The 450,856-nt window shown below is 36.2% G+C and overlaps 2 protein-coding genes, 1 long non-coding RNA gene and 1 pseudogene across 6 annotated transcripts; 2 read left to right on the top strand and 2 right to left on the bottom strand.

Annotated features, from left to right (window-relative positions):
• Positions 1-78,126: 78,126 nt before the first annotated feature.
• Positions 78,127-169,259, bottom strand: GNG4 (G protein subunit gamma 4). Its single transcript, XM_007481582.3, has 4 exons — positions 168,796-169,259; positions 115,811-115,962; positions 111,992-112,106; positions 78,127-78,940 (listed from the first exon to the last, which is right to left on the bottom strand). Exons 3-4 carry the CDS (start codon positions 112,088-112,090, stop codon positions 78,812-78,814), a joined length of 228 nt encoding a protein of 75 aa, XP_007481644.1. The 5' UTR covers positions 112,091-112,106; positions 115,811-115,962; positions 168,796-169,259; the 3' UTR covers positions 78,127-78,811.
• A 468-nt stretch (positions 169,260-169,727) lies between these two features.
• On the top strand, positions 169,728-175,658 carry LOC103095324 (uncharacterized). Its single transcript, XR_461825.2, has 2 exons — positions 169,728-169,956; positions 175,405-175,658. It is a non-coding gene; the product is annotated as an uncharacterized LOC103095324 (long non-coding RNA).
• A 6,271-nt stretch (positions 175,659-181,929) lies between these two features.
• Positions 181,930-430,311, bottom strand: LYST (lysosomal trafficking regulator). 4 transcript variants are annotated; one of them, XM_056816097.1, is made up of 53 exons: positions 430,063-430,311; positions 380,333-380,427; positions 376,769-376,967; positions 363,409-363,499; positions 359,644-361,696; positions 355,292-356,315; positions 352,530-352,691; positions 350,969-351,122; positions 350,159-350,379; positions 348,078-348,144; positions 340,199-340,308; positions 338,177-338,603; positions 327,872-328,016; positions 326,918-327,091; positions 321,617-321,777; positions 319,119-319,309; positions 316,320-316,565; positions 314,777-314,950; positions 313,825-313,974; positions 309,874-310,011; positions 307,649-307,847; positions 299,783-299,914; positions 287,516-288,152; positions 286,536-286,713; positions 285,207-285,376; positions 281,456-281,686; positions 277,721-277,887; positions 276,848-277,000; positions 267,959-268,150; positions 265,572-265,750; positions 264,724-264,930; positions 248,102-248,278; positions 247,230-247,306; positions 245,228-245,416; positions 244,244-244,389; positions 244,056-244,152; positions 241,246-241,307; positions 239,782-239,837; positions 236,297-236,449; positions 233,914-234,158; positions 228,736-228,802; positions 227,091-227,247; positions 216,918-217,058; positions 212,588-212,805; positions 210,226-210,456; positions 208,434-208,623; positions 205,447-205,583; positions 203,696-203,794; positions 192,386-192,525; positions 191,931-192,028; positions 183,928-184,084; positions 183,621-183,692; positions 181,930-182,218 (listed from the first exon to the last, which is right to left on the bottom strand). In XM_056816097.1, exons 3-53 carry the CDS (start codon positions 376,958-376,960, stop codon positions 182,080-182,082), a joined length of 11,373 nt encoding a protein of 3,790 aa, XP_056672075.1. In that variant the 5' UTR covers positions 376,961-376,967; positions 380,333-380,427; positions 430,063-430,311; the 3' UTR covers positions 181,930-182,079. The 4 variants fall into 4 exon arrangements, with proteins under 4 accessions (XP_056672075.1, XP_056672077.1, XP_056672076.1 ...); XM_056816099.1 differs by lacking the exon at positions 276,848-277,000; XM_056816098.1 differs by lacking the exons at positions 380,333-380,427; positions 430,063-430,311 and adding an exon at positions 378,960-379,507.
• Positions 301,806-303,323, top strand: LOC103102857 (eIF5-mimic protein 2-like; annotated as a pseudogene).
• Positions 430,312-450,856: the final 20,545 nt, after the last annotated feature.

The following is a 450,856-nucleotide window of genomic DNA, read 5'->3' as shown; positions in this document are numbered from 1 at the left end:
AGTTTCTAGTAATAAAAGTATTATATATTTAGAAGTTTATTAAAGATTAAGAAATAAAGAAAATACAAAATAAGAAAGCACGTGCCTAGGAGGCCACTCAATTTCACTTACTGCATCCTTGTAATCTCCTAGTACAGGAAGATATCTCAGTAGGCTTTACAGCCAGGTTAAATAGAAATTCTGATCTCACCCAGGTGGGGATCTCAGTGAGATTAGAGGGCATCTTGGGAACTAGAGCAAGGACTTCTGGGGATTGAAGTCCAAGGTTCAAATCTTCATTTTTAAACTCCTTCGTTTGATCGTTTGGGAAAAAAAATTTTCCCAAAAAGATAATGAAAACAATCAACTTAAAGATTACAATAATTTGAGGATGAAGAAAAAAGAACAAAACCAATAATTGCTAGATGCACTGACAAAAAGCCAGTTAGGGGGCAGTCCCCTTTGGCATGAAAGTATACATACAAATAAATGTTCAATCAACCAGACCCAAAGTTCATTTTTGATCTTCTTGTGCAGCTTGTGGTCTGGAGGCTTCTTCTTGATGTCTTCTCCAAAAGTTCAGTTTCTGGATTAGGAGAGGTAGCATCTTTCTTTACCTAAAATTCTTCTTAAAAGGAATTTAAACTTTGCAATTTAAAATAATTTTTTTTTTACATTTCCCTGTGAAGAGGGTGATTGAAAAACACAGGATTACTTAGGGATGCATGGCTGAATTATGAGGTATATGAATCAATTGGTAAGAAATATTAAAAAGACATCAAAAAAATCCAAATAAAAAAGAAAATTTCTGGATGAAAATATAGACTATCAAAGTCTTATGTGTAAAAATTCCAAGTAAAGGAAAAATAAATCTATAACAGGTCCTTGAATCAGAGCCCAATTAAAATGATCTAAGCAATGATGCATTTACCCAGTCAGTAGCCAGAACTACAGAAAGTTGCCACACTATGAAAGACAGAAAAGGGACCAGATTATAGGAGCCAAGTACGAGCCAAGTTTGGGATACTTGTCTGTAAGTATTTTCAGAGTGAGTGAGTGTGGATACAAGGAAGGCCTACGACTTAACATATGTCAAACATCGCAACCTTGAGTCCACATTAATATATCCTGTGTGCTCTTTCATGTGGCACTAATCAGGTTTAGCTTTCTGCTTCATTGGCCCTGTGAAATGGCTCTTTTGTGTATTTCTTGTCCTGGAATCAGACAGAATCATTAAGCAACGTTCCATAATTCTTTAAAACAATTAGTGGCATCATTTTTATAGTCTCAAGCTTTTGGGGCATGCATTGACATTATACCAAATGTATCTTAAACTTATATTACTGCAAAATAAAAAAAAATTAAAGAAAATATTAATACTGGTGACATGTGCTTCAAATGTAAAAAGGAGAGAAAAAATAAAAAAGTGAAATAGTATATTGCACATGCAAGAAAAATATAATAAAATAGTTTTTTTAATTCAAAAATATAGCTTATAGTCATTGACACACTATGTCAGCTAAGAAAATATAGGATACAAGGTTTCCTCTCCAAAAATGAGATCCATTTCTTCTTCATATCTGGCCATGATCCACTGTGAATTTCACAAAGGTAACAATTTTTTTATAAAGAACAGTAGTATAAATATGTAGATATCAGTATCCCCAAAATTCTCAATCACCACCAATTAAGTACAGTAGGAAACAAACACTATCATATTTCACATAAGTTGCTATATGGCACTTTTTAAGAGCCTATGAACTGATGGATATTTGTCACAATTTTTACAATCATAGCAAATCTTTCAACCTTGGTAAACCAATTTTTAAACAAAGTAAAACTTATTTTGGGTTTTAAACATCAAGAATTCTAGATATCATTCTGGTGGAAGTAAAATGAACTGAAGAGTATAAATGAGACATGCTCCCTTTTGGGGGGGGAGTCTTCTAGGGGTACAAATGCCATGGGATTAACTGCCCAGCTTCCATTCACATTTTTATAAATGCGGGAGGTTGGAGGTTATAATTGTATTTCACTTCAGCTACTAGAATGGGCCTTACCTCATGTTAGGGGGCAGGCAAAAATGACCAGAGATTGTTAAGAAAATTTTTAAAAATCATGTCTAAAGAACCCTTAAAATCAATTTGAGATATTTAGCTCATAAAATTTTCCAAAGGTTGTAGCAATTTTTTGATGGAGTCCATCTCTCCTCTATATGACAATTTACAAAGTCAAAAATAGAAAAGCTGTTTTTTATATGGGCCCATTCAATAATTTTTGTTCAGCATAGTCATAGGGGAAAAGCAACAGAATTTAACAGTAGTTAAAACCCAGAACATTAAAATGATCCAGTGTAACAGCATAGTATTGAATGCAATAATATATGAACTTAAAACCACAAAGTTAAACCTTAAACAAAACAATTAGCAAATGCAACAGAATACAGAGATTTTTATAAAACACAGAGTCTGAAATGTCTTAAAATATAACCTCCAGTCTCTTTAAAGTTCCTTGGGTTTTTTAAAAAAAAAATTAAATTATCCATTTAGATGCCTATTAGGCAGAAGATTGGTAATGGTTAGGCAATGGGGGTTAAATGACCCACCCAGAGCCACACAGCTGGGAAGTATTTGAGGACAGATTTCAACTAAGGACCTCCCGTCTCTAGGCCTGGCTCTCAATCCACTGAGCCACCCAGCTGCCTCCCCAAAGTTGGCTAAAGAGTTACAGGGAGCTGAATTTTTCCCCTGGCACGCAGGTGAAGTAAATAAAAGGATCAATGCAGTCAAAAGATATCCTTTTAAATCAGTCATGGTTATAAGCTCCTGTTTGGAAAAACCTCTACCTTCTTTCCCTTTCTTTCTCCCCTCCTGTTATTCACTGCCCCACAGTCCAGGTGGAGGCTAATCATAGCCTAAGGAAAAATTCATCACACCGTTTTTTTTTTTACCAGCCAGTGGAAGTGAGTCCTGGGCCTGGGGCGATGAGTCAGAATTGCTGGGCCGGGTGTTCATCTGGGTCTGGATTGCAGGCAGCAGGGCAGCCTGGGGCTGGGAACAGGTGAGCGGCAATCTGGGTCAAACAGCAAACAGATTTGGAGCGGGTGGCTGCAGGCATGAACGCAGGAATGCAGGGATGGGAGCTGGGAGGCGGGAGCCAGGAGCAAGATGAGTCAAGAGGCTTGCTAAAAAGCCTTGCAGTTAAAAAATCTAGGCAGTAGCTGAACTTAGTTACAGTAGAGAAAAGAATCAGAAGATTGAGGGTATTTTGTTTTTCCAACATGGTTAGCCAAATTGTAGCAGTTAAAATTAGTTTCTAGTAATAAAAGCATTATATATTTAGAGGTTTATTAAAGATTAAGAAATAAAGAAAATATAAAATAAGAAAGCACGTGCCTAGGAGGGCTGAAAGGCCCACTCAATTTCACTTACTGCATCCTTGCAATCTCCAAGTACAGGAAGAGATCTCAGTAGGCTTTACAGCCAGGTTAAATAGAAATTCTGATCTCGCCCAGGTGGGGATCTTAGTGAGATTAGAGGGCATCTTGGGAACTAGAGCAAGGACTTCTGGGGATTGAAGTCCAAGGTTCAAATCTCCATTTTTACACCACTTGCTATGCTGGAGATTTTGGGAACTTGCTCTTTGGTGAAATCTCTGAGGTTTCTCTCTTATTAGCTTCTTCTTAGAGTCTTAGTCCAAGGAAAGTGAAGAAATCTGAATAGTCTGGAGCTCTCCTCTTTCTTGTTCCCACCAACTCCACCAGTCCTTCACATGTTCCCAAGGCATTGATCTCAACCAGTGAGGAGAGAGTCCCATGCCAATGGGCTTTGGGACTCCACTCCTAATGTTCTTGTAGCCACTTTCTTAGTTCAAGCAGATCATCATCTTTGGCTTATACTGCTGAGGTGACCTCCTAATGACCTACCTCAAGACTTTCACAGTCCCAATCCATTCTTCACACAGCTGCAAAAGAATTTTCCTTAAGTCTAAGTATGATCTGATCGTGCCATTCTACTAACTCTGGTGGCTCCTCTAAGATCAACTCTGAAATCTTTTAAAGTTTTTCGCAATCTGATCATAACCTATCTTGTTAGCCTCATTATATACTACTCTATCTATATACGCTGTAGTCCAGCTAAATTGACCTAACCTTTATTTCTTACATAAGAAACTATTTCCATTTTGTGACTTTGTACTAGAAATTACATCCCTTTCCCAATCATAAATACTAGTAGTACCTTTCCTCAATACTTTGTATTTATCTGTGTATGCGGATACATATTATCTCCCTTGAGGTAGGATTCAAACACAAGTCTTCCTGAAAGTCTGGCAATCTGTCCACTATTCCTTCCTTGAGAGCAAAAATTGTTTCTTTTTTTTTGTCTGTGCTCCTAGCAGCTAGCAGGTAATTAGTAAATGCCTATTGATTGCTTGCTTAATCTCCCCATCACCATAACTCAGACAACTCTCTTATCTTGAATTCTGAAATGTTTGTAATAAAAAAATTTTTCTGGACTTTCAAGCTCTAGCTCAATCATAGATTTCTTTTCTCCACCCTTAAATAATTCTTTGGCCTCATTTTCCTCCCTTCACTACCTTGACTCATTAATTGGGCAATTAAACTATATATATTCCTCCACTCACCCAAAAGTCATTCCCCAAATCCCTTGATCTTCTTTCCTACTGCTGCTTATGACCCACCAATCTTCAAACCTGGGTCATCCCCATAATTTTCCTTCTCATTTCCTTCTCAGCTGTTAAAACCCATTTTTGAAAAAGTCACATAGTCATGCTGATACCCAAGATCCCCCCTAACTTTGGACTCATACTTATCCGATCCAATTTTAGGCTCTGATTCAGAACATCAATTTTTTCTTTTTGGCTCCTTGCTTCCACCCAAAGTTTCCTTGGGGAATCTCATATATAGCTTGTCTACTTTCCAGAAATATGGAAAATAAAGTCCCTCAAGTTCTGTATAATGTAAAGATAAAAATTAATATCCAATACTCCAAGTATTATTTAATAACATTTATTAAATATTTATCTTGAATTATAAGGAAGTAAGGCTAGCAAAAATCCACGAGCCACTCCTCCCTCCTCCACATGGATTCAGAGAGTGCACGTGGGTGGAAAGCAGAAACTGAAAGTTCCATCCACATAAGGAGACCCACAAACAGGAAAAAGGGATTGTGGGAAATGTCTCTAGGGTTCAAGATTCTAAATCAATACATCCCCGCCTGTGATCCTTTGAGAGATCATTCTCCTCAATGGATCATGAAAACATAATTAACTTAGAACTTGAATTAGAGGTATATACAAATATTACAGTTTTTAAAGGGAAATTACAATAATTTGGGGATAAGAGGAAAGTAAAAGGGAAAAGGAACAAAACCAATAATAGGTGCATTGACAAAAATCCAATTAGGGGGCAGTCCCCTTTGGCATAAGATTGTACATTCAAAACAAAAGCATTTCAACCCTCCCCCCCACCCCAAGGTTTGAATTTGCCAATCTCAAAGTTCACTCTGGATCTTCTGGTACTACATGTGGTCTCTGCAGGCATCTTCAAGACACCTTCTAGATTCTGGGAGGTAGTCTCTTATTCTAAATTTGGCTCAAATTCAAGTCAAAGTTCACAATAATAACATAGTCCCCCCCCCCCCCAGAAGAAAAATAATACATTCCCGCCTGAGGAGGATACAGGGATTCATGTAGGAATTACATAGGGATACATGGTTGAGTCATAAGGCATATGAATCAAGTATCAAAAAACATCAAGAAATCAAAGAAATTAAAATAAAAAAACTTTTGAGTCAGATAAAAAATATAAAAAGAAAACTTGAAGAAAAAGTAAAATAATGTCTGGGAAGAAGGAAAAAAAGGAAAAAAATCACAACTCACAACAGGTTCTTGTAGTGATCCATGTCCCATAAGTGTACAACAACAATTAGTCACTAACCCAATTTAGTAGTCTAGACTACAGTAAATTGTCATATCATGAGAGAAAATAGAAAAAGAGACTAGATATCAAGACAAATGGGAAATAGATTTTCCTGGTTCAACCCTTTTCTTCATTTTTTGGGGATAATGGAGTCAGAGCAATTGATGTTATATGCTTGATATAAAGTGAGGTACAAGGAAGTCCTGAATTTAACACATGTTCAACAGCCACAACCTCAAGTCTCACACATGATCAAGTCATTGTGCTTTTTGTGCAAAATGTCATCAATCCCCATAGTATTGGTTTGGTTTCTTTCACCTTTTTTTGTGCTTGTTTGGCACTTTGCAAGTCAAGTTCTGTGCTCCTTTGTGGTCCATTTGTCCTTGGATTAGACATAGTCATCAAGCAAAAGTCTCATAATAGTTAAATAACTAGTGTCAGGTTGCCATAGTCCAAAGTTTTTTGGGTATTTTTAAAAATATATGTTAAGTAAATGGACATCTTTGGTTATGCTATTGCAAAAGGTAAAAATAGTTAAAAAAAAACATTTTCAATACTAGTGACATGTGTTTCAAAGGCAAAAAGTGAGAAAAGAAGGAAAAAATCAAATATCGTATGACACATGTAGGAAGAAAACAAAATGTTAAAATTGTGTATATTTCACAATTACAGAGGTAAAATATAGGGACTAGTTTTCAAAAAATAAGATTCATTTCCTCTTTGACTTACCATGATCTGCAGTGTGAGTGAAAATAAGGCAGATAAAACAATGTGTAATGCTTAAAATAGTGGAAGCCATAAACTGTGGCAGTTAAAAGAGTGTTTGGCTTAAATTGTGACTGCAGAAAATATGGCTTCAAGACAGTATCTTGTTTTAAATCAAATATAAAGTGGTCACCAGGGAAAAATTCCCAAATATTAAATATACCCAAGTCAGCTGGGTTTTATAGAGATTTTAATTAATACAAATGAGGAATTAATAAAAGGGAGAGAGAGAAAAAAAGGAAATAATGAGAAAAGGGCTAGACAAGCCTAGGCCAGCATGAGCCAGCCTAGGCCGAAAACTCTAAGAGAGAGATCAGTCAGTCTTTATCAACTCACCATAAGACTTGTCCCAAGCAAGATTCTACTGTTCAGAGAGACACCAGTTCAGCTTCAGCTAGCTCAATCAAGTTCAGCCATCAAGCCCTTCAAGGCAGCTTTGGCCAGCTGCCTCCTCCAATTCAGCTTTTCCCAGCTCACCCTCCAGAGACCTCTTTTTGACCTCCTTTTAAAGGGAATTTTCTCCTATGTCACCTCCCCTAAGTTCTCACATCTACCAATCACAGTAGACATTTTCCAAAGGACTGACCATTCTTAATTCACACCTGAGTAGACTAAACTTTTGATTAAATTCACACCTGAGTAGACTAAAATCTCTGAGTAAGTTCTCACCTCTTTGCTCCTTGTAAATTTACAAGTTGCCTGACCTTTATAGGTACTTAGCACCCTTTTGTATTAGATCTAAAAATAGGCACAGCTTAAAAACTTTTGCCTTACTATAAGTATGGGTTTAAGTACTTTTCATTGTTCAGCAAGGAGTTTACAACTTTATCTTCCCCTAAAGTATGCTTAAGTAGGGGTGGAGTAGAGTTCCCACATTCCTGATCAAGTACCTTCATTGTTTAAATGGGGAATGGTCTTAACCAAACCTTATGAAGTAGGGTCTGAGAATTTTAAAGAATCACAAATGTGAGTGCAAATGAGGTAGATAAAGCAATAATACATTCAAGAAAATACAAAAAAAAATTTGTAAAGGCACAAAAATGTTACAAAAGGTCAGTATAGGTCACTAATACAAATTTTATTCTATGAGGTAGTACATGTTTTGCCCTATAAGGCAATTTGTGCAAATATAAGGATCAATCAAATAAAGTACAACAAATCCAGCAATAAGGAAGTCCAATCATAATCAATAGTCAAATACAATCAGTGCAAGCAATTATTCACCATCAACAGAAGGAACTCCTTTTACATGGCTAGAATGAATCCACGAGTCCTTCTCTCCAATTTTTATGGCTGTTGGTGTAGTTAATAGGATCTGGAATAGTCCATCATAAGGAGGTTCAGTTAACCCAGTATATTTGAAATTCTTTATGTATACACTATCACCTGGGTTTAAATCATCAAATGAGAAATCAATGGGGCCTGCTTAAACAGCAGCTCCAGAGTCATGGAGTTCTTTCAATTTTGTTTGAAATTGTCTGATATATGTAGCAATGGTTGTATCCCCTCCTAACAGTGAAGTATAAGCAGGGGCAAATGGTTGTGCATGAATAGGTGAATGTCCAAATAGCATCTCAAATGGTGAGATATGTAAATCACCTTTGGGTCTGCTTCTGAGAAAAAAAAAGGGCCAGAGGTAGAATTTCAGGCCACTTTAAATGAGTCTCTGTGCACAATTTGCCAATCATGGTTTTAAGTTCTTTATTCATTCATTCAACTTGGCCAGAGCTCTGGGGGATGAAATTTAGAAGTTATTCCCAGACATGAATAAATTTGAGATAACACCAAATCAGTAAAATGAATTCCTTTATCTGAATCAATATGTGCTGGCAGGCCAAAATGAGGAATAATTCCTTTCAAAAGAATTTTAGCAACAAAAGACGCTGTGTCGTGAGCAGTTGGAAATGCTTCAGGCTACCTGGTCAGTTGATCAACTATGACCAGACAAATTGTACACTGTCCTGCTTTTGGCATAGAGATAAAATCAATTTGTAGGTGCTCAAATGGTGTGTAAGTAAGAGGACATTCACCAAAGGCTTTTCCTCGAAAGGTGTGTTGATTAAAGACCTGGCAGGTAGGACAAACTATACATACTTTGGATGCAATTGTAATTATTCCAGAAGTTATCCATATTCTTTTAACAGAGTCTACAATGCCTTGTGTGCCAAAATGATAATGTTTATGAATAGAGTGACAAATCTGGTTCTAGAAAGCCCTAGGGAATAAGGGTTTGCCATTTGATGATACCCATACTCCATCTATCTGTTTTACTTTAAATTTCTTCTTCCATTTTTCAACTTCCTTGTCATTATAAGAAAGGGATTGATTAAAATAATCAGTAATTGTTAGTGGCATAATTAATTCAGGGCCTTCTAAGGCTGCTAGTTTTGCTGTGATATCTGCTGGGTTATTTACCCTGGAGACAGGGTCAGTGCCACCTGTATGTGCAGGGCAGTGAACAACAGCTATAACTTCAGGGAATTGGATAGCAGAAAGAAGTTCAGTAATAAGGTTTGCATTGGCAATATATATTTCCAGCTGGTGTTAAGAATCCCCTCTGAAGCCATAACATACCAATGGCGTGACATATACCAAAGACGTAGTGGGAGTCTGTCTAAATTGTGACTCTTTTATCCTTTGCAATGATACAGGCATGTTTCAAAGCTGTGGGTTCTGCACTTTGTGCATTTACATTTGAGGGCAAGGAAGCTGACCACAGAGTATCAAATTCAGTTACTACTGCAGCTCCTGTATGGTACACACCATCCCTCATAAATGAAGAACCATCTGTAAATAATATTAAATTCAAATCATCCAAAGGTGTGTCCAATAAATCATTACAAGGTTTATCTACAGTGGACACTAAAGATGTACAATTGTGTAAAGGTTCTCTGGAGATTGGTAAATTAGAGAGCAAGGTTGCAGGATTAAGAACTCCACAGCATTTTAGTGTGATATGTTCATTATTTAATAGGGTTATCTTATACCTAGTAATCCTTTGGTCAATAAAAGCCTGTGTCCTAGGTCTTAATAACAATGCCTCAACCTTGTGTGGGCACATTATGGTCAGAGGGTATCCCAATGCCAGATTGGCAGATTTGGTTACCAGTAAAGCTGTGGTAGCTACTCCTCTAAGGCATGGTAGCATTTATGCTGCTTAGCATTTTGATCAAAAAAGGAAAAAAATAATGTATATATTTTTTAATTTTTTAAAAATTATTATTATTATTATAAGGGGTGGGGGTAGAAGGTGAGGGTATTTAACTTATTTTATTTATTATTATTTTATTGGATTTTTATTTTTAAAAAAGGGGGGAATTAAAAAAAATTATTTATTTATTGCTGCCAACTAGTGGCAGCAAACAACCACTGTAGCTAAGCAGGAAAAGGGGGGAAAATAAAAGAGAAGGAAAAAAAAGGAAGAAGAGAGAAGGAAAAAAAGGTAGGAAAAAATCAGTGCACAATATTGACCTTTAGTGGCCAAGAGGCAGCATGATACCTGGGAGGGGTTAGGGGCATGGTTCGGGGTGGTTTTTCAGGGCAATGGGGTGTGGCTGGGGACTGCCAGAAACCAAAATGGAGAATATTACTACAAAATCAGGTGGAGACCAAGATATGGAAGTAAGGGAAATTTGGTAAAGCAAGGAAAGGTAAGAGTTAATCTGGGGTGGTTAAAAGAGGGCTAGGACCCTCCCAGTCAACACAAAGAGCCTGGTGGAGCCTAGGAGGCAATCAGCTATCCAGCCAGGAAAGGATCTTCCCTTCCATGCTGGCTGAAGAAAGGGAAACTTATACTCACCAGCTGGAATGGGGATCAGGGCAGCAGAAGTGGCAGAAGCAGCAGCAATGTGGGGGTGAGGCCCACGGTTGAGGTAGCAGCTCGAGCTGGTGCCAGGCCAGGGTGTTCTAGCTGTGCAAGCTAGCAGGAGCTTCTGTGAGCCAGGATGGAACTAGCTGTGGCTAAAAAAAACTCCAATAGCCTCTTTGGGCCATGGGTAGGAGAAGCCAAGCCAGGTGTGACTGGGCTTCAGCAGCACTAGGGTGGGCCTGGGTTGCCATGGCTGAGGTAGCAGTTTGAGGCAGTAGGAGAGGGGTGGGCCTGCCACTTAGCTGAAGTTTTGCCAAGCTGCGGGCAGGAATGATCAATTAGGCTGATTGGGCTGCTCTCCAGGCCATGGGCGAGGAGTGGCTTCTCCACCAAGTCCCCTAAATTAAGGCAGCTGGGCCAGACTAGCAGGCAGGCTGGGGTGTAAAATACTCACAACTGCCAGAGGCTCAGAAGGCTGAAGGAGAGCTATAGAAATTAGCTACAGCTGGGCACCTGGAGCTGGGGTTTAAAAACTCCCAGCAGAAAGGCAGCTTTTGGTTACAAACCAAAAAACTGTAGGGTTGTAACCAGGCTGCCTGCTTTAAAGAAAAGAAAAAAAAACAACAGCTGAGTTTTAGAATCCCTTTAGGTCACCAAAATTGTAAAGATTAAAATTAATATCCAATACTCCAAGTATTATATTTTATATTTATTAAATATTTATCTTAAAGTATAAGGAAGTAAGGCTAGCAAAAACCCAAGAGCCACTCCTCCCTCCTCCACATGGATCCAGAGCACTATCATGGGCAGAAAATGGAAACTCAAAGCTCCATCTACATAAGGAGATATAAAAACAGGAAAAGGAAAAGGGGATTGTGGGAAATGTAGTCTCTAGGGTTCAAGATTCTAAATAAGTACAGCAAGTACTTAAGGTAAAAAGTATACCCTACAACAATGTGAATGGAAAGAACATACCCACTAAACTGAAATTGAATGCTATGTAATTATAATGATCAAATTTCACCCCAAAGAAGAGAGATCCTCTATTCCTGTAGCTTCGTCCTTTGATCAATTCCTTCTGGAGCTCCCACTTGAAGGAATTAACCATGTTCACTCCTTCATTCTCTAGGCTCTGCTCCAGACTGTAGGTTTCTTTCTCTATCATGCCTCCTCACAATTTTTAACTGCTTCATTTTAGGTTTATGTGTTGTCTTCCCCCATTAGAATGCAAGTAGTTCCATAAGGATTGGGACTTTCTTATTTTGTTTCTATTTGTATTCCCAGTGTTTAGCATGGTTTAGCAGCTTAATAAAATGCACGCTGTATTTTTAAAACCCTTACCTTCTGTGTTTTATCAGTTCTAAGGCACAAGCTTGTCAAGGGCTAGGCAATCAGAGTTAAGTGATTTGCCCAGGGTCACACATTTAGGAAGCCTCTGAGGTCATATTTGAACCCAGGTCCTCTTGACTTAAGGCTTGGTGCTCTATTCACTGTGCTACCTAGATGCCCCAATAAATGCATGTTGACTGGGGTACCTGTTGTGTATACCAGTAGAATATAAACTTCTTGAGAAATGGTACCATTTCATTTTTCTTCCAGAACATAATATGGTACCTTGCCCACAGGTGCTTAATAAATTTCTACTGAATTGGAAGGAACAGCAATGTTGTCCCTATTACCAATGTGTGGTATAGAACAAGAGGTTACACAATACAATGCTGAGTATATGGCAAAGAAAATGAATGAGCACATGCTAAATCAAAGGAATGGTAGCATTCTTTAAAGAACATGTTCCCCACTCTTCCTTTCCTGAAATATATTGCTAGATGAACATCTTGTAAATCAATTGAAGAGCAGAATACCTGAATGCCAGGACCCTACCACATTGACCTTTGTCTCCAACAGTACTCTTTTCACAAAAAGTGAGTATAGAGGCAAATAATTCCATGTATATAACCCAGTGGACTTGCTTGTTAGCTCTGGGAGGGGGGAGGGAAGTGAGGAGGGAAAGAGCATGAATCATGTTCCTATGGAAAAATACTTTTAAAAAATTAACTCTTACTATAAAAAAAGAAGTAAATAATTCAATCTCAACTCATCTTTGATTACCATCCTCTTGATGGAAGCCTCTTGCCTGAATAATATTCATCTTCATCTAGTAATCTATATTTTGGTTTTAAAAAAAAATCTAATTTCCTCACTTCAACACACTGTTAAAGAGGAAATCAATTACTTTTGCCCTTTTTTTGTTCCTTGAATTCTGTCCATTTTCTTCCAGTTGCTTTGGAGGCTGGTGTTAATAATTTGTTTGACTGAAGATTGCCTAAGTCGCCATCACTATAGAAATATAAAATCAGTGGAATGCATCAGCTGACTATATTAATTATAAACCAATCCCCAGGTGCAGGAAATAAAGTTTTAATGGAATCTGTGGAAAGAAAACCTCAATACTGTGAAGGGGGGGTGGTCTAGGTTGTGTTGGTGAAGGTGTGGTAGGCATGCCCATGCCCCGGTGGCATAGAAGGGCTCCTCTGTTCCCTTTCTTCCTAGCACCTGAGGACATTTTTTTTTGCATGTTCTGCCCCTGTTTCTAGCTGACTAATGTGAGCACTTCCTCTCTCCCATGTCTGGAGTAATGGTGGTGGTGGTGGGGCCCACAGGCAGCTTGAAGTTGCAATTTGGGCACATAATCTTGAAAAGGTTCATCAATGCTGGTCTAGAATTTAAGGAAAATGGCAAAGAATCTCTTTTTTTGGGGGGTTGTTTTCCTTGCTTACTGTTTCCTAAAATTGAAAATTATTTCAAATAATAACACTTCCTTTATCTCTTTTCTAAACTTAGCAAGCATTTATGTTTTCTAACAGTAGGTGGCAATAACAACTTAGGTGGCTTGTATTAACTTATCTTCTATATAAGACAATTCAATTTGGGAGAAGAATTGATAAAGTCAATTTGGCATAGCTTCCTCTCTTGCTCCCCTACTGGCTGTATGATCTGTCAATCAGGCCCAGGACCTCTAGAGGCCCTGCAGGTCAGGAGTGGGAGTCTGGAATCCTGTGAAGACAGCCAAGAATCATCACACTTATAGAAATCTCACACTAAAGACCATCTCCACTCCCCTTGTCAGGCATCAAAAGAATTCCAAAGCTCTGCCCTAGGACTCATTTCAGAAGGTCCCTTTGAAGTTTTCTCTGGGAAAATCATGGTTCAGATACACTAAGAAACACAAACTGACAGGGCCAAGATCTTGCTGGAACTGCAGAAGAATACAGCAGATATCTTCACTGCTTCTAAGTACTATTGAGTCAAATCGAATAAGGCTCAGTTGACTGTTTTGTTCGTAGACAAAGGACAAATTGAATGAACGCAGGAAGGATACTGGTAGATTTAACCTCCTGTAGTTACATCTTAAAATTCTCGTGGGTGGACACCTGAGAAGGAGATTGGAAACTGAGGGATTATGGATAAAGGAGAGAAAGAGAGAGACATAGGAATAAAGACTCAGAGACAAGGAGTTAAAACATGAGGGATATAGCAAGCTTCGGTGATGCTTCTCAATAGAAAAGAGACCGGCTTGCATGTGTCTCTGAACTTTTATTGGAGAGTTTAGGAATGTGGAGTGGGAGGTAACTAATGAATATGTGACATGGCATAGATTTTAACATTGGTTGAATTGACAATCACATAATCAAAGAGGAGGAGGCTAGTCAAACATGTGACTTGGAAAGGAATGTGGTCTAACAAGGTGTGAGCTAGGACCCTGTGGCAAATAATGTCCTGCTCAGGAATTCTTTTTGTCCTTTGGACTGAAGATTTGACACAATAAGTAACATGGCCATAAGTCTGGTAAATGAATACATAGGATACAATATCAATACACCAATAATACTTCCATGATGCTAATATACCTGGTATGCTACAGTAGAAGCAAGATTAGCCCCCAAGGTGTGCAAACCCTCCCTGTTCCCACAGTCCATTGATGCCTAGAGGAGGGCATCTCCCTCAAAAGCCTGCTGCTCTGGAGAATGCCTTGAGTAATCAGAAGTCACTCACTGGCACTGCTGGAAGCAGAGGAGTGAAATAGAAAGGATAATCTGTGTGACTATTTCTTGTTGATGCAGTGACTGATGTATTCTGACTTGAGCCTAGAGAGAGCTCTGGTATGGGGACATTTGAAGATTTCTTAGTTACAATGGAGGTAGAGGTACTACAGAGATAGAGATGCTGAGAGATGCTGCCACAGGGAAATGCTCTGGTGCTCCTCCCTTCACTCCCTCCCTTCTCCAACCCTCTCCCTCCCAGTTTCTTCTTGAAGCCTTTGGCTTCCTCCCTCCCTGCCTGAGTGGACTATGGTATTTATGAGAAAAACTTCTTCCTTTCTTTTCTCAGGTAAGGGGTTTATTGGGATAACAGGATAAGGAAATTGAAGAAAGACGGATGAGGTTTCTCTAAACTATAAGGAGTATTTGAGGGTTTGGGGAAATCAGTCCAGTCACAAACTGTGACAGAGAGACAGAGAGACAGAGAGATGGAGGACAACAGTTTAAAAGCTTCTTTGCTTCTCCACAAAGCCACCAAGATCTCTCAGCCTAATTTCATACCCCCCCCAAGGGTCCTTCAGCCTGGGAAGCTACAAGGATCAGTTCAGCTTCTTCCCCCTACAGTCAGGCTTGCCTCCTTTCTTGGTCAATCCAACCCCCAGAGAAAGCAAAGGTTTCTCCTTGGTCAGAGAGTTCAAAACCAAGGTCTCCTCCTTGCCAGTTTCATCTGCCTCTCCTGGGAACATTCCATTTGGAACCTTCTTCTTGATTGACAGACAGGTCCTCAGCCTTGTTTCTTGCATATTGGCTTGTCCTGCAAAACCTCTCTCTCTTCATGTCTCTACCATAATCCCCCTTTTATCGACAAAAAAAATGCAACTTGCATTTTTCAATGATACTTACCTTCATAATAATTCTATCTATTTATTAATCCTTTGCTATCCTAAATATACTCTTACCCCCCAAAATAACAAAATCCTAACTCATCTTAGCTATTCTATCTATCTAAATGCTAAGCTAAGAGTGGGTTTTAGGAAAATGGTTTGGGTAAGGGAATTACATGAACATAGATTTTTGTTTACATCACAACAAATCAACGTTCAAATCATCTCAACAATGTCAATAACATATTGGACATGAAAATGTCTTATCCTAATGTCTATATAGTCACTAAGAAAAATTTCCTAACACTAACAAATGCTAACCTACAATTATAATGCAATCTAACTTCTATACTACAGAATTTCTATGTCTACTTTCTTAAGCCTTAAACAAATTCACTAGGCTATCACTATGTTAGTAGGAAGAATGTTAATAAGTTACTCTAAAAAAGTTAGCTTGTTAGTTAATTAGTAAGTACATGTGTACATAGGATATACTTAGTATAGATTTACATATGTACATCATTCTAAATTTCTGTGCAAACTCATGCAGAAAAGAAGTATCTTTATCTGTTTGAATTTTCCACAGAAATCTTCATCAGTGTGTCTTTGTTATACAACTATGCATGTTGTATACTTACCCATTCCATGAGATATCTAACTTTGCTATGTAGGATGTGCATGCATATATGTGATGTTCACATGTACGACGCATCCTTACATATCCTCATGATCAAAAGTTCCAAGATTTCAAAGTTCCAAAGTCCTTCCATGTCCTTTCATGTTGCTTGTAGAAACTCTTTCTTCCTCTCTGGTCCTTCGTCTGGTCTGCATGCCATTTGCCATCATCCAGTCTTGATTGAAGACCTGGTCTTCCAATCACAATCCACTGGTAAAATCAGTCAGGAACCTGGAACACATGAACAAACCATGAACAATTGTGTGCAAGTGAGTTTTTTACGTATGTGTGCAAGTAAGAGTGAAAAGTACATTTACATGGAAGTGAGTTGAAATCTTTGTGCATGTATGTCAGAATTTATCAATTTTATGTGTGTGCAAGTAAGATTACATGTGATTTTCTTCATGCATGGGGGTAGGCTTTTGCATTTGTTCATCTTCATGCCTGCAGGTAAGGTGTACAGGTGTTTTGCATGGATGGGTGTGAGCATTATGCCTAAGAATAAAGTTTTCAAGTTTGCTAAATCTTGTTGTTTCACCTTGCACTAAAAGATTTATTAAATATTTACTTTAGTTCTGTATCTTGGAGATAGAATCTAGAGAATTATGTGTTCATTTATAACAACATTGTTTCTTTCTGTTTCATTATTGTGTCACGCAGAGACTATTTTATATTTTATATTGAGACTTTTTTTCTATGGCTGCTAATGTTTTCCTTTTGGCTGTAACTGGCTGCTTTTATTCAGGGGTGCTATCCTTTAATCATTCAACATGTGCAGGACTCTCTCTTTTCAATAGCCTGATGGCAAGTATTCTCCAGTGCTTTCCTTTGTTTTCTGTAGGCTTACATTCACAAGGCTTTTGTTTTGATTTCTTCCTGGGCTATTCATGTTGCAGTTCATAACTAGGACTTATTTTTTTCAGATATCTGTATATGTATCATCACTGATGACAAGATCACATTGTTTTGTCTAGAGAGGTTACTGTAACTATGAAGTCTTCATGGTATACCCTCTCTCTCTCTTCCTTCCCCTGGTAGAGACTGTTATAGGATGAAGGTTGAGAGATATGGATAACCCTTCCCAGTTCTCATCTAAAACATGCTGTTAAGGTTTTTTACAACAGATTCAACCAATGTGAATCCATGCTTCTCTAGCATTCTCTATGTTTGTATCTGTCCTAGTTATGAAGTTGAAGTTTTATGCTACAAGTTTAGGAGTGTTCTTATTGTGGAATTACTTGTTCTTCTTCTGCTGGAATATTCTATGCTACCCCAAGACTAGTCTTCATTCACATAAGATTCAGCGTAGTATGTTACCCTATGGAACTCCAACCAATCTTGGTGTCACTGTTACAGCATGAATGGTATTTGTCATGTTTTTGAAGTTAGAGACTAGAAGTGAAATTGTGTATCTACATCTTCTCCCCCATTTCTCAATATATTCCTTGATATTATCCTTCCCATTCAGAATCTGTATCTGCATGAGCCATGTATTTCAACTTCTCTATAAAATCATCTTCATTATCAACCCCTAAGCTTGCATAAATTTCTTCTAATGGAATGCAACTTGTTCTGTGCCCAAAGAATAATTCCTCATCATGTCTTGGTAAGAGTTTGTTTGCACTGGTTCTAGGTATTCTATCTTCTCACCTGTGTCCCACACATCCCTTTCTTTGTCTACCTCTTCATAAAGCATATAAAACTGATAAGGCATTTGTTCTAAATTATCTTCATCCATTATTATCACACCTTCTGGTATTCCTTCAGATTCAGTATTGGAGTCTGAAGCACTGAATCCAATCACTATGTTCTTTGGATTCTGCTCAATGCCTTGTAAACCTTCATCATGTTGGTAACTTTGGCTTTGTGTTTTGATCTAAGCCTATGTCACTAACTTCTGTGTTTCTCAAATACGTTTCTGGATGTGTCTTACTACTAAGCTTAAGATTTTCATTTAGAGTTGGTAAACTTAATGGTAAGGGGGTCATGCAGATCCTCTATACTGTTAATAATCATAGATCCTACTCTACCACTAGTCTGAGGTTTATGTTTAACTCCATTCTCACTTGACAGTGTTCAGTATTTTGTTCTGGAAATAAGGTTTGTACTTTTGCATTTCCCCCTGTGTCAGTAATAGGATGTGTGTCTTCATGTTGTCCCACAACACAAACATGTTGTCCTCCACTACAACATGTATCAGTCTCTGGCTGAGTAGCTAAGGTGTTCGTAACTACTGACTCATTGTCCATGTCCTTTCTATTCTCTGCCAGGTGCATATGTAACTCAGTTAATTCTTCTTGATTCAATTCATTCCCTCTGAAGCCTACAATGGAACATGAATCTAAATTACAGCAGTAGCTTTGAATAGTTTTCCCTTTGCCCCATAGAATGTTGGCTTCAAGCCTGTCTTTTGAATCTATGGTGGTTTTTCCAGTAAGAATTCCATTCCATCTTGCTTTTCAAATTTAACTGAAATGTCACCTTCAATACTCTGAATATGATTATTATTGTGTTCAAAAGTAATATCAGCTCCATTTTCAATAAATACTTCCTTATCTATAACATTCATTGCTGGACGGAAGGTATCAGCTTCTGGATTCAAATTAGATGTTATTCTTCAGGGTACCTTTGCCATAAAGATCTTGGGAGAATTAACTAAGTTAGGTGGGACTTCATCTGTGAATGTTTTTAAAGCATTGTCCTCTTTAGCAACAGTAACCTTTAGGGAATTGAAATTATGTGTCTCTGTATTAGTCACTAACGTTTTCTTGAGTTCTTGTGACTTATTCTTTCTTTCCCTTTTGCATAATTCAATCCAATTATCCACTCTACACTGGAAAATGTTCTCTAAGAATGATCTGATTTCCTTTACAGACTTTTCCTGTTTAGTTACTGTACAATTCATTTCAAAGTTTTTCATCTCATTTACTAATTGAGATGTCATTTCCTTAATTTCTCTTTCTGACTCTTTAATCTGTCTCAGCCTTTCTCTTGCTTTAATGCATGTATTATCATTCACAGAGTCACTTTCTTGCACCAATTTTATACTATTTTCCAAGTTTCTTCTATTATTTTCAACTGCAGCCTCTTTCTCACAATTTCTTCTATCTCCAAGTGTCACACTATACAAATTATGGGCCTGGCTTCATAACTCTTTTCTGACCTCATCAGAATACTTTGGCTTTGCTCCAGTTTTTAGAGCCAGTTGCATTTCATTCAAGTCCAGAGCTTGCTGTGAGGATTTAAACTTGCAATGTGAACAACAAGTAGACTTCTTGTACCTAGTCTGCGCATTTTGTTTGTCTTTGTTATTACTCTCATGTTTCTTCTTTAAAAAGCAGTTTCTAATCAAGTGACCTTTCCTGTGACAAAAGAAACATTCCCTAGTCTCTTTTTGCACTGGTTTGTCCATATGTCTAGGTTTCTGGTAAGTAGGTTTTGTGTAAGTACTAACTGTGTTCAGATTTTTAAGTTTTTCAATTTCTTTTTGTTTCAAATCATTTTCAGTCCTCTCCAACTTATCTTTTAGATCTTTAACTTGCTTGCCCTGTTCTGAATTATTTTCAGATAGGTAACCAGCTGTGTCTCTCAACTCAATCAGGGAAACTGAGTCATACTTAGGGAAATAGTTTTTGAAAAATACTTTCAAATTGGGTAAGAAATTGCCTACGGACGTGGCCAGTTATCTCTTCAGTATCAGCTTCTAGACCTAAGATTGACTCTGCCATCTCTGATAGAAGGTCTATATATGTGGCAGGATGTTCCCCTTTATCCTGCAAGATCTTGTCAAACTTGGCCCATGCACTTGGTTTAGAACAGCATTGCTTAATGGCCTGCAGTAAGTTATCCCTGCTCCTTTTCAGGTAGGACATGCTAGTTGGATCGGCAAAGTCCATATCCCCTCTTTGTTCTACAGTTGGTCAGCTAGTCAAATTGCTATCAGATCTAGTTTTCTCCAAGAATTGCCTCTGTTTATGGGGGCTGAACAGTTCTGACAAAAGGAACTTGACATCTTTGAAATCTGGATCAAAGATCCTGAATGCACATTTCAGCTCCTTTTGGAATTTAAAAGGATTTTCCACAAAATTTGGGAAATGGTGCTTTGTGGATTCCAGTTCCTGTGTGGAGAATTGTCTATGGGCTTTTGAGTGTATCACATCAGCATTGCTAGTTAGCTTAGTGACCTCCTTCAATGGACAGATTTTCTCAGGATCACTAGCAGGCTGGTTCTCATTTTCATTGCCACCTTCAGTTTCCTGAGGTACATTCTCTGATTGCCCATTGTCCTTGCCCATAACTAGATCTAGCCCTTTTCCCTTAATCAGTTGTTTAAATACAGCCTTAATCATCTTTTCTAAGTTGTTATCCATGGCCATAATCTTTTCTGTTTTAAGGGGAACAATGAATCTAAATACTTTCTTTACTTGGGTTAGAGTTCACAATACAGCCATAAAGATTACATATACTTGTGTCAGGACTTGCCAGAGTACCAGCTCATATTGAAATGGTAACTGTAAAACAGACATTGTAATGTTACCTACATAATCCAGAGTTTCCACTACCATATGAGTTAGTCTGCTATATAAAATATGATATACCCCAAAGCAGGCAATGGCTGTAATGACCATCACACCAAAAACCACTTGTTTGAACATTTTTGTCTTTGTTCCTTAACTATCCCGCCTGAAGGGTACAATCAGACTTGAGGTGCCAAATGAAAGAGAAAGATGATATGTTGTGAATTATTTCTTGTTGTGATAACTGATGTACTCTGGCTTGAGACCAAAGAGAGCTGCTACTAGTATGGGGACAGCCCTGAGGATTTCCTAGTTACAATGGTGGAGATAGAAGTACTACAGAGATGAGAGAGATGCTGCCACATATAGAGGGAGATGCTGAGAGATGCTGCTACAGAGATGGAGGGATGCTGCCACAGGGGAATGCCCTGGGGTTTGCCTATTGATCACTATTTGATGGCTAATGGATCAATATTTTCCTAATCTCCTCCTACCTTCTTCCTCCCTCACTCCCTCCCTTAACCACCCGCTTCTTGAAGCCTTTTGGCTTCCTCCCTCCCTGCCCTGAGCGGACTATAAAATACTCTAGTTTTCTTTCTCAGGTAATGGGTTTATTGGGAACAAACAGGATGGGGATTGAGGTGAAGGGGATAGGGGTGTCCCTAATCTATAAGGAGAATTTAGGAGGGTTATTGAAATAATCTTGTTACAATTGTGACTCAGGGACAGTTAGAGAGATGGAGGACAACAGTTAAAATCTTCTTTCTTCTTCACAAAGCCACCAAGATCTCTCAGCCTAATTTCATAAGCCCCCCTCAAGGGTCCTTCAGCCTGGGACAGAAGCTACAAGGATCAGTTCAGCTTCTTCCCTCTACAGTCAGACTGGCCTCCTTTCTTGGTCAGTCCAACCCCCAGAGAAAGCAGAGGTTTCTCCTTTGTTCAGAGAGCCCAAAACCAAGGCCTCCCCCTTGCCAGCTTCAACTGCCTCTCCTGGGAATATTCCTTTTGAAACCTTCTTGACTGACAGACAGGTCCTCAGCCTTGTTTCTTGCATCTTGGCTTGTCCTGCAAAACCTCTCTCTTCATGTCTCTACCACAGGAGCTACATCTGTTTGAAAATTTCCACTTCCTGGAGGATGAACCTGCCATCATGGAGGTCTATGGAAGAAATTCTTCAAGTGCCCAGTGGACTTTAGAAAGCACAGTCCTATCCCTTGCATGTGGCAGCTAACTTTGCCGTGGACAGTAGAAGAGGGAAGCAATCCCAGACTCAGTGTAAAAATCCCTGAAAGGTGCATACCTCTTCTGACAAAGCCCCTCTCCACAGTTCTCTTTTGAAGGATTCCTGGCTCATGCATTCCCTAACAGCCAATTTCCTTATTTCAAAGACCAACCTTGATGGTACTATTGGAGCTAAGAGAAGCCTCTCTGACTGCACATGTTTGAAAAGTCTCTCATTTCTCCTTCTAGCCACTGTGGAAAGTGGTCCCTGACATTGAGGAAATTCCACAAGAAAGGAAAATCTGCAGTTGGTGGTTGGATGAGATGGCCACCAAATTTCCTTCTGTCTGGTTTTGTGATAATATAACAATTGAGTAAAATAATCATTTCTAAACAGTAATTTTAGCCATCATTGTTTTGGAAATCAGAATATTTTCATTAGGCATTCTTTTCTGATGCTCTATGTACCTCCTTCAGGAATGCAACTAAATTTGCCATTTCAAAAAAAAGAAAATCTGCTAATCAAGCATTGTTTACTAAGAAAAAAGGGCAATTTTGCCACTGGTGTGTATGGCATAATAAAGGTTTTTAAGTTTGATCTTATTTGGGGAAATTTCATGTGTTTTTATGACTCAAAGAATTTTGATGTTAGAAGGGAGCTCAGAGTCTATCTAGTTCAAAACATATCTGAACAAGAATCCTTTTTCCAATTTTCCTGACCACTGATAGTCTAGCCTTTGCTTGAAAAGTGGAGCAGCTAGGTAGTTCAGTGAATAGAGAGCCAGGCCTGGAGATGGAGGTCCTGTATTCAAATGTGACCTCAAACATTTCCTAGCTATGTGACCTTGAACACAAGTCACTTAATACCAACTGCCTAGCCTTTACTGCTCTTCTGCCTTGGGATGTATACTTAGTATGAATTTTGAGAGAAAAGGTAAGGGTTAAAAAAAGAAAAGAAAAGAAAATATCCTTTCTGGGAGACCCACTACCTCCCAAGACAGTTTATTCTCCTTTTGGACAGCTTCAATTGTTAGAAAACTTTTCCTAATATTAATCTGAAAATTTCTTTTTTCGCTTAGCAAAAATTCCTAGCAGAAATTGTATTATCCTTCTTCCACCTGTCAGCTCTCCAGATACTTGAAACTAGATCTAATATTCTCCCTAAGGAGAAATTTAAGAAAATCTTTGTCACTCTAAACATCTACTGTTCTTTCAACTTTTCTGCATAAGGTGCAGCCTCAAGGTTCTTCATCATTCTAGTGACTGATGAAAAGTGAGTGGTTGTCCTTATAATGGTTTTTGGGGAGACTTCAGAGAAAAAATAGTACAGTTTATGAAATAGTTTTGGTTCCAGGTTATTTTAACACTATAATTTTCTTCTTGAAAGATGAACTCCTGTCTACTTCCTAGAAGAACACTTGATGTCTTAATTTTATCTTTGTGATTTTTAAATGCTAAAATATCCTAGCCTTTACTGAGAGTTGCTATTCAATCCCCTTAGGACAAATTCATGTTAGAGGGATGCTTCCTTGTGCCAATGTATGAAATAAAACAAAAAAACTGAGCTTGATTTTTTATCTATTTGTTTATGCCTTTCTTCTAACATGGAGATGAATGGGTAAGGGGAAGTTAGAAGATTTCTTCTTCCTCCTCCTCCCCCAAGGAACTGATAAGGACAGAAGCAAATGGCAGAGCTTAGCCTAGTGACATGAGAGGACTTATCCTAGTGCTGTATTTTCTAAGCTCCAGACATCGTATTTCTTGCCTGTAAAAGTTTTTAAAATTCAGTTTCTGTAGTTGTCCTAGAAAGGCACTTGTTAATATTATATATATATATATATATATATATATATATATATATATATATATATGTATACATATCTGTATAATGCAGTTATAGGTTTTCTTTTTTAATATGATAGAGAGAGAAAAATAGATTTCTTCAGCTAATTTTTAAAAATAAAGAGGTGAGGGGCACTAGAGATGTGGAATGTTTCAGATGAGTTTACTGTATGGTGTTACTTTGGTGTTACAAAAGACCTCCCAAGCAATGGGAGCAATGTATAATAAATGTTTGAATGTTAAAACAAACTATCAGTAACGCCTTTAGAAATCTTACAACAGAGGGCAATGGAAAGCTATAAATAATATTGCCTCATAAAATGGTAAGAAGCAGTAGACGAAGAATAGAAGAAGTTTATAGAAAGCTTGATAAGATAATCAACTAAGCAAAGATCCATCTTTTTAACAATCACTTCAAGTGATGCCATGCATATATGACATAGGATGCCACAGGCTCTGTAGATTTAAAATTGTGCATCACCCAAAAATCAGTTGAGAGATATTTATTAGGCATAGTAAGCTACAGCCTGTTACCATCAAAGACCTACATGGGAGAAATGGCTTATAAGTTTATATATCTATATAATATTTTAACACAAATATATTATATAATAATATAAATTAAATAGATTAAAATATATTTTAAACCTTTATACCATCTTAGAATCAATACTGTGTATTGGTTCCAAGGCAGAAGAACAGTAGTAAGGACTAGACAATGGGGGTAGGGTGACTTGGCCAGGGTCACATAGTTAAGAAGTGTCTGAGGCCAAATTTGATTGAGCACATTGAGTTATGTGCCTCAATTTCCTTATCTATAAAACCAGGAAGTTGAACTCAGTGATCTAAAAGATCCATCTCAGCTCTAAATCTATGATCCCAAGATTTTAGGTACCATATGAGTCTTTTCTTTTTCAAGTTAAACATTCATATTTCCTTCAATTGATCATCACAGACTTAAGGTCCTTTGCTCTGATGCTCTCTAGCTTCTCAATGACCTTTTTAACTAGCCCCATCTTAGAATGTGTAGCATTATGTAGAGGGTGAGGGGAGGGCATACCTTTTACCACTGAGGCAGAAATAGTATTAATTGCACATATATATGACACTCAATAAGTGTATTAGCCTATGTATACTAGCCTTTGAGATTGAATCTCAAAACCTTAGCTGTTGCTTCTGCTCCATATTTATTTTCTGAAAAAGGTTGTTTGAATGGCAATTCTGAGATGGACATTTCCAGTCCTGGAGGCAATCTTGTGATTTCTAGAGGTCCAAAGACCTCAGATTTCTCAATCAGAGCTGACTTGAAGCAGAAGTTTTCAAATGGAAAAGAAGAATCAGAAGGGAGAGAAGGTAGAATTCAACTACCCTTTTAAAGATTATTAAGTGAGTAGCTCCTCAATAACCAATTCTCTTAATGTAGACATTCTGTGGTTGACTTTTTCTAAATGACTTTTTCTAAATGATAACCTCTTCAAATAATCACTTCCTTTTCAAGAGATTCTTGAGTTTTAATCCTATTTCTAATGCCTAGTTTCTAGGTACTTTCCTCAATTTTTATAGCTCTAAACATACTGAGCTAAAACATCTTATAAATGTTCTGAGTTTGGGAAAATTTTTTGTTAAGCTTTCAGATTTGGACACCTAAATATTACCATAGTTCTGCAGTATTATAAGCATCCAAAGTATGGGAAAGATCCTCATTGAAAGCTATACTTAAAAGTAACTCATTAGAGACCTCACATCAGGAATAAGAAAAAAGAACCAAAAACCATGGTATGATGGAAAGAGTACTACACTTGGAGACAGGTGATTCTGAAAATTACTAGTTATGTGACACTAAGCAACCCTGTGTCTCTAAGACTCAGTTTCCTCATCTGTAAAATGGGAGATAAGCATAGCCTAGGCAATAGAAAATCTTTCCAATCTCTAAAATCTATGACCTGAATGTAGGAAAGTTGCACTCAGAGCAGAAGTGTCATTACATAATTCATAATCTGTTATTGTGATAAATATAAAAGATATTTATCAAGATGTATTGAATGTGGTAAGATGTTATTTATTTTGATACCACAGGCTGCTTTATTGACTTCACTATTCAGTAAAAGGTGCCCTGACTCAAGTTCCCAGAACATCAAAATAGCACAGATGGCAGGTTCTGGAAGACTAAAGACTTACCCCAGGTTCCTAGCTTGTTGGTTTATTAGCTTCTGAATTGTACTCTTCTTTTTCTCAGCAGTGAGAAGAAGCCATAGCATTGGGAAAGAAAAAGATTTGATCTCAACCTAACTAGTTTCTTCTCTTATTCTCCTTTCAGCTTCCTTTTTAGAGAGTCTAGACATCCTTTGATTTTCCTTTGCTGTACCTCCCTTCCCCTGCCTATGCTTAGTCTTCCATGCTTTCTATTCTCCTATACAATTTCTTTCATATGGTTATAAGGGGGGTGGGGGGAGGGTTCCAGATGAATATATGGACTTCTGTCCTTGCTGCCTGCCCATATTTGAAGAGAAATGAGGAGGTACCAAAATCTTTCTGAAAGTGTTCACTATAGTGCTGGAATTATAGTAGAGAGGAGGATCCCCAGTAATGGTGGTCTTTAAAGTTCATGACAGAGGGATATTCATTGTTTTGATGTTCTGATATTCATTGTTAGGTCATTACCTTCCCATCATTCTATGTCACTTGCAGCTGCCATTGTCTCAATATTTTTCTGCTAATACTACTAATACAATAATTTTCTACTACTACTAATAATTTCTACTAATATTTCTACTAATAATCTACTAATATTCTACTAATAATTCTACTAATAATATTCTACTAATAATCTACTAATATTTCTAATAATAATTTCTACTAATATGCTTTCTAAGTTTTCCAATTTTTACTTCTTGTCATCCAATATTGCTATTTTTCTCCCAAATTCCCTTGTTTCTGTATAGTGAAAAAAAAAATCAGTATGAATGAGAGGAAAATATACAACATTGAATTTAGAGGAAAAAATGAAGGTCTTGAGTAGAATTGAATCTGGACACTCTCTTAAAAGTATAATGGATGAATTTGGAATAAGTAAATCAACATTTTATGACATTAAAAAAATAAGAAATTGATTTTGGACTTTGTGTTAAAGCAAGATATGCCATTAATAGGAGCAGAGAAAAGAAAAAGAACAACTGGTGCCAAATATGGTGATGTTGATGATGCAGTATTCATGTGGTACCAACAAAAGCATTCAGCTGGTGTTGCGGTTAGAGGTGTGGAACTTCAGGCTGCTGCTGAGAGATTTGCACAGTGTTTTGGTCGAACGGACTTGAAAGCTAGCACTGGTTAGCTTTTCAGATTTCGAAACAGGCATGCAATTGGGAATCGAAAAGTGTGTGGAGAACAAATTCTGAGTTCAGTTTCATAAAATGTTGAACCTTGTAGACAAAATCTATCCATGATTATAAAAGAAGAGAAATTATGTCTAGCTCAGGTATACAATGAAGATGAGGCAGATCTCTTTTGGAAGTCAATGCCAGAAAATATTCAGGCAAACCAAAAAGATATATGTATGCCAGGGTGGAAAATAAACAAAGAATGGCTATCAGCTCTTTTATGCACAAATGCAGATGGGACCCACAAATTGAAGTCAGTTATTATTGGAAAATCAAAGCAGCCCAGGTCTATTAAGGATAATATAAATGCTTTACCACTAATATATAAATCCAGTAAAGATGTATGGTTCACCAGAGAATCGTTTTCAGAATGGCTCTTTCAAAACTTCATTCCTGAAGTTAGAGATTTTCAGCTTAATGTCATGAGATTGGATGAAAAAGATGTAAAAGCAGTGTAACTCCTAGACAATTAATTCTCTAGCCCATCCTTCAGCTGAGTCTCTAATGAGCAGTGATGAAAGAATCAAATGTATCTTGGTTATCTGAAGATAATGAAACACATCACCCCACCAAAATAGTAGATGTTACTAGAGAAGTTACCCAGGAAGGAGGAGTTGTTGAAGAGGAGGCAGAACAATATTCAGCAAAGTTTAAATTATCTAGTGTTTAAAGAGAATTTGGACTGTCTTCTTGACTTTGTTGATGCCACTCCTGAGTTTCAAAGATTCTATTTCACCCTCAAAGAGATGCAACAAGAACTAATCAAAAAACAATCCCAGAGGGGGCAGCTGGGTAGCTCAGTGGATTGAGAGCCAGGCCTAGAGATGGGAGGTCTTAGGTTCAAATCTGACCTCAGACACTTCCCAGCTGTGTGACCCTGGGCAAGTCACTTGACCCCCATTGCCTAGCCCTTACCACTCTTCTGCCTTGGAGCCAATACACAGTATTGACTCCAAGATGGAAGGTAAGGGTTTAAAACAACAACAACAAAAAAAAAACAACAATCCCAGAGAAAAGCCCATTCTAAAATTAGTAACTTTTTAAAACTAAGGGTTCATAATATTAAAGATTCCTTTAACTTGCCTTCAACCTCTGGGTCTAATAATTAAGTATTTGATGTCAAAAGACTTGTATCTGTTGGATACAGCAGGCTTGGTATGATTTTTTTTTTAAATTTAACTTATCTCATTACTTAGGAGTGCCCATTTATATCTTTAGTTTATAATGTTCATAGTACTTGAAAATAATAAAAATTTGAATTTCTTAAAAAAAAGACTATGTTTGGTTCAGTGAATTTTGGGGTATAGTTCCAAATTGCTATGCAGATTGAATTGACTGCATACATTTTAAAAAAAACCACCAATATAGTCTAAATGTGACTATTTTCTCTCAGCTTCTCCTTTTATCAGTTTCCCATTTTTGTCAAATTTTTGCCACTCTGATGGGTGTGAGGTAGAATCTCAGAATTGTTTCAATTTGAATTTCTCTATTAGTGATTTAGAACATTTTTCTATATGGCTAATAATAGCTTAGATTTTATTCTCTGCAATCACCATTTCACAGAGGCAGTCTTTCCATTATCCAAGTTCTTTTATGAAGATTAACACATTTTTGAATACTCCAAAGATCTAACACCCATTTTGTTTACTTTAGTTTAAATAATAATCACAAGGTGTAAACCAATGCAATCAATATCAACCTTTGCCCACAGCAAACCTGCAAAATAATAAGTAAGACCATCTAGTTTCTGCATAAAATTAGAAGTGCAATGAAATACAATAATTCTATTCAGAAGGACATTTGAGGAGGGGCAAGAAAAAAACCCTCAAATTTTAGAAAATGAAAATTCCAGCAGACTTAAAATTCACATTAGAAAAAAACAAATCACACTGGACAAACATATCACAACTCAGAGTCCGAGTTGAATATACAGATCCTATTTAGTAGTAAGCACAAGATGCTGTTGATCAAGCACAAGTTGGCTCCTTACTCTTAGAGGCACCAAGACATAGTAGATAGACTATTGTGTTTGGAGTTAAGAAGGCATCAGTGGTTTAAGTTTTACCTCAAATATTTATTAGTTGAGTGACACAGAGCCAGTTAATCTAGCTTGGCCTTAGTTGTTCATCTGTAAAATGAACGAATTAGATGAGATAGCCTCTACAGTCTTCTGTAATTCTAAATCTACCAACCAGTTCAGATATTGACTTTTAGCAAAGAGAGGAGAAAAGGGTCAATGGCTTGACTCTCCTCAAGGGTAGCTTCATATTCCTGGTTTGTGAATCTAAGCTGGAAAGTCTTTTGCTCTTCTCAGCTCATCATTTGAGCTGTTTGGGACCCCCAGCCTCTCATTGTTTGATCATTGCTAGAGAAGTTGCATAGTTAGACTCAAGGGCTGCCCAGCCTGGTTTCAACTCAACAGAACCAGATGTCTCTTCCAGGATAGGCTCATCACTTCTAAACCTACCCTACTGTGCTAACTTAAGATTTGATTGACTCCACCTCCCTCAGTCTCCTCTCTCTGGAAGGCTTAAGGATGGAGCACCAAAGTCCTCCCAATGCCTTCTTTTCTAAAAGGTAGGAACTGAACTCTCAGATCACTCCACCTTGCATCTGCTGCCCTCCTTGCTTTCAACTCCACCAAACAAGATGCTTCCTGGTGTCTTGTCCCCCAACCTCACTCCTATCTCTTTCTTGCCTCCTTTTGTGTATTGTCTCCCCCTCTAGATTATAAGATCGTTGAGGGCAGGGACTCTCTTTTTATTCATTCTTCATTCCCTTACATTTCCTACAATTCTCCATTCCCTTAAAAACCCAGAGTGGTTCTCATGTCCTACACTTTCCTGAAGAACACATCTAGTTTCATATTCTGTCACCCTGTGGCAATGCTGGTGTGAGTAGTGAAGGATAACTGCATATTCTGTTACATTTGTTCAATAAATTTTATTCATATTAATAGATATCTGGTCCAGCTCTCCACTTAGTTGTGGGGGGAAACAAGAGTTGGCAGTGAGTTACTTCTACTTCCTAAGTGGAATTAATATATAACAAGAACAACAAAACCCCCTTTTATTTAACAACCTTTGTAGCCAGACGGTAATTTCTTATTTGGTTGGTTTTTTTAAAATAAGTTTTTATTGATGTCTTTCAGATTTTTATATCATATAATTTCCCCTAGTATCCTTTTCCCTCACTCTGAAAGCCAACACATATTAAAATAGTATGTGTATATATAAATATAATATACACACATATATCTGTTAATTGTTTATATATCTTGAATACCAAGCCCTTATCAGAAAAATTTATACAAAAATACAAGTCCTTTTGTCCTCTTTCCTTCTTGTCCTTGGTGTATTTTGTTTCTCTAAAAACTTTTCAGTTTCATATAATCAAGGCTGCCTATTTTATCTTTTGTAATTGCCTCTATCCATTATTTGGTTAAGAATATATCACATAGGCACTGGAGTCAATTCTGTCCCCAACACGTTCTAGCTGTGTGACCCTGGGCAAGTCACTTAACCCAGCTTGCCTTATCCTTATTGCTTTTCTGCTTTTGAAAATACCTGCCAATACTTTGCAGTTTTGATTCCAAAATTGAAGATAAAGGCTAAAAAAGAAAAAAAGAATAGATCACCTACCCATAGTAGTGAGAGATATATGATTTGTTTCTCTTTTACTTTTTTTGACAGTATGATCTCTAGTATTAAGGACATATATCCTTTTAGAATATATTTTGGAATATGGTATAAGGTGTTAGTCTAAGCCTAATTTTTGCCAAATTGCTTTCTATTTTTTTTGCAGTTGTTTTTGATTTAAATAATTAAAATGAACAAATAGGATTTGCTTTTTAAAAAATAATGTGAAAAAAAATAGAGACTTTCCCCCCCCAGAGCAGTAACTTTGCCACTGATCTGAAAGGGATCTAGGGGACAGGTGGATGGCTCAGTGGATTGAGAGCCAGGACAGGAGGTTCTGGGTTCAAATTTGGCCTCATACACTTCCTGGTTGTGTGACCCTGTGAAATTCACTTAACCCCCATTGCCTAGCCCTTACTGCTCTTCTGCCTTGGAACCAATACACAGTATTAACTCTATGATGAAAAGTAAGAGCTTAAAATTTTTTTTAAATAAAAGAGACCTAATCATTAATAGGCTAGACTGCCTGCTGCAATATCTTAAAATTTTTTTACCTCTTCAATTTGTTCTCACTTCACATATTTAGCATCTTGGGTAACATTTGCTTTGTCTTGTATCAAAAGAAAATTAGTACCTGACCCCCATCACTAATTAATTCTTTACATTCCACTTTTCAAGTCCATTGTATTTTAATAATAATTTTGCTACAATGTCATGCCTCAATAATGAGAACATTACCCTGAATCCAAACCTAAAATGAAGTTACAAAACTGAATTTTTTAGTGCAATATCTTGTTTTGGCTGAGCAGTTTATATGAGAACATAAAAATGGTTGTATGTATGTGTGTTTTTAAAGTAAGCCATTTCCTTTCATTTTTGTAAACTTGAAAATATAGGATGTAATTCTTTTATTCCCCAGTTTCCTTAATTCTATATCATGCATACTCTGCTGAATTTTCCTTAGTATTCAACATCTGTTTATTTGTAATACAATATAATGTCTTATGTACACAATAGAAATTTGATTTTATGCACATGTGAAATATTGGTTTTTATTTCATTTTCCCTGGGAGATTTCTGCTTCTTACCCTTGTAAAATTCTGTACTGCTGATAGTTGTTTAGATCGCTTACCGGAGATCAAAGCAAAAGCATAAAATTCCTCTATATACTTTTGTCATCTTTTTAGCTAAAAATCTACATTATCATTTCCATTTGCCTGAGGTTCTCAATTAAAATGGTTCCAGAATTTTAGATCAAAATATGTGCAGAGAACCTTGTGATTAACTGCAAAGATGCTTTGTTGGTTTATTTCAAGTCGTTGAGGAAAAAAAAGTGTTAGGGTTTTTGGTTTTTTTAAACCCTTACCTTCTGTCTTAGTATCAGTTCAAGGACAGAAGGGCAGTAAGGGATAGGCAAGTAGAATTAAGTTGCTTGCCCAAGGTTGTACATCTAGAAGGTGACTGAGGACAGATTTGAACCCAGATCCTCCTGTCTCTAGGTCTGGCTCTCAATCCACTGAGCCAGGATAGGCAAAAAAAATTTTTTTATATGAAAAAAGAAAAGATCAATTTAAAAAATGAAATATGTTTAACATTTATTGCCTTTGTGATTATAGGTATTGGGAGGAGTTCCCACTATGACATCACTTCCAGAATTAAATCCTTACCCAATATCCAGTCTAAGCAGCTTTCCCTGGTTTACAATGAAATAAGAGGTTCTATTTCTTGAAATTCTTGAACCTAACTTAGGGTCTATAAACATTAACTTAATTATTGGTTCTCTTTCTGTGAGATATCTGTTTAGTGACTAGTGAGTGGGAATACTTTTGGAGGAATTGAATCATCTCAAACCCAAGATTCTTGTTTTAAATGAAACCAGAAGGTAAAAGGATAAATGAAAAAATGGCTCATGAATCCTTCTTGAAGAATAAAACAAAGAGGGGCAGCTAGATAGTATAGTGGATAAAGTGCTAGGCCTGGAATCTGGAAGACCTGGGTTTAAAGCTGGCCTCAGATGCTTCCTGGATGTGTGACCCTGGGCAAGTCACTTAATCCCAGCTGCCTACACCTTACCACTTTTCTGTTCTTGAACTAATACTAAGATAGAAAGTAAGGATTTAAAAAAAAAGAATAAAATAAAGGAGTAGGTTTTATTGTATATCTAAAGTCAATCAGATACTGTAAGCAAATTAGGGGAGCATGGAATAGTTTACCTATCAAATCTATGGATGAGGGAAGAAATAGAGAACATTATAAAATATAAAATGGATAATTTTAATTATATTAAATTTAAAAGGTTTTGTACAAAAAAGACAGATGCAACCAAGAAAGGAAAGGAGAAAGCTGGGAAAAAAATTTTTATAGCAAGTCTTTTTGATGCAGATCTAATTTCTCAAATATATAGAGAACTAAGTCAAATTTATAAAAGTAAAAGTCATTCTCCAATTAATAAATGGTCAAAAGATATGAATAGGCTGTTTTCAGATGATGAAACCAAAGGCATTTATAGTCATATAAAAAATGCTCTAAAACACTCTTCATTAGAGAAATGAAAATTAAAACAACTCTGAGGTACCACCTCACACCTATTAGATTGGATAATATAACAGAAAAGGAAAATGATGAATGTTGTAGGGGATATGGGAAAATTGGGACACTAATAATACACTATTGGTGGAGTTGTGATCTAATCCAACCATTCTCAAGAGCCATTTGGAATTATGCTCAAAGGACTCTAAAACAATGAATACCCTTTGATCCCTAAATACCTATATCTCAAAAGAGGTCTATATCTCAAAGAGATTTTTTTAAAAAGGAAAAAAGAAAAGTTATATTTGGTCAAAAATTTTTATTGTAGCTCTTTTTTGTGGTAGCAAAGAATTGGAAATTGAGAGGTTGCCTATCAACTGGGGAAAGGCTAAATGAGTTGTAGTATATGATTGTGCTGTGTGAACCTTAAAAAATTCTCAGACCCTACTTCATAAGGTTGGGTTAAGACCATTCCCCACTGGGACCATTCCCCATTTGGGCAGTGAAGGTACTTAGATCAGGAATGTGAGACCTCTACTCCACCCCTACTTAAGTCTGCCCTAGGGGAAGATAAAGTTGTAAACTCTTTGCTTAACAATGAAAAGTACTTAAACCCGTACTTATAGTAAGACAAAAAGTTCTTTAAGCCATGCCTATTTTAGGACTAATACAAAAGGGTGCTAAGTACCTATAAAGGTCAGGCAACTTGCGAATTTACAAGGAACAAAGAGCTGAGAAACTTACTCAGAGCTTTCCTGGTGTGAATTACTCAAAAATTTATAGCTTCTTAGGTGTGAACTAAGAATGGTCTTTCCTTTGAAAACCATCTACTGTGATTGGTAGGTGTAAGAATTTAGGGGAGGTGACACAGGAGAAAATTCCCTTTAAATAGGAGCTCAGATAGAGCTGAAGATGGATTCGGATTGATATTCAGATTCAGGCATTGAGCTGGTGGAGTCAGCTGAGATGAAGCTGGCCTGGTATCACTAGAATCCTTGCTTGGACAGATCTTGAGGTGAGTGATTAAGGACTGACTGATCTTTCTCTTAGGGCTTAGGCCTGGGTTGGCCAGGGCTGCCCTGGGCCGGCCTATCCTTTTCTCATTATTTCCCTTTTCCCTCTTTCTCTCCTTTTCTTTAATTCCTCATTTGTATTAATTAAAATCTCTATAAAACCCAGTTGACTTGAGTATATTTAATAATTGAGAATTTTCCCTGGCGACCACCTTATATTGATTTAAAAACAAAACATATTTTCTGAGATCACAACTTACTCAAACACTCTTATATATACTACAATTTATATCTTCCACTATTTTAATCACTACAGTATATGAGACCCCAACTATTTTAACTATTACAGTTCATTTTAACTCTTACAGTTTATGGCCTCAACCATTTTAATTCTTACAGCTGGAATACTACTTTGCTATGAGAAATGACAAGCAGGAAGATTTTGGAAAAATCTAAAAAGAAATGAACTGGCAAAAAATGAAGAGAGCGGAACTAGAAGAACATTGTACATAGTTACAGCAATATTTTTTTGACAAATAACTGTGAATGATCTAGTCATTTTTAATAATGCACTGAGCCAAGACAATCCCAAAGACTTATGATGAAAAATGCCATCTGCTCTTTAAGAAAGAACTGATGGAGTCTGAATACAAACTGAAACATACTTTTTGTCATTTTCTACTTTTTTCATATGAGATCTCTTCTACAAAATGACCAATATGGAAAAATGTTTTACATGATTGCATATATAAAATATGTATCAGATTGTTTACCATCTCAGGGAGGGAGTGAGGGAGTGAGGGGAGAGAACTTGGAACTCAAAACTTTAAAAAAATGTTAAAATGTTTTTAGATGTAATTGGGGAAAGACATAATATTATGAAAAATTAAAAAAAATCAGAAATACTTTGTGCTGTGCTTGGTCAGCTAGTGTTATAGACTCTGGGATCAATATTTGAAAATGACCACCATGAGACTATTTGCAGCATTGAGGTAAATATCTGCAATAAGAATAAAAAAGTAGAAAATTCTACTAAGAAAGTAGTAAGATCCTCTGAATTAAACTATAAGCATTGCTAAGGTGGGCATAAGTGAACATGGCAAAAAAAGTTGGAAAACATGTTTTGGGAGTAAGAAAAGAGATAGGCCAAAGGCTTATAGATTGTACAAAAACCTCATGCCTGTGTACCATGAATAATTTCTTCAAAATCTGGAAAACTCTAGGCATGATGACACAGATTGGCATCATGAAAATGAAGCCAAGGAAAACCTGTTAACTTATCTGACATCTATTTCCAGAGCAGGTACTATGCCCATTCATGGTCAGAGCATAACATAGTAGAGAAAAGATAGAAATAAATATCAAATTGTCAGAATAAAAATTTAAAGTTACACTATATTATTGAGGCAATTCTAATATGGCTTGATTGGACAAATTGCTAATATCCTCAAATGAGAAACAGATAAAAGAACAGACATTGACATAGATCTCCAACATTTCCTAAGGAAAGATTTCCCAATGTAAAATGACATTAAGAAAATAAAAAAAGGTCTCTAAACTAAAAGAAAACAACTTCTTATTTCTTTGCTAAGTGGAGCTATTTAACAGCCAAGGCAACACTAATTTAGCATACAAATTCATTTGTAAAAATTTTTAATATATATATTTATTTTTTAAAAATTTAAGTTAATTTATTTAGTGAACTTAGAACATTATTCCTTGGTTACAAGAATCATATTATTTCCCTCCCTCCCCTCCCCCACCTTTCCCGCTGCCCACACGCAATTCCACTGGGTATTACATATGTCCTTGATCAGAACCTATTTCCATATTGTTGGTGTTTGCATTAGGATGTTCATTTAGAGTCTACATCATCAGCCATATTCCCTTGACCCATGTATTCAAGCAATTGTTTTTATTCTGTGTTTCTACTCCCAGTTTTTCCTCTGAATGTGGATAGTGTTTTTTCTAGTAGATCCCTCCAAGTTGTTCAGGATCACTGCATTGCCACTAATGGAGAAGTCCATTTCAATCGATTGTACCACAGTATATAGGTCTCTGTGTACAATGTTCTCCTGGTTCTGCTCCTCTCGCTCTGCATCGCTTCCTGGAGGTTGTTCCAGTCTCCATGGAATTCTCCTCCACTTTATTATTCCTTTGAGCACAATAGTATTCCATCACCAACATATACCACCATTTGTTCAGCCATTCCCCAATTGATGGGCATCCCCTCATTTTCCAATTTTTTGCCACCACAAAGAGCGCAGCTATGAATATTCTTGTACATGTCTTTTTTCCCTATTATCTCTTTGGGGTACAAACCCAGCAATGCTATGGCTGGATCAAAGGGCAGACAGTCTTTTATCACCTTTTGGTCATAGTTCCAAATTGCCTCCAGCATGGTTGGATCAGTTCACAACTCCACCAGCAATGCATTAATGTCCCAACTTTGCCACATCCCCTCCAGCATTCATTACTTTCCTTTGCTGTCATGTTAGCCAATCTCATTTGTAATATCTTAAAGAGAAAGCTGATAGAAGATTATGAATGGTATAACCTCTAAAACAGAATCAAGGAGAAATGAAAAACATGTTTACCGAAAACTTGTTGAGAGATTCAATTAAGGCAGACCATCTTGAAAATTTTTAGGACAAAAGTGCAAGGAGTATAAAAAATGGGGAGGGGGGAGGGGAAGCAAGCTATCTTCCTAAAACAAAGTCTTCTCTTCATCAATGATAGTTAAGTAACCACATTTGCAATATGATGCAACAATTCCTATTATACATGATGAGAAAATGGAAATAATACCCAAGAAAATAAAAATGGAAGGAGCACTTAGATTATGCAAAGTGTATAGTGTAGCTCCATGCTTGAGATGCCATGATTTTGAGGGCACTGAGGTATTGATTCTCTAAAATTATGTCCAAAAATTACCTCAAAAGAGAGGAGAGCAAAATGTCTGGCACATAATGAGCATTTGATAAATGCTTGTTAATTAGTAAGCTATTAAAAATCATTTGATTCAGTCAAGTAAAATGTTTCTTCAAAGGAGAGTCATCCAAAAAGGTTCTCCTGTTTAATTGTTAAAGTCATACATATGGTTGAAATGGTATATTTATATGCTTCCCAATTTTGGTACTCCATCTTGGTAGTATTTAACATATACAAACACATACACATACACATAATGCAGTCCTCAACATTGATATCTGTCACAGCTTCAAAGATTGAGTATCATTGCCCATCAATTTCTGTACTCAGTGAAGACCAAATGTGCCATGGATGAATAATTTTATTTTAAACGAAATATGAAAAGGGCCCACATGGAATTTAAACTAGGAAGGCAATGGAGGGAATCTTAGGACAGATTCACAGTTATTAATAACTGGTAGAATATTTTCAATTGGACTTTACTACTGTCTAATTATAATTTTAAGGGGCAGCGTGATATAGCCAACTTGCAGTTAGGAAGACTCATAATTGAACTTAAGATCTGTATGACCACAAGTAATCTAACCTTTGTGGGCCTTAGACAACTCCCTAAGACTTAGCTTCTAAGTTACAGGCAGGTTTTGATTTGCATTGGTGGATCCTTCACATTTTAGAATAATTTTGAAATCCATCATTTCCATATACCTGTACATTGTAGACTATAATGCTAAACATAACATCAAATGATTGATTCTCCAGAGAGCTCTATCAAGTCTCTCAAAAAAGTATACTCAATATTTGGTGCTTATTCCTTTTTTAAATCAATACCTAGATGTTAACATTTATTAAATTAAACTTAAAAATCATTCAAAATCTCTCCAACTTGAGAAAATTTTTAATTCATTAGACATTTATATTTAGATAGTTTTTCCTATTTCCAATACTAATATAACACTTATATTTGGTCTTAACTGCCCAGAAAGTAAAATTTATCATTTACCTTTCCCCAGTATCCTTTTGGGGTTTTGGGGTGTCTGGACTCTCTGCTAGTGGCTCCAGCCCCCACTCTAAAACCCCCCCAAATTTTCAATCTAGGCAAAAGACCCTTTCATAATTTCTGTTATGTTCAAGATTATATTATGTAATTGTAGATTGCAAATAAATGTCATTCCAGAGCCTTGACTCTAGAATCAGAGGTCTGAAGCTCATGTATGATCATGGATGGGCAAGTCCCTTAACTTCTGCTTTCTCCATCTGTAAAATGAAGGGAATGAACCAAATGACCTCAGAGGTCCTTTTCAGCTCTGGATCTATGCCCTTATAAAGATTCCTTTGTTCTAGACTATTTTAATGACTTTTCTTTTCTAATCTGTTCTTAGATTTTCCATTTCTCATCTCCCATTGTCCTTTTGGAGCTGAGATGAGTTTATTCTAAGTTGAGTGTGAGACCTTATTATTAACTGAGCTTGCCCCTTCTCTTGTGATAGAAACGTTTCCATGACATTTTTTCTTCAGAGTTCATGAGGCTCTGTGGTTCCGGTACTCCCAATTCTGGAGTTTCTGACTCTGTTCCCTTAAGCCCTAAAAGATCTAGCACCTGTGCTGTTGACCCAGTATCTTATTGAAGGCTTTTGCTAGATCCTCCTTTTGTAGTAAAGAGAATGAGGACTTTGTATTAATTCAGGTATTTATTAGTAAAGGTTCCCAGCTGTCTTTTCTGCTATTGAAAGCACTGTCTACTAATGTTGGAAACTGGAGCCAGTGGGCAGGGGACTGAGGTCAGCTAAGGACTCTGCCATAAAATCTTAGCCTGCCTTTGTGCTGTGTAGTACTTTTGCTGTCCTAGTAGCAATTAGGAGATGGTGTATGATTAGCTGTTTTTTCCCCCTTTTCTATTTCTGTCTTTTATTCATTTTTTATGGCTTTATATTTTGGTGCCCACGACCTTTCTTTTTCATTTTTATTGAGTTGCAAGTCAAAATCACATTTTACCCTATTTTTAAAACCTTACCTTCCATCTTAGAATTAATAATAAGTTTTAGTTCTAGGGAGAAGAGTGGTAAGGGCTAGGCAATGAGGGTTAAGTGACTAGCCCAGGATCACACAACTAGGAAGTGTCTGAGGCAACCTTTGAACCCAGGACCTCCCATCTCTAGATTTGGCTCTTAATCCACTGAGCATCTAGCTGCCCCTGACCCTATCTAATATTGATCTCAATGTCTTCCTTTGATGTTACCACTCCATTTTTTCCAATTCGCTGTGTATCTCCTACAGTGTAGAAGTGGGTTCTTCTTTCCCTCGATTTAATAATTTTCTTTCTGGTCCTCTTATGATAATTTAATCTTATATCTTTCTACCTCCAAGTCATATTTCATTATTTCATATTGTGTTTCTAGGCCTTGCCTCTCCATCTCTAATTAGGTCACCTCATTAGTTTTTACATTTAATCTTGTTATGTCTTATTTCCCCTACTGTTTCTGTTTGCCTCATAAGCTAATTTATTTCTTCCTATAATGAGCTAAAAATGCTTTATGTCAGGATATATGAACTAAAATGCCTCATTTATGTAAGTTTCCTCTTTAGTTCCACATGGCTTAAAGTTTATGTAATTTAAAAAATATTTTTTATATAATTTGGTTCTAGGATATCAGAGGTACAACTGCCACATTGTTAAGCCCATTTTTCCAGTTTGGCCCTTTGCTTGATAGTGGTTCCAAATCTTCTTGCAAGTATTTGAATAGTAAGTCTTTCTCTCTCTATTTATTTCCAACTTCATTTAACTCTTTCAGATGTCATTGCCAGGGTTTTACAACTAGACCTATACATACCTAAAGACACAATCTAATTTAGACAAATCATTTGGGCAATTTACTCTCCCATACTAAACCAAAGCAAACATCTAAGTGTCATCATTGTAGTTACCTAAAAGGTAAAGCTTCAATTTTACATTTTCAAAGGAGAAAAACAAGTTCTTGTTCAAAGCACAAACCCAAAGATAATTTTGAAATGGAAGGATGGCTAGTACTCTTACTGTGGCACATGCATCTAGAAAAAAGAAATGTCAAAGTAAAATATAGGAACTACTTAGGACAAGGATCATTGAAGAAAGAAATGATAAGAAACCCTAATTAATAAAAGTAAAGCAACTCAGTGTTCTCCTTTTCATCTACTTTTTATTATTCAGGAATCAGCCAGTTGGGTAGGTGAGGAAGGGGATGAGAAACCTCATGGTCAATAAAAATGTATTAGTAATGAGATTCACCCAGATACTTAACTTTTGCAAAGGTCAAAACAACCTCCCTGGGACTGACCTGCTTTTGATTGTTTTGTTTGGATGTTTTTAACTAAACTGTACTTAAAAACAAACACTAGGGGTCTCCATGAGATTTGCTAAGAATAGTCCCCAGGGAAGTCATAAGTGGATGTTTGGAGTGTAACCCTCTCCTATGGCACCTAAAAACTGAACCCACCACCACAGGAAGAACTCTGATCCTACTCTCCTTTTGGGAGGTACTACATCCTCTTTTCCCCAACATTAACTTCTGAGCTTTAGGCAATAGACAAAAGGATGTTTGATTGGCTAATGATCTCTGCTGAATAAGCCCACTCTGCAGGCAGCAGTGGTGGTGGTGGTAGTGGGCACATTTAATTTCATGGGGATGGGGGTGGGGAGATACAGTTCTGTAGAGATAAATGGGGTAGCAATAATACCAGTCTAGGGTATTCCCCACCATTTATTCCTTCCAGAAGCCTGGCTTTTAAAGCTGATGGAAAGGATCTGCAGTTTCCCTAGGGGGATGGAGTTGGACCCTTGTCATTTCTTGCCGTCTTTTTCATTAAGCCCAGTCATTATAACCCATAGGATCATAAAAGAAATGAATATTTCTGTGCCCATTTTTATAACATGGAGAAAGCCTTGCCTTTATGCCTGAGTACAACTTCCTTACATAAATGCATGACACTGTGATTCATTTTCTTCCTAACAAGTTTCTACTTCTAAACAGAATTGTTGGAATCACAAGAATAAATTCATTGTTTTAAGGCAGTTTGCATCTCAAAGTCACGTATTTCAAAACCATAGTGTCAGACACAAATGTGGGGTTCAAAATGGGATGCCTCACTAACCCATCTGTAATACTGGAAATGTTCCTTTTAGGTCAAGTTGTCAGTAGCCCATTTCTATGTGTCATCAGATAGGAGGGAGCAGAGAAAATAATACAGAAATATAATATTTTATTTGCCCTATGTCCTGTTGAGCTTTATAATTCACACTGGTAAATGAAGGACATTAATGTGGGTCCTGCAAAAAGAAAACAAGTGTACATGCTTTCATCTACGCCCCCCCCCAAAAAAAAAGAAAAGAAAAAGATTAGCCAGTCTCCTGCTGCTCCTGCAAGTTCCCACAGGGTGTCTCTAGCACTTAGCATTGTTTAGCTTGGTAGGGAGTCCTTAGCTACACACAAAAACCCTAGGCTTCCTGTGTGTGTGTGTGTGTGTGTGTGTGTGTGTGTGTGTGTGTGTGTGTGTGTGTATGTGTGTGTGTGTGTGTGTGTGTAAAAAGGGGGAGGGCAGGACAGAGGGAGAGAGATGGGGGAGAAAGGGGAGGAGAGAAAGTGTTTACCTTGCTCTCAAGGTCTGATGCTCATCTTTTCCAAAGAGATGAGAGATTTGAATGGGAAGAGGATCCAGGATCTTTTTTTTTTTAATGCCTTTAAGAACCATGGTTTTCTTTTGAACCTTCTTTCTACACCCAAAGAAAAAAGACAAGCAGAAACTAATTGCAAAAGCCAAGCAATAACAGTATAATCTAACAAGAAGAAAACAAATGCAATCTGATTTCACAGTCCTCCAAGGTTTTATAGCAAACCTAGCTCTTTTTTACCTCTAAGGCATATGTTTTGATAATCCAAAGAAAGGTGGTTTTTAGAAGGAAAAAAAAGAGCCCTGGGATATTATTTTCATTTGATTTAATATGATCCTTTGGGGACATCTCTTTGGCAAGATAATTTTATTTGTTAACTTTAACAAGGTTGCTCTGGTTACCATAGCAACATGTGTGCTGATCCCTCTGTCCAATGAGGCTGTAGTTTAGACCTGAATGGGGATGACGTGGTGGGGAGAGATTTAGGCCATATCTTTATTGGCAAAGGCTTTATATGAATTGTATTGAAGGTTTTGAATATCAAAATGTGTTCCTATTTCATTACTTTGGGACAAATTTTCCTGCAGACTATTATAAAACAAAATATAATTTTTTAAGAGGTAAATTATTTTCCTCCCAGTCTACAAATGTATACCTTAAGATAACTTTGTTGATTTTTACATGAAAAATGCTTCATTGGCTTTCCAAGTCCACATTTATAATTATCATTCTGATGGGAGAGGTAATCTGGTGTCATTGATACAGAATTTCCCTTGGAGACAAGAAAACCTGTATTCAAGTACTGCTGCTGACATACACTAGCTTGAATTCTTAAACTGGACAGGTCACCTGTCCCTTTCACTATTCCTAGCAACTCCCACAGGCTTAGTTCTAAAATAGTCTCAGATATTGCATTAATAGAAGGAAGTTCCTCATCTGGAGATCCAGATAACCAATGAACTCATAGGTCCAGGTTGATTCCATCCCCATAATGGGAGACAGAAAAAGGGTGAATATCCCTTTTTTTTTTTCAGGTTCTTAGTCAATTTGGAAGGAGGAAATAAGGTTCAAAATATGACTTTGTTATGTGCCACCTCCATGACTTTGGACATTGTACCTACTCACAAAATCCCTATTCAATCATTCACCCATAAACCTTGGACCATATGGGAAAAATATTTGAAAGCCATTTGATGAAGCGAAATGTGACCAGAAATCTATTCCAATTGACTGAAGGTGGGAAGGAATCTGTACAAAAGCATGGTCAGTTAGAATGAAGGATTTCCAGAAATTGGAGAAAGTATGGAGGTGTGGGTAAAAACCTCAAAAAAGAAACCATATGGGATGGAGGGTAGAAGAACTATATGAGTGAGTTATTATCTGGCAAATTGAATTGTCTGTGAAAATGGGAGTTGGGATAAGGTTGCCCAAAGTTGATATGTGCTATGATTGTTGGCCTTACATTTATGGAGCACTTTGATGTTTTTGAAACATTTTCTTTAAAATCATCTATATTATTATGCCAACTTAAATCATTTACACTTTTCACATTACAAGTCCAAGACTTTTGAGTGAATGATTGAATAGGGATTTTGTGTGAATCATCTGTGATAATAAGCACCTTGCAAACCTTTAAGCACTATGTAAGTGATAGCTATTTATTGATTGAGACAGGTTTTCATCTAGTTAAGACACCCAGGCTAAAATAAGGATGGGATGATTTTGACCCAATCCTTATAAATATATCAATAAATAAATCTAATTGCATTTAGCGCCATAAGTAGGTTGTTCCTTAGGAATGTCAGTACATTAAGTCAAGGTACAGAAATTTCCATGGAAATGTACTTTTTACTTTATTTTTCAGTCTTAGGTAATGAGACTTGGACAAAGCTAAATCAATTTCCACCAAATTACCTTTTACCTAGAATAAGACTTTAAGGTCATTACTATCCTTCATGATGCAGAATGGATTAATGAGTTCAGTTCGTGAGTTGACATGCCAAGAAAATAACATCCAGATTGTTGGAGGAAAGGTCACATAGGCAGATAAAACTATATTTATAATGCACTTATGTCAGTGAGAGATAAACAGTTCAGAGGAGTGCTTTATATAATATGGAGCCCTTTGTCTTCTGCCTTCTCTCAAAATTATTTTCATTCTTTATTAACCTCCTCTTAGATGACTATGACGAAGGCAAATGGACTAATCTGAAGATTCTGATAAGACATTAATGCCAAGTATTTAACTCTTCTGGAGCCTTCTGAAACTTTAGAATTCTTCTGACTATAGTCAGTAGTGCAGTTAACTCATTAGAGACTCATCAGGATGAATGATAGTATTGAAATATAGAATGTTTCTAGGAATATCACTTGTGCTGTGATTCTTTAATTAGTCAGTGTTTGCCCCGGGTGGATTGTTACATGATTACACTAAAGCAATATGGATAAAAAATTAGTGATTCAATAGTGTTGGAAAATGGAAAATTTTGCAAATCCATAAGAGTAGAAATTTTTGATCTGGTATCTGTGAACTTTTTTTAAAATTTAGATAATGGTGTTTAATATTATTGGTTTTCTTTGCCATTTCATGTGACCACATCACTCTCTTTTCCCCTCTTCAAAAACCTTCTGTAGCTTCCTTTTGCCTCTGCTATCAAATATAAACTGATATTTCTCTCAAGGTCTTTTACAATCTAATTTGAGCATACTAGCTTTTCAGCTTAATTTCCAGTCATATTATCTATCATAAATATATTCTGTGTTTTAGGCAAATTAGTTTACTAGTTGTTTCCTGAGCTTCAGAATTGCCTCCATGCAGTTGTCAACAATCTTTCTAGCTTGGAATGGACTCCTATCTTGATTCCACCCCAATGGAATATTTAGATTCCTTTAAGGGTCAGCTCAGATGTCACTTCCCTTGCAAAGCCTCCATTCATCCATCAGTTATTAGCATTCATCCTTTTAAATTATACCAGAGTACAAAATATATACCTGAGTACAAAAAGCACACTCCTCAAAGACAGGTACTGTATTGATTTTGTCTTTGTATCCCTCATGCCAAGCACAATGCCTTGTACACATTTAGTTACTTAATGATTCTTTGCTGAATTGAATTCCCTTGAATTTAACAAGTGAGCTAACATAGATAAAGTGCTTTGCAAACCTTAAACTGCTACATGAATGCTAACTATTTAGGCAGCTAGATAGTACCATGGATGGAAGACAGAACTTAGATTCAAGAAGACCTGAGTTTAAATCCTGCCTCAGACAATGACTACCTATGTGATTCTGGACAAGTCGCTTGGCTTTTGTCTGCTTCAGTTTCCTCATCTGTAAAATAAATATATGAAATGTTAAAGGACAGCTAGGTGGCACAGTGGATATTGCACTGCGCTTGGAATCAGAATGATTTATCTTCATGAGTTCAACTCAATCTCAGATACTTACTAGCTGTGTGATCCTGGGCAAGTCTCTTAACCTTGTTTGACTTAGTTTCTCATCTGTAAAAAGGGCCTGAAAGAGGAAATGACAAACTATTCCAGTATCTTTGCCAAGAAACCTCCAAAATGGAGTCATGAATAATTGGACCCAATTGAAATGACTCAACAACCACAAAATGGAATTAATAATAGCACCTACCTCCTAAGATTGGGGTGAGGATCAAATGAGAATATATATGTAAAGCTTTTTGCAAACCTTCGATCACAAGAATAAATATTAGCTATTATTAGCTAATACTGTAAAGTTAAAGTATAAGTTTAGAGTAGAAGTTAGCTAAGTGGATATTTCTTTGGAAATTGGGTAGGACAAAAAAAATGGACAATGTATTTACTGGGCTAGATGAGAAGCTTGCTGAGTTATAGAAATAATGTCAGTTGGCATATACAATGTTTTAAGGTTTGTAAAACATTTCACATTTGATGTATCAAGGTAATTAAAGAGACTGTGAGTTTGCCATATTGTTGGGGTGGGTGGGTGGTAGTGGTGGTGAACATTATTGCTTTTTGAGTATAACTCAATGCTGGCTTTTGGAAAGGGAGAGTCAATGTAATCCATGGCAAATTGCAGAAGATGGAGGAAAGATGGACTAAGAAACTCCACCTCAGGCTTTAGGCTTGGTGTGTTAAAGTGAATGTTGGGCATTTATTTATCTATTTATTTATTTAGAAATTTTTTTAATTTGAAAGATTTTATTTAATTAATTTAGAATATTTTTCCATGGTTACATGATTCATGTTCCTTCCTTCCCCTCCTCCCCTTCCCCATAGGCAATGAGCAATTCTACTAGGTTTTACATATGTCATTGATCAAGACCTATTTCCATATTATTAATATTTGCATTAGGGTGATCGCTTAGAGTCTACATCCCCAATCATATCCCCATCGACCCATGTGATCAGGCAGTTGTTTTTCTTCTGTGTTTCTGCTCCCACAGTTCTTTCTCTGGATGTGGATAGCATTCTTTCTTACAAGTCCCTCAGAATTGTCCTGGATCATTGCATTGTTGCCAGTAGAGAAGTCCACTATGTTTGATTGTGCCACAAAGTATCAGTCTCTGTGTACAATGTTCTCCTGGTTCTGCTCCTTTCACTCTGCATCACTTCCTGGAGGTTGTTCCAGTTCACATGGAATTCCTCCATTTCATTCTTCTTTTTAGCACAATAGTATTCCATCAAGTGTTGAGGATTTATAAGCTAAGGAGAGATAGAAGGGAACCAGGCTATTTACCACTGATTGTGGAGAAAGATAAGAAGTATCCGAGAGGACAGTATATAATTAGTTTCATTTACCACCATATAGATGGATAATTATATATATATACACACATATATATATATATGTATATATATATTATAGCATAATATAATAGAATTTAGCAAGATCTGGGAAAGCTATATATAGCCAATGTGCCTCTGTATTATGTATTCTGTATTTGTACCAGATTACAATGTCCTCTGTTCCAAGTGTATAGCACCTCACCATCAGCTCTATCCTTCTGATGGAAGACTGGGTAATGGAAAGGGGGAACAAGCATCACTTTTCTGTAAATGTATGTCCATGAGACAAGCAGCAAGAAGTTTCCGATTGACTACTGCAAAAGGCACAATTACTGGATCCAAGATGTAACTTTACCTAAAGGTCAGGTAAACTTTGTGTCTGAAAGGAACCTATGCTCCTGGGGTGGTAAGTTATTAGAGATGTCAAAGCAAATAAATAAAGTCACTGTGTTTTGTGCCAGTTCTATCAGAAATAAGATTTTTATTAGAAAATATTGAAATAGTTGTTTGAAGGAGACTGGTAACTCTATCAAACTAACATCCCTCCTTTGACACAAAAACCCTGGATTTTATATACTCTTGTCAAAAACTCCCATAGAAAATTCTAGAAATTATCTTGTACTGTAGGATTTTATATTTTTCAAATAAGAAGTTACTCATTAGTTACAATTTACAAGTTACAATTTAGGAACAGAACATTTATCAAATGGAAAGGGAAAACAAACCAAAGTTATAATTTGGTTTGTTAAATCATATTAGTTAGTATCACACAGCTTCAAGGACTCTCACACTGAAATAATATTACAAAACACTGATTCAAGCAATAATAATTTTTATAGAAAAATTAAATTATATCTTATCACATATAAAAATATTATCTTCTATTATATGATTTATGTTAGTATTTGGCATGGAGTCTCTTTTGTCTTGACTGAAAAATTTAGAAGCCTAAATAAATTTTTAGTTAAGGTTTGTGTATTATTTAGTTCTAATTTATTGATCAATTAGAAGCCCTGATATGTTGCTTCCTCAGAAGGGTAAGGGCCAACATTATTTAGGCTACCCTTGCTTTATGTTAGTATCAATTCTAAGGCAGAAATTGGGATTAAGTGATTTGCCCAGGGTCACAGAGCTAGGAAGTATCTTGGGTCAAATTTGAACTCAGGTCCTTCAGATTACAGACATGGAGCTCTATTTGTGTGACCTTGCTGTCTCTTTAGGCTATGGTTATTTACAGAACTGTATGCTTATGCTGGAGGAATTTCCAACATTAGCCTGGGAGTATTAGACTATAAAGATTTTTTGACTGAATCTATGATCATTTGTGTAAGGAGTTCCAGTGAAGAACGTTCTCTACTCTTGATTATGGGTATATTCTTTCTAATACAGGATTAGAGAACTGTCTTTATCACTGAGAGATGAAGCAACTTGGCCAGAGTCATAAAACCTATATGTGTCAGAAGCAAAATTTGAACCCAGATCTCCCTGACTCTGAAGTCAACTCTGTGCATTATACTATACTGCCTTTTTAGATAATAATTTCTCTAGAGCAGGGATTCTTAAATTAGGATTTGTGAGCCTGTTTTAAAAAAATTACCATTTATTTTTATACATAACAATATAACAGGTAACAACAATAACATAATATGTAAGATTTGTTAAAATATGCAATAAATTATAATAAATATGATTATCCAAGAGAAACAATTCTCATATTAGTTATGTCCAAAAATCTGTCTCATTTTTCCCACTCTTTCCCCCTCCCCAAGAAGACAGGTAATATGATATAGGTTGCACATATGTTACTAAATAACAACTAATTCTCTGTTCATGTGTTGTAAAACAAGACACATTGCTTACACTAGAGAAAAATTCTGGAGGAAATGAAATAAAGAATGGTATGTTTCAATCTGCATTTGGGCTCTGTCTGTTCCTTCCGTGATGGTAGGATATCCTTTTTTGTCATGAGTCCTTTGGAGTTCTCCTGGATCCTTGCCTTGTTGATAATAGTTAAGTCATTCACAGTTGACCATCATACATTATTGTTGTGACTGGTTCTGCTAACTTCACTTTGCATCACTTCTTGTAAGTATTTCCAGGTTTTTTATGATCATTTTGTTTGTTTTTTTCAATTGTGTATTCCATCACAACCATATACCACAACATGTTCAGCCATTCCCAATTGATGGACATCCCTAGTTTCCAGTTCTTTGCCACCATGGAAAGAGCTGCTCTAAAAATTTTAGAACACACAGTTCCTTTTCCTTTTTCATTAGGAAATAAACTTAATAGTGGTACTATTTAAAAATCTCTTTAGATAACTATATTTTAATATAATATGTTTAAAAAATAATCCTTTATGACTTTTTTCATGCATTTAAAATATTACTCTGAGAAGGAGATTTATAGGCTTTGCCAGATTGGCACAGGGTTGTAGGATACACATAGAGGCTATGAACCTCTGATCTAGGGGCCTTAGACTGTGATCCTAGAGAGGTCATCATCAAAGATCCATTGACCCTTGGAGGGATAGTTGAGACAGATAAATTCTGGGCCCCTGTATTCCCAAAGAGCAATAGCATTTAGTGCTCATTATTATATTATTCTTTTAAAAAATTTAGTAAAATATTTTATTGTTCCTAATTACATGTAATAATTTTTAGCATTCATTTCCAAAATTTTGAATTCCAGATTCTTTCCCTCCCTTTTCCCCCTTTCCCCTACCCTGAGATGGCAAATAACTTGATAGAGGCTATACATGTGTATCACACTGTTTTTAAAAATACCAAGAAACAAGACTTGGGAGGATGACCAAGAGAGATTTACAACTCATAATACTCCTAAAAATAAACCCCAAACATAAAAAATTTAAAAATAAACAAACTGCCTTAGGAATGTTTATAGTAAAATTAACTCACCAAAAAAACAATGAACAAGCCAAATCAAAAACAAAAGTTCTCACATAAAAACAACAAAAGTGATGCTATGAGAAACAAAGGAAAAATTCCAGAAGAGATATTCAATGAAACAATCAGTACAAATCTGGAGTTCAGTCTAGCTTCTGACACCAACAATTATGTATCTATAGGTAAATCACTTAATGTCTTTGAAATGTGTTTGTTAATCTTTAAAATGAGGATAATAGTATTTATGGTACCCACCCTTTGGGGTTGTAGTGCTAACTATAAGAGATAATATATACAAAGTTCTTGGTAAATTGAAAGCATTATATTAATGAGAGCTATTACTATTACCGGAAGTTGCATCAGAAAACAAAACAAAATGAAAAACTCTAAAGAAATCCTGAGAGATGCACTTAAATGGATAAAGGCACACTTGAGGAATCAAATCATCAACCAAATCACAAGAGAAATTAAAGAACTGAACAGAGCTAAGATATCTCAAGAGAAGATAATGGAAAAGTTTATAAAGACAGACAGTAAGAATGAATTACAGATGTTAGCAAGAGAATTAGTGCAGTGGTGCAAAGGTTGGCAGATAATTTAGTTAAGTTTGGGAGAAAGCTCAAGAAATAAGTAATCCAACTGGAAAAAAGATTTGATGAGAGTTAGAGATGTGAAAGATAAATTAGGGAGAAGAAACTTTAGAAATATGAGGGTCTCAGAAAATGTCAAAAAAGAAAGGAATATGATTGCTGAACTTTCTGACATTAAACAAGCAAATTTCAAAGTCCTATCAAGAAGTTAGAAAATGGAAAGAAATTTATAGAACCCCCCAACAAGAATTGAAAAAATAAGCATTTTGTTTTAATGAAAAGGTTATCACTCTTTGAGGATGTTATGGTTTCATAAGGTTTATAAGAGTAACCCCAAAACTCTTAGTTCATTTTTAAACTTCATCACTTACTTGAAGACCATTAAACATAGTTTAATATAAGATTAAAATTGCTTTAAAATATTGCTTAAAATAAGTTATGAAGCTTAAAACTTCACTAAGACTTTTTGAATAGCCTGTATAAGATAGGTAGATGTGCTGTGGATAAAACACTGGACCTGGATTCAGGAAGATCTGAGTTCATATCTGGCTCAGATACTTAGTAATCATGTGGCCATAACCGAATCACTTAACCTCTATCGGCCTCAGTTTCTTCATCTATAAAATGGGAATATTAATATCCCATACCTGTAAGTGTTGTCGTGAAGATAAAATGAGATAATATTTGTAAAGTGTTTTGCAAGCTTTATGTAAATGTTAGCTATTATTATTCAATTTAAGCTTATTTAGGGTAAGGACTGTTTCACTTTTGTTCTTGTGTCTTCAGTATAGTAAAGTACCTGGTATATAATAGACTATAAATGGTTATTAAATTCAATCTAGAAAATTCAAGAGATTGAACAAAATAACTAATTAAGCTAATATGGGACATCAATAAGGGAATGAATTATAAGAGAGACCCACAAAAATCATCATTTTTATACACAACCAATAAAACCCATGACAAATTGAAAGGAAAATGTTATTTATAAGAATAATTCATATTTATACAACTTTTCAAAGAATTTTCTTCACACAATCCTGTGAGATTGATGGAGCAATTACTATCATCTGTTTTTACAGGGAAGAAAATTGAGGCTCCCAGAGATTAATTTGGTCATGATCACAAAGTTAATGAGTATCTAAGGCAGGATTAGAACACAAATCTCATGACTTCAAGTCTACTACTCTATCCTCTATATCACATTATCTCTCAGGATGGCAAAAATCTAAATATATGTAGGCATGAATGAATCAAGACATATTATAGACCTTTAGGAAGACAAACTTGAAAAGAATTTTAACAGAAATAAAGGAAGAACTCAATAATTGCAGGGATGTGACATGTATATGATTATGGCAAGCTAATATGGCATAAATGCCAATGTTTTTGACATTCATTTATATATTTAATGAAATAAATCCAATTTAACATTTTTTTCTGAAGTTATATAAGATATGTGTATAAATATATATGCACATATACATATATTTAATGATAGGCTTAAAAAGGTGGCTCTTCAAGTCATTTTCAACAAGCATTTGTTTACTTATTTATTTTATCCAAAGATATTTAATTTTTCCAATTACCTATAATAACAATTTTCAACATTCATTTTCTGAAATTATAAGATCCAAATTGTCTCCATCCCTCTTCCCCCTGTCCCCCTTCTTGGAGATGGTATGGCAATTTGATCTGGATTATGCATTCAACAAACATTTATTAAGAATGTACTAAATATACTAGACACTAGGGATATGAAAAAAGCCCCCCCCAAAAAAAAACAAACCCTAACCTCTTGCTCTCAAGGAGTTCACAGTCCAAGAAAGGAAACTACATGAAAACTATGAACAAAAGATATACAAGATAAACTGGAGATGACCATAGAGGGAGGGCACCAGTTTTAAGGAGGACTGGGAAATCCTTCTTTTAGATGGTGAGATTTTTATCTGGGAATTGAGGAAAGGCAGGGAACCCAGGAGGCAGAGATGAGGAAGGAATAAATGTGAAAACGCCTGGAGTTTGGAGATGTAGTTTTAGGTGGAAGGAAGAGCAAGAAGATCAGTGTCACTGGATTGTAGAGTTCCTAGAGAAGGAAATAAATAAGATATTAGGAAGACTGGAAAGGTAGGAGGGAGCAGGTTAGGGGCTTTAAGAACCAGGGGATTTTATATTTGATCCTGAAGATAATGGAGGAGCCACTGGAGTTTTGCTGAATAGGGTTTGGGAGGAAGTGAAATGGTTAGACCTGTGTTTTAGGAAGATCAGGTTAACAGCTGAGATGAATCACTTGGGGCAGAGATACCAACCAGATGCCTAATTGTAGAAGATTATGTGTAAGGTGATGAGGGTCTGTAGCAGGGTGGTAGTGATGTCAAAGGAGAGAAAGAGGATTTCTGTCAGAGATAATATGAAGGTAGAAATGATAAGACTTGGAAACAGATTGGATGTGGTGGTGAGGGTGGAGAGAGGGGGAATAGCAAATGACATCAAGGTTTGTAAGCCTGGATGGTTCTCTCAACAATTTGTAAAATAAGGAAGAAGAGAGTACTTAGGCAGAAAAGGAATGTGTTCAATTTTGAACCTGAGTTTGAGTTCAAGATATCTATATTACAGATTTAAGAATAGATCATTAACCATTACATAGAAGAATTAAGAAGATCTGAGAATATTTTTGGAAGATAGGAAGGATTGAGGAGAGATAATTATTGATATAAATGAGGAAGGAGAAAATGGGATCAAAGGTACAAGTTGAAGTTCACATTAATGAGGAATAGAGATGCCTTTTCTCTTATAACAAGAGGAAACTGGAAGTTTGTTTTGAGAAATAGAGGAGGTGAGCTTAGGTAACTAATGACAAATTAACTCAATCTTATCAATGAAATAGAGACAGATTTATTTGCTAGAAGAAACGGGATTGTTCATGTGGTTCCGGGTTTGAGGATAGAGGGTAAGTATAAGAGGGAGTTGAGAAGAAGAGAAAATCATTATCAAGCAGGAATAGATAACCTGAAGTTACTCTATAAATTTTTAGAGGCTAAAACCATATCCGTTTTGTGACTTTCTCAAGGAGTAGTCAGCAGATTGGGGGCAGAATATAGTAGATGAGGAAGAATTCAATTGCCATAACTCATCTAGGAAAGAAAATTGAGGACTGTTGGCTGAGATGAAGGTTAATTTACTGCTTTGAGAGGCCTTTCTGTGTGATTGCAAGGTGGGATTTTAGGTTTTCCTTGCAAAAGATTTGGAAATATGATGATCTAGAGGTATATTGGCCTCCATGGTCTCATTCTAAATCAATTTTAAGCAACTACTTTCTCATATTGCTATATTTGTCTTTCCCTCATAATGAATCACATTATTGTTGGGTTGAGGTTATATCCCCAAATAGGGAAGGAAATTAGGACCATCAAAGGGTTAACCATTATGTTTGAAACTCCACAGTTCATATAACTCACATTACCAGTGAAGGGCAAAGTTTTTCCATGTGGTGATTGTGTACCTCACTGCTTCTTTGGTCTTAACTCCCCCTCTTCTCCATAGACCTTGTATTTGGTGGTTTCTTTACTGGGGTGTTTATGGTAATTGGAGGTGCTGGGCAAACACACTGAGAAATAAGGTAATAGGAAGACAGAATTCTTTCCCTCTTCCCCCCACCAACCTCTGTTGCCTTTTTCAGTTAGAATCAAGCTGGAATTCAGAATAGGTAAGTTGACTGAAATTTTAACAGATAACTCACTCTCTAAAATACCAGAAACAGGGATTTATTTTAAGGAAGGAGGGGTAAAAGGAATTTGGATAGGAGAGAGGGAGTTTAGGATTTCCCTAATCTATTATAAATCTCAAGATGAATAAGTAAAGTTATATAGTCTTTAAGAGGGATATTATTAACGGCTTTCAAAGATCTTCAGAGCCAAGCTCCAAATCTGTCAGAGAGAAACCAATAACCAGAAAGGCAGAGAAATCTCCTTTAGCTCTTTCTCCCAAAATCCCAGGAAAAAGAGTAAGAAACAGTTTGTGTCTCCTTGTTCAACTGCCTTCTCTAGGCCACATTCTTCTCAGGAATTTTCCTTGATGGACAGTTCTTCAAGTTTCTATTTATTGCATCTTCTTTTCCAGGTTTTCTGTAGCATTAATCTCTTATAAATCCCCCTTTTGCTTTTGCAAAGAATGCACCTAGAATTCTGTATTAACAATACTTAACTCCTAAGAGTATCTTGAAGAATTCCTAACTGTCTAAGCTTTAACCCATACTATGTTAAACTATTCCACTACCCCCCCAATAAAAAAAATCCTACTCTGTCTTAACTATTCTGACTAACTATTCCTATCCTAAGTTTGGGTGTAGGAAAGTGGTTTAAGTCATAGAGATTCAGTACATAAACATGGTTTTTGAACATAATATCAAACAGTGCAACAATTTCAACTATTTTTGACAAGGTAACTGTCTTATATCCTAATGTCTATAATCTTTTCTAAGAAAAAATTTCTATGAATAACAATTGTTACTAAGATAATTATGTAACAACTTATATAAATAATGCTATATGTCTGTCCCTACATCATCTAGATTTTGAACAAATTTCCTAATCTTTCCTTATTTTTGTTAGTAATTAGAATATTAATAAATTACCCTAATCTCGTTAGTCTGTTAGTCCATTAGTATTTACAAATGTACATAGTTTTTATCTATACAGATTTTACATATGTACAGTTATAATACAATTTTGTATGTAATTTCTGTGCAAAGTCATGCAGATAAGAAAATTCTTTGTCTGAATTTTCCACAGAAACTCATAAGTATTTCAGTATGAATTTTTTGTATGGGTATTCCTATGAAATGTCTTGTATACTTACCTAGTCCATGAGATTCCTATCCATGTTGTGTTTATGTGTAGTTGTATACTGTTGTGTGTGTACCTATATGTGAAGTTAACATGTATGTCACATCCTTACATGACCTCATGACCATCAATTCAAGATTTCAGTGTCTTTCCATGTCTTTGGTGTTGATTGTAGAAACATACATGTCTTGGGTTTTTCCTCTGTGCAGCATTCACATGTTGTCTGTCATCTCACCTTGATTGAAGTCCTGTGTTCTTTAATATACAGGAACTTGCATGTGTGTAAGCTTTTCATTTGCATGTATGTAAGATTGATTTTTGTTTCCTTGTGCATAGAAGTAAGTTTGAGTTCTTCATGTGTGATTGTCAGTGTTTATGAATTTATTCTTAATGTGTGGAAGTATGCATTTTATTATAATAATCTTCATGTGTGGGTGTATATAATATGTTGTACTGTATAACTTTTTCAGGGTGTATGTTATGATTTTGAAATATGATATAATCTTGTATTATTTGATGGTTGATATCACAAGGGGTTTTCCTTTGTACACACTGCTTCTTTAAGATGTTTGTATTAAGAGATTCTCGACTTTTGAGGTTTTCTTGGAGATAGAATTTTGCTTTTAGCTTGTGGATTTCTGTGTTCTTGTTAGTATAGATAGAATGTTCTAATAAGCTGTTTATAATTGGTGTTATGCCTTCTATGGCTTCTCTGCTTAATTTATACTGAAGTATCTTAGGAGGAACATTATCCCTGACTTCAATCTTTACCAGTGCCACTGATTTTATTCTACCCACATCATTCTGATGGTTAGCAAACATCCCTTGTGGAATATCATTTGGTATCTCATATATAGATGACATCCTTTACCCCAGTTTTTCTTCAAAGTTCCTTTTTGGTTATATGTTGTAATCTTCTCCCACCCACCATAAACCTTTCCATTGCCCTTATTATGACTGCCATCTTTAGTTCTTTGGAGGCAATGATGTTCCAGTTCTAAAAAAAAATTTGTAATAATTTTTGAAAATGTTTTACATTTTTCTTTTCTTTATAGTCTTCTTTCTGTTTTTATCTTTGAATGCCCTTGGCATGATTTTGCTTAGCTGGATATCTTGCCAAACTGTAATTACATTGGTTTTACCCTCTGCTGCTTCTCTTTGCTTTATGTGGCAATTTTGTTCATAATTGTTTATTATTCTTTGTAAGATTTTATATATGAATTTATCTTCTAATCTCATGTTGCCTTTGACAGTCATGGCTCTTGGTTTGTCAAGTAAGTGCTTTCTGGGCTCTTTTGTCTCCTTGTAGCAATTAATTTACACTGATTTAACTTTTAGATCTCCTTTGTAGTCCTATGTGTTTTATTTTGTGAATTTAAAACATTATCCTGAAAAAGTATTCTTAAACTTCACCAGACTTCCAAAAGGGTCCATGACACACAAAAGAGCTTAAGACCCTCTGATCTACAATGTATCATATGTTAATAGGTTAACATTCTTTCAGAACCTTTTCTTTAGTACTTTATATGCTGGAATGCCTTGTATCTATGATGGAGAAGCAGGTAATTGTCCAGGACTAGAATAGGGTCCAATCCACTGGCTTGATATTAACTTGTCTTTAGTGGAATTCTTTAGGATTCTGACCTTTACTCTATTTGTTCAACATAATGACCTGATCAATGACTTGGATGAAGGAAGTATTCAAAAACATATCTTGGTATTGCTTTATTTGTGTATTTAAACATCTTGGTATATATATCATGAAGTTTATAAAACATATTAATAATTAAAACCTAAATTAGCTAAGTTAAAATCAAGTAAATATTCTGTATTCATTTTGTGACTTTTGACTCCTTAAGCTTTGTTTTTTCCAACTCCATTTTAGATTAAGTTATATTATAACTTTAAATCTCTACTACCAGCTGGATGCAATATGTGTTTTATTAGTGTAATTCCCTCATCTATCCTGGTGAGGCAAGAAGTTTTCCCTCGGGGACAATCCTATGACCTTCACTGTGTATCTATAAGGAGATGTGTCTCCTGATTAGTTGAGAGCTATGATGTTGCATGAATGGAGAAAGGACTTCTTTCAATTTGTTGAAGACATAGTTCAAGAGAGGATCTCAGCAGGGATGGATTGAAAGAGAGAGGTGAGGCACGTACTTTGAATGGTGGATTGGAACCTCAGAGCCACAGAAATTTAGGGGAGCTAGTTTTACTCATATCTTTATAGACTTCTAGCACCCTAGAAAGCAGATTCCTTTTGGTGAGATCCTTCCCTTTCTTCTTGATTGAGTTGATATCTTATCTTGCTCCTAGCTGTAGAACTTATTTCTCTTATGTTTTCATCAAGTATATTATAATTTTATAACTTCTCTGATTTCTGTTTATTGCTTTTTTTTGGCAAATAAATATACTATTTATAATGGCCTTTTGAGTAAGTAGCTTTTGGTGGGAAAGAACTGCATTGGTAAGTGTAAGCTAAGATCTGTCTCCTCCTTTTGGATTAACAAAATGCCTTTGTTCTGAACCCAGTCTTGCCCACAAATGAGAGATATTTGAGGAGTGATAAATAGACATAATTCTAGCCTGATACTCCTTTTAGAGACTAGAGAAGAGATCACTCAACTTTGGTGGTCCTGAAATTTTCTTGCTCCTTCCCCCAGGTAGGCTGCTGGCAGTAAAAGTACAGCTCTGCTACTTTCCAAAAGGGTGGGCCAGATACCAGATGATATTTGTCTTAACATCAGTAAAAATTGAAACAATTAGAAGCAGTATAAAGCAAGGGGCACTGGATTATACAGTTGGGATTGATTTACATTTGAATTCTGGCTCAAGAATTAGATGTATAATCATAAGTAAGTCACAACTCTATGTTTTCTAAACTACAAAATGGGGATAATAGCATTTTCCACTATCTCACATAGTAGTCATCAGAAAAATGCTTTGTAAACTTTAAAGAACTGTATAAAAGCAAATGATCATTATTAATCTTAAAAATGTTAGGTACTTAGATGCCCAATAAGAAATCACTGACCTAAAGGATAGAGCTATTATAATGCAAATAACATGTGTTTTAACAAATATTTTAAAGATTTAAGTTCTCATTTATTTGTTTTTTTTTCTATAAATTGCAGTTAGCTCATATTCCATTTGGTTACATGTTAGGATGACATTTCCTTTGGAGTTTGTGTAGTTTGCTTCTAATTAAGGCATGAAAGTTTCAGATAGCTGAAATTCATTGGAACACTTAGATATCCTAGTGGTTGCCTTATTTTAAAGTCAAATAGTTTTTAAATATTATATGTGTAGAAAATGGAAATTAATTTTATTCAAGTTAATGAAGGTTTTGCTGAATCAATAATCCTTGGTAACTTATGCTATTATCAGATTACTAAAAATATAGTGGTTAGTAATATATTATCAATTTCTGATTCACTCTGTTTTTCAGTGGAAAATGAATCACTTATGTGTTTTTAAAAGCAATGTTTATATTGATCTAGTTTGGGCAGAGGATAGTTTGAAATAAGTCCCTGATTTATTTTCAATGGGTTTCAGCTTCTCATTTTCTATTAGTCATGGTGATGAATAGAACATGTCTATTTTCATTAGCTGGAATCAACATTTAAATCAAAGCCAGTGAAAAATGCTATTAATATCCAAATCATCACTACAAAACAATTATAGATTATGAATAAGAGCTGGTTTCACATTGGGAACTATTCAACCAAAATGTTTAAAGTCTTGAAAACTATCCTCTTGAAAGAGTTCTTAACTTTTGGAAAAGGTTTATGGTTAATTTGTAGGAATTGTACAAAAAAGAAGGTGGCAGGTGACATTTTAAAAAGGCAGAAGAGTTCAAGGTAACAGAGAAGCCTTGCAAGATCACATTGACTATAAGACACACATGCACTATGAATGGACAATAAATAGGGCTCAGAATTGAGAGAGGAGGCTAGATTGCTTTTGGAAAATTAAAAAGTTCTTTTCAACAAGCTTGACTATATGAGTAGATACATTTGTACTCATGCATGCACAGCACTTACATGCATGCAGTGTGTTAATATTCATTTGCACACATGAATGGTAAATTCATATATACATTTGTGAATATATGTGTGAATATAAATCTATGTGTGGATATATGCATATGTTGTTGTCATTGTTCATTCATTTAAATCACATCCAGTTCTTTGTTACTCCAACTGAGTTTTTTTTTTAGCAGAGATACTAAAGTGGTTTGCCATTTCCTTCTCTGGCTCATTTTACAGTTGAGGAAACTGAGCCAAACAAGGTTAGGTGGTTTGACCAGGGTCACATAACTAGTAAATGTCTGAGTCTAGATTTGAACCCAGGTTGTCCTGGCTCCAGACTTGGCTTCTAGTGAGCTGCCCTTATGTAAATATACATACACACATACACATATATATATATATACACACATATATATATATATATATATATATATATATATATATATATGTTCAGTGTAGATGAACTCCTTTCTAGAATCCCCATCCAACTACATGTCAGAGTTTGGACAACAGTTACTATTCATCTACTTGATTTTTCCTGTTGTAGATAGCCAAGCTAAGCTCATTTAAGTTATTATGGATCTCATTTATGAGTCTCTTTATTGCTACTCAATAAAATACAAATTGATTTCTTAAAGCCATTTGGCTCCAGGCTACCTCTCCAGACATGACATACATCACTCTCCTCCGTGAAGCCAGACCATCCTATCTTAGTTCGTCATACACAACATTTCATTTTCTGTCATTATGCCTCTGCAATAGGCTGCAGTCCTGCCTGGAGGGCCACCCCTTCTTACCTCTGCCTCTTAGAATCCCTTATTTCCTTCAACACTCAGCTCCAGGAGGACTAGATACTGGGATTCCCCAGATACCGGTGCCAAATCCCCCTTCCCCATTCTCAATAACTTTCTACTTACTTAGCGTCTAATTTGTGTTTGTTTGTTTGTTTCATGCTGTTTCCTCCACAGAATGATGATACTTGAGGGAAAGACCTGTTTAGTTTTTGTCTTTATGTCCCCAGCATCTACCTAGCCCAGCGCATGGCTCATAGTAGGTACTTGATAAATATGAAAGATAGATAGATAATGGATAGATAGATGATGCATAGATATACATAAATAGATAGATTTTGGATAGACACAGGTAATGGGTTAGGGAGATGACAGATGATAAATATATAGACACAGATGACGAATTAATAGGCAAATAATGGATGGATGATGGATAGAGATAGATTGATAGATAAGTAGATAGAGATAAATGGAAAGATAAATAAAATAGAGATAATAGAAATAGATAGAGACAACAGATAGATATAGATATATAAATATAAATAGATAAATAGAGATCTTGATGTCTTAGGGTCTGATGCAATCAGCACATTATGACCAGTAAATATCACTTTACAGAGTGACCCTGACCCTTTTCTTTTGTATTTATTTTCTCATATAATTCTTTCATTAAAATGATGGCAGTAGCAATTGAGATTTATATTCTACTTCATTTTAGTCTCACAACAGCCCTGTGAGGCAGATCGCCCAATTAATATGACATTTTACAGATGAGAAAACTGAGGCTTTGAGACAGTCAAGGTACAATTATTAGAAATTCCCAACACACAATTAACCCAGGTATCTTGACTCCAATTGTAACTTGTAACAGTGTAGCATTTCCCTTTGGTTTGTTAAAGGACACAAAATGGCAAGAATGGACCTGTTGGTCATTTTCTCCAATGGGTATTATCAAATTGATGTCCATAGCAATGGATCATGTTCATTTGGGACAATGACCTGACCTGATTCTGTTCCAGGGAAATGGCATAGCCTTGAAACTGACTTGAAGTAAAAAGCTCAGGAACATAGCATTCTAAATACACAATTAGGGTTTTACTGCAGGATAGAAAAAATATCAGAGAATTACTACCTGCCCAGCCAGCCTTGCCATGTAATAAGAGGGCTGTTTTTGCCAGGAGACATTTAACTACCCCCTACTCCAAATCGTGGGCACCAGGCACCTTTCATTGCAAAGGTTGGGGGGTTGCTCATATTAACATTGCTTTTATGCTTCTTGGGACATTGTTTCTCTTGCGTACAAACTGTTCTTTTGTTTGTCATCCTCCCCCTTCTTTCATCACCATAAATCTGGTTCCACTATAATTTCCCTAGTGTTCAGGTGTATTTATAGTGTACAGGTTCTTTGTGGTTTTGTAAGTGGTAGGTTAAAGTATTAATATAATACAAATACCATCAGCAATGTGCCACCATATCATTTCTTAGAGTGTTATTTTTTTAGATGGTGGTTGGGGAGGTTTTTTCTTTTTTCAAGTCTTATTTATATATTACTTCTCAGGGATCTTCTAAAGATTCTTATAAACTAGTTAGCATTTTAGAGACTGCCCCTTAAGAAAAGATGAAGCACAAGATTATTAATCATAAAAAAGTAACAATAGTTTCCAGCATGTTTATTTGGTGATAGGATTTGAAGGGAGTTAAAAAAAATCACATATGTGGGTAGGTATATATGACAGAGCTAGGGGCAGAGGACAGCACCCTGAGCTTGTAGTCAAGAAGACCTGGGTTCAGATCCTTTCTCTGACACTAGTTATATGACTCAACAAATAATTTAATCTCTGTGTGCCTCAGGTAATTTATCTATTAAATCCAAGGAGTTCTTACACTGAGAGTCCCTTACTAAGCAGATGTTATTTTATGAGCATTTTTGGAATGGACTGGACATGCCATATGATTTCCAAATCTGTCTTTGCTCTCTAGGCTAGACCCCTCACCCAGTCTATACCCATGACATCAGGTTGGGAGAGGAGATTACAGAGTGGTTGGTTAAGCTGTGACCTACCTCTGATTCTCAAAGCCCTGGGGTATCCCTAGTGGGGAGAGCTATACATCTATTGTTCAGAAACCCTCTTCATTTCTCACCAAGCTATACTTTGACTTCCCCATCCTGCTTTAGGGACTTTTTTCATCCTGGTTTTAGGATCACATCAGTTGCAGAACTCACACCTGTTCAGTATCCTCTGTTCCTGGGGACCCTCTCTTTCTGATTGGAGGGTGGAGATCAGAGAACTCCTCCCAGAGCCTTCATTTAAGTAGGGTACCAAGACCAGCTATTTCTCATGAATCAGACTCCTCTGGATTTCCCTATGATTATTCCCACCTACATATATAGGTACCTTCCCTCCTCTTACCCTCAACTTTGAAATTTCTTTTGTATGTTGTCTTCTCCCATTTTATTGTAAGTAAGCTCTTTGAATTCAAAGGCTGCCTTTTGCATTTCTTTATATCATCCAAATGTTTTTGGCTAATTGAACTGTAGCTTCTTTTTTCTTATTGATGGTTTTTTAAATTTATTTTTTATCTTAATAACAAATTTCCCATGAAGTTTCCCAAAATCTTCTTAAGGGGCTGTCTCTAAAATGCTAACTAGTTTGTAAGAATCTTTAGAAGACCCCTGAGAAGTGATATACAAATAAGATTTGAAAAAAAAAAAGCCTCCCCAACTACCATCTAAAAAATGTCCATATTGTCTCCCTCCTTTCTTCCCTCCCCCCCTCCTAGAGTTGACAAGCAATTCAATATGGGTTATACATGTATTATCACACAAAACATACTTCTATATTATTCATCTTTGTAAGTGAGTCATCTTATGGAACCCAAACCCCAAAACATTTATCTAAATAAACAAGTAACAAATCATATGTTTTCATCTGCATTTCTACTCCTACATGAACTTCTAGAGCTTCCCTTTTAAATGGATCAACCACAGTGATATCATTAACTCTTTTTTTATTACCATTTAAATATATATAACACAATATATAACATTAATGAAATGCATGTGATTTGTTATAAATATGCTATAAATTATAACTATGCTTATCCAAGAGAAACAAATTCTTACAAAATCGATTTTATTCTTTTCCCCCTTCTCTCACAATCCTCTTTCTTTCCCTGAAAGATTGGTAATATAAGTTGTACACATGTTATTATATAATATATACTTCCCTTTTCATCATGTGGTGAAACAAGATGCATATTGCATACATGAGAGAAAAATTCATGGAGGAAATAAAGTGAGGAATGGTGAGGAATCCACATTCAGACTCCATCTGATCCTTCTTTGGTGATGGATATCCTTTTTCATCAGGAGTCTCTGGAATTGTCCTGGATCCTTGCATTGTTGATAATAGTTAAGTCATTCACAGTTGATCATACATTGTTGTTGTTACTCTGTACTATCTTCTGGTTCTGCTCCCTTCACTTTGCATCACTTCATATAAGTCTTTTCAGGGTGTTTTTGTTTGCTTGCTATTTCTTATGGTATGATTGTAATCTATTACAGTCATATACCATAATTTTTTCAGCTCTTCCCCAATTGTTGGACATTCTTTTAGTTTCCAGGTCTTTGCTACCACAAAAGAGTGTCTATAAATATTTTCAAAGATATGGTTTCTTTTCCTTTTTCCTTGATCACCTTAGGAAATAAATCTAATAGTAGTATTACTAGGCCAAACATAGTTTCATAGTTCTTTGAGTATAATTCCAGTTTGCTCTCCAAAATGGCTGGATTAGTTCACAGTTCCACCAACAATGTATGTGTCCACATTCCTTCCAACATTTGTCATTTCCCCCTTTTATCAGTTTAGCCAATGAGATGACATCTTAAAGTTGCTTTAATTTGCATTTCTCTAATCAATAATGAATGAGAGCATTTTTCACATAGTTATATATAGCTTTTATTTCTTCATTCAAAAACTGTTCATATTTTAACCATTTTCTCAATTGGGGAATAGTTCATATTCATAAGTATTTGACAAAGTTTTCTCTATATTTTAGATATGAAACCTCAATCCAAGATGCTATTTATATAATTCACCCCAAATTTATTGCTTTCCTTCTAATCTTCACCAAATTAGCTTTATTGTAAAAGATTTCAATTTAATATATTCAAAATTATCCATTTTATATTTTATCTCAATCTCTCATTTACTGTTCTATCTTTTGTTTATTCATAATTTTTTCTCCTGACAATAGCATTAACTCTCAATCAATCAAGAAACATGTACTAAATTTAATACAAAGAAAGAACAAATATAACATGATATATGTCCATTAACTTGAGTCATATTTTCTCAACAATGTCCATGAAGGAGAGTGGGCACAAACTTACAGAAATACTATGAGTAGGGAAATCCATGTTCCTGTAACAACTCATGATTCTGGTGTCATTTGGACTCCTTAGGGAATGGTCTGCACAAAAAGTCATCTGTTGGGTGTGCTGCTTAAGGATGTTCCACTTGAACCAATCCTTAATTGGACTCTAAGGTAATATTACTCTTATTTTTCCTTTTTAGACAAGGTAATGCCCCTAAGCCTGGGCTCTTCAGAGCTATTCAGCTTCTCTTGGCTGGCCTCTGAAGAATTTCCTCCTTTCAAGCCATAGATGGCAGAAAAGGACAAGCCAAAAGGGCCTCTCATTTCCTTAGTCACCTTTGTCAAATTGCAAATGACAACTCTGGATCCACTCCTAGAAGCAAAGCTTTTCTTTCAATAAACTCTTCATATAATAGTAAATGCAAAAATGTCTTTCTTCAATAAGGTCAGGCAGGAACATTGCAGGCTTGACATTCTTCTCTCGCCTTTCAATATAGTTGCTTTTATGTGAGCCACCTGCACAGCTGGGCTTGGCTATAATCCTTTGAAATAACAAGAGGACAGTCTTAGTATTTTTATTCATTCTTATTCTTCAGTTTCTTCCTTTTCTTTTCTGTCCAGTCTGCTTCTTCATTTACCTGCCTCAAGGCAAGTTCTCTTTGTTCACATTTTTGTCCAATCTACCACAAGGAGGTAATATACACTTGTCTCATAGTCACCAAAAAATTGTATTTTTAGGTTTTTCTAGTAATTAATTCACAAATACTCAAAATAGCAATATATAAGAAAAATTTTGAGAAATAAGGTATTTCAACCATTTCTGCCTTCAGTTAAGTAATTGGAAAGGCTGCTTTTATAGAGTTCTCTCAGAAACTTCTGTTATTCTTTCCTTTTCCATGAAAAAAATTGTTTAAATCTGAAATGGATGATAACACTTTATACATGTATGACTAAAATATGTATATAAACCAGACAGGGAAAGACCTGTGGCCATAGCAGAAATAATGTAGAACTGGGCCATGGGAAGATCTAAATTCCAGCTTTGTTTCTTACTAGTCTTTGTATTCTGGACAATTTGCTTCAAGTCCCTGACCCTAAATTTCCTCAATTGTAAAGTGGGAATGATAATACCTGTACCCACCTACTTCACAGGGTCATTGTGAAGCTCAACCAGATAATGGATGTAAAAATGTTTTGCAGCTACAAAGTGCTATATAATCTGTAAGCTGTGGTTATTAAATCAGGCAGTGGCTAATGGAAGTTGATAGTGCTTCATTTACACACTGTTTCCACTTCCTCAGATATCAGATTGAACCCAAGCTTGGGTGTTTTGGTTTGGCCATTCCTTTTTTTTTTTCTTCATGATTTCTCTGCAATGCTTTCCCCTTCCTACACCACCTTCATCCAGGAGAATAAAGAAAAAGGACCCCCAAATATCTCAGACTCATGATGGATAGGTGGTTTCTTTAATAATTTAAACCTTTTCCCTCCTAAAAACTATCCAAGACTTGAACCTCCCCACTCTCTATTTGAGAGCTAAAGAAGATAGAGGTAGGGAAAGGAATAGAGACTGGACCCATTAGTTCACAGGTATAGGAAATTGTCAGATCAAGAAACTTCTACCAATCCAGTTTGACATTTCTACAATCTGTAGTCTTGGAGAGTTGCCTATTCCATTGAGAGGTTAAATGATTTGCCCAGAGTACTACAGCCAATGTCTGTGGCTCTTGAAGATGGGTCTTCCTGACTTTGAAGTCAGCTTTTTTTATTTTTATCAACTATGCTATGCTGTCAAGGAGGAGGGTGGTGGTGGTACTCAATTCTATCAAATATATTCCCACATCCCACTTTCTTAGGAAATTGTAATAACCCCCAATTCAAGAAGACTCAGAGCAAAGATCCTTGTGACTTCGATAAACTCCACTCACTCTATAATTATAGTTGCCAACAATGCAGACATTTATAGATACTAATCAGAGGCTGAAGGGAGAGCCTGTGCCCAGCATTTTAGAGGGTGCTGACTTAAGATGCTCATAATTAGTCAGAAGTCCTAGATCAACAGTATCTAACTGCAGCAAGCAGTTTGTAATAGTTACCACTAGGGAGGGAAAGGCAGAGAAATCTAGGATTGTCTGGTTAGTCAAGTCTGTGGGGAGCAGTGTCAGCACTTCCCAGTTTGCTCTTTAAAGAGTTAGAGATAAGTTTTATTCATTAAAGAAGAAAACTGTGTGAGCTTCCATTATTAGGGTAAATTTTCAATATTTGTATCTGTAGAAAGTGGGAGGGGCAGAAAATTGGGAAGATATTGGGAAGGAGGTGGTGCTTTCATTCTTTACATTACTTCAAATTTAAAAATAGTGAATGTTACAGATCTTCAGTTAACTATATATATAGTTAAGGGACCTCAGTCCATCTAGTCCATCTGGATGACTTTCTAGTTCACTATGTAGTCCAACCTTCATCTGAATATAAATCTCCCAATAGGTTGATGATGTGAACTTTAGATTTATTCCACCCTGCTTAGTCTAACAAAAACAGGAATGTCTACACCCCTACTTAAGGATTAAGTATTGAGGAGGATGGCCTATGACAGACATGTGCTAGCAAATGACAAATCAGAAACAACTGACAGACCCCTGGGCTGTCCTCAGTCAAGCTCAAGCTTCCATTGGTACATATGAGACGCAGGAAAATGATGTAAAAATGGTCTATATATTTCGCATCACTTCCATTCTCTGGACTCTTTTTGTGGAGAGGTGGCTCTGGTGGCAGCATGCTGAGCATCTTGGCATCTTGGCATGGCGGCAGCTATTGTCCAGGTTTGGAGGCGAGTTTCCTTGATACAATACTGGGAGAAGCTTAGTAGTCTAGTTCAGGTGAGGCTTCTTCACTGAGCTCTCTTGGAGTTTAGGCTGATTCTTTTCTCCTTTATCTTCCAAACACTATCCTCTTAGGAAAGCCTCTAATCTTCTGAAAAAACCTCGTGGTGGAGGCCTTTGAGCTCCCCCTGGCACAGGCCAGGTGGGAGAAATCCTATACCCTTTCCCTCTCTCATCTCCGTAATTCTTTCCCTCTATGTTAATTAAATCACCATAACATTTCTGAACTGACTTGGGTATTTTATTTGGGATATTCCTTGGTGACTAAATTAATTTAGATTAAGTCACAACCCTAAAATTACCCTTACAATGTGGATATGATTGGGGCTGTAGAGACTCTAAATGATCACTCTGGTGCAAATATCAATAATATGGAAATAGGTCTTGATCAAGATGATACAAGTAAAACCCAGTGGAATTACATGTTGGATACAAGGGGAGGTATGGGAGGAAAAGAACATGAATCATGTAACCATGGAAAAGTATTCTCAATTAATTAAATAAAAAATTTCAATTAAAAAAATCTCCCAATAGTGCCAACAAGTAATTGAATCTTTACTTAAAGACTTCCAATAATAAAGAACCTACTGCTTCCTGAGACCACCCATTTTATTTTTGGATAATTCTGATTTTTAAGAATTTTGTCCTTTATATCAAATCCAAATTTGTAGGAGTAGCTAAATTAGGTGACTCAGTGGATAGAAAACCAGATCTTTAGATGGGAGGTTCCATGTTCAAATATGGCCTTACATGCTTCCTAACTCTGACCTTGGCAAACCATTTAACTGTAATTGCCCAGCCCTTACTGCCCTTTTGCTTTGGGATCAATACTCATTATTGATTCCAAGACAGAAGGTAAGGGCTTAAAAAAAATTCAAGGGCAGCTGGGTGGCTCAGGGGATTGAGATCCAGGCCTAGAACCAGGAGGTCCTGGGTTCAAATTTGATGCAGATACTTTCTAGCTGTGTGACCCTAGGCAAGCCATTTAACCCCAATTGCCTAGCCTTTACCACTTTTCTGCCTTGGAAATGATTATAAGATAGGCTTATGGTAAGGGTTTAAAAAATCCAAGACCTCTTTTTATTTTTGTCCTTTGGGGCCAAGCAGAATAAGCCTTTGTATAATAACCTTTTCATATTTTTGAAGATAGCTCTGACGCCAAGCCTTTTTTCTCTCTTAAAATTAAGCATCCCTTCCTATTGAAGCCATATTCATGTGGCATGGCCTCAAGTCCCTTTACCATCATGATTTCCCTCTTCCAGATCTGCTTCTCTTTATCAATATCCTATCTAAAGTATAACATTCAGAACTGAACAGGTGTTGTCTGACCATGTCAGAGTACAGCAGAGTTATTATCCCTTACTTACTTACATAAGGTTCCTTTGAATACCAGAGATTTACTAACATAGTCTTTGTGTTCTCTTTTTGTCCACCATAAGACACTCTTAATTCATATTTAGTGGGGAGTCAAGAACTGAATAGAGTATTCCAATTATGGCTTGATCAGGGCTGAGAATAATAACTGTCTTCTTTTTAGATCCTATGTTTCTTATTTCAGTCAAATTTCGTATTATCTTTGTTTGGTTTCTATAATGAATTGTAACCCAGAAACTCAATAAGTTGATGCATTTTGTGTATTATTTACAGTCATTGACAATGCATTTACAGTTGACTAGAACTTAGAAGATTTTTAAAAAAATTGAAACTGTTGTCTAGTTGTGCATCTCCTATTTGTACCTATATAGTTTATTCTTTCAAATCTGGTTGTAGGACTTGACCTTATTTTTACCTTATTTACCTTATTAAATACTCTCTGATTTGATTCCTGCATTCTTGCTCAAAAGACTTTCTGGGACCTTGATTCTGTGATCCACTGTGTTAGCCATGCCTCCCAGCTTCAGATCATTCCAATTTTTTTTAAAGCATGCTATTTATTCCTTCAGTCAAGTCACTGATAAAAATGTTGAATAGCTCTTGCCCAAAGATTGATCCTTGGCATTTGCCACTAAAGATTTCCCTCTAGGTCTAAGAGGCTTAAATATTTTTGTGTAATGGATCCCTTTGCCAGTCAGATGAAGCCTATGGTCTCCTTCTCAAAGAAATTATTGAAGAAGCATATAAATTTCAGCTAGAAATGAGTGAAAATAATTAGCATTTTTTCCTCACTCAAGACCTAAGTTTAAAAATTCTTGATTTCATCTGATATTTACCCATTAATGTGTATCGTAGGGGTTGGCCATTCAGTGAATTATAAATACAACTATATTGGTCCACATCTCCATCTTGTCCACAAGGATAGCTTAAGAGACTTTATCAATTATCTGGCTGAAACTGAGTTTTTTTCTATGGCATTTCCACCAATTTAGTAACCCTGTCACAAAAGAAAGTGAGGTTAGCCTGTCATGACCTGTTCTTTTCTTTAAACTGTTACCTTTTGGCTTAATATCAATTCTAAGACAGAAGTGTGACAAAGATCAGGCAATTGGAGTTAATTACTTGCTTAAGGTCCCAGGTAGTAAGGATTTCAGGCCCGGTTTGAACCCAGGTCCTCCCAACTCTAGGCCTGTCATTCTATCTATCATGCTATCTAGCTGCTCCTTGACCTGTTCTTTTTTTAATTGAGAAATTTTAATTAATTAATTAATTAAGAATATTTTTCCATGGTTATATGATTCATGCTCTTTCCCTCCTCTTCTCCCCTTCCCCCACCGTAGCCGACATGCAATTCCACTGGGTTTTACATGTGTCATTGATCAAGACCTATTTCCCTATTATTGATAATTGCACTAGGGCAGCGGTTCTCAACCTGGGGTCTCCTGAAGCCATCAGAAAATACATATTTCCAATGGCTTTAGCTGCTGAGAAATCATGCTACTTTACAGCAAGATCTCAGAAAGAACGGGGACCCTGCTGCCCGCACATTGTACTAATATTAGTTACTTATCAGCAGCCCTCCCCCTAGGAGGGGCTATGGATTTACCTTGTTGCCTGGAGGCCAGACTCAAACAGAGACTCAGAGAGAGCACCTGGTCGCTGGCTCCGGAGGGGTTAAGAATGAGTCCTGGAGCAGATAACTCCTGGAGCAGATAACAGAGCCAATGTAAACCCAGCAAAATGAAGCCTCAACTCAAGCTGGAGGGAAATGACAGGAAGAAGGCAGCGTCTTCGGATCCCCTCCCCAGGCAGGACTTACCTCCTGCCCCAGCGCTGAGGCTGCCTCCTGCTAGATTAATATTTCTCAACATATAATTAAATATTGTTTTTGTGATTAATCACTATGTTTAAATTATGTTTGATTTGTAGCAATGAGAATACATAATTCATATCAGGTATTTACATTCCAAATCATAACTGTAGCAAAATTACAGTTTTGAAGTAGCCACCAAAATAATTTTTTGGTTTGGGGTCACCACAACATGAGGAACTGTATTGCAGGGTCATGGCATTAGAAAGGTTGAGAACCACTGCACTAGGGTGATCATTTAGAGTCTACATCCCCAATCATATCCCCATTGACCCATGTGATCAAGAAGTTGTTTTTCTTCTGTGTTTCTATTTCCACAGTTCTTCTCTGGATGTGGATAATGTTCTTTCTCCTAAGTCCCTCAAAATTGTCCTGGATCATTGCATTGCTGCTAGTAGAGAAGTCCATTACATTCAATTGTGCCACAGTGTATCCATCTCTATGTATAAGGTTCTCCTGGTTCTGCTCCTTTCACTCTGCATCAATTCCTGGAGATAGTTCCAGTTCGCATGGAATTCCTGCAGTTCTTTATTCCTTTGAGCACAATAGTATTCCATCACCAACATATACCACAATTTGTTCAGCCATTCCCCAATTGGAGGCATCTCCTCATTTTTCAATTTTTTGCCACCACAAAGAACGCAGCTATGAATATTATTGTACATGACTTTTTCCTTATTATCTCTTTGGGGTACAAACCCATTAGTTGAAGCAAAATATTTTAGCAGCTCTTTTGGCAAAGAATTGAGAAATGAGGGGTTATCTATCTATCCATGTGAACTGGAATGACCTCCAGGAATTGATGCAGAGTGAAAGGAGCAGAACCAGGAGAACCTTATACACAGATACACTGATACACTGTGGTACAATTGAAAGTAATGGACTTCTCTACTAGCAGTAATGCAATGATCCTGAACAATCTGGAGGGATTTATGAGAAAGAACACTATCCACATTCAGAGAAAGAACTATGGAAGTAGAAACACAGAAGAAAAACAACTGCTTGATCACATGGGTTGATGGGGATATGATTGGGGATGTAGACTCAAAATGATCACCCTAGTGCACACATCAACAATATAGAAATAGGTTTTGATCATGGACACATGTAAAACCCAGTGGAATTGTGCATCAGCTATGGGAGGGGGTCAGAGGAGGGGAGGGAAAGAACATGATTCTTGTAACCAAGGAAAAATATTCCAAATTGACTAATTAAATAACAACCCCCCCCCCAAATAAAACAAAATATTTTGCTTCAGGTAGGAACTTTCCCTTTATCTCTGATCTCTTTGGGATACAGACCCAGTAGTGGTATTGCTGGGTCAAAGGGTATGCATAGTTTTGTGGCTCTTTAAATCTGGTTGTATATTGCTCTCCAGAATGATCGTATCAGTTCACAGTTGTCCCAATTTTCCCTTATCTTCGCCAACATTTTTATTTTCATTTTGGTCACGTTAATCAATCTGATAGGTGTGAGGTGATACCGTGGAGTTGTTTTAATTTGCATTTCTCTAATCAATAGTGATATGGAGCATTTTTCCCATATATTATAGATGGTTTTAATTTATTCCTTTGAGAACTGGTGTTCATATTCTTTGACCATTTTCCAATTGGAAAATGTTTTGTATTCTTATAAATTTGACTCAGTTCTCTATTTATTTGAGAAATGAGGCTTTTGTCAGAGACACTTGCTATACAATTTCCCCCAAAATTTGTTGTTTCCTGCCTAAATCTTGATTGCATTGGTTTTATTTGTACAAAATGTCTCTAATTTAATGTAATCAAAATTTTCCATTTCATGTTTTGTGTCATCAGTAATAGTTGAAATTTATATGTAACTCATTATTTTGGCAATAGTTAACATTTTTGTAAAACACTTATCATAACAATGTCCTTATCTTCACAATGATATCTGGGTGTCATGACAAACTATTATTTCTATTTGTAGATGAAGAAGGGAAGCTAGGTGATGCAGTGGCTAGCATGCTGAGGTTGGAGTCAAGAGGACCTGAGTTCAAATACATCTCATATGCTTACTAGCTATATGATCCCGAACAAGTCTTCTTATTCCTGTTTGCCTCGGTTTCCTAATCTATAAAATGAGCAAATCACTTCAGAGCTTTGCCAAGAAAACCCCCAAATGGAATCACAAAGAATTGGACATGACTTAATAGCAACAAAAGATGAGGAAATCGAGGTTCAGAGAAGTGTAACCTTTTTCCTAAGATCACATAGCAGAGTGGAGGCAGAAGTCCAGGTCTCATTTCCTCTGGTCCCATTTTCTCTTCTCTGATATACCACAATGTTTATGACTACTTTGTCTAGAGCATCTATTGAGGAACCTGACTCAGTGTTGCTTCCTTTTCTTTTCCCTTCCTCTAATTATGCATTCTCTTTGCTAGAGATTCAATGATCTAGGGCTACATCAGCACTTGGCAACCACTACTAGGAAGACTGATCATAGGGGCCAATGACACTGACTCAATCAATGAACATTTACTAAGCATTCACTATGTCCCAGGCAAGGTGTGAAGTGCTAAGCCCTGATGGCACCATTGTCTTTTCAATCAACCATTCAAGAATGAAACAGCCCCTGCTCTCAAGGAGTTTATGTTCTTCTGGGGAAACCATATATAAGAAAATACTACAATCTATGCACTGTAAATTAAAGGTGATGGAGAAGATGAGGGGGACTAGAAAAGGTACTTAAGGAAGGCATATGTAGAAGATGGCATGGAGCTGAGCCTTGAAGAAAGATAGGGATTCCCAAGAGGTAGAGGCGATGAGAGATTGCATTCCGGGCTTGGGGGATAGCCTGAGCAAAAGTCTGGAGTCGGGAAGATGGAAGATGGGGTGGAAGAATAGCAAGTAGGAAAAGAAGCCAGGTGGCTCAGTAGAGAGACACAGAGCCAGGCCTGGAGACAGGAGGATCTGGGTTCAAATCTGTCTTCAAATGTGACCCTGGGCAAGTCACTTAAACCTTTTTTCCTCAGTTTATTTTGTAGATAGAGCTTGAGAAGGAAATGGCAAATCACTCCAGTATCTGTGCCAAGAAAAACCCAAATGGGGTCACGAAGAGTCAAACACAACTGAAATGACTGAATAACAACAAAAAAGTGGTTTGAGAAACAAGGGCTTTGGTGCAGAGCTAGCTGTGCACAGGATGCCTGGGGATTTAGAACTATGCGTGTCCTCACTCTGAACAACTAACTTTTCCTGAGTGCCTGTGGTGTGAACAGCATGGTACAGAAAGACTCCCTACTGTTTTCTCCCAGGGGTCACTCATTTATTTTCTCATCCTGTGCCTCTGAGAGCCCTTTTAGCAGTGCAGAATGTAACTCAGCTAGAATGGAAAGGAAGCTAAACTAGAAAACATCAGAGTTGTTGGGGGAGAGACTATGAGAAACACATGAAAATAGACAGACACATATCTCCTCCTTTAAGGGAAAGAAGGGAGTCAGCATTTATTAAGCACCTACTATGTATAAGGCACTGTGCTTAGTGATTTTAGAAATATGGTCTCATTTGACCTTCACAGCAACCCTGTGAAGTGGATGTTATTATCCTTATTTTAAACATGAGAAATTGAGGCAGACAGAAATAAAGTGACTTAGTCAAAGTCACACCTAATGTCTGAGGCAGATTTGAATTCAAGTCTTCCTGACTCTTAGCCTAGCTACCTAGCTACTAGGAAATAAGAGAGAGCACTAGGAAAGAATTGGGGCATCAGCTTGGGGATGAATGACAACAAAGAATGAGGATAGGAGGGACAGGTAGGTGAAAGAACTTAGAATAAGAGGTGTGTGTGGTTTTTTTCTGCCTTGATTTTTGTTCATATTTCAATGATGCAAATGAAGGATATTCCATTTTTAGGTCCTTCTTTTCCACCACATCCTCTGCTCCTTTTCCTTGATAAATTTTGTGGACTGCAGCTTTCTCAGGTCAACTCTGTTGCTGGGGACAGCAGGGTAGATTCCTGGCCATAAATCTCAAAGGATTTCAAATAAGCTAAACATTGGAGTGACTTAGAGACAGTAGGTAATTTATCTGATGAAATAAAGCACTCTCAGGTACCTAACATCCATATTGTGAGCATACTGTAATGAGGCTGAGAATAGAACTTTCCAAACAACAGAGTGACCTAGTCATTTAAAAGCTATCATGTCTTTGGTTCATTCAAAATCGATCAAGATCAATCAATCAACAAACATTTATGAAGCATTTACTCTATGGCAGGCACTTTACTAAATGCTGGAGGTGCTTCTTGGCAAGTAATTGCACAATGTTCCTCCAGCCAAATCAAATGCTCTTTGATGATATTTATCATCTCTTTATTATTCTCATGCAATTAATACATTTGTGTTTATTTAAATATATAATCCTATAGGATTGCTGACCCTCTCAGAGAGTGGAGAGGTTAGGAGGGAGTGAAGGAAGGAGGGAGAAAATTTGGAACTCAAAATTTAAGACAAATGAATAAACTGTTTTGCCTACAATTGGGGAAAATAAAATATTATTATAAAATAATAAATGTCTAACCCTCTTCAAAAGACGGAGGTACAGATTAAATTGTTCTGTATTGCTGTGTATGGTGCACTGGGTGATTAGCTTAGAAACTGGATTCATCAGACTTGGTTTGTTATACCCTAATGCCATGTTGGTGAACCTATGGCACATAAGCCAGAGGGGGTTTCTCCCTTCCCCCTCTCCACCCGTAACTGAGGACATTTATCACTTCACCCACCCTCTTCCCAGCAGCCCAATGGGTGCACTTCCTCCCTCCCCTGTCTGGGGTAAGAGGTTGGTTTATATGCAGCATGAAGGTTGCAGCTTGGGCACCTGGTCTCTAAAAGGTTCGCCATCACTGCCCAAATATATCTTTGAAGCTAGGTTTTGTAATTACAAATGTCAAATCATCCTTTTTTTTAAATTTTGTAAAAGATTGCAAAATCCCAAACCCTGAGGAAGAATGTAGTGGCCCTTGGGAATTGGGGGACAGATTTTGCTCCTCAAAGGTAGGAGGAGTGACTTGTACCTACCCAGACTTCTGAGATTTTACATTGAATGGAGATAACACTGCAGGTTTGACATGTATGAGATCTGGCAGCACCTGGAACTGGAGCAGAGGAAGGGTTCGGTGGAGGGGCAGGACAGCCAGGATGGAAGCAGCAGCCCTGGCCATGGAGAGGGGGCAGTAGAGCAGATATTGTTCAGTGGGATGGCAAGCAACTGGGCTTCTTCTAGGATGGGCAGTGCCAAGAGATGAGTAGTTTGGAAGAGTCTGAATAGTAGTGGGCTTCCCTCATCTCATCTGGGATGTTCGATGGCTAAGGGATGCTTTCTTTCTTCTCCCTTCTCCCATTTCTCTGTTTAATCAAAACAAGGAACCCCATGCCCCTCCTATGTCTATTTTTTTCTATCTGTCCTGCTGATGGAATATTGTAAGATGAATTCTCTTTTCTAAATGTGTTGGTTCTAATTGTCTTCTGGCATACTGTTACCTGAGATCAGTGTATGCATGAGGGCTGGTCCTGAGGGGTTTTGTATTTCATGGATTCTCTATACCAGGTCTCTACATTTCTGTCAGGGAGTGCAAAAAGACCTCCCAAGGTGCCATCAAGTTACAGTACAGTTTTATTCATCCTATAATTGTACCAAACAGAACCCTAAAACCTGAATTTGGGCTTCATTTAAATTTCCCCTAAAAGAATAAATGGATATGCCATGGTGCCCTTGAGAGTATTAGCATTGGTCCTTGAGGCCTTTTACCCAAAGGGAAGGGGGGGATAGCTAGAAGGGACCAAAGGAGATAGTCTTATCTCCCAAATCATTAGGTTGTTACAGTCCCTGAGGATTTCCACCCTGCTCTTTTCTGGTTGAGAGAAAAAAGTGAGAAGAGCATAGGTCTCTCTTGGCTCTAAAGAGACACTTTCTGCTTACACAAATCATAATTCCATCTTACATATTTCTTTTTAGGACACACCAAAGGAAATGAAGGGAGCATCTCTGATGTCATTTTTTTTTATTTAAAATTTTTTGGAAAACCTTTACCTTTAGTCTTAAGAATTGACACAGATTCCAAGGCAGAAGAGCAATAAAGGCTAGGCAACTGGGGATTAAGTGACTTGCCCAGGGTCACACAACTAAGGAAGAATATGAGGTCATATTTGAACTTAGGACTTCCTATCTCCAGGCCTGATGCTCTATCCACAGATATCCTCATCATCTTCATTTTACAGATTCATTTCCTGAAGTCCTAATTCAATTGTGACTCGTAGGTGATGCCTGACCCTAAGTAGAGCCCAAGCTCTGGAAGGTGGAAAAGTCAGTCAACAAGTATTTATCAAACACCGTTTAGGTGTGAAGCATTCTGAGCACTGGGTTTACATAGAAAGGCAAAACTGATTTCCAATGTAGGGCGAGCAATAGGTGTGCAGAGGCTTATCACTAGAGAATTGACTACTGAGAAATATTCATTTTTGGCCACAGCAATTCATAAAGACAATCATGATAATGAGATGATGATGATGTTGAGAGACAGTTATATGGTACATTAAACAAAAACTTATGAGGTAAGTATATTAGACCAGACCTCCAATTACATTGGTATGAGGAATGCCCAATGAGGAAATCTCTCTGGGTGCATTTTGGTACATGCTCTACATCTTATAGTCTCAATGCTTGGGGAACTGAGACATGAAATGACTCATCCAGGGTCATTTAGGACAAATAAGAGGCAGGTTTTGAACCTAGATCTTCCTAACTCTGAGGCCAACTCTCTATGCACTAACTCTGCTGAGGGAAGTATTTTAGGCATCATTATTCCCATTTTATAGATGAGGAAATTGAGTGACTTGCTCAGTCACCGAAGTGACACATGGTAGGCATTCAAACCCATGCCTTCTCGATTCCATGTTTAGCTATACCATACCATTTTTCACGATTGTTTACCGAGGCATTGAGATACTGTGATTTGTCACTGCAGTAGGGAATTTATACATGGAAAAAATCAAGGATCTTTGGCATATTTCTAGATAGAAAAAATAAGAATCATCTGTCCAGTGTTCAATAATAAGTTGGTGTCTGGGCCAAGGATGGAACTGTGATCTCCAACAAGACTGAGAGAGAACACAAAACCAATGTTTCTTTATTCCTCCACTCCAGGCACCATTTTGGTTAGGTTCTGGTTCTTGTCCTCGAGGTTGAAGTCAGGGAGCCCTACAAAGAGCTGGAGGAGTTCTTTTTTTATTTTATCTCATTGAGATAAATTTGATAATTTCTTTGTGGATCGATATGTTGTGGAGGGCTAGCCTAGACTCCTCCTAGTTCTGGTCACCGTGGTAAGGGGGCGAGACGAGGGTCTGTTTCACTGCTGATCATTCTATTTGTCCCTTACTCTTTATTTTTCAAGCCCCTTGGCTTTCTCCAACTACATTATGAGCTCTTCAAAGGCAGGCTGGGCCCTATCTTCTTGCCCATGGCAGATGTCTGATTAATACCAATGACCCATTACAATTGATCCATGGATCTGCAAGGATGTCTCCCCCCCCCCCCCCCCGAGTTCTAAAAAAAGTTTAATTAATTAATTAAGAATATTTTTCCATAGTTACATGATTCATGTTCTTTCCCTCCCCTCCTCCCATTTACCTTCCATAGCCAATGAGCAACTCCACTGGGTTTTACATGTGTCATGGATCAAGACCTATTTCCATAGTGTTAGTAAGAATGCCATTCTCAATAGACTGGAGTGGAAGGAAGAGTGATAGAAAGGACAAAACATGGCTTCCAGCTTTCTAGGAGTCTTTGCATGACTACTGATGGGGAAAGAATGCTGGGCAATCTGGGAATTGCTAAAAAAAAAAAACACAGCAGAGCCACAGCTTGGATTTATAGTCAAATTTACTACAGTGTTCACTCAACATTCTACAAGAAGGGTCGTTTATAGAACAACTAACAGCAGGCAGTGCTATGATAAAGACAAAGGTCCATCCACAGAGGGGTGGGGGTGTACTTCAGAGAGCCCGGGAGCCTCCACAGGGTGCAAAGGAGGGAGAACAAGCCAATTCTCATTTTTCTTTCTCAAAGAGGAGGAGGATGGGAAAGCAGGAAATAGAGACCCTCTAGATTAGCTAGGCCTTACACTCTCTCCAGGAAAGGAAATAAAAATGGTATAGTTAGTGGGTCAAAAGGTCTTTAATTGGATATATAATGAAGATTCTTGGCTGCCATTTTTCTTCCTTCCTGAAAAAAACAACAGTACTCAATATTCATGTTCACTGAAATAAATTAACTTAATGCATTTAAAACTTTGGAATTTATAATGATTCAAAAAAAAAACCCAACCCCTAAACCCATATTGAATTCTACTTGGCACATGTAGCATTTACTGTAAAAATGTACACTGCTTCTTTAATAAATAAATTTAAAAAGCACAGCACCCTAGGCCATTTTGAGTTAGGCAGCAGGAGAGTCATATTCTCTATTATCCTCTAATGCTAAAAGCATGCATAATTTCTAGGGGAGGTTTTCACAGACAGAAAAGGGGATGCTTGCATTATAAATGGACTCAGAGAATGGTACAAAAGAACTTTTTCTCTCTGAAGGGGTTTTCTGATGCAGGCACTGGTATAATAAGTGGGTCTTCTCGGATGTGGGCATCACAGTATGCCAGGAGGTCAGCTGCAGCCTTGGAGACCTGCAAAGAAATCCAGATGGAAAAAAAAGTGTCAGGATCAGAATACTGGGCATGGTCAGACTGAAAACTTACATTTCTATAATGTCTTTTAGATTGTGAATTGATTTCCTCACAACAACCCTGTGAGGTAGGCAGGGCAACTCTTAGAGTACCCATTTTACAGAATGCAAGGCAAAGCAAGGCAAGAAGCATTTATTAAGTACTACTGAGAGCCCCATCCTATGTTTAGTGTTAGATATACAAATAAAATCAAAAGAAAAGGAAGTCTCTGACCTGAAGGAGCTGATGAGGAAAGACAACATACCAAAATGGGAGGGGGATGAGATTACTAGTGCAGGGGAAGTGTAGATGGTGATCTGGAAGGAGGAAGGTCAGACCACTAGTAGATGTATAGACATGATCAATAAGAAAGCTGTTTTCAAAGCTAGAGAGGACCCAGGCAAGCCCAGCGCTGTCCCCTCCTATCTCAGAGCTTTCTCCTTCAATTCCCCTTTTCCTGATCTTCATTCTCTTTTTTCCCATAGGCTCTTTCCCCATCACCTACAATCATATCCAGATCTCCTCAATTCTTAATGAAAACAAAACAAAATATGTAAAACTTTCTCTAGAATCTGCCAAACCGTCAAACTAGTAATTTTGCTCCTGGAGTTCATTTCTCTGGAAAGAAAAGTAGACATTATGGCATTTATAGAAAATAGTTCAGCTAGAATAAAGACTTTGAAGAAGGAACATTTCCAAGTTAGAGATGCTTATGATGTTTCAGGCTTTACTCTCTGCCCTGGCATTGTCTCCTAAAGCCTTTCAAGCTTTACCCACACACCCAGGGCACTGTCGTCTGACCTATTGACATATAACCTCTGGCACTTGACTGTCAGTCTGTTGCTGAACCTTTAGGATTTCCAGGCCTTTCCATCTTCCTTTAATTGAACTTAAAAAAAAAAAAAGTGTCTTCCTCAATTAGAGTCAGCTGCTCAAGAGCTGAGACTAGTTAGATTTTCCTGGTTTGTGTCCCCCAGGGCTTAAAATAGTGGTTAAACATAAAAACTTAATTATGGTTTTTCATATATTCATTCAATGCTTTTCTCTTCCCTTTTATAGTCAAATTAATATAAAAATCCATCTACACTAATAGCTTCCAATTCTTCACCTTCTACTCTTCAACTCTTTGTAGAATGGTTTCCAGTATTACTTCTTCAGTAAAAATGCTTCCTCCATGGCTATCAATTCTCTGTCTCAAACCTTACTAATCCAATTAGTATCAATTCTAAGAAAGAAGAGTGTCAAGGGCTAGGCAGCTGGGGTTAAGTGTCTTGCCTAGGGTCACACAGCTAAGACATATCTGAGGCCACATGAGCCCTGATGCTCTATCCAATGTAATTGCTACCTAGCAGCCCCTCAATGATCTCTCTCTCTCTCTCTCTTTCATTATATATACATATATATATATGTGTGTGTGTGTGTGTGTATAAATTATATCTCTTGTTTCTTTTTATCAGTTCTTTCTTTGTAGGTGGATAGTTAAAAGTTTTTCTTCAAATATTAATTCTGTAGCTATATATAATGATCTCTTGGTTCTACTTGTTTCATTCTTCATTATTTCATTTAGATCTTCCCAAGTTAAAAAAAAATTAACCTGCTCATTTCTTATAGAGAGGTATTAATCACCATCATATACCACAATTTGTTTAGCTATTCTCCAATTGATGGACATCCCCATAATTTCTATCACAAAGAGAGTTGCTATAAATATTTTGGAACATAAAGGTTCTTTCCCTTTTTCTCTGATCTTGAGAAATAAACCTAGCAATGGTATTGGTGGATCTAAGGGTATTCACGTTTTTATTACACTCTGAACATAATCACGAATTGCTCTCCAAAACAGTTGGATCAGTTTGCAGTTCCATCAACATCAATGATCTCTTAAGTGTAAAATTCCAGGGTCTTTTCCCATTCTCTATCTTATGACATCTTTGCACTCCTTAGCAGTGTTTCTAGAATGTGTTTTCTGTGTTTTCATCATACTATTCCTTCTGACTACTCAATCTTAGTCTCCCTTGCTGAATTGTTGTCCATGTCTCATATCCTAATGTGTATAGAACAAATAACCCAAGGTTAGGGTTATCCTGGGCCCTCTTTTCTTTCTATTCTCTTGGTGATTTCATCAGGACCTTGGATTCAATGATCAATTTTGTGTAGGCAATATATCCAATTATCCCTTCTCTGTTGAGCTCCAGGCTTGACTATTACACTTCTCTATCCATATATCTCTCAGGAACCTCAAATTCAACATGCCCAGCACAAAACTCCACCTTCTCCTCCTACTTTTTCTCTCTCTATCTGTTGATCACATCACAATCCTTCTAATCACTTAGGTTTTGCAATCTTATTCCTTCTTGATCCTTCAGTCTACCATAACTAGGTACCACATCTCATCTCCTTTTAGGATAGTGTAATCTTCTTTTTTTTTTTATCTCCCTAGTCTAGTTTATCTCCTCTCTAAACCATCTACTGCACATTTGCTAAGTTGAAATTTCTAAACCATAAATTTGAATGTCTCTTCCCTACTTAAAAGAACTTTGCCTTTAGAAAAAATACAAACTCCTCTATTGGGAATGGAAAGCCCAACAGTCTGTGCTAGCCTCTCTTATATTTCTCCCCTTCCTTCATTCTACATTAGAGTCAAACAAATGTGACATTCTACCTCCTGCCTTTTGTTTTTTGCTTGGACTGTCCCATATCCTAGAATGCACTTTTTCATTTCCTTTATCTTTTAGAATATCTATAAATCAGTCAAACTATTAAGGACCTATTCTGTTTAAATCTGGTTTCAGATACTTACTTAACAGCTGTGTGACTTTGGGCCAGTCACTTAACTTGCCTGCCTCAGTTTCCTCCTCTACAAGCAAATGAGGTAACACTTATAAAGAGCCTTGAAAACCTTGAAACCCATGAAAATGTCAACTATTATTATGTATTTAAGTTAGAAGTAATACTGTTTTCTAATCAGCAGACCCAAGGCAGCTAGAGGTTTTTGTTTGTTTTCATTTTTCTCAAATGCACCAACACCTTTTGAATATACCAATCACAAATGATGGAGATAAGGATTTGCCCAAGGTTCAGAAGAGTTTCTTTAGTGTATATGTTGGGGGAGGAGGTTCTGCCCACATATCAGTCTTTCTAGCTCTATTTGAACCCACCGGGACCCTTGTGGGGAAGGGGGCATAGGTTGTCCAAACAGGCATCCCCAGAAACATTGTCATGTTTATTCACTATGTAAATCCACTATGAATACCAGTGTAGCAGGCAATTTATCTCCACCAATATTAGTCTTTTTCTTTCAAACCAGAAGCAGGAATCACTAAGGCCATGTGTGAAAGGGTCCTTTTGCTCCTCTCTAAAGAGAGAAAGTGCCCATGAGGAGCCTTGCCTTTTATCTGCAGAAGATCATGAAGGCTTACAAAAGGGTAGGACTGAGAAGTAGATAATAAGAGACTAGAGTTCCATTGATGGTATGCTGTACATTTCACCTCTTATTTCCCTTACTGTTCCCACTAGTAACTGGGTCTCTATCTCTCTCCTCTCTTCTGGCATGCCTCAGTTGTGCAGCACAATAGCACCCCAGGTGAAAGTCTATGCCACCCCCTTTCCCCTCCCCAGGAACTGCCAGGTAACAGGAGGTTAGGCCATAGGCCAATATTCATGAAGACACAGGAGGAGATCAAGCTCATTTCACTTGCTGTCTGTGAAATGAAACGTGTTTGGCAAATGAATGGCTTGAGCATTAACCCATCCTGCCAATTAGATTGTTCTGCTTGTAAGTGCTTATTAGGGGCTTACAGGCAAGGATAAATATATGGCATCAAATGAAATCCTTTTTTTGTTGTTTTTTGTTGTGTCCAAATCTTCTTCAGAATGATACAAATGCCACAAAGATAGAATGGTTATTTTCTAAAGCTTCCAGGACACCCCATTTGTTCATCTTCCCAAATTTTTACCCCATGCCAAACCCTGCAAAATATGGTTAAATTCCTATAAGTGATTCCAGAAAAGATGAATTCTGGAGTTCTCTTTCTTAATATTTCAGTTGGAATCATAGATTTAAGAATATGAACAGGTACTTTTCTTTTTTTTTTTTAAACATACTAGTTTTTTAAATTGAGTAAAATGGTACACAAATCATTAAACTCCTAGGATTGAATACACAGAACTTTTTGGAATAAAACACTTAAAAAAAAGATATATGTACATACATCATCATAGTTACACTTTGACATTCTCATCAACAAACAGGCACTTTTCAAAGGAAGCAATAAGGCTATCAATAGTCATATGAAAAATTGCTCAAGGGTCAGTGAGGTAGCCTAGTGGATACAGTGTCAGGTACAGAGCTGGGAGGACTTGGGTTCAAATCTGACCTCAGACACTATAAGGATAATTTTATAGTTGTGACTTAAAAATCTAAATTAATTGGTCTCCAGGGAAAATCCCAAATAATAAAATACCCAAGTCAGCTGGAAAATATGGTGAGAGAAAAAGAGAGAGAGAGACAGAGAGAGAGAGAGAGAGAGGGAGACAGAGAGAGAGAAAGACAGAGAGACAGAGAGACAGAGACAGAGACAGAGAGACAGAGGGGGGAAGGAAAGAGTTAATTTAAACTGCTCCGACTCAGATTGAACCAGGCAGGAGTTAAAAGCCTTGGCCAAAGTGGCTTCCCTGAGCCCAAGGGAAAGGAAGTCAGTCTTACCCAAGTTAACATGAGACTGTCTCAAGGAAGCTGTCTGATGGAGCTCCTTCAGGCTGAGTTCCCCTCCTCAACTGAACTGAACTTTTCATCCTCTTTTATAGACCATTCACTCTTGTGTCTCCTCTTCTAAATTTTCATATCTACCAATCACAGCAGATGCTTTTCTCCAGGACTGCCCATTCTTTAGTTCTCACCTTCTTTGGTTAGATGTTCTCCAGGACTGTCTACTCTTTAGTTCTTACCTTCTCTGGTTAGATTATCTTTTGAGCTACTTCACACTTCTTTGTTAAGTTTCACCTTTTGTTAGTTACTTGACCTTTTTGTGATTAATTTAACCTTAATAGGTACTTAAAATCTTTTGTATTAAGATACTAAAAATATACATAGCTTAAAGTTCTAGCTTCACTATAAAGTGAGAACTAAGTACCTTCATTGTTCAATCAGGAGATTACAACTTTACCTTCCCCTAAAGTACAGCTAAGTAGGGTGGAGTAATTTCCAAGTTCACAACACTCCCTCTCTATGTGACCCTGGGTTAAGTCACTTAACTCTGCCTCACTTTTGCTGCTCTTTTATTTTTGAACTGATACTAAGACTGAAGGTAAGGGTTTCTAAAAAAACTGTTCTAAAATCACTAATAGAGAAGCACGAATTAAAGTAGTTCTAAGGTTTCACCTCATATCTGTCAGGCTGTCAAAGATGACAGAAAAGGAAATGACAGATGTTAGAGAAGCTGTGGGGGGAAATGGTGCATTAATGCATTGTTGGTAAAGCTGTGAATTGGTCTGGCTGTTCTGGAAAGCAGTTTGCAACTATGCTCCCAAATGACTAAACAATTTGATTAACTAGACCACTGTGAAACCTATACCTCAAAGAGATCAAAGAAAGAAGACAAGATATCTATATATACAAAAATATTTAAAGCAGCTCTTTTCAATTTTCAAAAAATTGGAAACTAAGAAGGTATTCCATTGGGAAATGGCTAAACAAATTATGGCCCATGAATGGAATGAGATATTATTGTGCCATAAGGAATGATGAAATGGTTAGTTTTTGAGGAAATTGGGAAGATCTCTGCGAAGTGATACAGGGCAAAATGAGCAGAATAAGGAGAACAGATTTTACAATGACAAAATAATGCTGAATCGAAGAGATAGGAGAGAGTAGGAGTTAGTTGTATAGGCAAGCAAGATTGTACCTATGGTGATGGCATAAATAGGACTGGAAACCACAGTGAGGTGAGGTATCTTGGAGGGACTCCTGGACAGTCGAGGAGGGGGAGATAGCTTAATTGACAGAAGTTGTATCGTTGTAGATAAAAACCCAATAAATTGCTGAACCTTCTTTATATACCTGGCCAGTGGCATGTAATCCACAACAGGCTAGATGCTATTGCCAAATAATAAGTGCCCAACTTAAGACCAAAAGAGTGGAGCTGGTTTGATTCCATGCAATATTAATTTTCCTAAGTACACTCAGCATTCTTTTCGAATTTGTGCTATGCTGGGTGGCCCACTTAATGGCACCTCCATTTAGTACATACTGTGCAAGTTGTATTACAACCAAAATGTCTTCATCAGCAAGGGATTTCTGCACCTCAACTGAAGCCCCACTTAGTACAAGCAAGAGTTAATTCCTGTGTATTCCAGGAAAACTAAAGAGTTTGGGACAATCCCTTGGAGTTTGTTGCGATATAATTTGATGTTTATAAATGTAATATAAAGTAAATTAATATAATAATAAAAGTGATTAAAGGAAATTTTAAGTTATTAAAATATGAAAAATATTTTACTTAAATTTATCACAAATACATAAATATACTTTATTTTTATAAATGATAAATATAATATTCACTTTTGGGGGAAGGTGCTGGGTCTAGGTTTGGGATGCTTGTTGATTGATTGATTTCATTGACTGAGGGAATTCCTTGGTGTGGAGACTCTCTCCACCAGCTCATTTGAATCTTATAATTTTTGCAAAATTGCCTGGACCCATTAAGAGTTTACACAAATTGACCATTTCTCCCCCAGCTATTAGAGGCACAGTTTGAACCCAAGTCTTCACAGTTCCAAGGACAGCCTCTCATTCACTATTCATAGGCTCTCAGTATTCACATATAGATGTGAAAAAAAAAATCTGAATACACAATGAATCCCAAGGCTCATATTTTAATGAATGAATCCAGTGTATCATAATGTTCTATATTCAGGCAGCTCTTTGTATATACAGTTTCATACCTATAATATCTTGTTACATCTCATAAAATGCTTATGAGGGAAACAAGGAATTTTCTATATCTTTATTTTACATGTGAGAAAACTGAGACCCTGAAAGATAAGTGACTCATTATCACCATGGCAGTAAGTTGCAATATTCTTCCCACTAGTCTACTATGTTGCTTGTAAGAGGCTACCTTTTTTAGTGTTTTAAGGTTTTCAAAGAACTTGATATACATTGTCTCATTAGATCCTTCCAATAATGCTGAGAAGTAGGACTATTACTGTCCTCATTTTACAGATAAGAAAACTCTGAGGCCCAGAGAGATTAAGTGACTTGCCTAGGGCCATATGATGTCAGAGTCAGGATTCAAACCCAGGTCTTTATGACTTCAAGTCTAGGGTTTCTCCACACACCATACTATTCTCTCTCCAGAACAATTCATTAAGCTACTTCTCAATTTGTGGGATAAGGTTTTTCAAGATCAATTCCAGGCTGATTTCCATAAATACTTGAAGGCTTTCTTTTGGCAAATAAAGTCCTGTTGGTAGGTAGATGCTGTTGAAACCCCCTGAATATGTAAAAAACATATGGATGATGCTAAGACTTTGAGGAGAGAAGCCCTTATTTCCAGTGGAAATTTAAACATTCCCTTCTCCTTTACTTTTCCTCTCTAAGTCTAAAATACAGTTTACTCAAGAGCTAATATTATTGAATGCATGAAGCTCCTGTACTTCCCCTTCTTGGTACCAAACTGTCAGATTTAATAGATAACGGATGTTGAAAAGATCAGAAAGAATCAGCAGTCTTAAAAGAATGGTGGAATTTTACCATTACATTACAGAGTAAAGGAGGTGATTAAAACAGCCCAAGTTAGCATATAATCCTGTTAGTTGCACTATAATTATAAGCTTCAATGACAGGAGAAAACGCTGCAATTACCATAGTCTCATTCCATGACAAGACAGATGACATAATTACTATCCTGGCTGTGACACCCACTCGATTTATCCTCAGCATCTAAAGTGAAGAGACCCACACCTATTTCTCAGAAATCCGGTGCTTTGTCTAGCAACACAACTGGGAATGAGTTAAAGACATGCTCTTTGACCTCGTTTTTTCCTTAAAACGAGGAATTAAACAGCAGGAATAAGGGCCTTGAGCATGTCCATTTTGGAACCATGACTATAGAAGAGGATGAAGCAGTGATTTGAAGTGGGATTTGATCCTTGTTCCCACAGTTCAAAAAATTTTTTTGCTTGACTTGAAGTCACAATTCCCTGGCTATTAACAGGCCAATTAAAGATAGATAGGAGTCCTTCCTGTTTCTGCATAAATCAAACTTTAGAAATGGAATCTACTGAATAATTTGTCTGCTACCAGCACCCAACTGGGGTCCAAAAGCAACTCCTCAGTGCAAGCTGTAAAGTCTAGTATGAATTCGGATACTAGGACATCCTCGCCACTGTTCCTTCTGATTCAGGTAGAATAGATCTTGATTCTCTGCAAATGTATTTCTATTTAGCAAGTTGTTCTCATGGATACAGAGCATCTATACTCTTCTCATGCAGCTGGGTTCCAAGCTGCAGATAAATACAGCTGTACTGAGGTTAGGCAAGGAAATGGGAGCTAAAGATTTGAGGGATGAGTAAAATAACACACCTGTGAAGATGTCTCTCTGACTGCATTCCAGAACCAAGTCTAAATAACTTTGGATTATCTTCTTGTTGTTCAGTCATTATCCAAATCTTCATGACCCCATTTGGGGTTTTCTTGGCAAAGATCCTAGAGTGGTTTGACAGCTCATTTCACAGATGAGGAAACCGAGGCAAAACAGGGTTATGTTACTTGCTTAGGGTCACACAAGTAAGTGTCTGTGGCTGGATTTGAACTGAGGAAGAAGAGCCTGGCACTCTATCCACTATGCCACCTATCTGCCCTTTGAATTATCTACTACTTCTTCTACCTACTAGCATGAGTTAGCAAGAGTTTAATTTTTTTTTTTGATTGATAATTTGGGGAATGTCATCTTGTTTATCAAATTTGCAGGTGACATAAAGCTGAGAGGGAGACTAGACAACAGTCAGCATCCAATAAGATCTTTACAGTCTCAAGTACAGGGTTAATGAAATTCAGCAGAAATTAATGTAAAATCTTATACTTCGATTAACAAAGAATTACAACATGAAAAGACATATTAAGATAACAATTGGTCTAAAAATTCTTGGGGTCAGTGTGGATTACACACTCAGTATGAGTTCAGAATATGGCAAAGCAGCCAAAAAGCTAAGGTAATCCTGGATTGTACTCACAAAGGCACAACTTCCAGGAGGAAGGAAGTAATGGTCCCTCCATTTTCTACATTGGTCAGACTGCTTCTGAACTACTGTATTTAGTTCTGGGCATTGTCATTTAGGAAGGACATTGATGAACTGGAGAATGCCCATCAGAGTACAATCAGGATGCTAAAAGTTCCTGAATTAATGTCATGTGAGGACTGATGGAGATGAAAAGAATGTTCAGTATGGAGAAGAGAAGCCTGAGGGGTCAGAGGAGAACATGGTTCATCTTTAGTAATCATGGCATCTGTAAGACAACTCTCCCAGACTAGCAATAACAAAACAATATGAACCTTCCTGGCTTCTGAAGGGATTGGTTCTGGAGATTCATTTCCTTTCTGATGTTTGGGACTTCCGGTCAAGATGGCGGCGTAGAAGCAACGAAAGTTCAGACCTCGGAAACCTTTCCTTATCGATCGCAAACAGAGTGCTCCTAGGACACCGAAATTCAAGCTGAACAACAGGATAGACCTAGGGAACCCTCCTTCTGGACCTGGATCAAAAGGTACCTCACCCCAAAAGCCAGAACCCTAGATCACTCGGATCTAAGGGGTAGGAAGAAGGAAGGTCCCAGGACCCCCCCCCCACAACCCAGAGTGCTGAGCCCACGGCAGCAGCGGGAACCTCAGGGCTCTGAGGACTCACCTTGAAAGCAACCTGAGCCAATCTCTGGGGTGCCCAACACAGGCAGGGAAACATAGAGAGAAGGGGGAAGCCTATAGCCCCCTGGCTGGGTCCTTTCATCTGAGTCTCAATGGAGGTCCCAGCTTTAGGGCACCAGCTGAACCCAATCCCATCAGGCGCCCTCAGAGCTACTGAAAGGACAGAAAACTCAGGGCTGGCAAAGGGGTTGCTCCGAAGAGCCTACCTTGAAAGTAACCTGGGCCAGTCTCGAGGCATTCAACACAGACTGTGGAGGAGGAGGTTGTGTTTTTTTTTCTTCCTTTTTTTGATTCAGGGATCATTCTGCCCACACCACCTGAACCTAATCCCATCAGGAGCCCTCAGAGCTTCTGAAAGAACAAAAACCTCAGTTCTGGTGAAGGGCTTACCTTGAAAACAACCCCGGGCTAGTCTCCAGGCATTCAACACACATTGTGGAGGAGGAGGTTTTTTGCTTCAGGGCTCATTTGGCCCAAACCAGGTGAACCTAATCCCATCAGGAACCCTCAGAGCCCAGGCAAGCCACTACCCCTCCCCCCCTTAGAGAGCAGGGTCTTCTGAAAGAACCAGCTGAACCTAATCTCATCAGGAGCCCTCAGAGCCCAGGGAGGCCAAGCACCTCCCCGCCTTAGAGAGCAGGGTCTTCTGAAAAAAAAAATAGAAACATTGAGGAGAAGTCAAGATGGCAGCCTAGAAGGAACATAGACCTGGCAGCCTGGCCAGAGCTTTGGAGAGCCTCCATATTTGCTCCAGCCGTCCAGGAAGTTTAAAACTCAGAGTAAACCCAGCCCAACTAAGCTGAACTCAATCCCATCAAAAGTCTCCAGAACTTAGGGAAGCCCAGGCTCCCCATCCATCCTCATTGACTGCTGGACTTTAAGCCAATCAAAAGCCTCCAGAGGACAGGAAAGCTCAAACCCCCAACAACCCTCCCTCAGAGATTACACCAAGAGATCTACTGTTAAAGCTCCAAGAGGGGAGACTGATAGAAGTCCCCCCAAAACAAAAAAATGAGCAGAACAAGAGCACAGACAAATATGGGGAGTAAAGAAGGGGTGAATTTGAACAAACAACAGAAACAGAAGAAAGAAACTACAATAGACAGCTACTACTCAGCAAATGGAACAGAGGGGGAGAGATCAGCAAACGATAAACCAGAAATCCCAGCAAATTGGATACAGGCTGTGGAAGAACTCAAAACACAACTAAGAGAGGCTGAAGACAATTGGGAAAAGAACTTAAAAATTAAGATAAGTCATCTGGAAACAGAGGCACTTGAACTAAAACAAGAAAATAGTGTCCTGAAAGCCAAAAATCATCCAGCTGGAAAATGAGGCAAAGGAGATAAAAGATGAGGCAAAGGAGATGAAAGACGAGGTAAAGAGGATGAAAGATGACCTCCAAAGAAAATCAGACCAGAAGGAAAAAGACGACCAAAAAACCAGAGATGAAATTCAATCTTTAAGAACCAGAGTAAAACTACTAGAATCAAGTGACCTCACAAGGCAGCAGGACACTATAAAACAAAACAAAAAGAATGAAAAAATTGAGGAAAATGTGAAGCATCTCATTCACAAAACAGACAATTTAGAAAATCGTTCAAGAAGAGACAATTTAAGAATAATTGGACTACTAGAAGACCACGACACAAGAAAAAGCCTGGACATAATACTAGAGGAAATTATCCAGGAAAACTGTCCCGAGATCCTAGAACAAGAGGGGAAAGTGGAGATTGAAAGAATTCACAGATCACCCCCTGTATTTAGTCCCCAACTGACAACAACAAGAAATGTTATAGCCAAATTCAAAAACAATTAGATGAAAGAACAGATATTACAAGCTGCCAAGAAGAAGCCATTCAGATACCATGGAAACATGGTGAGGATAACACAGGATCTGCCTGATCCACACTGAAGGACCAAAAGGCATGGAATACGATATTCCAGAAAGCAAGGGAACTAGGCCTACAGTCAAGAATAAAATACCCATCAAAACTGACTATATTCTTACAGGGGAAAGTATGGTCATTTAACACAACAGAAGAGTTCCAAGCATTCATAAATAAAAGACCAGATCTGAACAGAAAATTTGAAGTCCAACCACAGAACTCAAGAGAATCATCAAAAAGTAATTAAAAACGAGGGGAAAAAACAACAACAACAACAAATTTTAAAGAGACTCAATGAGTTAAAATGATATGTATCCCTATAAGAAAAAAGGTCATTGGCAACTCTTAAAAACTGTTGCTATCACCTGAGCAGCTAGAAGAACTATACTCAGAGGGAACAGTGACAAACTGTATAGGATGAAAGGACAAGACATAAATAGGTATATAGATATATGCATGCATAAATACATATACATGTGTATGTATATATATATATATACATACACATGACTAAAGCGAAAAAAGAAAAGAGGTTATGACTAAAAGAAATGGGAAAAGAAACAAATGGGGGTAAATTTATATGTCACAAAGAAGCTCATGGTGGGAGGGGGGAGAACATCGATACCCTGGAAGGGTAAAGAGGTTGGAGATAGGAAATATTCAACTCTTACGTACTTTGAAACTGACCCAAAGAGGGAAGAACAATCCAATCCATTGGGGAGAGAATAGATTTGCGCCCTATAGGGGAGTAGAAGGGTAAAAAACAGACTGGTGGGGAGGGAAGCAGTACAAGGGAGGGAGAGGGTGGGGGGGAAATTTTAAAAAGACTATAGGGGAAAATAAGGGAGGGAATAAGAAGGGAGGGGGGTAGAAAGGGAAGTACAAGGGGGACTGATTTAAAGTAAATCACTGGACTAAAAGGTAGAGCTGAAGAAGAAAGGTTAGAATTAGGGAAGGATATCAAAATGCCAGGGAGTCCACAAGTGACAGTTATAACTTTGAACGTGAATGGGATGAACTCACCCATAAAACGTAGACGAATAGCATAATGGATTAGAATCCAAAACCCTACCATATGTTGTCTTCAAGAAACACATATGAGGCGGGTAGACACCCACAAGGTCAGAATTAAAGGATGGAGTAAGACCTTCTGGGCCTCAACTGACAGAAAGAAGGCAGGAGTGGCAATCATGATATCTGATAAAGCCAAAGCAAAAATAGACCTGATCAAAAGGGATAGGGAAGGTAATTATATTTTGTTAAAAGGGACTTTAGATAATGAGGAAATATCACTAATCAACATGTATGCACCAAATAATATAGCACCCACATTTCTAATGGAGAAACTAGGAGAATTGAAGGAAGAAATAGACAGTAAAACCATATTAGTGGGAGACTTGAACCAACCATTATCAAATTTAGATAAATCAAATCAAAAAATAAATAAGAAAGAGGTAAAAGAAGTGAATGAAATCTTAGAAAAATTAGAATTAATAGACATATGGAGAAAAATAAATAGGGATAAAAAGGAATACACCTTCTTCTCAGCACCACATGGCACATTCACAAAGATTGACCATACATTAGGTCACCGAAACATGGCACACAAATGCAGAAAAGCAGAAATAATAAACGCAGCCTTTTCAGACCACAAGGCAATAAAAATGATGATCAGTAATGGTACATGGAAAACCAAATAAAAAACTAATTGGAAATTAAACAATATGATACTCCAAAATCATTTAGTTAGAGAAGAAATCAGAGAAACAATTAATTTCATCGAGGAAAATGACAATGGCGAGACATCCTTTCAAGCCTTTTGGGATGCAGCCAAAGCGGTAATCAGAGGTAAATTCATATCCCTGAGTGCATATATTAACAAACTAGGGAGAGCAGAGATCAATCAATTGGAAATGCAAATAAAAAAACTCAAAAGCGACCAAATTAAAACCCCCCAGCAGAAAACCAAACTAGAAATCCTAAAAATTAAGGGAGAAATTAATAAAACCGAAAGTGATAGAACTATTGATTTAATAAATAAGACAAGAAGCTGGTACTTTGAAAAAACAAACAAAATAGACAAAGTACTGGTCAATCTAATTAAAAAAAGGAAGGAAGAAAAGCAAATTAACAGCATCAAAGATGAAAAGGGGGACAGCACCTCCGATGAAGAGGAAATTAAGGCAATCATTAAAAATTACTTTGCCCAATTATATGGCAATAAAAACACCAATTTAGGTGATATGGATGAATATATACAAAAATACAAACTGCTTAGACTAACAGAAGAAGAAATAGAATTCTTAAATAATCCCATATCAGAAAATGAAATCCAACAAGCCATCAAAGAACTTCCTAAGAAAAAATCCCCGGGGCCCAATGGATTCACTAGTGAATTCTATAAAACATTCAGAGAACAGTTAATCCCAATACTATACAAACTATTTGACATAATAAGCAAAGAGGGAGTTCTACCTTTTATGACACAAACATGGTACTGCTTCCAAAACCAGGCAGGTCAAAAACAGAGAAAGAAAACTATAGACCAATCTCTCTAATGAATATAGATGCAAAAATCTTAAATAGGATACTAGCAAAAAGACTCCAGCAAGTGATCAGAAGGGTCATCCACCATGATCAAGTAGGATTTATACCAGGGATGCAGGGCTGGTTCAATATTAGGAAAACCATCCACATAATTGACCACATCAACAAGCAAACCAACAAGAATCACATGATTATCTCAATAGACGCAGAAAAAGCCTTTGATAAAATACAACACCCATTCCTATTAAAAACACTAGAAAGCATAGGAATAGAAGGGTTGTTCCTAAAAATAATAAACAGTATATATCTAAAACCATCAGCTAATATCATCTGCAATGGGGATAAACTAGATGCATTCCCAATAAGATCAGGAGTGAAACAAGGATGCCTGCTATCACCTCTACTATTTGACATTGTACTAGAAACACTAGCAGTAGCAATTAGAGAAGAAAAAGAAATTGAAGGCATCAAAATAGGCAAGGAGGAGACCAATTTATCACTCTTTGCAGATGACATGATGGTCTACTTAAAGAATCCTAGAGATTCAACCAAAAAGCTAATTGAAATAATCAACAACTTTAGCAAAGTTGCAGGATACAAAATAAACCCGCACAAGTCATCAGCATTGCTATATAACTCTAACCCATTTCAGCAGCAAAAATTAGAAAGAGAAATACCATTTAAAATCACCCTAGACAAAATAAAATACCTAGGAATCTATCTGCTGAGACAAACACAGGAACTATATGAACACAACTACAAAACACTCTCCACATAACTAAAACTAGACATGAGCAATTGGAAAAACATTAACTGCTCATGGATAGGACGAGCCAATATAATAAAAATGACCATCCTACCCAAACTTATTTATCTATTTAGTGCCATACCCATGGAACTCCCCCAAAATTTCTTTACTGATTTAGAAAAAACCATAACAAAGTTCATTTGGAAGAACAAAAGATCAAGGATATCCAGGGAAATAATGAAAAAAAAAACACAAATGAGGGGGGCCTTGCAGTCCCAGACCTCAAACTATATTACAAAGCAGTAGTCATCAAAACAATTTGGTACTGGCTAAGAGACAGAAAGGAGGATCAGTGGAATAGACTGGGGGCAAGCGACCTCAGCAAGACAGTATACGATAAACCCAAAGATCCCAGCTTTTGGGACAAAAATCCACTATTCGACAAAAACTGCTGGGAAAATTGGAAGACAGTGTGGGAGAGATTAGGAATTGATCAACACCTCACACCCTACACCAAGATAAATTCAAAATGGGTGAGTGACTTAAACATAAAGAAGGAAACCATAAGTAAATTGGGTAAACACAGAATAGTATACATGTCAGACCTTTGGGAGGGGAAAGACTTTAAAACCAAGCAAGACATAGAAAGAATCACAAAATGTAAAATAAATAATTTCGACTACATCAAATGAAAAAGCTTTAGTACAAACAAAACCAATGTAACTAAAATCAGAAGGAAAACAACAAATTGGGAAAAAATCTTCATAAAAACATCTGACAAAGGTCTAATTACTCAAATTTATAAAGAGCTAAATCAATTGTACAAAAAACCAAGCCATTCTCCAATTGATAAATGGGCAAGGGACATGGATAGGCAGTTTTCAGATAAAGAAATCAAAACTATTAATAAGCACATGAAAAAGTGTTCTAAATCTCTTATAATCAGAGAGATGCAAATCAAAACAACTCTGAGGTATCACCTCACATATAGCAGATTGGCTAACATGACAGCAGAGGAAAGCAGTGAATGCTGGAGGGGATGTGGCAAAGTAGGGTCATTAATTCATTGCTGGTGGAGTTGTGAACTGATCCAACCATTCTGGAGGGCAATTTGGAACTATGCCCAAAGGGCGATAAAAGAATGTCTACCCTTTGATCCAGCCATAGCACTGCTGGGTCTGTACCCCAAAGAGATAATGGAGAAAAAGACTTGTACAAGAATATTCATAGCGGCGCTCTTTGTGGTGGCCAAAAATTGGAAAACGAGGGGATGCCCATCAATTGGGGAATGGCTGAGCAATATTGTGCAAAAAGGAATAATAAAGTGGAGGATTTCCATGGAGACTGGAATGACCTCCAGGAAGTGATGCAGAGCGAGAGGAGTAGAACCAGGAGAACATTGTACACAGAGACTAATACACTGTGGTATAATCGAACGTAATGGACTTCTCTATTAGTGGCGGTGTTATGTCCCTGAACAATCTGCAGGGATCTAGGAGAAAAAACACTATTCATAAGAAGAGGACAAACTGTGGGAGTAGAAACACCGAGGAAAAGCAACTGCCTGAGCACAGCGGTTGAGGGGACATGACAGAGGAGAGACTCTAAACGAACACTCTAATGCAAATATTAACAACATGGCAATGGGTTCGAATCAAGAACACATGTGATACCCAGTGGAATCACGCGTTGGCTATGGGGGGTGGGAGGGAAGAAAAGAAAATGATCTTTGTCTTCAATGAATAATGCATGGAAATGATCAAATAAAATATTATAAAATTAAAAAAAAAAAGCAATTTGAAGAGTTCTTTGCCAATAAAATCCAGTCTTCTTCAAAAGTGCTTAAGCATTTGAGGAGTTACCATGTGGAAGAGGAACAAGTCTTATTCTTTTTGGTCTTAGAAGGTAGAATTAGTATTAATTGGTGAAAGTTGCCAAGAAAGGCAAGCATAGGCAAACAGGAGAAATAATTGAAGCTATTCCAAAGTGGAATGAGATACTTGGGGAGGTAGAGGGGTTCCCCCATTGAAAGATAATTATCCCCTCTAGCCAATGGGATGTGATTCAGGTCTGATTAAATCATCTCTGAGGTCCCTTATAATTCTAAAATTTTCATTATGATTCTGGATGGAAGGTTCTTTGTATACCTATATAAAACATATATGTTTACAAGAGTTCTCTTTATTTGTTTTAAAGTTGGCATGAATTCATTTCTCTGGAATATCCATCCTTTTAGAATTGTATCTATTGCTCCCCACCTCTCTCTCGTGGACTCAAATATCCCTCACTCAAGAATTGTTGGTCTATGTGCACAAATTTTGATTCAGAACAAAAGTTGCTTCCCTGGTTACTAGCCCATAGCTTAAAGTTGAACTCCTTCCCCTCAAATACTGCTTATTATTGCAAATACCAAACAATATGGAAAGGCATTTGTCCAAGCAAAATGACAAATAGAAATTCTATAATTCACAAGAGTGAATAATGGGTTTTTCTGATGACAGTGAAACAAGATCTCAACTTGAACCAAGAAAGAGGCCCTAATCTCACCCAGAAGCAAGTCTCTGGGGAGGAAAGCTAGAAATCAAGGATATGTTGAGGATGTGGCTTTCCCTAAAGGTCTGCAGTTTCTTCCTCTCTTCTTTGGAGTTTGCCACCATGTGTGTGTCTCCCCTGAAGAAGCTTTTGCATTCACCCAACCCCTTACCCAGGCATCTTTGCATTAATCTTGTGTCATCATTTTCTTCTACGTAGATTACATGTAACTGTGCCATGAGAAATAACATCAGTGTAAATTCTAGATCCCTCAAAAGGAATTTTTAAGTGATCCACCTAACACTGGTAGTCTTAAAAGGTCTTTTCTACATTGCCATTAAAGAACTCAATTTAGCTATTTTGCATATTGCTTTGCCCTTTTGGTGTCATTAAGTTATTCTGTAGGAAAGAGTACTGCCTCTGAAGTCAGAGGTTTTGGTCTGGAACTTAATACCTATGAGATCCTGGGCAATAATTAATAATCAGTCAATATTAAATAAACATTAATTAAGTGCCTGCTAGGGCTGTCCTGGAGTCAGGAAAACTCATCTTTATGAGTTTGTGTCAAGGAAGTTTTATCCCCTCCCCTACCTAAGAAGCTTTACAGTCTATCAAACATTCCTGACATACCACAGTTGCACCAGGTTTTGTATAGGTCATGTGCTATGTGTCAATAAAGGTCAAGGTTTGGGGCTTCTTAGAGGAGAATTGAGAGAAAGGGGAAGCTGAGAAGAGAAGGAAGAAGGAAGAAGTCGGGAACAGAACAGGCAGGTGGCGGGGGGGAGAGGAAAGAGACTGGCAGGCTAGGGATCATGCAGTCAGGTTACTTAGGAATGATTGTCTACCCTTCCTAATAAACTTTATAAAATACATATCTGGGTAGAAATATTATTCCAGTTCTTACAAGTTCAAAGCTAGACTCGGGCACTTACTAGCTGAAGTCACTTAACCCTGTTTGCCTCAGTTTCTTTATCCATAAAATGAGCTGGAGGAGGAAATGGCAAACTACTTCAGTATCTTTGCCAAGAAAGCTCCCAATAGGGTCATGAAGAATCAACATGACTGAGAACGACTAAAGAACAACAAAAAGTGCCTGTTCTATGGAGGCACTAAGCTAAGCCTCTATGGACCTCATTTTCCTCACCTATAAAATGAAGAGGTTGGGGCAGAAATTATTTTAAGGCCACTTTGAGCTTTAATCTATGATTCTATCATATTTCTTTTGGGGGGGGAGGGGGAGGGATTTGGACCTGTGATTTTGGTGTTGGAAAATGTTTAATAATTGGCTTTCTGGAAAAAAACGCACACAAACCTTTAAGTTTAAGATGCAGTATTATCACATTCCCTTACACTTTCTTAAGTTTAGACATCAACAAAACAATAAACAAGACCTGATTTATAGCATTTGCTGATTTCTGGTGTTTCAATGAACATACAGAAGATTTAAAAATCAACTCTTGAGAGTTGGTTTAAGCTGGTTCCACCTTCAATAAGGAAATTCCCTCTACCAACATTACAATTTATAATCTTAAAAAGTTGTTTAAAAATCCTATGGTTATGAAAAAATAATTCACCTTAATAATACAGATTGCAGAGCTGCTGCAAATTATTTCAGTTAGGTGAATAATTAGCCTAAAATAGATCCCATTTACCATTCCCAGTCCTTAGTGACTCTGGAGAGAGGAATGAGTAATGGGCTCATTTTAGGGAACAAGGGTTTGACCACCTGTGTTACCATGGCCAAGAAACTTTCTCACTAGATAATGTGGATGATGATGATAATAATAACAACAATAGACTCTCAAGAGTTACTTTGTAATTAAAACATTATTATAGATAAGAAAATAAAAGTGGGTTATACGTTTTAAGTGTAATTGTTTCATTGTCCTCTTTAGTCTTATTAATGCTTCTTGGTTTGAACCAAAGAACTTATTCTTCTCAAATGTCTACTATCACAATTACTATTTTTTCCATCCTTTTCCAAGTTTTAATTTTTTTAAATGAATTGAATGGGGCCGGTAAGTTAGCCCAGGGGACAGTTCTGTAGTCTCAAAGATCTGGATTTAAATCTGGCCTCAGATACTTTCTAGCTGTGTGACCCTGGGCAAGTCACTTAGTTCCAATTGCCTAACCCTTACTGCACTTCTGCCTTAGAACTGAAACTTAGTATTGGCTCTAAGACAGAAGATAAGGGTTTAAAAAATGAATTGTGATGAGGACTTGTCAATGAAGTTCAGTCCTTGACATTATATATCCATGTGTTGCCAATCCAACCTGTGTAACCATGGAAGCAGGTTTCAGCCAAGATGACTCAGAAGTTTGTACAGTTTAATGATGAAAAGACTTCTAATTGGTGTCAGAGCTAGTGACTAATGAGCTACATAGGTGGAACTAAACTCATAAATCAAGAATCCTTTCTCAGTTGTGTTTCTCTTTCTGGCAAAAAGTAAGCCAAGATCTGCTAAGAGTCTACAGGTTGGGATGAGGCTCTAGCTCATACAAGGTTACCATGTGTTGGGAAATAGTTGGTGAATCTTATTTCTTTTGTGTTTTTCTTTCCTGATCTTCGGTGTAAGGATATTCCAAGAGGGGTGTAGCCAGATGACTTGTGAGACCGAGAGGTCCACCAAAGCCTTCAAGAAAATTCTTACTAGTGACTGCAGTCAGTAATAGCATCCAGGTTTGGTGATTAGCCAGGTCAGCAGCCAAATGACCTGCTTGACCCAGCCCAGAAAGTGGACTGACTCATCAGCCAAGATACCTTATCCAGCAAGGAGCCAGCCCAGCTAAGCAATGGAATGACTCATCTATCACCATTGAAATGGCCTGAAGTGAACTTGGTAGGGATTCTCTGAAGTGAGAAATGCTCTTGCATTCCCTGTATCCCAGCTGCCTCTCATTAAGATGCAGCTCATTATGCTTTTGGAGAGCTCTAGTTTTTAGGAAATTTTTCCTAACATTGAATCAAAATCTTTCTCTCTGTAATTTCTACCGATTACTCCTGATTTTGTTCTCTGGGACCATCAGAATAAGGCTAATTCCTCTCTCGTATGATAGCCCTTCAAATCCTTGAAAAAAGGCTGTCACAAAACTGCAAAATGAAAGAAGCAGAGCCAGAAGAAACATGTATATGATGACTACAATAATAAATGTGAAAGGAAACAACTTTGAAAGACCTCAGATCTCTGATCAAAGCAATGACCAATCATGAGCTATAAAAAAATAGCACTTACATAAGCTCTTTAAGGTCTGCAAAGTTTTTTACAAATATTAGCACTTTTTATTCTCACAATGTCCCTTTAAGGTGGGTGCACTTATTATTCACATTTTATAGATGAAGAAATTGAGGCAGAGAGAAGTTAAGTGATTTGTCTAGAGATCCACAGAGAGTACATCTCTGAGGTCAGATTTGAAATCAGGTGTTCTTGATTTGATGAAACACCTCCTGGCTCCTGCAGAGAGGTGATGGGTTCTAGCTACAGATGGAGGCATGCATTCTCATATATGTCTTACTGGGATAAGACGGAAAAATAGCCCAGGGAAGTGTAGCATTGGGGAAATAACATAATATGGACCAACCCAACACACTGTTGCATAGCCAGAGGCAAGGAATAAAAAGAAAGCATGTCAGGTCCCGAAAGAACTCCTGGAAGAAGACAAAAAAAATCAAATAATAAGAAAATTGATAGCATCAATAGCTTGTAAAAATTATTGAAAAAAAAACTCTCTAAAAACTAGAATGGGCCAAATGGAAATGAAGGCAAAAAAAAACAACTACTGAAGAAAACAACTTCCTAAAGACTAAAATGGGCAAAATAGAAATAAGAGACATTAATTCTTATATATGTTTAAAAATCTAACTTGGTCAATGCATTCTTCATAAAGCCATATTGGTTTTGTCTCCTCATTTTCTCTTTCATTGCAATATTTTGTGTGACATCAAAATTTTATTGAGAGTTTCATGTCCCTCTTAAGTCAATTTCTCTTATGGAATTTTAGGCCTATCTTTTTTCTCTCAATTCTTGGAAATCTGCTCTTCCAAAATTTAGGCTGATGATTAGAGTTCAAGATGGCACAGTCCTTTTCTCCCAAGGTCCCTTTCATTTTTGCTTTAATGACTAGTTCCTTTTCACTGGTAAGAAATCAGAATTAGATCTAGTAATAACAGTTGCCCTCATTGCTTCTGAAGGATGAAATTATCAGGAAGCAAATTAAAAATTCTTCAGTTTCTCTGCTTTTTAGATAGATGTTTGGATCAATCAAATACATTTCTAATGTGTCACATCTTTTGGGTGTGATCCAAAGTCTATTCTGACTGATTGAGCAACTTGGTCATGCTTCCAGAACATATATCAAAGAAGAAGCTAGGTCAGAGATGAGAGTTTTTCAAGGTCTTGGGAGCATAGAGGGTGGAGAGAAAAAAACAAGAGCTAAGCTGTAAGCAGTCACTTGCACAGGGGAAACCAAAAAAAGGAGGAGGAGAAAGTAGGACTGAACTGTACAGAAATTGAAGAGCAACATCAGCCCAAGAGGTATCTTGGAGTGGAAGACTCAAGCTCATGCCATCACAACTGCTTCTACTTCCTCAAGGCTGGAAGGGAGTTTCAAAAACAGATCTTCTCTTTCCCCAAATTCCAATGCCTGTTTATTAATAGAAATTGTAATATATTTGGCAGTTTTTTCACTCAAATATTTATAATAACTTGAATTTTGCCTCAAACAAAAGAATCCAGAGATTAGCAAGGGATGAATATAAATGTTAATTAAGGCTAAGAATAAAATCACTGCCTAAATATTAGGAATTTTTTCAAATGGGGGCTGGGAGCAATTGCTATGATATTCTTAACTTTTTGTTTTAATATAAATTTCCTAAAGCAATCAAGAGGGAGCTACATGGATCTGAGGGACTATTATATTGTCCCCAGGCTTAAAATGAGCAAACTATTATAAAAAGGGCAACTGGGTGGCTCAGTGCATAGAGTGCCAGACTTGAAGTCAGGAAGACCTGGATTTAAATCTGACTTCAGACACTTCCTAGCTGTGCAAATCACTTAACCCCAATTGCCTAGCCCTTGCCCTTCTGCCTTAGAGTTGTTACTAAGACAAAAAAAGTAAGGTTTAAAAAGAAAGAATTATCCTAACAGCATGCATATGAGAAAGCTGACCCTCATGGAGGTGGCTTACTCCTGGTCATAGGGCAGCAAGTGTTAAGTATGAGATTTTAATTTTTTCTTCCCAATTCCAAGCTTACCATTCTATCTGCTACAATGCACTGCCTTATTACAAAGGCCATGAGGATTTAAATGGAAAGATTGGGAAGGTAAAGCCTATAAACACCCTCACTCTTCAGGCTAGTTAGTAAATTATCTTCAATGGTTTTTCTGGGGGGAAAAATGGGTATTTTAGCATCAGCTCCACCAACCATCTTAGACTTCTGGACCATAACTTGTTAGCCTTTCAACTTGGCTATTTTTGATGTCTTATCTTCTGACTGTGATAATATCATGAGTTCTGCTATTTCTCACTTCTCCACAAAGGGAGGCGTAACATTTGAGCCTCACTCATATTCTAGCTGCTTTAGCAGCTGCCTATCTTAAGAACTCGCTGGTTCAGTTTCCAAAATAAAGTGTTTGGATATTTTTCTTCTTTTTCTTTTTTTTTTAAAGAAAAACCTAAAAAACTAACACAAACATTTTGTTCTCTCAAAAAAAGTCACCAATTGGCAATACTTCTTGTCACTTCTGGGAAGTGCAAGAAAAATTCCTAGACTCAGACTGCCAAAGATAAAGGTAAGACACGTTAAAGGCACAGCTGCTATAAGAGCTGTTCAGAAGTTAGTTTATCAAAGAGAAAACATTGATTCAAATATAAGTCTGAAATAACAGCCAGAAGGACTGAGTCACCGGTTATGAAAACTATATGGCTCTTCAGTGTCTTCATAGAATGTGAGAGTTGAAAGAAACCTTAGAAATCACCTACTAAAACCCCTTATTTTCAGGTAATATTAATACTTAGCATTTATCTAGCACTTTTAGGGAAGTTGGGTGGCTCAGTGAATAGAAGACTGGGTTTGGAGTCAGGAAGACTCGAGTTCAAATTTGGCCTCAGACACTTACTAGCTGTGTGACTCTGGGCAAATCACTAAACCCTGTTTGCCTCAGTTTTCTCATCTGTAAAATGAGCTGGAGAAGGAAATGGCAAACCACTTCAAGTATCTTTGCCAAGAAAAGACAAAATGAGGTCACAAAGAATTGGACACTAATCACATGGCTAAATAACAACAACATATAGCACCTTACACATTTTATCTCATTTGATAAAGAAATAGAGGTCCAAGATGTCATGAAAAAGTAAGACCTGATTTGGTCTCTTGACTTTAAGTCTATTGAAATTTCCACAATTACAATTCTTCCCTTGCTTTTTCCCACTGAAAACTCATTTCAGAGATTTCTCTCATTTTCTCTATAGTCAACTCTCAATGATCTGAGCTCTTTGGCTTAGAGAAAACTAGTGGTCTAGATAATCCAAAATCAATTTATATTTAAATTTGGATGCATTATATGATTGTTATGCAGGAAACCTGCCTTCCAACTATGTTTTGCTTTAGGCTGATATTAAATTTGAAATTAACATTTTTTTTTTGGTCCACACAGTAGTTTGGTAGCAAGATGAGATAATCTGGGGGGTAATTTGTATAACAGAAACACTTCAGTTTAGTGTTAAAAGATAAGCACAAATAATCCATAGAGGTGGATAATTTAGAGCTTGCTAGAATAATCAGTAAAAAATCTAATGATGGAAATACCAACATGATTACAAAAATGTGATAGTAAATAGAGGGTTCAAAGCAGAGGAAGAGAAAAATATGAAATTGTTCTAGTGAATCACTTTCTTTTACGTCAGCCCCTTAAGATCCAGATTTTCTAAGTACTCCAGAAGTCTTAGGCCATTTGGATACATTTTTATTCCTGACTCTCCAGCGGACTGTCCATTCTGTATTTGGATATAGGAAGAGAGACAATCAACAAGTCTTACTCTGATTTATGACTAGGAGAAAGGTGACCCCAAGGACTAAGAAGACTGACTTGTGAGAACTCAAGCAGCTTAAGCTGCAATGTGTAATGCAACTATGTAGTGAAAAAGGTTCAGGCTGCCTAAATGGCTGATCGCCTCTTGGACCTTTCATCCTGGCCAAGCTGCTCACATCCAGTCCTAGTCTCCCTCCTGCACCCCAGGGCCATCTTGCTTAATGCCTCGTGGACATTTCAAACTAGAGATTCTATTATAATTTCCCCCACACCCATCTATCTTTTGAACTTTCCTGTTGCAGTCAAAGGTACCACTGTCCTAGTCATCCATCTTTGCAATCTTAGTGCCATATCGTTGACTCCTTAACTCATACTCACCCTACACATCTCATCACTTGCCAAATCTTTCTGTTCCTTTCTCCATTATTTATCACAGATATATCTTCATATCTCTAATCACTCTTAATTCAAGCCTCTAATTCTTAATTCAAGCCTCTAATTCTTAATTCAAGCCTTTAATTCTAAACCTCTTAATTCAAGCCCGAATCACCTCATCTGAAGTATTAAAATACCCTCCTATTTGGTCACTATCTCAAGTTCCTCCCAACACCAAACAACTCTTTCCTAGTTGTCTCCTATGCTTAGGATGCTCTCCCTCCTCTTCTTTATTTCTGCCTCTACCCAAACCTTTAAATAGAGATGACTACTGCCATGCACCAAAAGGGAGAGGACTAAGAGGAGAAAGGCAACAAGCTCTTCATGAATTAGAGAATGGGGGCAGCTAGGTAGCTTAGTGGATTGAGAGCCAGGTCTACAGATGGGATGTCCTGGGTTCAAATTTGGCCTCAGATACTTCCTAGCTGTGTGATGCTGGGCAAGTCACTTAACCCCTAGCCTTTACTGCTCTTCTGCCTTAGGACCAATATGGTTCTAAGACAAAAGGTATGGGTTAAAAAATAATAATTAGAGAATGAAGTCAAGTATTTAAGTATCTACAAAAAGAACTGTGCTAGGTACTGAGGTGACAAGTATAAAGACTCAGTTCCTGCTAGGATTTGAACTCCAAATTAAATGTTCTTTCTATTAGCCCATGCTTCCTTGTGTTCCCTTTCCCCAGTTTCATCTCTCATAGTCACTCCTTCAATCTTAAATGACAAAATGAATTCCTTTAGTCTCTGTTTTTCCTTTCTTTTCCTGGGGCAAGACCTTCAAAAAGATTGGATTGGAAAGCCCTTGTTTCCAAGGGTTGACCTTCTTTATCTACTCAGGTAGCCTGAGTAGATGGATTTCAAAATGGTCTCTTTATTGTTTTAAGGGGTACATTGAATTCTAGTTTTCTGCTGCATACCACTGTGTCCCTGACTTCTAGAGAAACAGATTGAATTAAATATTCCCACTGTTCATCCTGAGGCTAACACTTTCCTAATTTTTTTGTTTGTAGTAGTCTCTCTAAGTAAAAGATTCTAAATAGATGAAATATTATAACCTTTCCTTAACATAATTCTGCCTCATCTTTATGTTTCTCTCTCCATCTCTGTCTTTGTCTCTTTCTGTCTCTGTCTCAAATTATATAGCTTTACTATATGACCTAAGGCATCATGACTTCATCACTAGTAATCACTTACTAAATAAAGCATAAAATGTGAAATTGTGGTACAGTAGAAATGGCAATGAGCTCTTCAATAATCAAGGAGTTTCTCCCCTATTCCAAGGGCCACTACTCTATTGGGGGATTTCTTTACTGTTCAGTTGAACCATTTCAATAGTCATCTAACAAGCCATCTCAATTTTACTTTCTCTCTGAACTCCAGTCCATCCTACACATTGCTAGAATATCTTCCTTATATATAGATACTCTATTGAAAAATCTTTAGTTTCTCACTATTGTCTCCTGAATAAAATTTAGACTCCTTGCACACTACCCTGTCTTTCTAGATGTACTTCCCTGCACCCACTTTTCAATGAAAAACAAAACAACTGGGTCACTCAATATCCCTAGAACATACCCTATAATTTCCTGTTTCTATGCCTTTGCTCACTTATTTGCTATGTCCAAATAGACTCTCTCTCCTCTTTGCCACTGAATTCCTAATTACTCTTTATCACATGACTCTAAATCCTATTACCCTTTCCATGAAGCCACCTTAATTAATCTCCCTCCCAACCCTATTGGTAATGATCCTTTTTACTGTTAGGTCTTTACTGAAAAATGCTATCTGTGATTACCTAAGAGACTTTATAATATTTTTTTCTAAATCAAAAGAAATAAACATGGTATAATGTATGGCATGCAATTATGGCAACTTTTATCTAACTTGTTTAAATAAATGGTTGATATAACAAAGTAAAAAATAAACAAAATCTACCCAACATTGACACATGCCATCACCATTTCTTAATGAAATTTAACCTATGTAAATAATCACCACAATAAGGAGACTAAAAGTACCTAGAAAACTTCTTCACCTAGCAAATATTTGATCTTTTTGTCAAGTGGATACAGTCAAGGGCAATACTGGTTTAGAATGTGAACTAATTTGTAACTCTATGGAAGTGGGTGTTGGACTATAATGAGAAATACAATATTAAAAGAAATTATAGAAAGCTTGGCGAGAGACCAACAAAGTCAGATAATATTGTAGGAATTTAAGGATGAACCTGGAAAGAGGGGAATACTTAAATAAATAATGGAAAAGATCTGTTAAGATTTTTATAAGAAACTCTTCTTATTCATGTTTGACAGTGGAGCCATTATGGCTTAAAATCACAGTCTCTGATGTGGTTCATTAAGAACCAAAAGTGTAACTAAAAATAAGATATGAGAAGAACAGCTGAACTAGACCAAATATACAAAGAGAGGGACTGAGTCTCAAGAAATAGTGACCAAAATACCTGTAGTTATCAACTAATACATCCCTTCCCTACCAATTCTTTATAAGAATAAACTATAGACAAATTGTGGAATTTTTGATAAAGATATGAGAATGGAACAGACAAGGCTTTGCATGTTATTGGACAGCACACTACATGTTTATAGACATGTAATTGATGGAAAAGTCCAGAGATTGTAAATTCTCTTTATGTTTATTATTTTTGACTATAAAAAGTCTTTGATTTGGTAGTGAAATGCTATCTTTAAGATTCTTCCCTAGCAAAGTCTCTCATAATTATATTAAAATTACAGATAATTCTTCAAAAAATATAATAAGAGAAACTTGTTCAAGATCTAATGAGGCATAAAACATGACTCCTATGTTTGCACATGTGTCTGCCACTATCAGGGTGTTCAGGAAAGAAGCCAAAATGTTGGTAGGATTCCCTCAGATACTTCTGTCTGTGGATGACATTGTACTGATTGCACCAACCCTCAGAATACTGAAGAGCCTAAAATTACTATAATCTATTAAAAATAATTTAGCTTACCTATCTATCTACAAAGGAAAAGCCAAATATATGAAGAACATGAATTTCCCAGACTATGATATGTGCTTGGATAGACAGTCTGTAGACTGAGCCATCATAATAGATACTGCTTTGGAAGAACAATGAATCAAATTTATAATTTAATAGGGGAAGAATTATACTCTTTAATGATTCTAAACATCTCCCAGGATCAAAGGTCCATATTTTAAATATCAGTCTTATTCTGTTGATGTCATATGGCTGCAAGTTATACAATATTTAAGTCTCTGGGAGTTAAAGTAGATAAAGGGCAATGGAGAAGAGCACAGTGTACATGAGAAGGTTGCATATCAATGAAAAATGCCACAGAAATATCAGTGTGAAGGATGCCATTAAACTGATGTAGAAAGTTAAAGAAGTTAAAGTTAAAGAGGTGGAGTAAGAGATTCAGTCAAGGTCAAGTATTGAAGGAAGGTTCCCAGTACACTGGCTATCCTATCTCTGCATGGTGATCTCCAGTGAGGAAGAAATTACTACCCATGTTTCAAAGCAATCCCTTCCACTTTTGGAAAGCACTTCACATTAAACCTAAATCTTCCCATCCCCAACTTCCATTTTTTACTCTCAGTTCTATCCCCTGGGGCAAGCAGAACAAGTCTTCCCTCTTCCATATAACAACCTTTCAAATACATTGACAGCTAGCATGTCTCCCTAAATCTGCTTCTCCCGAGAAGAGAAAGGAAAATGTTTGTAACATTAAATCACTATAGAGCTGTTATTATTTTTTAGAACATTTTTTTCTGTTTTCAGAGACCATACTCAAAAGTTTGTTCTGTCTTTGATTTCTTCATCCCCCAAATGTCTATTTATATCTTTTGACCATTTCTCAATTGGGGAAGGGCTCATATTCTTATATATTTGACAAAGTTCTCTACATGTTTTAGATATGAGACCTCTATCTGAGAACTTGTTTCCCCTCCCAATTTATTGCTTTTCTTCTTTCTCATCTTGGTTACATTAGTTTTATTTGTATATAAACTTTTCAACTGAATGCATTAAAAGTTATCCATTCTACATTTCACAATGTGTTCTCTTTCTTATTTATTCATAATTTTTTCTCCTATACATAAATCCTAAAGGTAATATGTTCCCTATTCTTCTGATTTGCTCAATGAAATAATCTCTGTAGTGTTATTGTCAGGTGGGGAAGGAGCTTCACTGTTGGTGAATTTCTGATCAATTGTAAACTCTTACTCTCCAGACTAAACAGGGTAGCTTCACATTTCCATCATCATCAAAGCACCATCTTTCCAGGTTACTGGTCTTGAAATAATATAACTGTTTTCAACTTCTCTTTCTTCCTTGCCTCTCACACTCTTGTCAGTCACCATCTCCTAACAGTTCATTTATAAATTAAAATGTAAATATAAAAGCATCTACATAAATTTAATACATATAGCATTATAGGCTTAGAATCACAATTCCTAATTCTGGGTGAATATTTGGAAGATTTGAAGGCTTGTCTCTGGCCATGTTAACTCATCATTGAAGGGCTTGCACTGTGAGATGATGAGTAGTCATACTATTGGTGAGAAGCCATACTGAAGTATGAGTAGATGTTTTTCTATTCATAGCCTCATGGGCATCAGGCCCTTCCATTCTCCACTGTCTTCCAAAGTCTGTCCAACCTCATGTTTGTTGCTTCCACGACATTATGTATCCATGTCATCCTCTGCTGTCCCCTTTTTCTTTTGCCTTCAATATTTCCCAACATGAAGGTCTTTTCTAATGAGTCCTATCTTCTCACTGTGTGAACAGTGTTTTTAAACTAACCTGCTTTCCTGATAATTCTCATTTCACATATGAGTGAAACCCAGTTTACAGAATCTTAAGCCTAACCTTGCTGGCATGTGAAATGAGTACAATTATTCAGTAATTTGAATGTTCTTTGGCATTGCCTTTCATTAGGATTGGGATATAAATTGATCTTTTCCAATCCAATGCCCACTGCTAAGTTTTCTAAATTTGCTTGCATATTGAGTGAGAACTTTAACAGAATCATCTTTAAGATTTGAAAATCTCAGATGGAATTCTATCACCTCCACTAGCCTTATTGTGCTTTTGAAACCCCATACCTTCTGTATTAAAATCAATACCAAATATTGGTTCCAAGGCAGAAGAATGATAAAGAATAGGCAATTGGAGATAAGTGACTTACCCAAGGTCACATAGCTAGGAAGTGCCTGAGGCAAGAATAGAACCCAGAACCTTCCATCTCTAGATCTGGTTCTCATCCCACTGAACCACCTAGCTACCCTCATTAGCCTTGCTGTTAGCAATGCTTCTTAAGACCTACTTGACTTCATTTTCCAGGATATCTGGCTCTAGATCAGCAACCACACCATCATGGTTTTTGCTAATGGATCTTGCATGGAGGTGGACCAAGGGGAAGATTAGATTAGGGAATGGAAAGTCGTTCAGTTTGGCTGAGATATATAAGAAATGAAGGGAATCTCTTGGAGACAGGGTTGATAGGCTGGAGCTAGATTTCAGAGGGCCTTAAATGACAATAGCAGGAGTTTATACTTATTCAATAGTCAGTGAGGTTACACTGGAGAGTTTTGAACAGAGGAATGATATGATCAGACCCATGAATCAGCACCATGGAGAGGTAGCAAGGTGGTACAATGGAAAGAGTGCTGGTCTGGGTTCAAGAAGGCATCTTTCTGCTTTCAAATCTGGCCTCAGACCCTTCCTAAATGTGTGGACAAGTCACTTAACACTGCTTATCTCACTTTCCTCATTTATTAAAGGAGTTGGAGAAGGAAAGTGCAAACCATTCCATTATCTTTGCCAAGAAAATCCTGAATGGGGTAATGAAGATTTGGACCTGATTGAAATAAGTGAACAATAACAACAAAGCATGATGGAGGATAGATTGAACATGGAAGAGAAGGAAGGCAAGAACTATTAGGAAAGCACTGCATCAGTTCAAGCTGATTGCAATGAGAGCCTCACTGGAATTTTGGTAGAGAAAAGAGAGAAAGAGACAGATAGGAGAGGTTCTGAAGAAATCAAATTGATAGGGCATCACAATTGATTGGATATGACAAGTAAGGAAGAAGGAGAAGTCAAAGAGAATAATATATTTTCTACCATAGGAGAAAGAGTGTGTGGTAGTGTCACTGACAGACAACAGTAAAGTCAGAGTAGGAAGAGACTTGCAGCAAGATAATAAGCTGAGTTTTAGACATGTTGAATTTCAAATGTTTAAAGAGATTTTCAAGTTGGATATTTCTTACAGGTAGTTGAGTCAGATGTGGATCTTGGAAAAGAAGACAGGCTTGGAGATGTACACTTATGAGTCATTTGTATAGAGGTGATAATTAAGACTATGAGAATAAATGAGATTATTAAAATTAGGAAAGGTTGGAAAGAGAACATAAAAGGGTGAAAGTCAGAACATTGGGAAGTATGCACCTAAAAAGGTCAGGAAGAGGATGAAAAAGTCAATGAAGGAAAAACAAAAAGAGAGAGACAGAAGAAAAACCAGGATAATGTGATATCTCAGAAGCCAAGGAAGGAGAGATTATTAGTAAGAACTGGACAAGGAGGATGAGGACTAGAAAAAAGACTTTGAATTTGGTCAGGGGTGACTTTTTTGTGATCTTTTTCAATAAAGTGATGAAGGATAGATAGAGAAAATTTAGAAAGCAAGAAATTGAGAAAGTGGATAGGGTGGCATTGGCAGTATCAGATATAAATATCTCTTTTTTTCTCTATTAAATTTGACAGTGAAAGTGAAGACAGAGATGAGCACATTACCTTTCTCAGCTCCAGATGCTTGAGCAAGCAAGAGCTGAGTCTGGCACTCAGCTTTAACACTATGCATTTTTACTTTTCTGCCCATACTTATTACAGATTATTAATACCATCTCAATTGTCAAAACATCAAATGCATTTCAGTGATCCTGAACAACTTGGAGTGATCTACGAGAAAGAACACTGTCCATATTCAGAGGAAAAACTGTGGGAGTAGAAACACAGAAGAAAAACAACTGCTTCAATACATGGGTTGAGGGGATATGGCTGGGGATGTAGACTCTAAATGAACATCCTAATGCAAACACCAACAACATGGAAATAGGTTCTGATCAAGGACACATGTAAAACCCAGTGGAATTGCAAGTCAGCTACAGGAAGGGATGGGAGGAGGGGAGAGAGGGAAATAATGTGATTCTTGTAACCAAGGAATAATGTTCTAAATTGACTAAATAAATTAATTCAAAAACTTAAAAAACAAAAACAAAAACAAAACATCAATGCATTTTAATGTGATGGGCTTTGCCTGGCCTCCCATGAACCTCTAGATAGCATCTGGTTAATAGCTGGTTTGTTCTTGCTTCAGCTCTCCCAGCACAAAGAATTCCACACCCAGCTAAATGAGCACACAGAGGGCTCCTTTCCCCCTTTCCTCTCTTTCCCCAAAGGAACATTTGATAAACATGTTGTAAGTTCTGATGTTTTACCTCTCAAAGATGCCCTTGTCAAGATATCAGATGTTGTCTAACTTAGAACACACATGGCGGGCTGAGAAATTGTGATTGGTCTCATTGTTAAAAACTCTCCCTTGCTTATTGGCATGACAACTGAGCTAAATAGAGCTGAGATGAATGCGAGGCTATTTTTGGTGCCTCCTCTAGGATTTCACGCACACTGTGTATTTTGCATCATTTTAATACTTGGGCACACTAAGGAGTCTGAGGCAAACACTCGTTTGTAAATGTTACAGCTTGCCAAATTTGGGTGGGTGTTTTGCAAGGTGACGTTTTTCATCTCACATGATTTCTTTTGGCAACAGCCAGATCGGGGGAAGATTTCATTTTTTAAAGCTGAAAACAAAGTGTTAGTTCAATGTAGTAGAAAGGTGGGCTCCCACTTACCTTTATCCTGTCCATACAGGCTTCCATTTTGAGTTGCTCCACAGCTTTTCGGGCTTGAGAGATACTGGTTGTGCTGTTATTAGACATGCCTTCTTTCATTCTGTTTTCCCCCAAACTGCCAAAGTGAGAGAATTAGAAAGCTGTAAAATCCAGTGAACATAATAATGTGCCTATTATCCCCAGATTGTAAACATTCGTGCAATAAAAGTCATGCTTCATCCCCCAAATGGATAGGAAAAGTCTGACCAAATGGCATGAAATTCCTTGAAAATCTCTTAGTACCCAATTGTCTATCAATACTAGGCACGGTTAATAAATGGGAACAGAAAGTTCAAGCCCCTGATTGCCATCTTCTAGTACTACCATTATAATTGACTTCATAAGCTATAAACCTAAATGCTCTCTTTGTCCAATAGCACTTTCAAAATCAGTTGTTTGCTCTATTACCTCAGTAAGTTTAATGAGCTAATAATAGTTTGGGAGAATTATCTTAATGTCATGTGTATGCATGTGCAAACATGTGCATCATTGGAAATGCCAATTTCCTTTCCTTTCTAAAAGAGAGAAGACTTTTTCAGTGACTTGGCTGGGTATTAAGATTATAAGACAATTATTGGCTATTAGTTACATGGAAGAATGGTATTATATATAATTTATGTCTGGATCTGTCTTGTCTCTGTCTATCTGTCTGTCTCTTTCTATCGTCTACATACACATATATCTATGTATCTATGTTTATATCTGTCTATCTATCAGTCTGTCTATCTATAAGTGTATCCATCTATCTGTGTATATGTCTATCTATCTGTGTAACTGTCTATCTATCAATCGTGTATCTATCTATCATCTATCTATCTATCTATCTATCTATCTGTCTGTCCATCTATTTATCTATGTATCTCTCTCTTTCTCTCTCTCTCTCCATCTATCTGTCTGTCTATTTATTTGTACTATCTAGCTTGTCTACTGAAACTCTTAGATCAATAGTCATCAGTGACCAAGTTCAGAGGGCTTTTTTTTTGCAGGCTTCATCCATATTTATCTCTCTGCCCAGTCCCTTGGGATAATTTCTCCTAATGTAGGCTTTAGAGACTCCATACTTTTCTGGCCCCCAAACAAACGAATGTAATGCCAAGTGCTCTATGGTGGCATCTTATAGCTATGCTCTGACTTAAACATACTGCATCTAATAAGAATCATTTGGAGAGAGCCATCATAATTAAGGACTCGGAGTAGGAAGCTGACCAAAGACAAATCCTTGTTGTGTTGTGTAAAGGGAAAAAAATAATTTCTAGTCATTGCACAACAAAGAGCAGGAAGATATTATCCTGGCATTTAGACCAGTCTTTTTCCTCTGGATTTTTCATTTATCAGGTAACTACTTTGTTTAAGGGCAGCTAGTTGGCCCAATGCATAGAGTAGCAGGTCTGGAGTTAAGAAGACTCAATTTCCCCAAGTTTAAATATGGCCTCAGGCACTTATTAGCTGTATGACTCTGGACAAGTCACATAACCCTGTTTTGCTTCAGTTCCCCATCTGTAAAATGAGGTGGAGAAAGAAAAGGCACACCGCTCAAGTATTTTATCCAAGAAACCCCCAAAGTCATGAAGAGCTGGACATGACTGAAATGACTAAACAACAATGACAACCTTGTTTAAAAAGTGTGATGTAGCAAGGATGGTTACCCTTGGGCCTGGGGAGCCTAAATTCAGAGACGGCAAATTCTCTCTCTCCCTCCTGGTCTTCCCTGATCCCAAAAGAGACTAAAAGTGGAGAAATTCCTTTTTAAAGGAATGTAACTGATAAGAGGAGGAGAGATATGGGATGATAGCTGGAGGGAAGGTAGAATCTAGTAAAGGTTTTTCAATGATGAAGGAGTCTTAGATGTGCTTTAGGCAGGATCTGGACTTTTAATCCTAGGCATCACAATTATGGGCTTTCATTGATAAACTGTACAATGTGCAGAGAATGGCAACTAGGGTAGAGAAAGACCTCAGGCTGACATTTTATGAAAAATCTATCAAAGGAAGGGGGCATCTTTAGCCTGGGCATGAAAAGATATTGTAATAACATAATAATAGCTACCATCTATATAATACCTTGAGGTTTACTAAGCACTTTATAAATATTATCTTATTTTAACCTCACAAAAATCCCAGGGAATTGCAGCCATTATTATCTCCATTTTATATAAGGGAAAACTGAGACGAACAAAAGATAAGTGACTTACCCAGGGTCACAGTTAGTATGAGACTGAGTTTGGATTTGAGTCTTCCCTACTCCAGGTCAAGCACTCTATCCACTGCCAAGTGGAAGGATTAAGTTTTTGTTTTGTTTGGTCCCAGAAGACCGCACTTCCTAATACTTTGAGCTTCCCACAGTATTATGGGAGTCAGTGGGCTTCCTTTCATCACAGTTCTTTAAGCAAAGGTTCTATGATCCCCTGTTGTACTTGTTAAAGGATTTTGGATATGTTGATCCTAATGGAAGCTCTCTGAGGTCCCTTCTGAACTCTCTGATTCTACAAAATTTCTTAAAGACTGAAGGACATTCCAAAGACAAGGTTGAAAAGTGTAACTCCCTGCATATGCACAGTATGAAAAAACTTAATCTGTTTTGCATCACTTCCAACTCATCAAAACTTATTCAGTTTATAGGCTGTTAATTTATTTACTTTTACTGTATTTCTATCCAACATTTTCTTTAGCTGTTTTTATGCATGGGTATATACAAATCCTATCCCTAAAACTGGATTGCAAAAACCCAAACTCCCAGGACCCCACCTTTATTTCCCTCCAATTTTCTACAGGACTTTGCACACAGGAGGAATTCAACTCAACCAAGGATCAAAGAACATAAGGTCTAGAAGGGGCCAGGGGGATAAACTAGTACATCCAATTGGTTTTTAGAGATAATTATCTATAGACTCAGAGAGATGAAATGATTTGAATTAGTATCCATGTCTAGTGATTTCCTAATACCATGTTCAAGGCTCCCTACTCCTATAGGGCTATAAACAGCATGCACATATACATGGTTCTTTTGGGAGAATACAAAAAAGCTCAGATTCTCCAGTCTTCATTTTGCCTCTTTCTTTCTGCTCTCCCTACCATCCCTAGCTATACATAGGGTGTTTCATATTGGGCTGATTCTAGCACTGCCTTTTGGATCCCTCTCACCTTTTGTTGCAGACTAGGCTAAATGGAATGATGAGGAGTGGGTGAATGATGAAAACTAGGAGAATCTTACTTGCTGGTTCTAAAAAATACCCTGAGCTTCATATACATAGCCCTCTCCCTTCCATATACACCCTTCACGTAAAAGGTTGCCTTTTGCTTCTTCGTAGCAGCTCCATTTTTTCCCTCCCATTCAAGGCTTCCTTTGGCCATTTTAAGCAGAGGTTACCATTTAGCAAGTTTGGGGGTGGGGGGACCCAAAGTGGGATTTTCTCAAAGTAAATTCTATATTCTAGGAAGAATGGGTTCCCCCTACTACTTCCTCTATCACCCTACCCCAAAATCCACACTGCAAACTGGGGTGAAGTTATGTAGAACAAGCAACCCTAGGAAGCTTGAGGAGGAGAACTGAAATGTTATAAAAAGATGATTTTGGCAACTCAGCTTCTGCCATGGGGACCTGGACTTGAGCTAAGGGGATGAACCTTCACAAGGCTTGAGAGCAAGAAGGTAACCAGAAGAAGAATGAAATAGAACTGGCTCCTTCCTGGCATTCCAGAGATGTTGGCAAGAAACACACAGACCTTAGGAGTATTTTGTAGTATTCTGTAGCCACAGAATCATAACAAGTGAGCTTTCTTACCTGTTGTCAGGGGAGGTCTAATGACCTGGGGCACGAGAATCACAGGGGGATGGAGGTGCAGAAGTTATCAACAAAAATCCACAGGTCGGGATCAGGAGAGGTGCTGGAACCTATGATCAGCGCTGAAGCAAGGTTCCTAGCAGTAGTTTCATCTGAAATAACAACCAAAGGAAGAGCTAGAAATGGGAAGAGAAAGTTTTCTTTTTTGCATAGTGTCAAAACAATTCCACTTTTCCCTTTTCCCACAGAAATACCAAGCCTGATTGTGTACCACTGTTCAAGATGGGATGTGAAGAGTTATGGAGCTAGTTGGAGCTTCTTGAACAGTCACAGACTTGGATCTATCAATAGAAATTACTCTCTTCAAGTTACCAGTGATCTCCTGATTGCCAAATCAATTTAAAGGCTTTTTTAAATTACTCATTCTTCTTGGCCTTTGACACTCTCGATCAGTCTCTTCTCTCTATGACACTAATCTATCTGAATTCTCTCCTATCTCTCTGACCTCTAATTCTCCTTTGCTGCATCTTCATCCAGGTCATGCTTATTAACCTTGCTTGTTCTTCAGGGGTCTGTCCTGAGCCCTTTTCTTTTCTCCCTCTATACTATTTCACTTGGAGATCTCTTCAGGTCCTCTGGATTCAATTACAACCTCTAAGCTGATTCTCAGGTCTATATATTCAGTCTTAACCTCTCTCTTAACTTCCAAGCTTGCATCTCCAATTGCCAAAAGGACATCTCCAACTGGATGTCTCATAAACACCTTAAATTCATAATGTCCAAAATTGAAATAATTTTCTTTCCCGTAACATACAAACTTCCTTATTACTATTCAGGGCTTCACAATTCTCCTAGTCATCCAGGTTCTCAAATTAGGTGTCATTCTCAACTCCTCACTTTTTTTCAACCCCTATAATCTAATTAGTTGTCAAGACCTGTCCTTTCTCCTTTAATATCTCTTATACATACCCTCTTCTCTCTTCTGACTTTGTCATGATCCTCTGGCAGGTCTTCATCATCTCATGCCTGGACTATTGCAATAGTCTGATGATTGGTTTATCTGTTTCAAATCTTTCCCTGTTCCATCCCATTCTCCACTTAATTGTCAAATTTATCTTCATAAAGTACAGATCTAAGGATATCATTCTTACTCTCCATACTCCTCTTTCACCTTATTCCACAAGCTCCCTATCATCTCCAGTATAAATAGAAAATCCTCTGTTTGATGTTCAAAGCCTTTCATAACTTAGTCCCTTCCTGCCTTTCTAGGGTTCTTAAAACATATGCATATATATATATACATATATATATATATATTCTAGAATCCAGTAATATGCTCCTCCTTGCCATTCCTTAAATAAGATACTCTTTTTGAACAAATTAATTTATTTTAAAATATTTTTTCTTGTTTCCATGATTCATTTTCTTTCCTTCCCCTCTTCCCTCCCCACTCCCAGAGCCAACAAGCAATTCTACTGGGTTGCACAAATGTTATCACTTGTTACCTATTTCCATATTATTCATTTTTGCTATAGAGAAATCTTTTAAAGCCTAAACCCCAAATCATTTACCCATATATATATAATACTCCATTTCTTAACTCCATGCCTTTTCACTGCCTAGAATTCTCTCCCTCCTCATTTCCAGCTCTAGGATTTCCTGGATTCCTTCAACCCCACTGTGTTTTAGATACTCCCAATTTTAAGACTAAATAATAATAGTTACATTTAGATGGCACTTTTTGGTTTACAAAGCACTTTCTTCTCAACATTTTTCAGAGCTGAGGGGTACAAGTATGACTATTTGCATTTGACAGACAAGAAATTGTATCTTAGCAGGATTAAATGACTTGCTTAAGACCACATAGTGACCAAGTTGGGACAGTGGTGGTCAGATTCCTGGGCCAGGTCTCTCTTTACTAACCCATGCTGTCTCTAGGAGAAAGGGTACTCTAAAAAAAGATATTTTATTTTACAAGATGTAAATTGTAATAACAATTTTCCCTCCTCCACTTCCTGGAGATGGCACGCAATTTGGTCTGGGTTATATATGTATTATCATGCAAAACATTTTTATATTGTTGTTTTTGGTAAGAAAACAATTATATAGGAGAAGCAGAGTCAAGATGGCAGTGTAGAGGCATTGAAAGTTCAGACCTCTGAAAACCCTTCCTCACCAATTATAAACCAAATGCTCCTAGGGGACTGAAAACCAAGTCTAACAACAGGACAGAGGTAAGGAACCCTCTTGCTGGACTCAACTTAAAAAGTACACCCCCAAAAAACCTGAATTCGAGAACACTGGTGTTTAAGGGGAAGGAAGAAGAAAGGTCCCAGGACCTCTCCTCCACCCACAGTACTGAGCCTCCAGCAGTGACTGGAATCTCTGGGCTGGCAACTGTGCTAGCCTGGAGGGAGTACCTTGCGGGCAAAGCTGTGCCAGGCTCAGGGCTCCAAATACCGGTGGCTGGGAGACAGCTCAAGGAGAAGCACAGAGGACCCAGCCTAGACACAGCAGTGGAGATACTCCACACACACACACACACACACACACACACACACACACACACACACACACACACACACACCCCTTTTGGCCTTAGGGTACATCCAACTCTGCAAGTTCAACTCAGCTGGGCTTAATCTCATCAAGCCTTCTGAGGGCCAGGAAGTTCAAGCTTCAACACCCCTCCCCAACAGGCTGCTGAGTGCCTTGCTAAATTCCAAGGGTGAAGACTGACTGAAAAGCCCAAACCCACAGATTAAGCACACAATGAGAGGAGCAAGAGTGCAGGCAACTATAGGGGGAAAAGAAGGGGAAAATATGAGCAAACAACAGAAAAAGAAAAAAGAAATTACAATCGACAGCTTCTATACAGGCATTGAACAAAGATCAACTGGAACAGAGGAGGATCAAGGAATGTCAAGCAAAAACATAGAAACCCCAGCAAATTGGACACAGGCTTTGGAAGAACTCAAAATACAATTTAAAACACAATTGAGAGGCTGAAGATAACTGGGAAAAGAACTTAAAAAGCAAGATAAATCATCTGGAAACAAAGGCACTTGAACTAAAATGCGAAAATAGTGTCTTGAAAGCCAAAATTAATCAGCTTGAAAATGAGGCAAAGGAGATGAAGGATGAGGCAAAGAAAATGAATGATGAGGCAAAGGAGATGAACGATGAGGCAAAGAAGAAAAAAGATGACCTCCAAAGAAAATCAGACCAGAAGGAGAAAGATGACCAAAAAGCCAGGGATGAAATTCAATCTTTAAAAACCAGAATACAACAATTAGAAGCAAGCAACTTCACAAGGCAGCAGGAAACTATAAAATAAAATCAAAAGAATGAAAAAAATTGAGGAAAATATGAAACACCTCATTCACAAAACAGAAGATTTAGAAAATCATTCCAGGAGAGACAACTTAAAAATCATTGGTCTGCCAGAAGGCCATGACAAAAGAAAAAGCCTGGACATCCATCCTACAGGAAATTATCCAAGAAAACTGCCCCAGCATTCTAGAACAAGAGGGAAAAGTGGAGATTGAAAGAATCCGCAGATCACCTCCTGTACTTATTCCTGGTTGTTGTCAGTTGGGGATTGTTATAGCCAAATTCAAGAACTACTAGACCAAGGAAAAAATATTACAAGCTGCTAAGAAGAAGTCATTCAGACACCATAGAACTACAGTCAGGATAACACAGGATCTGGCTGCATCTACACTGAAGGACTGAAAGGCATGGAATATAATATTCCGGAAAGCAAGGGAGCTAGGTCTACAACCAAGAATCAACTACCCAGCAAAACTGACTATATTCTTAGAGGGGGAAGTATGGTCATTTAATAAAATAGAAGAATTCCAAGTATTTATAAAGAAAAGACCAGACCTGAACAGAAAAGTTGATGCTCAAATACAGAACTCAAGAGAATCATCAAAAGGTAATTAAGAAAGGGGAAAAAAAATCCAAAACAAAACAATAAACAAACTTTTCTTAAGGGACCCAATAAGTTAAAATATGTATCCTTACAAGAAAAGAGGATATTGATAACTCTTAAAAATTGTTATCACCTGGGTAGCTAGAAGAATTATACTTAGAGGGAACAATGACAAACTATAAAGGATGAAATGCCCAAACATATGTGTATATATATATATATACACACATATATATATACAAATAGAGTTTAAAAAAAAGAGGTTGATACTAAGAGAAATGGGAAAAGAAACAAATTGGGGTAAATTTATATGTCACAAAGAAGTGCATGGCAGGAGGGGAGAGAAAATCAATACATTGGAAGGGTAGAAGGGTAAAGAGGTTGGAGATAGGAAATACTCAATTCTTACATGCATTGAAAATTCCCTCAAAGAGGAAGAACAATCAAATACATTGAGGCAGAGAATTGATTTGTGCCCTATAGGGAAGTAGAAGAGTAACAAATGGACTTGGTGGGGAGGGAAGCAATGCAAGGGAGAGGATGGGGGGTGTAGTTTAAAAAGACCGTAAAGAAAACAAAAGGGGAATAAGAAGAGAAGGGGGGGGGGGAGGCAAAAAGGGAAGTAAAATAAGGGTGGGAATTAGGGGGACCAATTAAAAACAGAAAGCAATCATCAAACAAACCCCCTCAAATAAAAATTCAAATAAACTAAAGTGAAAAATGTATTTGATCTGTGTTCTGACTCCAACAGTTCTTTCTCTGGAGAAGGATAGCATTCTTTATCCTAAGTCCTTCAGAACTGTCCTGGATCATTGTATTGCTGAGTAGCAATTTTTTTTTTTGCCAGAAAGGGTATTTTTAACAAAGTTTTGCAAAAAGGAATTCTTTGTTAGATCTGACCTGATCTGTTCCTCTTTCCTGATATCCCTTACTCCTAGTGCCTTCCCTTTGATGGTTATCTTCAATTTATCATGTTTGAACATGTTGTTATCATGTTGTCTTCCCCACTAGATTCTGACCCCCTTAAGAGCAGGGACTGTCTTTTGCTTTTTTTTTTTTTTGGTATCCCCAAGGCTTAGCAGAGTGCCTGGCACATAGTAGGAGCTTAATAAATGCTTGCCAACTGACTGACTCTGAGCCTATTGTAATCTTTCCCATAGCTATAATGACCAAACCCCCCAAATCAGATCTGACAAAGAATATTCCTTTTTGCAAAACTTTATCAAAAGTACCCTTTATCCTAGAGACAGCATAACTTAGTGAAGAGAGCCCTGGCCCAGGAATCTGACCACTCTGTTAAACGTTGGTCATTACATTGTCTTAAGCAAGTCATTTAAGCCTGCTGAGACTCAATTTCTTACCTATCAAAAAGTACTCCTCAGCTCTAACAGTTGTTGAGAAGAAAGTGCTTTGTAAATGGAAAAATGCTACCTAAATGTATCTGTTACTATTTGGTCTTGAAACTGGGACTGCCCAAAACACAGCATGCAAAGTTGAGGCACCCATAGCCTTAGACCTATCACAGCCCCATGTGGTAGTCCCAACTCTCATTTTTAAAAATCATGGTTTTACTGATATCTCTTGGTTTTTAATGTCACTATAATTGTTTCCAGTATCTTTCCCCTTTCGTTCCCACAGAGCTATCCCAAATAACAAATATATTTTTAAGACATAAAAGGAGAGAGGAAAAAAATCATCGCAAGTGATCATTCTGTTGAAAAAGTCTAAAAATATGTGCAGTGTAAAACACTTGTATATTTTCCACTTCTGCTAAAGGGTAATCTCATCTTTCTTATTTCAAGCCAGACTTATTCTTTATAATTTTGCAGCATTAAGTTTTGATTTGTGTGTGTGTGTGTGTGTGGTTGTCTTTTCCAGTTACATTGTTGAATTAATTACATATGTTGTTTTCTTGGCTCTGCCTGTTTTGCTCTGTATTAGATCACGTAGCTCTTTCCATGTGTCTTTGTATTCATCACATCTATCTTTTTAAACCTTTACTTTATGTCCTAGAAACTAAGGCAGAAGGGCAAGGGCCACACAATGGGGGCTAAGTGACTTGCCCAAGGTCACACAACTAGGAAGTGTCTAAGGCCAGATTGGCAGGTCCTCCTGACTCTAGGCATGGCACTCTATTCACTGTGCCACTTAGCTGCCCCTACATCCATTATTTCTTATAGAAAAGCAATATTCCATCACAGTCATGTACCATGGTTTGTTGAGTCATTCTCCAATCAACTGACATCTATTTTATTTCCAAGTATTTGCTATCACAAAAGATATTGCCATAAATATTTTGGTGTATTTTGGGATTTTCTTATCAGTGGTCTCTCTATAAATCCAAAAGTGGAATCTCTGTGTCAAAAGGCATGGATAATACCCTTTTGGGGGGGTATAGTTTATGTTTCAAAAGTATGAACTATAAATTACTTTATTTGAAAATATTCTAAATTGCTTTAAAAATGCCAACCATCATTTCTATTTCCATACTCATTAACTCTCTTACCACTGACTAAAGAAAAAGGAAATAGCAATTTTGAATGGAAGGTTACTTTGACATCATATAGAAACTATTATTTAAAAATATAATCTGTCATCTAAGCAATTCCTAAGAGTCTTTTCTTTTTAAACTCTTACTTTCTGGCTTGGTATCTATTCTAAGACAGAAGAGCAGTAAGGTCTAGGTAATAGGGGTTAAATAACTTGCTTAGGGTCACACAGCTAGGAAGTGTCCAAGGCCACATTTGAACCCTGGTCCTCCTGGCTTCCAGCCTAGCACTCTATCTTTTGTGCTACCTAGCTGCCCCCTCCTCCAGGGTTTTTATTTGAGAGGCAGTGTGATGTAGTGAATGGAGAACTGGACTGAAGTTAGGAAAACCTGGGTTCAGATTCTACCTTTCACAAACACTGGCTGCATGGACTATGGACAAATTACTTCTCAATTCTCTAGGTGGTTTTTTAGAGTAATAAGTTACAAAGAAGGTGTCTATTGATACTGGAAAGAGTTCTTCACTTGCAGTCACAGGTTCAGTTCCTACCTACCCCTGTCAAGTGTCTGTAAGTACCTTGCCTTGCTCTGCCTCAATTAAGATTTAAAATTTTTCCAAAAAAAAAAAAAAAAAGGACAGAGGTTAAGTGAACCAAGAGAAGATGAAGCTTTATTTGAGCTTGGTCCAAATTGGCTTTGGTTTTAAAGGTCAGGAGATCTGTTTGACTGGCTTCTTGCTTCCCTTGTTTGACTGGTCTATCCACTTACTGGGACCTCTAGAGCATACTTTTTATTTGAGTTTTTGTCAGAAGTTCCTCCTAGTTAAGTTTGTTAAATTTCATTGCTTTTTCTATTCTTTTTTCCCCTGTGGGGATCAGGGAAAGGAGAACCAACTGTCTATAGAGTTCTGATTTTGTGTTTTTTCATTCCTTCTCTATGATTTTGGATTTTTAACTTTTGGGATGCCTATTTTTAAAACCGTTTTTGACTCATTCACTCACTTTTCCCCTTCTTTTTTGCATTCTCTCAAGATTCCTTTGTCTATAGGTGGGTTTTTTTTTTGTGGGTTTGGGTTTTTGTCATCGTTTTTTGATTATTGGTACATCCAGTGGTGCATAAGAACTGGTCATAGTATATCAGACACAATCACATTAAGGATAACAGAAAAATATGGAGGGTCTCCTCAACTTTGCTTAAATGAGGGCTTCTCCCTTTTCACATCTTTTATTTACATAAAAGAATAGTGAGAATTGGGTGGTGCAAGCTAAGCAACAGTAACCCCAGCAAAGACTGCCTTTTCAGTGGATGGAGAAGGGTATTTTGCTGCCTTGAGGACAGAATCTCCTGGGGTAAGACTTTTAGGGGAGATTCCAGGAGTTCCTTTTAAGACTTTACAAGCTACCTCTCCTCTTCTTTGGAATTCTGGACATTAGTAGCTCCTCAGAGGTTAATTCACCAGTTCCTCAACACTAATGGTGGTTATGCTGGCACTGCAATGCTGATCTACAGCTGTCTACAGAAAGACTAATGAACTTGAATAGCCCCGAGGACTTTTTTCCATTGCTTGTTAAATTTCTAGACTAGGTATGAACTGGCACAGTATATAATAATAATCATGATAATAATAACTTCCATTTCTATAGTGCAGGGATTCTTAACCTAGGTCCATGGACAGATATCCAAGGGTCTGTGATTTGGATGGGAAAAATTCACATCACCAACTTCTAAATGAAATTTGGTATTTCCTTCATTCATGAATATAGGCAACAAATCGCAATAGTATTATCAGTGCCTGGGACCTAGTCACCAATAGAAATCACATCCCATTTTATTCCATTATAGTTGTTGCAGATATCTCAAAACATAGGTTGCACTCTTCACTAATTTGCAATTACTGTAGTTTTTAGACCCATCTCTAGTTCACATGTGATTGCATTCTTTTTCTTTAGAGATTTTTTCAATATTGTTCCTATGAATTTTAATCTTGTTTCCTATGAAGTTTATTTTATGCATTTGATAACAATAGCAACTAACAATATAGCACCTGCTATGCACCAGACACTAAGCTCAACACAGGACTTATTCTGCTGTACAAATTTTATCTCATTCGATATATATCCTGTAAGGTAGGTACTATTACCTCCATTTATATTTGAGCAGAGTTTAAGTGATTTGCCCAGGGTCATACAGCTTATTAGTACCTGAGATGGGATTTGAACTTGGGTCTTCCAAGCTCCAAGTCCAATGTGAATGCCACAAAGTTGCTCTATTTTAAAAATATCATTCTAAAAGAGGTCTCCAGGTTTCACTATATTGCCAAAATGGTCCATGACACAAAAATTAACCTCTGCTCTAGACACCCCTAGCCAACTGTTAGGTTTAATTAGTTATTAATCTAGCATAATTCTATTAGAGATCAATACCAGAGAAAGAATTTTTTTCCCTTGTTCCTGTAATGCACGGCTAGGGGGAAATCACAGTGGTCACTTTAAGGAAGATTGGCATGCTGGGAGGACGGTGAGAGAAGTCGGGGCCACTCTCCTGAGGTGGTTGGTGACTTTTCTCTGGATCCTCTGAGTTAGTAATTTTAGTAAAAATTAACTTTGAAATCTTAAAAAGAACATCTGTGAAGGGGGGAAGAGTTTTGTTTGGTGAGAGCTGTCCTCCTGAAGGGAGAAGCAGCTGCCAGTGGGGATGCTGTTTGGCTCTCACTGAAACAGCGTGAGGTCTGACTCCCTAGCTGGGAAGAGTTCTAACTGTCAGATTTAAACAGTTAGAGAAGGCAACTTGTGACTACTTTTGATATATCAGTTAAGGAGGTTAGTAATATTTTATGTGCATATATGAGTATAAGTTTAGATAGATAGAATTGGGTTTAGGTAGACAGTTGTGAATGGTTTAAGGAGGTTCACCCTTGGTGAACAAGAAGCAAATCCTTGCAGATTAGATTGGGGGGTATATTTAGAAATCTTAGAATTAGGGTAAGAGTTTTCCTACTTTATTTTGACCTCCTTTATCCTGTCCCTGCCTCTCTTGATAGTGAATAAGTGTTGGATTAAGCTGTGTCCAGCAAATTCATCCACTGTTTACAACCTGGTGACCCTAACAGTTCAATCAGCTATATATACACCAACAACCTATAACAAGATCGATATTAACAACAACACAACCCATTCATGGAGCAGGAGTTCTACAGGGGTGTAAAGATTAAAATTTAGGGGAGATGGGGAGACTGAGGCAGGTAGAAATTAGTTTCTCTCTGCAAGGAGTATTATATTTTTTAGAGGTTTATTAAAGGCTAAAGATTAAAGAATATACAAGTAAGAAACATGTGCCTAGGCCAGAGGCCTAAACAAAATAACCTCACATCACGCAAGAGACGAGCCTGCTCCAAAACGGAAGTCCAAAAAGAGCCCCTCATTGCTTCTAGTAGTGCATCCCTAGCATGACATAGACTTAAGTAATCTTCCTCTAAATTTGGGTCCCATTTAGGATCTTCTGTCGGCCAGTGAACAGCCCTGAATCCCTGAGCCTCATTCACAAGAGAAAGAACCTTATTCCTTTCTTCCTCTGTTAGCAGAGCATGCATTAAATCTTCTACCTCTGACCAGGTTGGATTGTAGAATATGTAAATGATTTCAAAATTTCTTATGACTACAAAGGGTTCATCTTCAAAGGAAGGAATATTTTCTTTGAACCGCTCAATGTCTTGTAGAGTCAAAGGTCTATGAGGTGTAATATTTACAAATTCCCTTGGAGAGGATTGGTCTTCATTTGAATTGTCTGTGATTACTGCTGCTTGGTTTGTTGTTTGGGTTGCAACAGAGTAGGTGAGGGGAGGAGGAGTGATTGGGGGGGAAGGGAGGGGCTGGTCAGGAGCAGGAGGGACAGGGGAAAAGTAGGGGAAAAGAGAGGAGGTAATTCTCCACATGGCTATCTCTCAGCAGAACTCCCTGGAATCCCCTCTTATTTCTTCTCCTTTAACCAAGGATCAGTTTCCCAATGTTTCTGGCTTAGGTGCCTAGGTCTCCTCACCTATGACCTATGTCTGGAGCATCCTCATATGACGTCCAGCCTGGGGACACAGATAGGACAACCCTAGTACAGGTCCTCAGGGAGGGCAGTTCACCATGTCCCCAAACTCCCGCTACTCCGGGCGAATGCAACGGCACTTCCCCAGAATGCCTTGTAATCTCATCTGGGCCGAGATCGAGAAGGTATTTAAGCTGATTCAAAGGCTTTTGAGGGGCTCTTGGCTCTTTTTGGACTTCCGTTTTGAAGCAGGCTTGTCTCTTGCGTGATGTGAGGTTATTTTGTCTAGGCCTCTGGCCTAGACACATGTTTCTTACTTGTATATTCTTTAATCTTTAGCCTTTAATAAACCTCTAAAAAAATATAATACTCCTTGCAGAGAGAAACTAATTTCTACCTGCCTCAGTCTCCCCATCTCCCCTAAATTTTAATCTTTACAGGGGTTACACATTGCGCCTATGTTTAGGCTTTTTCAATGGATCAATTAATTGTGTTAAATTATTTTTCTTTAAAAAAATTTGGGGGCATCTGGGTAGCTCAGTGGATTGAGAGCCAGACCTAGAGATGGGAGGTCCTAGGTTCAAATCTGACCTCAGTCACTTCCCAGCTGTGTGACCCTGGGCAAGTCACTTAACCCCCATTGCCTAGCCCTTACCACTCTTGTGCCTTGGAACCAATACCCAATATTGATTCCAAGATGGAAGGTAAGGGTTTAAAAAATTTTTTTAAATTTTTTATTTGCTATATGGGTTAGCCCTCTGGGATTTGGAGGGTGAAGACTACTTGGGATAACTAGAATGGAACAAGAAACCAAAGACATCAATGCATAATTTTGAGTACATGAAATTGGAAAGTGTTTGTACAAATAAATGTTGCCAGGATTAGAAACGGAACATTAAGGAAAATTTTTTTCACAGAAAGTCTCTCAAATACAGATCTTATATTGAAAATACATGGAGAACTTTGTCAAATTTATGGGAATAAGAGTCATCCTCAAATTGATAAATGGACATAAGATATGAATAGTTTTGGATGAAGAAATTAAAGCCTTATGTAGCTACAAGAAAAAAAATGCTACAAGCCACTACTGATTAGGGAAATGCAGACCAAAACAATTTTGAAGCATTATCTCATACCCATCAGATTGGCTAAAATGACAAATGTTGGAGGGCATGTGGAAAAGTGGGGGCACAAACACTGTTGGTTGAACTGTGAACTGGTTCAACCATTTTGGAGAGCAATTTGGAATTCCTCCCAGAGAGTCATAAAACTGTACATACCCTTGGACCCACAATTGTTGGGTCTTTCCCAAGGAGATCAGGGAAAAAGGAGAAGAACGCACATGTTCCACGATATTTATAGCAATTCTCTTTATGGTAGAAGAGAATTAGAAAGAGATGTCCATCAATTGGGGAATGACTAGACGAATTGTGCTATTATGATTGTAATGGAATACTACTGTGCATAAGAGACAACGAGCAGATTTGTTAAAAAAAAAAACAAACAAACTTGGAAAGAACCACATGAGATAATGAAGAGTGAGATGAGTAGAACCAAAGGAACATTATATATATATATATATATATATATATATATATATATATATATATATATATCTACAGATTTTATATTTGAAGAGTAATTTATGAAAGTACACCTATAGAGAACGAACTGAGAAGTGGAAACATAGAAGACATTATATATTTTGCTGGATATCTCCTATGGTGTGGAGAGGGGAGAAGAGGCTGAATTAAAAAAAAAGAATAAATAGACATAAATTAAAACTTATTTTTAAAAACACCTTGCTTCAAGGTTTAAGGGGGTTAAGCTTTAAAGTTTACAAAGGTAACCCATAGCAATATTATGAAAGAGGCAAGGAATATTATCCCCACTTTAAAGATAAGGGAACTATAAAAATGTTATATTTGACAATCATGATTTTTTTTTTTGTCATAACTATCAATTGGAGAGTCAGTGCTGCTAACCTTTGTGGAGACCAAATGCTTCCTGAGTAGCCAGATCTCAGATAACAGTTGTACCAATGGAAAGACAGATTTTGTGGCCCAAGGGAAAGAGGTACAATGTTTGGTCTTTACATCCATCTTGGATATAGGTTGGAGAATAGAAGGAACCCTTATTGATTGTACCATATTTCCATCCATGCTTGAATCATTGCACAAATTAAATACGGTGCTAGTAAAGCATGAGGTATTTTGCAATTTGGGTCTCAATTACTCAATTTGCATCTTGATTGCCTGATAGCATCTGCCTGATCTAATAACATCTAATCACACAGATGCTAAACAAGAGCAAGGATAAAAAGCTTGAAGTCTGGTATGTGCCATCATGGACTGGAGAAGATGTAGTCAGGAAGCACTGGGGCTGAATGATTCCTGCTTGTCAGAGACACGGGGGCGAGATTCATCCCTGGATTTCTGAAGCCTGTTATTCTAATGCCAAGTCATGAGGCAAACCTCCTTTCTGGGTACCCTCAATGGATGAGAAAATGAGAGATCATTAAAATAAGGGTAGTATTTTTTTTTTCAAGATCAGATGGAAAATTAGCAGCAGATTTAGGAAGAGAACCAGAATAAAGATCTACTTTATTAAAAAATATATTATAATTGTCTCTTCAAACAGAATGAATGATTTATACAGTACTTTTAAGATTTACAAAGTACTCTCACCCATTATCTCATGTGTATTCCATTTCTGAGGCATCCTCATCATTGTAGGTATCCCCATTTTATGAGGATATCGAGGCTCAGAGAACTTAGCAATTTGCTAATGGTGATGCTGCCAGTAAATACCCAACCTGAAATTTGAACTTCAGTCTTTTGGGGGACAATCCAGCTCCTTATCCAATAATAATAGCAAATTTATGTAGTGCTTTAAGGTTTGCAAAGCACATTATAAATATTATCTCATATTATTTCCATAACAGCCATTGGAGGTAGGTGCTATTATTCTCATTTTACTGGTGAGGAATTCACCAGAGATTAAATGATTTGCCCAAGTCATACCTAGCAAGTATCTGAAGCTTGATTTGAACTCAAGTCTCCCTGACTTCAGGTCCAATGCTAGATAGAGCATTGCAAAACCTAACTGATTCTCATAATCTACTATTCTCTAGTTCCTTCCACTGTTTTTCCTCGTCCAATAGTTTGCACTCTTTGTCTTTGCTTTTGCCAAATGCTAGCCATCAGCTAAGCTTTGACAATTAGGTTTCCTAAATCTTAATGATGATAGCTTACATCTATAAAGTGTTTCAATAACAGAAGCCATGTGTAGTAGGTAGTATAATGTTATACCCATTTGTAGATAAGGACACTGAGATCTGAAGAGGTTATGGGACTAGTTCAAAGTTAAAAAGGTAATGAGGCATAATAGTAACATGAATACAGTAGGATCTGGTTTTACATGAACTCAGCACATACAAATCCAGGTATATATGATTGGCAATAGAAAAAAATGAAGGCAGAAAAAGGTATAGATTAAAAATTGTTAATTATGAGGCAAATCTGCACCATCTTCCCCAAGCTGCATAAAGTCTCATAGCCGTTTGTCCAATCATGCTCATTCTTGCTCTGAGAAGTGTTTGTGTGAGTCATTACATTGTTTGGGGCCAAACATTAGCTACTGCATCAGTCTTTGTTTGGAGTTCTCACTTGTAACAAGTTGTGTTGGCATCTGAGCAGTGGCTTCTCTTTGTTTCATTAACACAATTTAATTATTAATAATGGCCCCATAATACAAGAGTAGTGATGTTGGTAGCTCTGAAAAGCCTAAGAAAAGTCCTAGAGAGCCTAGGTATATTTGTATAAAGAATACTTATTAAATATTGAGGTTTGCTATTATGCACAATTTTCCATTTGGCCTCAGTTTTCAGAGATGAAGACAAAGATTAGGAGTAGGCGAAAGGGGATATCATGGAACCAAAAAGCAATCCACTACTGAACGAATGGCAAAAAATTGTTTGAACTAGTCGAGCAGTCCAAGGCTTCATTCAAGGATATGATTTGCCAAATGGAGAATGAACTGTGTGATAACGCTCCCCATTGTCAAACTCTTATTGTCTATAGAGTTCACATCATAATTCAGATTAGAGTTTATGTGAGCAATAGTTTCTGCCCTCAAGAAATTTATAGCCTACATAGGAGACAATGAAGACAATATCAATTGTGTTTTAGAATTCTAATAACATTGAACTTCATATACAAAAATAACATCTTGAGCTTTCCAGTAGTGTTGAATTTATGCAGGTCTATTTGTTTGCACCCTACTAAGCAACCTCCTTTTAGAAGGGATTCATGCTTCAAGTAGGAAATGAATATGATTTTATTTATTTGTTTTTGTTGGACTCTTTGTGACCCCTTGGACTATAGAATGCCAGACCTTTCTGTTCTCAACTATCTTCTGAAGTTTGTCCAAGTTCACATTCACTGTTTCCATGACACAATCTATTCATCTCATCCGCCGCTGTCTTCTCCTTTATCCTTCAATCTTTCCCAATATCAGGGACTTCTCTAATGAGTCCCGTCTTCTCATTATGTGGCCAAAATATTTAAGCTTCAGCTTCAGTATTTGACCTTCCAGGGAACAGTCTGAATTAATTTCTTTAAGTATTGGCTGATATAATCTCCTTGCAGTCCATCTAGATAAACTCTAATATCTCAATACTAAGAGTATATGACTTATATCTATCACCACCAACAATAATAGTCAATATTTATGTGCAATTTCTGGTTACAAAGTGTTTTGTGTACATTATCTCTTAGAAACTTCACACTAGAGGTTGGGCATGACCATCTCTCAGCCTCCTTATAGCTGTGACCCTATGATCATGTCCCAAAGAGGTAGGTAGGGAGTACAAATATTATCCTTACGTTACAGATGAGGAAAATAGTTTAGAAAGACTAAATGATTATGTTACCTCTCAAGAGCACATCTTTACAAAGCAACTGGAGGTTAAGAATTCAGTCTTTGAGCGATAATAAGGAAAAATACATGTACAAAAATATTCATAGCTGAGCTCTTTGTGGTGGCAAAAAATTAGAAAATGAGGGGATGCCTATCAATTGGGGAATGGCTGAACAAATTGTGGTATATGTTGGTGATGGAATACTATTGTGCTCAAAAGAATAATAAAGTGGAGGAATTCCATGGAGACTGGAATGATCTCCAGGAATTGATGCAGAATGAGAGGAGCAGAACCAGGAGAACTTTGTACACAGAGACTGATACACTGTGGTACAATCGAACGTCATGGACTTCTCCATTAGTGGCAATGCAGTGATCCTCAACAACTTGGAGAAATCTATGAGAAAAACCACTATCCACATTCAGAGGAAAAACTGTGGGAGTAGAAACACATTAGAAAAAACAACTGCTTGATTACATGGGTCAAGGGGGATATGGTTGGGGATGTAAACTCTAAATGATCATCTTAATGCAAACACCAACAACATGGAAATAGGTTCTGATCAAGGACACAAATAATAACCAATAAAATTGTGCTTCAGCTATGGGAAGGGTGGGACTAGGGGAGGAGGGATAGAATATGATTCTTGTAACCAAGGAATAAAGTTCTAAATGGACTAAATAAATTAATTAAAAAAAAGAAAAAGAAAAACAACTGCTTGATTACATGGGTCGAGGGGGATATGATTGGAGATATAGACTCTTAATGAACATCTTAGTGCAAACATCAACAACATGGAACTAGGTTTTGATCAAGGACACATGTAAAACCCAGTGGAATTGCGTGTTGGCTATGGGAAGGGTGGGGCTAGGGGAGGAGGGATAGAATATGATTCTTGTAACCAAGGAATAATGTTCTAAATTGACTAAATAAAATAAAATAATTTAGTCTTTGAGCATGGAAAAGAGCAAAGTTCATGGGCTCACATGAGAACAGAACCCAGTCATGGAACTCTGATTAAATTATGATACAAGCAAAATGGGGGCAGGTGCAGAAAGAGGCATAACAATTGTTTAGCTGCTGCCACACTGGGATAGCTATGGGTAGAAGGCAGAAAAGGAAGGTTGATTTCCTAGTTAGAATGCTATGACATAGGTAGCCTTCCCTACCTCAGAAAAGAGTAGAAACAGAGAGTTAGCCTGGCCAGTTGGAATGATGGCTCTTTCTTCTGGGACCAGCTCCTTGAAACACTTCTCTAAGGCTAAAGTTTTGGGCACAGTGATATATCCTAGATCATCTTTTCAAACAAACGAAAAATTGTTTCTGTCCAAAGCTAAGATCATTAGTCTCTGTATTCTATACTTTTGCTTTATGCAAAATATGAGGAAAGAGTCAAAGGTGATTTTGAGGTTTTAATCCTATAGGACTGAGTGATGGCGATGCTATCCAAAGAGACAGGAAATTTGGGGAAAAGAGGCAAGTTTGTAGTAGGGGTTGCAGGAAGACAATGAGCTCTATTTTGGACACAATGAGCTTGAAGTGCTGGTGGGACACCTAAATGGAAATGTCTAGCAGGCAAAAGGAAATACAGGACTTGAACTCAGTGAGAAATTGGGGCTGGTTTTATAGATTGCCTGTGTGGAGAAGATAATGACAACTAACATTCATAAAGTGCTTTAAAATTTGTGAAAAAAATTTATTTTATTTGATTCATATAATTAATGCCTGTGAGGCAGGTACTGTTATTAGTCCCATTTTACAGATGAAGGAATTGAGGTTAAGTGACTTGCTCAGGATCCCACAGTTAGCAAATGTCTCAGGCAGGATTAGAACATAGGTATCCCCAAGTCTATGTCTAGCACTCTATGCACAGTACCAGCTAGTGTCATGGATGTTAATTAAATCTATGGAACCTGATAGTGTATAGAGAGGCAGAAGGCATAGAGATATGAATGACTTATATTTAAAGGGTGGAACAAAGTTCATGAGCCAGCAGAAAAGGATTAGACATGAGGTAAGAAGGAGTAAATATCATTAATAGAGTCTGTTCCAATCCTGTTGATGAGCTTGTCTTACCAGCACTAGAAATGTGATGGGGAGACCAGTTAAAGAATAGTCCTTTTTGGAGGGGAATATGAAGTAGGGCTGGAATGGAGAGAATTTTGAAAAGGTATAGATGGGGGAGAAGTGAGAGACAAGAAATAGCTATGTTTAGTGCAGAAAGAGCACTAGATTTTGTATCAGAGGTCCTGAGTTTGAATCCCTGCTCTTCCACTTACTACCATTGGTAGGTGTAAATGAGCGTGTGAATTGATTAGGTTATTTGATCAAGCTTTTACTTTTGCTCTTTTCTACCTTCCTCTTAGGTAGGCCTTCTGGAAACGAAACAAAACAAAACAAAACAAAATAAAACCCTGGTAACAAATAATACAGTCAAGCTCTACAAATTCCCACATTGACCATACCCCACAAATCTGTTTGATTTTTTTTTGTATGAAATAGATTTTATTTTGTTTTCAGTTTTATTTAATTAGTCAATTTGGAACATTATTACTTGGTTACAAGAATAATATTCTTTCCTTCCCTCTCCACCCCCCCCCCTTTTCCTTAACCAGTTCACAGTTCCACTGGGTTTTACATGTGTCTTTGGTTAAAAACTTTTTTCATGTTGTTGATGTTTACACTAGGATGATCACCAAATTTGTTTGATTCTGAAATCTTAAGTCTATCATCTCTGTTAGAAAAACTGATCAGAGTTCTTAAATCTTTTACAGTTGTAAGTCCCTAAGTGTCATTGTTGTTGTAGAAATTAGAACTGGCATCTAGCAAAAATGTACCTAGAATACTGATTATTTCATGAAGGTAAAAAAACCTCAAGAGATTTTTTTTTGCCATGCTGTCAAATGGGAGAAAGTTGAACAGATGGTCAGATAGCCCATCTGCCCAGCCAGTGCTCCTACAATCAGAAAACTTTTAGAACTGCTTCTGAAATATACTGAGCTTGAAAATGGGGTAAAATCATGTTTTGAAAGATGTGTTGTTTTTAAAAAATAAGATTGATAGATAAAAAAATAGGTAAATGATGTTTTTGAGCCTTTCATCCAATTTGTAATTGGGATTTTCTGTCTCCTAATTCACCAATTCAAGGGAGATGGAGGAATAGTGACATGTTTTCTCTTCCAGAATTATTCAACTAAAATGGATATTTCTCCAATAGAATTCATAAGGGAAGTTTCCAATTCTCATACTTGGGTTCTTTGATGGGTCTGTGATCTAGTTGGTTTTGATACTTTCTTCACTGGCACCAATCCAAATCTCTCTGACATATTTTTATCCTGAGTTATTCTTTTCCATGTTCTCTCATATTTTTTCTTTCCTTTTTCTCTTTTTTAAGGGTTACCTTCTATCTTAAAGTCAATCTTAATTATTGGTTCCAAGGTAGAGGAGTGGTAAGGACTAGGCAAGTGGGGTTAAGTGACTTGCCTAGGGTCACACAGCTAGGACATATCTGGGGTCACATTTAAACCCAGGACCTCCCCTTTCCAGGATTGGTTCTCTCTCCACTAAGCCACCTAGCTGTCCCCATATTTTTTTCAATAGAGGAACTACACAATGCACACAGATCTCCTGTTCTTGAAGCACAGCAGATAGAGTGCTGAACCTGAAATCAGGAAGACTTGAGTTTAATTTGGCCCCCAGAAGCTGTGTGATCCTGCAAGTCACTTAAGTTCTCTGCTTTTCATTTTCTTCAAATGCAAAATGAGGCTAATAATGGCAACTACCTCCCAAGACCTTTGGGAGAATAAAAGGAGGTGATATGTTTAAAGTGCTTTGTAAACTTTAAAGCACTATATAAATCAGCTATTATTTGTTATTACCACTAATATTACCAATGAAAAAGTATTAAGAATATATCTATTGCTAATAATTATTAATAAAAATAGTCATATTATAAGTATTAAGTATAATATATTAAAATAATAAAATAATCATAATAAATAGCAGCAATAAGAACAATAATAATATTACTAGTCAGTGCAGGCTAAATACCCTGATCTGCCTCCTTTGCTCATAGGATTATAGATCTAGGACTGGAAAGGGCCTCAGAGGATACTTGGGGCAATGGAGACTCAGAGAGACTAAACAACTTGCTGCAGGTCACTGATATCAAGCATCAGGAGGTAGGTTCTCTGACTTTAATGCCAGTATTCTTTTTACTGTGTCATGTGGTTTAGCAGAAAGATCAAATCCTGGCTCTAAGGTTTACCATTTGTGTGACCATAACCAAGTCACCTGGGCTTCCGTTTCCCCTTTAAAAAAAAAAGTGGTAAGTTGAATGATCTTTGAAGTTCCCTTTCCAACTGTAGATCTCTGATCCCTCTGGCTATAGGTGCCCTTAATCCTGGCTGTTAGACCACTTCATGCACTCTAGGCTCTCTGCGTAATATGCTCCAGCCTACTTCTATCCATCGTATATCTTTCCATTACTATTTTGGTCACTTACAACTTTGATTTTTCTGTGGCTCCAAGGTTCCATGATTCACCATTAAGATGATGGATAGGAATTGGACCTGTGATTTCATTGGTATGGGGAGCTTGGAGATGAAGGAACTCCCTTTACTAACATGGGTCAGTAGCACCTTCTTTGTTAGAGATTTAATAATTTGCCCATGACCATAAAACAAGTGTGTGCCAGAGGCAGGACTTGAAACTAGGTCTTTCTTGCTTCTAGGATGGCTATCTGTTCTTAAACTGTATTCCACTCCATGTACTCTATGCTCCAATGACACTGGCCTTCTTGCTGTTCCTCAAACACAACACTCCACCTCCCCACTCTGTGCCTTTTCTATCTGTTGTCTTCCATGCTTGGAATGTTCTCAGTCTCTTCACCTCTGCTTCCTAGCTTCCCTGACTTCTTTCAAGACTAATCTCAACACCTATCTTCTGCTGGAGATCTTCTTTCCCACCTCACCCCTACTCTCACTGCTAGTGCCTTTCCTCTGTTGGAAGCTCTTTGAAAGCAAGAACTGGGTTTTGGATTTTTTTCTTTCCTTGCATCTTCAACCCTTGAGAGCATGGTGCCTGGTACAGAGTTAGTGTTAAATAAATGCTGGTTGCCTGAATAACTATTATACAATATTGCCTCTAAATGGTGGGACAGTGCCAAACAACTCTGAGTAGTACAGCAATTAACCATGTTTTCAGAGGACTGATGATGAAGAAAGCTGTCCAATTCTTTACAGTGAGGTGATGAGTAGAGTGTGCATTGCCTATGTAGGATTTGTGTGCACTCTCATAGTTTTGCCCAAATGCAGTTTTTGGGGAGGCATGAATGGCTGCTTCTAGAAGCTCACTTACCTTTCTCCAAAGGAAATGTTGATTTTTGCCTGTAGAGGAGCAGGAAATTAGGGTCATGAAGTCAGCCAACTCTGCTATCTCTTCAGCAAAGGGATACCAGACTAAAATTATATTTCTTGTCCCCCACCCTATAAAAGTGATGTTTAGGCTTAAGTTTGGTTTCTATCCCTAAATAGAGTAGTGGTCCAAGCTATATCTGAAAGTCTGACTCCCTTCCAACCAAATGTTAGTTATATGAAGTCTGTAACAAATATTGAATAACAAATAAACTCACTTATCCAAGTCAAAGCAAACAGAAAACAGGGAGGTTACAAAGATTAGAATATAGTAGATGATACAGAGTTCCCCCACTGGAAACATGATCTCTCTGATCAAACTAGAGAGTGAATCTGTGATCTTACTCAAGGAGAAATTCCCCAAAGTCTCCAGTACAGCAAGCTAGCAATCAGGGACATGCCAAGGCACTGGTTCCTCCACTTATCTGCTTCTTCCCAAAGCCTTTCTCCTCCTCTAAAGGCCTGAAGAACACCTAACTTTTCTCAAAGCTGGAGGTCAGAAAAGAGAAAATTTCTCTTCTTCCAATCTCTCTCTAATTCTATGAGGCATGGAGCATTGAATAATCATTCTTCCCTCCAACAATCTGTCTAATGAAATATACCAGGATTGAATCTCAGATTACAGATGAATTAGATATGCATAATGAGAGCTGTAGTTTTGAGATGGTCAAAATGGTTCTGGAAATTTGTTTTGCTTGATTATGCATATTAGTTACATGGGTTTTGTTTTTCCTCCCCTTCCCCTGAGTGATCCCAGTGGTGAAAAAGAGTAAAAAGAAGGCAAAATAACTGCATTTTAATTGGAAAAGATAAACAGGACCAGTTCTCATATTCCTCCAACACCTTTTTCTTTTTAATTGCTCACGTTACAATCTACCTATATTTTACTTTCAATTTAAAACACAATGAAACAAGACAAAATAGCTCCAATATGGACTTAATTCTCATATTTTCTTTTCCTCTGGGGTCCACAGGAAACATATGGAATAAACTTTTCTTAATTCCCCAGCTTAATTTGTAACTAGCTCTGAAAAAGATACCATTTTTAAAGCAGCTCAAGGATGTCAGGGAGCAGCCTCTATCAGTTGGGAAGAGGCTCCTTTGTGAAATCTGAACTTTCTTATTTTGCTGAATGAAGAGCTCTGGCAACTGGCAGCAGAGAAGAACCAGGGGAGCTTGTTAAAGGATTAGTTTACTGAAAATGGTCCAAGTAAATTAGAACTGCTGATAAGAGAGAAGAAATTACCTAAAAGGCTGTTAAGAAATGCCCCAGGTAGTTCATGGGCACTGGTATATGGAAAAAAGGAAAAAAAGTTTGGACATGGGGATTAAGAAATCAAAACCTCTCCCTGCTTATGGCTAAAAAGGGAAGAACTCAAAAATATCTCAGAAACCACTCACTGTATTACTTCTAGTTCACTTTTTTCCCTTCTTTTTCTCTCTCCCTTGGTGTTTCATCTTACTTACATCCATCCCCTCTGGCAACTGGTGATGCTAGTGGGATATCTCCCATGATCCTTCATGGATACTCAAAGAATGAACACTGTAGCACATATTTAGAGGTAGTGTGACCTGAAGGCTGACTTTCCTTTAGGAGTAGAGTCTCCAGACTCAGCTACTACATCCCCTCAAGATTCTAGGGTTAGTCATATGGAGAATGTTAAGGTTTTCTAATGTGATAGATAGATAGAGAGAGAGATAGAGAGAGAGAGAGAGAGAGAGAGAGAGAGAGAGAGAGAGAGAGAGAGAGAGAGAGAGAGAGAGAGAGATAGTGCACATGCTCCCACTGATGTAATTCCACTTAAGATTGGTGGAATTTTTCTAAAGTGGAATAAAAATAGCTATAAAAAAATCACCCCACCAAAATTTTGTGAAATATTCTTCTGCCATTACATATAGAGTCAGAGGGAGCCTTTTATGTAACAGTCCAGAAAGACCATGAGCTTAAGCTTAGAAAGTATATGTGGCTAAAAGGAAATTTCCTGCTTTTGGCTGCTAGAAGTCTTCCCCCCCACCCCCCGCTTTTATAGGGGTTTATAGGGGTTATAGGAAGATTCAAAAGCAGTCCAAAATCCCCAGCCAGAACTCCTCCAGGGTCAAGTTGAAGGTGAAAATGCTGGTCACAGGAAATTCTTGCCACTTTTAAAGACCCTTCCTTTTGTCACTTCCTGTGCCTTCCTTCCACTTTACATGGGCCAATTATAGCTTTTAGCTTTGCTTAGCACTGCCCAGGGGACAGCCAGTTGAATCTGATTTGTCACCCATTATCACACATGTGTGTCACAGACCTCCCCATACTTAAGGATAAGTGGGGTATATACGCTTCTGGTGATTAAATCTAAAAATGGGCAGGGAGAGTGAATACCATCTTCACATAAAGATATTGTCACCAGCTGTCATGCCTGGACATCAGTGGGAAGTTCCAAATCCCTTGAAGATGTAGAAATTTACAAAGTCCCAAGTTCAATCTGAAATTTCCCCCTCTCCCAAAGGGAGTTAGCTGGAATGATATCTCCTCTTGGTTAGCTGGAATGACCTCTCTTCATTCGTCATTCATTGGAATCCAAATCTCCAAATATTCAAAATACTTTGGTTCAGATCTGGTATTGCTTTATATATGATACACAGGAAATGACTAAGTTTCCTCAGGCAGTCCAAAACCTCTTCCAGACATTTCACATCTAATGTATTTGGTTGGTTCGTTGATTAGTATCAGAACATTTTATCACTGACTTTAAGAGGACTAGAATGACTTGATTGACTTGCTCAATCAAGCCCACTTTCTGACATCTTTCTGAATGTATCGCACTTTCCTGGAGTAGAAAATTTTGTAATGGAATCTGGCCAGGAGCCCTTAACTTGTACTGCCTCTCATCTACCCAGACACTTTTCTCCCAGGATATTTGGCAAGCTTTGGGAGCCAGGAAACAGCCTGAGAGGACTCAGGGATTCTAATGATTCTTTTTACTTCCAACAGCTTCCCAGGTAATCTCTAGAAATGGACAAGTGTCTTTATGAGGAAAAACAATTTGAAACAAGTCCAGGATTCTGTCTGGAAATGGGGAGCTGCAACTAATAACAAATGGTGTTCCATCATCAGCACAGCCAGACTCGTGGAACATTATTTCTTCTTGGCTCACACTGTTAATCAAAAACTCTTGACTGTGCCAGTGAGGGTGGAGCCTTCAGAAGAGGATGAGCATTCTCAAGGAGAGGATGGAAGAAGTGTTCTTTTTGTTACAGGAACTCTGATAAGGATGAAATGGAGGAGCGAATAGCTATTTCTTCTTTTTTTGTTTTTTTTAAAGAGATTTTATTTTCCTAATCCCATGTAATAACAATCTTCTATATACATTTCTGAAGTTGTAAGATTCAAATTGTCTCCCTCTCTCCTTTCCCTCCCCTGTCCTGGAGATGGTAAGCAATTTGTTCTGGGTTTTACCGGCAAATATCCATTTCTTATTGTTCAATCATAGCCCACCCCAAGTTATCTCATAAAGTCAGGTGGTTTGCTATAGGAGAATCTTACATTTTCTTTTTTCTTTTTTATTATCTTTAATCTATTTAAAAATATTAAAATATTTAATATTTGTTAAATGTTTCCCAATTATGTTTAATAATTTTTAACATTAATTTTTTAAAAATTTGAGTTCCAATTTTAATCTGCTGTTTTCAATGATAGTCACAGAAAACATTTCTAAAAGGATGAAAACCGTAGCCTCCAAATATGGCCTAAACAGGTGAATGCTGATGCTGCTGAACAGCTGGTCTCCTTGTAGATTCCCAAGTTCTTCTGAACTCCTATTCTTCTGCTGACTTGCAGGGATCTACTGGCAATTTCAGGCTCCCACCCACCTCCATACTCTCCTTGTTTCTCTCTCGAGGCACCGTCTGCTCTTTTCTTTGTTAACAAGGAGGAGGGAAATCAGTCTAAATCCAGAGCAAGTCCAAATGTGCTGCAAACAAACAGTGGATGACTAAACTTGGCTTCAGCTTCAAGTGTGGTTCTTCCCCCTCCCTTTTTGTCAGGATGCTGAGGAGTTACTAGGGTTAGTGCTATGTCCTTTGGTGGCCCAGGAAAGACGATGGATAAGTGGGGCAGCTAGGTGGCACAGTGGATAGGGTGCCAGGCCTCGAGTCAGGAAGACTCATCTTCATGAGTTCAAATCTGGCCTCAACACTTACTAGCTGTGGGATCCTGGGAAAGCCAATTAACCTTGTTTGTCTCAGTTTCCTCATCTGTAAAATGAATTGGAGAAGGAAACAACAAGATTCTACAGTATCTTTGCCAAGAAAATCCCAAATGGGGTCACAAAGAGTCAGACATGACTGAAAATCACTGAACAGCAATAACAATTTAGGGCAGCGAGGTGACTCAGTGGATAGAGAGCCAGGACTGAAGACAAAAGGCTCTGAATTCAAATTTGACCTCAGAAATGCCCTAGCTGTGTGACTCTGGGCAAGTCACTTAACCATGATTGACTATCCATTACTGCCCTTCTGCCAGGAATTCAATACTCAGTATTGATTTTAAGATGAAAGGTAAGATTTTTTTTTTAATGATGGATAAAGCAGCAGGTAGGAATCTTTATAAGGGACCTTCTAGCCACTGCTGAGTACTTTGGGGCTCTAATCCAGAGAGCAGGCCTTTAGAGTTTTAACTTGCTTCTGTTAAAGTCAGAGCCCAAGTGTCCCTGAAACTCATTGAAGCAGGACTAATAAAGTTTAGTTTGGTGAAAATGGGACACATTATGAGTAATTGTTGGGGGTGGGGATAGTGTGGACTAACAGTAGTAAATAGTAACATCTGATAAATACCATTAAACACTCCAATGTATAAAAACACTGAAAACACTGTTAATTGAAGATTAAAAAGTTTTAAATTGGATGAATGTTTGTTGAATGCTTACTGTGAGTCTGGTGGTATTATAGTATAGTGAAAGTATAGTACCGTGTTAAGAGTATCTTTGCCAAGAAAACCTCAAATGGGTTTAAAAGGGTCAGACACGACTGAAACGAATGAACAATAACACCAACAAAGTCGATGGCGAATGGGACTTTTCATGAAGATCTCCCATCTCTGACACTTTTAGCTGTAGGACTTTAGGCAAATCACTTCAGTTCTCTGATCCTCAATTTCTTCATCTGAAATGTGGAAAACACTTGTTTGTGAGGATAAAATGAGATAATGTACGTAAAATCATTTTGCAGATCTCAAAGTGCTCTATCAGTGGGAATTATTATGTGAGTACAGGCTTGATGTTGGGTTGTATCTCTGTTGTCTGAGGACAAATGTTAAATTTAGGGAGTTTCATCGTCAGAAGATTGGTCATAAGAACTCATGAAGTACTGGCTGCTAGGGGGCGGTGTGTGTGTGTGTGTGCGTGTGTGTGAGTGTGTGTGTTTATTTTGCTTCATGGATAGGGAAGACAGGTCAAATCAGCAAGCTTTTATTAGATATCTATGTCTAGTCACTGTGCTAAGTACTGGGGCATCCACATGGAGAAGAACATAGATCTTTGGACATATTTGAATAAGTCTGATAGTAATGAATAAGAGGAACTGGAGGAGGAAGAGATTAGAGAAAGGAAGAGTAGGTAGCAAGTTTTTCTGGTAAGCATGGTGTGAGGTGAGGAGGGACTAGACTAGATGGCAAAACATATGTTATTGTGAAGGAACAGATCATACAGGGCTTCAGGAAACTCTTTCGTGGAATGCAATGAAGGAACATGGGAACAGGTTAGGGAACAGTTATTTCTTGCAGTCATTTATATACATCTTGCAAGTGAAAACAAAACAGCTTTCTTAATGTTTACAACACCTTACTTCTAGGGTTTTGGTGGGGATTGAACACTGTCACATGTGAATTAGCACCTTTAGTGTGGAAGACCAGCCTGACTTCTGTAGTGCAGTAAAGTCTTAGAGAGAAAAGGGAAAAGCCCCCAAGCTATTTTCATTTCATGGGGAAACTGGGGACAGGTAGAGGCAAAGTTTTCCAAAAACTCTTGACCTTGAGAGGTGAGAGCTTGGCTTGTCAGGACCGTGTCATGCTTGGCTTCTGTCTAAGTGCTTTGCATTTGCACAATTGGAGAAGTTTTTCATTTTTATTGTGGTTTTTTTGAGTCAGTTACCATGAATTTTTCAGCCTCCTTTGCTTCACTATGATTTTGTTCCCAGCCTAAATTTTCCATCCTCCATCTTCTTGGAAGAGACTCTCCCTCAGCCTCTCATGAGTTATCCAGTCCATTCATTAAGAACCCTTTGAAAGTGTGTAGCATCCTCACTACTCCTTTGGCAAACAAATCTCCTTCAAGTTAATCAAACTACTGATTCCTACCAAACTGATCCAGACCAAGAGGGCCATTTTTGACAGGTAATTTTTCTTTGATCAAAACTGTTCTATTTGGCAGCAAAGTTAAGATTTGCTTAAGCTTTCAGGCAGAGAGTTAATTAGCACTCAGGTGAAAGTGCCTGTCCTATACAAGGCATGGAGAAAGTTTGACTAGACAAAATCCATTAATTTCCCCCCCACCACCACCACCAAGGTAAAAACTGAATGGATACAAAAACTCTTCTCAAATGTCAAGTAAGATTCTGAGACTGAAAAAAGTTGGCAGCAAACTTTTACTCTATAATTTTGTTGGCACTCAAAATTAAGTAATTCAAACTCAGGGCTGGAGTTCACAGTCTAAATCTTTCCAAAAAACAGGAAAAATCTCGCTTTCCTTTACTTAAATTTTTTTTATTACATGTAGAAACAATTTTTAACAATTGTTTTCTGAAATTTTAGAATACAGATTCTCTCCCTCTCTCCTTTCTCTACCCTCCATGAGAAGTAAATATACTAGTGCTTTCATGCATTCCACATTTCCACACTGCTCATGCTGTAACAGAAGATATATCACACATATAATAAAAAACTCATGAAGAACAAAAGTGGAAGATGGCATGCTTTGATCTGCAATCTGAGTCCCACAGCTCCTTCTTTGGATATGTGAATAGTATTTTTCTTCATGAGTTTCTTGTGGATATCTTGGAAACTTGGTTTTCTAATAATAGTTTAGTCCTTTACTGTTAATCATCATACAATATTTCTGTTATTGTATAAAGGGTTCTCCTGGTTCTGCTCACTTCACTTGACATCATTTCATATAAGGGACTTTCTATACAATAAGAAGCACTTAAATGGACTTTTTTTTTTCCTATAGAGGAAAGAGAGAGCAGAGGAATGACCTGGTTAGATCTATGCTTTAGGAATATCCATTTTGGTGTCATGTGGAGAATGGGTTGAAAAAGACTTTAAGCATGGAGACCAATTATGAAGCTATTGTACTATTGTGCAGGAAGGAGTGATGAGGGCCTGAAGTAGACAGTGGGCCAAGATACCAAGTATATGCCAGAGAAACTTTAAAAAAATCATGTAGTCACCTCTCTTAACAGATGAGGAAATGCACTGAAAAATCCCAAATCTTTGAATTCTGGTTTCTTCTTCAAAGTCTTCATGCCTCTTAATAATCTGCTCACAAACTCTGAAATGTTACTGCTAATTTCTAAAAGCATACTTTGAGAGTAAAGCCAGAATCATGCAGTTGGTCTATTACAGCCACATTCTTAATTCTAGAGTCTTTAAAGTTGTCCCCAACAAATCTTCACAGCACTGTAAGCACTTGAACTCTTGCTGTTAAGGACAGAAGCCTGCAGTTCACTCACTTGAATGACCATGAGAAATCAAAGGATAATGCCCAATCTCCTTTCATAGTAGAAGCCCTCATCAAGGTGTAGTAAAGAGAAGAGATTTCTGTTTCTTCTGGTAATTCTGAGACATAGCAGAAAGTTCCTGGAGTGTTATTCAACTTAGAAAGAAGTCTAAAGGATGAGGAGAAGATGGAAACTGGCCCATTACATGACTCATATAGTTACTGGTACCAACAAACATTTAATGCGTACCTATTCCACATGTGATGATGCAGCATGGGGAAATAAGTGAATAGAGTGAATCAAAGTGGGCATTTATAAAGTGCCCACTATGTGAAGAAACTAGGGATTGGGGATACAAAAGAAGGCAAAAAAAAAAAAAAGAACCCAACCCAAACAATCAACCAAACAAATCCCCAAAGCCAGTCCCTGCTTTCAAGGTCATTGACCAATGGGGGAAAGAACAATGCAAACAATTACGAATGAACAAGATACGTGGAAGATAAATTGGAGTACTTTCAGAGGTAGGCATTAAATTTCAGGAATTCAGGTGTTCTAGGAGGTGAAAATGAGAAGGGAATCACCATATTTTAGAACTGAAAGAAATCTCAGTGGTCATCTACTCTAATGTATATACCAAAGTAATCCTCACAAGAATAAACTTGCTTGAATTTAGTAAGGCAGAACCCACTACCTTCTCAAGTATATTTGTGGACACCTCCCACCTTTGGATACCTCTTTGGTCCTCTTAAAAAATGAAAGAGGAATAACAACAAATAACTATTGGAAAACTTTACTAACATTTTGCCTAAATTTGCATTTTTGAAATTTCCAATTGTTGCTCTTGGCTTTGATCTCTAGAGACAAATAGATCAAGTTTAAGCTCTTCTCCACATGACATCTCTTCAGTTATTTGAAGGCTGTAATCATGTCCCTTCTGAGCATTTTCTTCTCTAGGTTAAATGCACCTAGTTCCTTAGACCAATTCTCATATGATATCATGTCATGGGCTTTTAGTCATCCTGGTTACCCTCCTCTAAATACTCTCCAATTCATCAATGTTCTTCCTAGTATGCCCACAACTATACCACAGATGTGCTCTGATCAGGGCAGAATACAGAATCAGAGAGACTTTCATTTGAATCCTGTTTTTGATACTTATTAGCTATGTGAACATGGGTAAGTTACTTAATTTCTTCACCAGCTTCCTCATATGTAAAATATGTATCACATAGACTATTACAGTGGGAAGGGTACCCACAAATCATTTAGTCTAATCTTGTCAGTGCTACAAAGGAAAGCACTAAGGTTCCAGAGGGAAAATAACTCCAAAAGGAAATGGAAGATCTTTGTTATAAGCTCCTCTTAGCTCTGATATTATTCTGATAGAATGTAAGCTCCTTGAGGGCAGGTACTATTTTATTTTTACAACTTTGTATCTCTAGTATCTGGCACATGCCTGGAACATTGTAGATAATAATTAGTAGTTAATTATCAATTATGTGGTTAATAATGAATGTTTTATTATAGTATTGTTAATTAGTATTCAAAACTTAATGAACAAATAATAACTTATGTAGTTACTAAATGTTGATTGGTTGTTGATACTTAAGAAATGTTTAAATTTTTGATTGATCTTATACATACTAACAGAATTGTGGATTATTTATGTGTTGAATGCTAATTCATCTAGTATTTATTTGTCAACTAAAGATTCCTCCCCTTTTCTCTGGTTGTCAGAACAATGAAAAGAGATAGAAAGATAGAGTTGTACTGCATTCTAATTTCACTAATTAGCCATGTGACCTTTGGAAAATTACTTGATCTCTTTTGGACTGTACCATTCTGTTATGCACCTAATGATGACCCTTTAAAAATCCTGAAATAGGAAAGGAAGATTGAATTATGTCTAGGACAATTTCAGTGTTTAGTGCATTTTGTTATATGCAAATTATCTGGAAATTAGGAAACCATTTATTACATATGTGATTAATACATTAACTAAAATCTAGCATTTTTAAAACCATAATCATTTATTCCCTGACCATGCCTAGAAGTTCATTGTATACTAATATAACTACTCACAAATACTTGGCCACCAAGGACTTAAAGGAATAGAACACGAATGAAGGAATGAAGGGAAGTTATCAGTTAAAATTTGTGGTACAGTTGGATTAGCGAAGAGATTGAGGCAAAGTTTTCACTTTGGGAAGATCTCATGATTAGTTTATTAGTTGTGATTCTTCCTTATGACATCATTTGGTCAGTCATCAGATACTTCTGCTTTGGAAAAAGCTAGGACTCTCATGATGAATTTAAGAATTCTCAAGTCTTATTAGAGATCAAAGGATCATAGATTAAGAACTAAAAAAGACATTAGGAGTCATTTAGTCTTATGCTGTCCACCTCAAACAGAAATGGAATATTTTACTTGGAAAACCACCAATTCATATCTGTCATTTTATTTTTATTCATTTTGCTAAATATTTCCTCAATTACATTGTAATCTGGCTCCAACTACACTTGGAAAATTTTCTGGTCCAAATTTTGATACCTCTGATTTAATTCAACCCTTTCATTTTTTAGTTGAGGAAACTTGAGGCCCTAGGAAGTACAGATTTCCTCAGTCATGGCATGATTCTGGGTTTGAAAATAGATCTGGAGCCAGATTGTGGATAGCCTTAAATGTCAGAGTCAAGGAGAGGGGAATAGAAATGAGAATTGACATAAAAAAGAGTCGGCCATTCATTAATTCAATCAATTATATATTATTTGTATAAATGGGAATTTTATAATGGTAGTTAATTATTGGTACATTGTAGACACTGATTCATAAAACTCAAACATGCAATAAATGGAAGGAAGACCTCAAAATCACAGAACTAGAAGGGGCCTGAGAAACTAGGCCAATTTCTTCTTCCTACAGATGAAGAAACTGAGGCATAGACTTAAGTGGTTTGTTCAAGATAACACAGGTACCTAAGTATCAGAAGCAGAATTTGAACCCAGGTTCTTGTGTTTGTTTTTTTTTAAACCTTTACCTCCTTTCTTAGAATCAATACTGTGTTGGTTCCAAGGCAGAAGAGTAGTAAGGGGTAGGCAATTGCAGTATCTGAGGTCTGAGTATTGAAACCAGGATCTCCTGTCTCCAATGAGCCACCTAGTTGCTCCTGAACCCAGGTTCTTTAGAGGTCTGAGCCAGTATTATGTCCACTCCTACTCCCACTACAATTTGGTAAGGATTAGAGCAAGGCACTAAATCAGCCTCATGGTAATTTGGCTGTTTTTCAAGAGAAAATGTTTTAGCCATAATATGATTAATTTTTCTTTAAAGAATGGCAAGCTTTCACATATCATATCAATACAGTTGTCATTGTGGGGATTGTTTCTAAAAAAGCAGAGGTGTAGGTAGTGTGGAATAATGTGGTAGTTGACAAATTGGAGTTAGAATGATTCTGTGTGCCTCCAGAAGGATTAATGGCTAAAGTTTCAGAGAGGCAGATTTGGGGCTCAATGAGAGCAGGAACTTTCTGTCTACCAATTGGAGTTATCCAACAATGGGCTTGTAAAGTCACAAAATCCTTATTCCTGGATATGTTTCAAGTAGAAGCTAGGCAGTGACTTGCTATGGGGCATTGCATTGGTTACTCCTTCATGCTTCAGGAAATGGAATGTAGGGGACATCCTATTGGGTCCTTTCTAATCTTAACTGATTCTGTGGAAGGTTGGAGATATGGAGTTATGGCTTATGCACCTCCCCAAAGGGAAGCCATTGAAAACACACATTCTCATGTAACTAGTATGTCAAGATTTTATATTTGGAGAGTGGAAGAAATATAAACAACCAGGCATTGAGTCAGGCTACTCAAATCATTTTTCTGTACGTTTGTTAGCAACAAAGTACATGGGAGGGCCAGAATCTGAGAGAAAGCTCTAAAAATGTGAGGAATGTGTACAATAGTCAGCAGAATACACAGAGTTTTTGTGCTCAGAAGCTATCTTCCAAAGGAAACCTTTCTTGAACCTCTTGGTGGGGAAGGGAACATGCTTTTACTAAGCACCTACTGTGTGTGTGTGCTAAGCCCTTTCTAAATATTTATCTCAATAGTTATTAGAACTTACTCTCCAACTCATACTTAAGTTATTATTTCTGTACTTATACATTCACATGTTGTATCCCTCAAGAAGAATGCAAACTCCCTGAGGGGAGAGAGACTGGATTTTTTTTTTCTTTGTATCCCATGTGTCTTAATAATAAAATGCTTGTTGGATTGGACTGTTAGTCCTAGAAAAGAAAAAAATTCAGGATGACAAGATAGACTATAAATGTAAGGTAAAATGTATTAGGCTGGTACCCAAATGGCAGAACCTGAAGCAAATGGGAAAATTTAAGACTAGATATCTGGACAAACTTCCTATTCATGAGAAGTCACTAGGTAAGTCACTTGACCCCCATTACTTCTCTTCTGCCTTGGAACTGATACTTAATTCTGAAACAGAGGTGGGTGGTCTCCTTCCTTGGAACCCAGGAGGTCAGATGACTTCTTGTTATTATATTATAGAAAGGTTTTCTTTCATGTATGGGTTGGATGAGAGGGCTGCCTAGGTTTTTTTCAGCCTTCAAGTTCTGCAAGTCTGTGATAAGCAATGTGCTATATTAATGTCTAAATCAGAGAAATGTGTGGAAGTAATTAGAGTTAAATTCAAAGCTAAAAGCATGACTGAACATATTGTCCAATAGAGAAGAAATGCCATAGAAGATACATTCAGAAAACTTGGTGGGATTTAGAGTTGTCTAGCCTGTGGTCCTACTTGATGACTGGGGAATGCACCAGGAGACTTCTCAAAACTATCGCTATAATCATACATATGATCTATTGCTCAGATCCCACTAGACAGCAAGAGAGCCATAGCCACTAATCTAGGAACTATATCTCTGCCCCATCTCTCAGCCCATCTCCTAACTACGACAGCTATCTTGTGGCTATATCCAATTCTAGGAAGACCAGTCTTTAGAAGACTGGTCCTTCCTGCTTCTACCCAACATCCTGGGAGTCTGCCCAGGCTACTGGAAAAAAGCCCAAGCCTATCCCGAAAAGAAAGGTTCTTCTTGTCTCAGATGCAAATGTATGGCAAATTGAATTGGGATGGCCTTCACACAAACTGTTCCCTATGCCTAGAATACTTTCTCTTCTCACCTCCTCCTCTTAGAATCCCTAACTTCCTTCAAAGCTCATATCAAGTGTAACCTCCTACATGATGCCTTTCCTGATTCCCTCAAGATACTTTAGATATGGAAGGCCTTCTCTAGAGGTGGATCAGGGAAGGGAGAAGAATGGCCTGCACCATTCCAGAAGACAGAAGATGGCCAAAGAGGTATAGACTAGGCCAGTAGATGGTGGGCCAATGACAGACCTGTTCCTATTTCCTACTCCTTCAAATGTCTTATGGAATTAGTTTTATTCTGCATAAAACACTGTAATTAACTGAGACATTTGTATTTCCTCATGTATGTTGGTTAATGGCATGAAGGTGTGGAGATAGCCCTCGAAGCCATACAGGAGATAGTGACCTTTCCTAGTAGAGGCTGGCATCCCAACCCCAGCCTGTTGTTAGAGAGTTTTTCTTTCTAACTGTGACATAATCAGGAGCTATTGATATATTTTATAACTATCCAAGAGCAGAACTGGACCTTTGTGCCTGCCTCTATAATGGACCCATCCTATGCTTTTTATAGTATAACTCAAGTGTAGGATTCAAAAAGAGCAATGGGCTATAGCATAGAGATACCTGATGAAAAAAAAAGTATAAATATATATTATATCTACATATAATATATATATACACTTTACACATATATAAAATTTATATTATACATACTTTATACATTATATATGCTTTACATATATACTTTATATATCATATATGTACTTTATATATACTTATGCTTTATATTATAATATTTATAGTTTATATAAGATATATATTTTATGTGCTTTATATATTTTATATAGTATATATAATATTGATAGTATATACTTTATAAATGGATACTTTTAATATATATTTTATTTATTATATATGCTTTACATATATACTTTATATATTCTATATATGTTACATATTATATATGTACTTTATATATACTTATATAGTTTTTATAAGATATATAATTTATGTGCTTTATATATGCTATATATTATATATATTTTATATAATATTTATACTTTATGTGTATGTATATATATACATACACATACTTAGCACTATACTTGCTATATCCCTAGAAGAATGGAATATCTTTGAGGACAGGAGTAGTTTTGTTTCTTTTCCTTGTATCTCCATGGTAATCCATCTGTGTGGAGGCTCCAGCTACAAGAAGGTAAAGGGAGAGAAAGTCTCCATAGGAATTAGGGGTAGGGGCTCCATGTCCCTGCCTGCTGTGGGAGGGATCCAGTATCAGTGTCTTGGTGTCCTGGACCCCCTTAGGGGCCTGCCTAGCTCTGTTGGGGGGAGGGTGTGGAATGATATTTCTGGCCACTTTGGAATAGGATGACAACTGCATATCCCAAAGGTCTTGCTGTTAGCCTAATTCTGGGTCCCTTGAGTGTCTGAGTACTATCTATTGTCCTTATGTCTATCCTGTAGACATCTGGGGATTCTGAGTTTGGGCAGTAGGGAAAGGCCTCATTATCAAGGAGAATAAACCTGCCTTCTATGACAGGAGCTTGGTCCTAGAGGACCAATGTTTGTATGTGTGGGGTGTTTATGCTGGGGTTGGAGTGCAAGTTTGGGCAGCAGCAACATGGAAAAAGAGGAGAGGACTGGGGAGGTCATGTTAGCATTCTTCCATTTAACATGGGTTGATATCTGCCTAAGACAAATGGCTCCTCTCCCTGCCAGGCATCTCATCTTTCTGGGAAAGTCCTCCCCCACGTATCTGTCATGGAGGTGATCCTGAATCTTAGATGCCCAAGTGAGTAAAGTCTCAGGGTTTTCTGAGCTAGAAAGGCTTCAGGAACTGCCCATCTCATATCTTGTCCTCTTTGACTTAGTTAACTAATTAGAGGCTTTTCACCACCACAATTTTTTTTAGAGGAAAAGGGGTCATAAAAAGACAGTAAATAATGAAAAGTATAATACCTCAGCCTTGGGCAGTCCCCTGTCACACATCTGTCATAACAGTGACAAAGTACTAAGAAAGAGAACACAGAGTCCTTACAGTTTTCAGACTGTCAATAAACTTTAACTTGACTATAGGAACTTTAAATGTGAGATTTTTGTTCCATGACCACTAAGTAGGCATGTTACTTGAAAAATGGAATTATATCAATCTCTATATTTTTGTTACAAATGGCATTGGAAGAAAAAAGGAAGTTGGAGTCTAATGGAAGGATATCTCACAAGTGAGTCTTTTGGAGAGGCAATGAAGGGAGTTGGTATAGTGGATTTTATGTAAGTCAATGAGAAACATTATTTCAAAAAAAATTTAGCCTTCACATACTTCAGTACTGAAGAAGAGTATGATTTTTAAAAAGTATTGTCAAAAAGACCATCATGAAAATAATGGCACCTTATGAATCAACAGTGGTTGTGCAGCAAGTCTACTTGATTAGACTGTTCAAATCAAATCAACATCTACTTGAGTGTTTGATGACTTTAGGGCAAAAGGAGGAAAGGGTGAGGATAGAGAAAAATATATGAGAAAACATGGAGGGAGCAAGGAATGAGAGAAAACAAAGATTTGGAGATTTTACAGACATTATTAGTCCTTTGAAAAATGAATTGGTAGATAGTGGACATGACAAAAAATACATAAACAAAAACATGCAAAACCAAAATAGATTTAAATTAACAGGAAGTAGATATGCAGGAATTTTCCCTGAAATAGCTGTCTATAGTCAGACTACTGTATTGTCAGAGCTAAGACCATTAGTATAAAACAAGAAAAAAGATAGTGAGAAAAAGATAAATGGTGCAATTGAAACAAATTAACAATTAACTATTTAAATAACTCATTGAAAACTAAAGATGAGAAATGGACAACAGAAATGACACCAATATTGACTTACAATTTATCCTATATATGTCTTGTTCATTCATAGTTATTTACATGTTGTCTCCCTCATTTGATCATGAGCTCCTTTAGAAAACAGATTGTCTTTGACCTTTCTTTGTATCCTAAGCACTTTGCAAAGTGTCTGATACACAGTAGGTATTTAATAAATGTTTTTTGACTGAATAGAGTAATTTTATCCAGAAATCTAATCAATATAAATTCCAAGATAAGGAGATTTAACAATCCTAGAATAGGATACAGAATAACAAACATATATCTTTAAAGTCAACAAAAGGTTAGAAAATTAAATCTTATGAAAAAGGATAATGGGAGAATATTAGTAGTACCATTTTATAAAAAAATGAATCAGTAGAGGATAAAACCAGTTTTTAAACAATCTTGGCAAGCTATCCAACTAAACAAAATCATCCCAAAGGCTTTCATGGTTGATATTGGAAGGAGAACTACAAAAATTAGGAGAATGAAAAAAGTTTATAAAAACCATTTCAACAAATATATTTCTCCATTGAGGAAAAGTGGATAACCATATCTATACCCAGCAATCTATTTTCAGATATGCTAATAGAGGAAGCAGAAATGGTATTAAAGAGAAAAAAGAAGAGAAGAGCAGTCCAATTGATGAAGCAAATACAAGAAAGATCTGTGCTGTAGATGATGTAATTGTGAGGGCACTAGGAGATTAATATGCAAAGTATCTGAAAGAAGGAAAGATAGAAAAGGGGAGGAAAACCTTGGACCTTATTAAACACTGAAAATAAAGCAACCAAGAGATCATCAAGTGCTAGAATCCTATATGTCTTTCTTTCTCATATATTCAAAATATTTTTGGTATTTATGTATATATAAATCAAGAACAACCTCAATAAAAGCATCATTGGAGAATAAGCAGGCTTTTAAAATAACATTTAACCATGGACCATGTATTTTCCATTTCACAATTAACTGAAAGTTGTAGAGAATACAGGATATCATTGTTGTTTGTTGGTTATGAAAGAAATCTTTGACTAGGTAGAACTAAGTACTGTTTTATGGGTGTTTTTCTAAGAAAAAATGTCTCCCATTGATATATGAAAATCATCCAAGGTTCCTTAGAAGATATAACAACATAAATAATGACTTTTCAATGACTCTGATAACAACATCAGGCCAGGATAAATAAGTAAAAAAAATCAGATACAGATTCAACAAAGGAGGAGATACAGTATAGAGTATGGGTTGAGGAAGGATTCTCTCTGGATGGTCATGTCTTTGCAGATGCTTCTGTTTTTAGCTAACAGTATCCTAATTGCATCAAGCCCCAGAGTACTGTACAACCTCCTGGAGATCAGTAATCACTCAAATGAGCTTGGCTTGTCCATCCACATAAAAAGCACAAGTGGGTAAGGACTGATTACAGTCCAGATTTCAACATGCATCTGGAATAGACAATTCAGAGAGACAATGAAGTGGGTCTAGAGTTAGGAGGAGGAGGAGGAGGAGGAGGAGGATAACAGCCTGGATTGCTTTTGGGAAACTGCAAAGCTCATTTATTGACTCCATGGAAGCAGAGGCCCATCTCTTCAATACTAACATTTTACCAGTGTTGCTACAGGGCAGTGAGACATGCAATTCAAGTTTCTGAAGAACTAACTCAATGAGTGCCATACAGAGGGCAATGCATGGTAGGTATCCTACAGTTGTAAGGGCCAGGATGTAAGGGGTCAATATAAAAGGTTGGACTTGATTATTTAAGAATAGGGTCGCCAAGAATTTTAATTTTAATCAATTCCAAATGATTTTTTTTAGCAACTTATTTATAAAATATAGAAAGAGTGAAAGTAAGAAAATCAAAGAGGATAGGTTCAGATAGCTAACCCAACACATTAAGCATTTTGCTCTGACCCCTGGATCAACCCAGGCAGGGCTAATTAGTCCTTAACCAGAGGGGCCTCAGCCTTGAACATGGGGCTAGTCCCTTCAGAAAAATCCCCCCAAAAGGTGAAAAAAGTGAAAAAGTCTTTTTCACTCACCCCACGGGGTAGTTTTAAGGTAAAGTTCCAAGAGTAATCCAAGGTCTCAAGCTGGAGCTCCTTCAAGATCAAGCCCAAGGCAAAAGCCCTCTTCACAAGTTTTTGGCGTTTTTAAAGACCCTTCCTTTTCATCACTTCCTGTGACTTCCTTCCATACCAATTACAGATAAAGCTTTGCTTAGGACTGCCCAGGGGGCAGTCCATTGATTCTGATTTCTCACCCACTATCGCACACGTGGGTCACAGACCTTCCCCACTCTAGTGTAAGTGGGGTGTATAGGCTTCTGGTGACTAAATCTAAAAATGTGCAGGGGAGAGTTAATCCCATCTTCACACAGTCAATGAGGAACAAAAAAGAACAGGAATAAAAGATAGATAGCATCAAGGAGTCAAATAATAGGAAGGGGAAGATGGGAAAATGGAAAGGGTCATGTGGCAAGAATGAAGGCAAACAGGGGGCCATCCAAAGTGTTTCACTGATACTCTCAAAATCATAGGAAAAAAAGGAGGAAGGCCCCCACTGTGTTGGAGGTGGTGAGCTCTTAGGAGAACATAGACAAGACTTGGATAAGATGAACAGAAATGGATGGGTTGCATTCTGCATCACTGGAAAGGACTCTCTGAATCAATGAAAATTATAAGATGCATTTAAGCATTGAGAATTCCCAGCGTCCAACATGGTGCTGGGCACATAATAGGTATTTAATAAGTGTTTGTTAGATGAGTGAATTAAAAACAAGGAAAAAGCAACTAGATTTTGGATATATCTGGAAACTGATTTCTCTTAAGAGATTGCTAATTAGCCATGTCTAATACCCTTTTTATTTGTTTGCTGTGTGAATGTGCATGAATGTGTGTGTTCTTTTGGGCTGGGGTGGTTCTTATATGGTTCTTTTCCACCCCTAGTGAGTCAATAAAGAGCATCCCAGAAAGTGCCAATTAGCATATAAATTAAGCAAATACACCTGGAGAAGATGTTTCAGGCTGTTATTTATTGCATTTAATATGAAGTACCTTTGGGAACAGTGAACAAAAATCTCCTTTATCCCTTGTCTAGATAAAGAATGGGGATGAGAGTGGGGGTGGAGTAGGCTCCAGTTTTGAATAGCAAAAAGATAAAGATGAACAAAGGACCAGGAGTGGGGTAGCTGGTCATAGAAGAAAGAAGAAAAAGAATATCAACAGGTGTTTAGCATAAGTCTCTGAATTCAGGTGTTGTGAAAAATAGAGTGGAGGAACCTTGAACCATGGAAGCTATAGGGTGATCCAGGAAAGGTAGAGAGAACTTTATTCCAACACAGGCATACCTTGGAAGTGTTTCAGGCTTGGATCCAGATCACTGCAATAAAGTGAATATTGAAATAAAGCAAGTCACACAATTTTTTTGTTTTGTTTCCTAGGGCATGTAAAAAAGTCCATTAAGTGCAATAGTGTTATGTCTAAGAAAACAATGTGCACATCTCGTTTTAAACATGCTAATCATCATCTGAACCTTCAGTGAGTCCTAATATTTTTGCTGGTTGAGGGTCTTGCCTAGATGTTGATGGTTGCTGGCTGCTCAGGGTGGTGGTTGCTGAAGGTTTTGACAATTTCTTGAAATATGACAAAAATAAGGTTTGCAGGATTGATCAACTCTTCCTTTGGTGAAAGTCTCTGTAGCATGTGATGCTGTTAGATAGCATTTTATCCAAAGAACTTCTTTTAAAATTGAGGTCAGGGGGGCAGCTGGGTAGCTCAGTGGATTGAGAGCCAGGCCTAGAGATGGGAGGTCCTAGGTTCAAATCTGACCTCAGACACTTCCCAGCTGTGTGACCCTGGGCAAGTCACTTAACCCCCATTGCCTAGCCCTTACCACTCTTCTGCCTTGGAGCCAATACACAGTATTGACTCCAAGACGGAAGGTAAGGGTTTAAAAAAAAATTGAGGTCAATCCTTTTAAACCCTGCTGATACTTTATCAACTAAGTTTATGTCATACTCTTCAATATTGTGGGGTCTTTGGAAATAGGGAGGCCCATGAAGAGGAAGAGAGATGGGTGGGGCTGGCTGATGGAGTAGTCAGAACACACACAACATTTCTTAAGTTTGTTGTCTTATATGGGCATGGTTTGTGGTGTTCTAAAACATTTATAATAAAAGATCACTGGTCACAAAACACCAAAACAGATATAATAATAATAATTTAAAAGTTTGAAATATTGCAAGAATTACCAAAAAGTGACACGAAGACAATGTGAGCACATGTTGTTGGGAAAATGGCGCCAACAGAATTGCTCAAGACAAAGTTGCCACAAACCTCGTGTTTTTTTTTTTAAGGAATCTCTGCAAAGATCAATAAGATGAGGTATACCTGTAATCTTATTAGTATCAAAAAGCATTTCTTAAGATCTACTGTATAAGGCACTGTTCTAGAATGTAGTTAAAATGTAGTTAAAAGAGATTAACAGGTCTTGTCCCTGCCCTTCAGAGATTTTTACAGGGGGATGTGAACAGATCTCTTGACAAATACAATAAGGAACCTGTACAATGATGATAGAGGTTGTAGTTATAGATTTGGAAGAAGTCACCCTCAGAGACTCTCTAGTTTAAGCCCCTCATTAAAAATTAAAAAAAATTTTTTTTACAACATTTTTACAAATTTTCAAAGTTTTTTGACTGAACTTATCTCCCTCCCTCCCTTCCCTTCCCCATCCAAAGTGCTGGTTGGTGATTTGATCTGTAACTCCCTCATTTTACAGATAAAGAAACTAAGGTCCATCTTGACTAAATGACTTGCCCAAGGTCACACAGATAGTAGGCATCACAGGTTGAATTCAGGTCCTCTGACTTCAGAGTTAGTGTTCTTTTCACTGTATCATTCTACCTTTTTAGTTGGCCTTTATTCACATTTAGGGCTTTAAGAGTTAATTTTGGATACACACACATTTAAGTGAGAATGAATCTATGTGGTTTGTTGACTTACCTTTATCTGATCCTTGTCTCTTCCCCACCCCATCCCTCTTCCTGTCTATTAATCTGGCCCCTGGTGAACAAGGGTGAGAACTAAGATCCAAAGCAATTTACTCAGAGGAACAGGTTATCAGCAAACCAGTTGACCACTGCATGTTGATTATAAATCCATCACTGTATATGAAGAAGCAGGAGTTGGTTTGTAGAAAAATATAAAGAAATATCTATAGATTCACCAACTTCGCCTATTTTTATTGGCGCTATAACAGCTTGGAGAGAGACAGTATGCCATAGTGGATAGTGGGGCTGGCTGGGTCAGGAAGTTTTAGGTTCACCTGTTGGGCTGATCATGCCTTCGGCAACTCTCTAAGATTTCAAACTTCAGATAATTGCCAATTTGCATTGGTAGAAGGAATTTTCCAAACCAGAGATGAATCCATAGGTCAATACTCCCTAAAACAAAAGAACCCACCATTTCTTGAATAGCTCTCCTTTTCATGATCATTTTGACTTTTTTTTTTAAACCCTTACCTTGTGTCTTGGAATCAGAAGAGTGGTAAGGGCTAGGCAATGGGGGTTAAGTGACTTGCCCAGGGTCACAAAGCTAGGAAGTGTCTCAGGTCAGATTTGAACCCAGGACCTCCCATTTCTAGGCCTGGCTCTCAATCCACTGAGCTACCCAGCTGCCCCCTCATTTGCCTTTTCAGTTGAAAAAAATTAAGCTACCAAGAGATTCATTGATCTCTCTCCAAAACATGTTAGTGGTGGAGTTAGAGATGGTGCCCATGTCTCCTTTCTATCTTTTACACAGCAGTTTTTCCTCCCTTACCATCACCCAACCTATATCCATGCATATACATATAGATGAACCCATTTGGATAGAGAATGACAAATTTCCCATGAGGCATCTAACGAAATTCAAATCTATTGAGAAAACTAAAAAGATAGCAATGAGATCTTTAAAAATTAGGACTTAAAAGTTGGGAGGGAGCTCAGAGATCATCATTCTAGTCCAATTTGTGGACAACTATTTCCCCAGGCAGAGTAGATATTCAAATTTCAGTGTTCTGCCAAATATTTAAAAACATGATTTAATACAGTCGTCTTAAGAGAGGTATGAGGAAGAGGGGGGAAGGACGAATCAGGCAAAAAGAATGATGGAATGAAGCAATGCAAGTGCAGGGGAAAAGAGCATGTAAAAGATTGTTAATATCTTAGCCTTGTGCCCCCTACCCCATGCCTAATGGCAAGGGTTGTTAAAGATATAAGATGCCATGTGTCATCTGGAAAATCATCAGCAGAGATAGATGGCAACTTGGCCTTCTGAAAAACCTGAACCCTCATCAGACTGTGAACTCCTTGAGATTATTTTTTTGTCTCTTTTTTTTTATCTCCAGCCCTTAGAGCAATGACTGACACATAGTAGGTGCTTAATCAATGTTTATTGACTGCTACCCTCATCCATCTACAAGTTTTTCTTCTGAAAGGAAAGAGCATGGAGACGTTATCAGACAGTTACACCAACTGAAACCTGCCCTTACATATAAACCCACACATTAAAGAGTAATAACTATGATTCCCTGTAAACAAGAAGAGGACAAAGGAGTCTTAAACAACAAGACTTACTGTGGATCTGGAAAGAATAAATCATTCAGGGACAGTGGGAGGGCTATGCCTGCTCTCTGGAGTTTTGACATCCAGAAAGTGTTCTCTTCTCCAGACTAAATTTCTCCAGGTTATTGATATGACCCTGGAATCTCTCAGTAGACCAAGCAACAGCCTCTTATTAAGCACTTATGCTGTGCTAGGTTTGGGCATATAAATTAAACAATGAAACAGTCTGTCTTCTGGAGCTTTTACTCTATGGGGGAAGCAACACATACTATAAAAAAAATAAATATTAAAAACATAAATAAAAATAAATGTACTATTGCAATAGTTAAGTGAGAGGTGATGAGGGTCTGAAGTAAGGTGTTGCCTTGTGAGTGGAGAGAAAGGTAAGGACTTGAGAGATTTCCTAGAGATATGATGACTGGAATGATTAGATTAGGAATACAATTGATTGGGTATGAGAGTGAGGAATCCAGGATGAGTCAAAGGCATTTGACACCACCTTTTCCTGAGATATTCTTTCCTTTCTGTGTTTTTGGGCATTGCTCTTTCCTGGTTCTCCTCCTTTGTGACTGCTCCTTTTCCATGTCTTCTTTCTCATCCCTCTTTTATTAGATCTTCATTTGAATCACACCCAATAACCACAAGTGTTCTCTGAAGGCTCTGTTCTGAGCCCTCTCATCTTTTTGTTCTGTACTATCACATGATGATCTCATCAAATCCTATGTGTTCAATTGTTATCCCTATTGGGGGGGGGGGGAAGGGGGGAAAGGGAGAGAAAGAGAGAGACAGATAGAGAGGGAGGGAGAGATATTGAGGGAAGGAGGGAGGGAGGAAGGGAGAGAGGGACAGAGAGAGAGAGGAGAGAGAGAGAGAGAGAGAGAGAGAGAGAGAGAGAGAGAGAGAGAGAGAGAGAGAGAGAGAGAGAGAGAGAGAGAGAGAGAGAGAGAGAGAGAGAGAGAGAGAGAGAGAGAGAGAGAGAGAGAGAGAGAGAGAGAGAGAGAGAGAGAGAGAGAGAGAGAGAGATTGAATGCATGAGATAGTTAAAGTTCCCTCTCACACTATATTAGGCCCCAATGCCAGGTTTGGGATATTTTCCAAACTCATCTATTTCCTCCTTCTGTTCAGGTGGTCTGATATCGGGTGAACATAGCACAGTATGATTAGTTAGAATTGACCAAATCCTGTTACTACAAATCCCATTATGGTGAAAATTTCTGCTTAATAATGAGAGGTATCAAAGATCCAGCTCCCTACATTCTTCACCACTATTCAATGCAACAAAGGAAACATTCTTTGGGGAGGAGTAATAAAATCTGGCTTATTCCTCAGTCTATGCATGTGTAAGCCTTGAGAAGAGGCTTTAAGTCTATTTATTGAAGCTGTGAAAGAGACTGAGGCATTCTATGGTAACACTGGCTGGGAAATACTATGTTGTAGAAAGAGTGATCATTTCAATCACCTGCAGGAAAGAGCAAAAGGAGATTTGATTATTAAGAATAACCCAAGGCAAGTGAAAGTAGGCTCCAATGGTCAGTAACAAAAAGCAAATGCAGTAACAAAAAGCAGATTGGCAGGAGTTTGTAGGATAATAGGAGTGAAGCTATTTTGAATTGTGAAAAAAAAGTGGGCATTTTGAGATGGGTTTCTGAGTGCCAAGAAGGTAGAAATCAGAATCATTATTTTGGAGCTGGAAAGAACCTTAGGGATAATCCAGTTCTTTCAATTTATTGAAAAGCAAACTGAGGCCCAGAGAGGTTAAGTAATTTGCCCAAGGTCACAAACGTAGTAAGTTTTAAATTAAGTATTGGGTCAGTGGCTTGATAAATACCCTCCATAAGAATCCCTGTTAGACTTGTTTCTATCAAGGGTTCTTGTTCTGAGATCTGTGAACTTGGTTTTTTAAAAAATATTTTGATAGTTACTAAAACATTATTGGTTTCCTTTGTAATCCTAGGAATTTTATTTTAAGCATTTACATTTTCCTGAAAAAGGGTCTCTACTTTCACCAAAGAGCTAAAAGATTCAGAACACACACACACACAAAGTGTTCAAGTCTCCTATTACTAGAGAAGTCAAGTGCAGAGACTGAATAATATGGTGACGTTACTGGTTGATACGTAATATTATGTTTCTCAAGGTTCTAGCCTAAGACATACCTTGTTTTTATTCTCCTTTACAACAATTTCCATATCCCCTCTTTCAACAACTTAGCTCAAAATTTACCTCCAGGAAACTAGTGCTGAGAACCCTATCCTACTTTGTTTCCTGTGTATTTGTGGCACCTTTGTTGGTGCTGTGCCTATCAAAATGCTTTGCAAAAGTTTAAAAACCCCATTTCTCTCAGTTTGTGTGCTATGCTAAACTGCATTACAGTATGTTTAAGTCTTCTGAATAGCATGCTGTGTATATAGTAGAGAGTTGGGGTATTTGGTGACTTATAGGTAAGATTACTACTATCATTATAAATGAGTTATATCCCGGGACAGTGAAGAAAAAACATTTTTTTCCAGTAAGACTGAAATGAGACTTGAAACCAGAGCATAATGTTGACTCCCCCTATCTTAAACTCTCTGGCTCTACTATGCAGAGTGTGACATGGCAGGTGCTCTGCCAGGTGCCAGGCTCCAATGCGGAGTGTGGTGTTCCAGCATCCTAATTTGAAGAACAGTTTCTTTAGTCTCTTCTTTAAAATGTTTCTTTTTTGTTGTTTTAATGTTCTCTTACTCCTCAACTGTGTTTATCAATCACCATTCCTGTTATTGTTTTTTTATTTTAGATGCTTACCTGTTAAAAGTATCTTGTTTTACTACTATTCTGTTGTGTGTGTATATATATATGTGTATGTGTATTTGTGTGTATATGCATGTCTCACCCTTTCTTAGAAATGAGAACAACTCCTTCATTGAAAAGAGTCCAACATGACAGACTAAAGTGAAAGGCATAATACTCCTATAATGCCATTTATTGGATTTGGGGACTGTTTCCCTTCATTCCCATCCATTTCTTTGATTTCCACTGGGATCAACAAATGATTTGCAAGACCCTAAGGGATGCTTGAAACATTTCTTTACTGCCTAGGGTCTCATCTAGCTTCTGGCAACAAAGGTCCATCCAGCCAACAGAGAAACCAGGGAAGAAGTAATATCCAGGAAGCATGAGAAGGAAAATATATCTTGTCCTCTAGAAAAGTAACATATTACTATCTGAAAATGGGAATAATTTGCTACTATCTGAGGTTTTCTGAGGCTTGGCTCAGTTTCTTTAGGGAACTCTTTGCTGCTTTGTCTCTTTAAAGTGTAACCAATCATTGGTTCCTTCTCTCTAGAACATGTTTATTTTTAAAGTGTTTTATTGATGATATTTTGTTCTTTGTATGTCATCATTACACCCCAGTTTCCATGCCTCCAAAGAATCCTCCCACATCACAAAGAGAAAGAGTTAGGCAACATAAAGAGACACATCAAAGTACCCAGAGTATGCTACTTCTTTACTGAGAGGAGGATATTATGTTTCATCATCATTGTTTTGGACTAAAAATTGATCATCATGAATTGTGGTATTTTTAGTGTTGTTTTGCTTCCTTTATTGTAGACATTATGTACACTGTTCTCTTGGTTCTGCTTTTGCTCTGTATCAGTGTATACTTGTCTTCTCAAGTTTCTCTGTTCCTCATGTCTGTTGTTTCTTACGGCATCATAATAGCCTATTCAGGTATCACAATTTTTTTTTAGTATAAGGAATTTAAAATAGTCTCTCTTTCTCCCTCCTTCCCTCCCTCCCTCCCCCCCTCCTATTATGTGCCCAGCACCATGTTGGACACTGGGAATTCTCAATGCTTAAATGCATCTTATAATTTTCATTGATTCAGAGAGTCCTTTCCAGTGATGCAGAATGCAACCCATCCATTTCTGTTCATTTTATCCAAGTCTTGTCTATGTTCTCCTAAGAGCTCACCACCTCCAACACAGTGGGGGCCTTCCTCCTTTTTTCCCTATGATTTCAAGAGTATCAGTGAAACACTTTGAATGCCCCCTTGTCTGCCTTCATTCTTGCCATATGATCCTTTCCATTTTCCCATCTTCCCCTTCTTATTATTTGATTCCTTGATGCTATCTTTTATTCTTATTCTTTTTTTTGGAGTTCCTCATGGACTGTGAGAAGATGGGATTAAATCTCCCCTGCCCATTTTTAGATCAGACAGGGTGAAGAAGATGGAAATATCAAAGTGGGAGGGGGTAGGAGGTATTAGAAGGGATTGGAGCTTATCCCATCAATGGGATACTAAGCAGATGTTAGATGGACACTTGTTGCTATAGGAAAGATTCCTGTTTAGGTACAGATTGATCTAGACACAAACACATTCAAACACAAAGGTGTATTTGAATTCTGAGATCACATAATTTTTTGATTCAGAATCAATGAATAGTTTCACCTAACTTCCCCCCCACCCCGCCCCCACAGAACCAATAGGTTCTATAGTGGGTGGTGGTCAGTAGGTTAATCTGTTGCTTTTATATGTAGGTATTATGTTAGGATTTGTGTTTCTTCAGGGCTTCTGGATTATGGATCAAATCATTAGAGTTGGAAAGGGCATGTTGACCAATCCCCTTGTCTTCCAGAGGGAAGTTCCTCTTTTCTTCAGAGGAAAATGGGGCCAAGAGAAGTTAAATGATTCATTTACTGTGACACAGGGAATGAACCAGAAATGAGATTCATTCTCAGATATTGACTTCAGATCCAGGTCTTTCACTGCATCATACTGCCTCTTTCAAAATCACAACACATTTTAGATTTAAAGCTCAAAAAACACTTCCTTTACAAAATAAAGTATTATTAACTCTATTTTACAAATGAGAAAATGAGGAAGGTTCTGAGAAGTTAAGCGACTTAGCCATGATCATAGGACTACTATGTGACTGGGGTAGACTCTGAACCTAGTCTTTTGACACCAGTCTCCATACTTTCTCCACTATGACATGGTCCTTCTTTCATTTGTTGTACTACTAGTTCTAGTTCTCTTAGGTTGTATCTTTAGCAATTTAGTATTTAGACGGATAAGTTGGAAAGAACAGCAATTTAGATAGTGAAGTAAAAGACTCTGAATCCGTGTCACATGAGGATTAATTGATGAAACTGGGGATATTTAGCTTAGAGAAAGAAGAATCAGGGAGAGCATAATGATAGTGGTCTTCTGGTATTTGAAGAATTTCCACATGGAAGAAGGATTAGGTTTAGTCTACTTGGTCACAGAGGGCAGAACCACGGATAATGAATGGAAGTTTCAAAGATACAAATTTAGACCTGATAAGTGAGGAAAAATTACCTAGCAATTATAGTTCTCTTTAAGTGGAACAGACTGATTTGGGAGGGGTTCCACATTACTGGAAGTCTTCAAACCGGCTAGATGACCACTTAGGCAATATGCTAGAATATTCTAAAAAAAAAACAAACCAAAACAAACAAACAAACAAAAACCCCAAGTCCTTGCCTTTCATCTTAGAAGGAATACTGTGTATGGTTTCAAGGCAGAAGAGAGGTAAAGGCTAGGCAATGGGGGTTAAATGATTTGCCCAGGGTCACACAACTGGGAAGTGTCTGAGGCCATATTGAACCCAGGACTTCCTCTCTCTAGGCCTGGCTCTCAATATACTAAGCCATCTGGTTGCCTCTCAATACCCAATCCAAGAGTACTAACTTTCTTTTGTGGGAATACATGGGACTAGGTAGCCACAGAGGACTTTTCTAACTCTAGAATTTGAAGATTTCATGAAATGAGGCCACTTGGAATCAAAGACTTTGGCTCCCTGCCAGGCTCTACCACTAAGTAGTTCTGTGCCTTTAATTTCTTTAACTTAAGCTCTATGAACCTCAGGTGATAGATAATACCTCACAGGGTGGTTGTTGTGAGGAACAAATGATATAATATGTGGAAATATTTTGTAAAATAAAACGTTTTACTAACCTAAAGTCTTTCTACAAGGATAGAATGCTGCGGCTGGAGTCAGGAGGGTTGGAGATCAAATCTAGCTTGATACTAGTTGTGTAACCTCTTGGCAAGTCATTTAATTTCTACTGGCCTTAGTTTCCCCAACTGCAAAATGGGGATCATAATAGCACCTACCTCTCAGGGTTGTTGTGAGGATCAAATGACATAGATATTTGTAAAGTGCTTTGCATAGTGACTGGCACATAGTAGGCACTTAATAAATGCATATTACCTTTTCCCAAATTGATTTTTATTACCATGGCTCTTTGATAGCTACAAGTAATTTTTATCTCCAAACCTTTCCTCATTTAAACCTTAAGACACACCCAAATTTCGATTCTAGAACTGGGAGCCCAGTCCCTCATAAGAACTGAATTCTACCCAAGGTCCTACCATTTTGCTAGCTCAGTTTCTACCTGGAAAAACGGCTAGCTAACACTGCTAGTTAACCCAGTTAAAGTTGTTTGGTAATTAGAATGGTTCATATACAAAGCTTAAATATTCTGAATTGGTTTCATTGGTGGTGTTTTTTTTTGTGGAGATGAAAGGGAAACATCTCAGCCATTTTCTTTGAAGCATTTGATTCTTTTAGTAGGTTGTTTTGTCTCTTTCCTTTGATTTGAGGAAAATGTATTTCCATTTCCCTTCTCATTATTTGTCTGGGATTGTTAGCTTTCTTTCACTTGGTTCAAACCACTTATCCCATTTCAGGGACATTATGCAAATTTCTGATACTATAATTTATCTTCCCTTTTCCTTCTTTATGCTTATTTAGTTCTTATGACTTTCAATTAAAATGCCCTTGCAAACCATAGTTGTATGAAGAATTTTTTTCTCCTGGATATAGATTTTTACATATTAATGGAGTTAATTTCATTTTCTGATCTGCAAAAAATGAATAAGTAATCTTTTTCACCTATTAGTTGAAATTGTTATTAGTGAATAACCAGAGCACATAAGAATATCAAATGAAACAGATAATGTGTAAGATTGGATTAATAGTACATGCCTTACAACAGCATTATGAAAACTGAGCAGCTAATAGAAAAGCGCAATCTATAAATGTGCATTTCATGCCCTAAGATTTTTATATATATATAAGTATATATATATATATATATATACACACACACACACACACATATATAAAAACAAGGATTCATGAATTCTCTCTCAGCCATTTAACTATATTACTCAATAAGTAATTGGTTAGAAAGAGGTAGAAGTGGTAGGGTGTCATGTATAACACATTCTCAAAGTCTTGTGTATTTTTCTGTGTTTGAGAGTCCTTGATGCACTGGTGGTTCTCAAATCATATGGTCAAAGTCCATTGTTGAGAAAACCCTTCTCCAGTGACAAATAAGCAAAACAGTGTCCCTTAATTCTCCTACACGTGACCTCTTTTTCTCTTTTTGTCTTAGAAGGCAGATAGGTAGCACTAGGTTTAGAATCAAGAAGCTGAGTTTAAATTTGACCTCTGACTCTTACTTCGTGTGTGAGAGAACCTGGGTGAGTCATGTAACTGTCCTTTGCCTCAGTTTTCTCAACTGCAAAATGGGGACAATAACCACCTATCCTGCAGAGCTCTTATGAACACCAAATAAGATAGTATTTGTAAATGGTGCTTGCTATATAGTTGGTACTATATATAGATTTTTATCCCTTTTTTTTCTAGGAAGAATCTATGATTTGAGAAAGATGGTAGGCTTTTAATATTTTTTTAAATTCTTCAAAAAGAAGGTCTGAGGATATGGAAGAAGAATTTTCTCTAGTTTCTCCACCAAAAGCTTCGAAAATAAGTGGTAAGCTCAGAAAACAAATCCCCAGAAAAAATTGAGGGGAATTTTCTTGATGCATTCCCAAGCTAACTAGTTCTGGCTAAGCTAGCCAGAAAGCCTAGGATCTTGCTATAGGTTTCCACTGGAGCATTGTGCTTTTAAGGAGCAGGAGGTATGGAGCTGTATATGGGCTTGAAGGAGGATACTGTTAAAGGTATCCCTAAAAAGTCATTTTACTTTAACAATCCATGGTGAAGCAACTGGATATTTATACTACACAACAAATCATGCACTATATATACATTAATCTTAGTATTTATTAGCTGCTATTTTTCCAAGATAGATAATTTTTAGTTTTATAAGATATAAAAGATAACAACATTATTAATAACATGCTATATTGGACAAATAAAATTAAATAATTAATCAATTAAGTACTTTATATTTATTATCTCAGTCTTTCCACAAGAAAGCCTTGACATAAACAGGACCAGCTAGTTTAAAAAAATAGGGAAATAGGCATCCACAAGAACCAGTGTCAGAACCTATTCTTGACTCCACCTCATTTGCCTACCAGTCTAATGCATTCTTCCTTCAAGATTTTGCTCTATGTAGGAAGCATCATTCCTTACTTATGAATAACTAATCCAACTGACACATTTTGGTAGACAAAAGCAAGCACAGCCTAGTAGCCTGATGTCCTGTCTGAAACTGACTCTTAGTTTTCTGTACCATATGCAGTCCTGGGTGGTCAAAGTATGCACATGAACACAGAGACATTTTAACAGCTTAAGTAGAGGTTAAGATTAAGTGTACTGATGCTCAACTTTATTACTCAAACTTTAACATCCATAAGTTTCTTTACAACTAAACTGAGAATATAGTACTCTGAAAATAAAGAAATTCATGTCCAGGAAGGTGTGACGGTGTCCATAGCCTTATATATATGTCCATGCCTCTATCACCTTTATAACTACTGCTGAGATTATTTGGAAAACAAAATCCCAACCGTTTTAATTCTGCTGGGTACAAGGAGACTGCAAACTCATTTCTGTTCAGCACCAGTCCTAGGGACAGAGACGCCATAAGCCAAATCCCCTTTTCATCAATTGATAAAAATTGTCACATCTTATGTGAGTTCTAAAAGAGCTAGGAAGAAAAGTCGAGTTTCTACAGGTATTTATAATATTCATTTATCAGTTTAAAATACAAATAACCATTCAATACATTTCCATTTGATAAACCTCTTCAGATGGGGAAAAAATGTCTTAGCTCTGCCAACAGCAAATGATCAATGACCTACATATAGAGAAAGGGGTCTCCAAGTAATATTCTCTGGCTGAGAAGTAGCAGAGATTTTTCCAAAAAAATTTTTTTCTTCCACGCATTCTCAGTGCTTTCCCCCACAATTTTCAAATATGCTCCTGTGCCATATAATTTGGATTTCCTAAGAGCTATGTATTTTAGCTGGGAGTTGGGGAAAGGGGAGTGTTTGGCAAAGAGAAACATTAAGAACAATACATTTTTCAGTGCTGGGCAAATAGAAGGCTTCTTATCTTCTGCCAGTACCAAGATGTGAATTACACACACACATACATACACACACACACAAATGTATATATTTACGCATACTATCAATGAAATGCATGTTTATTTTACCCTAAAAGCATGCCAGCTTGTCTAACTAGTTAAGACAACGCTTTTCTGAAAATATAAAACATCTCTCCCTTCCACCCCCATGTTTTCATTATGTCTGTCGGGCGACAAAAGAACTAGAGATCATTTCTGTAGTTTCAAAGACATAAACACTTTTCCGGTTGGAGTTTTTCTTTTGTTCTTGGCTTGCTCATCCTCCCTTAGCTTGATCACCATCCCCCCACATAAAAACTCGGAAAAGGTTTCGCGTTTCTTTTTAAAATTACATGTATTCATGCTTTGCCGATCTCAGAGCTCCTATAATTTAGCTGGGAGGATCTCCTCATCTCTCTAATACCGATTACCGGGGCTCCAGATAGTATCCGACCTCCGGTCCCCTCCCCAAATCTATACCTTGCCCCCAGAACATGCTGCTGCCTCAACTTACCCGGTGCCAGGCACCTGGGGCTGCTGGAGAGCACTAGGAGTGAGGGGAGACGCTCACGCTAGGGCTTTGTCTCCCAAACAGATCACTAGGGTGGTGGCCAGACACTGTGGCATCGCTCTTCATTTGGAAGTGGGGATCAGCAAGCAGCAGCTACAGCAGCAGCAGCAGTGGCGGCAGCAGCAGCGGCGGCAACAGCATCACTGCAACAGTAGAGGTGGGAGGCGCGCAGGCTGGATGCAGCCGAGCCTCCCCTGACACATAATGAGAGGCAGGCAGACCCAGAGACAGAGCAGGAGCGGATCGGCAGCTCCCGGGCTCCAATAACGCCTCAGCCTCTAATGGATTCACTATGGAAACGCGCACGCCCTTCGCACCCCGACCCTCCCTCTAGCAGCCCCACCCCCAAGGCCGTATCTGCCGCCTCCGCGGCTCCGGCCCCGCTCTCAAAGAGTTCCCCCAGCCCCGTCCCTGCAGCGCGCCGCCCACGCGCCTCCTGAGGCCAGGGGCCAGGGAGGGAGGCTAGGGAAAGGGGTGTGTGTGTGTGCGTGCGTGCATACTGCTGTGACCCTCTTTATTGTCGTCGCCCCCACTCCACCCAGTACCCCTAAAACGATCTTTACGAGTAATCACCCTAACATTGGGGACTCTCTCCGTTCCTCTCCAATATCCAGTCGCCTCTCATGTTTCCCAAGGCTTGGTCATGAAATAGGGAGAGATGTAACCTTCTACCACCCCCACCCCTTTTTGGCTTCTTTAGTCCAGGATGGTCGCACCCACTGTGCGGCAGGGTCTTTGCCTTTCTCTAGAGGAGCTGGGGAGGGGATGGGGGGGGGGGGAAGAAAAGGAGCCAGGGGGGAAATCCCGCCTGCTGCTTACGTCAGGTGGTGCGTCACCCGGGGCTCCCGCACTGAAGTCTCCGCGTTCTCCGCGCGGAACGCACGTGCCCCGGGTTCCCGGGCAGGCGGCCTTGAAAACCAGGCCTCCAGAGGGGGCGGGGTGGGGAACTGGAGTGGTTCGGGGGCGCCTGCCTTATTCTCGCCCGTCTGGTTTGTTGGCTCGGGGCACATCCAAACCTCGTCTACTTCCATCCTCCGCCAACGAACAACTAGAGGGAATCTTTGAGTGTTGAATACGTCGTCCTTCGGGTGCCTCGCAACACTCGTAATTATAATTAAGGCAGGATAAGGTTACAGGAAGTAGAAAGGGGGAGGTGTACCTGAACCTGTGGGGGGGGGGGGGAATAAAGGGTTAACTCATGTGCTCAGCCAACCCAGGCCCTTTCTTTATGGAGCTGTGAAGGCAGGAGAGCTCTGGCTGCACTAGGGAGAGAGGAGATCTGGGAGGGGACTCAGATAGGGTACCTGGCGCCTCAATTCCAAGAAAGGCGGCGAGTAATACGGAGCGTGAGGAGGAGTTGTAGTTTTTGTGGCTGGAAATTCACAAATGAATGCTACTGGAGAACGGATCGTTTTGGGGAGAATGGTCAACCTTAGCCTCTGACTTAAAGCAGATGCTATTTAATGCTTCCTGCTTGTATACTTGTTTATTATTATTTTTTCAGCTAGAAACAGCTCAAGGATGGTGCCTTTTCCTTTTCTGGGGGCCTGGGGTTTAGATGTAGAATGTGCTCATTAAGAAACACAAAAGCAATTTACAAATTTCAACAAATTATCCGTTTTGGAGGGAAAAAAAACCCTCAGTAGTTTGAAATCCTTTGTATAAGACCTTAAGGCTGATGATTAGAAAATATTTTTGGGAAGCCTTTTCTTCACCCATTCCCATCTCTCCTACCCTAGCAACCACCTTTAAATGTCAGAGCACTTGTTTCTGAAATATCTGCTTTTCATTGATTTGACATTTGCCCCAGACAAATGCATCTTAGTCGAGTCTAGAATCCTAATAAGATTCACAAGGTCAGAAAGATCCACCTGAGACCCAGAAACATCTAACATGGATGCTTTCAGGTCTCTCTGATACCTATTGTGACAAGAGAATCACTTTAAAAGACTGATATATATTAATTTAAGGTCGCCAAGGAATTCAGCTATGTAATTCCTAAATGAAAACTCAAGTCAGCCGTCAACCTTTTATGGAGTTTAATTACAATAGGAGGAAGAAAGGAATTAGAGATAGAGAGAGAGAAAAAGGGAGAGAAGGGAATAGGGCTTAAATACCCCTTCTGTTTAGGCTGGGCCAAAAGGCCCAAGCCCTTAGATAGCTGAGGCAAAGAAAAGAGATCAGTCCCTATTACTCACTTGACCAAAATGGAGAAACAGTCTCAGAGACCCCCACCTTCAGCTTCCTTCAGAGCAAGCTTCTCAGAGCACACGGCAGCCACTCCGGCCAACTCCTCAACCACCCCCCTCGAGCCTTCCGACCCCCCTATCCTTAAGGAAACCCTCCAAGTTGCCTCCCCTCCGTTCTCACATCTACCAATCACTGTCCATCAATTTCCCTGTGCCAATGGAGGCTCTAGCTTAACCCAGGACTGCCCAGAGGTCTCTGGCTTTGCACATGTCTGTTGAAGGTCATATTTTCAAATAATTAAATCTTTGATCCTTTGCTACAGCCCTTTCTAAATCTTGTTAACCTGAGTAGGGTAGAGATTGGAATAATTAAATTTTGATCTAGGCTGCAGCCCTTACTCAATCCTGTTAGGACTGAATAGGGTGGAGATTGATTCCAAGTATCTCCATTGTATCAATTCTAAAATCAATCATGACTCAAAGAAATTCCTGTTCTATGCTTAAGCATAGGTCAAAGTCCTTTCCATTGTTCAGCAAAGGGTTTCTGTCCTAAAGTAATCTTAAGAAGGGAAGAGAAGGAACCTCCCATGCCAATGGGGTTCCCATTCCAATAGTCAAGACCCACTATCAATAGGAAATTTTTCAAGTATGAAATTTCCCAATGGTGAAATTTCCAACATTTATAAGTCTAAGAAATTTTGAGGTTTACACTATGTGAGACAGAGAAATAAATTTGCCTAAAGAAACCACATGGCACAAGGCAGTGACATTTTTGACTGCACATCAAGGAAATTCATACATAATCTGTATTCAAAAGTCAGTCAACAAGCATTTAGTAGGTATTTACTAGGCACTACTTATTTTGCTTGGAGATCAGGATCCAAGGAAAAGTAAAAAATGAGGTCCCTTCTCTTAAGGAGCTCACTTCCTAGTGGGGGAAGCAACAGGAAGATAATTATGCCGATGACATAGATAATATGGAAATGATCATTGAAAGCAACATCATGGTGGGCTTTGGGAGTTGCAGAGGGGGGGTAGTAGAGGACTAGAAAGGGTCTTCTGAAGGTGGAATTTGAGTGGAATCTTGACTGAAGCCAGAGAATTGGAGGTGAGGAAGAAAAACCTTTCAGGCAGGATGAACAGCTATTTTAGCAGCGGTGGAGGGGATGGATTAGGGGGGAAAGTACTGAAATAGTCCAAGAGGTGCTGAGGATTGGTACTAGGAAGGTGGCTGTGGGCGCAGAGGAGACACAGGAGTGATGTTGTGAGGGAAGAAAGGACAAGATTTGACAAGAGAATGGATATGTTTGCTGAGGGAAGGGTGACATAGAGATTTTGAGTCTAGAAGACTAAAAGGATAATGGTATCCGTAACAATGATAGGATCAAGGTAAACTTTGTGCTATTTCTAGATCTGAAAGACACCTATTGGACAATGGATGATTTTGGTATAGGGGACATTAGGGAACAGAATTCCAGGCTTTTGATATTTTCCTAGTTTATGGTATAGTTCAAGGGTGATTCAAAATGGCAAAGCATTTTGCTAGGTGGAGTGATTTTACTACATGTAATAATGTTAAATTTTCTAGACTCAGGGAAATCCTATTTGGTTTTGAGAAATATTTAGTGAGTGATGATTTCTCTTGATGTTCAACTTGTGTGTAGTCCTAAATAAAGCCACAAGAAAAGGCATTTTGTCTTTCAATGAAATATACAAAAAACCATAGTAATCTTGTGAAAGGACCTGTTACCTACACCTTTACCAACCCATAGTTTTAATTTGTACATCCTTTTAAGGATCTTCCAGATTTTTTGTGATAGACTAAAACTATAATTTTAAAATTCAGCAGAGGACTAGCAAAATAGATTTTCTTCAAGGAAAGGTTTTTTTTCATAGTTGAAGTTTCTCAAGGTTTGAAGAACAAAACAAAGGCAGAAATTTCTAACAATAGATATCTTTGGGTGGGAGAAGTATATTGACAAAGGGTCCCCTGAGGGGTGGGTTTGGGATGTGGCCTAGTATGGAGACTAGTAAAATATAATCTGAGGGGCAGCTAGGTGGCTCAGTGACAGTCAGGACTGGAGATGGGAGGTCCTGGGTTCAAATTTGATCATAGACACTTCCTACCTTTGTGATCTTGAACAAGTCATTTAACCCCAATTTTCTAGCTATTGCTGCTCTTCTTCCTTGGAACCAATACTAAGTATTGTTTCTAAGAAAGAAGGAGAGGGGTTTTTGGGAAAAAAGTATAATCTGGAATTTGTTCCAGGATGTATATTTCCCAGGTGTAGGGATGAAGGGGAGGTCATATATGAGTAGAATCATTTAACTAAGAATTACTGAGGGTTATTATATGCCAGGCATTATGATAGTCCCTGCTTTTAAGGAGTTAATAGTCTCACAGAGGTGACATAAAAATTAAATATCTATATATTTAAATCTATATATAGATATAGCTACATATTAAAAAGAATTGGAAGGCACTAGCATTAAGGGGATCAGTAAAGGTTTCAAATAGAAAATGGGATTTTGATTTGTACTGAAGGGAGCCAGAGAAACTAAGAGGTAGAGATAAGTGAGGAAAGAACACCAGCCATGGGGGAAAGCCGGTGAATATGCTCAGAACTGTGAGATGGAGCATTTTCTTTTGTTGGGAGGAATGTGCCACTGAGTGTGTAAGTTGGGTTAGACAAAGGACATAGGAGGAGGAAGGCATCAGAGTGATGAGGAGAAAAGGAAACTCCATGAATGGCATCTTTTTTTTCAGTGAAATATAAGTCAAGGTCTTCAGGGAGAGGGCTGGAGGAGGTGAAAACTTTACAAAAGTGATTGTAGCAAGTCACATAGGGACATAACAAAATTGCCTTGTTGCAGTGAGTACCCCATTGGGATTGTGTTAACATAAATTTGTAGTGGACCAAGTCAGCCCAGTTTAGAGATTTTCTCTAGTTTTATTCAGCAGCTTTTGAGAAGTAAATGCAGTGGCTGAAGAGAATAATTCAAGGTTGAGGTTTAGCAAGGCAGGATAAATGAGCAAAGGACTGGAGAGGAGGGCAGTGAGGAATTGACTGGATTCCCCAAGAGTTGAGGACAAGAAGGGAAGGAGCCAGTGCAAAGATGGTAGCCTAGAAAAGAACTGAGAATTTAAGGGATAGGAGGTCCTGGTGAGGATAAGGAGCTTGGTTTGGGATGGAAGGGCAGAAGGGAAGGTGGAATAATTATACAAATAGATTATAGGAATTTCACTGTTCATGAACATGGAAATGAACCATTTGTGATGGTGAGATCAAGGGTATAACTATCCCTGTGGGAAGCTGCCATGGGGTAGAAGAGTAGGTCATGGGACAAGTGGGAGGTAAGGGGGTTCCTTTACTATGTTCCCTACTATGAGGGAAGAAGTTGGGGAGGGAAAACCAGGCACTGAACTCCATGAGGGAAAAAGCAGGAGTGTCCTTGAGATTAATAGACAACACAGCAGAATTTTGATTTGGATTCAGTAAATACCAAAAACCCCCCAAATATTACTGTGTGATTGTGGTAGAGTGAAAGTCTGGAAGTAGCAAGGGGGAAGCAGAAACAATGGCTTCTTGCCTATTTTTGACCAGGGTGTTGGGGAATGATTGAAGTACAAATAGTGCTGAAGGCATGATTAGAAAGTAACAAGAATGGACTAGAAAGCAACAAAATGTAAAAATATAAGCACATGTGTCAGAACTCCTATACATAAATGTCCTCTGAAATAGTCACTTTAGGGAGAATGCCATTTTTTATTTTTAAACCCTTACCTTCCGTCTTGGAATCAATACTGTGTATTGGTTCCAAGGCAGAAGAGTGGTAAGGGCTAGGCAATGGGGGTTAAGTGACTTGCCCAGGTTCACACAGCTAGGAAGTGGCTGAGGCCGGATTTGAACCTAGGAATTCATCTCTAGACCTGGTTCTCAATCAACTGAGCTACCCAGCTGCCCCAGGATGCCATTTTTAAAATATCATTTTTGCAACTTTCTGATGGAAAGTAATTTCCTTGGCACTTCACTGGGTATATACACTGTTTATAATGACATACACACAAATCTCATTACTTTATTATATATATATATATGTATATAAACAATAATTGTATTACCCATTTTAATCACTCACCTTGTTTACCAAATTTGACCCAAAGATTAATTGTGGCTGTTTCCATAAATATTTGTCTTCAAACATGTCTCTGCTGAGAAGGTTTAGAAGAATGTGCTCTGAAAGCTCTTTCAAGAAAGATATTTAAAAACAAATCTGAGTTGTGGGAGCGTCACTGGAATAAGTATAGGTTTTCTTATTTTAAAAACTGATATTACTTGTACTTTTCCTTTGTCCCTTCCAGATCTTTCCCTTATAATGACGACTACAACAAGGAGAAAAACCAGTCTGGCAAAACTAAAACTGAAAAAAATGACGTCTATGAGCAGCCTTCTAAGGTGTTTATTTTAGAGAACAATCTTTATTTGAGTATACAAAATCTAAAATTATCACATCTAATTATCTAAATAATCCCACAACTTTGTGATTTAAAATATATTTAGGATGTCTTTAGATCTAAAAGGAAAAACATTGAATAAATTCTCTCTCTCTCTCTCATACTCTTTTCTTTTGTCTTAGAATTAATACTGTGTATTGGTACCAAGGCAGAAAAGTGGTTAAGGGCTAGGCAATGGGGGTTAAGTGACTTGCCCAGGGTAATGTAGCAAGAAAGTATCTGAGGTCAGAATTGAACCCAGCCTTCCTAAGTCTCTGGGCCTCTCAATCCAAAGCCATTTAGCTGCTCCTCCAAATACTTTTTCAATGAATCGAATAGAATGAATTTTTATGAGTAATTTGTACTATTTTTCTTAAGTGAAAATCGTTCGCTATCTCCTGGGATTTTTTAACTGGTACAGTTATGGCAGAAGAATGCTGAGAAACAGTTGTGTGAAGATCAGTCAAATATCAGGATCAAGGTGGCTTTTTAAAAGGAAAGGTATTTTAAGAAGTCCATGTGGTCACAAAGAGTCAGACATGACTGGACAACTGAACAAAATTTAAAAAAGAAATGAGTTTAAGAGGCAATGTCATCAACAATTGGCTCTGTCAATTAAAGTTGAAAGGAATATTAATAATTAATCTGTTCTTTCTCCTACAACTTCAAGCATGAAAGTAATCATTAAGTATTATCCTCAGATAGGAAGGATAAATATTATATATAGATGCACGTATTTAGGTATGTGGGTCATCCAGGATCATATACTTATTTCAGAATACACAGAAGGGGTTTAATTCTTAGTTGTGATGAAGCTGGTACATGGATAAGTAGAAGATAATGTTTTTACTTAATTGTAATAAAATGTCCTAAGAGACCATGGGGAGAAGAGTGAATTAATCATTAATTTGCTTGGGTAACGACATTAAAAAACAATTATGTCAAAATTATTATTAATAACTCAAAGGAGGTGGGTAGCCTTCTGTTTAATGCTTAAAATTGGGCTGAGAGTTTACAAAGTTACTTAAAACAAAATTACAGTAGTCTTGAAACAAAACAAAGATTTAAATTTTCTCCTATTCTGAATGTTGTAAAAGGATGACTGGTTTAATTTGCTTTGGAATAGCGAACCAAACTTCATCAGAAAACAATATTTTCCAAATAGATTTCTCATCAACTTTGTTCATGAACAAAATAACAAGTTCAGCACTTGAGGAGCATTATGTCCCCATCTCAAATTATCTTCTCTTCATTTTGGCCTCCAAGGATACATTCTATTATTTAATATCTCTCAAACAGCCGAGTTGCTGGTCTCATGTCCCCAAAGTGATAGGATTTATTATTTGTTAATACAATACAAAATTAATACAAAAGAAAATACAATACACAACTAAGTTGATACAGTGATGTTGCTTTCACAACGTGGTATCGAATGACATCATTTAATTGCAGATGTAACTATTCTTTTGCTTGTGCAGTTTAAAATTAGATAAGCTACTTTTTAGCAAATGTCTGGATAGTGCTAAATGTTTATTATAGTACCCTCCCCCATGAAATTTACTAGGGAAAAGCATAAAGTCTTTTATTTGTGTTAAAACAAACCTAATTGCATTAAATATAGTGTGAGGGAGTTAATGGTTCACAGGTTTTGCTGAGAATAAGCTCGATAAGAATTGGCAATTTGATGCCAGCCCCAAAATTTAACAATCTCTGGCAGCATGAAGAAAGGAATGTATACTGACCAGAAAGAGGAAGGAATGCCTCTCTGCCTGGCTATTATACCACAGCTAAAGTACTGTGTTCAAGAGAACATTTTTAAAAGAATATTGACAAACTGAAGGGCATCCTCGAGAGGGAAAAGACTTGAAATCATGCTATATTGGTTGAAGAACTGGGGGATGCTTAGATTGAAGGAAAATTAAAAGCGTTAGGAGGCTATATTCTAGGGATGGGGGCTAGTCCTGGGATTTCACTGGCGTCAGGGAGTTCCTGGTAAGGAACCCGCGGAATGTCTTAGGCAACCAGAACCAGATTAAAATATCATTGGGAAATATTTGACATAAGAGAATGCTAATTGGTTATTTTTTTAAGTCAATATGCAACACATAGGCAATCAGTTTCTATTTGAGACCTTAGGTGACTTGTCTCAGGTCAAACAGCCAATGTGTGTTAGGAAAGAAATTTAAAACTACATCTTCCTGGCTCTGAGGCCAGCTTTCTCATCTACTATGCCGTGGTATTTCTTAAGAGACGAGAAGAGTAGCTTCAATACTACATTTGAAGAGTTATGTGGGAGAGGATAGGTTTAGGCTGTCTCCAAGGGACATACGCTTGCTTTACCAGGGGGTCTTCAAGCTGAAGCTGGAGAGGATTTCTAATTAGATATGGGTTGGTTCATTTGACCTCTGAAAAATTCTGCCATGCTGACCTTTTGTGATTTATGGGTGAGCCTAAACTGTGCCTTGTTTTCCTTTATTCCTATGTTGCAAATTTAGATTAGGGGTGGGGGTACCGGAGTAGATACTCCTCTTCCTCTTTCCAACAACCCTTTCAGTTATGATTTTTAGTGATGGTTAAAGGATTTTTAGACTTTTTTCATTAATAATGCAGAAGTTATTCCAAAATAAGATATATATGTTAAATAGAGATAGTATACCTATCTAAGAAGTGGGATGGGTAAGAAGGTACCTATTTATTTTTAAATTTAATTTATTTAATGAAATATTAGATCTATTCTATATGTAAGGCACTGTACAATGTGCTATACAATGGCCTTGGTATCTGTGGGGACCTTGGTTTAAAAGATAATTTAGAACTCCAGTAGTTAAAAACATTTTTTAAATTAAATTTTTTTTCCAGATTACATGTTGATATGATTTTCAACAGAGCTCCAGTGGTTTCACCTTCTAGCACCTATCCTTTAAATAGAATTAGGAAGTTCTTTACATTTTACTTCTCTATATACAGGACTTGTAATAATCTTTCTCTTTCTAGTCAACATTCTCTTTATCTTTATGAGCTATTTTACCCAACTAAAGGGAAACAAATGTCTAGATCCTCAAGGGCACAGGTAATTTATTGTTTACCTATGTATCTTCTGTGCCTAGCAGAGTAGTAAAAGCTGGAAGAGAAAGCTAACTTGTTGGAGGACATTCAGATTCCAAAAGAGTCTTGACAGGTTGTGATGTGGGTCAAATTTAAAAAATAAAATGAAAATGGATAAATCTAAAGTTTTATAATTTGATGAAAAAAGAAAGCTTCATAAGTACAAAAAAGAAGAACGAATGGCTAGACATCATTTTATTTGGGAAAGACCTGATCTATCAAATCAATATGAGCCAACAATGTGGGAAGACAGCTACAAAGTAAATGCAATCCATCTTATACTCCACGGAGAGGCACAGCCTTCAGGAGGAGGGAGGTGACAATTCTGCTGTCCTCTGCCTTGGTCAGCCACATATGCAGTAAACTCTTCAGCTGTGGACACCACAATTTAGGAAGGAGACTGATAGGTCAAAGAGAACTCAGAGGAAGATGGCAGCTGGGCCAGTAAAGGGCCTCAAGATTGTGAGACATAAAGATGGGCTGAAAGAAGGATGAAGTATTTAGTCTGGAGGGGACAAGTCTTAGGGCAGACAGGATGGCTATCTTCAGATATCTTTCTTCATACTTTAGCCTTGTTCTGCTTAGTCCAAGGGGAAGAACGGAGAGCAATGAAGAGATATCACAAAGGGAAGAATTTAGACTTGATGTCAGGAAAGAAATATCTATCAATGAGACGTATTCTCAAAGGGTTGCCTTGGAAATATAGTGAGTTTCCCTTCACTGGAGAAACCTAGTAAAGGCTAAATGACCACTCCTTGGGCGTAGAGTAGAGAGGATTCTCTTTAGCTGTGAGCTCTAGTTCACAAATTTAAGTAAAGTTCTAAGGCCCTTTTAGCTCATATTTGGAGACATGCAGATAATAGGCATTCAAGAAATATTGTAAGCTGAATGAATGAGATCTACTGAAGAAGTTGGCCTCTGTTTTGCAAGTGTATATGTACTTATGTGTATACATATACATAAAATATACAAAAGTCAGATAAGATTTTTGATGGTAGTTGGACTAAAAAGAGTGTAATCTATGCTTGAGACCTCTTGAAGAATTCAGGAAATGGACACAGACTAATGAGTATACAAGATTGCAATTGATAAATGAAAACCACTATTTTATGTACCAACCTGACTCAGTGGGTCTTTTATGGATGATGGTGGATGAGGTGTAGTCTAAGTTGTCAGGAAGATTTATAGACTGCAGCATATATTACCAAATTCCACAATATGTTATTTGATCTTGAAACTGCTGTCCCTACTATTTTGAAGTTTAGAAATTTAAGTCTCAAAATACCTCCTAAGCTCCAGATTAAAAAAAAAGAGCAAAAAAAGTTACTTTCTCAAAGTAAGATCAATTAGTAATAGACATAAAAGCAGAATTTAAATTGGCACAAAATATATAAATTATAATAGAGCCCTGTACATTTACATTTTGTGAAGAATGAGTCTTTCCTCTGTTTTTTTAATCAAATTTATTCCTCAATAGAGGTGGCAGTGTATACAAAGACAATAGAGCATATGGTTATTTACAAATTTTTTTTGCTACAACATGCACATGTTATTATGAAATATTTTAACATACTAACAAGTTCCATGCTGAATAAATACTCATCCCAAAGATTTATGTTTTTACATAAAAATGTAATATTGCACTCTTATGAAGACCAGTTATTTTGCATATATTTTTGTTAGGCCATTTTCTTAAAAAATAAGACTGAGCAATATCCCTATTACTCATAGGGGAGCAACTCATAGTCCTCAGTCAAAAAAGAGAGCCAGACAATATTTATAATTTTTAAGCAAAGCTTTTCACCACCATGAATTGGAATAACCTCATCTCTGCTGTGTTTGGACCGCAAAGGTAGCAACATTTAGACTGTGCCAGCTTATTTAATATACTTACAAGTTTATGCAATTTAAAACAAATGCATATGTAGCCATTTTCTTATCTCTCTAGTATACATATATACATACACACACACATATATATATATTTTTCAAGGCAGAGAATATGGAATTACATTTTACATATATCTTTTAGTAGAATATTTAAGAAAGTCTGGGAATTACAAAAGTAATTTTGTAAACATAATACCATACAAACTGAATTTTCATAGCAAATGCACGTTATTCATGGGCAGGAATGCATACCTTTATCATATGATAAGAGATTATTGAGCTTACTGTACACTGGTTGCAAAGCCAATAAAACAGCACCTCAAGTAAGTAAAAATGAATTATTATTTTATGGTAGCTAGAGAATAGTCTAAAATTTTTATGACTTAGTCTCAAAGTATGTGAAATTGCCGAGATATATGTTTAAGCTATTATAGTTTTTCCTGAAGAAGAAAAATATGCAACTGATCTTTCTTCCTAAGTAAGACAAGTTGTTCATTGTTAAAGCAGCTGGAGATGCTCTTAACTCTCTAAATGGTAAGTGGTAGAAATCTTGGGCAAGATCAACTTAACAGAAATAGAATATATAATGCTCCCTTTAAGAATTCTATGCCTTTGCCTCTGATTTTTTAAAAAGACAAAGGCCACTCTTTTACAATGTTGTTTTTGAAAAATGCCACCTTTATAGAATAAATTCCCTATAGGTATTATATCATTAACATCTATTCAAACTTTCTGCACAGAGTACAGTTCTCATTCCAGATTATTAAATAATTTATGTACTCCACTTTTTAGGGATTAAAAACATAACTGTTGTACATTGTTGAACCTTAAGATGTCAGCCAGGGATATGCTACAAAAGCCAGTGTTACATATTTTCAGTATTATTTCATGAAGATACCAGAATTCCTGTTTGTGGCTGCTGAAAGATAATCATTCTACTTCAAGCTAAGAAGGCAAGTGGCAAAAACGACCTAAGGGTGAGATTCAGAAGTACTTCAATTTGAGTATTCAGACACTCCATAAAATGCTTGGTGCAAAAGGCACCTACTGAATAATTTGCTTCTCAAAGAAAGCATGAATTGAGTCCTGAATTTATTCTATTTTGGGCTGTTATTCCAGTATAGAACAGAATAGAATCTGTTCTAATCCTATATACATTGTGACAATCACATTATAAATATGTAGTTAATTTAAATGTTATTGGCACTTTTAGGAAGAAAAGAAAAAAGGGAACCTAGTGTTTTGGGGAATGCCTCATTTAAAAAAAAAGATGGTTAAACATAGAATTGTGATTTATGATGCGGCATCTGAAACTCATTAGGGCATTCTGATACAACTCTGGATTTAACTACACGCTTAAGAACAAATATCTCCTTTCATGACTATGATGATTCATAATTTGGTGAAGACATATGTAGATTTAATAATCATTTAGACTTTTTGTTCTAGTTACCCATTTGTTTGGGTTCAGTCTGCTCAAGTCAGTACGATGAATGGATCCAGTTTGTACTTAAAGTGCTTTTAGAGAACTCAAGAGATTTCTCACAGTCAGCCTGCTGCATAGCTACTAAGGAATGAATAGAACATGGGTTGTTTCAAGCGTTGCTGGTCCTTGCGACACCAGGCAATTACGGTTCCATCACTATTTGCTGTGTACAAATGATGGCCATCACAGGAAAATGTAAGGCTATAAAAAAGCAAACAAGAAATCCAGTGTTTCTGATACAGTTCTAAAACTCAATGACCAATTCATGATAACAATCATGTTGAGACTATATTTCAAGGCCTAAAGATGTTACTGGAAATAAGTTAAATTCTTTTTTTCAAAGAACAAAATCAGAAATGAAATGAAACTCACTGGTTTAAATAGGAAGCTCCCAATATGGTTTAATTTATTTAAAAAACGTATATTATTTATTTCATTATTTCCCAATTACATGTATATTTTTTAAAACAATCAGTTAAAAAAATTTTAGCTCCAAATTTTCTCCCTTCCGCTTGCCTCTTCTCCACTTCTTGAGAAGGCAAGCAATTTGATTTGATTATACATATGAAGTCATGAAAAACATTTCCATTCTAACATGGTTTAATTTATCACTTCATTGGAGTATAGTATTTTCACAGGCTTCTGGATTAAACAAAAAAAAAAGCAAAACAAAAAACTTTAGGTTCTGTCTTAGAATCAATACTAAGTATTGGTTCTAAGTTAGAAGGAACGATAAAGACTATGCAACTGAGGTTAATTGACTTGCCCAGGGTCACACAGTTAGGAAGTGACTGAAGTAAAATTTGAACCCAGAACCTCCCATCTACAGGCTTGGCTCTTTATGCATTGAGCCACTTAGGTGCCTTGTGAAGTAGACTTTAATTGTATGACTTGGTAAACAACTAAGGAGCAAGGGAACCATTGTGTCTCCCCACTTTGCTTGTATTTATTATGTTATCTTAAAAAACACTACAAAACTAGAAATCCCGAATGTCAAAGCAATGGTTCCCTTTATAAAAATTATATATAATATATATGTCTATATACTTATAAACACATACATATATGTATGTGTTATATGATTGTACATCAATACTTGTTTTTTTTTAATTCCTGAGACAAGGGAGAAATGCTATTAAAGTTACTAGTTGCCAAAACTTTATACATTAAAGGAGACATTAGTACTGAAAAGGACTTTTAAAAATGAAAAGTAAAATCACATTTCCAATTAGATTTTTTCTGGCTGCTTATTGGTCTTTTCAATTATGTTCCCATATGGATAGCAATATTATCAATAATCAAACAAGGGAAAAATTCATTTCTATAGATCAAAAACCATTTTTGTCATGAGCTTATCATGTACTACAGTATGGGAAAATGGTTCAGATTTTAAAGTTCAAGAAGCCAGGAATTATGTCCTTCTCTATATAGAACACAGTCATATTCAACAAGATGTGTGTATAGACATATACAGTCACACATATTTTTAAATGTTTATTTTAACCATAACCTATATCTAAGTATATCTTTATCCAAATATAGCATTTGTTTTATAAAAACAAAATTGCATTGCTGATGGTGAAGAAAGAAAGGAAAATTTTACCTGACAATAGGTTTATTTGATTTAGGAAAGGTAATTTCCCGAACAGGCTTTAAATCCCATGTACTCCATAACCTGAAGAACAATTAATCTCCAATTAACATACATATTCAAAGGAGCATGTTATAACTAAAATACAAATGAACAATCCGCAGCCAAGACATTGTACATTTTAAAAAAGATTTTAATTTTTAAAAGATTTTAAGATCTGTACACATAAATATATCTTGACAAAAAAAAAATAACATTTAGAACTGGAATGTATTTGAGAAAGGTGGAAAAAAACCCAAAAGGCTCCAAACTGTCTTACCTTACAATTCCATTTTCTAGTCCTCCTGCAATTACATTGATAGATATACCTTCAGGCTGGTTTGAGAAAGCAACAGAGCAAATGATTTCCCTGCAGTGGACATGTCCAACAAGATCACCATTTACTGTCCAAAGTCTGAGATCACTACCTCCCCCAACTGAAATATAAAAAAATTAACAAATCCATAAAATGCAAAATTAGAGGCTACCTTTGCTAGAAACATCACTAGTGAGAAATCCATTCACTTTGCTGGTAAATTCATGAATTCATAATCTTCATAGAAGACTAAATTATATTATACAAATAATAAATTCCTTTTGCTGTTTTTAAATGTAGAGATATAGCAATCAATATAAAAAAGTTATACTTTGGAGTAGAGTAATGAGGTAAATGAAGGATTGAAAATATGAATATAAATAAAAAATTAAAATTAAACAGAGGTACTTTTGAATTTGGATTATTTTTTACTAACAATTGAAAGCTAAAAATGTATAAGAACAATTTCTGTAAGCTTCTTGAGGGGAGGTTTTCACTTCTGTAACTGTATTTCTTGTACTTAGTAATGTGCTTTGTATAGAGTAAGCATTTAATAAATGCTTTCAAAATTCATTCATTCATTCATTCATTCATTCATGGAAAGATTTTTTAAAATGGGAACAAAAGTAGGAGTTAGATTAGTATGAATGAAGGGTAGACAATCAGGTATTTATCTTTACTTCACCTTTCCTTTAACTAGTTCTCAAATGACCTGAACTACATATACATCATCTCCCATTTCTTCACTAGGCTTCTGGACATATGCCCCAGGGGCTAAAATACTGCCAGGCTTCTCCTAGTTGGTCCAGAATACAGCAGGATCCTACTGGAACACATTTCTTGTTCATGCTTGTCAAGAACAGTTGGTCAGAGGAGCTTAGTTCTCAGAAGCTCATGGCATAACTACCATTATGCTTCCACATAAGAAAGGAAAGAAGAAAGCAAACATTTCTATAATGCCTATTATGTGCCAGACCCTGTGATAAGTATTTCTTATAAGCATTATCTCATTTGATCATAGGTAACCTTTATATAGAGCTTTCAGGTTTGTAAAACACTTTACAAATATATTATCTCATTTGATCTTTATAACAAGCCTTATAGGTAGGTGCAATTATTCCCATTTGATAGATGAGGAAACAGAGGTAGATAAAGATTAAGTGACTTTTCCAGGGTCACGGATTCTAAGAGATGGGGATTTGAGGCTACATTTGAACTCAGGTCTGACTGACTCCAGATCCATTTCTCTAACCATCGTGCCACTCAACTGCCTAAAACACAGCAACAATGGCAGACTGAGCAGTTAAGTGCAGTTACTGTGCCGGAACTCTAGAAGGGCAACTTTGCCCTTTCATTTATCTGCCTTCATCCCTGGATCTCATGGATACTGTCTGATTCAGTACTCAAACGTTACCTTACTCCTTATGCCCTGTGATACCAAACAGAACTGATTTCCAAATTTATTATCCCAACCAGATCCTGATGGCTGTTATCTACCTATCCCCAGAAACTTAAGCCTCCCTTCTCAAAATATTAATTGCTTAGCTCATAGACTTCCTTTCTCCCTGAATCCCTGCCCTCATTCTAGGGATTTTTTAGCTTGTATGCTGCTGTTCCTTTTATTATGCCAATTTAACAGTTCTTTAACTACTGAGTGCCTATGACCCATTTTGTTTCCTCCATTACCTCTGGAATGGCCATACCCTTGATCTTGCCATCACCCACAACTGTTCCATTTCCACATTCAAGAACTCCAAATTTCCTTTATCCACCCGTAATCTTATCTTCCCATCTCTCTTTATGTCTTGCTTCTCCAAAATCTACTATTCATCCTTAATATGACCTCTCATTACTCCATCCTTCAGAATTATCCCAGACCATCAACCTGGTTCTGGTTCATTTCTTCACATATTGAACCCATTGACGGTCTTGGTAATTTCTTTATCTACAGCATCTCTTGTGTATCCTTTTCCTCTTGATTAAGACAGCCACTGCCCTAGTTTAGGATCTCCTTCTCTCTCAGCGAGGCTATTCCAAGGGCCTCTCCATTCCAATCCACACAACTTTCAAAGTGATTTTTCCTAATGTGCAGGTCTGATCATGTACTCCCTTCCTCCCTCCAGTCAATAAACCCCAGTGGTTTCTTATAATTTCCAAGATTAAATACAAACTTTTCTGTTTAGAACTTAGACTTCAGAACCAGACTCCTTTCAGTACCTAGTTTGCTCCCCAGGTCAGCTAAACTCTCCCACTTGTTCCTCGCATGTGAACATCTATCTCGTATCTCCAAGCGTTGGCCCTGGTAGTTCTCCATGCCTAGAATGCTTTCCCTCCTAACTCCCACCTCTTAGAATCTGATTTCCTTCATGTCTCAGCTCAAATGCCAAATGGAGGCCTGTTCTATCTCTTGTCTGCTGATGTCTTCCCCTCTAATAATACCTTCTGTTTACTCTGGTTTTATGTGGTAAGGTCTGATTTATGTATATGCTGTCTCCTCCCTAAGAAGGTGAGTCCTTTCAGGGCAGAGCCTAGGAAGAACAACTAAAAGTGGACGAGAGGGCTGAGATCCAAAAAGATACTAACTAGATGGTGTGGTGGATAGTAGAATCTTGAACCTGGAATTGTGAAGGCCTGTGTTCACACCCAACTTCTGATACTTACTTGTGGAATAATCCCAGACAAATCATTGAAACTATATGTGCTTCAGCTTCCTCAATTGCAAAATAGGATAACAGCACCCCCCCCCCCCCCATATTTGTAAAAGATAAATTTTAAAGCGCTAAATAAACGCTACCTATTATTATTGCTGTTAGGGTAAAGAATTGGGCTGAAATGAACAAGATAATGTTCATTAAAGATAAATGCAAAGATTTGTATTTGGGTACAAAAATTAACTTCACACTTAAAGGTGGGAAGGAATGGTTAGAGAGCAGTTGTTATGAAAAAGTGCTTTAACATTTACAGAACTGAAAACTCATGAGCCAGCAATATGTGGTAGCCAAAAAGAGCTAATGTGATCTTAGCTCCAAGAAGAAGAGCAGAACTTTGAGGAATGGGAGAGTGACAGTCCCTCTATATTCAGTCCTCATCATGTCTCACAGGGAGTTTTCAGTTCTGGGTGCCATAGTTTATGAAGGACATTGATAAGCTGGAAAATGATGAGAGGAAGGCAGCCAAGATGGTGAAGGGCTTTGAGTCCAACTCAACTGAGGACTGGTGGAAGGAACTAAAGATATTTAGCCTGGAGAAAAGATTCAGAGGGCACAGGATGGCTGTCTTCCTTTTAAGTTCTTGAAGGACTGTCATGTGTAAGGAGGGATTAGATTTGTTCTATTGGCGTTAGAGGTCAGAACCAGGAGCAATGACTGGAAGCTACAAAGAGGTCAATTCAGTCTTGGAAGTAAAAAAAAAATCTTAACCATAGTCATTCAAAAGTGGAAGGGCTGCATGAAGGTTCAGTCTTAGAAACCTTCAGGCAGAGGCTGGATGACCATTTGTATGTTATGTTACAGCGGGCCTTTTGTAGGTACTTCATCTTTTATAATTTTCGAATTCTGATTCTGTACATCTATAAAAATACATATGCATATGAAGAAATTCAAGATCCAAAGCAGGGTAATACAATGGAGGACAGCTGGGCAAAGAACAATGTTGGCAGGAAAAGAGAAGATGATATATCATCACTGTAACACACTGCTTGTATTGGAAAAAAGAAGTAATTGAAGAGTTCAGGAAATAGATCAATCAACCCAACAGAGCTATAATACAGTTATATATAGATATCTAATCTGCTAGATCTCTCTCTCTCTGCCCAATGAGCAATTAATAAGATTTTATCTTGACTTTAATGATAATTACATTCTTCAAAAAAGGAGAGGAAACAAGGAGGGGAGCAGCTCTTCTCACTAACAAAGATGAACTGGTTATTGACGTAGAAATGATGGGTACGTGCAAAGCTAGGCAAACAAGGATGAGAAAAACCATGATACAGTAGAAAGAACATTGGCCTCAAGCCAGAGGATCTGGGTTCAAATTACAGTTGAGTGACCGTGGAAAAGTCATTTAACCTCTGTGGGTCCCAGTTTTCTCATCAATAAGATGAGGGAATGGACTCAGTAGCCTTTGAGTTTCTTCATTGCTCTAGATATGACCCAATGATGAATACAAAAGTATGATGTAAGAATAGGGTTAGAACTAACAATTAGAACTAACCAAAAATGGAATGAGCTACTTGGGGGCATTCCTCTTCAATGGAGGTTTTTAAGTGAAAGCTAGAAGACAACTTGTAGATGCTGTATAGGGAATGCTAGGTCAATGGTGTGGATTAAACTAGATGGTCTCAAGGGTCCTTTTCATCTGTGATATGTGTTGAATCTGAAATACAGTAGGGCTCAGTCAACTTGTGGGTATGGCCACTGGTCATAATATTGTTGAGGACCTTCAAATGGAATTCTTAAATTTGATCCAAGACTTTCTGGAGCAGGCTGGGATTTCATGGTCACTTGGAATAAACGTGTAAATTTGAAGTATGCCATTTCCAAATTATACTAGAAATTATAATAATTTTAAAAAATAGTATCTAATCAATCAATGTTTGGAAGACTCATGTTGTTCCTACATGTTCTTATTCAGAGATACTCTAGTATTCAGAGGTACCTAGTAACTTTAGCTGCAATAAAACAAATTATGGAATCCATCTGCATGGGGTATAAAAGTCGAAGCATATACTACAATATGATCCATAGCCTATACTGGTTACAAATCTGCTTTTGATTACAACAGTGATTCAGCTCTTACAGATCAGTGAAAGGTGGGCATTCTTAAGACAGTCAATTCTGACTGTTGCTTTAAGGCAATTACAATGAACTGCAGAATCTCTTTTAATGATTAAATTATTTTGCTTTTAAGATTACAGGTCAGGTCTAATTTGCTCTGATTATACCAAGTATAATCAATCAATCAATAAACATTTATTAAGCTCCTACTGTGTGCCAGTCATAGTGCTATGCACAGGGATTACAAAAGGAGGCAAAAGATGTTTCTACCCCAAGGAATTTATAATTGGATGGGAAAGACAATATACAAACAAATATATACAAAGCAAGCTACATACAGGATAAAAGGAAATAATTAACAGAAGGTGCTAGAATTAAGGAGGGGAAAGCTTCCATTAAAAAAAAAAAGGGCAGATTGGCAGTACCGAGCAGAGAATGGAAGCATTCAGGCATGAGGGACAGCCAGAAAAAATGCCTGGAGTCTAGAGATGGAGTATTTTGCTCATGAAAGTCAGGAGACTAGTGTCCCTGGATCAAAGAGTATGTTTAGGGAAGTAAAGTTTAAGTGGACTGGAAAGGTCTGCCTTGAAACCAATATAAAGGGTATCAATTCTAAGAAGTAAAGATTTTTTAAAGGGGGATGGTGATGGCTATGTGTTTCTGGAGCCAGGCCTGGAAATAGGAGATGTGAGTTCAAATCTGGCCTCAGACAACTCCTAGCTGTGTGGCCCTGGGCAAGTTACTTAACCCCAAATGACTAGTCCTTATCGCTCTTCTATCTAGGAATTGATATTTAGTATTGATTCTAAGAGAAAGTAAAGGTTAAAAAAAAAACTGGAGAGGTAGAAGGGGCCTGGGTTATGAAGGGCTTTGAATGCCAAAGTGAGCATTTTATTTTTGATTCTGGAGGCAATAAGTAGTCACTCTAGCTTTCTGAATAGGGGGTGACATGCTCAGACTTGTGCTTTAGGAAAATCACTTTGGAGGCTGAATGGGGGATGGATGGGAGAGGGTAAAGACTCGAGGCAGACAGACCCACCGGGAAGTTATTCCAATACTGTAGACAAGAGGTGCTGAGGGCCTGCTTCAGAGTAGTGGCGGTGTCAAAGGTGAAACCCACAGGCTGAACATAGTGGATGGAACATAGTAGGCCAGACTAAGTCTGAGGGACTAGAAAGATAATGTTTACTTCTACAGGAATAGGAAGGTAGGAGGTAGGGAATAATTTTGGGGAAAAGATGAGTTGTTTTAAGACATCTACTGGACATCTAGTTTGAGATTTCTGAAAGGCAGCTGGAAATAGGAGATTGGAACTCGGCAGAAAGGTTAGGGTAGGAAGAAAAGGTAGATTTGAAGCTCATCAATCAGCACAGAGATTAATTATTAATAAAGTTAATTAAGTAATTAAAATAATCAGAGTTAATGAGATCACTATGTGAAATAAAATAGAGGAAGAAGGGAAGAAGGTCCAGGACAGAGTTTTGAGGGGCTTCTATGGTCAGAGGACAGGGTCTGAAGGATGATCCAGCAAAGACAAGTTGGATGGGTAAAAGGATGGAGAAATACAGAGAAGATGTCGAGAGAGAAGAATAACAAGGAGGAGGTGAAAAATAGTGGAAAAGGCTGCAGAGAGGTCAAGGAGAATGAAGATTGAGAAAAAATCACTGGATCTGGTAACTAAAAGATCATTAGTAACTTTGGTGAAAGCAGTTTCAGTGGAATGCTAAGGGTGGAACCTGGACTATAAGGGGTTAAGAAGAGAGTGAATAAGGAGGTGAACACATTTTAATAATAAATCATGAGTATTTTAGGGACCCAGGGCCAGTCTTCTTAGAGGGCTAAAAATGTCTATTTCTTTTCTTTCCAGCTCTCAGAAAGCCTGGGCAGATGACAAAAATTATTCTGGTGATGGAATGCTTTGGGCTTTTCTACTATTGTATTTCAGTGATATCACCTTAGTAATAACAAATGCTTTTTGCAATTTCTTTTATATATGCAAAGAGGCCCATAAATTTTTTATTAGTGATGCTTTCTTAATGGGGAGAAAATTTCTACATACATATAACTCTTATAATACTATGGATCACCTAGGGACACCTGAATACTCTAATGGTGAGTTGGTAATTATAAAGGAGTAATTTGTTTTCTATCCCCAAATGTATAATGGTTACAATATCACAGATAATAAATCATTCCTGGTAGCAGCAAAGTAATTAACTTCACAAAATCCAGATCTCTCAGGACCATTCCAAACTTTCACAGGAGCGAGACTCTAGAGTTCTATAAACCACTGGATCAGCTTTCTACTAGTTCTAAGTGTCACACAGCTAAAGTACAAATCAATAAATAACAATTAGAAATTACTCATTTATAGTCCCATTCCCAAAGCCAAGTGTTTCTTTAAGGGGTAGTTGTCTTTTGGTGATTAAGAATCATTGCATTACTTGGAGTTATATAGACTTAGAGCTCAATATAACCTTTGTAGGGTATCTACTTCAAGCTTCTCATTTACATTAATTTAAAAAAATCTACTAGACACTATTTTTTCTCAATTGGTAAGGCACAGAGACTAACCAAGGTCATTAAAGAATTAAAAAAATAACAATTTAGAAGAACAGATGAGGAAAAAATAATCAAGAAATTTAGATGATTATATAAAAACTAATTTACTCATATCACACCTATTTAAGTAAAATCTTGTGCTCAACATGAAGGAATTAAGTTTTTAGAACAAAGACAACTTTGCATTTATTCATATTTTATTTATTTTAGTTAAGATTTCAATCTTTGCTTGTGGTTGCACCTTAGGTTCAATAGACAAATACTGAATTTTTTATATACAGAGAGAAATAATTAAGAAGACTGCAGATAAAAGCCATTAAAAATTTTTTTTTAATATAAACATCTACCTTCCACCTTAGAGTCAATTCTGTGTATTGGTTCCAAGGCAGAAGAGTGGTAAGGACTAGGCAATGGGGGTTAAGTGACTTGCCCAGGGTCACACAGCTAGGAAATGTCTGAGACCAGATTTGAACCTAGGACCTCCCATCTCTGGGCCTGACTCTCAGTCCCCTGAACTACCCAGCTGCCTCCAAAGCCATGTTTTCTGAAGATCAACAGCACAAAGCTAGCCATGACTTTTAAAAGGTACTTTTTTTGTTCATAAGGCTTTGATTTTGGTGCAGTACTTACCTGAATCACAAACAGTAGCAATATCACCTGTAGTTTCACTAGCAGAGACAGCTGTTACTGGGCTCTTATGTCCAGCCAGACTTTGTACATAGCACAACCTGAGAAATTAAAAAATTTTTTTATTATAATTCATCCTCAATTTGCAGACATTCCATGTATAAAGCTAACAAACTACAAACTCTTGAGGGTAGGTATTATTTATTGATTTCTTTATTCCTTGTGCCAAGGATAGTACTTTATACATAGTAGGCACTAAACATATATTTGGTGAGTTGAACTGTAAGCATATTTTTTTTCCCAGATGAGGTTAGCATGCATTTCATGCCTACAGTTCTAGAAAATGCAGGATTCATCTCAAGAAATAATGAAAAAGGAAAACACCATTTAATCTGATACAAAAACACAAAAGATATTCAAATGAATGCTTGTCTTTAAACTGGAGAAATTGTGAGTACCTGTTCAAATCCCATATGATGCAGGTTCCATCTTTGCTTACACTTATCATTATACTGTATGGTTTACAAACAAATAAGCTGGTTATCTCTTCTGTATGGCCATAGAGATGTATCTGAGACTCCATTTCTATTTCTGATGGCTGAAATAAAATTAAATGTGGAACATGCTAATAATAACCATAACAAAAACTTGCCATAGAGATTATCTCAAAAATAAGAGAATGACCCCAAACATCCTAATAATAATCATTAACAGCAGGCAGTATCATCAAATCAAATCCTTGTTAGCTTGTCTGGAGAGATTTTTTTGAATAAAGCAAAACATAGATGATTTGCATTGGTTGCAAAGAGTAACCTGGCCTTTTTCAATCTGTTATGCACTAAGAGCTGCACTATCTGGAATACCCTTGGTGATTTGCAGTGAGGTGGTGGGGATAAGGAGAGGTGAAAGGAAAGAATTCAGAGGTGTTTAATAATTTAACTGTGTATTCTGACAGGTAGTTAGATCATACCCTTTACAGTCTAGACCCCTCCAAAAAATATAGCTTTATATTCTATCTTGTGTTTTACTGTTTCTACTTGCTTAGATTGATATAGACATGACCTTTCCATATCCAAAAGGAGAAAGCAGAAAAAGCCAAGATGTGATAATAAATCTGAAATGTGCCAAACTAGTGGCACTATTGTTTCTCTCAAGAATTTTATTATTTTTTAGACTTTTGGTATATTTTGTTTAGACATGATGGTACAAAATATAGAAGGAATATGTTTAATTTTAAAGCACATTATTAAAAAGTAGAAAAGGTAATTTTTCATCAAGGTTAATATGTCTAGAGACTTTAGTAAATGGTACACATATATGCACATGTATTTAGGAATAATATAATTTCAATGGGAGTACTTAAGAGTTTAAAATATTTTTCAGAAATAAAAAATCTTTCTAGAATAAATAACTATGTCTTTTCTTTATTACTTAACATTACACATATTAAACTAATCTAACAAGTCAGTGATTGGTTGTTGTCCTTTGTACTTGGAGAGGACCAAAATGACATCATGGGTGATGTTTTGATTCAAGCAAAGTTGCACAAAGTCTTTGGTCTCACTCTCTCTTCTAGTCATCAAAGGACAATGGCATGATGTCTAACCAAGCTCATATTGCTTCCACTGCCTTCATGGCAGTTTGAAACAAATTGTTCTCATCTGCTCGTTCCACTGGGAGAAGTATTTATCTGCCTGGGGTAGACACTCCCTAATTCAACCTGGCTTAGCCCACCTGGTTATCTCAACCATGTTTAATGCAACTGCTAGGATGCAGGCTAAAGCTGCTGGTTTTTTTTTTTTTTTAATTCTTACCTTCTGTCTTAGAATCAATAGTAAGTATCAGCTCCAAGGCAGAGGAGCAGTAAGGGCTAGGCAACTGGGGTTGTGACTTGTGCAGAGTCACACAACTGGGAAGTGCCTGAGGTCACATTTGAATCCAGGACCCACTGTCTCCAGGCTTGGCCACCCAGCTGCTCTTCATGCTATAGCTTCTTGGAGCCAAAGGTGGTAGGTAAGTGGATACCAAAGGAGAAAAGCTGAAAAGAGTTCAGCAAGCCTTTGCACCAGAGATACTAGTCTTCCCTGAATACCTTGTATATCCCAACATAAGTCACAGAGTATATGGTGTAATGGATGAAGGCCTGAAGGGGCATCCACAAGACTTAATACTAGTTTGGCCACAAACTGCTCTGGGACAATGAGTGTAATGCACCTAATTAAGCCTAAATGTCCTCTTAAAATGTGGAGGCTGGACAAAATGATTTTTAAGATCTTTCTGAGACCTGACAGTCTGTGATTCTAAAATGACTAAAAGCAAGGGAAAAAGGTTTCTATTTTTTGTATGCTATCAGAGTTCTTTGATCAAATAAGAAAAACATTTCATCTATATTATCTAAAGAATAAAAGTCCTATCTCCTTCATTCTTAAATCAATATCTTCAAAGGATGAAATTTTGAAGATCTGGCAAAAAACAAACAAACCACTTTTGACTACCTAAATAATACAAATATGGCTTTGAAAAATCTCGTGTTTGGGAACTATCTCCATCAAAATTTAATGACAATGGAATGTGCAAGTTGGTGCATTTAATAGTGTAATGGTATAGTCAAATGTTTTTAAAATCAAATTCTTTTAAAAAGTCTGCCCCAAAGTGGATAATGTTAGAGATCCCACACACAATTCTTTATATAGTAGTTTACTTAGATGAGAGAAAATGTTTATTTTACAATCGTGTGTGTGTGTATGTGTGTTTATGTGGGGGAAGTAAAACCTTCTTTAGACTGGTCTAAAATCTATTTTCTTTATTTACTTTTTTAAAAATTCACTGTTACAGAAAAAAATGAATTGGCATATTACATTTTTGTAAGGAGAAATTAGCAAAAATAATAAACCTATTAACCAACTAAAAATAATTAAATAAAACTAAACTGGCAGTGACCTCAGGTGATAGGAGATCTGATAAATTAAACACATAATTTTGAGTATTCTAAAAGATGAGACAAAAATGCATATGCTGAAAAAATCTTGAAAACGTGCAAAGCTTTTTTTTAGTTTAATGAAATTGGAAAAAATGGCTAAAATTGGCCTTTTAGAGATGTACTATAAAAATGGAAAAGAACAAATATACCAGTTTTCAGAAAAGGGAAGAAGAGTTCTGTACACCACAGCCCAGTGAGCTGAATTTTGATTCATGGGAAAATTCCAGAATGAATCATTAAAAAAATGGTTAGTTAACATCTGGACAGAGAAGTATTGATCACCAAAAGCCAGCCTGGCTTCAAGAGAACTAGTCTTGCTGGATTAACCTTATTTCTTCTTTTGATAGGCTTTTTAAGCTAGTAGATGAAGGGAATTCTGTGGATATAATTTACCTAGACACCAGCAAAGCTTTTGATATTATTATTGGTGGATAAAAGGGAAAGATTAGACAGAACTGATCAGACAGCCAGACTCAAAAAATTAAGGGTTCAAAAATCAATATGGCAAGAGTGGAGTAGCTCAGGGATTTGTGCTTGGCCTTCAGTTGGTTAACATTTTAATGTTTTGGATATAGATATAGATGACATACTCATCAGATTTACAGAAGATACAAAGATGGGAGGGACATTGTGAATTTTAGATGTACTTCTTCACCCTGATTAGTTTTCTTCACTTTACTCATTCACAGTCTTTAGAATTTTAGCAACCAGGAATGTATACACCCCCACTTAAGGATTAAGTGTGTGTGTGGGAAGGTCTATGACCTGCGTGTGCTAGAAAGTGACAAATCAGAAACAACTGACTGACCCCCTGTGCTGTCCAAAGCCAAGTTTAAGCCACCATTGGTACATGTGAGAAACAGGAAGTGATGTAAAGAACTGCCTTTATATTTTGTGTCACTTCCTGGGAGGACTTGGCTGTGGATCTTGACTGTGGAGGAGCTAGATCGTGATACCTCAGATTGCTTCCTTTAGACTGTCATGTTGTGAGTGCAAGGCCTTCTCCCCTTTCCTTGGCTTTTCTGGAGGCATCAGGCTCCAAGGAGGCCCCTCATCTTGGAGGAGGCCTCGTGGCTGGAAGAAAAGCTAGATTTAATCTTCTGTGCCTCCCCTCACCCCCTTCCCTGGGGCCTCTGAACTCCTGCCTGGTATCTCTCTTTTTCCTCTCTTTCTTTCTTCCTTAATATCTTCACTATATTGTAAATAAACCACCATAAAATTTCATTCTGACTTGAGTATTTCATTGGGATTTAGAATTTAAATCCCTGGTGACCAACTAAAATATATTCAGTCCAAACATAAGTTTACTCCTTACATTAGCTAACACAGGAGATAAAAGAATAAAAATATAAACAGATCTTTGCAGGCTAGAACATTTAGCTAATTAAAGATGAAATTCAAGAAAAATCAATGTAATGTTTTATACCTGAGTACCAAAAAAAAAATCAACTTCACAAGTAAAAAATGTGAAGGCACGGTTTACGTGACAGTTCTTAAAAAGATTTGGAATACATGTATGACCTAGATTGAATTGCTTGCCAGCTCTGGGAAAGGGAACGGAAGAAGGGAGAGAGACAATCTGGATCACACAACTTTGGAAAGCTTATGTGGAAATTTGTGATTACATGTAATCGGCAATACATAAATAAACAAATTTTAAAAAGTCTGGGAATTTTAATGAACTAAAATAAAAGTTCCATCAGTTAGCAATGTGATGTGACAGCCAAATAGCTAATGTGATCTTGGCACCATTAAGAGGAGCATAGCTTCTAGGAATAGGTGGGCGATGGTCTGTCTCACTATACTCTGACCCTGTCATATCTGATAGGGGGTACTGTGTTCATTTCCAGGTACTATGTTTTTGGAAGGACATTGATGAGCTAAAGAATATACAGAGGGCAACTGAAATGGTAAAGGACCTTGAATCCATGTCACATGAGAACTGGCTGAAGGAACTGGACATGTTTAGCCTGAAGACTCAGCAAGCAGGTTTCTGAAGGATTGTCATATATATAAGAGGGATCAGATCTGTTCTGTTTGGCTTTAGAGGCTGGAACCAGGAACCATGGTTGGAAGCTGCTAGGAGGGCAGTTTCAAGCTTGAGATCAGAAAAATACAGTCCAAAAGAGGAATGGGTTGCTTAGAGGAGAGTGGATTCTCTGGCTTTTGGGATCCTTCAAACAGTGAATAGCTCATTACTTTTTGGGCTTTTTATACTGGGAATTCCTTTCACATATGGTTTGTACTAGATGGTTTTCTCTTTCCACGCTCAAATTTTGTGATTCTTAGGAAAATGGCCACATTTCCTCAAAAATCATACAACATAAAATGAGACATGGATAAGTGAAAAGAAAACAGTTAACTCAGGTATAATAGGGGATATGGAATGAACCTGTGATTTCACTAGCATAGGAAACTTGTGCATGAGAAGTTACTAAGTGAAACTCTTATATTTAAATCTCATAGAATAATCTATTGAAAAATCATATGCAATTAGGATTTTAAAAGATAACAATTATGGTTAAGATGATACATTGGGGAAAAAAAACTAAGTGATAATTTTGAACATTAATATCAAGGCTACTCAATCTATACTTACCAAAAGAGAAATATAAAGCTTAGTATTTCAGTACAAATAGAAATTTCTTTTTCCATGTAAAATGCATTTCTTAACATAGGTGTAGAAAGATATATTTTATTTTTTTACAAAGCTAAAGGTGAATTATGGTGAAAAAGTAGAACCTTTAGCATTTGATGATTAGAAACAAAAAGACTTTTGACAGAAATCCCTCAGGATGTTAATCTAGACTAACACATAATATAATCTTTGCAGGAGACTTCTAGAATTACTGTTTACATAGAAGATATGATTTCCATTTTCCTTTTAATGCATGTCATGATGAAAACATGATGGATTGGTAAAGTTAGTATTTTACTTTATGATATTTTTACCAATTTTATGCTTAGAGCACACAAGCTATTCATAAGTAGAACAGTACAGTGCTATAGGAATTTCCATTCAGTAATGATTGAATGAATAAAAAATCATTTATTAAGGGCTTAACTTTCTGTGTACAAAGCTGGAGTTACAAATGAAGAATAATATAGCCCCTTGATTCTCCAGGAACACTTTTATTATTAGGGAGAAAAAACACAGGTTTTGGCTACAAGTCAGATGGGAAAGGCCCCATGGTTCTTATGACGTGACAAAGCGGATTTTTTGATGTCATTTCCACTGATACAATCTTAACTGACATCTGGGTTTGAACTATTTGACAGTTTCAGATATTTGGATGGTTTCTTTTCTGGGTCTTCAGTAGCTGTGGTGGCACTGCCCAAAGAAGCAAGACCTGGTCAGATCTCCATAAGGATTTTTCCCTGGGATGATGGCTGCTATGGGCTGAGTTGGAAACAGATCTGCAAGTCTGGGGGGGTGTTGCCACTCCTGGGGTTCTTAGGTATATCTAAAGTTCACTCATGTTGGTGACAGTAAGGGAGGTAACCATGATGATTATTCTCAATATTAGCTGTAGGGCTGGAGCTGGAAGCAGAGCTGGTGATCTGGAGGAAGGCTTTTGGGTTCAAGATTCTGGGTTACCTTTCATCAGTCTGAGGGGAGGTGATCTGACTTGACTGATTCTTGCCTGTCTCTCTCTTTAAACAGATTTCTCTGCCTTTTGTATTCTTCATAAGTTATAAGTAATCACAGAGAACCAGATGGCACTGTATTTCTGGCTATCCTCTCTAGAACTGGTGGCCCCTCCCCTAATCTCTCCAGTGTCCCTAGTCCTAAAGGTGTTGTTTTAATGCTCATGGGTCTCCACCTCTGCTTCCAGGCCCCCCCTTACCCCCCCTTTGAAATGCACACTAACACAATCTTTTATCAAATGCAGATTGCAATGCCAGCTGTCCTCAGCCCCCTCCTCCCCCCAGTGGTGGGTTCCTCTCAGAACTGCCACCAAAGCAGAGTGCCACAGCTCCATTTCCCACCAGCTTCACTTCAGTCCTCCCATTTCCAAGGTCCCCCCTTGAGGCTTTTCCCTCTGATTGGAGGGGATGATACCTCCATTTAAAGAGGATGGCCAAAGTAGTCACCTCCTCTTTGTTCACTAGGCTTCTCTCTTCTAGATTTCTCTATCATGTCTCTCTCCCAACTCTTCTCAGTTTTCTTTCGTGTAGTCTTCCTCATTAGAACGTAAGAGCCTTGAGAGCTGGGGTTGTCTTTGTATTAATGTTCTCATCACTGAGCACATTTTCAAGAAGAATATTATGATACTGTCAAATGTTTTGCTAAAATGTGAGTAACTTCTATCTATAGCATTCTTGTGATTTACCAGTTGTCACTCTTTCTCTGAAGGCAGTGAGTTTAAACTGCTTTGTCCTATTCTAAATGAAGCCATGTTATTTCTTTGTAATCACCAGTTTTAAAAAATTATTATTAACCTTCCCTTTAATAAAAATGGGATGCAGTTTTGTGAGAAATTGAAGTCATTTCTTGGCTTATATTTTGCAGACTCCATTCTTCATTCTTTTTTGAATACTAGAATATTTGTCCTGCTCCAGTGCTATAGTTTCTCTCATAGTCTACACATTCTTTCAAAGATCACTAATGGAAGTTCAGCAATCATTATTGCAAGTTTTTTTCCAAGTCCTGAGAAGTGTAACAGGTAGCTAGGTTCTCTTTTTATATTCTTCCCCTACCTAGGTACTACCTCCACCATAATAATTTTTGTTCTTTTCTTTACAAGGCTAAGATTACTCTCTTCAGCAGAGAAAATAAAAGTAAAATACAGGTTAAGTAGTCTTGTCTTGTTTTTGTGATCTATTTTCATCATCATCATCCCATTCATATCTGGCAGTAATGAACTCTCTTTTTTTGGTCCTTCCGTTTTCTCCAACCCTTCCCCCTTTTGCTATTTGTTTTTCTTAGTTTTCCTTAACAGTCATAATCCAATTTGAATTTTTAGCACTCCTGCCATGATTCTTATTCAATCACACCATGCTTCTCAATTTAACCTTTGTCACTTGTACTTATTCTACTTTCTTTCTATTCCTTACATTTTTTCTCTATACAAATTTTAAACCTCTTACTTGGTCAGTGAATTTCCCGTGCATCTACAATGGAAAAGTTGTCCTTTTCTTTTTCACCAGAATTGCTTTTTTTTGTGTTTTCAGAAATTACATTCTTGAAAATTTTCCTTATCTACTGGGATGATTTCCAATTTAAAATTAAAATTTCCAACATAATATCCATGTTGGAAAAGTCTGGCTTTCCTCAAATATCTTTTCTCTCTCTCTGTCTCTGTCTCTGTCTCTCTGTCTGTCTCTGTCTGTCTCTCATTTGCTTCTGCATCTGCTATCTATAATACTTTTTTCTCTCTTCTTTTGGTTCTTATATTTCCTCACATAAATATATCTTCTGAACAGACAATGCAGTATGACCCTCCCATCCTTCTTTAAGTATCTTTTCCTTTTGAGTAGCCTTTACTCATCAAGAGCCTATTCCAGGCATATGTTTCAGTGATACCTACAAGGTAAAATTTGTCTCTCTCTGTTAAGCTCTCCAATTTTAGCTTGTTACTCATACTTTATGCTATTTATGTATAGTCATGCAAAGCGCGAGTTTTGTTGCTATCTTGAATTTTATCTCTTGTGAACTTCTGGGCATCTGCATTTCTTTCTATGTAGGATCCAAATATGGTGGAACATGGCCAGCTTGGCACCAAGATGTCACTGGCATGTCAAAATCCCAGGGTCTGAGCTGAGCTGGGAGATGGGCAAGCCTGTAGGAGATCAGGGCCCTAAAATGCAGGTGTTCCTGGGGAGATAACCACTTATATTACTCAACCTGGTTCCCAAAGTGATTGCCTTTTTATTGTAGTCATTGTCCCTGTTGACCTGCTATCACTGTGACAGGTGGCATCTCCCAATAAAAATATCAACAGGTGATATTTATAGTTTTTTATGGAGAGGAGACAGAAATTTGGACTTGTGATTTCATAGGGATGGGGAACCAGAAGCATGGAAATTCACTTCACTGATTAACAACAGACCAGTAATGTATAACTGACAATCTTAAGAGTTTGCTGGAGCAGAGAGAGGTTAAACAGCTTGCCCAAAGCCACACAACTGATGTAGGTCAGAGGCAGCACTTGAATCTTTGTCTTCCCAACTCTAGAGTCAGTTTTTTTGGCTCTTTCACCTCATACAAGGTCTTAATGCTTATCATCTTTACAAGAGGAGGTAAGGCAATACAAGTATTATGTCCATTTTACAGAGGAGGAAATTGAGGCCAAAATTAAGGAATTTGATAGAGACCACAAAGCTAATGTCAAAGGTGGGACTCAAAACAAGTATTTCACTTCAAGTATGGTACTTTTTCCAGAATAAGATGTCTTATCTGACTCAGCTACCCTGTGAACTGTGGCTCATGCAAGCTGACTCTGGTGCCTCTTCTCCCAAAGTTATGGCAATTGGAAAGTTATGGCAATAAAAGATGCCACATAAGTACCACCAGATGTTTTCTTTCCCCTATCACCACTATCACCCTGACGTGCTTGGAGTGACAACATCATAGGAGAAATTCAGAGCTTCTTGTCCATAGAAACATCCCTTTACCTGCCAGGTCTAATACTGACTCCACTAAAAAAGTTTCCTCTTATACACTGTTATAGACTCAGTGTTTTGGGAAGAACCTTAAAGATAACTGTCTTGTTCAACCTTCCATTGGATGTAGGAATTTTTCTTTATAGTGGCTACAAGTAGCTGTCTGGGAAAGCCATCGTTTGGTTATGGCGTAACTAGAAGCTGTGTTATTTTATGTTATGTGTGGCCAAACAGCAATGGAGTGTGTATGGGGTACATATAGGAGACGGGATGGAGGTAGAATTGATGGGACTCAGCAATAGCTTGTATGGGGGGATGAGAGAGAGAGGAGATGGGACAATACCTATGCTGTGAGCCCAGATGCCTGGGGGGATGGTGATATCCTTGACAAGAAGAGGGAAGTGAGGAAGAGAAGAGAGTTTGGGGGAGAAAGTAACCTCAAAGACAACCTACATTCCTTCCTGCCCTCTATCCTCACATAACCAATGACTCATCAATCCACATAGACATCAAAACAATCTTCCCAAAGCACAGATCTAACTGTGACACTCTCATCCTGAAAAAACCCTCAGTTGTTTTCTATGGCTTCCAGCATACAATATGCTTTTTCTTAAATCGGCATTTAAGGCCCTCTCCACTCCAGATCCTCCCTATTTTTTTATTGTTATTTCACATTTTTCCTCTTTATTCACTTCGTACTTCAGGCAGATGGTATTCTAGCTCTTCCTGTTGATCACCCTATCTCCTACCTCACCCCTAGAGCCCCATCTTCACCTTTCTTAATCTTTAATTACATTGGGGCAATCTTCCAGCTAGTGCTACCCTCCTCCTTCCTCAAACTGCCTCCTCATAGTACCTGTGTCCATCTCCCTCCCCTTGACCAGGAAAGCAGATATTCTGTGAAAGTAGGAACTGTTTCATTTTTGTGAAACCTCCACATACACACACAAGCATGTACTACTAGCACATAGGATGGGCCAGGAACTTAACACCTGAACTGAACTGAAAACTCTAATAGGGTCTAAAAGGAAGTGGAATATAAACATATGTTTGCACATGTGCATGTATAGGAATAGGAGGGAAGGGACCTTCATCCAGGCCATTTTTGCCTTGTTGCAACTATACCTTCCAAATCAGATCATCAGAGGCCATGCTTTGAGGAATCTAAACCACTGTTTTCTGACCTCCTTGGGAGCATAAAAAGTTTCAGCTTCTTCCTGGCTATTTTCTGCTCTGTTACTGAACATACCCTCCCTCCACTTTCTGTTTCTCTGAAAACGGCAATTAAATCAACACTACCATTGTCTCCACAAAGGGCAAGTAAACTTGTCCTGGCCACCTTCCCCTTTACATGTTGTCTTTCCTATTAAAATGTAAGTTCTTTAGTCCAGGAAGTACCTCTCTATTTGTATTTGTATCCTCACACTTAGCACAGTACTTGATGTAGGCCATCTACATGAACTGGTGTAGGTCACCAGGGGAAAATAAAGCATTAAATATTGAACTCTAGTTATTGACAATTGACAGTTTTTAGAACTAAATTAAATTCATTTATCTAATCATTCCTTCATGCAATGAAGACATAAACCATCATAAACAATCATTGAGAAGGGAGAAATTATTTGGTTAAGAATCTGTTTACACTGAATAAAAGTATAACAATTATGATAATTCATGAAAAGTTGGTAGAAAATAGATTAAGGGGATATAGTAGGAAAAGAGACAGAGGGTATAACATTACCAGTGTCAAGAAGGTATGTCATCATTAGTTTTTAGAACTCAAAAACAAGGGGATATAGTAGGAAAAGAGACAGAGGGTATGACATTACCAGTGTCAAGAAGGTATGTCATCATTAGTTTTTAGAACTAAATTAAATTCATTTATCTAATCATTCCTTCATTTAATGAAGACATAAAACAAGAGCTAATTCAAAAGATGTTTCTCTATTAAAAGCAACTTTTTATACTTCTCTTTATAAATGGTAATAATCTCACAATCAAAATCCAGAGTTATTTTCTTTACATTTTAAAGAAGCTAGTTTGAGAACTTTTCATACTAAACACTTATACCTCCCTTCTCAGAGTTATATACCAAATAAGCCACAATGAACAAAATACTTCTCTTCTTATTAATGATAAAGTAAAGACCAATTAATTTGGCTTAATAAACAAATATACATACCGTATTGCTTGTGAATTTATTCATGTAGACTGTGATGACACCACATTTGCTCCCAGTAAATAGCTGGCAACTGTCTGGTACCCAAGCACAACTAGTTACCTTAAAAAAGAATAAATAAGAAAATATTATTTTAAAACCATAATTTCCCATCATTCGATTATTTTCCCTCTCAACTGTGTTTTTACAGTTGTGTGTCTTTCAAATACTTGAATTTAGTAAAATGATGTTAATTGATAACAAATATATGCTCATATAATAAAAAGCAAACCATTTTAGTTGCAAAACAAGTTGCTGCCAGTTAGATCAGAGGATTATAGATTTCACTTTCACAAAGCTTTTTCTTGTTCCTTTCTCCATTCTTTCCCTCCCTTTCTTAATGTACTTCTCTGAACCCCCCCCCCCCCCAGTTTAAATATAGCTGTTGGCTGTTATCTCTCCTATAAGAATGTGAGCTCTTTGAGGGCAAAGATATATTCTTGCCTTTCTTTGTATCTTTGTATCTCAGTACATAGCCCAGGGCCTAACATATAATAAGTACTTATTAAGTGTTTTCTGACATTCCTCTACATTTTTTGTATACATGTAGTAAATCTTTTAAACAAAATAGTTATGATCCAGTGGGCATGTGGTTAAACTGTCCTATGGAAACTGAGAGAATTGAATCTTGTAATAAATGGATCTTAATATTAAACAACATTGCCATATAGTTGTAATAATTGAAAAGTGTGTCAAAAATGCATCCTTTTTGAAAGAGTATCTCCAAGTTACTATAAATAATAGTTCCAAAGAATTAATAAGTGGTACCAGAGGAGAAAGAAAGTTAGAAGAATAGCTTTAAGGGAGAAGCGCTAAAATTTCTTTTTCTCTTAACTATGGAAATTTTTAAAAAAAGTTATTTTGATGTCTCTAAAGAGCCAGTAGTGAAACAAGCAATAGTAGGTGCATAACTATTTTATATGGTCAGAAGTACATTATGTCAGCTGACAACATGCTATCATCAGGAGATTTATTACTGCAGGAAAACAGAATGAGGTAAATTCCAAGGGAAGAAAAGTATTTATTCATTATATTCTTGTTTTTGAAGGGAAGAACATTGGGAATTAAATATTAGTTCCCCCCTCCCCCCATAACCAACATGACAGAGATGAAGACGGTAATCTCAGAGAAAATTTAGGATATAATAACAAAGATTTTTTAAGAACTTATTTTTTCAAAGTCCTAAAATGAATAACGATAGATTGAATATTCATGAGGAGATAGGAAGTTTTGCATTTTGCATATCCTAGAACTCAGAAAAATGGGATAGGAAGTGACCAAAATAAACATTGCAGGCTCCCCCCACCCCCCACCCCCGTTTATGGTTTATTTATAAGTGGAGATTAATGCATAAATTGACATAGGACACTTGAGAAAAACAAAGTATTATATACTGAACTATAGTTACTAACAAATAATATTGTCACCATCACAAGCATTCATTAATAAGAGACTAATTATCTGGTTAAGAACTTGTGGCACTACTGATATTAAATAAAAGCATAACAATTATGATAATTTAAGAAAAATTGGCAGAAAATATACATAAGGGATATAGTGAGAATGAAGACAAAGGGAATGACATCACCAATGTTAAGGAGGAATATCAGTTTTTAGAAATAGATAAAATAAAATTAGTAATCACCGCTCCCAATGAGTTATTTTAAAAGCATTAAATGAAAAAATTAAAACATAGTTCATTAAGCAGTTTTTACTTGGTGCTGTTGAGAACTCTGTATGAAGTTCACTGGAGGCTCGCTTTGTTTGCTCTTCAATCTTAAAATGTTATCTGCATACCCCCAGCTCAAAATGGCAGACCACTGAATGTCAGTACTGTTCATGCTCCTCACACCTTAAACACAGATAACACACATATCAAACTTATCATTGTTTATTTGATTTAGAAGCCATGATAATTGGCATATACAAGGGCTAAAGATAAAATACCCTAGCACAATAATGACAAGCTTAAGATAATGAATTAAAGCAGATGAAAGTATTTATGTTGGATCATGCCAAATCCTGTAGAATTTAGTCAAGAATTTGGTTTAGAACTACAAAGTTTTCTTACCCAAGAAACAGTGATATGATTTTTAACACAAGTTTTTATATGGGCAATAGTAATTGATATATGATTTTCACAGTAACTCTATCAGTCTTTGGGTATTCACTTATATTTGTCTTTAATATGAAACAGATAATGTACTTAAAAAAGCTTTCCACAATTGCCTTCCTGAATAGCAGATTCAGCTGAGGAAAAGTATAAGGACAAAAATCAATGCTATAAGGAAGAAATTTCTACTTTGGGAAGGGATAACTTAATACTCTCAGCTACAAAGATCTATTTTTCTTTTACCACAAAAATAAAAAATAATGATACTTCTTAATTTATAATTGCTAACAAAAAGAACCGAACAAACCCCAAGCACTATCCTTTTATGTGGGTTTGGGGATGAAAATTTAAAAACACTGGTTTTTCCTTTTTGGTGCAAATTTCATCAGGTAATCTTTGACTTTATAATGATAAATGTAATTTAATGCAACACACTGTATACAAAACTAGTCCTAAAAAACTCTTTGAATGGTGAATTAGGGAAAAATGAAAAAGCACAATCAATAAATATATGATACATTGTTGAGTGCAATTCAAAGACTGATTATTAATGGATTCCTAAAGCATGACACCTAACAAATATATCTATAAAATATTTTTAGCTTCCAATTTCAGTATAAATAAGAAGTATAGTATTTTCAAAAGGGTTAACTTCTACCTTTTCATAAGTTGTATTACTCTATAATTAACTTCCTATAATTAATGGCAAAATACTTAGGCATAAATTTGATTTAAGAGTAAGACCTATGTTATTGATTTAAGTATCAATACTATGACTAAATGAAACATCAACACAAAACAGAAAAAAATACGAAGAATAAAAAATGAAACAGATTGAACTAACATTTACATTTTCTTTTAACTACTGACGATATTCCTATTGGCCACATCATTACATGAGAATGCTGACAAAATCACAGAAGCTTAAGGCTAGCAGTGACTTCTTGAAGCTACTTGTCCATGTTTTGCATATCTATATAAGTCATTATGTATAGATATGTTATTCCTAGAGTTTACTAGAGAAGGACAGGTCCCATCACCTCTTGATAATTCATTTTAGTTTCTCAAAGTCTTCAAGTGGATAAGTAGTAGTTTTGCACAAGTGAAACTGTTTAGTGGAAAATATTTCACTTAAATATAAAATATATTTAGTTTTTCATTATCTAATTAGCATGGAGAATACTTAAAATGCTACCACTTTCAGTGAATTATGAGTACAGGAATTCACAAGTCATGCTTTTTAGTACAGTCAAATTGTTTTTAGAATGAGAGACAAATATAAAGTGAAAAAAACCTCTTTTTATTCCTTAGGATCTATTCTTTTCATTAATGACTCTCTCCTCTTTGACTTAATCTCAAGATATTAGATCTATTGTGTGTGTTAAAACAGGGGTAAGGATGGTCGGCTAAAAACATTGTTTCTGATAAAATGACAAGATCTTTATTCTGGTAAATGTAACTATTAAGAATCAGACTGCAACCAACTGCAATCAAACAGCAACATGAACAGGGAAACTGTAAAAATAAATGGCGAGTTATAAAAATAAAACATTTATTGAAATATATAAGGATAACAAGGATTTCTAATTCTAAGGGATTCTAAAATCACCCAAATAAACTCTGCATGGAATCACTTCTCCTGTGTTTCACAGGCTACACTAATCCTCCCTGATCTGACTAACCCAAATTTATACTGTCTAAATAAAAACTACCACTATTAATCCTTGTAATTCTTAACTTCGCCTTCAAATCATAAAACAGCAAAGGCTAGCTGGTTGAGTCTCAACAAGAATCAAGACCAGGGTTTTCTTTGGTCTTCTTCTCAGAGTTAAATCAATCTATAAAAACTGCAATAGATAATCAATAGTGTTTCCCAAGTTGGGAAAGGAAACCACTAAGCTCCTTCAGATCTTTCCCTCAGACAGAGAGAAAGGCAAAGATGTTACCTCCTCTAGCCCTGAGAGAAAGGCTCTGAGTCTGTGTGTCAGCCAGCTGCCAGAGACCAACTCCCAACTGCCAGAGAGAGTAATTGACACAGAAAAACGGTTATAACTGTCACATCTGAAATGAACATGCTCTCTCAGCTCTGCTTCAAACTCCAGTTCTTTCTCAAGTCAGCACTCTACTTTTTATCTCTAAACTAATAAAACAATACTTATTTTTTTTTGAGGTTTTAAAATCCATTTAATGAATGATATATTATTCTTGCACACAAAATTACAATAACCTGAAAAATCACAGTAGAATGGGAAAACCAACCCAGCCAAGATATCTGGCAAATGAATCATGACAACCAGATCATGTGCTTTGCAATACTTATTTTTTAATATCATCCTTACAAAACATACCACTGAATATAAAAAATGAAACAAAGACTAGACTAGCATTTACATTTTCTATATTATTTCTATATTACATTTCCAAATGATTGTTGATGTTTTCTATTCCTATTGCACATTAAATAACTATAAAGTTGAACAGTTTACCAAAAATTTGGATAAAAAGAATAAAAGCATGTTTATGCTATAAGAATTTAGATCTCTTGAAAAATTATGCCAAGAACAACTTTTCCAGGTTGTTTGTTTTTACCTTGCTCTTTGCTGTATATCATCAGAAGGCAGAACTTTTGGGACAAACCACAGATGGCTTTGGTGGGCAGAGCCTGAAGGGAACCAAATCTCTCTCCATGTGGCTGGCTGAAGCAGACAACAGGCATAGGAGCACTTGGGGAACCTACATATTCACCCCATTTTAAGCCTTTTATCCATGATAAAGGACTCTAGAAACCAGGAAAAGGAGAAATGGAAGAATAAATATATAAAAAAAGAAAATTTCCCATTGGTTTAAAAACTAAAATATGATATAGCACAATTGAGATTCTTGAGGGAAGGGACTATATTATACTTCTTTGCATTGCACATAGCGTAGTGTCTTGCATGTAATACATAATGAAACAAATGTCTATTATTTTATAACTATTGATTTGTATTTTCTAGTAGTTTAGGGCTAGGTAAGAAGAAAAGTTTAGGTCTTATTGATCATTATCTTTGTGCCTAGTATTGCACTAGGCACCACGGGACAAAATAAACCTACAGTAACTGCTTGTTGGGGGATAGTCAGATGAAATAATTATGCAGCAAAATGATATGCAACACACTAATGTGCCAAACTGCAGTACAGAAAAATGGATCTAGTAAATTGATAGTTGTGTAGAATACAGATTAAATATAGCAGGGGTTAGAAAAAAGTGTTTAATGTGGGCTAAAATTATCGGGGAAGTATTCATGGAGAATATGAAATTTAAACAAGAACTTGAAAAATTAGGATTTAGCTAGGCGGAGAGGAGAGTGGAGGATTTTTGAGGCAAAAGGAATATCATTAAAGTACAGAAACATATCTGAACAGACAACAGAACAGAGAGAAGAAAAAAATTATTAGCCCCCAAGAAAAAGAAGATGATGCTAAGAATCAAGATTGGTGACTCTTCTCTGCGTCTACACTTTTTGTTCTTTTCCCCCTCAGTTTTACCCCTAAATTTCAGAGCATATACATACATATAAATACACAAAAATATATATACATATATGTATATATGTATGCATATACATATATACATACACATAAACAAACATATATTTATACATACATATAAATATATAAACATATACACACATATATGTATGCATATACATATATACATACATATAAATATAAGCATATATTTATATGTATGTATATGTATATATAGTCATATAACCTCCAGATTTTCAGAGAAGACACTATATACATCTCCTTAATAAAAATGGTGAGGTGTTGAGCAATTTTTCAGCTATCTACAAAAGAACTGTTCTTGCCATCTTCAGTGAAAAGTATATTATTTTCAAAATGAATTAGAATTAAGAATTATTAAACTAGACCCTATATGAAGCTCTCGTGAATTTTGGGGAATGGACACACATACTTTTGGGTTATTTGGAGGGGGTGGTCAGTATAGGTCTAAATGAAATTCTAGTGATTTTTAGTGATCATTAAACTATTTTCAGGAAATATATAGGTGGTTAAGACCCAGATATTTTACAACCAAGTTCTTTAGGTGCAAAGTATTATTTACATATTTCTATAACATATTAAAAGAATTCTTAAAAATGTTACATTTTGTTACATTTGGAAAAATATAGTTATAATATAATCATTCCTTATCACTTATAATTTTTTTTTGGTAGAATTCTTCAACAATTTTTTGCAAAGCCTAGCATTTTGACTGCTACAACTCTATATTCTAAAGCAGCAGAACTATTTGGTAGACTTTAGTTGTTCAAGGCTAACTCAACACTTGTAAAATGGATTAGGGATTTCTACATTAAAACAAAAAAAAGCATACTGGGTAGACAACTTCTTTGACAGGTTCCCGAGTTTCTCTGAAAGCAAGCTGTACAAACAACCCCACAGCAGTAGGGAGTTCTCCTTCAATGCTAAGTTTGGATCCAGGTCTGCTTGTATGTGCTGTGTGGAATAATTGGCGTGGGGTCTGACCATAGGTTTTTATCATAGTTTCTAGTGCTCTTCTCTGAACTGGATCCTCAACTGCCGACACATCCATTCCAAAATATGTCTGAAGAGGAAAAAAGAGACAAGTAGAACATGAAACAAAACCGAATTGAAAAAAATTGACATTAAATTTTCAACTTAGGTTCATTTTTTAGGTGGCAGTTTAATCTTTAACTATTTATGATCCAAAATTAAAGTACTTTTAAACATTTCATTGATCACTGGTTAGCTCGACAAAAATCAGAAATGATAATCCTGGTGGATGGATATTATGTGTGATGTTGGGATTAAAGTATTTTTTAAGGGGGCAGCTAGGTGGCTCAGTGGACTGAAAGCCAGGCCCAGAGATGGGAGGTTTTGGGTTCAAATTTGGCCTCAGATACTTCCTAGCTATGTGACCCTGGGCAAATCACTTAACCCCCATTGCCTAGCCCTTACCACTCTTTTGCCTTGGAACCAATACACAGTACTAGATTCTAAGATGAAAGGTTAGGGTTTTAATTTTTAAAAAAAGTATTTTTTAAAACAGAGATCTATATAAAAGAGTATCTTTTTGTGCACCAGTATTAAAAGCCTGGAAAACATCATTTTGTTTAACCGTATAGTACAGACAGATAAGAGAGATAGTTCAGTTAAGTGAAATGCAGGTAGGCAACATTATCAAGTAATTCTGGCATAATTATAATGAAAAATGTGAATTCTTTAATGTATGGCACTATTAAATTTTATTTATTAGTATTACAATCTATTATGTTCAGTTTACATGTTTCAAGATAAAGTAGGACAATAAATATATTGAGTATAGGTCAAATTCAATTTGAGCATATTCCTTCTAAAAGCACAGTTCAGTATATGTAATTGTATACATGTGTAAAAGTCTCACATACAAATTTCACTAGTTTCTAAACAAAAATTTTCAGCAGTTTGAAAAATTAAATGCCTTTCAAATATCCATTTTGAAATGAAGACATAAAAGATTATAATTAAGTTCTATCTTTTTTCCTGTTTACTTGGCTTAACCATGTTCTAAAATTCAAGTAAGGTCTGAGCAAAGTTCAGTATGTCCTGTTCTACACTAAGATTTGACAAATGAGTGTGGTATAATAACAATAACAGGTAAATTCTACTAGTAAAAGCATTTCGCATGGCTCTTTCAGATAACTGACTTTTGGTGAATAACTGAAGCAATTGTATATTTTGTATTGGTTAGAGATTACAGTTCAACAGTCAGTGAAATGCCAGTGAAATTGGAATTTGATGTATATCTCAAAATCGTATGAATTTTTCATGTAAACTGTTTCATGAATAACTTCATAGGTTATGGAAAAGAACTGAATGCAGAGATTATGCTTTACGATAATTTTTGACTTCTGCTTCTGGAAGGTAAATGTGAGAATTCTTAAATGTGTCATTGAAAAAAATTATATTTTAAAATTTAAAATTCCTTTTTATTCAGAATTTAAACACCAAGGGGGCAGCTGGGTATCTCAGTGGATTGAGACCAGGCCGAGAGATGGGAAGTCCTAGGTTCAAATCTGGCCTCAGACACTTCCCAGCTGTGTGATCCTGGGTAAGTCACTTGACCCCCATTGTCTAGCCCTTACCAGCCTTACTTTAATCTAGATGTAGTCATGTATTTCAGAGTATTTGTGTGTTGATAGGTGGAATTCCACAAACTTTATATGTTCTGTAGTAATTTTGAATGTAATTTATTTTTTTCTTCTTTCAGAACTTTGTTAGTAAGTTTAAAAGCTCATGATTTTTATTGGAAGTAAACAATCATACCATCAACAAAAAACAATAATTTTGTTTCTTCTTTATCTATGCTTGTTCTTTCAATTTATATATCTTATCTTATTGTGATACCTAGTATTCCTAGAGCTATATCAAATAACAGTGGTGAAAGTACACACCTTCGTTTTATCTTTATGGTTTTTTAAATTTTTTATTTAAAAAAATTTTTAGCATATAAAAATTATATTTTAGATCTACTTTTTTCAATAGGATTCTATCTCTAAAACAATAATGAAATTTAATTAAAAAAAATAACCCCCCAAAAAGATCAAGATTATAAATGTCTTATTTTTTGGCCAGGTTTATCTATGAAAACCATGATAAACTTGTTTCTGTTATTTTGGGTAAGGTGTTTTTTTTTTTTAAAGAATCAGTTTTTAACAGAAACTAAAGCTACTTACAGCTGGATGGAATACATTGATGGCTTGAACAGAAGACTTGCCCTTTTGCTTAAACCCAAATACTAAATCAATCCATTGACAAATGTTCTGGGACACATGGTCAGACTCCAGAGCCTGTCGATGTATGAGGATAAAAAGACGAGGGTCATTACGAGCCCATGGGGGAAGGTTGACATGATTAACTCGTTCACCATTCTGGCGGACACCAAAATCAAAACCTAAAAAAAGAAAATAAGTTACTTTATACTAATAACATTTATTAATAGGAAGACATTTACTACTAAACCCACATTCTCAGTGCCAAGAATCTGAAAATATACTGAGTTTTTCTTCTACTACCTAATCAGGAAAATAGCAAATCAAGTTATTTGTGAATGAGAAATATTAAGTATCCCTACTGTTCACCCAACTACTTTCCTACACTATTATGTGATCAAATGGTGTTACAGTGTGTTAGGAGATCTTGTAGCCTTATCCTTTTACTACTCTGTAATCACACTGGAGAAACAAAAGCAAAGTGATATTGCACCAATTGCACCAGTCGGATTTCCAAATGCATAAAGTTCTGGGTCAGATACTCAGTTGTGAAATATACTCTGAATCCTGTTTCTTGATACCAGATATAATTTCAAAGAAACATTCAAAATATTTCTGTCAAAAAAAAAGTAATAAAATTGCTGAATTTGCATGTAAAAAATATTTGCTGGAGCTACAAACTACCTTCCAGTTTTGCCTGCAGGGCCTGTCCTGCTGCCATCTCAGGGTCAACCCAGGCCACCAGCTTCCAGAATTCCAATTCTTGTCTCTAGTAGTTTCTTTAGCTTGTTGGCTTCATACTCTCATCTCCTATCTCCATCCCATCATATGTACACTTCTTCCTGTTCCTGGCCTGCTGTGAAGGGGGCTTCCCAGGACACATCACCACCTGCCCTAAAGGAGGACCTTCAACAGTCTAATCACATGCCTTCCTTGATGGATCTCTGTCCAGCCAATGATGCTCTGAGGTCATTCCTCAATGGTTATCTCCTAATACTCGCCTCATTCCAGTGATTCTGAACCCCAGGCTGGCTATGTACAAAACGTGTTCCCTTGCTCCATAACCAACAAACTTCCCTTCAGCTTAAATTTTTCCTTTTCTCCTTCTTTCATTTTCTGTCATTCCCTAAGACCCAGCTCTCTCTTGACAACACTGCATTATCCCTGGCCATCCTTTCCTGAACAAGCTGCTTTTTTTCATTCATGTCTTCTCTTCTACTCCTCAAAAATCAAAAGTCAGGGTCAGGGAGACAATATTCCTTATTCCTCCCAATGCCACTTCTATACTCTCCCATCATAAACCATCATTTAGTAACCTCTCCTTCTCTATGTCATTCAATACAAATTCATCACCAATCCAGATCCTGGTGGCTATGAGTTACCAATTTCCAGAACACTTTCTTTCCTTTTACTTTTCTTTTTTCAAAACTTACTTAGTATTGATTACAAGGCAGAAGAGCAGAAAGGGCTAGAAAGGGGGGGTTAAGTGACTTGTCCAGGGTCACACAGCTAGAAAGTGTCTGAAGCCAGATTTAAACCTAGGACCTCTTGTCTCCAGGCCTGTCTCTCTGTCTGCTGAGCCACCTAGTTGCACCCTTTTCTCCTTTTTCACTGAGTTGATTGACTGGCTCACAATTTTCCCTTTCTATATAACTTGAGTCTAATACTAGGGGACTCCAACATACATATTAATATTTCCTCAATCTATACTATCTTCTACTCTTAAGCCCCTTTCCAATTTGTTCAATGATCACTCACAATTCACCAACACCCAAGCTGAAAATATTTTCACCATCCATCTCATGTATTCAGCCAAATGGAGGCAGGTAGAAATCATCAAGCTATACTGATTGGACCTACTACAACTTTGTTACATAGTCTCCACAGGCCCTCACTGTAGCAAACTTATTTTTTAACCTCTCCCTAAATGATTTGCTATCCAAACTTTTCCATGTCATCTCCTCAACCCCTTCCCCATCAAGTTAAAAACCTTGCTTCATATTATTTCACTGAAACAAAATTGAGGCAATTAGAAGTTTCCTCTTCTCCTCTCCTCCTTACTTTATATTAATCTGATATCTTCTCCCAATTTTTTTTCCTTGTTATGGCAACCCCTCTACATTCATCCTTGATCTCATCTCTTCACTTCTTCTCCAGGACACTGCCCAATCTATCATACCCAATCTTTCTATAATCTTCAATTTCTATTCTTTCTAATCTATTAGTTCCTTTTCTGATGTCTACAAACACTCCAAACTCCATAATCTTTAAAAATCCTTTCATTTGATCTGACAATCCCCATTAGATAGCATATAGTATTTATCTTCCTCTACATGGGAAAATTCCTTGAGAAAACTTTGCCCGCTAGGTGCTTCCATTTTCTTTCCTGTCATTCCCTTATAATGGGTCTCCTTCTTCAACTGCAACTGTCCTCTCCAAAGTCACTAATTTATTATTCCACTTTTCTTGACTTTTCTTTAGATCTGACACCTAGCCATTACCTCTCTTGGGTTTTGTGAGATTGTTCTTTTCCTACTTGTCTGACTTTTCTTTCTCAGTTTTTCTTACCAGATTTTCACCATGCTCTCTTCTCATTTTAAAGTATACTATTATCTCACTTGATTATCTCATCCAACTCCTATGGGTTCAATTTTTATCTCTATGAAGATGATTCTCAGATATCTAGGCTTAATCTCTTTACTGAGCTCCAATCACACAACACTCACTGCCTATTAGAGACTTCAAATCAGATGTTTCATAGGCATCTCAAATTCAACATGTCCAAAACAGAACTCCTAAGTGAAACTCCCAAACCCTCTCAACCTGAACTTCCCTATGACTGTGGAGGGCATCTCTATTGGCTCTGTCACCCAGGCCACCTAGATATTATTCTTGACTCCTCACTGTCGCTCATCCCATATATTCAATCTGTTGTCAAGTGTTATTGTTTCTACCATTATAACACCTCTTGCATATGCTCCCTTATGTGTCTATGCCATTACCCTAATACCAGCACTTCCCTCCCACCCTTGTAGTTGTTCTATGTCTCAGTCTTTCCCTGCTTGAATCTGTCCTCCACTCAGCTATCAAATTATTTTTCTAAAGAATAGACCTGATGATGTTATAACCTCCCCCATATACCATTAATTCCAGTGGCTCCCAATTATTTCTAGGAGCAAATTAAAAGTCCTTTGCCTGGCATTTCAAATCCCTTACAATCTAGTTTTATTTTACCTTTCCGGACTTAAAAAAAAATTCTTTTCCACCTCCATGCACTTAAAAAAACCCAAACCTTGCTTTCTGTCTTAAAATTGACACTGAGTAGCAATTTTAAGGCAGAAGAGTGATAAGGGCTAAGAAATAGGGGTTAAGTGACTTGCTCAGGGTCACACAGCTAGGATGTATCTCAGATCAGATTTGAAACCAGGACCTCCTGTCTCGAGGCCTCACTCTCTATCCGTTGTGCTACCTAGATGCCCCTCTTCCACGTGCTTTCTTAAGATCTAGTTATATGGGTCTCTTTAAGATTCTTGAATATGATAGTCCATTGCCCAACTCTGTGCTTTCTCACAGTCCCATTTCTGGAATGCTGTGATCCTTCATGTCTATCTCTTAATTTCCTTGGCTTCTTTTGAAATACAGCTCAAATCTTACCTTATGAAGGTTGTTTTTTCTGGTCCCCCCATTAACTCACCCCCTGTTCAACTACTAGTTCCTTTATTGCAGCCACATTGTTATTTAGACATTATCCCCCAGATTGCAATGTGAGGCTACTTGAAGGCAAGATCTATTCATGCCTTTCTTTATATCACAGGTACTTAGCACAAACTTGGGAATGTTTACTAGATACTTGTTGACCAACTTGTTGACTTTTTTCTCTTCTTATTTATCTTATATGGGAGAATTTTCTATGGTATCTCTCCTTAGACAATGTAAGGATCTTATGGCCCGAGACTGCTATTTTTGTCTTTCTTATCTGATTAAAAAAAAAACCCAGAGTATATATTTCAGAATTTCTATTGATTTATCGAATATATCTGGTTAAAATAATTTCTCTACTATCAATCATAAAGTTGAATTGAAGAACACACATGATTTAAATGCTGCTTTCAATAAGTATAAACCTCCATAGGATTTTAAGAATCAAAGTGATGGTTAATAGCTTTAACAAAATATTTAAAATCTAGAACTTGTTTGAAAATAAAATCATAGACTTTAATATCTGTGAAACATGTTTAAAATGTTTTTAGTAAGAACACGAGAAATGCAATTTGAAATTACTTAATGCTTTTACCTTCTCGGTTAACTAAGAACTCTGGTAAATAGAAAAACTCTGGAATTAGTTCTTTTACATCAGTCATGGATTCAAAAGATGAGAGACGCCAAGTTGTATTTGTAGAATGAAAGGTTCTGTCTGGTATATCAAAACTTTGGTCTACAAAGGAAATCAAAGAAATTTAGTTATAAATACAATTTCCACTGTTAGGCCATTTCTTATGAATGTACTTCTATTACTTCAAATGGTTAAAAAAAAAAATATATATATATATATTCCTCTAGTTCAGTCAGCAGTTCCATAAAAAAAGCGCGCTCTCTCTCGCTCTCTCTCTCTCATCAGAAATGTTATAAATCAGTGATGGTGAACCTTTAGAGACCATGTGCCCAAACTACAACCCTCACACCAATGTGAACAACTCCCCCCTGGCTTACTACAGACAGGGGAGGGAGGAAACAATTGCATTGGGCTGCTGGGCAAAGGGGCAGCTCATGTGAGAAATGTCCTCAGGCACATGTGGAGAGGGGAAGGTGCACAGCCCTCTCTAGTACACATGCCATAGATTCACAAACAGGATAACAGATGAGGTTATATGACCTCTGAGGTTTCTTTCAACTCTTAAGATTCTATGATTTCTCTTTCATTTGGGCATATAATGAAGGACTAATGACATAATTTCCTGTCAAATGCACAAACCATTTTACATGAATGTCGAAAAACTATTTTAAACTAGTGTTCTATTTAAAAAAACCCTGTCTTTGGGGACTGTTTGTGTGCAAAAGCACTTTTGATCTTCTCACATTACTGGTCTCATCCACCTTCAAATTCATTTTGGAAGGGACTCAAGATGAATATACCTTGTCCTAAATTCTGCTTTATACTTAACAGATGTATTGCTGGGAGAAAATTTTGGAATCCCACTGCATCTTATATCACTTTTAAGTCAGCTTTTAGATGGAGGCCTAAATAAATAGCCCACAAAAAAGCCATATTCCAAAATTCCATATTGTGATGTGGAGATGATCTTGAGTTCTCAAAGGCTATGGGCTATGACAGTAGAGTACAAGTTCTGGCAGCCTTTAAGAACTCTTCAAAAATGGCAGAATCTGTCAGAACTTGTACTCTTCTGACAAAGCAGCAGTCATCAAGAAGTGACCTTGGGTTGACAATGGCTTTGCCATCAGAGGGCAAGTTCTGGCACAATCTACCATGTTATAAAGGTTAGATGGTTGATTACTGAGTGATGTATTCTTTAGTTATCACAAATAATGAATTAGAGAAAAACATCAGATTGGCCTCTGTTCTGTATAGATTCTACTTCCTTGGGGTATTGGCAGAGGTGAAAAAAGGGGCAGAGGGGCTTAGAATCACAGTTTTTAGATTATTTATAAACATTAACTTAGTTGTTGGTGCACTAAATGCACGATTCTTGTTCAACATCTAATAACTTTATATATAACTAGAGGAAATTAACCATATTAATATGGTACTGACTCATATTTTCAGCTAAATGAGATGATTACTTCTTCATTGAATAAAGAGATAAGAAGATTCACCAAGAGTCCAAGGGCAAAGATAAATGTCATTTATATTTCCTTTGCAATGTTTATGTTAAAAATATAAGCAAAAAGACCACTCTGAAGATAACTTGCTTATGCAATAGTATTTGTTACAGTGGATGAAGAAGTAGAAAAAGTCTGTAGAGAATTCTTAGGGGTTCCCCAAACCAAGTCAACATATACATGAAAACTTTTTGACTTCAAAGTGAAGTAAAATGAAAATAATAAAAGATGGATTGAAAAATCTGAATCAGGATTAAGAAATTAAAAAAAGCCAAAGGCTCGTTTCAGGAGATTCATACCTTTATATACCCTTAATACTTTCTTCAAGAAGTGTGTCATGGGCCATAAAACTATACATATTCTTTGTTCTAGTAATACCACTATAAGTACTATATCTCAAAAAGATCAGAGATAAGAAAGGACCAACTTATACCAAAATATTTTTAGCAGCGCTTTTTTTTTTGATAGTGGCTTTTTTCTTTTTTGTAGTAGCAAAGAATTGGAAACTGAGGCATTACCCAACACTTGGGGACATGGATAAACAAGCTGTAGTATATGGCTGTAGTGGAATACATAAGAAATAACAAATAGGATGAGTTCAGAAAAACCTGGAAAGATTTAAATGAAGTGATGCATAGTGAAGTGAGTAGAATGAGGAGAACAATGTCTATAGTAACAGAAATATTGTAAGATGATCAACTATGAAGGACTAAACCATTATCATCAAAGCAAATTTCCAAGATAACCACAATGCTATCCACAGCCAAAGAAGGAACTGTTGGAGTCTGAATGTCATTCAAAGCTTGCCATCTTCCACATTAATCCCTTCAAGATATTTTTATTGTATGTGTGATATCTATATATTCTATCATGATATAAGCAATATGGAAATATATATTTATTTAATGAAAGCAACAGTATAATCTATGCTAGATTATTTAATGCTGCAGGGGTGGGGAGGGAGATGGAATAGGGAGGGAGAAAATCTGAATCCTAAAATGTCAGAAAATAACTGTCAAAAATTGCATCTATATATGATGAAAAAACTAACTAAATAAATTTAAAACAAAGAAGGAAAAATTAAATTAAAAATTAAGGCAAAAAAGAGTATTATTACAAAATTTATTTATTTTTCAATAGGCAGAAATGACAATGATATAAAATTCACTTTGGAATTAGTTGTTTTAGATTAATCAGATGATCAGCTAATTAGTGCAAAGATTACCAGCAATACAAAATGATATGAAAGGATAAAAATAAGGGATAATAATGAAAAGGATTAAGATGGCAATGCATAGTATAATAATAGCTCCAATCCAAACCATTTAGACAAACTATTAACTTTAAAAAAATGATCATCTTCTTCAGAAGCTTAACTGATAGAAAGTAAAAGAAATAGCCTTATCCAGAAAAAGTTCCCTTATTTAGAATTATACTCAAGAAAAACAATTTATATTTTGATCATAATAATATAAAAGTCTGAAAGATTTCAGAACTCTGATAAAAGGTAGTCAACAACTGTGACTTCTTTAGACTGACACTTAACTAAGTATATTATTGCCTCTTGGCAGAGACACGAGAATAGAGGTTCAGAATGAGACATAAATATTTTCAGATATAGCCAATACATTGATTTATCTTGCTTAAACATTGTTACAAGGCAGGAGACTTCTTAGTGAGGGGAGTGAATTAGTGAATAGTCACAGATAAAAAAGGGGAGCATTAATAAAATGTACCCCCCAAAATAGGACTATTTTGTTACTAGTTTGTTAAATATACATTTAAAAATATCAATGCAACATATCATTGTTTCATATACAATTTTCTTTTCTTCTATATAGATTAAAAGGTCTGTATTGCTGATGATGGCTAAATTATAATGTCAAAAAATATATATGTTCTCCTTGCCAGGTTGAAAGACATTGTATTCAGGACATTAGTTTAGAATATAAACTAAATTATAAAACATTATGAATAAAGAGGGTTGAAAATTATGAGTATCACTGTCTTATAAAACAATGGATTATGGTAGGGTAAAAGTTTACAGAAAGCTTGGCATGAAACTCAATTAAATCAGATTAATGCAAAGGCAGTTATAGAAACTGGCCAAAAAAAATAACAACAAATGAATGTGTAATTTATTTCAGTGTTTCTATAGTAATCTATTATCACCATATATAATAATCTACATTTGAACTTAAATATCTCTATATACAATATGAAATCTTTGTAAATAGAAATATCATTTAAAAAGATGAAGCTAGGAGAGCAGGCAAAACAGACTAAGTATACTTGTAAGAAGCCTATGTTTGAGAAGAGTTCTGAAAGCACATTTTTCAAGATATTTGAAATAGGAGAAAATATTCGCTAAAATGGGAGAAAAATCATGCATTGTATTAGAACCAGGGTAAAGAGATCTAAAAGAACAATAACAACTGACCTTATTTTTTCCATTTTTATAAAATTTTTATGTCTTATTCCAGCTTTATTCCTTCAACAAAATGTTTCATGTACATGATTTATGATCATACCCTATAGATTTTAAGATTGTTTCTTGCTAAATAAACTATGAAGATAACCTTTTTAAATGATTTTTAATATCAATTAAGGCATAAAAATGAGACATATTCAAAGGTAAGCACTGCTGTCAGAGAAGAACAAAACCTTAAGAAGACAAAGGGCCTGAATTTGAATCTAAACTGCTATATATATTTCTTTGACACTGGGAAACATTCAAATTCTCTGGGCATCAGTGTTCTCTATAAAATGAAAGAACTGGATTAGATGATCTCTAAGGTTCTTTTGAGCTCTTAAATTTGTAATCATATGTCAAGTTGGTCAATAAGCAATTAGTAAGCTCCTATTACGTGTAAGGTACTGTGCTAAGAGTAGGGGATATAACATATGGCCCCTGCCCTTCAGGAACTCATATTCTAACCATGAAGATAAAATCCAAATAATTTTAAGTACAAGATATAGGGGAATGTGAGCTAATCACTGAGGGAAGACACTAGCTGTAGGGAGTGGGAAAACTAAAGAAAGTATGATTTCAATTGAGTCTTGAAGGAAGTCAGAGAAGCCAGGAGTCAGAGGCAGGGAGTGAAAGTATCCCAGACATTGGGGATAACCAGTGAAAAGGCAGATTCAAGAGATGAAGTTTCAGTTGTGAGGCACAGCAATAATAAAGCCATTGTCTCTGCATTGTAGATTCCATGGAAGGGAGTAAAGCAGCAGAAAATTGGAAGGCTAAGGATGGCCAAGTTGTGAAGAGCTTAAAAAATGCCAAATAAAGCTGGCAGTGTATAGAGTGCTAGGTCTGGAATCAGGAAGATTCCTCTTCCTGAGTTTAAATCTGGCCCCAGACATTAGCCTTGTGGCCTTGGGAAGGTCATTTAACCTTATTTGCCTTCGTTCCCTGATCTGGAATATAAGCTAGAAAAGGAAATGGCCTATTACTTCAGTATCTCTACCAAGAAAATCCTGAATTGTGGCATTTAAAAGAGTGGGTGCCATAAACTGTAAGAGTTAAAATGGTTGAAGATATAAATTGTGATAGATATAAGAGTGGGTGAGTATATTGTGACCGCAGGAAATATGTTTTCACTACAGTGTCTTGTTTTAAATCAATATTTAAGGTGGTCACCAGGGAAATATTCCCAATTATGAATATACCCAAGTCAACTGGGTTTTATAGAGAATTTAATTAATAATACAATGAGGAATCAAAGAAAGAGAGAGAGAGAGAAAAAGGAAATAAATGAGAAAAGAATATGCCGGCCCAGCCAGCCCTGGCCAACCCAGGCCTAAGCCCTAAAAAAAAAAAAGATCAGTCAGTCCTAATCACTCACTATAAGATCTGTTCAAGCGAGGATTCAGGGGGACAGAGTCTCCCCAGAGGGAATTCTAGCCAGAGTCAGCCTCCCTTGAAAGACTTCCTTAGAGATTATCTCTCAAGAGCCTGTATATCTCAAGAGATTTTTCTCAACAGTCTGTCCTTTTTCTTATATAGCAGGTTTTCTCCTATGTTACCTCCCCTAAGTTCTTCCATCTACCAATCACAGTAGACGTCTTTCAAAGGACAGCCCATTCTGAATTCACACCTGAGTAGATTAATCCTTTTAGAGTGGAGTCATGAAGATTCAGACACAACTATGACTGAAAACAATGACAATATATCTGATCTAAAGATAACAGGAAGACAACTGAATTTCTTCAGTTGGGGATGGGGGTAACATGGTCAGATCTGTGCTTTATGGAGATCACTTTGGCAAATGAGTGAAAGACAGACTGTAGTGATGGGAACCAGGAAAGAGGGAAATCAACCAGAGCAGAATCCAAATGGAAGAGGAAATCTTTACAAATAGTGAAATCCTCTTGCTGGATTAATTTGTCGGTGCCTTTAAGTATTTCCATCAAGTGCCAGAATACTACCAGGACTATTCAGTGGGATCCAGGCCTATTCTAAGAGATAGGCCCCAGACTTTGTCTAGATGATAAAGGAAGAAATACAGCTGAGCTCCACTTAATACAAACTCTTTCACAAAGATTGAGAAAATGTACCAGACTGAATCCTGATCCAAAAATCCAAGGAAAAAAATCACTGTGAGCCATTTCCAGCCCAAGTATGCATAGAAATTAAGAGAGGTCTGTGGACACTGAGGCCAAGTTTGACCAGCACACTCCATGAAGAATGTTCCAATGCACAGGAACTAAAAGGGGACTGAGCTATTTACTGAGGCAAGCATAGGTATCATTCTGATGCATGGAGATCCTAACTGTGTGCATGCACATTGCAGGAATAGGTGCCAACTGACTGCTCTGTTGTAGTTAATAGCTAGTTCTAGGTCACAAATGCAGGATGGACTGAAAAAGATACTTGTGACTTGGGGTCCCATTCCAGTGCCCTTGACTGGGTAGTAGCTGTTCGTTTGGTGGGGCACAGATTCCAGGAGGGGAGAGGGATCTACAGTTTACAAAGGAGTAATGTGGGCATTGTAATTAGAATCTCTGTTACCCTAAAAACTACAATCCCCAACAAAACTATGATTCCCAGTACCGTACTCACTTTCTGTCCTTACGGACTGATGTTGACAGGATATAAATTTGGTAGAGTTCTGTCTCTGGAGCTCTTTCTTTCTTGTCTCAGCTTTGGTGGAGTGGGGGATTTTTGAGCAGGTAGAAAAACTTAGTCACATAGTTCTATTTTGTCAGATAATAAACTTTATAAAAATAATACTTGAAGTATTGGACATTAATTTAAATCTTACATTTATGGTGACCAAAAGTGGGGTTCAAAACCCTTAATTCTCTCTGAGTAAATTAGTTTGAAAAGAAACCACATTTTTCCTGCCACTCTCCCCTTCCCCTTCGGAGAACTCTCTTCAGATGTTTTTCCTGGCACTGCTGCTGCTGCTGCTATTACTGCTGCTGATTGCTACTGACAAGCTGGGAGTCCTTGGAGCTACTTTCCAAAAAAGCTGGGAAAGTACAAATCCCCTTTTCCCTTATGTTGCAAACACCTGAATGCTTGCTGCTTGCCTTGGAAGCCTGGGTGTGTTTCCTGTAGGCAATAATTAGCCTCCTAAAGGGCTTTTTTTACCTGAGGAGATCTTCCATCTTTTTAACTCCTTGTCCATGGCAAGGGAAGTAAACTGCTCCCTGGTGTTTTTACCTCTAGGAGGGAGGGGAAGGAAAGTTACTCTTCCAGACAGAAAGTAGAATTGCAAGCATGGCCCACTCTATGAAAGAACGGTGCATTACCTATCTCAAACAGCTCTCAGTTTTAGGATGTCTTTTTCTTCCTTCTGTTACTGGGTACAATGTTCCTTGCAATTAGCTTGAATAATCCTGAGATTCAGGGGAGAAATCAATTTCCTTACACCCACTTGCCATTCTGGTCTGTCCAATCTCTACAATATATCCAATATAGGATTCCTCCACACTATGTTCAGCTCAGAAGTCTCCCTCACTATGGGGGATCCCAGAGGTGTAACAAAAGGAACCTAAATGGAAATTGATCCTGGGGAGGGGAAGGAACCTTAAAGAGTCTTGAGGTGGATTTTTAAGCCTTTGCAGACTCCATTGTTTTATGGAAGTTTCTGTATCAGAATTGGAAAAAAGGATTCTTGAATTCATTGTCTGTATCCTGTCACATATATTGTATTTGCTGATTGCATGTTTTAAGATTTTATTTTGTTTGTTAAGTTCTGTACTGTGTTTTGACAATTAGCTATATGTGCTGTTACATTGGCTTCATTTGTACCTCCCCATATGACTGGACTGGAGAAGATACCATTATAAAATTATCTTTGAGTTGTTTGTAACAAGAGGTAAGAGTCCATTTAGTAGCTGAAGTGAAGTGCTATATAGCACTATTACCCACCTTCACATTTATAAAAATGTAATGGATGAGCCATATAAAGACATGCCTTTTATGGCTGTTATTCTCATACCAAAGGAGCTGGGAAGGTTTTCCTAGGGGTGTGGTATCCCTGGATGGCTCTCAAGAGGGAGCATTTCCCATGAAGCCTAAGCAGCTTCTAGATGATTTTTAACTCTTCAGCTTAATCTACCTCCACCAGAATGATCTAGATTCTTGGGGACGTTTTAGACCCAAAAGGTTTTCTTGAATTAGCTTCTATACTACTGCTTTTTATAAAGCTGTTTTCTTAGTGAAAATTAATGTATCCTGAGTTGATCTGTGTGTTTGTTAATACCCTCCTCAGGGGGGATTGTATAATTGTCATAAAATTCTTTTATAAAACTCAAGAAACTTGCTACCTCCCAGAATCCAAGAAGTGAACTGTTTGGAGAAGGCACCATGGAGATGCCTGCAGAAACCTCACACTGCACTGAAATATTCAGAATGAGCTTTGGGTTGTAGTGAAATTGAATTGTGGGGGGTTGTAACAAATTTATTTTGTATGTATACTCCTGTGCCGAAGGGGACTGCCCCCTAATTGGCTTTTTGTCAATGTGCCTAGCAATCATTGGTTTTGTTCTCTTTCCGTTTTATCCCTAAATTATTGTAATTTATAAAGTGGTCATGTTTACAAGATCCACTGGGGAGACTAGTCTAACAAAGGATCTCTAGGGGGCATTATGTATTTAGAATCAGTTAGCCTAAAAAACTACAATTCCCAGCAAAACTATGATTCACAGCACTCCACTCACTTGCAAAACTATGATTCATAGCACTCCACTCACTTCCTGTCATCACATGCTGCTGTTGACAGGATATAAATTCGGTGGAGTTCTGTCTCTTCCTTCCTGTCTCAGCTTTGGTGGAGGGGGTAATTTTTGAGCTGGTAGAAAAACTTAGTCACATGGTTCTATTTTGTCAGATAATAATACTTGAAGTATTGGGCATTAATTTAACTCTTACAGCAGGAATACCAGACCAAAGGAGGAGCCTGCAGATCTGTTAATCTAAGAGTCATCAAATAAGCAAACAATAACTGAGTCCAGCAGCAGTCTACTGGAATTTTCAATGAGGAAAATTCATCAAGAGTTTTCCACAGTTCTCAAATTCAGGCCAGGATCTTGCAGAGCTCAAATCAAAATAGCAGTGATCAGGTGTTGCTTTGGATCAGACCACTTTGGGAACAATGAAGACTTGCAGGTTTTGCAGTCTGAGCTGTCCCTGGAGTTAACATAACACTCAATATTCTAAGAAAATAGCAGATAGAAGGCTGACAAGGTACGTCCCATAAGTTTACCTCATTATAATAACCTTTTATAACTTTACATTGTGATAACTTTTTATAACTTTATTGAACTGCTTGGGTCTCACACAAAGCTTGAATATAGACAGTGCTAAAACTTGTTGAAATGTCTGGAATTACCTGCTGAAAACACATCTTAAGCAATCCATATTCATTATTTGGAAACTACCTATATGCAGTTGGTTGTATCCTTGTGCTTTTTCAGGTGGTGGAGTATGTCATAGAAAATGAGTAGTTGAGAAACTCTGGAAAGTTAGGCTATTTGAGGAAATATCAATATGTATACTGAAGTTATTAATAAGAATGCACTAATATGAAGCCAGGAGTTGAGGGAGACATAACAATTATAATCTTGGCACTGAAACTCATTGAGTAAACAAAGAGAATGACTTGGAACCAGTATAAATAACATTACAGTATATATAATTGTATTATATATAATTATATAGACAGCTGCTGAGGTTCCTTCCAAGGTTAAAATTCTGTGATTCTGAGAAGGACAATTCAATTTTGACACTATGATTTACAGAATGTTAAAAGATCTAGTGGAAAGTTTCCAGTGCACAATGGTGATCCTTCTCTGAAGATAAACTATAGACAAAAATAACAGAACATATGAAGGAAGTTGAATGTGACAGTAAGTAGAAATGGAGGGAATATCTATTATAAAAAGACAAGTATTCTGAAAGAATAGAGATTAGAGCTCTTCATGCTAGAAACATGAAGGCTAATATGGAATATTATAAAATAATTAAAGTTAATATTTTACCACAAAATGCTAAAATATTAGTATTAGAGGCTCATCATAATGTTGAAGGACATACGTAAACATATTAATTCTGAAAATTTTTTGTTAATATTGCTACAATTTATGCACTTTTACAAAAGAGTAACCAAAAAATTACCTTGATAGGCTAAAAACATCTTTGTAAAAGGAGGCATTCTAACCAGGAAGTGAAGCACAGTTCCACTGTTTGAATAATGTGACCCATAGTGGTAAGGCTGTACAGGAGGCATGGGGTCATCTTCTCGAGCCCCTTTGCGATATTCCTCTTCCAAATACTAAGATTGAAAGAAAAGAAACCAGAAGGTATGGCATGAGTGCTGGCTAGGGACAAAAAAGGAGGAGGAGAGAGGGAGAGGTCTGTGAGTGTGCGGAAGGGGGGGGAGGGGTGGTAGGGGAAGGGGAGAGACAGAGACAGAGACAGAGAGAGAGAGAGATGTGGGGGAGAGGGACAGGGGCAGAAAAAGGAGAGGAGGGAGGGAGGAAGGGTGTGGGGAGGGTATGTGTGTATGCATGTGTGACCCTCTCACCTCCCTTTTCAGAACTCTTCTCAGCATACTCCTCCCATGTTTAGTATCTTTCTTTGGATCTTTCTCAAAACTCACTTGTTCTATATTCCCTTCCCTTCCTCCCCTTCCCAAAACTTTCCTTAATAAAGGGCAAAAATTGGACTTTTACTTCATTCCACTCTCCATCTAACTCTTCCTGGTTTCATCTCCATGAAGCAAGAAATCCTTGCGTTGGGTACCCCCTACTGTCTCCCTCCCTTCACCTGACTCTCTAGTTTCCTTTTGTGTGCTGTCTTTCCCTGTTAGACTGTAGGCTCCTTGAGGACAAGGACTGTATTCTCATTTGTATCTGCTGTGCTTAGTATAGTGCCTGGCATATTGTAGATGCTTAATAAATTCTTACTGAGAAATGTAATAAACTTATGTCTTCTAGGGGGCTAATGATTTGTTAATACATTAACATATTAACTCTCAAAGAGACATTTACATGATATCATTGGTGTAATGTGATTAAAGGAATATTTTAACAAATACACGTGTGTGTGTATATATATATATGTATATATATATATCTCATATATATATATATATATATGAACACAAATACTTTCCCTAATCATTTTATATATTTGTAACATATTACAGTAGTTGATTTACAGGTGGATAGTAATTTATTTTTACTGTTTTCTTCCCTTGCAGGAATGACATTTTTCTTAGTATTTAATATCTGTTCTATTTTCTTATATCCTACTGATATCTCTATTTCAACCACATATTTCTATATCACGTACAGAAATGTATGTGTGTATGTCTATATTTACATACATAAATACATGTATAATACACATACACATATATAGTATCTGTACCTATATCCTTATGTAATATAAATATACTTATATTATTATAATGGTAATAAACAATTTTAAGGACTATAAATAACAAGGCAGTTCATTATTTCTTTCTCCCTGTTTTCCTTGGTGAATTTCAGAGATTATAGTGACTCATATTTAGGTCTAATAACTGTGCAACAACACTCAATTTATGTCATAATAAATACATCTTTCTTCACTATGTATTTTCTTATCATTGAAACATATGCCTATGGCAATTCAAAATATCATATGTGAAGACCTGTACATAAAACAATTACTTTAATGCTTGTACATTAAGTCTTGTCTATAATAAACTATATTTCTCAAATTAGAGAAAAAATACATTTATAAATTGTAATGTAATTTCACACTAAAGGCTCACCTTGTAGGTATCCACATAACGATCTTCTTTTTCTTTATACTGTACAGCTATAGGTTTGGATAAATTTCTATAATGGAAAGAATAATGGAGAAAATAGCTTGAAGACTTTTTAATTATCCATTAACTTCTCACAGTACTCTGGGCATAATATATAATCAATAAATACTCTAGAAGAAAGAAAAGTATGTCTTCCTTGTTATTTAGATGTAGCCATAGGCTCTTAGGAGCTAGAACTATGCAATATCTCAATTAATATTTTCCAAATAAAATTATTTTAGAAAATATAAATGTAGAATATTCCCAATTGGTATATGGATGAGTTAAATTAATGGTGTTTGTTTTATGAATAACCTGCACACTTTCCAATGCTTATTGATAATTCTTGTTCAAAATCCCTAATGCTCTCTTCTGACAAAACTTTCCTCTGCTTTTTGCAGGATTTCTGTGGGTAATGAAGACTTCGATTATTTTAATCCACTCTTTTCTAATTCCTTTTTGCTTTTATTGTGTATTCCATACAATTAGTATTTGGTCATATATTTTTTACTTTTTTTAGTTACATTTTCTATGATTTAGTCCTTTTAAAAATCAGTATATAATACACTCCTACTTTTTATATGTATATATCACATCTCTTAACTAGACTAATTATAAAGTTACTTGTAGTTTGGGGTAATTTTTTGATCAGTTTTGCATTTCAGAGAAACTAGTAAAGAATAGGGACTTAGTAAGTACTTATTTATTTTTTACCTATATTGTGATAACACTCCTATATCTATTTTAACATGTGTATGAAGAAGGGAAGGAAACTAACATCTATGATTGAGAAAGGTATGTATTACTTGGGGAAAAAGAAATGGAATAGAAGAAAACAAGAATGAAGGGGATGATTTAAATTTTTTTTTTTACCACAATCTATTTTCTAACCTTTCTCAATAATTTGCTTTAACTAGGAATATACTCTAGTAGAGTATTTTACTTCATCCAAGAATGTAAGCTCCTTTTACTTAAAAAAAAATCCCTTACCTTTTGTCTTGGAATTAAAGGCAGAAGAGCAGTAAGAGATAGGCAACTAGAGTTGTAACTTTCTCAGGCTCAGATTCATACAGCTAGAAGTGTCTGATATCAAATTTGAACCCAGGACTTCTCATCTCCAAGCTTGGTTCTCTACCCATTGAGCCACCTACCTACCTAACCATTAAACTCCTTTCACTTTTATAGTCTAAATACCTAGGCAAAATATAGACATTGTTCAAATCTATATGATTAAAACCATGAAAAATTAATTAAAATAATCACAAATGCACAGTATTTAGAGTTAAAAATAGAGCTTAGATAATGTCCAAACCCTTTATTTTAGAGATGAAGACACTGTGGTATAAAGATTTTAAGTGATCCAACCTGGAGGCAGCTTAGGGGATAGACTTAGTAATTTAGTTCTGCCTCTGATACTTAGCAAATTGCTTCAACCTAAGTCTCAATACTATAAAGGATTTGACTTCTATGATCCTATGAGACAATGCCACAAAGGTAGAAAGATGTGGAGATGGGGTTCCAACTTAGGCCATTTGATTTCAAATTCAGTATTCTCTCTGTTATGGCAGCCAAGGGGTTAAGCTAACTGAGCATTAGAGTAAATGGGACTGGGCAAGGGACTAAAAACAGGGACTAAATGTGCTTGGTGGTATAATGAAAACTGTGAGGCCTAGTCTTTCATTCTCTTATCTACCCAAGAGGCTATGAATAAGTTCTGATGAATGATTACTGTTTATATGGGTTAGAAAGAACAGAGATGAGGAAAAAAATTGATACTTTGTCAGTAAAGGGGCTGTAGAGCCTAGATGTGAACCTGAGGATTAGAGTACTGAATAAAAGTAACCTCTGCTCTCAGACAGGGGCAAGAGCTCAACTGATGCATGTTAATGACCATATAATATGAACCAACAACTAAAGTGGAATATCTAGGAAAGAAAACAGAATGATGTTTGGGGAAGACTGATACCTAGGAGCATTATGTGGATAGGACAGGGAATATAGCTTAGTACAGTGATGGTGAACCTTTTAGAGACTATGTCCCATCATTTCCCACCTGCCCCCAGAATGCATGCCATGCCCCACAAGAGACTGGACTGAGTGCTGCCCCACCCCACCCCGCCACCTTACCCCAGACAGGGGAAGGAAAAAGGGAGGGCAGTGCCCAAGTACTTGGCTCAGGGGAGAGAGTAAGAGCTTCCATTGGGCTGTTGGACTGAGGGCAGGGAGGCGCAGAGGAGAGGGGGAGGGGAGCAGCTCCACTCAAGTTCCTCTACCTTTCTAGTAACAAATTCTAACAGGGATGGCACACATGCCCAAAGAGAGGTCTCTCTGTGACATCTTTGGCATGCCATAGGTTTGCCACCACTGGCTTAGTGAATATATTTTGATGTGTCTAGTTGCTAAAGAGAGGGATTCAAGCTTATACAAGTGGAGCAGGCCCATTCCACATGAATTTTAGCTGGAGTTATGTGGGCTTAATAAAATACTTATATAAATACAGGTTTACTCTAAGTTATTCCTCAACCTTGGAAGAGAGGAAAGATAGAGAAGGTAGAGACTAGGGGAAGAAAAGGAAAAAGAGAAAGGGAGAGACAGAGATGGGAAAATTGCGGGTAAAGAGAAAGGGACAAAGAAAGAGAGAAAGTAAAAGCAAGAGAGACAGAGAGAAGCAGAGAGAGCAGGTACATACATGAATATGTATGTGTGTGTGTGTGTGTGTGTGTGTGTGTGTGTGTGTGTTATCCAGCAATATCAATCTGTATTTACTATACCAAAAGCACAGTCATAATTTTGGCTTACACTTATATTGCCATGGCTTATTCTGCAGAGCTTCCTTGCCTATGACTTTTGTAAGTAAAATGTTTCAGGGGCTTAAGTTTAAATTCTAGGTCCTCAAGATTTTGCAAATAGAATTCCCCAAAGTGTGCCCTCTATAGAAATGTCCTTATCATCCCCTGTAGGCAGTTCTCTGTTCTCTCTGTATTCCAAGTCTGTAATAAGGGCTACTGGATCAGATATATAAGATTACAGTATCAGAGGATCATAGTTTTGGGGTTATAATACATCTCAAAGGTCATCTAGTTCACCTTTTATTTTATAAGTGAATAAAAATAGACAAGGCTGTGAAATTCCCCAAACCCTAAATTTCACTGACCCTACATTTCTCTCCAGAGAGCTAAGATCAACTAACAATGATGTGTGATTTCTCTTATCAAGACATTTTATTTTAAATAAATCCCAATGTGGTCATTCATTCCAGAAACCTCACCTATTTGTTTAAAGTAGATGGAAGTGAACGTGGATAGGCAAATCTTAAAGAACCTTCAAAATATCTGTGGAAAGGGATCAAGGACATAGCAACAAATGATTCTTTTATACTATGAGTTCTTAAGAGCACAGGGCTGTTTTGTTTTGTTTTGTTTTCCTTTGTATCCCCATTGCTAAGCACCGTGTGTGGCACCTAAGAGGTGTTCATTAAATGCTAGTTGACTGACAAATAAAAAAAAGATAATTTTCTTGGGATGGCACCAAGGTTTGGGGTGGAAAACTTTGATAAGAAAAAGCCTCAGCAAAGAGAAAACTATCAGTTTCTTAGTAGTGGACAGTCAAAAAGCCAGAACAGGGGATTTTTCAGACTAAATCCCATGATTCTATTATTTATTTATACATTTGCTCTTACTTAATAATAGTCCTTTTTATTTCACAGTGTGGAAATGGGTTCAGAGAGACTATAATAATAATAATACAGCTAGTAAGCTGGGAAGTCAAGAATTGAACTCAAGTTGTTTAGACTCTGAAAAGGTAGCAATGATAAGAACCAGTTGGAAAAAGTTAAAGTTTATATTAGACACTGGATCAATTAGGAAAATAATTTAGTATGAAATATTAAAAAGAAAGAACATATAAATGCTTAACAGAACAAAGGGAAAATAATTTTTAAGGCAGATTGTATAGGAAATTGCATATAATACATGTAAGGCATTTTTTTTAATTATGAAGAAATAGCAAATGCACAAATACAGTGACTGAAATTCCTTCAAGGATCTACATTTTATTGGGGGGGGGTTGCCAATATGTATACAGATAAGTATGACAAAGATTAGAGTGTGATAAGACAAAAAAGAGAGCAAAGTACTCTAGGAAAATATGAGATCCAAAAGTAGGGCTCTTGCTTGACTTGAACTTAATTATGAATGACAAGAAAGCAAGAAAAGGTAGAAGAGGGCATCTTTTCTACTCTGCAGAAACTACAATTGGAATATTTTCAAAGAATAAAGTTTTCTTGTTTCTTAGGGAAAACTTGTTTGGCACTGATAGTGAGAGCTGATAAGAAGCAGCATTAATCTACTTAGTCTAATGAGAATCCAACTGGGTTGAGAAGTCATCATTTGGTATCTCAATAAAGTGGATCAAAAGATTCGTGGTTAGAGTGTTCATGCCCTCACTAATCAGATGAGTAAACTGAGAGTCAAAAAGGTTAAGAGACTTGTCCAAGGAAATACAGTAATTAGAAGAGGGAAACTTGAACCCAGGCATTCTGATTCTAAATCCTCAGTTTTTCTCATTATACCATGTCTAAATATCTTTTTCATGAAAATTTATATCTTTTTCATAAAAATACTGAGATATCCAATTAAAGCACTGTTTTGTAATACTTCTTCAGCATTTATCTATTATATTTACATAGACTTACACTTTGTTCTTGAGCATTTTCCATTCCAAAAACTAGTTTATAATAGCTTGCATAAATTTACATTTCTAATTTGATACAAATCATTGTATGTATACTGTTCTAGGTACTAATGCCCTCAAGGCACTCTACTTAGGGAAATAAAATTTTTATGCAACCAAATATAAACTGCTTTTTATATTTATGCAAATAAATATAAAGTAAAGCCCAAGTAAAAATATTTCATATTTACAAAAGTATAAAATATATACAAAGTGACAGAGGAATTTCAATAGAAAATGTACTAATAATGGGGTGGTGGCAACATGGATGGGGCAAGGAAGATAAGTAAAGGCTTTATGTACGAAATGATCAAATGAACCCAAAATGGAGAAGGTAAAATACTTGTAGTTAATTTTTTTTAAAAAATGGTACCAAACCCTCTCTACTCCCACCTAATTACAACTACTCACCTATACACAGAAGGCTCATTTAGGTCAAGTGTTTCACTAATATAGTCAGAAAGTATGAATGGAAAAACTGGATATTGCATAAGGTCATTGAAGGATCGGCCAGCATGTTTGTTGAGGTGGGTCAAATATTCAAAGTTAGTAATTTGTCCCGAGTACCATAGGTTTGTCAGAGCTGAGATGTTCCCATATTCCAAAAGGTTGGGGAGGTTGTTTGTAAGTATATTGTGGTACACATCATCACGAATCTAAAACAAACAAACAAAATGATGTGAGGAATTTTAGGTTTTGGCCTCATTTGGCTATTTTTCTTCAAAATATTCTAGGCAGTGTGTATGTTATAGGTTACAATTTTCATACTTTTCTAGTCAAAACTGCTTCAAATTACTATAAATTCACTTGTTTAGATTTTTATTTTCCCTCAACTATGCTGTATACTATTTGACAGAAGAAAATATATCCTACCCTTTACTTTATTTAAATCATATTGAATTGCAGTAGCAGTCAGTGGTCAGTCAATCAGATCTCGATTTTTTTTTGTCTTGTGTTTTAATCATGGAACCACATAGATGAAAGCTATCAAATCAATAAATAAATTTATTAGGTACCCACTGTGTCTCATAGGCTATATTAGTTGACTTAAAATGTCAATTAATGTAAGAATCAGTGACCTCCACAGAACATATACAAATGAAAAGATAACAAATAGCACTGGATGAACTATATACTTATTTTAAAATATTACATTCCTATTAATTTATTAGAAAAATGTAATATGGTGGCAAAACATAAGTATTCTAGAAAGTATTTCATGCAAAAGGGCAAAGAATGGTTCATGAAGTTTATTTATCCACTCATTTCACTATGCAGTGTTAATAAATGGGATCTTGTTTTGATACTTTGTAACCATTTGGGCAAAATAAACAGTTAATGTTTAGATGCTTAGTCATGCCTGCCTCTCTGTTGGCCCCGTGGACTATAATATGCCAATATTGTCTATTTAGTTTTATTAGCAAAGAGCCTGAAGTGGTTTGCCATTTCATTCTCTAGAGGATTAAGACAAATAGAGGGTAAGTGACTTATCCAAGATCACACAGTAAGTGACTGGGGCTGGATGAATTCTGGTTTTCCTGACTCTAGGGCCACTAAGTCAAGCAGCTGCCTCCAAACACTAAACAGATTGCCTCAATGAAAAAAATTACCACTTTCATGTTCATTAGAACTACTTATAGTAACTTCCTGGCAAGAAATCTCCACATAGCTTCATATCTAAATTCATATTTCTATGGTAATTTTTACAAAGTTATATATTGGTTAGCAGCAATATTATTTTCTTGAGGCTAGAAACAACCTAAAGGAACTGGGAATCTGAAAATATCTGTCAAACTTCCAAGACATAATTTGTTTGTTATAAACAAAAGTCCTTATTAATACTAGTTTGAGAAATACAAAAGGAAAAGGACTTAAAAATAGATATTTTCATACTAAGATTTCTGCTACACTGAAAATGCTTTTCCATTATAAAAAAGGAGCTTTTAGAAGAATTATTATTCAGGTTTTACTGCTCTAAGCAGCTGATAATAAATTTGTTATAATTAAGCAATTCAATAACCAAGTTTTAACAAAGTACAGATTTTAAGTATCTAACTAAGCATTTGTATACTTAAAAAAATATGAAAGCTTTAACAGCAGGAACAAGAAGAAAGCTCCACAGTCATTTTGATAATTAGGTATGTTCTCAAGAGAATATGGCAAAACAGTAGGCTTTATCAGATCAAGAAAATAGGACTTTAGAGTCAGAAATAATTAGAACAAAATTTGTACCAACTTTTTAAAACCTTTGATTGACACTCCTATTTTAAATGTTTTCAGCTTGGTTGCAAAAGAATTCATGTTCCAAATTTAGGGAGATGAGGAAGGCATTGCACAAGTGAAAGCCATCTTGATTAGATGAGCAGATACGTGGAGCAGAGGAGAGAGGGAGCTGTGACTGAAGTCACAAGAAGATCTAAGTTCAAATCAGCTCTTTGATGCTCACTAGCTATGTGGCTCTAGGAAAGTTACTTAACCTCTGTTTGCTTCTATAGAAATGGCAAATCACTCCAGTATCCTTGCTATGAAAAGGTGTGCTAGGGTCCACAGGTCCACTGAGTCAAATATGAACAACAATTCTTTGCAAAACTTCCAAATGTCTTTGGGGGATCTCACCACAATCTTTATCTAAAGAAGTGCTTAAACTCTTATTATTCATATATATTTAAAATTCATTTTTGTAAATGTAATTCCTAAAACACCATTAAAATGTTTATGTATATAAAAATATCATATAATTAATATTTATTACTTTTTCACATATATGTACACACATATAAAATATTAAATCTACCTTTGTGTTATCAAAAGCTAACAGTAGGGTTCTGCCATTTGTTAAAAATATTTCAACAGCATTATCTCTCAATTGCCACCAACGTTTATGAACTTCTTTAATTTCTTCATATGTCCAAGAAAATGAAGCTGGTTCTGTTTCTCCCTGAAGACTCTAAGAAAGTAACCAAGAAAAGGAATTTTTATTATGGAATACATAAGACAAAATGCAGAAATTATTTTAATTATATTTTCACTAGGAATTAGACATGTTATTGGATATATATGCTTCACAGAAGGAAGGAAGTTAAAATTTAAACAAAATGTTATTAGGAATAATCTCTGGAAGTTCCTTCCTGTAAAATACTGTTTTCACACTTCGCTATTTCTGCTGATAGTAGTTTCCAAACCTGAATCAATGAGCAGAGAAGATATTCATAAACAAAAGCATAAGAGTGGGAAATAACATTATATTTCCTTGGCCAATGGTAAGCAGTTCAGATTTACTGGAAGGCAGGGAGTATGCTATAAAACTCAGAGGCAACACAGTATAATAACAATGATGATGATGATGATGATGATGACGACAACGATGATGATGATGAGAGCAGCTAACACTAATATGATGCTTTAAGGTTTACAAAATACTTTGCATAGGCTAACTCATTTGATCCTCACAACCACCCTGGGAGGCAAGTGCTATTATTATTATCCCTATTTCACAGGTAGCGAAACTGAGGCACACAGGTTAAATGACTTGCTAAGACAGTGACAGAGGCATGATTAGAACTCAGGCCTTCCTGATTTCAGGTTCAGTGCTCTATCCACTTGTGCCACCTAGGTTTTTCTATTTTGGAGGGCAAAAACACATATATCTAATTCCTTAAAAACAAATAAACATATATAATTATTTTCTTAAAAAATGAAAACATTCAATTAACACTTTAGGAGACTAAAGTCTAGGAGACCACATTCTGCTGGTCATTGACAATAACTTCAAGAAACTAATTTTAAACAAGTTGTTGGGCTAGAAAACAGATTTAAAAATAATGGAAAAGTGGCAAAGAAACAGAAGAAATAGAGACTTGAGCTCCTATTATAACAGCACAGTGTCAAAAGATTTTTTTCTAACCCTGCTGCAACTTTCACCCATCATTACTAGCTATAAACTTTGGGTCTAGGGAAGGAATAAAAAAAATTCAAATTCCTTTTCAACATTACAGGTGAAGATGACAACTATCAGGTTTTATCAAGTCATCTTTTCTTCAGGCAGCTAGGTGGCACAGGGGATAGAGCAGCAGATCTGGAGTCAGGGAGATCTGAGTTGAAATCTGGCCTCAGATACTAGATGTGTGACCTTGGACAACTTAACCCAGTTTACCTCAGTTTCTTCATCTGCAAAATGAATTGGAGAAGGAAACAGCCAACCACTCCAGTATCTTTACCAAGAAAGTCCCAAATGAGGTTATGAAGAATTCGATATGACTAATCAACAAAATAACAGTAATCATCCAGTTCCTTCAAGTGATCCTCCTAGAATGGCTTGTATACCATAAAGCTATAGGTCTATATTCCTCTGCCCTTCCTCCAAGAAGATAATGTAGATAAAGACTGCATTAGTTTTTCAAATTGCTATTTGATTGTTTGTATTCATATTGAGCTTATAGTTCACCAAAATTCTTAGATTTTTTAACATAAGTTCTAGAAATACCTTACATATTCTATGGAAATGATATTTTTGAATCAAAGCACAGAATCTTTTATTAATTATGATTACATTTTATAATATTAGACTCAGTCCATTGTTCTAGCCTTCCAAAATCTTTCTGGGTTTCAATTCTGACCTTAATCATTCAATTAAATTCAATAAACATGAAGTGTCTACTATGTATGTGTGTGTGTATTTTATGCTTTTGCTTACACTCTTCCTTCTCTATGGAATGCCCCCAACCCTTCTTCTCTTTGCTTATGGAATTTTTAGTTATCCTGTAAAGATTTACTCAAATACCATCTCCATTATGCCTCCTCCATTTTGCATGGATGGGTAATCCTTCAGACCTCATATATCAATTGCATTTGCACTCATCAACAACATTTATTAAGGTGTATTATAGTAGTCTATGTATGTTTGTATGTTTTATCTCCCTCACTAGACAATAAGGCACATAAATTCAAGGATCATATCTTATTTAAACTTTTGCTACTCCCTCAGAGACTAGCATAGTGCTATACCGGTGCTAAATAAATGTTTGTTGAGTTGAATAAGGGCGGCTACTGATATAGGAGACAAAGAACAGTTGGGAAAATATGCCCAGATGTACATAATATACTATGTGTAGTAGAAGGGTGGGGCCTGAGGAAAGTGGGAAAGGTATAAACCCATGGAGTTTTCAGAACACTCTCAAATGATGCTGTTCTTGAAAAGAATTCAAATGAACATTATTCTTGGTATTTTTAATAAACATTTGATTCAGAATCAACCCCTCAAAACAAACTACCTTTCTTTTATCTTACAGAAGCTGCAAGAAGTTTTAGAGACTAAAATGCTTTAACTTTATTTAGATTTAGGGACAATTCTGTGTTAATTGCTGCATTTTAGAAAAGAATTCTGATTTAATTTCTTTATATTAAAACAAGATGAATCACCCTCAAATTATTCATTTTAGAATTATTCATGTTAATATAAGTTTTGTGAATTCTCTCATGAATTCCTGGAATCATCACATACTCATAACATTACTATACGTTTCAAATGTCTTGAGGTAACAGCAAAATTTCAGTGTCAGGGAAAATTATAACTATTAGACCTTGGTAAAACTTGATTAATGAAGTAATTCACCATCTTATAAAGAAGAAAGTCAATGTAAGTTATTGATATCATCATAAATTTGTGAATTAAATGGTGAAATGGAAGAGGGAAGCCAGCAGATCTTTTGTTAACATTAAAAACTATGTTGAGGAAGAACAGGTTGAAAGTGAAAGACTTTAGGATGAACTATAACAACTACCTGGAAATGACAAAAGACTAGAGATTTTTTTTTTAAAGGAATGATTTGAGTGCACACCATTCTGAAAATGCAAGACAGACAATATGAAATCTTGACATTTCAATCAACAACATTTATCAATGAGATACAGGAAAATAATAATGCAAAAGAATTTTTTATTAAATGAGATGTGAAAAACAAATGGTCTATGAGACCTAAGGGCTAAAATTGTTATTGACAGGGTAAAGTCTAGGAGTAGGAATTCAGGGAAATCATGGAATCCAAGTTGAACTTTAAAGGATTAATATGAATTGAACAGATCAAGAAGAGAAGGGAAGATATTCTCTACATAGAAAATAATGTTATCAAAGGTGTGGAGGCAGGGAAACTCAGAATTCTTTGGTGGAACAAAGAATGGTCTAATTTGATTATAAGATGGTGTGCACAGAGGGAGAAAAGAATAGAATAAGTAACATAAGTAGCTAAGTTCCTAATTGTGCAAGCTGAAACCATTACTCACCGAACTTTCAACTGTATCAGAAGCATTGTCTTCAACAAAATACATTCCACATTTACCTGCAGAAAACCAATGATAAAGAATGAACAAAAAAAGTATTTGTATTATCATTGAGCATGAGTTTTACTACAGCAAGATTGCTAGAAAATTTGGGTTATGGTTACCTACATGGACAATTAATTAGAATATGAAGTTTTCTATAAAAAAGAATGATAAAAGCTATTATTTATATTATTTGTATAACTTTTCAAGTTTTGCAAAGTACTTATGTCACTTGAATCTCACAACAATGCTGCAAAATTAGTGCTATAAGTTTTACAATGCTATTTTATGAGGCTGTTGAGGCCATAAATGATTTGGCCATGTTCACAAAATTATTTAGTGGCAGAGACAGTATATGAACTCAAGTAATCTTTAATACTGTTACTCCCAATTAAGTACCATCTTTGTACCAAGGCATTTAACTTCCAAGATTTGACTACGAGGCTGACAAAATATACCCACAAGCTCATTAACTACTTTTAAGATACATTCCTATTATGAAATTTTCTACATGCTAGAAAATTTCATTGGATTCTCTCAAATATACATTGGCTATTCTTGAGATCTAGATTGAATATAAAGAATAGAGGTGACTAATTTAAGGGAAAGTGAAATATTAAACTTCATATATTATATAACCTGTGAATTCTTGGAAAGCCTACAGGCAAAACAATAACCTTAAGACAACTATGAGGAATGCAACAGCCCCACTGAGTCTGTATACGTACTAAGAACAAATAAAGCATTTCTATTTCTTAACATTGAGGGGTGTCACTAAAGAAATTTTTCCCCCCTTCCTGCACAGGGAAATGTAAATGTCCAGACAAATTAGAAGGATATTGACAATTTCAGAAATCTAGTGCATAAATGTGACAAGAATTGTGGAAGAGAAATCATATGAAGCTGATGGATTAAAAAAAACAACAATCTCCAGTTCCAAGGCAAAAGAACAAGGAGGGCGAGGCAAGTAGGGTTAAATGACTTACCCAGGGTCACACAACTAGGAAGTATCTGAGGCCAAATTTGAGCTCAGGACCTCTCATATCTAGTTCTGGCATGCTTTCCCCTGAGCCACCTAGCTGCCCCTGACATTTGAATTCATATAAGTATATTTGAATAGAATATGAAAATAAGCAAATATGCTAGTAATTTCTGGCATTCACTATCTAAATTAGTATGCAACAAAGGAATGTCTAAAAATTGCAGTATATACTTACCATGTATGCAAAAAACTCTGACCACAGAACTTAAAAATTCCAGTGTTACTACAATGCTTTTAAGGCATAATAATGGATGTGAACTCAGAGGAATTTGATTTAATTGGAGTGTTTCTTAGAAATACAAGACAAATTTAATGTCAGAATATGTTCAGATAAGAAGGGAGAGATGAGAATGAGTGCCATACTCTTTAAAATGCTGATTTACCTAATAATAGCTCCCCGGCTGTCTCTCTAGATGGTGCAACACTGATGCATCTTCGATTCACTCTGTCAAAACAGTGAAAAAATTACTGTGATCTAATGTTTTGACCCATTTTACTGTGTATTTTTCCTCTTCAAGCAATATACTTCAGCAAAAAGTATGGGGCTTCAAAGGTATGAGATATTTATCAAAATCTATTCTAAATGATTATTGAAAGAAAATTTTCAACATTCAGAATTTTGAAACATAGCTAATAATGCCACAGTCGTTTTACCATAAAACAAATTTGTCATTTTAAAAGCCTTCCTATGTTTTATAACTTTAATTTTCTTTCAAAATCTTACATATGTAATATATAATATATGACCATATATTAATTAATTATTTATATTAATTAATTATACATATATAATAAGATATATAAACAAACTAAAGAGCAACTGGATCACTTTAGATAACCTCATTATGTTTAAAGTAGCTTATTTGTCATGCTAATGGAAAAGGAATAGTTACTGAAACTAGTTCTACATATATAGTATTGCATTTATTTTTATTCAGTTGTATAAACATTTGATTAATATATCAACTTGACTTTCCTGTCATCTGCAATGAAGAATGAAAAAAACTTTGGCTAAAATCTTTTGATCTATTTTAATTCACCAGCCAGTCAATCATTTGAACAAGCATTTATTAAGTACTATATGGCAGATATTTTGCTAGTGCTAGAGATATAAAACAAGGCACAAAAAAACTGTCCTTGTCCTAGAGCATACATGTAAATAACTACTTATATACAGAACACAGAAAAAGTAGTTGGAAGGCAGTCTGAGACAGGAAAGCATTAGCAGTTCAGGAGACCAGGAAAGGCCTCGTGCAAAAGGTGGGACTTAGTGAGTCTTGAGGAAGCCAGGGAAACCAAGAAGTTGAAGGTGAGATGGGAGAGCATACCAGGAATTTAGGAGCTGATACTAAGGAAAGGAGACAGGAGAAATGGAGTGTCATGTACAAGAAACTACAAGCTCAGTATAAGGGAGGGTAAGTCAGGAAAGAGAGAATGTGGAGCAATTTATAAAGAACTTTAAATGCCCAAAAGGGGCCTTTATATCTGATCTTGCAATTAATAAATAGCCAACCTTACACTTTAGATAGATCACCTTGGCAAGTGAGGGGAATATGGACTAAACAGGAGAGGAACTTGAAGAAGAGGCAATTTAGAGTGGTCTAAACTAGGATTATAGATGAAATGAAAGACGGAAACAGATATGAGATGTACAAGTAGAAATAGCAAGATATGGCAACAGACTGGATACATATAGTGAAAGAGAGTGATGAGTTAAGGGTGACATCTAGGTTGTGAGGCTGAGTGATGAGGGATGATAGTATTCTTAAGAGTAAGAGGGAAATTTAGAAGAGGAGAAGGTCTTTTGCAGGAAAGAAAATGAATTCTGTTTGAACATTGTTTGAGTTTGGGTTGTCCATGGGATAACTAGATTAAAATATCCAAGAGGCAGTTGGTGATGTGCAAATACAGGACAGGAGAGAGACAATATATAGATCTAGGAATAATCTGCAAAGAGATTATATAAATTAACTCATTAGAGTAGATGAGATCACTGGTAAGAAGGAAAACGGTGAAATCAGAATGTGGCCCAAGACAGAGCCCTAGGGAGCACCCATAGTTGGTAGGCATGACATGGAAGAATAACCAGTAAAGGAGACCAAGAATGAGGAGTTGGTTAGAGAGGAAAAAAAACCAGTGAAAGAGTGTCATGACAACTCAAAGAGAAAGTATCCATGCAAGAGGAGAAGAGGTTGAGCAGTATAAAATGCTGTATGCGGGCCAGGAAGGATGAGACTTGAGAAAGAGTCATTAAGACTGGGCAAGTGTGAGATCACTAGTGATTCTGGAGAATGGGGTTTCATTGGGTCTGTAGTAGTTATCTTTCCTCCCTTTTTCTACCTGATTAAACTTCCAATTTGACCACTTCCCAGTTTTTCCTTATTTCACAGGTTCCTTTCTTCCTTCCTTCCTCCCTTCTTTTCTTCCTTTTCTTTCTCCTTTACCTTCTGTCTTAGTATCACTCCTAAGGCAGAAGAATGGCAAAGGCTAAGAAATTAGGGTTAAGCGACATACCCAGGGTCATACAACTAGGAAATGTCTGAGGCAAGATTTGAACCCTGGTCCTCCCAACTCCAGGCCTGGCACTCTCATCACTGTACTACCTAGCTGCCTCTACATTTCTTTTTAAATGCTGAGTGATGGACAAATTCATTTGTATTTTCTTTTCCCAAACAAATTGCTATTGGTCCACATGTTTTTCCTTAAAATTCATCTTCTAATACAAATTCATTATTTTTCCCCATTATACAATCTTCATACACATACATTTATTTCCACTCTTGGCCTTGATTTCTTTTTTTGCCCAGATGCAATCTAAGCTGGAATAAACCAGGAGAGAACCCATTTGGATAGCACTGCACCACTTTTCTAAAATTAACATTCCCACATATACCAAGAATAAAGAGCTAAGAAGAAATGCTTATATCTTTACTATTTATGATGCCATTACTTCCATTGTTCAACAAACCTCTCTATGAAATACTGCATTCATTTCCTACCGCTGGTTTCTTTGGATTAGTCAGTTTGGAACATTTCACACTGACACATATAAAAGACCTAAAAATCCTTCATAAAAATACTACTTTAACATCTACTGTATACATTCTGTAATTTTTTAAATGTTGGACACTTCGCATGGCATCAAATTTAGGAAAAAAGCTAATAAAATTTTTTGTTCTATTTACAAGTTTACCTTATAGATTCACTTGCTGCTTTATCTTTTACAGTTGAAGAGAAAGAAGAATGTGTTTTATCTTCAAATAAGTAAGAAAGGGGAGGTTTAATTACTTCTGTTGGATTAAAAAAAAAGGAAAACATACATTATTTTTATGTGCATAGAATCAATTATGTAAACACAAATATAAAAGAAACAAATATTACCTTCTGATTTTTGCCTGTCTTTAAGAAGGTATTTATTTGGAATAGTTAAATAACACCTCTGTAAACGGCGTCTCTCTCTGTTTGGACCTTCTGTTGGATCCAACTGCCAAGAAGTTGGATAAGAGACAGGGTCATACCAGAGTGCTCTACAAATGAATATACAGAAACATTAATAGAAGTATAATTAATAATAAATTATTATGAAATTTGTATGATGCCACTTAATAGTAGCAATTTATAATAAACACATAACCAAGGTATTTTGTATTAGATAAGAATGGCATATTATTAAACTGTGGCTTATGAGAAATAGTATGAAAAACAAACCTGAGTTCAAATTTCACTTCTAAAACTGATTTCTTGTTCAACCATAAAACCTCCTACCCATCTTTTCTTCTTAAAAAGAATAAAATTAGTATTAACTCTCCTCATTAAAATATTTTCTGAAACATAAAAATGGCACCAAGCCACAGAGTACACATGGCTCAGCTGAAGATGGGTTAGAACTACTGTTTCTGAAATTGGCTATGGTCAGGTGATTACAAGGAAATTGTCAAGACAGGGCTGCAGAGATCATAATTTTCTGATTATTGTGGGCAGTGGATGAATTCTTATAGATTTACCTGATTTAGTTGAAGATAATACTTAATGGATACTTAAACTATATGTGTAAACTATACTGGATGTGACAGATTTAATTTGGCTTTGAAAAGAGAGCATTTGCTAGTGAATCTCTTTTCCAGATTGTTTATTTTATTGATTCTTAAAAATATGTCAACTTACCTGACACCCTCCCATAGAGATTTTTAAAAACATAAAAATAAAACATTTTAAACATAAAATATTTACATTCTAAAGATGTAAAATAATACTGTCAACTTGACGATTGGAATGAGATGATATTTAAAAATAGTGTCTAAAATATTCTAACTACATGAAAAATATAAAAGTTTGACCAGAAGAACCAATTATATTCTTGCTTACCTATCATGCGTAAGCTGTTGAACAAGTTCCTGCCAGCGTCTACTGGAACTCAAGTCTACTTTATACATTCCCCTGATATGTTGAATCACCTTCTTTCTTTCAATTCCCTGAGAAAGTGACACTGCCTGAGTAATATCTGCAGCTATTTTAGAAATATCTCTTGATTTCATATCTAGGCGCTGAAAGAGACTAAACGAACAGAAACATGTCAAAATATATTTAGATAAATGCAATTATAAACTGAAATTTGCAAGTTATACATAACTTGAAAACTTGAATTTATATACATTTATGCAATTTTCTATTACCAATGTTATTTACAGCATGAATTGCTGAATCTATGAGCCTAGAAGCACCCCCAAACGACCAGACCTATTTTAAGCTCATTCCCCACAGCCATTAGTGAAGGGAGAAATGACTATGGAGAAAGGGCTTATCTCCCTCAGCATTATCAGTAGCAATTACTGTCCAGCTGTCACCAATAGGTAAGCATAAGAGTTCTCCTAGTGGAGCCCCCAGCCCTAACTAGTGCTGCTTCTACCACACAGCCTTCATAGACATCATCTGGGGAAGAAATTGCTATTTAAAAAAAGCTATCCTTGTGCCAGGTCTGGAGTCTAGAGGACTTGGTTCAAATTTGGCCTCAGACACTTCCCAGCTGTGTGCTTCATGGCAAGTAACTGAACCCTGTTTGCCTAGTCCTTGACCTTCTGTCTTGGATTTGTTACTAAAATAGAAGGTAAGGGTTTTTAAAAAAAGAGCTATCCCTATTGATTGCCATGTAGCTGCCACTCACAAGACAGGTAAGCTAGCATGGTTGAAGCAACAGGGTAGGAAAGAAGAGGAAAAGGCTGCCTGCCAGCCAGGTCAAACCACTGGCATCACCTTATTCACCATCTCCTCTTGGACCTCAATGGAGAAAGCCCAGGACTTGAACCCAAGAGCTTTGGGAACAGCAACCTTGCAGCCCAGTGTCCAAAGCTCTCATCCTTTTTTTTTTTGAAGACTGGCAATTGTTTCTGTGGGTGCTAAAACAACAGCTATTAAGGACCCAGAAAGAAAATTGGTACTGTCAAATGGTTGAACATCAGAAATTAATATGAAATTGCCAGGAAAATAGCATTAAAGAAGCACTATTACCATATGATTTTTGAAGCTCTAGGATAAGGACCAGGGACCCTTTTCCATTGGACTTATAGATGAAACCTTTCATGTGATGTCCATCTCATCAAAATGAGAGCTCCTTGAGAGTAGAGACTGACTTTTCTATTATTTCCCAAGCACTTACTTAGCACAGTGCTTATCCATAGTAAACACAAAATTTTTTGATTCATATAATCTTTACTAATATATATCCCTAAACCAACATATACATAAACACACATAAGTTAAATAATATTTATTTTATTAGTTAAATAATAAATTAAATAAATGCTTATTTTTTGCCTGCTACACAAGTATTATACTATGTTTATATAAATAGGGACATATAGAGGCCCCATGGCACAGTGGATAGAGAGTAGTACAACTAAAGCCAGAAAGACTGGCATCAAGTCCTGTCTTTGTTCTGTGTAGGCTGTGTGATCCTTTGCAAACCACTCCACCTCCAAAGCTCTAAGCAATTCTCTAAGATTTATAGAAATTGCAGAGAGGAGTAACTAGGTAGCTCAGTGGACAGAACACCAGGTTTGGAGTTAGAAGGCTTTGGGTTAAAATCTGGCCTCAGACACTTTCTAGCAGTGTGACTCCAGGTAAGTCACTTACCCTTAATTGCTTGGCCCTTGCTGCTCTTCTGTCTTAGAACTGATACTAGGACAGAAGGTTAAAAAAAAATTGCAGAGAAGGTGTAGTTTCCTTACCTAGGGGCTCCCTATTCCAAAGAAACCACAGTTTCAAACCCTAGCCATATAATAAAGCACTGTTGAAAATGTTAGTTGATAAAAATGCATATTAAGTCTATAATTTCCTCAAAGATAAAACTTAAAAAAAAAAAGTAGCTTACCTTTGTTGATTATTATTGACTGTTTTTTGCCAAGTTGATTTATTCACAGATTCTTCAATCTCATACTTCATTAACTCCTAAAAAATATTTTGAATAATAATTTTCTAACAAAGTATGATTTACTTAGCTATCGATACAATGACAATAACTGATTTTGAAATAAAAGTTAAGCAAGTTAAAACAATATCACTTTGGAAACCAAAACATGGAACCTGTATTTGTTTTCTCCTCAGAACACTACAGATATCACAGAGCATTTCTTTTGGACTTAAGGGAACATGAAGGGTGGGTCAAGAAAAAATAAGCTTTCATTAAAGGAAAAAGGTAATTTTTCCCCCTTTCTTTGAGATACTAAGAAAAAATTTATTGGATACTACATAGGTGCTTATACTATTTTTGCTCTTTAGATGTATGAGGTCTAAAGTTTTAAAATTAGCTTTCCATCAAAGCATCTTTTAAAAAATGATCATTGAGGGGGCAGCCGACTCAGTGGACTGAGAGTCAGGCCTAGAGACGGGAGGTACTAAGTTCAAATCTGGACTCAGACACTTCCCAACTGTGTGACCGTGGGCAAGTCACTTAACCCCCTTTGCCTAGCCCTTACCACTCTTCCGCCTTGGAACCAATATACAGTATTGATTCCAAGACAGAAGGTAAGGATTTTATTTTTTTTTAATTATCATTGTAATTACTGAAAATTTAATTCTTTTTCTTTTTTTGTTGTAGAAAAGAAGCATTTATAAACAAAACGACACTGGGACGAAGTGAATTACACGATTTTTACATAGCATAAGAAAACAATTTATTTAATTTTTAAAGTTTCATTATATGATGAAATTCCTCATGATAGAGTAATATTTATATTGACTCACCTCTTTAATTACTTTTAGGAAGTCTGATTTTGTTGGCAGACTGGGAAGAGTGCATTTATGACCACTCAATTTTAAAATATTCATGAATAATCTTGCTGTGGTTAGTTCTTCTTCAGTCAATTCTTCTTGGTGATTATGCAAAAACTCATTTAAATAAAGGACTAACTTGGCTCCATGCTTCAAAAGAAAGAGGTAATAGGAAAAGTAAAAATAGATACTTAATTTTTATTGAATAGAACTGGATTAAAATTAGAATGTACAAAAAACCTCCACAAAAGCATCATAAAATACATATTTCTTTGTGCAGCAAAAGCTACCTTCTTTTTAAAAAATTTATTATGGTCTAATTAACTATTTCTGATGTTAAGGTTATAAGCTCTTTTAAAAGATTTGAACAAAAATTCCTTTCTAAAGACTGTAATATACAAGGATAATTGTAAAAATTGTAGGTTGGTCAAAAATTCTAAAGGGGAATGATTTTTTCTCATTTATTAACTTTATTTTCATTAAGAATAAAGGGTAAAGGGGGAAGGTTGATGGCTCAGCTGACTGAGAACGACCCAGAGATGAGAGGTACTAGGTTCAAATATGGCCTTAGACAATTCCTAACTGTGTGATCCTGGGCAAGTCATTGCCTAGTCCTCACTGCTCTTCTGCCTTAGAACCAATATACAATATTGAGCCAAAGAGGGAAGATAAGGGTTAAAAAAAAAGGTGAAAGGATCAAGAGAATCAAATGAGACTGCCTAAATCCTGAATCATGATTACTCTAGGTATCCCAGAAATCAGCTTAAAACTGCATTAAGACTTAGAACAACTGGCATGTTTCCTCATTTTAAAAATTGTAATTTAAATCTGAAAGTTCACAAAAAGAATGAACATTCTTAACAAACTTATGAAAGAACACTCCACATCATTAATAACATTTATAGTTGCACTTTTTATGTCTTAACAGATGTCTTTCAAGGAGGAGTACAAAGGAAGAATATGCTAAGAATCACAGGTGATATAAAAACAATGTCAATAAATTTTATTTTTAAAATATCAAAAACTCAATATAGAAAGAAAAAGGATCTTTTGAAACCAGCAAAAGCAAGGAAATGCTTCATTGTTCCATTGTCCTCGCCCCCCCCCCCAAATCTTGGTCATTAAAAATTAATTGTTTAGGGACAGCCAGCCCTAGAGATGGGAGGTACTGGGTTCAAATCTGACCTCAGACACCTCCTAAATTGTGTGACCCTGGGCAAGTCATGTAATCTCTACTGCCTAGACCTTACTGCTCTTCTTCCAAAGTTATGGGTTTAAACAAAAATGAATTGTTTAAACAGAACTATGGTCATAAGCTTCAAATGTATCATGTGATTGTAGAGATGACTCTGGGTTTTCAAAAGTTATGCCAACAGGGCAGTTTGGTCCAGCAGATAGAAAGCCAGCTCTGAAGTCAGGAAAGGCTGGGTTGAAGTCCCATCTCATACACATACAGGCTATGTGGTGCTGAGCAAATTACTTAACTTCTCAGGAAGAACCAGATTAAAATATAACTGGGAAAAATGAAAAAATAGAAATAAAAACACAACACAAGTACTACCAATCTGTGGTTTTCTGGGCCCATATGCAAAGCAAGGATCCGGTTCCACTTGAGTTTGACCCTACTACTCAAGCCAATTGAATATTATAAATTATAAGGAAAGTTCTGACCTGCATTGTCGGTAGCAGCTTCCTCTCTTGGGAGTTCCCTATACTAATGAAAGCACAGATCCAAACTTTATTTCAGCAGAGCCGAAGCACTAGGAGGTTCTAAAGGACTTTCAGAATGGGTCCTGTGTTGTCACTAGGAATGACACAGACAGATAGTTTAAAAAGTTCTTTAGTAAGTTGGGCATAGAGTGATTCTCAGCCAAAGTAAGGGTAGGGACCATTTGTTACCTTGAAGAGGGCTTATAAATTACGTGGTATCTACAAGAATATTAAGACTTTCTAAACTCTTTGGTACCTATCTCATTCCACATAATTTTTCAAATATCACTGACAGTGACAGCCTCAGATGAAATTGCTCTCTACAATGACCTTTTCTTAGTTCTCATCCCTTTTGACTCCCTGCAGTCTTACACAGTATTACTTCTTCCTTCTCCTTGATACTCACCTTTTTGCATCACCACTTTCTATTGGTTCTTTTATTAACTGACCACAGTTCAGTATCTTTTGCTGGATCCTTACCCAGGCCATGCCTACTGCCCAGGAGTTCCCCCCAAAGCTCTGTCCTGAACCCTCTTCTACGTACAATTTTGCTTAGTGGTCTCATCAGCTCTCATCTATTCTCAGTTCTGTTTATCTGGCCCTAACCTCTCTTTTGACCTCCAGTCTTACATCTCCAACTGCCTCTTCAACATCACAAATTAAGATGTCTTGTAGACATCTTAAACTTCATATTTCCAAAACTGAGCTTGTTATATTTTCCCCCAAATCTTCTCTTCTTCCCAATTTTCCTATTACTGTTGAGGGCGTCACTATCTTCCCAGTCACTCAGGTGCACAGTCTAGTTGTCATCCTCTACTCCTCAATCACCCTCGTCCCTGCCCCCCTCCCCAATTATTTCTCTCTCTTAGACTGTAAGCTCTTTTGAGATCGGGGGCTGTTTTGTCTTTTTTTTTTTGTATTGACAGAACTTAAGCCTAGGGCATATTAATAACTTAATAAAGATTTATTAACCCTATCTCACAAGTCACATGTTTCAGTACTTTTACTAGCCTAACAGGTAAGATGAAATGTAAATATATATATATATCCTTGAAAACCTTAAAGAATTTAATAAATGTTGGTTATCATGATTAGCTATTATACTACATCTGGGGCTAATGAAGGTTTATCCATGTACTCTCTTATCTCCCTAAGATTTCTGTTCTGTTCTTTCTGGTTCCTAGAACATTCCCTATGGCAGAGAAAACAGGCAATATAAGAGCAGGGCATCTCTGACTTTCTATGTTGATGTTGTGTGCGATGAAATGTGCATTATTCCACATTATTCCCCAGAATACACTGATTAGAATTAGCAAACACAGATTGGCAACTTCCTATAGAAAATTAGTAAAGTTAGATGCCCTCCACTAGGAGATATCAATCTCTCCTTATGAAGAGTAGAAGAATCCCCCTCTTCAAGCAGCTTCATATATGGTAATACATAAATATAGGCCTTTAATATCCTCTTTTCAAATGTGGCTAAGAGACTGCACTCCCCTTCTTTCCTGTGGGAAGAGGTTTGAGTGTCCTAATTTCTATGAGAGAAACCTCAAAATTTACAAGGCATAATCTTGACTACATGTCCTAAATGGTGCAGCCTGAGAAATGTTACAACCTGAGCCCGAGAAATGTTGCAGTCTGAAAACCTTGGACAGGCCTCAAATTTGACTCAACAGACAAAGTGCAAATTTAAGGAATGTTCCCATAGGCTTGAAAGCGTTGGGAAAACCTGAGGATAGAACAAGATAAAGAAATATAACATACAAAAGCATTACGTCACACTCAGATGGTGGGAAAGAGGAGATAGCATTGTGCTGGATCCCTATTAATTCTGAGTAAATTTGAGCATAAATGTCCACTGTTTCTGAGAGGTCTCTCCAGACAGTGCTCCCTCACTCTATGCAACCCCCACATCCTCACACCCCTGAATAAAGCCACATGAGCTCTGACAGCATCTTATCAAGTCTCCTGTCTGCTCATTAAAGTTATTCTCCACAAGCCTCCATAGAATTCCACTCCACACAATGTCATCATCATTTTTTTCACCCTCAACAACAATCCTATCGCTTCAATGAACTTTTCCCAGAGTGTGGTACAAATCCCCAAACCATCCAAACCCCTCTCCTTTCCTGCTGGCCCCAATTTACAAGGGACCCTTTCTGTTATGCTTAACTTTCCTGGCCAGACTCAGCTGACTCTGAACTTAGCACATTTTCTTCCATCAACTTGGCCTGCTTCTATCTTATGTATATGTTGTTTTTTTAAAGACCAAGCTGTTCGATGAAATTTGTATACAACCACATAGATCTCTAGACAGTTTTCCCATTCTCTTCTCACTAGGATGACTTTTCTTTGTATAGTCAGAATTTCATTCATGAAAACTTGTCAACCATCGTATACTAGCTTTCTCTGTAAAAGGTTTATGAGAACATTTTTTAAAATATTTTGGGAAAACTCATTATGTTTTCCCTCAAATTCATCTTTTTTGTCAATTTCCCTACTGCTGGCCAAGGAAACATTATCTTTCTAGCACTGTCCTCAGTTTCTCAACCTCAGCATCATCCTTAACTTCTCAGCATCACTCTCTACATATAGCCAATCAGTTGCCAAAATCTTCTTGTCCGTATTTTCACATTATCTTGTTTAGATCTCCTCTTCTCCAATCCTACAACCAGCAATGTGCTTGTGGCCCTTTTGTTGGACTACTGACCTTCTTCTTTTGTGATATTTGACAATGCTGACCACTCTCTTCATTCCTGGACACTATCTATTAATGCTTTTTATGACACTTCTCTCTCCTGTTGCTCCTTCTCCCTATCTGGCCATTATCCCTATGGAACCTCCTAACTAAGGTTGTACCTTTATCTTCTCTATATCTCTCTCTGTTTTGGTGACCTCATTAGCTCCCATGGAATTATGAATTAAAATTTCTATGGAGATGGCTCATAATCTATATATTCAACCCTGGTCTATTTTCTGATTTATATCCCTATATTATTAACTCGACTGCACAGTTCAATGTGACATTCTTGGCATCTTGGATATAACATAACTTATTATCTGTCCTTTTCTCTATAAACCCATTTCCATTGCAAATTTCCCTACTATTGTTGAAGGCAACACTATCCTTCTATTCTCCCAGGTTCTCAACCTCATGATCTCCCTCAACTTCTTACCCATCAATACTTCAAGGACCAAATATAATCTCTTCTGTTTTTATTACAAAAATAAACAGTGGAGGAGGCCAAGGCTTTTATGTGGATCACAAATGGAATTGCACCTGTGAATGACCACATTTCCAACCTTTGGACGGGAGAAGGACTAGAGGATATGAAGGATGGGAAATCAAGGAGATAAGATTTTGAAGAATGTATGCCAGGACTTGAGAGAAGGGAAAATGGGGAGAGGAGAGAGGGGAGAGGAGAGAGGAGAGAAAGAGAGAGAGGGAGAGAGAGAAAGGGAGAGAGAAGATTGTGAAGAGAGAAAGACAAAGACATATACATATAAATATATGCACACACCCACACATATATATGTATAATTTTAACCATGGAATACATAATCAATATCGCATCTTTGGTTGACTTCATTAAATTAAATAAGTTCTGAGGACAATTCAAGACAAGCAGGTCACACACAGCAGAAAGACCTGGCATCAGGAAGCCTCATCTGTATGAGTTCAAATCTGGCTTCAGACGCTTACAATCTCTGTAACCCTGGGGGGGTGGAGGGGGAACACTCAACCTTGCTTGCCTCAATTTTCTAATTTGTAAAATGAACTAGAGAAGGAAATGGCAAACCATTCCAATATCTTTGTGCCAATAAAATTCCAAATGGGATCATGATTAGTTGGAAATGACAAAGACTGAACAACCACAAAAACTCTGAAGCATTGTGCTCAGGGTATGAGATTGTAAGATTAAAAATTAATATCCAAATACTCCAAGTATTATATTTTATAAGAATTTATTAATAATAACTTGAAGGAAAAGAAAAATGATAGCCGTAGCAAAGAGAGAGTTGCCCAGACTGCCAAAAGTGGGAAGAAGAAAGAGAGTGGAGTTCACAGAAACTTATTTACAAAACATGAGGAAAAACATGAGGATGCAACATGGGGACAAAAGAAAAAAGAATTTTTGGAAGAGAAAAAAATTCTGGGAAATGGAGTTGAGAGAGAGAGAGAGAGAGAGAGAGAGAGAGAGAGAGAGAGAGAGAAGGTTGTGAAGAGAGAAAGGAAGGAAGGAAGGAAGGAAGGAAGGAAGGAAGGAAGGAAGGAAGGAAGGAAGGAAGGAAGGAAGGAAGGAAGGAAGGAAGGAAGGAAGGAAGGAAGGAAGGAAGGAAGTGTTGATTGGACCTGACAAAATATAGGTCAGTGAGTTTGACTTTGATGGTGGACAAAGTTCTGGAAAAATTACTAAAAAGATGGTTAATGAACATCTAGAAAGGAAAGTAGGGAACAAAAAGATTTAGAATACAAGAAGAAGCCTCGGTGGATTAAAAAAATTTTTTTTTTAAATCACAGTGTTGCTAGATGGGCAGGTCAAGGGAATTCTATAGATTAATATTTACCTAAATTTTATCAAGGCATCTGACAAATGTTTCCATACTATTCTTGTGGAGAAAACACTCCCAAAATATGGACTAGATAACCATGGAGCTTTCATTAGAGACTAGTTGGATGGCCATACCCAAAGGGTCAACGCTAATAGCTGAATGACAGCTTGGAAGGTCTTCAGTGCAGAATTCTTAGTACCTGTATTTGTTTTTGGATAAATGCGTAATGCCCTATCACATTTGTGTATGATCCAAGAACTAGAGGGAAGAAAAAACTTATCATTGGCAGAGAGTTATGATCAAAAAAGAACTAAAAAGGTTAGTACCAAGGGCTGAATCTAATGTGATTAAATTAACAGGTGTCTATGTAAAATCTTAAACTTGGGCACCAAATCAGACTCATTAGTACAAGATGAATGAGGCCTGGCTTGGCAGCAATTCTGGGGATTTTAATGAATTGCAACCTCATTGAGTCAACAATATCATATAATATTCAAAAAAAGCTAAAACAATTTAAAATATTTCATTAAGAGGAAGATGGTAATTCCTGCATACAGGAAGTAACAATCCTGTTACACTCTGTCCTGTTCAAATAATTTCAGAAATAGTACACTCGCTTCTGGGTGTTATGCTTTAGGGACATTGATAAACCAATGACAATCTAGAGCAAAACGTCAACATATTTTATGTTATAAATTCTTCCAGCAGTCTGGTAAAATTTACAAACTCCTCAGAATGTTTTCAAATGCAGAGAATAAAATACATAGGATTATAAAGGTAATAAATTATAATGATCAAAATACAGATTTTAAAAGAGTAAGATTCCTGATATAGAATGGTAAAGGACCTCAAAAACATGTTATATAAATATTGATTGGAGGAACTTAGGATGATTATCTTGGAGAAGAGCAGACTTAGAGAAAAGACATAACGACTATTTCCAAGTACATCAGAGTTTGTCTGTTGGAAAAATTATTAGGTTGGCTCCAATTTATACCACAGAGTGAAAGTACGATCAATGAATAGTTTCAGAGAGGAATTACTAGATGGATCCAGGGGATTACTCCTTAGTGGAGATTTTTAAGCAAAGGTTGGATAGCCACTGATTGGGGACACTATCCACAAAAATTCTCTTCATCTATGAATAGGATCAAATGTCCTCTGTAGTCCATTTCAACAATGCAAGATTCTGTGTCTCTCTTTACTCCTGTTTGAGTGTTGTTTCCAATATACACATATTTTATATATAGTGTACCATACTGGAGGGAGTAAAAAACAGATTGAGATGGTCAAAAATATGACAAAATTGGTCTCAGCAGGTTCTTAGGTAGGCATGTCAGTCAAATAAAACAGTTTTCACAATTCTGAACTTCTGATTTGGTGTGCTTATTATAAGTTATCATCTATTATCATTGACCTTCAAAATGCTAGTTAGCTTTTCAATAATCAATCACTATTCACACCATCCATCACATTTTCAATCTCTTAGTGATGTTACAGCCTCAGAAGTGCATCAGGGAGGAAATTATTCTTTGAGCATGAGTTCTGTAGGTCCACTAATGGAGCACCATCATATGTTTTCTGTGATACTCATAGCCTGAGCGAAATAAAAAATTAAAACAAAAAAGGAAAAAAGTTCATCTAATATTAAAATAGTAATAATTTATATTTACATAGTGGGTACGGAAGGGAATAAGCTTTCATATAGTAGCTACTATGTGCCAGTTACCATGCTGAGTCCTTTACAGATATCAGTTTGATCCTTATACCAACCCCTTTGAAGTCAGTGCTATTATCCTCTTTTCATAGAGAAAGAAATTGACCAATAGATAAAAGACACAACCAGAATGTTAGCACTCACATGAGATTCAATCCTCCTTCTTCCTGACAATAAAAAAAAACAACTTGCACTCATATACCATCTATTACATGCCAAACACCACACTAAATGCTTTAAAATAGTATTTCAACTGATCGTTATAACAATCCTGGTAGGTAAGTGCTATTATTATCTCCATTTTTCAGCTGAGGGTATGGAGATCCACAGCAGTTAAGTGACTTGTCCAAGGTCACACAGTTAATAAGTATCAGAGATTAGATTTAATTTTCTACTAATACCCAGTTCTCTATTCACTGTACCACTTCATTATGCACCATCCCTCCTCCACCTTTCAAGATATTTAGTTTCTCACTTTTAAGAGTATTTTAGCACAATTACATAAACTTCATATTAAAGATAAGGCAGGATTATTTATGTTTGGAAAAAGGAATAATAATTAACAAATTATTTAAGTCTATATTCTTCTAATCCAGGTTAATTATTGTTTGCTTTAAGCAAGACATTTTGCATTATTAACACCATCACACCCATGAATAAATGACACTGCAATACAATATTACTGCAGAAACTAAGAATTATTTAATGTTTTTATACAGATATCTATGACCTTACTACCAAAGTTCTACATTCACCATTTATTATTCATAACATAAATGTAAATAGAACCACAGTTTGCAAATTTGCTGCCAACCCTTTCAATAAGATATTAATTAGTATTTAATTCTAACATGAACATTGTTAAGTCAGAATTCATTTAGTGCTTACCAAGTACCAACCACTGCAAAGCAGTGGAGATACAGAAGGCAAAAAGTTCCTTGCAAACAAGTATGTACATACAAAATGTTTACAGGGAAAGTGTAACGTAAACTCAGAAAGAAGGCACTAGAAGTGGATGGAAGCAGGAGGGGCCCTACTGGACAAGGCCAGATTTGACTTGAGTCTTTAAGGAAGGAAGGAAAACTACAAAGTGGAAGTGAGAAGGAAGAGCACTGCAGGTATGGAGAACCACCAATGAAAACGTACAGAATCACAAGCGAGAGAGTCAAGGCAGGGTTGCAGGGTCACAGCAGGTGGAGGAGAGGAGGAAGACTGGAAAAGTAGGCTGTGAAGGCTTTCAAAGTCAAAGAGAGGATTTCAGGTTTGAACTTGGGAGTAATCAGGTAATAACTGAAGAGGAAGTGACACAGTCACACGTGAGCTTGACTCTCACAGCAATCACTCTCACAACAGCAGGGAAGACAGACACCAGAGGCAGGAGGAATAGCCCACAGGCTACTGCAATGGCCTAGGCATGAGGGCCTGTACCTGGGTGGCTGTATGTGAGTGGACCAAAGACGTCCGTCTACGAGGAATATTATAAAGGAAGAAATAAGACTTGGCAATATATTGGATAGGAGAGGGATGTACAAATGAGGAGCTGAAGAAGATACCAAGGCTGCAATCCTGGGAGCTGGGAAGATCATGATGCCCTTCACTGTAAAAGGGAAGCATTACTCTTGGGTTCTAGAGTGTATAGTGATTTTTTGACAAATTTATAAGAATAAGAGCCACCCCCAAATTGATAAACGAGCAAAAGATATGAATAGACAATTTTCAGATTGAAGAAATAAAAGTTATATTATAGATATATTTTTAAAATGCTCTAAATCACTACTGATTAGGGAAATGCAAACCAAAATAACTCTGATATCACTTCATACCCATCAGACTGACTAAAATGACAAAAAGTCAAAGTGAGAAATGTTGGAGGGTATGTTAAAAAATGGGGGGCACTAATGTACTGTTGGAGTTGTGAACCAATTCAACCATTTTGGAAAGCGATTTTGAATTACAACCAGTGTTATAAAATTGTGTATAACTCTTAGATCCAGCATTGCTGGATCTGTTTCCCAAGGAGATCAGAGAAAGAGGAAAAGAGATCAGATGTTACAAAATATTTATAGCTCTTTTTGTGGTGGCAAAGAACTGGAAACAGAAGGTGATGACCATCAGTTGGGGAATGGCTAAATTAATTGTAGCATATAATTATGGTGAAATACTACAGTGCAATAAGAAATGATGAACATCTTGGATTTAAAAAAAAACAACATGCAAATAAATATATGAGATAGTGAAATGTGTAATACTAGGATAACATATAGCCACAGAACAAATGCTGGAAGAATAAACTGTGAATGTTACCTCTAGAAAGTGAACAAAAAATAGAATATGAAAACCTTTATTTATATGAACATATTGACCTCATCAATGACATCTTTTGAGATGCAGGGAGGTTTGGGGAGAGGCTGGGACACTTTTGGATGGAATTTATTATATAGATATAAAGAAAAGTAAGTTAAACATATAGGAGATTTTAAATTTCATTTGCGTACTATCTTCTTCTTTGGATATGGACACGTAAGTATTGTTTGGCTTTGTAAAATTTGGAATAATAAAAAAAATTTGGAAGAAAAAAAAAAGAAAACCCCAAGTGAAGTCATGAGACAAGACTAAAACAAGTGAAAAACAAATAAAAGATAAGAAAGTAATGACATCAGTTTTTCTGAAAAAGTTATTGAGGCTTTTGTGTACTAAGTTTTTGTATCATCATGGCCAAGACTTATCAGTGTCTTCTAAGGCTGGATGAAAAGATACAATATTTCTGGAAGATTATAATCCTGCTGTACTACTCTGTTCTAATTAGACCACATATGGAGAATTGAGATTTGGTTTGACTCAATACATTGTAGGCAGGAGTGTTCCTAGTTTTACAGGAATTTTAGCAGAGTTCAGAAAAGGTAAACCAGGGTTGTAAAGGGCCATGTGATGAATGATTTAAAGAACAGGAGATACTTACTTTACAGAGACTCAGGAAAACATGAAAGCAGTCCTGAAGGGCTGTCACATAACATGGAAGGAGGTTAAAAGTGTGGCACAGTGGAAGAGAGCACACTGGTTTATAATAGCAAGAGGGTCTCAGTCTAAGCTCCACTCAGTCACTATTAGCTATGTTAGCTTATGCAAGTCATCTAAACTCCTTCATCTGAGTTTCTACATCTACAAAGTCAAAGTATTGAACTAGATCAGTGGTTCAAACTAAAAAAGAAACAGATGGGTATAAAAAGCATATTTTCTTAGAAAATTGGAAAACATACCTGTGCTGATTTGTATTTTTAATTTTGTTAAACTTTTCCTAATTTCATTTTAATGTCCATATTTGTGAGTTTGACAGCTCTGAACTAGATAACCTTTAAAGTCTCTCCTAGTTCTAAATCTATGAAGTTGGTTCTGTCTGGCCCTAGAAAGTAAAAATTACAAAATGGCAAATTTAGGTATGAAATAAGGAAAATTTCCTAAAAAACAGAGCAAACTAAAATGACCTGTTTTGGGACATAACTGGTTTCTATCTCACTAAAAGACTTTGGGCAAAGTCAGATGAAAACTTATTTGTCAGGTATATTGCTGAGGATTTTTTTGGTTGTAGCTATTGAGGTTTCTTTCAACTCTAAAAGCCTGTGATTCTACAAAATGTCACCAACTTAATTTGAAAACAACAGACTACTACACTTTTTGGTGATATTTAAATTAACATATTAAGTCATCCTGTGTCATTCCTCCAAAGCATAAGATAAGCATATGCGATGGTGAAAACAGCAAGATGAGTGTTTTACAGAACACTATGAATTAAGCAAAAGACAGCTGTTTCCTGACCAACAGAGACACATGGACTATGAACAGTAGCCCTGCCAAGTTGGCAAATTAAGAAAATGTTAAAATATTTTCAGCTGTGTGACTCTTAAAAGAAACATTCTTTATTTGACTTATAAATAAAATTTTAAATGCAGTCTAAGTTCTAAATTAAAAATATTTTGGAAATCTTCAAAGCAGGTTTTTATTTGATTTTGCCACATGACTGAAGCATTAATCTAAAAATATAGAAAGATGTACCACCCCTCTCCCCAACTTATCCATAAATCAAGCAATTCACAACCACAAGTATCAAGAATGAGATCATAAATTGGAAGTAAAAATAACTTCAGGTTGACAGGAAAATATCTTTCATAAAGTCGATGAGCTTTATTCTACTTTTTTTTTTTAAACCCTCACCTTCTGTCCTGGAATCAATATTGTGTATTGGTTCCAAAGCAGAAGAGTGGTAAGGGCTAGGCAATGGGGGTCAAGTGACTTGTCCAGGGTCACACAGTTAGGAAGTGTCTGAGGCCAGGTTTGAACCCAGGATCTCCTGTCTCTAGGCCTGACTCAATCCACTGAGCCACCCAGCTGCCCACTTTACTCTAGTCTTGAGGAAAGAAATAGCCCATGGTGTAAAGATTTGAGAGGAACAGCCTTGAGCTTTGCCCTAGATTGTAATGGAAGCAGATTAAAGCCAGTACAATGAGGCTGTTGAAAACTAGAAGTGGTAAATGAGTAAACAGATGGAAAAAAAGAGAGTAACCCTAAATGATAACTACTCATAGTAAAATAGTACTTTCTCATCTCGTAGATGGGGAAACTGTGGCTCTGAGCAGTTAAATGACCAGGCCATGGTTACCACCTTAAAAGTCTTTGAAGTAGCAATGAATTCTGAGGTCTGATCTAAAGTCCAAGCAGCCCTTCTTCTACACCATGATGCTTTCTCAACTAGAAAAGACACCAGGGGCATTGTGGTATTGAGGCAGATAGCTAAATATACCTCAGTAAACCAAGGGGGGTATTCCTGTATGGTGGCACAAAGCCACAGGGCCTGGGTTCAAATCCTGATTCTTCTTAATACCCATATAAAAATCACTTTTACTTTCTGAGACTTTTTCTATATCTGTAAAATGACAGGATTGGACTAAGTCACTTCTGAGATCCCTTTCATAATGGCTTAAAACCTATGGTTCTATGTATAATTGATGTTCATAATTATTATAATGAATTATGAGGAAAATATCAAATCATATTCAAATTAAATGCATAGCTACTGAGGCATTAACACCCAAATTCCAATTTTCACATTTTGAATTGCTGTGAACTCTCTTGTTGACAGTGGGGCAAAGGCTCCCAATTTCTCACCTGGAGGAAAGCTTCAGATGTTGACAGTGAACTGAATAAAAGAAACCAGTATTATAGGTGCCTGACATTCCCAGGCTAGTTCAAAAGACTATTTTAACTTGTAATACTGTATATTTTCAATGAAAAGTATAGTGATAGAAAGCAGCACTGTTGCAAATAATGTTTCTATTAGATTATATATTTAACAATCTTTGGAGAGTTAGTAATAAAACCATCATGTATAATATTTCTGTAAGAAAATGCATTCTGAGTACAAAATAGCTGACTTACAAATGAACATTTGGAGCATAACCTTCTGTTAACTAGTATTTAATAGCTTGCATTTATATGAAGTTTTATGATTTGCAAAGCACTTCACATGCTGCTTTATTTATTGGTAACTTGGAGAATGTCTTTATCCTGCTTAACACTAGAAGGAACTAGAAGTACACTTTAGAAATATTTGTGCTCTAAGTAATGCAAAATAATAGCATTTAGGCTTAAAAGAAGTCTTTTAAGCATTAAAATTATCTGTAAATATTTCAGTTTTGCTGTTACCATGAAGCTGTTATATATTCAATATATAACACTCATTAAAATTTTTAAATTATAATTTTAATACCAAAAGAGGACATTTCTCTGTATGAAGCAGAGCAGAAAAACAGGATCATATGTGAAATTATGAATTTTTATTACTCCATTTCATATAGCTTGTTTTTTCTTTTCAAATATCTAATAAATTCAGTATGTTACCTTCACAGTTGTCCCATTCATGCATTATTCTAAACTTCCTTCTATTCTTTTCTGTGTTATTAGAAAATTCTCCAAGACTTTTTTTCTTTTCTTTTTGACAACACTATTACAAACTTCCTTCTTATATCTAAACCCCTCTGCCAAAGGGGGAAAAACCTACTATCCTTAAACCAATAAATATAACCTAACTTGACCAACAAAAACAAATTCTTTTCTCTATCCAAATGAGCATCAAGAGAACAAGGAATCCAAGAGCAAAACAAAATGAAATGATTCACAATTGGGTCAATACTGGGAAGAGAGAATAGTTAGAGGAAAGTTATATAAAAGTACTTTGTAAAATTTTAGGAACTAACTTCCAACTTCCAATAAAGATGGTCAAATGAAAGGTCACAGAAAAATCAAGCTCTCCCACATAAACCCCAACTAGTACCTGAAAACAATCCCACAAAGACTAATAAAGAACAACAACAAAAGTAAGTTCTTCCAACCAGTGGAAAATTGCACAAAATAATAGTAAGAAGAGGGTAGAGGCTGGTAGGATAGTTAAACAAGGAAAGTCAGGAAAATACAGAGGCTTTGGGGTAGGGAGAGTACTCACTTGGGGAGTCAGTTGTAACTCTCATAAATGAACCTAAAGCCAGATAATATTTTGAACAGAGGTGTCACAGACCAGTACTTAACACCAAAACTTAGAGACCTGAGGCCAGTTTCCTATCCTGGACTATTAGAACAGAGGAAAGTGAAAATTCTTGTCTGGCCATGCTCTCCTCTGAACACTCTAATTTAGAGCAGAAGATGAGAGAAACCTAGGAAGACACATGAAATGACACAGAACAAAGTGAAAAGAACCAATCAAGCTGTATTTACAAGGTGACTGCAATAAGGCAAAGGAAAAAACTTTGATGATGAAACTCCCTCCAACCTCTTGATTGAGAAGTAACTGACAATGGTACAAGATGAGCTCTACATTTTCACATATGGCCCACATGACACAAACTGAACTTTCATATTACCATGGAGTTTTTATTTTTCAGAGGAGGGGTGGGAGGGGGCAGTGTATACTAGGGTAGGAGAAGGCATCTGGGCAGGAGAGGGAGAAGAGAACAAATATTTATTAAGTGCCCACTATACTCAAGGCACTCTTAAGTGCTTTACAAATATTTTCTCATTTTATTCTTACAGTAACTCTGGAGGATCAGTCCTAATGACCTCCATTTAACAGCTGAGGAAACTTGCCAAGGGTCACACAGAGAGTTGAGGTTGGAATTGAATCCAGGTCTTCCTAAATCCAGACCCAGGATATAATCACTGTACCACTCTCTCTTGTCTCAAGAGAGAGGAGGCGAATGATAGGAATACAAAAACAAAGGAAGAAAAAAAAGAACAGTAATGAAACATTTTAAGAAGTACACAGAAAGGAACAGAAGGCAGTTATATATTTAATATGGATCTATAAAAAAAATTAAACATTAAGATTTTTAAGTGTATACTATGTGCCAAGAACTCTACTAAATATCTGGGAATTTTTGAAAAGGGGTGGGGGGAAGGATAGTCTCTCACCTGAAGGAGTTTACATTCTAAAGAGGCATATTTAATAAATGTAGTTTCATGTATTAGCCTCTCTTACTGGCCTCCTTTAAACATTAAAATGTTCATACTTGCCAATGATTTTCTACTTCATGAGAAAAATTTCAAAAAACTCAAGAGTTTCATGAAGGTAAATTTACTTTTATTGTCATTGCCTCTCTTACTATGACTTTTACAACCACCCCCACTCTTACAATTACCACTATTGCAACTATTACTAACCAGCGCTTCTGTTGTATGGTAACTACTGTGACCATTGATTCATGGCTTTTAATATGTTGTTCCCAGATGTAAAATAGGATGCAGTATGTCTCTGTGCTCAGGTTTTTTCTCTGCCTTTTCAGGTATGTGTTTGTTCTAGGCAACTATATTAAGATAGTCACTAAAATTCAGTAAAAATTAAAATGATTTTAAGTACTTTGGACTAAATATTCAAGAGCACATTAAAAAAATCTTCTGTTTCCTATGACACAAATGTAGTCTTAATATAAATTATGTATAATGGAGCTTGGACTATTTAGTCATAGCTACTTGCTAACTTACTTACTAAAAATGAAAATAATTCCAGGGAAATCTTTAAAACAAAATAAGTTCTCACAGAATTCAGATCTAGTCCTTTTAAGTTATCAAATCTAGTAAATTGGGTATATGAAGAAGGAGTTTTGAAACATGTACAAGATGGTCTAATACATTACTAAACAGTAATTTTACTTTATTAAAAAGTCACTTATTTTTTAGCCTGCTACACATTGATCAGGATATACAAAACTTTAAAACTTGAACTTTAAAAGTAGTAATAACTATGATAATTAAAAAAACGAAATAACATTTACATAGTGTTTTAAAGTTAACAAAACCTTTACACACATAATCTCAATACAATAATTTGATGAGGTAGGTGCTATTATATCCCAATTTTACACGTGAGGAAACTGAGACTGAGAGAAATTAAAGTATTGGTCCAAAATGATACAGCTAGTCTGTGTGTGAGGTAAGATTCAAGGTATGGTCTTTACTTGGTTTAAGAAATGGTCACTCATTATATTAGACAATGAATTTTGGTTTTAGTAATTTATTTTTAAAATTCTATGTGGCTTATTTTACCTAAATTCTTAAATACTCAGATGCTTACTTGTAAAGTTGGGCTGAGGCAGTCTCGTAATATTTCCTGATGATTTGGTAGACGCAATATTTCAAAAGCTTGCTTTCTCTGTTGGGGAGGGCGAGTTGGTGACAATAAATGTACCAAGAGTCTCCCAAGCTGCATGCGGAAGGTTTCTTTACAAGAACACAGAATTTTATTCCACTGTTGTCTGGGAGTAGTGGTTCTACTTGAGCCCTTCAATCAAGAGAAGAATAAATTTGCCAGTGAGTTACTTTGTACAATAACAGCTTATTCTTATAGCTAACAAATAAAAAGAGGTCTAGGAAGACAGTTTTCAGTTTTAGTACTACTTTCAAAAACAATGTAAGGAAGAAAGAGGGTATACTATAAACATCCAGCTATTTGATAATTTGCTGGCCTCACTCAGCTACAAGATAGAAAAAATGATTCTCTCGGTAAAGCCTTAAGCAATTATTACTATATGAAGAATATTGTTTTAGAGGAGAGTAAATGAGCATGGAAACTAAGATATTATATTACTTATATATCTAAGCAATCCAAATCAGAAGGCCTAATAGAAAAGAATCTTAAAAGAAATAGGTTCTGAAAAACACAATAAAGATAAAACCTCCATCCCTTAAGAATTAATGGAAAGGGGGCAGCTGGGTGGCTCAGTGGATTGAGAGTCAGGTCTAGAGACAGGAGAACCTGGGTTCTGGCCTCAGACACTTCCCAGCTGTGTGACCCTGGGCAAGTCACTTGCCTAGGCCTTACCACTCTTCTGCCTTGGAGCCAATACCCAGTATTGACTCCAAGATGGAAGGTAAGAGTTTAAAAAAAAAGAATTAATAAAAAACTTTTACATAAGTACTTACAAGTGCTATTCTCATTCCTTCTACCATAATCAATAACATTTCTTTCTGAAATGGGTTCAAAATGGAAAGCTCTTCAGGTTGAATTTCCTCTTCAGAAATTTCAGCCTCAGAATTTGAGGTTTTGCCTTGAGTTGTGGTCCCTGGTATACTCAGAATATCAATAAAATCTTGACTAAATTCTTTTAATAGAAAAATAAGGATAAAGAGAAAAAAATTTATTATTGATACCCAATCTATTTTAATGAGATCTAGAGTTACCATTAAGACATTCTCATAGGACTAGAAAAATTCACTTAACATAGTATTTCTGTGAAGTTAAATAAACACTAAACTGATTCATCTAAAATTACACTAATTCAAAATTTTCTTTTAGGATACAAGCCTAATATAAAATGTAAATAAATTTATTCAATTATGTTAAATAATAAAAATAGATGAATTTATATAAATAAATCAAGCTCACAGATTATCCATAGTTAACTTGATAAGTTTTAATACATCTATTTTTTGGTTTATACAGCATACTGATTTTCAAAACTAATACCAAATTAAAGTAATACTATGAATGATAAAAAGATCCACTGTTTAAATGAACTAACTACTCCAGGATAAATTATAATGGTTGATAATAAAACCCCACAAAGTAAAAACTTTCTAGTGAATTATTTGCAAAGAAACTATAAAAGAAAGATCCTGAAATATATAAAATTCTTCTGTCTTCCAGTTCAGAAGCACTTTACAATACTGAAAAATCTGAATAGACTACATTACTTTAGAGCATTATTTATTGGAGAATAGTTCTCTAAATTCACACAAATTGTACAAATATCCTGATGTGACTGTACTCTCATTTGGGCCTCTATCTCAAGCAGTACCTTTTATACCACATAACAAACACATACTCAAGTGTCCTATATGTTTATCTTATATTCCCTACTAGACTGGAAGCTATTTCACAGCAGGGGGTTGCTTTTATATCTCTTTGAAGCATCTAAATATAATATCTTGAACATAATATACATTCACTAAATATTGATTTAAGCTTATGAACAAAAATGTTCTATAGCATTTATGCATGATGACTGCTTTTGGACTCTTTTTAATTCATTTTCTTTAATTATACTCTGGTTTGCTTTAAAAAAAGTCTATGCATGAAAATGTTAAATTATTACATAAATTAAAGAATCTGCATCATTAATATTTTTCTGTTACTTTAAGTCGAGATGATCAAAACACTAAGTCAAGCCCTGATTTGTAGTGTTTGCCAGTTTCTGACATGTAAATGCTCACAGTGAAAATTTAACAATCACCTACCACAAGTTTGTATAAGTTGGGCTACAGCATGCCACTCATTTTAATATACTGAGCACTAAAACCTAGAACAGAACTGAAGTTCTTCAGTGATAACCAAACCTGCAAACTCATTATGCTCTGTTAAGAGTCAATAAGACTTTGAAGCTATTTTTCTTGCTGTTTATAAGTCTTTTTCTATTATTTTGAGATTCATAGATAGTGTTCCAAAAAGTTGAGGTGCCCAGAAGTCTAATCACTGAATAGGAGGGGAATATGACATTTTACTTCCGTGTACCTCAAATAATGCATTTTATTTTTAACTCTTTCATGAAGTCTAATTTTTCACAGATATTTGTATTATAGTTTGATCTCCAATAGACAACAAATACTTTGATTATAAGACTTTAAAATTTTAAGTTTAGGACTGTAAAACTTTAAGTTAAACACAAAAATATTTAATATGTTAATTTGATAAATTAATAAAATAATCTTTTGTTGTTAAGTCATTTTTCAGTAGTGTCTTGACTCTTTGTGAACCCATTTGGGATTTTCTTGGCAAAGACACTAGAGTGGTTTGTTATTTCCTTTTCCTATATTTTCATTTTACTTGCCCAGGTCACCCAGCTAGTAAATGTCTGAGGACAGATTTGAATGGTAAAAATGTGGTATTTCTTATAGATTAACAAATACAATAAAATAGCAGATGCTTAATAAATGTTTGTTGTTTTTGCTGTTAATAAGTACATAAGAATTACCACAGTGTCTAGTATAATTACTCATCTAAGGTAGTATTCTCCTAAAGGGAATGCAAGTTCTTCAGTTTTATTTCTACCTTAAGCCTAGTGCCTAGTATAGAATGTGGTAGATAATAGATGCTTGTGGAATGAATGATTTCTGAGAGTGGCAAGAGCATAAAAAGGTGTGTTATAAAATGGTCATTTGTCTATAACTATCACCCCAAATTCAGCAGTTTCTTTTACAGTTTAGAAAAACAGAAATTAAAAGTGACATTGTATAAACATCTAAAATTATACTGAATCTCTTGTAATTTTTATATTGTGTAAATATATTACATAAATTTATATTATATAAACCTTGATAAATGATCCGGTTAACTGCTAATACAATAAGCCTCTGCATTCTCTGTGTGAGCTCAGTTTCAGATGCCCGAATAGGATTTTCTTGGCTCATTCTCCGTTGCATCATCATATTGAGTTCATCACTTGCCACTGAACGCATTTTCATCAGAAGAGATTCAGATTGAGCAAGAGATGATTTTCTAGGACCTTTATGCATAAAAGAAAAAAGGCAAAATGCTAATGTTGAAACATTTAAAGCTCTTGGCAAGGAAACCATTTGTACTACAACTTAAAAAAGAAAAAGTAATACCAGAACCTCCCCACCCCCAAAAGTTTATTTAATATGTGGTTCATTTAACAACTGTAAAGAAAGTGATTAAGAGAAAGTAGTCCTTTCCCCCTATTTGAAGAAGTGCCAACAGTACTTTCAATATACAAGTCCTATAAAAACTGTTTCAAATAGAAATGCAGTTTTCAATATGCAAAGTACAAAGTAATTTGCAAGGTTTGATTCTTTTGAAAAAATGAAAATTTACAAATCAATATAACTAGGGCTAAATAGGGCAACAAAATGTTTTCACATCATTGTTTCACTTCCTAATATTCACCTTCATTTATAGTTTTTCAACTATTCTGTGCTTTAGTAATAACATAACAATTAACAATAAAGGTTTTTTCTCACATATTTAGTGATATAAAGTAGAAACAAGTGACACATTAGAGACCAAAAATGCATTTATAATATTGAATAAATAATGCACATGTCCAGAATAATTTTGATTACAGATTTATTTATTTATTCAATATTATAAATGCATTTTTGAGAAATGTTTTTTCAAATTGAATAGGTAAGAGCAGCTACAGTTAATACACCTGCTTCTGTATGAAATGCAGATGAAGTAGATCTAGTAGAAAACTGAGGGTTATTCTTGATTTAAATTCAAGGAGAGGCATCAGAAATTAACCATAGGAACTAAAAGGACATCTTGATAGATGAGGAATAATGGAATCTTTCATTGAAATTGAACCTTTGTTTTAAATAATTTTTAAAAAACATCAATTTTTATAAATATATTTGAAGATTACATATATTGCATATTATATATATCTAAATACTTATGATGCATACATATTATTGAATATGAGGGAGCAGGGAAAGGAAATAAACATTTATATAGCTTCTACTATGTGCCAGTCACTGTGCTAAGCACTTCACAAATATTATTACATTTGATTATTACAACATTCTTATGAGGTAGGTGCTGTTCTCACTTTGAGGTTGAAGAAACTGAGGCAGACAGAGTTTAATGACTTGTCTAGGGTCACACAGCCAATAAGTGTCTGAGATCACATATGAACACAGGTCTTCCTGACTCTAGGCCCAGATCTTTATTCACTACACCACCTAGCTGCCAAGATAACATAGCTGTCACAATCGCAAAGCAAGTTCATAAAATGTTTTAACAAATTAGACTGATTAGAAAAATTCAATGAAAAACACAGCCAGACTCTTCAATTGATTAAAAGTCTTTTCAGTATAGCTGCCTTTAAAAATACAGAAATAACTTAAAAAAAAAAAAGCAAACATAAGAGCTACACAGGAATTTCCAAAGTATGCCCTCAATTAATATAAACATAATCAGTTTCTATAAATTTCCATATATACAGGACTGTATGATAATCCATGATATCATCAGGGAAAGATAGAGTCATGATGTACTATATTTACTAAGGCAGGGAACATATTAATATTTATGAAATATTTTCAACAAGACTTAAAAGGTTTTCTTATTGTTTCAAATAATCACAAAATTAATTATACAAATTTTCTAAGTGTTTCAGTTATAAAGCTAAATGTACATAAATCATTCCAAGGAAAAAATTATAATAAAATTAATATATTTTAAACATATATCTGGAGACATCCTTTTAGGCAGTTGTTTCTATGGTTGGAATGGTATGATGCTGTAGTAAAGATGATATATGATAAAATTTGTAGACGAGGTGCATCTCCAATATTCTTATAATTTCAGTCATAAATGAAGCACTTCATTCTAATGGAAGGATAGGAGAGGTCCCTTAATGGAAACTAATTTATTCACCAAAGGGATCTAGATCTGGAATTCTTAACCTTTTTTGTATCCCTTTGGCAGTCTAGTAAGTCTATGGATGCCTTTCTCAGAATTATGTTTTGCTATCTATATTCTGTGAATCTTAAAAACTACTCAAGACTGTACCTTAGAAGATTTGGTTAAGCTATTCCCCTATTGTAACAATGGAGATACTTGGTCTAACAAGAATCAGGAATGTATTGGGAACTTTTAAAATTACTCCACCCTACTCAGACAGTGCCTTAGGGGAAGACAAAGTTGTAAACTCCTGATTTAATAATTAAAGTCCCTAACTCATATCTTATAGTAAAGTTAGAACCTTAAGATAGGTCTATTTTTAGATCTAATACAAAAAGGTGTTAAGTACCTGTAAGGGTTAAATTAGTACCTAAAAAGGTCAAGTAACTTACAAAAAGCAACCTTAACAAAGAGGTGTGAAGTACTCAGAAGATTTAATCTAACCAGAGAAGGTGAAAACCAAAGAAGGTGAAAACTAAGAATGGGCAGTCCTGGAAAAAAGCGTCTACTTTGATTTGTAGACGTGAACATTTAGGAGCAGTGACATAAGAGAAAATTTCTTTAAAAGGCAGAGGTAAAAAGTCAGGAGACAATTGAATTCAGTTTGGAAAACAATTCAGTTCAGAGTGGAAGGAGATTCTGAAATGGAGTTCAGGGGATTCAGTGGAGAATTGGAGCTTGCTTGGAGACGGTCTTGTGGTAAGTAATAAGACTGACTCGATCTCCCTTAGGCTCAGGGAGGTCACTTTGGCCTAGGCCTTTAACAACTGCTAGGCTCAGCTTGAGCCAGAGTAGTTTAAATTAATTCTCTCTCTCTCTCCTTCCCTTAATTCCTTCTTTCTTTATTAATTAAAATCTCCATAAATCCCAGCTGACTTGGGTATTTTTCGTATTTGGGAATTTCCCATGGTGACCACTTATTTTAGATTTTAAATCAAAACACTAAAATTATCCTTACAGTTTATATTTGAAGGCCATTCTAAGTTTCAGTTAAAGGTTAGTAAAAATAAAGACATAACTTTTCTTCTCTTATCCAAATTCTGAAATCTATTCACAGATCTCTTAAGCATTAGATTAACCAAAAAATTCATAAAGGTTGGATCTAGGTTAAAAGGTAGCACTCACTACCTAATGTAAGGAAGATATTGCAACACAAGATGGATTTGCAAGAAAAAGCAAGATATTGGAATTTTGGTGAACTGCCAATCAACCAGATCAAGGCAAGATTCCAATAGAATCTGGATAGGGGGCAGTTGGGAAGCCCAGCAGGTTGTCTTCACTTCAGCTTTCCTCTGTCTGTGGGAAGGAATCAGGATAGCCAATTTCCCTCTTGGTCATTGATTGTTCCCTTGACTGAGTACTGAGAAAACTTTTGAAGCCTAACTCAGAAGGAACTTAATCAAACCTTCTTCCTGTCAGTATTCCCCTTTAGAGAAATTAACTGTTTCCTGAGTTTTTTTAGTATATAAAGAATTGCTTTATTAATACAAAAGTGATTATAAACATGCTATAAAATAAAAAGACCTTTTGAAAATCTTCAATCAACAGGAAATGATAGGAGATTAGGGAAACCTATTTCCCTTTTCCCCCCTCCATCTCCTGACCTCTTCTCTTCAAAGAATAAAACCACTGTAGTTAAAAAATCTAAATTGTAGGATTGATTATTGAGGAAACCCTTGAAGCTTACCATTCTTGAGAAGAGCTTTTGAATTCAATTGGGGAAGGGACAGGAAGTAGTGTGGGGGAGGAGTATAAGATCCAACCTTGCCCCTTAGCTGGTTTCCTGCTGTCCCTATCTTATTACTACAAATATCCTAGTATTGCCCTCTATTATAATTAAGAAGTGTTTGTTTCCAATAACAAGTAGTAGTCCTTAAAGTATCTTGGTCCCTGAAAGTACATCCAGTGATGGATATTTCCTACATTAACTCCTCAAGGACAAGGGGATGGTTGTTTTTTGTTGTTGTTGTTGTTTTTGTGCCTTGAAAGGGCAAAAAAAGGTCAAAAAAGGTCTCAAAGTTATCCATATTCTTACTCAAACTCAATCTGGATATATTGATTAACATAAAATTTTCAGTGTCATAAAAAAAGGACTTGACTTCTGTTAACACATTTTGAAGCTAGATACTACCTTGCATTATATACTCCAGTTTAGAAATTCCTTAATTTCAGAAAAAATGTGGGAAGATTTATGTGAAGTGATGCAAAGTAAGCATAACCAGAAAAACACTGTATGCAATAACATAAAAATTGTAATGATGATCAACTTTGGAAGACTTAGCTAACTCTGATTAATACAAAGATCTATGGCAATAAGAATTCATGATAAAAAATGGCATCCACTATCAGAGAAATAACTGATGAAATTTGAACTGAAGCATATTTCTTATCTTTTTATTTTCTTGCCTTTTTTGGGGCAACATGGCTAAATATAGAAATGTTTTGCATGACCACATGTAAAACAGGTATTATATTGCTTGCCTTTTCATTGGGTGATGGAAAGAAAGGATTTACAATTCTTCACTCCTCTCTTCTTTCTCTGTCTCATATCCCTTCTTCCACTACCATCTCACAGGAAAAAGGGCCTCAACCTTGCTAAGATAACTCCTTTGAATGAACCCTTGATCATATTTTGTCCAAATTATCCAGAAGATTGCTCCTTTTTATCAACCCTCCTCTCTCTAAATTATCTCATCTTGTCTATTGGTTGCTTCCCTACTTCCTAAAAAGCACTCACATCTCTCCCATCCTTAAAACAAACTTAATTTGATCCAATTGTCCCCATCAAGCATTTTAAGAGCTCTGGTGTTTCTCTATGACCTCTCAAGTCTGAGAAGCTCTTCATAATTTGTCCACTTGCTACCTTCCTTCCTAATCTTCTTGTTTTAAAAACCATTACCTTTTGTCTTAGGAACAACTTAATACAAAAGGGAAAAGGTTAGGCAAATGGGGTTAAGTGTCTTGATCAGGTTCAAAAAGCTAGGAAGAGTCTGAGGCCATATTTGAACTTGGGTCTTCCCACTCCAGGCCTGGTGCTCTATTTACTGTGTCACCAAGCTGTCCTTCTTTCTAGTCTTCTTAAATTTTACTACCAAGCTTATGAGCTTTTCCTATTTGTAGTTTCATCAATACAATCCTAGACCTATCACCTTTGTGCCTTTTCACTGTGTTTCTTATGCCTGGAAGGATCTGGACCCCCATCGTCTTCCACCTCTTGGTTTCCTTTAGGACTCAGCTCAAGTCCCACTTTTCCAAAAGTTTCTTTCCCAGTCTCCCCAGCTATTACTGCAAAAAGAAGAGAAGGTAAAGAATAGACTTCTGGGGGATAACCATACTTAGTGAATGTTAACTGGAAGAAGATGAAGCAAAGGATAATGAGGAGTGGTCATAGGGAGGAGAAGAACCGGAAAAAGAAACATGTAAACAAAATGCAGAGAGGAGAGACTACCAAGAAAAGATGACTGACAGTGTCAGGGGTTGTGGATAGGTCAAGAAAGATGAGGATTGAGCAAAGGGATTATATTTGGCAATTAAAGAGATTACTGGCAACTTTGGAGAGAGAAGTTTCAGTTGAATAATAAGTTCAGAAGTCAATTGCAGAAAGTCTAGAAGAAGGAAAAAATGCTGAGGCATCTATTAAAGATGTCTTTCTCAAGGAGTTTAACCATACAGGTGAGTAGAGGAAGAGGATAATGCTTGGTGGAGACAATTGGATCAACTGAGGTTTGTTTTAATGGGTGCTTTTTAGGAAGTAGGGAAGAAACCAATAGACAAGATGAGATAATTTAGAGAGAGGAGGGTTTATAAAAAGAAGCAATCTTTTGGAGAATTTGGAGAGAATATGATCAAGAGTTCATTCAAAGGAGTTCTCTTGGCAAGGATGAGGCCCTTTTTCCTGTGAGATGGTAGTGGAAGAAGGGATTTGAGTAAAGTTAGATGAGGAGAATGGGAGAAGAGGGAGCTCTCATTGAATGTCTCCCTTTTTTCTGTAGTGACAAATGCATCAAGGCCTTTAGCTGAGAGGATGGGTAAGGTGGTGCTGTGGAAGGCTTAAAGAGAAAAGATTTGGAATAGCTGTTTTGGCTAATGAGTCAACAAATTAGTAAAGGAAGTATAGAACAACTACCCTGCTGCAATGAGGACCCAGTTGAGATTACTTAACATAAATATATAGTGGATATAGTAAGTGGGATTTTGTTATTTACTCTAGTTCCATTCAATAGCATGTAAATAGGAACAGAATCAGCAGATGGTGGAAGTAAAACAAGACTGGACAACCAAAGGAGGTCATTCCTATGAAGTTTAGTTTAAACTATATGCTTATAAATTAAATGCTCAGACAGCAAATAAAATTTACTTTTAAAAAATAAAATGATAAATGTTTTGTATCACCTGCTTTTAAATTATTTCACCATCCCTTCTCTTTATTCTTCCAGAAAACTTCAATATCACTTCCAGGATCTTTTTTAAGCAAGAGGATATAAAAATAAGTGATGAAACCAACTACAGTTATATGGGGGAACACAAACATTTTCAGTAATAAAGGGGAAAATAGAAATAAACATAGAATGTAAGAGAATGGGTAGGAATAGCTAAAGTAGTGAAGAACCAAGTTAATGGAAGAAAGAGGTTAAATTTTTAGAAACCAAAAGAAAATTTTAAAAAGGTCCAAAGAAAGAAAAAATAGATTGTATACTGGTTAGGAGGTACAAGACAAAATTAACGAAAACTGCAACTAAGTTTATATGGCTAGAGCTAAATAAAACAAGAGAGAGAAATTGTGTGTGTTTGTGTGTATGTGTGTGTGTTTGCTGATGAAGGAAATCAAAGTCCATGTTTGATTTTAATATGATTCAGAAAATATGTGGGAGCCCTTTGGAGGGCTTAGAAAATGACTATGATAAAACTTTCATTTTTTGAGAACTCAATACTTGCTTCTATGTGAAGAAAAATTATAAAGGTGGAAGAGTAAAGATGTCAAGGTCATAATTACTTTGATTCAAACAAAAGCCTTGAGTTGGGATTTTGTTGTTGCAATAAAAAGGAAAGAAAAAACTAATATTTGTAATGAAGAATCAGCAAGGTTTGCTAAGAGTCTAATTTTAAGGGTACTTATTCTTTTTTTAGGCATGTACATTCTACTAAAACAGCCCTCACTTAGCAGGAAAACATATTAATGAAAGAGTACTCCAAAGCACAGATCCATTGGTTCCTGGGCCTGCAGGAAGACATATTTTGCCAGGCTATATAGATTAACAATGTTCTACTAGAGGAAAGTACTATAATTTGAGAGGAGTAAGTTGGGAGGAAAGGATGTATAACACTCCATTAATGTTCTATTCTGATGTTTCATTGTAGAATGGAGATAGCCCTAGCATCTTAAAGCTTTTGTCAACAGAATGAATTTAGGAAGGTCCAACCAAGATGGCAGGTCTTAAGTTTTAGCCCAGTGGATATGTATTTGTCATTCCATAATCTTTCTGAGTATCTGATCACTATAAAGTTGATTACCAAGTAATTCATTCTGATAGCAACTCAGAGTCATAGGCATTTTAGGGATTGTTCATAGATACATGATTCCTCACACCATTGCAAACAGAGATTTTGAAGTGTCATGGGATATAATAGAATGTAGATACCCATTGAGGTTTTGTTTATTGACAAGGGAAGTATATAATACATGGAATAAATAAATCCAAATTAAAACAAATTTTTGTACTAAAATGAATGATAATAATATATCTCAATTTAGTCTATGGAAACTTTTGAAATAGGTTTTATATAGTTTTATTTTCATCCCGATTGAATATAGTAATGTGTCATATCACAATGATGGCATATTCAGCCTAATAATTTTATGAAGTCAGGGAAAATATGTAGTAATATGCAATATTCATAGTAATATATAGCATTATGTTAGTAGTAATATGTTAGGATTATGTTACATTCCTAATATATAGATATATATATGTAGTAATATGTAGCATGCTGGGGAATAACTTGGAATTGTAACTATAATTTGCCATTGAGATCTACAATGTTAAGGGGGAAAAAAGCAAAATAACTAACATTGGGAAAAAGAAGTATAGGTATCCTTTCTGTACTGTAACTTTCCCCACAGCATTTTCATTATATTGCAGGGCAGCATAAGAAATTAAATGAGAATTTTTGGGTGCTTTTGCAGAAGCAGCAGATGACACATGAAGGCCAATTGACACAGGAAAAAGTTTAGAAACTCAAATGCATAATATATATGCATAATGTATAAAATCAATATTTTTATCTTTTAATACCATGAATATGCACAATTTCTTTTTTAAAAAATTAAAATAAAAATAAGTAAAAAGTTAAAGTTTGCCAAAAGAATGTGAAAGCCAGCAGATAACATACAAAAGCTAGAAATGTAGAGCTTTCTTATCAATGACTTAAATATAGCCTAGGACCAAATATTTAACCCAAATTTTACAACAAGGTCATGTAAACATCCCATAAAAGAAAAAGAAAAAAATCAGGCTTCTTCTCTGGTATAAAGGGAGGGCTACAAAAAGTTTACATGGATTTTTTAAACTATGAGAAAACTGCATCCCTAATTTCCATGATGGGGAATCTGTATTTTTAATATTTATGGAGTTTAAATTCCTACAAATATTTTATTGACTGTCTACCTAGTTGACCATCAAATCTGAAAAAAAAATGTAATTGGTGCCATTATAGGGGAAAGCAAAGGCATCTTTTCCATTTAGAATATTTAGAACGTTTTTGTTTCATTACTCACCAGCAATACTTTTTCGCTTTTGAAATATTGCATAATGAGGAATAGAAGGAAACTGGAATGAATTTATCAGGTTTTGAGAATCCTGGTTTGCAGTTGTCCTTATAAATTCAATAGCTGCCTGAAGAACTCTGAATTGTAGTGCAATAGCCATATCTGAGAACAAACAAAAAATACTAAATAAGAATTGTTCTTTCAATGAAATATTTAAGCTACTCAATAATTTATTCCTACTGAACTAATCTAATTTTTAGGTAACATGAGAATCATGTGGTTTTTAGCATATATGAATTTCAAAATTTAAATGTGAAATTTAAGGTAAAAATATTTTTGGATATTAGTGAACAAAATTTCTGCTGGAAATAACTATTAGATGAAATTTAAATTTCAAAATTAAGTCACAATAAGAAAATTATTCACTAGAAAAAGTAGCCTATAAATTATATTGTTTTCCTTTTGTTAAAGTGTTATATACTAAAAGTTTTTTTTATAATTAAAGAAATGATTTTAAATAAACAAATGTTTGATTTCAAGTTTTTATTTTCCCTATTATTTAACACTGTGAGGGGGAAGTAAATGATAGTTCTGTTACCCTGACCCTCACTCTTTCCATAAAAAGACATTAAAAGAAAACAAAGCAAGCATCAAATTTTCTGTCATAAGCCTAAAATGTAAATTACAGATTTATAAGGTAAATTGGCAGTTTATTCTCTCAATGCCATTGGTATTCTTATTTTTGCCTGATCGAGGCTAGTTATAAAGCTAACTACATAACTGCAAAATTAACCTTAATACCTTTAGTAAACTTATCTCCAAAACATATTATTATTATTATTGTTATCATTACACTGTAGCTCTTGTAAACTTAAGTCTTACTGTGTGTCCTTTTGTTTTTGCTTTTTTGAAGGTATCCAAGTAGTACGATAAGATCTTCAATAACCCTAAAGTATTGTGAACCTGAAGAACTGCAAGCATGAATTGTAACAGCTACAAGAAGTTGTTGTATGTCACAAACAAGTAATTTATAGTCGTTCAAAGGAATGCTAAAAACAAACAAACAATAGAAATACAGGTGAGAAAATTTGAAAAGAGAATACCTATTACTTTAATGCTAATAATCTATCTCATTTATCTCTCTCTCTCTCTCTCTCTCTTTCTCTCCCCCCCACCCCCCATCAGTGGCCTTTAGCTCTACTAAAACTCAGAACTCCCAAACTCAAGGGGATCAATCAGCTTTAGCCTCTTCCACACAGTAATACCTAGATCATCTTCTTCAGACAATAATTGCCCAAGTATAATATAATATAATTTTTAGCCCACCTCTTTTTCCCTCCATTATGGTGCAATTTAAAGAAAAAAGCAAGGAAAAGAAGAGGCAAATGCTTGAGGGCAATTAATACAGTAGCATTCATGGACTTCTACTTACAAAAAAAAATTTTTTTTAAGTTCCCAGAGGAAATTAAAAAACAAACAAACAACTAGTGGTGTTCCAAAAAATTTCCCCCAATTCTATCATTTCTGTAATACAAGTAAAGTCCAAAATCAGCATGGGTCCAATGTTGCCAGCAGAGCTCACATGGGTATCCTCCATTCTTCATCTCAAGAATAAGGAGGGAACTGTTAAAGCTCCAAAATGGAATTTCATTTACAAAAAATGTCTCTGTATATGGCCTGTGATTTCATAAGATCCCTGAAATTATCTCCCTCCACCAACTTGCATCAGCATCATCTAGTCTTAAGGAGTTGTCTGAGGATACTGAGATTAATAGGTTCACACAGATTCCCAAAGCCACTAGTGTGTCAGAGGCAGAAATCTGAACTCTCTTCTTGAATGAAGCTCTATGTCTACTATATCAATATACCTCTCGCTCATATCTTAGCTACTAAAAGGTATTCTGGTTGAAAAATGTTTTGCAAATTTTAAAATTCTATACAAAATATGAATTAAGATATTAAAAGCTAGAAATAAAACTAGCTCATGTTTTGAGTAATTTTCTAATTCAAACAACTTTAGCAGAGAGAATTTGATTTCTGCCTAAGCCCCAGCTGTCACAATCTAATTGGATGAACACGGGCAAGTGACTTCACTTCTCTGAGACATCCTAGATCAGTGATAGCAAACCCTTTATAGACCTTAAAGATCAAGTGCCCAAACAACAAACCTCACACCACATGTGAGCTGCCCCCATATCCCAGACAGGGAAGGGAAGAAGCACTCCCATTGGGCTGCTAAGCAGAGGAGCGATTCATGTGAGAAGAATCCTCAGGTGCGCGGGGGGGGGGTGGTGGTGGGGGTAGAGGTGGGAGGAGCAGCTTCTTCTGGCATGTGTGCCATAGGTTCACCAACAAGGCTCTATATAAACTTTTAAGTTTTCTATCAACTTTGCTCTCTTTTTCCTTTTTCCTTTCCATTTTCCTACCTAAATATGATCCTTTTATATGAAAGACACAGCCTCACTAGGCTGTGGTAAAGCAGTTGGAGCACTAGAGGCAGTCAGACAAATTCTTAGATGTGATTCCAGCTCTGCCACATGTATACACTTGAAAAATGACAACTCCTCAGAGCTTCAGTTTCCTTATCTATAGAATGGCAGGGTTGGACTAGATCATCTCTAAGGTATCTTCCAATTTTCAATCGGTAATCCATGATTCCACAGGACAGAGAATCCATTTTGGTGATTCACAATTTCTCTCCTGTGCTGTGTCCCTATACATTCATTCACTGGTCTTATTTCTATAATCTGGGACCAAGCAGATAAGGTCAAATTCCAATTCCATGCTGACAGGAAGCATGGCATTATGTAAAGAATGTTGGACTTCAAGCCTGGAAACATGGGTTTTAATCCTTAAGATATGAGAATTGTGTGGCTAGTCATTTAAACTCTCTGAGCCTCATATTCCTTATCTATGAGGTAAAGATAATTCTTTTTCTATACATGCTTTGAAGAGTGGTTGTGAAGAAAGTGACCTAGAGTTTTAAATACTATAGATATGAGTTGTAAATCATACGAGAATGCTTCAAATTTTTTAAGACAATGATCATGCTCATTTTTTTCTTTTCTGACTTTAATTGCCCTAAGTTCTTAGCAACCTTTAAAAAACCATTTCAAGTTCCCTCACCATCTTGATCATCATTCTTTCAATGTACCACAGTTTCTCAATATTTGAATGGCTATATGATCTACCTGATGTAGTTATTCCTTCTAATGGTACAGGTCACACTTATCTATGCCTTCTCAACCGATGCAATACTGCTCCATGCATTCCCATAAATCTTACAATGGGATTTGTTCAATAAACTCGTGGCCATCTTCTAGATTTTTTCAAATTATGTGAATAACAGGGGAGACTATGGTTTGGCTGCTGGTTTATTCATGGTCCTTACATTCATGGCTTATTAACTTTTCCAATTACGTATCTTGATTATTATATTTTTTGCTAATTTCCCTATCCAGTTCTTCATTGGCAATATGCTACAGCCTACTCATTCCCACTATGCCTCTCTCCATTGTCTTTTGAGTCACATACAACCTTAATTTTTTCAAAAACCAAGTATCTAAAACTTGCAATAACATAGTATCAATGCAAGAAAATTTATATTACAAGATGGGCCTTTATTTCAGGGAGAAACTTGGGGTCATTAAAAGCATCTCAATTTCCCAAATGTAATTCAACCACTCATCTCTCTGTTCCTTAATTTCCTCATCCTTTAAAAAAAAGGAGTTATACTAGATGGTCTCCAATGCCCCTTACAGCTATAAAATTTATTATCCTTCTATTTAATTTCGAGACCAATTCACTACATATTTGCTCTGCTTATTTGAGATGTCTATTATGATGAGCCAGTTCTATGGGCTGCTGATATAGTTGCATATCATATTCTGGAAAACATGTACTTTTCATCCACTTACACTGTGTGGTTTAGGATTGCAATGCTCTAGCACTTAATAAAGCAAATGTCATCTGCAAATAGCAGTATCTGAAGAAACTGATCATCTATAGGAAATTTCTACTCCATTTGGATTTGGTATTGAGTATCTTCTCTGATGCTGGCAGGTTACTTGATAAACATACATCTCTCTCTTTTCCATTATTTAATATTTATTAATTAGAGGACCAAACAAAATTCTCTCTGTTGTTATCAAGAAATCTTGGAATCCATCTTTCTTCCAAAGTTCAATAGTTCCATTAAAGGCATTGTCCTCTCTATCACCTTACTTTATCCTGAATCTTCAACTTCCTCATCCCATGCTTGCAATGCAGTCTTGTCACTAAGTTGCTTGGTTGGGTAATTAATCCTTTTAAAAATCTCTTGTATACATTCCTTTGCCTACATTCATATGATTAGCATCCTAGTTCAGTTATTTATCAACTCTCACTAGGATTATTTAAATATCTTCCTAATTATTCTTCCTGCCTTCAGTATTATCTCTAACTGCTCTTCCAAATAGCATATACAGTGATATTCCTAAAGAAAAGAACTAACCATGTCACTTCCCTGCTCAATAAACTCCAGTGGCTTCCTATTACCTCTAAGACCAAATAAAAATTCAATTTTCCTCTTTTCAATTTATGAAAGTATAACTTAAAATAGACTAATGTAATACTTACTTTGTTTCCAGTCCATTTAGGGCAGCAATGGTATTACATAATACAAATAAGAGGCCATTATCCAGCAACAGATCTGCCACTTTAGAACAAGAATTTAAAATTTGAAGAAGAAGAAAAAGAGAGTTGTGTAAGAGTATGTTGTCACTGAGAGAGGTCTCGATTAGTCCAAGGACTGGAATGATACACCACTTCTGAAAAAGTTCCATATTTTTCACTTCTTCAAGATCAAACCTATTTTAAAAAAACCATAATGAACAGCATTTAGTTAGAGATCAGGTATAAAGTGAGAAACATATCTGTAACACTTCTGATACCTTTTCTATTTTAATAACTATAATAAGCTTTTTTAAACCCTTACTTTCTGTCTTAGAATAGAAAGTATCAGTGTAAGACAGAACAACATAAGGGCTAAGAAACTGGGGTTGATTTGCCCAGGGTCACACAGCTAGGAAATCTCTGAGGCAAGATTTGAACTCAGGTCCTCTCAACTCCAAGCCTGGTGCTCTAAACACTATATTACCTAGCTGCCCCAAATACATTGTTTTAAAGGGTCTATGACATTAGTACCTAAGACAAGTTGATATCTAATGTTAAAGAAGCATCACTGAGAGACATAACAAGACAATCATCATCATCATTTATATGGTACCTATTATGGGCCAGGCACTGTGCTAAGCTCTTCACAATTATTATCTCATTTGATCTGGGAGGCAGGTGCTATTATTATCCCCATTTTATAGATGAGGAAACAAAGGCAAACAGGTTAAGTGATTTGCCCAGGGATCATATAACTAGTGTCTAAGGCCAGATATGAACTCAAGTCTTCCTGACACCAAACCCAACATTGTCTCCACAGTGCCATCACCCTTTCAGGTCTACATTATTCAACCTTATCACCTAATCCATATCTCAGGAGATTATTTGCCAGGATAATCATTTCTTCTTCAGTGAGTTCAGTGTCTCCTTGGTTCACAGTCTTCCTTTCCACTCCAACTTCTGCCCTCACCATTGGACAATATACCAAGTTACTTAATTCCCATGGTACCCCTCTCCATCTCAGCAACATAAAGAAATGGTATCCTTGAACATGCCATCACCTACAAGGGTTTCATTTCCATGTTTGCTAATTCTGAATGACCTTTATTTGATTATATTATTTAATCATTTCATCTTACCCTATTCCTTATGATTCCTCTGTTTTTTGTTCCCACTGGAACCGCTAAATCCCTCTCTCCTTCCTCAATTCTTTTCCACGGAATGATCCCTCTGCTGGCTACAAGCCCTACCTCCTTTGTCAGGTCAATATCTTGATGAACCGCCTTAACTTCTACACTCAAATTACTTAATCTCTTGTCCTATTGCCAATCATACCTTGACAAACTTCAGCCTTGTATTGTTCCTACTTTCTATATTCTTTTCTATTCATCTGTTGTTGAATGGAGCTAGAAAAAAATCATAAAACTGAGCTGATTCGGTATGCTACAAATTTATTGTACATAATCTCATTTGGGATCTCATTGGAGCAAAGCAACCCTTTTAAAAATATCCCTAAGTAACTAGCCATGTCCAATGTATCACAATGGCTATTTCAATCACTTTTATTGGTCCTTAGGCTTCCCATTGCACCTTCTCTCATATCAGATTAAGACTTTGCCTTAAGCTTTTACCAAAAAAAAATTGAGGTCAACTACTGAGTGGTTCTTTTTCTTCAACTCACATCACTTAGATATGTCATCACTCATCATTTTTTTGTTCACCTCTGTGTCACATGAAGTAGTCCTCTTTCTTGCAAGGTAAACTCCTCTCTCTCTCTAACTTTGATAATTTCCTAATTTCTCTAGCAGATTGCCCCACTAACATTCTCATCCTCTTTCTCCACTCTTCAGTCTCTACCGATCTGTCAGGGCAATCCCTGTTACCTATAAATCTAGCTATTTTTCTCCCATCTTAATGAAACCGTCACACGCAAAAATGGCAGAGAAGGAAGAAGAAATGCAGCATGCTTCCTGGCCTCTCTCCTTTAGTTCTTACAAACATTTAGAAAATATATCAGGCTGAATCCTGATGGGAAATTTTAGGGGGGAAAATCACTGTGATTTTTTTCAGTCTGGACCAGCATAAGGAGACCAAGTGGTTTGTGGATAATGGAGATGGGGTCTATTCAGGAACAGCAGCACAGAAAGCATTCTAGTGCATGGAAAAGTTGAGCACAAGGGCAAGAAGAGCTGCAAATACATCACTTAAGGGCCTAAACTTTTGCAGGGAGTAGGAAAAGGTGCAAAGTTAGCTCTTTTGCTCACTTAGGGGCACAGATTGAGGAAAGCTGAGGAAGGAACCCATGCAGATAGGTGGTATTCCCAGGTGAAGAGTAGTCATCCAAGGGCCCTAGGCTATATACCCAATAAGGAACAAGTACAGAAATAACTAGCAGTTATTTGACTCTGACCCCAGGTCTCAGTTCTAGCTTCCAGCCCTGACTGAGTCTATGGAAGAAAAAGCAGGTTTGGAATCCCAAATCAAAGTGGAGCCTACAGTTCTGTCCCTCTGAAATAGCAGATATTTCCAACTGGCTGAGAGTGGCTGAGTCCAGCAGCAGTTTTCTAAACCTCCAAACTGGGTGAGCCTACACAGGCATACTGTTCAGACTCAAACCCAGGTCAGGAATTTCCAGAACTCAAATAGGGAGTGGGTGAATGATTAGACTTGGATAAGGATCAGACCACTCTGGGAACACTGAAACACAGCAAGTTGACAGTTGGCTGTTCACAGACTGAGCCATTTCTGGGAACCTAAGATAACACAACACTTAATACCCAAAGAAAAAAGTATCTGGGCCAGCCCAAAGCTGACTCTGGGAGTGTGTTGAACTTAGTTCAAACATGAAGTCAGAAATTAGGAAGTATATTAGAAGAATGCACAAGTTAACCCATAAAAAAAATCCTATTATAAAAATGTATTATGGTGAAAGGGATACTTAAGACACGAACCTCTTAAGAAGAGAATGATTTGAAAACATGTATAAGCACAGCTTTAAAGAAAAATATAGCTGGGACACAAATTCAACTAGAATTCCTAGAAGAGCTAAAGCAAGAGTTTTAGAAAAATAGGTAAAAAATGATTTAAAAAAATAAATGAGAGTGCTAAAGGTACAAATGAAAAAAGAAATAAGAGCTATAGAAGAAAGAAGTGGAAAAGCAGACTCTTTGCCCAAGCCTTCCAGGGCCTTCCTTCTAAAATTACTTTTTGTTTACATTGTCTATTAAGTAGTTGTTTCTATGTTGTCTCCTCCGTTATACTGGGAGCTCCTGTGCTTATTAGTAGCACTCGGCTTCCGAGAGACTACTACCACCACCACCGCCTGGGACAAAACACATATGAAGTATGAGGCTTGTAAATGCTTGTTGATGAACCAGCTAATATATGCTTTTTGACTAATGGAAAAATGAACAGGAAATTCTATTAACAGAACATTTGTAAACATATCTGTGTACATTTGACAGCAAGACTAGCCCTGTGATTTCTTGGTACAGAGAATTCCTCATGAGCAAACTGATTCAATCAACATAGAATAGCAATCATTCTATACCTGATGCCCTTCAAGCTTTCTACTCATCTCACTGCACTATCTCTCAAAGCACATCATGCTCACAAAAATTAAGTTAATTTATCTTAAGACTGCCTTTTAACTTATTTACTAAGTTCTTGAGAGCTTAATCTAAAGGCAAATTATCAATTAAAAAAATACACTTACTCTTCATCAAGAATAATGGGACAGCCAAAGAACATTTCCATGAAGCATTCCAAAAGTTTCTGAGTTCCCTGATGAAGATATAACTGATTGGCTAGTAAGGCAAAGCCACGGTTCTTCAAGAATTTATCTTTCTGTTCCTTAGATGCTCTAATAAAATATGCATCCAGCAACTGAGCAAAAAATGTATAAGACAACTTAGTCAATTATGTTTGTAATAAAAATATTTTTATAATTCATTCTGATTATTTGCATTAGACTTAAAGAGAAAGATATTTACCATGCTTTTTAGAAATCAGAATTAGTAATAAAGTATTATAAAATTAAATAGAGTATTGTTCATATCAGAAGACAATCAGATAATTGGTTTAAACTATATGACTAAACTTTTTGGAAGTCTACAAATCTTATACTAAAAAGCTGAGTTATTAAACACTATATTTCAAAGAATGTATGATGATTTGATAGGCATTGCTATAGTAAAAATTCCATTTGGGTATGGTATTATTTGGGTTCCTGAGGTTCTTTCCAATAAAATTTGTTATTCTATGAAAGATAAATCTATGTGTCTATTGTTATCTATCTGAGAAACATTTAAACATTATCATTAAGCTAAGCTACCATTAATATATATTTCTAATAATAGTCTTACATAGGACTCAGAAAAATGAGTTCTTTTTTCTGTGCCTAGGGAAATAGCTTTTTGCTCAAGCATAAAACATAAGCAATGCTATAAATAGAACATCCATTCTTCATCTCAGAAGAAAACAATCATATAATTGCTTTCAATTATAAATAAGCTTTTTGGAAGTGAGCCACCAAATATTATTCCAAAAATCTGAGAAATTTGAAAATTTTTGTTTTAATTATATTTCGAAGAATGGATGATGACTTGACAGGTAATTTTATAGTGGAAATTCCTTTTGGATAAGGGAAGACCTAGATGATCATTGAAGTTCTTCCTAACTAAAGAATCTGACTCTGTGAAAGATAAATATACATATTCTCTTTTTTATGTACATGAGAAACATTCAAATGATAAAATTAATTTAATATCCCATATGCAAAGTACTTATTTTCCTCAAATCACTGCAAATAATTTGGAAGTAACCAAATATTTGAAAGTATTGCCAAAATATTGCACTGATATAGCATATTGAGAACTAAAAGGAGCTTAATAACTCAATGAATATATTATAGATAATGATGATTTTCAGTTAGTTTGTTATTTTTACTGTCAAGCTCAAGAGTTATTTTATCATCATATTTGACGTTCAATTTCATTTAAATTTGCTTGCTAAATTAAAAATCACATGTGACTGTTGTTCTTACTTTAATAACTCCTTGCTGTATAAGAGGTGATGGGTGGTTGAGAAGAACTATAAGTGTGTCTGGTTGAACAACTTTGTCCATCACATGTTCAAGCATAATATCAGGCAGGATCAACAGAACTCCACGTAAGAGGTCATATAGCCCACAGCATATTAGGACCAGACAGTCCTCAGTTGAACTAAAAATGAGAAAAAGTATTGTCTCCACAGTAAGAAATATATTTACCATGATTTTTAGAATTCAGTATTAGTAACAAAATATTTATACAACATTGAAACAAAAGTCTTTAACATTCAACAAGTTTCCTGACATAAGACTTATGCACAGGGGCAGCAGCTGGGTAGCTCAGTGGATTGAGAGCCAGGCCTAGAGATGAGAGGTCCTAGGTTTAAATCTGGCTTCAGATAATTCCCAGCTGTGTGACCCTGGGTAAATCACTTAACCCCCATTGCCTAGCCCTTACCACTCTTCTGCCTTGGAACCAATACTATGTATTATGTATTGGTTCCAAGACAGAAGGTATGGGTTTAAAAAAAAAAGATTTAAAAAAAAAGGCCATATGCACAAGTTTACTCAATAGCATCACTGATATTTATTATTATTTTGTCTTTTTAATTTGGAAATTTTTATTTAACTAATTAATTTAGAATATTTTTCCATGGTTACAAGATTCATGTTCTTTCCCTCTTCGGCCCTTACCCCCTTCCCATAACTGATGTGCAATTCCATTGGGTTTCACATGTCTCATTGACATTGATATTTATTAATAGTACATAAGTATCTTATAAATGAGTGTAAGCAATGTTACATTTTAAAAGTTCTCTGATTAATTTCCCCCCGATAATCATATAGTTAAATAGAATTAGTATATGTAAAGAGAATCTTTCTTGTTACTAAAGTGTAAGAAGTAAAAGAATAAATAGATAAAAATAATTTCAAAAAAAGTCAACGTTCTCAAAGAAAATTCAATATTTGCATACCTATCAGCACTTGTACTTTGGTTATAAGTCTGTTCATAACCTGGAGAAAAGGTAAAGTTTTCCCAATCTTCAGAAACAATGTTCTTGTCAGCAAGACTTGGCCATCGTGAAACAGCTGAGGACCCATTCTGAGATGGAAAAGCTAGCCCTAAACTTGCAATAATACTATGGCTTCTTTGGAATGAAGACAATCCCTTTAGGTTATCAGGACGGCGTAAGGAGAACTCATCCCCAGGACTATCACCATCAAATCTCACTTCTGCATGTGAATCTTTGTTATCCAATACAATTGATGGGTATTCTTCAGACTCTAGTTTTGGAACATCATTGACAAAAATTTGTGGAGAAGGTAATTCTTCTGATTCACAAATGGTTTTTGCTGATTCACAACTACTGACGAATATTTCCTCCTGGACTTTTTTCAGTATTTCCACACTCTCCCCAGAATTAACTTTCTCTGGTTGAGTAGAAATGTCATTATCTGGAATGTTTTGTAAATTGTCAACACTCCAGCCCAAACTTCCTGAAAGCTTCCGTGGCTGCACTAGTGGTGAAGAGGCAGGTGATGCTGGCACACTTCTAGAGTGTAGTATTTGAACTATATTGTGCAGTGGGATAATGTTTGAAGAACTGCTTCCTGACAAGATCAGATAGGAAATAACATTTTAGATCATACTTTGTACATTTTATCTGTCCAGCTATCTTCACAGAATAAAATGATCAACCCAAGTTTGAATTGAACAACAGAATTTTCTAGATAACAGCTACTAACTACATTTTAAGTACCAAAATTTTTAAAAAATCATCTTGGTGGAATTCTTTCTAAAATACATTATGTGCACTATTATATCACATATAATTATGAGCATTATTTTATTAACATAAGAGGATAGGATTTAAGAACTAAAATTTGAGAAATTATTTTATTGAACTAGAAAAAATAACAAAATTCATTTGGATGAACAGTCAAGAATATCAAAAGAGTTAATAAGAAAATAAGTAAAGGAAGGACTAGCATTACCATATTTTAAACTCTAATTCAAAGCAATAATTATCAAAGCTATCTAGTACTGGCTAAGAAACAAATAAATAAAGCAATGAAAGAGAATAGACATACAACAAACAGCAGTAAAAGATTTTAGTAACCTTGCATTTGACAAAAGTAAAGATCCAAGATTTAGGACAGTAATTCACTTTTTGGTAAAAATTACTGGGGAAACTGGAAAACAATCTGGCAGAAATTAGATATAAATCAATATCTTACATCATTTACCCAGTTAAGATTAAAATGGATACGTGATCTAGACATAAAAGGACCTATCAAAAGCAAAGTAGTAGAAAAAGGAACATATTACTTATCAGATTTACAGATAGGTGAAGAATTTATGAATAAATAAGACATAGAAATCATTGTGAGATGTAAAATGAATTAATTTTTATTACATTAAATTAAAAAGGATCTGTGCAAATAAAATTAATGTAGCCAACATCAGAAGACAAGCAGAAAAGAGGGGGAAAATTTATGGGCAGCTTTTCATAAACAGATCCCATATCTAAAATATATAGAGGATGTTGTCAAATTTATAAGAATATGAAGAATTCTCTAATTGATAAATGGTCAAATGGTCTAAACAGTTTTTGGATAAAGAAATCATAGCTACGTATAAAAATATGAAAAAATGCTCAATCATTATAGATTAGAAAGATGCACATTAAAACAACTCTGAGATATTTCATATCTATATGGATTATCTAAAAAGGTAAAATGACAAATGTTGGAGGGGGCATGGAAAATTTGGGCACTGCTGATGGAAATGTGATCTGTTCCAACCATTTCAGAGTTCTAAAAATTAATGCAGCAATATCATTATTAGGTTTGTTTCCTAAGATGATTAGGAAAAAGGAAAAGATCTTGTATGTTTTAAAATATTTATAGGAGCTCTCTTTGTGGTGGCAAAGACCTAGAAATTGAGAGAATGTCCATCAATTGAGAAATGTCTAAACAAGTTGTGGCATACAATTGTGATGGAATACTACTGTGACATAAGAAATGAGGAGCAGCCTCATTTTTTAAAAAGGAAGAGATCTACATGAAATTATGAAAAGTGAGATGAACAGAACCAAGAGAAACAGTGTTTGAAGAATGACATATATGTTCATGTCCAGAGAAAGAACTGATAAATAGTAACAAGCAAGTCATAGTTTTAGATATTTATTTTTTTGTCAAATGATGCCTTCCCTAGTGTGGGGAGGTGAAAGAGGGAGGCATTTGGAAACTTTAACATAACAAATATATATTGTAAAATGGAGATTTGAACCCTAGATTTCAATTCCCAGAAGTCCTTGGCAGTTCCCAGAATTCCCTGAAATCTCACCGGAGGTCCTCACCTGGGCCGAGAGCAAAAGGGGTATTTAAACTGATTGTACCGCCTAAGCCCCTCTCTCCCTGCTTCCGCTTCCAAGCACACGCGTCTCTCAAGATGTAGAGTAAGTGAAATTGAATGGGCTTTCAGCCCTCCTAGGCATGTGCTATCTTATTTTGCATTTTCTTTATTTTTTAATCTTTAATAAACCTCAAAAAGTATAATACTTTTAGTAGAAAAACTAATTTTAATTGTTACAGTTTTGGCGAACCATGTAGATTGGGACGAAATACCTTCAATCTTCTGATCTTTTCTCTACTGTAACTAAGTTCAGCTTTTAATAGCTAGTGCCTAGGTTTTTTTTTTTTTAAGCCAAGTTCCTCCAAGAATTTTCAGAAAAGCCTCTTCATCTGGACCTATTTGATTCAAATCGCTACTGCTCCAGTTGCTGCTCCTGGTCTCTCGCTCACCTGGTCCAAGTATCCTCACCTGTTTGACCCAGATCTCGATCACCTGGTGACCCACCCACCCAGCCCCAGCAGACTCTAGCCTCGGAGCAGATCGATCATCGCCCCTGGCCCAGGACTCACTTCCACCAGCTAGTAAAAAAACGGGGGTGATTTTTCTTTAGGCTACAATTAGCCTCTGCGTGGACTGGGGGCAGGCAATCACAGGGAGGGAGAAAGAGGAGAAGGAAGAGACTTTTGAACTTAAAGCATGGCTACTTTAAAAGGATATCTTTTGACTGTATTGATTCATTCACTTAGCTCACCTGGGAGTCAGGGGAAAATTCAGTTCCCTGCAACTCTTTAGCCAAATTTGAGATTCCTCACTAGGGGGAGGCAACTCGAAGGCTCAGTGGCTTGAGAGCCAGGCCTAGAGACTGGAAGTCCTGGGTTGAAATCTGGCCTCAGACACTTCCTGAAAGTGTGGCCCTAGAGAAGTCATTTAACTCCCATTGCCTAACCATTAGCTATCTTCTGACTTATGACAATAGGCCTCTAAATGGATAATTTAAAAACACAAAAAACCCAAGGAACTTTAAAGAGACTGGAGGTTATATTTTTAAGGCATTTCAGACTCCATGTTTTATAAAAATCTCTGTATTCTATTGCATTTTACTGATTGTTTTGTTTAAGGTTTAACTTTGTGATTTTAAGTTCATATATTACTGCATTCAATACTATTCTGTTTCACTGGATCATTTTAATGTACTGGGTTTTAACTACTGTTACATTCTGTTGCTTTTCCCCTATAACTATACTGAACAAACATTATTGAGTAAGCCCATATAAAAACAGCTTTTCTATTTTTGATTTTTGTAAATTGTCACATAGAGGATAGATGGACTTCATCAGAAAATTGCTACAACAACCTTTGGAAAATTTAATGATCTAAATATCTCAAATTGATTTTAAGGGTGCTTTAGACATGATTTTTAGAATTTTTCTTAACAATCTCTGGTCATTTTGCCTGCCTCTAACACGAGGTAAGGCCCATTTTAGTAGCTGAAGTGAAATACAATTATAAACCCCAACTCCTGCATTTATAAAAATCTGAATGGAAGTTGGGAAGTTAATCCCAGGGCATTGTATCCTTAGAAGCCCCCCCCCCCCAAAAAAGGAAGCATCTCTCATTTATACATTTCAGCTCACTTTACTTCTACCAGAATGGTATCTAGATTTCTTGATGATGTTCTAGACCCAAAATGAGTTTTACTTTGTTTAAAAATATGTTTACCAAGGTTGAAAGATATGCTACACTTGTAAAAAATGTGACAAATATCCATCAGTTTATAGGCTTTTAAAATGCCATATAGCAACTTATGTGAAATATGATAGTGGGCTTGTTTGTTATTGTAATTAACTGGGCTATTGAGAATTTGGGGGATAATATTTATACTACTGTTCTTTATTAAAAAAAAATCTGTTACCATGTGAAATTCATTTGCTTTGCACTCACAGTGGATTATGGCCAGATATGAAGAGGAAATAGATCTCATTCTGGTGAGAAAGCCTTGTATTACATTTTTGAATTTTTAAAAACTCTTTTATTATATTTTTCTTGCATGTGCAAAATACTATTTCAGTATTTTTTCCTCTCCTTTTTATGTTTAAAGCACATGTCAACAGTATTAAGATTTTCTTTAACTTTTTGATTTTGCAGTAGTATAAGTTTAAAATACATTTGCTATAATGTTAATGCATGCCCCCAAAGCTTGAGATTATAAAAATGATGCCACTAATTGTTTAAACAAAATTATGGGACTTTGCTTAATGATTCTGTCTGATTCCAGGACAAGATATACAAAAGAGCCATTACACAGGGCCAAAGAGAAACCAATCCAGGAAGGATTGATGCACTTCCAAGCCAATACGAAGGACCTGAATCTAGTGTAAAGACTCAAGGTTGCGACACTTAACATACATAAAGATGTAGGCCTTCCTTGTATGCACACTCTTTGTGAAAATATTTACAGACAAGTATCCCAAACTTGGCTCCTACTTGGCTCCTATAATCTAGTCCCTTTTCTGTCTTTCATAGTGTGGCAAACTTTCTGTAGTCCTGGCTACTGATTGGGTAAATGCTTACTTGCTTAGATCATTTTAATTGGGCCCTGATTCAAGGACCTGTTATAGATTTACTTTTCCTTTACTTAGACTTTTTACACATAAGACTGATAGTCTATATTTTCATCCAGACATTTTCTTTTTTATTGGGATTTTTTTCTGATGTCTTTTTAATTCCTCTTGCAAATTGATTCATATACCTCATAACTCAGCCATGCATTCCTAAGTGATCCTGTGTTTTTCAATGACCCTCTTCACGGGGAAATGTAAAAATATTGTTATTTTAAATAGCAAAGTTTAAATTCCTTTTGAGAAGAATTTTAGGTTAAGAAACATGATACCTCTCCAAATCCGGAAACTGAACCATTTGGAGAAGACACCATGAAGATATGCCTCTAGACCACAAGCTGCACCAGAAGATCAATGAACTTTGGGTGTGGTTGATTGAACATTTATTTGTATGTATACTTTCATGCCAAAGGGGACTGCCCCCTAACTGGCTTTTTGTCAATGTGTCTAGCAATTATTGGTTTTGTTCTTTTCCTCTTATCCTCAAATTATTGTAATCTTTAAGTTGATTATGTTTTCATGATCCTTTTGGGGAAAACCTTTCCCAATAAGGATCAAATGGAGAAATGTAAAATGAAGATTTGAACACAGACTTCAATTCCCAGAAGTCCTTGGCAGTTCCCAGAATTCCCTGAAATCTCACTGGAGGTCCTCACCTGGGCTGAGGGCAAAAGGGGTATTTAAACTGACTGTACTGCCTAAGCCCCTCTCTCCCTGCTTCTGCTTCCAAGCACAAGCTTTTGCTTCCAAATCTCTCAAGATGTAGAGTAAGTGAAATTGAATGGGCTTTCAACCCTCCTAGGCACGTGCTATCTTATTTTGTATTTTCTTTATTTGTTAATCTTTAATAAACCTCATAAAATATAATACTTTTAGTAGAAAAACTAATTTTAATTGTTATAGTTTATATATATATATTTTTTTAATTAAAAAAAAACTGCTTGGAACCATAATTTTTATACAAGTAACCATTTTATAGATGAGAAAAATGAGGTCTAGTGGTTAAGTGACTTGTCATACAGAGTATTCCAACCCAGATCTTCTGACTCCAAATCTTGTTCTTTTTCCATTTCCCAATGTTCTCCTTCCATGGTTTACCAAGAACACAAGTTAACCTCTTCTGGACTATCAGAGACCACTTTGAAAAATTATATTGCTCTGTACTAGACAGAATGATGTTTCTGAGTTGACAGATGCTTTTGAAGGCTGGTTCCTGTGGTAAAGGAACCAAGAATGGTGTGGTTTTGATGCTTCTGCTTAGATCACATTTGTTCTCTTTACCCACTTGCTATCAGGTTGCCAAGTATTACTTTTTAATGCTGTCACTAAGAAGTGATAGCTCTTTCTTATCAGTTGCTGCTGCTTTTGATTTCATTCTTTAATCTGTTTTCTACCTTAAAACCAGAAAATAAAGTCTAGTGGGAGTGATAAAGTACAGCAAACACGCTCTGGAAAACAGCTCAAGCATTTCTTGCTTGAGCAAATAGTATGGTATTTAGTGGACATGATTTGTGATAACAATTTTAGTAGCAATAGGATCTTTTTCATTTATTTCAAATTTAAGGATATTTCAGGAGGTTGAGCCTGTTAGAATTTATATCTCCAAACACAAAAAGCATTACTATATTTAAAATATCTACACAATACTGTGGTGGACACTACAGTGTAACATGTCTCCCATGCCTGGAATGCTCTTCTTCCTTACCTCTCCCTCCTGGCTTCTCAACATTCTTTTAAGTCAACTCTAATAGTACTTTATGCAAGAAATCTTTTTTTGTCCCTTCCACTACTAACGCTTTGCCTCTGAGATGATCTATTTACATTGCCTATGAGAGAGTATAATGCCCCCATGGATAGCACCCTCCTGCAGGAAAAGGGGAATCAAAGCTCCTGAGGGCAACTGATACATAAAAGGACAAGAGAGGGCAAGGAGTAGTAATAGACTGCACAATCAAGCATACAGGAAAATTTCTACCATATGGCAATAATTCTATATTCTAAATAATCTTTTCTAGTAATTAATATCTCCTTAAGTGAGACAAAAATAGGGGGGAAAAGGGAGGAAAAGAAGGCAAAGCCTATAAATCTAGAAACTGTTAAAAGCGGCAAAAATGGGTACCTTAGAAGCTTTACTTCCATGGAATAAAGTTTATAGATCACATATCAAAGAATAAAAGTTTAAAATTAATGGAAAGGTAAGAGAATTCCATGTGAGCAACAAGATGGTAGGCTAGGCATTTTTCTTTAATCCTCACAACCTCTCAACCTCCTTATTATGCATCAAAAATTAATAAATTCTACACCAAAAAGAAAGCAACTTCAGCTATTTCCATGGGCTAGAACACTCAGAATCTGGAAATGAAGTTGAAGAAAAAAAATACAAACCAACCCAGAAATTTATGCTCACTAACCTTGAGCTCACTCAGTATTTCTCCCATACCTCTCACACTATTGGGCAGCTAAGACAGGATACAGGCTTACATCAAAATTCACCCCTGCACCTTGTTTCCCCATCACTCTTTCCAGTACTATAAAGACCCTGGCTCTAGGCTTGGGGAACTCTGCTGAGGTTTTAATAGCCAGTTTGACAGTAGCCCTTTAAGAGAAGCCAGCTGGAGGCTACAGCCACAATATAACAATGCTGCAAAACTATGAACTACCAGTGAAAAGAAAAGCAGATTCTGAACTGCCAGTGCTAGGGAAAGTTGCTTCTGACCTGCTGGTACTGAGCCAGAGAACTAGGGAATAGATAGATCAAGAGAGGTCACCAAGATGGGAGTTGTGGTCAGAAACACAGCATCCAGCTGTGGCCAGTTCAGTCCACTCAAAAGTCAATAGGAGCAGAGACCTAGATTAGTGAACTTTGAGTAATTGCCCAGCCTGGGAAGAGGTTGAGACATTTTGAAATTCAAGTCACAAAGAAACCACAATCAGAATGGAGGGAGTCAGGAAGTGAGTGATAAGGAAAATAAGGGGGGCAGGGACTGAAAGCATCAAAGTTTTCATAAAGAAATCTCAAAGACATTGAACATAAACAGATAAATTAAGAGAAGAAACAATAGCATGAGGAGAACATGAAATTACAACATGCTGTTGCTAAAGTGGTTTAAAAGAAAAATGAGAATTATGAGAGCAGAATTAATGTCCTGCAAAGCAAAAATAATAAAGAGAATAGAAAAACTTGAATCTGCAATAGTAAGCTTCAATGAATAAACAGGAGAATAGATCAGGCACACAAATATAAAGACATGAGGGACAATGTAGAAAAGAAGCGAAAGAAAGGTAAGAGAATAAATGGAGAGAACAAGGAAAGAAATCCTTTTTAGAAAAAGGAGCAGAAAATGGGAGAAAACTAACAAAATAAGTTGAAGGAAATGAGAGAATTTTACTTGACTTGGCTAAATCAAATAAGGAGAGGAAAATTCTGATAGCTAGATAAAAGAAAAAAGAAATTAATTAAGAAAAGAAGAAATGAATTAAGTTAATCAAAAATACAAAACTAAAGAAGGGGGTGGGAAATGGAGAGTAAGGAGCTTGAAGTTGAAGGAAAGAAAACCTGTGAGAATAGTTATCTTAAAGAAGATAAAATGGTATTGTAAAAGAAGACAAAGTATTTTCTTTGCAGGGGAAGAGGAATATAAAAAATTCTAATTTAGGAAAAAAACCCACCAATATTAGAGACAAATGGAAAAAATATAACTTAACTCTGATAAGATTAAATGTGAATGGATAAAAATCCAATAAAATGAAAAAAAAAGTGATAGGATAAGTTCAATCATGTCACCTCAACTCCTTCCAACCCCACTTAATAAACTCCAGTATCTCCTTATTGTCTCCAAGATCAAATATAAAACACTCTGTTTGACATTTAGAACCTTTCATAATCTAGCTCCTTTCTACATTTTTAGCCTTGTTACAACCTTATTTCATATCACATACTCTTCCATCCAGCCTCCTTGTTGCTCCACAAATAAAACACCCCATCTTTCAGCTCTGGGCATTTTATCTAGCTGTTTTCCCATGAATGGAATGCTCTCCTTCCACCCCATCTTCAAATATTGGCTTCTCTGATTTCCTTTAAATTCCAATTAAAATCCCAACTTCTACAGGAAGCCTTTCCAAATCTTTCTCAATTCTAAGGCTTTTCCTCTCTTATTTCCTATTTATACTGTATATAGCTTATTTGTACATTTGTTTGCTTGTTGTCTATTTCATTAGATTATGAGCTATTTGGGGGCAAGGATTGTCTATTGCCTCTTTTCACATCCAAAAAACTTATCAGTGTCTGGTACATAGCATGTGCTTAATAAATGCTTACTGACTAATTCAATGAGGATATATCATCATCCCCCCCCCTCAAATGAAATCTTAAACTACATTAATTTGGGATCGTTTTCAGGAATAAGGAGGTGATAGTCTACTATATTCTACTCTTTTTATACTTCACCAGAAGTACTGTATTTAGTTCAGGGTGCCACAGTTTAAGAAAAATACTGATAAGTTGAAGAGTATCCAGAATTATAAAGGCTTAGCTAGAGGTCATGACATATCAAGGCTGTTTAAAGAACTATGGTATAGAAGAAGGATTAGTTCTTCTTGGTCTCAGGTAAAAGAACCAAAAGCATTGATCAATGTTACAAAGCAGCAAATTTAGTCTTGATGTCAGAAAAAAAAAATTCAAATAATTAGAGCTGCCTTAAAGTGGAATGGGATGCCTAGAGAGGTGGTGGGTTCTCTTTTGGAGAGCTTTACACAGAGGCTAGATGATCACTTCTTGGCTATGTTATACAGTGGTTGTTCCTTTTGTGTTTAGAAAAACAAGATGAATAATAAGATCCCTTCTAACTCTCATATTCAGTGATCTTTAAAAATGGATACTATTGCAATACCCATGGAACTTCCAAAAAATTTTTTTACTGATTTAGAAAAAACCATAACAAAGTTCATTTGGAAGAACAAAAGATCAAGAATATCCAGGGAAATAATGAAAAAAAATACAAAGGAAGGGGGCCTTGCAGTCCCAGATCTCAGACTATATTACAAAGCAGCGGTCACCAAAACAATCTGGTACTGGCTAAGAGACAGAAAGGAGGATCAGCGGAATAGCTGGGGGCAAGCGACCTCAGCAAGACAGTATATGACAAACCCAAAGATCCCAGCTTTTGGGACAAAAATCCACTATTTCATAAAAACTGCTGGGAAAATTGGAGGACAGTGTGGGAAAGATTAGGTTTAGATCAACACCTCACACCCTACACCAAGATAAATTCAAAATGGGTGAATGACTTGAACATAAAGAAGGAAACTAAAAGAAAATTAGGCAAACACAGAATAGCATACATGTCAGACCTTTGGGAAGGGAAAGACTTCAAAACCAAGCAAGACTTAGAAAGAGTTACAAAATGCAAAATAAATAATTTTGACTACATCAAATTAAAAAGGTTTTGTACAAACAAAACCAATGTAACCAAAATCAGAAGGGTAGCAACAAATTGGGAAACAATCTTCATAAAAACCTCTGACAAAGGTTTAATTACTCAAATTTACAAAGAACTAAATCAATTGTACAAAAAAATCAAGCCATTCTCCAATTGATAAATGGGCAAGGGACATGAACAGGCAGTTCTCAGCCAAAGAAATCAAAACTATTAATAAGCACATGAAAAAGTGCTCTACATCTCTTATAATCAGAGAGATGCAAATCAAAACAACCCTGAGGTATCACCTCATACCTAGCAGATTGGCTAACATGACAGCTATGAAAAGTAATGAATGCTGGAGGGGATGTGGCAAAGTGGGGACACTAATTCATTGCTGGTGGAGTTGTGAATTGATCCAGCCATTCTGGAGGGCAATTTGGAAATATGCCCAAAGGGTGCTAAAAGACTGTCTGCCCTTTGATCCAGCTATAGCACTGCTGGGTTTGCCCCAAAGAGATAATAAGGAAAAAGACTTGTACAAGAATATTCATAGCTGCACTCTTTGTGGTGGCCAAAAACTGGAAAACGAGGGGATGCCCATCAATTGGGGAATGGCTGAACAAATTGTGGTATATGTTGGTGATGGAATACTATTGTGCTAAAAGGAATAATAAAGTAGAGGAATTCCATGGAGACTGGAACAACCTCCAGGAAGTGATGCAGAGCGAAAGGAGCAGAACCAGGAAAACATTGTACACAGAGACTGATACCTTGTGGTACAATCGAAGGTGATGGACTTCTGCATTTGTGTCAATGCAATGTCCCTGAACAATCTGTAGGGATCTAAAAAACACTATCCACAAGCAGAAGATAAACTGTGGGAGTAAAAACACCAATGAAAAGCAACTGCTTGACTACAGGGGTGGAGGGGATATGACTGAGGAGAGACTCTAAATGAACACTCTAATGCAAATACCAACAACAGGGAAATGGGTTCGAGTCAAAAACACATGTGATAACCAGTGGAATCGTGCGTCAGCTATGAGAGAGGAAAGGTGGTGGGAGGGGGGGTGGGGAGGAAAAGAAAATGATCTTTGTTTCCAGTGAATAATGTTTGGAAATGACCAAATAAAATAAAGTTTAAAATTTAAAAAATGGATACTATTAAAAAACTACTACTAAGATTAATACAACAAAGTTTTAGGTTATTTTTACTAAAAGCCACAGAAACTGTTGGAGAATTGCATAGGCATTTTAGTGGAGAAACAAAATTAGAGTAGAATATTAAATAAACTAAAAATCTGAGTAATGATGACTATATCTCCACTATTTTACAATTTGGGGGTAAAGACAAGGACAAGTTATATGGGAAATGAGAGAAATGGTATGGAATAGAACAGTCAGTGATAGGGAAGGAAGTGAATAGAAGGCTAAGTCAAAAGTAGAAGAAAGCTGCCAATAAATAGTGGCAAGATAAGAAAGAGAAATGGACCTGAACAGAATTAAGATGAATGAGCATGGTAGAGACCATAGGGAGGTAAAAAACTCTAGAGTATTTGAATTTCCTTCTGTTTGGAACATTTATTTCTTGAATATTCACTTCAACAGCTCTTCTGAAGATACAGGTTAAACAGAAATTTGGTAGGCTATTTTTAATGTACTTTTTCATATAAAAGACAATATAATAAAGTTGTATTTCCATAAAAATAATTTTTCTGTAACTTAGTCTTCACTTCAATAAGTAGAAATTATTTAAACCATATTACTAATACTAAATTATATATTTTTATAAATCTCAAAGGCTAAAAATGAGTTGGATGGAGGAAGTGTTATAACTAATGTTACCTTCAGAGAATGAAGCAGCAAAGCCAGATGGACTTATAACCTTAAATCCAGGACTAGCAATAGACTTTCCTCCACTGCTGGAATGTCTCAGGTACATGATTGATTGTACTTTTTCCTGAAATATCTTGCCATCTAGAATAAAACAAGAGGAACAATTTAACAGTCAAGAAATGTTTTCCTTGAGAAAAGAACCATAAGAAAAGTGTCAACATGGAATCTAGAAGTCCCCAGTTTATTTAGTAAGGAAGTAGAGGCCCCAGGTTTTGACCTTGTCTCAAGTGACTCTTTGGCGCTACAGGCAGCAGGACAGTCTGGAAAGGCAAGCTGAAGGTCCCAAGTTCGATCCTCAGAAGGAGGGTATGATAAACTGGGAAAGGCTTCTGGAGACTAGAAGAGTCACTGGACTTCTGATGGGGCTTATCTCCCACCTGAAGTGGATGTCTATTGTCTGGTGAAGTGGGACCTTCCCTCAAGGGGAAAACTTTCCTGTGACAAGGTCAAAACCTGGGGCCTCTACTTCCTTCCTAAATAAACTGGTGACTTCTAGATTCCAAGTTGACAAAAGAAAAATTCACTAAATTAAATATTTTTATTTAGGGCTTTAAATTCAACTTTTAACAAAGAACTAAAAATAGAACAAGCATTTACTTTAAGGCAAATAGCAGAGTTTAAAAATCTAAAACTAGGGGTTTAGGCAGGGGGGCAGGTGGGAGGCAGGCCACTAGGCCCTTCTGTGCCTAGGTGGGAAGGTGGTGGAGGCCCATGCTGAGGTGATGAGGGTAGTGGTGGCAGCCACATGAGACCAAGCCCAGTCCAAGCTGGGACCTGGATTTGGAGTTGCTCCTGGGGAAGGGGATGTGGTGCGGTTAGGGGAGGGGTTGATCCAGTAGCCAGAGCCTGGCCTGTTCACCACTGCCTGTCCCCGTGCCATGTGACCCCACCCAGGACCTTGTAAACCTTAAAATTTCTTAGACTTGTGAATGTTGGAAATTTCACCATTGGAAAGTTTCATTCTTGGAAAAAATTTCCTACTGATAGTAAGAACTCTATTGGAATGTGAACCCCCTTGGCATGGGAGGATCCCTCTCCTCCCTACTTGGGACTGCTTTAGGACAGAAACCTTTTGCTGAACAATGGAAAGGGCTTTGACCTATGCTTAAGCATAGAACAGGAAGTTCTTTGAGTCATGATTGATTTTAGAATTGATACAATAGAGATACTTGGAATGACAGAACCAGGTCTTGGAACTTACAATCTCCATCCTACTCAGCCTAACAGGATTTAGGAAGGGCTGCAGCATAGATCAAAATTTAATTATTTGAGAATATGACCTTCAACAGACATGTGCAAAGGGGGGCAGACCTATGGGTGGTCCTGGGTTAAGCTAGAGCCACCATTGGCACAGGGGAGACATGGACAGTGATTGGTAGATGTGAGAACTGAGGGGAGGGGACTTAGATGGTTTCCTTAAAGATAGCAGGGTCTGAGGACAGGGGGAAGGGCCAGAGGAGGTTTTGCTCTTGAGCGAGGTGGCTCTGAAGGAGGACTGAGGAGGTTGCTCTGTGGGAGGACCAGGAGAGAAGGCTTGCTCTGAAGGAGGAGAATTCTCTGGAAACATTTCTTGATAGGAGGCTCTCTTGAAGGTGGAGCCTGAGGTTGGCATGAGAAGCCTTACCTAGAGAGATCTTGGGTGAGTGATAAAACCAACTGACTGATTTATTCATTCTTATTCCTTTCTTACTTTCTCTCTTTTTCTATTGATTAATCAGTGTATTATAAATTAAATTTCTCTATAAAACCCAGTTGTCTTGGGCATATTCATAAATTGGGAATATATTCCCTGGAGACCATCTTATATTTATAAAAAACCAAGACACAGTAGAAAACATATTTCAGCGGTCATAATTGATATATATATTTCCCTTGCTCCTAAACATTTTAATTATCACAGTTTATGGCTCCCACTCACTTATCTACAACTATTTAACACTCAAAACTATTTTAAATCTAACACCCATCTGGGGTGTCTTTTATGAATAATAAAAAGCAGCAAAAGCCAACACTATCAGTTCAGTGTTTTAAAACTAGAAAAGAGATGAAAAAGAGAGGTTTAACTTTCAGTTTCAAGACTGTATTATTCAAGGTTTAACTTGAAATTTGGCACTGATTTGGAAGCAGTAACAAAATTTCATAATGCTTCTGGGGCAAAACTTGATTATCGCCAATATGCAGAAACACTCTGACATTCTAGTGGCATGTTGGCCCCAGGTGGTACACTGGCAGATGACATGATGCATATAGATATCTGTGTATTTGCAGCACAAGAAGACCTAGAGACCATGAAAACCTTTGCTCAGGTATTCAACAAGTTAATCAGGCAATACCTTGAAAAGGGATTTCAGGATGAAGTTAAAAAGCAGCTGCTATTCTTAAAGGGTTTTTCTGATTCTGAGAGGAACAAACTAGCCATTTTGCCTCAGGTTCCTCTGGCCAATGGGACACTTAATGCATCAATTCTTAACAGCCTTTATAATGAGAATTTGGTTAAAGAAGGCATTTCAATGGTCTTTGCTGTAAAGCTCTTTAAATCATGGATAAATGAAAAATATATCAATGCAGTAGCTGCTAGTCTTCAAAAAGTCAGCATGGACAACAGACTGATGGAACTTTTTTCAGCCAACAAGCAAAGTATTGAGCACTTCACAAAACATTTTACCGAAACAGTTCTAAAAGAACTTTCTGAGTAGGTTCGGAACCAGCAAACCATAGGAGCTTGTAAAGAGCTACAGAAAGAACTTCAACAACAAATGTCATGATCCATTGAAGGATATAATTTTGTATGTCAGGGAAGAGATGAAGAAATACAATATCCTGGAACAGACCACTATAGGTATAGTCTAGTTAAGCATAATGAGCACTGTGGAACTGTCAACATGGAATCTATAAGCCCCCAAACTTGTAGCCTAGAAAGATTAAATGAACCCCATTAGATTTAGCTTAAGGGTGAAGGCTCCAGTTTAGACCTTGTCACTTGGGAGTTCCTCCCTAAGGGAAAGTCCTACTTTACTGCCTGGAAGACAGACTAACAATAGACTTTAAGGTGTTTAGTGACTCTTCTAGTCTCCAGAAGCCTCTCCCAGTATATCACACCCTCCTGAGGATTGAACTCAGGACCTTCAGCTTGAGGATCTACTGCTCCAAATCTTAATATCTTACTGGTAGCAGAGCAAGCCATCAAGCATTTGAAGCAATATAGCCCCCTACTTGCTGCCTTTACTACTCAAGGTCAGTCTGAGCTGACTTTGTTACTGAAGATTCAGGAGTACTGTGACAAACCATTCACTTCATGAAAGTCTTCCAGAAAATCGTGGTGCTTTTTTATAAAGCTAACGTCCTGAGTGAAGGGCCCATTTTGAAGTGGTATAAAGATGCATATGTTGCAAAAGGGGAAAGTGTCTTTCTTGAGCAAATGAAAAAAATTGTAGAGTGGCTCAAGAATGCAGAAGAAGAATCTTCATCTGAAGCAGAAGGCAGCAACTGAATTGTGAGACTAGGAGCTCAGTAAAGCAAGCAGGAGTTGTAGATAAAATGTCATGTACCATGTGTCCTTGTGGTTCTTATATCTTCCTATATCAACATGATATAAGGGCTTTAATGGCAAATTTATTTTAACTGTTTTCCATAGTTACTGAAAAATGTTGGGTTTTGTTGTTAAAACTGTTTTCAGGAGCTATAGATTTGAATCCAATTTGGCATTAGTCTTTTCAGTTATCTTCTACCTCCTGTATTTTCTACTACAATAATATAATTTAAGCACTTCAGTTCATTTTATCCCTGGGTTTTCTATGAACAGTTTACAAGACATGATTTGGTTAAAAACAATTTGTTAAGGAAATTCTGTTTGCAAATTACGCAAAAGTATACACACATGAGTCAAAAGGCAACCTCCTCCCAAAAAAACCAAAACCCTACAACAAATTCTAGAAACATCACAACAGTTTTGAGGGAAATATGTAAGCAGATTACTGCTTACATAGAATTTTTGTATTGCATTTAGAGTTACAACCAAAGATTAGCACTTCTTTTCTGTCTCTAGGGTTTATTTACTTTATTACACAATTTGTGGGAGGATATAAAACATGAATTATATAAGATGGGCAGGCAAAGATAGGTTGTGATCTACATTGATTGAGGGGACATCTGAAGTGATATTTGCAGATCTATTCAATATGTACCTAACCATAGAATCTTTGTTCTTAAGAACCTTATTATATTTTCTATTTCTCTTAAATTCTTCACAAAGAACTATCACAATGATGGGTATATGGAAGGGGCTCAATAAATATCTACTTATAGATTATAGGAGGTAATTAATAGGAAAGAAGGTGTCAACGTGGAATCTAGAAGTTCCCAAACTTAGAGGGATTTGTTGATCCCAAGTTTACTTAGCTTGGAGGTAGAAACCCCAGGTTTGACCTTGTCATGTGAGAGTTCCTCTCAGTGGGAAAGTCCTACTTCACAGATCTCAGACTAACAATAGACTTTAAGATGTGTTAAGTACATCTTTTATCCCAATGGTTTCTCCCTTAGGCTAAAGTCCTTTACTGAGGTGGTCCAGCCCTGGGCTGGGTCTTTTCCTTTTGTGCCCATTGTGAAGCATCAGCCCTGCTAGCTCAGTAGGTAGGGCATTTAGACTCGATCTCAGGGTTGTGGGTTTGAGCCCCATGTTGTACAGAGTCGTCATCTAGCAAGGTGGCACTTCTAGGGGTCAAAGTCCAGAGTTCAGTCCTTGGACTCTGTGCAGTTGTGTGTGTGGCACGCAGCTCTGGGTTGAGGCCTACAATTGCACTGAACCCTTTCTCCCTTAATTAAAGAGTGATTTTAACTATTTAATAATTCTGTGTTTCTTCCCAGTCAACATTTTGGAGGTCCCACCAAGATCTGAAGTCCCAGGTGCCTGAGCCTTCTTGCTAAGGAGGACCCCAAGACTTGAGATACCCACACAACCCGTTTGGGGTTGAGTCAGGAGTCTGGTTAGCAGAGGGGCCGGGTAAATGGCTCTCAAAGGAAGGAAGTCTTGTGGATTTGTGAGTGACTCTTTGATGCTGTAGGCAGCAAGTCAGCCTTGAAAGCTTAAAGTCCATCCTCAGAAGGTGGATGTGACATACTGGGAGAGGCTTCTGGAGACTAGAAGAGTCACTTGGCTTAGGCTTAGTCCCCATCTGAAGTGGATTGTGGATTCTCACTGGAACAGGCTCAAACCTGAGGCTTTCACCTCTGAGCTAAATAAAAACTGGGGAGTCACTAAATCTTTCTAGGTCACAAATTTGGGGCCTTCTAGATTCCATGTTGACAAAGAACAATATAGCCTATTTTTGCTCCCTAATGTCACTGAGACCCATTGTTTTAGTGTCATATTTTAACATCTCTTTGGAAACCTTCAACTTATGCAATACTTTCCATATCCTCAATAGGTTCATTTGCCAACCTCCAGAACAAATCATCCTTGGTGCAATGGGTAACTGCTGAAGATTTTGACCAGGGGAGTGATACAATCATAGTTGTATTTTAGGAATATGATTTTGAGCAGTGTTGGATTGGAGGAAGTGAACAAATGGAGTTAGGGAGAATGACTGGGGAAAAAGTAGGTGGTAGTTTTATGAGGAGAAAATGTTGGAAGAGAATCAACAGTGCTTGACAATTGATGCCTTCACAAGGATTCTGTACTTTTCACAATACCCACCACACTACTTCTAGCTCTGTATCACCTTTTCTACTTCGCTTCCCAAGTTGGAGGAAACCTTGAATCTTATCTTGACTCTCAGGGTTACTTTTCAAACATCTCTTATCATTATATACTCTTCTCTCTACCTAATCATGTATTTTCCTTCACTCCCTAAAAAATGATTTCTGACCACAGTAAATGTACTTGATTTCTTATTTCCTGCAGACTTTGCACCATTAATCATTTCCTATCATATCATCATCTCTCTCTAATGAGAGACATCTAAGAAACTGATTAGTTCTTCAACAAACTGAAAACCATTATAAAGAAAAACCTTTCCTTATCCCTGTGTAATACTTAAAATTATGAGACTGGTAGTAGCTTAATAACTTTATTAAATCAAAAGTAGTAGTAGTAAGAAAGAGAAGAAAAAGTAGAGGAGACATAGAGAGACATTTAACCTTTCTAATCTGTTGCAGCCATTGTGGGCTCCTAGTTACACTGCACCAAAGGTCCACTCTAATCCTTCACAAGGGTACCCAAGACTCCCACTTGCTCCTGGTGTCAACTTATAAGCTTTTTCTCCACCCATTAACTCTCACAGGTCGCATCCCAGGAACAAATCATAGTTTCTCAATTTGCCTGGGCTGCCCGGGGGCAGTGCCCATGGAATCATTGTTTTCTTTCTTGTTAGTTTGCTTGTCTATACCTGAATTTACTCAGTGGTATTTGACCTCCAGGTCACTGAGAGATAACATCAAAAAGAAAGTGACACTGGAGAGAGAGAAATTCACTTCTGACACCTGTTTCCTTCTTCCTTTCACAGCTAAACTCTGAAATAGGAGTCCATCTTCAATGGCATTGTTTGATCACTATTCATTCACTGTTTAATTTTTACACTTCATCCCTCCCATCACTACTACCACTAAAACAGTAACCTCATCATATACTGATTAAACATCCAATGTATCTCATTCACTTCCACAACTTCAATTACCAACTCCTTGCAGATGACTACTAAATTACTATCTGTAGTTTGACACTTCTTCAATGTTCCAGACATACTTTTCTGTCCATAGGTCATCTCTACCTGAAAGTCCCAGTAATACTTCAAATTTAAGAGGATTAAGTTCATCATCTTTCCTGCTAAACATATTTCTCTTTCTAATGTTACTGTGAGTGGAATAATCATTTGTTAAATCTCTCATGTTTGTAATTCGAGAGATCTATTCATATCACTCCTCTGCTAAAGTGGGGGGAAAATTATTCAGTGAATAACTTTATTGTTTCTAAGTGAAGTTTAAGTTCTTCTGTTTGGCATTTGAGCTGTCACCTAGCTTTTTCTCATATTAAGTCCTTTCAGACATTCTATGCTCCAAGCCAAAATTTATTCTCTGACTCTGAACAGGCATTGAACTCTTGCAAATCTATGCCTAAGCTCCTTTTGTTCCCTATGTAATGTCATCTTTTCCTTTCTGAACTGAAGTTACATCTTAAAAGCTCAACTTAAATGCCATCTTCTGTAGGAACCCTTCCATGGTCCCCAAGTTCAAAAACAACTGTTCCAATCAGACCTCACACAGTACTTTTTTTGTATCTCTCTTAATGCATTTACTGTAAATTATTATTACCTCTGTAATATATTAAGTATATTATTCCCTCTATTGACATAATTATTTTATTCACTAGAATGTACCCCTCTCGGGAGAATCATATGTTTTTTAGAATTTCTACTAGAATACTACTTAGAATCTGGCACAGTGCTTTGTATGCAATGGGAGCATAGTTTGTCCTTTTGCATTTTAAGGGTTGGGTCTCCACTAAAATACTACATTCATGTCCTATTATAGTACACACATTTGCCTGTCAAATCTAACCAACTTTGGAAAATATGGTGTATACATAAGAGAAGGGACTGGTGAAATAATGCTGGGAAAAGGCTGTTGCCAAACTTTGGAGGACTCAATGCCAGACTAAAAAACAAAAAGCTGTGGAGTATCACTGACAATTTTTGAACCAAAGAATGTCTTGCTCTGATGGTGCCTTCCACAGAGCTTCTTAATAAATACCTAATGTTATTTTGAATGAAATAGAAAGTAAAAAATAAGATTAAATATAATCTAACAGGTGAACATACCTACCTATGTGCAAGGAAAAGTAGAAGTTGGTAGGATTATGACAAACATAAGTATTAGTAGGAGGGTGAACTGCTAAGAGGAAGTTGAAAATAAGCGTCAATAATTCCAGATCTGGGGGTGAACCAAGAACTTCTTGAATTATTTTCACAAATGAGCCACAAACCTCCCGAGGCATAGATGTCAGATGCCCCTCTTTATGTTCCTGAAAACAACAAAAATATGACCTTAAAGAGAACTCTCAAATAACAACAATCTTCACTTAAAACAGTATATTGATTTAAAAGAAGAATATTTAGCTTAAAAGAGAGAGATGCTCAGGGTCAAAAACACCTGGGTTCAAAACCTGCTTTGATACTTATAGGCTATAGAATCTCCAATAATAGAATTCCTGCATGGAAAGAAGTCCTCATATACCTAAAGTTGTTTAGGTAACTGACTTCTACAAATCAGACATTTATAACTGGATTAGTGTTGAATAATTAGCATTATTAAAGAGTACTATTGAATGTTATTTAATATTATACTCTCTCACTGTATACAGCCCAAAATTTTAAATTCTCTAAAGACTAGAGACAATGCAGATATGGTATAATGGAAGGGGCTATAGACTGGTGATCAAGACATCTGGATTCTATTCCATTTACCTAGATGTTAAACCTGAGGCAAATCAATCAACCTTGTGATGTCAGTTTTCTTATCTGCAAAATGAGCCAGTTGGAATACATAATTTCTAAGGTCCCTTCCAACTCTAAAGTTCTATAATGCTAAGTCTCAAACAGAGGCACAATATAATTATACATATACCCACTAAAGTTCTCTCTTCTAAAATGAAAACAGTTTAAAATTTCTCAGCTTGCTTTAAAGCTAATTTTATCCTTGAAAGAGGGGAAGTCAACTGGGGAAATGCTATTCAGGACTAAATGAACATCAATCAGGCTCAGCAACTTGGAGACAAGATGGAGGGTTAGGGGGAACTTCATTAAGTAATAATGATTAACCAGCAGCAGCTAGGTGGTGCAGTGAATAGAGGGCCAGGCCTAAAGTCAGAAAGCCTTGAATCCAAATCTGGCCTCAGATACTTCCTAGCTATGTGATTGATCTTGAATAAGTCACTTAACCTTATTTATCTCAGTTTCTGCATCCATAAAATAAACAGGAGAAATTATAAACCACTATGGTATTTTTGCCAAGAAAACCCCAAACCGGGTTATGAGGAGTTGGATATGCCTGAAACAACACAACAACAGAAATTAAGCTGTGAAGTATCACAGAATTGAGAATTAACAAAACAGAAACAGGCATACGGTCAAGGGAAAAGAACAGGGAGAGGGTGATGAGAAATTCTAGGGTGCAGGATAGTAATTACTGAAATCACTGACTATAAGGAAATGATAATAGAATTAGACTGTATGAACTTTGATGGAGAAATGACTTTAGCAGAAGAATGATCTGGAAGTAGAAGTGAGGAGAGGAACAGATATCCTAACTCTTCTGCTCAACTCTGCAAGAAATCACCTCCCTTTCAGGTTTAGAGAGATGGAGTATTCTTCAAATTTCTATAAATACATAAAGGAGGATGGAAGGAATAGTAACTGATATTTAAGTAAGAGGGTCAAATTAGATAACATGTGTAAAGTACTTCACAAGCCTCAAAAGAAACAAATCTTAGCTATTATCCACTATTTGATATGGAACCAGCTACTGCCAGACACAATTGTCTTTTTTTTTCTCTTTTGTTGATCTTGTTCAGTCATTTTAGTCATGTTTGACTCCTCATGACCCCATTTGGGGGTTTTCTTGGCAAAGATATTGGAGTGGTTTGTCATTTCCTTCTCTAGATAATTTTGTAGAAGAGTCCAACCAAGGCTAACAAGGTTAAATGACTCATCTAGGATGGCAGAGCTATAAAGTGTCTGAGACTGGATTTGAACTCATGAAAGATAAGTCTTTCTGACTCCAGGTCCAGCACTTTATCTACAGAGTCACCCAGCTGCCTTCATTCTTCTTTTAGATTATTTTAATTCTTAGGAAGTTTTTCCTTACCCAGAGCCCAAATCAGCCTTTATATAATTTCCATACAAAGCTCCTAGTTCTGGCCTTTGAGGGCCAAGAAGTACAAATTTAATCTCTCCACAAATGTTTATTATCCTAAGTACTATAGAGGCAACTGGAAAGATTTTGCATTTTTTAAAAAAAGGAATATGAAAATTCAAATTTTGTTAAAGTACCTGTAAAACCTGACAAGTAAGTAGAAAGTGATGAACCACTCGAGCTTTCAATAACTGCTTGATGTTAAACATCTGTAGGTGGTGATTAGCTCTAATAAGGACTTCAAGAGCTGCCAAGAGAGTTTCCCAAACACCTTGCTGGAAAAATAAGCAATATCAATTAGCCAATGAGCAAACTGAAACATGGTAAATGGCTTTCAAAAAATACATTCTACATACCCATTTAGCCATATTCTTAATGATGATCAAATTTATTGGAAACATTAACTCCTATAATTTTTATTGTCAGTGTGTTAGTGCCCTCCTACACCAAACTGCTTTGTATTTATTTTGTATTTTTGTTCACTTGCCTGATGATGTAAAACTCCCTGAGTTTTAGAAAGGTTTCATTTGAATTTTTGTATCCTAAGAACCTTATGCATAGCAAGCATTTAACAAATGCTTAATGAAATGAACTGTAAGTATCCTTATACAGTCAGCACTTAATCCTTAAGCAAAAAATAGAAAACACTCATAAGAATTCAGAATATTTCTTGAAACTATAATTTTAGAATTGTAGAATTAGAGCTAAAAGAGCTTTTAGGAACTAATCACCTCATCTGATCCCCCCTCCCCGATTTTATTATTAAAGAAACTGAAACCTAGAAAGGTTAAATGATTTGCCCAAGGTCACACACACATTAAATAGTAAATTGGTCTCTGGTCCTCTAATTTCAAATACAGCACTCTTTCTACAATGCTTGCATTTGATGCCTTAATAAATGGCCACATTCCAGCAATAAATGACATACAAATATCCTAAGAAGACATTTCATCTGAAAAAGTAAGCCATCTACTCAATATATAAAGACATCATTAATATTACTTTGCTTGACAAATTTAAGTAAAAAAAATAGCACTAAAATGGTCAATGTACATATAAAATCCCTTATTTCCTACACTTATTTTAAAAAGCAGTGCTTACTCAAATAATGCTAACAATATGTAGGGTGTCACAATACTTGTTGTGACACTGAAACAAAATAATAAAGTTTAAACTACATAATTTATTTTTTACAGAAATTTAAATACCAAGATGCCAAAAAACAAATCAACTTGCAGATTACTATGCCAATCTCATCAAGCAATTTCATAAACTCATAGACTCATATATTTAGAACTTGAAGGGTCCTCAGATGCCATCTTTCTCAATCCCTCTCATTTTACAGATCAGGTGATGAGAAATTCTACTCTTGAAAATGTAGACTAAAAATAATTTTTTTGTCTGAATTCTATTATTTCATTGGCATAGAGAACTCTAAAGGGAGGAAATTATCTGTACAGAACAATTGTTATGTAATTTAAGAGTCTTATGGACTCACTTAGGCTATTACAATCACAGTCAGTATGTACTGGAGGTGGGATTAAACCCAAGTCCACTTAACTCCAATGTTGGCTCCCTAACCATTAGGACCATGCCACCTCTTAGTACCTTCCTTCTTTCCTTACTTAAAAAAATCCTCCTTCTTAAATATATATTAAACATTTGATTATTTATAAGAATAGGGATAATCCCCCTAAAACAAAATCCAAAAATAATCTTCAACTCTATTAGCTATGAATAACTTGCCATATCCATCATCTATTTTTCCCCAACAAAAAAGATATAATTAAGTTGATCAAATTTGAGGCCTTAAATTTTTTTTTCTGTTATTGCCTAGTTAATAAACCCTAAAAAAAGAAAGGAAAAAAGCTTACCCTAATATATATGGCTATATATTAGGGTAAATATTCTATTTGACACTGCATCCTTCTTCATTGGTTCTTATTCCTTTTCTCTTATATATTATATATAGATGTTCCTTAAGACTCTGTCTTTACAGTTTTCAGATGAAGAAATCAAAGGCATCAATTATCATATGAAAATATGATTAGAGATTGATTAGAGAAATGCAAATTAAAAAATTAAAAAAAAAAACTCTGAGTTTACCACCTCACATCTATCAGATTGACCAATATAACAGTAAGGGAAAATGATAAATGTTGGAGGGGATGTGGCAAGGACCCTAAAGCATTGCTGGAGGAGTTGTGAACTGATCCAACCATTCTAGAGGGCAATTTGGAATTATGCCCAAAGGGTTCTAAAACAATGCATACCCTTTGATCCAGTAATAACTCTACTAGGTCTTTATCCCAAAGAAGATTTAAAAAAGGGGGAGGTAAGGACCTACTTGTACAAAAAGATTTACAGCTGCTCTTTTTGTGCAGGGAAAGAATTAGAAATTAAGGGGATGTCCATCAATTGAATGATGAAATGATTTCAGAAAGAACATGAACTGGTGCAGAGTGAAATAAGCAGAACAAAAAGAACGTTGTACACAGTAACAGCAATATCGTGGAATGATCAATTGTGAAAGACTTAACTATTATCAGCAATACAATGATCCAGGACAATTATAAGGGACTTAGACAAAGAATGCTCTCCAACTTCAGAGAAAGAATTGGTGGAGTCAGAATGCAGATGAAAGCATATGATTTTCCAATTGTTTATTTCGGTTTTTGTTTTGGGATTTTGGCTTTATAAGATTACTCACAAAAAAATGAGCAGTATGGAAATATGTATTGCATGATAATACATGTATAGTCCAGTTCAAATTGCCTGCTAGTACCAGGAGTAAGGAAGGGAGGGAGATAAGTTTGATCATACAACTTAGAAAAATGTGTGTGGAGACATCTCCATTAGTGGTGGTGTAATGTCCCTGAACAATCTGCAGGGATCTAGGAGAAAAACACTATCCATAAGCAGAGGACAAACTGTGGGAGTAGAAACACCGAGGAAAAGCAAGGTTGAGGGGACAGGTCAGAGGAGAGACTCTAAATGAACACCCTAATGCAAATACTAACAACATGGTAACTCCCCTTTTCTTCCCCAACATATAAAAATGGAGGTAATGATGCTTGCACTACAGAGTTCAGAGATGTAGTGAGAACCATCTATAAAATGCTCTGTAACCATAAAATGTTATGCACTCAGCTCTCAACATTTGCAGAATGAACTGTTACTTATATATTACCACTTCAAGTATACTTTTATTTGGTTTGTTTCCTAATGATATTAAAAGCTCCAGCTATTAATATTATGCAAATTCCACCGAGTCATGCATGCTATAACCTCAGAAAACAGTTGCTTCTAATGATAACTATGTACTTGAGTTCTATGGGCTCTTCAATACTTGGCCATGTGAGCACTGATGCCTAGAAATATTGCCTTAATGTATTGCATGTACTGACCCTAGTCTCAGTCTACATTCAGTTCCTTAATTGATCCTTTATACTTCAGTTAAACATTGATCAGTACCTATAGACTTGAAGTCTTCTACTTTTACTGTCCTACCTTAAATCTCTGTTCATTCAGTTGCAGGCTTTCTGATTCCTTGACCATACCTTTATGACTCCGGTTTTGATTCTTGAACACTGACTTCTATCCTACAGCATCAACTTCACAAATTGATCTGTTTCCTGATTTCACTTGATGCAACATACTAATTCTTCACGCTCCATTAAAAAAAATAAAACACAACCCTTACCTTCTGTCTTAGAATCAGTATGTAACAATTCTAAGGCAGAAGAGTGGTAAGAGCTAGGCAATGGGGGTTAAGTTAGCTAGGAAGTGTCTGGGGCAAGATTTGAACCTAGGACCTCCTGGTGTTCAATCCACTGAGTCACCCAGGTACCCACTTCATGACCCAATTTTGATAAATTAGTTCTTCCCAAATTCTTACCATTATCTCTCTCTAAACTATACATAGCTCCAATTATTGTGCTTGTCCATACTGGCCAACCTACAGACCTGCCCTAAATTATAGTGCCTATGAATCACAAATAGAAATAATCTACATATTTTTCCAAATGAAAAATATTACATTGAAATCCTTCTTAAAAAAATAACAACTAATATTAAAAAGTACATACCTTTGCTTTAGACCATATCTTCCAATCAAGTAGTAGTTCTTCTAATAACTTAACATCTTGAATTACTGCAGTGGATTCTATATCCAGTTTAAAGTGCCCATTCTCATTTATGCTGAGAATTTCTTCACCACAACAACTTTTAAGAAGAGTCTATGTGAAAAAGCAAAAACACAAAACCATTAACTTCTAAAAACTCAATCCAGAAGGATTCTGTTAAAAGCTTAACCCCAAATATTTATTCATTTGACATTTTTTTAAGACCTAGATTTTTCTGTGGTAGGAAAAGTTTGTACTTATAATGTTAAATTCAACATTGATGACAATCTAATGTTATAAAAAAGTGCTTAATGAACCCATCTAGGTAAATAATTTTTCAAAAATCAAGCTTTTAAGTATTTTCTAGTTATATATTCAGCTTTTAAAATGTTAAGTAATGTTAAACTCAATTTTGTCTTAAATTTAATGGACAGTTGGTTCCACATTTGGACTTAAATTTTTTTTCAAAGAATAGTAATTCACTCCATTCTACAGAATTATTGATCAGCCAAAAAAAAAAGCTTTTAAACAATTTAACTAAATAAGGAAAAAAATAGTATATGTTACATATAGATATCTATTTATTAAATCAGTCTTTCAAAAGAAGGTGCTTTCAGAACCTACAAAAGTGCCACTAGATGGAAAGATGTTACAAAAAATTGACTATTATAAAATCTGGAATATTTTATTATGAATCTTTCAAACTTAAGTTCTCATTATCTGCCTCTAAAAATTAATTTTAAAGAAAGCAAAACAATTATTACAAATGAGTAGGCTGTGATATGATACTTACCTATGAATAGAGGAAAAACTAAAAGTTCCCTTTTGAAAACAAAACAGTATTGATGTAAAGCTTCTAGACGAGGTGGATTTAAATGAACTTAAAAGTATGAAAACACTACTTATAGTCTCATACCTTCAAAATATGAAAGCCAACAATACATTTTTGTTTGATCAACACCTGATGGATCATAGAAAGTCCATTGCAATTCTCTATCTCTTGTATCCTTTGCTGGTTGTATTTTGTTAATGAAAGTATAACTTGTAGTGCTAAAGCTTGAATTTCCTCACAGCCACTGATATCAACAACCTAAAAATAAAGTGGATAAAAATGTTTTATTAAGAGTATATTTCAAAAAGGATAGTTTCCCAACATAATATAATCTATATCTATTAATATAATTTGAAAGTTATTCTAACATTTATTTTCTACCTACTACTTTTTCTCTCTTCTAAGCAACCAAAGATCCTAAGTATGTTAAATTGAGAAAGAAAGCCAAATTTCTCAAAACACAAAAAACAACAACAAAAAATTAATGTGGATACATTCAAATGCCAAAGTAACAATCTTACAAATTTATAGACCATCTTGCAAATAATATTATGAGAAGTATGAGCATAATTCTATTTGTAGTAAAAACTAAAGCAAGATTCAAAGGATTCCTGAATTTTAATTTTGATTTAATTTCCCTGAGATTTTTATCTTTTATTGATAGCCTTTGCTTTTATATGTCATCATTTCTAAATGTATCCCTGAAACCTCTGACTTAGTAGATAAGTCCTAAAGCACATAAAACTTGCTTAGTCACACTGTTAGTAAATATCAGAGGAATTTGGTCATAGGTTCGACTTTAAGGGCAATAATCTATCCACAAAGTTAAGCTATTTTTATGATTTTTTACCTCATATTTTATTGAAAAAAGTTAGAAATTTATTACAATTTTATAAAAACAAAAATTCTAAACATACAATTAAAATAATGTAACACAACAGTATTTTAAAGTTGGGCTCATTTTGGAGGCAAAGTTTCTCAAAAATATAGTTTCACTGATGATACTGCTACCTATAATTCTTTTTTCAACTGCTACTTGATATATATATATATTTTTTATTTTATGACAGTTATAAGCAGAAATCCCCATTTTACTGAAATAAGATGCCACACAGCAAAATTTGTACTGCTTTCCTTGACAAATGAAAGAACTATGTTCACTCACAGTCAAAACATATTAAGATTTTTCAGGTTTGAACACCAAATTCAAAACACTACAAGAAAAATCAATTAATCATTCCTGGTTAGATGGGGTAATACTGATAGAAAATAATTCTAAATGAATGATGCATGCCTATTGTATTATTATAGAGCCAAAAATTTTTCAGTCTTCAACATTTTCAATATTTCATCTGACCTTTAAAATTAACACCCTAATATATATTTGTGAGTAATAGAAAAGTTTCGATAGCTTTTTGACTCTAGAAGGTCATTTAATAGGTCAATGATTTATTTCTGGCAAAATCTGTGTTTTGACAATTTGTAATATTATGAAATTTTTTTCATTAAAATTCAAATTTAATATAAATTTTGTTTACATAAAACAAGAACAAGTTTCATCTTTAATAACTGAAATATGAATTTAGTTTGCATATGATTGTGTTATTCTATTGTCTCTGATACTTACCCGAGCAAAAAGAAAGACAAATGCCCCAGTCCCACCAATTTCATGCAGAATTCCCTGAAGAGATTTGTATTCAGTAGGCTGGAGACACTTTAAATAATGAGGTTTCAACAAGGAGCTCTGAGCCTCTTTTAAACTGAATGGTCTCTGAGATTGTGCGGCTTTTACTTGCCCTTTAAGTCGAATAACTGGCTCATAGATTGTATACTGGGCAGGATAACAAGTTGTATAAACAATAGCAAGACCTTCCTAAAAAACAAATATTTTGCTTTAGTGACAAATACTTCCTCGCAAAGGTAAAATTTCTAATTAGTCCTTCTACTCTTTTTCTATAAGGAATAAGACTATTACTTCACGAACGGCACGACAATGTTTGAAGTTAGGGGAAAAGATTACAAAATCAACTGCATCTAGAAACACCAATCTTCAATTTGATGGGAGGTTGTAATCAATTTGGTTATAAGAAAATGTTGATAAATTTGGGGAAAACTATTTCTTTATTTTAGATTTGGTCAATTTCTCAATTAAAAGTTATTTCAAAAAGAGCTCATTTCTCTTATTATAATGAAATGTGAAAAGTGAGCAAACCTCCCAAAGGGCGATAAAAGACTGTCTGCCCTTTGATCCAGCCATAGCACTGCTGGGTTTGTACCCCAAAGAGATAATAAGGAAAAAGACTTGTACAAGAATATTCATAGTTACGCTCTTTGTGGTAGGAAAAAAATTGGAAAATGAAGGAATGCCCTTCAATTGGGGAATGGCTGAACAAATTGTGGTATAAGTTGGTGATGGAATACTATTGTGCAAAAAGGAATAATAAAGTGGAGGAATTCCATGGAGACTGGAACGACCTCCAGGAAGTGATGCAGAGCAAAGGGAGCAGAACCAGGAAAACATTGTACACAGAGGTGCAATTGAATGTAATGGACTTCACCATTAGTGGCAATGAAGTGAGCCTGAACAACTTGGAGGGATCTACGAGAAAGAAAGATCCACATCCAGAGGAAAAACTGTGGGAGCAGAAACACAGAAGAAAAACAACTGCTTGAATACATGGGTTGAGGGGATATGATTGGGGATATAGACTCTAAATGAACATCCTAGTGCAAACATCAACAACATGGAAATAGGTTCTGATCAAGCACACATGTAATACCCAGTGGAATTGTGTGTCAGCTATGGGAAGGGTAGGGGTAGGGAAGGGAAGGAAATAACGTAACTCTTGTAACCAAGGAATACTGTTATAAATTGACTAAATAAATTAAATTAAAAAAAAACCCTGGGAATCAGATGCTACTATTTTACAGATGAAGAAACTAAGGCAGGTAGAGAGATTAAGTGACTTGACCAGGTCCAGCTAGTCAATACAGCTAGTAAGTGCATGAAGCCACATTTGAACTCAGCTCTTCCTGATTTCAGGTCCAGTGCATACCCAAAGCACTACCTAGCTCTCTTACATTATTAATGTTGAATCAATATGTAAATAATGATTTTTTAAAGTTTTTGAAAATTTTCCATTACTGTTTTTAGAAACTATTTCAAAGTTTCTTTACATATCTTATGATTGTCTTTTTAATGTTCCACCATTAAATTACTAACCCAATACTGATATGGAAGGAATTCTGAGATCACAGAATCACAGCAGAGTGCAAACTCTAGCAATTCCTGCCAACTTCAAAAAGTTTTAAGTAAAGGTATGGAGAAAGCCTATGATTTGTCACTTGAAAAACAATCTAAATAAGCTCAGAGAGTCTCATCTCAGGTAATTCAATTTTGTCTTGTACATTTGAGAGATGTATTTTTGGTTGCAAAAACTCTACTTAGGTGAAGGGAAGGTGCTATGCCAATGATGCTGGATACAGGTAAAGTAAATTTTTAAAGAACAATTTTTAAAAGAATATCCTTTCCAAAATTTGGGGGGAAAATGAAGCAGTGAAATAATAAAAAATAAGGTGCCAAAGTATTCATTTCTTTAAATATTTATAGATAATTACCAAAACATTATTAATCTTTTAAGGAAGGTTTCAGTAGTATGATTTATATGCAAATCTACTTCAGAACCCAAAAGTAAAAGGAAACTTTTTTACATAGGACAAGTTATAACAAAATTCAGGGGTGTGGGTAGGGGGGGGTGGTAGAATGAGTCAATCTGACAAACATTTATTAAGTACCTACTATGTACAAGGAATTATAGCAGCCACAAAAAATATACAAACAAAATTTTAAAAGGCAAATAAGGTTAGTATGTAATAAAGTTTTTCACTAACAATAACGTCTAACAAATAAAAGTAATACATTCTATGTTTTAGTCATAAATTTGCATCTTCCAAATGTATGTGACTTGCAAAGCTGAAAAGTACTACAATAATGTTACTACAGTTCCAAAACCCCTATGAATAAATTCTCTATAAAAGCAATAGGCTGACTATCAGAAAAGATTTTTTTCTCAGAAAATATATTTAAACAATGGAGAATCAAGGAAACAAGAGAACGACTCCCAATGCTTATTTAAAGCAAAGAATTTTGAGTTACTACAAAATAAACACATATAAACATATACAATATTAATGAAATTATTTCCAAAATAAATTATTTTTTTTTAAGCCTTTACATTTTGTCATAGTAACAACTCTAAAACAGAAAGGCATGGGCTAGACAAATAAGGTTAAGTGATTTGCCTGGGGTCACAAATCTAGGGAATGTCTAGTCCACATCTGAACACAGGTCTTCCTGACTCCAGGCCTGGCACTTTCTCCACTATGCCATCTAACTGCCCTAAAACAACCACTTTTCAAAACTTACAATTAAGAGATCGATGTCCACCTCTTTCTGAGTCATGAAGAGTTCTCTGATTTGTTCACACTGCAGAATTTCTTTACTAATGTATTTAGAATGGTCATTCACTGGCTTGCCATATTTACAAGGCATTAGAGAAGTATAGTCAGGTCCACAAGCATATAGATAAAAGGCCTCTTGTGAACCAATCTTGGCTCCTACATTGGAGGAAAACAAATGGTTCGTTAAAAAGTACCAACCAACTATGCAAAGGACTTTAAAAGACTGCCTACCCTTTGACCTAGCCATACCATGGCTGGGTTTGTACCGCAAAGAGATAATAAGGAAAAAGACTTGTACAAAAATATTTATAGTTGCACTCTTTGTGGTGGCAAAAAACTAGGAAATGAGGGGGTGTCCCTGGAGTGGGGAATGGCTGAATAAATTGTGGTATTTGATGGTGATGGAATAAATACTATTGTGCTAAAAGGAATAAAGAACTGGAGGAATTCCTTGTGTACTGGAACAACCTCTAGGAAATGATGCAGAGCAAAAGGAGCAGAACCAGAACATTGTACACAGAGACTGATACCCTGTGGTACAATCAAATGTAATGGACTTCTCTACTAGCAGTAATGCGATCCAGAACAATTCTGAGGGATTTATGAGAAAGAATGCTATCCACTTACGTGGAAAGAATTGTGGGAACAGAAACACAGAAGAAAAACATGACCGATCACATAGTTCTATATGGATGTGATTAGGGTTTTGATATTAATGGATTGCTCTACTGTAATATGAATAATGTGGAAATAAGTTTTGAATAATGATACATATATAACCCAGTGGAATTGCCTGTCAGCTCTGGGAGGACGAAGGAAGGGGGAATCATGAATCATGTAACCATGGAAAAATATTCTAAATAAAAAAAGGGAAAATAAATTAAATAAAATAAATTAAAAGTACCACCCACAATTATTCATAAAAAGCAGGGATTTGAAAGCTATAGTATTAGGGGGGGGTTTTTGGCCAAGTCTCATAAAAGAATTAATTCTTTCCATCTACTCTCTATGTGTCTTATATGTACATGATTGCTTACATGCCATATCCCTCATTAAATTGAAAGCTTGAGGGCACGGACAATGCTTTTGCCTTTCTTTGAAATTCTAAGTCTTAGCAAAGTGCCTGGCATATTGAGACTGTTTAATAAATGTTCGTTGACTAACATAAAAGTAATGAAATATTATTGTGTTGTAAGAAACAATGAACATAAAAATAAAGAACAGACAGATTTATATGAGTTAATGCACAGTGAAGGAGAACAGGGTGGGAAAAATGTACACAATGGCTAAAAACAATGCAAACTGAAAAAACAACAACAAAATCTTAACTCAGTGTTGTGATCTCATAATAACCAAACATTCTCAGGAAGAGTTTTGAGAGAATGTCTGTCCCTGTTCTGTTAGAGGAAGAGGGGTGTGTAGGTATATAATAATATAAATATAAATTTTTTTTGAAATGTTGATTGGTTTTCCTAAACTATTTTGTAGTTCTTTTATTTAATTATTCATTTGTAAGGCTGGCTCTGTGGGAAGAATTAAAGCAGGGTATACATAAATATAAAAACAAAGAGAGTAATTATTTTTAAAAGAATTACAGTAATGAGATACATAAGACTAATACATATAATAACATGGATGATTATTTTTGCCTAAGTTTTTTTAATTAATGTTTTTTTCATCACCATCATCAAACATTTAAGTGCTTATCATGTGCCAGTCACTATACTAAGAACTAAGAATACAAAGAAAGGCAAAACTACAGCCCTTGTCCTGAAAGATATCACATTCTAATGATGGGAACATGTAAACAACTGTGCACCTATACAAGGTATATACAGTGGCAAAAAGGAGGTAAACTCAAAGCAAAGCTACTAACAGGCAGGTGAAGGTAAAGTGAGAGGGACCTTGCAGAAGAGAGGATTTGAGCTGAGTTCTGAAGGAATCCAGAGAAGCCAGGAAGCAGAGGGGAGGATGGAGAACATTCCAAGCATGAAGGATAGCCAGGGAAAACACATTCAGAAGGAGAGTCTTTTCTGAAGAATAGTAAGAAAGCCAGTGTCACTAATTGTAGATATATGAAGAGGAAAAAGAATAAGACGAGAAGATCAAAAAGATAGGAAAGAGTCATGCTTTAAAAGCCAAAGAGGGAATTATATATTTGGAACAAAGCTGCTGGAGATTTTTGAATGGGGAAGTGACATGGTCAGACCTAGTTTTCAGTAAGATCACTTTTAGTTGAGTGGAAGATAAGACTGGAGTGGGAGAGACCTGAAATAGAGAATCAGCTCTATGACTACAGAGAAAGGGATGTATATGAAATGCTGAGCTAAGGTAAAAATGATGAGAGTCAGTAGTTTCACTGATATAAAGACAAAGGTACCAAAAAAAAAATTTTTTTAATTAAGACAAATTCACCATAATCACCAAATTTGTTTGGAAATTCTTCAAAGAGTAAAAACATACCATTGAAGAGAAGTAAATTTCCCAGATCCCATCTTCCAGCCAATCGTAAAAATTCTTCTTGAGATGAGGAACAATGGCCAATCATGCAAAATGTTTTATTACTATCAGATGATAAACTCGTTCTTCTAGGAAATGTATAATCCAAAGTAACATCGGGCTTCCTAAAATTAAAATTAGTTAAATTAACCCATTAGCATTATCATGAGTATGAAGCAGTATAGCAAAAATTAAGTATTTAGTAACGTGAAAAACTAAGTTGAAAAATCCTTCTAAGAGTTTGTCCACTTTTGCATATGTAAAGTCACTAGCTTTTCACAGACAATTTCCACCATAAAGAAAATGTGATTAGGCCAAAGTCATTGTGCCCAGTATCAATGTTAAACATAAAATAGGATCAATAAATACTTATTTGTTCATTAATTGCTTTCTTGAACAATAATAATTATTAATTTTATTTTTTACCCTCAAAATTGTCCTATTTGACAGTTATATAATATAAATATTTTGAATCTGTATGTATTTATTCAAAGTTTTCCCCCCCAAAGGATCATTACAGTTTATATTCTAGCTGTGTAACAGATCATAATCTACCTCCTAAACAATGAGTACAGATGCTGGACTGGGCCCCTAGGCCAGTGATGATGAACCAATGGCATGTAGAGCTTTCTCTGGGCACATGTGCCACTGGTCCCCCCAACCAGAAAGGCAGAGAGACTTGGGCAGAGCTGCTCCCCTTCCACCCCTCTCTCCACCATATCTGATGACAATTTTCAAATCACCTGCCCCTTTGCCCAGCAGCCCAATGGGAATGCCTCCTCTCTCCCCGTGTGGGGTAAATGGGGTGGGGATGGGGGGAAGGGCACAACCAACATTCGGTGGAGGGAGGGGAGGCACTGGGAGCAGTCTCTAAAAGGTTCATCATCACTGTCCTAGGTCTGCAGCCTTTCTACATTTTCTCTCCTAGTGATCTCATCAGTTTCCTTGAATTCATCCTTATCTCTCTCCTAAGCTTTAGCACAGATATCACCACAGCTGGCAGGATCTCATCATCAAGATGGCCCATTTCCATCTCAAGTACATCATATCTAAAACTATAAATTCATTATGTATTTTCCCTAAAACATCCCTCACTTTGCCTTCCCTATTTTAAAAGTCTACTTTTAAAATATCTTTTTGTTTATGTCCCATCTTTATTCACACAGCCATGACTTTAGTTCAAGCCTTCATCAATTCTCATTTGTGAATATTGAACTTGATTTCAGGATTTATCTGTTCAATTATTAAAGTCTTCTCTTGCTGCTTCTACCACTTAGTATTCACCACTTCTTCAACTCCTTGTAATTTTGTCTACTAAAACTGGTCTGTCAAAAGTCAGCTACTTTCTTTCTACTTTTTCTACTACTTTCTCTTAATTTAATCCCATGGCTCCTGTTCCCTTTCCAACCAATTAATTTTAATGTTAAGATGCTATTCTACTCTTATTTTCTCTATCTATATCTCCAAGACAACTATCATCTCTATACAGATGATTCCATATCTTCTCCAAGTTGAAAATTCACATATTAAAGGGCCCATAGGGGACATCCAATTAGATGTTCCATGACTAAAATTAAGAAAGCCACTTAGTGTCTCCACTGCTTCTACTCATATTCTCTTCCTAGGCAATTGAGACTCCAACTTTGTCATTCATCTGAAACTGTTCTCTCCAAATTTACTAATCATTTTAAAATTGTAAAATCTAATTATCTTTTCTCAATCCGTATGTTTTGACTTCTTTTGACAGCATTTGACACTGTTCATCACATTCTTTTCTCAGGTTTCAGGATGCTCCTCTCTTCAGTTTCTCTTCTCAGTCTCCTTTGCTGGTTCTTCATCCAGGTTGCATCTACAATATCTCCCAAGGTATGCCTAAGACTTTTTCTTTTTGAGCTACATTTTACTTGGTGTTTTCATCAGCTCCCATGTATTAAAACAGTGGCATCAAACTCATATAGAAAAGGATCCCTATTGATAGCACATTGACTTAGAAAACTACGAGTCTATATTGTATTATGTTTTTATTTTTTGGTTAAAAATTTCCAAATTACATTTTAATTTGATTTCCCCTGCGTTTCCTGAGTTTAATACTTCTTTCTATGTTAAAATATCATTTCTATGGACAAGATTACTAGATTCATATAATCAGACCATATCTCTCTCTCCTAAGCTCCAATCTTAAATCTTTGCTGCCTAATCAGATATCTTAAACTGGATGTCCCATAATCACTTCAAATTCAACATATTGGAAACAAAACATATCTCTCCAAACCCTTTCTACTTCCCAATTTTCCCATTACTGTCAATGGTTCCACCATCATACTGGGCACTGAGGCTCGCAAACAGCATCATCAGCAACTTTTTCCTCATGCTCTAATCTATAACAAAATTTTGGCACTTCTACCTTTTTATCATTTTTCGTTAATGTCCTCCACTATTCATTCATGAATAGCCACAACCTGAGTTTAAGCCCTTCTCACTTCTTATTGGAACTACCCTCCTTTGAATTATTATAATAACTTTTTAAACGTTTGCCTCAAGTCAAGATCACTCAAAGCCATACTTGTAAATCTTTAACAACTAACTCTCTGGGGAAAAAAAAGTATCTATAATACATTAAAATTTTATTGCTGTTCAATCATTTTCAGTCTTGTCCAACTTTTTGTGACTCCATTTGGGGTTTTCTTAGCAAAGATAATGAAGCAGTTTGTGATTTCTTTCTCTAGCTCAATTTATATATGAGGAAACAGAGGCAAATAAGATTAAGTGACCTACCCAGGGTCACATAGCTAGTAAGTATCTGAGGCCATATTTGAACTCAGGAAGATGAGTATTCCTGATTCCAATCCCAGTATTTTACTGCACCATCTAGTTTCCCACTTTTAAATTTAAACCCAAATTATTAACATTTTTTCATCATTTTCTTATACCTAGAAAATCATCAAAACAAAATCAAGCCCTGCTTTGTAGAATTTGCTGATTTCGTTTGTTATTTCATTTCACAATGAAAATTTGATAATTAGCTGTCACAAATCAATTTGAACTGGTTGTAACATGTCCATCCACCACTTCCAAGTGATCTTTCAGAGCTGCCAAGGTGGCTTTTCTAAAGTATAGGTTTGATTATGTCAACCCCTTTCTTACCTCCTAATGCACTACAGTATTTCCCCATTATCTCTGAGTTCAAATATAAACTCCTCTGGAATTTAAAAGTTGTAATAACTTTCTCCTTTTCTACCCTTTCAGGTCCTGCTACATGTTCTCCCCCTTTACTCACTAAGGTCTAACAATGCTGGTCCACTTGGCATCCTCAAAAAAAGTACTCCAAATACTGTACTTTTGTTCTGGATATCCCCTGTGCTTCCCCAGTCTCCCTCCTCATTTTCAACTCTTAGTCTTCTTGGGTTCAAGTCTTGCCTAAAATCTCATCTTATGAAGTAGGCCTTTCCAAGTTCTTCCCTCAATTCTCATGCCACACTGCCAGTCTTCCCCTTTGAGATTGCCTTCTACTTATATTGTATCTCATATGTAAAAAATGTTATATGCTATATCCTCCATTAGAATGTGAACTCCTTGAGGTAAGGACAGTTTATGCTTTTCTTTGTACTCACAGAAGTTAAAATAAGCACTTAATAAAAGTTTGGCAACTGAGTGACTAGAGAGAGGTTACAGTAAAAGTCCAGGTGAGAGCTTTAACTGGGATAGTGGCTGTGTGTGGAGAGATATAGTAAAAGTGGGATCAGTTGCCTTGGGAAAGTAAAAAAGAGGAAAGGGCAAAGAGAGCTTTGAGATTTTGGCTTAGAGGATTTGGGAAGACCAGGATGCTAAACTAGGAAAAGAAAAAAGACTGTTAGCAGGAAGGCTTTTGGCTGGAAGATGACTTCAGTTTTGAACATGTTTAAACTGAAATATCCAATCAAATGGAGATGTCTAAAAGGAAACTGGCCTTTCTTGTGACCTCATTAATGAATGGTCTCCTCCCTGGGCCTCAAAAATACTCTTTTCCACTAATCCTGTATCATTTGAAAATTTACACATATATTACCAGAATATGATATGCAAAGACAAATGTTAACAAAATCAAAGCAAAATTATGATAATTATATCCTATTAAAGTCTCTAAATATGTTTCTATATTAAATGAATGCACATTGATATATGTATGTCCTTTTTAGCCTTCCTTATTCTCCATTGCTTTCTCTTCCCCTAGATGATGATATAGCCCTTACAATAGTCTGAACTGATGACAAATTCACCATGACTATCTTTCATACTGAGTAAACTTTTCATTCTTTCCTCCTCCAGCCAAAGCTTCTATTTCAGAGTAAAACAAGAAACCAAGGAAGCATCTAACTTATTTAGAGTTCTCTTGTAAACTCCATCTGAGTTAGGGTAACTAATTGCTATGAGGTCTAATCACTGAAATAACCCTTCCTTTTCCTTTCTGGTCTCTGATACTACTATGTTCCAAGAAATGTCCACCATCATAATGAACATATTTTTAACTTGAGCCTATTTATTAGCCATTTTATGAAGAGAGACAATATAACACAATGAAAAGGCAAAATGTGAAAATAGGAGAGTTCGATTCAAATATTTCCTGATCTTTATTATTTTTTTAAAACTTGGACTTAACTTCTCTTTGCCTCAATTTCTTCATATGTAAAATGAGTATCATAATATCTAGAGTATCTAATACACAGGGTTTTTGTAGATCAAATAAAGTATATAAAGTACTCTGCAAAACTTGAAAGTATCACCTAAATAAGATGCATATTATTACTGTTGCCATTTGCCAGACCACAGAGATATATCTACTATAGGCCAACTCAATATCAGCAGCTATTTTTGTTACTCTTTTGCAAGAGTAAATGGATTCAGAAAGATGTTAAGTAATCTCAAGTTCAATTATAATACCCTAAGAGGCAGAGACTATGTTCTCCATTTGTTTTATATTGATTCCTACTTTAAATTTCCAAGTGCATCTCTTTAAAAATAACTATCAATAATAATCCCCCTCCAAAATAAAATATCATATAACAGTAAAATATGAGAGAATAATAATCTTCAACAAAGTATTTAGAAGGTTCATTCTATAAAATGTTTTGCTTCTTAAATATGAAAGGTATAGAAAGAAGCAACAAAAAAGATAAAAATGTGTAAATTATAACTAAATTCATTCTAAAATATATTTCAAGAGATATAAAAGATTAAATTTAAAATTACAATCAAAGTTAATGAGCCATTCTCTAAAATATATCATACCTCTGACCAGAGACCCACATAGAGAATTTCCCATGGATATTCTTTTTTCCTTCAGGCTGTTGAAAGTATGTTAATGCCAAATGTTGCCATTTCCCCAAAAGGAAGATATTCTCCTGTGATTCAGCTTGTGCAATCAATCCAACTTTTGTATCATCATTTGAATCAATGCACATGCTCCAAAAAAAAATTTTAAAAAGCACAGAATGACAGTCTGAAAGAAATTCTAAGTCTAATATTAAGGATAGATTATATAAGTACAAGTAATTAAATAAAATATTCTAAACTATATCATGATCTCATATTATTTAATTACAATTATATTATTTAATTGTATATCATATAATTAATAAATATTAATTGAGTTAGGCTATTCTTAAATTTCATTTATCAATTTTGTTAAAACAGAGAAAATTCTTAAAACTCAGTTATTAAATAACATATATATTTGGCTGTTTTCAACAATACTCATCACTCTTTAATGAAGAGCCTATTTTTAATACAACATATATAAACATTATTTCATACTAGTTACATTTCATTTAAAAAATAGGAATAACTAGGTTCTCATCCAATGAACTATTTGGCTTTTGTTTCCACATTTAAATAGGAAAACCCCAATTTACAATATTTATCCTATAATTGAAAAGGAGAAAATATGCATGGGAAAAGTGCATAATATAACAATATCCTAACAGTCATTTGGAAGGGAATTTTTCTAGCCTATTCAATTATACTTTGATCAATATTTAGTCTTAATGAAATTCAACTAGAATAATCTAACACCAAGATTTTTATGGAATAATACATTTTCATTTGTAACTGTAAAGTAGATCTTCCTTTTTTTCTAGATTTATTCTGTCATTCTAACGATCTTTTATGGCATATTTTACTAAAGGAATTTAAAATAAATTACTTTAAATGTATGTTGAAACTGAAAGAAAAAAAAATTAATACCGAAAGATGAAAGCTCCAGTACTCAAATCAGCCCACACTTGTATCATCAATGCTTTGGAGCCTAATGAAATCAAATGAATACAGCCTTCTTCTAAAAGTTTCTCCCCAGAATTCATACACTCCACACTTTCTGATTTGTTTTCATCTAAGGAAATGAGAAGATATTAGAAAATTATAGAATTAAAATAATCTCAAACCAAATTTTAAAAATAAAATATTTAAAACCTAATGCCTTTGCCATTTTAATCACTAATTTACCCATTTTAATCAACAATAAAAGTAGTTTTGAAACTATTTTTTTCTTAATGGATGTTTTATATATACATATATGTAATATATATGAAAATACATATGTATAATACATATATATAAAAACAATTATATTTCAAAGAAGTAAATTCCTTTAAGTCATTTGCAAATTTTAATGCATCAGCTTTCACAAAATGTTGCATAAAATAATTGCTAAATTAATTTTTATCCTCAATTGACTGGTAAATTTGTAAAGTGTCAAATTGGGAGTTATTTGTACTAAAAGCAGTCCCTAATGTATAAAAGGATAGTTTCAAAAGTTCATTTCATAGTTTGTTTGGAAATCAGAATGCATCTTTCCAGAGAAATAATTTTTAAAATATTAATGTTTTCAAGATAACACAAAGGCCTATTTAAGCAATAGCTCCACTATAGCAAAAATATGAGTTATACAGAGAGGGCATGGGTGTGAGTCAGTCATGCCAATATAATGATGATCTCAAAAGAAAAATTGAGATGCACTGGGAGACAGAGGAAGGGAGAAGTAGAATGGGGCAAATTTTCTCACATGAAGAAGGTGCTCAAGGTACAGCTCTTCTATTGGAAAGGAAAGTGGGGAGGTGATTGGCAATACTTGAACCTCACTCTCACTGGAACTGGTTGAAAAGAGAAGAATATATGCCCAACACCCAGTTGGGTATAGAAATACATTAGGAAGGAAAAGGGATGAAAGGGCAGATTGGTAGAGGCGGTGGTCAGAAGCAGGACAGACTTTTGAATAAGAGATAGGATCAAAAAAGAAGAGGATAGACAAGGAAAATGGGATGGAGGAAAATTCAGTTAGTGATCATAAGTGTAAATGTAAATGGGATGAGCTAACTCATAGAATGGAAGTAGAAGCCAGAATGGATTGAAAACTAGAATTCAAAATATTGTATATAAGAGACAAAATTTGGAGAGAAAGACACAGTTGAGATGAAGGGCTGGAGCAGAATCTATTGTGCTAATCTATTGCATTGATCCCCTACTTTGTTTCTTAGTACCAGGTTGCTTTGATGATTACTGCTTTATAATACAACTTTAGTGAGGACAGGGATTGCAATCATAATCTCATATAAAGCAAAATTAGACATAATTGAAAGAGAAACTGTATGTTGTTAAAAGAGACCAATTATAATAAAGTAATATTTACAAATTTTACAGTAAGTCTTTCTGATAGAAGCCTCATTTCTAAAATGTGTAGAGAACAGTCAAATTTATAAAAATAAATGCCATTTCCCAATTGATAGTCAAAAATATGAACAAGCAATTTTCATAACAAAAATCAAAGCTCTTTAAAGATATATGAAAAATGATCTAAATCATTATTGATTAGAGAAAGGCAAATTAAAACAACTCTGAAGTTATACCTATCAGAAATGACAAATGCTAGAAAGTATAAGGGAAAATAGATACATTAATGAACTGTTGGTGAACTAGTGAACTGGTCCAACCATTTTATAAAACAATCTGAAAGGGCTATAAAACTATGCATATCTTTTGATCCACTATAAGATCTGTATCTCAAAGAGAACAAAGAAAAAGGAAAAGTAACTATAAGTACAAACCTTCATAATAGCTCTTTTTATGGTGGTAAGGAATTGCAGATTGAAAGGTTGCTCATCAATCAGGGAATGAATAATTGTACATATTATTGTGCTGGAATACTATTATGATATAAGAAATGAAGGGCAGGATGGTTTCAGGAAAGCCTGGGAAGACTTATATAAAATCATGCAAAGTGAAGTGAGAAGAACCAGGAAATCACTATGCACAGTAACAATTTTATAAAGATGATCAAATGTGAAAAATTTGATCATCAATATAGAGATCCAAGTCAATTCCAAAGTGTTCATGATAGAAAAATGCTATCCACCTTCAGAGAACTGATGAACTCTCAATAAAAAATTAAGTATAAAATTTTTTTGTTCAATCTTGTCATCTAGTAATATTTTATTGTATTTCCCCCTGAATTATGTGTAGAAACAATTAACATTTTTTCTAACATTTTGTGATCTAAATTCCCTCCCTTCCCCCACCCCAGAAAATAAGAAATTTGACATAGGTTATACATGTAATATCATGCAATATATATTTGCATATTCAGCACAACGTGAATAAAAATATATCACACATACAAAAAAAATTAATGGAGAAAATAAAGTGGAAAATGGTATGCTTCAATTTGTTTTATACTTATATGAACATATGCAAAGTAAAGTGAACAGAAACAGGAGAATATTGTACACAATAGCACTAATCTTATAAAATGATCAATTGTGTACGACTCGTGCTGGGTCAAAGGGAAACACACATAGTTTTGGGGGCATGGTTCCAAAATGTTCTCAAGAACATCTGGAGTCAAGATGGTGGCTTAGGAGCAGCAAAAACCTAAACCTCTCTAACTATCCTTCCATACCAATCTTTAAAAAGCTCTTCAAAAAAGATGGAAATACAAACCCAACAAGATAAGAGTCACAGGACTCTCACACTGAAAACAGCTTGAAAGGCAGGCCAAGAGAGTTGATTTCCACATAAGGGAGAGATCCAACACCCCTCTCCCACCTACTGTGCCGAGACCTGTGATCAGACAATCATGGGCTGACTGTGGGATTCCCACTTGGGGGCTGCAGCCATGAGCACCTCAAGCCTACCATGTGAGGTCCAAGGTTCTGACAGGGGCTGGCAGGGAGGATTTGGGGAGGGGGGCTGGAGGAAGCTATATGATTGGGCACCCTCAGCCTCCTCAGCAAGGAGCTACAGTGAAGATTTAGCCTCAGGGCAGATCAGCAAAACAGGTCAGCTCAACCAGTCTAATCTAATACATCAGCAGAGGAAAGAGAAGACTGAAGATTCCCTCTAGGGCAGAGAAGCTTAAACACCCTCTTCCAGTGAACCAACAGTTGGAGGCAACAATTGAAAGCTTCTACGGGTATAAAGACCAAAGAACAGTACCAACCAAGGTTGGTTCTCAAAAATCCTCAAAAAATTCAGGGAATTGGACTCAGACTCTGGAAGAGCTCAAAAAGAAATTCAAAAAATCAAATAAGACAGATTGAAGAAAAATAGGAAGAAGAAAAAAACAGCCTAAAAAGCAAAATATGTCATCTGAAAACAGACACACATGAATTAAAATAAGAAAATAGTTTTTTAAAAGACAGAATTGACCAACTGAAAAAATGAGGCAAACAAGTAAAAGAATGAAAACAATGATTCGAAAAGAAGAATGGACCAACTGGAAAAGGAGGATATAAAGGTCATGGAAGAAATTCAATCTTTAAAAATTAGAATGGGGCAATCAGAAACAAATGACTTCATGAGATATAAAGAAATAATAAAATTAAATTAAAAAAACAAAAAATAGAAGAAAATATGAAATACCTTTCTGAAAAGAAAAATTGACCTGGAAAATAGGTCCAAAAGAGATAATTTAAGAATTACTGGAGTAACCAAAGTCATGATCCCCCCCACACCCCCCAAAAAGCCTAGAAATCATACTACAGGAAATTATCCAAGAAAACTGCCCTGATATTCTTTTTTTTTTTAAACCCTTACCTTCCATCTTGGAGTCAATACTATGTATTGGCTCCAAGGCAGAAGAGTGGTAAGGGCTAGGCAATGGGGGTCAAGTGACTTGCCCAGGGTCACACAGCTAGGAAGTGGCTGAGGCCGGATTTGAACCTAGGACCTCCCGTCTCTAGGCCTGGTTCTCAATCCACTGAGCTACCCAGCTGCCCCCCAGCCCTGATATTCTTGAACAGGAGAGTAAAATAGAGATTGCAAGAATCCATAGATCACCTCCTGCATTAAATCCCTAAATGACAACATCCAGGAATGTTATAGCCAATTCAAGAGCTCTAAAGCCAAGAAGAAAATGCCACAATCAACTAAAAAGAAACTATTCAGATGCTATAGAGCCCCAGTCAGGATCACACAGGATCTGGTGGCCTCCACATTGAAGGACCTGAAGGCATGGAATATGATATTCCAAAAGGCAAGGGAATTGGGTCTACAACCAAGAATCAACCGCCCAGCAAAAATGACTATATTCTTTCAGGGGAAAGTAAGGTCATTTAATGAAATAGAAGATTTCTAAGCATTCCTGGAGAAAAGATCAAACTTAAACAAAAAATCTAATGCCCAAATATGAAATTCAAGAGTAAATTAAAAGGTAAATAAGAAAGAATCGTGGATCAGTTCACAAATCCACCAACAGCATATTAGTGTCCCAATTTTTCAAAATTCCTTCCAATGTTATCATTTTCCTTTTCTGCCATAGTAATCAATTTTATAGGTGTGAGATAATGCGTCAAAGTTGTTTTAATTTGCATTTCTCTAATCAATAGTTATTTGGAACATTTTTTTCATGACTATAAAGAGCTTTAATTTCTTAATTTGAGAACTAACCATTCAAAGTCACTGATCATTTATCAATTGAATAATGATTTGTATTCTTATAACTTTGACTCAGTTATTTGTATGGGATAAAGCCTTTATCATATTCTTGCTAAAAGTTTTTTTCCCCAGTTTTCTTATGTTTTGTTTTTTCTAATCTTGGTTGTATAGGTTTTGTTTGTGCCAAGTCTTCTAAATTTAATATAATTAAAAATATCTATTTTACATCATGAAAAGCTCTCTATATCTTATTTGGTTATAAATTCTTCCCTTTTCCACAGGTCTGAGAGGTAAACTATTTTGTGCTCCTCTAATTTTCTTATTTCTAAATTATATATCCATTTGGACTTTGTCTTAATATATGGTATGAAATGTTTATCTATGCCTAGTTTCTGCCATACTGTTTTTTCCATTTTCCCAGTGGTTTTTGCCAAATAGTGATTCTTCTTTCCAAAAGCCAAGATCTTTGGGTTTATCAAACACGAGAATGCAATGGTCATTTACTACTGTGTGTTGTGTACCCAATTTATTTCATCAGCCCATTACTTTATTTCTTTTTTTTTTAACCCTTTTAGAATGAATGCTACGTACTGGCTCCAAGGCAGAAAAGTAGTAAGGGCTAGGTAATAGAGTTTATTTATCTTGTCCAGGGTCACACAGCTAGGAAGTGTCTAAGGCCATATTTGAACCCAGGACCTCTCATCTCTAAGCCTTGCTCTCAATCCACAGAACCACCTAGCTTCCCCCAATTATTTTTTAGTCACTACCAAATTGCTTTGATGATCACTAATTTTTATTATAACATGAGATCTGGTATAGCTATGCCACCTTTATTCATAACTTTTTCCATTAATTCCCTTGATATTTTTGACCTTCTGCTCTTCCAAATTAATTTTGTTATTTCTTTTTCTAGCTCTATGAAATAATTTTTGGTGATTTTGATTGGTAAGGCACTCAATATTTAGGTAGAATTCTCATTTTTATTATTTTGGCTCAGTCTACTCATGATCAATGAATGGTTTTCCAATTGTTTAGATCTGACTTTATGTGAAAAGCTTTTTGCAATTGTATTCATATAGTACCTTGCAAGTAGACCCCCAGTATTTTATATTGTCTAAATTTATTTTAAATGGCATTTCTATCTTCTTGATGGGCTTTGTTAGTATCTCACCTTGATTTTATTTGCTTGTTTTGTAATATGGCTAATAAGAAAATGTGTTTTTCATGATTTTATATGTATAATTGGTATCATATTGCTTGCCTTCTCAGTGGCTAGAAGGGAAAGCATCTAGAACTCAAAAAAATTTTTTTAAGTGGGGGGAAAGGTACATTAAAAAAAGGAAAAATAGAGGGCAGCTGGGTGGTTCAGTGGATTGAGAGTCAGGCCTAGAAACGGTAGGTCAAATCTGGCCTTAGACACTTCCCAGCTGTGTGACCCTGGGCAAGTCAAGACCCCCATTGCCTAGCCCTTACCACTCTTCTGCCTTGGAGCCAATACACAGTATTGACTCCAAGATGGAAGGTAAGGGTTTAAAAAAAAAAAGGAAAAATAGAGCCATCATGAATATAATTACTTAGACAAGAAATGTACAACATCAACCCATTGAAATTTATGCTCTATTGGCATCCACTAAGAATCACCTTAAAATAAAGTGGAGGCCATCTTTCCCAGTACTCTTACACTTTATTCTCCACCACAATCCTTCATACTTGACCATTTGTGTTCTTTCCTGAAAGGGGAAGAGTGTCTGACAGTGTGAGTTCTGAACCATCAGAAACACAGGAATCCAAGAGATGGGGTCCTGCTCAGGTTTTTCAGTCTGCCCAGCAAAAATTCCCAGAGAAGTGACCTTCACTTTTAGGAGTGACTTTCTGGATCCTAGTCAGAGGAGGCTAAGATAAGAACTTATCCAGCAGTCAGACAGGGAAGTGCTTTGGATGCCAAAGAAATGTAGACATTTTGTGATAGAAGAAGTCAATGAAATTTTGGGCAGGAGTGAGATAATAGTCATATTTTTATTTCATGATTAAAACAATTTTTTCATTCATTCTTAAAAATATTCAAAATATGTAGACGGTGATTTTTGTGCGGAAAAGATGAACTGGAATGTTTAGGAAAAGCTTCATACAGGTGGTGGCACAAATGGATGAAGAATGCCTGTTATCCAGACAATAATAATCAATCAAATGAATAGGTCATCAATGAATATATCTTGGACTTATGAATGGAAAAATAATTGGGTGCAAGGACTGAACAATGTGTAAGACAGTCTTATAAAATAGAGTAAGCTGAATTCCATTTGGAAAACTACTTTCAAAAACCCTTTTCTTCCTAAATCAAAGAACTCATATTTTTAATATCACTATTATCTGAAACTGGAACTTATGAAATACTCCAGGAATCCAGGAATCCAAATTGTGACTGACCCAAAAGACAGCAGAGAGTGATGGTGAGTGTTGATAGGTTATAGCATGGTAACAGCAACATATTTATAAGTGGTATTAGAGATACCATAAAATATATGTATGGTTTCAAAAGGAGGTAAGATTGTCATGTTGAAAGATAAAGATATAAGCAATGGAACAAGAGGTAACCAATGCTCTCATGCTTTGTTGATACCGAAATTGTGGCAAAGAACCCAAAACAGGTCAGTCAGTAAATGTTATTAAGTATGCATTATGTGTCAGGTAATAAGTTTTGGGGATATAAAAAAGGAAGCTAAAGGACTCACAATCTAACGGGAAAAAGCAAACAAATACATACAAGTAAGCTATATACAGTATAAAAAATAAATAATAAGAGGGAAAACATTTGTCATACTTGATCTGGAGTTGTGTTCAGTTCTTGGCACCATGATTTTAAAAAGGACATTGATAAACTAATGTATATCAGAAGAGCAACAAGGATGATGAAGTGTCTTGAGTTCATCATGTTACTTGAGGACTGTTTAAAGGAAATTAGTTTGCTTAGGCAAGAAAGGACTCAGGGAGCTGTCTTCAAATATTGAATGCCTGCCATATGAAAGAGAGACTAGAGTTGTTCTGTTTGGTCCTAGAAGACAGAACCAGAATAAATGAGTAGAAGTTGCAAAGAGTCACATTCAGGTTTGCTATCAGGAAAAACCTCTCTAATAATCAGAATTGACCTAAGACAGAATTTAGTTGCCTACAAAAATAGTGGGTTTTTCCTCTTTGAAGGTCTTCACACAGAGGCTAGATGACCACTTGTTGCTGGTATACAAGCTAAAAGTATTTTCATGGTAATCCTTTTGGAAATACTTTCACGGCCATAGCAAAATAAGATGAGCAAATGGCTAATGAAACGATATCTCTTGCCTCAGGGCATATGACAAAACTAATTCACTCAATTTCTTTGTTTCTCATAAAAGAACAGATAAGCCATACTTTCATTTAACTGAAATTCTCTTCTTTCTTTTGGTTTCATTTATAATGAGAAGTCAAGATTGATAATATTCATTTCTTCCACTAGTATGTCCAGTCACTATATGAAGATTTTGTATTTAGAGTACCAGTAGCTAAGTTAAAGTTTATAGAGTCTAAAAAACTTCAGAAGCAAAAAAGGATCATGCAAGACTAGAGGGTCATTTTGTATTTTTCTTTAAGTACTATGGTAAAAAAAGTTTCTTGGATTGTATATTCATGTGTTTCTATGGTCAAGAAATTAAACACCAAGTAGCTACTAATATTCTAGTGGATAAACTCCCCCATACATAGTTATGTTGGTACCTGGCGAGCAGACTATCTATTGCAAAGATGATACTCAAAGCCTTTCCAGCATGGTAAAATCTACCAGAGCTTGTATGCATCTTGAAAATTTTTGGAAAGAAGTCAAGGTCACCATATGCCACAATGAGTCACCAGTGTAGGACTTGAAGAGGATTTACAAATATGTGCCTCACGCTTGTGGAGGCACCTCTATAGGATTTGGGAAGATATAATTTAAGAAATCAGATAAAATCTCAAATATCAGGTCTGAACTTTTATAACTAAAGGGCCACAAATTTTTAAGTAGGATATGCTAGATCTGATAATTATCAAGAAGCAAAATAGTATGGGGGAGAAGATGGTCTACTACAGAGCCTTGGTGGACACTAAGGTTAGTGAGAATAACCTAGGTGAAGATTCAACAAAGGAGAATGAGAAGTAGTCAGGAAGAATAAAAAGAGAGCAGTATGGTGAAAATCTAGAGAAGAAAGAGTATCAAGAAGAAGGTGATGAAAAATTTCAAAGGAAACAGAGGCATCAAGAAGAATGAGGATTAAGAAAATTAGATTAGTCATTAGATTAGTCATTTAAGAGATCACTAGTAATTTGGGAGAGAGATTTTTCAGTTGAATGATGAGTTCAAAATCTAGAGTGTGGAGAATTGTGAAGACAATGAGGAAAGAAGTGGAGATGACTATTATAGAAGACCTTCTCAAAGAGTCTAACCCCAAAGGAAGGAGACATAAAAAACAACAGTTAATAGAGAAGGATGGATTAAGTATAGATTTTTTTAAGTGGGGTAGAGACATATGAAATGAGTATGTTTGTGGTTAACAGGAAAAGTGAGAGAGTGGAGACACTATAGAGGAATATTTGCTGGAAAAAATGGAATAGGATCTAAGGGGCATGTTGAGGGTGTTGCCTCTTTATATGAAACAGGAGTGAAAGATGAGATAATGGAGGAAGATATCTTAAGTGATGGTAGATGAGAGTGGTAGAAAACAGACCACTCAGTGAATGGTCACAATTTTTCAGGTGAGGCATGAAAGCAGCATTCTCAGGTGGTTGGAGGAGGTGCCAATGGAAATCTGAGGAAGAATAAAAAGATTTGGAATAGCTGCTATGATGACTGCTACAGTAAACTGACACTGAAGTATAAGGAACTGGAACATTTTACCCTGGAGAAGATTTAGGTGAGAAATAATGGCTAAATATTTGAAAAGCTATCATGTGGACAGAGCTGAATGAGAAGTTGCAGAGGAATATTTGGGCTCAATATATTTAAAAAACCAAAGCCCCTTCCTAACAAATTAGAAAATGGACTATCTGAGAAGGCTGTAATAACTAGAGGTCTTCAAACAGGATGGATGGTCAAGAGATATTAAGGAGGGAATTTCTATTCTATAAAAAACTTTCAATATACCTTCCAACCTAATTATAAAATCATAGCTAAAGAGAATAAAAATACATGACTTTGGGGGTATATCTTTCCCTCACCCCCACCTACTTTTCTCTTTTTTTCCCCTCTATTCCCATAAGGATCATAATTGGACCAGCCAATCAATCAGTTAGTCCTGGGGCTATGGAAAGTGGGGTCCAAAGGAAAAGCTCAGGGCAACAATAGAACATGTGGCAATAAAGAAAAGAAAGGTGAGAAAATGTCATGAAGCAGCAGTCAAGAGGGAAAGGGAAGTCTTATAGGTTATAAGGCAAAGGCAGCTGTTTTTAAGACGAGTAAATGTAAATTAGAGCCTGAATTAGGGAAAAATATTACATTAAAGAGTAAGTCAATAGCTAAGTCAGAATGTTTTATATTACTTGACTAAAATTCTCAAAAATGTCTACTGTTTAGAATCATATGATCTTCATATGTTATAAACACAAAGAACTTCATACCTGTATCATCAAGACTGTCATCTTGAATAAATGATGTTTTTTTTCTTTTCTTTATCCTCTTCCCTTTTTCCAAGGTATTTTCTGCTTCATGAACACTTTCCAAATTAAACCACAAGGAAACGCTGAATCCTTCTGACATATGTGGCCAACAATTTTGCCCAACCAAAGGCAAGTGGATTGGGGCTACATGCCAAGATGAAAGAAGTTGATGGGGGAAAATCTCACTATCAGCTTCTTTCTTACTTTGAGAAAATGTTGCCCTTCTTAGCAACCCAATAGCCTTACTGTTGAGAATACTGCCATATTTTTGTGCAAAGGAGTTGCTGCTTAAATTTGGTATATGAAACAAAGGGAAGGTTAGATATTGTAATGGACTCATATTAGTATCGGCTTCAATAATTTTCAGTATACCCTTAAGGAGAATTTCCTAGAGGAAAAAGAAATGAGAATTCACAATCAAATTTACATTATAAAGTACATAAAAATTTCCTACAAATAAAATCTGCAACTAAAGAAATAAAAGCAATCAGGCAATTTAAATTCTTACTGAATCACTTGCCCACCCATAATTTAATGAAAAGATTTTATTTTGGTTAGTATAAAATATACAACACATGCTTTAAAGTTTAAAAATATGATCATGATTCATTTTTAAAAGGGAAACTGATCATCAATGACAGTCCCAGAACTTTCTGATAGGCCACCTTAAGAATTTGAAGGAAAATTTATAATATAAAAAAAAAAGTATTTCTAGTAGTAAAACTTAGATAAGTTCATTCTGTAACAAATTCCAATATACTTATTTTTCAACTTATTACATACCTTTTGAGTTTTCAAACCACATAGATTTTCATATATCTGTTTTCAAAATAAGTGTCATGGCTATATTCAGAATTGAGACAAACTAATTGAACTTACATAAGCAAGTTTCAAAAACTGGATTTCATGTGGAAATTTTGAGCCTTGACTTTAATACACACAATTTAACTTAATACAAATACCTATTTGCATCAGAGGACAGTATTTTCTGACAAAAAATATGCACTTATAAAAAATAATATTAAAAAGTTTTCAATGTTGAATCCTTCACCTAATGAGCTATATATATTTCGTAGAAGCTGACCTTATCTAAACCTAAGTCCCAGATCTGGGTATAATAAAACTTTTGGTTAATGATATCAATAAATCCCTCTCTTAAATCACATAAATATATGAGATTTTATCTTTTAAAAAAGGGAAACCATTGGGAATGAGAAAAATGTGAAAATAATGTAATGTAGACATTATAATGGAGGACCAGAATTTACACTATCTGGGTACAGAGTGTGTCGTAGATATCTTTTTATTTCTGATAGTTAGCAGAGTCCCTATTAACCTCTCCATAAATATTTATAGTAGTTGGTGATGATAATAAATGTATTGAGGAAAAGTGACACACATATTCAATGAAAAGACAGTTAATAATTGTCTACAAAGGAGAGGGAGCAGTGATTTGGACAATTTTAAATATATCTACTTTGGAAGTCAATTACATTTAGCTATAGAAGGGGCAGCTACGTGGCTCAGTGGATAGAAGCATGCCAGGAGATGGAAAGGTTCTAGATTCGCATGTGGCCTCAAGATACTTCCTAGCTACATGACCATTGGCAAGTCATAACCCCAGTTATCTAGCTCTTACTGTTCTTCTGCCTTGAAACCAATTCTCTTGGTACTGATTCTAAGACAAAAGGTAAGGTTTTTTTTTTAATTTAGTTACAGAATTCACCATGTTATTTTAAAAATCATGTTTAACATGCTAATTGTATTCTTTTGGATAATTGTAAATTAGTTTGTATTTCTTGAGGACAAACTTATGATAGAAGGAAATTTATGCATATAGCATGACTATATAAATAGAAAAAGTCACAATAGTATTGTCTAATCCAAAATTCAGTGTAAAATAAACTGAATGCAAAGATATGGATGATTAATATGAATATTCTGGTAAATAGCCCACAAGTCATTTCATAATAGCATATTTACTGTGGAAGGAGATTTCTCCAGAAATATTCTCAGTAGAAAGGTTAGCTCTTCTGAACATGTTCTTGAACTCATCAGAGACACCAAGAGATCCATCAGTACTATCTGGCATGCTAAGTAAGGCAAAGAAAGGGAAAAAAGGCCACCACTAAATTAAAAGTTCTAAATAAGCAATTTCATAAAGCAAGCTCAAGAATCTATCACTGTTAACATGTATTTAGATTATAATTTTTTAAATTCATAAATTTCATAAATACATATTGGCATGAACATTACCATGTACATGCCAATATGTATTTTTAAAAATGTAAATGAATAGAACATTTGCTAAATGAAACTTAAACTTAATAATTTCAATTTAAAAAAACATTCTGCTCTTAGTACCTTGCAAATGTTTAGTTTATAACTCTCATTTAAAAATTTTTGTTTTATAAATTAAATGTTTTCACATAACACTACTATCAGGTTTGATCATTATTACTCAAGAAAACTAGTGGAAACCTTAAAAAAAATTCTACGATAAAATGGATGAAAATAAATATAAATTTCAACTCTTACATGTCTATAATACTATATATAATGTATGCACATATACACATATAGCATTATACTTATATATTTGTATGTCTGTATGTAGAGGCAGCTAGAAAGGTCACTGGAGAGAGCACTGGGCCTGGAGTCAGAGAAGATCTGAGTTCAAATCTTACCTCAGACACCTATTAGCTGTGTGACTCTGAGCAACTCATTTAACTGTTTGCCTTAATCTACTAGAGAAGGAAATATTACACCACTTTAGTATCTTTGCTAAGGAAACTCCAAAGACAGCATGGTCCACACTGTTATGAAGAGTCAGAGAGACCTGAATGACTGAAGAACAACATATATATGTATGCATGTTTCATGTGTATATGTTAAAATGTAGTGGTATATACACTGGTTACTATATACAAACCAAACTAAATATGGGGAGATGGATGATGGCAGCAATGTGATGTCAGGTAAGGAACATTAGATTAATAGTCAGAAAACAGGAATTCTAGTCATAATTGCTTCTATCTAGTTGTGTGACCTCTATAACAATCTTTCCAGCTTCAGTTTCCTCATTTATAAGAAGGGTTTGGATTGGAAGATAACTAAGATATCTTCCCTGTCTTGATGTATATGAATAAGTAGGTCAACAATTTTGGAAGAGGAACTAACCAGAGAATTTAAGAAATCATACATATATACATATATATATCAAAACAACAAATATTTACAATGTTCCTAAATATGTGCAAAACATTATGCTAATTTCTTAGGGAATTATGACATGGTTCATCCCCTAAAGAAATTAACAATCTAAAAAGAGAAAAAAACAAACCCAAGAAAATAACATCATATTAAAAGAACTGAATATCACAATAGAAGAAATTGTGTAAGGCACATAATTAACTGACAAATGAATGGTAACGATAGTATATGTGAGTGCTATAGAACTTTAGAAGAGACACTTCATGTTGGTAAAGTAAAAAAAAGTACAACGATGAATATATGTGATCTGCATTTTATTTATGAGGCTAGAAAGGACTTGACTAGAAATGGGAGACCTTTTGAAGATCAGTGAGGAAAGGTCATGACCAAAAAGTCATGGAGGTGGGAAAGCATAAAGAGCATTGCAAGAATAGTAAGTAAAGAACTGAGAAGGTTATTGTAGGAGGCCTTGGTTATCAAGTTAAGAAGTGATGCTTTTGGGCAGAAAAATGTCATATTTCAAAGCAATGTTTAGAAGATTAATTAGAATGTGGTATACAAATTTAAAGAAGAAAAATTGGAGTAACACAACTTTTTAAACCTTTAAGAGGTTAAGGATATTAAAAATAGACTATGGGAATAGTAAAGACATATGCCTCATTGATGAGTTGGGGGGGGGGGGAATGACTAGATAGGCAATTTGGCATTGTAGATAGAAAGCCTACATTAGAATGACAAATATCTGGATTTAAGTAGTTTTTCAATACATATTGCCTATATGACCCTAGGCAAGTCATTAACCTCTCAGTCCTGGCAGTGGACAATGTCTTAAGTAATTGTCCAAGATTAGAAGTTATATGATAGCTGCTGCACTGGTAGTAGAAGCTTCCTCTACAGAAGTTCCCCACATCAATGAAATAACATGTCTGGACAAAAAAAAATAGTAAGAAAAAGAAAAAGGAATGGATCTGTCATACTGGGAAGTTTCATCATCAAGATCTTATAACTGAATATAAAGTTTGAAGATAAGGGAAATTATCAAAATGTTTGAGCCTAGGTGCAAAGTTTACATGGTATTATAAAGTAAAATTGAATTATCATTAGACGATAGAATAAGTTTTATGGCATAAGGATTTCATTTTCAGAGATATTTGTCATAAGCTTAATTTTTTTGCAAAGGATTTATTTTGGAATTGACAGAGGGTTAAGTATAGTAGAGAAGCAATTTTATTCCCTCATTCATTACACATATTCCTACACTTACCCTTTTCCAATATGTAAAAACTATCACTACTTGGCCCAACTTGGAGGGCTAAGCTGCACATACATATTTAGGATACATACATTTACTGAAGGAGATCTGAAGAAAACTGAACTATTTTCCTTGCTACTATTATTCAACACTTCCATATTGCTTTCTATGAAATGATACAGAATCTTAATTAATGTCTAACTGAAGCAAAAAATTATTCCATTTAGTGAATAAAATGTATGAGAAGCATGTTATATTAGAACTTGAAGAGTTATCAAAACTTCTATTATATCCAAATTTCATTAACATGAAAGTCTACCATTATAGTAGTTAAATGGCCTATTGAGTTTTTATATAAATTTATATAAAGTAAATACTTGAGCAATAATACATTTGCAAACAATGATGATTTTGAGAAGGACTATGTTGTGCATTATATAGTAGAGAAAGTCTTTAGACTTCCAAAATCCTCAGAGAATATAAGGTTTCTAAGGGCTGAGGCTAGTTCATTTTTATACTTCTATTTTTTTTTTGCTTTCACTTTTTATTCTTCAAAGTACAACTTAAATCCTTAATAACTCAGTATTAATTATTTTTTACTTATTAGTTTAATTAATTTAGAATATTTTTTCATTGTTACATGATTCATGTTCTTTCTCTCCCCTCCCATCTCCCCCCTCCCATAGCCAACAAGCAGTTCCACTGGGTTTTATATCGATCAAAACCTATTTCCATATTATTAATATCTGCATTAGAGTGATCATTTAGTGTCTACATCCTCAATCACATCCCCATGGAACCATGTGATCAAGGAAATGTTTTTCTTCTGTGTTTCTGCTCCCACAGTTCCTTCTCTGGATGTGGATAACATTCTTTCTCATAAGTTCCTCAGAATCGTCCTGGGTCATTGCCCTGCTGCTAGTAGAATAGTCTATTTTACATTCAGTTGTACCAGTGTATAAGTCTCTGTGTACAATGTTCTCCTGGTTCTGCTCCTTTCACTCTGCATCACTTCCTGGAAGTCATTCCAGTTCACATGGAATTCCTCCAATTTGTTAATACTTTGAGCACAATAGTATTCCATCACCAACAGATACCACAATTTGTTCAGCCATTCCCCAATCGAAGGGCAGCCCCTCGTTTACCAATTATTTTTGCCACCACAAAGAGTGCAGCTATAAATATTTCTGTACAACTATTTTCCTTATTATATCTTTGGGGCACAGGCCCAGCAGTTTACACCCTTCTATTGTAGGTACCTAGGACAGTACTTAATTCATAGTAGGCACTTAATAAATGCTTGTTGATTGACTGAGTAAGCAATACTATCTGAAAGGGTAAAGCTGCTATACAAAGATCTACCCTTTCTACATCTATATTTAAATGCAATTTTTAAAACTACATAAATATGAAGTTTTTCAATATATTTTGTTAGAGTCTATGGGGCATTTTTTTAAACTGCAGGTAAGTAGGATCTGAGTTGACAAAGTGTTAACAAAAGAATCTTAAAGACAATAAAACAGAAATACTGAAATGGACCTACAATTCTCATTGATTTGGATGATCTCTCCAAAAACTCAGCTCACAATCCATTAATGCAATGGATTCCTCTGTGACTCTTAACCACAACTTCCTATAGATTTACTATAGGGATTCCATTCAACAAACTCAAGGCCTTCCTTGATTTCTCTTGATATCACAAGGATAACAGTGTAGTATTATCATAAAAATTGGTAACTCTATTGGAATGTTCATCCTCAAACTCGATCCCAAATGACAGCCACAGCCAGAGAGAGTTGCAGGACTGAAGTCAGGGTATGGAATGAAATGCTTAGTGCAAAGGCAAGAAACGAAAGGTAAAGACTAGGGTTTCAGTAAGCTCAAGAAGGAGGCCTCAGGTAAAGGATGCCTCATTTGCCATAGACAAGAGGAGAGCAAAAGTGTAAGGAACTCCACATTTGTGCTTTGAAAATGAGGTATGAAGAGTAGATGTGACAGAAATGGAGAAGTATAGAGGTGGAAAAGTATCACTTCTCATCACATAAGCATGTAACGGAGGCATTTGGAGGTCAAGGCTTGCTGCGTCATAAACAATGTTTGAAGTTTCAACTATTAACTAGTCTTCTATAGGAAGACTAAGTGATCTCAAAGTGGGGAAGATTTCCATAAGGTGATCCTTAACCTGAAATAAACTGTGTGATCATGATGTAGCAACATTCAATTCACTACAGCCTTCCTCTACCATCGTCTTGATAGCATGTAAAGGAGGCTATTCATTCCACCCCTTGTATATGACTTCGCTATCTCTAACACTGCTTGCCAAGCATGCCATGGTTTCAAAAGGATGAAAAGTACACCTCTCTCCCTCAAAACTCTAAGACTCCAATGAAAAAGAAATCATTTACAAAGAACTAGAAGTTAAAATGATCTTCAGCAAAATAGGATTCCACCTGCATTATTCATAGAAGAACTAAGAACAAAAATCCAAGTTTCCTGAGTCTTAGAACCATATTAGTCCAAAATGACTAATTTTGCCTCACAAGCCGGTAGGGAAGCAAAAGTTGAAGGAAAAGGGCAGAAAGGCAATAGAAAAGGGGGAAAAAAAAGATAAAAACTGTTAAATATGAATTCCTTCAATTTAACAATAAAACAACAATTTAAAAAACCTATCTGAAACTACTTCTCCTTCCTGTTTTATTTCTGTTAGTATCACTATCATTTTCCCTATAACCTAAATCTTGGATTAATCTTTTACTCATCACTTTTATGAGCTAGTTGCAAAGTCCATTTAGAAGGATTTTTCCTTTGAAAATGAAATTTCTTGAATATATTACTTCTTCTCCACTCCTTTCATCAAAACTCTAACCCCGGGAGCAGCTAGGTGGCCCAGTGGATTGAGAGCCAGGGCCAGAGACAGGAGGTCCTGGGTTCAAATCTGGTAAAAACTTCCTAGTTGTATGACCCTGGGCAAGTTACTTAACCCCTATTGCCTAGCCCTTAACATTCTTTTGCCTTGGAACCAATACATGGTATTGATTCCAAGATGGAAAGTAAGGGTGGGTTTAAATAACAAACAAACAAAACAAAAAGTTTGTATTACAAGCCATTAGTCTCCTAATTTGGCTTCCCTGTTTCCAGGCTCTTCTGCTCCAATCCTATCTTATATATATCAGAATGATCTTTAAAAACTATTCTCATGGTAAATGATTATTCCACACCTCAGAGGAATCTTTGATGGTTCTGTAATGATTATCTAATAAAACGGTAATGATTATACTTGGGGATGATATTTGATGGTTTAGTGGAGCTAGGTGAGGCTACAATTTGTGAGCAGATGAGGTGCTGAAAGGCAGAAGTCTTGATGGAGTAACTCCTACTCTGCTCTCTTCCACACTCTTCCTGGGCTGAGATATCAAGGGATGTTACTCAGGAATCTGTGGTTCCCCTGTGGTAATAGGTGATGGGGAGTTGAAGAGAAGTCTCCCCTATCAGATGATGGAAGGGGTATCCCCAAATGCCTGTGCACAAACCTGCCAAGATGATAAGCCTCCCCCAATTCTGCTGACTCAGCAGGGGAGAGGTCTTGATCAGCACTAGTAATTCACTACCTCAGTGAATAGCTCCCTCAAAGCTCCTTTGAATAACTCTCTTGAAATATCTGACTACAAATTAAACGGTTTAATTGATATTGGATATCAGGAAAGTGGGGAGCTGGTTTGAGGGAATCAGGGTCCCTATTTTCTAAGTCCCAAGAGGTCCTTGTTTCTGGTTGCTGCAAAGCAAGTGCAGAATTTTACCTCACCTTCCTGCTATCTCTCACACTAAATTTAATATTAGAAGGTTCAAGGAATAAGTAGAGCAGATGCAATAGGCTGAGAGAGGGTCTAGCTCTCAGGCCAAGAGTCCAAGACCCTCACAAGTCTGAAGAGATCAACACTCTTGATAGATGTTATCAGAGGTTCTATGATGTAGAAACATGCTTCAGGAGAAGTCCCCGGGCTACTCACTTAGAAATTCTTCAGTAAGGCTCTTGGCAAATCTCTAGTAAGGTAAGATGCTTCCGCTTACCTTGAGATCCCAACTACAAAAGCCCAGAACTCCTCTCAGAGCTCTCCCAGGTCCATTTTTCTCTCCCATGATCCTCTGCTACCAAAGGTCATTGCCTGTCAATCATCCCTTTTCCAATGTTCCGTCTTTTCCTTTGCAACCTACTCTTACAGTTCTTATTTCCTTTCACATCAACTCTGAATCCTTTGTTATTTCTCAAGATTCTTTATAATCTAGTCCTACTATGCTATAATGATCTTCTTTCTACTACTTTCTAAGATATATCCTTTAGTTATTCTGACCTTGATGACTCATGAATATGTTACATTCATATTTCATATTTTCTTTATGTCCACTTACATGAAGTGTTTTTCCTATTTCCTAATATAAATTTTCTCATACCTCAAAGTTTATTTTTAGGTCATTGAGCATTCTGTGACTATATTAGGTATAACTGATCTCACTTTTACAGACACATATAATAATATTTGGAAGGAACCAAAGAAATCATCTGTTAAAGTATTACAAATATCCCCTGCACATCAATAGGGTTGGGGGCATGGCACTCTCACAATCTAAAAAATCTGTGTAAAATTTTTGGGCCTCCATACCAGAGAAACCTGAATTTCTTTTCTTTTATGGGATGTTTACAGTGCCTTATTGTAAACTTTGGGTTAAGTATATGTCTTAGACTACATGTAAGTCAACGTTAACATTTCTAGCCTTTGGGTGTCATCTATTGACTTTGGAGTTCCTTTTCACAAATTTTAACTTTTTACTCATGTTAACTTTAAAAAACAAATTGTTTGTATTCATACTATTAGATAAAATATGCTGACATTATACAATACTATACATATATTTTATGCATTACTGAGTTTCTAAACGTCTGTGTCTTATGGCCTTTATGTGTCATCTGCAGCTTCCAAAAAAGACCTCCAAAATTCTCATTTAATTTCTTATGCTGGCCCTTACTATTACAGGAGTATCTTTTTATTACATCATGATGTATTGAAATCATGATAGGGAAAGTTGCAATCTAGAAGGGATAGCTGGTTTTGAACTGCTTTTTACAGAGTCTATAGTTCCTATGACAATTTGATACTAGACGATATAATCCTGACATTTTTCAATATTGTTCCTTGTGTTAGTGCTGTATCCCTAAACTATAAGAATCACATGGAAAAGGACTTTCTGTGTTGCTTTAAAAAGTACCCAGACTCATGTTGACCATGAAGCAGACATGCAGCATTTATTGCTTAAGTTATTACATAGTACAGTGCTATATTATAGTTATTATATGCTAGGATAACATAAAATTATTTATAAAAATAAAGAAGTCAAACTTACCTTGTAAACTAGAATCATCCCGTGTTAAAATATTTAGGAACCCTCCCAAAAGATTTCTAACAATACCCTGTGAATTAAAACATGAAAGATTTAAAAATTAAATAACTGCTATCAATGTAGAGATTTATAAAAAATACAGTAAACAATTATGGTACTTTATTGAGTTAACTGATATTGTGGTTACACGCAAATAATTAAAAAGAAAAATTATTGTGCAGTTTCCTGCACAATTTGTTTCCTATATAAAAATGGTCTTTAAGTTAACAAGTATTTAACAATCACCTACTTATATGCCAGGGAAAAAAAGAAAGTCATAGTCTAACAGAGAAAGCAAGAAAAAACAAGATGCATACATAGTAAATTGAAGATAATCTCAGAAGAAACACACTAAGTTTAAAGAGGTGAAGTTTTTGTTAGAACTTAAAGTAATTCAGGGAAGCCAAAAGGCATAGATGAGAAGGGAGAGAATTGCAAGCATGAGACATCTAGTGAAAAACACAGGCAGGATATGATGTGTCTTGTTTGAGGAATAGCAAGAAGTCAGTGTCCCTGAAAAACAGAGTGTGTTGGGGTTTGGGGGAGCAGTAAGGAGTAAGAACATTAGAAAAGTAGTAAGGATCTGGGTCATGAAGGGCTTGAAATGCCAAACAGAGCATTTTATGTTTTATTATAGGAGATGAGAAAGATTCACCTGAGTTTACCGAATAGGGAAAAATATAGTCAGATCTGTACTTTAAGGAGATCAATTTAACAGTGGAAAGAAGTAGGGAAAGACTTGAGACAGATGGATAAAGATGAGATGATGGGGCCCTATAAAACCATGGCAGTAGTGTCAGAGGAAGGAAGGGGGTATATGGAAGAGATGTTACAAAGGCAGAAACAACAGGACTTGGCAATTGCTTGGATAATGGAAGGTATGTGTGTGAGAGAGTAATCAAGCATAATAGTTAAGCTGTAAGAAGCTTAGGTGAGTAGGAAGATGGAAGAGAAGGGATTGTGGGAAAAGATGAGTTCCATTTCGACATACTAAATTTTATCCATGGGAAATTGAATTGAAGATTTCCAAGGACAGCTGGATCTGTAGTTAAGTTGGATATTTTAGAGTAAATCATAAAAAAAATAAATGTAACTGACAGATTAGCCATGTAAGGAGCAGAAATTGTTAGTTAACTTCCCTTCTTGAGTGACAAGCAAATGGCTAAAACCTGTTCAAGGAAAGCACTGAACAACTCTATGGAATTTAGATAAATATCATGCTCCCAAATTCTCCTTGATTAAATAAGACAACTGTAAAGACAAGGAAGCTAGGTGATATAATATAATAAATTACAGAAAAGGTGCTTGGTAGAGGGAGATTTCTTACCAGGATTTCCCTATCCCAATCAATTTTTATTTTTTGTCTGGGGGGAAAACCAGTAAAATTTGATCTAGAAAGCAAAGAAGCAAACAATATTTAATTTTAATAATGCATAGATGGTATAGAAGAACAAAAAGCCTTACAGATTAACCTGGAGTCAAGAGACCAAAGTTCTGATACTAATAATTCCTAGCTAATGGACCTTGAAAAATGAATATGATTTTTGATTATGTCATCTAAAGAATGGGTATAAAAACACTCATGATAATTTATTTAGCACTTGCTATGTAACAAATATGGTACTAAGTGCTTTATAAATATCTTATGAAAAACCTCACAACTCAGATATAACTTCTATTACTATTCCCATTTTACAGTTAGCAAACTGAGTCAAAAAGAAATTAAGTGACTTGCCCAAGGTCACATAGTGAATGACTGATCCTGGATTTGAACTCAGGTCTCCTCGACTCCAGGCCCAGTAGTCTATCTACTGTGCTAGCTAATAAATAGCCTCTCTCAGCCTCAATTTTTTCATCTATGAAATGATGATTATGATAGCTGGGCTATTATAAAGAGCAAATGAGACAAGTAAAACACTTCCTAAACCTTAAAGAGCTTGTTAACACTAGCTATTGTTATTTAACCACAATAAACAAAAAAAGGATAATTAAAAGTCATTAATACAATCAATATTTAGCTCATAGTAGCCATACTAAAATTTTACCTTTTGCATGAGTAAAGTCACATTTTTTTCCTTTTGTCTGATGATTTTCAAAAAGCTCTCAAAAACATGGCCAAGGACAGCAACTCTGACTTTACTGGTCGAAAGCAAATTCAATTCCAGGATACAAATCTCAGGATATATTAATTCTCCTTGTGCAAAGTTTTCAATTGCATCATTTAAGTAACTTGAAGAACTGATGCATTCTATTTCATTTATGTCTTCTAAAATTTTTTAAAAAGTAGTTAATTTTCATTTTTAATATAACAAACATAATTCTAATATTGATCATTTCAAAGTTACTAGTAACATCAATAACAACACTTCAGGTGTTCACCAATTTTCCACCTAGGTGATTCTTTGTTAAAACATGTTTACGTGAACAAGAAACAATCTAAAGCCCACTATAAAGAAAATTAACATTTGTAAAATTACCTAAGTGTTTTCAATACCTATAAAATTTCTCATCCTAGCCAGTTAAAAATAGAGTTGGTGTGAGTAAAAGACTAAGAAGAATAGAAGGCTTTGATTTAGAGAGTAGAATCTCAAAGTTTCCTATTTCAAAGGTTACTGATATTGACTCATATAATCAACCACCTACACAAGTGTAAAAATGGTTTGAGCCAGCAAAAAAATTTCCCATGTATGAGGTCAGATACCAAATTTTTCTCTCCAGAAAATATTTATAGTAAAATTTCAGCATATGTAGCTATTTAAATTATTTATTCTTGGATAAATCAGATAACCAATGTATCATTTATGAACTTACACACAAGTTAGATAAACTGACTTTCAAATTCAGTCCTACTTTACCTTCATCTTGGCTTTCACTATCCTCAGGATCACTTTCACTGTCTGCTTCATAACCTTCTTCTTCAGCAAAAAGTTTAAAAGAACCATGGGTTTCCTCAACTTCTTCTGAGAGATCACCTTGTTGCAATACTGCCTCTGACTCAGTCTGATGAATCTGTAAGATGAATGTTCTCAATAAAAAACTTGCTGCCTATAATTTGTTCATTATTGAAAAAAAAGATTTACATTTACTTAAACAGTCTTAATATTCTGATTTTGGGAGGAAAAAACCTTCCACACAGCATACTGTGAAATTAGATCTCAGAAACCTTTTTCATGTCTTTGGGAGAATATATGCCACAAAGAAAAGGTATGAAAACATCACTACAACAATTAATGTGTTAAGTAAGAAAAAGGAAGGACTATAAAACTAATGCAATTTTGGCAGAACAAGGCAATAAGACTTGCTATCAATAGTGGGAGGCAGCACTATCTTAGGGGAAAGCATATCAGACTTGGAATCAGATGATCTAGATTTAAGTTCTCATTTACTTGTGAAGTGATGTCAGTATCCCCTTTTGGGATTCAATTTCATTATCTGTAAATTAAGCTGTTAGATAAACTCTATGGTCTCTTAAAGCTCTAACATTCTATGATTCCTTATTGATTTAGAATCTTGAACCCAAGAGACTACATTTCCCACAATCCCCTTTTTCCTTTTCCTGTTTGTGTGGCTCCTTATGTGGATGGGGTTTTGGAGTTTTGGTTTTTGCACCCACTTGGTCTCTCTGGCTCATAGGAGTGGGAAGGAGGGAGCATTTTTGGTGCTTGCTAGTTTTTTTTAATTCCTCTTTGCTCTAAGTCAATTTTAATAAATAGTATTACTACTTAGAGTATAGAATATTAATTTTAATTTTTACATTTTTATACACAGAAAATTATAGAAAGTACAGTACAATCTTAATCAGTCATACTAAAACCAAATATGCTAATGTCAATTAAATAATCTAAGTAATTGGGTCAACATTTCTCAAAAAATATGTTTAACAGGTGACAAAGTGTTAGTTACTTAAGTTTTACTAAAAATATTACACATACATATACTTGTATAGGAAACTTTTATTTATCCTGGCCACAGAGAATAAAATGACTGAAAAAGGAATAATACACTAATATGAAATGTTTTACAATTTATTAAACATGCATATATATTTTCCGTATGTACATATTTAAGTTAACTGATGAGAATCAAGGGTCATGAAATTATCTACAATTACCTAATTGTATAAGCCAAAGAACATAGAAATTAGGAATTCTAAAATGGCAAATATTACTATGTAGTCTTCTGTGTTTTGAAACATAAAAGGATAACTTTTTCATAATTTAACTTTTTTTGCCTCCATGGAACCTTTTTTAAAAAAGAGGCAATCCTGCCCTTGTTCCATAAATTCTAATGATATCATTTGTACTCAGCCTAGTCTTATCTCCACCCTAAATTAAAATCACTGCACTGAAAGTATATACAATTATACCTCACCTGTATGGTTGGTCTTTACCTTGACATAACAAAATCCACTCATACCTTTTCAATTTTCTCTTCAGAATGATTCAAATCTGCTGAATAATTCCCCAAAGCTACTCGAAGCAGCGCATCCAATACAGGCTTAGCTAAATCAGTTTCAACCACCTTAGACTGGGAAAGATGGTCCTGTATTTCAAACAATACATTTTCCACAGACAAAGTCTAAGAGGAATTTAAAAAAAAAGAAATATGGAGTATACTTGTTTTTAATCATATTTAATTATAAAATAAAAAATTTAAATTATACCAATACTGAACAAATTTTAATCTACTTCTTGACCAACTTAGAAGAAAAAAACACAAATGGAGAAATAATAGTCTGCTACACTTTATGTTGAACTTCTATCACTTTATTGTCTTTGATTACAAATTTCAGTCTATCATAAATTTTTCTTTTAAAAACCCTTTCCTTCTGTCTTAGAACCCTAAGGCAGAAGAGTGGTAAGGGCTAGGCAAGAGGGGTTAATTGACTTGCCCAGAGTCACAAAGCAAGGAAGTGTCTGGGACCAAATTTGAACCCAGGAACTCTGATCTCCAGTCTAGCTTTCTATCCACTAAGCCACCTAGCTGCCCCCCACCCTTGCAATAAACTTTTAAATAAAATTTACTATACTTAAAATTATTCTCCCAACTGGAGCTTTTTTAAATTTCTCATGACTCATTCCCATTTCTTTTCTTAAAGTTTCCTAAGATATTAAGAATTATTCCTAATTAAATGCCACTCATTTCCTTGATCCTTCTTAGAAATTTCATTATTGTCCTGGGATATCTAAAGCTTCCTCAAAGGGGAGAGAGAAGCTTTAAGGTAGGAAGATGGAGAAAAGATAGAAGTTTTAGATACCATGAGGGGGATGACAGAGTCGAATTAGAGATGAGGTGGCAGGAATGAGTCTTTATTAATTATCAATGAGCCACAGACAAGCTCTGATCAAAGGACCATTCCGAAAGTTTATACCAGACCAGAGATCCAGATTCAATACTACACAGGTCGGAGAGATGATAGAGAAAGATTAGAGATGCCTGTCCAATAAGGCCAGGCATCAGTGCGAGCTGGAAGGGAGGAAGAGCAGAAGAGAGCGAGGCGGAGCTGGCTGGGCCCTATTTATATGCAAATATACACAGTACATAGGGATGATTATCATTGGTTAATGACAAGGTATAGGTGTGGTTTCTCTTAACCAGGTGAGCACAAAGAAACCTGTGTTCCCTCCTAACCTGGGGGAAGCTGGGTCAAGGGTCAGAGGCTTTCCCAGCCACGTGCAATACTGAGCATGCTCAAGACTGAGCATGCTCTCTTCTAAGGCAATCTGTACATACCAACTGTTTCCCTTGCCCATAGCTAGGGGTGGACTGCTACATCATCCTATAGACATTCTATAGGTGACTCCTATAAAAATTCAAGGGAATCAATGATCATATTATTCTACCATTTGTCAATAATATATTGTTTTGTACTGTTATCTAAATTGCCCTGTGCCAAGTCAACAAGTATTTAAGAATCTCCTTTATGTCAGGCACTGAGCTAAGATACAAAGAAAGTCAAATATAGTCCCTGCCCTCAAGAGGCTGACATTCTAATGGAGCAGATGACATCTAGATGACTATGTACAAACTATATAGAGGATACCTTGAAAGTAATCTCCTATTAGTAAGTGGGAAAGCTGCCTATAAAATGTCAGCTTTTTGCTGGGACATGAAACAATCAAGGGAAGACAGGAGCCAGAGATGAGGAGGGAGAGAAGTCCAGGCATGGGATATAGCCAGGGAAATGCCTAGAGTTGGGAAGTGGTATTTGTTCAAAGAAAAAGGAGACCAGGATCATAAAGTACATTGTAGGTTTATGAGACTGGAAAGCTGAGGAGATGGGGATAGTTTATAAAGGTTTTTAAAACCCAAACAAATAATTTTATATTTGATCCTGGAGGCAACGGTCACTGTAATTTACTGAATAGGAGAGGACATGGTGAGATGTGTACTCTCACACTCCAGCTGAGTGGAGAACAGATTGGAATAGGGAAAAAAATGGAGCAGAAAGAACAACCAAAGGCTATTGCAGTAGTCCAGGCAGGAGGTGATTGGGCCTTTACTAGGGTGGTGACAGTGTTAGAGAAGAGGACAAGTATTTGACTAGTTCCATGTCAGGGTGCAGTGAAAGGGTGTGAGCATGAGCAAAATGGGAGGACGGCTGTGCCCTCAACAGTAAATGGGAATCTAGGGAAGCATAAATGACAATAATTTAGTCTTGGACAGGTTAAATTTAAGATGTCTATGGCATTTACAGTTTGAAATGCACAATAAGCAGGTAGAGGACAAGAGATGATAGACAGATAAGTAGATTTCAGAATCATCTGCATAAACATGATAACTGAATGTATTCATAGTTCCCCTAACTATATAGAAAAAAAAAAACAAACGTTTTTAAGTCCTTACCTTCCCTTAGAATCAATGCTGTGTATTGGCTTTAAGGCAGAAGAGCATTAAGGGCTGGACAAGGGGGGTTAAGTGACTTGCCCAGGGTCACACAGCTAGGAAGTGTCTGAGGCCAGATTTAAACCTAGGACCTCCCGTCTCTAGGCCTGGCTCTCAATTCACTGAGCCACCCAGCTGCAGCTCCCCAAATTTTTAAAAAAAGAACTATATTTAGATTTCTCATTGTGTTCCATCAGTATCAGATGAAAAGGACTTTTCACAAAAGTATTACATTGACTATTTTTCTATAAGATTACATAGCAAAATAACTGGGAAACAATCTATATTATTACCTGGTTAGGTAACTCCACTTCTATCTTTTGTTGATTAGTCTTTGAACTATGAAGACAAATAGTCAAAAGAGCTTCTAGTAATCGTATACTTTGAAGTGTACATTCATGTTCTTGACTCGATACTTTAGGTTCCTTGAGAGCTGCTACAGAAGTTGAAATTGGTTTTATACTTAAAAAATATTCAGAAGAAATTTCTTGAGAATCTAGTTGGTCTAAACTTTCGGTATTCTCCTCTAAACTACCTAATACTAAAGGACTTGAAGCATTGTTGACACTTAAATGTAATGCATCTTCTTTCACTGTCATTTCAGATTGAACATTTCCCTCGAAATCTGTGTTTTCATTTGCATATATATGATTATCCACTTTTCTTGCCTTTTCTTTGTTTCTGGATAGTTTTTGAATGATCATAATTATTAACTTATAACATACTTGGAATCCTCCAAGTCTATGAAACTGCTTCTGAAAAACTGAATTCAACATGTAGATCCAACGACACATAGACCAAATGTCTGCTGCCCTGTGGATGTGTTCTGGAGAAGGTAAGATAAGTATTTCTGGAGATAAACATGGTAGCATGTGATTCAAAGGTTCACTAGCTGTACTATCATAGCCAGAAGTATCTTCTGAATCATTGGTAGAGTCCCGATCACAATCAGCTTCTTTACTCACACATAAAAATGCCACACAGAGGAATAAGTTGATCATGTTGATGTGAATATCCTGACCAACAGCCTTCTGCTTCTTTGGACAAATTTCTTTAAGGCCAGCGTAAAATTTGCTAAGACTTTGAGAAGAATCTGAGCATACTTGCTGTTTAAGTGAAGAAGTAACTATAGATGAAACCTTCTTTTCTTTATTTATTCCATCAACTTCTGGAATGATTTCATCTTTCTGCTGTTCTCCAAGGCTGGCTATCAGAGTTTCAAATGCTTTTAGGGAATAGTTTCGAATACCATCTAAATAATTTAATTCAATCATTTGATTTACTCCATTACAACTTAGAAATAAGTCTCTTATAACCCTATGAAGAGAAGTATACACAAAATGTTATATATACAAAATTCTGTGTTCCCAAGTAGATACTAAATTACAAATGTATTAAGGAATTCAGGAACAATGACTATCAGTTCATTCATTCATTCATTCATTCTGAATAACCAATCACAAAAGAGAGAAATAGAATTTTTAAAAAATTTAAATGAGGTGTTTCCTTGCCACTGCTTATAGGATTTAAAAAACCACTCTTAACAGGGAAAAATTATTAAAATATCAAGAAATACCACTGGAGACTTCAGAAAAACTAGGCATCCAAGACCTCAAAGATCATTTCCTTTGAAGTGTTGGGTATCTACAAAGTGGATAGAGAACTGGTCTTAAGAGTAAGGAAGATCTGGGTTTGAATCCCACTTTTGACATATACTATTATCTGATCCTGGACAAGTCCTTTAAGCTCCTATTGTTCAAAGCTTACTTTCATTCAGACTCTGGGGTAAACAGGCAGAAAATCAGATGTAATAATGTAGAAGAAAATTAAATACTTGTGTTCTTTTTGGACCCTGATATTAAGACTATAAGTTGCAGAGAATGTACCAACCTTCAATAGAAGAGAATTCTCTCATCTAAGAGTTCTCTACAAGTGAAATTATTGTTCTCATTCCTATCCCTAGCATATAGCTGACAAACTAAATTAATCCAATTGGTATATTGTTTTAAAACATTTTCCCAAAAACAAAGTGGTTTCTTCCTAAATTTTTAAAAGTAAATTTTACAAAATGCTCAGATTCTACATCAATTAGCAAAGATGTACACTGCAGAGGCTAGCAATTAGGAAGCTTCTACATATATGTGTTTAAGTTATGTTTAAGTGTATCATGAATATATAGAAGTATAAAATACCAATGCAATCAGAGGACTAAATATATTCTAAGCAAGTCATTCCTGATTTTGAAATGTTCTCCTCCCATTTAAAGTACATATTTTTGAAGCACTGATATATTAATTACTAAAAATAGTTATCTCAAACAATTAATATGTCTAATACTCCTAAATTAATAAAGGTATATAGCCTGATATATGTGGAGAATATTTAGTGTAGCGACATCCCTCTGAAATAGATAGACTAAAAATTCACTTTTGGTCTTAGAAAAATTGCCTGAGTCACATAAAGTTTAAGGTATGGTTGGAATCCAAATTATCCTGATTTTAAGACTTGCTCTCTGCAGCAATATATTTTGAACAACAACAAAAAGACTGATCTATAAGGAATCAAAGCAATTACTCTATGGCCTTCACCTAAAATAGCCAACCCCCCAAACAAAAAGTATTTAGAAACTAAAACAGTATATAAAGTAGTCACAAAATGTCAATGAGCCAAGTTCCCAATAAGTGCTTATAAATTATATCTGGAACTTGAAACATGTTCTCCCCCCATAGAAATAATTTTGTAATAGTGTTAAAGTTCCAAGGCTAGCCCCACAAAAGTCTAACTCATATTGGACCTGGAATGAATAGCACGAGCTTGATCCTGGGCCCTGGCTATAGAATAACCATGAAGTTAGAGGAAAAAAGTAAGTTCTCCACCTCTTTCATAGATGTAGGGCCTGTGCTAGAAATCATTCTGTAAGTATTCAACATTTGTCTTTGCTAGTTTCCTACCTCCTTTTTGATACTTCTCTTATATCCTCATGCAGTCGCTTCCTAGGTGACCAGTGTTGTAATATTGTTCCCTCATTGTGGCATTCTATCTACAAGCACTACATTCCCCATCAAAGTTTTGCTTGTATCCAAATCACCTACTACATTTCCTATCAACATTTCCATTATCTCAGTAAAAAGTTCTTAACTGTGAGTTAGAATGGCAATCTAAATGAATTAACTCTGACTTAAGGTTACATTTCTTTCTACATTGTTCCCATGGCATCAACTGTGTGATTTCTAACACTGGAAAAGGGCAAGGCAGAGATGGGCTACTATTATACTATATATTATATTGTTGCAGTATTTTTTACCTTTCCAGGGCTGACATTGGCAAATTTGATAGAATTTGAGATAAAAGATCCTTAGTTGCTGTTAATCCAGATGACCAAAAATTCTATGCCAAGTTAATGGCCCTAATGAAAAAAGATTTTTACCATCTCTTGTCTATTGTTTCATAGAATACCACTAAACATTCAGGCCCACCCTTTTAAGTTTCTGACAGTAAAGTTAAAAGTTTGTTTGGCTCAACATGTAATATTCAGTATCTTGAAAAGACTGAAGAAAGATATAAAAATAGAGAATTTGAATTTTTTTAGATCTTGTATCTTTTTACCAAAAAGAAAATGAAAATTAATGATGCATAAGATTTGATAACATCCCAAATCTTATATGTATTTTTACTTCCTTCTGCTACTTTGAAAGTTTTTTTAATAACTCCAATTACATACTATTCTTATCTACTGTAATACTTATAGACCTAATTCACAAAATTGTATTTTAGTATGCTTATGATGATTCTAAGGTTGAAATTAAATATTTTGATTTGAGCAAAATTTGGAAATAAAAAATTACACATACCAAAAAAATAGATTTCTATATTTCAGGAATTTTTTATTACTGTTAAGTGATGGAATTTTAAATTGCAAGAATATCTTTTTAAAACAAATACTGTATAATTTTAAGGTAGCAGGGAACTAGATACAAAAGAGTGCTAATGACTGAGGAAAGGCTAAACAAATTATATAATATAAAAATGATGAATACGGAGAAGCATGGAAAAACTTCTATGAACTGAAGCAAGCACAATGAGAGAAAAAAGCAAGAAGAATCAGCAAAACAATTACACAATAATTAAAACAATATAAATAGAAAGAACAAAAAAAAACTAAATACCGAAAAATTTTTAACAATTAAGCCTGTCCTGAAAGATGAGTGGAGAAAATACACCATCACCTCTCTTTTCTACAGAGGTAGGGAGAAGATGGATGTGGAAAATCACACTAAATGTCCAATTTAGTTAATGTTTTGATTAATTTTTGCTGAACTGCTCTTTTTTTCTACCTTCTCTTTCTTTTTTATTCTTTGTTATGAGGGATAGCCATGGGTCTGGGAGGATTAATATTTGGAAGTGAAAGTGAAGTAAAAAGATATCAATAAAATGTTTTTCTTAATGAAGCAAAATATGTTTAGGTTAAAGATCTTTCAAAATGGTATTTAAAGACAAATGATTTATATACTACTGAGTACTCATTAGTGAACAATCACTGAGGGTTTTCTTTATTTATTAGGTTCAATAGTTTAAACTAAATAGCTAACACACACAAACACACACACGACTGAAATTATGCCAATAAGAAAAAATACATACAAACCTGGATTTAAACAGTGTAGGCAGAGTCTGTAAGTAAATCTGAAGCACTTCCTGAAGCAAACACTGGCTATGATAACTACATGCATTAGAACATGATGAACTAACACCTAGCTGTTGAGAATGATGTGCTAATTCAACTCCTCTTTGAAGCACAGGATTAAATATGTAGTTGTACAACTTCCATTGAACAATTGCATTGCCTTTCTGGATTAAATTACAAATATGGCTTGCAATATGCACACTGTGTAATCTGTCTTCTTCAAAAAGAATGCTCTGATAAGCCTGTAACGCATCCCATTTCCATAAGAGGTCTTCAAATCCACTACTAGGTAGTATTCCTTGAGATTTGTAAGATGGACTAGATAATGAAGCTGGATCAGCATTGTGTGAAATTGCATGCATTGTCTCTTCTAGTTGGGCTAGCTGATCATGGTCAAAAGTACAAATATTACAAGTTGCATATTTAGTCTTTTGGGAGATCTCTCCTCCTCCTAACTGATCCAAAATAAATTTGTTAAGGATGTTCAATATATGCTGCTGGAGATGTTTTAACTTTGGCAATTTAAAAGCATGAAGCAATGGAATGATTACAGATTTGGGATCCATACAACAGCATATTCCAACATTATTAACACCTGATAGAATCTGGATACAAGTAGTATTCAATGAAACTTTTTTTAATAAACGTAAGCACTGGTGAGCACATACTGCAATACAACAGCACCGTTCAGGATAATAAACTTCCCCATCTGCCATCTCTTCAAATGGATTTTTCGAAATCTGGTTTTTGAAAGCAGAAACCAGAAGACCCGAAAGATCTCGATGATGATGCATAAAGTGAGAATATTCACACCTTCTATGCCTCTTTCTTGTACACATTGACTGATGAAGTTGCTCAGATTTCACTTTTTTGACAGTGCTGATTATTTTCATAACACTATTTATTAATGTTCTCAAATGTTCTGAAGCTCCAATGGAAACTTCATCTCTTGAAACCAACCATTCCATCTGAAGAACTGCTGTTTCAAATAATTTAAACCCATGATGCTGAATAAATTCTTGAACCAAGTCCATGGCTTGACTAAAATAAAAAGGATTTGAAGTTGCACTTTGAAGGCAACAAATCAAAATCTGTAAAACCCCTTCCAGAAGTTCAGGCAAAAGAAGGGCTCTATGACGATACCTTGAAAATACAAAATCATCCTGAACTTCTTGTAGTGTTTTCTTTGGCCTTGGTGAAAAAGGGTCAGGTTGCTTTTCTAAGCAAGCTCTAATTTTTAAAGCTGCCCTAAGTAAGTCAATTAAGTTTTTTCTAAGACTTTCTGGCATAGTCTCTGCAGTGTTTATATCTACTGACATAAGATGCAGCACGGTTCTAAAAAGCATTCGTTGAACTAAAGCTATAGGTTCTTCTGTCCAACCTGTAGAAACTTCACTTTCCGAATTACCACTTAGACTACAGCAGGCCCCAAACCCAGCTAAGAATTCAGTTAATGTGGGCACCACACTGACTGCCAAAGCAGAATTGTGATTCAAAGTAATATCAAACTTACATACTTTTTCTAATAGAGATAGCAAAACATGGCATAAGTCAAATGGAGAGTTGTTCATGTTGCTAATAATAGAAAAGGCAGCTGACTCATTTAATATGTCACTGTTTGATTCGTGTCTAGGAATAATTGGTCTGACATTCTCTAATATCACGGTATCAGGCCTCTCTGTCTGTCTAATTAGAGGCTGATTTTCTTTAGATGAAGATGATAAAAAACGCTGTAGTAGATTGGATCGCCTGTGCTTAATCATTGCTATGCTTTTGTCATCAGAATTGGCTTCTGAGTCTGAGGTGGATAGTTGAGATTTTCTTTCATCTCTTACAGAATAGTGATGGGGTGGTTTACGATGACGCCTACTTCTTCGAGATATACTTGCTTTTGCAGAAACCTGACCAGTTTGAGTACTTCCTTCTAAATGTAATTTTTCCTGAGTATGTCTTAGTGAACTTGAATTTGTTTCTTTGGTCCAGATAATATCAGATGAGAATGGTAGATTAAAATCTAATGGAAGGGGAAAAAATGTAGAATACTTTAAATTCAAATATTTTATAGTCAACACCAAAATTATTACTTAGTGAATTTCATTAATCACAGAACACTACAGCTGAAAGGAAACCTAAAGATTTATTCCCCCCATACATTTTTTAATCTCAAGCTGGTTCCCTCTAAACTATATAATAAGCCTCTGAAACAATTTTTGCCTAAGCGCCAGCTGGGTTTGTGAATAAGATTTATGTACAATTAAAAAACTATATACTGTATTCCAAAGCCAAATATATATGATTTTTAAAATTGATTAATAGTGTTTTTTAGGCCTAACACTGCTTTCTTCCATTTACTTTAGGTGTAATATTTTATATTTAGAAATGCCATCTTAAAATGTCTCCATTTGACTATTCACATACCTATATAATCATTTAATATCAAAAACACTAAATACTCTTAACATACGATTTCATGGTTATTTATCATAAGCTATTGTACATTGTACATTTTTCCCACACTAATATAGCTATTAAAGGATGACATGTATATGAAGCTTTAAGGTTTGCCAAGCACTTAACATACATCTAGTATCAAAATCAAAGAGTTACTAGTCTTTCTTTTACAAATAAGTTTTAAGAAAACCTCTTTAAAAATTCTTCTTTGGTTCTAGTTTGTAATTTGGAAAGAGATACAGATCAGGAAATAAAAGGCAAGCTTTTTCCCCCTTTCAGGAGAGAAAGATTGGAAAGTAGCAAATTTGAAACCTGACAAACTTATACCAAGTTGAAAAATGCAATATCATTAATTCACAACTGGAATAGCAGTTAACAAATGCAATTCTTTCAAGTAATAGTCATTTAAGTATTCAGATTAGCAATTACTTGTGTACACATATTTCTATAATTTTTTAATTCAAGAGTTAATGTATGAATATATAATAATGCCTCTAGACCTCAGATTATGGGCCAAAAATGACTAATATCAATCAATCAATCAATATTTCTCAGCTTACTCTTCACAAAAGTAGCATATTTACGACTTAAAATAGGGTAAAGGAACATTTAAAATACTTGAGAGTCTCATAAAAAGGCTCATAATTCACAGATCCTAGAATTGCCTGAGGAAGAAATTAGAAAACTATTGTGAAATTTTTATTTACTTCTATTCAGTTATCACAGAATCTACATACTTTAAAGGTTTTCCTAAAATTGGAAAGCAAAACCTCTCAGACTTCACAAATGTCCAGAACTAAAACATATCAATGCAGATAAATCTCTTAGAAAGAGTAAATATATAAATTACCTGTAATTCAAGTGAAATCATCTCTTAAGTCATAAGTTAGAGGGGGGGAAAGCAGTATTTGAAAAAAATCTCTCTGATTTTTCTGTTTAAAAAATACTTTTATTGTACAATTTCATGGAATACATATAGATTTACTTCATCTCATGGATTCTTCACCATGTTTTCTAATTTATGTGAGTGTTCTTAAGCTTATTATTGTTATTACATAAAAGCATACTAATTTTAAATGCTCTCAATGGTCTTTTCTTGCTCAAAAAGAAATCTACTTATCTCAAAAGGAAAAACTTTTCTCAACAGGTTGTCAAACACAATTTTATCCATAATGTACTTAGAATATCTTTGGTTTTTAAAAAATATATATTCATACCAAAATAATCTTAACAGGAACTTTGAATATAAATGGTTTAGTAAAGAAAGAAACATACCTAATGCTTTTTCTTCTTGAACAGGTATCTTCCATACCAGTGGAAGGAGGGATAAGAGCAAAGTAAGAAGTTCTTCTCTACATGTCAGTGCCTATATCAGAAAAAGAATTCAAGTTCTAAAGTTTTATGAGAACATCCCTCACATATGTCATTCTCTAATTTCTTATGTTAAGTGGAACCCCAAAACTTGTTCTTTCCAGCTATAGTTGAGAAGCAATAGACTCATTCAAATCTTTCATTGAAGTTTGAATTCATTAAACACCACTCCAAAAAATTCTTTCAATATATAAACTACATGCACAAGGCACAAAACTCTATTTAGCACATTCTTGATAATGTCTTCACAAATGTCAGTTATTGCCACCTCTCAAGTAGAAAGAATTCCTCACCAAAGGCAGAATTCATTGGGTGAAAATTAAAAGTTAACTAAACCTTGCAAACTATGTAGACTAATAATGTCAAATAATGAGAAAAAAGTCAGAATCTTCAAACAACTAAAAAAACTCAAGAATGAAGTTTTTTTAAAATAAAAAGTATGTCAAACACATATTTCCACTTTAAATCCTTTGGGAGAAGAAAGGAAAGTATGCATTACAAAAGAAAATAGTAAGAGTACATTATTTGTCAATAAGGACAAAAAATTTTCACAGCCCATTCAATTAAATTTTTAGTTTTCATTACATGCATAACACCCTGCTAAACCCTTGAAAGACCAAAAGAATAAACCTACAAGTATACTGTGGGCTAAGGTCACAGAAAAGTCTTTATAGAATCTCAAGACTAGAAGGGAGCTTGAAAGCTACCTAGTCCAAACTATACCTGAACCAAGAATCTTTCCTACAACAACTACTACAAAGTGGTCACCCAACTAGCAATCCACTACTTCCCAAGATGACAACTCTTAATTACTACAACATCTTCCTTCAATTCAAAGTAAAGCTCTGAAGGGTATATTGGATATGGATAGTTTTTTGGTAACTAATGAAAATCTTCAATTCCTCAAGCTTATCCAGAAATTTATATTCTGGATCCTGAACAAAAATTTCTGAAAGGGTCTCATTACTACTTGCAAATCACCGAAGAAAAAAATATCATAATACTTTCATGAATGCCTTACACATTTTGCCCAAGACCCCACTAAGAAACATACCTGAATCTCAAAAAAGCAAAAAGCAGCCCCCAAATCTATAACAATTCCTAATATGAAAAATTCTGTGAAATTCTACCTGATTTGAGGTCTGGTAAAAGACTAAGGAGAGAGGATGTGGTGGAATATAACACAGAACTTTCAGAAACCTCAAGTCCCTGTGAAGTCATAATGTAGGCAAGTTGTTCTCCAGCTTGCCAGTTGGATCTTATTTTACAACAGGGAACTGGCAATTCATCACCGCGCCCTGATTACACAACATATACCATCTAATGCTCCCACAATAGAAACCAATGACTATCTGAAATGCTCTCTCCTTTCCCCTTCCCCAAGTCCTTCCTTCTCATCAGGTTCTTCTTGTCCAGCTCAATTTTGATCTCCTCTGTGAAACCTTTTCCAATTCCAGGAATTCGATTTCTCCTTCCCCTAAAGTACTGCAATACTTTTTGTATGGGCCAGTTATGCCCAATCAGATTATGACCCTGTGAGGGCAAGAACTGTTTGTGATATAATATTTAGTATTTCTCCACAATGCATTCTAATCATATAACTGACAATTTATCCCATTGTTCAGTCATGTGATTTTTCACTTTGAAAAGAAAGGATGTAGACTATTTGACTAGTTTTACACCTTGGGGTACCACACTATTTCTATTATTTTTGTTGTTAGAAGACAATAGAAGATTTTTTTTTCTCTCATTGAGGGCTTTATCTTGAGTTTCCTTACTGCAACCCAAAGTATGCTCTTAGCTAAGCTGCTCCTCAGATAGGCTTCTTCCACCTTGCTGCTTATCCATTTTATATCACTGCCTATGTCACCATCCAAGAATGCTAGAGATAAGGCAGACTGTTAAAGTTAATATAGGTAGAATTAAGGCTTCAAAAACCAGTAGCTAAGAAAACTTATGAAGAAAAAAAGTCAGGGAGGGCAGATGAGGGACTCAGTAGATTAGGAGCAAAGACTAGAGATGGGAAGTCCTGGGTTAAATAGGGCCTCAGACACTTCCTAGCTGTGTGACCCTGAGCAAGTCACTTAACCCCTATTGCCTATCCCAGCTTTGGCAAACCTTTCCGAGATTGCATGCCCAAACTGCAACTTCAAGCTGCCTGTGAGCCCCCAGCATTATCCCAGAAAGGTGAGGAAGTGCTCACACAGGGTTGCTGGGCAGAGGGCTGGGGCATATGAACACTGCCCTCAGCACTGTGGAGAGGGGCACACATGGCATGCTTTCACCAACACGGGCCTTGCCCTTACCATTCTTCTGTCTTAGAATCAATACATAAGCAACTGGCATCCACATATATGACAAAAAAAATTTTCCGCAAGGAAAAAAGCCATTACCCATCTTGCCAGCAACATAGGTAAAGGAAATTCTCCTACAGATATTACTAAATCTCAAAACTGGAACGAACCTCAGGAACCACTTAGTTCAACCCACAGTCACAAAAGAATTCCCTCTTTAACATTTTCAATAAGTGATTAAGAAGTCTTGACTTAAAGATGTCAAACAAATTAGAATCCAACTCCCAAAGCAAGTCATCACAATTTTGCATAACATAATTTTGCATTAATATAAACTTGATGTAAGGAGAAACATTTCTCCTTACATCAAGTTTATGTTTTCCTTTTCTGCAACCTCCACATATTGTTCCTAACTCTGTCCTATAGAGACATGCATAGTAAGTCAAAGTCCTTTTCCATGTGAAAACACTAAAGTTCCTAGTTCTTTCAAATAATTCTCAAATTTAATTGATTTGCAGTTTCTCAATATGCTGCCTTCTCTGGGTCTAGATATTCATAGCATTTAGGCCAACTATGCCAGTATATAATTGGAAGAAGGAAGTTTTTCCAACATACTTTCCTCTCCAAAGGGGAAGGAAAATGTGAAAAAACAATGATCCAGTTATCTCAGGGTATCTTGCATACCTAGCCCATGATCTATCCACGATCCTTGGCAAAATATGGACTCAAAATTGGGGGGGGGGGTTGGATTTGGACCCGAAGTCAGAAAAATATCAGTTTTGGGGATAGCTGAGTAGCTCAGTATATTGAGAGCCAGACCTAGAGATAGGAGGTACTAGGTTCAAAACTAGCTTCAGACCTCAAAAACTTCCTAGCTATGTGACCCTGGGCAAGTCACTTAGTACTGATTCTAAGGTGGAAGGTAAGATTTTAAATTTAAAAAAAAAGAAATGAGTTTAAATATGGACTCAAATACTACATAATCTTGGGCAAGTCACTTAATCACTCTGTATTCATTTCCTTCTTAATCATAAAATGGAGGCAATACTATCACTTACTTCCCAGAGTTGTGAGGATGAAATGAGATATTTGTATCTGGTACCTAGTAGACACCATATTAATACCAGTTATTGTTATACTTCATAGTTGAATCACGTAATCCTCATTGCCTGGCTCTTACTGCTCTTCTGCTTTGGAAGCAATAAGCAGTATTGATTCCAAGATGGAAGTTTGTTTGTTTTTTTAAATGGTCTAACCTAGTAAAATAAGACTATAACCTTCTTTCTTGAAGCTAAATTCCAGAATTTAAATCCCTTTACTATAAAAATCAATAAATCATTAAATTTCACAATGTGACTTCTCCAGTTGTAAAATTTTAAAATTCAGCCTAAGATGATGTTAGATTTCTTATTGAAATAGCAAAGTATTAACTCATATTGAGCTTGGTTAAAATACTCAGTTTTCTTTTGTTTCATATGAACTATCTAAGCTATATTTCCATAGTCCTATCCTTCTGAAATCAAGTTTTTTTAACCCAATTGCAATATTTTCCATTTAAGCCTAATAAATTGCATCTTATTTGTTCTGGTCCAGTATTCTAGATCTTTCCGAATCTTGACTCTGTCATCTAGCTAGTTATATATATCATTCTCAGCTTTGTGTTAGATACAAAGCTGATAAACATGACATCTCTCTCTCTATCCTCTCTTATTCAATAGGGCCAAGCACAGAAGTCTGGAGTACTGGAGACTGCCTTCCAACTCAACATGGAAATATTAATGACTATTCCTTAGATCCAGCCATTCAACCAATTCCAAGTCCAATTAATCTTGCTTTTTTAACCTGTCTCTTTCCATCTTTTCTAAAAGAATCACATCAGGGGGCAGCTAGGTAGCCCAGTGAATTGTGAGTCAGGCCTAGAGACGGGAGGTCCTAGGTTCAAATCTGGCCTTAGACACATCCCAGCTGTGTGACCCTGGGCAAGTCACTTAACCCCCATTGCCTGGCCCTTACAACTATTCTGCCTTGGAGCCAATACACAGTATTGACTCCAAGAGAGAAGGTAAGGGCCTTAAAAAAACAAATAAGTAAATAAATCAATAAATCAATAAAAGAATCACCTCAAAAACGTTATCAAATACTTTCCTAAAATCTAATTAAACCATATCTATAGTACTTCCTCAATTTACTACTTTAGTAACTCTCTCTAAAAAGGAAATCAAATTGTCTCACATGATCAAATCTAGATGAAACCTTGATAGCTCTTTGTAATTACTGTTTTCTTTCTTGGGTGCCAAACAAATATATTTGAAAGAAATATTCATAATAGGAAGATGACTATTTTTATTTTTATTATTTAGTCCCTGTATTAACTATGAGAAACAAAGGTGATGAGAACCTACATCTGAGTTGTAGCAATGTCAGAGGGCAAAAGGAGATATATTAAAATATTAAGGTAATTAAGAGATGTTGAAAAGGTGAAATTAATATACCTTTACAACAGATTAGATATGGAAGGGTGAGAAATAGTGAAGAATCTAGAAGTCTCCTACATTGTGAGCCTAAGAAAAATAATAAGTTCAGTTTGGGACATGTTAAGTTTAAAATGTCTGCTGAATATTCAGTGTGAGATGTGTGAAAAGCAACTGGAGCTATGAGACTGGAGGTAAGCACAGGATGGAGCAGAAAAGGTAGAATCATCAGTGTAGATTAAATCCATAGGAGTTGATAAAATCATCAAGTGGGTACCGTAGAAGGGGAAGAGAAAAGAGCCCAGGACAGAACCCTAAGGGATATCTACTGTTAGAGGGTATGATGGGGAGGATCCAGTAAAGGAGAGATGGGGAGGATCCAGTAAAGGAGAGAGAGGAGTGGTTATCATGAATAAAGTTAGAAGTTTACAAATTCATGGTGTAGTAGACGCAAGGAAACTCAAAACCACCATGAGAATCCTTTCCAAACAATCTTAAAATAACACCACAAAATGAAGACAGGAGTGAAAGAACCAACAATGAGACAGTGAAACAATTTTCAAGAAAAACCTAAAAGGTAGGCAGAGAACATCTGGGGCCCTGGGGTGAGAGGGGAGCACAGATAGCAGGAGGCTATAGCAAGGAATGAGGAGCAAAAGCTTACAAATTGCTTTACTTTTGAGTTCTTGTTTGACATCTGTCAATTCTCAACTCTGTGTGGTGTAACAATACATTTCTCCCCAAATATATGCCTCCTAATTTACTATCCAGGGAGTCATTCTTGTAAGAAAAAATAATAGTTAAAATATCACTTAAAATAATAACAAGTATTAATCAATACATTAATCGTGTCTGAAAGGACAAGCAAAATATATATATATATATATATAAATTTATCACCCCCTGCCAAAACCATGTAATGGAGAAAAGCTAAAAAAGAGATAAAAAATAAAATCACAGTTTCTCTGGAGAGGTGGAGTCAAGACAGCGGCTTAGACACAGCAGAAGTTCAGACTTCTGAAAACCCTTACCGAGCACAAACTGATTGCTCCTAGGAGACTGAAAATCAAACCTAACAACAAGACAGAGCCAAGGAACCCTCCTGCTAGACTCAATCCAAAAGGCATGCCCCCCAATATCCTGAATCCGAGAACACTCAGGTTTAAGGGGGAGGCAGAAGGAAGGTCCCAGGACCCCTCCCCCCACCCCACCTAGAGTGCTAAGCCTCCAGCGGCAGTGGGTACCTCTGGGCAGGCAAAGGCACTGGTCTGGAGGGTGTACCTTGCGGGCAGGGCTGTGCCAGGCTCAGAGCATCAAACACAGGTGGCGGGGAAGGAGCTGGAGAAAGAGCACAGAGCTGGCAGCCTGGACAGAGAGACGAAGACCCTCCATATTGCTCTAGCCCTCCAGGAGGTTTTGGCCTCAGGGCACATCCAGCCCAACCCAGCTGAACTTAATCCCATCACAAGTCCTCAGAGGTCAGGGAAGACCAAACTCCAACAACCCTCCCTCACAGACTTCTGGACTTTAATTTAATCCAATCAAAAGCCTCCAGAGGACAGGGATGCTCAAACTACAACACCCCTCCCCCACAGACTGCAGGGAGAGACCTTCTGTCAAAGCTCCAAGAGGGGAGACTGACAGAAACCCTCAAAACCAAAAATATGAGAGGAGCAAGAGCACAGACAAATACGGGGAGCAAAGAAGGGGGTAAATATGAGCAAACAACAGAAAAAGAAGAAAGAAATTACAATAGACAGCTTCTGTACAGGTAATGATCAAAGAGGGAATGAAATAGAGGGGGAGGGATCAGCAAAGGAAAAATCAGAAATCCCAGCGAATTGGATAAAGGCTTTGGAAGAACTCAAAATGCAATTGAAAACACAATTAAGAGAGGCTGAAGACAATTGGGAAAAGAACTTAAAAACTAAGCTAAGTCATCTGGAAACAGAAAATAGGAAAATAGTGTCTTGAAAGCCAAAATCAACCAGCTTAAAAATGAGGCAAAGGAGATGAAAGATGAGGCAAAGAGGATGAAAGATGACCTCCAAAGAAAATCAGACCAGAAGGAGAAGGATGACCAAAAAGCCAGGGATGAAATCCAGTCTTTAAGAACCAGAATACAGCAACTAGAATTAAGTGACCTTGCAAGGCAGCAGGACACTATAAAACAAAATGAAAAGAATGAAAAAATTGAGGAAAATATGAAACATCTCATTCACAAAACAGAAGATTTAGAAAATCATTCGAGGACAGAATTTTAAGAATCATTGTTCTACCAGAAGACCATGACAAAAGAAAAGGCCTGGACATAATACTACAGGAAATTATTCAAGAAAACTGCCCTGATATTCTAGAACAAGAGGGAAAAGTGGAGATTGAAAGAATCCACAGATCACCTTCTGTATTTAATCCCCAACTGAAAATACCCAGGAATGTTATAGCCAAATTCAAGAACTATCAGACCAAAAAAAAATATTACAAGCTGCCAAGAAAAATTCATTCAGATACCATGGAACCACTGTGAGGTTAACACAGGATCTGGCTGCATCTACACTGAAGAACTGAAAGGCACGAAATAAAATATTCCAGAAAACAAGGGAACTAGGTCTACAACCAAGAATCAACTATCCAGCAAAACTGACTATATTTTGACAGGGGAAGGAATAGTCACTCAACAAAAATAGAAGAATTCCAAGCATTTGTAAAGAAAAAAAACCAGACCTGAACAGAAAATTTGATGTCCAAACACAGAACTCAAGAGAACCATCAAAAGGTAATTTAAAAAAGAGGGGAAAAAGAAAAAAAAACTTTTCTTTAAGAGACTCAATAAGTTAAAATATGTATCCCTATAAGAAAATAGGTCATTGGTAAGTCTTAAAAACTTGTTATCTGGGCAGCTAGAAGAATTGCAATTACAGGGAACAGTGACATACTGTATAGGATGAAATAACAAGACAAAAATAGGTATATAGATATATGTATGCATAAATACATATACATGTATATATATACATACAATTAGAGCTAAAAAAAGAGGTTAATACTAAAAGAAATGGGAAAAGAAACAAAAGGGGGTAAATTTATATGTCACAAAGAAGCTCATGGCGGGAGGGGAGAGAACATCAATACACTGGAAGGGTAAAGAGGTTGGAGACAGGAAATACTCAACTCTTACATGCACTGAAATTGACCCAAAGAGGGAAGAACAATCCAATCCATTGGGGCAGAGAATAGATTTGCACCCTATAGGGGAATAGAAGGGTAACAAATGGACTGGTAGGGAGGGAAGCAGTACAAGGGAGGGAGAGGGTGGGGGTATACAAAGTTTTAAAAAGAATGCAAAGAAAATAAGGGGGGAAATAAGAAGTGAGGGAGGTAGAAAGAGAAGTTAAATAAGGGAGGGAACTAGAGGGACTGATTAAAAATAAACATTGTGTAGAAGGAAACAGTGAAAGAAGAAAAGGCAGGACCAGGAGTAGAAAACAAAATGCTGGGAAATACACAGCTGGTAATCATAACTCTGAATGTGAATGGAATGAACTCACCCATAAAACGCAAGCAAATAGGAGAGTGGATTAGAAACCAAAACCTCATCATATGTTGTCTGCAAGAAACACACATGAGGAAGGTAGATACACATAGGGTGAAAGTAAGAGGATGGATGGAGCCAAATCTATTGGGCATCAACTGATAAAAAGAAGGCAGGAGTCCCAATCATGATATCTCACAAAGCCAAAGTAAAAATAAATCTAGTTAAAAGAGATAAGGAAGGTAATTACATCCTGATGAAAGGCAGTATAGACAATGAGGAAATAGCAGTACTCAACATGTATGCACCAAATGGCATAGCATCCAAATTTCTAAAGGAGAAACTAGTGGAGCTCAAGGATGAAAGATAGAAAAACTATACTAGTGGGAGACCTGAACCTTCCTCTATCTGAACTAGATAAATCAAACCGAAAAATAAATAAGAAAGAGGTAAGAAAAGTGAATGAAATCTTAGAAAACTTAAAGTTAGTAGATCTGTGAAGAAAAATAAAGAGGGACACAAAGAAATATACCTTCTTTTCAGCAGCACATGGTACATTCACAAAGATTGACCATGTATATAGGGCATAAAAACATTGTAAACAAGTGCAAAAGAGCAGAAATAATAAATGCAACCTTCTCAAATCACAATGCAATGAAAATAATAATTAGCAAGATTACATGGAGAGATATATCAAAAATTAATTGGAAATTAAACAATATAATTCTCCAAAACCAGTTATTCAAAGAACAAATCATAGAAACAATAACTTCATTGAAGAAAGTGACAATGATGAGACATCCTTTCAAAACCTATGGGATGCAACCAAAGCAGTACTCAGGGGAAATTTTATATCCTTGAATTCATATATTAACAAATTAGGGAGAACAGAGGTCAATGAATTGGACATGCAAATTAAAAAACTTGAAAGCAAACAAATTAAAAATCCTCAGATGAAGACTAAATTAGAGATCCTAAAAATCAAAGGAGAAATTAATAAAATTGAAATTCAAAGAACTATTGATTTAATAAATGAGACCAGAAGCTTGTACTCTGAAAAAACAAATAAAATAGACAAAGTACTGGCCAGACTAATTTAAAAAAGGAAAGAAAACCAAATTGACAGTCTCCAAAATGAAAAGGAAAACCTTCCCTCTAATGAAGAGGAAATTAAGGCAATCATTAAAAACTATTATACCCAATTATATGGCAACAAATATGGCAATCTAGGTGATATGGATGATTACTTACAAAAATATAAATTGCCTAGACTAACAGAGGAAGAAATAGATTACCTAAACAACCCCATATCAGAAAACATTTAACAAGCATCAAAGAACTCCCTGAAAAAAAATCCCCAGATCCAGACGGATTCACAAATGAATTTTATCAAACATTCAAAGAACAACTAACCCCAATATTATACAAACTATTTGACAGAATAAGCAAAGAAAGAGTTCTACCAAATTCATTTTATGATACAAATATGGTACTGATCCCAAAACCAGGCAGGTCAAAAACAGAGAAAGAAAACTATAGGCCAATCTCCCTAATGAATATAGATGCAAAAATCTTAAATAGGATACTAGCAAAAAGGCTCCAGCAAGTCATCACAAGGGTTATTCACTATGACCAGATAGGATTCATACCAGGAATTCAAGGATGGTTCAATATTAGGAAAACTATCCATATAATTGACCATATTAACAAGCAAACTGACAAAAATCACATGATTATCTCAATAGATGCAGAAAAAGCCTTTGATAAAATACAACACCCATTCCTATTAAAAACACTAGAAAATATAGGAATAGAAGGGCCTTTCCTAAAAATAATAAAAAGTAAATATCTAAAACCATCAGCAAACATCATCTGCAATGGGAATAAACTAGAAGCCTTCCCGATAAGAGCAGGAGTGAAATAAGGATGCCCATTATCACCTCTATTATTTAACATTGTACTAGAAATACTAGTTGTAGCAATTAGAGAAGAAAAAGAAATTGAAGGCATTAAAACCGGCAATGAGGAGACCAAGCTATCACTCTTTGCAGATGATATGATGGTCTACTTAAAGAATCCTAGAGAATCAACCAAAAAGCTAGTCGAAATAATCAACAACTTTAGCAAACTCACAGGATACAAAATAAGCCTGCATAAGTCATCAGCATTTCTATATATCTCCAACCCATTTCAGCAGCAAGAATTAGAAAGAGAAATTCCATTTAAAATCACCCTAGACAATATAAAATACTTAGGAATCTATCTGCTGAGACAAACACAGGAACTATATGAACACAACTACAAAACACTCTCCACACAATTAAAACTAGATCTAAACAATTGGAGAAACATTGATTGCTCATGGATGGGATGAGCTAACATAATAAAAATGACAATCCTACACAAACTAATTTACTTATTTAGTGCTATACCCATTGAACTACCAAAAAACTTGTTTCTGAATTAGAAAAAACCATAACAAAGTTTATTTGGAAGACCAAAAGATCAAGGATACCCAAGGAAATCATGGGGAAAAAAATGCAAAGGAAGGAGGACTTGCAGTCCCAGATCTCAAACTATAGTATAAAGCAGTGGTCATCAAAACAATTTGGTACTGGCTAAGAGACAAAAAGGAGGATCAGTGGAATAGACTTGGGGTAAATGACCTCTGCAAGACAATCTATGATAAGCCCAAAGATCCCAGTTTTGGGGACCAAAACAAACTATTTGATAAAAACTGCTGGGAAAATTGGAAGACAGTATGGGAGAAATTAGGTTTGGCTCAACAGCTCACACCCTACACCAAGATAAACTTAGAATGGGTGAATGACATGAATATAAAGAAGGAAACTATAAGCAGATTAGGCGAACATAGAATAGTATACATGTCAGATCTTTGGGAAAGGAAAGACTTTAAAACCAAGCAAGATCTAGGAAAAAAAGCACAAAAAAGGTACCAAATCTTGAGCTCTAATTTTTTTTTATACTGTAACCCTTCATATTTAGGTCACATATCCATTTTGAGCTTAGTCATATGTACAAAATGTAGTTTTTAAAACTAATTTCTACAAAACTGCTACCCAGTTTTCCTAGCAGTTTTTGTCACATATTCAATTTGTTTATGTCAATCCAAATTGTTTATGTCCTCAGTTTTATTAACACTGGATTGCATTAAACTATTTCTGATTCTTGCTAATCTAGACTATTAACTGATTTCCTGAGGTTTCACTGGTATAGCAATAATTTTTAGATTTCATAATTTTTATTTGCATTTAGGTGTCACAATTTTATAGGTGTGGCCCAATCAAAAGAAATGAAGACTGTTCCAATTATTTAAGTCATTCTTCATTTTGAAAGTTTTGTCAACTGTATGTGAATAATTTTTGAGGGTGTCTTGGTAGACAGACTCCCAGATATTTTATACATTTTGTAGTTATGCTGAATAGGACTTCCCTTTCTATGATCTCCTCTTGGATTTTCTTGCTACTAGGCAGAAATGTTCATGATTTTTGTGGATTTATTCATATCCTGCTACTTTACTTAGCAACCTATTATCTTAATTATTTTTTGTTGACTCTCAGATTTTCTCTAAGTAGATCATCATAATGTCTGCAAAAATGTCATTTTGTCTCCTTTCTACTAATGTTTATATCTCTAATTTCTTTCACCTTATTGCTATCACTAGCCCTAGAACTACATCAAATAATAGTATCTTTATTGATCTCATATTTATTGGAGAAACTTTTAGCTAAAGCTCCTGTTTTGCGACCTATGTTTACTTGAAAGTGAGCTAAAAAAAAGCAAAAATGGCTCACTTTTCACATTTGTATTGTCATTGCTTAGCATACTGTTTTGCACTCAGCAAATGCTTTTACATTCATTCATTGGAAATAATGTTAGCTGTTGGTTATCAGGGTTTTTAAAAATCACATGAAAATAATCGTTTCGTCTATATTTTAAAGAGATTTTTCAGCATAAATAAATATTCTCCTTTTATTTATATAAATGTGGACTGAGGTGCTGTTTTTAATATGATTAAACTATATGACTTGCAATTCATTTTATAGTTTCAACAAAAGAAATATAATATTTGATCACATAAAATGGTGGCAAGGAAACAGCTGAAGAGGTTCTTTTTTTCCTTTCATCTGAATTATCTTTCTTAAAAATAATTCAATAAAAAAGAAACTAACTTTAGATGTAAACTTGGACAAATTATTTCATCTCTTTGAATCTAAAATCCCTCATCTTTAAAAGAAGTGGATTGAATTAGATTGATTCCAAGGCCCTTTCTAGGTCTAAAACAAAAATTTTTGCTTCTATGATAATTATATCATAGTTCTATTCCACTTTTTAGAAGTTATACTGTCATACCTCACCTAACATCATTAACTTTCTGTAAAACATGAAGCTAAACAAAATAATCTTTGTTCCAATGGGAATATTAAAAATAAAGAATTGGAAAAATGGTGTTATAAGCAAAGTTCTGCAAAATTGTAGTGAGGTTTGTTACAATGTATCAATTATCTTTTCATGAAACAATATTGTCTGGGACAACTTTCCCAGACCCCCCCCCAAAAAAATCTGAATTTACACAAAAATAAATGAAGCATTTATTATTTTCTTTAAACAGAAAACTCAGTAGTGTCATTAATTTATGAGATTAAACACTTTAAAAATATACATCTTTGTGAATATAAAAGAAGGTTCACAAGCAAAACAAATATCCTTTTATGTACATCTACTAATGCATCTGGCATCTGAGATTAAATAGTAAAGGGTGTGAACATTTCAAAAGAGCCTAGAGAACTCAAAAGATATTAAAAACTTATCCCCAAAATCTTTATGTTCATATTTAGGAACATTTTTAGGGGGAAGAAGGTGGTCCTTAAAGAGGCTCTTGGTATATACTATCTTTAAACTACTATATACTTATTGATGAAGATGTTTGGTTTGAAAACCATTACCTGATCAATGAGAAGATTTAGCTTTGTAAGCAATATAAAGCCACGACCTTGGACAAGATATTGCCCAAGGGCTGCCATGTGAGTCTCCTCCTCTTCCTCCTCCTTAGACTCTGCACGTTGGACCACTGCATTACAAAGCCGGTTAACATCAGTCAGGAATTCACGTGCCAGTGAGTTACTGTCGCTGCTCATGACTGAGCTATATAAATAAAAATCATAAGATAAAGAATTTCTGGAAAAATTTATTTATAAAATTTTTATAAAGACTGATGACATAACAGAAACATGCCTGAAACAGGGCTAATAATATTAGGGAAGCTAAATAAGTATAGTTGAAATTTGGGAGTGAACAGAAAAATGATAAAGGACAATAGAAATGGAATTTTTATCTTGCTAATATATTTTCTAACAAGGAAAATCTTCACATTAAAAAGGTACAAAGACATGGCAAACAGAAAACTAAGATGGTTAATAAATGAAAAGATAAATTTTAAAAATTCATTTTTGTTAATAAAATTACACTTCATTTTTATTAATACATTTCGTTTTTATATTAATTTCACTTCCCAATATATTCCTCCTTTTCCTTAAAGAAAGCCATCCTTTATAATAAAGGAAAAAATGCATCTTCTTGTTGAATATTTTCCCATTATGGCTAATTAATCACTCCTGAAACACCTATAAGTAACTCATTTAACTCCAAAATCTAATTTAAGATAGAGGTACAAGTCTAAGTCACATCCAATTTAAACAGTCTCCATTTGGTACTGAATTGCAATTTTTCTAGGATGGCTGTATTCCATGTCCCATAATCAGATAGTAATATTCATAAACTTTGGGGAGAAAAGAAAGATATAAGCATTTCTGCCATGCCTACTATATATGCCAACTACTCCATTAAGCATTTTTACAAGAATCTCATTTGATCTCCACAACAATCCTGCAAAGCCGGTGTTAATTTTTATCCTCATTTGCAGCTGAGGAAATTGAGGTAGACACAGATTAAATGATTTGCCCAAGGACACATATCTATTACATGTCTAATGCCCAATCTGAACTCAATTCTTTCTGCCTTTAGACCCAATGCTCTATCCACTATATCACCAATAGCCTCCTTTAGTTGTAAAAAGATACACTTGTTTTCAAGAGAAGTTCATAATTATTAATATGATTTTACAATTTCTGGAAGGCAATCCTACCCACTTTGCTTCTTGCCCAATTGAAGGTTCAAATCAGTATCTAATTGTACTTTGTGTACCAGATACTGTAGATAAATGTTAAACAAGCTTTATAGGTTGTCCATTCAAAAGTATGGTTGGTCAGGCCAAACTCTTTAGTAGTTACGGATTTCTTCCAAGAGGCTCTGAAATATTCTGGAGTTTACTACAAATATCATTTGCAAATAGGAGCATCTGGAAGACCTTGACTTTCTCTGGGAATTATCACACTACTTTCCTACACTGTGGCTAACACCCTAACTAACAGATAGCTCTCTTTTTATGCTAACCTAATGTTTAGGATCAGAAGGTCAATGAAGAGTAATTGGTAAAATATCTTTTTTTTTTGAGATCTTGGATATTTTGTCCTATTTAGTACACTTTGTTGGAAAAGAACCATTTAAGCTGGTACTTTGATTTATTGAATCAAATGCTTTTTCTTAATAAACAAACAATAGAACAGTAAAGTCTTCTGTCTTTTAGTCAATTAAAAAAAAGAAAAGGATGTCATCCACTGCAGAATATTACTTGCAAAAGCCTTCGTGCTTCCTAATATCTCATCAGAACATCTTTGATTCAAGAATGAATGAATGAAAGATTTATTAGGCTCTTTTCATTTGCAAAGCCCTAAGCTAAAAAACCTTTCTTTTCTGGTTCTTCAATAGATGTGAGTAAAATATCTGCAGTAGCATTTATTTGCCAGACTATCTTCAAATAGTTACTTCCCAAGATGATGTTTAAGAGAACTAGATTTGGAAGGATTGCAAATTCCCAAGGCTTTTGGGCTCTGCACTATATTCATCAAGACATAAGACACGTCATGGTCAAGGATGGTGGTGGTTTGTCTTAGCTGTCTCATGATGCCTGTCTCTACTTCAATGAGATGCCCCACTGCTTTAGTGAGGCCTGCCCTCTGAGTAGTAGATGTGGGCAGTTGGTTGGGACAGCAACAAGTAATAGTATCAAAGGATCACCTTTCTAGTTCACCTCTTCTTCAGAGAAGCTGCCCCCCAAATGATGACCATGAGAGCTGGACAAGCAGTCGGGGGGGTGTCGCATACTCCCATGGTTCTTGTGCCCATCTGACTGTTAGTGGAAGTTGGTCAGCAGTTGTTGCTGGAGGTGATGAGGAAAGAGGACCCCTTTTCCAAGACCTCTCCCCTGAATGACGGCTTCAGTAGCTGGGTTAAAAGAAGGTATAGTGGCTTGTTCACTGCTTCAAAAGTTATAGCTCTTCAATATCCTGATGATTCTAATTGGATTTTGACTGTGTTTCCCTGCCAACAACTTACCCATGCCCTACCATAATTATTTTCTACTAAAGATCCAGATAGATAAAACTAGGCTCTGTATCTTGAGGCAGCTATCTGGATTAATGGATAGGGCACTGAGACTGAACCAGGAAAACTTGAGCTCAAATCCAATCTGACACTAGCTGTGTGACTCTGGGCACATCACTTATTTGCTCTCTGCCTCAGTTTCCTCAACTGTAAACTCACAGGATTGTTATAAGGATCAAATAATATAATATTTGTAAAGTGCCTAGAAAAGTGGCTGGCATATTATAGATACTTAATAAATACTTGTTTCCTTACTATCATGTATAGATAAATCTCAAAGATTCTGTATACATGAAAATACAAACACATGGAATGGTAGCTGTTAATATTCTTTTAGTCTTCTTATTTCAATAGAAATGAGGTTTGAGATTTTTTTCTATTCTTTTGGTATCTCCTTTAAAAACTTTGTGAATTGATCCCATGATGCTTTCACAAATGTGTCGCCAGAATTCACCTCTACCATATACATTCTTTCTAATCAAATTAGTTGCTTTTCCCATCATGGTTCCCTTTAAGTAGTTTTTACCTTCTCTAAAAACATATTTGTAAGTATAATGTTCAAATCATAAATGTGCTGTCTATGGTCCATACTAGTAAAAAGTTGTTATAAAATTTTTTGTTGCTGAATTTTCCTATTTTTCCTCCCATGATGCCTTCCTTTCATTTTCATCCTTAAATGCCCCAAGAATGACTTTCATTATCTTCTATTTGTTCCCTCTACTTCATGAGCTAATGCGGCTCATAATCATTATTCTTCTATGTAATGTTTTACAAACAAGTTTATGCTCCAAAACCCTCAACTACTTCTCCACCTCCCCCTTAATGGCTTTCTTGCCTAGTCAGTGCCTCTACCTACCTATTTTCCTAATCTAAAGGGAGAATTATGATGGCAAGTTCCTACAAGAACCTCTACTTCAGAGTACCCACACCCATTCCTCCATCAAAACCCCAGTAAGTCCATTAAGATTTCATTCACCATTACAATATAGTATTTCAGAAATATTTACCAATATTTTCAACACTTCTGCAACATTTAGATTCTTTCTTTTGATTGAGCTTCTTAGTAAGGGAATAAAGAAGTATCTTTTGATGAAGCCGTCACCTAAAATAAAATGACAAACCAACAAATTAATAATAACAATTACTGGCAAAAGCATATTGATTTACTATACTATGACATTAAGAGTGTTAAAAGTTAAATTATAGTCTATCATATTTAATATATAACATACAATTTTTAAAATATGCTTTTACCAGAATATTTTTAAGAAAAGGTTTCCCATAATTACTACTTTATTCATATGTCTCCCAATTTCCAAAAAGAATCTTTTCTTTTTAAAAATAAAGGGGGCAGCTGGGTAGCGCAGTGGATTGAGAGACAGGCCTATGTGGCCTCAGACACTTCCTAGGTGTGTGACCCTAGGCAAGTCATTTAACCCTCATTATCTAGCCCTTACCACTTTTCTGCCTTGGAACCAATACACAGTATTGATTCTAAGGTGGAAGGTAAGGTTTAAAAAAATTATTAAAATTAACTTAAAACACCAACTGACAAACATTTCTATATAGAAAGGAGAGTAAGTACTATGTATAAAACTTCAAATGTCATTAAGTACAGCTTAGTTTTAAAAAAGTATATGCTAAATTCAGTTCATTGGTTCCAAAAGCTATCCTACATGTCTTTGCTTCTCTCTGAAATGCTTTCTGTGCATTTTTAAAAATACTTCAATCTTTTCCTTAAATAGATTTTTTTTAAGATGAATCTATTTTGAAGGTTATCTCCCCAATAATTTCAACTTTAACAAAATTAAAGATTTCCCTAATATCTTACAAGATTTCACAGCTGAAGCTCTTGCTTTTGGGACAACTACCTCTTGAATCACTGCTTATTTAGTTCTCTCCCTACAGTTTTTATTTCAGTAAGTCATAGAAACTATTTCATAACTAGAGTTACTGAGTTATTTAAATAAAGGAAATTTAACATCATATGGAGGCAGCATATCATAGCAGAAGTAATGTTTTTATACAGCTCAATTGAAATAATGTATATAGAGTTAATCTAAACTTTAAAACACTTATATGTATGTCATTCTTATTTGAAGGGAAGAGGAAGCAAACAAGAATCTATTAAGCACATGCCATGTGATGGGCCCCATGCTATGCAAATAAATACTTTCCAAATATTATCTCAAATGATCCTCACAACCTGGGAGGTAGATACAAATATATCCATTTTCTAGATTAAATTAGAAGCTGCTTAATAGCATGCATTTTGACTCTTTGTTCCCCAGTGTTTAACACAGTGCCTAGCATGTAGTAGATGCTTAATATTTATTGATTGAGGAAACTGAGGCAGACAGTGGTTACTTGCCCAAGATCATACTACTAGTATCTGAAGATGGTTTTGAATACAAATCTTTTTGACTCAAGGCCTAACACTCTATCCAATGAACTACTTGACCTGCCACCTGAAACCTTATTCTTGAAAGCTGCCTTGACCACTTCTCTTGCATTGCCTACTGTTACACCCTGATCAAAAGAGCCAATATGGCACAATGGAAAAAACCTTTAATTTGGAGTCCCATATGCACTCTAGAGCACATCACTTACACTCTTCAGGCCTTATGGCTTTATACCCTTTGCACAGCAGATGCTAACCATCCCTCATCCATCTTGTACTTCTGATGGCAATTTTTTAAACCAACTGTAAAAATGATTTTTAACCCTATTAAATTTCATCTTACTTAATTCTGCCAGTGGGCTGTTAAGATTTTTGAAATGTAATATGTTAGCTAACCTCATCTTCCTATGCTTTTATTCATCCCACTGATAATGGTCAGCAGCACAGAGCACAAAGCCCAGTATTAGGATTTTCTACTCTTTCCAAGTTGACCCATTAATGATTACTCTTTGCATAGGACTATTCAAGTAGTTCTGAATCTATCTAATGAGATTATCATCTAGTCCAATGGTATCAAACTCAAATAGAAATGGGGGCCATTCATTTGTACATAGGATTCCTATGGGTTGCATACTGACTTGGGTTTAAAATGTAGTATTAAGAATAATTGGACGACCAGAAGACAACGACAAAAGAAAAAGCCTGGACATAATACTAGAGGAAATTATCCAGGAAAACTGTCCTGAGATCCTAGAACAAGAGGGGAAAGTGGAGATTGAAAGAATCCACAGATCATGCCCTGTATTTAATCCCCAATTGACAACACCAAGAAATGTTATAGCCAAATTCAAAAACAATCAGATGAAAGAACAGATATTACAAGCTACCAAGAAGAAGAGTTTCAGATACCATGGAAACACGGTGAGGTTAACACAGGATCTGGCTACATCCACACTGAAGGACCGAAAGGCATGGAATACGATATTCCGGAAAGCAAGGGAACTTGGTCTACAACCACAAATCAACTACCCAGCAAAACTGACTATATTCTTACAGGGGAAAGTATGGTCATTTAACACAACAGAAGAGTTCTAAGCATTCATAAATAAAAGACCAGACCTGAACAGAAAATTTGATGTCCAACCACAGAATTCAAGAGAATCATCAAAAAGTAATTAAAAAGGAGGGTGGAAAACAACAACAACAAAAAAATTTTTTAAGAGACTCAATAAGTTAAAACGATATGTATTCCTATAAGAAAAGAGGTCATTGGTAACTCTTAAAAACTGTTACTATCACCTGAGCAGCTAGAAGAATTACACTCAGAGGGAACAGTGACAAACTGTATAGGATGAAAGGACAAGACATAAATAGTTATATAGATATATGCATGCATAAATACATATACATGTGTATGTATATATATATATACATGACTAGAGCTAAAAAAGAAAAGAGGTTATGACTAAAAGAAATGGGAAAAGAAACAAACGGGGGTAAATTTATATGTCACAAAGAAGCTCATGGCAGGAGGGGGGAGAACATCGATACACTGGAAGGGTAAAGAGGTTGGAGATAGGAAATACTCAACTCTTACGTACTTTGAAACTGACCCAAAGAGGGAAGAACAATCCAATCCATTGGGGAAGAGAATAGATTTGCGCCCTATAGGGGAGTAGAAGGGTAAAAAACGGACTGGTGGGGAAGGAAGCAGTACAAGGGGAGGGGGGGATTTTAAAAAGACTACAGGGGAAAATAAGGGAGGGAATAAGAAGGGAGGGGGGGTAGAAAGGGAAGTAAAACAAGGGGGGGGACGAGAGGGGACTGACTATAAACAAACATTGGTACAGAAGGAAATAGTGAAAGAAGAAAAGTCAGGACCAGGAGTAGAAATCAAAATGCTGGGAAATACACAGCTAGTAATCATAACTCTGAATGTGAATGGAATGAACTCACCCATAAAATGCAAGCGAATAGCAGAGTGGATTAGAATCCAAAACCCTACCATATGCTGTCTGCAAGAAACACACATGAGGAAGGTAGATACACATAGGGTGAAAGTAAGAGGATGGATGGAGCCAAACCTATTGGGCATCAAATGATAAAAAAGAAGGCAGGAGTAGCAATCATGATATCTGACAAAGCCAAAGTAAAAATAAATCTAGTTAAAAGAGATAGGGAAGGTAATTACATCCTGACAAAAGGCAGGATAGACAACGAGGAAATATCTGTACTCAATATGTATGCACCAAATGGCATAGCATCCAAATTTTTAAAGGAGAAACTAGAGGAGCTCAAGGATGAAATAGATAGAAAAACTATACTAGTGGGAGATCTGAACCTTCCCCTATCCAAACTAGATAAATCAAATCAAAAAATAAATAAGAAAGAGGTGAGAGAAGCAAATGAAATCTTAGAAAAAATAGAGTTAGTAGACATATGGAGAAAAATAAATAGGGACAAAAAGCAGTACATGGTACATTCACAAAAATTGACCGTGTACTAGGGCATAAAAATATTGCAAACAAGTGCAAAAGGGCAGAAATAATAAATGCAACCTTCTCAGACCACAATGCAATGAAAATAATAATTAGCAAGATTACATGGAGAGGTAAACCAAAAATTAATCGTAAATTAAACAATACGATTTTCCAAAACGGGTTAGTTAAAGAACAAATCATAGAAACAATTAATAATTTCATTGAAGAAAGTGACAATGATGAGACATCCTTTCAAAACCTACGAGATGCAGCCAAAGCAGTACTCAGGGGGAAATTTATATCCTTGAGTTCATATATAAACAAATTAAGAAGGGAAGAGGTCAATGAATTGGGCATGCAAATTAAAAAACTAGAAAGCAAACAAATTAAAAATCCTCAGATGAAGACTAAATTAGAGATCCTAAAAAGCAAAGGAGAAATTAATAAAATTGAAAGTCAAAGAATTATTGATTTAATAAATAAGACTAGAAGCTGGTACTTTGAAAAAACAAATAAAATTGACAAAGTACTAGTCAGTCTAATTTAAAAAAGGAAAGAAAAAACCAAATTGACAGTATCCAAGATGAAAAGGGAGATCTCACCTCTAATGAAGAGGAAATCAAGGCAATCATTAAAAACTACTATGCCCAATTATATGGCAAAAAATATGGCAATCTAAGTGATATGGATGAATACTTACAAAAATATAAATTGCCTAGGCTAAAAGAAGAAGAAATAAATTACCTAAACAACCCCATATCAGAAAAAGAAATTGAACAAGCCATTAAAGAACTCCCTAAGAAAAAATCCCCAGGTTCAGACGGATTCACAAATGAATTCTATCAAACATTCAAAGAACAGCTAACCCCAATACTATACAAACTATTTGACAGAATAAGCCAAGAAGGGGTTCTACCAAATTCTTTTTACGACACAGACATGGTACTGATCCCAAAGCCAGGCAGGTTAAAAACAGAGAAAGAAAACTATAGGCCAATCTCCCTAATGAATATAGATGTAAAAATCTTAAATAGGATACTAGCAAAAAGACTCCAGCAAGTCATCACAAGGGTTATCCACTACGACCAGGTAGGATTCATACCAGGAATTCAAGGATGGTTCAATATTAGGAAAACCATCCACATAATTGACCATATAAACAAGCAAACCGACAAAAATCACATAATTATCTCAATAAATGCAGAAAAAGCCTTTGAAAAAATACAACACCCATTCCTATTAAAAACACTAGAAAGTATAGGAATAGAAGGGCCTTTCCTAAAAATAATAAAAAGTAAATATCTAAAACCATCAGCAAACATCATCTGCAATGGGAATAAACTAGAAGCCTTCCCGATAAGAGCAGGAGTGAAACAAGGATGCCCATTATCACCTTTATTATTTAATATTGTACTAGAAACACTAGCAGTAGCAAATACAGAAGAAAAAGAAATTGAAGGTATTAAAATTGGCAATGAGGAGACTAAGCTGTCACTCTTTGCAGATGATATGATGATTTACTTAAAGAATCCTAGGGAATCAACCAAAAAGCTAATTGAAATAATCAACAACTTTAGCAAACTCACAGGATACAAAATAAGCCTGCATAAGTCATCAGCATTTCTATATATCTCCAACCCATTTCAGCAGCAAGAATTAGAAAGAGAAATTCCATTTAAAATCACCCTAGACAATATTAAATACTTAGGAATCTATCTGCTGAGACAAACACAGGAACTATATGAACACAACTACAAAACACTCTCCACACAATTAAAACTAGATCTAAACAATTAGAGAAACATTGATTGCTCATGGGTGGGACGAGCTAACATAATAAAAATGACCATCCTACCCAAACTTATATATCTATTTAGTGCCATTGAACTACCAAAAAACTATTTTACTGAATTAGAGAAAACAATAACAAAGTTCATTTGGAAGAATAAAGGACCAAGGATATCCAGGGAAATAATGGAAAAAAAAACACAAAAGAAGGTGGCCTTGCAGTCCCAGATCTCAAACTATATTACAAAGTAGTGGTCATCAAATCAATTTGGTTACTGGCTAAGAGACAGAAAGGAGGATTAGTAGAATAGACTTGGGGTAAATGACCTCAGCAAGACAGTCTTTGACAAACCCAAAGACTCCAGCTTTTGGGACAAAAATCCAGTATTTGATAAAAACTGCTGGGAAAACTGGAAGACAGTGTGGGAGAGATTAGGTTTGGATCAACACCTCACATCCTACACCAAGATAAACTCAGAATGGGCGAATGACTTGAATATAAAGAAGGAAACTATAAGTAAATTAGGTGAACACAGAATAGTATACATGTCAGACCTTTGGGAAGGGAGAGATTTTAAAACCAAGCAAGACTTAGAAAGAGTCACAAAATGCAAAATAAATAATTTTGACTACATCAAATTAAAAAGGTTTTGTACAAACAAAACCAATGTAACCAAAATTAGAAGGAAAACAACAAATTGGGAAATGATCTTCATAACAAAAACCTCTGACAAAGGTCTAATTACTCAAATCTATAAAGAGCTAAACCAGTTTTACAAAAAATCAAGCCATTCTCCAATTGAAAAATGGGCAAGGGACATGAATAGGCAATTTTCAGTTAAAGAAATCAAGACTATTAATAAGCACATGAAAAAGTGTTCTAAATCTCTTATAATCAGAGAGATGCAAATCAAAACAACTCTGAGGTATCACCTCACACCTAGCAGATTGTTCAACATGACAGCAAAGGAAAGTAATGAATGCTGGAGGAGGTTTAGCAAAGTAGGGACATTAATGCATTGCTGGTGGAGTTGTGAATTGATCCAATCATTCTGGAGGGCAATTTGGAACTATGCCCAAAAGGTGCTAAAAGACTGTCTGCCCTTTGATCCAGCCATAGCACTGCTGGGTTTGTACCCCAAAGACATAATAAGGAAAAAGACTTGTACAAGAATATTCATAGCTGCGCTCTTTGGGATGGCCAAAAATTGGAAAATGAGGGGATGCGCTTCAATTGGAGAATGGCTGAACAAATTGTGGTATATGTTGGTGATGGAATACTATTGTGCTAAAAGGAATAATAAAGTGGAGGAATTCCATGGGAACTGGAATGACCCTCCAGGAAGTGATGCAGAGTGAGAGGAGCAGAACCAGGAGAACATTGTACACAGAGACTGACTCACTGTGGTACAAGAGAACGTAATGGACTTCTCCAGTAATGGCTTTACAATGTCCCTGAACAACCTGCAGCGATCTACAAGAAAAGAAAAACAAAACAAAACAAAACTATCCTCAAGCAGAGGACAAACTGAGGGAGTAAAAACACCAAGGAAAAGCAACTGCCTGACTACAGAGGTTGAAGGGACATGATCGAGGAGAGATGCTAAATGAGCACCCTAATGCAAATACCAAAAACAAGGAAATGGGTTCAGAGCAAGGACACATGTGATACCCAGACTAATCATGCCTCAGGCTAGGGAAGGGGTGGTGGGGGGTTGGGGGGGAAGAAAAGAAAATGATCTGTTTCCAATGAACAACGTATGAAAATGACCAAATAAAATGTTTTAAAAACTAAAAAAAACAAAAAAGAACTGGAGAAGAAAAAAAAAGTAGTATTATCTGTGTTTTATTGCATTCTTATGTATTTTGTTAAATAGTTCCCAATTTAAAAAAAATTTTTAAACTCTTACCTTCCTTCTTGGTATCAATTCTAAGATAGACACGTGTCAAGGGCTATACAATTAGGATTAAGTGACTTGCCTAGTGTCACACCTCTAGGAAGTATCTGAGACCAGATCTGAACCCAAGTCCTCCCAACTCCAAACCTGGCACTCTACCAACTGTACTATCCCCTCCAACTAAATTTTAATCTGGTTCAGACCTCAATTGTGAGTGTTACTGGACTGGGTGGTTGACATCTCTGATCTAGCCCATGACTTTCATTTTTTCAACAAAAATAGGATGAGGCTTTATGAAGTATTTTGTTCATATCTAGATAAACTCTTACCTATAGTATTCATACAACCTAATAGTCAAGTAAGTCCAAGTGTACTTCTTCCTTAAGGAAGAATGCTTCTCCCTTTCATAGTGATCTATTCTCCCCTTTCAGTACCCCCCTTTAGTACTTTGCATTGTGCCAAGAGGCTACCCAGGGATTTCATCACTCTGGCAAGTCTCCTGAGCTTACAGAAATCCAGACTCCCAAGAGTGTATAGGCCAGACTAGCTGAGGGACATGCTAGTCCCTATAATCCTATAAAATCCAAAAGAGAGAAGTCTAACCAAATACTATGAAAAACTGGAAAAAGAAGAAATCATTTTCTGCTAAGAGGAGCAAAGAAGAAGGAAGCTTTCCAGAAGAGATAGCGCATGAATTGGCCCTTGAATACTGAGACTTCAATAAAGAGTTGTTCTTTAGCTTCTATTTTTGGTGGGGACAGGCAATAAGTAAGCGGGTGGGGAAGGGAGTGTGAACAATGTTGTGGAGATGACAGGGTAGGGCAAAAAAAACAACAACATAGAGAATCACTTTTTCCTGCAAACAATACAGTTTAGAAGGAATATAGCATATACACTGGAGGATTATGAGATAAAGTAGATTGTATTCAGATCCTGGAGGTCCAGGAAACTGAGTTATTAGATCAAGTCAATAAGCATTTAGTAAGCACTTAGACCATTCCAGGACTTTGCCAAACACTCTGCAAAGCACTGAGGATAGAATGAAAGGCAAAAACAGTCCCTTCTGTCCAGACCCTCACAATCTAATTGAGGGGGGAAAGAAGAAGAGAGACAATGTGCAAACAACTATGTATAAATAAGATGTATACAAGAGAACATGAAGTTATTCTCAAGGAAGGGCACTAAAACTAAGGCAGACCAAGAAAGGGTTCTTTCAGAAGGCAGGATTTAGCTGAGATGAGAAGGAAGCCAGAGAAGCCAGGAGAGAGAGATGAGAAATATTCTAGGCATCAGGGATAGCCAGTGAAAAAACAAAGTTGGGAGAGGGAATATCTTTTAAAAAAAAAAGGCCAGTGCCACTGTATCATAGAATACATAGAAGGGAGTAAAATATAAGAGGAGTAGAAAAGTAGGAAGGGAGAGTTTTTAACAAGCCAAACAGACTTATAGCAATGCATCTAAAAAGTTATTCATTATGAGCACATTGAATTTATTCCAAGGATGCAGAGATAGTTAACATTTGTAAACTATCAACACAAAGAATAATATTAAATAACAAGAATATACAAAATATATTATTATCAACAAATAGAGAAAAGGTCTTTAAAAAAGTGCCCGTTTATGGGGGTTTTTTATCTACAAAATAGTGGCATAGAATGATCTTTTTCAAATAGAAAATTTAGGGGGCAGCTAGATAGCTCAGTGGATTGAGAGCCAGGCCCAGAGATGGTAAGTCCTGGGTTCAAATTTTACCTCAGATATTTCCTAGCTGTGTGATCCTGGGCAAGTCACTTAAACCCCATTGCTTAGCCCTTACCATTTTTCTGCCTTGAAACCAATACACAAAATTGATTTCAAGATGGAGAGAGAGAGAGAGAGAGAGAGAGAGAGAGAGAGAGAGAGAGAGAGAGAGAGAGAGAGAGAAAAAGAAAGTTTGCATCTAAAACCAAAAGCAAATCTCATATGCAACAGGATTACACTAGACAATTTTCCAATAAACCCTCTCCCCACTACTGTTTAATACAATTTGAAAACTGCTAACAATAGCAATAAGACAAAAGAAATACTTTAAAGCATAATGATAGGAAAAGAAAAAATAAAACAATTCCTTGATCCCTATTTACTGATGACACATTAGTTTTCTTAAGAAATACTAAGGAATCAGCAAGAATATTTAGACAATACTAGCTTCATCAAGGTTACTGGCTGCAAAATAAAACTATAAGGATCAATAGCATTTCTATATATAATAAAATGCAAGAGGCAATAATAAAGGGAGAAATACTATTCAAAATAACTACAAAATATATAAAATATTTGGGGATTAATCTAAGCACTCAAAATGCTTATACAGACTCAATTACAAAATGTTTCTTAAAGAAATAAAGATCATGGGGGCAGCTGGGTAGCTCAGTGGATTGAGAGCCAGGCCTAGAGATAGGAGGTCCTAGGTTCAAATCTAGCTTCAGACACTTCCCAGCTGTGTGACCCTGGGCAAGTCACTTGACCCCCATTGCCTAGCCCTTACCACTCTTCTGCCTTGGAGCCAATACACAGTATTGACTCCAAGATGGAAGGTAAGGGTTTAAAAAAAAAAAGAAAGCAAGAAAGATCACAAATAAAGGAACACCATATTCAATATTCTTTCTTAAACCATGCCAATATAATAAAAATGGCAATACTACCAAAGTTAATTTACTGTCTTAATGCTATAACAATCAAATTTTCAAAAGGTTACTTTGTAGAAATGAACAATTCATTTAGAGAAATAAAAGACCTAATACGGCAAGGAAAAAAATGAACAGAGGTAAGGATGAAGGGAAAAGAGCACTTTCTGACCTCAAACTATATTATAAAGCAGAAGACATCAAAACCATCTGACACTGACTGAAAAATAAAGAAGTAGCTCAATGGGATAGAAAAGAGAACCATCAGACAAGGGATAATCAGAAACAATTGAACTCAATAACCTAAAGTCGAATAAATCAGAAAACATAAATAAACTCCTTACTTGAGTAAGGTGGCTCAAAAAATTAGAATGCAATCAGAAAGAAATTAGACATAAACTAATACCTTATCTCATAATCAATAATAAATTTTAAATTGATATGCAATTTTAATATTAACAATCATAACATTAAAATTTAGGAAAAAAAAGTTATTAGAAGAAGACCTAACACTTAACCAAAAGACATAATAGATAACTTGGATATAATGAAACTGAAAAGCTTCATTAAAAACAAAACTGATGCACCTAGAATAAAAAAAAGAAATGGTTATATGGGGAAAGAAAGTTTGGTAACTAAGATCCACAAAAAACAAACCTATGCATATATAACTAAATTCCCATATATATGTGCATATGTAGATACAAAAGACCAAAAACAATCTCCAATAGGTAATTGATGAAAGGATAGTAATAATCGCTTCTCAAAAGAATTCCAAATTGTTAATAAACAAAAGAATGTTCTAAATCACCAATAATAGAAATGAAAAAATTTTAAACCTTTTGTTTCATACTCTTAACAATTGGCAATGATGACAAAAGATAGGAACAGTCAATGTTGGAGAGTTTGTGGAGAAGAAAGGCACACTGATCAAAATAATTATTTGAAAAGCAATTTGTAATATGACCAAAGACACTACTATTGGGCTTATACTCCAGGGATGCCCCTGAGAAGGTCCCCATATACACCAAAACATTTACAGACAGCATTTTTTGACAAATAATTGTAAATAAAGCAGGCGATCATTGAATGGGGAATGTCTAAACAAATTATGGTATATGAATGTAAATAGAATGTTACCAAGCTATAAGAAACAATATGATTAATAAAGATAATTGTGGAAAGATTTACATTATACCTGCTGCAGAGGAGAGTGGAGACCAAAAAAAATATGATTACAATATAAATGGGGGAAAAAACCAAGCATAAACTAATCAGAAGCAGCAAAATGGCAAAGGATAAGTTCCAAAGAAGATAATAATAATAGTAGTTAACATTTATATAGTACTTACTGTGTGTCAGGTACTATGCAAAGTGCATTACAAATAGTAACCCTTTTGAACTTCATAACAACTTTGGGAGATGGATGTTATTATTATCATTTCCATTTTACAGAAAAGGAAAATGAGGCAAACAGGGGTTAAGCAACTTGTCCAGGGTCACATAACTACTTTCTGAGGCTGGGTTTGAACTAAGGATTTCTTGACTCTGGGCCCAGTATTATATTCTCTCCTACACCATCTGAGAAAATACCCACCACCTCATTCCTTTGCAGAGGTGGGCAGTCTACAGTTGTGGTATATTGCACATATTTTTCACTTTTTTCAATGTACTGAGCAGTCACTAGGTCACAAAATTGAACTTCTTATCCTTCTGCAAAAACCCTTTCCTCCTCCCTATTACTATCACAGGCTCTACCACTCTTCTCGTCACTCAAGTTTAAACCGCTTTAAACTTGAACAATATCCATTCCTCACCCTTTGACCCCTCTATATACAATCAATTGGATCCAAACACCTGTAATTTCTACCTTTGTAACATCTCTTCACTATGCCCCTCTTCTCTGCTGAAATTGCCCCTTCTAGTGCAAGCCCTCATTATCTCACACCTGAACTGTTACAATAGCCTTCAGTTAGATTTTCCTTTCTTATGTCTCTCCCATCATCCACTTTATTACCACACAGACCATAAGTGTCTGTTACCTCCCTCCCTCTTCTATGTCACCTCTAACCATGTCACTTTCCTCGTCAATAAATTTCAGTGGATCAGATCCATACTATCCTCAGGATCAAATATAAAATCCTCAGTTTGAGTTTTAAAGCCATTCATAACATGTTCCCTTTGTCCCTTTCCAGACTTCTTGCCATTTATTCCCCTGAGTGGCATAGCCAGGGCCTCTTTGCAACCCTTGTTCTAGACACTCCATCTCTTGACTCTGGGCATTTTCAATGACTGTCCATGGATGGAACTCTCTCTGTCCTCATTTCTACCCCCTGGAATCCATGGCTCCAGTCAATTCTCAGCTAAAGACCTACATTCAAGAAGGCTTTCCTAGTCCTTAATCTTAGTGCCTTTCCTTGGAGATGATCTTCAACTTAATTGTGAGTGTGTAGGTGTATATGTGTATATATAAAATTTGTTTTACATGTTGTCTCCCTCAATAGACTCTGAGACCCATAGGAGCAGAGACTAAGTTTTTCTTTAGTTCCAGGGTTTTGGGGGGGGGTTGTTTGTTTACTTTGGAGGGGGGGGGGATTCTTTGTAATCCCTAGGTTCAACAGAGTGCCTAGCATAAATATTTTCCCCTGACTAATACACTCATTTGATACTGCCTAAAAAAGCCATTCAGTACATTCCACTTACTAATGGTTAGGCCTTAAGCTACTTGTTCAGAAAAAAAACAAACAAAAAAAAAACAGAAACTATTCTAAACACTAGAATGTACAGCTAGATAACGTTTCAACTTCCTGATGAAAGAATGCCATCTAGTGGTAATAAAATGTGTCACTGCAGGCTTTGCCCACAAAGCAATAGGCAAGGAAAAATATTCATTTTCTACATCTGACTTTACCTTGGGATAAAGTAATATATTTAGAGTCCATAGTTTCCCAATTTTCTTTGCCTATTTTCATATGCCTTGCCTCTCGTGGGATGTATCCCCAGGGCTCAGGCTCCTTTATTGCCTCTATGAAGATGAGTCCCAGGATGTAGAGTGAAAGCTCCTTTGAGAATAAAGACCGTCTCAGCCTTTGTATATTTGTCTCCAATACCTAACAGAGTACTTAGGACACAGTACAGAATCGATGCTTATTGACAGATTCATGTGGTCCTGCATCACCAACTGCCTATATGGCATCTTCACATCTCCTGCCATATTCAAACTCAACATGCTCAGAACAGATCTCATTATGTTTTCCCAAAAATCTTTCACAAAATCATGTAGTCACGATCACAATCTAATGGGGGTGGGAGGATGAGACAAGAAGAAAGCAAGTATGTACAAACAACATATATACCACATAATTAAAAGTAATATTAAGGAAGGCACTAACATTAAAGCAGACAAGGAAAGGCTTTTCTTGTAGGAAGTAGGATTTTAGGGGAGACTTGTAGGAAGCCATGGGCGTCAGAAGGCAGAGATGAGGAAGCAGAATATTCCAGCCACAGAAGACAATCACTTGAAAATGTCAGGGGGCAGCTAAGTGACTCAGTGAATAGAGAGCCAGGCCTGGAGATGAGAGATTCGGGATCCAAATCTGATGTTGGACACATCCTAGCTGCATGACCCTGGGCAAGTCATTTAACCCCAATTGCCTAGCCCTTTCCACTCTTTTGCCTTGGAACCAATAGTTTGTATTGATTCTAAGACAGGAGGGTAAGGGTTTAAAAAAGGAAAAAAGAGAAAAGAAAGAAAAGGAAATGTACAGTTAGGAGATGAAGTGTCTTAGTCAAGGAACTGTTTTGTGTGAGGAATAGCAAGAACAGTTCCACTTTATCACTGACCAGAGAGAAGGGATTAAAATGTAATAAGATAGGAAAGACAGGCACAGACGAGGTATGTAGGACTTTATAAGCCAAACAGAGCATTTTATATCTGATTCCAGAGGTAAAGGACAGATAGACTGTAGCGGTAAGAAATTAGAAGACGTTCATTGTGGGTAAACGCAATTCTACCCAAAGACAGCCATTTTTATGACTATAAATGAACATAATAATGAATATAAAGAAATGGAATAACTCAAAATCAGAATGTTAGAGAAAAAAAAGGGGACTTTAAGAGGTAACCTTATCTAATCCCTAAATTTCATTGAGGCAACTAGGGCTCCTAGAAAGTGATTTATCTAAAGCCCCAGAGTAGTGCAAGAACCTAGGTTTCTAATTCTCCAAATTTAAATTCATTTAAATTTAAATTAAATTCAGAGTTAATTTAGTTTAGTAAATTGCAAGTCAGAACTTAAAAAAACCAGAAAGTTTCTGGTACATTGACTAGGATTAAAAATGTGATTAAATGATTGGGGATATGGACTCTAAATGATTATCCTAGTGCAAACATAACAATATGGAAATAGGTTTTGATCAAGGACACATGTAAAACCCAATGGAATTGCACAATGACTAAGGGAAGGATTGGGGGGAGGGGAGGGAAAGAACATGACTCTTGTAACCAAGAAAAAATATTCTAAATTGGCTAAATAAAATTAAAAACAATTTTTACATGGTATTAAAGACACATTCGTCTACCAAGTCCCATTAGAAAAAAGACAGAAGGGGGCAACTAGGTGGCTCAGTGGATTAAGAGCCAGGCCTGGAGACCAGAAGTCCAGGGTTCAAATGTGAACTCAGATACTTCCTAGTGTGACTCTGGGCAATTCACTTAACCTCCATTGCCTAATCCTTACTGCTCTTCTGCTTTAGAACCAAAATACAGTATTGATCCTAAAATGGAAGGTAAGGGTTTAAAAAAAATTAAGGCAATATACAAAGAAAGCTCCTTAACAACCAATAATGTTTTAGCTGCTGCCAAAAATGTATACCTATTTGAAAGTATTTTCTACTAACAAAGCAAAATTTTTAAATCTCTGGCATTAAAACAAAACCTTATTTATCTAAAAGGCAGCCTATGAAGAAACAAAGAAGAGACTAAATTAAGCCAGGTTCAAATTATACTTTTATTTTTAAAAAGTTAGTCCAATGTGAAACAGCAAATGAAATAGATCATATGTCTAATGCTAATAAATTTCTGCTTCAAGTTTTACCTATAAAATTTTTCTGTTACAAGGTAGATGAACAAGACCTTTTCACACAGAAGTTCAAATTTCAAAACACATTTTTTAATTAAGCAGCATACTGAGTTAAGCACTGGGAATAAAAAGATGAAAAACAACATAGCCCCCCATAAGTCAAAGAACTTATAATTTGGTAGGGGAATCAGCCATGAACACAAATCTCTATAATACAAGTTAAGATATAAGTGCTTTGGAGAGGTACAACAGACAGGGATGAGACATCTGGAGAAAGAATGATTACTTCCAGCTGCAGGAGTCTAGTATGGCTTAAAAGAGAGAAGTGAGCCAAACATTAAAAGAAGAAAATTATTTCAACAAGCAAAAAATGTGGCAGTACTTCATTACAGACCCAGGCCTGTGTTAAGTACACAGAGGCAGGAGAGGGCAGAATGAAATTACGTAATAGATTATAATTAGTTTGGTTAGACCTTGGACAGAGTACTTTTATGTGAAATAAGTCTTAGAAAGGTAGTTTAACACTAGTATTTATATAACACCTTAAGATTTTCAAAGTGTTTTCCAGATATTATCTTATTTTATCCTCACAACATCTCTGTGAGATAAAAATACTAATATTTTTATTTTACAAATGGGGAAACCAAGACAGAAAAAGGTTAAGTGACTTGCTCAGGATCCTTCAGCTAGTGAGCACTTGAGCCTGAATTTGAACTCACATCTTCCTACCTCCTGCTCTAGAGCCCTATCCATTAAGTCTCTTAGCTAGTTGGTTTTGAAAAGTTTCATATGTGTGAGTATATAATATATATTTACATATAAATACATGCTATTCAACTGCTTTACTGCAGGAGTTGAGGGGATATGATTGAGGAGAGACTCCAAATGAACACTCTAATGCAGATACCAACAACATGGAAATGGGTTCGAATCAAGAACACATGTGATACCCAGTGAAATTGCACGTCGGCTATGGGAGAGGTGGGGGGGGAGGGAAGAAAAGAAAATGATCTTTGTTTCCAATGAATAATGTTTGGAAATGACCAAATAAAACAATGTTTAAAAAAAAAAGGCAGACCAAAAAAACCTGATAATAAAGCAAATAAATAAATAAATAAATGCTATTTTATTTACATTTAATATATAATGCTTTAATATATTTCTTATTTAACTTTTAATTTACTCAAGGAAACTATACTTGAAGCCAAAAATCCTTCCAGCAACATGAAATGAATTTTTCAAGGGTAGAAATCATCAGGCAAGATAAAAAATAACTCATGGTTTACTGACATTTTGCTTCAAAAAATTAAAACTTAGTATATAAATACTTTCTTTGAACCAAATCACTTTGAAAGAAATTATATTCTTATTTAGGGTTTATTTCCTTTGTGTGAAAAATTAGACTCTGATTAGAAGATACATGTAAACAGTAAATTCCAAATTTGTGTTCTCCCATTACAGGACCCTGTAGGTATGGGACAAAGCATGAAATGGGGTGGGAGTGGGGGAGAAAGTATGAAGCAAAGCTGGGACAAAATTTAGTTTATTTATAGTTTTCTAATTTGTTTATTCCCAATAACATCCCTTCATTTACCAGATGAAAAAATAATTCAAACATACTTCAACTCAACAGACATTATTTAACACCAACTATATGAAAAATTTATTGTTTGAAGTGGTTAATGCATGTAAGAAATATAGTCTCTCTAGTCAAGGAATATACAATGTAATAGGTACTTAAGCATATATGCAAATAATTCTAATATAAATTAAAATGAGAAGCCCATGATAGATAGAAAGCAGATCTAAGAGTCAGGAATCTAGACCTCCTTGAGTATATTTTTGACTCTTTTTACATCCCCAGCACCAAACTGTGCCCAGCACATAATAGTTTTATTTTATTTTTTTAAAAAAACCTAACTTCTGTTTTAGAATCAATACTAAGTATGGTTCCAAGGCAAAACAGTGGTAAGGGCTAGGCAACTGGGGTTAAGTGATTTGTCCAGTCACACAGCTAGGAAGTGTCTGAGGTAAAAATTTGAACCCAGGACCTCTGGTCTCCAGACCTGGCTCCATTGAGCTAGCTAGATGTCCATACACATAGTAAACTCAAACATTTACTAAGAATTTAATTTCTTGCGGCTACATAATTCAGAAAATAATAATACTCTAAATTAATTTTATAGATTTCAACCATACCAAACTAAAAGTAGTACTTTGTAAACAGAAATGGAAATTGGATGGGTATAAGGAACTCCTTTAAAGGAGTCTCCTTCCAGAATTGCAGATTGGTACTTTTTCTACAATTTGTCATCTTGGAAAATTACCCAGAGGAAGAAGAGTCAAACAAATACACAAGGGGGAAATGGGTACACTAATACACTGTTGGTGGAACTGTAAACTGATCCAATCATTTTGGAGAGCAATTTGGAATTATGCTCAGTTACTAAAACTATAGCTTTTGACCTAGCAACACCATAATTAGATTTATTTCCTAAGGTGATGATGGAAAAAAGAAAAGAATATATATGTTCTAAAATATTTATAGCAGGGGGCAGCTGGGTAGCTCAGTGGATTGAGAGCCAGACCTAGAGATGGGAGGTCCTAGGTTCAAATCTGGCCTCAGACACTTCCCAGCTGTGTGACCCTGGGCAAGTCACTTGACCTCCATTGCCTAGCCCTTACCACTCTTCTGCCTTGGAGCCAATACGCAGTATTGACTTCAAGACAGAAGGTAGGGGTTTAAAAAAATAAAATAAAATAATAAAATAAAATAAAATAAAATAAAATAAAATATTTATAGCAGCTCTCTTTGTGGTAGCAAAGAATTGGAAATTGAAGGGATGCCCATCAATTGGGGAATGGCTAAACAAACTCTGACGTGTGATTGTGATGGAAATGACAAATCTTCTAATTTTGGAAAAACAGACCTACATGAAATTAAAAAGAATAAAAACAGCAGAAACAAGAGAACAGTATATATAGCAATAGAAATACCATTTGAAGACTGGCTATCAAGACCAGTTTGCTCAAACAGCTGCCAGACTTGCCTGTGGGCATCAGTGAGAGGCTCATGAAGATCCTCTCAGCAAAAGACCGATATGCCACAATCATCAGCACATATGCCCCAACACTGACCAGCACAGAGGAGACCATCGAGCAGTTCTACTCTGACCTGAGTGCCGTCTTGCACTCAGTGCCCACCAATGACAAGCTGATCCTACTGAGAGACTTCAACACCCGCGTTGGGAAGGACCATGAAAGATGGAAAGGAGTGCTCAACAAACACCGCATGGGCAAAATGAACAACGGCCTACTGCTACTCAGCAAATGCTCAGAGTTCAAACCCACCATCACGAACACTGTGTTCAGAATGGTGAACAAATATAAAACAACGTTGATGCACCCACGATCAAAACAATGGCATCTCATTGGCTACATCATTGTATGCCAGCAAGACATCCAGGATGTAAAGATCACCAGAGCCATGAGAGGAGCTGAATGCTGGACAGATCATTGATTGGTTAGAGCGACTCTTCAAATGCGCATTGCGCCTCACCATCCAAAATGCGCCCAGACAGTTCGTGCATTTTACAATGTAAGTCCACTTAGAGATCCATCTTATTTGCAAACATTCCAGTCCTGCCCTGACGACAATCTGTCTGCCAAGGGACCGCTCACTGGAAGCTCAACCGAGAAATGGAACCAGTTCAGAGACGCAGTGAAGGAAACATCAAAGGCAGTCCTAGGCCCCAAACAACGCAACCACAAGGACTGGTTCAATGAGAACAACACTGCTATTGAAGACCTATTGAGCAAAAAGAACAAAGCCTTTATGGGGTGGCAAAATAACCCAAATTCTGCTCCTAAAAAGGACAGATTCAAGTCTCTCCAAGCCACGGCGCAGTGTGAGATCAGGAAGATGCAAGACTGATGGTGGGAAAAAAAGGCAGAAGAAATCCAGCTTTGCTGATAAGAAAAACTACAAACAATTTTTCAGTGCCCTCAAGACTGTCTATGGGCCATTAAAACCCACCACCACTCCCTTGCTATCCTCTGACGGTGACACTCTCATAAAAGATAAAAAAGGCATCAGCAACAGGTGGAAAGAACACTTCAGTCAGCTTCTCAACCGACCCTCTTCAGTCGACCAAAGTGCCCTTGACCAGATCCCCCAAAACCGCACCATTGAACAACTTGATGTCCCTCCTTCAATAGAGGAAGTCCAAAAAGCCATTAAACAAATGAGTGCATGCAAGGTACCCGGTAAAGATGGGATCCCAACCGAGGTGTACAAGGCCTTAAATGGAAAGGTGCTCCAGGCATTCCACATAGTGCTGACCAGCATATGGGAAGTGGAAGACATGACCCCAGAACTCAGAGATGCCTCCGTCGTAGCCCTATACAAGAACAAAGGCGCACGAGCAGCCTCTGACAACTACAGAGGCATCTCACTACTCTCCACTGCTGGAAAGATCCTCGCCCATGTTATACTCAACAGACTCCTGTCATCTGTTTCAGAGCAGAACCTGCCCGAATCACAATGTGGCTTCTGACCAGATCGCAGCACCATCGACATGGTCTTCACGGTGAGGAAAATGCAGGAAAAAATGCCTTGAGCAGAACCTGAGTCTCTACATTGTCTTCATAGACCTGACAAAGGCATTCAACACAGTGAACAGGGACGCATTGTGGGTGATCCTTAGCAAGCTCAGTTGCCCAGCAAAATTCGTCAAACTGATCCAGCTCTTTCATGTCGACATGACAAGGGAAGTCCTATCTGGTGGAGAGACTTCCGATCACTTCAACATCTCCAATGGTGTGAAACAAGGCTGTGTCCTCGCTCCGGGACTATTCAACCTATACTTCACCCAAGTATTACGACATGCTGTGATGGATCTAGACCTGAGCGTCTACATCAAATACCGACTGGATGGCTCACTATTCGACCTTCGCCGCCTGACTGCAAAAACAAAGACAACAGAGAGACTCATCCTGGAAGCTCTCTTTGCCGATGACTGTGCTCTCATGGCCAACCAAGAAAATTATCTCCAAACCATTGTGGACAGGTTCTCCACCGCAACAAAACTGTTTGACCTGATTAATTAATAACCTAAGAAGTTATCTAATCCTCCTACTTCATTTTACAGATGGAAGTAACGTGTTCCAAGATCCCATGGTAGAAAGAGCCCCTGTTATGGAGGTCAAATGTCTGGACTCAAATTCTATTTCTGAAGTTGACTTGGATTTAAGTGAACTTGGCAAGTAACTTCACCACCTTACGCCTCAGTTTATTCATCTGTAAAGTAATAGAGTTGGACTAGAGGGCCTCTGAGATCCTACCAGCTAGAAAGAAATGATCCTGTGACTAATGAAGTAGCCACCAACTTGTCATAAATGGCAAGGTCAGATTAGTTTTCCTTTCTTATTGTATAACTCCAATAATATTCTCCCTTGATCGAAGATCTCCAATAACCCCCCAGTACCTATCAAATGATGAATGAATGAAAATATAATAAGCTCTTTTTTATTACTGTATAAGGACTTCTCAATGTAGTGTTTAATTTGCTATCAAGTCGAGTTTTAAATTCTAGGTATTCAGACTGCTGAGTCTGTACCCCAAAGAGATAATGAGGAAAAAGACTTATACAAAAATATTTATAGCCATACTCTTTGTGGTGGCAAAAAATTGGAAAATGAGGGGGTGTCTATCAATTGGGGAATGGCTGAATAAATTGTGGTATCTGATGGTGATGGAATATTATTGCGCTGAAAAGAATAAAGAAATGGAGGAATTCCATGCAAACTGGAACAACCTCCGGGAAATGATGCAGAATGAAAGGAACAGAACCAGAAGAACCAGAAGACTGATACACTGTGGTACAGTTGAATGTAATAGACTTTCCTACTAGCAGCAATTTAATGAACCAGGACAATCCAGAGAACTTAGGAGAAAGAACACTATCCACATTCAGAGAAAGAACCATGGAACCAGAAATGCATAAGAAAAATAAACCACAAAGTGCAAGGGGATGTGATTAGGGTTTCGATGTTAAAGGATCACTCTACTGCAGATATGAATAACATGGAAATCGCTTTTGAACAATGATACATGTATAACCCAGTGAAACTGCTTGCTGGCTTTGGGAGGGGAGAGGAGAGCGTGAAGTGGGGTGGGATGGGGGTGTGTCATGAATCATGTAACCATGGGAAAATATTCTAAATAAAATAAAAAAAAATTCTGGGTATTTGGGGGCAGCTGGGTGGCTCAGTAGATTGAAATCTAGGCCCAAAGATGGGAGGTCCTGGGTTCAAATCTGGCCTCCAACACTTCCCAACTGTGTGACCCTAAGCAAGTCACTTGACTTTCATTACCTTGCCCTTACCACTCTTCTGCCTTAGAACCAGTTTACAGTATTGATTCTAAGACAGAAGTTAAGGGTTTTTATAAATAAACAAATTCTGGGTATTCTCATACATGCTACAATCAGAAGTACCCTTTTTATGGAATGTGAAACTCATTAGTTCAGTGTAACACTATGTAATGAAGTATCCAAATAAACCTGATTCTGACTTTTATAAAAATTAAAAAAAAAAAACCTTTCCATGTGCCAAGCACTGTATTAATCTAACTCCTCCTCTCTGCCTCATATCTCTTCCCATTCCAACTCATACTCCATTCAGCTGTCAAACTGAGCTTTTTAAGTATAGTTCTGACCATGTCATATCTCACCTCTGCCTCTGTGCCATTTGACCTACATAGTGGTACATACACATACACACACACACACACACACACACACACTCATACAAAACAATCTCCAAATAGTGAAATTATATGAATTCTTCAAAATATAGATCAAATGCAATCTTCTCTGTGAAGCTTTCTATGATCTCCTTCATCTGGGAATGTATTTTCCACAATATTTTTACTGATGCCTCTACTCTGTATTCCCCATATTCTATTTTGTATAGTAATTATTTGTGTACATGTCCTCTCACACACTAGAATGTTGGCTCCTTAAGGCCAGGAATTACAGATTGTTTATTTCTACATATATCTCCTAAAGGCCCATACATCCTAAGATCTTTTTAAAAGCAATTTTAGGAAAAGATATTGCCAATAACCTGAAACAGGAAAGCAGATCTCCTGGAAAAGATGCTGTAAGGATATCACAATTTCAGACAAGACAAAAATATGACAGCAATAAAGGATGTCTTCAGAAATCAAACACTACATCATTAAGGATCCTTTGAATAAAATGAACTGAATTTGGAGGTTTGGGGCTTCCATCTATGCCTATCCTTCCCATGCACCTTTTATCTTGATTATAAAAACCTTGTGCCAAAAAAGGGGAATGGCTCCTACTCTGATGAGATAATCCTGAAATGTATAGATATTATGTTAACATGTTAATCACCCAAAGATTTGAGGGGAAATTGTGTGAAATTAACCTAAATTTGTGCCTCTCTTTTCTTTTTAAAAGGAAAGCTTTGAAAATCTATTTCTGTCTCAGTCCCACCCTTTGACTGGGCATGCATGCATGCATGCTACGAGAGGATGCCAGAGGCCTCCGGGCTCCCTGGTTTCCAGAAAGATGCTTGCCTCTGGTTCCAAGACTCCTGGTGTCCAGAAGAATGGCCTTCGACCCAGACAGATGTCAAGTCTATCCAACCAGAGAGATCCAGAAGGAGTGATATCATCAGGGTTTAGAAGTGAGGGGCTGACGGAAGCACTACTCTCTCTTGGTCTGAAGCCTTGCCTGATGGGGCAGCTCATATGGGATTGGGCTAGGAAGGGGGCCTGACCCTTTTGATTTTCCTCCTAGTGAAAGGAAGACATGAGGTGCAACAACCTCAGACTAGCTAGGTCCAGCCAGGCGATTACATGCCTTTCTTTCTCTCCAATTCCAACTTTTACTATCTAAAAATAATTGTAAGTCAATATACAGTCGCCAGAGAATTTTAATCCTAATAGTATTTAGCATGATGCTTTGTACATATTAGGAGGATGGGGAAAGGAACAAGCATTTACTAAGCACATATTACAGGCCAAGGACTGTGCTAAGTGCTTTACAAATATGATGTCATTTGATCCTCACAACAATCCTACATGGTAGATACTATTATTATCCTCATTTTTAGAATTAAGGAAACTGAGGAAGACAAAGTTTAATTGGCTTGCCCAAGGACACACAAGAAGTACGTGTCAGAGATCTACTTTGAGCTTGAGTCTTTCTGACTCCAGGACTAGCAGTTCTTGCAACACCTAGTAGCCTCTGACACAGTATTTTATCCTTATCAATTCTGCTCATATTAACCAGTTCAATGAACTATACAACAGACTATATTGTCTACTTTCAATATTACTTTCAATAATTTGGGGAAAATTTTTTCTACAATAATTAGGAATAATAATTTCCTTTGAATAGCAGTACCATATTAAACTTTTTAGAACACTTGAGACATTTCAAAAATTGAGGTAATATTAGAAAAATCTTCCTATAACTACAACTCAGTAATTAAACATATATTGGAATATATATCTGAATTAGAGCAACATAATTGTGTTATAGTAGTAGATGAGTACAATTGTAAAACCTTTCCATACAATAACGAGCATCCACAGCAACATTTTCTAAACTAATTTTGGCATATGGAAAACCTTTCGGGTTCTTAATATATAAATCTTGGCATTATTCTAAGCTAAAGGATAAGTTGGAGAAATTTTATAAGATGAGAAAATTAAGCCCATACTTTAAAAAATAATTGGATATAAGAAGTTTTTTTTTTTACAAATACTTTTATGTTTGTCATTTTAGGGAGGAAAATATTACTAGCATCAACATTTTTAATGTCAAATCCATGGGGTTCTATTGGAACAGTGGAGTTCTATAAAACCAAACTCACAGCAGCTAATAAAACTCAACAGTGACCTGAACATGATTACAAAGTAATTGGGAAATGTTTAACAAAATAAATAAAAATACAACATAACATAAATAAGGTTAATATGGAGTTTTCTACATCAATGTGTCTTCAGGGATCCACTTGGGAAATTCTTAAATGTATACAAAAGGAATTGCAAATAAATTTTTCATCAACAAAAGTATCCTAAAAACTCAACAAAATCTTTTGAGTACATTACACAGTACCAATAAATTCTGAATATGTACTCATAATTATTGTTACCCATACAAATTTGGACTATGCTCAGAAAAGGGTAATTATTACTATACAAGTAATAATAGGCATGATAAATACTGCTTATACATTCCAAAAAAGAACTATTAAAAACACATCTCAGCAAAAAGACAAGATACAAACAATTAATTCTAAAGAAGTTGTAGAAAGACAATTACACTAAGGCATTGTTGGAGGTATCATTAATTGGTTCAACTATTCTCAAAAACAATTTGGAATTCTGCTAAGAAAATTATAAAAATGTCCATACCCTTTAACTCAGAGGTCCCACAGCTAAGCAAGCAGAGATCAATAAGAAGAAAGGTGCCGAATAAACCAAACTATTTATAGCAGCATTTTTTGTCATATCAGAGAATTAAAAACAAAGGAGATTGTCATCTAGGGAATAAAGAAGCAATGGTCCATGAATGTAATGGAGTATTAGTGGGCTAAGTAATCTATACAAAGACTCATGGAACAATTTATATGTGATACTAAGTGAAGGAACTGGAACCAGGAAAAACAACATATATAATAACAATAATATAAATGGAAAGAACAATTTTTTAAAAAACTAGCTTGGAAGTAAAGCTTGTGGAAAATAAACTATATAACTAATATAACATTTAGTTTGCGTCCAAAAAAGAATTGAAGATCCCTTCCCCACACTTCTTTGCCAAAGTGGAATACTCTAGGGGTAGAATACTGTGTATAATATTACTTTTCGATGTTTTGGTTAGTTTTGCTAACTTCTTTATTTTCTTGTACTTAGTTATAAGAAAGGATGTGGCAGAAGTAATATTATTAAGGTTCCCACCACATTGGTTACGTTAATTTTCCTTAAAAAACAATGAAATTGTTCTCAAAACTTAAGTGGTCCAGGCATAAGGGTCAAACCACTGACTTTGCTTCTGGTCACCAAAGGCATAATATAAAAATCAGTTCCCAAGGAGACAGAGCTTCTCAAGGTTTGACAATGCCTGCCTAGCAGGAAGCACCACAGTAAAAGTGCAAGGCAGGGAACATGCACCCTGCTGAATCAACACTGCAATCTATCTTTCAGAAAGCTTTATTTTATTAAACATCAGATGATCTCTGAGTCTCATTTCATTCTAATGTCATCTAAACCTGGTCCAAGACATCTGGTGTTTAAGAAAGGCCTAAACTGGAATGAACTCCTGGCTAACCTCCTGGCTGAAGTAGGAAGAATGAAATTCAGTTGAATGGTTACATACAGAAACCTAGCTGGCTACATATGGTGAGTCTTTCCAAGGGAGCAGGGATGAAAACCTCACTGACCCAGAGGGACTAGCCCTATGGAAGGATGTTGGCATGGAAAATTAAGATAGCTCTCAAGGGCAGCATTCCCAGCAACAGAAATTGAAAATTGTGAATAGAAATAGAACGAGAACTGGGATTGTTCTCTTCATTTTAAAGTCCATGCCAAGAAAGTAGAATGGCAAATGATAGATGTGACAACAGCATAAGTAAAAGGAAGCAGGAACAACAGGCCACAAGGAGGAGACTGATGGAAAGTGTAGGGAATAAAAAGAATTAATTTGTTCTTCTCAGGGTTCTCTCTCCCCTACTACTCCCATTAGGAATGAAAGCCTGTTTAGATTTACAGAATAAGACCTCAAGGACATTTTGTTATTGCCACAGGCCCAGTGATTTGGGAGGCCTCTTGTCTCAAGGAAGAAAACCATTAAGACTATCCTTATTTCCTCAGATCTTTAGAAGCCAGAGGAATCACTCCCAAGGACATGGCTACCTCTCTATAACCTTACCCCTCCCTGGGGGAAGCTTGTGATGAGCTCATACCATGTTTCTTGCTGTTTTTAATTGAGTAGACTTTGGCACCTAAATTGTAAATTAGGCCCCAGCAATGGAGTACTGGACAGAGCGGGTAGGAGGTCTTGCGTCAGGAATCTTGATGATGTTTGTATCTACACCCATGCATTGGCATTGCCACCAGGGAAAATTGCTCCTTCCTCATGAGAAAGAATAAAGACTGCTTCTTATACTATCTACTCTCTGACTCCAGGTTTCTAATTGTAATTTAGGTGGGTGGTCACTTTATTTTATCCCACTCAAAATCATGGTATTTTAACCAGAGGTTTTGCTGGAAAATGTGCTGAATGAAATACTCTGAAATCCAGGCTATAACAGAAGTGAATAAGAATAGGAAAAGTGTTAAGAACTGAAAACCATCCCCCCTTAGAATGAGTTCTTGGATAGCAGGAGCTATATTGCTTTTCTATTTATATTACTAGCACTTTACATTATAATAAATGGAGATAGGGCAAAAGTGGACTGGCCACAACAGATGCAATGTAAACTGGAAAAATAGCCACAGGGCAAAATGCTTTAAATAAAGCTCACTACACAAAAAACTGCCTGACCTCCTCATTCAGACCTCTGGCTGGGTAGGGAATATAAAACAGAGACAAAAACTAAAAAAATAATGGACACCAACATGCAGGAACCACAATCCACAAGAACCAAAAGAAATAAGCTACAGCATAACCTTGACCTTGGATAATTTCTATGGAGAAAAAGAGCAAAATACAGAAGCTACAGTCTATCATATTAGGTAGAAGAATTATTCATAGACAGAGGTTGGGGTACTAAGTGGTTTAAGATGATATGTAAAAAAAAGGGGTGGTGGAATAGAAGATGGCACCAAGAGAAACTTGAAGGAAGAAGAAAAACAAGATAAATTATACCACATAAAGAGGCACATGGGGCTGTGGAGAGGGGGATGGGGGAGAATACTATTATAAGAAGAAGAGGAAGACAGTGGTAACAGGTAATATTTAAACTTCACTTTGAGTGGAATCAGTTCTGAGAAGGAAGAGCAGTCAGATCTATTGGGGTATAGAATTCTATCTTACCCTACAGGGTAATTGAGAGGGAAAAACAAAGGGGGAGAGGGCGATGGGGAGTATTAAAAGGGAGGTAAAGATGGTGGTACGGAGGCATTTAATAGACCTTAAAGAAAAATAAGTGGGGAATAAGAAGGGAGGGGGTGGGAAGAAAAGTAAAACAAGGGTGGGGAACAGGGGGACTGATTAAAAGCAAAACACTGGTGCAGAAGAAAATAGTGAAAGAAGAAAGGGCAGGACTAAAAGAGGAAATCAAAATGATGGGGAATACACAGATGGTAATCATAACTCTGAATGTGAATGGGATGAACTCACCCATAAAACAGAAGCAGAAAGCAGAGTGGATTAGAAACCAAAATCCTACCATATGTTGTCTACAAGAAACACACAGGGCACATAGACACACACAGTGTATAGGTAAGAGGCTGGAGCAAAATTTACTGGGTATCAACTGACAAAAAGAAGACAGGAGTCTCAATCATGATGTCTGACAAAGTCAAAGTAAAAATAGATCTGATTAAGAGAGATAGGGGAGGTAATTACATCCTGATAAAAGGTAGTATAGACAATGAAGAAATATCAGTAATCAACATGTATGTACCAAATGGTATAGCATCCAGATTTTTAAAGCAGAATCTATTGGAGCTTAAGGAGCAAACAAACAGTGTGAAAGTTAAAACTCTCTTTGTTTATTTTAACTTAATCAATCAAAAACTTGGAGTGACCCTCTTTTCACACTTAGTCAGCCAGACACTTGAAGATCATTTTATAAGAAAGTTCACACCCTCAAGAGACAGGAAGTGGATACTACAGACAGTGCCCACTGGGCAGTGCCAGGCAAATTAAGAAACTATTATTGGTTTCTGAGATGTACAGAGAGAGACCATCCAACAGTGAAAAGAGGTAGACACCAGAGAGATAGGAAGTGACATGGGAAAAGGGCTTTTAAAAAGTGAGACCAAAGAGCTGGAATCCATTCTGTGTTGGGGATTCTGACTTGGAGATTCTGCGCTGGAGATTCTTTTTTTGTTTGTTTGTTTTCTTGTCCTGAAGTCAGAAAGAACTTATTTCAAAAACTGATTCTGATACATCAGTAATCTTATAACTTACCCTCATATGCACCAGAAAATCCTCTAAGAGCACAAATTGTTTAGCCACTGCAGATCTGCAATTGTAAAAGCAACTCCTTCACAAAGAATTATCTACTCCAGAGTTGTCAAACCAGTGGTTATGGGCCCTTCCTGGCCAACAACACTCCCGAGTACAGCCTGAACCAGATTAAAATGTAATTGGGAAATATTTAACAAAATAAATATAAATACAACAAAAGATAGACAATTCTTGTGTACCGATTAGTGGCACCAATTCGAATTGATTTTTAACAGCACTGACCTACACTAATGAAATCACAGGACTAGATTTAAAACCCAAACATACATACACACATAGCCAGTCCAAAATATGTTCAATCGAGAATGATTTTTGACATCTTTAACAAATGGTCATCTTGCTTCTGCTTAAACTCTTCTTTTTTTTTTTAAGTTTTTAAAACAGTATTTTATTTGGTCATTTTCATACATTGTTCATTGGAAACAGATCATTTTCTTTTCTTCCCCCCCAACCCCCCCACCCCTTCCCTAACCGAGGCATGATTCGTCTGGGTATCACACGTGTCCTTGCTCTGAACCCATTTCCTTGTTGTTGGTATTTGCATTAGGGAGCTCATTTAGCGTCTCTCCTCGATCATGTCCCCTCAACCTCTGTAGTCAAGCAGTTGCTTTTCCTTGGTGTTTTTACTCCCTCAGTTTGTCCTCTGCTTGAGGATAGTTTGTTGTTGGTTTTTTTCTCGTAGATCGCTGCAGGTTGTTCAGGGACATTGTAAAGCCATTACTGGAGAAGTCCATTATGTTCTCTTGTACCACAATGTGTCAGTCTCTGTGTACAATGTTCTCCTGGTTCTGCTCCTCTCACTCTGCATCACTTCCTGGAGGTTGTTCCAGTCTCCATGGAATTCCTCCACTTTATTATTCCTTTTAGCACAATAGTATTCCATCACCAACATATACCACAATTTGTTCAGCCATTCTCCAATTGAAGCGCATCCCCTCATTTTCCAATTTTTGGCCACCCCAAAGGGCGTGGCTATGAATATTCTTGTACAAGTCTTTTTCCTTATTATCTCTTTGGGGTACAGACCCAGCAGTGCTATGGCTGGATCAAAGGGCAGACAGTCTTTTAGCACCTTTTGGGCATAGTTCCAAATTGCCCTCCAGAATGGTTGGATCAGTTCACAACTCCACCTGCGCTGGAGATTCTTGATGAAAGAGGGATTCTGTGTTGTTGGTTCGAAGAGTTCGACTTCTGTGACTGAGACATTCTCATGGGCTGGTGAGATTCAAATTCAGATTCACACTGTAGTCTGGAGACACACAGAGCCGAACTTAGGGTGTTTAGCTAGGCAATATTTCCTATATCCTTCCTACATTTCCATCTCTTTACTATCTCTACTTTGCTGTAATAAATCATAATTTAATTTTTTAATTATTATAAATAGTGACTATAACTTTTTGTAATTCTTATATTCAGCCAAAAACAATTTTAACTCTTACAATTGTAAATCTATACTAGTGGGAGACCTGAACCTTCCTCTATCAGATCTAGATAAATAAAACCAAAAAATAAATAAGAAACAAGTAAGAGATGTGAATGAAATTTTAGAAAAATTAGAGTTAATAAATATATGGAGAAAAATAAATAGGGACAAATAAGGAACACACCTTTTCAGCAGCACATGGTACATTTACAAAGACTGACCATGTACTATGGCATAAAAACATTAAAAACAAATGCAAAAAAGCATAAATAATAAATGCAACTTTTCTCGATTGTAATGCAATAAAAAATATAATTAGTAAAGGTACCTGGAGAGGCAAATCAAAAATTAATTAGATATTAAATAATATGATTCTCCAAAATTGGTTGGTTAAAGAACAAATCATAGAAACAATTAATGATTTCATTGAGGAGAATGACAATGAGGAAACAACATATCAAAATCTATGGAATGCAGCCAAAACAGCACTCGGGGAAATTTATATCCCTGAGTGTATATATCAACAAATCAGAGAGAGAAGAGGTCAATGAATTGGGCATGTAAAATAAAAAATTGAAAAGAGAATAAATTAAAAATTCCTAGATAAAAACTAAATTGGTAATCCTAAAAATCAATGGAGAAATTAATAAAATTGAAAGTAAAAGAACTATTGAATTAATAAATAAGATAAGGAGATGGTATTTTGAAAAAATAAATAAAATAGACAAAGTACTGATTAATCTAATAAAAAAGGAAATAATAAAATCAAATTAACAGTATCAAAGATGAAAAGGGAGACCTCACCTCTAATGAAGAGGAAATTAAGGTAATTATTAATAACTATTTTGCCTAATTATATGGCAATAAAAATGGCAATCTAGGTGAAATGCATGAATATTTACCAAAAAATACAAATTATCTAGATTAACAAAAGAAGAAATTGAATATTTAAACAATCCCATCGCAGAAAAAGAAATTGAACAAGCCATCAAGGAGCTCCCTAAGAAAAAATTCCCAGGGCCAGATGGATTCACAAGCAAATTCTATCAAACATTCAAAGAACAACTAATCCCAATACTATACAAACTATTTGACAAAATAAGCCAAGAAGAAGTTTTACCAAATTCCTTTTATGACACAAATATGGTACTGATTTCAAAGCCAGGAAAACCAAAAACAATGAGAGAAAACTACAGACCAATCCCCTTAATGAACACAGATGCAAAAATTTTAAGTAGAATACTAGCAAAAAGACTCCAGCAAGTGATTATGAGGATTATTCATTATAAGCAGATGGAATTTATATAGCAGGAATGAAAGGATGGTTCAACATTAGGAAAACCATCCACATAATTGACTATATGTAAGGATAATTTTAGTATTTTGACTTAAATCTAAATTACTGGTCGCCAGGGATGATTCCCAAATAATATCCAAGTCAAACTACCAAGAAACTTTTTTATTCAATTAGAAAAAAATACTAGTTCATTTGAAAGAACAAAAGATCAAGAATATCAAGGGAAATCATGGAAAAAATGTGAAGGATGGGGGCCTAGAAGTACCAGATTTAAATTGTACTATTGTGGGAAGGGAACCCTCTCCCTATTATGTTGCTTTGTTTTGATGTTATCAGTGTTTACCATTGAGATGTGCAGAGATAAATAGATCCTCAGAGAAAGGAAGTTGAAACCAACAAGACAGGAAAATGATCCCACAAGTACTGCCGTCTTGGGCAGTGCCAGGCAAATTAAGGAACTATGATTGGTTCCTGAGATGTGACATGAGAGAGCTAGTAGGTGAAGAAAACTGCTTATAAAGGTGAGACCAAGGCTCTGGACAGAGACTCTCACACTCTTCTGGCTGGAGACTGGAACCTGAGGGAACCCCTATCGGTAGTGAGCTTCATTCCATCAGAACAGCACATAGGGTGGTAGGCTAGGCAACTCTCTACCTGTTTCCTACATTTCCCTCTCTTTACTATCACTACTTTGATGTAATAAAGTTTCTAAAGCTATTAGAAGTCTCATGATTTAATTTTAATTATCACATTATAAAGCAGTGGTCATCAAAACAATATGGTACTGGCTAAGAGACAGCAGGGTTGATTCAATGGAATAAGACTAGGGGTTGTAATGGTGAAAAGTTTGGGGATGGTAAAGGGAACAGGATCTAGAAGAGGACAGCTAAGAGTTAGGGTTGGCTCAGAGAGAGGAGAGGAGGTTTGAAGACTTTCCCCCTTCTGCCTTCCCTCCTTAGCTATGGCTGCTCTCCCAGATTTGCTCTTGTCCCTATTGTCCCCCCTCCACTACCAGAGACCAAAGGGTTTCTTCTTAGGAAGATGTTTCTCCCCTTGATATGTTCACTCACACTTGATTCAAAGGGTGAGGTAAAGATAACTACTTTAATGTCAATGAACTCAATCAGGGTAATACAAAGGAATAACTGGCAGGGAAAGAATGGGAGAGGTAAGTGGGAAAAATGGGGTCCCTGTCTCTATCTAAAACCCTTTTCCCTCCTTCCTCGAGTTTGGGGGAACTCAGGCTTTGGCAGCCTTAGCCCCCTGAGTGATAGTTAGGTCGGCTGACCCCGGGTTTAGCCCCTTGGCCACAGTTCAGCCTCAGGGCAACAGGAGCTGAGGTAAAGTCTGACAGGGATTCAAAATGCCTTTTCTCAGGTTTCTCTTCTCTGAGTCTCTTCAATTGGGAAGTGTTGGGGGGAAGGATTTCCAGTCACAAGCAGGAAAATGTGGGTAACCCACAAGAGAAAGTCTTATTCAACCTTCTCCCTCTTCAAATTCTCCAGACTGAGAGACCAATTGCTCTTCAGAGGGAACTTTTCTCTCCTCAAGATTCCAGCCTCCTGGGGTCCCTCCCCCAATGAGGTGATCAGATCCACACACTGTTCAGTCTGGCACTTTTCTTATGTGCCAATCTCTGTCACATAGTAAATGACCTCAGAAAGCCAGTGCTTAATAAACCCAAAGATCTCAGCTTTTGGGACAAGAACCCACTGTTTGACAAAACTGCTGGGAATTTTTGAAAACAGTATGGGAGAGATTAGGTTTAGATCAACATCTCACACCCTATATCAAAATAAATTCAGAATGGGTAAACGACTTAAATATAAAGAAGGAAATTCTAAGTAAATTAGGTGAACATAAAATAGTATACCTGTCAGATGTGTTGGAAAGGAAAGAATTTAAGACCAAGCAAGAGATAAGAGAATATTACTAATTGTAAAATGAAGAATTTTGATTATATTAAATTAAAAAGGTTTTATACAAACAAAACCAATGCACCCAAAATTAGAAGGGAAAACAAATTGGGAAGAAATCTTTATAATAAAAACCTCTGACAAAGGTCTAATTTCTCAGTTTATAAGGAGCGAAATCAATTGTACAAAAAATCAAGCCATTGCCCAACTGATAAATGGGCAAGGTACATGAATAGACAATTTTCAGATAAAGAAATCAAATCAATAAGCACATGAAAGTGTTTTAAATCTCTTATAATTAGAGAATTACAAATCAAAACAACTCTGAGGTATCATCTCACACATAGCAGGTTGGCTAATATGACAGCAAAGGAAAGTAATAAATGTTGGAGGGGATGTAGCAAAATTGGGACACTAATGCATTGCTGGAGGAGTTGTGAATTGATCCAACCATTCTGGAAGGTAATTTGGAACTATGCTCAAAGGGCTTTAAAAGACTGTCTACCCTTCGATCCAGCCATATCACTGCTGGGTTTGTACTCCAAAGAGATAATAAGGAAAAAGACTTGTAGAAAAATATATATAGCTGCATTCTTTGTGGTGGCAAACAAATTGGAAAATGAGCGGATGCCCTTCAATTGGGGAATGGCCCAACAAATTGTGATATATCTGTTGGTGATGGAATACTATTGTGCTCAAAGGAATAATGAACTGGAACATCCTCCAGGAATTGATGCAGAGCAAAAGGAGAAAAACCAGGAGAACATCGTACACAGAGATGGATACACTGTGGTACAATCTAATGTAATGGACTTCTCTACTAGCAGCAATGCAATGATCCAGGACAATTCTGAGGGACTTATGAGAAAGAACATTATCCATATCCAGAGAAAGAACTGTGGGAGTAGAAACACTGAAGAAAATTATTGCTTGATTACATGGTTCGATGGTGATATGATTGGGGATCTAGAATCTAAATGATCACACTATTACAAATATTAATAATATTGCTCATTGGTTACGGGAGGGGGGAGGGAGGAGGTGAGGGAAAGAATATGAATCATGTAACCATGGAAAAATAATACATTGCAGCTGGCACGCACACACATACATTATATATATGTATATATATATATGTATGTATGTATGTATGTATATATACACTACTGATTTGCCAGCATTTGGAGAAGCTAATAAAACCATACTGGGACACAAAGGAAGTAAGGACCCTTCAGTCCCAAGTAAGCCTTAAGAATCTCCTAAATTCCTCCACTGCCCTTGGATATAAGTCAGTGATGACAACAAAGGGAAAATTTGGGAATAGAAGTTGGGAGCATGGAGTATTCCAACTCCTCCTCCAGGACCATAGTGTTAGGAGTGTCTGAGTGAAGAATAGTCAGTAATGGAGAGGATGGCCAGGGATGCAATATCATCTGGGAAGAGTCAAGTCTTAATGTCAGTGAATAGATGAAAGGAATCAGAAAGATCTAAAACAAAGAGAAATGTGCTCAAGATTTAATAGGAATCTCAGATGCCAAAAAGGAAGACATTGGAGAGTAGAAGTTGGACATGGGTAGGATAAAGTTGAGAACTGTGAGAATAAAAAAAATTGGGAAATGAGGGCTAGAGAAAGTTTGCTCCTAGGTGTCCAGTGATTGAAGAAATTAAAGATAGGGAGAATAACAGGTACTGATCATTAACCTTAGGGGAAATTGTGATAAGGTTCAAGTTTGAAAAGAGAAGTGTTTCTGGGCAAGAGCCAGGGGCATCAGATCCTTATTTATCCCACCTGCTCTTACAAGCTTGGAGAGGTAAACATATGTTGTTCTAGGGCTGGATAAGTAATATTGCAGACAGTGCTTTAGCTTCTAGAGGGAAATTTGAATACCTATGTCCTCTACTACTAATTTCTTTCCCTCTACTGCCAATTACTCCCAAATTTTGATACCACAACACAGAAATCTATACTTCTTTTATATTCATTTGATTTAAAATTTCCATACTATTTCTTAATTTTAAAAAAACCTGACATTCCTCCAGTTAATCAAAAGCCCCTATATCATTTCATCTTTTCCTATGTCACATCCTTCTAATTCTAATCTTACCTTCAAGGAGGGAGGTGAACCAGGGAGGGTAAAGGGAGGAAAGGGGATTAGTTATCATTTATCACTCAAATAATCCTCTTTATTACAAAATGTATGATGCAGAGTCTTTCAGCTCTGTCAAATTTACTGCATCATATCTTGGAAAGTAATTTTGAAGAAATTCCCAAGGTGTGGTGTGCATCCTTTCAGAAATTGTCTTCTAATGTGGGCCAAAGACTCATCCGTATCTTCTTCTATGCCCATGATAGCTTCAGCTGTTTCAGAAAGGCGATCAATAAATGAAGCTGGATGCTCTCCCTTGTCTTGCATCATTTTATCAAGTTTTCCCCAAGCATTTGGTTTAGAGCAACACATTTTAATGGCTTGGAGCAAGTCCTCCCTGCATTTCCTCAGGTAGGTCATGCTAATGGGATTAGAGAAATCAAAGTCCTCTCTTTGCTCCTCTGTTGGCCAGCTTGTCAGGTTGCTTTCTGATCTTGTTCTATCAATAAATTGACAGTGTTCATGGGGGCTAAAAAGTTCTGCCAGAAGAAATTCAACATCTTCAAAAGTGGGCTCAAAAATTCAGAAAGCACATTTTAATTCTTTATGCGATCTATGGGGCTTAGATATGAACTTTGGAAACCTTTTCTTTATGGAATCTAATTCCTGAGTAGTACATTGCTTATGAACTATTGGAGTGCAACACTCCAGCTGAATCAGAAATCTTAGTAATATCTTTTAGTGGGAGAATTTTTTCAGCCTCTTTGTTTGCTTTGGTTTCCTTGTCATTGTCATTGACCTGTGCACCCAACTTTGTTTTCTTGGCCTTCTTTTCTTTATCCTTAGGTGCACTGTCTGCCTGACCATTTCCCTTATCCTTTATCTGATCTAGCCCTTTTGCCTTTAAGAATTCCTCAAACATGTTCTTAGTCAGTGTTTCCAAATTGGTATCCACTACTGTGATCTGTGCTATAGTTTTAGGAATTACACATCTATAAATGTTCTTCACGTAGGTGATAGCTTGTGTTGCAACCATAACAATAATGTAGATCTGTGTCAGTATTTGCCAGAGTATGGTGACTTTTTGAAAAGGCATGTTCAATATGAAAGTTGTAGTGTTAGCTATATACCCCACAGAATCTAAAATTATAGTTGTCATTGTACTATACAGGATATTGCATATCCAATATCCTGCAATAGCTGCCAGCACTACCACCCCACAGATAATTTGCTTAAATATTTTTGTCTTTTTCTGTTTTCCTCTTATATAGTCTATTCAGGATTGTGAATTCTGTCAGTTCAGGGTGCCAAATAATAATAGAGGATTATTTGACTGATAAATGACAACTAAAGATCAGATCTTCTAATTTCCTCCTTTCCTCCCCTTACCCTCCCTGGTTTACCTCCCTTCTTGTTCCTCCTTCTCCCTTCCTCCCTTCCCTTCCAGTTGCTTCTTCTATTGGTCTCTCTAAATCAACTCAAGAGTATTATGGTATATCAAATAAATCACTCCTTTCTCTTCTCTAAAATTAAGTAAGGACCATTCATAAGGAAAGGATAAACTATGGGAGTGGAAACGCCGAGAAAAAGCAACTGCCTGAATACAGAGGTTGAGGGGACATGACAGAGGATGGACTCTAAATGAACACTCTAATGCAAATACTATCAACAAAGCAATGGGTTCAAATCAAGAAAACATCTAATGCCCAGTGGACTTACGCGTTGGCTATGGGGGGTGGGGGGGGAGGAAAAGAAAATTATCTATGTCTTTAACGAATAATGCTTGGAAATGATCAAATAAAATATATTAAAAAAAAAATAAAATTAAGTAAGGGGTTTATTGGGAAAGAAGGGAAAGATAAGGAAATGGAAGGAAAGAGAGTTTGGGGTTTCCCCAAAACTAGAATAATTCCTAGGTTGGAGGATGGTGGAATATAGTTCAGATTGGGAAATTGGCTAAGAGGTCTGCAAATTCAGTCACTGTAACACAGCAAAGAAATCAATGAGAGCTGGACTTTTGTCCTTCTTTCTTTCTGTCCCCAAGCCAAGAGACCCCTTCTCTTTTCTGACTCCAAGGCAAAAAAGACCCCTTCTTACTTTCTGTCTCAAAGGCAAAAGACCCAGATTTCAGTTTGTTCTGATCCTTCTCAACAGTCTTTTCTGGTCCCCATTCTAATTAGAATGTCCTCCTTGAGTGACAGCTCTGGAGTCTTTGCTTTTCCAGCCTTTTCTGTAGACTTCTTTTTCTCTCCTCCACACTTCCCCTCCATACTTTCTCTAGCAATTGAATATATTCCACTTTCCTCTCTTCCCAATCTCAACCAATTCAACTCTACATTGTTATCTACTCTATAATCCTCCACTTTTGTATCCTATTATTGCTCATTATTGGCCAAACACCAGCCCTGAACTGTTCCCACTAGCCACCTAATCCATTCCTACTCAAATGCTTCTGAATAAACTTGGGGGTCGGGATTACCTAAATTCAATTTCAGATTCAGATACTAGCTGTGTGACCCTAAGTAAATCACTGAACCTATGTCTTGTTTATCGATAGAATGAGTATCAGAACACTTACCTCCTAAAGGTTGCTGTGAAACTAAAATGAGAGTATTTATAGAGTTTTGCAAACTATGAATGCTATGTGTGTAGTCCTGATGTTCTTAGTGTTAATACTGCTTACTGCCATCTTTTTATAATGGGGATCCACTATGAACTGGGCCCTACTATCACCTCCCACAATCTACATAATTAGGATCATTGCTCCTAGACATCCTTTCAAAGGTGCCCTATTGTTCTGTCCCATATTTGGCCCCCTTAGTACTATATTCTTTCAGGGGGCTATTACATGGCTTGCTATCTTTTCTTTTAGTCTTTGTTTTCTTGCATCTACACTAAGCAATTCCTCCTAGAGCTGAGGATACTGGGCTTCTCGAAATCCCACAGTCAAGCTTAGTACTGTAATAGCCCAAGGTTATTCAAGTAGTAGAAGGTACACTAAAAGACAATTATGACCTTGCCACAAAAGGGTGAGATGTGCTAGGAATAATAGCCCTTGCCACTTAAGCTAGACTAGTTTTTCCCTAAGAAGTCATTAAAACTGTCCTTGAAATTTAAGTGGTCCAAAGGACCAATGCTCGGGCTTGAATCACAGACATAACTTCCTGGATCAACTAAGGCATAAAAAGACCAGCTCCTAAGTTGCTGGGCAATTCAGGCTAAACATGTGCTACTAATAAGAACAAAATTGTGCCAAATGTGGAGGCAGGTATGCTGTGCACATCTAAATCAATTCTATATTCATTGATAAATATGCTTTGCATGCCATTTTTGTATCAACCTCCTTTAGTTAAATACTAGATGTTCTATAAATTTTTTTTTTTGGTTCTGATCCTGAGCCTTAATCACCAAACTGGCCTGAATCAAACCTGGCCCAAAACAAAGGGAGAGAGAGAAAAGTAAGGACATCTTGGGAAATAGAAGTGATGCTAACACAAACTATATCAAAGAAAAATTGAATATAGCTTTAGGCAATTTAATAAATATACAACACAATTGTTAAATTAATTTATAGCAGAACCCGATTACTAATAAGATTATCATACAAAGGATTATTTAACATGTTACATAAAACTAAAGCCTAGAGCATATACAATTTTGTAGTATGCACAAAAATTATTTTTTCCTTTACAAACGTGCACAAGTTTGTCTTCTCATGTGTTTCCACAATTCTAAAGATCTCAATACAATGGCACCTTATGTTCCAAGGAAAGAAAGTTTGGTTTATAGAGTAAACATTTTTCCATAATAGGTCTACTATAAAACCTTTCATAGCAAGAAGTATAAGATAGAGATCCAAATGATCACCATGGGCTCAGTCAGAAGCTATCAGAAAAGCTCCAAAAATATGTACTACACACTTATTTAGGCCACTGGTTTAACTTAAAATCTAAAAATGAAGGCCACTAAAAAGTGATCAAAATATACAATAAGAAAATTGGCATATCAATCAGTTTCCCCAATATGCATTTAATTGAGAAAGAAAATATCTGTTAAAATTACCTAGGAAAAAAACAAAGAAAATACTTGTGTTCCCAAATCAGTTTTGTTAGCATAAGTTACTAAGATTAATGAATTCAAAATAAAAAGGGACAGGAATAAGAATAAGAAAAATACTTTTTTTTTTTAAACCCTTACCTTCTTGGTACTGTGTATTGATTCCAAGGCAGAAGAGTGGTACAGGCTAGGCAATGGGGGTTAGGTGACTTGCCCAGGGTCACACAGCTGGAAAGTGTCTGAGGTCAGATTTGAACCTAGGACCTCCCATCTCTAGGCCTGACTCTCAATCCACTGAGCTACCCAGCTACCCCCAAGAAAAATACTTTAATGGTGATGGGGCACTTTAAAAATATACTGCCAAAAAAATTAAGTTAGATGGGGAAATTAGATAGCACAGTGGATAGGGCACTAGGTCTATAGTCAGGTGGACCTGGATTCAAAGCTGAACTCAGATACTTCCCAACTGTGTGATCCTGGGCAAGTCACTTAACTGCAACGGCCGCTTACTGCTCTTCTATCTCGGAATTTATTCTAGAGTAAGGTTTAAAAAAAAAAAGAAAGAAAAGGTGAAGTTAAAGAAAAGAGAAACAGGTTGAAAGTCAAAAGTAATATTAAGTTATTGCCTTAGAAAGAACAAAAGAGGAAACATTCTATAATCTGGAATTCATATAATTGACACTGTAGCAAGTCATAAAAAGAAAAAATTATGTAAGCAACCATTGTTTTGCTAGAAAATGATTGCAAAAGTACAAACACCTTTTTAATTTTTAAATAAAGATATCCTTGGAGAAAAATTCAATGGAAAAAGATGATTTTATAATTTAAACTAGACTGGACCTGACCAGATCGAGACAATCAGATAAGAGGTTTGAGATGTCAGAGAAGTACCAGTACCATAAATTACACCAATAAAACCTCACTGGATTTTATACTTCATTGAATTTATACCCAGAAGTAATTAATCATGAATATATTTTATGAATTGATTGCCCATTCAAGCAAACAAAACTGCTGATAACAAAGAGAATATTATTTTTAACTACATTTTAACTTAGTATTCAAGTCAAATTCAGGAGTAATTGTGTTCTTAAAATAATGAACATAATTATACTTTTGTTCTTAAAGCAATTAACCTCTTAATAAACAAAAGTAGTAATGAGCATTTCTTTATAACAAACTAAACAGTAATCAGATTAATTTCAAAATTTCGGATGCTCAGAAGGTTCTTTAAAAGCTCAAAATAATGAAATTATTATCCTTATGGCAAAGGACAATGAATCAAAACAAATTATCTGAAAACTGAATATATATATATATATACACATATATGAATGTACATCTATATAATGTTTAAATGTCTGAATTAATTTCCCTTCTTTTGTGCATGTGCATACATATATACATATATATACACATATCAAAGAGTATGTATGAATACATATGTATGGGTACATACACATATACTGGCTTCACAACTGGGAAAGTCACTTACTACCAGGTTATTGCCTAAGGTTAAAAATTTCAGAGATAGAACCAACTAGCATTAGTAGGGGAAGTTTTCTCATCAAGGAGTTCCCTATGCCAATGAAATCATAGGTCCTATCTCCCATCCTATTACTGTTAGCACTAATAGTGTCTATGAATAATAATAGCTAGCATTTACATAGCACCTACTGTGTGCCAAGTACTTAACAAATACTATATCATTTGATCTTCATAACAATGCTGGGAGGTAGATGCTATTATTATTCCCATTTTACAACTGAGGAAACTGAGGCAAACAGAAGTTAAGTGGCTTGCACAAGGTCACATGGCTAGTAAGTAACTGAAGCTGGGCATGAACTCAGGTCTTCTTGGCTTTAAGCACAAGTCAGCCACTGAGTCATCTACCTAGCTACCCTCAAATGTTAATGATACACAATTGTGTGGGTATGTATGAAGCACTTGCTAAGTACTAAAGATACAAAGAAAGGCAAAAAACCAACCAACAAAAACAAATACCAGTTCCAGAAGACAAGGAGCTCACAGTCTAAAGGAGTCAACGTACAAATAAGATATATACAAGGTAAAAGGGAGATTGATGGTGAGATAATCTCAGAGGGAAGGCATATCTGACTTAAGGAGGAATAAAAAGGTCTTGTAGAAGATGGGACCCTTAAAAAGCCAGGAAGCAGAAATGAGAGGAAGAGTTCTAGGAATAAGGACAGCTTCTGAAAATGTACAGAGTCCAGAAGTGAAGAAATTTATTAAAGGAACTGCAAGGAGGCCAGTGTCACTGGGTCAAAATGAATATATAGAGAACTAAGATTTAGTAAGAAGACTGGAAAGGTAGGAAGAGGCCAGGTTATGAAGGGCTCTTAAAGCCCTTAAAGCAGGATTTATAAGGCGCCACTGAAGTTTACTGAATAGAAATGACATGCTCAAACCTTAGGGAGACAGACTTAAAGCAGGAAGACCAACCAAAAGGCTACTACAGTTGTCCTAGCCCAGTGCTGTGAAAGTCTTCAGAAAAGTGGGTGCAATGTCAAAGGAGCTAAGGGTAATGAAGGTAAAATCAAAGGAACTTAGCACTTGACTGAATAGCAGGGGAGGGTGAGAAAATGCTAAATGGAGAATGACCCCAACCTTGTGAGACCAGGTAACTAGGAGGCTGGTGGTACTCTCTCAATAATAACAGAAATGTCAGGAAAAGGGGAGTGTTTTGGAGGGAAAATATTCAGTTTTGGACACTTTGAGTTTAATATTTACAAGACATCCAATTTGAGGATGTCCAGGAGGTAGTCAGAAATGCAATACTGGAAGTCAGGAGAGTAGATAGAGATCAATATGGCTAGATAAATGGATATGAGAATCACTTACATAAAAAACTCCTGGAGCTGGTGAAATTACAAAGTGAAAGTGCATAAAGCTTGAAGAAGAGAAGAGAGCCCAAGACCAAGCCCTTGTCCCACCCATAATTAACAGAAGGGACATGGATAAAGATCTAGTAAATGAGGCCAAGAAGTGATCAGAAGGCAGAAGGAGAACCAAAAGAGCACTGTCATGAATCAGGAGTACTAAAAAGAGAATGATCAACAGTGTCAAAGGCTATAGAGAGAAGTCAAGAAGGCTGAGGACTGAAAAAAAGACCACAAAATATGCATATTACATACAGGAATACACAATACGCACAGAATTTTGAATCATACTTGCACAAACAATTGATGATTTTTTTTTTACCAGAAAATTCAAGAAAACCACAAAAGCCTTAAGTCAAAACAAAGGATTTTTCTTTGTTTGAGTATATCACAGGACAATGGTAAAAATCCCAAAGCAATCTCTTCAATAAAACCTTAGCAAAACAAAGACAAAATAGGAAAGATGCTCAGAGAAAGGAAGGAAAAAATCTCAGAACTTAAAGAGAGGTGGGAGGTAATATATAATTTTAGGTTCTAGGTTAGCATAACTTGTAATTTGTGAAGCAAGGTTTGTTAAAGATTATCACTTAGTTTAACAATCTTTTCTAGAATTCTAGAATACTGCAATGATTTCAAGCCTAAAGGTCTATAGTTTCCAGAATCAACCTTTTATTTTCTCTTAGAAAACTGGGGTATTTATCTATCGCTACTCTTTCTCCTATCTTCTATAATTCCTCAAAAATTAACCAAAACAATTGTATTTGCAGGTTCTTTCATAAGGAGCAATGGACTTGAAACCAGAAGTTCTAGTTTTAAGTCCCAGCTCACTTTGGTAACTGCAAGGTTTAACAAGTGACTCTCATTTCTCCATTCATCTCACATTGTTGTTGAAAGGAATAAATGAGATAATATATATAAAAGCTCTTTGCAACCATAAAGGCTTTCATAAATGTGTTTATTAATTTTGGGACAGGATTCCAAACCCCTAATTTTAATAGCATAAAGAACTCTCAGTGAGGAAATCCCCTCCACCAAAGCAAATCAAAAACTCCACAAAATCATCCACAATTTTTATAAAAAGTTGCCTAGGGTACTGAAATTGCCCAAAATTAGTCAGGATGTATCAGAAGACCTTGAACATAGGGCATCCTGCCTTCATGCCAATAATATGAGTAATATTTTACTACTATGAAGTATGAACTGTTATTAATTTGTCCAGATTTTTAAACTTTTGTTCAGTATCTTTTTCTTATAAACTTAATTTCTAAATATATCTCTACTCTTCCTACTCTACTTACTGAATCATCTCATAACCAAAATTTTAAAAAGAGAAAAAGTTCAGCAAAAATAACACATCGATCATGTCTTGCAGTAGAGTTAATATTCCACACTGATAACCCCTCACTACTGTAAAAGGAGGGAGGTACATTTTCTCAACTTCACTCATGGGCAAAGTCTGGTCATTATAATTACAGAGGGTTCAATTTTATTTTTTTTTATATTTATATTATCCTTGTGTATGCTGTTTTCCTGTTTTACTTGTTGTGTATGTTATGCCCTCTCATCTTCTCTTATATCTATCATTATATTTCATTAGTCATATACAACAATTTATTTAGCTATGCCTTAATCAAGGAATCTCTACTTTGTTTTGCTACCCTAAAAAGTGCTGCTATGAATCTTAGTGAATACAGGGCCTTTCTGCCTGACTGCCATGGCAAATCCCTAACAATGGGATCTCTGAATCAATGGGTATGGTCATGTTCTTAAAATAAATCCAAGTTGGACCAAAATGTGTTAGTGTGCTTATCTTCTTACAGCCCCTCCAGGAATGATTATTCTCATTTTTATCATCTTTACCAATTGGCTAAGTGTGAGGTAAAATCTTGAGAGTTGTTTCAATTTTCATTTATTTTAATTTTAGTGGTCTGGAATAATCTTTCAGAAGTTTGTTTAAAGTTTGACCACTCATTTTTTTAGAATGATTCTTGATTTTAAATGCTCATATTGCTTCTATACATATTTCGGTTATCAAAGAAGCTTGGAGATTTTACTTAGAGACTAGGTGTTCCTCTTACCATCTTCTCATTTACCCTAGAAAAAATATTGTAAAGTTAGTGACTATCTTCTTAGATAATTTTTTTATTCAACTTTTGGGAAATTAAAATAATCATATTTGAAATATTAGTATTTCTCTCTACAAAAAAAATCTCTTGAATTCTTCTGGAATGTTTTGAACATTATTCAGTATTTCTAAGTTGTTCTAGCTTTATGTCACTTAAAGCTATTTCCATTATTCAAGACCAGTGATCTCAATGTGAAAAATAAATAATGATCCAAGCCAGTTCATTCTGTGCAATTATTACCTATAACCTCCCCCTCCCCCCAATTAATGTGCCTCCTAAATTTCTTGACATTGTATGGATACATAAGGAGCATGTAGACTACCTATTAGTTATCCAATTATCTCATTATGTGATCCACTCATCTTTTTTTTCTTTAGTTATATCCTTTATACTTCTACTCCTGTGCAATTTCTCATTTGTAATGTGTTGCAACCTGCTCATACGTCTTCAATTTCAATTCCTCAGTCTATGTATGCCACAATTCATAGCCATAGATCACCAGAATAATACTGGTGTTAAAAAGATGGGCCTTTGTTTGAGGGACAAGTCTGGGATCATCAAAGGAACTGTCATTCTTCCAAAAGCAATTCCGTCCACTTCTATCCCTTCTGTTCAACTCTAGACCCAGATCAGTGTCGTTTGCTACATCCTTCTCAGATATAAGTTCTGATGGGTATCAATTCAACTATATATTATATTTTGGCTATCAGTCATTCTTTATCCACTTAGTTTTTTATCTGTGAAAAAGGAAAATCAGGAAAAACTTTCTTACCAATTAAAACTGTCTAAAAGCAAAATGGACTACATAGATTCCTCTACATTGAAGGTCTTCAAATAGAGGCTACATGACCATTTACCTAGATTAAGTGGGGGATTTCTTTCAGGTTGGACTAGACAGTTGCTAAGGTCCCTTCCTACTATAAAACAAACAATAAGATCAATGGGATTTTGTATTCTCCATATCTTTCAGTTAACTGGATAACTAGAGATGTGGCCTGCTGCAGAATATCATTTTAGAAAGAAAGGCTGCTGGTCCTTTTTCATATCTTCATCAAGAGATGCTCTCAATGTCTCTGAAGATTATTCTCATAAAATTTTTGAATGGGAAAAACTGGCATATAGTTCAGTAGTTGGTCCCCTATTTGGAGTAATATGAATACTCGAGATTTTTCCTTGCCTTTGCTTTCCTCCCCCTTTTTAGCTACTCTGAGAATTGACATAGCCTCAAAACTGCGTCAATTTCTCTATTTGGAGTAATATGAATAATCAATATTTTTCCATACCTTTGCTTTCCTCCCCCTTTTTAGCTACTTTGAGAATTGACATATCCTCAAAACTGTGTCAATTCCTCTCTGTATAATCAGTCTAGATCATCTTGTCTTCCTATCCCTTTTCTTCAGTGCGATTCCACTCCTCATTCAGGAGACCTAAGGCAGTAATATTAGTCCAAAAGCATTAGTTCTACTATTAGTCAACATGCATTTGTCAAGGCTCTGTTCTAAGGAATGAGAATACAAATACAAAAAAGACTGTACTTTCCCTCAAGGATATTATTCTAGGAAGACAACACATAAAAGGAAACTGTGAAAGGAAAGGGGGTCCAACTTAGGGCATGACAGAGAACGCTAGCAGAGTGCAACAAGATGGTAAATGAGGTGTGACTTTCAGGGATGATGTGATCTCACAGGATGAAGTTCCTGAGTAGAGCATTAGGGAGGAGTCCAAAGGAGTGCAGTCAAGTGGGAAATGAAATTTTTAATAAAAATCAACTTTTTAAAACTTATTTATTGCCTTAAAAAGCAGTGTGAAGATAAATACCAGCATAAATAACAAGAGATTAATGATAAGAAAGCAAGATCCTATACAAACCAAATTATTTATAGCAGCACTTTTTGGAATAGCAAATAACAAGAAACAAAGTAGTTGCCCATTGAATAGGGAATGACTGAACAACTTTGATTTTCGTACATGAAGAAACAGAATATAACCAAGAAACTATGAATATATAGAAGCATGGGAAGACATATTATAAACAATGTGCAAGTGGGCAAAACAAAATATGTAATGACTACAATGTAAATGGAAAGAAACACCTCCACAAATACTCAAAACTTAATGCTGGAGGTAGCTAGGTGACTCAGTGGATTGAGAGTCAGGCCTAGAGATGGGAGGTCCTAGGTTCAAATCTGGACTGAGACATTTCCCAATTGTGTGTCATTGGGAAAGCCAATTAATTCCCACTGCCCGTTCTGCCCCAGAACAATACACAATACCGATTCTAAGACAAAAGGTGAGTTTTTTATTTTAAAAAAGAAAATTGAATGCTGTGAAACTACTACCAAACTTCTTGGCTGCAAAAAAAGATATATGAGAAGGAAAGTATTCCCTGAAGAGGTGAGATAGGGTTATGGAACAGTGGACCAAAACTGCACATAACTGATTTTTCAGATATTAGTTTTATTGAATTGATTTCTCTTTTTAATTACTCCATTTAAAGAGATAGTTACCTGAAAGGGGGTAAGCAGAAAGTTAAATTTTGGGGAAAATAGGTGATGTGTCAAAAAAAAAATAGAAATAAAATGTATCCACAAAAAACCTAACCACAATCAATTTAAGTTAGTAAGCTGAGATGTTAACATGTTTAATATGTACGTTAGTTGAAACTTGGCTTTAAAATATTAGCCTCTTTACCATTTTCTACATTATAATGGGCAAAGACACATATTGACTTATTTTGATCTTTTACAGGTCAAATTCTGTGTTCCCAAATTTCTACGAAATTAAAAAAATTCACATACTTATTTCAAGTAACATTCCATGAAACAAAATGAATCGTACTCCATTACAATTCTCCAAAATTCATATAAATAAGCCATTATTAATTGCTAGGGCTCATTTAAACATGAAATCATACTTTTATTAAGTGGATAGGTGAAGCCAAAATGTTGTGACAGGTAATAAATGACTTCTGAAACCTATGATAAAATAAACAATTTCAAAGCAAAAAACAACAACAAAATAACCTGGAAAACCTAGAAATAATTTAGACAAAGTTGAATAAAAGGAAGATGCTCAAAATATCATTTATATATGCTTGTGTATATATGAGTACAATACAGTATAACTTTCTATATCACAAGTATCTTGAAAAACTTAAAGTTAGCAGTTTTTCATGTTTATGTTGACAAAATTGTACAAAATTAAAATATTGGAGAGATAATCTGGTTTAATTCAAAATTAAACAATAGCAAACACACAGAGTATAGAAGGAAATTTGAAGAAAACGAGCATTTCTGGATTAAATGCTATGATTATACAACAGCCACATAACCATGACAAGCTATGTGTCAATATTATCAATTACTTGTAAGAACTGAGACAGAGAGAAGAAAGTAGAGCCAAGAACATATGTTCAATAATTATAATAATAAAAATGTTAACACTTAAAAACAGTTGAATTTAGATAAATTGCAATTTCCAATCTTGGTCTCAAAAAACAAAGACTGAAACACTTCTCATCCCTGAAAAGGGGTTGGGGAAAGAGGAGGGTTCAAGGTAATAAAATTTTGCTTATCTTGAGGTTAAGTTCAACTTAACTGTTTTTCTAAGAGGTACTTGGGGAAAAGCTACCAATAAAAACTTTTTAAAAATACTAAGTCAACTAAAGATTGTAGTTGTCTTTCTGTGGTTGGGCTCTTAGTGATCCCATTTAGGGTTTTCTTGGCAAGATAGTAGAGTAGTTTGCCATTTACTTCTCTAGTTCATTTTACAGGTGTCATAATGCTAGGGTCTGAAGCCACATTTGAACTCAGGTCTTCCTGACTCCAGGTCTGATTCTCTCCATTGTGCCACCTAGCTGCCAGCTAGAGGCTGTTTTTTGCCTTTCTTTGTATCACCAACGCTTAGCACAGTTCCTGGCACAGATGAGTGCTTATTTAATGCTAGAGGACTGACTAAAGCTCTTCAAAACATTACAGAAATAATCCTGGAAGGTGTTACTAAATTAGTACATTCCTAAAATAAGAGCCAAGAGTCATTGGCTGAATTAGCAAAAAGTATTCTGAGTGTAAAAGTTCAAGGAAAGATCAAATCATTCATAAAAATTCAGACCGGATAGGTGACAAAAAAAAAATGGACCATAAGTTATTCTCACTCTGATATTAATTAGCTGTGTGAACTTAAACAAAAATATTAATAATGAGAATTCACATTTGCAAAGAGCTTTCCTAGCAACCCCCCTATAAGGTAGTTTGTAAGGCAAGCCACAACCTCTACTGGGTCTTAGTTACCTCATCTGCAAAAAAAATGAAGAAGCTGGAAAAAAATGATAGCTAAAGACCTTTCAAACTCTACAAATATATATTTACAAGAAAAAAGTCCACTCAGTTGTGTTACTAATATTAATTGGCCAATGCATGCCAATGTCAATCTTTCAATACCCTACAAATTTCCAGTCCGCTTAAAAAAATACATCCAATATTAAGTTTTCTTACTTCGAGAACACTGGAGCTGGTTTAACACAAATGACAATCCAGCCTGGAAAACGCTTCTCATGGTGACAATTAAGATTGGGAAACACTTCTCAGAAAGGTTTTTTTTTTATTTTTCCTTTGGAAAGAATCACTTTTCAGAGAGAGTTTTTCCTTTGGAAACTCCACCCTTACCCTCCAGCCCACGCAATCCAAGACCTTCTCGGACTAGACCTGCAGCATCTCAATACCCGCGACTCCCAGGAGAATGGAGATTCCCTTGGGCAATACCAGGGCAGAAGGCAGTGATGCAGCCTTATGCCAAGGCCAAGGTTGGTCACACGGCAGTGGGAGGAGAGGGAAGGGAGATGACAGGTAGACGAGATCCTGCTGGGAAAGGGAGAAGAGAAAGGGGAGGCGGGGTGAGTAACCCGCCTAGCTTAGGGTCAGGGTCAGCGTATATCGCCGCCCTCCCGTCCCAGGCACGCATAGGGTTTCCCAAATGGGTTATTAAGAAAGGATGCTTGACCTCCCCAAAAAATGCAAACCACCCGAAAATAAAGAAACCAATGTCAGTCTGTAAATCCCATCTCCTCCCCTGCAAATATGAAAACAAACGAGAGCCCGGGTGGTAGCGGCTACAACGCAAAGAAAACCAAGCTAGAGCCGACCAAAGCCACAGGGGTTTGTGCGCCCCATGCTGACGGGGCACTTAACGTCCAAAGGAGGCTCCGCGTTGGCAGGAGGACGCCCTTCCCACGCGGGGTCTCCTGCTGGTTCCAGTGGAGCTCGGGCCGGGCCGGCCGCGCGCAGCTCCAGCCCCAGAACCCTTCCCTACCCCATTGAGCTAGAAGCGCCCGGTCTGCCACGCCGGGGACACCAAGGATGGGGGCCTGCACAGCGGCTTTTACCTGCGCCTGCCGCCGCACGTTCCCCCTCCCCCAGGCAGGGAGAATCCCGCGTAGTCGTCGTCGTCGCCGTCACCGGAATCGTAGCTGCTGCCTAAGTCGCTGCAGCCGCCGCCGCCGGACTCGCAACCCCTCCGCCCCCCTCCAGTAACCCAGGAAACCGGGAACACCAGCCCCCCCCCCCTCCCAGCTTTCCTCTTCCCTAGCCCAAAGCCATTCTCCTGCGCCTGCGCAAAAGGCTCCAACTCTCCCCTCCCCTTCTCTCCTCCCCCTCCTCTTCTCTGGCTGCCCCAGAGGAGATCCGAGCTGACGTCTCCACAACGTGACGCGCGGAACCCCCGCGCTAGGGGAGGAGGGAATTATAACAGGGGATGATTGACGGCAGCGCCGCGGAGGACCTGGGGAGATAGAAAATGGGGGCCTGGGGCCTAGCGTAGGAGCATTTCCGGTTTAGGCTTACTGCCTGGAACCGACCTCGAATTGAAGCAATGAACTGGCCCTGCCTGGCCTCCCTAGTGTGACCTCCATCCAGAGCAATTGAGAAAAGGAGGCAGGGGTCACAATCCCTGAGAAAAGTGCCCAATTTTTTTGACTAGCAAGAAAAGATTTTTGCAAAGCAACCCGCAGCCCTCAAAACGGGCATTGGAGTATTTTGCAGTTGTTGTCAAACTATGAATGAAGAGCAAAGCCTTTGAGCATCACTTAAAAATGTAAAGTCTCAGAGGCCTGACATTTGCAAGAGAGAATGGAGCGCACCAGAGATAACTGATCTTCAGGCCTTTCTCCTTCAACTCTGGAGATGTAGGAGAACAAGCCACTTGATGTGACTAAACATACTGTTGTTAAGCCTGGGAATAGGTTTCCCCCACCAAAGCAGTCCAAGCTCTGAGCTCAAAGCCCTCTTCATTAGATCATGAGAGAGCATGACCTCCAAAGAAGGGCTGGTGGAGAGAAAGGAAAGGGTCAGGCTCTTTCTTGTCTCATTCTTTATGCCACCCTTCCCAAAACTCGAAGGAAAATTCACAAAAAATGGATTTGACTCATGTCTCGGACCTGCTCAAAAGTAACCGCCCATAAAAGGACTCTGCATTTTGAAACTCGGTTATAGAATAGTTTTGTTTTGTTTTTTTAATTTCCTATACACACGTTTAAAACACAAAAAACTGTGACATGAACATTGACAAACTTAAAAGTGAAACAGTAACCCACAACTTCTATTATACGCTTCTTGAAGGTTGATATTTAAAATATCAAAACATGAAACATTTCACAGCATTGCAGAACAGTCATTTCATCTTTGCTATATCTCCTAGCAAGCAAGGGCATGGCTTGAGCTTATCTTTCTGTTAATAGTCATCTTCTTGGAGAAGAGTATAGCTAACCAAAAACTCCTGCTTACCAGTCATCTATGACTAAGGAGCCTGGGAAACTCCCAAACTCCAGAAGAAGCAAGCTCTGAAAAGTCCATCTCTTATGGTTGCTGTTTGACCACCTACTGGGGGGGTGGGTGGAAGAGGCAGCCCAAGTTTCAGAATTGTCTATATTAGCACATAATGTTCTCAATGTCATATGCAGGCAGAAGTCATAACTGGATGAAGGGGGGAAATCCCCCCACAATAAAGTCATTATATGTTTGAGGTAGGGAAGAAAGTACCAGAGGACAGAGTTTCCCTTGAAATCTACTGAGTAGGCAGCTCTTCCTGACTTTAGCAATAAATTCTCTCTGCTCCAGAGCCCCTTCTTTTGCTGCAAGCAGGGAGACCAAAAGACTATAGAATCATCCTAAAGTCCTTCAGCTCTGGGTACGTTTGTCCTAGAGAATGGCCAAGGAAGTTCAACTTAGACTCACTCATTCTCCGTGGGGCACACTTCTATCAAATCTCCATTATGTATAAAATGATTTTGATAATTTCCTAGCCATCTTGTTAATCTTATAGGACTTTTGTGAGGAAAGTTCTCGATGCAAACCTTAAAGCACTAAATAATTTTTTATTATTACTATAGCTATTTGTGTTTGGTGTCCAAAGTTCTAGATGATGCTATGATAGATTAACATTTAGAACATCCTTATCCTACCCCCTAATCCCTTGAACCCACCTAAACTCCAACTCCACCAACTTTTTGTTTTGTGTCCTGGGGAGGCAGTTCCTGGAGGAGGGACCATCAGAGAGAGGTCCTAAGATTATAGTTAAGCAGAAATCTAGGGATGAAATGCCAATCAAGATCAATAACATACCACATTTTTGGCAGATGTTCTAAGAGTTGTCTTCTAGCTTGGACAATAAATGTTAATATTACCCTTGCTCATCTTGTGTCCCCTCCTATACTTCTAACTTATTCAGAATTGTTATGTAATCAATATGTTAACCTTCTATAAACTCCTCTAATCCAGTGTGACACAAGAGCTGATGTAGACCATAGGTAATTGCTATCTATTTTTTACATTAAATTAATATGGAAATTATTTTAAAAAAATAACAAGAGATAGAGGAAATTTTGAAAAATAATGGAAAAGCAAAATCAATATTAGAGATTATGGGAGATGATAGGGATTCTAAAACACTGTAGGAGGTTTGTGAATTAGGAAAACAATTTGGAATTAGTAAAAAAAAATACCATTTAAATGATACCTTAAAGTTTACAAAGCACTATAATATGTTTTCATCTTTACAACACCTCTGTGAAGTAGAAGCTATATAATTCCCATTTCCAGATGACAAAATTGAGGCTAGAACACATTAAGTGATTTGCCAATGGTCACAGCTGGTAAGTGTCTGAGGCAGGATTTGAACTCACATCTTCCTGATTTTAAATGTAGTGTTCTATTCATTACACTACCAGCTATACTGTTCATCCCTTTTTTAACCCAGGAACTCCACTATTGGTTATATAAATACTTCTAGGTTAAAAAAAAGTGTAGGGGTCCTATTCCCAAATTTTCATAGCAGCATTTTTTGGGCTAGCAAAGAATTAGAAATAGATTTGTACCCATCAACTGAAGAATGACTAAACAAATTGAGTATATGAATGTAATGGAATTTAATTGTATAGTAAGAAATAAGAAGTATGAAGAATTCAGAAATACAGGATTTATTGTTTGAACTAATACACTATGGGGGCAAAAACCACCAAAAGAACAATATCCATGCAAAGGAAAAGATCACTAATAGGAGCCCAACCCCAAATAACTGAAAAACCAGAGATTGTCCCAGAGAACTGAAAATGAAACTTACCTCATCCTTCTAGGCAGAGAAACTGGGAAATTACCAGGGTAAAATGTTGCTTACATTATCAGACACAATCACAGTCTTGCTTACTTTTTGCCTAACTTTGTTACAAGGGAAGATTAAATTCCAGAGGGATAAGAAGGTGGGTACTATATACTATATACCCAGAAATTACTATAATGGCAAAACAAAAGAAATAAAACTTCTGAAAAAGTATTAACCAAAAGAACACTAGATTATGATTTAGGATTACATATTAAATATCTAGAGTATTGTGCTAGGCTCTGGAATATATAAACCTTTAGGATAGACACCATCCCTGCCCTCATGGAGCTTATAATTTGTTTTCTGGAGATAATAAATAGTTATTGAATATTCATCCTATCTTGCTCTATCCTAGCCAAGCCTATTTCATTTTGTCCTGGTCTGTCCTACCTTATCCTGTTCTGCCCTGCCCTACCCTATTCTGTCCATGATTAACATGCAAGTTGTCTCAGAATCTTTCTCCTGATTCATAAGTCAGAGACAGTTTCTAACTCTGAAACTCATTCTTCATCTTGATGACATCAAGGCTTATTTAATCAAAGTGCTAACTAAAAGTAAAGGGGAAGCAGTGGAACCATCTGTATCCAGTTTGGTGGCCTTCACCAAAGGAGAAGAGGATTTCTGTAGTCTTTGTTACATTTTGAAAAGGCTTTTTAAAATCACATACCCATGCAAATTAAAAAATTAGAAAGTGAACAAATTAAAAATCCTCAGATGAAGACTAAATTAGAGATCCTAAAAATCAAAGGAGAAATTAATAAAATTGAAAGTCAAAGAACTGTTGATTTAATAAATAAGACCAGAAGCTGGTACTTTGAAAAAACAAATAAAATAGACAAAGTACTAGTCAATTAATTTAAAAAAAGGAAAGAAGAAAACCAAATTGACACTATCCAAGATGAAAAGGAAGATCTCACCTCTAATGAAGAGGAAATTAATGCAATCATTAAAAACTATTATGCCCAATTATATGGCAACAAATATGGCAATCTAGGTGATATGGATGACTATTTACAAAAAATATAAATTGCTTAGACTAACAGAGGAAGAAATAAATTACCTAAACAACCCCATATCAGAAAAAGAAATTGAACAAATCATCAAAGAACTCCCTAAGAAAAAATCCCCAGGTCCAGATGGATTCACAAATGAATTCTTTCAAACATTCAAAGAACAACTAATACCCATATTGTACAAACTATTTGACAGAATAAAATCACATGCCCAAACTGTACCTTCAAGCCGCCTGTGAGCCCCCCACATTACCCCAGAGAGTGGAGGGAGAAAGTGCTCGCATTATCTACTGAACAAAGGTATGGGAGAGGCAAAAATGTCCTCAGGTGTGGTGGAGATGGGGAATGGAGCAGCCCCCCTTAGGAAGGCCAGAACCCACCAGAGCATACATGCTTTGTCTTCACCAACATGGACTTAGGGACTCTGAAGTCAAAGAGCCTAGAATTCAAAGCCAGACTTTCCAGGTTACATTTAAGTAGTAAAATGTTTAGATCAGTATATAGGCAGTTAGTGTAAAGTCTCTAACATCAAATGAAAAATTATGTTTGTGTAATGCAAAGTTCTATTCCAAAGATATTACCTCCCAAAAATGTTATTCTCTCTTAAGAGATTGCTGGTTCTGACCCTAAGAATCATTAAAGCTTGGTAAGTGAGATGAATTGTCTCACCTCTGTAAAGGATCAGGCCACTAAAAAAGGAACAGGGAAACAGTTTCCCACTGCTAGGATATCAGTCCTATGATCTTGGGCAGATGATTTAAATCTTCCAACTTTCAACTTCCTCATCTATGAGACAATCCAGAAAGAGCTAGAGGCACTGCTTACCTTCATAGTATGATAGGATGGCTCCATGCAGCTGTTTAATGCAACTTCCACTCAGCTATCTTATGGATGCCTGCCTATATTTACAAACTAACTTGCACAATGGTTAAATAATGATCTAAGTTAGTCTTGGGGTTTCTTTTGAACAAAAAAAAGGGGGGAAATGCTCTAGTTTTTCATTAAAAATAAAGTACATAAAAGAAAGCACATAGTTGCCCTTTTCTAGCATATTTAATGTTTAAGATAATAATACAATTTGTATCATTTATAAATATTTCTACAGGGTACTCATATGGATAATGTTTTGTAAACTTTAATATGCCATGTAAAGTGCTTATTGTGTTATTATTATTTATTATCATTAAGATATATGATAGTACTTATGTTATTCAGAGAACTAAGAATATTCATTATTATGCAAATATTGAATAAATAAAGCTGTACTATATAATGAAAAGAAAATTGATCCTGAAAACTTTGGGCTTCAGTTAGAATTCCTCCTCTGATCCTTATCATATGTGTGATCTTGAGGAATGAAGAATGATAGGAAACAAACATTTATGAAGTACTCTGTATCAGACACTGTCCTAAGTCATTTACAAATACATCTATCTGATTCGCACAACAACTTGAAAAAATAGGCACTATTATTATTATTCCAATTTTGTCATTGAGAAAACTGATGGTAGATAGAGGTTAAGACTTACCACATAGCCACACAACAAGTCTGAGGCTGGATTTGAACTCAGGACTTCCTGACTCTAGGCCCAATGCTTTATCAAACATTGTGCCACCTAGCTACCTTAAGAGAGTCACTACTGTTTCCTCATCTGTAAAATAAAAAGGTTGAACTAGATGAACTTTGAGGGTCCCTTCTAGATCTAGGATCCTAAAAATATTTTCAAAGAACCAGTTACTAAAAATATTTTACTTGAGAACATTTCTCAGAAGGGAAGTGAAAAATTATTGTACAAAGACTCAAACTGTAGACTTTCATCTATCCTTGGAAAATACAAATGAAAACTAACATAGTTGGAATCTAAAATAGGTTGTGTGTATACATTTTTCAATATATTTGAAATAATGATATTAACTCCTCTGGACCTCTCTTCATCTCTAAAATATGAGGGTTGGACCAGATTATCTTTAAGCTCCCATGGAATTATATCATTCTAGCTTAGTTTTAAAAGACTCAAATAAGCACAAATGTAACCTTAATGGTTCCGAAGCATTTAAAACATAGTCGTAGTGTATGAATATTTTAATATGCAAATTAGCTCAGATGCAGTTGACTAAAATTCAGTTGTATATTTGAATATAGAATTAATTATAATTTTGCAGTGGTATTTAGCAACCTTTGAAATTAATTTTAAAACCTCATAGACAATTCATGAATTGTGGATATATGGAAAACAGAATAAAAACTTTAAATATAAATAGATGTGTTTTTAATCATCATTGTACTACCCTGGAACAGATGAATCTATTGGGTAGGAATCAGCTTAGGAAATGTATTATTTTAATGTAGTAATGGGGGTGGGGGGGAAGGGGACTTAAGGCTTTATAGTTAAAATTGCTAAGGAAAGGTAATAGATGACCGTAGTCCTCATGCAAATATCCCAGAAAAGATCTTTAAGGGTACAAGATAGAACAATGATTAGTAAGATCAAAGAGAAACCTCTAAACTTTAAGCTACTCAATCTAGTTCTGGACTACAAAAAAAAAAAAAGGACAGAAGCCTGTGGACAGTCTGAAAAGAGTCACACCAAGGGAAGTGGAAAGAAACTATGAATTCTATGAAAATATATTAATGACTACAATTCCCACAATTCCCTTTGCCCTTTCATGTATGTGCATCATTACATCATCACATTTTGGCCAGGCTTTCACTCTCTCTCTGGCTGGAGACCTGGAGGTGAGTTTCCCTAACTTTCACTTTGTCTTTGCTTCAAGTTGAATTTAATAAATAGTATTAAATATAATATTTGGAGTAATGGATATTAATTTTAATATTTATAAAACAGAACCTAAAATGTGCAGAAACTCTGACTATGGACATACTAGTGCAGTCAGAGAGGATGAAGCAAGTCCAATCTCCAGTAAACAGGGCCTAAAACCAATAGGACCTAAGCCTTGGCATGTCAGAGCAGAAGTAGAGGACATAGCTTGCCCTATATAGGTCAGGGCATGCCCTGGAGAACAAAAAGACACATGGGGAGTGAAAGTAATTAAACTAAGGGTTTGACTAAATATGTGAAAATTCTAAAATAATATGGTGGTCTTCAATTTCAAAGTATTATAGCTCAAGTCAAAATGACTTTTAATGGCTTTTATTTACAAAGCGGTAAAAAGAGTGAAAGTAGAGAAATATAAAAAGAGGGTAGAGATGATGTCTAGCCTATCACACTAAATATTGCTCAACCCTCAGGGTTTGTTAATCTTTGACCAGAGGACTTGGTGGGCCTCTACAGAACTAATCTCTCCAGAAGCCAGGAAAGGAAGGTCAGCTACTTACTCACCCAAGAAACAGTCCAAAAGCCAAGGTCCCAAGTCCAAGCCAGGTCTATGTCATAACTCCAAGTTGCAATCCCAGTCCAAGATCCTCCAAGCTGAAGATTCAAGCCAAAGACCCCCCAGAAGAAGACCTGGACTTTTTATAGTCACTTCTTGTCCCTTCCCCTCTTCAAATGGGCCAATCACAGCTTTCAAATTGCCTAGCACTGCCCCGTGGGGCAGTGTCTCTGGGATCATCTTCTCATCCTCTGAAGGTGTCAACTTTTATTGAAGGATTTTCAAGTTTCTGATTAAAAGGGTAGAGTTCTCCAAGTAAGTGACTTGTGAATTCTCTTACTTGATAACAAAATGTTAAGTAGGGGTTAAGTAAATGTTAACTCAAAATAGACAAAAAGAATAAAGAATTCCATTTCACAGGAGATAGGACCAACTCAACAACCAGGCATATGTACTAGGAAGCCTTGCAGAAAGCATGAAATTCATGTGATTGATGTTATTTGATTAAGGTCTATCTGGGCTAAATTAAAAGACACCCAAGTTAATTTCTGACTAAGGATCATAAAGGGAAAAGGAGACAGAGACAGGGCTGAAGCCAACACCTAAAAGGGGCCACTAGGTAACAGAGAAAAAAGAACATTAGAAAGAAGGGATTGATATGAGTAAGGTCATCCAGAATTGTAATGGCAGTAACATCCAGGCTACAGAGGGGACAGGAACAAACAGAGACTGCCCACCATATCCAAGAATATAGAATGGGTCAAAGTCTTGCTCTGATTCAAATTACCCTTCCAAAAACAGAATAAAATTCCTAACCCAATGAAGAAATACTATGGGTTAAATAAAATCTAAGAGATTCAAGAAGAAGAAAGTAACATGACAAGTATCAGAGCAAGATAAAAGAATGGCATGGCCATAAAGACTCCAAGACTATGTCAAAAAGTGAATTAATATTAAAAATAAAAATTAAATTCAAGGTGTCAAAAATGGAGGGGGGGAGAATAAATATCTTAAATGGTAGAAAACCTTACCTAATATTATACTTGCTAAAAAAATAAAATAAGGTAAACAATTCAATAATTCCATAAGACCACAAGAAATATTAGAACAAAATCAAAAGACTGAAAAACAATTATAAGAGCATATAAGGTATCTACTATTAAAAACAAACCTGGAAAACAATTGCAGATGGGATCATTTAAGAATAATCTTACTCCCTGAAAACAATAAGTAAACAAAAAACCATGAATATCATATTTCATGAAACCATGAAAAAAAATTGACCAGATCTTCTAGAACTATATGACAAAGTAAAAATAGTAATAACCCATCAATTACATCCTTTAAAAAAGCTTATACTACTCTGGGATATCATAGTCAAATCAAGAGCTTCTAGGTTAAAAAGAAATGACCAGAAAGAAAGGATTCAAATACCAAAAATCATACAAGACTGTGCTGTAACTATTAAAAAAGCATGGAGAAATCTTAAAATGCAATATTACAAAAGAAAAAAGTTACAATTAAGAAGAATCTATCCTGAAAAATAGTATAATCCAACATAAGAAATAAAAGGACCTTTAATACAGAAGAATAGAGAACTTTCAAGCATTCTTAATGAAAAAACCAGAGTAGATAAGAATCTTTGCAGTACCAAAACATGAGAATACATGCTGGAATCCTTAAGATCTGCCTCTTCCTGTGATGCAGTATTGAGGGAGTGGTTGGGATCTCTAAGTCCAGCTTCTCCATGGCTATTTACTAATCAGAGAATGTCTTGGGAGATCCAGAGGAGGGACTGAGTGATGAGGTCACAAGTGGTATATATTGGCCTCCAGGGAAGCTCTCTGGGAATCTCTCTTTTGCCATACTTTCTTTGGCTTTGTTTTTTTTGCTCCACTCCACTCTTTAAAATCTGTTTGGATTATAGAGGGAATCAACTGGCCAGTTTAGGGTTTCTTGAGGGGTCAATTAATGAATTAACTTAAAATTAAGAAATACTGCTTCTCAATCATTTCAGTCATTAAGATAAAAATAAGCATGATAAAAAGGTAAATAGTAAAAATATATTATGCTTAAAGGTACCACAGATAATGAAATTATAGCAATACTTAATATATATGTATCAAATGGCATAACTGCCAAATACTTGAAGGATACAAATAATTGAATCATACAGGGAAATAGCAAATTTATAGTAGTTGATGACCTTGATGTGCCTTTTCAAACTTAGACAATTTAAAAAAATTTTTAATTTAATTGATTAATTTAGAGCATTTTCCCAGGATTACAAAAATCATGTTTTTTCCCTCCCCTCCCCCAAACACCCTCCCATAGCTGACACACAATTCCACTGGGTTTTACATGTGTCTTTGGTCAAGACCTATTTCCATATTATTGATATTTGCACTAGGGTGATCATTTAGGATTTATAACCTCAATCATATCCTCATTGACACATGTGATCAAGCAGTTGTTTTTCTTTTGTGTTTCTACTCCCACAAATTTTCCTCTGAATGTGGATAGTGTTCTTTCTCATAAGTCCTTCAGAAATGTCCTGGATCATTGCATTGCTGCTAGTAGAGAAGTCCATTACATTTGATTGTACCACAGTGTATCAGTCTCTGTGTACAATGTTCCTGGTTCTGCTCCTTTCACTCTGCATCAATTCCTGAAGGTCATTCCAAACTTGGACAAATATAATAAAAAAAAGGTTAAGAAGAATGAACTAAGGACCTAAATAAGATTTTAGAAAAGTTAGGTGTGCTAAATCTCTGGAAATTAATGAGAAAAGATAGGAGAGTGCATAATTCTTAACTTTAAGGATGTAGCTAAGACTTATAGGAATTTTTTTTTTATTTCTAAACACTCTCATAAGCAAAAGAAAGAATTCAGTTGATTTGGCATGCAGCTAAAAAAACCAAACAACTTAGAAAACAACAAATAAAAAACCCAAGTTCAGAAAAACAGAAATGCTGAAAATAAGAGGCCAAAACTTTTTTCATTATCAAATATGTAAGTAAAATCAGGAGCCTTAAAAAAACCTAATAAAGTTAAATAATCAAAAAAGAGAAAATCCAAATTGATAAGATGAAAAAAAATATTCTATAACAAAGGGAAATAGAAACTATTATTGATTATATGCCAATAAAAGTGAAAACTTTAATGAAATAGATGAAGATTTATGAAAATATAAAATGCAGGTATTAACAGAACAAGAAATAGAGAACTTAAATCATCCAGTGATAGAAAAAAAATTATCAAACCAAAAATAAACTTTTCCCTCTCCCTTCTATATCTTCAAACTAAAATGGACAACCCTGCAATATAGGAATTCTATGGAAGATACTGGTTCTGAATTCTTCTAAAAGGTAGACACTTTGTTTTATATGTAGTGTACAGCACCTCGTTGGGATACTTAATAAGCATTTCAAAACTCTAATCATAGGTTCTACTGACACTTCAGAAAGATCAAAATAGATAGTCTATTTTAAAAGGGTTATAATACTGAAAAATGAAGGCATCCCTTTAGCTGGGGTGTTGTTGCTTTCCATTGAGAAACATTGTCTTATTAAAGTGGTTTTGATGTCTAAATTATTATTTATGCCACATCTTTGTAGTACCAGAGGTATATAGCATATAAGCATATAAGAGATATACAAGCCAAGGCCTCATAGCATTGGGTATTCAGGATTATGTGAAAATATCTGCACATTTTTATTTTTCATATATTTTCACTAGTTAAAAGGAAAATAATCTGCTCAAAGTATATTAATTAGAGATTTGACTATTCAGTCAGTAATTCAAAGCTCCCGAGCTATCTCCTCAGCAAAATATAACACTATTTTATTTTTGACAAGACACTGGGAACAGGGCTGATTTTTTAAAAAGCATTTTACTTTTATTGTGAGAACTTTGTGATACTATTACTATATCAATTTTTTCTTGAAGAAAAAAATTATTATTTCCATTTTGTTGTTAATTGGTGATCCTATTTTGATCTACTCTATATCACTGGAGGTTTTTAATAAAAAGGATTAAGGCAAAGAAAATTTTAAAGCAAAAATAATTAAACTAGGAGGGAGAATAAGAGAAATTGATTTTTAGATTTGAAAAATCTCAGAGTTGAAGATCACTAATTAATTAAAGAGAAAATAACTTCATTGTCAAGAATAAGCATCTTTGGAGGGGCAGCTAGGTGACTCGGTGGATTGAGAGCCAGGCCTAGAGATGGGAGGTGCTAGGTTCAAATCTGACATCAGACACTTCCTAGTTGTGTGACCCTGAGCAAATTATAATTTAAACCCCACCCACCCACCCGCCTAGCCCTTACCACTCTTCTTCCTTGGAACCAATATACAGTATTGATTCTAAAATGGAAGGTAAGGTGTGTTTTTTTTTTTTTTGGTAAGGAATAACTATCTTTTACCTATATTTCTTCTTACTGTTTTTATTTTATACAAAAAATATTTTCCTTTATTTTCCCCAAATCTACCACTACCATATATTCCTAAACCAATCCAAATCTACTACAAGTGGGAATAACTTGAAAAAATGTTGTCTCTATAAACAAGAACAATAAGTCTACTGTAACAATATGTGATTTGTGTTTAGTGGAGCCTTGTAAAAAGCCGTTCCCCCAAGGTAAAAAGTATATGAACCAAGATCAGAATTAAATCTCTCCTCTCAAAAAGCTGATGCTTCGAATGTGGATTTCATCATACTAATAATATGTAATACTAGTAGTTATAGGATAGGCTCATCAGCTTCAGGTTTTTTTAATCTATGAAACATTATATATTCATATTAACAGAATGAGAAATAAGAAAATTAAATCATCCAGTTTCAAAAAAAAAAAACTGAACAAGCCAAAAAAAATGATCCCCCAAAGAAAATAATCCCCAGACCAAATGGATAAGTGAATTCTATCAACACATAAAATAGTTAACTCCAATATTACATAAATTATTTGCAAAAAAAAGAAAAGAATCCACTAAATGTTTTCTTTTAGATAAATATGGCCTAATACCAAAATCACAAGTATTAGAGAATTTGAGAAATCTATAGATTAACATCTTTAATGAATATTTATGCAAAAGTGGGTACTGAAACATATTAAAATATTATATTCTCTGTACCAGTAGGATTTATGCTAGTAATTCAAGTTTTATTCAATATTAGGAAAGTTATAAATATCACAGATATAATTAATTTTAAAAAGAAGCACTGTATCATTTTATCAAGATATAGAAAAATATTTCTCATGCCACCTCTCAAAAAGCCACCTCCAATAACAAAAAAAGTAGAAAAAGCTTTTGTTAAGATACAATGCCCATTTAGTTTTAAAATAGCAATGGAATAAATATATCTTTCATACAATCATCTTGAAAGACCATGTCTGCACTGCCAACATAAAAGTTGGAGGAAGGACAAGGTCTGGGATAGGTGAGGTTGAGGAATTCTCCAATCTCCAAGAGGAATATCAGGCTAGAATTATATTTCTCTACCATTCCTCAAATATTTCTAAACTAAGGATAAAAATCTGACATAAAAAAGAAAGCTGATTTGCCTATTAAATTTTTAAAAACCCTATCTTCCATCTTAGAATCTATACTAAGTATTGATTTCAAGGCAGAAGAGTGGTAAGGGCTAGGCAATGCGGGTTAAGTGACTTGCCCAGGGTCATACAGCTAGGCAGTGTCTAAGAGCATATTTGAACACAGAACCTCCCATTTCCAGATCTAGTTCTCTATCCACTGAACCACTCACTGACCCCTTGCTCACTTAAAAAAAAAGTCTTTATTGATGTCTTACATTTTAGCATTAAAAAAAAAAAAGATAGCTAGTTTATGGTCTTCTAGACTTTCCTTCATCTTATTTAAGGTGATCCTTCTTGCCTAGTACACAAAGAAATTGCTACCACAATTAGAATCTTAGAGTTGGAATGGGTCTTATAAGTATCCCATAACAGAATTTTCTCATTCCATAACATAGTTTTCCTCACAACATCCTTGACAGAGAATTATCTACTGTTCCCTTGAATCCTTCAGTGACTCAGGTGTTACTCTGTGCTATAATATGGTGATGGCTTTTGTCATTACTGAACTATGTGTGATTTAGTCCTGTGCTAAGTAATCCTGGGCAATTATGATATCTAGAGTTACTTTTGTCTTTTATTCAATGTTACTGCCACTTCAGTTGGATGTTACCTTTAGTGATAACCTAGGACAGAACTGAAGGCTGTCCAGAATTGTTAACAGCAAGCTTAGGTTAATTAGGTCAGTATGGTCTGACTTGAGTTATCTAGCATATTATAGCTATTTTCCTTGTAACTCAGAGGATTTTTTCATTTATTTCTTTGTTTATAATTATGTTCTAGATGGTTGTCATGCTATATATCTAACCACTAAATAAGTGGAGGATATTGTATTTTGTTTCTCTTATTTTGTTCAACACACAACACTTTAATTCTTTTGGATGTATCTTTGACTATGTGTCCTTTCTTCCTCTTTTTTTACAACTCATTTTTGTACAATGACAAATGAAATAACATGTGTAAAGCATTCTCTGAATTTCAAAAGTGCTGTGTGAATACCAGTTATTATTCTTAGTCATAAATGTATTTTTGAGCCTCTTATTCTTTTTACCAAAAATTCTTTCATTATTGTCTTTATCTTTGAATTAAAAAATATTTCCTAAAATATAACCAATTTCTAACTATGGCTATTGTTCTTTTCTTTTCCTATTATGAACTCCAAGATGACCTAATCACTTTCCCTCCATACTTCCCTATCACCAAGTTCTTCTTTTTTGATAAAAATGATGAGAATTGTTTAAATGTTCAGCTTTAGGTAGAAAAAAAAGACTATCAGAAGATTTATGTTTTTAAAATCTCAAGTAAAATCCTATCTTCTACTGGAAGCCTTTCCCTGTCCCTCTTACTTCTGATGCCTTCTCTCTTTTAATTATTTCCCATTTATCCTTTATATGGTTTGATAATATACATGTGTTTGCTTTTTTCTCTACCACCAGACTATGAGCTCTGTGAACTCTTTGATGGCAGGGACTATCTTTTGCTTCATTTGGTATTCCCAGAACTTAACACAGTGCCTGGCAAGTAAGTGTTTAATACATGTTTTTTGACCAACTTACTTTCTGTGGCTGTTTTGTTATCCATATTAGGAACATATCATCCATATACTTTTCCTAAGTAGTTATGAGTATACTCCCATAATTCTATTCTTCATTTCTCTTAGCCTTACCTGATTCCCATTCTGGTTCATGGATTTTGATTAAAGTATATATCTTCCTGATGTGTCGAGCTTCTCATAACCAGAGTCAGTGTGGTAAAGTAGAAATAGAACTGGATTGATAATCAAAGGTCCTAGGCTCAAATTCCAGCTTTCCTACTTGATATATGTGACAAAGGACTTTGAGCAAATAATTTAACTTCTATGCGTCTTCTAAGTTTCCTATCTGAAAATAAGATAGTTGAACTTGAATAGCCAGGAGGTTTCTTCTGGCTCTCTAAATCTGAGTGATCTGTTTCTCCTGAACATATCCTTTTCTGCCTCTCTTAAACAAATCCTTCTATTGTTGTGTTTCTATCATGAGTCCTGTGTTATTTCAAATTAGATTATATTTAACTCTTGAAGGAAAAATTTCAAGTTCACTTTACTGTCCATATTTTTATATTTGGAATATAAATAACTGAGGCTATAGATGTTATTCATAGTTTTCTTTCCTGTTATTTCTTTTTTTTTTTAACCCTTACCTTCCGTCTTGGAGTCAATACTGTATATTGGCTTCAAGGCAGAAGAGTGGTAAGAACTAGGCAATGGGGGTCAAGTGACTTGCCCAGGATCACACAGCTGGGAAGTGTCTAAGGCCAGATTTGAACCTAGGACCTCCTGTCTCTAAGCCTGGCTTTCAATCCACTGAGCTACCCAGCTGCCCCCTCCTGTTATTTCTTCCTCATGATACTTTTATAATTTTATTTTGGCCTTTCCCATCCTAACTTGAAGGAATACTAGCATTTTCTGTTGTTTATAAGCTACCATTACTTCTTTGAAAGGTCCTGAACCTTGAGAAGAACTTCACATCTGTTCTGTAACTAATGATACAATTTCTCTCCCTTCTTTTAAAGCTCTTTTGTATCAATTTTCATTTAGTAACTTTATGACACTGGCTTTAAATTCTACTCTGTTGGCTCAATTTGAAGGTTAACTATGTACTTACAAGTATTACATTTTAATCAAAAGCCACCGTTGCTCAGACATTTTTCAGTTGCATCTGACTCTTCATGACTCCATTTGGGGTTTTCTTAGCAAAGATACTAGAGTGGTTTGCCATTGACTTCCTTTTCCAAGTCATTTTACAGATGAGCAAACGGAGACCAACAAGGATAAGTCACTTGCCCAAGTTGACACAGCTAGTAACCATATGGCTCCAGATTTGAACTCAGGAAAAGGAGGCCTTTTGACTCCAACCCTGAAACTTTATCTACTGTACCACCTAGCTGCCTCCCCTCACTATTATATCTTAATCAAATAAAGTACTCTGCCATTCTAAAGATATGAGGTTTTACCGTCAGGTTTAAAAATACTATTTTAACCTTCACCCATGCTGTTCAACATTTCTTAGAGTCATTGTGGAATGTGAAATAATCTATTTTGTAACCCAGAGAATAAGAAGGCTGCTTGTAAAGGATAGAACAAAATGTACTTACACATTAAATCATAGCAAAAGGAACCTTAGAGTTGCTCTAGTCCAGTGATGGTGAACCTTTTAAGATGGAGTGCTGGGCCCCTGTCCCACCTCACCCCCCATACTGAGTGCCCATCCTCCCCAGAGACTGAGTGCCATGCCCCTCTCCTTCCACCAAGTGCTAGGTATGCCCTATCCAATTACCCCACACAGGGGAGGGAAAAACAGGCCCCACTGGGCTGCTGAATGGAGGGGTGGATGAAGTGTCCTCAGCAAGTATAGAGAGGGTAACCTGAGTGCTCTGTTCCCCTCAAGGTCTGCTTCCTGTGAGCTATTCACCTTACCTTCTGTGCACTCCTATTGGGCTGCTGGGCTAAGGGGAGGGTGATATGAAAAAATGTCATCAAACCTGGTTTAGATAGGTAGGGGAGCAGTTCTGCTTGAGTTCCTCTGCCTTTATGGGGGGTGAGGAGGGAGGGTGGTCTTGTGTCCACAGAGAGTGTTCTGCATACCATCGTTGGCACCCACACTATAGGTTTGCCATTATTGCTCTAGTCCAACCTCTTCATTTTGCAGATAAAGAAACTAAGGCTCAGAGATGATGTGACTAGACCAGTATCGTATAGCTAGTCAGAGGCAAGATCATACATTTAGATCTGGAAGGAGCCTGGAAGGCCAAATTATTTTTTTCACTCTTTTGACAGATGAGGAACTGAGACAGAGAGAGTTTAAGTGATTTTCCCAAGGTAATAAATAATAGAGGTAGAATTTGTTCTCAAATTTGAAATCTTGTACTTTCCATTAAACCCCATTGCCTCTAAACAGAAAACATCCAATGGTGGTATATGTATTCCTTATTCTTAAGAAAGACTAAAGATCTACAACACTGTCACTTAGATAAAGAATAGTTTGTTTGAATTATAAAAATGTTCCAGTCTTTGTGAATCAAGACTATCAATAAGGGGAATTTGTTTTAATTTGTCTTGGAATATATTTGCTAGATAGTTTCAGATAAAAAGAAACTGTTAAGGCAACAATTTATCAATTTGGTTTGAGTAAATTTATGGGGCTTTTTTTCAAGGTTTAAATTCCCACTTCTTTACTTATATGACTTTGGACAAATAATTAACTTTTCTGATCCTCCATTTTTGAAAGAAAAAACCTGGAAAAGAAAACCTCTTAGATCCCCTTTTCTCTAAGTCTATGCTTCTACTGAATTTTTGGAGAAAAAGTTTAGTTTCATGTATGTGGAATGTCAGATGATGAAGGGACAACAGGTTAGACATGTCCTGTAGTCAGTTCAAGATGCAAATCTGCAATGACAAGAAATATCAAGGGTAGAGGCAGAGATTTAAGAATCATCTACATAGGAGTAATTATTGAAACCATTAGAGTGACCAAGATTACAAGGGGAGTAAAGAGAGAAAAGGGACCCAGGAGAGATTCCAAGGGAATACCTGCTTTAAGAGTTTATGAAGACATTAAGGGATCAGAGCAGGAGAAAGTGAAGTAGTTAAAAAGATAGCAGGAGAACAGGGAGAGCAATATTTTTGAAGCCAAGAAAAGAGCATAGAGTGGCATATATGATGGCATAGGGTCATAAACAGTGTCAGTATGTAGAGAGGAAAAAGAGGATAAAGACTGAATAAATGTCACCTGACTTAGCAATTAGTAGGTATTAGTGAACAGTGGGAGTGCAGTTTCAGTGATTCAGTTAGAGTGGTGAGGATAGACATCACTTAATCACCTAGGCTTAATCATCAGACTAGGCAATGGGGGTTAAGTGACTTGCCCAGGGTCACACAGCTGGGCAGCTGGGAAGTATCTGAGGACAAATTTGAACCCAGGACCTCCCATCTGTAGGCCTGGCTCTCAATTTACTGAGCTACCCAGCTGCCCCCTAACCCAACTGTTTTGAAAGACAAAGCAATGTCACAAAATTGATGCACCACTTCAATAGATCAGCATCTAGCTAATTGTATAAAACAAAACATAGAAATTCAGGGTATGTGAAGTAATCACAATTAATTTAGAAATGTGGAGAACTCATTTAGCGTGTCTTTCTATAAGACTCCAAGGGGAGTAATAAAATTCTTCTATGAAAAAACAAATCATGTTCTTTGACTCTTTGTGTTTTGTTAGGACACTGGAGAAATTCAAACAATTGATAGAGAAATCTCCTTTTCTTTTGATCTTGCACTATCATTAAAGTCAAAGTGGAAGACTGGAACCTTACTGAATATGTATACCTTGAACTCTGGTTTAAGGCAATCCAGTCTTCAAAAGATAAATGGTCAAAGTCTATAAATAGGCAGATCTATAAGAAGTCTAAACTATCAAATGCCATATGAAAAAATGCTCCAAATCACTAATAATGAGAGAAATGCACATTAAAGTAACTCTGGGGTTCAATGTCACACCAAATAGATAGGCAAATATGATTTTTTAAAATGTACAAATGTCACAGCAGGTAGAGCTGTGAGGTGACCCAGTCATTCTGGAAAACAATTTGGAACTCCACCTCAAAGTAATTAAACTATGCATATCCATTGACTGAACAATACTACTTTTAGACATGTACTCTGAAGAAAACATGTGTATACAGATATTAAAAAGGGGGCACTCATCAATTAAGGAATGGCTGAACAAAGGATGGTAAATGATTGTAACATAATATTCTTTATTTTTTAACCTTTATCTTCTGTCTTAAAATTGATATCATGTATCAGTTCTGAGGCAGAAGAGTAGTAAGGGTTAGAGAATTGGGGTTAAGTGATTTGTCTAGGGCAGTGGTTCTCAACCTTTCTAATGCCGTGACCCCGCAATACAGTTTCTCATGTTGTGGTGACCCCAAACCAAAAAATTATTTTGGTGGCTACTTCAAAACTGTAATTTTGCTACAGATATGATTCAGAATGTAAATAACTGATATGCATTATGTATTCTCATTGCTACAAATCAAACATAATTTAAACATAGTGATTAATCACAAAAACAATATTTAATTATATGTTGAGAAATATTAATCCAGCAGGAGGCAGCCTGAGCGCTGGGGTGGGAGGTAAGTCCTGCCTGGGGAGGGGGTCTGCAGACGTTGCCTTCTTCCTGTCGTCTCCTTCCAGCTCAAGCTGAGGCTTCACTTTGCTGGGGTTACTGGGCTCCGTTATCCGCTCCAGGACTCATTCTTAACCCCTCTGGAGCCAGCACCCTGTGCTCTCTCTGGGTCTCTGTTTGAGTCCAGTTTCCAGGCAACAGGGTAAATCCATCGCCCCTCATAGGGAGAGGGCTGCTGATAGGTAACTAATATTAGTACAAAGTGCGGGCAGCAGGGTCCCCGTTCTTTCCAAGATCTTGCTGTAAAGTAGCGTGATTTCTCAGTGGCAAAAGCCATTGGAAATATGTATTTCCAATGGCTTTAGGTGACCCCTGTGTTTTGGTTGTTTGACCTCCACTGGGGTAGCGACCCACAGGTTGAGAACTGCTGGTCTAGGGTCACACAGCTAGAAGTGTCTGGGGGCACATTTGAACCCAGATCCTCCTGACTCCAGGTCTGGCTTTCTATCCACTGAGCCATCTGGCTGCCCCCAAAATATTATTTCCATATAAGAAATAATAGATCAGATGGATTCAGAAAAATCTGAAGAGACATATGTGGACTGATACAGAATGAAGTCAACAGAACCAGGAGAACAATTTGTATGAGAACAACAACATTGTAAAGTAAAACAACTTTGAAATACTTAAGAATTCTAATCATTGCAATGATTAGTTGCGACTCCATAGGACTATTGATAAAGCATGTTAAACTACCACCTGACCAGAGGTAGGGAATTAGATGGTGTAGGTTGCAATATATATCTTCAGATGTGGCCAGTGAATGGATTTGTTTTACTTAACCATGCTTATTTTAAATGAGAACAGAGGGGGCTAGTAATAAGAATGAAAATAGCCATTGCACAATTTTAATAAGATGTACAAAAGACTATAAAAGAAGATGCAGGAGATAAACAAGCAAGGAAAGCTAAACCTATTGGATTTTATATGTATATGTTTAATGTAGCAGAAATTTGTAGCTTTGAGTTACATTCTCTCTCTGTGTTCTTTTGTATAAATGGAAATGCTCATGTTTGATGTTTACTAAGTATAGAACAACATCAAAAAAGTTTAGATTAGGAAAATAAATACAATTAGCCAGAGCTGATTGTAAAATTCCATTTTTCTTCTTTGCCACCTAGAAAGCACTCTCTCTCTCTCTTTCTCTCCTCTCCCCCCATTATAATATGAATTCCTTGAAGGCAAAGACTATAGGGTTTTTTTTTAAGGGGGGGGTTGCCTTACTTTGGAACTGTTTAGCACAGTGCATGACTTAAAGTAAGCTCACTGATTTGTTGACATTAGAGTGAAGTAGGAGTAGTGAGCTAGGTAGGAATATATTTTTTGAAAGCATAATTAGTATCTCAGAAAATGTGAATTACT

Source organism: Monodelphis domestica, chromosome 2 (genome assembly GCF_027887165.1).
Source record: "Monodelphis domestica isolate mMonDom1 chromosome 2, mMonDom1.pri, whole genome shotgun sequence".
Lineage (NCBI taxonomy): Eukaryota > Metazoa > Chordata > Mammalia > Didelphimorphia > Didelphidae > Monodelphis > Monodelphis domestica.
This window is presented reverse-complemented; position numbering and strand designations above follow the sequence as displayed.

Excerpts from the sequence above, each read along its gene's own strand:
- GNG4 (XM_007481582.3), bottom strand. The coding sequence starts at position 112,090 with ATGAAAGAAGGCATGTCTAATAACAGCACAACCAGTATCTCTCAAGCC. Across the intron at positions 78,941-111,991 it reads CCTGTATGGACAGGATAAAG|GTCTCCAAGGCTGCAGCTGA; the intron begins GTAAGTGGGAGC and ends ATTTCTTTGCAG.
- LYST (XM_056816097.1), bottom strand. The coding sequence starts at position 376,960 with ATGAGCAGCGACAGTAACTCACTGGCACGTGAATTCCTGACTGATGTT. Across the intron at positions 328,017-338,176 it reads TGACAGTCTTGATGATACAG|ATGAAAACAAATCAGAAAGT; the intron begins GTATGAAGTTCT and ends TCATTTCCTTAG. Across the intron at positions 208,624-210,225 it reads TCAAAGAAGTTGTCTACCCA|AGTCCTTTATCATGGATAAA; the intron begins GTATGCTTTTTT and ends CCTGGTTTCTAG.